General features: G+C 40.6%; 30 protein-coding genes, 4 long non-coding RNA genes and 2 pseudogenes across 74 annotated transcripts in view; 23 read left to right on the forward strand and 13 right to left on the reverse strand.

The window, feature by feature from the left end:
* Positions 1–4,445: 4,445 nt before the first annotated feature.
* LOC309696540 (protein Wnt-7a) lies at positions 4,446–14,148 on the reverse strand. Its single transcript, XM_082517815.1, has 4 exons — positions 13,352–14,148; positions 12,525–12,751; positions 9,750–10,021; positions 4,446–6,368 (listed from the first exon to the last, which is right to left on the reverse strand). The coding sequence occupies exons 1-4, from the start codon at positions 13,420–13,422 to the stop codon at positions 5,886–5,888; spliced, it is 1,053 nt and encodes a 350-aa protein (XP_082373941.1). The 5' UTR covers positions 13,423–14,148; the 3' UTR covers positions 4,446–5,885.
* Positions 14,149–14,370: 222 nt separating this feature from the next.
* fbxw12 (F-box and WD repeat domain containing 12) lies at positions 14,371–19,051 on the forward strand. The gene is made up of 10 exons (XM_082517814.1): positions 14,371–14,582; positions 14,664–14,701; positions 14,808–14,974; positions 16,100–16,224; positions 16,650–16,856; positions 16,942–17,106; positions 17,275–17,485; positions 17,972–18,153; positions 18,293–18,423; positions 18,567–19,051. The coding sequence occupies exons 1-10, from the start codon at positions 14,484–14,486 to the stop codon at positions 18,664–18,666; spliced, it is 1,425 nt and encodes a 474-aa protein (XP_082373940.1). The 5' UTR covers positions 14,371–14,483; the 3' UTR covers positions 18,667–19,051.
* Positions 19,052–19,112: 61 nt separating this feature from the next.
* Positions 19,113–23,132, reverse strand: ptpdc1b (protein tyrosine phosphatase domain containing 1b). The gene is made up of 10 exons (XM_082517813.1): positions 22,843–23,132; positions 22,391–22,486; positions 21,790–21,955; positions 21,563–21,643; positions 21,329–21,447; positions 21,115–21,252; positions 20,010–21,013; positions 19,563–19,745; positions 19,357–19,467; positions 19,113–19,247 (listed from the first exon to the last, which is right to left on the reverse strand). Exons 2-10 carry the CDS (start codon positions 22,434–22,436, stop codon positions 19,116–19,118), a joined length of 1,980 nt encoding a protein of 659 aa, XP_082373939.1. The 5' UTR covers positions 22,437–22,486; positions 22,843–23,132; the 3' UTR covers positions 19,113–19,115.
* A 3,251-nt stretch (positions 23,133–26,383) lies between these two features.
* LOC309697957 (protein bicaudal D homolog 2-like) lies at positions 26,384–67,034 on the forward strand. Of its 5 annotated transcripts, XM_082520208.1 has the most exons (12): positions 26,384–26,921; positions 42,708–42,920; positions 51,329–51,481; positions 52,321–52,535; positions 52,618–52,864; positions 54,611–54,868; positions 55,010–55,213; positions 55,342–55,890; positions 56,367–56,518; positions 61,019–61,271; positions 62,938–63,006; positions 64,718–67,034. In XM_082520208.1, exons 1-11 carry the CDS (start codon positions 26,682–26,684, stop codon positions 62,983–62,985), a joined length of 2,532 nt encoding a protein of 843 aa, XP_082376334.1. In that variant the 5' UTR covers positions 26,384–26,681; the 3' UTR covers positions 62,986–63,006; positions 64,718–67,034. The 5 variants fall into 5 exon arrangements, 4 of the variants coding, with proteins under 4 accessions (XP_082376334.1, XP_082376333.1, XP_082376335.1 ...); XR_014273966.1 differs by having other exon boundaries at positions 61,019–63,006; XM_082520207.1 differs by having other exon boundaries at positions 62,938–67,034.
* Positions 67,035–71,679: 4,645 nt separating this feature from the next.
* On the forward strand, positions 71,680–124,593 carry fgd (faciogenital dysplasia). 2 transcript variants are annotated; one of them, XM_082518469.1, is made up of 19 exons: positions 71,680–72,018; positions 104,871–105,041; positions 107,163–107,364; positions 107,632–108,244; positions 111,187–111,276; positions 113,204–113,340; positions 114,142–114,298; positions 114,500–114,638; positions 116,384–116,442; positions 116,948–117,094; positions 117,192–117,284; positions 117,392–117,471; positions 118,625–118,655; positions 119,263–119,364; positions 119,842–119,895; positions 120,636–120,737; positions 120,862–120,987; positions 121,804–121,944; positions 123,031–124,593. In XM_082518469.1, the coding sequence occupies exons 1-19, from the start codon at positions 71,997–71,999 to the stop codon at positions 123,274–123,276; spliced, it is 2,712 nt and encodes a 903-aa protein (XP_082374595.1). In that variant the 5' UTR covers positions 71,680–71,996; the 3' UTR covers positions 123,277–124,593. The 2 variants fall into 2 exon arrangements, with proteins under 2 accessions (XP_082374595.1, XP_082374596.1); XM_082518470.1 differs by having other exon boundaries at positions 120,639–120,737.
* A 14,295-nt stretch (positions 124,594–138,888) lies between these two features.
* On the forward strand, positions 138,889–144,000 carry susd3 (sushi domain containing 3). Of its 2 annotated transcripts, none has more exons than XM_082520211.1 (5): positions 138,889–139,650; positions 141,205–141,399; positions 142,271–142,415; positions 142,905–143,072; positions 143,274–143,390. In XM_082520211.1, the coding sequence occupies exons 1-5, from the start codon at positions 139,575–139,577 to the stop codon at positions 143,278–143,280; spliced, it is 591 nt and encodes a 196-aa protein (XP_082376337.1). In that variant the 5' UTR covers positions 138,889–139,574; the 3' UTR covers positions 143,281–143,390. The 2 variants fall into 2 exon arrangements, with proteins under 2 accessions (XP_082376337.1, XP_082376336.1); XM_082520210.1 differs by having other exon boundaries at positions 138,892–139,650; positions 143,161–144,000.
* A 96-nt stretch (positions 144,001–144,096) lies between these two features.
* LOC309697959 (caspase recruitment domain-containing protein 19-like) lies at positions 144,097–148,634 on the forward strand. 5 transcript variants are annotated; one of them, XM_082520212.1, is made up of 7 exons: positions 144,097–144,908; positions 144,994–145,039; positions 145,500–145,645; positions 145,737–145,893; positions 146,367–146,435; positions 147,665–147,730; positions 147,860–148,634. In XM_082520212.1, exons 2-7 carry the CDS (start codon positions 144,997–144,999, stop codon positions 147,970–147,972), a joined length of 594 nt encoding a protein of 197 aa, XP_082376338.1. In that variant the 5' UTR covers positions 144,097–144,908; positions 144,994–144,996; the 3' UTR covers positions 147,973–148,634. The 5 variants fall into 5 exon arrangements, with proteins under 5 accessions (XP_082376338.1, XP_082376339.1, XP_082376340.1 ...); XM_082520213.1 differs by having other exon boundaries at positions 144,997–145,039; XM_082520214.1 differs by having other exon boundaries at positions 144,097–144,381.
* A 1,759-nt stretch (positions 148,635–150,393) lies between these two features.
* On the reverse strand, positions 150,394–160,078 carry LOC309696837 (ninjurin-1). The gene is made up of 4 exons (XM_082518282.1): positions 159,740–160,078; positions 153,555–153,792; positions 150,770–150,835; positions 150,394–150,604 (listed from the first exon to the last, which is right to left on the reverse strand). The coding sequence occupies exons 1-4, from the start codon at positions 159,773–159,775 to the stop codon at positions 150,495–150,497; spliced, it is 450 nt and encodes a 149-aa protein (XP_082374408.1). The 5' UTR covers positions 159,776–160,078; the 3' UTR covers positions 150,394–150,494.
* Positions 160,079–160,211: 133 nt separating this feature from the next.
* Positions 160,212–201,073, forward strand: LOC309696835 (serine/threonine-protein kinase WNK2). Of its 7 annotated transcripts, none has more exons than XM_082518280.1 (29): positions 160,212–160,776; positions 161,176–161,957; positions 173,918–174,090; positions 174,172–174,392; positions 174,499–174,656; positions 176,596–176,684; positions 177,089–177,308; positions 178,216–178,495; positions 178,581–178,696; positions 178,985–179,887; positions 180,506–181,648; positions 183,138–183,323; positions 184,278–184,619; positions 184,829–184,872; positions 185,843–186,002; positions 186,094–186,210; positions 186,777–186,947; positions 187,216–187,258; positions 187,595–187,681; positions 188,126–188,910; positions 189,316–189,373; positions 189,478–189,551; positions 189,744–190,408; positions 191,182–191,411; positions 191,607–191,831; positions 193,842–193,940; positions 197,370–197,414; positions 197,954–198,255; positions 199,401–201,073. In XM_082518280.1, exons 2-29 carry the CDS (start codon positions 161,316–161,318, stop codon positions 199,428–199,430), a joined length of 7,608 nt encoding a protein of 2,535 aa, XP_082374406.1. In that variant the 5' UTR covers positions 160,212–160,776; positions 161,176–161,315; the 3' UTR covers positions 199,431–201,073. The 7 variants fall into 7 exon arrangements, with proteins under 7 accessions (XP_082374406.1, XP_082374401.1, XP_082374403.1 ...); XM_082518275.1 differs by lacking the exon at positions 199,401–201,073 and adding an exon at positions 198,365–199,223 and having other exon boundaries at positions 160,213–160,776; XM_082518277.1 differs by lacking the exon at positions 199,401–201,073 and adding an exon at positions 198,365–199,223 and having other exon boundaries at positions 160,213–160,776; positions 178,584–178,696.
* Positions 201,074–201,453: 380 nt separating this feature from the next.
* Positions 201,454–211,586, forward strand: brpf1 (bromodomain and PHD finger containing, 1). 4 transcript variants are annotated; one of them, XM_082518472.1, is made up of 17 exons: positions 201,454–201,711; positions 201,927–202,106; positions 202,890–203,677; positions 204,035–204,224; positions 204,316–204,603; positions 205,149–205,666; positions 206,074–206,263; positions 206,440–206,571; positions 206,749–206,877; positions 207,080–207,467; positions 208,043–208,348; positions 208,475–208,750; positions 208,839–208,986; positions 209,229–209,359; positions 210,098–210,213; positions 210,305–210,459; positions 211,190–211,586. In XM_082518472.1, exons 3-17 carry the CDS (start codon positions 202,935–202,937, stop codon positions 211,371–211,373), a joined length of 3,894 nt encoding a protein of 1,297 aa, XP_082374598.1. In that variant the 5' UTR covers positions 201,454–201,711; positions 201,927–202,106; positions 202,890–202,934; the 3' UTR covers positions 211,374–211,586. The 4 variants fall into 4 exon arrangements, with proteins under 4 accessions (XP_082374598.1, XP_082374599.1, XP_082374597.1 ...); XM_082518473.1 differs by having other exon boundaries at positions 201,927–202,057; XM_082518471.1 differs by lacking the exon at positions 201,927–202,106.
* Positions 211,587–218,121: 6,535 nt separating this feature from the next.
* Positions 218,122–228,117, forward strand: LOC309697659 (uncharacterized protein). Its single transcript, XM_082519750.1, has 17 exons — positions 218,122–218,620; positions 219,251–219,266; positions 219,347–219,448; positions 219,567–219,655; positions 219,766–219,855; positions 219,960–220,062; positions 220,309–220,502; positions 221,544–221,606; positions 221,690–221,756; positions 224,144–224,313; positions 224,405–224,452; positions 224,531–224,576; positions 224,687–224,838; positions 224,946–225,014; positions 225,096–225,147; positions 225,282–225,389; positions 225,605–228,117. The coding sequence occupies exons 1-17, from the start codon at positions 218,477–218,479 to the stop codon at positions 226,456–226,458; spliced, it is 2,367 nt and encodes a 788-aa protein (XP_082375876.1). The 5' UTR covers positions 218,122–218,476; the 3' UTR covers positions 226,459–228,117.
* A 572-nt stretch (positions 228,118–228,689) lies between these two features.
* Positions 228,690–230,643, forward strand: LOC309696356. Its single transcript, XR_014273439.1, has 3 exons — positions 228,690–229,029; positions 229,765–229,825; positions 230,312–230,643. It is a non-coding gene; the product is annotated as an uncharacterized lncRNA (long non-coding RNA).
* Positions 230,644–231,959: 1,316 nt separating this feature from the next.
* LOC309697660 (interleukin-17 receptor C) lies at positions 231,960–240,934 on the forward strand. Its single transcript, XM_082519751.1, has 16 exons — positions 231,960–232,297; positions 234,396–234,423; positions 234,530–234,661; positions 234,859–234,921; positions 235,035–235,135; positions 236,503–236,596; positions 236,680–236,718; positions 236,829–236,959; positions 237,045–237,107; positions 237,191–237,245; positions 237,361–237,581; positions 238,735–238,782; positions 238,874–238,925; positions 239,104–239,199; positions 239,292–239,330; positions 239,503–240,934. The coding sequence occupies exons 1-16, from the start codon at positions 232,169–232,171 to the stop codon at positions 240,294–240,296; spliced, it is 2,085 nt and encodes a 694-aa protein (XP_082375877.1). The 5' UTR covers positions 231,960–232,168; the 3' UTR covers positions 240,297–240,934.
* A 643-nt stretch (positions 240,935–241,577) lies between these two features.
* On the reverse strand, positions 241,578–243,919 carry LOC309696753. The gene is made up of 2 exons (XR_014273644.1): positions 242,340–243,919; positions 241,578–242,266 (listed from the first exon to the last, which is right to left on the reverse strand). It is a non-coding gene; the product is annotated as an uncharacterized lncRNA (long non-coding RNA).
* Positions 243,920–244,085: 166 nt separating this feature from the next.
* creld1b (cysteine-rich with EGF-like domains 1b) lies at positions 244,086–253,312 on the forward strand. 4 transcript variants are annotated; one of them, XM_082518114.1, is made up of 13 exons: positions 244,086–244,607; positions 245,903–246,027; positions 246,354–246,522; positions 246,726–246,846; positions 246,946–247,028; positions 248,753–248,863; positions 249,115–249,206; positions 249,360–249,539; positions 249,640–249,735; positions 249,826–249,909; positions 251,527–251,622; positions 251,719–251,859; positions 251,950–253,312. In XM_082518114.1, exons 4-13 carry the CDS (start codon positions 246,730–246,732, stop codon positions 252,168–252,170), a joined length of 1,221 nt encoding a protein of 406 aa, XP_082374240.1. In that variant the 5' UTR covers positions 244,086–244,607; positions 245,903–246,027; positions 246,354–246,522; positions 246,726–246,729; the 3' UTR covers positions 252,171–253,312. The 4 variants fall into 4 exon arrangements, with proteins under 4 accessions (XP_082374240.1, XP_082374241.1, XP_082374239.1 ...); XM_082518115.1 differs by lacking the exon at positions 245,903–246,027; XM_082518113.1 differs by lacking the exons at positions 245,903–246,027; positions 246,354–246,522.
* A 457-nt stretch (positions 253,313–253,769) lies between these two features.
* Positions 253,770–257,424, reverse strand: LOC309696752 (uncharacterized protein). Of its 3 annotated transcripts, XM_082518126.1 has the most exons (6): positions 257,139–257,424; positions 256,896–257,029; positions 256,670–256,797; positions 256,505–256,564; positions 256,221–256,410; positions 253,770–256,042 (listed from the first exon to the last, which is right to left on the reverse strand). In XM_082518126.1, the coding sequence occupies exons 1-6, from the start codon at positions 257,146–257,148 to the stop codon at positions 255,932–255,934; spliced, it is 633 nt and encodes a 210-aa protein (XP_082374252.1). In that variant the 5' UTR covers positions 257,149–257,424; the 3' UTR covers positions 253,770–255,931. The 3 variants fall into 3 exon arrangements, with proteins under 3 accessions (XP_082374252.1, XP_082374251.1, XP_082374250.1); XM_082518125.1 differs by having other exon boundaries at positions 255,926–256,410; positions 256,896–257,026; positions 257,139–257,358; XM_082518124.1 differs by having other exon boundaries at positions 255,926–256,410; positions 257,139–257,358.
* A 174-nt stretch (positions 257,425–257,598) lies between these two features.
* Positions 257,599–260,581, reverse strand: mbd4 (methyl-CpG binding domain protein 4). Its single transcript, XM_082518111.1, has 8 exons — positions 260,472–260,581; positions 260,037–260,231; positions 259,199–259,923; positions 258,681–258,746; positions 258,435–258,569; positions 258,207–258,356; positions 257,925–258,028; positions 257,599–257,818 (listed from the first exon to the last, which is right to left on the reverse strand). Exons 2-8 carry the CDS (start codon positions 260,165–260,167, stop codon positions 257,744–257,746), a joined length of 1,386 nt encoding a protein of 461 aa, XP_082374237.1. The 5' UTR covers positions 260,168–260,231; positions 260,472–260,581; the 3' UTR covers positions 257,599–257,743.
* A 10-nt stretch (positions 260,582–260,591) lies between these two features.
* Positions 260,592–286,837, forward strand: ift122 (intraflagellar transport 122 homolog (Chlamydomonas)). The gene is made up of 29 exons (XM_082518102.1): positions 260,592–260,740; positions 263,469–263,535; positions 263,634–263,718; positions 263,806–263,884; positions 263,994–264,070; positions 264,161–264,227; positions 264,316–264,462; positions 265,199–265,274; positions 267,057–267,248; positions 267,635–267,773; positions 268,225–268,427; positions 269,325–269,462; positions 269,653–269,817; positions 270,038–270,235; positions 270,996–271,136; positions 271,535–271,588; positions 272,257–272,418; positions 274,937–275,103; positions 277,638–277,809; positions 279,075–279,177; positions 282,140–282,280; positions 282,382–282,479; positions 283,410–283,510; positions 284,575–284,740; positions 284,824–284,941; positions 285,040–285,168; positions 285,747–285,823; positions 285,939–286,103; positions 286,241–286,837. The coding sequence occupies exons 1-29, from the start codon at positions 260,697–260,699 to the stop codon at positions 286,325–286,327; spliced, it is 3,558 nt and encodes a 1,185-aa protein (XP_082374228.1). The 5' UTR covers positions 260,592–260,696; the 3' UTR covers positions 286,328–286,837.
* A 66-nt stretch (positions 286,838–286,903) lies between these two features.
* Positions 286,904–292,452, forward strand: exorh (extra-ocular rhodopsin). Its single transcript, XM_082518118.1, has 5 exons — positions 286,904–287,904; positions 288,155–288,323; positions 288,502–288,667; positions 290,295–290,534; positions 291,627–292,452. Exons 1-5 carry the CDS (start codon positions 287,544–287,546, stop codon positions 291,744–291,746), a joined length of 1,056 nt encoding a protein of 351 aa, XP_082374244.1. The 5' UTR covers positions 286,904–287,543; the 3' UTR covers positions 291,747–292,452.
* A 197-nt stretch (positions 292,453–292,649) lies between these two features.
* On the reverse strand, positions 292,650–366,138 carry plxnd1 (plexin D1). Its single transcript, XM_082518095.1, has 36 exons — positions 364,733–366,138; positions 362,871–363,047; positions 355,873–356,004; positions 354,594–354,694; positions 346,707–346,836; positions 343,247–343,424; positions 342,820–342,928; positions 334,613–334,712; positions 333,147–333,245; positions 331,520–331,609; positions 331,108–331,216; positions 329,834–329,991; positions 326,222–326,367; positions 319,920–320,025; positions 318,397–318,536; positions 317,815–317,994; positions 317,383–317,467; positions 316,924–317,196; positions 313,927–314,076; positions 311,318–311,432; positions 310,575–310,682; positions 308,875–308,987; positions 307,254–307,358; positions 306,080–306,210; positions 304,626–304,824; positions 304,379–304,525; positions 304,118–304,274; positions 303,658–303,761; positions 300,236–300,299; positions 298,938–298,972; positions 298,199–298,303; positions 297,871–298,034; positions 297,631–297,778; positions 294,911–295,051; positions 294,713–294,787; positions 292,650–293,676 (listed from the first exon to the last, which is right to left on the reverse strand). The coding sequence occupies exons 1-36, from the start codon at positions 365,942–365,944 to the stop codon at positions 293,560–293,562; spliced, it is 5,703 nt and encodes a 1,900-aa protein (XP_082374221.1). The 5' UTR covers positions 365,945–366,138; the 3' UTR covers positions 292,650–293,559.
* A 1,819-nt stretch (positions 366,139–367,957) lies between these two features.
* Positions 367,958–414,263, reverse strand: tmcc1a (transmembrane and coiled-coil domain family 1a). 12 transcript variants are annotated; one of them, XM_082518287.1, is made up of 8 exons: positions 414,045–414,154; positions 413,136–413,217; positions 401,587–401,632; positions 400,272–401,188; positions 374,617–374,874; positions 373,681–374,372; positions 372,445–372,580; positions 367,958–370,153 (listed from the first exon to the last, which is right to left on the reverse strand). In XM_082518287.1, the coding sequence occupies exons 4-8, from the start codon at positions 400,944–400,946 to the stop codon at positions 369,839–369,841; spliced, it is 2,076 nt and encodes a 691-aa protein (XP_082374413.1). In that variant the 5' UTR covers positions 400,947–401,188; positions 401,587–401,632; positions 413,136–413,217; positions 414,045–414,154; the 3' UTR covers positions 367,958–369,838. The 12 variants fall into 12 exon arrangements, with proteins under 12 accessions (XP_082374413.1, XP_082374409.1, XP_082374416.1 ...); XM_082518283.1 differs by having other exon boundaries at positions 400,272–401,193; XM_082518290.1 differs by having other exon boundaries at positions 400,272–400,558; positions 414,045–414,152.
* Positions 414,264–445,216: 30,953 nt separating this feature from the next.
* On the reverse strand, positions 445,217–464,415 carry LOC309697549. The gene is made up of 3 exons (XR_014273851.1): positions 464,367–464,415; positions 447,808–447,918; positions 445,217–447,667 (listed from the first exon to the last, which is right to left on the reverse strand). It is a non-coding gene; the product is annotated as an uncharacterized lncRNA (long non-coding RNA).
* trh (thyrotropin-releasing hormone) lies at positions 458,706–463,434 on the forward strand. Its single transcript, XM_082519522.1, has 3 exons — positions 458,706–460,982; positions 461,317–461,524; positions 461,881–463,434. Exons 2-3 carry the CDS (start codon positions 461,335–461,337, stop codon positions 462,501–462,503), a joined length of 813 nt encoding a protein of 270 aa, XP_082375648.1. The 5' UTR covers positions 458,706–460,982; positions 461,317–461,334; the 3' UTR covers positions 462,504–463,434.
* Positions 464,416–464,445: 30 nt separating the features above from the next.
* rbsn (rabenosyn, RAB effector) lies at positions 464,446–473,200 on the forward strand. The gene is made up of 12 exons (XM_082519521.1): positions 464,446–464,763; positions 465,782–466,070; positions 467,203–467,337; positions 467,431–467,531; positions 467,624–467,669; positions 467,764–467,925; positions 468,031–468,293; positions 468,482–468,552; positions 468,661–468,747; positions 468,847–468,949; positions 469,967–470,071; positions 470,167–473,200. The coding sequence occupies exons 2-12, from the start codon at positions 465,908–465,910 to the stop codon at positions 471,280–471,282; spliced, it is 2,352 nt and encodes a 783-aa protein (XP_082375647.1). The 5' UTR covers positions 464,446–464,763; positions 465,782–465,907; the 3' UTR covers positions 471,283–473,200.
* A 95-nt stretch (positions 473,201–473,295) lies between these two features.
* Positions 473,296–478,148, reverse strand: mrps25 (mitochondrial ribosomal protein S25). The gene is made up of 4 exons (XM_082519523.1): positions 477,913–478,148; positions 475,425–475,531; positions 475,242–475,329; positions 473,296–473,705 (listed from the first exon to the last, which is right to left on the reverse strand). The coding sequence occupies exons 1-4, from the start codon at positions 478,044–478,046 to the stop codon at positions 473,516–473,518; spliced, it is 519 nt and encodes a 172-aa protein (XP_082375649.1). The 5' UTR covers positions 478,047–478,148; the 3' UTR covers positions 473,296–473,515.
* A 1,386-nt stretch (positions 478,149–479,534) lies between these two features.
* nr2c2 (nuclear receptor subfamily 2, group C, member 2) lies at positions 479,535–493,519 on the reverse strand. 3 transcript variants are annotated; one of them, XM_082517676.1, is made up of 15 exons: positions 493,172–493,365; positions 489,655–489,739; positions 489,316–489,408; positions 488,966–489,166; positions 488,771–488,876; positions 488,457–488,636; positions 487,826–487,982; positions 487,628–487,718; positions 487,307–487,452; positions 486,359–486,536; positions 485,738–485,859; positions 485,517–485,656; positions 484,920–485,057; positions 484,716–484,821; positions 479,535–482,796 (listed from the first exon to the last, which is right to left on the reverse strand). In XM_082517676.1, exons 2-15 carry the CDS (start codon positions 489,712–489,714, stop codon positions 482,622–482,624), a joined length of 1,893 nt encoding a protein of 630 aa, XP_082373802.1. In that variant the 5' UTR covers positions 489,715–489,739; positions 493,172–493,365; the 3' UTR covers positions 479,535–482,621. The 3 variants fall into 3 exon arrangements, 2 of the variants coding, with proteins under 2 accessions (XP_082373802.1, XP_082373803.1); XM_082517677.1 differs by lacking the exon at positions 493,172–493,365 and having other exon boundaries at positions 489,316–489,389; XR_014273496.1 differs by lacking the exon at positions 479,535–482,796 and having other exon boundaries at positions 484,717–484,821; positions 485,486–485,656; positions 493,172–493,519.
* A 9,292-nt stretch (positions 493,520–502,811) lies between these two features.
* On the forward strand, positions 502,812–505,673 carry b3galt4 (UDP-Gal:betaGlcNAc beta 1,3-galactosyltransferase, polypeptide 4). Its single transcript, XM_082518299.1, has one exon. The coding sequence runs from the start codon at positions 503,518–503,520 to the stop codon at positions 504,631–504,633; it is 1,116 nt and encodes a 371-aa protein (XP_082374425.1). The 5' UTR covers positions 502,812–503,517; the 3' UTR covers positions 504,634–505,673.
* Positions 505,674–506,067: 394 nt separating this feature from the next.
* Positions 506,068–520,291, reverse strand: wdr46 (WD repeat domain 46). Of its 2 annotated transcripts, none has more exons than XM_082518296.1 (14): positions 520,166–520,291; positions 519,734–519,910; positions 519,221–519,298; positions 519,019–519,131; positions 518,827–518,914; positions 518,295–518,356; positions 517,506–517,610; positions 517,267–517,417; positions 515,568–515,803; positions 512,571–512,724; positions 507,384–507,531; positions 506,959–507,149; positions 506,691–506,804; positions 506,068–506,587 (listed from the first exon to the last, which is right to left on the reverse strand). In XM_082518296.1, the coding sequence occupies exons 1-14, from the start codon at positions 520,220–520,222 to the stop codon at positions 506,468–506,470; spliced, it is 1,794 nt and encodes a 597-aa protein (XP_082374422.1). In that variant the 5' UTR covers positions 520,223–520,291; the 3' UTR covers positions 506,068–506,467. The 2 variants fall into 2 exon arrangements, with proteins under 2 accessions (XP_082374422.1, XP_082374421.1); XM_082518295.1 differs by having other exon boundaries at positions 519,221–519,301; positions 520,166–520,286.
* A 2,112-nt stretch (positions 520,292–522,403) lies between these two features.
* On the forward strand, positions 522,404–525,907 carry LOC309696845 (cytosolic sulfotransferase 1-like). The gene is made up of 8 exons (XM_082518300.1): positions 522,404–522,545; positions 523,362–523,500; positions 523,605–523,727; positions 523,903–524,003; positions 524,179–524,305; positions 524,381–524,478; positions 525,220–525,394; positions 525,472–525,907. Exons 1-8 carry the CDS (start codon positions 522,525–522,527, stop codon positions 525,582–525,584), a joined length of 897 nt encoding a protein of 298 aa, XP_082374426.1. The 5' UTR covers positions 522,404–522,524; the 3' UTR covers positions 525,585–525,907.
* A 2,120-nt stretch (positions 525,908–528,027) lies between these two features.
* On the forward strand, positions 528,028–530,568 carry LOC309696852 (cytosolic sulfotransferase 3-like; annotated as a pseudogene). Its single transcript, XR_014280797.1, has 3 exons — positions 528,028–528,427; positions 528,525–528,632; positions 528,713–530,568. The product of XR_014280797.1 is annotated as a cytosolic sulfotransferase 3-like (transcript).
* A 101-nt stretch (positions 530,569–530,669) lies between these two features.
* Positions 530,670–532,855, forward strand: LOC309696848 (cytosolic sulfotransferase 3-like). The gene is made up of 8 exons (XM_082518305.1): positions 530,670–530,818; positions 531,242–531,380; positions 531,495–531,623; positions 531,718–531,818; positions 531,985–532,111; positions 532,195–532,292; positions 532,390–532,564; positions 532,637–532,855. The coding sequence occupies exons 1-8, from the start codon at positions 530,726–530,728 to the stop codon at positions 532,747–532,749; spliced, it is 975 nt and encodes a 324-aa protein (XP_082374431.1). The 5' UTR covers positions 530,670–530,725; the 3' UTR covers positions 532,750–532,855.
* A 5,249-nt stretch (positions 532,856–538,104) lies between these two features.
* On the forward strand, positions 538,105–540,398 carry LOC309696843 (cytosolic sulfotransferase 3-like). The gene is made up of 8 exons (XM_082518298.1): positions 538,105–538,353; positions 538,777–538,915; positions 539,038–539,166; positions 539,261–539,361; positions 539,528–539,654; positions 539,738–539,835; positions 539,933–540,107; positions 540,180–540,398. Exons 1-8 carry the CDS (start codon positions 538,120–538,122, stop codon positions 540,290–540,292), a joined length of 1,116 nt encoding a protein of 371 aa, XP_082374424.1. The 5' UTR covers positions 538,105–538,119; the 3' UTR covers positions 540,293–540,398.
* Positions 540,399–541,776: 1,378 nt separating this feature from the next.
* LOC309697720 (cytosolic sulfotransferase 3-like) lies at positions 541,777–543,966 on the forward strand (annotated as a pseudogene). The gene is made up of 4 exons (XR_014280798.1): positions 541,777–541,783; positions 543,084–543,407; positions 543,578–543,704; positions 543,788–543,966. The product of XR_014280798.1 is annotated as a cytosolic sulfotransferase 3-like (transcript).
* A 4,940-nt stretch (positions 543,967–548,906) lies between these two features.
* On the forward strand, positions 548,907–560,637 carry LOC309696842 (cytosolic sulfotransferase 3-like). The gene is made up of 10 exons (XM_082518297.1): positions 548,907–549,306; positions 549,633–549,761; positions 550,056–550,364; positions 557,103–557,249; positions 557,499–557,627; positions 558,028–558,128; positions 558,214–558,340; positions 558,419–558,516; positions 559,885–560,059; positions 560,167–560,637. The coding sequence occupies exons 1-10, from the start codon at positions 549,168–549,170 to the stop codon at positions 560,289–560,291; spliced, it is 1,479 nt and encodes a 492-aa protein (XP_082374423.1). The 5' UTR covers positions 548,907–549,167; the 3' UTR covers positions 560,292–560,637.
* LOC309696853 lies at positions 552,540–554,345 on the reverse strand. Its single transcript, XR_014273680.1, has 2 exons — positions 553,864–554,345; positions 552,540–553,214 (listed from the first exon to the last, which is right to left on the reverse strand). It is a non-coding gene; the product is annotated as an uncharacterized lncRNA (long non-coding RNA).
* A 2,473-nt stretch (positions 560,638–563,110) lies between the features above and the next one.
* LOC309696849 (cytosolic sulfotransferase 3-like) overlaps positions 563,111–573,720 on the forward strand; it is a 17,444-nt gene continuing 6,834 nt past the window's right edge. The window contains exons 1-3 of the mRNA XM_082518306.1: positions 563,111–563,171; positions 564,258–564,396; positions 564,632–564,760. Coding sequence (XP_082374432.1) covers positions 563,169–563,171; positions 564,258–564,396; positions 564,632–564,760 — 271 coding nt within the window. The 5' untranslated portion in view covers positions 563,111–563,168. The remainder of the gene's footprint in view (positions 563,172–564,257; positions 564,397–564,631; positions 564,761–573,720) is intronic.

The raw sequence follows: 573,720 nt of genomic DNA on the forward strand, positions 1-573,720 counted from the left end.
ATCAGGCTTTCATTCGGGATTTAACTAGGCCAGGAGGAGACACTCGCTAATGAATGAAGCATCCAAGAAATGCCATTTGTACTGCTTGACCTCAGTACTGCAACAACAACAAGACCTAATATAACATTACAATAACCATAAATCAATGCACTGCAGGTATAAAGCCGCTTTAAAGTCATTAAAGGAGGGTGAAAGTGAGATTCGCTCCCCTTCGTTGCTCTCTTTATCCCCTGTCCCTTTTGTTCTATTCTTTATCTCATTACCATCACTGAAGCTGACCTCGGAGCATCCATCCCTGCCCTGCAGACAAACCTCTAACCCTGCGCTGAACTGTAGGATCATCCACCACTGTCACTGAGAAACCTCCACAACTCTGGGGTCATTTGGTTCACATTACCCCCGCTTTTCAATGAAAATTTTGGATTTGGACTGTAATCATGAATGTCCCGGCATTGTAATGGAAAATGTGATGAATGAACAAACTGACCTGAGACACCACCTGTCAGACATCAGGCCTTTACCTTGTTTACAGCCAACACTGGCTATTATTTACAGGGAGCCACACAGACATAAAACTCTCATACAAGTGGTTATTACAGTTCATGGCACTGTGTGCACAGTTAACCACATGCTATGGCCAGCTAGGGTCCTGTAGACACAGAGGTGGGACTCGAAAGGTTGGAGCAATGTTGAAAAATACCTTTCAAAGACTTCTCTGGAGCATGCATGTCAATCCAGCGGCGGGTAATGAAATAAAGATAACATGATTGAAAGGGTCTGTGGCACTGACTTCAAAACACTTTTGTCACCAGCATTGAGGGATACATATCAAAAGAAGTGCTTTCAGGTATCTCTTTACCTCTTTTGGGTTGAAGGTGAGGGAGTTTCCATTTCTTGGCAAAGCATGAGTGGAGAGAGGGAGAAGATTAATGATATAATAGCTCTGACCACACGGTTTAGTTATTTAAACTGGCAGCATCAGCTCAAATTGTTTCATGGCTTTCTGCAATGATACATTTAGGAGCGTGTCTGGACAGGTTGCAATATGCTAGAGGAGAGAATTCATTGCAACTCTCTCTGAACTCAGCCAAGAGAGAGGAGCTTGGAAGCTATGACACCATTGCTAAAGTACACGCAGGATGTTTACGTCCCAGCAGCTTGTTTGCACACCTTTCTTTTCTTGTGACAGAAATTTTGAATTGAAATGTCAGGATCTAATTAAATGATTGCCTCGCTCCGTTACAAATTGATTTAAAAGCCGAGGCGAGCACTTTTAAGGACAAATGTTTCCTCAGATGTGACTACAGGTGAGCTGCACTGTGAAACCAAGAAGAGAGAATTCAGTCAAAGTGAGGAGATAGCGTCTTCTCTTTGGAAGGGCAAAGAAAGGCTGTCAGGTGCTACCAGACTGGCTGACTGTCATGACGCTGGATGATGATCCGTGATATTTCCTAAGCGTCTCTGAGTCTTACGGGGTTGTAGTGAGTTTGGTGTTTTTGTTCAAAACAACCCAGGTCAGGATGCTTGAGACGTGGGAGGATTACTGTAAGCTCAGCTCAGGTGATGTCTTCTGTTGGGGGGGGCAGGCATGAGGGTCCTCTATAGCCCTGTTCCAAACCACTCCAAAACCAGGGGAAAAGTATCATATGGGGTTCTCAGATCATTTGGAGACACACCATTACACACCTTCAAAGACAGCTTTTGACATACTCCCTCAAAATTCTTATTACCCCGCGTCTCAGATGCACTTCTGTTCCATGATTAAATATTTCAAAAGCTTTGAAGGGCAGGTTAAGCGGGCTGGTATGTTCATTCATATCATTGTAAATGGGTGTCTCAAAATCCCCCAGGAGAGCTTAACCAGCCTGTATTCTTACCTTAATGCCACCGACAATACCCTGAAGCTATTTGAACACTGTGTTTACTTGTACAATCAGATAGACCATGGGAAGTCAGATAGACCCTGCGAGGGCCAGGATCTCTCTTGTGGGGAGTGGATTGTCGGCTATCTCGAGCTTCCATCTCAGAGTCTCAAACAGAGTTAAGAGAGTGCACGAGTGAGCTCGGCAACCATGCAGTATCTCTGGAATCACATAAAGACAACCTTGTGCTCTGCAATTTAGTGTGCAGCGCTCAGGTGCTTGTGCATGTCTCAACCAGAGGAAAAACAAAAGTATGACTGACATAATCATGTGTCAGAAGATTTATGGTCAGAGAGAGCAGAGGGGAGAGAAAAACTGGGAAGCGCATTTTCTTTCCCCACCTCCTCCTCCACCTTCAAATTATTGTCTTTAGTGCCGTCCACTTGTTTGAGTGAAATGTTGGAAACTGTTGAAACAGAATTGACTCTCTGAGCCGCGAGTTAATGAAAGCCTTGATTGAACCGCTCTTTATCTGTGAAATTGAATAATTTCCTTATTCATTGGTGGTATATTTTCACTAGTCATGCATCTTCTTTGTTTAGTGCGTAACCTGCTACAGACACGAAGACATACAGACAATCTAATCACTTTGTAAGCTGTGGGTTTGGGTTCATTATGCGAATTGGAGCAAAATCCTCAATTCAAGCGCCAGTTTCAACACATTTCTGTATCATCAAACAGATTTAACTTTTAGCCATAAATCTGATCACTGCTGTAGTCAAGCTTGATCTAATGATAAAACATAGAGCAGGATGGGTCTTGCTTAGATATATTTTAAAGGCTCGTTGCTGGCTTTGACGCTAATTGCTGGCTGGAGCTCAGTGCCGTGCTGCCCTGATCTATCGGGTCATGGGAGCAGATAGGGAAGCTGTGGCAGACCGCCAGCAATAACAAAGGGAGTGAGCCAGACTACTAACCATAAATCTGCAGCTACCACCAATTTCCAGCTCCCGCAGGTGATGGGTGAGCGTGTGTGTTTGTGTGTCTATGTGTGCGTGTTTATAAACAAAACTCCAAAGGGTAACACTACCCCACTTCAGAGCAACATGGATATTACACCTCTGAATATCTTGGCATGGGCCCGGTCCTGTTTATGGAGAAACACGGCTAAGAGTATAATTAGCAATTCAGTGATCCTGCAGGGTGTCTGACTTATCAAAGAAGGTGGTATTTTGTTCTTGTGACTCAACGAGTCTGAAGTGACTGTGGCCTCTGTGTGGTGGGGTTTTGCACCTGACTGGAAAACACTGCAGGTGGATTACCTGGAACAGTAGCTAAACTACACTGTTTGTTTTTAAAAAGGCGTGTTTTGATGTAAATAATAGCATCAAAGGCTTCACGGTGTAAATCTTCAAAATCCGCATTAGCAGAACCAAAGGGCACCTTGTAACTTTAGAGCGCCACATTCAAAGTATCCACACAAAGCTGGGATTTTTGCCCCTGTCATTCATGTTCGATCGCTCCAAGTGAAAGTAAATGGGGGACGCGTATAAAAAGGTCTCGGAGACGCAACTGTTTTGTTCCTGAGATAGTGGGATGTGCGTCTTGCACACAAAACCCCTAGTTTAGTTTTAACCAGAGCCTTCTGAGCAGCTGCCTTTTCTTATGCGTGAGTCTTTTGTATCAATATTATGAAAGCTGAAAGCCTTTGTCAGACAGAGACAAGCCCCTGTTATTATCCCTTCACGCCCTTTTCCCTTTATTCTAGGTAGATTATCACTGGCAATGACACATGATATGGCTAATCTACTGTAAATTAAACCTGAATTCTCATGTGTCTCCGTTTTTTTTTTTTCACAAAGGAGGTAGGGGAAAGAAAAAAAAGTTTTTTCACAGAGAACATGCCCATTTGGACAGTCTCTAATTTACAGCACCGCTGAAAATTTTGTCAGTCAGTCCTTGGAGGGTACTGGGAGCAGGTTTTCCATCAACACCTTCGGGGCCACCTCCTCACTCCACTTCCAGGCCAATAAGAGTGGAATCTGGAACGACTGTGGGCTTTTGCATCGTTAACATTTCCCTGACACGCTGGCCGGCCTCTCTTGGAGACTACCCTGCATTTTCTCTGCAGCGCTGGAGTTGTTGTAGCAACTGGTGGCCCAGAAGTGAATGAAGCAGATGTGCGAGTCATCTATCACCTGACAGCTCCCACTCCCCCGACTGAGCAAGTCATCACTGTGACAGTCCGCCCAAGCAGTCTCATCAATTACCCCTGTACCCTACCATTAGCGGACAAACACTTTTCTTCTGAGGCACATTCAGCTCCTTCCCAGTGTGCGAGATGGGCCCTCAATTGAGCCTGAATAACTTTCCCCTCTCAAAGAACATCTCTGTTTCTGCTGAGCATCGCACACATTGTGCTAATCCTTGATTTATCGCCATGGTAACTGCGTGATATTAACAAACATATTTATTTTGTGATAATTATGTCAAACTGTTATGTTTATCTGGATGAAGTAAAAGCACTACCAGTTAAGGGATTCTTTTTTTTATGAGCAATTAAAGTAATTAGAGCCATAAATGTTCAACGGCTTCACTGCATCACTTTTTATGGCAACAATATGACAGCTAGGCTTCCTTTTCTTTAATTTACAGTTACTGATAAATTCACTAAGACATGCTGACTCATTCTGAGACATATCACAACTGTTCAAGTGTGTTTTATCCACATAAAGCTATTTCAGAACATTTCTTTATGGCATAATCGATAAAAAACCGATGTGTGAACAAGAAATAAGGGAACTCGTGTCTTGTAAGTGTTATTCTTTTCCTGTATTCCATCAGTAGTAGTCATGAAATGCAGTAAACACAGACATTTGAACACTTATAAACAGTCTCTATCTCTTACAATATACAACTATGGCAGCGACAACAGGGGCCAACTTACATATATCAGCTTCTTTTTTTCACGGGGGTATTAAAACAGACGTCGGGGTCAGAATGCGACCTTGAATATGCAAAATATATAAATAAAACATTCATATAAAAATAGGCTTTTACAAAATATACTCTATTAACCAATGCTTACCAAATATGGAAAGTGTGCCTGTGGTTTTTGTTTGTTTGTTTGTTTTTGATCAATGATTCCAGTTAAGCAAAATCAGCTTGAAGTGAGGTGGAGGTGCCGCTGAAGACGGTCAGTACATCATACAAGTGCAGCCTTCTACCTCACGTTTCTAGACTAGCAGCAAACAGAGGGAAGACGAACTCATGAGAAGGTCAGAAGGTCAATTTGAGCAGCCTACAGCATTTTCATCTGGAACAACATTAGTCTACAGCAATACAGATTATTCCAGACAGATTCAATTCCAGTGTCTTAACCATGAACAAGGTTGGATTTCTTTAATAAACTCATGACATTTAGTTTTTGTTTTTTGTGTCCATATCGGACAAAATCAGTAGTTCTTTATAGAATAAATTAATATTAATTACTTTTCATTCTCTAAATACAAGTATGTTAAATATTCCAAATTGCTGCTTAATTTCATCTGTGCACAGGTGGCATTGGAACGACGGCAGTGTGTGCTGCCTGGCATAACGCCCACCATAATTTATCTGCATTGGCAAAGTCCAAGCAGTCAGCATGTCGGTACACGTCCATGTAGCTTAAAGTCTTGACATTTAATTTTAGAGACTCCCTTTGTGGTCACCCAGTCGCATATGTCGGGCTACATTTTTTTTCCCCTTTAACAGTGGTTGTCACAATGCTTTGCCACTACATCCCAACGAGCAGTCCAAGAAGAGGGGTGAAGAGCTTTTGTGCAAAAGAATCATGGTGCCTCATTTTTAGCTTACTGTATATGCAGTACAGTAGTTCCTCATGATGTGTGTAAAGACTGTAAAAGCAGCCTCTTTTTTTCTTGTAAAGGTTGTCCGTTAAAACACAAAAAACAAGACCGCTCACATGCATACATCTCACACACGCACGCACAGACTCACACACACACCATCCAATAAATATTCTCATTTGCATGTGTACACCTCTGTCCTCTCGCTGCATGTGTTGCATTTCACATAGCAGCACCACAGGAACTTGCAGTTGCACTGCCAGACCCGGGAGTACTGGTGTGTGTTGTATCCCCGACCGCAGCACATCAAGTCGCAGCCGCTGATGTGTTGCATCATTGTCTTGTTACACACCCTTCCCTGTGTCCCCAGGCTCCCCGTGACGGGGTCCGCCTCACAGTAGTTAGGAGACTTGTCTATGTACACCAGCTCTGTATCCGTGGGCTTTCGGTAAGAGTACGGCTTCTTGATCTTGAGGAATTTAGGGCGCTTGTTGCGGCTGGCTTTGACTGGTTCCACGTGTACAGCGTGGGCATATTTCTCCTTGAGAATGTAGCCGAGCTCGCGGAACTTGGGAAGTGTAGTCCAGCAGGTTTTGGTTGTGCAGGAGCCCGAGACACCATGACACTTGCATTCCAGTCGCATGTTCTTCTCCAGCACCTAGACACAGAAAAGCAGCTTAGTAAGGTAGTAAACACACTCCAGTGATGACTATTTTACAATCAGTTCCTGTACTATAATGATGACTTCACTGGTCATATTAAAATCAATCAGAATTTGTGTGTAATTAAAATTGAAACTACACAGCAAATTCAAAAGTGTTAAATGTTTTGGTGTTAATAGTCTTCTTGCAAAAGTAGAGTTAATTTTACTCTAAGCAGAGTCACATTCTTTTAATGTAACTCTGAGGTGTAAAATGATAGTAGTTAAAATCGAGTGTTAAAAATGAGTGTTTCTCTGTCAAATCTGGAGGTGTTACAATGGAAACATTAACTCTTGACCTCTTAACTCTGAACTCCTACAGGGGCTATGACACCAATAGAGTAAATTCACAGACTCCGCCCCCAGCACGGCTCCAATCGAAGCTGAAGTGAAGCCGTTTCAGAACATTTTGCTCTACATATTTGAGTTGTTTGCCATGCTTGGTAAGTCATTTTTTCAAAGATTGTTTCAATTATTATTATTAGCTTTTACTTCTGTGGCTCTTTGGAGTTGAGACAAAGCTGTGTGAAAGGCATTAGCCATGTTGCTCGCTGATAGCATAATATTCTGTTTTAGCTAGCTGAAAGGTATTGTTTGCGGGCAAATACCACAGCCTTGAAAAAAGCTTGCATGTGAATTTTCAGTCAAACCTTTGGTCAAATACACCTAAAACAATGTCTAGAATGTGAAATATTGGTATAATGGTGCTACTTGAAGCCTGAAAATGATCGCCCATTAAAAAAAAAAAGAGCGAACAGCAGTAGCAGACGTCCTGACTGGGTTCTACGTTAGCATAGATCCCTCCAGAGTTTTGTGCACACGGTTTAGGTAAAAATTAAAAAGGTTGAGGTTTTACATTTAGTTCAGTATTACCTGTTGCCTGTGTCTTTGTCTTTTGGGAAAATACTTTACACAAGTAATGACTCAAAGAGGATTCCTTTTTTTTTTTTTTTTTTTTACTGTGCTGCAATTGTTTACTGGATTATTTGTGCCATTAATTAGTGTCAACTAATTTTTATTCAATCTCCGCACAGGATATGCTTGTGAAGATGGAATATGGGGGAGAGCAGAAGTGCATTGAAGTTCCACAAAGGGATGAATGAAGGACATGCATATTGTATTGAAGAAATAAGTGATGAGAATGCTGTTATTTGCATTTACCATGTCAGACCTTTTGATAAACAACATTCTAATGAAAGTGAGACCATGTACACTGTTACATCTTTCAGAAAATGTTTTGAAATTGTGGTGCACAGTTCAGAATAAATGTTTTTCAAAAACCATTGCATCTTTTTAGTAAATGTTTATTTCCAAAAGAAATTTCTAGAAGTTCAGAACAGTAAAATTCCCGCTTTTTAGAATGAATTAGAAGATAACTCTTACGTAGTTAAACTAAAATACTCTTTGAGAGTTAATATATAAACTCTTAACACCAAGTGTTAAATTATCAACTCCAGACAGATTTGGTGTTTAACACTAAATCAGAGTTAACGTACCAACTCTCCAAAAAGTTAAATTAACACTCTCTGGTGTGGACCCATATAGACACTTTAATAGTGTTGAAATCAAATCCGACAGTGTTAATTTGGACATGCTGGATTTGCTGTGTATGCTTGCATATCCTTACATAAAACGGTTTCAATCCATACTTCAACTTCAGCGAAAAACGTGCAGCTTATTAAACAATGTGACTGACAAATACAGTACGGCTAGGGATTAAATACAGCCCCACCACATAACAGTGTGGTACCATATACACAGAAGCCAAAATAATGTATCAGATTTCAGGCTCTGTGTGTGTAGTTACCACACACACCACACAAATGTCAAGAGTGACTCAACAAGGCGCCGAGTGACTGGGATTACGACTAAAGCCTCAACTGATGACAATAAGAAGTGCCATTGACTAAACTACAGTTTTCTTTAGCAACAAGGTCAATTGCAGTTTCCGTTTTTTTCTGAAATGCTAGGTGTTTGGTATGCGATACGGTCTCCTAAAGCCATTCGTGAGAAATTTACGTGTCTGTGTTCTTGACAAGTAAACTGGAAGGAGTAAAAACCCAAATACAGACGTGTGAACGAGGACCAAAAAGAACAAGTTTTCCCTGAGCAAACCACTTCATAAAAACATTGGCTTCACTCCCTAATCCATCACTTGTCCTGTGACCAACACTTGTGACAGCCATTGTGTGGACGTCTTCGACCAGGGAGCTGTGAACGCTGCTCCTGCTCAGTGTCACTGCTTTTGATTAGCATAAGTAAAGGAAAACAGAGAGTCTATTTATTTGCAGAAAGAATAGGAAATAAGTGAGACGGCTCAAAGTTTGAATCCACGAGTAGTCCTTTTCGTTGGGAGGCAGTTTAGCTGTCCAGAAAAGCCAATCTGAATTCACCGCCCTGAAATGGGTGCAGAAAATTATCTGCTTGGTACTATTGTGTTAGGAGGCTTTTCAGCCTCTGCGTTCAATGTGTCGGTTGTGGGAATCAGGCTCTTTTGGCAGAGTCAGAGAGGGAGAGAGGATATGGGTTAACTTGGGCAAAGCCTTAGCTGTTGGACACATTATTCCACTCAGTTTCCAACTTCTAGACCTACTGGAGTCTCTTTGTCATTCTGCAGCGTTATGCAACCATCCACACAAAAACACAGGCACAGAAAAAAGATTAAAATTAACATCTAATTAAAACTAACTCTAACAAAAACTGTCTAAAATCTAGTTTTCAATATAATATTGTTGGCTTCTATTATGTTTTCATGTTGTGATCATTTATGTTTTGCTTAATTTGTTTGCTTGGGGTTGTTTTTGCATTTTATTGTGAATAAAAATATAATAAACTCTGAGAATTGACGTAAGCAGTGAATTTAACCTGTGCATTAGAAAGTACGCCTCCATAGAAGCAAATATTACCCAATGACAAGCAGCCCCAATCGCTAAACTGTAAACAGCCCCGAGCTGCATGTGCATGCACATTGCACCTGATGTGTGTTTGTGCGAACAGAGAAATTGTGGGTGGGGATTGTCATAAAGGTAACTGTATACTGTCCCAGTGGTGCAAAACATGAGGGGGACTGGGCTAATGCCTTTTTGTACTGTGTCAATCTGTTTTCAGTTCAGAGATCTGGGCTGTAATCAAACCCTGCCACTTAGACAGCTAAAAGCAATCTTTTATTCCACTCCTTGTTTAAGCTTGGTCCCACTGCTCAGTGCTTTGACTCACTCCTATCAAAGCATTACCAGCTTTAGACTACTTAAGATGAATTCACCATTATATTTAAGTATGGAAAAAAGGATGTGGAGATCGGAGCAGGACTTTTTCAAAGTCCTCTTGCTAATTACCTACCTTGCGTCCCACCTCGTTATTATGGAGGTTCATGAGTGTCCTTGCATTCTGTTTGACCTCCCGTGCGTCAATAAATACTTTGGAGAAGCCTAAGCCGTAGCTGATATCTGCTGAGCAGCCTCCCCACTTCCATCCTTGGTCTTTACTGTAGAAACCCTGCTTCTCCTTGTCACAGCTACAGTCACTCAGGTTACCCTGTGTACAGGCGGCTGTGATTGCATGGGCCACCCCTGCTGCGATGATGGCGTAGGTGAATGCAGCCTCTCTACTGCCTAGGGGAGCGGGGAAAAAAAGGTGATGAATACTATGATAATGATGTGTAATAATAAAATGTAGGCACACATTTAGATTTAATTAAGAGGGGAAGATTATAGTGTTTCTCCTTTACTATAAAAGAAATACCACAGAATGTAAGAGGTTGTTTAAATAGGAAAAAGAGGTCAATTATTAACAATATGTGTGCTTACATTACAGTCTTACTAACATATCGCTCAAGGGCTACAGTGTTTCGAAACCTGACCCGGAAACTGTCGTGCCCGTGAACCAAAATGTCTGCAGGTGTACCGTCAACAAAGCCGTATGAATAAGAGAGTTGTCGGCAAGGAAGGGCTATTGATCCACTTAGAAGCTGTCACATTCTGTGTAAACTCATAAGGCAGTCACATCAGAATCTTCATTCTGCCGTTATCTAGTTCCAGGCCCAGCTGACAAATCATTTACACACGCGAAAATATCGACAAATAACTAAAGGTTAATCTGAAACGGCTCAGACAGGAGTCAAAAGACAGAACCTGAAGCAAAGCTCCCAAGTCGAACGAGCTGAGAGACAGTCTAATATCGCTTTTAAATGTCTTATTTGAAACCTCAAGTGTAATGTAAACAAAGCAATTCAATGTTGAAATGTTCCCAATATGTATGTTAGCATTCTCAAACAAAATCAGCAAGTATGATGTTTTAGTTTCAGATCTATGATTCATTATAATGCAAACAGGAAACCCCTAAGTGTATCATCCATCATATCTATGTGTAAATAAACTCTTCTTGTTACTATTTGCTCATAACAAACATCATACCTTCTTTATGCTTCCTCCAGCCACCAAGTTCACTACGTAAAGCTGCCGTGTTTTTGATAAACAACTTGGATGTGAGCCCTTGCCATTGAAAAAAAAAAACTCATATTGAGGCATCAATTATTTGGACGTTTTTATAGACTTGATGGGCTCAGAGCCAAAAAAAAAGGTGTGTCGGGGTAGTCAGTTCTGGGTGCACCGTTGTTAATTTTTCCCCTCCACTTCTGAGTGCATGGGTTTACCACAAGAGATGGTATGAATACTTCATAACCTTGTAATGACAGAAGGAAGATCTTTAAAAGAAAGTAGAAAAAAAATCAAAAACCTGTACGTGTTGAACTAGGAGTGCCAGTTTACTCACACTTCAGCCTCTCACTATGCAGTCTCTTTGTATGTTCCTCATCTCAGACTAGTGCAACTACAAAGTTCAAGTGCAAACATAGCCGAGGTCTAAACTGTCTCAAATCTAGTGCACATTGCGTCAACATTGTGTCAGTCACCCTGCTCATTCATTTCCAATTGTTGCTTCCAGAACAATAGCAAGCTACACAGCACCACTCAGCCCAGGGATCAACAATGGTTTTCATTTACAACCATTCATCTTCTAAGCTAAATCTGATCAGTGAAACCAATCTATTTGGTACGGCTGTCCAAGCAATAGAGTTAAACTCCTCTTTTGGACACACAGACCAAAACTCTGGATTGGCTAAAAGCGCTCATTCAAAAGGGGACAGACTGTCAAGTGCATTGTTTTCATTTTAGAAGCATGAAGAGATAAACTTTTCTTTCCAAAGCAGCAGCCTCCAACAGCTGGCCCAAGCTACTAACCATTGTGCATAGGGCTATTTGTGATTTTTAAATTTTATTATCTTTAGCTGGGGATGGAACAAAAACATATTTCATGTTTTTTAATGCTAGGTAAAAAGTTTGACAAAGCCACCTCTGTTGTTCTAAGCCTTCCACTACCTGTAGCCATAAAGGCATCATAAGATAAAATGCCTTTAGCTTGAGCAAACACTTTCCTTTCCACTATCTAATAATCTTTAATCCATTTTAGCAAACAAGCCACAAAACTTCAAAGATAATTGAGCATCCCCTGGAGGGAGTTCATCCCTCTTTACAGGAAACTTTATTCCAGCTGCAGGAACTCGATTTGGATTTATTTGTTTCTCTTATTTAGTACTTTCATGTCTTGCTTTCCTCTTGGCTATTCCTCACTGTAACTTATACCCGTGGTAAGACCGACATCCTTACAGTGAGAGCCACCCATCACTAGAAGGATAAAGACCAGTGGAAATGTGCCTCTAGAGACTCTAGGGGCTGAAAAGAAAAGCTGCCAACAGTGGCAAGAGTTTTGTTACCATGCTGGACTCAGATACCTCGGAGAGCCCTACTCATTGAAACGTGGGGCGCAAGACTAACCCAGATGTGAATGACTCCTGATAGTATAAATCCAACAATGTATTAATGAAAAACAGATGATTTTTCATATTTATGATGTGCAGGTGCTTGACTGGTGACAGTGAACACACACACACATATGTGATGCATGTCAATTTTTGGAGGTAAATCATAAAAAGAGCCAAATGCAAAGGCTGTTTTACGCACAATGCGCAAAGGTGGTTAATACACTGTGTTTACTGTTGGGAGGAAAACTAAAGTTTCAGAGAGAAGGCTAAGCAAACGTTAACAGACAGCAACATACCCACTTTCAACTCTTTTCCGAAGACAGTCCTTTCTCCAAGCGCAGAGCAGTTCCAGCGCCCGTTTTTGAACTGAAACTGACACTCGTTGATGCCCATTTGGGCTCCCTCTCCGATGACGATAATGGCATCGGGGCGACTCTGGCAGATAATCCGTTGTCTTGGGGCCAAACCCGGGATCTTGTTACAGATTATACTCGCACCTAGGGCCACCACCGATGAGAAACCACTGTAAACGGAAGATGGATATGACTGAGAAAGCAGCCATCAGCTTCTTAGCTTTGTTAGCTTAATTTTATTTTACATAACAGTCTAAAAACAGATGCACCCCGAGTTCCTGTTTGGTGTTATAAATTGGTGTAATACTCCAAGCATTTAACACGTCCGTGTGGATTAAATATGCTTTTACTATGTAATTCCAAATCAAGAGGAGATGGAATCAACATAATTGTTTGTTTTTCTTTACAATAGATTCTATCATATGTGCGAGCTCAGGTGCACCGCAAGAGTATTTCTGAAACTTACCTACAGTAGCCTACAGTTTCATATCATTTGAACTATTATGAATGTATGCGTTTTATGATCATTAAGGCATAATAAAGAAAGCGTGATTCACTTATAAGAGCAACTGCCATGTAAGTCCACGCTCCTCGCTGGCTTTATTTATTCAACTGCGTGCTTCTACCTGCTTTTGAGGAAATACGGGGCTCAGGAGTGGTTTCTGAAGGACCGACAGCATTTAAAAATCCGCCAGTCCTCAGCTTTTAAAGTCTTTTGTGTTGTGACTGACTTACGGCAACTGATGAGAACTCAAATGAACGCTGCTCACCCGATTTTCAAGTAAACAATTCCCAGGCAAAGTAAAACTCTTAAAATCCAGCGTCGTGTTCTCCGACTCATTTCGGCCCAGCTCTCAGTTTCATGCAACGATTCGTGGAGCTGATTAATCACTCGGTTCCCTTACGCTCCGGTCGATCACGACTCAGGTAACTCCAGAGGAAGTCCAAAGTGACGAAAAGCATAAAAAAGAGCAGCAGATGTTTCGGTACTTTTATAAATCACCGACTAGGGTATCATCCAAAAATCCCATTACGTGGCCCCTATCGCCGGGCCCTCTTGTCATTGCGAGGGTGTCACAGGTAACTCTTGGGGTGAGCAAGTGCGATTATCTCTGTCTCACAGTTCCTCTACTACCCGCAGGTCTTGGATATTTATCTGCTTCATCTATCTGGGGCGTGTTCATAGGAGCCATGGGGCCCTGCTGAAGAATCCCGCCAGGGCTGAATCTCAACAGAAACACTCACACACACACGCTTTCAAGCCTGCACACTCCTCTCTTCTTCATTCACCTTGGCTGATTAGGGTTTACCTAAAGGGCGATATTAATAACTCAACGCGTTAACTCATTTTAAAGCCTTCTACTTTTATTTTGCCCAGGTTAACATTTTTGGATCACTGCATTTAACTATGTTTATGTCACACTTTCCAAAAAGAAGAGGAGCAAAGTAAAAAGAAGAATATTTAACGATCCTGATTAAAGCCAAGATCAGATTTTTAAACCGATTAGAGAATCTGATTGAAGAGTAGCCCACTCTCTCAACTCTTTTTGACAACCCCCGGTTAAATTACGCCTTTATTGAATTTTGTATGTGGATTTATGTTGTTTTTTTTTAAACCCAAAAGTAGAATTCGCCGGTCTCTTGTCCACGCACAATGCGTCTGGTGCGCGCAACCTGTTGTGCGTCTCCGTCCCAGACTCTGTGGATCGCCTGTCTTTGATGATGGCGACATCTGGTGGTGCAGCGAGGACACTGCGGGTTAAAGCGAACTCTCCCTCCTTGTCCCTGGATTCCTTCCGTAGCTTACCCGTTTGCTGTCGCACTTTCTCTGTAACTTACTGAGGAGAAAAAATAAAGGCAGTCTCTGCGGGAATATCTGTTTAACGCCGTATCGATGCCACCATGGACTCCTGTGAACCGCAGCTAATCGATGACTGCCTGATTCAAATTTTTACATTTCTTACCCAGGAAGATTTAATTAATGTTTCAAGTGTGTGTAAGGTAAGGAGTGTCCACCATGCGGAAGTAGCGCCAAAATAACAAAAATTGTGACTTGTGTCTGATTGCAAATCTGTATTTCAGGATTGGCATGAAGCTGCAGAGACTCCTTGGTTATGGAGGTGATTTGTTTGCCAGTTTTATAACATAAAGCGTGATATTAAAAGTCGATGGGCGTGGAAATCGTGATAACGCGCATGTAAACATTGGACTGTGTGCTCTCCTCAGGAGGATGTGTCTGCAGCGCTGGGGTTTCTGTAACCTCGCAGTCTTGGGGAGTGAACAGGCGAATCACTCCTGGAAGAGATACTTCCTGCGACGATCCCACTTGGAGAAGAACATGACGAAAGGTCGCACAGGAGGCTATACCTGCAAAAGCCTCAGGGGGCACACAGGTGTGGTCTGTATGTGTGTGCGCGTCACTGGAGTCTCCTTTACATCATTGTTAGTATAGTTAACTAGAACTAAACTAAAAGAAGGAGGGCAAAATATTTTAGCTAACAACAATTTTTTTAAAAAAAAGAAAGAAAGTGGAGTAAATGAATAAATATCAGGAATCAACTTTAAACACTGAAAAATGAAATTAAGCTGAAAAGGAAATAAATAAACGTAAAATAATCTTGTATTAATCTTGACTGCTGAGGAAAATGTCCGTGCCTTTTACATGCTCAATGCAATAAAAATAGAAACAAACTCTGAGTATAGTGACAGCCAGGATTGTCAATCACTTCAAACTTACCAATCTCAGCCTGGAAAGGATCAAACTCTTACAGTTGGAGTACAACTATAAAGATTATACAGTGCAGTATCTCATATATGAGAACCTTGGTGTAAAAGGGAGAAAGTGTCATTAATGGATGGGGTAAGAAGTAATTACAGATAATCCAGTAACCACCACAGCTGGAAAAGCTCCCTTGTAGCGCTCAGTCCTGCATCAGAGCAGCGAGCCCGCGGATGATGCTGAGGATTTTCCTCTCAGACACCTCCGCCACAGGCTCAAGTTCCACCCCCAGAAGATGACCAGCCTTCCTGGTCATCTGGATCAGTTTGCTGGCACAGCTGCTTTCACCCCGCTGCCCCGGCATACTGCTGCATTAAAAAAAAGTAAACGTAACAACATACTTGCCACCATGGAGTGACAGAATATACACAACTCTGCAGATTGTGAGAATGTTATTAAAACATACAGTTTATAATTATCTTTATTTGTCAACAAAATAGGCACAAAGAAGTCGACAGTTAATCACACATTTGTGACGTAAAACCCGTTATGAGCTTATTATTAAATCTACCCCTAAAGACAAAAATACTCAAACTTTGTTTATTTTTAAAAAAAAATTAAACTGCGAAACGCAAATTAGCAACTGATCTGTAGAAACTAACTTAACTCAAACTAAAAATAAAACCAAAATTAAAATAAGTTAAAAAAAAATAGCAAAACAAAAATGTGACAATTCAGGCTTGCATGCCGTTCTTTATGTCTATTTTCTTTGTCTGTGGTCTGTTTTCCTTTCCATCAGGCCAGGTTGTGGGGTTTGTTTACCTAAAGGCAATTTCAAGCCAGCTTCCAGATTTCTGGAGCCACAACGCCACAGTCTGCAGTGCTTCTTCTGATGGGACGGTCCGAGCATGGAACATCCAAAACGTCAGTGCTAGAAGTATCTGCACCATTGCAAAGTAGTGTCTTATTTTTATCTGCTTAACATAAATTGTGCATTCAGCTAGATAAATATCGCCTTTGCTTTAAACTTCTGACTTAAATTGAATTTCTGACAGGAAACATATCAAATCTGAACATTATGTGTCAAATCCTGGTCTTTTCTGTCCGTACTGAAGCTTGGAGGATACATTTCTAATAAGTCATGAGGTTTTTTTGTTTGTTTTTTAGATCTTCAGTGCCACAAAGTTAACGCAGAAATACTACACGTGCTGTACTGTTCTGTAACAGTATATATCTTTATTGCTGAGCCAAAATCTCTCCGACGGTTCTCCTGTATTGTTTGAAAGTCTTCTGGGAGAAATGTTTGTCACTTAGGCAGTAACACACAGTTGCACCCTTTTTTTTCTCAGGGTGAGCCCCTGTGGTGTAGTCCTGTACAGAGTCCTCTGATGAAGATTTTAAGTGATGAACAGCATGAAGTTGTGATCACAGCAGATTCTCAGGGCCTGATTAAGACCTGGCAAGGCCAAACTGGCCAGGAGTTGGCCTCCTTTTCTACTTCCTCATCACACTGTACACTGCTACAGTACAACATAGACAATGATTGGTTTCTAACCGTAAGTAACCACAGCATTTCTAAGTTTCTTATTAGAAAATGAAATACAATCATTTTAAAGTAAGATTTATTATATTGCCTTCCAGGTTGGAACTGGTCAGGGATCTGTGTGTACACTAGCAGGTCCTTCGTTGACTAAAAAGTCCAGTATTATAGTGTATGACACCTTTAGTGTCAACATACTCCTCGCTTCACCTGACAAGAAATGGATCACAGCTGGAACTACGGAGAATAACGATTTTTTTCCAAAGGTATTTGTTTATATTGTCTTCAGCGGCTCTGCTGTACGCTGATTATTTTACCACATTACCTCTGTATAAGTGACTCATGTAGAAAATATATGTTGCACAGTTGGAGTAGTCAAAAGCATTTATAGATATAGAGTTCTGCATTTTGTGTTTTGTTTTTTTTTCTGCTAGGTGTTTTACACTGAGAGTTTGACCTCTCCGTCGGAGGATGAAGAGCCCCTTTGCCAGTCTGTGCCAGTCATTGGGTGCCGGGCTGCTGTCTTCATACCCACCCAGCCTGCCAGACTGGCTGTCCTTCACCACAACGACCTCGAACACAAAAATGATATAACCATCTTTGATATCATCATGAAAAAGACTAAGTACAAATCCGAGATCATAGGTGAGGACTCAGATATGTGCACACTAACTAGTAAAAGTCAGACTTTAAAACACAAAAAGGAAAACTCTTTACAGCCACTGCAGGTACTTGAACATATGCAGTTTGATGTATTTGTCGTTTTGAGTTTTGCTTACTTCCTCGAATAATAAAAATTCCATGATTTCAACACATATATAAGATAAGTAAATTAGAATAAAGTGTTAAAGAAAACTGTGTATCTACGTTTGTTTCTGAACACAATATTGGTGAGTGATGTTTCAGGGACAAAAAAGCCCGACATGCCAAGTACAGCACTCACTGCAACTTTGAAATACCAGAAAGCAGCGCACCCACAGATCTGTTTTAAAGGCGGTTTTTCAACTGGAAAAAATGATGTACCAGTCCTATTGCTGTAATTTTAGATCCACATGTTAAGCCTAGACTTTCTTATATTTTCTTAAATATTTGCCTTGTACAAGTGTAATCTGAGTCTCCTTTACATTTTAGTCCAGCAGGTCGAGTCTTTCCCCTTGACACTGAATGCCTTGTCCTCAAACATCCTCCTAGCAGCCAAGGATAGCAACTGCATAGTGCTGGCAGCTGGTGAACAACTATGGGTTTACTCACTGAAAGGAGTCATGCTTGCTAGCTTTAAAGAACATACTCTGCCAATCTCTTCCATATGTGTGGTAGGCTGTTTCCTCATTTGGAATTCAGAGACATTCCCATTAGCTGCTGAAATTCTTGATTTACATAATACCATTTTTGTGAAAAGTTCACAATATTAGTGCCTGTAAATGATCGGTTTATGTTGTTTTCATGTTGCAGGACAGTTTTCGTGTTGTAACAGCATCCAAGGACCTTTCCTTACGAGTGCTAACCTGGAAAAATGACAGAGACTATGGGTTGACACTGGAGAGCCGATACCACTTACTGGGAGGCTCTCACACAATGTCCAGGTACTGTAAGCTGTGGTCTTTTAGTATCCCTTCTGTATCAACACTATCCATGCCATTTTATCATCAATAATTACTGAAAACAAGCATGTCTTTGACATTATGACCTGAGTATCACATAATATTTACACCATACTCTGTTCCAGAGGGTTTACTCACGTCGCCTGTGACTACTCCAGCATTGTGGCATCGGTTGAAGGGAATGATGGAAAAGATGTCCTAAAAGCTTATTCCTTCAATGCCTGAGCATCACAGCCTCACAAAAGTGCCTGCATTTAGTTTGCACCACTCACTAGAGGGATCAACATTTCTTTTTTTGTTATATGCATTTTCTTTGGTAGCACTATGCTTATAATATAAATGAAAGTAATACAGTTAAGGATCCCTGTGGTACTTATGAGAAAGGCATCAGTAGTATTGTGTTGTGAGAAGTCTGTATAAGTGTAAGATTTGTGTTTGAGCGCTACGCTTTTAGAGCTGAGGTATGTGTTGAATGTGACCAGGCTTACGGCCCAGCATACTTAAAGAATACAGTATTCTCATCAGCTGTTTTTCACTATGTTATTTGGAATCTACTGAGGCAGGTTAACATATAAATGTTTATATTACACATTAAACAACTTTGACACAAGGCACAAAAGCATCCTTGTCTTTCCACAGTGTCAGTGCACCAAACATAGATTAGTGGCTATATATTATGTTACAGGGAAGGGAGACGTGGGCGTCTCATCTGCTTCTACTGCAGATCTCATGTCCTCAAGAATACACCTTAAGACTCTGATCATGGACTCGTACACTTTGCTGCTGTCCTCTGAATTAATATCCACCTGTTAAAACACAAACGTGATTCTTGAGTTGTCAGAACAAACTAGAAGCCGTACATGAACTGAATTATTCAATTGATCACAAGTGATTCAGTGTGTTGGTTTTTGTTACCCAGGTGAAAGCCTTGATAGTACGATTCAGGAATGTATTTTCAATCTCCTCTGGTATTTTCAGCATGTGAGCCATGCAATCCAATATGCATGTTAATGTTTCTTTAGGGGCCTAAGAGAAGATGACAAAGAGGATTACACTAAACACTTTGGAGCAATTTAATGTGATACTGCTTTTGTATTAAATCTTAAACTGCACACACTGACCTGATCGAGTGTGTTTAGGATCGTTTGAGCATCCGTCTCGTCGGGGTTCAGGGCTTTGGCATCCTGAATAGAGATGACTGGCTCTTTAAGCTGCTCTAGCCACGCCCACATGAGTCCAGTGAGGATGAAGGGATCTCGCTCCATACACAGCCTTTCCCATGCACCTCCTTGATTTAGCTCTGCCTGCATACGTGAATACACGTGTTTCTGTATTAATCCATTTCAAGATTGAGTGGGTTTCTGTTATTCTATCATTATTATTACTATTTTGTCACACAGGAAAAAACTATACATGGCAAAGACAAAAATGCTTTGGGAGTGGCTTTGAACAACACTCCATGCAGGTGTGGCTGTGAACTGCATACAGACAAAGCATTGTGGAACTAAGCTACATGCATGCTTTCTTTTTCTGCTATCACCACTCTAATACTAATGTGAGTTAAATACCTGCCAAGTCAAAACTTTTCTGTTGTGTTCCTCATGCCCATCGACAAAAAGGTCCACTGCCAGAGCTTGTGCCACAAGCAATCTCCTGCAATCCAGGGACAACTCTGACTGCAGGGTGATAAATGGCACCTCTGATTGTTCCTCTTTACCTTGAGATTTCACCCCATTCATTCCTAGCTCTTCCCTCTGCTCAGCCTTCCATCTGGACAATATGCTACCCTTTTTGGTAGGTTCATTGTTTCCTACTGACTCGCTACGTTGGATTGTTTTCCTCTTCACTTTCTTCAGCAGAATGGCTCCATCTTTTTGGTTTTCCTCATTCTTAACGCACCAAAGTGAGCCTGTTGAGTTGTGGGAGGTATCGGATGTGTTGCTACTACAACCATGAGACTGGGAAGCGGGGAACTCAGATAGGCAAATGAACATTTCAATATTGCTCTGTGACAGGGAGGTCAGAGGATGCGTGAGAAGGTTCAGCTCTGACCCCAACCGTCTCAAGTCGGACTCACTGTAGCTCAGACTTTTACGATGGTAGAAGATGGGGGGCTCGTTAAAATGTCTTGGTAAAGTGGGTGAACCTGGTAAGCAGGGTTCTTTTATATCAATATCCATCTTCTCGATAATGCTGAGACACATTTCAATGTCATGGATATCAGGGGCCTCCAGAATATCTTCCTCAATCACCTGTCGATTCTCTGCAATGTCCAGCAGCAGCCTAGACACTAACTTAACAATCTTTGGCAGGTGCCTCAACTCCTTCCTCTCATAGCCATGCAGCATATGTCTCTGACGGTTCAGGTACTGGGACAGAGTAACTGGATTGGATCGAGGCTCAGCACAGGAAAACACACTCCTTAAGGGGTTAAGGAATTGAACAAATTGTCTGACACAACGCAGCTGACCTCGGGTTTGGATGGAATTAGGGCGTTTGGCACGTACATATAAAATAGCCTGGTTGGCTGTCATTCTAGTAGCATAGGCCAAAAAACATGCTATCAGAACACCTGGAGGGTCAGAAAAGACATTTTGTTACCTCTGTGTAGTGTGCAGATGAAAGATTTTACCATTTCAAACAGATTTTATAGGAAACTACACGCAAAGCTACCTGTTCTGCCGAGACCAGCGTGACAGTGGATCGCTATTTTTCCCTCTTGCAGCGCAAAGGCCATGACCTTCACCATGTCCAGCACAGTGCTGAGGCTGGCCACACCATAGTCACTCCAACCAAAATTATAGAAATAAACTGAAATTGCAAAATGTTTTTGGTTAAATTTACTGAACTCTACACTGCTGAATCAGGAATTTCATAAAGCACTTACTGTTATTTTCCATGAAGACCTCAGGGAGGTATGAAAACCCACTCTGTAGCTCCAGTGGATTGCCACAGCTAGCATGTTCACCAGGGATCTGCAAGTTGATCACTGTTTTAATACCATTCCTTCACATACACACACACACACACACACAGAGATAGAGAACACTTCATTAGTCTTATTTTATCTGAGCATTCTCAGATAGACGTTGAAAACTGCTGACCGCAAAGTTTCATATACCTTCTGAACTGATCAATAATGTTATACTTCTCAATGATTTCTGTTGAAGGTCTGGACATGGCAAGAAGGTGATCAGTAATCCTACAACAACAGTGGAGTGTATGTTACATAGCAGCCACCTTTCTCAGTTTACCTAACAGGACTTCAAAGAGACATTAAAATTGAAAACATCAAACTCAAACAGAGAATTCTGGTAAATTAACTACTGAAGCACAAAGATTGCCTACCAGGATGAGTAGAGGCCCCTAATGGCCTGTTGGTCATCACTCCAATAACTTGGATTGTCATACTTGCAGGCTTGACCTCCACAACCGATTGAGCACTGCATATGCCCAGGGACAACATAACGTATGGCTTCTCCTACCATTGTGTACTTTGATCTGGGGGCTCTGACTGCAGTTATTATAGAAAAATAAAAGGGAAAATAATAAAAAATATATAATATCACACATTCATTTCTTTTAAGCTTCCTTTGCTTAAATCTGTTCTCTAAATGTAAATCAGAGTTATTTGATTAGAGATTTGATTAGCGATAGTGTCAAAATCCTTTAAGAAGTCTCAAATACACAACTGTTGCACAGCACAGAGATTGTCAAATGTAGGCTGTACTGTAACACCTAAATAGTTAAGATCATCAGTGCTCACTTATAAGTGTTTAATCCTTGTTTGGCATTGCAAGTTATCAGCGCGTTGCAGTAAAAATAGCTACTGTTCTGGCATGACTTTGATGTGGCTTTATTGGTGAAGTAAAAATACAACTGTAGCTCATCAGTTAATAACATTTTAGTTATTAAACTGAAGGGTTTGCAGCATTTGTACTATACTTACTGTATTCCATCAGAAATCCACCTCTTGTCTTTGCATGGGATGCCATATGAACAGTCACTTAGGCTGACGGTCATAGCAGAGCCTTGATCATGGATTCTAGAAAAATGTATCTCATAAATAACTGGATGTCAAAACTCATAATCATGTATGACTGATACTGAGAGAACAAAATATTTTTAGATGTAACATGTTACAGAGAACTGTTTTCAGCAACAGTCAAAGATCAACATCATAAGTCACTTGCAGTCAAATGTAAAGCATATTAAACAGTTTCAAAGGATTTACCATCAGCCATTGTTAGCTTTTTCTCCCCCTTTTACCTCATCATATTACAGAATTTATTCTTACCCCTTAAAACCAGCATGCAGAAGAACCAAATGTCAAACAGCTTCAATCAATCGAACAATGAAAACTAAGTAAATAAAAAGAAAAATATTAAATCAGTTATTTACCTTCAGCAGTTGACTCACGAACATTCACAGCTGCTAGTGCCACCATTTCTGACATCAACCTCAACAGCTCTGACTGGCATCTTTCCATCCCCGGCTCTGCGTAAAGTCAATCCTGTGGCCTTACTTTATTTGATTCGTCGCAGATTATCTCCTGTGGGGGCAATACAAGTTCCCCTCGATCCTGTGTGCTCCTTTGTGAGAATCTATCTATCCCACCAGACCGGGAATAAATAAATATGTGATATGTTTTGAAAAGAAGCAGAGATTGTGTCCCAACTAGTTACGTGTACAAGATCCTTAGCCTGAATGTAAGGATATTCTTGACTCCTCCCAGATTAGACTACTAATCTTATCAGGAACGGGTATAAAAGAGAGCCTCTACTCCTCAACAGAACACTAGCCACATTTGCATTGCCTTCTAATGATCTAATGCAAATTTTGCTTTTTAGTACACACATAATATTCTCGTAACACCTGACCAAACTGGATTGCACTATGTAGACTATGCATTTTATTAACTATAAGAACATTTTTAGATGTGAACAGACATAAAGAGATTTCTAATATCAGTACACTTAAGCTTCCAAACTCTGCTGTGACAAATAGTAGGATCATAGTGGCATAGCAAGTTGGTAAAATCTTATTGGCTTATCTTGCTAAAGCTGGTTAGCTTCAGGTTAGAGAGGAGAGATCAGTTTATTGTGTGGAGCTTTTCAAGAGACTGCAAAGGCAACAATCTCAATTTAATGTAAAATGCTGCTGTTCATATCACAGTCAAATGTGACTAAAACATTATTGACTTGATTATATCTAAACTAAAATTGTTTATTGTGTGAAGTGGGTTTTAAAATTTTCAGCATATATTAATGCACCACTGTCATTCAAATGGCTGCATCAGTGTGCATAAACACTCTATTTTCACAAGGTTTTATATTACTTTTTACTATTTTCTTTGTGTTTATGTGAGTAAATAAACAATACGAGTAATGAGTAATATTTTAAATAACATCTAAAAATGCATTTTTAAATTTTCTGTTACTCCAATACACCAAATCCACCTGTGCGGTCTTAAGCATGTGACAGTGGAAAAAGGAGAAAGGTGTTTCAAATTCATGACATCAAATGTCAATAAGGCGAAATCCGGGTGAGTTTGATTATCAATGCATAATCCCAGTAATACAGTCAAGTGTAAAGAAAAATATTAGAAGCTGTCACATAAATGTATTGAACTTTTCACCTCCAGGAGTAAAATATTATCAGTCAGGTTGCTTTTTTGTTTTGTTTTTTAAATCTAGCAATGATACTGTTCCAACTTAATGAAATCACTGTTTCTGGTCACAAGTGACAAAACAAGTGACTGCACGACACAAGACATGTCTTGTGATCCCTTCAAACAAGCATGTGATGCTTAGATTTAATCTACACACTCTTATCTCCAACCATAAACATAACAGGTCCTTTTCAGTCAATTCTGAAAAAGTTAATTTAACAGAGTGCACTTCAGTCAGAAACCAGCTCTGCCACAAGCATTAAAGACTGGATTTACAATAAGCTTACAAATCTGGTTTATAGGTGAAGAAGAATACTGGGGATGGAAGAAACAGTCACAGTAAAAATGAAATAACTTACCATAAAATCCTCCATTACATGCAGTTTTCTTGTATTCACATAGTTTTTTGAGAAAACATAGATAATGTATTTATGTACAGTGCCTCTGTGTATTTAAGGTGATAACTAACATTAATACATTCACATAAAGAGACGTTATTATGCTTTTCCTTATTTTCCATCATATATACAATCATGTGGGGAAAAAAAAGGTTGTTGCAGAACTCTGTGCAGTCCTGTGAAAAACCAAGACTACCGCACAATTAAATAACTTGTGGGTCACCTTCAGCAGCAATAACATCAACTAAACATTTTATACATGACCTTATCACCTTATCACCATATCATCTCACATCTTTGCAAAGGAATTTTGACCTACTCTTCTTAATAACATTGCTTTGGTTCATGGAGGTGCAGGTATTCATTTATGAGCAGCTCTGTTGAGGTGCTGCCACAACATTTTAATCATGTTGAGGTCTGCACTTTGACTGGGTCATTGCAACACATTGATTTTTTAAAATGTTTTCCGCCCTTGTGTTGTAGATTTGCTTCTGTGCTCGTACATTGTCCTGTAGCACGACCCGCTTTCAGATAAGCTTTAGCTGTCAAACAAATGGCCTCACATTTGACAGCATAGTCAATGACTGCAAGGTGTCTGGGTCCCGTGGCTGAAAAACAAGACCAAATCATCACCACTCCACTACTGTGCTGACAGTTAGTATGAGGTATTTCTGCTGGTATGGTGTGTTTGGTTTTCAGCAAATGTGGGGCTGGGCATCAAGATCTCTTCTTTCTGAAAGGAGGACTTCTTTCAGAAGTCTTCTGGCTTTCTCTGAAGCATCTGTGCAAACCTAAGCAATGCTGCCATGTTAGAGAGCAAAAACCTTTTCCTGGTAACACTTCCAAAAATGCCATACATCCTGTCTTTTTCCAGTTGCATTTTCATGAACTTTAACTATACTAACTTCTGAGGGTTTTTTCTGCTCTTAAGTCTGTATCAGGTCATAGGAGTTAAACCCTCCTACTGTACAAAGCCTTTTGTTTTATGCAAATTTGCTCTAGGGATGCACTTTGCTCAGTGGCAATAGATATTTTTCACGGACAGACAAAACAAAGATCAAACTGTCAAACATCAATGGAAAAAGTTACATTTATGAAGCAAGTAGTAAAATAGCTAGTTTTGTTTTAGTGTACATGGCACGTTCTTTGTATGGAAGAGAATAAGAGCCACGTTTTTTCTTTCCAGAATTCTAAGAAAAAAAAAATTCTGGAAAAGAAAAAAAAGGGATGTGCCCACTTTTTCCTCTTCCGTAGCTTTGCCAAAAGAGTCAGCATCCTATACCGTTTATTCGAATACTCAGTTTTTCCTACAGATGGCAGCAGATATACATGTGTCCGCCGCTACAGGTCAGCAGTTAGCCCGCCTGTTCGTTGTATTTCTATGACAACAAACGGTTTGGATGAAGATTTCCGTGCTCCACATAAGCAAACTAAAAGGCATTATGGGAAACGAGTTCTTTTGTGGGATTGCCAGGCCAGTTTGCTGGCTTCACCTTCTACAAGTACTAGATTTCCCGACAGGCAGTAGGAGCGGGTGGGCGTTTTCCCAGCTGATAGCGTAGGTGCATCTCATTAAACCAAACGGACCATTCAGCTGTTTTGAACAAGCGTGACAAACTAGCGGAAGAGAAGAAATATGATCTTCAAAATAAAGCACAAAAACGCGCATATTATGTGACAGCATCAATCATTTTCTATATGTTTTATACACTCTAAAATATGTCTGTCCTTTCTTCTTTTTTTATTACGCACACAAGGCAAAACAAATCAGCTATCACACATGGTAGGGAAGTTGTTTTTCTTCGCCAGTGCTTTATTTTGAAAGTAAGAACCGGATTTGCATACACTTTCTCTCGCCTTTGCAATTGGTATTCCTGCTCCCCGCACTGTCGCTCCGACAAGCCGGGAGAACGGAGAAGAAAACACAGGAGCGCAACGATGGAGCGTCTGTAAGCAGTAACAGCGGACTCCGCTGACGAAGATAACTGAACGGAGTCATCTACATGACCAAAGAAACAAGACCGGCAACAAGAAACGCAAACGTAACAATCATGCAATTTAAATACAGAAGAATTTGAGCAACCGCTCCTTCTTCAAGGTTACACCGCTTGAAGACGCCCTGACATCATCCTGTCGCAGATCAGCTTGGTTGATCTTCACCGGTGGCGATCATGTCCGTGGAAGAGCAGGGATACCCCGACGCTGTGCTGTTGATGGAGGCCGGCCCGGAGTGGTTGCGAGCCGAGATCGGGCGTCTCTCCCGGGAGCTGAGTGAGACCACGAATGAGAAGATCCAGGCGGCAGAATACGGGCTGGCGGTACTGGAAGAGAAGCAGCAGCTCAAGCAGCAGTACGAAGACCTGGAGATTGAGTACGAGGCCGTCCGACAGGAGCTCGATCAGCTAAAAGAGGTAGGCAGTGTATTAAAACAAATGAAATAAAATCACAGAATATGTAAAGATTAGAATGTCATCCAGGATTAATAGGCCCCTAACATAAACTCTAAAACTATAAAAAATTCTATTCAAGAGTACATATTAAGAGCACATTGTCATTTTCATTGGATGTGCAAACTCGCCACTATAATATTCAATATAGGGGCTTACGGTGATTTAATGTGTCATTAGGCCAGGCATCTGCCTCTTCCTACAAGGTCAAAACTGTAAGCAGAGGAAGGGATGCTTTCTGTTCCCCACCCCCTCCATACACAGCACAGGGTATTCCCCATTTGACTGCCACTTTTATTTATTTATGCTGCAGCTCTTAGGCCCCTTCTTCAAGACATTCATGTCTGGCTCAAAGCTAGAATAAGTCCAGTGTGTTTCCACATACGTTTATCTAATCAGTGCTTATCACGAGCAGATTTCCCAAGTGTACAATTAAGATTTTTAGTTCAGCAATACTTGTTGAGTTGTGTTAAGTACCAGACATAAAAGCAGTGCATTGTTTTAGAAATAACACTGAGATCCACAGATTGCTTGTTAAAGTTTTCTGTGTAGTCAGGCGAGTCCTGCAAACAAGAATATCTTGTTAAGCAGGGAAAAGGCGGGAGTACGTTTGAATTTTGAACCTTCCCGCTTAACAGAGGGATGAACAAATTTCAGAGGAAGCCAGATGAGTTGTGACCCTTTGGGGGAATGGAAAGAATGTTGAGTGCAATGGTTCAAGCTGGTCTTGAGAGTCAGATAAAGGGTGTGACTGTTTTTCTGAACAGTGGTCCTACTTATTCCCTAACGTCATATCACAGCGTGTCCATTTTTCTTCGCTGGAGTAGCAGTTTGTCACTGCGTTGTGATTTTAGATGGAGAGAAGTATGACTTCAGAGCAGTTTGGCGCAAAAGTCCCTCCAGCTGCTGTGTACCTCTCATTCTTCTTTCTCTGCCCACTCATGGTAAAAAAAAAAAAGTTTCCGGCACTGAGGCGGGCTTATTCATAGTTGCTCACATCCTCCTTTAATATGGATTCTTCTTGTGTCCCCCTCCACTAAGCAAAACAACTAAAATGTGTGAGAGTGTCCTTCGTGATAAACCCTTTAGTGCCTTGCCAGATCTCTGCTCATTGCTTCCTTTGCATTTGGAGACACATGCAGAGATGTTTTCCAGCTCTCTGCTTCTCCCTCTTGTTTCTGCCTGTCTTCCTGTGGCCCACTCTCTTGTGGTTGTTAAAATAGAGAGGAGGAGGTCTTTGGGCTGTCTCAGCAACTGCTGCTTGGATTTTCCCATGCATTTTTTTTTTTTTTTGCCAAGAGAGGATCACTTTGTCAGAATGGACTGACAGCTAAAAGCGCTGAATAGAAGAAAATGGATTAAAAGAGTAGCCATGGCAACAAACTAGAAGTGATTTAAAAATAAGTAGAAACATTTTTCTTACTTTTTTCTGCTATGCCTGTTGGAAAGAAAGGCATCGGTTGGGCTTGTACATTATCGTTGGTCTTCTTTCTCTTTCAAAATGGAGCACAAACATTCATCTATATGGGCAGTAAATGAGATGCGATGAAAACTGCCACAGTGTCGAGTTATGCTGGTTGCAGATCGCTGATCAGATGTTAACCTTTGAAAGATGATACCCAACTCCCAACCTAGTGTCTGGATATGAAGGGCAGAAGAGATGCTATCACAGGAGAAATACAAGCCCATTCTACACTAGGTAGTGGGTAACAAGCACAAGATATGGGGTAAAATGAAAAGCTTATGTCAGTCTCCACTTTAAGGACAACGTTATAATTCAGGATATTGTCTTGTAGGAAAAATATTATATGATTCAGTTGCTTTTGTCGCTCTCGTTGATAGAACTTTCTTTTAGGTCAGACGGACCAGTGTGGTTTTCCAACAACCGGGACCAAAGCACACATCTTTGGTCAGGTATAAATGCCACGTTCTCTTTGGTGCACAGCTGCTATTTGCACTAAAGGCGGCAATGTTTGGATTGTTAGTCTCTTTTCTCCGACTCGGATTGTCTGGCATATTTAGACGGTTGCTTAACACAGGATTCTGTTCAGTTACCCCAAACCTCCTTTTGCTTGTTGGCAAGCACAACCTGAATACAAAAGAAAACAATTGAGATTTATTCTTAGCAACTGAAATGCCTTCATAACACTGCGTTGCCTTCTCAAGGACAAAAAAATGCAGTGAGAAATCATCATGAGTGTAGGCAAATTTCCCCTGTCACACAGCCAGTCCTGAACCCCTCAACAGCACACACACACACACACACACACACACACACACACACACACACACACACACACACACACACACACACATTCCTCTTGAGGCAGGAAGATGGAGGAATCCCGTGCACTGCTGTTGCTTAGTAACTGCCCAGCTCTTTGCCTTAATTTGAACAGCCGTGCCGATTCCTCAGCAGGTTCTGCTTTTTGCGTACGTTTGTGGATGACTGCTGAGAGATAAGCTTGGAGCTAGCTAGAATAGTACACAGGACAAGGACTAGAAGCCGGCATGCATTGGTTAATTTTATTAATACAATCTTCCTGATGTTTTCTGCATCATTTCTATGTTTATTGGCGAGTATATCATGTGTACACCTGGGACTCTTAGCTCATCTGCTTTCCTGTTTTCTCACTGCACTCCAGCTACAAAATGATCCTGCCTGATGCAGTGATTCATCTTCTGGTGCATTATAATGAATGTGAGTCAGTTGGCCCAATGCCCTGTGCTGCCTCTGGGAGACCTTGACTATCATATTGCTCAGACTTTATCTTTTTCATACATTTCTTTTTGGTTATGCTACTTTTCTTCTAATTTTTTTTGGGGGGGGACACAGTATGTTGTATCTAAACCAGTCAACAGCTGATTTGTATCTAACAAGCAGCCTGGCTACTAATAAAGATATGAGTGTGGACTTTGACCAAGTTATCACTTATTGCACAGGTTCAGTCACAAGGTGAAGTAGTTAATGATAGTATACCAACTGAAAGCACAAGATGACTGACTCTACTGTTGTTCATATACTTATTTTAAGCTACTCACAGATTACATCATATGTCACACCTCCAGTCTGAGTAATGTACAGCTTCCTTTGTACAGTTTGTGAATGTGTGGAGAACTAGAGAGGTTTTGTATGCCCTTCTGGCTTTTTTGCACTTTATAAATGTATATACATTTTCAGGTGTAAAACTGATCTGCTTGCAGTTTTAATGTGTTTTTCAGCCCTGAATTATTTGTAGAAATTTAGGGCTCAAAAATACTGAACCCACCCTCATATGCTCCGAGGCCCCTTGCATGGAAAAATTTTAATAGTATGAAGGTCAAATTTTTCATGGAGTCACTAAAGTTATTGTACAAAAAAAGGGGGAAAACAGCTGATTGTGAGGGTGAACAGATCAGTTTGATCTCATTTCGTCATTCAATTGCACAGACGCCCTGTTCCTATCCTCCTAGTATACCAGCAGCATTGGAATTCAACCACACAATCAGAAAACTGAATTTTGTCAAGGTCGGTCGAACCCGGGTTCTCTGTGCTCGGCTGTTTGCCCTTTTGTGTGTTTCAGCTCACTGGGGTTAACTGGTCTTGAGTTTCACAGATGAAGAGAGACGGTTAAATGGCAGCAGGACACAGCGTATGACAAAGGAGCGATAGAGAGAGGCGTCCCATTGTAGTTACATTTGAAAGGATCGGTCAGTTTTGTCCCTTTTGAAATGGCAAAACCACTAAAGAATATATACCAATGTTCCTAGACAAAGCTATGTGGTGTGACTCTAAGCCCCGTGTTGTTAAATGGGTTGGATACGGATTGGACGTCAGTAGAAAATACGAGGTGGACACAGATCCATCTGGTGCCTTGTATGAAGAGTCGTAAATAAAGTCGCTCTCATTTGTAGTGCCAATGCAGGCTATGTTTCATCACCAGCTGCTTGTCTCTCACTTTTAGAATCTTTCTTTTTTTCTCTTCACACATTTCCTCCAACCATTCCTTTTGTTTCTCACTCTCTAAGCTTGAATATTTTCAATGGGCTTTCAATCTGTGTTATTTTGGACCTAATATGTGGCCTTTCAGTACTGTTTGGGGGTTTCTGATCTGCCCTTTTAGCCATAATTTCTTTTGCCCAATGGCAAGACTGCAGTTAAGGGGTAATCTTTTCTAAATGGCACTAAATAAAGTCCCAAATCCCCTTCCCTCTGGGCATAAGAGGATGAATCCCAGCCGCTATGCGCAGGGCTTACGGCAGTCTGGGAGTCTGCCAGGACCAACAAAACTCAGCAGCTTCCACTGTCGGGCACAGGTAGGTGCTTTTTGGGTTAATGCTTCGCAGAGGCTGTCAGGTCTTCTTGGGGAGCTGCCCTGTTCTCCTTTGTGTAGTTCATCAGCTGCGTCTGGTCCATAAGCCTACTCTAATGGCTGCCAAGCTGAGCAGTCTGTGCTCTGGGTGCCGTCGAGCCTGGCAATCTGTTCCCTGAGTCTCAGTTTTTCTAAAGGAGTGCAAAGTATTGTAACCACCACCTACACAATAAATTTACAAAGGAATTTCCACTATATCTTTTATGTTTCAAGACAAGAAAGGCCCACTAATGTATACTAATGTTACTTTCTGCTTTGCAGGAAGATAGCCATATTATATCGCCAATATAATAAAAGAATAATTTCCCCTAGTTTTAGATAAAATGATCCTCTAATCACGAATGATTTTAAAAGCTTTTGGCCCTAACTCTTCTGAACAAAATACAATCAGCTGCCGTCCACAGTTCGCACACAGGCCACATTTACAGCAGCAGTGGATGGCTGTTCTCGGCCTCAGTGAGTAAACTGTTTAGAATGTTTTTGGCCTGGACGTTTAAAGAAAGGTCTGTTTGTGCTGTGTGCTTAAATGCAGCAAATTGAGGATTTCAAAAGCCCTGATCAGGCAAGGGCTGATGTAGAAAACATGCGTGTGTGTTAGCAGTTTCTTGACTGTTTACACGGCTGAAGTTCCTCACTTTGACTTTCTGTTTTTTTGGCTACAGTAAACATGTTGAAGTTATAAAGTAATCTAAAATAGAATAAATAGTTTAACCTGAGAATAGTTTAAAACAGTAAAGTTAACATTTCTCTATATTTGCCATACTTAAACCTTAATATGCAATTCATCATAATCATAATCATAGTCATGCTTATGATGAAACTAAAAGTATATATTTTCAAATGTGGATTTTTGGAGAGCTCTTCTGTGCATTCAAACAAGTCAGAAGTGCATATAGAGAAGCTGTATGGCAACCCGGCACAGTCATGATTCTGCCAGTGTAATCCAATTACTGGAGACTAGGGCCAGATCAGGCAGGAGCCCGGGCTAAATGCAGAAGATGAGGTCATTGTGACTGTATGCATCTGACAATACAACATAGTTCACTCAGGCAAAAGGTCTCCAGTTTTCCGTCTCCTGAACTACATACTGACTTTAAACAATTCCAATTGTCAACAAAGAGCACTGTGTGCATACACGTGACTAAGCTAGATGTCTGTGTGTATGTGCACAAGAAACACAATAGATGCTTATTCCTTCACTCCTACATGCCTTCTTGTCTGTGCTCTATAGCTTCATTGTGTCTCTCGGATCGCATTTACATTTTCAGCAGCTAAATAAAAGAAAACCACCCCAGTTAGCAGTTACTGCACTCGTTTGTTTGGTTTTCATAAATATGGTTTTAAGGATAACGTTTCCTGTCAGTAAAACCTTGCTGTTTAAACTGTTAAAATTCAAGACAGAGTCCTTCTGAAAGATATATTAGTTAGCTTTAGAGCTATCAATTGTTGAACATGCTTTTAAAGGTATGACTAATGTCATATTTATTTATACCGAGGTTATGCTGTTTTATATAAACAGATGAATCAGAATGTGGGTAGTGCAAAGATTTGATTTTATATTACAAACCTTGCCTGTGTCATTCCTATAAACGGGCCCATAGATTGACTCGTGGATCAGATTGCCCTCAAATCTTATCTACTCTGTTAAAGGTTCCAGTCGACACGATTGGCACCCTCATATGAAACACGTTAACACTTTCCAAAGCTTGTTTATGGCTTTGTGTTTTGATAATAAATCTTGGGTGCAGGTTTGCTGTAAATCATAAGGCACAAGCGAAGCTTTCCTTTATCCAATCTCTTCTTCCTTCTATTGAAATGAAGTCATAACTCACCCCCGTGCCCCCCCAGCTCCACATCCTGTTTACTTGCGAGGAGTCTTTTTATAGTGGATAGGAAGCATATGAAATATGGCTGTCCATCAGAGCGGATACCTCTTAGTGTATGAGAGGAAGTGGACAATTCAGGTCACTTCTGCCACACCTGTCTGACAAGAAAAAAAATTAAAATGTTAAAGAATTGTTTTATTTGCTTTTTGTCTTCTTTATCAAGAGAAATATGCCTGTACTGGTGTGTTAACATCAGCGCTCATTATGGAGCATTTCCTCTCAGCAGGATCAGGGTATTACCACAGCAACATAGAGAGGAATTGAAATTTAATAGCCTTTTGAGTTGGCGATCTTTATTTGCTTCTGTAGATCAAAAGCGGTGTTTTTTAACAGTAATTTACAATTCCACTCGTACTGGAAGCATTTAACTTTTATCGGGCCAAGGCCAAATTTTCACATTTACAGCAGCAATTATAACCTCATTCAAATACAGCAAACAAGATGAGATTTGAAATCGCTGATGTCCTTTTAAGGACTCCTTAACAAAAAAGATGTTGACATAAAGGTGGTTGTGCACACTTCTTGCTTAGTAACCTGAATGAAGAGCAGGAGCAAACTTGGAATAGCTACAAGTAGACGGGGGGGCTTTATACCCCAATCTCACTCCAAGATATTCACCTTCTTGCATACACATCTGTAGGGTATGCCCCACCCATATCCTCCCGCTTAAGAGGAGTTTGTTTACAGCTCCTTGTCTGCAGATTGTCCCAGGACACACTATTTTGAAGCAGCCGAAGACGAGATCAGGGATGAGATCTAGACAGATAGAGATCTTTGTTTGCATGAGTACTGTCACGCCTCTCTGGTTCCTCAGAAATTCTGCATTGTCTGCTCATCTCAGTTATTCCCTGACTGGCAGCGTAGTGCTTCCTATCTCACTTAAATTAAGTAAACCAGAGGGCAGATTGTGAAAAGCATCTTTGCTTTTTATTAGGCCATCTATTCAAACATTAGCAAACCCAATTTCAAAGGGTCGTCCCTTCACCCTGGGCGTCCTTTTAACTTTAGCACCAGGAAACAGCAGCATGTCTGCATTCTCCCCACACGCCATAATCACTTCCGTCAACTTCCTCCCTTCCTTCATTCCCCCAGTAGTAAATAGGCTAGTGGGTCTGGTCCTCCTGTTCCAGTGTGCCATACCCAAGTCTCCTGGTGCCCACACTTTGAAACCCTCAGGCGTAGTTGGCCAGGGGAGGGAGTGGATAGAAGAAGGGAGGGGAAATAAGAAGACGGAGCTGTGTAGTGGGGCAGGGGGCTGGCTGTACGATAATGACAACATTAGAGCTTGGGTTTGGAGAGATGAAAGAGAGGAGGGTTTTTAATTGGATATGTGCCAGTCTCTCAGCAGTCCTGCAGTCTTGAGAAATGGGGATTGAAGACATGAGAGGGAAATGCACGGGCTTCCTGAGGGAACAGTTCACTCTTTTAGTTGGAATAGGAGTTTCTCTATCAGCTAGCTTAATGAGTTAAAAGCGCTGGGACTAATTGGCTGTTATTTTTGTATAAAACATGGTTTATTGCAGTATCTTATGATAGAATTGTAGGCTCTTTTTTTCCAGCATTTGTTCAACGTTCAGGGGCTTTGTCTTATCTGGTTTTCAGTTTTATTTGAATTCTCTTTGTCAGAGAGGTTTAAGTGTTGAAGAACTAAGGTTTGCTGTGTATGGGGGGAAAATAAAAGAAGGCATTCTTGTCACTGTAAAAAAACAAGGCATTGTATGTAATCTAGTCTTCATTTGCTCACAGATATGATCTTTTATATGCTCAGTGTTAGCATACTGAGACGCACTTTATTCTTTTCAAACTGATATGACCTCAAAAAGAAGACTTTACGCTCTCACTCAAGGTTTGGCCTCACTGGTAGAGAGAATCCGTGCACTCACAATCATTTAAAGGATTTAATTACTGCAACTGGGGAAGGGAGGTCATTAGTTTCTGTCTGGCCAGGAGCAGGGCCAGAATCCCCCAAGAGACAGTCCTCTGGGTTTGGGATGGCCAGTGGAGAGATATGAGAAGGTGAGATAGGACAACACATTGAAGAGAGAAGGAGATAGTTTTATCCTTTTTCATGAATAGAGTGGTGGTGACAGAGTTGATTAGGAATGATTAATCATTGTATGCAAAGGACAATGTTAGAGGCGTCTTAGAATGAGAATATGTGGAAAAGGGCAAATCAAGTTTCTGCAGTCCTTCCCCCATTATGTCAATACTTCAACCTGATTGATTAGACATGTCTCAGCACTAATGTAGCCTAGGATGATGCAAGTAAATGCATTAGGGTTTCATATAGCATTACTTTAATAAATGGTTATTGGTAATGGTAAAGCTTTTTCGACAGCAAATGCACAAACGAGTAGATTCGACATTTTCTTCACCCTCCCCCTTGTTTCTCTAAGCCTGACCTTGGATCCTTGCAGACAGCATGCTCAGATTCGGGTGTCTGAGTTCACAAATTCATGCGTATATCTGTGTTTGTGTGCGTGGCCTCAGCTGCAGCCCCAGCTGCTCCCCTTGTCCCTGAACATTGGTATCAAGAGGCTGTTCATTTTTGGAAATCATATGTGAGGTTCCACAGGGACCAATGTCTCAGAGCCCCCAAAAGAAGACTCGGACTGATTGAGTGTTCATTGCTTACTGTTGATGAAGACTTGGAATTGAGTCATTTGTCATCTGTGACAGTACCTTACTGGAAGAGAAGGATATAAATGCGCTTCATTTATTTATGCTCACAAATGCTGCTGCCTGTAAGAAACTAGCATCCATAAAGCTTTTTTTTTTTTTTTTTTTTTTTTTTTTTTTAGTACTGTCAGAAATATCATTATCGCAAATTTAGCACACATCTGTAGGGTTGATTCGAATCAACATCAGACCAGGATGTTCTTTGCGCAGACAAAACTGGAGAGGCATGCGTGTCGACTGTTGCCAGAGAAAGAGGGAGGAGAGCAAGCTGTGCCGGGCTGAGCTCTAAAACAGCCATCTGTGTCAGTGGCACCCCTCGCGTTGCCTTTACTGACCTGCCTCTCACTCTGTCACTGTAATTGGCATAGTAACCATAACAACAGCTCTCCCCTCTGGGGTGTGGGCACGTGGACGAGGGAGATCTCATCAAGAATGAGTATCGGGGAGTAAAGGGAACCAGCAGGCACAGATAATGTTGGCTTTGCATTGCAAATGATCAGTGCTGTGAATGCTGAGAGCTGGTGCTCGTATAGGGCATTGCAGTGATATGAACAGGGATAAAAAAACAAAAATCCAGAATCCAGCTCAGGCGCTAATATGGTGGTGCAGTGTATCTATAAGAGCCTATTGAGTCTCTGCTCTCCCTTGAGGCTTTTTCTTTATCTTCCAGTCTGCAGTAGATTTAGTTGGTAGACAATAGAGCCAACATACAATGCCTTCTTGTTTTTAATTGACTGCTAAGAATAAATGGTAAAGACAAAAGCAGAGTTTAAATCTTGCACTTAACACATCGTATCACACAAGACGGAGCAGAAAATTTTTCATTGTGGAGTACAAAACAAAACTAGTGACCTACACGTTAGACATTTCAGGAAAGATCCAACTCCATTTCTCTAAATGACCGCCATGAAAATTCTCATTTCTCATCAGTTAGTACCTGTTTGTATTATGTGTACTCTTTTTTTTAGTATACTGACTGAGAGCTAAAGTAAGCTGCACTTTGATGGAGGTTCTTTAGCTTGCTGCCGAGGGCATAATGACTATTTTTACTCTCTAATAACACAGGAACCAGGCAGTAACACCTATAGTGTTGAGCCTTCAGGCTAACACAGACAGCGTAATGGCAACGCAAACCTGGTTTTGCTCTTTTTTTGCAGGTGTTTCACTTCATAAAGAAGGTATTTTATGGGAAGTCCAGTCTTCGTAGACGTTTGAGGAATATAAATTAACGTGTTTGAAGATGAAGACTGACTTCACACAGAATCTCTAATGCTTCCTTCGGATTGGTAGCCAATGTGAAGGCAGAATAAAACATGAAATGTAGTTTTCCCCAGCCGGATATGATGAAAGCTCTAACAAGCAATTAGTCATTATAACATAAAATAAGCTGGTAGAATTTCTGTAGCTACTTAGTATAACTAAGCCCCTGCTGCCCAGTTATGCTATTCTGATATTTCTTTATCAATGAGGATGACTTGATCAGTCAGCTGTGTAAAGGGCCTCATGAGTCTGATTAGTACATTTCTCTTACACAGAGGCCTGTGTGTTTGTGCTTTAATTGCATGTGTCTACCTACTCCCAGTTGCTCCATCCCCTTTGGCGTTCTCTTTTTTCCCCCTCTCTCTCCTACCCTGCAACACAATAGATCCACAATCTGGCACAGCTTTGTGGTTGCTTTTAAGAGGTGCACGCCCTTCTAGTCCCATGACGGTAGAACATGCTGCTTCTCTTCTTGAGGCGAAATCATTTCACTTTTCATGACAATTTGCATTTCATCAAGTCACATGCAGGTGTGTTTCTTTGACCTCTGCTGTCTGATGATCTCTCTGGAATTTTCCTTTCCCATTAGCATACAGTGCATTGCCTCTGTCCTTTGAAAACATGAGCCGTCTGCCGTTTCGGTAGATTTCCTATAAGGCCTGGAGCGTTCGCCTGTTCAACCTCTATCTCAGTTGGGAGAACATGCTTCAACATGGCTTGAGTATCAGGTGGTGCGTTATGGCTGGCTGCAAGGAGCACTGGCAAAATTGGAAATGAGATGCGTGCGTATGTGTGTTGAGGCTGTGAAATTGTCCAGACCTGTGTGTGAATAATAGCCCAACAGCTCTGTGCTATGCAGCAAATCAATGTGGCTCTGTGCCAGGCAACAGCAAATATCTCTGCCTCCCTCGTTTGCGTTTCTCTCACTGTTTTTTTTTTCCCCTCCTCCTGCTCCTTCTGCTTGGCACTTTTAATGCTTTGCATACATATAACTGTTCAACATGAAAATGCCAACTACATATTCAAGACCCCCTGTTACATTATTGCTTATTTGGTTGTAGAAAATTGGTTTTTTCAACGTTCAAATTTACAGAGAGAGAGCTGATTTGGGGGGGAAGAACTGTCAGGATAGCAGGAAGGAGATTAACTCTTCCCACTGCAAGAAAGTAGTGCAGAGTTAATCATAACCTCCGTGGATTTTTGTCAAAAGATGAAAGTGAATTTGTCTTTTCATTTCCCTCCGACTCCCACTGAAGAGTAAAGTCTGAAGTAAATAATTAGCTACTCTGTCATTCATTATAGCAGCTGTCACTGGTTTTGGTGTAATGTTCACTGATTAGCAAAAATGTACTCTGTAAATTTAGTGAATGCTTACAAAAAAACAAAAGCATGCACTACTGCCTGACATGATTTGCATTGCTTTCAGTACCTTACTGTACATGCGGTTGCAGAAATAACACAGAGCTATTATGTCCCACACAAATAGGTGAAATGTAGAGTAGTGTATCGGCCTGCTAGGTCACGCAAACAGTACGTGTTGCAGAGACACTTTGTTTCGCCAGTGGGTCTCTTGACTTTAACACAATGCTCCATCGCATGAACGGCTGAGAGCCGACAGCTAAATATAGAATCTCCACACACCTTGAAGCTATCTATCTTTTTCGAGTCTCTCGCTGTGCAGTGGCCTGTGAATGGAGATGGAGAGACGGACAGGAAGGTGGGGGGGGAGCATGCCTGTTTGTCGTTATAAACTGCAACTCCACGTGAGCTGTGATTCACGAGGCCAGAGAATCCATTTGGTGTATTTTTTTTTTCTTCTCCTGCCTCTCCTCTCTTCCTCTGCATTCGCTTGCAATGACAATGCTAACAGTGACTAGCCTTCAGTGTTGCTGAAACACTGCTTTGGTATCTAGGGTCAACTCCAGCACAGAATGAGTAACTAAACTGATCCAGATGACACAGTGTGATATTGTTTAATGTTTTCCACTGGCCCCCAAAGCCCCAAAATACAGCTAAAGAAACAAGAAGTCTCATTGTCTGGAGCTGCTTTGTTGTGCCTAATCGGGCACAATTTAGCAAGATTTTGAGATTGTTCATCCACGGCTAGAAAATACTATTGTTAAATGTTTTCTGAAACTTCAGTTAGAGCAAAGGTTGAGTTGGATTTCTCATTCGGTTAAATGCAATTGCACAATGGAAGGTGTTTCATTGTGGCTGGAAAATAAAATGAGCTGTTTGAGTCTTCTTAGTTTTATCCCATCTCTATTTTGTCTGCCTTTCTTCCTGCAGTGGGCTTTGCTTTCCCAGAATGCAAGACCCCAGGAGGCTAAAGTAAAACCTTAACAATGAGATGTTTTGAGCTGGACCAGAGATACAAGTGTCAAACCCAAATCCGTCCTTGGTTTTCTAATTGGGTTTTGTTACTAAGTCTTCAAAAAGACTTCCTGCCCTTGCAAATCCATCCCTGTGCTTTGGAGCCTATTGTTCTTAATCTCCTTTCCAGAGGGTCTCCAGTAACTGTATCTTTGTAGATCACGTTGTTCTTACTTGATGCCACAGAAACTGTTTTCTTCGCCAGTGGGAAGGGAACTGAAAATAGAATTTTAGATGTGTACTTCTGCTCCACAGGGCCTCTGAGACCGGCTGTATCGATCTGTTTGTTACCTGATGGAGACCCAAAGCCCATCTCCCTTGTGCTCTTGACTCACTGGATTAGAGAAGCCCATGCAGCGGGATTCTGGCTGAGAAAACCAGAATGAACTATGTAACCTATATTCTTCCTTTACCACATAAGGCGTTGAAGATTACTAAGTAGCTGTCATGTTCAGAAGCAAGTGTTTAGCGAATCCTGAGCAGAGATCAAAAAGCAGAGAGGTGTGATTTGATCTTTGAGTCTTGATTTGTCTCAGCTTCTAATCATTGTCACTAAAGGCTGCATCCTTGGTCAGATTGGAGGACAAGGCAGTGATCTCGCCATGTTCAAACATGTTTAAACAGCCTTTGTTAAACCTAAGACTTTTTTATCAGAGGACAATCTGCCATAGCAACATTTGTTTTGGAGAAAGATAAGTTTGCAGATGACTGTTTTAGTTTAACCCATAAATGCAAACATCTCAGAGAAACCAGTAATTTGATATAAGCTTTGTCTAAGACTAGAAACATGGCAGCTTGCTTCCTTCTTCAGTAGTCTGCCTTCTTCATGTGCCCACGCATCTGTCTTCATTAATCTTATGACTTGGGTTGTTAGATCCTGTTAGGGTGAGAGAAATGTAAGAGGAAGTAATCAGACAACACTGTCATCTGAGGGGGGAAAAACCAAAAATCAGATGTGACTGGACTAATTTTGTCAGTTCCTCAATCACATGAAGCTTTATCATCAACAGTGATCATGCACTATGATGTACTAAGATCTCTAAAAGCCAGCCTAGGGTATGACCAGCCCATAATGTATGCTGTCATCTGGGTTTTGTGGTGGGATAAATCTTTTGAATTATTAGCTCTTCCTTTAGCTGTAGTCATCTGTGAGGAAATCCAGTCCACACAGCTCACTAATAAAGACCTGTCTTTGATTAGCTTTTAAGAGATTAATAATCCACATTCGCATGTCCAGTGTTAATAAAACTGCAACATATGGCAAGCTAAAGATGAATTATAAACTGGGTGGGCAGCTCACTGTGAGATAATAGGCTTGGTCACGTGCAGCCCCAATTTGCCCTCCTTTAAAGTAGCCTAAACCCACGCTTGGGGAGCGGAGATTAAAGGCCTTGGGTCACTGGGTTTTTGACTAGGGGCTCTGCGTGTTTGAAGGGCAGGCCTCGTAGATTGGATTGATTGGAGTCTTATTCAATAAAACCTATGCATCAAGATTATAATGATGGGATTCTCCTGATTACTGATTGGGTTAATCCTGTCTTTTCTAATAACTTTCTAATAAAATACAGCCTCCTGCTGATTGATGATTTGATTTGGAGAAAGGTGGCAGATGGGGGAGTTATGCAGACACGTATTTAAGTGATACTTTTATCTAGAGCTGCAAATAAAAGGCGAACAACTATGAACACTGGTTATATGTGGTTCAGTCAGAGTAGTATTTTTCTTGTTCTCACAGTGCATTTTCTGTTCAGAGCACTTCTAGGCTAAATGCAAATAGTCAGTCAATGTGTGGGTTATGTTTTTTCCCTACTAACTCATCTTGCTGAAGGACCAATGAGCTTACACTATGGCGACCGTAATCTGTCCCTGCACAGTTCACAGGAATTGCGGCGACTCCTACAATATCGGTGGGATTGTAGTGAAATGTAGGGAAAATTAGGATATTTACATTTGTTAGCCAGTAACAGAGATGCTTCTAAATGAAACACTGTCAATTATTTCTTGCCAAGTTGTGCTTCAGTCATCATCTTTCCTGAAATGTAAAAGCTATGCTAGCTAAACTGCTAAAGCAATGATGTCATGCTCCACTGTAACCCATTAAACTAGTTTTTCAGTCACATATACCTCTTAAATCCTGGAAGTAGGTCAGTTTGACTAATACAAATTTCCTGATTTGCCTCTATCTAAAGGAATTACTAGGATTAATACGATACACAGTCACACAGAGAAAATCCTGCAGCAGCTAGTCACGTGCAGTATAGGCAGTCAGAGAGAGGAGAGAGTGCGCTGCAGCTGCAAACAAGGTCAGATTCAGTGCCTCAGGTGATTTCAGATTACCGCCTACACTCGAGCTGTGAGGCAAGATGAGAATCAGAATGCCCATCCGATCACCAGCGGGTACAGGATTGAAAATGAAATCTGTAATCATGAGGTGATTATTTTGAGAAGTGAAAGTGTAGCCTAACCTAGATTCAGCTGCAGTAAAGGTCGCCGTGTCACTATGTGTTTGTGGCTTCTGCCTTGGAGGTTATAGCAAATTAGGGACAATATAGCACTTATATTAATGAAGCAGTCTGTTTCATATTGCACAAACTGCTATTCACAACCTTTAAGCAGACTGCCTCTGATAGAATGTAGAGGCTTTAGCTCGTAAGTTCTCCATAGTTGTTTAATCTTCATAAGTTCATCCCTTTCATGCAGTCTGCAAAATCAAATAATATCTGTTGACCTTTCTTTACTCTGTTATGATCTCCTAAGGTATTAAGAGCATTAGAATACAGGATCTCGTGATCACCCAGACACTAGTGCATTTGCTCTACTTTTCCTGTTTGGTTTTTCCATCTGTGGAGTCACTGCAGAGTACATGCAGGCCAATATCCTGCAGCTAACAGAGGAGAGAGGGGGAGGAAATGGGGGGAAGACAGGATCACGCAGCCCAGATGGAGCCTGACTGATTATCTCTACAGAGCAACTGCAGTATTTTTGGGGAGGTTTTTGAGCCTCAGCTAAACCACAGTAGAAGAGATCATTGTCGCTCTGGAGAGGTTGAATCACAAATAAACTTATGTCAGTCACAAACCTGATAGATGAAAATGAAAATGGCAAGTGATGCTTCATACACAAATCTCTAAATATTCTTAACAACCCCATGACACTATAGTTTAAACCAGCAACTCTCTCCTCTTTCACTGTATCTCCAGGCCTTTGGACAAGCCTACTCCAACCACAGGAAGGTGGCGGCAGATGGAGAGAGCCGAGAAGAGTCTCTGATCCAGGAGTCGGCCTGTAAGGAAGCCTACTATGAGCAGAGAGTCCTGGAACTGCAGAACGAGCTCCGGCAGACACGCAACATCCTCACCAACACCCAGTCTGAGAACGAACGCCTTAATGCCATCAGTCAAGATTTGAGAGAGGTAAAGGGAGAACCAAAATCCCACCACTGTTCTGTTTCTATTTTCTAAATAATTTTGAAATTGATTTGTTGTTTGATTAGATGTCCCTAATCGTCACTTCAGTATTGCAGTAACTTGCGGAAACAGTATTGCTCTAACCTGCTTTTTAGAACAGCTATTTAGAACATTGAGGGTGTCTGTTGATCATTTATCACCTGATGCATTTTATCTTTCTGCAAAAGCTGCAGAAAACAAACAGATATTCTTATTTATCCCTATCCTGGTATTATTTTTCTCCAGAGTAATCATTGTGCTTTTCATTTTTGCATTAGTTTCAGTTGGTTGTTGAGACTTGTGATGTACACCTACAGTACCTTTATTTGATTGACATTGCTGTCCAATCCTCTGTTATGCAGGGTGTAATTGCAGAGTCTGCTTTTTGACATGCCAAGACAAGATTAAACGTTCTCTAATGACTAGAAACACCTTGCCTTTAAGCCTAATGTGTTGTCCTTTGCACCTAATGCAGTCCAGGGTGGAGTTGTTTTTTTACAGGAAAATACTGAGACCATGGGAAATATGCTGTGTTACAAAAGGATTTTGTAACACAGCATAGTTATTTGGACTGCTGCCTTAACTCATTAGAAACATCACTCGTTATAAAAACCCCACCTTAGACAAGCCCTTTTCTGATAACCAGAAGCACAAGGAAGTTGTTTCTCAAAACTGAGCACACTCTTTGGACATTCCTGTACTTTATCATACATATAATTATGGAAACCTTTGTATGTGTCCCAATTTGGACAATGTCTCCCACTTTTACTGTTTCAATTTACATATACTCACTGCTAATTTGCCCTCATTAGAAGAGACAATTGCACAGCACATAGTGTATGTAGCTCATGTTATTTGCCAATGGTCATGTATGTCCAATGTTGTGTGACTCAGTTGGTGAGGAGGTTAAAATTACAAGAGTGGACTATATATTTAAATCATGCTGCGCTTTAGGGAAGGACTTTTGACACAAAGACGGGAGACATAAAAGTAAAAAAACAGTAACAGAGGCTGGCAGGAAGGCAGGGGGAAGCTTTCACCATTCGAGCTCCTCGCTCCCTTGACGGGCAAATCAAGGCAGGAATACTAAAGAGGGAATCTTAAGTCACAAGTTGTTTGAAGAGTTTGGCTTCGTGTCAAAGAAAGAAGCGGAGTAATGCTAATGCTAATTGCATGCTGATTTGAAAGGGGAATTTATTTGCACTCACAGCTCTAGGTTGGGTGCTTCACATGTCAGAGAGCACTTTCTGCACACTCTAATTTATTCGGAGTGCATTGGTTCCAAAAATACTTTTCATTTTGAAAGTTAAAAGATCAGTGTTAGCTCTATCGCTGGTTCTATCCCACTCACCCAAATGACACCTTGGGATAGGATTCAGGAGGTGGATCGATAGATGTATGAAAGATTAGTGTTGCTATACCCGTTCCATACATATATCTCCACTCCAGCGCTGTTCAACACTCAACAATAGGCCTATATTCTGCAGTGTGATATTAAGGGTGTCTGGTTTTGTTTCTGTCTGTTCTGATAGCTAATGGCACCTAATCTTGTTGTGTTTGTGCACAGCAGATTTAGCTGAGTCTGCTGTTTTGCAGGTCAAGTTGGTAATTGGGAGGGTGAAGGACTCCCCTCCTGAGTCCCAAGACTTTGGTAGACATCTGCTTGACACAGATGTCAGCAGTGTTTCTTCCTCAGATTAGTGAAAGACTTAAAAATGGCATGTCCCGCACAACGACTTAAGTTCCAGAAAGCTCTAAATTCCACTATAATTAGGTCAGCTGCTGCTCAGCTCTGCATCTACACTGGTATAATTCGAACGTTATTGAAGACAGATGTGCCCCACTAGAAATGTTTTTGTAACAGAGGAGGAGTTCCCCTTTATAAAACCTTGCACCAGCTTCCATTCATTCATCAGTTTCCAGCTTAAACATAATTACTGATAACATGCCTCTTAAATCTTTAGTTGAATCTTTGAGAGAAAAGCAAATACAGCCTTTGCTGCATGTCGCATGTACAGCTGTAACTGGTGTTGCACTGGTGGTCTCCTTGGCCTTTCTGCAGGTGCCATTCCCTTTATAAACACTCTGTTGCATAGCAATGGGCCCCGGACAGTTCTAATTGGTTGGATAAAAGGGTCTAGAGTGTAAATCACACCATGTATGGGAGATAATGATGCCCTTCCAACTGTACGTTGGTGGGTGCTAGGAGTGTGTCTGGCAGGCAAATAGAGGCAGCCTGGGCACTGAGGCTGGCATTGTGAGTGGACTGACATGACTGAAAGAGGCCTTTGTCTCTTGGATTTCAAATTAGCCCCAAAGCTTAGGTTGGGAGAGGAGGAGGAGAGCCCTTGGAGATGATAAGAATGGTATGAGAGAAAGACAAGGGGGCCTAAAATCCGTTAGAGAACGAGAGACGCTTAATGGGACTAAATCCAAGGAAAATTGAGGACTGTCCTGCTTTTCCCAGACTGCATGGCTAATCAAATTGAGAAAGGAGTGTGACTGAATGACTCAATTTTTCTTTCTTTTTTTCATGGAATGCAGCTGACAGTTGGGTTGTAGGCCTTTGTGTTTGTTTTAAAGTGAAGTTTATGTATTTTCTTTTATTTTTTTAGTCCTGCAATTCTACAAGGTTCCTCTGAAGAGCTGTTTTATTTGGAGTGGAATTAAGATCACTTAAAGAATTACAAAATGCATGAGAATCACAATTTCAACTATAAGAAAAGCATCACAGTACATGAATGTGGAAGCATCACTCATTATAAATGGATTTTGCCTCTCTGTAGAACAGTTCATTTATAGCCATTTTAGTTGCTGGTTTTCAGCCCGTTTACATGCCACACATTTAAGCCTACCAGGCACTCTTCCGTGCCAAAGACTCAAATGTTAGCCCAAAGCACTGATAAGACACATTTCAGTGCTACACTGCAGTCTACAGGATTATATCCACACAAAGAGCCAGTACCATTGTGGGGAGGCGCACTCTAATAGGCATGACTTCATTAAATTCAATCTCGTGTCATGAGAGGAATGTGCCTCCGACGATGCCTCACAGAATGGGAACCTCCGTTGCATGCCTTTCAGGAAATTATCAAGCAAAGATGAAGAAAAAAGGGTGAAAATGTTACCAGTGTAATTCACTCTATTCGCTCTTTTGTCTTGTAGAGTGTTTCCAGCACAGCATAATTGTGCTTTCAGTGATTGCTTATAGTACACAGTTTCTTTTGCATGAGTCAGGATGTTGTGTTGACACACTTGCTTGTGCTTTCACTTCAGGTCTATTGTTGTCCTTTGATATTTCACATGCTTGAACCATCTCTCTCTCACTCATAAGTTGGGTGTTGTGCTGTTTTATCTGTTACCATAATGTGGAAGCCATTCAAACGTTAAACATGACTGGTTTTTCCACTTCATTGACACAGTAAATGACATCAAGCATCGGCCTACCTCCCACCCCTTAATTTAAGTGCTGTTTAACTATCTGGATTAAACACCTGACCGAGTAGTGGGGAATTAAGAAAAGGGAGGTGTCTGCACTGATGAGATGAGATTGAACAGTCGGTTGAAGATCTCTGCTAAAACAAATAGAAAATAAAACGCATGCTTTTCAGTGGTGCAATAGTAGAACGGAGCCTTTGATGCAGGATGTTACAGCTGTGCTGCAGTTTTACGTTGATTATTGTAAGATCAGAGTTGAGTGGTATAGCGATCCAAGAGGGGATGCTCTTTGTTCGCCATTATCATCTGACATGAGGTTAATGGAATAGGACTCAAAGAGGGCTCTGCGGTGTTGGTGTTGACTGCCCTATTTTTTCTTCTTACATTAATGCCAAGACAGATCGACTCTTGTCCTGCTGTACTGACAAGACAGGGAGGCTATATGCTAGGAAAAGGTTTAAAAAATGAGTTCTCAGAAAATAATCAGTAGTAGAAGAGCTGTGAAGACACCAAAGACAGATACAAGCCAGATTGACCTTGATCTTTTTACACAAGCCATGGTTACTACTGCTGTCACAAGTGATCTACATCCTAGTCAAACCCTCCAGATATTATGTGGGTTAATTAGAGAAACAACATTATCACTTTAGCTAGCTGCTTCTCTTCTAGACTCAGGCTTTCTGAGGGAGCATCTGATGCATCTGGGTACCTTCACATTTTGTTGGCAAGTAAGATTATGACAAAAAATGGCAGATAAATTTGCCTGAATCTTTTTGTCAAGTTATGGCATAAAGCTTTGAACATGCATTCTTCATTTAAGGTTTAATTCCAAGCACCAATCAGGGTTTTCATGGTAGATTAATGGATGTTAATAAATCAACAACAAACCCATTGGCCTACACGTTCACTTAAACTAATGGGTGTAAACACATTTGTTCACTCTTCTGCACTCTCATCCAAATGACCTCAAAAACACTAATTCACTGTACACCCTGTGGGCTTTTCCACAGTGTCGCATTGTGCTAAGTACCACCAGCCACTCATTCACCAGGTTCCATTCACATTTTAGCTTTTCACAGTCTGAGTGAAAAGTGTGACCTTGGCTGTGTTTTTGCTCCCTAGTGGAGTCTGGGTAAGATGAAGAGAATGACAATTGGTTGCAGCAGGAAGGAGGATAAAAGCAGTTTTACTTTCACCCACATTCTTGGTGTCGACAGCAGTAGGATGCCCTTAGGCTTTATTTTTCCTTTGCTGTGTTTGAAGTTATACTGGGGGGGTTGAGTTCATCTGTGATTTATTCTTCGTCTCTTCTTAAGAGATGGCTTTGGCTGCAAGTTTAGTTAGACTAAACATGAGCTGACGTGACCTTGAGTTACTTTAGAGACTGCAGGGCATTTAAAGTTTTTATTATTTTCTTTTTATAATCACTGAACTTGTCCGGTCTTGGTTTTATCTGATAGAAAGATATGATAGGGCTAAAGTTTATCACACTGCCTCTTACAGCATTCTGGGATGCAAGAGCAGAGGTGAGGGTTGGAAAATGAAAGCAGCAGTTTTAGTGCAAAATGCAGATCAGTGGTGTCAGAAAAAGAAGCTGAGAAAGGGGGTAAAAAAAATAAAATATTATTAAGCTGATGTGCACTTTGCTTCAGGTCATCTGGGAGCTTCTCTGCACTTTGTGTATGTTTGTGGGGGAAAAAATGAATATGTGCAAAGTGAGGATATAGAGTGAAATTGAGGTCAGTGGAGTGAGTGTGTTAAGAGAAGGAGCAGAAAGAGGATAAAAATATATTCATAGTAGGCCTGCTTGTGCTGTAATATAAATAATACAGCTCTGTGACATCTGGGAGTCTAGGCAACGCTTTCAGGGAAGCAAACCCCGGGTAAGAGACTAGTAAAAATGGATTTTGTTTTTCAGAAATGCAAGCTGGATTCTCTGGTGTTATTAAGAACACAGCAGGGCCTTTAACAAAGCATTAAAACATTCCTAATCTACACTTGTGTTAATCTGGAAACTTTGCGTCTGTGGCTTACTGGCTGATGGAACCATTTCTCATATAAATAGAGGTTAGAGTGGCTAAAACACATTTGGAAATTGCTCCGAGCTCTGGGAGATTTAAGTGGGCTCAGCCTTTCTATGCTGTCAAAAGCAGTTTACTGGTGACAAGAAAGCTCGAGATTTGAAATGGAGAGAGTTTAGACTGTCTAGCTGGAAGATGCTCTACGTCTCTGTGTCTCTCTCTCTCGCTCCTGACTGTATGACCTTGAATGTTCACAACTCTGCTGTGTGTAGTCTGTGCACATGCACACACTACCCCATCTCTGTTTTAAATATCTAATATATCGTGCCTTTGCTATAATGATGCAGCGTGGCTGAACAACCTGGTGTTTTTGCTGCCACCCACTTTGCATAAAGTGGCACATTTGTCTCTGTGTGTGTGTGTGTGTTTGGGGGGGCGTACGCGGCTGTTGTTTAAGGCAGCTGTCCAGACGTCACCTGTAGTGACAACAGTTACAAACCACACTTAAGCCTGTGATCGCGGCGCCTTGTCACCGCTCTCCTTTGGCGGCACCACAAATTGCCTTCACAATGTCGCACCTCACAGCCACACACACCCACATTATTGTGAATTATCAAAAACATCCCCCGGGGAGCCTCATTTCTCTCTCCCAGTTAAATGTTATTTGTTCTTTGTAGCAGGAACACATGTGGCCACCACAGCCTTTACTTACATTTTCTGTCACACAGCCAGGCTGTTGCCCTGTTCTCAGTCTTTGGGGGGCTCAGTGTAGCAGAGGATGTAGACGCAAGGTGAAAGGTTAAGACCCTGCCATGCATTTAAATCAGAATGGAGTGGGATCTTAATCAGGTTCAGCGGCAGCTTGTATTCATTTGGACCAAACAGCACTGACCCTCCAGCTGAGGCACATAACCCTGACAAGAAAGTGACCTGAAAGCCAGCTGACACAGCTCGTCTGAGCCTTAATGAAACACTCGAATCTTTTAATCTAATATTATTTTGAATTTCTCCAAAGCTCTTTTTATTTTTGCTTTAATTTAGCTCTCGTTCAGAAGTCAGAACCACTCTGCAGAAGCTTAGTGGTAGGACAGAGCTCATGCATTATTTAGCAATGCACCGACATCAGGGCTTTTGCACAGCAAACACCCACACTCATTAGACATGCCCAAAACCCTGTTGAATTTTAATGCACCTTCGAACGTCAGCTTTAGCCCAGGTCTGCAAAAAGTGATTAATTATTACAGAGACAGAGGACAGGGTGTGTGTACTCGTCATCATTGGGGATTTAGTAACTTCTTTGTTATTTTTTTTTTTAGTAAGCAAGTAAATTCTATTTCCAAAAAGAGTCACAAGAAATAGTCTCCTGAGACATAATATTGAGATAGGTTTTTTTTTTTTTTTTTTTTTTTAGAAGGATGAATTATTGTTTACTTTTAAAACAGTTTCATTATGTAATAAAGATATTGTACTCAGTTATGAGTGATGTGTGACTCCTGTAGGTCATTTCTCTCTGAAGGTTTCTGTGCATATTGGACTAAAAGGTGTTATTACCTCACTCTGCTTCCATTACAAATCTCACTGATGTGAATTCAGTTTTGACATGATGCCGATATGAGAAATTCTGCAAATAGAAAACCTCCCAGGAGTGACTCCTTTTATCCTGAAAGGATCTGAGAGCAAGGATTGTGATTTGGACACATGACAACTGCATGAGAGGAAGGGGCCACCTGGCTAGGGATTGGGAGGCTAATTGTCCCTCTGTTGTTAGGTTATCGCTGCCAAGGGAAGGACACGCATTACATATATACCAGCACGCAAACACACATGCAAATCCAAAACGTAGAGGCTGCTATTCTTGTCTTTCTGAGAAACAAATGTAAATATACGCAGATTCTTCTCCTGTTCAGGTGTGTGTGGATTGAACCTTTGCCACCCAGTACTTGCATACATGCTCACTTAGTTGAAAAGGCACAGCGCCCAACAGCTGTTAGCGAGTGTCCACTTACTTCACCTGAGAACTGTGATGTTTCTCACCTAAGTCCAGGTTACTTGTGCTTTGGAATGAATCAGCAGCAATAATAAAAAAGCATTAGACAAGCTAGTAAGGACATGGGTGGCTCAGCAGGGCTGACCGGATCCTTATGGCTTTTAGTTTGTTGGCGTGGGGGAAGGACATGCTGTTTACCTCTCTAACCCTTTATATAATTAATGGTGCCTTTTCTACACAGAAAGAGGGCTCAAACTGCATTTGGAAAACATCATGCTATCATGCAATAATTGCTAAGCAATCACACTATTGACATAATGACTCTTTGCATGTTTATTCTTTTTTCTTTTGTACCAGCATTTTGCTTTACTGGGACACAACTTAGCATATATCAGTATATCAGACAATTTTGCAATGAAATGTAGATAACCATTGCCATTTCTTGTTCTGGAAATGGTCCTTCTGTAGTTCCGTACAGGGAATCAACCCTAATGAGACTCCTCTTTAGAAAATTAGACCACTACAGAGCTTTCTATCCACTGAAAGGCTGTCACCAGGAGAGATAAGTAGGCTTCAGTCTCTTTGGTGCCATCAGAACTGGCAGGCAAGCACACTTGTGGCCCGCTGCCCAGATAGACACCTGGCACCTCCCTCTCGAAGACAAAGAGACGCGCGCGCGCGCACACACACACACACACACACACACACACACACACACACACACACACACACACACACACACACACACACTTAGTTTGACCAGATGGGCGCTCTTAAAGTGTTAAAGAGCCCACGTGACACAAAAGGTTAAACTAAAGCAACAATATCCAGTCACTTGGCATCTCTCACACTTGGCCCAAGAAGATTGAAATAGTGGTCATTGACAGCTCTTCTTCTTCTCTCTCTGCCTATCTCCTCTGGCTTTACAGAGCAGCCAGATGGTGGAGCTCCAGAGGAATCAGCTGCGCGATGACATCAAGGAGTACAAGTTCAGGGAGTCTCGTCTGCTGCAGGATTACACCGAACTGGAGGAAGAGAACATCTCACTGCAGAAGCAGGTCTCCATGCTCAAGCAAAGTCAGGTGAGAAGAGAGCAACACTGCAGCTGTTCATGTCACAAGCCTGAATCATTTAAATTGTGTTACAGGTGGAATTATATTAGCAAAATGAAAAGGGATGGGTATGAGAGCAAAAATAAACTAAATGTGCCTTCACTGCTATCATGAAGCTCACTCTTTGGCATATTTAAATGAACTAAAAATATTTTTCCATTATATTGCAGATGCTTTAAAAGATTAGCCTTAATTACACTGGTGGCTTCAGGCATACCACCTACTTTGTCAACATACATTAACTGTATGCTGGATTTTAGTAGCCCTCTTACATACAAGCTCAAAAACTTTGCGCTTTAACATTCAGATTTAAGTGTGATATTAAAATCATCCTCAGCTTCTTCTTGTTTTCCCATAATGTCTTGCTGTGGGAGCATTTGAAAGACTCAGCAGCTATATCAGAGAGTCTATCATGGTACAAAACACTTCCTGGGTTTATTCAAATGCCATGAAAGCTAAAAAAAATCCTCTTTTTACATAAAGCGCAGCTATATTTACAGCATGGATATTTCCACTTGATGATGCTGTTTATGCCTGAGCTCTTGATCCTCTTCTTAACCCCTTGGATAGTGTTATATATTCATTAGACATGGCATGAATTATACAGATATTACTGCTGTTTAGGGAATGAAAAGGATTCCCAAATCAAATTCCCTTTAAAATCTAAATTAAAAGGAGAATCAGATGGATGTGTTCTTACCTAACATTATCTTGAGCAATTTTACAGCTTAATGGCTCATTTTAATTGGAGCTGCTAATATGCATTCTGTGATTCTGAAACTCGTGATAGTGGTTTCCTGTCCTCCCAGGTGGAGTTTGAGGGTTTGAAGCATGAGATCCGTCGCCTAGAGGAGGACACTCAGTTCCTTAACAGCCAGCTAGAGGATGCCATCCGTCTAAAGGAGATTGCTGAACGTCAACTGAGTGAGGCTCTGGAGACCATCAAGACGGAGCGTGAGCTGAAGGCGTCCCTGCGGAAAGAGCTTTCCCACTACATGAACATTGGTGACACTCTGTACAACAGGTAAATGGAACAGAAACCAGGTTCTCATACACTTCACAAGAGAAGCTCTTAATAACATACAGTTTCCACATTGTTTCTTCAGTCCTCTCAGCATTTCTCTGGATGGTCTCAAGTTCAGCGACGATGCTGCAACTGAACCTAACAACGACGAGGCTCTCCACGGATATGAGAATGGCTTCATCAAACTGGCCAATGCCATCACTGACGACAACCGGATCCCCATGCCTAAGAAAGAAGAGCTTTTCCGTCCTGTTCCCAGCCTTGTTGATGACCTGCTCAGCGAACTTAACATCTCAGAGATCCAGAAGCTCAAACAGCAGCTGATGCAGGTTTGTGTTTTTGCATGAGAGCTTGTGTTTTCTGCTCACGATACAATATACGGTGGTCTGTTTTCATAGCAATGCTTTCTCAGCTTATTTCTCTTATTGGGTGTGAATCATTTTTATGCTGTTACACACTGAATTATTACCAGGAAACGCTAGAACGAAAGACATGCAATTCCTGTTTAGTGGCTCATGTAAGTGGTTTTTTAGACTTTGAACTATGACTGTTCACAGTTGCCAGTTTATTAGCATCACTTAGATCAAAGTAATCTGATAGTTCAGCAATACTGGAAGTTATAATGTTCAACTTTTGAAATTCAGTTTGATTGGGTTGTTTTGTTTTTGTTTGTTTTTTTTACAAATAATCCTATTTTGTTCACTCTATTTATGTTTGTTGGCAAAATAGCAAAAGTTGAATATGTCTGTATAAAATGCAATTAATTCCCAAACACTCATAAACATCTTTAAATGGTTTTACATTTTTACAAGTTACAAGTTAAAAATTGTCACATTTACACTAGAATTTATTGGAGGGCTGTGGGGATGGACTCCTTCAGTGTTAACTGGGTGTAGCTGACCTGAAATCTCAGTGTATATTTGGTTGAACGGAAGGTGATCTTACAGCGGAGCGTTGTATCGTGCCCCAGTCTGCTGCAGGGATCTAAATCTCCTTACAGCAAAGTTAATCCAGGGAGACGCGCACACATATCCTGCTCCGTGTGACCCCAAGGCGGCGGGTGGTGGCACCGGAGGACCTGCCATCTGCTTGATCATCACTCCATGAGTCCAAGGCCACAACTGATTGGGCACCATGGTTACCAGAAAATACTAGCAACCTGTGGATAGTGGATAGATTTGATGCCTAAGTCTTTTTTTTTTTCTCCCTTCATCAAACATAAATATGGTTGCTGGATTAATGTGGGAACTTGAAGCCACCACAGTGCTGTTTATTGTAATAGACAGACTGTCAGACTGTGACAAAATCCCATGTTTGATATGACCCAACAACATATTATTCAGCCCACTAAGACCTTCTGACACATCACTCCACAGATTCCTGGCAGCAATCAGAGCAGAGGAAACAAAAAACATTCCTTCTCATTTAGTCAAACTCTGCTGCTCCTGTGTCTTAACTCATACTATTCTTATTCCTTTAGAGATAAATCCCAAACGTCCACTCATTGGAAGTTAACTTATTAGTCCTTGGCAATTCAGCATTTACGACAGATTCTGCAGGATAAGGATGGCCACTGCTATGCTGACTGCCCATAAACACTATTTCAAGCATTGGTGTCTCATAAAAGTTTTTAATGTGACCACTGATGTAAATAAAGGAGTGCTCTTGAGCACAACAAGCCGATCTGGTAAAGCATGCAGTCACTTCTAGAAATGAATCTTCACGAGCTATTGTGAAATAATAAATTATGCATGCAGATGAGCATGATACTTTAATATTATTTACAGAGCAGATTCCGAAATAGCTCAGTGCTTGCAAAAGCACAACTTTGTGTGCGTCTTTGTGTAAGATGACACACCCAGGCTGTCCAGCAGACTGTCAAGGTCATCCTGATTCTGATGTCAGACCTAGCGAGCGATATTCCTCTCATACATACATGATAGACAATCCAGATATATAACATGATTTAAAGACATGAGTCCTTCATCAGATTAGCAAGTTAACAAAAACTGCAAAAGTGCATGTGTTACAGGGCGAGGTCCTTTTGCTAATTGTGTCTCTGCATTTCTACACAGATGGAGCGTGAGAAGGTCAACCTGATGTCCACTCTGCAGGACTCCCAGAAACAGCTAGAGCAGGCGAACGGTGCTCTGTCAGAGCATCAGGAGAAGGTCAACCGCCTCACAGAGAACCTCAATGCCATCCGCAAGCTCCAAGCCAGCAAGGAGCGCCAGTCTGCTTTGGATAATGAGAAAGAACGCGATAGCCACGAAGATGTAGACTATTATGAGGTTGACATCAACGGACCTGAGATCCTGGAGTGCAAGTACAAGGTAAATGGCACGTGGTCGTTGTAGGCAGCGCAAAATGTCAAATTAAATTTGAAACCTGCAGGAAAACGAAATAGGGTCAAGTCCGAAAAATGTCGTGCATTTGGGTTTCATTTACACTCGCATGTGATCTTGCTTCTCTAGGTTGCGGTGTCAGAGGCAGGAGAGCTGAAGGAGGAACTGAAGACCCTGAAAGCAGAATACCAGGCCTGTCAGTCACGTTACGAAGAGGAGCGCACTCGTCTGGCAACCGATGTGACAACACTTAAAGAGAACCTGACAACTCTGGAGAAGACCAGCCATGCAGAGAGAGAAGAGAAAGCCAAGCTTGAGAAAGAGCTGCGCAAGGTGAGGTGTTTCTCTAGACATGTTTATTTTTGATGTTTTTATATATGCCTTATTTTTAAAAAAGCTTTTTCATTTTTTGTAGTGAAATAATGCAGGGTTTTTTGGGGTTTTTTTTGGTGTGTTCTCAGTTGAGTGACGTGGCAGGCGAGTCTCAGGGTAGTCTGAGTGTGGCACAGGATGAGCTGGTCACCTTCAGTGAAGAACTGGCCACCCTCTACAACCATGTCTGCATGTGCAACAACGAAACCCCCAACCGCGTTATGCTCGACTTCTACAAAGAGGGTAAGGGTGGTCGTAGCAGCCCGGAAGGCCGCGGCCGCCGCTCTCCCATCCTGCTCACCAAGGGCCTCTTCCCTGAGCCCAGTAAGACCGACCTGAGCGATGGAGCACCTTCCCCGATCTCTTCCCTGCCTTCTCCTGTGTCTGACCACCGACGCGAGCCCATGAACATCTACAATCTGGTTGCCATCATCAGAGACCAGATTAAGCACCTGCAGCTGGCAGTGGACCGCACCACCGAGCTGTCACGCCAGAGGGTTGCTTCTCTGGAGCTGGGCACTGTGGCCGACAAGGACAAGGAAGCCTGCATGGAGGAGATCCTCAAACTGAAATCCCTGCTCAGCACCAAGAGGGAACAGATTGCCACCCTGCGCACTGTCCTCAAGGCCAACAAGCAGGTAGGTTGATCTGTTTGAGCGTCTGTAAACAAAGTACTCTCAATACAAACATTTGTCATTGTCCACAAAAGTTAGAAATAGAGGTAGGGGGAATTATTTTGGGTGTGTTCAGCTGCTGAAGCAAATTCTTTACAGTCTAGATCTATAACAAACACTGGTTGAGAGAGCGGCTGTATGGTGACAGCTGCCTCGAGTATTTGTGTGGTTAGATTCAGAGAACAGCTTTACAAAGCAAAAAGAACCATAACCCAGAGGCGGAGTGTGTATGCAGTTGTTTGGTAGCCATTTGAAGTATGCATGTGGCTACACAGTGTGCATTAGAACACAGATGTGAAAATAACTCATAAACCGCACAGCTAGGGTTTTTAAAATGAACATTAGCAGCTGAAATCATGCGCCATAATAAAAGAATTAGCAAGCATACCCCAACTTCTTCCAGGTGCTTTGACCCTTTTGTTCTTTCTGCCAACTCACAGACAGCTGAAGTGGCTCTGGCCAACCTGAAGAGCAAGTATGAGAATGAAAAGGCAATGGTGACCGAGACCATGATGAAACTGAGGAATGAGCTCAAAGCTTTGAAAGAGGACGCTGCCACCTTTTCCTCTCTCCGGGCTATGTTTGCCACACGGTAAGAATCGTGCCAGCACCTGCATGATGGTCAAGAAAATATGTTTTATCTACATCCTGCCATCAAAAGCACAAAAGTCTTTATCTGACATAACATTGTAACCTGGTAAATTCTTTACTTATTTGATATCTCCAGAGGAGGTTGTGACAGTAGCAAGTCGTGGCATGAATTCCATACTGTGCTGCTATGCTACAGCTGTAACACAGACACGTGTCATTCTTATTAATGCCGCACATGCAGCACACAAAGGTCATACACAATATAACCAGGTAGCATGAAGATAAGATTATGGTCATAACGTAATCCATGTTTACCATATGTTGGCTTTATTTTTAATATTGAAACATGACATATTTAAGTACACTATTGTGTTGTTCATTCATAGCCAGAAATCCCTTCTATTTGTACAGATTCAGACTATAAATAACAGAAGGTGCCTAATGTGGATAACCATTGTTTGTGACCGGTGACTTGGTGTGTGTGTCTGTCAGATGGGTCAACACGCATGTTAATCTTTTCTGATTCCAAAGAGAAGCCGGTCAAAGGTTCTGCGCATAATCCCTCCTCAGATTGGGATGAATTACACATTCACCCCTCAACACGTAGTACACTAAGGACTCATGAGCTGCTTGCTTGTTTATTTTTGGGTGTGCACATGTGCATGTGTGAACAATATTTTTGTGCTTTGATGTGCTTTTTTGATAGCTAATTTCATTTAAAACAATGATGCCCGCTCTTCCTGTAAATATTAGCTATATTCCAGAAAGCACTGCAGAGATGCTGAGGCAGTCTGTCCTTCATTTAAAGCTGTATTACATTCCACAGCAAAGTTCAAGCTGTGCAGAGGGGAAAGAGAAGGGTAGGGAGAGGCGAGTTTTTACAATGAAGAGTATAATTGCTGCAGGGAGTGTGTGTGGGCAGCTCAGCACCCCTCGTCTTACCCATGCAGAAATTCAATACAGATCGCTGAAGTGCAGTAGCTGAAGTAATTCCATATACCTGCAGTGCCCAATCAATTAGTAACAGTTCTAAAACTCATCCGGCTGCAAATATAGGCGTGTCACCACAGGCTTTTTTGTATATACTGCAGAGCTAAATTGCTGCAGGATATATTAAATAGTTGTGTCATGTGTCAGAGGAGAGCAGCTGAAGTGTAAGATCATATTTGCATGTTTTTTTTCTTTGAGTTTGTTTTGCCGGAGAGGGTTAAGATGTTTTTGAGCACATCACAGCTTCCTGTTTACTTCCTGTTTCAGTCCATGTGTTTTTATTCCTCCGTATGCCCAGAGCAGCTCCACCGACTATGTTGTTGGGCTTTCTGCTCCAGCACCACACCACTATGTATGATTTACATTCACTGTTTATGGGACTCATGTATTGGTATGTAAATTGTGTCTTATATGACACAGAGTTAGGTCAGGGGACTCTTTTGAGAGGCAGGGGGACTCGCCGGAATGAAGTTTCCCACACTCCCCCCCTCTTTGTATCCCCTGTTCCCCCTCCATCCTTCCTCACAGCCAAACACCCGGTTCTCTTGTCATGTGGAAAAGAAAGAGAGGAAGGACCAGGCCTTTAGTTACAACCCACTACAGGAGTCTAGTTTGATAGTTTTTTTTTTCTTCCACTTTTCAAGATAATCACTGCTCACACAAAGTCTGCAAAGGAGGATTTCTGAGATGTGTACTCGTGGATTCAAATGATGTATAGTCTTTGACAAAAGGGGAAGAGAGATGAAGTGGAAGTGAAAGAATATGTGGGGCTTTTTATGGTCTTATTGTTCAGGGAATTGGCACATAATATACTCATAGGACTAAAAGACACACCAGACTTATTATTAACATTTTTGTTTTTAAAACCAATTTAACAAAACAATATTTGTTTTAACAGAAATGGCAAATAGGATGGAGTAATTCTATTTAGTTTATTTCACGAAAGCAACACAGGAATGTTTATCACGCGTGTATATGGGCTTCACTGTCCCCTCCTGTATGTGTGCCTCTCTGGCTGCAGTATCTGGTGTCATGTTAACAGTAAGCTTCTGCCTCCGACATTCCTAAGACAAGCCTCGACATGCTTGTGCCTTCTGCTCTCGCTGATTAACTGTCCGAACATTTACACAAATCACGTTTTCTTGTAAAATGTACACCTTCAGTTATCTGGCTATTCTGGTGTTGGTTCTATGTTAGTTGTTTTCCCTTTTAACTTTCTTTGTTTTGTTAAAGAAGTACCTCCTCGTGTGTGTGTGTGTGTGTGTGTGTGTGTGTGTGTGTGTGTGTGTGTGTGTGATCCATACCACCATGACCAATCAAGCTCTAGACGAGACCACAGCTGACCATGTTTTGAATGTGTGTGTTTGTGTCCTATTGGGAAATTATTGGTTATGAATGTTTTAGTAGTCACAGCCTTTAAATGTCAGCAGCTACTGTAAATCATTACAGCGAGATGTAGATAATGCGCTTGTTTGTCAGAGTGTGAATATTGTGATTCCTAATGCTCAAAAGGCCAGCCGTCGCCTCCTGGCCCCCTTCGGCTATTGTGCTAGAACTCCCGATCACCAGGGCAAAAAGACTCCTATTGTATCCACCCACTGCTTAGAATAGACTCCTCTTTTTTTCCCGGGAAAAATGCCCCCCACCCCTATGCAAGAGTGACTGAACTGTCTGAAGGTGCACCAGCTCGCTTCTTGCTCCCGGGTTGTTCCCAAATCTCATACTGGGTTTAATGAGGTAGCACTGATCCCTATTGTCTGGGTGTGTGTCCCAGAGGGAATCAAGCTGCATACACAAGAGGAGGGGGCCATGGTTTATATTTGTTTGGTGGTCTGGCAAGGCCAGGGTTCACATGGCCCACCACCACGTGCAGCACCACACGCAGCAAAAACATCTGCGCTTCCTGTTTGCAGATGCTCCCTTCAAGACGTTCTTGTTTTTGTTTTTTTTTGTTGTTGTTTTTTTTAAAGAAAAAGCTGATAAATTCTTCACCTACTGAAAGATTATTTGCTTGCTTTGCATTATTTTTATGGAATTTTTTTATTTTATGTTATTTATTTATCGCTTCTGCAGCAGCAGTTCAGTTGCTAAACACTGACTAAAACAGAACAGATCGGTAATGACAGTTACGGCTCGTAGAGAAAAGAGTTTGCAGACTATAGCTTCAGGCTAGGGTGTTAACAAAAAATAAATAATAATTAATTTCAAATAAATGAAAGTGAGTTAGGTGAGGCTGCCCAACAGTTAAATTGTGTCTGAACTTTGGTGCTGTACGGTTGGGCAATTAAGTGCTGCTCACTAACGTATTCAGCCCTTCCCTCCCAATAGGTTTGTCAGTCATTACTGAAGAATGTCACTCGATTTGCTTTGTCAGCAGCACAGAAAACAGGGATGAGCAAGATGAGAGAGAAAGTGACTGATTCGGGCAGATAGAGAGAGACTGTAGCAAGGAAGTGATGAGGCTTGAAAGGCAATGATAAGACCCAGGAGAGGGGATAAAGGAAACAGGAGCACGACAGCAGCAGATGGGGAGTGGCGATATGGACCCCCCACCTTGAAATCCTGTCAGGTGTCCCACTTTTTATACTTGTCCAGCTTTAGACACTCACACACTAACACGTGTGCAAGGACAGCGGGAGACAGGTGATAATGCCGCAGTGCAGCACCCGGTGATGACGAGCGTTAGTAGACAGACTTCATATCTTGTGCTATTTCACACACAGATGGGAGATGCAAGGGAGGCATAGAAGTTATGCTGTCTCATTCAAACTGGAAAATTGGAGATCAGGTGTGAACAGCTACACCTCAGAGCAATAAACCACATTCTTCTCTTCCCCGTCTTAATTTTTCTCCTCTGTCGCTCCCCTCCTGCCTTTTTCTCAGGTGATGCAGAAATAATCTTCCCTTTGACCTGTAGGCTAATGATTTCATCCCTTATGTATGTAATCTGTCTTCAACTGCCACTGTGCATACATTCATATTATCCCAAGGCGCTGCAAGCTGCTCTCAGATGTCTCACCTGTTCATGAATGTAAATCATACCCTCTAGCAGCAGCAGCTATACAAATAAAAAGTATGGGTTTAATTTTCAGTTTATGAAATGACGGGAAGTGCGGTGAGAGTTTGTTACTATATCTGGCAAATTAGCTGCAGAATGTTTTAAGTGGAGCTGAAAATGTGTTCGTTGGGGGGACTTTGTTGAAGAGGACCAAAATGGCTGGTGAAGTCTTAGGTTAATATTTCAGAAGCTTGGGCAGTCTTGCAGGCCTTCATGTTGTGGCTCATGGGCTCCACCTGCTGGTGGCTAATTTATTACACTAGCAGGAAGTTTATGATGTGTGGGTTTGAATGTGTGTCTGAGTGTTTCTGTCAGTGAATCAAATCTGAGGTGCGGCATGAGGTTCATGTTAAGTAATATCACAAAAATGCCCTCTTGTGATATGTCACAGGAAACCCTCTTAGTCGGTGAACAAATCTGACTTTTTTTTTTCTGCCTGTGTTTCTCCTGCAGTTGTGATGAGTATGTTACCCAGCTGGATGAGATGCAGAGACAGCTGGCCGCAGCAGAGGACGAGAAGAAAACCCTTAACTCTCTGCTGCGAATGGCTATCCAGCAGAAGCTCGCCCTGACGCAGCGCCTGGAAGATCTGGAGTTTGATCACGAGCAGACCCGTCGGGGAGGCAACGCAGGCCGTGCTAAAGCACGCAGCAAGGCCGCCGGCACCGCCAGCGCCGCCGCCACCACCACCACCAACAACCCGCATGTAAGTCAGAGTCTCACCTGCTCTGTCTCGGGCCGACCAGAGCACAGCAGTTCTGTGCCCAGCGGCATCCTGGGAGGCCCCGTGGTCTTCTGCAGCGAGAAGTACAAGATCTACTGCGACTGAGGCGGCAGAAACGTCCGCATGGGACTGCTGTGTACAGAGGGGAGGGGGCTCACGGGCCGAAACCCTCCCTGCCTTCGTGTTAAAGAGCCCCACTTGCTCGCTTAGCTCCATGGCCAGCCTGCGCTCCTCTAGGGACTGATGTGTTACTAACCAGCTGCTCGTGTGTGCTACTATAAACGCTTAGGGGAATGCAGTGTATGTACAGTGTGCACTAGACGTTTGGACTGTAGTAGACATATATGGCATGTGGGTTATAAGGCCCTGGTTATATTGGGGGGTTTGTGGATATTATGGGTTGTCTATTCTTTCCGCTGTCATAGTGCTGTACGTATGATGTAAAAGCTGGCAGCTTCTGTGCTTGTTTGTTCTGGCCCCCCGGAGTGGCTTGCCTGGTCACATTAACACATTGCTGAGGTGGAGACGTGTAAAGATGATGTCACTCTGATGCTCTAACAACTAAACTTGACATCCTCTGTTCTTTGGCTTGTCTGTCGGCATTGGTGCTCCTTTCCGAATAAATAAAACGGCCCCTTCTTTCCTCTGCCTCTCCGTCCTGGTCCCCCCAGGACCGAACCGTGCCCGGCAGCCCACTTTCTAATGTTTACAACCAGAAAAAGGAACTAGAATATGCAAGCTCCCTCTGCTTTTTTGCTAGGGGAGCATAATATGATTTTACACAGAAATACAAAAAAAAAAAATCATAAGTGGGTCAATGAAGTTGTTTGGGCGGAAAAGGAGCACTTGTGACCACAGCTGTTTATTTCAGGTTAATTTTAAAGCTGTGACGCTAGCACACCAATACTATAGGGTCAATAGAATCGCATGGCTTTGCAGCTGAAAATGCTTGAGAGCTTTTTAACTGTTTTTCTGTTGTTAGGTGTGTGGTACCAGACAAAACTCTGTACTACAGGGCTCTACATTGTTTTTTTTAATTTTAATAGAAAAGAGGAGTTAATTGGTGTGATACAAGAGGGCTGTCTAATCCCTGTGACCCATTATGTTGCAAAGGATTCATTCAGAGCCATATTACGAGAAAGAAGGTTTGACAAATCGACACATCTAAATTAAGTGCACTTCAGCATAGGTGCCTCAGGTTCCTGCTTCTGTTCAAATGGATATAATGCTCACTGTGAAAAGAGATACAATATAGTTTTAATCAGAGAGGATTTAAAAAAAAAAAACTCTATAGAATAAATCCTTGAAGAGCACAAATCGAAACTGTTCACACATCCGGACAATAAATCTGCAAACAAATCCAACCGACCGCTCGACAAAAGTGCCTGTCGACCCCAAACGCTTGATATTTTTATCTATTTGTTGATGTAAAGCCCTGTCCTTGCGTCTCAGCTGAGCTAATGCTTTTCCTTCTCACTCCCCCCCCCCCCCCCCCCCATCCCCTGCCCCCCGCTGTTTGCGAGATTGCTGAGAGCTGTCAAATAATTTCTATGTGGTTATGTGGCTGGAAAAAAAAAAAAAGTCCTCTCCTAATGTCTCTAATCTGTGTCTCGTTGCTCGGTCGCTACTACGACCTTCTCTCTTGTAGATTGTCAGCAGCTTGCTCCCCCAGCATCACCACTCACCCTTTAACTAGAATGAGGAATATTTTTGTCAGGTAACGTCCTCGCATACGATGTGTTTTCCGAATTTTGCCTGTGTTTATATCTCAGTGTTGCGGTGAAGGGCCTTCATTTGTATACAAGGTTTTTAACCATTGAAATGAAGGGCCTCTCTTGTTTGTTTTCTTGGGTTGCTTGGTGTGTGAGGACAAAGCAACGTACTGTTTTAGTATTGACAATAGCTTTAACCCCTTGCAAGCTAGTATTACGCAAATAGGCAAAATTTAAGTGGGGCTTGTGTTTAATAAAATCCATGTACCGCTTGTGGATCATAGACACATTAGCTTTATGATGCTAAAAGCAGGGTTGATGTGAGGAAATCCTGCAAGATTTGTTTAAAAAAAATAGCATTTTCTACTACTAATAAGCTATATATAAAATTCTCTATATTCTTAATAGGATCATGTTCAGGTTATAATCTTGCAGGTTTCTACTACAGTATTCCTTCCTCTTAAATGCATATACAATGGGCATTTATTCCTCTCAACACAGGGAATTATGTCCGCAGTCAACCCTGCTTGAGTGCGCATCCGTAAGCCGCAGCACACAGCATGGAGACGAGGCTATTGTACACTTTCTGAAAAAAGAAAAAAAGCGCAGCCTCCTTAGAGGTCAGTCACTCCTATGTTTGAAGTTCAGTCAACTTACAAGTGCGGTATATTCTGTTTCCATCAGTTTGCGCTGAGAAAAAAGGTTTAGGGAGTAGAGGAGGGAGAACTAATCGTGTTGTAAACCAGCTCCTGAGAGAGGAGATAAGAAAGCTAAACGTGCTGGTGAAGAAAGCCAGATGTGTGGCTGGATGGGGAATCTAATCCAGGGGTGCTTTTCGTTACGCATGCTTATCTCCTTGGGAAAGTTTATAATTTAAGGAATTGGAAGATCCTACCATGATACTTAGAGACATGAGAATAGGCTGGCATAGCGAAAAACACCCCGTGATATTTTTTTTTCTTTATTCTTTTTCTGAGGGATAAACTCCCGCTGATATTTGGAGGAAAAAAAACCTTGAGATTGGTTGCTCGCTCAACCAGAGGACATTGATTCAAATTAGTTAAGCTCCCAACCGTATCCCTTGTATAGGTTATGTGGATTTACTGAGCAGTAGATGATTGCAGGATGTGATTGTGACTAGAATCCCCTCTCCTTAGATAGACTAATCCCCGCTTGGTTCGATCTAGTTTGAAATCAATGTCTGGCTTTTTTGGTGTCATTGCAATATGCCACCTAAAATAAAACGGCAAAGCTCCTCCTACCTCTGCCTGCAGGCTCCTCCCACATCACCTCTAAGTTTTACTTCTCATGATGCATCTTGTTTCTGATTTAAAAGTAAGCCTGCATGTCAAAAGCATAACCCATTTTTCATTTACTTGCATGGCTAATGAGAAAGACCCATCTCCTTTGGTGGTGAGATGTGGCTTCAGCTCTGTCCTATGAATGAAAGTTCATGGTACTCGTGAGTCACTGGCTTCCTAACCGCACCTGCGGGATGATTTGCAGTGAATGTGCTTTCACACCAGAAACGAAATGTCCATACTGGCCGGCTTAAAGTTCCTAACATCGCTTTCTGTTGCTTTGACTAACCAACAGCCGCCATCTTACTTTGTCTGCGTGGACTCCGCTGCTGTGACCTTGTAAACAGTCGCTCTCAAATGACCAAAACCAAGTGCTAATGATGCTCATTATTTGTTTGTTTCTCCACTTTTGCAGTAATTTCAGTAATTCTGCACGGACGACGAAGTACCAACACAAGGTCCATTCTCGCTGCTGATTGAGTTGGGCGAAACGAGTTAGCGCTACTCTAGGCTATTTGGACTTGAAGAAAAATAAAACGGCAAAAACCTAAGTACAAACGTTAAGCACAGGTTTTTAATTTGAATCAATTGTCCTCCCCTTTTCATTTTAAAATTCTGTTATGTTATGCACATTAGGATCACACTTGGTCCAAATTGTGGATGCCTCTGCTGGAAGCCATTTTTGCCTCGCAAGTACAGTGAACTTCTTGGCTTGTAATTGGCCAATCCCTCCGAATCCTCTATTGAGAAGCCAAGGGAGATGTGGTCGTTTCTTAATCAACAAGCTGTTTTTGTTTGGTTTTATCTCTTATTTTTAGTTTATCGTTTTGTTAATCTGTGCACTTTCATTTTATAGGATTATAACATGCTATTATTAACCTATAGGAAAGCATGGTAGTACAATGGTTTGTTGAGTTATCCAATATAGGTTGGAGGACTGTAGTATTGTAAGTCCTCCTCAAATATTTGAATTTAAACAATACGCACTACAGTAAGGCTCCACAAACCACAAATGTACTATGATGACTCTGTCCTCAAGAATTTATCCATCAAATAATCATTTTAAAATCCTTTTGTTACATCGTGTTATGCTGTTGCTTTTATTTTTCATATGTTTGTTCTACTGCCATGTTCTCTACAAAAATCCAGGGTGATCAAATTCTGGGGTTTTTTCATGTATTTATTATTCCTAGGAATAGTTCAAAAATTACGCTATGAAACTTGACAACGCTCTGACTCAAATAGGTAAGTTGTGTCTTGGGAAAAATTTGCGTGACGACGATATGTGCTTTTCCTAGCTTCTTACCGAGGGCGTTCCACTGAAACGGGATCGCTGGCTTTCAGAATTCTTTGCAACTGCGACAATTAAAATTCCAAATTGGAATTGTTTCATTCTCTCTTTGTTTATTGTGCCAAATCTTGGTACACCGTTTAGGTTGAAAATGAGAAAAAGAATCGGAAAGAAGAAGAAAAAAAACTAAGAAAGGTGCAGTTTGGGCCATGGCTCTCGCTGCCGTGCGAGAGCCGGGGTTTTGTTTTTCGGTTCGTTTTAGTTCTTCGTTTCTGACCAGTAGTGCCTTTCATTGTTTCAAGGGAGAATCTTAGACTAGTGTTTTATGTTTCTGTTTTTTATATATAGGTGAGGACTTTGGGTTCAAAATGACTGTGAGCAGCAATAAGCGCAAAGGGAATTTTTCCCCCTTTTCTGCATGAGTGAGGTGATAGTTTTGAAATTAGCTCAATAAAACTCAAGTTGTATTGAATTCTGCAGGTCAGTGATCCCCTCGAGAAATTCAGGGGTATTGAGAAAAGTTTTTTTTTATTTTATTTTATCAAACATTGGGAACCAAAAGAGATCCCTTTGGCCTCCTGTTATTGAACAAAGTGCTCCAAGCATCTTTAATGTGTTGGGGTAGATCAGTGTACTATTGGAAACATCTATGTATCTCTAGCTTTGTTTGGTGAAGGTAATGTGATATCAATAGTATTGTTAAAAATGTGCAGAGAGCGCATTTTATCTTTACTTTTGTCTAATTTGACTTTTTGTTTGTTTTGTTTTGTTTTTTTTTATTCTTGAATCTTTTTTTACATCATCTTTGAGCATGGTGTTTTCAGGAAACAGAAAACAAGATTAGCATCAACAAGCTTGAATAGTGCCATTATAGCCAATGCTTGTTTGTTGAGGCGTTAAAGTTACCAATATGGATAAGAAGCTAACAAAAAAAAGTGCAATTCAGATACTGTTTTACATTAAAAAGAGAAAGTTTTCTGTTTGCTGGAAGCGATAGCATTGTGATACTACAAAAAATAGCTGTGCAAACTTTATATTGTCATATTGTGTTTCAGTATTGATCCATAATGAGAGTTTGATATCTTTATATGAAATAACGACTTCACCTGTATTTATTTGAACTGTCATGCAGTACTGTATTCTTATCAATAATGTGCATTATGATTAGTGGCATATTGATTACAGCTAAACGTCATATGCATGTTTCTCAGTCATGGGACCTTTACACAGAGTTGAAAACAAACATGTTAAAACTTTTGTCGGGGTGTTTTTAAAAGAGAGAAAATAAAAAATTAGGGCTTGGGGCGGGGACCAGTTAAGTCTGATGTATTACTGCTGAACTAATCCTATGAAAGTGTTTTGTTTGTTTTCTAGTGGAGATGGTATGTCTGTGTAAGGGTAGTCATACTGGCTAAAATCAATAAATGTGACTTAAGTTCCAGCGTGTTTCAGTGTTGTTATTTATAGCTGCTCCACAGCTGAAGCGGATGAAAGGGTTAACCATTGAAGTATGTGGTCTGCAGCCCTGGAGTCTCCTCATAGCGTTCCCACTTGGAAGCCAGGGGAAGGGGGAACTTCCCAGCTGTCCAAGCGGCTCCAGGAACCTGATCACATTTCACACAATGCACAAAAACACCTCCACCAAAACCCCCCCTCCTCCCCATCCCTACCCTGTCTGTTCTCTTAAACCTTGCCCCTCCCTCCTCTGCCCCCTCCATTTCCCGTTTCTTTCTCCCCCTCTCCTCCACTGTCCCTCCCTCCTGGAGATATGCCCAAGCACTGATTGGTCCCAGTTTCTTTTTTGACCTTTGGTACACCCAGCATTTCCTGTCGAGGCTCTGGAGGCCGGCTCTCTGCTCAATTAAAACTGCTGTTATTTTCTTGGTGTTGATTTACAAGAGGAAAGTATGAATGTTATTTTATGCCATTTAAACACACATTAATGACAATAAAGGGGAAAAAAATGAGATTTTTATTTATGCAAATGAAACCAAATAAATAGATGGACTAACTGTTATTGATCCATTCACTTTAGAGGTCAAAATGTTGTATGAATGTTTTAAACTTCATCTATAAGCACTCTGAATGTACAGATTACTCCAAACGAAGAAGTGAAAAAGCACAAGATTGACCCTCTGAATAAGAGGGCTAAAATTCTATACTTTGAAAGCTCAGATGCTCTTAGGTACTTTAAAACCATCTTTTCTGTCCACCCAGATCAAGTTTATTGTCAATATTAAGTCAAGGCTCCCTCTCTTTATTTTGTTTTTCTTCTGGTTTGGTTAATTCTGTATTTCTTCCTTTTAGAATATTCAAATATTTATTTTTATTTATCATTTTAGAAAAACATCCGATTCTCTCTAGAGCTATTCTCACACTCCTGTCATTGTTCATTCTCCTCCTTTAGAGCTATGTGGGCATTTCTCAGATTGCTTCCAAAACATTCCTACTTTCTGATGAAAGTAGTTCATTTAAAGTCTCTGATAGACATTTAATATTTAATCCAAATAAAAGGTCTAGAAAGAGTTACGAGCTTATTTCGCCTTACGAAATTGTGGAATATCATCTTGACACGTTGGATACAGTTTACCAAAAAAAACGCTGGCAATTTAGCAGTAGCATGTTTGCCTTGTGCCCTACACCGTTTGAAAATTAAGACAGCAGAAGCAGAGATACTCTTACTCTTGTCCTTTCCACCACTGCTTTTATCAGAACTAAAGTATGCAGACCCATTTACCTTTTTGGTAAATGTATTAAAAGTAATGTGAGCATTTTTAACAGTAAATTTATAGCACTTACTTACTATATCAGTGTTTTGCTATTATTTATGGGGGGCTGCTATGCATTAATGTGTAGGTTTTGGTATGCAAATTACAATAAATGACTATGTGATATAGCAATTACTTAGTCTTCTTCTTCCTTTGAGGAGCGTGAAGCACTGAAGTTCTGCCTGTGAATAAGTGCACTGGAAATATAAAGAGGCATAAAATATAAATCCTCAAAGTAGACACACCTAGAATTTGTATTTGCATGCAATACTTAGGAAATGTAATCATTTACATTGAGTCAAAATAAAAGTAAAGCATCACTGATCAGTCCACCCTACAGCTTTGTCCCATTGTCAGTCCTATATATAATATATACTGATTTCAGGTTTATATATAATAAACCTGAAATAAGTTATTATTAATGCTTAGTTGTGTCACTAAAAGACAGTGATGTGAATCAGTACACTTAAACCAAGTGCTATCATTTACCATTCATGTCCTGCAGATTTTTCAGCATCAGAGAATTAATGATAGCCAGTCGGGAGAAGTCAGCAATGACATCACTCCAGTAACAGTGGAGCTTTTGTTGGTGCCAGTCTTCCATTATCCCCCCCCCCCCCCCCCCCCCACTGCCTGAGGAAATATGGGTCACTACATGGCATCAGTCTTGTTCTATTAATACTCAGCTGCTGCGATTATACCCAGGATGAAGAAGGATTCATGCAGCAGAGCAGCTGTTTTCACTACTCAGTTGATGCACTATCTATATTCACCACCTGGGGTCCCCATGCTACAACTGTTGACGTCTTTGTGAGCTGACCGAGTAACTGTAACTCTTCCAGTAACTGTGAGAGCTGCAGGCCTTAAGGGGGAGAGGGCGCGCTTCTTTGCACTTACAAAGAGTCTCCTTTATGAGTGTGCTCCGGGGCTGTCATGTGATGAATCCATGTGGAGCCTGAAGGAGCAGAGAGCTGTGATCAGCTGGTCTGAAAGAGCAACGGCAATCATCAACACCGCACACGCCTCGCGTGGATTCAAACACACACGTTAACACATTTCTAAACAACCCCACCGGAGGAGAAATAACACCAGCGAGAATCTTAAGCAATTTATGACCTGTGGAGTGTGAGCTCATCTTCACGATGAATTCAAAAATTCCTGAGTCCTGACACTGGATGCAGGGTGTGAGCGTCCTCCCTATTGTGACTCATAGATCTGTCTGTAGTATCTCCACGCAGCTGCTGGTGTGGTCTCAAAAAATGCAGCTTCGCCTGTGTCAAACAATGAAGTGTTGATTCAATCGATACCAGGCTTTAATTTGCACCTGAAAAAGAGTGAACAAATGACGACTGGCACCCAATTCTGGAGTGTGATTATCATGTGATTGGGACATTTATACCACGGCACTTTCAGATGAGTGTAAAAAGCTCTGTGGAGCTCGTGTCACACTTATCTATGCTGACTTTCGCACCAAGCTTTCTGCTTGGCTGCTCATCTGCCACTCTGCTTTTCTTCCTCTCTTCATCCTAATTGCCATTTTTCACATCCTCCTCTGTCTCTCACTTCCCCCAGTCTCTCATTTTCCTCTTTCCTCCCTCTCTCTGAATGCAGTTGTTTCACTCTGCTCTGTGGTTTTGAGTGGAGGAGCCCCGGGGAAGCAGAGCACAGGATGTATCCCAGAGGACTGTTTGGTGCTCTATTTTCTATGGACCAGCATGCCCTAGAAAGACAGACAGACAGGCCGAAAGACAGGCAACCCCATGCACCCAGGGGGCACTGGGCCCCCGATCTATTTAAAAACACAAATCCAGTCATCCACAAAACACTTGGCCTTTTAGACTCTGCACTGACATGTTCAGAACTTTTCTCTAAAGCAAAGAAAACGTACAAAGTTACAGTAAAAGAAGAATATTTTGCTGCTCTTGTGTCTTTAAAGTGGAAAGCCGAAAAGTGGAAAATGTGTGACTCAATAGTGTAGTCACAGAGGTCATATACATGTGGGAAGAGAGGAATGAAATATAATGTGTATTCACTGCTTATTAGAGAGGAGCACAGGTCAATGAAGCAGCCTTCTGCCTGGCAAGCAGCCAGACAAAGAGGTGTTATCATTAGAAGCCCTGCTGTTGTCTATGTGGATCTGAGGCTCGTGACAAGTGTGAAGCACCAACAGTGGCCTTAAAAGGGGTTAATGGTGCGTAGCTGAACAGACACAAGTTTCAAATACGTGGGTGGGAGGCTGCACAGAAACACAGAGCGAGGGCTGTGGAAAGTTATTCGCTACAGGATCCTGAAAATTAGGGAAAAATAAAAAAAATTAATCAAAATGATCACTGAGAAGCAACACTGATGCGCTAAAAGTGTATGTGTTAAGCACAAAATGAGTCCATACTACTATAATCCCACAATATTAATACATTACTAGCTCGTGCAGTTTCATTTTTTCAGCCTACAGGGGTTGGGCGGTATCCAGGGAGTTAAGATAAATCTCATGGATGTGATATGAGTAAATGTTACCCTTATTTTCTCGCTTCATTACTTACATATTAGACGTGTTTATCTTTTGGCTCGTCTGAAACGTTTAGACATTCAGTACAAGTACAAGAGTAAGAGGTGTTGAAGGAAAAAAGTAGTCAAGCTACATATGTGCTTCATGAGTAAATGTTCTTAGTTATATTTCACTACTGCAGACTGCAGACACCCCCGGTGACCTTTCCTCATCGACTGTATCATGTGGAGGTTTAGAGTTAGGGCATGCTTATAATATCCTTATAATATGAGAGCTTAACTTCTGCAGATCCATGATTTGTTTTCTGCTTCGGTTCCTTGTTTCCTTCAACAAGCATTCACCGAGTTAGCAGATGTTTGATGAGACAGAAAAACCAACTGAACCAATTAAAAGATGAGGAGAAAGCCTGCTCAGTGACATGGAAATGCTGTGCCAGTTAGTATTCATGTTCCAGGAACTATTTCCTAGCTAATAGGCAGATGTGGGGATTTCAGAGCAGAACCATCTACTGAAATAGGCCTCATCCTTTTCATGGCTTCATGTGACAACTCATGCCTCTGTCCCAGGGCATGTGAAATGCACAAGGATAGAGGGTCTACTTTTAAAAACGGACAAAAAAAGAAAGAAAAATGATAAAACAGTGAGCCAAAAAGAAGAAAAAGAAAAAACAAAAAGCTTGATTAGTTTGTAAAAAGATCAAATTATCTTTTTTTTTTCCTCCAGTGCTTAGCTTTCACTGCACTCAATGAATGGGGTTGTAGTGCTCGCGCCTCGCACCGGCGGGAACGCGCATTTTCTTTTCTTCCAGCGGCACAGAGGAGAGACTTCTGTCTGTCAGAGGGAGGAGAAAGGACTATGTGGAGGAATATAAACCTCTTGTTCTGCGCAAAACTGATTCGGATAACGTCTCTCGCGTCTGTTAAGAAGCCATGAAGTCACCATAGTGGGTCTGTGTGTATTTTTTTATTTTTATTTTAGTCGGCGAACAGGAAAAGTGAAGCTCTGAAGTACAGGCGCTCCTCCGAGTTTAGCCCACAGTACGCTGGATCCACGGCTGCTGCTGTTGCTGCCAGTTGCTCCGAGAAAAAGAAGATTTTAACAGAAAGAGGCGAGAAGAAGTTTGTGCAAAATGCAAGGAGTTTCAGCTACCGGTGAGTAAAACGAATAACTGCGAGCCTCCCTCTCTGTGTCTTTATTAACCCTCTGCGGTTTTCAAGAGTTGTTTCCAAATGGCTACGGCTGGTATTGCGCACAGGGTTTGAATACCAGAATGCTTTTGCCAGCTGTCAACAGGGCAGCTGCAGGCCCGCATCAGCCCCACAACAAAACTCAGAGCTTGTTTGCTCGTTTGTCGACTTTATCCGCATAACTGAAAAGAGGTATTTCTGTTGTATGGGAGACTGGAGCTGACAGGGCAGGAATAGTAGCGAACCAGTGCCAAACCTTGAGTGAGGGAGCTGTGACCTCACTGCTGCCCCTGTCTGACGCGCCCCTCTCTCATAAATATCCCACACACGTATGTTTAGTAATGAGTGACCGGAAATCAAACACCGCGTTCTAATAATGATCATAAGAAGAGGACTCATTTATTATCCTGCAGTAGTTTGTGTGTGTTTGGCCATAAGAGCTACACACTTTCTTCCAGGAATGTGATTTAAGAGGAGGGGGGAAGTGTTTGCTATCTGAAAGTGTTGCAAGTGTGTCTGTCTGTGCAGCTATGTGGCTGGATGATAGAGGGACATCTTGGCCTAAGGGGAGTGACAGTGTGTGGTTTCCTCTTTGCAGTGTGGGCAGCCATGTTTTGATGCTGAGATCCTTTGAGAATCTTTCCTGCATTTCTATTTCACCACGATCAGAAGAAGGAGGAGGAGGGGGGGGGGGGATTTGTTTTTCTTTTCTTTCTTTCTTTTGTTCATCACACACCGTGTCCAGATCATTGTTCCTGTGTCATGCATTTTGCTTTGCATGGCCTGGAGATGACAGATCTGGGGCATTAGACTTCATATTCCTATCAAACAACCCCAAAAAGTTTACTGCCAAAGTTCGTGCAAATCTCAAGATCTTTCACAGAGGCCTGGGAATGAAGCGCTAGCATGCAGACAAAGAAGAGTATGGGGGAGGGCATATGAGAGAAAGAATGATAGAGATGAAGTGCTGATGGGACGATATGGAGCTGCAGCAGAGGTGAGCTATGCAGACAGAAAAAAAAAGAGCGTGTTTGCTGTGAGACTCAGGGGAGGAATCGATCTGCTGTCCTTCTGGCTGACTTTCTTTTTCCGGCAGTCCAGCAGTGTATCGTTTCTCTCCCACACACATTCACTCCCAAGGCCTTGCTCCCTATTTATTTATTTATTTATTTTGCAGTTCCCTCTTTCTCTCCCACACTGTCCCAGATCAATCTCTGCCCCGCTCTTCCACTTTGTGGCCGCCTTAAACAGCCCCCATCAAAACACACACAGCTCTATTGCTCATCGCAGCTACCATCAGATGAAATACCTCCCCCCTCCCTACTTCCCCAAAATATATTCCTTCCACATGGGAACCCCAACCGGCCTGTGCACTCTCTAATGCTTATTTTTGTGTTTATATGATGGGAGGGTCAAACGGGTTGGAAGCTGCTTGCATCAAATCGTTGGAGAATCTATTAAAATAAACCACATCACAAATAAACTGCGGTTGGATAGATAGTGTGCCTCTCAGTTTGAGGTCTACCTCAGTCCTCAGATTGTTTCCAACTCCATAAACCTTTCTGACAGACTTCAGTCTCCGTCTTACACTCCCTTTGCACCGTGTCTGGTTGAAAAATGGGAGGACGTGTCCCTCACAGATGGAGGACAATAGTGGTTCACGTAGGGCAGCTGGATGCTCCATCTGGCTGTTTAGGTTATTTGTTATTAACAAAAGCTATTGGGCTTGTCTGGGCTAATGTAAACATTTCCCCTCCATGTTAGATAAACAAACAGCAGAGGAGTTATGGTGAACGATGGTGCGATTTATATCTGCCCAGCAAGAAAAAGGGGGAATGGCCATAAGTTATTGTGAGATTGAGCCTAAAACCTCAAAATTAAGCTAAAGCAGCATTTTTTTAGTGATCATATATTGAATGTAAACAGCAAGAGGGTTTTTTAGAACTAGCTGTTGATCTCCTAGGAAGGAGTTTCACTTTCCAGGCATGAATTAAATATCAATATTTACATTTTCCACTTGCTGTACATCTCTTCTACTTTTACAAGTGCTGTCTGAGTTGGGTTGTATGTCGCCTTACGCGCTGATGACATCTGCATCTGTAGCCTTCGTGTTTTCCTGCTGTCTGTCTTTGTGTCTCGTTCTTTTCCAGGTGCACATTGAGCCTATTCCTCCAAATTTGGCAAATTTGGCCTCAGTAATGAGACGGTTAGAGTTTGGTGGTCACTGTGACCTCCCATCTGTGCTACTGTTTCGAACATCAAGGGAATTTCATTAAATTTGACCACAAATGTTCACTTGAAATAAAACATAAACTGATAGGTGAATATGATTAAAACAAATTTCTAATAGGGAAAATGCATAAATCATAATATGTTGGCCTGATCCCAGGTCCCCCTCTTGGACCCATCTAACACAAACTAAAGTAGGGTTTCCCCTTTCTTTTGGGGGTCAGTGGTTGGTGGTCATCTGCCTCTTCAAACAGAGAGCAGAGGACAATTTGAAGGTCAGGATCACTGTGACAACATCATTTTCTGCAAAAAGAGAGACATGGCCATTAATCAGTGCCATAAGTCAGTTACAGAACGAGAGACGGATGTAAACGCCTCATACAAGTTGTCATTTGATCCAAGAATTGATTATAGCTACTTTACAAGGATGCAAACTTTAAGGTTATTTATACTTAATCTATATTGCTCACGGTATAACAGCTCACAAACACAGCAGGAACAGTGAGGAGCTAAATCCGAACATACTGTCAGTTTCTAACACATGTATCTGCGAAAGATGTGACAGGTCTTACGAATTTGGATGGAGTCAGCAGCTACTATCAGTGTACACGGGGTTGTTTATAATGAAGGCAACAACTTGCTGATTAATACTAACCAAAGACAAACTCATAGTATTCCCGTAGGAACCAATCTCAAGCACATCCTCTACATCTCTCTACTCCTCCATGTCTCTTATCTGTGTGTATGTGTGTGTGCATGTGGGGAAGGCAGCATGACTCAGTTTCAGGGCCATGCAGAAGCTTCGGGCTCTTTCCCGGCCTGCCTGAGTGTCACATTGATTTCTCTAATGGTGGTCATGTGTGGGTCCCGCTGTTGCAAAGACTTCAGCTTAAACGACACTCAAGTTTTGCATTTGTGTGTCAGTAGAAAAGAGCCTTCAGAATCCATTGACCCCCTTTTTTTTTTAAATCGGGCACTTTTTTTTGGAAAGCCTTTTTTTCCTACACTACATCACATGAAGGATTACCCATTTAAAGTTGCATCTGCACATGGTGTTTTTTTTTCCCAGTCACACATAGAGATACACTTCTGTATTAAACCATCTGTCCACTCAGAATAAGTAACAGCTTTTTGTGCACTGCTAAATGGTGTGAAAGTGTAGCTTTACACCTGATAAGATAGTTTAGCTGGTTTGCTTGTGTGACTTTGGTAAGCGTGACTAAGCAAGAGCCCATGAAACACTTTTACAAAAGTATCGTGACTTCACAACACAACCTGATTGAATCTAAACAGAACTGCGTGGGATAAGAAACTGGTTTGCTTTGGTATGGTTCATAGTTACTAGTTACAGTGAACAGACTTTCTACTTCTATTGAAGCTCCTGCTTAACAGGTTCTCCCGTCATTTCCGGGCTGGTTGCTTTGAAAGGTGTGTTTTGAATCATGGAACTGTTGTTACGTGAATAAGCATAGTTACAGATACACGAGAAATCATTAGTAAATAAAAAAAAAAAAATCCACAGCTGTCCCAGTTTTATTTATTGTTATATCTTTGCAGTTTTGAATTTGTTGTGTTTACTGGATTATCAGTTTAGTTAAAAACTGACAGTAATACCTACCTAAAAGAAAACAGCAAAAAAACAAACAAACCCCAAAAACCTGGTTATGTAAGAAAAAGCTGTAACGAGCAGTGACACAAAAGACACTCAGGGGTGCAGCTGCTGTGTAACAAATGTTCAAACTGCACCTTGTATAATGTAACTGTGCGTGACAGCTCACCTGTCTGACATGTGGAAAAAGTGTCTGTTAGATCCCGACCAAACCTGTTAGTGATTTATAAATATGTTATTATAATAATGAAGTTGGCTAATGAAAGATGCTGCTATTATGGTGGTAAGTGCATAGTTTTGCAAATTCCCTTTATATGTGGATCTCAGTGTATGATGTTGTAGGTGTTTAATGAAATTCAGTGTCTATAAATAGTAAATGGACTGGTTCTTATGGCACTTTTCTACTCTAATTGATTAAGTGATTGATTGGTGTTTAATATGATTTCTAAATGTCAATCCCAATTTCAACTCATTATTACTGAATTTTATTAATCTAACCTGTCACCGATTCTGCTTTTGCAACCTTTTGGTTTGTGATAGATGCCCAGCTATTAAGAAAAGTAAATGAGGTGAAACGTAGCTTACATGAGAATTATTCACGCCTCTTTTGCTTTGTTGACGCTAAAATGCGCTGATGTTCAGAATTGATTTTGTAGTCTGTTTTGAGAAAGCTTGTGTTTTTCATAAAGGATGGGCTTTGAGGCTTCCTTTGATTTGAAATGATTTGTTTGGGCAGCGAGAGACAAAGAGGCTAAAAGCAGGTGGAATTTGCAACTCTGCATAATGTTTTCTCCATTTTATGGCAAAAATCTGACACATACTCATTCTCAGGCTCATTCTGTCATTTTTAAAGGTAAGAATGAATTTCTCAGGAACGTTAATGTAAAGGTCTGAAAATGGCTTAAAAATCTTCCCTCTTTAACAGAGAGGTAATAGTTCTATAACTAGTACTAATAGTACTATTACTAATTACTATTACTTATGAGATAATTTTGTTTGTGTTTGCATTATTGTATCCACCTACTTTACCGGTGAAAGTAGAATAATTAACAGATGTTGCACTATGGGATCACACTGCTTCCAGAGAGTGTTTAGAGATTAGTGAGAGCGAGCTGCACTTTGATAGTGAGTATAGTCGGAGTATTGAGTCAAAATTCTGTTTGGTATTAGGATGTTTCTGATCAGAGTAGCAGTTCTTCCTGCACAAACTGTTTATACTGGAGGTCTCTTGGCTTAAAGTCTGGCTGACACACACACACAGAAGGCGGAAGTGACCTAGTTTTCCTAAATGGTACCAACTGTTGAGGCCTTCTATAAATGAGTAGAATAACTTGGTGTCACTTGATAAACAAGTGCCATGTTAGATTCTGAGAGACTAAATTAATCTCATGCTGCTAATCTTGATGTGTCAAACTGTATGCAAGCCAGATGCATGTCTGAAAAACTTCTGAGAGTGTGTATGTGTGTGTCTGTGCGGGATTTATTGAGTTTAACTCTGCGCTCGCTCTCAAAGTGGAAGAAAAAAAATTATCTGAAATCAGCAATTTTGCTTTGAGATATGATCCTAGAACAGTAGGCTGACTCACCCAAAATGTCTGTCTCAGTCACAGGAATAGAAGGAATGGAGGTCCATTCCTCCAAAGCCTTTTGTGTCTATCTGTATCTTTGTCTGTTCTCCCGTCTGCTGTCTGTCTGGATTGGACCTACCCTGATGAGGGGGATTTTCCTGGGAAAGTCATATGGAAAGAAAAAAAAAGGCTTAATAGTAAAAGCATGTTCCATTATATTTCTTTCCCTTTGTGTGTGTGGTGTGTGTGGTATGTGTGTGTGTACATTTTATGAGTGGAGCTCCTTTTTAGCACACTGAAGGCATTGTGTTTTTCCTCCTCTGATCATCAGAAGAGCAACCTCTATGAAACTGTGGCTTCCTGTACACACTGGGGCGAGGCAGGGTATCTAGAGAGGAGAGAGGCGGGGAGAAAAAGGAGCAGGGAGGGAGAGAAAGAGAGCCAGGTGGAGTTTACCTCTAGGTTAGATGGTGAGCATCAGCATTCGGATACAATTGTTCAGTCGAAGGTGTAAAATGGATATAGCCAATATTCTGTTGTCTACCAATCTAACAACTGAAAACAGCCCTCTTCAAGCAATGTTTGCTAAAATATACGATTCCGGCCTGAACATATAAATTCAGAACCTGTTTGGAGCAGTTGGCTGCTTCTGGTTCTTTCCAAAGCCCAGCCAGTATGTACTGGTCTGCTATAATTAGCCAACTAGGGATATACTTTCCACTTTATTAGGTACACCTGTGCAATTGCTTGTTTATGCAAATTTTGAGCCACGTGGTTACAACTCAGTATGGATGTAGGTATGACCACGACCTGCTGAAGTTCAGCTGAGAGCCAGGGTGGAGAAGATCTCGGTGACTTTGAATATGACGTGGTTGGCAGTGCCAGACAAGCTGGTCTGAGTACTTCAGGGGCTGCTGACCTGCTGGGGTTTTTGACGCACAGAGTACAGTCCAAACAAGAGAAAATAAACAGGGAGCAGCAATTCTCTGGGCAAAGATGCCTTGTTGATGCCACAGGTCAGAGGAAAATGGCGAGACTGATTTGATCTGATAGAAAGGCAAGACAGTAAAGATGCAGAAGAGCATCTATGAGTTTGTGAAATGCATTTCCCACCATTTGTTCTTTTCAATATTATTAAAAAAGATTCAGTCCAAACTCAAACTCATGCAAGAAATCTAAAAACAGTGGAAAAGGTCTAGAGGTGCATGGAAAGATGACCTTGAAGGGAAGGTTTGAGATCATCTAAATTGGATAATTTAAATGTTTAGGTATTTTTTCCCTCCTTAAACAAAATAACAATACAAAATATTGAATACGACCAGCTTTCGGGATTATGTTAAACCTTATTTAAAATGTCCAGTCCAGTTTAGGGATGCACTAGTGATTTTTTTCTCTCTCTCTATTGTATAAGGATTTTCCAGAAACTCACTGAATCCTGTTATTTCCTCCCAGGATTGTATTACTTTATTTGGCCCTTTTTCGTTATGAGCAGGGACTGTTATAAAAACTCTCTGTGGTAGTGCTTTCAAGGACGCTGCTGCTGAGAAGCAAAAATAAGCCAATCAATAACCAAACAAGGACATGTGAGTTTGGTTATTTCTTCTACTACAGGGTTGCTGCTTGTCCTTGAGCCATAACTCTTTGTGTTTGTGCACTGGTTAATGACCATCAGCGTGGGCTCCACGTGTATACGTTTCCCATCTCAAAGCTCCAGATGTTGAAATCTGCACCCCAGTGAAATGACACCAGTGGCTCACTTGAAGGTTGGAAATCAATCTAAAATACAGACGTGCCTTAGAGAATGGTTAGCAAAGCAAATAAGTTGTATATCTTTTGGAAACCCGGCAGTCCTTGATCTTTCAGCTAATTTAATTCCTCAACAATTCCCACCCTCCTTCTAACCCCCCCCCCCCCCCCCCACACACACACACACACACACACTCATTCACCTGACGTCGCCATAAACCATGTTGTAAATGTCTTCCTAAGTCTTGCTGATTGCAGCCAACAAAGACAGCCTGTGTTCAATTCTCCATGCTCTCTCCCCTGGGTGCCCTCCCACCCTACACCCCCCTCTGCTCTGCCCTTCTGTTGTTATTAACCATTGTCTCTCTCCCTTTCCTCTTCCTTCCTTTAAGCCTGTGTATTTTTGGTCCTTTAGAACGAGCTCAAGATTCTGCAACTAAGAGCAGACGCTTATTTGACTTGTTTAAAAATTTTTTTATTCTAACACCTTCTTTTTAACACTGCAGACACACACACAGCCTCAAGGCCTGTCAGTCAGCAGAAAAAAAGTCAACTTTTTCTGCCTCTGTTCTCTTCAACTGTCTTCCGCACTACCAGTCTTAGACTGTCACAGAGTAGCTCCTTTTTGGATGCCACGGCTGTTTGAACAGGGCTCTTATTTAGTCCAGTATAAGGCGATACCAAGTGTGAAAGTACTGTACTGTCTGGAGCCTTTCTGTATTGGATGTATGCATTTTAAGGGTCGTGACCCCAGCTGCTATGACAGTGTTTCTGTCTGTTAGGAGAAGAGATGCTGCTTTCACTCAAACAGCTTTGTGTGATGATTTGTTATGACTGCAGACGTGTCTGCCCCAGCGAAACCCGGCTGCCTTCAAAGCCCTCCTGTCACTCGAAATATCACCAAAGAAATGAAACTAAGCAGGAAAAGCTGCTTTTTCTTCGTAACTTCTTTTTTAAGATCGAATTTTAAAATGTCGCAAATTTGACGTTGTATTGTTGCCACACTGAGTGCACAACTGCTGTGGTACCACTAGGTGGCACTGTTAGGTTACTCCTGGCGACCTCCAGAGCTGATTAAGAAGAGAGCATTTCCTAACCATACTCTACAGCCTAGATTTAAACAAATAAACAACGAATTTTTTTTCATAATGTCTGAATTTTTGCTTGTTATGTGATAATTTTATTTCTTAAATGTATTTTTAAGAGAAAAAAAAATTTATTCTGTGGGGAGAAAAAAGAGCAAAAAGCAGGTCCTGTCTTTCTGGATTCATTCTGCATCATGGCTATAACCCTAAATACCTCAGCAGAGTTATGAAGACTTCCCTTCAGTGACAAGACAAACAGGAAGACCTACAGCAGATCATGTGGCTGTGACAGAGCACATATGTAATCATCACTGAGTCAGTCAGTCTTATAAGAAAAGACTGAATACCGAGACAGGCTAAGTACTGTTGTAAGATCTTCAAGGTATTTAAAACAACCTGCCTGCCAAGTCGCTATGGAAAATGATCATAAGCCAGAAGGGCTGGAATCTACTGGGCCACACCATATTGTATTTGTTCTCATTTCTAATACTTACAGTCTTAGGGAACATATGCTAAAAATAAATATATGTCTAATATTTGGAGATTCAGGTCATGAACATAAAAGCAGTGGCAGTGCTGTCTACGCTGTCTGCGGGTTCTACACAGATCTGAAGCTCTAGTGACGGAGCTGCTCTCGTTCTGGGTGACCTCGAGGTGCTTCGCACTGAAGGTCACCCTGGCAACAGCCGGCTGATTCTCGGCTGTCTCCTCTCCTTTCTTCTATCGTAGTCTGCCCTGCCCGTCGGCCATTTATCTTGCTGTAGTGCTTTGCTTCTGTAATGACTTTGTGAAACAAGATATCACTGTGATATTGGAGCAATATCCGTGCTCCGCCTTGCCGCTTTAATGGCTGCAGTTCGAAATGACTTGCATTTTTCGACAGTAGTTCTGAATTTTCACATCCTTGCGGTAGGATGCATCACCTAGGCCCTGCCTTTGTTTTGAAAACATCACCCGGGGATTTGAACTGATGAGTTTACGAGCACTTAACTGTACTGCCCTCTCCCAGCATGCCTCACCCAGCCTCAGCTCTCATCACAGGACAGTCATAACACCCTGCACCTAATGAGGAGATGAGAGCCACATCCACACAGATGGTTCCTGTTCCTGTGGCCTGCTGTGGATAATCTTTGTCAAACAGTTATTTCAGGTTTTGCCATTTCTTTTCGTTTTGTTTTGGGGACTTTTTTTTTTGGGGGGGGGGGGGGGGGGGGTGTTGCATCCCTAATTCACTAACAAGCTCTTCACTAGATTTACAGCGATCCTGAAAGGTCAAAATGCAATAAAACAACAAGCCGCCTCAGGCTGCTCAGCATCTGTGTTTTTGCGTATGCATGTCTGCATGTGTGCGCACATCTGCGAGCAAGCGTGCCTGTCAACTGATTCCCTGAAAAGCGTGTTCTCTGTAGGCTGCTTTAGGTGCCCGAAGCAAAGTTGTTGTAATTAATTTCTTCCAAAAGGACCCTTGAAATATGAGTTGTGTGTACTCTGGATTGTTAAACTGTCGTCTACCACGGTGCTGCTGTTCAACAGTGAATGATGAGTCTCATTAAGCTAGGAGCGCCACACACATGCTGGTCTTCTGCAGCGTGACCCCGCTGATATGTCTTCTTGCGTTCAGCCGGTGAAAAAAAAAGCGAAACAGCTAGACGCGCATCATCTTCGGCTAATCTGTTTGCCAGCTGGGAGACTGTGCCAGCAATACACTTATTGGGAAAGCTCTCATAACCACAACAAGCTTCAACCCTATTACAATAAGTAGCTTGTGGGCTCGGTTCTCTGAATTACACTCAGAGAAGGATTGCATCATTCTTGTCTCTAATCCAGTAGAAGAAATGTGACTGAGTGAGTGCTACTCTCAGTTTCAGTGTTTGAGATAGCTGAGGTATAAATATGTTGACTCATTCACAACCAGAATTTGCAGATGCTTTGCATTCTGCAGGTCACTCGCTCCTGTTGGTGATCGTAGTATTAAAGTTAGCAATCTCCAGATATTTGGTTCTCACGTAAATAACTGCTTCATATTTTGGGTCACAAACATGCAAAGAGGCAGTTGAACTGTAAGATTCTAAATGACAGAACTGATGAGCAGATTTGACATATTATCTTCCAGGTGAGACTGTAACGATAAACACATCAAGAGTTAAATGGTGTTGGTTCAGTGAAGCATGGATCATTTTTCACATCGCCCTTTTGGCTGTGCTTTACTTGCACGTGCACAATCCATCATGTCATACAGCTACTGGTGACAAATGCCCTTGTCTTAATGCATGCTAGAGACTTTCTCATTTGACATAAATACATACACGCACACACATAATGCAGATCTTGAAAATGGAGCTCATATTTTTGCAGTTTTATGCCTGGCAACAAGGTTGTTTGTGACGTTGCTCTGCATGTTTGTTGTGCTGGTGAAGCTAGTTGCACCACATCATCATCCTCCCTCTAGTTGTCTGACCTCACATACCTCATGTTTTCATTTCATTTTGTGCCAACTTTTTTCCTTATTTGAACTATTTATTTTGACTCTTTCTGTTTCTCTTTCTATCTCTGCTGCACTGTAATCTCTACTGAGCCGTGCATAATCACAGGCCATCTGGGCGCTGTAGGGAGAGATGAGCCTGCAGCTCGTCAGATGACCAAACCCATCATGGGTGGATAGAAACTTGCGTGTGCACTGCATCCTAATATACACACATGCACACAATCACACCTTTTAATAGTTACAAACCATCACAGGGCTGTACGCTTTCATCACACCTTTTAAGACCATAATCAAGGACATGCACCCTGAACAACGAACTGCATTGTTGCACAATGGAAGTAACTGCCGTGGTATTTGGAAACAAATCACACGTCTTTCAGCACTGTTTATTGATCTTACATGGCCAGAATGTTATGAATGTTTTTTGAAGTTGATTACCGGTAAGCTTTAAAGCATCTCTCCTTTCTTGTTTTTAAAATGTAGGGGTTTTTTTAAAGACATTTTTCAGATGTTTATTTTTAGATGCATTGACAATTGTTGGGAGGCTTTGTTTGCACTTACAGCAACATAATGATGTCTTCATCACAGGCCCAACACACAACCCTGTGTTATATACATAAATTATGTAAATATAGGCACTAATAAAGTGACAAATCCCGTTAATCCAATGTTGCCATGATACAGATTTTAAAATGTCATCAAACAGTTGGTGAATCTCTATCTTCTTGCAGTATTATCTGTATTAAAACCTGATGGATTTGTCGATAATACCAGCTGATATTATCACACAGCAGTTACCTCTGCATATTTGATTTGGCAGGTTTTTATGCAAGATGTCCTTCCTGATGCAGCTCTTGGGGTCAGGCAAATGTATAAACCACTACACAATGAAGTCCCATCAGAAATAACATTTATAATGACCAAGGAATGAAAATGAAAAAGGTAAAGCAAATAAAGGAGAAACACCCTTCAACCATGCTGAGTGTTGATGTTGCGTAGTTTGTCCACCAGAGGAGACTCAGCAATTTGGTGAGAACAGTTGGATAATTGTAAATAAGTAATTAAATAATAAAACAGAATGAATATTAGGGAAATTGGCTCATGTTTCCTGAGTATCGACTGATATACTGGAGTCACCAAATATCACCTAATATCGACATTAGTCTTAACAATCCTATATTGGTCTGCCTTAATTTTTATTAATATATTTTGTATTATTACATAACCTGTTACAACAAAACATTTTAAGTGCAACAATATTGTTTAATAAAAGCTGGTGCTAAATCATAGATTTATTTCTCTACTTTTTTGTTTTAGACTTCATTTCCAGTTTAGCATAAACATTCCCTACAGGTTTTTTTTTCTATTTTCATTCATTTTGGGAATGTAGTATCTTAACTATTCGCCTTTTTCTTTTTCTTCGTTCTTTGCTGTGCACCCACAACTGCTAACATGCCCTAAGGCCAGGCACCCTCAGACATCATGGGACCAGCGTAGAAAAATACTTTCTAGAGCTCCCCACCTCCATCTGCTGCAGTCTTAATAGAATGTAACAGCTGTTCTAGTGCATCGTCTTTCTGTCTGTGGTGGTGGGGGGTTAACATAGATACATGGATTATGCTGGGCTCCAGCCTCTTTGTAATTCAGATAAGACCTCTCCACTCCTGGAGATAAGTTTAAATATTAATAATGAAATAAAAGATTCTCCTCTGGGTGAAATATTAATGAGCTCTTCTTTAAAGAGAGCCTTTGACTCCTAAGAGAGGAGGGATGACATTGCGCTTGTTAGAGTAATTTAAAACATCTCTTTGATTTTTTTTTGTTGCTGCTTGAGGATGTTTAAGGACTTAAGGCCAAGGTGAATTTCAGGGTCAGTATTTGATCTAACAGATATTTGGAAATGCCCATTCAAGTAGCTTTTGAACAAGGCTAAGTGACGTATACCAACAAAATCTGACACATGAGCTCAACTGTCTGTACTCATAACTAGAATCTGAAAGCTCTAATTGATCCTTCTATTGAATCTTTGTGAGTGCAGTTCCCCTTTGAGAAAGCTGATCCGGAGGCTTACCGCATCAAGGTGAATGTGTATCAGTAACAGCGGAAGACTAACGCTGTGTCCTTCCTCAACCTCTATCTTCTGCTGAGATTTCTCTAGTTGTTGTGTCTTCCTGGCACTGCAGGACCTTCAGGGACGTGAGAATGTGAAAGATTTCAATTTTCTCAGCTCAAACTCTCACACCTGTGTGTGTGTTTTTTAATAGTTTGCTAGTGGTGAGGGGTAGATTTATTCATATACATATGTGCTTGTGTTGTTTTTCTATGTGAGGACTGTTTGGAAAAATCCTGGAGTCGGGTCAACATGCTGTGGAACGTGAATTGCCTCCATGACAACACTACAGTGTCCTCCCTCCTGCTACCATCTGCAGGGTGCAATCAAGTGTGCCATGATGGCAACAGCACACTGATTGATCTGAACTATTTAAAATATGCTGATTTATATATGTAGATTTGTGTACCGAGTCCTCTCTGACTCTAACTGGGCCAAGTCCTCAGTGTGCGCGTTGTCGTCAGTGCTAGAAAGAATGGGGAAAATCAGTGTGTGTTTTTTGCAGACTAAATTCAGCGCAGTCCTTTGAAAGTACGTTGACAGAACTTTGGCAGGCCGTCAAACAACTTTGATACTTTGTTTTGCTTATTGTTGACTGCATTCTTGTGGATGTCTTGTAGAAATCAGCAGGTGGGGAACTGCAGGAGTGTACACAACATACTCAAATTTCTGTATGTCCACAGACGATAGCATTGGTAGCTAGATTTGGCAGCGTTAAACTGTTATTTTACAGTTTACCTACAATTTTTCAGTCCAGTATGTTTCAGTGTTCCTTAATAGGAGATCTTTTCTTGTCTATCTTTTTAAATCATGGCAAGCTATCTTCCTTGTGACAATTCCTCTATTCCTTGAGGTGCATGGATATAGGAATACCGCCTTGTCTGACATTAAACAACTACAAAATAAATGCCTACCAGATGCGTCACTGGAAATTATTTTAATTATGTAAAATAACTGAAAAAAAAACCAATCACATCAATACTAAATTAATGAGGAAAAAATACTCTGCATTTACTGTATACAACTTAATTCCCATTTACATTTTCTTACAGCCCAGAAGAAAAACATACATGTGATTTGTAGGGCTCGTCTCCCTCGCTGGTCTTCGTGTTTTTCCTATTAAATCACAAAAAACATCCTTATGTTCCTTTGAATATACTCAGTTGAGTGATATTTTCCAGTAAGACACTGATGGAGTGGAGTGTGTGTTAGGCTATTGGTCATCCTGTTGGACAGATGTGTGTGGCAGATGCTATGTTTAGGTCAGTAGAGCGAAGAAGATTTAGACTAGCGCTAGTTGTCAATATTCCAGTGGTTTTTAATGTGTGACAGAGACTAAATAATCACACAAAGGTTCCTCTTTGTGGACAGATGGAAAAAGATTGTTGTTGTAATTAGTGAATGTAATAAAGGGTGACAGAAGGGAAGAAAAGCTGTGCCAGCTTGCTGTATCACTATCCTATGCAAGGGAATTCATCTCTATCTAAATGAGGTTATTCCAGCCTATAAAATGAAAATCAGTCGTCTCTTTGCTCCTTTTTTAAAAGCAGGTTCTGGTCTGAGCTGTGAATTCAGCCTTCGATTAATGAGAAAATCGCAGCAAGATGGCGAGAGGTTCAACATTCCTCCCTAACACACAGCTCACATTCCTGTCTTTGGTGTAAAGAGGGGGCATGAGCACCATGCCTCATTAGATAACCCACAAAGGCAAGGCTATTCTAATTTGAAATGGGTTTTTCCCCTTTTCGGATTGCCCTGCAGGGTGGCTGCAGCACTGATTCCCCGTCTGCTCTTTCCCTCCTGTGAAAAGATTTCACCTCGTCAGGTCTGCTGGGTTGAGCAGCGGATGTTAATGCCACGGAGAGCATTACCTCTTCCAGCGTCCAGCGTGATGCATAATTCACTATGCTGAGAATTTCACCCAGTTCAGCTAGAGGTGGCCTAGAATAAGCTGCTAGAGGTGAGTCGGTTTGCAAAGGAGTATGCATTTACTGCCCGTTCACCATGAATACAAGAGGATCAATCGGGACCTATTTTAACCCACTCTGAGCCACTCTCCTCCAGTTTGTAAAACCCTTCGTTTTCTGAATTTAAATCAAACTCAGACACCCATCCCCCTTTTCACATTCACCATCTCTTCCGCTCTTCTCGTCACACTCTGCTCTAAAGCCCTGTTATCGTTTTAAATCGAGGGTTTTCCAACAGTGTTTCCATGGTTATCGGTGGCATTTGTCTGTGGGTTCACAGCCGGTGTCGGGCAATGTCACCCCGTCTTTCAGGCTGATGTCAACTATTGAGTGTGTAGAGGGGGAACACGGAGAGACACGGAGGAAGGGGGTGGTTGTAATTATATGTGCATATGAAGAGGGTTCGAGCAGCTTGGGCGCGTCATCCTGGCAGCTTTTGTGATCCACATGTCTGTGGGGGGAAGTCACGCAGGGACACGGATGTACTCCCCGGAGACTTGTGGTTAAAGCAGCTCCCCGAGAGATACAAATGATCAGAAATACAGATGATGTTTGTTTTGGGGTTTGTTTTTTTTGCAATAGTGCTGAAGGTGTCAGTTCATAACAGTATTTATATAATGGATAATTTGAGGTTGTCAGATGTGAGTGAAAATCCAAAATATTTACATGGGAAAAAACATTGTAGAACAGTTCGAGCAACAGTTTGAGTAATTTAAACAAGAATAGAAATGCACAAATCTAAATATTTTCTACCTTTCTGTGTTTAATATCATTAAAATTTCAATAACTCTGCATTTGGGCTCTTTGCAGGATAAATCAAGCAATTAAAAGAACATTTTTATGAGTGTTTTGTGATCATTTTCTAATGTCATTAGCAAAAAAAATGTGTTTGTTGCCACACCCCTTCGTGTTTCCAGCAAATATCTGAAGAATATCCTCCCTTCACCTTCCCTTCACTTGAGCTCACTTATATCTTCACACACTCATTGAACTACTACAGGCACACCCACTAATACTTACACACACTTCCCCCATCTTTCATTCGGCTGCTTCTTTTCCTCTCTCCCTCCTCCACTCTACCCACTCTCACTTAACTCTCCCCTCCCTCTCCATCTCCCCGTTTTTCCCCCCCTTCCTCCAGCCCTCCTCCTCCTAACCAACCCGGGCCGTCATTAGTTTCCATGGTGACAGTTAGGGAGGTATTATTGCGTGTTGAGAAGTGCTCCTGGCTTCCTTTCAGATCGGTGGCGGCGGAGGCATTGTTTAGCCCACTGCTGTGAATGGTGTGGGGATCAGGACGGGGAGAGCGTAGGACAGGAGGAACGCATCTCTTTCCTTTTTTTTTTTTTTTTGGGTGGGTGGGAGGGGGGGGTCCACTGACACTCTCTGCGTTTGTAGTCTGTGGAGGGAGGAGGAGGAGAAATAGGAGGAGGAGCAGGGAGGGAAGTAGAGGAGGAGAGAGAGGGATGAGTAAGAGAGGCAGCGTGGTGGTTGGAGAGAGTCGATGAGGGAGCAGGAGTAGTAGCAGCAGCACGTTCACACCGTCTCCCTGAGAGCGCCGTGAAAACATCCAGACTTCTCTCTGCTGCAGATCGGACTCTGCTTTTTACTGTTCATATGTTTGTCACACAGCAGGAGCGACAGAGATTTCAGACAGAGAGCGAAAACTGAGCAAACATCGGAGGTAGATGGCAAACTGAGTTTAGCCGGTGAGTTACTGATGTCGCTTCGTCATGTGTATATCTTTGTGGGAGCAAACATTAATTCATGAGCTCACTTGTTCAGCATTTAGTTTACATTTTTGTTTTAGTTTGTATGTGTAGCAGGTGCTGCCTCTGCTGCTGCTGCTGCTGCTGCTTCACAAAATTAATGTGTTTTCCTCCCAACCAAAACTCAGTCTGGGTTATGTTTGGGTGCGTGGGCTTCTAGCTGTCTGATGAATGTGGGCTAATTCTCGCTGCCCTCTGAAATATACATGCAAGACTGCATGTTTTATTGAGTACGTACATTGGGGGCGAATTTCTGCTGCCTTGCTTCTTGGATACCCTGCAGTGCTTTTTCAGAGAGCAAGGCAGTATATGTGTGTTTTTCAGTTCGAGTTTGTTTGGTTTTCTCTTTCATCCAAACTGCAGTGGGTAATTAGGAGTGCGAGATGAGCCCCCCGGCTTCTCAAACAAGTGATATGAGGTGAATAATGTAATGAGCGACAAACACTGCCAACTTCATATTACTGTCCTTTTGAATCACTTTCTCTGAAATGACTTTTCAGCTGAAAATTTGGCAAGTTCCAGTTAATACAAGCTCGCTGAAGGAGTGGATGAAGTGACACAGTGATGACCACTACTAGCTCGGTGATGTCATTACATGGCATCATGACAATAATTTCCCAGATGATTAAAGCTTAACAGATTGCCCAGACAGCGCCTTGTGTATGATGTCTGTTATTTTCCACTGATATGTTTCTGTTTGTATTCAGTTTCTTTCTTTTTTTGCGCAACTATATAATTAAGCTTACTGGGGAGGTGTCTTGTGGAAAGGGGAGTCTGAGTGTTTCTATGACGACTGGTAGCAGCTGTGTGAGCTGAGGCTGAGTGTGTGGCAGACATTGTGGCATTGCCTAGAGACTGCCGCACTCAGTCTAATCAACGACCCCTTGACCCAGATCAATGGGATGATGCTGAGCCAAGCAGCCATGTAGTCTGCCTGGCATGTATGTATTGTAGTACAGTGTTGCACAGCTGCTTACATTTCCTGGCTCACCACAGGCTTGAGTGGTGTCAGAGTGGTCTGATCCGCTTAGATTGGTGGTGGTATTAGTCCAAAAAACAGGCTTTTCATTCATCAATGCAATCATGGTGATTAGATGTATTCAAGTGTAAGTAAGACAAGTAGAATCTCAGCTTTGGTAGGTACTGGAATCCTGAAGTGGGTAATTTTGCATATTAGGTTGGCAAAATAGCAATGAAAGCCAATTTTAACAGTACATATTTATAGAAGTATATTTAGAATTCTTTTAGTTTTACGCTTGAACTTCTAAAATGAGCAGACAAGTGAGGAAATGATCAAAGGATGAGGGTTCACTCCCTGTAATTCATGTTGCTGTCAGTAGAGAAACAAGAAACTGAAAGGCTCTGAAAGTTGTCGGAGATGGGGATGGAGACTTTGACTTGGTTGGGTTTAGACCCCAGTCACAGAGGTCTAGAGTTGGTGGAGGTTGTTGGCGATCGCTAGGTGAAATTAGGCTCAAAGAGGTATATGGTGCTGTAGTGAGGAGCGCTTTGCAATTGCTTTGGTCACTAGCAGATTACCACGGTTGCCCGCTGTTTCTACAAATATGCTGATTTGCTTGGCACACTTGGCAACCATTTAAAAACACTTGTAACCAGTTATTTTTACCTAGCAACCGGTCGTTGCCAGGTGGCTTCTGTACTGGCCTGTGTGACTGGGTTTAAACCAAACTGAGTGTTGTGTAAATAGGCCTGTAGTGTGCTATTTTCTGCTGTGTGCTACATTTCAGAAAAACTAAAAACTATCCTGACCTGATTCTCTGAAAGTTATCCAAACTTCATGTGTGAAAGCAGCTATATTTTCTTTCCAGGTTAATGTCTCTATGTCATTCTCTGCGCTTTCAAAGTAACACAGTCTCACTGCAAAAGCTGCCGATGCTTTACTAAAACCAACGCATACCTCTTTTATTTGCTTGAGGATTGGTCAAAGGTAAAAACTAGCCAAATCTGCTCCTCTGTGACATTGACGCAATAAAAACATACAGGTTGCGTACAGGAGCTGTGAGCACCATAAGCTGATATTTATGGTTAGGCTGACATGTAGAAACTGCTCAAGGCCAACGCACAAAGACACACACAGTGTGTCCTTGTGTGAAAGGCAAAATTTCAGAACCCCTGGGCAGTGGAAAAAGTCGTGAGTCATGTTTCACCCATTTTCCTGTGTCTGGTTAGGTTTACTTCTAGAAATAAGCCAAAGGAAAGGTTTTCAGCCCACAGTGTCCACAAGTATTTAATACAGGGGTGGGTCTGTAACTGTGAGGGCAGCCATTCTGTGGAAGTCATTAGATTTGATCTCTGTATCTCTGCATCTGTACACCTGTTGGAAATTCTTCCCTGTCCCGGAGTGAAGCTAATGTGAAGCAAATTTGATTATGTAATCTGTGTCATGTCGATGTAAACTGATAAAGATGAGGCCCTGCCTTATTTATCCCAGAGCTGGGAAATCCAGCATCATACTTGTGGTTTTTCCTCCATTTATTGGTCAAATCAAGAGGAAGGAAGCGCCTTATATTGGTCAGAGATGCTGGAGAACTTGTGGTGACACTGACCAGACCACACGCAAACAGAAAAACACACACACACACACACACACACACACACACACACACACACACACAAATGCCATGCTCAACAGTCAGCCTAATTAATGTACTTCATCACCCTAGTAATTATACCCACAACTTCCTCTTATTCTGGGGCACCTAGGGTCTAGATGGTGATGGTATTTCCTGTGTTGGTAATGTATAATTATATGAATCAGCCTCAAGCGATCAGATAAGGGTGGATCAGTGTACTGCTGTCAGTGTCATGAAGGCATCTAAATAAAGCTCAGTTCCTGTGTGATATTTCACTTTGAGTTTAAAAGTTTGTTTACATTCTTAAGGTTGGAAGTAAGGAGACACAAGCGTTTTACTTTCTAGTATCATGTGTGTCCTTGCTCCTTCGCGTGCATATGCCTGTGTGCGTTTGTGTTTTACTTCTCCATTTGGTCGGGGCAGTCACTCGGAAAGTGTTAGGCGCTCTCTTGTCTCTACTGAAGCGCGTGTGTTGTTTTTGTACAAGACATTGGCATCACACAGGAAGGAAGAGAAAGAAACTGCATACAAGCACACATTAACAAGCAACATTCTAACCTAGTTAAACTCAATTATGAGAAATATTTGCATCTTTTACTCTGACCTCCTTCAGGAGAAAAGGCCACTTGCCTCTAACTGTGGCCTGCTGGTATTTCAAAAAGCTCAAAAGGCTTCAGTGTTAAATTGTCTTTGTAGTTGTCTCCTACTGCTGTGGAAAGGATGAGATGGCTTCCAGAGGCCAGTAACGAGATATTTAATGATTTTCTCCTGCAAGGCATAGTGTGAGTGTATGTAAGGTACACATACACATTTGCTTGCATAGATGTTTGTTAGCAGACAGCTTTTTAAAATATTTTTATGGGATTTGGTGAATCCCTTCTTGCCATATTAACTTCGGAGGGGGTTGTTAATGTCTCCTCATAAAATGCAGAGTCAGTACCTGTGCACTCATGGTTGCAGTAAGTGTGGGAGCTACCATAAATGGTAATTTTCAAGACAGTGAGCTTTTCTTTTTGATCTTCCATTTTTGTATGTCATTTGGCTTGACTCATGTTTCTCACCAGATAAAGTGAGTGAAATGTGGAAATGATTATTTTGATCTTATATTAAAAATTTAGATCAACATTGTTTTTTATTTAAAAGGGTTGTTTTATACATCTCTGGTTAATCTTTGATGTTGGCCAGTCAATCACAGGAAGCTGCAGAAACAGCAGCCCGCTAATTGGGCCGTCTTCGATGATTCCTTGCCTCACTCCTCAGACACCCCATGACAGAAAAACTAAAGCATTTAGCAGACGTGACGGATGAAAGGTGGGCTAGAGCTACCTGCTGCACGCAGTGGTGATTCTCTGCAGCTCTTTCTATACAGATTTAACAAAGGCTCTGATTTATCCAGCCGTCATGGGATATACAATATGACAGCTATCAGGGGTAGATCATTTCAAGTGTGTGGAGCTCTTATGGATTGTAGTTTGTTGTTTCCTGTCAGCACAGAGATACTTAATGTTAAAGAGAACATATAACAAGTGGAAGCTGATGGTGGAAATGTCTACAGAGATTATATTTGAGTAATGAAGCTGAACAATAACTAAGTTGATTTTTGATGTTGTAGAGAGATTTTATAGGCTAAAGAGTTAATGGGTTAATCAGGAAATAATGAGTACATTTAAGCTTATAAAATCATTTGCTGTAGCCTTAATTGGATTTGCATTTTGTATACATAAAGGTCATGAAGCGATCCTTTGATGTCTTGTGTGCTCATGACTTGCATGTTAAGCACGACGCAGACTGTAAGGACTGCAGATTGTATTGCCAAAGGAGACAGTCTGTTATCTGTAAATCAATATAGGCTCAGAGGGTCAGTTGGATTATAGCAAAAATCTTGGTAAACGATTTACAAGAGCTTTGAAAAGTGTGCGCATGCAGCGGCAGGCCAGCATCTCTGTTTGGGTTTAAGCAGCTCAGTGTACAAGAAGCTGGTCCTAGTGGTCCTCCTGTCTCCTGTGTGGGTAAATGAATGCGGATCAGAGCACTGTAGTGCTGTGCTGTAAGTTAAAAATTCTGGAGCCATTACAGAGGAAACAGGAGCCTTTATTGGTCTGTCTAGTGTACACCTGGTTTCTATAACAGGCCTCTCCCTGTACAGTCATTTCTGTGTGAACTCGTTTGCTTGTGGCTCTTGGCGTGTCTTGGCTTCTCGCTCCCATGTCTTAGCTTTTTCTGCCCTTGACAAACTTCAGCTTGTTTTCATTTTTTTAAAATTTCCATGCAAGGTTTCTCACACAAAAAATGTTAATTTAGGCTTCTTTCTCATTGGCATTTAAAAGTATTCTCAGTTTTCACATTTGAGTGAGTAAGAAATTGCAGCCAGCTAGTGTGAGGCACTGTGTTCGAGGTTCGGGCAGACTGACAGGAGCTGCTTGCCTCGGATCCTTCTTGCTCCAGAGATCCCGTTGCTGACGCTGCCTTTCAGGAGCCAAGTGACATTTTGAAAATGATTCTTACGTCAAAGAAGATGTGTCAGGGTTGAATGTGCGGTGACCTTTCTGTCTCTGTGTGTGTATGTTGGGAAGAGTCCAGTGTGCACAGAAGAACAGCACACAGGGAGGGGATAAGGCTTACACCCAGCTCCACGCCCGCATCCTTTCTTTTTCATCAACCCAGCCCTTAGACCAACCAGGAATGAATCAGAATGGGTAACAGGTTGACCTGTACTGGGCAAGGATGTCCCGCTCTGGGACTCTTCATGTGTCAGCAGCCTGATAGACACTCCTCTCCGCATGCTGACATCCATCCTGCCTGGAACAGATGCAGGGTGGTGTTGTGGCCACCCTTCCACCTCACCCACTAGTGCAGCATCACTTTGACAACAGAGGCTGTAACAGGGGGCAAAAAAGCAGTAATATGATTGTGGCCCAGTGTGTAAAATGTAAATACATGTGTTGGAAAGATTTGAAAGGAACGATGGTTACATTTTGGCACAATGTTGCGAACCAGATGAAATAAATTTACAGAATTACCAGAATGTTTTTACACCACTTGGCATCTAATCATTAGTTATTATTAATCTCTGGCAACAGTGTGTTTTGTCTTGTCTTCTCCCCATCACCCCCATCCGACTGCTACCTGAGGTTTTTTCCTGTTAGAAGAGAGTTTTTCCTTCCCACTATCACCAAGTGCTTCTCCAAAGTGGGTTGTTTGATGGTTGTAGTTTTCTCTGTATTTTATTTTGGGTCAACCTTAAAATTTAAAGTGCCTTGAGGTGATGGCTGGCTAAATACCTTCAGACAGTGTTTGCTTAATCACATCATCCGTGGTTTGTTCAGTAGTTAAAATAGCCAATGGGGAATAACGGACGCATTTAGGTACACAAAAATAGTGGACCCCTGTTCACTCTAATTTCCTGCTTTTACTTGTTTTTTCCATCACACACGTGCATAATATGATACGTGCTGGAAAAGCTGGTTTCGGTAAACCAGCTCTGCATGCGCCACTTCCTTCTGTTGTTTTGTTGGGCCTGGCTTTTCCAAAGGTGTAATTCTGTGGAAATGTGAGGTGTGAGTGTTGCATTTTATTTGGGAAAGGCAACGTTTTGGTCGGCTGTGTTTTTGGTTGGCCCTGATGGTGTTTCTGTGGCTGCAGTGGAAAGCTTTGCAGCCTGCTGTAAAACCTTAGCAGATCAGAGTTTAATGGTAACAGTGTTGACATGAGTTAAGTGTTAGACTAATTTTGTGGTGCGTACTGCAGATGGGTTTCTATAAAGTTAAGTGACTGGGCAGAACAGCCTGCATGTTTTGACGTGTACGTTTGCACATTTGTTGGTGTGAATGCAAACGGTGGATACTTTTCCTTGCTGCAAGTGACACTGTGCTCAACATTTATTGACGTGCAGTCAATCATTTCAACGATCGTGCTGTCAGCCGTTGAAGCAGTTTGTGACTGGTCCTGTCCAACACAATGATTGGTTAATCCCACGTATCAATGTCTGGTCAAATAATCAATGATTTGATGCTTCAGAGACCTTTAATCAGAATGAGGGGCGATCGAGCTTTGATCCAGAAGATTAACATGAGCAATACTCGAGACAGTGTGGCCTTAGTAAAATAGGGAATCATTGAATTTGAAAATGCTTTCTCCGACTGTAGGTGCTGGTGACTCAAGGAGCAGACCTATGTGTAAAGACTTACCCATCCCCCACGGCACTGGAAATAGTATTTTTCTTTTCTCTTGAAATTTTCTCTACCAGTAAATATGCGTCGAATATACTTAAACTGGGAGGAAAAGATGGGCTTTCCTGTGAAACCTTGCTTGTACTGTTGTGAAGACAGTCCAGCCTGGTTTTTGTTTTTCACAGTGAAAGCCCCCATTGAGAGCTGCTACAGTAGGTTTCAGTGAGGCTCCAGTAGTTTCTGGGACAGTTAGGCAGTCATCTCCACAGGCAGGTTTGTAAACCCCCTTGTTCTCCTGTGTGTGCGTTGCCCTAATTGCCAATCTGTAGCTGTTTTCTTTGCAGCAATGCTCTGGGCTACAGTAGCACACTGCATCCAGTCAGACAGAGGCTTGTTTCTCTGCACCCTGCCTCATAAAAGTCTGTGTAGAGTGTTTGCCGTAGCATGGAGTAGCTGTGAAATGGAGAGGCCGGCGTGCAACCGTCCTGTCAAATCACATGTTTGATGAAAAATTTTAACCATCCCTTTGTCACGTCCTCACATCATTGTGCTACTTACTGTAAAGTCTGAGTGCTCTCCAGTGACTATCACGTATCGGTACAGATGACTGCTGATTGTGCTGGCCTTGAGTCACACTGTTCAAAAAAGGTCAGTGTGTCATATCTCACCCTCAGCATTTCTTCAGACTGGCTCTCAAGGACACAACAGGAAATGAAGGATGCTGTTAGACTCAGGCACATGTTTATACATAATAATATGACTACTGGAGCTCTGGCTCGTGTTTTACTTTCTTTCTGCTTGCAACTGTAGACGACAGAATACCTTCCAATTGAAAAAGAAATTAACACTTTATTAAAACTGTGCATCTACTAAAAGCACAAGTAGTTTACTGTGACCATCTTGCGATATTATTAGCCATAATAAAGGCAATTGTTGGGATAGCAGTTGCCTCTTCTTTTATTTCTCAGGGTACACGGAAGCACGATTGATTTAGTTTGGGATGCCACTTCGATATTAAGTCTTCAGTCTTTGTTTATGTTTAGCTTTTTCCACTTGGTGACAGTGTATAATTACAGGAACTGGAAACAGATGGGCCTGTTTTCTTAGTATATTTACATCTCTGAGTGCTCTGTGCATGCTGCACAGAATGTATAAATAAAGGATTTACCCTCCATATTTGAAAAGTGAAACCAAGTGCAAATAATCTGCACTCCTTCTAATGCCCAGCAGGGGGCAACTCTACTGGTGGCAAAAACAAGATCATCAGATAGCATAGAAGTCCTGAAGGAAATATATGTACTTCATAGTTGATGTGTTATAATGGTGAACACTGCACTGATTCGTTTAGGGTCTCAATTGCCAGTTTCAGGTTTTAGTTTGTTTTTTTGTTTTTTTTAAAGCATGATGAGAGGCATATCTCTCTCTCTCTCTCTCTCTCTCTATTTATATATATCTATATATATATCTATATCTATATATCTATATTAGTGCTGTCAATAGATTAAAAAAAATTAACTAACTAATCTCACAATTTTCTGTTATTAATTGCGATTAATCTCAATTACTGTATTAATAGCCTGGCTCCAATTACATTTTTTTATTCTTTATATTTTAAGTAATTATCGTTGTTCACCGAAGTCCAGTGGTCTCCGGTGAGAGCGACATTCCTTACTTGCACAAGCTTGCTGGACTGCTGAGCCCTCTGGTCCCCATACAAAGTGTGCAGTCTCGACACAATGGTTCCTCTCGAGGGCAACACTCATCTCCTGATGCAGCACGAATGACTTCTCTCAGTCCATCATCTTCTACTATGCTAACTGGTCGGCAGTTTTTAGCTATCCAAACAACCAAGGAATTGGTTACCTTTTCTCTCACATTTTTTGTTATTCGTCCACAAGCACCATACTCCTGAAGCGTAGACTGGCGAGGTCCCGTAGAGGTGGATTCAGTTGGGTGTTTTGCTCTCAGGTGATACGCCAGTGATGAACTGCTTCTGTGGTACTTGAATTCAGCGTTGCAAATTGTGCATCTTACTCTCGTTTTGTCCAACAAGCCATCAGGCAACTTCTTAAAGAGAAACTTTCCACCCAAAAGTCCGCCCTCGTCCATGCTTGCGTGTGTTAGCTAGTGTTAGCTAGATAGTAGCATGGTGTCACTTCTTCTTCTTCTTCTAATCATTTCTGTCAGGCCAAACGCCAGCATAGCACACTGTTGCCCCCTCCTCCAGAGGTGCTCATGAATTTAAAGGTCTTAGATTACAGGAAATTAATAAAAAAAATAAAATCAGCGTTAAATTTTTTTAATGCATTAAACATTTCGCGTTGATCTTAACAATTAACGCGATAATTTTGACAGCACTAATCTATATCTATATATATCTACCGGTATATAGATATATATAGATATATATTAGGGCTGCCACAAACGATTATTTTGATAGTCGACTAGTCACCGATTATTTTTGCGATTAGTCGACTAATCAGATCATCATCCATTAGATGTAAAACTACAGCTTATTGCACCAGCAGCATCTGCTCTTATATAACTATCATTAGCTTACAGCTTTAAGTGTTTAAGGTCTGTGCTAACTAAAAATAAAGACAAGATGATAGTTTATTAAATTTTAATGAAATTTGCAGATTGTTTCGGTGAAGTTTAATAAACTCCTTGCTATCTAAAATATAACAGGACACTGGAGTATATTCTGGAGCATCTCACACTTCTGATAATCAGCTGTCTGCTTGACGTTTATTCAGCTGTGTAAAAACTATAACTTTAATCTCAGACAAACTGATTTACTCAGGAACAAATAAAATACTAAAAAAAAAAAAAAGCCAAACAATAACATTTTAAGTTATCTAAGTGACTCATATATATTTAACCTGAGTAGCGAAAGACGGCGGTGGGTTTGAAAACGATTTGCGGGGAGTCCGGTGTTCTCACGGCGCTAGTGAGCCTAGCCCCCGGCTCGCTAACGAGCTAGTGGGTAACAGATGTCTCCGAAAACGTGGGAGCGCTTTTGAAAATATGTGGTGTCCTGATAAACTGAGCAGATATTTGAGGTTTACCAGCTACATTCTCGCCTGAAAATATGTTAAACGTTTATTTTGTGACCCAGAAAGAATAATAAGAGTAACATTAAAACTAACTAGCTGCCGCCATTGTTGGAAACTGCGCTGGGCCGCGCTATGAATTCTGGGACACAGCTGCTTCTTCTTCTTCTTCGGGGTTTAACGGTAGCTGACATCCTTGTACATGCAATGCTGCCATCTTCTGTTTCAGTCCGTTATTACACTCTTAAATCCTGCCACTTATTCCTGCGTCTTTTGTGATCGTACAAAGTTTCAAACGACGCGTCGACTATTAAATCAGTCGTCGACGATTTTGATAGTCGACGTAATCGTGACTAGTCGACAAATCGTGGCAGCCCTAATATATATATAGATATAGATATCTATATAGATATATATTTCCCCCTGCTTTGGTTTAAGAGACATCAAATTGTCTCTCAAGACATCAAATCAAGTCCAGTGGCTATGTTCATAGTGGAAGTGAGGCTTGCTCACCCAGGATGAGGGTGACCCAGGTCATCTACTAGCTAGGGGTTAGTGGTTCAATCCCTGGCCATTCTACTCTGCATGCCAACTTGTCCTTCGGGTAGACACTGGACCTCATTCATTGGAGTGTGAATCTTAGAAAGATAGCACTCGGGCAAAGAAGATTTATTGTATGAAAGTGCCTTGAGTGGTCAACTAGAAAAGCACAATATAGGAACCAATTCATTACTGCTTTGTGAGTTTTACTCTTAGATTATGAGGCTATGACTTTAACATCTTCTAGCAATCCGTTGCCTGCTGAACCTTTTTCTAACCTCTCAGCCTCTCTGTCTTCTCATCCCAGAAAATCACAATCTGTGGGAGCTGCTGAAATCTTCCCACTTAGTGTGGGAGACATGCCATTGTGCCTGCTATGCCCACTGACCTAATTCAGCTCAGTGCCTAATGCCATACCAGTGAAACTTGGGGTGCCGCTAATTGTTAAACAATAAATATTTTCTACAGTAGGTTAAAAAAACTGATGGGTTGACAAAGAAAATGTGATTGTTTCTCATTACAGAGCATGATGAGGAGAAGATGAATATAGATTTTTAAGCTGTAGCCAGATGCTGCTGTATATGATTGGATAGCTGTTGATCCTTGTGTACTTTTGTGTGTGTATGACTGCGTGCATGTGGAGATGTGTGTGGGTTAATAAAGCCTGTGGTGAAAATAGAATTGGGCCCTCGTTACTGTGTGATTGTCAGAGACTGAGATCTGCCCTACTGTCGATCCCAGGGCAGCTGCTGTTATACTCACACCAGTATTTTCTCTCTCTGCTTTTTTTTTAAATTTCCTGGTTTGTACATTTGGGTTTTTATCCTTTTATAGTGTTGTTTCAACCAGTTTCTTATATCTAGAAAAGTAAATACTTTTTTTATAGTTATTTATAGCTTTAATTTTCTTTTTTGAACATGTCACCTTCTTTATTTCAGTCCCTCTGTGTCCCAGCTGCAACATGTATTTAAATTCTGTCTTCATCTATACATTTCTATCTATCTTTGTTTCTTTTTTTTTTAATGATTAAGTTGATTTCTGAAAAGTAGATCAAGGTCATAGCACATATTGGTATGGCAGAGGGAGAAATGAGACAAAGCAAAATTCCTTTGTTTTCTTAGCCTTGCTATTTTTCTACAAGACAATGTGTTCCTGTCCAAGCCAAGAATTTAAGTGGCTCTGTGGCTCAAAGTTCATTATAAATCTAAGAGTCGTTTAATGAGAGCTTGCTGCTCTCTGGCTGAGTCGTTCAGGGTAACACGGTGGAAATAAAACCAGTATTATTCTGAATGAGACAGTGAAAGAAAGTTATACAGACACAGACAGAAGGAAAGGAAGAGAGTGGGTATAATGAAGGCAGAAAAGCTAAGAAATGTGATGGTGACATAGGAAATAATGAGGTACACCACCCAAACTGGATGTCTTGCCACGTCTTGGTGGGGAACTGGGCGGGTGGTTGGTTGAAGTTATCAGAGTGGCGCTGTCAGCTCTTCCTTACCCAGGGTTGCTTTGTGGACAGGAGAGCTGATTGAGTAGCTGTCTGAGTGGGGAGACTCTGCTGACTGTGAGCGATCCATCTCTGGGATGATGGGTAATAAATGACTCTGTGGGGGTCGCCTCGGGGCTGAAGGTGATTGACAGGGTAGCTACGTCTGTGCATTTTCCTTGTGCGTGTTTGTGTATATTTTGAACCTGAGTGTCTTGGGGTCTGGGGAAAATGGAGAGAGGAGAGAGTTATGAGTTATTTTCTCGGAACTTTGAATTAGCACGGTGAAAATTTGAGATGTCTATCTCGAAGGTTTGATTTATGGAGAGTAAAGAAAATGTTTTGCTCTGTTTTTTGTTTTCAGTGGTGGAAACAAGCTTCTGTACTAATCTCAGTATCCCTGGTGAAAATGAGCACATCTAGCACATTATACTACGGTTTGTGCTCACACCCAACTAGGGAGACAGAGACACAGCTTGAAAGGTACAAGTCCAACTCAAAATCATTAAATTTTGCTGCCATGCAACTTTTAAAATGCTCAAAGCATCGCATCATCAGTTGTTGATAACAAAGCAAATAGCAAAATGTAGTGTCCCTCAGCTAAACCATCTTTGCCCCACTGTTTCTCACTTTGCATACTAACTCATTCTACTGATGTGGCCTAGTCTGATTAGATATGTAATTTTATTTTATCTTTTTAAGTCTGAAAATTAGAACTTAGAGAAAGTTTGGAAGTTTAAGGCTTCAGCCGTACAGGCCTAATGACCTGTCGGCTACCCCGTGGCAACCACTGGATGTTGGATAAAAATGTTTGTCCACAGACAATTTGCTGAGTGGTTGCTGGAGTTTGCTAGCAGTTGCTAGGTAAAAAAAGGTCACAAAGAGGCTGCTACAATCCTCCTGATTGCTTTAGTTGCTAGCATATTGTCACAGTGGCTGTAGTTTACACAGAAGATCCCAGCTTATCTGCAAACACCCCCCGACTGCTTGTAAGGTGGTAGTTAAACTGAAAATTGTGACAAAAACTAGAAATGTCGCATGTACAGCGATGATTAACATCTATGTTTTTTTTATTAATTTATTTTAAATCCCAATTTTCTGTTACTTTCTTATACATTATGTTCATTTCATCATCCACCTGAGAATACAATGTTACGGTCTCCATTTGAATTTGTTTCATGTGCTACGGTCAACCTACATCTCCTGTATGTAACTTAACAGTCACCAGATTTGTATCCATGTTATTCGGTATTGAAAAGAAATATGTCTGCAGCATTGAGCATTAAAAGCAAATATTGAAAGCTTGCATTGATTCTTGACCTTGTTTACTTAACGTTGTAAACACACCTTAAGACTCATAATTTGATTAATTGTCATACAACAGAGACAATCTAACTACACAAAAGGCAAAAGCAATCAAACAAAGACTGATACACATTGCTGTGACGTGCTAATACAAGAAATACATTCCTTAGGTTTTTCTCTCATGATAGCATCACAATCCCGGACGCTTACATGCTTCCTGCTGATTAAAATCAAAGTGTCAGTATACGTACCTAAAGGTATCCGAATATTTCTGTGTATAAGGTACACGGCAACCATTAACTTTGTGTAGGTGTATACTGTGAAGCAGTATTTTGAAGTTACAACTCAAAGTCCTCACAGTCCTAAGCTGAGATTGCATTACATCACAACCATGAAAGAACAGGTAAGATTTACAGTGACTAATTGTTGGTTTTGCTGGGACAGGTTGCCATGTTAACGCACAGCCTTCAGGGTGTAGCAGTAATAATGTTCTCATATAATTTCTTTCTAATCGTGCTGTTCATTTATTCTTCAGTTACTGTGTGGGGAGCAAAGGAAATTAATGAGCTCATTATTCTCCTTTGTGTTTTTACAAAGTTCTCACTAAATTAGATAGATACATTATTAATATTGTCTCTTGAGTCCAAATCAATTAGGTGACTGCCTCAAAAAGGCGATTTTGTTGATTATCTAACTCTAACCCTTGTCTTTCGAGTTGTGCGCTGTGGGCAAAGTTTCCTGTGTTGTGGGCAAACTGTAAGATTATATGCTGAGATTCCGGGATTCCACAGTGACACATAATCATGTCATTTTGGCCCCGGGAGGAGCTGTTAGTATCAGGTTTGTCAGGTGAGCAAACAGGTGCAGGTCCTCTAACACCACTGGGAAAGGACAGGTGACTGTGCGTGTTTTGGTATAATGCAGGTTTGGGCTTTTAAAGGGCTGGTTAGGGTGTGTATGTCTGTGTTTGTTGGCCACAAAGAGTAGTCTCAGTTGCGTGCGCGCACACACACACACACGGCACTCCGGAAAACTGGGAGGGCAGGATTTATTTTGGTTTAAACACTGCTGTGTGGATGACTTTTACATTCAGTTGCTCTTTGGACTTTGGATATCTGACACGGAAAGATAGGACGCAAGGTAATGTATTTATGGCACTCTTGGCTGTTTGTGTGTTCCTTTATATTCTAAGTATTTGTTTTAGTAATGGCTTGAACACTGTTATGTGATATAATTAGACTGAATGAATTTGCTTACATATTTTCCTGTGTACTCATGTGAGGTTTGTGAGATTTTAATTAAGGAAAAAAAACGTGAGTGTCAGCTCCTTACTCGCTCTGCTGTGTTGTCAAGTTTCTTTCGGTGTTAAGCAGTTTGACATGAGGGCCAGGTTTGGCTCTCAGGTAACCATAGCTACACTGAGTTTCCATAGGCACCGGCCCTTATGCCTCTGTCTTGCACTGTTGTTTATTTTTCCCAGCAAAGACCACAGCCAGTCTTGGGTCAAAGTGTTCTTCATCAGGCAGTTATTTGGCTGAAGGACTTTTCCTCTGACTCAGCCCGCAAGTCATCTCTGATTTAGAGATGGCATTAGCTGAAACCACTGTGAAGGGCCTGCAGTTTTTCTTTTGCCAGGGACCGGATGCAAAGATAGTCTAACTAAATTCAAAATCTACCTACTGTAGGCACTGATCCGCAGTCCTCAGTGTGGAAAACGTGTTCTCCATCTATTGTACGGAGCTGAGGGAGCTGTTTGCTTTGTTCCCCCTGCCCTGCTCTTATTCCACTGGTGCAAAGATGGTGGGAACACCTGCAGTGTGCCACATGAGGCAGACAGCATAACAGGACTCATTACTGACAGAATTTTTTTCCTTCCACTGCCTGAAGCGCAGCTGAAAAACACCAAATTAGATGTGCCAAGGCTCTTGTGGGGGCTCGGTGCAATTTTAGGCTGTAATCCAGTCGAGCAAAAGTTGGTGTGACTTGATCGAATCCATGAGCCTGAAGGAACAGAGCTGTGTGGCTGTAGTATGCATAGCTATTATCATAATCTACTCTGGGGCTGCACTTTTTGTCCCCCTTCCGATAATAACGGCGCAAAAAAGGCTGTTGTGGTATGTTCAAATGAAACCTCGTAGAGTGCATATGGTACAGACAAATGCACGCTCGCAAACAATAGCAGTGCAAACACTCTGTTTCTTCTCTCTTGACTGGACTTCAAAGAGTTGGCATTCATAGCATATCTTTGTCAAAATGTAATGGAAATATGTGTGTATGTGTGATAACATTACCACCTCGTCCTTTAAAGATTTTTTGCATCGTGTATTTTGCATTTTGAAGTTTTAAAGGCAAATTGATGATCCCGATGGATTTGTGAAAGTGTAAAGGAAACATTTTGCTCTTCACATCTAACAAAAGGCCAAAAGCGACCTGACAGTTAACAGTTAACTATATGTAAATGTAAAAATACATGCCTATATAGCTAAAGCCACACAGAGCACCACAGAACTCAAACCATGTCGATGTGGCACCCAAATACATTGCTCTTGTGGCTTAAAAATGCACTGTTGCACAAAAACCTGCAGCTGAAGTAACCATAGTGCTAAACACGCACAGGGCCCAGCTATTTTAGAAATATTTGTGACTTTTTTTTTAAAATATAAAACTTTAGATGAAATCCTTCCATTTTTGATTTGATTGACTTTGTTGAGATAAACAAAAACTGATAACATTGAGGGTCTTGGAAGTCACTTAGCTGCTTTAAAAAGTGCACAATGTATGTCCAGTCAGCATCGACAGAAAATTAGATTTATCCAGTCAGTTACAGGTCTGAGAGTGTGAAGAGAAACCAATTTGCAGGCTCTGCAGCTCTCTGCTGCCTTAGGCCTTGTATTAGGATTGATGCTGCAGAGTTTCTTTTGGCCCCAATGCTATCTGTCCGAGGGCGACGCCGTGGAGCACACCAAGTGCAAGGTCATTCACCCGCAGTAGTCACCACGCACCACTGCATCGCTGTCGCAGGATTATTCCTTGTGTTTAGATGTGTGTTATTATATTGATCAATACCTAAGATTGTCTTTCTTCTTTTCCTCTATATATAGATCTCCCTGCCTCCCCTCTGCAGTACCAGTGTGGATCAGTGGACTACCTGTGTTCTACAAGGCTCATAAAGAAAGGTCCGACCCCCAGACCATGTCACGACAAGCCTCCAATCAAACCGCGGCCTCAGCCCCCCACCTCGCCCAGAACACTAACCGCTCAGAAACCTCAAGGTAAAAATCCAGTGACACACCACAGCCCCTTGAAGGCCAGTTTTGACATCGGTGCTGTCATTATAATTGAAAGGTGCTGCAAGGTTGGACCCCTGCTATCGAGCCGTGATTTATTCTGCTCTGACAAAACACTTTTCTATAACATGGGACGCGTCAGCTGCCTGACCTCACTCTGCCACTCACTGTGCTCAGTAGGTCACCTCTGCAAGAGCTGCTGCTGCTGCTGTAAAGCAGGGCAGTGTCTCCCAAGTGTTTGTGATCGGGCACCATTTGAAGAATGCTAAATATGAACATGTGTTGTGTTTAGGGAGTCGCTGGGAAACATACTAGGACACACCACAGACCTGTCCCCAATTTTAAAAATGCTCTGAACTATTCAAAGTTTTGGCAAGAGAAATTCTTGCTGATCATTTAAAATTGATCATTTGATTAGCATTTTTATCAGGAAAGATTTCTGATCAAGGAAAAAACAAGGTTTTATAAAGCGCCACAGCCGCCCTTTAGAATACCTTTGATATTTCAAGATCCTCTCATTTTTTCATGAATTGATACTGGTGGTAAAGATCATTGGCTGAAAATGGCTGAACTTGGACTGCAGTGCTGAAAACAGTCACACACAGCTCAGAGGTTCATGGGTTAACACCAGATTTGCTGGCTAGGAGTTTCAAACCTGTTTACATTTCATATTCTTGCTTTAAAGCTGCTTGAAATCAAATATCAGTTAGCTGATGAAGAGTCAAAACATATTATTCCATGTACTTGTCTGCACATAAAAGTGTAAATATAATACATGTTTTGTTTTTTTAAAAATGCAAGCGATATTAAAGAGGTTTAGCAAATAGAACTAGTCGTACTGTGCTTTGACTGTCATTCGCCTGACTTATGAGCTACTTGGGCACAATTACAGTTTCTGGTACTCTATTTGAATGCATACAGTACTTCCCACCTGACAGGATGAACTTCCTCACTGACATCTCCGAGCTAATCCAACGGGAGGGAGAATTGAATTGAAAGGGAAGTCGTAATTCTGTCAGTTTTTGAGCAGAGAAGAATCTAAAACTGGACGTAGATCTCTCTGGCCTAAAAGCTTTGGTGGTGCAGAACATGCTGAATCACTTAACTGATGAATTATATGGCAGAAGCAAGTAGCACTTTCCCTTTTTTCTTTTTTCGCCCTTTTTTATTGGATTGCTCTTTACAAACGTTGTGAGTTTTTTTGCAGCTACAGTGAACAACATTAATAATAATGGTTTAAAATAATGGATCAGTTAAACTATTAATTAAAAAATTAATTTGCAAACATTCATTAATTTACAGTTTAACTGGTTGTCCAACTGTTTGTTGGTGATGCTGTATCCTCTGTTTCCCACTCATACATAAAATGCTTACTCCTTACTTTTATTTAACATACTCAATATTGGCTGAAAAAGAAGTATATAAAGTAAAGTTGTTGCCTTTCTGATGAACTGATGAAACTGAAACATCTTTATATGTTATCATCCTCAGGAGACAGCTCACCGCACATAAACACATGCACTGTTACTACTGCATAAAGAAAAGTCTGCTCCTTTCTAATCAGCAGTGGCCCACACAGATGGAGGAAGTGCTGAAATTAACAACTGTAACATATCAGCACATTTCCTGGTTTCTGACAAAAATGCTTCCTAAAATGAAATGTATGAAAAAAAATTCAGATATGTCAGTAAAGTTGGCCTATAATGTAAGTGTTTATTAAGTGTAGCATATATTTTTAAGAGAGCACTGTCATTTTTGCACTTGCTTTTTTTTTCCTTCTTCTTTTCTCATCTTTCTTGAGCCACAATGGCTTACGCACATGCTCTCAGCATCCTGTTCAGAAATAAGGAAGTTGCAGATCGCTGACGCTCAGAGTTGATTTCGTCCTGCCCCACTGCGCTGCTACGTTTCTGTCTCTTCTGACTTTTTTTTTTGTATTTTCTGTGTTTTATCTCAAGTTTTTACTAAGTGAACCAGCGACACAGCTATGGAGGTTTTCTCCCTTGGATTTATTCCTGTTACCTGATTGCTTTTGTTCTTGTCTGGAGCCTCATGCTTCTCTTTTGCTCTGCTTTTCTTGTTTTGTCTGGACTCGCGCATCTGTAGTGCCCCCTAAACCTGCGCACCTGCTCGCCCTTGGGCAAGACAAGAAACCTAAGAGGATCCCACCGGCACCCTCCAGGCCTCTGCCAGCACCCCCTCTTCCACCTAAACCAAAGCCTACGCTAACCCCTCCTGGCCAGGGAGCACAGCCGCAGAGAGAGGCACAGAAAGTTGGGCTGCTGATTGAGAGGTTTGAAAATTCAAGGTAAGCTGAGAAATGTAGACTGTTGGCTTTAGACTGAGACCGGTTAGTTTGGCAGATTTATCGTTTGTCTTCTAAAAGAAGTTTCAGGTTAGCCTTTTTTTTTTTTTGTAGCAGTTTAAGATGTGGGCTGGTTTTTCAGTGAGACGTAGATACAAGGAAACAAGAAATTAAAGTTTTGCTGTGCAGCCCCAAGTATTGATCCTTGATGTAATACACATCTGTAAAGGTGATGTGATACTAAGTTTTTCTTTGTTTTTATTTTTCCAGGGTCCCCATCCTTGGGGTGCTTCCACGCTCACAGCTGCAGCTGTGTCTGAGAATGGACAGTGCACCAGATATCACTTCCTGCAGCCAGGACACCACGGCAAAGGTTGCAGGAGACTCCTTCCCTGTGGATAAACCTGCGCTTGGCAACTTTGAACGGACTGACGACGAGACTGATCTCTCGCGTCTGGCTTCCATGCGCATCGACGGCACCGGTGATCCTGTGATGGATAGCTGTGCAGTGAATGACATCACACAGAACGATGGCTGCCTCAATGACGTGGGGCGGGATGAAGGTTCATCCCACAAACTTCTGGACAATCCGGACTCCTCAGAGCAGAACGGGAAGATTCCCAACCGGGACAGTGGCATTGACAGCCCGTCGTGCACCGTGGAAGGGGAGGTGTTCCCTAATGAGGATGTCATTGACGAGGAGGATAATTACGACAGCGTCACTGAGACAGAGAGTGTGTCCTGCTGCGTTACACTGGACAACAAGCGAGACTCAACGCAGGATGAGGACAGTGACTTAGATGAGGGGAGCAGTGGGGAGATACACTCTCTGACAGACACACAGATCGGGTATCTCACAGATACACACTCGGAGGCGCAGAAAGTGAGTACCTCCCTCGCTCACCATCAGCAGGTCATAAACACACGTACCAAAGACCGTAACTTTAAGTCTGAATACAGACACCGGCTCGCTACAGCCTCCACCGTTCAGTTCAGGTGATGTGTGGTAATTTTGAGGAATTCTGATAGCTTGTTGAAATCGAAGCACACGTCCCACGAGTTTAAAAGCTTCATCTCAGCCTGCCGTTCGTGTAATGGAAAAAAGTAGCGTGTGTCTATAATTATCTGAGCCTCGGTGAACACTTTCAAAGAATACTTCTGCATGAAACGTTAGATGCTATTACAGCCTCAGTTTGCCAGTCACAAATGACTTGAGCTGTAGCTAAAAGGGACTCTTGTGTTACATATTTTAAAAAAGCTGAATAGCTGCCCAAGAGCAGTAACAAAAGCATGTTTTGATTGCCAGATCAAAGACTGCACAGACAGAGTGTTCCTACAGTTGATCTAAAATGTCAGCTTTCTCCTCTTCTTCACTTGTGTCCCAGTACAGTATCGATTGTAAACAACACAGGTACCTCAGATAGTTCTCATACCCTTCCTTGTGGTCTAAATGTGTGGTCAGTGCTTCCTGTTCTATCCAGCAGCTTGTGAAAGTATCATAGTACAACAGTATCACAGACATGAAATATACTAATATTGGAAAAGAAGAAGTGATCGTGAAGGTGATGACAGACGAAGCTGTCCAATGACTCCTACTCGGGCTAAGTCCAGAAATGTTAGACATTAGGAACCGATAGGAGTGTTTTAAGACAGTAGATTTATGTGGCATTGCACTCATGAATGTCAGCAGTAGTTGTTCCCCTCAGTACTGTAAAACATGAACTATCTGCCCACACCCGCAGCCTTTTGGGGAAAAGGTATCTGTGCTCTTCAGCGCTTCCTGATCCCAGCATCGCTGTGCAGAGGAAGGGTGTGTTGATCTATGTGTGTGCATGTGTGGTTGTTAGCCTTTCTGTGTCTACATGAATGTGTCTTAACAGCACAGCTGACATGCTGATGGCTCTATAATGACAACCTTTTGACAGAGGATGTGGTTTTTTTTAGTGTTGTGAGGTGCAAGAGTGACTGAAAACAAGTTCTGCTGACTTTGTGTGCCCTCTTCTTTGCACACAATGAAAACTGAGTTTCACTTTTGTTCACATAGTAATATTTGGCATTGTTAGATTTCCTTACAAAGCATAATCTCTGGTGAGTTTTCCCCTGCCATCTGTGCCAGGGTAAGAGTACAGAGGAGTGACATATTAATGGAAAAACCCAAGCTGAATTATCTTAGTGAGATCTTAGGTCATCAAAACAACTTCAGTGCACACTGGTATTGATTCTCCATGTCTCTGGAGCTCAGCTGGAAGGATGGAGCTGCTCTGATGGTGACTGTGAAGGACATACCACATGTGCAACATCATTTTTATACTAACCGATTCAGTATTCCTTCCTGCTTTATGAGTAGGAGTATTTTCATCCATCAGCGAGAACAAAGCTTTAAGATCCCTTTACTGCAGGGTCAAGGTTTCAGGTTTTTTTGCACAGTCACAATCTGGGAGGCAAAAAACGACTCCCCATAGCACAAATTCTATAATTTTTACATCAAGACTTGGTTAAGCTCAGGTTTGGGTTCGGCTTAAATGAATGTGATGCTGCTTGTTTTAATTTGAAGACAGCTATTGCAAAACCCGCATTGTCGCAATAGGCTAAGTGTTTTGTGACCTCAGTGTGTGTTGAACCAGTGATACAAGGATGAACTACTGCAGTGTTTTTATGTCATTTCATCTCATCAAGTCAAAGCGAAAGAGAGAGGAAACCGGGCTCTTCAATTTCACCGCAGCAGCTATTAGCACATCTCATAATTTACTGCTGTTGAACTAAACCAGTGACTAAAATAACACATTCTGAATGTCAGTTTACAGTAATCTGCTGCAGACGCTGCTGATAGTTGCCTCAGCCACAAGCATAAATATTTTGGGCTTTTACATAAGTCCAAGATCCCCTTCAGACACTTCTGTTTTTCCTACAAGCATTGCTGCTACTTCTCATCAAGCCAGCCATGAGCTCTATCTGTTGATGCTTCAAAGGCTGTAGGGGTGCTGCAACAGCTCCAGCAGGAACTGGGTGTGAGGTGGGTTACACCCTCACCGGTCATCACAGGGGTGACACATGGTGAGACAAACACGGGGTTTGAGTTTCCGTATCGCCTAGTAGTGTTTTGAACGTTGGGACGTAAGCGGCAGTGATGTGACAAAATAATCGTGTATGTACATGTCGCGAATTGATACTAAAGGTGAGCACAAAGGATGTTTCTCCCTTTACCACATGGATGTGAAAATGGAATCCTAGTGTCACACTCACGTGAGGTTAAACTTTAAATGAAGAAGTAACACAGATATTTGAATTTTAAGGAACTCAATAATTGGTCTCTCTCTGCCACACAGTTTGGTTATAAAGCCGATGCACGTGTTTGTGTGCTAAAAAGAGAGCAGCTATCCCATGTTAGTGGTTTCATACAAAAAGCACAGTGAATAACTGCGGGGTAAAAAAGGGTAAGAATGAATAAATAAATACAACTATATATTACGAATGTTGTTTAGTGTTTACAGAAAGTGTAACATAAAGGTTATTCAGGTAGGAAGTAGTAACAGTGGTTACTTTAACACTGAATAAAAATGCTTCTCTGGCAGTAGCTGTGCAGTGTAACCTGTTGGGTGGCTGTGGTGAATTATATCACATTATATTGCAAAGATCAATATAGATAATGATCTTTGAACGTATGTTTTTGTCACATTATTATTTATAACTTAAAGCACAAGGTGTCAGCTTTCTTTCACCTCTGACTACTGTCTGAAAACTTCTCAAATATGGTGGAGTTGGCGTGTATGTTTGTCTTCTTTTGCCTTAGATGTAATCTTTTGCTGCTTTTCTGTTTCCCCTCAGTGCTCAGAAGCTCAGAAACTCCTGAATATTGCCAAAGAGCTTCTCCAAACTGAAGAGGCCTACGTGAAACGACTCAATCTCCTCGACCAGGTAATGCTTTCCTTTCGTATGTGTCTCTTTATCTGTTACTGGCTTTGTGCGAGGTTTTTCTTGTATCCGGTTCAATTTTCTGTTGCCTAGTAGTGCTAGTGTTGCTAGCGATTGAGATTACAGCTAATCTGGATTAATGCTGGGATTGAGATCCACTATACACCAACCCTCTGCTGGCTTGATTACTTAGAGCGCTCTAAGTGCTATCTTGTAAGATGTAATGCACCTCTGTTTGTGTGCATGTGGACTATATTTATGAATGTCCAACATAAAGAGTGCTTCGTCACCGCAAGCCTGAGTGTGCATCGTGTGTGTGTTTGTTAAAGGAGGCACGTAGGTTGTCGTGTGTTGCAAACCACGCAGTGATCTATATTTCTGTCTAAATTCTGTGAACAGAGCGTGTGTTTCCTGACCCTTGGCTCTATTTATGACTAGACAGCTATTTTTTGATATAGCTGTCTACCCTTGGTCGTTTAAAAAAATCATATTTTGTATCTACCAGTGAATATAGTTTGTGTTCTTTCAGAGAAAACATTTAGAACTTCAGAAGAGACTTTTGATAAATCGCGCTGTTAAAAAAAAAAAAAAGATGTGAACTCAGTGATCTTACTTACTTACTTGACTTCTGCCCAGCTTCTAATTTTACAAGGTTATTTTCTAGATTAATCTATTGGACAATCTCCTCTATAAAATAAGCCTTTGTGCCAGTTTGCACTGGCCAATCTAAAACCCAGAGATGTTCTATATTAACGTAACTTAAAATAATGAAGTGAAAGGACCTCAGGAACACAAAATACTTGGCTGATGTTCAGTCGCAAACCAGTCATTGCGGCTCTTAATTTTTATCACCCAGTTAGACCTCACACTCTTGGCTTCTTTGTGTATCTGCAGTTTTTTCTCTACCTGCAGCGTGGTGTCGCATCTATGACGAGTGCTCACTGCCAGTGGTTAAGTCGCCTTCCTCTTTGTTGAGCTCATGTGGTAGAGTTGACGATCTCTGCCCTATCACAGAGCAGCTATGGTTTATTTGTTACTGAAGGCAGAACGCTTTTATGGTTAACTTCCTGTTTTTGTCTTACAACTTTCACATGAAACTTGTTTCCGTGGATACATCAGTGCATACCGGTTACTGCGATTGTCAAGGAAGCAAAACTGGATGCAGTGATTTGGACTTTATTACAAGCGTCATGGCGAATGATGTGCTCGATTATTAAGCTGAACCTGCACATAAAGAATCTGTCGCTGATGCTCCCCCAGTGAAATCAGTCGATCTGTAATAGTGCTTAATTGGACAGAAACATTTTTAAGCCAACAGTATTGATAGTCAATTATTGATTCGTCAGTCATTGAGTGTCACATTTCCACAAAGTTTAAAAACACACAAGAGAATAAGCGCAATATAGATATCCTGAGATTTTGCATGCAGTTGCCTGCTGGCACTCCCACATCAACTTCACTTCTCAAACCTGGAAGTTTACAGCGCGTGTCTATGTACAACCAACAGTCAACCTCCCCAACCTTTGAATACTACATTCCTCATCATGCATTCTATGACATCATTCATTAGACCTTTTGTTCCTTATTTCTTCTTCTTCCTTCCTTCCTTCTACATACTAAACATTTAAATACCCACAAACCCACCGCATTAATAGCCGTTTACCTTGGCCTACTAAATCATCTTCAGCGAGTTGGTGCTCCAGGCGTGAAAAAGCATCAGTAAAGTTTAGATTATATAGTGTAGTTTATCTGGTTTTTAGCAGATCTGCAGAAAAGTAATCTTAGCTTGATGTCATTCACACTTAGATATACATATGACAACACGGACATTTTTCTGCCTGAGCTTACATACCTGTTACTTAAACAGAGCCGAGCTGAGTCGAGTTGTGTTCTTAGCGTGAGTTTTTATATACAAATATCTTCTCTGCAGGTATTTTGCACAAAGCTCACCGAGGCTGGAATCCCTCAGGACGTCATTACTGGGATCTTCTCCAACATCTCTTCTATCTACTGCTTTCACGATAAGTTCCTGCTCCCTGAGCTCAAGACACGGATTACTGATGAATGGTGAGGACTAAACACTCGGCATTTCGGTGGCTTTCCTTAAGTATCGGTGTGAAGAGATGAGCCGTTGGGGGTCATTATTGTCAGGTTTTCAGCGGTGTCTGATTTTAGCTTGTGTGTATTTATGCGTCTCATAAAGACTTACAGGTTGAGGGTATTTTTTTTCTCCTTTTTTCCCACAATAAGCAGGAAATCTGCTTCCAGTCTGTGATATTATGCCAACATCAGCCACCCTTGGTAGATAATGACTCCTCTGGAGACCTGTCACATAATGGCTCCCCTCACATTAACTCATTAAAATTTATTGGCTGAAATAAACTTGAAAAAAACAAACAAAACAAAGGACATCAAGTCAGAAAAGTGCACCTTAGGAAGAAAATTCATAAGGAGGATTAATTTCTGTAATGCCCCAATAAAATTCTTGAGATTACTCTCATTAGTTATGAGCCTTTGTTTGTGTCTCTTTATGAGTGATGTAATTGCCCCCAGTATTATAGTATTTATGCTTGTGCAGCCTCTCTTGGTTCTAACATGGATCTGTGAAATGAATCTGCTAAAGCAACCCTTTAATTACCTCCTCCCTGCTTTAGTAGGAAACTGTGTGATCTTTTTCCCAATAGGCTTTGGGAATTTTCCCTCAAAGCTGCAACTTGATGTATTTGCATCTGTAGAGCTGTCTATACATTTGCATGAAGAAGTAACTAATCTGCATTTAATTAAAACACTGCAACAATCTTTTGATATAAACCTTGGCGTGGAAATTTGTTTTGGAATCATCCGTTTGTTTGCATGTTCTTGCTTTAGGGAAAACAAACCACGCATCGGAGACATCCTCCAGAAACTGGCTCCATTCATGAAGATGTATGGAGAGTATGTGAAGAATTTTGACCGGGCCATGGACTTGGTCAACACCTGGACGCAGCGATCGTCACAATTTAAGAGTGTCGTTCAGAATATACAGGTTTCTCTCTGCTCCTTTTTTTTCTGTTTTTACATTTTTTCAACAGCATGTATTGGAAAAGAACATCCAATCACACATATCTAAAGATTATTTGGGTTTTATATAGTTTTGTCAGGAATTTTGGGAGTTTTAGCCAAAATTTAACAAGTCTTCTTTCTGAATTAATCAGTTAAAGTTTTGTTTTTTTGTTTCAACCAACAGAAACAGGATGTGTGTGGGAATCTGACGTTGCAGCACCACATGTTAGAGCCAGTCCAAAGGATTCCTCGCTATGAGCTCTTGCTCAAAGACTACCTGAAGAAGTTGCCCGATGATGCTCTCGACAGAAAAGATGCTGAAAGTGAGTTGCCGGGGTTCAGGGGGTTGGGAAGCTCATCATGTAACCGGAAGGTTACCGGTTCGATCCCCTGCTCTGTCTGTCTTGGTCGTTGTGTCCCTGGCAGCCTCGCTTCTGTCAGTCTGCTCCAGGGCAGCTGTGGCTACAACTGTAGCTGCCTCCATCAGTGTGTGAATGTGAGAGTGAATGAATAGTGGAATTGTAAAGTGCTTTGAGGGTCTCGAAAAGCGCTGTATAAATGCAAACCATTATTATTGCTGCTGACTCGCACGTTTACGCTTCACGACTGATAAACTCCAGGTCACAGAGAAATCCACCCAGCTGTGTCTTTGCTTTCCTCAGTAATCTAAAGCTTCATGTAAAACACATTTTAAAGATGCGCTTGTTGTATGAAATACGCCACCCATTGATGAGTATTCAGCTCAAGGCAGACACAGTTTAACTTTACTCAGAAATATGGATTCAGAACAGAAGAATAAATAAATAACACAAGAAAGTACCATTCAGCTAAAGCCCATGAAATCATTAAAGGTCACTAGGGAAAAAAACGAAAAGAACATGAGCAGATTAAACAAAAAAAGTGCAGATAAAGCAAAAATATGTCCTGTCCAGTTCATACAGCAGTGAACACTTGGGAGTTATTCGACTCCATAACTGTACAAGGACAGGAGGGAAGGTGAGAGGAACTGGCCAGTATCTGTTTTCACAGCAAATGTCTTCTTTTCCCTCGACTGTCGACTGCACAAACTGCAAAACCACTCGACTGATCAAAAGGAGCCAAAATTCACTTCACCTTGTGGTAAATGTGAAAACAAGCTGTTTGAGACCACGGGCGCTCTGAAGACATCCCTCTGTGTTTTTCTAGTTTTACTCTGCGCAGCTAAAACCCACTTATGGCGCAGAATGAATATCTTAGTGTTATCACAGTTTTAGAATTACGAAGTGTTGCACTTAATTTCCGTCATATTGAACACTATTGCGTTACATATGTAGGGTTAGATTAGGATAAAACTATGGAGGGGGTTTTTTGCTATAATTTATCAACACTGTGATGATTTGTACACTTTAAGTGTTTGATGGTCTTCTGAGATGATCGGTATACGTGTATAGCAAAAAAAAGTCCTTGTACAAAATAACCAGATCTTATATGATGACAATCATTAGAATAACTAGTTAAATGAATGTGTTATGAAGCTAAAGGTAGGACATAGGCCTCCTACGTCTCTGCATAGATGTTAGTATGATACCACAATACTTCACAAAGGTCAGAGTGCTCCTCATGCTGTTTCAACTACAGCCTGGCAGAAACCGATTACATATATTACATTATCTCATGTCCTCCTACATCCCTGTATCCATTTACCTAATCCCTAACGTCACCACACGGCGTTGTTTGGAGTCTGTGGAAAGGTTTCTCTCATCCTCTCCAGCTGAACAGCAATTTATCACAGTTGTTTTGGCCTCATTTCCCCCGCCTGTGTGTCTCTTCTGTTTATGTAGGTTATGATTAAGATGGCTGACTCAGGTACTCGCAGGCATTAGTACTAGACTCTTGACTGGCTGGAAGCCAGCCTAGAACACACTGTGTGGTTAATGTTAAGAGTATGTGTTTTTTTAAGGTGGTAGTACTGGAACAGCCGCGCAATTGTGTTTGTTAGAGATTTATATCAGTTTCTCTGATAGTCTTAGCATATTAATAAGATGATTTGTTTTTATTAATTCTTGTTACTCACGTATGTGTATTACAGAAGCACTGGAGCTCATTTCTACCGCAGCTAACCACTCCAATGCAGCAATCAGGAAAATGGTAAGGCTTTGCTCGATGCTCTGAGTCATTCTTTTATTTTTATGTTTTTGCTATCTTCTCTTCTATGCATCAACTCTTTCCAGTACTCTACCACTTGGCTGATTAGGAACTAGATAATGTGTTGCCCAATAAGAGAGTAGCTGATGTGGTACAGTCAGTCAGCAGCATTGCATTGGTACAGACAGGAAGCTGCTGTTTCCTGCCTTCTTGTTCATAGCTCGCGGAAGTCTGACTGACTTTTTTAACACCCAACCTCCTCGTATTTTTCCTCTGTCTTGTCGTGATGTCTTTCATGTTCTTTAAACAGCTCAAGCAGACACATGCATCTGTGAATCAATAAAGAATTGTAATATATACTTTCCACCTTGCTGAAAAAGAATGAGTAAGAACTGTATGTGATAACAATATATTACCCTTTAAATGTTTGTGCTGAGCTCCATCTATCCTCTCGCTGTCGAGTATCTTCTCAGCTTTTCTGCTTCCTCCTGTTGCTCTGTGTTTTTAGGAAAAGATGCACAAACTGTTGGAGGTTTATGAGAGGCTTGGAGGAGAGGAGGACATAGTTAACCCAGCCAATGAGCTCATAAAAGAAGGACATATCAAGAAGATGTCAGCCAAAAACGGGACAGCGCAAGACCGATACCTCTATTTGGTGAGATCCCTGTTAAGTTTGACAAATATCAAATAAAGGAAGATTTTTATTTGATCTGTCCTCTTCATCAACTTCATTATTTCTGTCTCTGATCTAGTTCAACAATATGGTGCTATACTGTGTGCCTAAACTCCGACTTATGGGGCAGAAGTTCAGTGTCAGAGAGAGGATTGACATTGCTGGCATGGAGGTATAATGTTGCTTTTCAGCCTATTCTCTAGCTTTTGTTTTTTTCTCCCGTGACTGTTCACTTGTTGCACCAACTGCAAGTGGCATTCTTCTGCTTTTTGACCCCAGGTGCAGGAGAATGTGAAGCAGAACCTTCCTCACACGTTTGCCATCATCGGTAAGCGACGTTCGCTGGAGCTGCAAGCCAGGTAAATATATGCGAAACAGCCTCAGAGCCACATAATATTAAACAAAAATGAAGATGTTATTCTGTAAATAAAGCACTTCATATGGTTTTAGAATGCAAAACTGTGTTATTATTACTTACATGAGTAACAAGTCTCAAAAATATAATCTTTCAACCAATCAAAATCAATAGCTGCTGATGTTAAAGGAAAAATCCAGTGTTTTTAGCCTAGGCACCATTTTCTCCTCTATTGGGATTTAAATTGTTAATAAATACAAAAAAGTCTGGAACGGATCAAATGTTAAACAAGAATGTTACAACCATCAACCGCAAAATGGATCAAATGTAATCCCATCGCAGTTGTCCATTTCAGAATGGTACACTGTGATTTTGTTGTTACTCAGTCATAATTTCACTTAAGCAGAATTACTTAAACCAATAATGTCATCCACTCTGTCTGCAGCAGTTCTTGTCCGACTTCAAAGTGCACTTTTATCGATGTATGATTTCTTCTCCTATTTGATTAATAGTCAATAGGTTTTTATTATCATCCATATGTAGCAAAAAAGCCACAACATAAGCACGCCACTGTCCCCAGAGGTTTGTTTCTGAAAACCTTGCAGGAATTGTATTGCAATTGGATAACCAGAAACTAGCTTGCAGTTACCTTGCCTTTTGATAACTGATCTTTTTATAGGCTAAACTAGACTTTTGAGACATATACATGTTAAATACACATCTTTCTCTGCTGGGATCATTTGCATACTGTTTTAGTCACTTATCTAACCCTATCAGTGGGTTAGGCTTACATACCAGCATTTACCTTTAACACTTTTCTTTGATTTTGAAGAAAAACAACAGACTTAGCTGGTTAGCTTGTGGCCAGCTAACTCTGACTGCTAACTTATCATTAGCCTTAATGTGACTGTAACTAAAATTATTTGTATTTTTCTTTACAAGTATTTAAATTAGCCAGTGAACAAAACTCTTTTGGGAACTTAGCTTATTATTATTTAATGCCCTATTTACTTGTTATTTTCTCATGTTTCCACTCTTTGGGGCTCTGTGTGCACAATGAATTGCGCTTATTTGGGAATATTTATTCAGTCATTGTGATGGCCTGAATTTTCTAGTCGGGTGAAATCATCGAATCATATTTTGCTTTAACTTTACAGGACGGCTGAGGAGAAGGAAGACTGGATTCAGGTAAATTTCACCCACTTGAAGTAGAACACTTGCATGCATATGAAACTGTCTGTGCCTCTCATGTACCTGCAGCATTTTTGGTCTGTGCCTTTGGTCGTTGTGTTTTATTAAAGAAGAATTAGAAGAGATTTCCTCTACAAACTCATGCAGTGTTTGGGAATTATGTTCTCTAATAAAGCCCCTCATTATTGCTCATTTAGCCTATTACAGCAGAGTAAAGCTGATTAATACATCTTGCAGGCTGTAACAGGGAATGGGCAACTGGAGAAACTGCAGAGGGTTTTTTTTCAGTATGTGAAGATTAAGGAGGGGCTTTGGTACCACTCCAAAAGTTTACAGACAGTGGAAAGCAAAAAGAAGCAAAGGTTTTCGCACACTACTAGCCAACTAGTTATCTTGAGACTCCAGCATTAGGACCGTGATACTTTTTAAGCTCTGATGTCATTGCCGCTGTCACTTGTTTGAAGCACAGTCAGGGTAGTCAGCATACCACACATGCTTTCTTTGTTCTTCAGTTAGGCAGGAGAAAGAAAGACGGCTTTCCTCCTTCCCTCTTTCAACTCATAATTATTCCTCCTCTTTCCTGTAAATCTCTTCTGACTCTCAGGTTATCCAGGCCACGATTGAACGACACAAACAAAACAGCAAGACGTTCAAAGCCTTCAACAGCTCCTTCTCCCGGGAAGACGACCATGTGCCGGAGTCACCGGTCAGTCTCACTCCGCCTTCATCAGGCACTTCATTGATCAGTCAGTCGGTCATCCTTGGCAATGAATCATGGGAGACTAGTGGTACACCAAACAAGCTTGTCATAGTCTGGCCTTTGTCTGCCTGAATAGCTCTCCTTCTATGGATGTGGTAGTATCATACAGACAATACGCTCACTTAACCTTCCTGTCATGTTCGGGTACATACAGCTCTCGCCATTTCCGCGTGTAGAGTCTGCAAGTCTCCTCTCACAGAGATCTCTCATGACCTAATAGGGAAAGCCCAACTCAAAGTATATACAAAACTATCATAGATGTGCTTTGACCCACTTTGAGTTGGCCTTAGCTGGACCCAAGCCAAATGTAGTGACACGAGCCAGAGGACCAGATTCAGAAGGTCCAGACTGACACCTAGTGGTAGAGATGGCTGACTGCAAGGTTAAACTACTGTTGCTCACTGTGCATGTCCTCCTCCTCAGGGTTTCTGGTCGAACACATCCATCGACTCTGATGGCGAAAGACTACAAGAAAGGGTAAGATGCTCTTACAGAAAAGTAACACAGTCCTGATCCCTCTATGAGCTCCTGAGTGTGCTGCATAGCTCATTCCTGTAAGAAGCCAGAGAGAGAGAAAAGTAGTTGCCTCTTATTCAGGACATTGTCGATGGTTGTCTAGTGAATGCAAAAGGGAGTGAGACTGACTTTGGGCAGACTCCAAGAGGATGAGTCAAACAAAGTCAAACACTAGTTCCAGTGAACAATGTTTTTTTGTAGTTTTTAGAGTAAAACTACATTTCCAAAAAGGCAACAAGCGTCTCTGAGCTTTAGTAAATTCATGTTTACTAAAAGGGAAAATTAGTCGAAGAATGTCCTTAAAGAAATGCTGCTAGATATAACAATAGTCTCGTTAGCTGTGTTTGTTTTTCAAAGTGTTTTTTGTTATGCTAAAGCATACATTACAGTTAGGCTGAACAAATGTGATGATGCTAATCTCAAAAATCAAAAGTTTTTCTGTTATCTATACAAACAGGGAGAGATTTATTTTACTCCTCATCCCACATATGTAGTATCTATAACAACAATCTGTGTGGATATTTTCGTGTGTCTGAGTGGGTGTATGCCCCCTATCTTTGTTAATAGAAGGGAGAAAAGGGAGACAGAAAGCCAAACAAACACGGGATGTAGCAGGACAAGCTGTCAGACATTCCTTTTGCTTCGCCTGTGCTGAAACTGAGCAGGCTGAAGGCCTTTACACACAATCCTTTTTTTTCCAGAAGAGTTCCAAGAAAAAGGAGAAGGAGAAGCAGACATGTAAAGGCTGCAGCGAGAGCTTCAATTTCACCAAGCGCAAACATCACTGCAAGTCCTGCGGAGCGGTGAGCACAGATGGAACGAGACAAATTTGGGCGTTGTTTTTGGTGGGATGGAGAGAAAAGTGGTGGAACAAGTGGAAATTTTAGACAAATAACTGTCTGCTGTTCGCTCTCTGTCCTTCTGCAGGCCATCTGTGCAAAGTGTTCAAAGATGGACAACAAAACGAGCCGAGTGTGTCCTGAATGTTTCGAAGCCAGCCTCAGCATAGAGAACCTTGGTACTGGTGAACACAGAAGAAAAACTGCACCTGAGGTTAGAACAAAAAAATACAGACACACACATAATGAATAATAGTTTTTTTGCTGCATTTGCTCATGCCAATAGGTTATTGCTCAGTGTTGGCAGGAGCCACACTGTGCTGCTGGCAACAAAGAGTAGAAAGCGCTGCAGTGCCTTTTTACTCCTGTACTGTTGTCTTTAAGTTACTGTGCTGTATGCACACACCGCTACACACGTTGCACACGTACATGTGCAAAGACATTCACACTGAAAGATCAGCTAATCCCTTTTTGATGACTAATATGATAATGAGATCTCGGCTTAAGGCGAATCTGTCGTCTCTGCTGACTCCGCAGTCTGGCGGCTTCAGGTGTCTGTATCCCTGTCCCACTGTCCGTCTGTGGATAGATGTACAGTCGGATGGAGTATTTGCACCTTAAAGCTGACAGGACATTAACCACTTATAGCGATGACGAAACTGTGAAACAGTATTGTGATTCAGGTTCATTCCCTCTCGTGTCTCTGTTGAAGGATCCCAGTGGGGAATCATCTGTAGTGAGATTAGTCACCACATGAGGGAGCTGTAGGCTGTACAAAGGTTAGACAAGGGGCAGCAGAAGCTTTAACACCTGTCCCTGTACAAATCTCACTGTGTCCTACATTGCTGTTACATAAGGATGAACAGTAGAAGAACTGCACTGTCATTCCTCATCAGATTAAGTGTCCAAAATATAATAAATACGTCTTTTACACGTGTTTTTTAAAGCGCATCTTTTTCTGTTTAGTTCAATAATTAGCTCAGTAGTAAAATGAGGAAGTCCTTGATGATTGGTCTCGTGTGTGTTTCAGAGACAGGTTTCTCTAACGGCAGAGAACTGCCTGTTGTGTGGCCACCTCCAAGTACAGGAGAAAGGGAAGAGCTGGATGAAAATGTGGGTTGCTGTGACCAAGGCTGAGCCACTGGTGCTGTACTTACAAAGCAGCGGACAGGTAGGAGTTGGATACATTCAACATGCTTTGAATTATAAAAAAATATTTGATTAACTTTTCTTTTTCCCCTCGTTAGAAATAATTTTGCACATTTTTCATAGATAGGCATCGTATAAATAGAGGACAGTAAATTGCAAAAGTTCATCTACATAGACACATAACCTGAGTGCTTTAGTCACGTCCTATATATCTGCTAATCCTCCTGCTACGCCCATCTGGCTATATATCCTGTCTCCTTCCTCGGATTGGAGCGGGACATCTGCAGAGTGTAGCACCAGGATATATCACTGACTGTGTGCAAGTCAAATCTGTCCAATCCTGCATGTGCCAGGCTGTCCCTGTCACTGTCTGTGCTGTGTAGATTTGGGCCAGGGGATTTGGTTATCCTGAATCTGACCTCAGGTATAACTGCTGTCAGATGTGCAAGTGGGTGTTAGTTGGCGCTGAGCAGATGAAGTCTCTCAGCTCTCAGAGTTGCTGCAGTTCCTTGAAATCTTGGCTGTGGGTGGAGCAATAAATCTCCTTATAACATCCCAATGAGATGTGTAAAACAAGTGGTGTACATGACTGCTTTGAAAAAGATTACCCAAGCATTCTATCTCTGTACACATCATCCATGTCCATATATTTATATATTGTTTAAAAATAATTAACTGAGAGAATTCAGTTCAGATGTTAAATTTTTTTTTTTAAGTTTAAGGATTTGCTGTAAAATGTTATTTTTTTGTCATTCATAATGGCAGAGAAGGAGTCAGCCTGTTAAAGCCTTCCAGGGTTTCATTTCCAAGACTAATATCCCAATCTGACCGCAGAAAGCGGCCATTCCAAAGATTAGGATTAATAGGAGTTGGATGAGCATTTCCTGATTATACAGAAAGAAAAAGGGGGAAGGGAGAGAGGAGGGCTGGGTTTACTGTACATGCCTGTTGGAAAATTTTACAGCTGAAGAGACAAGCTGTCATTTTCATTATTTCTAGTATGGTTCGCTTACCTCAAAGGAAGGCTTGCCCAAGAGAAACCAACTTTGAAATACAATTTTTCTCTGACTGACATGTTTTATATTCATTTTTTACGATTTTTTTGCAGGACTCAAAGGGGTCGCGGCCAGTACCTCTCCCTGGGTTTGAGGTGAGCCCAGCACCTTCTGCAGCTGCTGAGAAAACGGAGGTCAAACACATAATCCGGCTCAGCAACACTCAGCAAACTTTGCTCTTAAGTGCCCAAGATGAAGAACTTCAGGCCAAGTGGGTGGACTTCCTCTCCAAAGCTGCCCGTGGAGAAGCTTCCGCTGAGGCATCGACGAGCCTGACTGAACACAGGAAGAGCCAGTAGTGGACACGTTGGAGACACGGGACTCCCCAACTCTCCTCCCTCCCTCTCCTGTGTATAGAGCACACATTACTTGAAATCACTTTACCTTGGCACTTTTTTATTTTTCCTTATTTTTTTTCTTTATAAAGACCACTGAGTCCTTTGCCACTTCAAACTTATCTTTCTTACCACACAGCTACTTTTTTTCCCCTCTCTCCATCCTTATGTATTTCCCAAACACGCACCCACACACAAGTAAGGACTATCCTACCAAGCAACCAATGCCACTGGTTAGTACATTTTATTTCTCAGTGTTTTTAACAGCTTTGAAGAACCTTGATTTGTAATATAGCTGAAAAAAACATGTTTTTTTTTAAAGATGAAGTTCCTTGTATATCATTCAATAGTGTTGTGAAGCATTAACATTTATACCTCTGTCTTTCCATTTGTTCGGACGTGTGTGTGTGTGTATGTATGTATGTATGCGTGTCTTTGAGCGTGAGTCCCTTCCAGTGTTTATTAAGTATTGAATGTTAGTGTAAGGACCCATGTCACCTCTCTATTGTCTCCAGCAGTGGTGGGTTATTGGGTATTGTACAATATGTATACTATAGTGTGACGTAAGGAAAAAAAAGAAAAAAATAGACATTTTAACTTAAAAGGCACAGAAATGTGTACATTTGTGGCTGGCCACCTGATGCTCCCACTGTCTTACAGACCCTTTCGTCTCTTATGCATTGGTAAAATTCCCTCTCCGTCATTATCGTGGGACTCTGTGACCTTTAATCTCAGCCTGAGTGACCACATTTCACTTCTCTTATCTTCGTGACTCGTCTAGATGAAAGAGTAGTTACAGGGCTTCAGTTCTGACACTGTGCTGCAGGTTCAGTGTCTCAATAACTCCACTTGTACACGTACTAAATAAACCCTTTATGTGTAGGTCTCTCTTTCTCAACACTGCAACCATTTGCCTGCTTCTCTCCCTTTTTGGTGATGTGATGAAAACCAAGTACTGTACTGTAAAACTGTTTCTTCTGCCTTGTCCCCCGTACCCCGCTCCTATCAGCACCAGCCTTTAAGCAAAAGTAGCAAAAAAAAAAAAGAAAAGAAAAGAAAAGCAACATCGGATCTCTTTCTGCATGTAAACTCACTCATATTTATGTACCTTGCTATGAAATCTTGCCCTTGCCCCTCTTTTTATGCTCCAGAATTTGTTCTTGTAGTACTGTAAGTAAGCAGAGTCAGCATTGAGTGTTTTAAAAACATGGTTTGTGCACAGTGGAAAAGCATCATCAATAAACAGACGTGGTTAATTCAGTACCACACTGTCCAGTAAGATATTAATGTCCTGAGTATTGTGTTATTTCTTTTTTAAAAAGGGGGGAGAAAAAAACATATATGAAAAACATATGTTTACAAATGTTACCAATAACACACGAATATCACACAAAATACTGCTAGCACATACACTTTCTGGCCACTTTATTATGTACTCTGTTTAAGTGGTTGTTAACACAAATGTCTATCAGCCAATTACATGTGAGCAACTCAATGCACTGATTTAAGTAGAAATGGTCTAGATAATCTGCTGAAGTTCAACCTGGTTTAATCTGATTTTGAACGTGGTGTGATTGCTGGTCCCAGATGGGCTGGTCAATGTAGGAACTGCTGATCTCCTGGGATCTTTGTTTTTCTACAAAACTGTCTCTAAGGTTTACAGAGAATGGTCCAAAACAAAAGAGACAATATCTAGTCAGCTGCAGTTCTCTGAGGAAAGAAGCCCTCGTGATGCTAGAAGGCAAAAGAAAATGTCCAGACAGAAGCTGAAAGGAAACCAATAGTAACTTAGATAACCACTTGTTACAATCAAGATATACAGAAGAGCATCTCTGAAGGCGCAACACCTTGAACCTTTGGCTGCTTGGGCTACAGCGGCAGAGGACCAGACTGGGTGCCACTCCTCTCAGATAAGTAATAAGAAAGAGAAACTAACGCTACAGTTTGCATGGGGTCACCAAAATTGGAAAGTAAAAGACTGTAACCACTTCTAGTATGATGAGTCGTGATTACGACTGCAACATTTGGACGGTAAGGGTCAGAATTTGGTGTAAAAAAAACATGAAAGCATGAATCTATCCCGTCTTTTTTCAAAGATGCTGCAGATTATGCTGCTAGTGATGCTGTAATGGAGTGGAAGTTCTTTTCTTGCTACACTTTGGGCCCCTTAGTACAAATTTGGCATTATTTAAACGCCACAGCCTACTTCTCCATGTCCATTCCTTTATAACCACAGCGTATTCATCTTGTTATAACTGCTTCCAACAAGATCTCAAAATAATCTCAAACTGTCAGTGAGTTCACTGTATTTAACTAGCCTCCAGAGCCACCATGTAAGTCCTGTAGGGTACCTCTGGGATGTGGTGGGACAGGAGATTTACATCATAGATGTGAATCAACTGTGTGGTGCTATCATGTCAATATGACCCAAGATCTCAGAGCAATGTTTTTAGCACCTTGATGAAAGAGTTTAGGATTTCTAGTGGCAAAGAAAGCTCCAACCCTTACAGTCTTACAGTTCTGACATTTCATCGAAATGTCAAATGCTATAGGATTTATCTGGAACACAGATTAAACATACAGATTGAATATCTCAGTAATCCATGACCAGATTACTGAGCTATTCAAACTATGATTTGATTGGATTTCTTTTTCTGCTTTAGAAGCAAAGAACAGATTCGCTTTTTGTGTGTGTGAATGCATTTTTGCTTTTGAATTAGAAACGCATCGAAGATCATGCCAGGATACCCGAAGCACTTTACTTTCCTAATGAAACATTCAAAGTTAATGTTTCAGGCTTTTCAACCTCCCCCTTTACTTTTTTCATGCTCTATTGTGATTGCTTTGAATTTCCTTGTTGGCACAGAGTTATTGTGAGCGTTTCCATTTGGATTCAGACTGTTAAACAAGACACATCTCTGTCATTTGGTGGAACAAAAGCCTCTATCCACATGAATTCAAGCCCACCACATAAAAACCCCAGTTTGCCTGCTGTGTGCAGTAATATACTCAGTTGTCAGCATGATAACAGCACTTAAATTCTCTTTACTGTAGCATCTTCTCACTTTGGAAAGCTATCCAAGTACCTTAGAGTCATCTTATTACTTTTGTTTCAAATTGATAGAAAAAAAATAAAAGATCTACAGACAAGTAGACTGCACTTTTTTGCCCACAAGTGCCGCCTGCTTGTATCAGTTGGCAAGTTTAGTAGCCAGAACTACCTTAATCTTTCAAAAGGATCTGAAAACATTCCTCAGATGTCTGCATATCGTGTTCTATTGCATCCCAAAGGATCAACGTTTGATTGAGATCTGGTGAACATCGAGGCCATTTGAGTCCAGTGAACTCATTGTCATGTTCATGAATCAGCTTTGCGACGATTTGAGCTGGTGCATTATACTGCTGCAAGATCTGAAGATGGATACACTGTGGTAATTATGGGATGAACATGGTCTGCAACAAAACCCAGGTAGGCTGTGGCATTTAAATAATCCTCATTTGGCACTAAAGGGCCCAAAGTGTGCCAAGAACATATTCCCACCCACAGCCTGAACTGATGCTATACAAAGCCAGATGGACCTATGGTTTAATGTTGTTTATACCAAATTCTGACAGCAGAAATTAAAAATCATCAGACTCATCAGAGCAGGCAATATTTTCCCAGTCTACTATTGTCTAATTTTCCTGTTCTTTTCTGCATTCAGAGATGACCTTCTGCACACCTTGGTTGTAATGAATGGTTATCTGGGTTACTGTTGCCTTCCAATCATTCTCTTCTGAACTCTAGCATCAACAAGACAATCAGAGAACTCTGTAAACTCTTCAGATGCTTGTGTGGGATTAACCCACACAGATCTGCGGTCTCTCAATACTCAGATATGCTTGTTTTGCATTCAGGTTCACTTCATTTAGAGCAGAAACAACAACATGAGTGACCTTGAAGAGACATAAGCTGCACACATTTGTGCATGTGGCACAAATGATTCAAGTTATTTCAAATAATACCATGTACCTTTTCCTTTAATTTTATGTCACGTCTGAGTTTTTAATAGCAGGTATTTTTTGTCATTTGCAGCTGTGAGATTATTGTGTCTGGTTATGTCCTTGTAACTATGCATAAGGTGTGCCCTCTCTAATAATTATAGTAATAACAAAAATATAACCTAGAAGCAAAAGATAAAACGATTTATTTCGCTGCAAGTTGGTGTAGATCAGTTAAACGTGTACAGAGTGATCATTGTTTGAGTATCAGCACACAGATTATTGTCATTTATCTGGTTTAATGGTTGACTTCGCTCTTAATAAGAAGTATGCAGGGAGTTAGAACTTTTCAGCATCTGCAAGTTATACTTTTTCTGTTTGTTTATGTCTGCCTCAAAAGTGCAAAGAGCAAAATCAAAGGGATATGGGAAAATCTAACTTTCTGAAAGAGCGGGGTGCTTCGACTGCATGTGATTTCAACTCTCAGATGTGTGTGTGTGTGTGTGTGTGTGTGTGTGTGTGTGTGTGTGTGTGTGTGTGTAAAAGAAGGCGTGGAACGAGCGTAGAAAAGCTGTTGCAGCTGCCTTTGTGCATTTTTCTACATCTTGATTTGATTCAGTTTTAACCTCCCTCCCCCCTCTTTTTTGTCTCTATTTTGAAGCCACCACACTAGTTCCAGCGTTTCTTATAAGCATAAATTTATTGATGTGCGCATTCACAAAAAACGGCGAGAGGACAGGTATTGATATGAGGGTATGAACCATAACTTCTTTATTTAGCAAGTCAACACTAGGTGTCAAAATGATTAATTTGAAGGCTGGCTTCTCTGTAGAGCCGTGAGCTGTGGTGCAAAGATAGAGAGCAAAATGCTGACTGCTCCTTCTGTCATAGTTTTACATGCTGTACATCTAGAACAGACCGGAGCAGGGTGGGTACTGAGTGTGCTGCAGGACGGAGACCATGCTGAGATAAGCTCTCATCATCCCTCCAGAGGCCTCTCTCCTGCTCTGTGTGTTGTTTTTCTTTCCAGCTAAACTTTTTGTTCTTTGAAAACCTATTTTAACTGCTCTTTTCTCAGCTATACAATGTGAGGTTATGGCTGATTACAGCCTAAGTTTGATTCAATTTGTTTGTGGATGACAAACCACCCTAATTGACAATTGACTTTTTTTTTTTTCTGTTTCCTTCTCGCACTTCTTTATCTGCGTTGGCCAGAAACAGCTGACTCTGCCAAGGTTGTAGTGGAACTTTAACATGTCGAATTGACCTCTAACAGAAGCCCCAAGGCTTCTCTTAATGGCTCTATTCATCAAGGGCACAGACCTCTTTGAATGAACACAAAAGACAAGGTTGGTTGATCGGAGCCATTGTTGCTGTATAAAAGTATAAAAACGAAATGTAATAGTTGAGAGCAAATAGAATCTGAACATTTCAAAGAGAGACTTTTTTTTTTTCAAGGTTTCAGGTTGTGACCACAGATTTTTGAGGTTTGTTCCTCTTCCATCACAGCTGAAGAGAATGAATTTAATGGGAAAGCTGTTATACGCCACTGGAGCGTAAGCCTCTTACCAGCTGTTTGTGTGAGTGTGCATGAGCATGTGTGTGAACATGCATCTGCGTGGCCCAGAAACATTTGCATGTTGTACCATCAAACCTCTGAATGCACGCTCCTTCTGAACCAGCTATTTGGGGAAAGAACAACAAGAACAAATTAACACCTGCTTTTCACATAGAAATGATGACATGTCTCAATTCTCTTTACTTCTCTTTTCTTTTTTCTCCTCTTCTCTTTTTAGCAGAGGTGGTAGCGTCGTCAAATGTGATTGATCAGCATGTGTTTCCAACACTTTAGTCCAAAATCTATGAGAATGATTCTTATTTTTCATAATTTAATTAGTTTTGTTTTGTATTTGGAGCCTGTGTGAAGAGCAGATGACCATATGTGTCACATTGGGAAACATCTTGTTAAAATGTGATTTGTTAGCAAAGCTCTAAAATTAGAGTACATATATATAAAGTATGTAAGAACGTTATCGGCGTTATCATCCACCTGATGATTGTTTGTGCAGTACTCACTCTCGTTTCACTTTGTGATTTAAATACTACATTTTGTTCATCATCCACTTTCTAACTGTGTTTGTCTGCCATCTGAGCTTGTAGGGTATAGTAGGTTTTCAGGGCTTTCAAGCCGAAGCATTTACCTGCTGCAAGCAAAAATAACACAGTGAGTTGTGAGAGTGAATGAAAAAAAAGTGAAGTTGCAGACAGTGCATCTCAATAATAAGCACAAACTTGCTAAGCCAGCAACAGATTCAGGTGTTGATGCTCAGTAGGTCCATAACTCCAACCCCTTCAACTCTACATAGAGAAATTGTTTCCATATTGTTATTTGATTTATTGCTACTGTAAATATAGCAGTTGCAGCCATAGTTTCAGCCAATGACAGACGATGCATCACTAGCTGTACTGCCGGACTTCAGTTTGGCATGCTAAACTAGCGACTGTACTGTGGTAACATCTTTGGATTTCACGAATATGTAGGCGCATCTGTTGGTGTCATATTCAAACTTTACAGTAATATGGGGGGGGGGAGCCAAATTTCTCTGTCTTTGATTTCTATTTTCCACTCAAATCATTCTGTATTCTATTTTGATTGTATCTTGATAAGGTTAGGGTAAGACTGAGCCTCGACACACCCATGTTTTGCAACATGCTGCACTGTACCATCCATCGCTCTCTGCAGTGCCACCCACGTACAATGCAAATACTGAAACTTTCTTCTATCTGAAGTAAAGGAAGTAGACAGCTCTCAGTTCCCGTAAAGGAAATGGTTGCGACTGTTGCAAGAAACTTTATGTGCACTTTTGCTTTACTCCAGTTTCGTTGCTTGTGTCCATATTTTGGTCTTTCTTTAATAAAGTCACTTGATGCATGCTGGACATTTTTTTAACAACCAGCCAGACAAATAATCTTCTGGAAGTTTGATGTTGTTAAAGTAGAATCTCATAACCATTAGTCTTGACCTGAGCACAACACACCCTGGCATCCTCTCTGAATTAAAAATCCAGGTGTCCTGAGGAAATGACCTGCTTTTAATCAACGAAACTGAAATGACGCAAGGTTCGTGATAAGGATTGAAGAGACCTTCATAATAGTAACAGTACATCACCTAACATCTTTCTTTGTGTTATTCACACCCTGAGTGGAGGTGGGTGATAAAAGGAATCTGTTCAGATTTAAAAGCACTGGAGAGGGTTAGTCATCCTACTATTATAGTTTAATTAGAAGCCATTAAATGGATTTGATGATAAAAATTTGAGTTCTATTCAAGTGAATAACCAGAATAGCCTCAGAGTAACTGCATGATCTATAGTGTTCCATTATAAGGTACCATAACTCATAGTACTGTTCAAAAGACTTGAGACACTCTTAGTTTCTTTATATTTTGCTTCCAAGGAGAAAAAGGTGTTTCGTCTAATAGTTCTCCAGGTTTTTTCAAGGTCATTCTGAGTTTTTCTTTGGACAGGGGCTACTTTTTCACTCATTTATTGTTGTTTTTTGTTTGTTTGTTTGTTTGTTTGTTTGTTAAACCATCTAACACTGACCTGAATCAGTGTTGAATCTACACACAGTAAATAATTTAGCAAAGAGCAGATCATAAATTCTATCTTTAGGCGATTTACAAAATTGCAGTTTTTGAAATTGTATTTTTACATTAAGAAAGTGATTCCCAAAGAGCTGTCAGCTGAAATCCTGGCATATCTCAGTATGCTGTGCTGTGTATCCCAAAAAACATCTGAAGACAAATGGACAAATGGAGGACAAAAGAAGAAGAGGCAGGCCTAAAAATCTATCTACAGCAAATGAACCGTATCTAAAAGTCATATCCTTAAGAAACGGGACAAAATCCAGCAAAGACTTGACACAGGACCTGAGAGACACATCTGGCCCTTAATTTTATCCATTTACTGGTCACCAAAGATTCAACAGAAACAGTCTCAGTGGAAGGGCGGCTGTCAAGAAGCCATTTTTAAGCAAAGGAAACAGGGAGAAAAGGCTAAGATGTGCCAAACTACATAAGAACTGCCCCGACAATCCATGGGAACAGATCTGATGGAGTGATGAGTCCAAGTTTGAAATTTGTACGTACATTATGAATGGAGGAGGTCAGGACAGAGGTAGAACAGTGAGTGTCACAGCCATCTGTAAAACAGCCAGTGGTGCTGTGGATTTAGTCAAAATTGATGTAATTATGAAGAAAAAAAGTGCCATCAGATTTTCATCCACCATGCAATACAATTTGGAAAGCATCTGATTGGCAGCTACTTTATCTTTTAGCATGACAATGATCTCAGACACACCCCAGAGCAGTAAAAAACACAGAATGGAAATGCTATCAGTCAGGGGTTGGCCTCTCCAGAGTCCACACCTCAATATTATTGAGCTAGTGAGGGTAGTTCTGTGTAACTAGTGTCATTTTGACAAAGCACAGAAAGAAGACGCCAGGAGAACTATTCCCGAAGATGACTGAAAGAAATTATATAATTCAGGCCGTGTTGAAGAATAAAAGTGATAAGTGCCATTGACTTTCCAAGTTGTTAGAGACACAATGACCGAGACTGTCCAAGCCGGGGCTCGAACTGGCAACCTTCCGATTACAAGGCGAACTCCCAACTCTTGAGCCACAATCGCCCCAATTTTCTTTCAGTAAGAACTTTCCTATTAGGAAGGGTGGCTCAAGACTTTTGCACAGTATTGTACCGTACACTCTTTGTATATTCATTAATAAGCAAACTTGATATCTATTTTATTCCCCCAGGTTTTGCAGTTTTAAAACAAATCTGGCTGCAACATGTAAATGTGTGTTGCCTTGAGCAAACACTATACCGCAGCCTAAATGAGCACATTTAATGAAGGGTCCAACCCATCTGACCTCCTTCCATAACAGTGTCTGCTCTTCGCTGTCAGATAAATAATGATGTAAGCCAATAGACCTGAATATCCTATTTATACATTTCCCAGAACATGTCATTGTGAAGTGACATGAAGCTTAATAGCATCTAAATATCACTAAAAGAAATAAAGAAGTATTTAAAAAAGGCAGCAATCATTCCAGGATGGATCATTTTGAGAACGGGTCAAGTGAGATGCTGCTAAACAAAATACCTACATGTCCTACAAGTACATGTCCTCAGATATAATAGTGTATTGTACTGTGTTTATTTAAAATAAATAAAAATGGTATTTCAGAACCGCTTCCAGGAAATACTTTAGCAATTATCAACCTGAAGAGGACATTCAGTATGAAGGCCTTTTTACAAAAGCTGTGTATCTACTGTGAATCCTCAATGCCCAGGTTGGCAATCTGTGTGGACATCATGTATTATTATAACAGGTTTGCTGAGGCCATGTTGCTAAAATGCCCCCAGTAATAATGTGTAGCGATCGTGATTTGCCTCGTGAATGGAAGAAGATGAACATTCACTGAACCAAATTTAAGATAAGAAGTAAATAAATTTCCCAGTGGAGCCGAGGCAGGCCATGGACTGCCTCGTATCAAATGCTTTTCTCCGTTATCAAACTGAGTGCCCTGTCTGCTTGGTTTCTGTTTTGTTCCTTCTTCATGAAACAAAAAGTGATGCATCTGCACACTTCACCTCACTTAACCATCTGCACACTTCACCTCACTTAACCTGATGTCCATTTTTCACGCTCTTTTAAAGTACTTTATCGTTTTTCTTTCTCTGATGTTTTTCTGGTCAGTACATGCATTCCTGTCACCTTCACTGCACTTTCTAATCATTGATCTGATGTCTTCAGCGCTGTTGGGCTACCCTGCTGTTTGCTCCTTGTTGATGGCTCAGTGGGAATCAGCCCAGGCTGCACCAGTCTTATTAACACTGTCTGGCACACATGGATGTTCAAGTACTTTAAGAATTTGCAGGGAAAGTGACAAAACAAATAAAATGTAGTTCATGCTTTCTTCTTCTCTACTTAGGTCTCATTTAGGTCTCCCCTTCTTTGATGAAAGGGATTTGGGAGGGTTTGGATTTTCAGGTTCAGTAACTCTAGAGCTATAGGAAGATGTGCAGTTATGGTAAAATTAAAGTTTATCCTCTTTAGTTTCTGAAGTTTTACATGTTACAGGTTAGACAAGGTGTCCAGGTCCTGTGGCTCCAAAACCAGGCCAAATCTACCACTCCACGACCACACTGGACAGTAGTTATGAGGTTTTTGTGCTGATATGCTGTACTTAGTTTTCTCCAAACTGCCATGTTCTTATAGAGAGAAGAGGCTTTTTTTCTGGCAACCCTTCCAAACAAACCATACTTGTTCAGTCTTTTCTAATTGTACTTTCATCAACTTTAACAATTAAGGTGCTACCGAGGCTTGCAGAGTCAATCAATTGTGCTACTTACCCCGTGGACTCCTCTGGAAGGAGGAAGGGTGTTTTTCCACATTGTTTCTGCATCTTTTGGCCTAATTTTTTGTGAAATCAGTAATGACATGGTGTAATACATCATGTGTTCTTGTTCATCATCATGTATTTACCTATTTTTAGGACATGTGAAGGACAGAATTATGTTTATTATGTCCCTATATGTATAAGCTTACAATTGAAAGATAAATATAATGAATGTATGAATCTAACAAGCAATGTGAGTGTAACTGTAAATGTCACGTCCTTCTTGTCTAAATATGAAACTGTTTTCAGATCACATACACAGACTGTACGACAAACTATATTAAAAAACATAACATTCAAGGCAATAAAGGCAATAAAAATCCATGTGGCCACGTTGTGGTTCTGCAAAAATAGATCTGGAGTACACATATAAATATTCAATGTCTGCTGAAATTCTTTCAGTTTGCTTGCCTCGTCTCTATTTGGGGAAAACTTACAGTAAATATTTATGCTTCTCTTGTATGACTTATATGTCTCTGATATTCTGTCTACTCATGAAAGTGGGTCCTGTTCGTATTTTTCTCCTGTGGAAATATACAACAGAAATTCAATAAATCCACTGTGTTGCATGAGAGAAGCTGGAAAGTGGACACTTTGAGTAAATCACAGTATGACTCACAGCTTATAAATCTGTAATACTTGCAGAGGTAAATTCTTACAATTTTTCCCCTTTTTTTCGTGTGGGTTGTTATTCCATGATCATAAGCATTCTGTTTCACAGTTGCTCAAATTTCACAGGAAATTACACCTTTTGATTTTATTCTTTGTTGTTTTCCTCCACTGCCTCCCAGTTGGTTTCCATCTGTGGTCGGCATCAAACTTCAAGTCATCCTTGCCGGCTCTTAAATCTCATCTGGTAGAGTCTGGGCAGCAACAGTAAGGAACTACAAGTTATTCTGTTTAAGAAATGACACCAGCTATATTGCACTGATGTGTCATAAGTGAATCACTGAGGAAAAAATGTGTTTTTGTGTGCAGAAATGTGTTTTGCACATTTCTGCACTTTGCATGTGCACTAGAAAACAAATCTGTTTGGATTGTCATTCAGTGCTGGTTTCCAAAGTCTAATATTGTGGACTTATACAATCACCATTGGATATGGCAGAGTGCGCAGTGCAAGTATAAAGGTTTTAAAGGAGTCAACACCCCTACTATAATAACAATCCCTGAATTTTGTCTCTCAAATCTAGCACAGAAATATTGTCGTTTCTTTGGTGTCTGAGAAACACAGCGTGGACGTGTATCCCTTGCAGTACGCTGTGCACGTCTGAAGAAAGAAAGAAATGCTTGATCAACTCAATTTCCTCCAAAAGTGTCATTCTTCTTACCTGCCACCCATTTCCCATCTCCTTTTCTTTCCATTTTCCCCTCTGTCTTTCATCGAGTGTATAGAGGTGCAGATTTATGGTGTTGCCCAGTCAGTGATGGCGTCGGTCCAGCCAGGAAAAGTGATTTGTTAAGAGATTACAGACACAGACGACAGCGAGAGCAGCATTAATGATGTTATGGACAGACTATTGGTGTGTGTGTGCGAGAGAGAGATGTCCTTTTAGAAGTAGTCGCTACTTAGTTTGATAAGGATAGTCAGCCATATAGCTTTAACAGCAGGGTAGAAAAAAAGTTCATCTTTAACGTGACTCTGACATTAATATTAGATGGCCTCTAAACAAGTTCTTCCTTCTCTTTAGAAGCCTTGTGTTGCAGTTCTCCAAAACAGACCTTGTTTTGCTGTTTTTGTATAATGACTCATGCTTTTAGAGGGCTTGATTTGCATATCAGACATCTCAAACAAAGCCATTCATCCTCTGTGTAGATGAAGCCTCACTTATATCTTGGGCATTCACAGGTAGCCAAGCAACTCACATTAGTGCCTCACTGGGTGCATTTTGTAGGAATTAACCAAGGACACACAGAGAGGTCACCTTTGGTCTCCTCTGCCCAGACCTCCAGCCATATGTGGCCTGGTTTGAGGAGCAGCGTTGATGGGGCCGCTGGCAGTGGGAGATGATGCCCCTCCTGTTATACTTAATTACCTCCAATGATGGAGTGGTTACCCCCTAGCAGAGTCACTGTGTCAGGGACGGGGCAGACACATCGAGCTGACCACTCCCGCCTGCCTCATCTTTATCTATCACTCTTGTGAGACCGCTTTTTTGCACCCAACTCTTTCTTTTAAATATCTTTGCTCCACTTCTTCACACAGACAGCAATGATGACACTTGGCATCATTAGCTTTATTCTTTTTAATGCAGAAAAGGAGGCATTATTGACTGTTCCAAGCTTCATTAGCAGGTCTCCTGCTGGGTTATTGGATTTTGCAGAGTACAGAAAACACAAGCCTGTGTGGAGAAAAAAGCCGAAGGCCCTGAGTGTCCAAATTGTACCAACTAAGAGCACACAGGAACAATTTACTGTTGCTGTAGCAAATGTTTCAGATCAGTTTCTCAAAATGCTCTCATTTGCTGTGTTGTTGTCACCTCCTATGTCCTCAATCACCATTGAATATAAAATATAAGTGTTTCAGCTATAGACGCTCCATGGTTTTCATTTTGCAAAGCTTCTGTTACTAGAGGTAGCTCAGATGGTAGAGCGGGTCAACTACAAGTCCGAAGGTTGGCGGATTGATCCATGTCTGTGTCTATATATCCTTGGGTAAGACACAGAGCTTCAAGTTAACCCAGCTATATCCATTGGAGTGAATCAAGAGCTAGATAAAAGTTCTTAGACATAAATAATGCATTTTTTATTGCAGTGTAGTAGAAAGTCCTTTGAGTACTCAAATTGAGTACAAAGGTTCTATATAAGTGCCAGTCTGCTTTGCCATACATTTGATTATTTTTTTGTCCAGCGGTGGATGCTTGTATTAAACAAGAACAAAGTTTTAAGTAATCTCACTCTTCAGACAACACTGAAAAATGAGTGTCAGATTGATTTTTCTGCATTTGGCTCTGTATGATGTCAGTGAGAGCAAATATCCTTGATTCAGTCATCTCAGGCACGCAGTGAGCACCAACCGCCACACCACCAGCTGTTCGGCCCTTCTGTTTGTGAGAGGCTGCCAATCAGAAGGAAGTTGAGGAAGTTAAATGGAGGGAGAGGGCTTAGATGACAGTCCAGGGTCAGTACGTGAATCATAACCTGCTCGTAGAGTCTGAATATAAAACACGAAGCTGAAAATAAGCTTAATTGGTCCCTGTTAAAGTGGAAGTACATATTCAGACGTTCTCTTTCCGTCAGCTATCGTGGCTCAAGAGTTGGGAGGTCGCCTTGTAATCGGAAGGTTGCCGGTTCGAGCCCCGGCTTGGACAGTCTCGGTCGTTGTGTCCTTGGGCAAGACACTTCACCCGTTACCTACTGGTGGTGGTCAGAGGGCCCGGTGGCGCCAGTGTCCGGCAGCCTCGCCTCTGTCAGTGCGCCCCAGGGTGGCTGTGGCTACAATGTAGCTTGCCATCACCAGTGTGTGAATGTGTGCGTGAATGGGTGGATGACTGGATATGTAAAGCGCTTTGGGGTCCTTAGGGACTAGTAAAGCGCTATATAAATGCAGGCCATTTACTTATTGAAATTCAGTACTCACAAACAAACACTGTAACCATCTGTGACATTTTGGGGCTGAACTCCACTCATGTATAAAGAATTATTTAAAACTTAAAAGAGAAAGTAGTTGTCGTTGTTTTTTTGGTGGAGGCTTCTAATATTGTGCAGATAGCAATGAAGGATGTAAAGGCACGCACAAAAAAGAAAAGCAAAAATAACCCCAGAAGAACTGCACTTTTTTTAAAAATTCTTTCTGGCAAGAAATTCTTTACCTGAAAATCGGTAGATAACGACCGATTCTTCTGAATCTTGGCCTCTCTACATGGTAAGTTTTTCAGTAATTGCAGCATTATCCATGAATGATGCGGCAATCTGCTGTCTGAAAAAAGACTTTCAATGCGTCTGAGGAGATGTGCTCAAGTAAACAAGGACGTTCCAATACAGCAAAACAGTCTGATGCATGATCAGAGTTCTGAATGATAGTACACCGAGAGAGAACAGTTCTGCTTTTTCAAATGTCAATTCAAAGTGAAACTCTGAGCCTCTATAGGGCGTTTATAGAATTAAATACAGGATGTGGGCCAGCTTTGTGTGTGTGTGTGTGTGTGTGTGTGTGTGTGTGTGTGTGTGTGTGTGTGTGTGTGTGTGTGTGTGTGTTGTTCCACCATATCCCAAAGGTGCTGTATTGGATTGAGATCTGGTCACTTTAAGCCATTTGAGTACAGTGAACTGTGAGTACAGTGAAGCAGTCAGCAGATGTTTATGCTGTTGACATAAAGGAATGTACATGGTCAGCAACAATACTCGGGTATGTTGTTGTGTTTAACTAATGCTCAATTTTAGCTCAATTTTCAACCAAGGACCCAAAATGTACCAAGAAAATAACACCCACACCTTGGCACAAGGATATGATGGATCCATGCTTTCATGTGGTTAATACCAAATTCTGACCCTAATATCCAAATGTTGCAGCAGAAATCAACAGTCATCAGCCAACATCTTTCCAGTCCTTCTATTGTCCAATTTTGGTGAGCCTGTGCAGACTAGCTTCTGTTTCCTGTTCTTAGCTCATGGGTGTGGCACCAAAGGCATCAATGAGGTGCCTATTCCTAAATGTACTGAGTTGCTGCATACGCATTTAGGTATTTACTAAACAGCAGTTAAACAGATGTGCCTAATAAAGTGGCCAAGAAGTGTATACCTGGACACGGAGGTTATTGTTTACAGTGTGAACTGTTTGAAGGAAACTGTGAGTAGAACAGAGAAGTCAAACATGTTGAATGACTCGAATGTTTGATAACCACAAACTCAACAAAAATGTGACACAGCATAAAAAAGGAAAAGAAAGCGGTGGGGAAACCTTCATTTGTAAAATCTGAAGTAGAATGACGTTAAGAAAAATCTGTGTGGTTAGTTTCAGAGAAACTGTATATTTTTTTAATTTACGTGGAATGTGATGTCATATGATGTAAACAAAGAAAAACCTAATTCATTGGCTCAGTTTAGAGGTGGGATCTCCTTCTTTACCACAATTATACTTTAAATTTCCTCCTTCTAATCGAGGTATTACAACTCTTCTTCTCCGTTTATGTAACGATCATTTAGCCTTACTTTGGAGAGATGCACTGCAAACTTAGTTATGCTTAGTTTTTACAGCATATTTAAAATGTCGTCCTGCATGTGCTGTATTTGTCCCTGAGCAGGCAACAGTCTATTACTATTGACAATTGAATTGAATCTGTTTTAGACTGGAAAGCTCTAAGGCTGACGTGCTCGTGCTGGACGTTGGTAAACGGATGTAACTTTTGATTGTCTTCTAATAGACCACGTTCACACGTTCATGTGTTTTGCACATTTTCAACCACATCCTGATTTGTACCTACTGAGGTAGACTGTTTTTTGCAGCTGTAGTTAGCTGCAGACCTGAAACCTAACTTGACCCGACATGATTTAATCCGCAAAGTCATTTTTGCTTTGGTCGACAAGGTCTCGACTGATCACTTCATCTCTCGTCGTCCTCTCAAGCGCTCATCCGCTTGCGCGACAGCCAGAGCATAGAAAGAACATTAGAATAAGTGAATGTTACGGTGCAGTGTGGGTGGTGGCAAGCTGTTCACTGGACGAGGAGCGAGTAACATCGCACAGAGAAACTCAAGCGCCGCGCCAGCAGCTAGACTCTTCGTTTCGTTTACCCTGTACGGGGTCCAGAGGAGAACAGCTGCGCCGTCTTTACGCACAACCAGAAGAGCTTTCTGAGAGACGGCTGTGTGTCACCACCATGTCCGCGGCAACAGCATCAATATCAGATGTATCCAGGACTGATACCGCAAACAAAAATGACCGAAATAAGTCAGGTAAGAGAGATGGCATAGAAAAACCAGATGCTATTTAATTTAGACGAAGCCAGCGTGCAGGATCCTCGAGAGACCGAAATGTCACTTGTGCACTGACGCCAGTTTTATTCTGTTAACTTGCGTGCTTCTTGTTCAGGTGATGTGCGCGTCCATGCATGTGTGTGTTTGCTGTAACAACAATTGCACTGCAAGGATTAGTAGCTTAGGGTCCTATGTAATATAAAGACCTGATAGATTGTGTGAACTAGACATCGCAGTAATAAAATGAAACTTAAAAAAAGGGTGGATTGGTGTCCGATTAACGGTTAGTTGATATAATTGTCAGGTGTTATGAAGAAAGACAGAAAGAGGAAACGAAAAGGGGTGGATTTGACGTCAAGCAGCCGGACATTTCACTCTATGTACTGTATGTATGATCATACATACAAGTTACATAAAATTATTCTTCTGTGCACCGAAGTGTGTCTTTGTGGTGGGATCTGAGTTACTAATGGTCTCAGTGTTACAATTTTATCTTGTTTATGGTTTACTATTATCTCTTCTTCTTTTATTTGTCTACCAGCGACTTTTGATATAGTTTGGTTCACTTTATGGTCTGCCACATGTCTTTCTTCAAAGTGCACAACTCCTCCTTGGATATTTTCCTCCAACAACCCTTGTGTTGTCCTGGGGTCAAAAATGACCCCAGGATGTATGGTAACAGGTGTATGGAAATCCCGAAAAAGTAACCTCCACTAAATCAGTCCCTGTAACCTGTCTGTTTTATTTAAGTGAAAACCAAAAGCAGATATCTCAGAGTAAAGAAAAAAAAATCAAAAATCTGGTTTTGATTTTCCCTAAACCAAATACATCATACTTCCAAGTTGTGCTGGAAACCACCGCCTTCATGTCATTGTGTTTATGTGCATTCCAACTACTTGTTTTACAGTGAAGTCATGCTCTTGTAGACTGAGACTTGTAGACATGCAGGAACTGCTGGTGTACTGAGCTGTCACAGTGAAAGACCGTCCGTCCTGTAATATGCTGAGCTCCATGCTGTTCAGTATGATAACCTTGTTTTTTTTTCTCTTAATGTTGCTCCAGATGGCCTGTGTTTTTCCACCAGTCTTGCAGGCCTTTTGTTTAATGATTTATCACATTTCCTTCTTTGATACCGTTAGAATTCATCTCAGCACGGCACTCGGCTGTTACGGGGGGCTGTGTTTTGTCATGCAGTGTTGCGCAGCCCTTTAGGGGTTCAGTGCTGATAGCTATGGAATGACTGCCCCATTCCACACTGACTCTTATCCGCAGTGCCCCCCCACCCCCTTTTTGTTTGTTCATACAGTTCACCTTGAATTATTGTTGTGCAATCTATGAATTCCAAGTTGTCTTATCGTTCCTATGAATACAAATTTTCTTTTGAAGATGCATGAATTATACATGTACCCAAATTTTGGATGAACTTTGTGTGATTAATGCATATTCACAGTATCTCAAACATCATTAGCAGCAACAACTGTAGACATTGCTGCAAATTTTCCACACCAGCTGACCTCCAGCTTTCTGCTTTAGGTAATTCCAAAGCTCAGTGCACACCCATGCCTCAGCCAACATTGGGCAACCACCAGATCATCCAGGGAAATGGCACTAATGTGGGTACCGTCATATCACTACAGTGCCCGGGGAAGCACAAACTTGTAGGCAGTGATATGATGTGTGTCATGGGCCCCAACAGCACCTACTGGACAGGAGACTCCTATTGTCAAGGTAAGTAGAAACCAAAACCTTGAGATGGCAGTTAATATACAAAAAATGGCACATATTAGTAACCCATTTGTAGCCAGGTACATGTCACTTCATGGACCTAATTGCATATTCATTATGCATTACCAAAATGTGTGTGTATGCAGATTAAATGTCTCAAATGCTTTTCCTAGAAAAACTGCAGAGGCTGCAAAACTCCCACTGAAATGTCTGTCAGCTCATTATTCCAAAGTGATGGAATATATATTAAACATTATGTGTAGGCATTCTTGTTAGGGACCAAGTTACACGCAGATGCTTATGTTGTGTTTGGCTTGCACTAATTATGACCTTAATTTGTGTGGGAACACAATGGAGGGAAAATGATGTGCAGTTTGTCGATACATCTCATTAAGCAATAATATTAATGCTACTAACTGGCAGCGAGGAATCATTTCAGGTAGGTGTACAGCCAGCGAGGAAGTGGAAAAACTGAGGGCAGAATTTTAATTCTATTTTTTAGAATCAATCACCATGGGAGAGATGAAATTTTCTGAGTGACACTGAAAGAAATAAAATAATAATAAATTTATATTTTATTGTCCTTTCAGTGATGAGCTGGCAAGAACACTTTGTTGCAAAATGACTTTTTATTTCTGCAAGTCTCTGTTGGATAATGACAATGAAACACTTGTGACATATTACAGCAGTCTGTGAGGTAGACAATATCTGCAAACCTTGTGTGAGGTGGCATTTGAGACTTCTGGTTGTTGTTATGCACAGGTTTTGAAGTATGATGAATGGAATTGTAAAAAATAAAAATAAAACACTCAGTGCATGAGGCAAAAATCAGTCAATACATCAGTCAACTGGTTCTTCTTCTGTCACTCTTCAGCTCTGTCGCCCAATGATTTTGGTTACCGCGTGGCTGTGGTGGCATCCTTTGTGAGTTCAGGCATAATCCTCTTCATGTCTGTGGCCTTCATCACCTGCTGTTTGCTTGACTGCATCAAGGAGGAAGAAAGGAAAAAGGAGGAGAAGTGAGTTAAGGATTGCTGGAAAAGTTGAAATTAAGTTTTTTAAAAGTAAAAGTAAATCTACTGAGGTATCGTTACTGGTAAAATGTAATTATAAGGAAAGCATACATCACAATACACTGCAAAATACTGGATTCTTTATACAAATAAATATGCATACATAATAAATTAGATGGGTTCTTAGCTTAAATGATTGCTAACCTAAGGGTTATAAGACATTAATGGGACAGGAACACAAAATAAGGCCTGATCTGCTACACAGATGTGTGTATGTGTCTTTATTTTGCTTCTTTGGAGTAACAAGTGGCATTTATATGAAGCACAGAGAAATTCTAACAGTCTAAAACATGACAAAGGCATGGCAACAAAAGGACTGCTTGAATACAATGTATTAATAGATGTATCTACTTATTTACAACCACAGGTGCCAAAATACAATATTAGGTCTGGTGAAATATGAAATACTGACATGTATGGGTTTTTTTATGCCAGTGACTCAGATCCGTGGCAATGGGAGGAGCCAACCCAGAACCAGGAGAACAACATGTCTCGATATAGTCATAAGGGCCGCAACAACAACAACAACAACACCCAGGAGAATCCGCTTTCTCCATGGGACACTGCTGGCCCTACCCTGTGTGACAGCATACGATCTTGCAGGTGAGATGTGCTGAATTTCATTTGAATGCTCCACAGTGACAACAAAAACAACAACAAAAAAACCCCAACTTCCTGTCTTCTTACACAGATGTCACCAGCATTACGCCTATTGTCCTGCCTGCACAAACTATGGCCCCACACCTCCCCCTGCTGCTCTTCCTGGGCACGACTATAACCAGCCTCTCTTACTCCAAATGCCAGAACCTGACCCACCTCAGTATCCCGGCCCTCCCCTGTCCTCCTGTCAAAGTACAAGCCCGGGCCTGGTCCAGATGTCAGCAGGGGGATCTGGTTTGGTGTGGCAGTATGAAGGACAACAGAGCAGTTTATCAGGAGCAAACCTATTAACCGCAGATGAGGCCCCTGGGAGGAATATAAACTCAAACAGGAATATATACCCCAAAGAACTTTCCATAAGGATTATATCAGTGTGAGGACAGCACACAAAAATCATCAATCAAGACTTTGTTTAATATCTAAATCTGTTCAACAGTGTCAGCTGTATAGACGAGGACTGCGGGATGTAATAACTATATCAGTATGTTTTGGTGTATCAGCAGTGGCGAGATGGCTCTAAAGAGACATTGATCTGACAGACTAATGTGCCTTTTTATGCAAACTGTAATGGCACACTGCCCCCTGTCTGTAAAGAGGAGCCAGTGCATTTTCAGGACGCCAGTCTTGGAGAGAGCTGTTCTTCGGATGTCAAGAGATTTGAGCTTAAAAGGAAGTTCTGCTGCTTGAGGCTAACACTTAAGGGATCTATTGCGATATAATTAACTTTGCTGTCAGCTGAGGAGAGTGTGGGAATGTGGGAAAAGTTCACTCTTGACACGAGAAGAGATGTTGTAAAAAACTGGCGTGTGTGTAAATAATAATTTTGAGAAATGTAAATAAATGACAGACGTATAATAATAACAATGAGTGATGCATTGGAGTGGGAAGAGTTTATTTAACAACACGTTTATTATTATTATTATTATTATTATTATTATTATTATTATTATTATTATTATTCAAGCCTTTAGGTTAGAATAACCTGATGTATGATTATTTGTTGCACTTCTGTGCTTCAGTGTCTGCTACATAAAGCTGTAGTCCGTCACTGTCTGCCCGGCTCATTAACATCATCATGTAGCCTTGAGGTCGGTCATGTGGTGACGCCACGGCCAAGCGTGCTGATGTAACGGGGCAGCGGAGCACCGACTCACGGGGGAGACCAGGAAGTTTTACCGGGAAGGCTGTCGGTCCGATTGTCAAGTTCACACACGGTGTAAATTTGTCAGTATGTCAGGTTTGTGAAGCGAGGGTAAGATGTTTCGCCTTGTTGTGAGTGCTTTGCGCGTATCCTTGCGCCAGAGCTAAGACTTCCAGGATATCCTACCAGGCTCTCTCTCTGGGTGCGCCACTTGTTGCTGTAAAGTCATAGTATAAAGTAGTTGTTGTTACACATAGTTATTTAGTAGTTTGTCATGGGTCAGTATCATCGTTTGTCCTGATATGCAACCGGTAACTAAATCGGCAGACTTCTGTCATCAGAGGCATCCAGACTTTTATTAAAGACACGCAGCTCCCTCTGTTGTCAGTCTAGTCCTTAGAGATATTATAGCATTAACTGTACATTGGGATAAAGTAAATCCTGTTAAAATATTAAACTAGCCATGTTCTGAAAATAAGGAACTAAGAGGTTTATTCTCTTGTTTAGAAAGGCGAATACAATAGCTGCAAATGTGTCAGTTTCACTACACTTTATAGCTTCTATAGCATAATGTTAGTACTGAAAATCAGCCAACTACAATTTAAGATGCATAAAATGGTGAGAGACAGCAGAAACAGGTAAGGTGTTAGTGTTAATAGTTTGGACTCTGAACCAGTTTTTCCCCCCAGAAATATGCATGAGCATTGTCTGTTTTCTTAAAAGAAGATGCTACACTTAAGAAGAAGACGACAAAGGGGGATCTATGGAAGTAAATATCCACACTGCCAATCATTAAGTAATATAGATATTGTATTTGTCCTGACCACTGTTGATATTCTTATGCTCAGTTGTGTACTTAAACAGGCTACAGGCTGCAGCTGATGAGCAAACATACTACTAATATTTCTGCCATCTGTTCATAAAACATAAACTATTAACTAAATTAGTAGGTAAGTGTCAGATACTGTCATAGTGTTACATTGCATGGTAGTTATTCTCAGTATCGTCATCCCAGTATGAAAGATTCTATGATTCCAAGACGAGCTTACTAAGAAATTACTAAAACTAACAATAAAATCTGCAGCCCTTCTGTTAGGGCTTTGTCGCATGAGCCATTTGTGCAGGGTCATAGCCTGTTTCTGACCTGGTCTCCACGCTTTGACCAGCGCTGGCCTTGACACCCCTTGTTAAGCAATGTCTTTTCACTGTCATCAATCTTCCTTTACTAGACACCGATGGTTACCAAGAGCAGCTGCAGAGTGACTCCCAGTTCCTGTGCTCAGATCAGAGGATGGACACTGAGCTGGTTGACAGACTTGTCCTGCAGCTCAACAGGATCTACCCGCAGATACTAAGTGACAAGGAAGCCCACAGGGTCACTGCAGCTATTTGTGTTACACAAACAAAACAGAAGCATACTGTGCAGATGCGTGCAGTGACTCAATGCAGCCTGTGTCTCCCTGCAGTTCAGGAACCTAAGTGTGCCCACCAAGGTGCGGTTAGCAGACCTCTTGAAGCACCTGCACAGAAAAGGCGAAGAGGCATGCCATGAATTCTACAGAGCCCTTCACATCCATACAGAGGACATCTACTCTAGCCTGCCCAGCAGAGTCAGAGAAAGAGGTGAAACATTGAGCTTTTCTTGGCTACAGATTCCAGATTGGAGGATAGCTGTTTCTTCTCCATAAAGTTCAATTTCATTTCACATTAATTTTATTGCAGACACAACTATTGAACCAATGTCTTTGTGGGACCTAAATGTTCTGGTTTTATCCTTAAAGCATAAGTTTTGTGTCTGCTAAGCCTTTTTTTTTTTTTTTTCAGCACTGGTTGCTTTTTCTACCATGTTAAAAAAAAGTGCATCTTGTATGTTTGGTGTGATGAGGTTAGACAAATTACAGGAGCAGCTTCCAAAGTGTCCTATAAAGGTGGCTCCCCTGCTGTGTCTAGCTTTACATCGGCTTATCCTGTTTAAGATGCAAAGAGAAGCTAATGTGCTGCCTAGACTGCTGTCCAAGTAGCCATTTAACACTTCACAGGTTGTTATTGTTAAAGTGGAATGCTGCATTTTAACCTCTTTCACTTTCTGTTTTTAGAGGTGGCAGATTCAAAATGCACTAACGACAAGACAGTTCGGCAAGAGCGATATGTGCTTAGCGACAGAGGTACATATAATCACCATCATTAACAACAGAAAAAGGGGTTGTTTCTATGTAAATCATTCAAATCTTTAAAATTTAAGAATATTGAGATTTCACAAACTAAAAAAAACATTTGTTGATTTTATACAATGATATTATACGATAAATGTTGCTGTTTCTTAGTTATTCTGTAATTATTCTGTAATTATTTAACTAATTCTGCTATAGTTTAGACAATTCATGACATGCTTTCCAGGAAATTGGACTTATTTATTTCAAAAACATGCACACTCTTACTTGCAATCCCTCTCAGGAGGAATCATGCAGATTTAGTTGCATGACGTTCACAAAATACAATCACAAACATGAACTAACAAACAAATGAACAGTGTAATCCATAGGGTGTCACTGACTTGATGGCAGAAAAGCTCACAAATGCACTGCTGTTAATGTTTGAGTTATTCTGTTGATTTATCAGCTTAAAAATATGACTAAACACTAAAAACTGACTTTCAATCCAACAATGGCACTAACTAAGGGGCAATTTGAAAACAAATCGGATACTGGTAATCACTTGTGAAATATATTTAATGATAATATGTAAGTAATGACTCATAAAAGCCCTATATGTGTCATTTTCTTCCTTATCTTGCCTGCATGGCATTTTAAAAATTATTATAGTTTTACAGTTTGTGTGAGTATGTGTCAGGGTCCCTCTGTACCCCCTCGCTGATCCCAAGATAAGCCCCTTAAGCTCAACTAAGCTGTGGACTTTAGCAAACGCAGTTGTCTGTTGAACCTTTTAACCTCTAGCATCAGAATGCCGGCCCCATCACTGCTCTTTACTTCCACCATTCATCATTCCATCACACTGAGAGCTTGAGCTTTGTGAGGGCAGTTAAGCTCATGTATAAAGCAGCTTCCTCTGGCCTGCATTCCTTTGAACAGTCAGAGCTGCATCCACTGGGTCAAAGGTATGTCAGCAGGGAAATGGGTCATCAGAGATGCCGTGAAACACTGACTCCTGATCATAAGTCATACCAAGGAGCTTGTTTAGCTTGTGAGCAAGACAACTTTATGTACACAGAGCAGATTTAGGACTCTTGACTTTGCCATTCAGAATATCGCTATTATTTCAGTTTGCTTGTGGTATTTAGTTTTTTTTGGATCATCTAATTTATTAAGCAGGTATGAGCCACTGCAGACTGATCAGATAATTGTATAGTTAATGACTTTATTCTCTCCTCTTGCAGGACCAATGTTCTTCCTGAGCTGCTTCGGTTTTGTAGTTGGAATTGCAATACTCTACTATTACGGAGGTGAGTCGTGGCACAAAAAGTGAGAGGGACACAGACTTGAGACTTACTTTACTTACTTTGATCATGTTCAACATTTCAAAACATACCTTCCATACACACAAAACTCAGTTTTTTTGCTCTTCTTTATAGACACAGAGGGTGAAACCTTGAGATGCACTGGAGTGTTTCTTCACTGCTCGGCTGTAAGACTGAGTAAAGATGCTAGAGATGTTTTCATTTCATATGGAGAAGTTGGAAAGTAAAAAAAATGAAAACATCGAGGCAATGAGAAGAAGAAGCCATGAAAAATGTCTTTTTTTCTGTGCCAAACTCATCATTTTCCTAAACCTCAAATACTAATTTATGTACGAAAGTACTAATTGGAGGAACGTAACTTGACCTGACACATTCTGTCACAAATTCTCACAGCGTACATCTGAAATGGCAGAACTATGCAACGTTCTTCCAGAGTACTTGTATGTATGATTCTTGTCTGGATTTCATGTTTGTAGATAGTTATGAATTTCTTTTTTTTTTTTAACTAAAATGCTTAAAGCGTAATAATAACCAAGTGTAACTGTGCAGCTGCACTCCCACAAAGCTGTTTTCACTTACTAAAGACTGAGTCGGTTGTTTGGGTGCAACAAACCCAAGAGTGGGCAATGAAGTGTATTTTGAGGAGAGCTTCAAGTAGGAGCATCTGTGTGGGAAGGCTCTTGGTTTGCACTTAATTTAACAACTTGATTTTTTCATTGCTCCGTTTGTTAACGCATTTCACAACAAAGATTTTCTTTTTTTTTAAATACACAACAAATACATGTATGCTCACACCTTAGCCCACTTCCAGTGCCTTTTATGAAATTTGCAAAATAAAGGGCACTCTAATAGTGTTACTTATTTTCAAATAAAGCACAGCAAATTTGGATCACCTGTGTTTGCATCTTATTTTTAGTCTTGTGTAACAAATATTTGACAAAGATCTTTGTAGAAATGGGAACATCATTAATTAAATGCTGTATATGTTGCCGTAGTGTAGCAACAAAGGGGAATTAAAGGTAATTAGGAGTGCATTGATTAGCTTTTCCGGGTTAGTTTCTGGCACTGTTCACTGCACTGTCATCATGAAATGGAGATTATGTTAAATTATTCATCTAATTGATTCAACAGCAGCAACACATACACTAGAGGGCGCTACTTCCTCACTCATACACACACACAAAAAAACAGAAAAATATTCAAGCGTGCTATAACAATGACAATGGGAAGCAGGGATCAGACCTCATTAATGAATAATGGAAATCAATTTGGTTGAATGAGTTAAGCTAACTTGATTAAATGCTCTATTAAATGCTGCTAGCTAGAATGCCTTTGAAATACCCTGATGGGTGCATTTGAATGCTCTCTGTTTCTTGTAATAAACAATGTGCAGGAAAGTAGTCACATCAGAGGTAAGGTCTACATCACAGCAGCAGAGCAAAGGTGTCTGATCTCAGGAGACTATCTGCACTCGGCAGCATTTTTCTGCTACTGTCTTCCCTGCGAAGTGAGAGCAACAGATGAGAGGGGAGTCAAAGAGAGAGGGAGGAGGAATTGGGAGGTGCTAAAGGGGGCTGGAAATGTCACCAGAGTGATTGTTCAGTTCACACTCTGGCATCCACATTCCCACGAGAGAGCTATTAATACACTCGCTTCAAAGGAACTAAAAGTCCTCGTTGATCATCAGCATCCTCTGATGCGCAGCCCCCACAGAGTCACTTTGTTAAACTTCAAGACAGAGCGGTAGGAGCCATGGATATACATTATGTATATATATCAATCTACAGATCTCCTCCAAGTGAAGCTGTGTGTATCATCAAATCTGGCTTTCAGTGTGGCTGTTTCCACGGTTACCAATGATAGTTGTAGGGGAGGAAAAGGATGAGATTGCGACGTTTTGCCATCTGAAAGGTGCTTCCTCACAACCACCTTGGAGAAATTATAGATAGCTGCATGAATGCGATTACGGTTTTTAGCTGATAATTATGTGAAACAGCCTCAAATTTTCTTTACTGGATATTTATGTCAAACCACTCAAGTGTATAAAATGAGCATTTGCTTGTGCTCTAATTGGGGTTTCAGTGGCATTGCTGCCTAATTAAGGCTTCTGTTTTAACAAGTAGTTCTGCCGGGGTCTGTGCTCTCTTGACTCTGACTCACCAGCTACTTCTGGTCCAAAGAACCACAAACAAAGTCCGGCTTTGCTCGTCACAGAGGGATTCATAGCACAACCAAACACTGTTATAACTGAATGTTAGGCATGACACCTGTGGGGTAGAGTTGATAGTAAAGTTAAAGCTGTGGAGGTGGGTAGTGGTTTTGAGGCGGATGAGGCCTGCCCTGTGCTGCATACATGTGCTCAGCACACCCGTTAAACATGATCAAACGTCATTGGTGCAATTAAAAATTAAAGAGTGTTCAGGTGTGTGTGTGAGACTGTGCATCCATGTCTGGCTAGTGCGTCGGGTCACTGTTGGACAGCATAGGAGACAGACAGCATGAGGTCACATGGTCCTGACTGCTGCTGTCTCCACTTTCCTGTTTGTCCATTCAGAACAAATGTTGTGTTGTTTACGTACCAGACCTCTTTGTCGCTACGGCTGTTTCTCTCTTGTTCGCTATTTTCTCTCGGTGCCTGCAGCCATGCGGGACAATGATTTTCTGGTAAATGAACAGCTGTGTATTTTGTTCGAGTTGTTTTCTGGTGGAAATTTCTCTGCGAGCCTGGAGAGGTCACTGTGTTTGTAGGTCATGTAGGTGATTGTGAAGGTCCGGTCAGAAGAGGAGTAGAGCAAAAACATGCTGACGACATGAAAGTTTTTAGGAGCAAACTGCAGAGTAAGGCAGGAGAGAAAATACCTGTTTGAAAAGAGAGAGGGGAGCAGTGAAAGACTGTGAAAATAATGCATACACACATACATAGATGTGCCTGTGTGTGTGTGCGTGGTCAGTTGCTGTAATTTGTTCGATGGACTCCAAAAGCTGTGATGAAGACGTTGACCACCACGATGATGAACACCAGACCTGTAGCCAAGTTTTCCATGAAGTTCAGCCTCTGGTGTTTTTGCTCATCATTCAGGTTCCATCGAACTGTGAACAAAAGCAGAACAACACACAACTCAGATAATGTCTAATTGCACAACAATCTACTCTATTCTGGGACTAAAGCCAACTCATTATGGTGCAAAGATTTACTGTCAACCACAAATCTATATTTACTTAATTCTGGGTTCAGAATGCTCATACATCTATTTGTGTCTTTTATTTTATGACGCAAGCATGTAAGGAAACAATGCAATATTCAGTTTTTCATTTTTCACTTAGAGGAAACTCAGATTAAAAAAAAAAGTTAGATCTACTGCAATCAATTTACTATGTTATTAAAAATTTTAGCTCATTTTGAATTTGATCACTCAAAAAAGTTGGGACAGGGAAATGCAAAACGCTTTAAAAGTAAATGGTACTTAAATGAAACAGCTTAAGGAACATTTTGCAACTAATTAGCTGAATTGGCAACAGGTCAGTAACATGACTGAGTACAAAAAGATCATCTTAAAGAGGCAGAGTTTGTCAAAAGTAATGGTGCAGTAGGCAGAGGCTCATCAGTCTGCAAAAAAACTGCGTCTACAAATTGTGGAACAATTTCAGAATAGTGTTCCTCTTTGTAAATCGTGAAGACTTTGAACATCTTATCAGTTACAATTCATAACATCGTCATAAGATTCCAATCATTTGGAAACATCTCCGTGCACATGGGACAATGATGAAAATCAATACTGGATGCTCGTGATCTTTGGAATCTCAGGCGACACTGCCATAAAAAAACAGACATGAAATTGTCATGGAAACCAAAAATGTGGCAAAAAAGACCCAGAATTATTTAGCAGCTACAATCCTATATTTCAGAATAAGACAAGAATGGAACAGAATTCCTCTCCGAAAAGTCCAACAACTGGTCTCCTAAGTTTCAAGACATATATGGACTGTTGTTAAAAGAAGAGACGCTGCTACACAGTTGTAAACATGGCCCTGTCTCAACTTTTGTTTAGACCTGTTGCTACTAACGGCATCCAATACATTTGTTAAAATAGTATAGTTTCTCAGTTGAAACATTTAATACGTTTTCTATTCTTCATAGTGAATAAAATATGAGTTTGTGAGATATGCAAATCATTGCATTCTGTTTTTATTTGCATTTAAAATAGCTTCCCAACTTTTTTGGAATTGGATTTGTAACAATAGCGTCCCCCAATGTAAACATGTATATGATGTGATACATTTACTATACATCGCAGGCATAAATGTCACACAGGGAAAGAAAACAAGTGTCAGGTTCAAATCACAGAGAAAGAACAATACAGGGGAAGAAAACTGATCAAGGGAAGCTTGTATTTCCTATATGCAACTGTGTCATTTCTTTTGTGTTTTAATAGCATCATGGCATGTGTTAAATGTTATGAAAACAGCTAATTAGTGTTGTGACAAAGACATTACTATGGTGTCATCAGCAGTACAGGGAGTCGCCTGTGAATAATGGTCACATGAATGCATATTCATACAAATGGGTGTGCAGTAGCCATGTATATGTGCATGGGTGTGTGTATTTGATGGAAATTACCAGAGGTTAAACAGCGTAAGAACGCTTCCTGTGATGTGTGTGTGTGTATCTGATCTGTCTTGGTGGGGGCTAGAGTCTGGTTGGGGTGGCCAGTATGTAGGCCGTTCACATCACGCACCACTGGCTTCATTAGAGAGAGCTGGATCCAACGGGGAGGGAGGGATGTGAGGACGAGAGGCCAAAGAAGTTCAGAAGAGTAAACAAAAATGAAGAAAAGAGTAATGAGAAAGAAATGTGTGTGATATTTTGGTAAAGGCAAGGGATGCTGTTTAAGTCTGGTGAAGGAGGTCAAAGGGGCAATGAATGAGTGATGACTCTCACGTGCTGGATGTGTCTTATGGACATGTGACGTTTTTAATGTGAATACCTCAATGTGCAAATGTCAGAGTTAATAATATCTGATTGTACTGTATACTCATACTGTAACAATGTTGATGATGATATAATATTTTTTTTGCAGAAATCTGAGCAACAAGGGAGGAAATATTCATTTGGGCGTGCTTTGAAATATCTGATTGGTAATTGATTATTTTAAGATTTTTTTTCAGCAGTTTCACAGAGGAGGTAGATAAGACATGTGGGGTTGTTAGTTTCACACTAACCAAACAAAACTCACTTTATTTACTCATCCATCAACAGCTGAGTCATTGTGACTGGCTTAAAGTTCATTAACCTGTTGTTCAGTGTGTCAGGAAAAAAAAACTAAATTAGTTTATTTATCCCCAACTTATATTATTTTTATTTACACGCACAAATTTTTCAACCCGAGATATCAGCAGACCTCCTAAAAAATTGTTGCTGCATCTGTCTCTTTTTGGGCTTTTCTCTTTGTTCCAACACATGGAGATACATACATACTGACACATATTGACACATTTACACACATACACAGCACCTCTCCCAACTCCCAGCAGTGCTGATATCAGCAGTAAAACCTAGTGAACCCTTTGACCTCTCAGTCCTGGTTGCTATAGAGACTGAATCCAGCTCCTAATAGGTTGTTTGTCAGGAGTCAGTAGACTTGACATTTATGGGGGAGGGGGTGCATTGTAGGGCAAAATGTGGCATATAGATCGCTGTAATCTTGCTAGAATAGGAAGGATGAAGTGGGCAAGTAAAGGATGTGAGATGCCAGACAGCAAAAACACCTCTGATACACCAGAAGGGCTCAGGCTATGTTTACTTTCTCACCTATGAAGATAAGCAGGACCCCGACTGTGATCTGTAGACACAGAGAGATGCTGATTAGGGTGATGGTGGGGGTGTAAAAGTGGAAGCTTGGCCCCTGCTCCAGGACAGCTTTTAGCTGGGAGGCATTGGCCATCAGCAGGGCCACATCCAGCATACTCTCAGCTGCACTCTTCTTATTGGCATAGTGGTTCATGTTCAGAGGAGCTGGGCTTCTGGGCCAAGCATCTGGATGGGTGGTCTGGGGGAGAGAAGAGAGTAATTGGCACAGAGATAATGTTTATGGCTTGCAGATAATGACAGAAAGAAGAACGCCGGGAAACAAGCAGAAAGGCTTGCTCTGTGCTGTGTTTTGTTCTTCCAGTAGAGCCAACAAGGCATCATTTTGATGAGACTAGCAGTAATTTTGTGTTTCCTGAGCACGGATGGTGAGGATCTGGTTATCATTCTGACCTAATTAGAACAACAACAGCCATTACAGAAGAGTGACCTTTGAAAACAGAGCCATTAGTACAGCAAGGAGATACTGGCAATCCGGTAACAGTACCATTAAAACATGACAAACACGAAGTCAGCATATGCCGTTTGTGCGAATAGTTTCAAGCGATCACTTTCAGTCTGCACATTTTCTCCTTCACTAGTGTCATATGAGCATTGAGCTCTGGGCATTTTATATTGCTTCTATGAGCCTGCGCCGCACTTGTTGCCCTCTATTCCAGTATTTGTTGACTTTATAAATCAAAACAGTCAAATGATTGATTTTCTTATCTGTAAAAAAACCTATCAGTGTAGAGTAATAGAGTGATCCTTTGTTCATATTCTGCCCATATCACATTCTCTTGAAGCTTGATGGACAGCTGCAGAAATGGGCTGAGCAAAAACAAGAAGAACCAGTGTTATATGATAGCAGTTTACCTCAGTTTGCCCATCTTTTGGCAGGTAGAGCCTTCAGCTATCAGGACCTTCTCTTGTGAAACCTACTCTCAGTTTTGGTTCTGAAGAAAGACACCCTCTCTACTCTTAAAATTAATCTTTCACTTTCCTTTTTGACAAATCTAAGAGTTTCATCAAGTTCCTTTAGTTATGCTGCTCTAAACCCAGGGTGCTAGTGGATGCACTGAGCACTTCTTCTTCGCTCCTCGCTTTTACTTCCCATACACTCATAGGCCACTGCTGCATCTTGTTAACTCTTATCTACTTTCTTCAGCAGTTTCTGTGATGTCCTGCTCGTGGCTCATCGTGCGCCTATGGTCCTCTGTCCAGACGGCAGTCCCTCTCTAAGCCTTGTTCTGCCAGAGGGTCTACCTGTTGACAGGGAGCTTTTCCTCCCCACAATTGTTGGGGGATCTTTGGAGTTCACTCTCTAATATTGCATGATTTTTACCTTACCTTGGGATGACTGTTGTTGTGAGCTGGTATTAGCTTTAAGCCTAATCTTAAAATTAGAGAGGCTATCTGTCTCCTGGATCCAAACTGGGAGCCAGAAGTCTGAGAGTAAAATGCTCTTTTAGGGTGATAGGGTGATACTATGAGGTCTTTAAGGTAAGATCCAGCTTGAATATATGAACTGAATTGAAATAAATGTTCACTTCAGAACAAAATGTGCTTTATTATTTTGTTATATTTTATACTCAATAAACCAGGGACTTAGGAAGAGAGGTGAGTAAATATGGTAATTCATTTCTATGATTAATCAGCAGTTGATCAAAAGCGTTTAAGAAAGTTACTTTTACTCTGAGTTGTGTAACCTATCGATTCTTGTGTGGGTGAGCGTGATGCAACATTAGATTAGCTCAGTTGTGAGTGTGTTTGTGTATTCACTCCATGTCAGTGGACTATGTACTGCAAAGAGAGAACCATACATAGCCACTGGACCAGAAGGTTCTGGAAAAAAAGTTATCTTATTGGTGAATACGGAGTCTGTCTCTATAAAAAATGATGGCTCATTACACCTGAGAACCACATTTTAAAATTCAGTGGCGACAAGGTCAAAGCATGAATGCCAATGCCAATGCCTCTTTTTCTTTGAGAAGGAAAAAAAAAAATCAGCAGTCTCTTCCTGAACACCAAAATCTTCCGTTTTTATCATAACACTCCCTGCAGCTGCAGAGAGCATAGTTTGTCTGAGATTAACCAAACTGCAGAAGTGGTGCGAGCTGTCTTCCCTCTGCTCGAGGGATAAAGACAAAAAGAAAGGAAAGAAAAGCTGCACCCTCTAATTTACCATGGATGAGGCTACAGCTGAATTACAATGTATTTAAGAGATTCACAGCAATCAACTGGCATGGGTTAACTTGATGTATGAGGGGAAGTACACTCTGAACAGAAGGTGTGGTCGATGGGGTTGGTAATGATCTGGTACTCTGGTTGCAGTAATTATTTAGATTTTTTTTTAAATCCTGTGATAACCACTGGACAAGCCATGTTTAATTCTCTTAATAAATCTCTGCTTTTTAGAAGATGTATTAAATGGGTTACTGGCCAAATTCATCATCTGGCATTCTACTTATCAGTTTAACTTTTATGCTTTATCATAGATTCATGTGAACACTTCAGAGACATCTCGGCAGTATCCAGCAAATGCTAAAAAAAAACAAACAAAACAAAAAACAAAATGTGTTTTTTCCTTTCAACTCAAAGATCCACTGCACTGTGTTACACCTTCACAACGAGGAATTAAAACACATTTTAGGACATGCTTTGTGAAGCCAAACATGCATTTTCGCTGGAAAGCAATGTGGTGTGGCAGGGTGTCCTGTGACTGTGATCTGCTCCAAATACCACAAATGGCATACTGTCATGACGTGTCAGGGTCAGCCTTTCTGCTCTCACACACTGACATAGGTTTTTCAAAAAATACAGCCCTTTATCCCAGAGTCAACAGACCACAGTGAGATAATACTTGTTGTGAGATCGCAGGTTGGAAATATGGAGTCACTATGTCTATTTTTTCCAAAAAAGAACTCCTTTTTGACATGTGCGTAGGCCAAATCTAAAGGTCATTTCCTCTGTCTGCCCAAGCTATTTATCACGATTAATCCTGCTGTCTACTCGCATCATACAGCTGGCAAAATAGCACAACAACTAATCACAGCAGAGGAGACATTCAGTGCAAAAATGATAGCAAATACAGGCTCTTATAATGTGTCTTACTCAACAGCTGTGAGTGGAGTGGAGGGATAACATGCAACAAATTATTTTTTTTTAAAAGAGAATGTACGTGATCCTGGTTTTCGTTTCGTTCACAATTGCATTTTTGGACAGAATTTTATATCCCAGAGAAACCCAGTGCTTGTCAGTCATCTAGGCACACCAGATTTATAGCTATCTAAACTGTAGGAAAAAAAAGAGAAAAGTTCTCATTAAATCAGTTGTGCTGTACTGGTTCTAGGTTTCAGTGCTGATTTTTGTGATGAATTATTCACAGTGCATTTCTAGTCTGAATCAGTCTCGGGGGAGATACACCGAGGGGAGAGAAGGAGCAAGGTAACGAGGGAGGGGGAGATAGTCAGAGACATAAAAGTTGTTTGGATCTTAACTCTCAGTTATGTGTCACTGTGGAATAACAGATGAAATCATGTAATAATATTTAACATTATTCAGTTTCTGCTGTAAGGTGTCACTAACACTACAATGTGGGAATGAGAAGGGAAACCAGCTAATCAGTAAGTTATTTATATAGGGCTTCTTCAAACAATGAATGTTGACCTAAGCGCTTAACTGAGCAATTGAAATCATTCCTATAAATCACATAAATAAAACTGAGAATAAAACTGGTTCTGCTGGGGGTTTCTTCCTGTTAAAAGAAGGTTTTTCTTCCCACTGTCACCAAAGCGCTTGCTCATAGGGGGTCATATGATTGTTGGGGTTTCCTCTGTTTTCTTTGTATTATTCTAGGGTCTTTACCTTACAATATAAAGCGCCTTGAGGCAACTGTTGTTGTGATTTGGCGCTATATCAATAAAATTGAAGCTGAATTGAATTGAATGAGAAAATATGACATTATTTTACCTTTCAACCCGGGTTGCAGAATGCAAAGGATTACCAAGGGTGAAAAACAAATAAAAGACCCTTCAATTCACATTCGCTACTTCTCATATTTTTTTAATGCTAAAGCTAGATGCAGAGTTGTATAATACATGCTTTTTACAACTTTGGAAAGACTGCAATTTCTTAATTCCCGTGATTTAACCCAAACCTCAGATCAAATAAATCCATTTTTCATTGTGTATTCAGAAGCAAATGAACGTTTTGGCTGATTTCCCAAAAACTAAATGAACTCATTCAACTTGCACACCTAATCCTAAACTTTTCTCCTTTTCCCATGTCGTCACACTAACTGATTACACCCGCATGTAAGTTACTTAGAGAGTATGCAGTGCCTTTAGCTTTGTATTGTTAAGCTCTGTGTCTGACATGTAGAAAGCTCTTCAAGGCAACAAAGCAAGACACCACTTAAGACAGTGAAACCGTACATTTATTATTTAGTTAATTGAGCCCGTGTTCAGCTATATGATGAAATGCTAAATTAACTCTAACTGCATGAGTGAGTATTTCACTTACTTTTTTTTTCCTCGTGCATAAGCACTTCTTTGCTCTCCATCCATCATGTCCTATCAGCAGCCTTCTTCTCTCACTCACCTCAAAATCTGGCCAGCTTCCAGATGACAATCGACCCAACTGTAAATCTAATTTCCATGAATCTCTGTAGAGCTTTTAGTTTTACAGCCTTGCACAAAGCAAAGCAAACATGACTGTTTCTGAGTGTGGTCTATGCAGCTAAGGCACTTATGGTGGGAAAAAAAACCCCAAACAAATCAAAAACACTTTCTCATTTAGTGAAAAGCTGCAGTTTAAACTACGGGTTATCAAAGAAAGTGAAATCTGACTCATCTCATCGGTCTTAGATTTCAGTGAAAGGCAGGCAAGAATATTAAAAGCCTGCAGAAAGTCTTCCTGTGAGATATTCACCCTACAAGAGCCACGGATTGAAAAAAAAAACCCACTCATATTGACTCACACTGGTGGGGGACACATTGTAAATGAGATCAATTGCTCATTTTATCGAGCGTAAGGGTATTACATTTTGCAAATGCTGGCTGAGCTCTGACTGTTGCAAGGAAGTATCTGTGGCTGCCAGGGTCTCTCTTCCTCCTGCCTTCTTCCTCAAATTCACACACACACACACACACACACACACACACACACACACACACACACACACACACACACACACACACACACACACACACACATCTGAAATTAAATGGCGCTATTAAGACAGTGACCATGCGCATAACAGAGTGAAGTCCATTTCCCTGCCCTGTAAAACTGGATGCTGCACATTAGATGCAGGACTGAACTACTCTTAAATGGCAGCTTCAATTGCCTAATAAACTAAAGTAATCAATCTGTGAGCTTTACAGTTGTGGCATGAAGCAGGATGATGTAATACAAAAGTAAAACCTTGTGTCTGTTTTTATGTGTGCATTTAAGCCAGTGCACTGGTAACAAAGGAGGGCATTCATTGTTTATAAGGTCACTCAGGTACCAACAATACTTCACCCCTAAGCCAGACCAGACTGTCATCTGACCCAGCATGCTTGCAAAAGACTTTAAGATGTCTGGTCAAATGCTTCTGCGGAGACATAAAATCCGTCTTATTCAGCACCACTTCTATTCTGCAAAGCGTATGCACCTCTGAATGTACCTCACATGCAGATGACATGTAACATGAGAAAAGGCACAGAAGTGGCATGGAAGCGCAGAAACCGCAGGAGGTGGATACTTTTACACGATCGGCTTACAATAAAAAGTAACAACCGACAACTCTGGGTACAGAAATGACCACGACAATGAATCAACACTTCTTGCAACAAAAAATTCAACCTAAACAAAAATGATTGCATGACAGCACATTTCCCAAGTGCCCATATCCAAGCGATTGCTTTGCGGTCCGTGCATTTTTGCACTGTATTAACACTCCTTCTATTCTACTGTATAAAAGCATGCAAAACAGCAAGAATACTCTTATTAATCAGGTAATCTTTCTTCGTGCATCTTTTATTTATTGCACTTGTGAGCATGTCAATTTGTATGATCAATCTACTTAGCCTATAGACATCTATAAACCAGAGGATTTACATTTTCCCTCGATGAATGTTAAAAAGGGGCTGCAAATATCTTACCTCGGTGCCACTTAACCTGTTGATGCTGCTGCTCATTTTTGCCCTGTGCGAAGAGCTGCTACACCTCAGATGCAGGCTGCAGCAAAGTGGCAAAATATCCTGTAGGGGTAGAGAAGACTGGACCCGCAAGCACGTAGCCAAGGCTACGTGACAGAGCTACTGATGCACGTGTAACTACTATATTATAGTGACACAACAGCAGTGATAATGGAAAAATGTTGTTTCAACAGCAGGCTCGGGAGTTAAGACACGTGACTGAGTCTTCAAAGGGTGTGAGAAATTATTTATTTATGTTTTCAATTGCTGTGTAATTTACTTGCACTGACTCTAATCAGCCTTTGTCTCACCCCGTGTCACTCTGTCTGTTGGACAGCACACAATATGATGAGTAGGCTTTCTGTGGCGTCCCAGAGTGCCGTATGATTGGATGGACCATTCCCCCCACCTCCACCCTCCTCCCTTCTATAGTCCTCACCAGGGGCGTGGAGCCAAGCGAACTGAATGGGAAACACATTTGGTGTACCTCACCGGTGCACTAACCAAATGGTGGAAGGCGATGACAAGCGCAAACAGCTGTTGGTTTAAGTTAACTACCGAGGGGACTACAGGAAAAATAAAAAAACCCCGAGTCTTAAAGCGACCCGTGTGTGCTATTTACTTACGCGGCAGCGAAGAAGAAGAAGAAGAAACAGTGGGGAGAGTCGCATCGGGAGCTGCAACCGAAGAGAGGGATGCGGGGACTTAAAAGGAGATAAATACAAGAAATTCGTCAGTTATTTCTTGTCAGCATGTGGTATGTGTTCAGTTAAGAAAGCCCGAATTTGTTTGCGGTCGCTGGGGCGGCTCCTGTGCTTGAAAATGGAGATAATATGCAGATAGGGCGTTTTTGAAGTCCACCTTTTGTCGTGGACAGTCGGCTAACGTTGGCGAGGATTTTTTTTGAGTGCTGCTACTGGACCTGGCAGGTTTGTCTCTGCTGTGTGTCACTAGCGTCAGTTATACTCGAGGGTGTTTTTTATGCCCCTTTTTTGAACAAGGTAAGTCGTGCCTTATTTTTTTAATGTCAGTATTTGAACGTAAGATAATATTGTGGGTATACTGGGGGAAATTTAGTGCTAGCTAGTTGCCAAACTTATGTCGCCGAAGCCAGCTTGCTAGTTTCTCGGTCACCTGGACGACGATGGCTTCTGGAAGCAATGCTTTAACTCCTGGGCTTGTCTTTTTGTCAACCCCCTCTTACTGACAGCAGCTAACTTCACCTCAGTGATTATTACCATGCTTAACGCCCATCGATAGCTTTAGCAATAATGTATAACTGGGGCATATCGTATTTCTTTTGCAGGTTCTTTTATTATTATTATTATTATTATTATTATTATTATTATTATTATTATTATTATTAGCGGATAAAATCTTGTCTATGTCATCCATCCCAGTGTTGTAAAGGGCCTCTCCCGGCAAACTGCGTCACCGAGTGGGCGCTGCAGGTATTCATCTGTCGATCTGCGTGTTGGAAAGTCTACCCGTGATGGCACGAATGACCTGGAAACCAAAGCGACTAAACTTTTAAGTCACCATGGAGTCTAAATCAGGCTCCGGGGACCATCAAGACCTGAGAAATTCGCCTGTAACCAAGTCTCAGTGTGAACCGGGCAAAAATGTGCGCGAGGCCATGGGTGATGGACCCGTCAGTCTTGTGGACTCTGTAGTGAGAGGTGGGAGTGACCCCAGCGCATATCCTTCCTCCAGTTATCAGAGGATTGTGCATCAGAGATTCATCAGGAGAAGTTTATGGTTTTCAGACACAGATGAGCAGGCCTTTGAAGCACCTGAATGTAATAACAGGAGTAAGATCCTAAACATTAACCTGCGAACAATTGTGGACAGGTCAAGGGGGACCAGCTGTGGGATACAGGAGGGATCCAGCACTGAAAGTCAAGGTGGGCTTAAAGACAGTGCAACAGAGAGCGCCAGCGCCGATGAGGACAAGGAGAAAGGTGGAGACGCGCTAAATGTTACATGCAGTGATGGTGGTAAAGCTGCTGTCAAGGCAGCCAGTGAGGAGAATGAGGAGGAGGCAGAGATGAAGGCAGTCGCCACGTCTCCAGGGGGAAGGTTCCTTAAATTTGACATAGAGCTGGGGAGAGGTTCCTTCAAGACAGTCTACAAAGGCCTGGATACTGAGACCTGGGTGGAGGTGGCCTGGTGTGAGCTGCAGGTAAGGCAGTAAAATTGTCTCATCTCATTAACAAAATTTCTGTGACACCAATTCGTTGTGTATGCAGCAGTTACAGACAAGGCACAATTATCTTTTTCATATCTGTGAAAAAAAGGCTTATTTGTCACATTTTTAATCCATGAGATGGATGCTGACCAGAGCTATCTAAAAGTGTCTTCACATTTTTCCCTCTACGATAAATATATGCGTGATTAATATTAGTGGAAGAATGCCTGACTCCCACAGGAAGCCCTCTATCTTTTCTCCTCTGTGTTCTCACTCATCATGATAGTGTAATGGAGATGTCTTCAGGGAGCTGTCAATCAGCCTCTAGTCTCATGAAGGAGTATGCTGAGTTGCAAATTGGTCACCACTAAATTTTAAATGGTTTACACTGGAAGACTGATTGACAAGCAGTAGCTGTAGACATGACATGGAGGAACATACCATCGCTGAAGTATGGCGATCGACAGTTTCGCAAATGCACAAGGGGAGTTCATTTTCTTGCGTTACATAGACACAAGGAAATCACAAGCTTAGACTGTGCAAAGGTATTAACTAATTATTTCCGTCCTTCTGAGACTGCAACAAGGATTATTCTCTCTCCCTCTCCCAGGAGGCTTAAGGGGGACTATAGTTAGCATGACTGGCCCCCTCAAAGTACAAAAACATGTCCTGTGATTTGTTATTTTTTCTCCCTATTTAGATAATTTTGTAAAGGATTTATTTTACATTGTGTGTGCTCAGACAGCCTTCATTTTCCATGGCAGTTTGGCCAGCTGATTGCATGATGACACTCAGCTCAATCATTGAAGTGGACAGTGCAGGAGATGCCGGTTCGCTCTCTACCAGCAGTGTGTCTGCATGTTATTAGTGGTGCTACTCCCTGCATCGCACCCTCTGTGTAACAGGAGGTGAGCAGACAGGAAGCAGCTGAACCTGCCCCATAGCCTGCTGGGAGCCTTGTGGCAGTCAGTGGCCTCAGTGAATACTTTGCCTAGGGTACTGAAAACATGCTGCGTCAGTACTGTGCAAGATGAAAGAATGCAAACCACTTCATCCACTGGCAGGAATTAAACCTGTTTTGTCTGACTTTAGCATTACAGCGCAGTGACACATAGCATCACATAAAAGGACTTTAAAGATAGAATGCCATTGTTGAGCATGCAAAGACACACTGAGACTCGAAGGCCTCATTTGGATGATGATATCATGCACGCTGACAGCAGGAAGCAGCCCCGAGCTTTCCTCAACTGGACAACGCAAAGCTGTAGTTCAGTCCAGTGGATGGAGAATGTGGAAGAGGGATCTATGTACTCTTATTTTATTTTTCCCTAAAGACAGATTAAAACTCCCTCTAGTGGACAGTTGACAATGGATGTTAATCATGATTCAAGTGATCATGTAGTCATCTCATATATACTGTTGTAGCTTTGAGCTGAAGGTCTTCCATTAGGTACTGTTGGATAAACAAAATAACAGGCAGAACTCTTTCACGTGTTGTTAAACTGTCATAGCAGATGCAGTTTAGGTAATTATTATCCATTTATTTTCTTTATTGGCCATTTGAATCATTAAATGTCTTACAAAGGAGTTTCCTTGCCTCCTTAGTGATATCTGAAGAATTAATCTGCAGCCGTTTATTGATTAATGAGTCAGTTGAAGCTATTTATTGTGCATAATTACACATTCCCAAATGATTTTTACTCTGGATTTTTTGCTGTTGGTCACAGAATACAAAATATAAGACAATTAATTTCCTTCTCTGATGTTTTATAGATTGAGTGACTATAAAACAGAATTGGATTAATTGACATTTCAGATATCTTGTCCTGTCTAAATTCTAAGGTGTTTCATTTATTTTTTAAAGGGCCAAGCAAACATATTAAAAGTTACATTTGAGAAGCTTGAAGTTTTTGTGGAAAAGTTACTTGAACATTGTTTAATCTGTCATTCTGGATGTTTCAGTGTGTATTTACACTGCTATATTACACAATGTCTGAATTCAATTTTAAGTTTAGAGTTGCTGCATTGTGCAGTTAGACCAACAGCACACTTCTTAATTATGGGCATTTGTAATAATCTGCAGACTGTAGTACGGGAAATGAGATTCTTTACTCCTAAAGAAAGTAGAAGAAGGAGTAGCTTCAGTAGGCTTTATCAACATCCTCAATGTTATTGTCTGTCAAGCTGTAGTCAGGATGAAATCACTGGAGAGATGAACTAAGAAGTGAGATCAATAGGATCGTAGTGTATATTGAGCCTAAAGGCAGACTTTTCAAGGTGGAGCTCTTTGAACCTGACTCGATCACCATAGTAACCTGTGAGATGTGCAGTATATATACTGCACATCTCACAGGTGGTGCATGCAAGCTGTTTTCTTCTTTGTGCACAGCAGCCAGTGCCAAAACTGATGTTATGATTGCTCTTGTGCAGGGTTCTTTGGTCTTGTTTTGGCTTACTATACAGCTTGCTTTAAAAAAAAAAAAAAAAAAAAAAAAAAAAAATATATATATATATAAATATATATATATATATATATATATATATATATATATATATATATATATATATATATATATATATATATAACCAGGATGGTCAGCACATACAGGCTGGAAGCACAATTGTACAGGCAGATCAGTCTCTTCCAGCATCTCTATGATACACCATTAAGTGGGATTGCTGGTACTTTCAGGAAGCTGAGCTATTTTGCAGAAAACCTCAACAGTTGTTTTTTAAAATGTTTTGAATTTATTCTATTCTGATTCCAGCTGTGATTTCTTTTTTTTCTCTGAACAGCAACATGTGTCTGAAGACTGCAGTGAATCGTCTATATCAGCTGTAAAAGCGCATAAAATTGTTTCTCTTCTCGGTCTGTATTTGTTACTAAGCCTGTTTTATACTGCAGGTATTACAGCTAATAGAACACAGATAAATCAAATCAAATCAAATCAAATCACTTTTTATTGTCACATCACATGTGCAGGCACACTGGCACAGCACATGCGAGTGAAATTCTTGTGTGCGAGCCCCACAAGCAACAGAGATGTGCAAACACAACAACACAAACGAGCAAAATACAAGAATGGCCAACCTGAAACTAATAAATATATGTACAATATATAATAGTGTATGCATTTCTGGATGTGTATACTAAATATTTTCCTACGTGTGTGTGTGTGTGTGTGTGTGTGTGTGTGTGTGTATACACATTTTTACAAATTAAATAGTAAAAAAATAAAATAAAATAAAATAATAACATGATAATAACATGTTTTATTCTGTTGGTATTTACAGAAAATCACAGAGTATATTCATTCTGTAAAATGAATCATTCAAAGTAGTCAAAGTAATTTCCAGGTATCTGTCACTGAAAGTGCAAATGTACTTCATGTGTTTCATATTTAAATGTATGACGTTCTAATGAGCAGCTTTTATGTTAGAAGTTAACACCAGCAATGGGCATGCTCTGGATAAGATAAATATGATAGAAAAACTATGCCATTAATAAATTCTCTGCCATCATTCTTGTCTTGCACCCTGTGATAGACAGACAACTTGCCCAGGGTATACATTATCTTTTGCCCCATGGGATAGAACCCCCTGCAACCCTGAATTACATAAGTGGGAAAAAAAATGAATGGATGGATGGATGGATGGATTCCTCTCTTACCCTTTTTGTGGCACCAATCAATTTGTTCGTTTTGTGAGTGTCTTTTATGCGAGCACGTGGAAAACGTGGTTAAAGACAGTTTATAACCACCATTATATCCATTATCTTTCTAGCCTTTCTTGGTTTTTCCAAGCCATCCAATGCAAAGAGGGCTTAGCTGTGTTGAGCTTGCTTCATACTATTACCCTGAGATAGCATGGTAAAAATCGCTGCACAGACTCAGAGCTCTCCTGCCCACAATCACACAAGATCTTTTTGGTCATATTCAACAAAATAATAAAGTGCAGGTTTCAGCAAGTCTTAAGCTTGCATCTGAAGTAGGTCAGAGTAAACAACATGGGGGTAAAATCTTACGTGTGGCATGTGTATGATGCCAGCTTTGCCGTTCCAAGCAAACTGTTGTGGAAAACAGGAGATACCCCCATGGAAGACAGAGAAACATGAGATATCACTCTTGATTTTCCACTGTATTCTCGCCTTCCCGTGGTCACATGGCTTTCCTCCCTAGAAATTTTAATCTGGTCTCGTGTTTGTTTTTGCTCTCTTCCTCCCTCGTCTCTCTCCCTTAGCCCTGCCCCTTCCTGTTCATGCCCATCTCCCCCACATCTCTGTTTCTGTGCCAGGCTGCTGGCATATCACAGATGGCCCTGGCTCATGCAAGGATGTTAATGTGAGAGAAGGATGCCTGTTTTCAGTCCTTTCATTGTTGAGAAGAAACACATCCTGTGATTCTTTTTACTTTGTCTTAATCATTATTGCTCTCTGGAATTTTTCTAAACTTTGGAAACTTTTTCTTTCCACCACTTGTGGCTCAGTGTATTGATTTTTATCTTAGTGTTGAATGCTGTGTGCACACTTGCAGACAGTTTACTTCTGACCTTTTGCAGACTTCTCAGGTATTTGGCAGTGAGCTATTTTGTAGATTAAATCTCTTTTTTCAGCTTGTGACTGCAGAGTTGGCAATGATGCCATGGCAGTGTTATCAGGCCACCTGTCTTTGCTGAAGATTGGGGATTTCTTGAACCAAACAAACCCAGCAGCTTACTCACTAGATCTGTTTCTTCACTCCAAATGCTGGATTTCACTGTAATCATAGATTTAGATTGCACTCTCATCTGACAAGATGATACCACGCTTTCTCTCTGGATTAACATGTGTAATAACACATCTTCTCCTTGTCTGCACAGATGAAAAAAAGGTAAACAAAGTTGGAGATGCCCAAATGGGTCATTGTTTACAGCCCATCTGGCATTGAGAGGCCCTGGGCAGCATGGAGAGCCATTCACTGTGGCAGTGCCTTATCCGTTCCCCCATCTTTCATCACATCTGAATTCCCACGTCACCAAGTCAACTGAAAAGCAATGGCAAAGACAGATATGCCTACTGGTGTGACGTGTGGTATAGTTGCATGCTGCAGGTGTGATAGTTGTCTCTTGTACAGTCTTTTTGTTGTTGGTGTTGTTTTCATTTAAGTCATTTCCATTCATTTGAGAGCATCTGAATGTGTTTGCTGTATGGCTGAATCAGTGTGCTGGTCACTCTATGGTTCAAGTTGCAACATAATTGGATCTAGTAACCATCACTTATCATTATGAACATAGCCTAGGCCTGAAGTGTATGTACTCTATTGATGAAACGGCTTTAGAAAGAATTGTAAATCCACAGCATGTCTTAACTGGTAAAATGATGCTTACCCAAAAACTCTCACCTTGTATGTTGGTTTATTCATGGTCTTTGTCCCACATCGTCTGAAAGGAAAAGCTGCAAAGGAATAAATAATTTTTTATCTTAATGTTTAGGAGGGATAATGGGGAGCACATACATACACAATGTTTTGAATGTTTTCAGTTAGATTAAAAAAATTGGGAAAACTTCTTTACTGTGATTTAAGCAAACATTTGGTTAAAGAGACAGTTGCAGTATTTTTAATATTTTTACTATAAAATGCTACATTATACACAGGTGGATAAAATTAAGAAAACCAGAATCATATCAGTTATAATTCCTGTGAGATGTGATATTTTGTCGATTTAAAGCCTTAGGTTTGCGGTATTGTTCAGCACATTGCAGTTCAATATTGTGGTCCATACCTCTTTTTTTTTATTGATCTTATAAAATATCCCACACTGAAACATGCACTGATGTTATAACTGTTCGAAGCAGACTCAAATTTGTTTATCAGGGAGCTGCAGAGCAATTTTCAACTGATTAATTAGTTAATTGACCAGTAATGGAAGCTACACATTAGGGTTTGCCTAAAACGGTCTATCAGTTACAGGGGTGGCTATCAGACCTCTTGTATGCAGCCTTGTTTTGACTTAAATGCCACATTGGCTAGACTTTTATTAAAGCTGACACACGTTGCTATGCTGCAGTCTTCACAGTTTTTATCTTGTGGTCTATATATATTGTATCTGACTTGCTGTGCTAGTACCTCCGCTGTAGTATTGCCTTAACATTTCGTACAGGGATTCTCTAAGCAGCTTTCAGAGCAGCACCTTACGTTAGGACATTTAGCTAAATGGCCTTTGACCGCTCTCTTTCCTCCCCCCCAACAATAGAAAGTGTCACAACAGCTCATTAGGACTAGTAATCCCTTTTGGAATTCAAGAAGGTTATTTGTATGAACAAACCTGGAGCACCTCTGTATCCTGTTAAGGCCTCCTGCTTAGGCTTTGTGGTATGAAGACATGGGTTACTTCACTCTAGTTGGCCTCTGCGTTACTAAGCTGTTTATGTAATGACTAAAAAACAAATGGGCTCACTGTAGCACTTCCATCTTAAGTTACTATTACTGTAAACTGCTATTAACATTTATGCTGGGAGCTTATTTCATTTATAAATCTTTAAATGTGCTGATAAACTGAATATGTGATTGTTGTCTTTGCTATAAGAAGTTTCTAATTCTTTGATTAAACAATGTAGGAATCCTTCTTCCTGGTATTTTACTTGTTTAGTCTGGCTCAGGGTATTATGCCGAATAAAGGCTGTCTAAGGGGCTCTGTGGCTCCAAACACTGCAGCAGATTCTAAAATTGTCAAACCAGGGAGTTTAGCCAGGCCACCCAGTTCAAATCAGGGCAGCTCTACTCGACAAATCATTGCTCTTGTCCTTATCTCAGTGCCAACCCTCATCATCAGTGGTCTGTACGATGCAGGACATGTGGAAGCCTGTCCACCCTCCGCACTCTCACTTTCTGGCTTGCACCGGTCCACACTGGCTACAGTAGGCTTTAGTCATTTACATGGACACTGAACACATTTGTGAATTTGTCTGAAGTTCAGAGCAGATGGGTAAAATTTGCCACCCGGTGTATCATAGCACTGCAGCTATTTGTAGCCACTCTGTCAGCTCCTCCATGGTTTTTACAATGGGTCTGAGTGACCGTGTTACCGTTAAGTATCAGTGTTTGGGGTCAGTGTATTGAAAGTGTCACCACCAGCTGTCGTACCTTGGGTTGGATTGGCTGGACACACAGGCTAATGCTGCTAAAAATGTTACCAGTTAAAGCAGATTAGAAATGAATGAAATAACATCTACTTGGCTTAAATCTAATAATAAATAATGTAATTATATCTATCTGTATATATACACGATTACATATGGAATATTTTATATATATATATATATATCACATCTGATTTCGTGCAACTGGAGAGGGGCACATTAACCACTTGTGAATTTTGAAAGTTCTGTATATAAAATTTTATATTAAGCCAGGTATTTAAAATTTACTGCAAACTTCTATGTCCATTGCTTTAAAAAAAATATAGACTTTTGCAACCGGATGATTCTTTTTGTTAAACCGTCTGTTTCTAGTGATCTCAACTTTGTTAAATTGTAAAATAGGCATCACTTTCAAGACTGTCGTAATGAAGAATATACCCCAATATTTATGTGTATTTGATTTCTTAGACATTGGTAATGTTGAAAATCATTCAACTATTTTCATACACAACTGTTGGTCTCTTGAGTAGATAAGTGAGTATTAGTAAAATGTTTTTCTTTGTGTCCAAAAAAACCACTTCCTTTTCAGCCTACGCGTTTTCACAGAAAAAAGCTTTATAGGAGGTTTCTATGCTTTAATCTGCTTTGGCTAACTGCTGGTCACAATCAGCTAGTCACACTCATACACATAAACATCCAAGCAACAATCACAAGTGCTCTTAATATGATCAGCACCCAATTCATTTATTTCATTTAGTATCTTATGTTCTGTTTTTCTTCTGTTCTCAGTGTGTCTGTGATGCTTTTATTTTGCATAGTTTCTGCTTGTCTCTCCCCTTCTGTTTTCTTAGCTCACACTTTTGATGCCCAAACAGCAAAGTAATCATTTGGGCATAGTCTGATTGTTGTTTTCTGCCACAGTATCGGAGTGGCTTCTCATCTTGAATGTTGTTCTGCCTCTTTGACTCCTCCCTCCCAAGGCTAGGTGAAGCATACATTTGTCTCTTTCAGAATGCTTTTCAGATATTTCACCAGCCTTTTCTTATTCAAAACATTATACTGGGCCACCCTGAATGCCGGGTATGCCATTTTACTCTGCCTGGGTTTACCATGGTTGTATGGCAGGTGTATAACAATGAATACAGGGATAATGGTAGCTGGCACAGCTGCCGGTCAAAGCCTCCTGCAGTCATGACTGATGGGACACAATTCAGCTGCGGGCAGTCTGCTGGCTCATGGCTCACCCTGCACCAGCTTTTGTTACAGCATTGGAAGCACTGCAGTAGTCATCTGTTATTAAGGATGGGTGGAAAGGGTTTCCAAGTAAATTATCATACCGCCTCAGCCTGGCAACCAGGGTTTGTTTCCCTTGAGTCCAAACATTTTTTGTTGAAATGTCTGCATGAACTGAATAAGATGTGGCAGTAAGGAGGTAGTTCTGTAGCTATGGTTAAAGGAATATGACCTGTATTGATTGTTAATGCGTCACATTATCATTGTGAGCGAGACTGAACCTGAGCTTTTCAATGCGGCATTTAAATTCTATACTAAGGCCTATTTGCTGTGGGATTTCTGCATATTGGGGTATGCATGCTAGTCAAGTTTTACTGGATTTTACAAATAACTTATATTCATGTAAAATATTTCTTTATCTTCATTTATTGACAAAAACATGTGACAGTAAATATGAGTTCTGCTGTCCTTTTTTATATTACAATTTGTTGACAAGTTGTTTGAATACAAATCCCAATAACACTGTGGCTATGGAGTCCCAGTGTTGCTAATCTGCTCCTTGTTAACGAAGGCTCAAGATGAGGCCAAGTTAATTAGGTAAAGCAGAAATAGTAATTAGGAACGCTAAGTTGTAGTGGCAAAGAAACAGCCAGACAATTTGTAATTTGGCTGGCATAATCAGGACTAATGCATAAACCTGTTTCTCTCCTAATACATTTATCCTCTAGGATGCGTATCTCACTGGTTCAGTAAGTTCAGATATTTGTATATTAGGTAAGAACTTGTAGACTTTGTCTCATTGGGGGAAACTGTGACAAACTAAAATAGACGAATTGGTGTCTATAAAAAATTACAGTCATAAGATTTCTTCAGACAGAACGGAGCTGTGTGTGAACTACATTTGTCAGCAGCCACTCATTAGCCACTCAGTCCATGTGCCACTTCACAACCTTAGCATTGTTCTATGCTTTCAGATGGATTGTGAATTGAATCTTTTATCAGAGATGGGGGATTAATTTTTCATGTAGTGAGATCTGGGATCATGTAAAATGGTACAATTGGAGTCATACCTGATGCTAGTACATACTGTAATTTTGGGTAGCATTCGTTGCATCGGTGTAATTTAAATCCAGACGAAGGGAATGTTCATGTCATGATCCACAAAAAAATGTAAGTATGTCTGATTATGTCAGTAGCCTTCAGGGAGAAGGCTAAAGCCCTTTATATACAATCAGTAAGCTCCTTTCATTAGGAAGTGTAACTCTTACAGCTTTGTTATAATTATCCTTAAATCCTCAGGTAAAGTAGCTGGACTGATGGCAATCCCTTCACAATTTGTTTTGTGTATTTTATGTTCAATATAGGTATTTGTTGTGCCTGAAAATGAATAAATAAATGAAATGAATGAATGAAATGAAACAATAGGAGTATGCTATTCCTACTTAATGTGACATTAGGTCAAGAATATGATTTTGACACTGCATTTATATACTATGATAAGCTTGCAGAGTTCCTGGATCTAATATTTTAATCCATTACTTGATTCTTCCAACACCAAAAAACCCAGTGGTTTGCTTTCTCATTCTGATATTCTGTGTCGCTGTATGAGCTAGCCGAGCTGTGGAATTAACAGAGGTGAGCATACAGATATAGTGGATGGCAGCATTGTAGAGAACAGGTTTAAAGATTCCTTCCTGATAATGTCACTATCTATTTTTCTGCCCTTGCTGCCTGCTGTAGCTTTCAGTTTGTGTGTTTGACCTCACTCAAGCAGTTACCTGCTCTGCTATGAAGCACAGGTGTGATAAGATTACATGCACATACATGCACACAAACAATAAATGGTCTGTTTGTAGTGCAGCAAATGTATCGTAATGAGTCACACTTGTTAAAGACCTCACAGTAGCTATGAGGAAATTGATTTTCAAAGTGACATTCTTCCATTCTCTCAGTGCGCAAAAGCATATAAGTGCACATAACTCTCGACGCAGTGAACCACGCCTCTCAGCCTGCATGTGGCTTCTGAATTATGCAGAAACCCCAGTGTCTGCTAAGAGGGAAAGACAAGTGAGGGTGCAAATGTAGGGGGTGATGCTGGGAGTGTGACTGGAGCTTGGGGAACACTCTGAATTGGGGCTTATTTGAAAAAAGCAGCAGGTTTCCTGAAAGATGAGATCAAGAAAGCAAGGGAGCAGTAAAGGAAGTAATCTGGGGAGAGGAGGGGGGGAATTGCCTAAAGGAAAGAAAGCTGCAGCACTCAAGCTTTAAGCAGTCTTCCTCATTTCTCTTTGTTGCTCTTTTTTAGACCTATGTTTCAGGTAAGCTTCAGACCATGTGGTGCTCCTGTGCAACAAACAGCACATGGGGATAACCCAGCCCAACTTAGCCAGCCCAAGCCTTTCATTGCTCAGCTTGCTTCAGTAGAAAGAGTTCTCTGCAGAACTGAATTATTCATGGGACTTCAGAAGAGTGCAGTGAAAATCCCCACACCCCTCACCACCACCATCACCACCATACACACTTACACAAAAAAACCTGACATGCCACATTCTTATACATGCAAGCCTTATCCATCACATCAATCCACTCCTCAACACATTGAATCACAATGTTGTTAATTTTTCTGGTTATTCATGCTCATTTTCTAATTGCAGTTTTATTTAAGAAGGAAGTTGACTTTGGGTGAATAATTGAATAGATTAAATCCCGCTAGGTTGTTTTCACTGCATTCCACCATCAGTGTCGTCGGTTTCTGTGATGGGTGGGGTCTTGCTGCTAGACACAGCTCACTGTGTGTATGTGTGTTATATAAGTCGTTGATGTAGTGGCAGTAAAAAAAAAGAAGACAAAAAAAAAAAAAAATCACAGGAAAGAAACCACAACCTTGCACTAGATACAGCATGGTGCTGCCAGACTAGGAACTGAGAAATGGTGAGAGAGTAGCTACAGAAGATGCTTTTTGTGTTTGTGGGGGATCTCGGGGATGAAAAAGGGAGTGGTCGGGGTGCAGAAAAGGAGATAGATTGCAGATGTGGGGGGAGGGGACTAAGAGGGTGAGAGAGTGAGAAAGCGAGTGAAAGATGGCAGAGATCGATGACACATAACCTTTAGCCATAGCATTTTGAGGGTGTGACGATGTTAATGCCTTGGTTCATTCTCCCAGGAGCGGCTGTGCTTTGTCACCCCTCTTTCTCTTTACACGTCCTCAGTGTTCCTGGACAAATCAAAGCTAGCAAGTAAGAGGTCACATCTGATCATATTACATCTAAAAATGTATTTACAAACAAAAGATTTCGCAGAATGTTCTTACTGATTGAAAAAGACACTCATCTGAATGTTCCCACACACGTACACTTGTGACGTGTGTGCTTTGACGCACATATGGTCTAATTAGAGATGTGTATATGTCTCAGAGACTGACACTAACCTCCACCTCAACTACTCCGTATTTCCCACTATCAAAAGCATACTAGAAGCATGAATTTAAAATGTGGAGGAATGATGGGATGCTCTTCCATCTGGTAGTTTTTGTGAAGCAAATATGTTTTACAGTTATTTTTAGGGGCTTGATAGTCATCATTTCTTCATCTGTTGTTTCCTATAGGATCGTAAGCTTTCTAAAATGGAACGTCAGCGCTTTAAAGAGGAAGCAGAAATGTTGAAAGGCCTCCAGCATCCCAACATTGTCCGTTTCTACGACTTCTGGGAGTCACCGCTTAAAGGAAAGAAGTGCATTGTTTTAGTAACAGAGCTCATGACGTCAGGAACGCTAAAAACGTGAGTATGGATGTAGGCAGTTGTTTTTAATTTGCTGCTCATTTAATTATGGTCTAATAGGTTTCCCTTTCCTTCATGCAGCTATCTAAAGCGTTTCAAGGTAATGAAGCCCAAAGTGTTAAGGAGCTGGTGTAGACAGATCCTTAAAGGCCTCCACTTTCTCCACACCAGGACGCCTCCCATCATCCACAGAGATCTTAAATGTGACAACATCTTTATTACTGGACCTACAGGTTCAGTAAAGATAGGGGATTTAGGTCTGGCAACACTCAAGGCAGCTTCTTTTGCTAAGAGTGTCATAGGTAGGAGACTTTTAACATGTGACTTGACAGATTTGTGGTTTTTACAGTAAGAAGTATTAGTCATTTGTCAACTGGGCTCTCTTGTTCTCTCCATCTGCTCCTGCAGGCACTCCAGAGTTCATGGCCCCAGAGATGTATGAGGAACACTATGACGAGGCTGTGGATGTCTATGCCTTTGGCATGTGTATGCTAGAAATGGCCACCTCTGAATATCCCTATTCTGAGTGTCAGAATGCTGCTCAAATCTACCGCAAAGTTACCAGTGTGAGTCATGCTGTGCAATTATTATTATTTTTTTAATTCTTGCATTTATTTTGGATGCCTGACTGTGAAGGAGAGGGAGAGGGGCAGAGAGGGCTTATAGCATGCAACAAAGACCTTCAGCTGGAATCAAACCAGGGATGCTACAGTTATGCAGTACACTGGAACTGGTCACACAGCATGGTGTTTTACATTTACATTAATATGTTTCCACCAAAATCACCTGTTCATGGAAAACATACTTTGGTCAAAATTTCTCAGAGCTCTAATTATGCATACAAATTGAACTTCTAAATATTTAATGTTAAATTAAGATTAAGATAATGACTTGTCAAAAATGGGCTTACACTCAGGGATTTTAACAGAAACCTAGAGATCTGTCCAGTATTTAAACATTAATGAATGAATGTTAAGTAGCCCTAATAGAAATATGATGAACCATAATGACTATATGCTTGGAATAAAAGATGATATACAGGCAAAAAGAGGCTGAACTAATTGCTCATCAACTGTCACCAGTATTAAATGCAAAACCTTTAAGGTGATAAATGCACTGTTTATTAAAATTAAGAAGTTGATAGTTTCATATACTAAGACTTTTCCATATATTCATTTACCAAGTTTTCTCTGTAAAACTTGGTTTCTAAAATGTTCAGCAAGAAAGTGACTTCTTTAATGTATTAATAATTCAGTGTCATGCTTTGTGAACATGGCATAGCAAGGTTGGGATGTTTATTTTGCCATTTCAGATAATAAGTCCAGAGAATTTCTCAGAGTACAAAATCAGCACCATTTTCAGGTAGATGATTCCTCAGTGTTGAATTTCTTGGTTGAAGAGTCTAATCAGCCATATGGTGTCACTCAGGGGGTCCAAGTTTCTTTTGTTTTCTGGATGAAGCCTAAAGGCTGTATTTCTGTACATCTTCCTTTGCTAGCAAAGCATAGTGCTTTGAATACTGATTGTTTTGTTTTTTCACTTTTAAAACTTGGCAGGGTTGGAGCTGAAAAAAACAGACTCTTTCACCTGTTAGTAGCTGTTAAAGAAATCTCTCAACCTATATTAATGGTTAGGGAGCATCAGTGCAGCTCTCTATAGTTGCTATTTTTTGCATTGTATTCATATGAATGTGCCTTCCACAGTGGGATGTTAATAGAAGGCTGATCAAAGAGAAACCCTAATAGCATTATACATTGTGTGTACTCCCTGAAGAGATACAACATCCAGCTGAATAATTGGTGGAATATTAATCCAGATATATGCATATACTTTACATCTAGTTTATTTTGATGCAGAAACTTTATTTTCTCCAGTTAATTATATCACACGTTTTATATAGTCTGGCTGCACAATTAAAAAAATAACTGGGTAGATTATACCTGTAAGAAACTAAATAGAAGTGTTATGTTAAGAAAAGACAGAATTCATCCATTTTTAGAAGAACTGCTCAAAATCTATTGGGCATCAAATATATTGTTAAACCACACCAGCTGTGACAACTCAGGACCGTCTGCACAGTCAAAACTGCCGAATTTAGACCAACTGACTGTAATAGTAGTTTACAAAACAACATCTGGCTGCTCTAACATGTGTAAATTGGAACATTCAAAGCCTTTGTATGAGAACGAGTTGGTTTTTGTGCTTTGAGCTGTACTTTTAAGAAATTTACTATGCTGCCGGAGTTTTTGTGAGGCTTCCTTTGGATGTTTTTATGCTTTGTGGGACCTGACATGAATTCAAACTGACCACTGCTGTGGTACTTTCGGCTCTCTTTTCAGAGAGCGAGTGTGTGATACTTAGAAGATAAGATTTGGGTGGAGCATCACAAAAAAGAAATTTCCATTCATGTGTTCATTTTTTTTCTCTTTTGTTATGTTTTGTCATCAACATGACATCCTTTCATGACATATCCACAATGTTTTGCTTATATTTCCCTTTGCTCAGGGAGTAAAGCCAGCCAGCTACAACAAGGTCATGGATCCTGAAATCAAGGAGATCATTGGAGAGTGCATCTGCCAAAAGAAAGAGGAACGGTGAGTGACTGTGCCCGGCGATGTCCAGCGTCCAGCCAACAGGGCCCACAAGGTGCCCTCTCGTCTTTCATGCCTTGTCTCACCTCCCCCGTTTCATTGCTGTGGCACTGACAGCTGGGCTCTCAGCAGCACTGCAGTTTCTATCCATATCTGCGGGGTGTCTTTCAATTCTGTTACATAATTAGTTCGTGTACATTGGGGCAAATAACGTTTAATTAGTTTCTTGTGGCTTTTTTTGTTTGTTTATTTATTTATTTTTTAATGAATCATGATTAGGTTCAGTGATTGGTGATCTGGGAAGCACAAGTAATATGTGACCATGAATGGCTCTGTGTCACTGTTAACTTTACTGTATCTTGAACATCTTTCCACTGGAGTCAGAGCTTTTCTTTTTCTGCTTCCAGGTACACGATCAAAGATCTGTTGAATCACGCTTTTTTTGCCGAGGACACAGGTGTGAGGGTGGAGCTAGCTGAGGAGGATGATGGAAAAAAGTCCTCAATAGCTCTCAAACTGTGGGTGGAGGACCCCAAGAAGTTAAAAGGGAAATACAAGGAGAGTGGGGCCATTGAGTTTACATTTGACCTGGAGAAGGAGGTCCCTGAGGTTGTCGCACAAGAAATGGTGAGTAAATGGTTTTAGCTATACATTACAGAATTCTTTTCATACATGGAAATGTTAAATCTGAATGTTGAGTACTAGAAATGGTTTCTATTTCTTTGTCGTTTTATTTTTTTGACACCACACTTTTATGCTTTGCATTTCTTAGAGGCTTATTGTCTTCTAGTGTTTGGTTTTATATAGTGCAGATTGCTAAGATTGATAACTTCCAGGAATATAGTACTATTCTTTTCTTTTTGTTTACATAGTTTTCTCAAGTGAACGCAATCAGATAAGGTTTCCACAGGCCCAGCAATAAAAACAAGATCCAGAAAAAAATGGACAGTTCTCATTGTGGGAGCTATGATTTTCATTACTCAAACTCTTGTTTTGTCACTTGTCTAACATTCTTTTACACCATAGAAAAAGTGCCCTAATAGGGGTATTGGAGAAAGTGTATTGGGTTATCTTCAGGTAGGGAATGTAAACATTGTCATTGTAAGCCTTTCTTCAGCCGAAGACAGACTTTGAGAGGAAAATAAGGGTAGCACACAGTAAAACTGCAGATGTCATACCTTTAGCGAGAATAACGTGGAGAAATTTTCCTGATGAAACTTCCTTCGAAACAGTGCAGTACATAGCACAACATTTTTGCATTTGTTTGTACATCACATGTAAACACTGGAGCGAAAGACGGACGTTTTGATGTAACAGACCAGACAGTTCTGTTGTGAAGAGTGAGCCAAGCAGCAGACAAAGGAAACGTTTCCCCACTGCTCTGATCCCCTTAAAATAGATTTTCTCTTCCTTCCTTTTCTTGCTCCTTCTTTTTGCCTCGTGCACTCCCCTTTTTATATGCACCCTCTCTTCCCTCACATGGCTCACTGCTAAAAATATCCTGGAAGTCATGCTCTTCCCTTTTCTCTGTCAGGTGGAGTCTGGCTTCTTCCATGAGAGTGATGCTAAGACCGTGGGAAAGTCGATCAGGGACCGTGTGGCACTGATCAAATGGAGACGAGAGCGCACAGTGTCTGCAGCGGCTGCAGAGAATCAGGGTGAAGGAGGACACAGCACCCAGATGACACCATCTCAGGGCATCTCTGCTGGGGTGCCACATGTAGGGCAGCCCCTTGTGCTGGAACCAGAAGAGCCAGAGGCAGACCAGTACAACAGGCTGCATAACCTCACAGCCAGTGCCACCTCAGTAACATGTAAGAGATTCTGTTCTCATCTACCCCGAAGCACAAGCCTAATCTTTGACTTTTTTATGAGTGGATGATTTATGTGTCTCTGCAGCAGACAGCACACTTGACAGTGGCATGGGCTCCACAGTGTACTCGGACTCCCACAGCAGCCAGCACAGTGTCCTCTACCAGTCCCTGCTCGAGCCTATTACTATGGCAACACAGCAGGTCTGTATCAGGAGCTTACACACCCTGGTGGACCATGTGCATTCAGTTTTATTTAAAAACATAGACTATTTAGAACTAGCAAACACGCACTTGACCTTGAAACTGAACACACAAACACCCACACACATGCTTTATTCACACATTTAAGAGTTGCCCATGTATTTTTCATACAGTCATTTGTCTTTGTGAACAAGTTTGTTTGTCCTCACCACATCATCATATTCTTTTTGTTATGCCCTGTTTATTTTGAGTAACATATGTTTTGCTTTTGGGTTGTTCCTCAATCAGTGCCCGAGCAGTAGCCATTTTCTGACAGATCGACCCCAGTACTGCGAACAGGGTGAAGTGTGGGAGGCAACGCTGAGCCCAGAGCTCAGGGCTCGATTGGGAGCTGAAGGCCGGAGGGGAAGTGCCCCTGTTATTGACATTCAAAGGGCAAACCACATTGCTCGACTGCATGCCCTCATTCAGTCTAAGAGATCAGTCAGTCCCAACCCAACGGTACCAGAACAGTCAGAACTCAGCTCTGCTGAGCTGCACTCAGAGTCTTATGGAGGGTTTTCCCCACAGAGTGCTATGCCAGTAATCAAAGTCTCCCCCGTCTCTTCACCTACTGACCACCGCCGACTTAGTGATATCAACATCAGATCGCCATCAGAGACATTATCACTTCCTGTGCCAACTGAACGAAGGCACTCTGACCTTAGTAGTCTTCTGAGTCTGACCTCTCATCACAACCACCATATTGCGATGCACAGGGGCTCTGCGTGCCAGGCATGTATTTCTATGCTTCATTTGAGGTCACAAGATTGGAGGCACCACTGTCATTCTGTTGTCATGCCAACGCACCAATGTCCATGTGACTTTAGACACCACCCATCACCTGGTGGAATGATGAGCACTCCTGGCTATGGACTGCTGAAGGCTTCAAGTGATTATTCCAATTTCTCACAGCTGCAGCAGTCCCTCTTTAATATAATCAGTCGCAAAGCAGCCCCTTGTCCCCCCACACCTGCCCAAGCCTCATCACTGTACTCTTCAGCTGCTCTCAGTCCAACCGGGAGTGATGGAGACTGCAGCCTAAAGAGTCAGTTCCAGATTAGCAGTCTTGTTGGGGACCACGAACCTCTCCAGGAGTGTGAAGACAGATGCTGTGCCAGAGAGCAGCAAGTTACCAGGGCTGTAGGAGTGGTAGGTCACAAGAAAAAGTTGTTTTCGCGTCCTATGATGGGGCCAAAACCTGCTTAACACATTTTCCCAGCTTGTAGATGGTTCTGCATTATTCTGCATGGAGCTGGTCTGATTAACTGCCCACTGAGTCTTGCTGCCCTCATAGGCCTCTAGAGCTAACTGTCTTCTTAGAAATCATAAGCTTGCTGCTGACGGAGAACAATGGTGCAACCTCTAACATATTACATTTCCTTCCGATCAACCTTAACCAATGCCTTTAACTACTGATCCAGATTTTAACCTTTCCTTCTCTGCTTGACTGTCCAGATGCAACAGCTGTTGAGCTTGACACTGAAAGATATCCTCTAACCAAAGGGGAAGAGGCAGCTGTCTGATTTACATCCTCTTTCTCTCCCACTTTTTCTCCCTTGTGCTCTCATTTTAGCTCACACCTGTCAAGACCTCATTGTTAAAACGTGTTTCATGAACTTATTTTTATCCCTCATCCTCTCATTATATTTTCACCCATCATGAATTAATGTAACTGGCACACGTATAAGCTTTTGTTAGATTTGATCATTGAATAGAAAATTCATTCCCAACAGATACTAACTTAAAAATATCTCATTTGATCCTTAGGCCAGTTCTGCAGGTTACCAGACTCAACAATCTGTCCAAGGTCTGTCCTCTTCCAGCTCCACAGTGCATGCACCACCACAGTACCTCCAGCCTGGACACAGCTACCCTGCTACTTTGTATGCTCCTCAGCCTTGTGCACCAACACCAGCTCCAGCCAGTCTATGTTCAGTCAACATCCAACATGCGACCAGTGCTGGTAGCTACTCACCGCCAAATGTGCAACAGGCTCAAGTTGCAGCAAGTATTGTACCATCAGCTGTGCCACAACATGTTGTACAAAGCTACCAAGCACCAGTCCAGCAACAGCAGCAAGTAACTGCAGCGAACTCTTTGACTTTTCCCTTACAAGTGCAGCAAACATCTCAGAACTCTGTGGCCCCACCTTTACAACACGCTCAGTCTGCATCAGGATCAGTTCAGCAGCCAACTGCAGCAACCACTCTGCCAGCACAGCAGCCAACTGAAAATTGTCCTAGTGCATCTGCAGCCCCATCTATGGCACCCACAGTTCAGGGTCAACCAGTACAAGCTTCCAGCACACTGCAGCAGGCCCAAACCACAGTCAAACTGCCCAATCAGCAACATAGTCAAAACTCTGCCACACCAGCACTTTACAGTCAGCAAATATCCATTCAACAAGAGCACCAACAGTCTTTATCACAAAATGCACAGCAAAATGCTGGGAAGGCCTGTGTTCAGTCTCAACTCCAGCATGGCCAAGAAACTGTGTATGCCATGCACCAGCAAATGGCACAACATCCAACCCAACAATCACAAAGTCTTCACTGTTCGACACAGCAACAAGTGCACACTCCAAATGTCCAGCAGCACAGTCAAAAAACTATCCAAACAGCAGTTCCACAACAGAGTCAGGATGTATCCCAGTCTCAGCCCCAAACCACCGCAACTCAAGTTCTGCAGGTTCCAGCCAAACATCAGAGTTACTCAGCTGCAGGTCCACATGATGCTGCCTCTCAGAGCTATGCACATTCTGCACTTCAACAAACAGCTCCGGGTCAAAGTCAGTACCTGCCTGCCCAATCAGTCTGTCCACAGACTTACATAGCAGCTAACCAGGTACTGACTTCTCAGAGCATTTCAACCTCTTCTCAGCAAGGCCAGGCTGAACATACCACCCAACAGGTGAGCATATAGTGTAGATGGTTACTGTATAATAACTATATGAAGGTAACATATAGGGGCGATCGTGGCTCAAGAGTTGGCAGTTTGTCTTGTAACCAGTTCGAGCCTCGGTCGTTGTGTCCTTGGGCAAGACACTTCACCCGTTGCCTACTGGTGGTGGTCAGAGGGCCCGGTGGCGCCAGTGCCCGGTAGCCTCACCTCTGTCAGTGCGCCCCAGGGCAGCTGTGGCTACAATGTAGCTTGCCATCACCAGTGTGTGAATGTGTGTGTGAATGACTGAATGTAGTGTAAAGCGCTTTGGGGTCCTTAGGGACTAAGTAAAACGCTATACAAATACAGGACATTTACCATTTACCAACATAGTGCCCCGGTTTTGAATTTCTGATCACCCTCACATCTTCTTGAGTTCAGCCACTGATAGGATTTCTGGATGTCAGCCACTTCCTTTGTCTGCCGTTGGTACATACCGTACAGGGGCCTGTCCTTCCATGACGGTTCTTCTCCTTGCTCCTCTTCTTTCTCAGGTTTCTGTTGAGGTATTCACTAAGCACATGGTCATCTTCTTGATGTACTCATCCTGGACAGTGGTTCTGACATTCACCAGTCCTTGGCCAGTCTCAGGGTCTTTACAGTCTTTTCTCCATTCTTTTAATGTATCTGAGAGGTTTTCCGAAATTTAATTTAACATAGAGTAAGAGTAAGTCTGTTTTTTTTCCTAATTGTATGCTACATTAATGGAGTGGCTCAAACAGTGAGCAGCTGCTGGTGGGATATTGATTACCAGGGAAAACATATGAAGTGAAACTATGTTAAATAAATTGAAACTTCATGAGGGAAATAGTCAGATTACACTTTTGGTAATAATTTAAAAAATCACATTCTAATTCATAACATTTTGCACCCAAAGGTTTGCTTGTTTCATCCTTTTGTTCTGCATCTTGTGGTCATTCAGTGCTATAACTGTGGAGCAGGAGGAGTGATTCAGCATTAAGTTGTCTCAACAGTGATGCTCTGTGTGGGAGAGACTTTAAATGATGAAAGAAGTTGACATTTTTATTTATTACAGTGTAAATTTGATACTCTTTATATTAAAATGGCAAGTTTTGATTGGGTCAATAGGATTGGAAACATCTGTGTTTCTGGACAGTAGGTGAATGAAAATGAAAATGGTAAAATGAAAAGGCCAACAAACAGGAGTTTCCTCAGACATCAGCCAACAGAGAGATAATGGAAACCATAATGAAACAATAACAGTTGTTTTCATCTCTGTATCAGTTAGCCTTCTAAGGCTTGCTCTTGCTGTTTTGTGGTACAAATGTTCACTGAGGTGGAAGATTCAGACTGAATGCATTAATAGGGAGAGAATGGAAAATGTGAGCTATTCTAATCTGGGTCAATGAAAGGAAGTGTAGATTTTCAAAGTGAGGGATACGTCTCTGCCATCATTAAAGTCCCTCTTTTTTTGTCTCTTGTCTTTTTTGTTCTTTAGAATATCTCTGCTGGTCAGAGCATTTCACAGCTTGGACAGGGTGGACAGGGCCATGGGCAGAATGTCAGCCAGCCAGCTTCCAGTGGGCCAGCACAGGCACTCTCTGCTCAGCAGTCAACTGCTCACCAACAGCAACTCCAGCCTCTGCAGATTTCTGCTTCACTGTCACCATCACACCAACCACAGGTATTGTCAGTCTGTTATCACTGCTAATCTTACCTCCATGATACTCTCTTTTTTATAGGCTTGAAGCAAGTTCTTTTGATGCATCATCCTGCATCCTGCACACAGGAGACGTTTTTTTTTCTAGATTATTTGACTTTTTAATGTTTCTTCCTTTTTTTCCTTTTTCTTTTAGTTTCCTTCACAGTATCCCACAGTCCAGGTGATGGCAGCTGTGACTGATTCTGAATCTTCCTTCCCTCACTCTTGCACTGCTCCTCCCCCTTCAGCCTCAACCTCTCTTAATCACATCTTCCTTTCTCCTGGGCATACTGTCCCTGCGACTCCTTCTGTCTCTCCCATTTCTCCTCTGCACATTGAAAACACATTAGTTTCACCCATCTCAGTATCCCTCATACCGTCCCCGTCACATGCACTGAGTAAGATAGAGCCCACATCCCCACAACCACAACACACTGCTAGATCTGAGGTTTCTCATGCATCACCTGCATTTATATCAGCCCTAACCACCCACCCCACACACACACACACTGCCCGGTGCCAGAACACACACCCTTCCACAATTGGCAGCAGTCAGCCACTAATACAGGTAATTATGACCACTGCAGTGGAGCACAGATGTTTACCAAGAAGGTGTGAACTGGAATTTGAGCATTTGTGTGTGTTTGTTAAAGGTGGTTTTTACTCAAGGGGGTGAAACCTAAGATTGTGATTGTCTTGGGTTGTTTTTACATATTATTTGTGTCAAAAATATACTTTTTTGGAGTAGGTATGGTGAACATAATAAACGTTTATGTTTTTCACATAATTTAATCAAATATTGCATATGAAACAATGCTAAAATCTAGATATGGAGTTCATACATGGATTATGTGAAAGAAACTCTGTCACCGAATATCTGAAACAAGTTATTTAAGGATGATAATTATGTGTCTTCTTGTTTGTATGTCATTGCAGGCTCCTCAGCAGTCCCAGGTTAGCCATCCCGAGCCTGTTCCCTGTGCTCAGTCAGTCCAGCCATCTCAGCTCAAACAAGCTGCAGTCTTTTCTTCACATGTGCAGAATGGGGCAGAACTGGGAACAGCCTCTGCGGCTGCCCAGCTGGACAGTGTGAGCCCATGCCAGCTCCCCCCACAGGCCCAGCCCCAGAGTCAGGTTCAAAGCCAAATTCCTGTGCTGCAGTCTGCAGACTCCCAGAGAGCATCATCTGGGTCTGCCAGTTCCTGTTGGACTCAGCAGAAGCAACTGAGTAATGTCACAGGAGCTGCAGGTCAGGGTCCATCAGAGATTAACATGGAGGTATGGACTCATTTACATTTACTTGAACACTTCAAGTTCTCACTAATTATTTCTCCCTGTTAGTTTGGTTAACAGCAATACCGGCATAGTGCCGTGAGGCATCCCTGTTCGTCTTTTCAAGACATAAAATAGAAAGTAAAGGATTTCATATTCACCGTTATCCCATTATTTTTCTCTTCTTGTTTAACGCTGACTTTTGTTGTCGTTAGGACCAAGCTGCAGAGAAACACACAGGAGGACAGAGCTATGACAGGTACTAGCTTATTTCTTCTCAGCCATATTTGCTAGTTGCAGGTTCTCAACAATGTGTATTTTGCACATGTGCAATTGTGCCCGGCCTCCTGCACCCTCAGGGTAGGTGGTACACCTCTCACTGTTGTTGTACAGAATCTCTACCAAAAAATTAAAAGCATGATGATGAAAAATGATGCCTGGCAAGAACCTGCACAGGTTGGCAACATTGCATCTGTTTTGTTTTCATTTTAATGCGGCATAAACAATTTTTCATGAGGTATAGATAACTGACCTGATAAGTATAAATAATGGAACAACTAGCAACTATTTTTTTGTCTTAAAGTTGTCATTTACTACTACTTCTTATTTTATTTGTTGTCCTGTAAACCTTGTTGACCACCCTAACTTTGTGTGTAGATGGAGTGCAACATTGTGTTTGGTCAACACTGCCAGTTGACCAGGAGACAGATAAACATATCTGAACACTCATGCCACTCTTGCTGGTCATAGTGACATGAATGAAAGCATTTTAATAGTACTTGCATAACAGATATCATGTATCAGACATTTTAAATCCTGCAGGCATTCCATAGCTGTGATAAACTTCACAAAACCTTTTCACCGAGTTTTAAAAACACAAGAGGAGGCAAAGACCAGTACAATATTCTCAATACAAGATTTCAGTTGCAAACAGAAGGCTCTGTGGTAATAGAGCTCTTGTATTTTCAGATTTAAGTAGGTTATTCGTGATTGTCTATCACACATCTTATCAACTGAATCTGTCTTTGTCAGCCCCCCTACATTTGTGTGGACATACTGGTTAGACAGGTTTGGACAGGTTTGTGCATACTTGTTGTTTTGAAGGTTGTTATGTGTTGAGTACTAGAGTAATAGAGTAAAAAGAAGTGCTGGGTATTCGGTTTTTATTGATTAATAGTGGTTTTTAGTGAATATGGATTTGTATAACTGCCTGTCTTTCCCCAAACCAGTGTCAACTCCGATGCCACGTCAGGAAAGGAGATGAGTGATGGTTATGAAGGGACACATGGAGGTAGATGCGATGGGAAAGTCCGCAAACACCACCGCAGGTCCTCACGCACTCGTTCTCGGCAAGAAAAGCTCAGCAGACCAAAGCTTAGCATGCTGAATGTGGGTAACCAAAAGAAAGACTTTTCCTTAAGTGCTTCTCAAAAAAATGCAACATAAGACAATAATTTTATTGCATTTGCTCCTGTTGCAGGTGTGTAACACTGGGGATAAAATGGTCGAGTGTCAGCTGGAGACTCATAACCATAAAATGGTCACTTTCAAATTTGACCTGGATGGAGATGCACCAGAAGAGATTGCTACATACATGGTATGTTGGAGGTGAAGGCGAAGTCAGCTGAGTTAATGCAAAGGGCTTTTGAAGTGTTTTGCAAGCTGTTCATGGACTGTTTGCTGTCCTCACCTGCAATGCAGCAAAAATCTGTTGTTTTGTCTCTTTCCCTTTTCCTAGGTCATTCATATTGGGCATATTTACAGATGGATAGATATGGGAACAGATGCATAAGCAGTACATTAACATAATGCCTACTAATTTATAATGTAAAAAAAATAGTAGAAGGTGAATATCTACTTGTGAATGCTACTGCTAGCAAAAATACTTCAAAATGTAAAAGCAAAATGAAATAGTCGTTGTAGTCATTGAATTTTCTTATATCATACAATAATAATACACTGCAGATAATATTTGATCTTGGCATAAAATGACATTAGGTTAATGTATCAGAAGGCTATAAATTATTTATTTTGTTTCTCATGTTTGCCTTCTGAATGTACTTTTACGTCTCTTGTTCCCAGCACAGTCATAAACACTTTAAGCATTGCTTGTTAAGCTAAAACCTTTAATGTTGCACTGTGTTTTTGTTTTGTTTTTTTCAGGTGGAGAACGATTTTATTCTACCTTTAGAAAAAGAGGTCTTCATTGAGCAGCTGAAGGACATCGTAGACAAGGCTGAGGACATGCTGAGTGAGGACACTGAGGGTGAGAGGAACTCAGACCAGGGAGGCAGCCCCAAACAGAGTGAAGGACCTGGCACACTGGGAACAGAGGTGAGAAACGCACTGTTGACAGTTAATAGATGAAATGGTGCAATCTGTCTACGAGTGCCTCCGCCTCAGATGCATCATCCAGGCAGCACTCTCAAGATGACTTTGCACTGCTGCCAAAAATACCAGCCTTGCTGATGCTACATTTTGATCTAACTGAATTTATTCTGAGGTTCAGCTTTTTTAGCTCTTTAGGGGAAGCCTTTTAAATGTACATTAGACTGATGCACATGCTTTAGCACTGGTTGGTAATCTTTCTTTTCCTTTAAAGGCTTCATCTCCCAGCACCCCACAGCTAGTGTACCAACAAAATGGTAAGGCTTTTTACCAGCCAGCATCTCATCTGTTAATATTATGATGTCACTTTGAACAAGGCTCATTTGATTATATACTTTGCACTTTGTTACTGTTTGTTATGAATGCCTTTTCAGTCATACTTAATTTTATCATAAATGACAAATTATACAGGGTGCTATTGTTGAAAGCATAATCGTCTGGAATGCCTTGAAGCTACCATCGTTGTGATTTGGTGCTATATAAATAAAATTGAATTGAATGCAGTTGTGCTGAAAATGATCTGTAATGGTGTGATTTTTAAATTCTGGGAATATAGATGTGGATGCTTGAGTTTTTCTGTTTGCCCTTCACAGTCCTGCACACTGGTAAGCGTTGGTTTATAATCTGCCCCGTGGCTGAGACTCCCATGCACGACAAAGAGAATACATCACACGCCCAGGGTAAGCCCACACTCCATTATTAATTTATAATGTCTTCTGATTTACTTCTTGTTAAACAAAGAATCTTTTATATGAAGAGTTGTTTTACATACTAGTTGGAGTATATTTTCTAGAAAATGAAATCTGCAGCTTTCCTTTCTTTGCTTTTCTCTGCTGCTGCTGCTGCTGTTGTTACTGAAGACGGTGCACATGCATTAGAGTCTATCTGTGTTGGTTCTTCCGTTGGGGTCAGTTATATAAGAGTGCGTCTGCAGTGGTTTTAGGCAAAAGAAGAAAAAAAATGAAGGGCAGGATTTATACTCCAACTGACAGAGCCTGATGGGGGAAGACGAACAATGATGTAACACTTTGGCACTCACAGGAGCTAGCTCCTTTCTTAGCCTTGGCTGTTTACATATCAATCTGTTCTCCTGCTAATTAACTGTCATCTCTTTATTTTTCCAGAATCTGAAAAGTCTGGCTCATCGTCAGTCGGGGCCAACGGCAACACAGCTGCAGTGCCTACTCAGGTCGTCTCTTTGTCCTCCCAAAACCCGTCCTCATCTTCCTCACTGACCACCGCAGCTCAAACCTCGGTCCAGCCTCCGGACCAAATCACTAGCAAAGCCCACATCCAGCAGACCCAGCCCGGTGTTACTAAACATGCCCTAGGTTCTAGTGCCGCCAACCATCGCAGCTCACTTTCTGTGGAAGAACCTTGCATCTCTGCTGTTTCTATGGTTACTGATATGCCATGCTGCGCTATTGTGCCCCCTGTCTCGCTGGATGTAAATGGCATTGAGAAAGGAACACCTGGTGGTTTGGTTTCATCTCAGACTAATCAACCAATCCAGAAGGCCAGCCCTACTGGAGAAGCTCCTCCTCAGCTGACTTCCCTTCAGTCTGTGGTCATGCAGCAACCTTATGCAACGCCCATGCAGCCTGGGACTGTGACCTCACAGCCTCAAAGTCCTGCACATCAGAACTCCCAGTCTTCAAGCCATCAGCAGTGTGTGGGGCCAGGCGAGTCAGACAGTGAGGGGCCACGCAGGGTGGAGTTTGTTGACCGCACTATCAAGACTTTGGATGAGAAGCTGAGAAACCTGTTATACCAAGAGCATGCTCCTTCCCAGCCCTCGAGCCTTACATCTGAAACCCAGGCATCCAGCACAGAGGGGGTCAGCTCCCCTCCAGTCTCAGATGGCCAAAGCACTGAAGGAGCACTTACAAAGAAGAAGGGGGAACCTCTGGTAAAATGCACTGTGTTTGTTAGTAAAAGGGAGAAATGTGAGCAACCAGACTTTGGTTAAAAGCTGCATGGTATATAAATAGCAGCAACAGTGGATCGATTCTTTGCTCTGTGTTATTGATTTGACTATTATCTATAAAGAGCAAGGTAAATACTGTGTTTCGAAAGAAGCGAGAGTAACTAAGTTACTCCTTTCATAACAATGATTCAGCCTGACCTCCCTTATATTTGTGTACATGCATGCCAGCAGAAACACATCAGGTTCTGACTCAGACAACACTGAGGTCAGGAAAGGATAACAGCTAGCCTTAATGCACCAACCCTGTGTATGTCATGTTTTAACACTTGTCACTATGCACATCATTGTGACCTGTCCAACACACACTCTTCTTGCTTTCTGTCTTAGCCTCAGATTCCTGAGCGCACGGATGATGTGGGTACATTAAGTGACTCTGCAGTGCCAGGTAGGTAACATTTATTTGGGTAATATCCATGTCACTTTGTTACTGCATAATGTTTTGCAGATAGTTTTGTTTTGAAAACAAAAATCTCCTTACTGGTCTTTTAGGTACTAACAGGGGTTTAAAAAGAAGTGATGTGCCTGCCAGCTCTGGTGCACATGGCTACAAAAGCCGTTTTCAAGTAAGACCCTGCTTTCAAACTTTCAGTGAGCAAATCAGCTCAATGTAAATGTCATTTGCCCTAATAAAATTGCATTACAGGTCATGGCTTATGCCAGTGTTTATCTGAGTTCCAGTGTTTGTAGCTTTAATATTGCATTAGTTGTTTATGGGCCCTAATTTTGTTATGAACATGGGTTTCCCATTATTGCAGATCATCCCAACTCCGCCGGATGTTATTTGTCGCTTGGAAAAAAGCAAGACAAGCTGCAGCTCCTGCAGTTCCCCAGCTCCTTCTAGTGGTTCTGGTGGGTCTTACAGCCAGGCTCAGAGCATGAACAAGAAAGAGAGAGGATGTGTGGCTATGAGCAGGTCATCAGTGAAACCTCGAGATGAAGATGAGAATGCAGAAACATCTAAATCTCACCGCAGTAGCCGTTACTCTGCTCCGCCAAACTTCTACCAGGCTACACCTTCTTCTAGTCCTGACAGCACCCCATGCCACATTCCCCGGGCCCAGACTATTGACGCTTCAGCACATCACCACTATCGCTTCCCCTCTCACCTCTGCTCTGACTCAGCAGATGAGGACAGCAGCAGCGTAGCTCTTCCTCCTGCACATCCAGCTCCTCCGGCTCATACCCTGTCTGAGCACAGTGGAAGTGACCTCATGAAGAGGGCAGTCGCCTTCCTGCGGCGCTCTGGGCGAAGCAAAAGTGAACAGAGCTCTGATTCACCGAGCCGACAGCCCGTGTCAATGAATGGTCACACTCCTTCGCCTTCAGCAGGACATGCACCCTCATCCTACGTCAGCAGTGACAATGACTCTGAGTTTGAGGATGCAGATATGAGAAAAGAACTACAGAAACTTAGAGAAAAGTAAGTTTTAGCTGTGGTTGACTGCATGCTTACAGTCAAACACAGCTACACTAATGTGCCTGTTTTATTAATCTTTTTTTTTTAATTAGCTGGTGTTTAAAAACTTTTTTAAGTGGAATACAGTTCCTGTGTATTCACTCTAATTGTTTCACTGCTCTAATTACATAACCGTTTCAGTTTATTGAAGCTGCTTCACACTAGTCTGATTGTCTAACTGTCATAATTAGTTATATTAAAAAAAGAGACTATTTGGGAATATGGCTGAATTATAGTCACCATTCTCTGGAGCCTATGTTCAAGTATATCCCTCTGCATGGTAATCAGAAGTAGGTATGACGTAATGCTTGCATTTAACAGAAAACCTTAATAGATATTTTACAGGATGTGTCTTGGCTGAAAATGGGTATTTTTGTATGTTTAATATGCATGTAACAGTGATAGTTAAGGCAAAGAGACTGTTAAATTACACAAAGAATGAACTTAGTGAAAATGACACCCCTGGTGACTTTATTTTGGTGGAGTCCTGTGAAAAAGTATACCCAATGATTCAGGAGATTATAAAACCACCTTTAATTGAATTATTTTAAGTTAAGAATTGCTTTTTTATGATCAATTACCAACATATAAAATCATGCTAATACTGACTTTTAACAATGCAGAGTACAGGAGATGGATAATAATGTGTGAGGGAACTTTTGAAATGATGTTTGTTTGTTTGTTTTTTTTGTTTTAAGATGGTTACTAAATATTTTCTCCTTGAATCTACCTTTAAGACACATGAAGGAGATCTCAGAGCTGCAGGCATTTCAGAGGAGTGAGATTGAACGTCTGTACAAGGAGTTGGGAAAAACTCTGCCCCCCAATGTCAGCCTGCTTCATGCTGCACCTCCAAGTGGCCGTAGGCGCAAAGCCAGCAAACACAAGCTAAAGGCTGGAAAACTGCTCAATCCAATGGTGCAGCAGCTCAAAAACAATCTTAATACAACCAGTGCTGACAGAAAAGGTATGTGGGTTGGGAACGTGGGGTGATGAGTGGCTATGTATCCGTGTGATGTGATGATTTGTGTGTATGGGAGAGTGTTTGCAGCCTGTGGAGAACACAGGAATGACACCAGGTTCAGAAAACTCGTAGGAGTGTGTGATTCATTCTGACTCACACTTTACTTATTTTATTTATTTATTTTCTCTTTGTGCCAAGGTGAGAGTGCTGCCAGCTCGTCCGGCTCCCCGGCTAAAAGTTCAGTTCTATCAGATGGCTCAGCCCACTCCAGCGGCTGCTCCAGCTCCAGCAATCAGCCGAGCACTGCCCCAGAGCATGTCCACACCCAGCAGCCCTGTTCTTTGAAGGGTTCTTTCTCCTCAGACAACATCTACGCTGGACTACATGGTGATGGAAATCCCAACCATGCTGGCCCTGGTCAAGGTACATATTATAGGTTCATGGGTTTGTGTGTGTGCAGTTTGTGTGTGGTCATGCAGATGGACATGCATTCAGCCATTATACACATTTTTAACAACTGTTAATGGTGCCCCTGGGTAGCATTTTTGCTAACTGGAGGATGGAGAACCACCTCATTTTTACCAGCTTCAAACTTCATACTGTGTGTACTATAGGATTATTGACAGCACCACATTCTGCATATTCACAAATACACGATTTTATTGTTAAATTTATGCCATTTTTTTTTTCAAGTTGAGAAACAAAAGTGGACTGTGCTATAAATAATTGTGTCCTAGCAGGAACAATACTTGTGTACTAATATTGAACTTTTGAGCTCATAAATTCCCTGATAATTGTCTGAAAGCTGGGGATGTTTGAGTTTTTATGCAGTTCATACCAAGAACAAAAACAAAAGAAATCTGGACACTGGTTCTATTAATCTGCTACATTCTGCAGAGGATGAAGATTTGAACATTTGAATTTCCATGTTATTTACTTGAAAACTCAAAACAACTAGTACTAGATAATTAGCTTTTTGCTAACAGTGTTTAGAGTGAAATGAGAAATGTGAAGGGAAATAATTTTAGTGACTGTAAAATGTTATTTGAAGCTGGGTGATTTCTGTCTTTCAAACATTGCTATTTAATTATTTTTTTTTTTTAGGTTTCATATTAAATTCAGCGTATTCCAAGGTATAGACACTATAATCCCATAAATACATAAAATAGGCATAACAATACACAAACCCTCCACTTTATATTTACCTGATGATTATATATTTTTTAGGACCCATAATAAAAGTGTATAATCTGTGCTTTAGTGTAAATGAAAGTGACAACAGGCGCACTGGAGAGACAACATGGTTTTACAGGTGTGGCCACAGACCATTGCTCTTTCCTTATCCTTCCTGTCTGATTATTTTCCTTATTTAGCTTTTTGCTAGTGCCCTTATCATTGCTGGTACGTGAAAAGGTGCACAGGTAGTCCAGCTCCTCCAGGATGGCACTATCCATATTTATTTTTCAAAACGATTGGCTGTGTCTCCCATACCACGAGAATGGGCCGTTGCTTGTGTCTTTCACATCTGCTACATGTTGTCTGTGTGAAGCTGCTCTCATTTCTAAAGAGAATGGGACGCCAGTTCTGGTGTTCTTAGGTGAATGCCAGTCAAACTGCTGAGTTCTGGTTTGTGAGCACAGGTCTCCCTGAAGGATGTTGGCCGTTCATGCCACCTTCATGGAGTCTGTTTCTGGCACTTTGGTCAGAAATATGAGCATGAGTAGAATGCTGAAGGTCATTTTGTTGAGCTCTGGCAGTGCTCCTCAAGGTCCTCCTTTCACAAATGAGCAGATACAGGTTCTGCAGCTGGGGTGAAACCCTTTTGCAGCCATGTCCAGCTCTTGTTGTGTAATGTCTCATCTCTTGGTACTTCCTTGAGACTGTCCTGGAGACACACCAAACCTTCTTGTGACAGCACATATAGATATACTGTCCTGGAGGAGCCACGTGTGCAACTCGAATAGGCTGGATTGGAATTACTCCCAGCAGTGACAAAGACACTAGCAAAAAGCAAAGCAGAGAAAAATCAGCCAGGAGAGAGCACTGGTCTGTGACCATCAGCTTGGCACCTGCCACTGCAGAGCCAAAGTTTCATTTACACCAAAACAGGTAAAATGGATTCACAATGGTTTGTTTCCTAACTGGACAGACCGATATCTCTGAAGTTTAATTGACTTTGTGTTACACTGTGATGATTGAGTGTTCCCTTAAATGTTTTGAGGAGTGCAAGATATAGGCAGCCAGTTTGAATTATCATCAGAGAGTCAAAATAGTCTCATTCATCACCAGATACTATGGTTGGATCCTGCATATCATGCTCTGTCCTTTTCTGGTGCTTTTAATGGTGGGGATTTCTCATCCCAGTCTCTGTGCACTTTTACATAGTGTCTTTCTTGTTTCTTCTCTTCTTCCCTCTTATATTCATTTTTGCAGGCTGGACGGTTTACCACCAAACGTCAGAGAGAGTCACCTATAAATCTAGTAGCAAACCACGCACTAGATTCCTCAGTGGACCTGTGTCTCTGTCCATCTGTTTGTATTTGTTCTTTTATATTTCCCCTCACTCATTTCCATATTCTCTTTATTTATCTGCCTCTCTCTCCTATCAAACTATTTTTTATTTGTGTGGAATATAGTGGATATTTTATTTCACCATCCCTGCAGGTCTTCTCACCAGACATACACCCATTGTTTATTCCTACCACCCACACTTCTCAACAACCTTAAAACTTGTTTTCTGTATATTTTCTAATTTATTTTATTTATTTTGTTGGCCGGAACAAAAAAACAGATGATATATATTGACACATTAGCATGATACTGTTGTGATAAACTTAAAATTGGATATATCTGACTAATACAGATGAAAGATTTAGGCAGCCATGAAATGTTTCTTGCCATAAAAACATACTGTACAGTGAAGCAGGTCAGTAGGGCTGTGCGATATGACCAAAATCTCATATCCCGATATAAGAATTCTGTCGTCCGATAACGATATAAATCACAAAAATGTAACATTTTCTGTAAATTCTGTGAATCTCGGGCAGCTCGACTTGCGGGAAGTGTTTCCAGCTGCGTGTCATGTAGCTGGAGTCCAGCGTTTTAACCGATTCATGAAACGATACATTTTTAGACTTACATTTTAACAGCCGCCGTTTTTTTGTGAGTATTTATTACACGGCGTGCTGCGGGGAAAAGCCTGTTCTAACATTTAAGTCTAAGGTTTATTTTTTAGCACCTGGCGGCTCTTTTTTTACTTCTCATCGTAAATAATCTGCTCTTTCACGTGATTCAGTTTATTTTGAAAAGTCTCAACAGGATCTTGAGCTTTATTGTGAAAGGTTTATGTGGTACATAAACAAGCGAACGCGCGATGGTGTTACCGTTGTTGTTGCTAACCACAACGCATAAAAACAGGCGCTTGTCCGTCCGTAGTGTGGTTATATTAAATATAAGAGAAAGAGAGAACTTTAAGAAATTAATTTAGCAACTAAAGTGACCATCAAAACGGAGAAAAAAATATTGCCGTAAACAGTTTATTTTGCGACACCACGAAACAAACGATAGCGTAAAATGAAACGATAGACGTTTTTATATCGTCATCCGATATATATCGTTATATCGATCAGCCCTACAGGTCAGTCTGTGTACTGTTTGTTTTATAGCATGTGACTTTGCTGAAAGTCTGCGAATGTGTTAGGGCTTTTACCCCTCAGCCATAAAAGACTGACATCGTCAAACCTGGTGGGTGGTATGGACATCCAAGTCTGTGAGCACGATAGCTCAAAAATGAGCTAGTTTTAAACTTATGCCATATGTGCATCTACTAGGAGGCTGAGCTGTAGCACTGGCCGGCACCCGTGCTTTTAAAGCTTGTAATTGGTACAAAAGTGTGACATTTACAGATAGATACAGTCTCTGCTGTTTTCTAGACTTGTTTGTGTTTGTAAGTCAGCATTTATGGCTTCTTCTAATAAAACCCTTATTGTCTATAATATAATTTAAAACACAATCACACCCGAGTTAGAATGTATTTACTAAGCAAAATCTACTACTAGCATTATAAAATCACTCTTCTTCTGTGATTTAGTTTACTTGAAGACAGTGATTTAATTAAAGTGACTTGATTACAGCAGCTATATATAGAAGTGGGAATTACCTAACTCTGGGGGATCTCAGAGAAAAATATAGACATTTCAATTCATTCATTCGTGCAGGGTGACCTTTCTTTCCTGGCTGTGTTGTATATTTTCAGCTTGAATTAAAGCCTTTTTTGATATTTTTCTGAAGAAGTGCAGCATGACTCAGACGTGTGGCTCTTTGTGCGGGTGTTGAGATCTGCAGGTCCAAATTGCTGAAAATAATTTCTGTGCACTGAAGTAGAGCGTAATTTCTATGCAGTCAGTTTTTCCAGTGTTTCATTTGCACAGAGGAATATTTTCCAGATAGAAAGAGAGCTGTGAAACAACATGTAATTGTTATCAACCATCTTACCAACCCAGTGCTGTACTGTGAGCTGTATTTAGTCAGTGGGAGAAAGGAAGTAGAACAAGGAGTAGCTATATTTCTATGAATTCAGTGTCCCTGAGGACCCAGATTGCATCCAGTTGACCTTAAGATTGAAAAGGAAACATTTCTAGGGTGTGCTGCCTCTTATATTCAAAATCCAGGCTGCAATAACTTTAATGTTGTAGGTACCTATGTCAGTTTACAGTCTTTCCTCTGGCAATCATCCATAATTCACAGAACTGCAGTTACATTCATAATTATTAATTTATAATTATATTACCCCCTGCTCTTCATACAGTTGCTTTGTGCAGTGCTTCTGGCTTTCAAAAATAGACCCCACAAGCACGCTGGAGCTTGTGAATGCCTAGTCCTGTCCAAACATGGGCCTAATACAAGATGGTGTGAGTGTGTTTGTTTGTGTATGTGTGTGCATCTGAGAGAGAATGGCAAACTCTTTATACCCTATTTATTTGTTGTGTGTTTCCATCCACAGTTAATTTTGATTGTGTAACACCCCCTCCCACACACACACATACAGATGAGTCGAGGCACTAAGTCTGCCATCCTGTGTATACTAACACAGAGAAAAAAAACCCAACCCTTCCCTAATAGGCAGGGCCCTATGCTTTGATTGAGGAAAGCTCTCTCTGTCCCTCATGTTTGGATGGAGAAGACGTGCATGGTGCAGGCGCCAGGCAGGGCACTGATGGAGACTTGCTCCGCCATATGAAGGGCTGTATCATCAATATTATTATGGTTTTGTTCTTTCACCTCTCCTGAGTTACCTGCATGTTTGGATTTTTGGTTTTTTTTCTTTTTAATTGCTGACTCTGATGAGTTCCAGCTTGTATCTATGTGCTTTCAGTTGGTTAAATTTTATTTGTTTTGGTTTCATGTTTTGTTTCACAGGCATTCTCACATCGACAAAGGGATCTTTTTGCTTCCCTTTAAATCCAGGCTCCAATATTCTTTCCCAGAAAACACAATGTTACACATTTTGTAGTTTCTCCCTACCAGTTAATGAAACAGTAAATCATCCGTTATTCCAATGATCAAACAAAAAGTACAAATTTATACGATAGTAGCTGCATTTTTCCAAATTTCTGTCCAATATTTTTTGATATATTCCATATTAAATATAATCATGAAAAGGTCAATAAATGTGCAGGAACAAACATGCAACATGACACGTAAAGGCAAGTTGTGGTTTCTTTTAGGCTTGTACACTTTCTAAACATCAGCTCTTCAAATGATATTAAAGACAACACCTAGATTTGCTCCTCTAGTCCTCCTCACTGATTTTTACACCCCTCTTCCTCCTTTTCCTCTTTCTCTCTCCTCAGTTGTTTTGATAGCTGAATGTGCTTTTGAAGCAGCTTGTCCACCTACTTGTGGTGTGCAGTGTGTCCTGGCCTAACTGTTTCTGTCTTGTGCTGTTTTACCTTTTTATAGGGTCCACTCTGAAACGACTATGTCTAGGCAAAGAACGCAGTAGTAGTAACTATCTCATTTACTTTCTTATTCTCTGTCTTTTCTATTCGTCCTCACTATTTTAGTCCTTTTTTTCTCTGAAATTAATTTGGCACTTGAAAATGTCTCCGTTGTTTAAACGTGGGTACTCAACAGATTGTTGCATTAATTTGTTTCATGTTTTGCATGGCAGTGTGCCTACATGTCTTGGTTGCTGGATTTTGTCACTGCTTGCATATCAAACATTTCATTTTTATTTAATTGTTCATGAAAGACATGTATGTTGTAATCCTTTGGCTGCTGGCAAAATATGTGTCACAACTTTACCTGTACACTCATTTTGCTCTAGCCTCGCCAGAATGATGAGGATTATTTAAACGTGGCTTTCATGAAAGGTCACATTACAGGGTTTTTTGGATTTTTTTGTGAAACTGTCCTTAATTCTGCCATACAGCAGCCAATTGATTTGACAGCTGTTTTTTTGTTGTTGTTGTTGTTGTTGTTTGTTTTTTTGTTTTGTTTTGTTTTTTAACTAGGCAGATTTTAAGACCTTTGTGTCTTTTCAGGGTCCTCTCTCAACACCACCACTGCTCAGACAGCCTCCAGTCAGACTCAGCCATCACTCTCTGCAGCAACATCCTCGCCCTCTCCTCAGCCATTCACACGTCTCGCTCAGGTCCAGACCAACAACAGCAACAACAAGAGAGGCACGTTTACTGATGATCTTCACAAACTGGTTGATGACTGGACAAAGGAAACTGTAGCAGCGGCCAGTCAAGCACGACCTTCCCTGAACCAGATGAAACAGCAGAGGCGTCGGCAAGACCTGGAAGGCGGTGCAGCACCGATGGGAGCAGTTACTCGTGAGGTATTTGGAACAGAGAGTGACTGAGAGTTTAGGAGCTGTACTTCATCATTCTTAATGTAAGCATGAGTCAGCCTGAGTCTGTGCACATATTTTGTCCCCTCTGTTCCAGATGAAATGTCATAATGGTCCCGGCAAGTTCCAGCTGCCTCTTTCATGCCCCCCGACTGCTGCTTTAGGCCCTCGTATACCTGCAACCCTATCGTCAAACTCATCCACAGCGCCCTCTCCTGGTTACCTCATTCCCGCAGGCTCCTATGCTGGGATGGTTCCCGGTCCTCTTTATCCCCAGAGATGGCCCAGCTTGCCCAGTCCTGTAGGGTCTGTGGTCCCCGTAGGCTTGCTTGGTGCAGCAAGAATGATGCCCTATGGCACAATGGCAAACCCACAGATTCAAGCTTACCCTCTGGTCATCCACAGTCCCGAGAATGGCCCGTGTCCAAAAACCACAAGGACTACTTGATCTGCTTACCAAAATTTATTAGTGTGTATTTGCAAGACAGTCCAGCTCCACTCTGCTCTGTTCAGAGCAACACATGTACATAATCCCATCATGTAAATACCATGAGAAAAGTGTTGATTCTTCATGCAACACTAATCTGTAGTAAATTGTGTGTGTGTGTGAGTGTAGATATGTGTGTATATTATACAATACATGTTAAGTAAGTATGTTTGAATACTTTTTTGGCTTTAGTCATGACTCAGCCATACTAGTCATTTTATGTGTGGTCACAACATCCATATTTCATTTTATTCTTCAATTCTGCAATTTTCTTGTTGCTTTTGCCTTTCTGGGTTAAGTACACTTTAAACACTACATTGGAATCCAAATATCAGTGGTTTGAGATACAATAATAGGACAGTATGATGAATCTATTGGAAAGAATGTAGTGCCTTGAACATTAATTTATATAAATTTTTTATTCTTGGAAAAAAGAAAAAAAACACAAGTCTGCATCCAAGTTATTTTATTTTAATGTAGCTTGAATGCAGTCTTGAGTTTTTAATACATTGCAATTTTTATTTTTATCTTTTTTTGGTTTACATATGAATGCCCTTCTGTTACTGCACTGTCATCACAGTATGTAGTTTTATTTAAATAACAGAATCGTGTTTTAACTCTTGTTTACTTTCCACCCCTGTGACAGATGGAATGCCATAGCGGTGAGACGTACTGATGCCTTGCAGAAACAAACGGTTAATGTACGACTGATGAGGGAAGGGAGAAAAAAAAAATGCCAGCAGCCAAAATCCACTCATTCAGGTCAAAATGGTTCAGCAGGACACGGCCTCTTTTTGATAGGATAGCTGATACATTAGACAGCACAAGAGCTGGCAGTGTTGTAGCTTTGTGCTCAAAGGAAAGGCGGTGTCCAGAGCCATACATACTGTACATAGTTCTTTCTACAGTATATGCCTCCGGAAGTGTTCTGATCAGAATGTAGCGATTAATATGTGAAGGCTTGAGGCTCAAAAGTGCAATTTAAACCCCTCAACAAAGCTTTGATCGTGGCCTTGCCACAAGCCTTATCTCTAATGTGTGCAACAGGAGCAAGCTAAAAAGTTGAACAAACGTCGCAAATCACCAAGCACCAGACAGAAGACAGAAGTTACCGGGCAAAGTATAAAGATTACAATCCACGCAGCAAACTGAATTCACTTCCAGTAAATGTTCTTTCAACTTTGCTAGTACTCAGCGTACACTGTATGTAAAATGTTCTGTGCAATCACAAGTTAGCTCTGATGTTTTCAACCTATTTGATGTTTGATGCTTTTCTTTTCTTTTTCTTTTGGTGATGCTGCTATCATCTGTTAAGGTGATCCTACTGTATAGTTAGGCTTTCTGTTCACATACAATGACACTATAATAAACAAGACTCCTCAGATTAACAAATGGGACACTCATGAAGCAGTGTTATTGCCTTGTTGAAATTTTGTTCATTTCACACGTTGCTTTTGATGTCTGCTCTGTTTTCCAGTTTCTTTCCAGTGATATATTTCAAAATGCAAACGACACTCGATGTGGGAGATTTGCACAACACATATTCTCCTTTTATTCTGCGTTAAAAGAGTTCCTACACTGTATATAAGTGGGTTTCACCCATCTGTACTTTTATATCACCGACGAGCATGGCCAACTTTTCATGTTCCACAAAGCTTAACAGTTACTGCTATTATGGTTAGAAATTTCACATCTTCACAGCACATTTGAAAGATTTCAGCACCCCCAATCTTGCCAAGCTGTGAATTTTACAGTTTTCTTGTTTTGTACATTTTGTTTTTCTGTTTTTGTGTTTTTTTTGGTTGTTGTTTTTTTGGATGAAAATGATATTGATGGTGGTGGTGGTATTGGATGAGGAGGAGGGGTTGCTTTGAAGTATATTATTCCATCAATTCGGTTTGAATTGGACTTTTATAGGATATTATGCAGAGTCTTCTGCTTTGGTGAAATACTTCCAGTAGTAAGAGATTTCTGTTCTCTGTCATTTGTATCTGGTATGTTTTGTTCCACCTCCCTCGCTGCTAACTTACTGGAGAGCAGAGAAGGGAACAACTCTATGGCATATTCATTTGGATGCACTGATGAAATGAAGAGCTGATACACACAGAGGGGAAAGCAGCTCTGACACCTTCTCCCTCTGCTCATCTCGCTCTTCTGTGGACAACATTGCCCCCTGGTGAATATGCACTGGTTGTCAAAGGCTTGTATTCAAACTGTGGGATTGCTTTTTGCCTGCTGTATGTCCCACTGCATTACCCCACCCTATCCTGCTGCACTCTTATCACAGACTGTATGTTGAGAGAGAAATAAATATTTTATGCTTGATAGCATGTCTCGTTGTTATTTGCATTTTTAGTGTCTTCCGTGTATTTCATAAATAATTTGTTTACTTTTTGTAAGTAGCATGGAGTAAGAGTTTTCATTTTTATTATTTAAATTTGTAAATTTATAAATACTCAGAATTATATTATTATATTTTTACGACGGACAGGAAGTGTTTCTGTGAGGCTCGAGTTTTCACACCGTCGACGTCTTTGAACAGACGCCACAGATTCGCAACATACAGTACAAACCCTGGCAATGAAAATAAACACTTTAACAAACCCTTTAAAGAGATTAATTATATTACAAAATCTCGCTCAATATGTTCTAACAGGCTACAGTCAGGAAAGAAAGTGGAGAAATAAGACCCCGCTTTGTGTGGCGAATCTGTCGATCCGCATCTGTCGTAGCGTTACAGTAATGGTTGCCCCTTTTGTTCAACCGAGTTCCTGAATTATTCCCAACACAATGAAATTCTTTGGCTATTATATGGTTTCATGAAAACATTTTTTCTGTACCTACGCCTCTTCTGAGCTCTGCTGGGATTATTTAATGAATTAAAAATCAATCTACAACAACCGCTGTGAGCTGCTGTGAGGTTTCCGAAGCACGCAGGTCTCGAGGAACGTGGAGTAGTAAGTGTTTATAACGTTAGATCAGAAGTATTAGCTTTAAATGGCGAAAAGGGCCATGTTTGGCTAAAAAAGATCACACTAGATGACTGTGTGTGTATTTTTACAGTAATTGGTGTTATCCATAGTAACCCACCGTACTCCGACAACATGAACAGACCTTGGTGTTAGCCCTACTGCGGAAAAAAATAATCATGTCTGGCTGTTTCTCGTCACAGAGAAAACGATTTCGCTGATATTTTGGCTTAAAGGAGGAGAAGGAACGCTTTTGATGGACCTTAGTTTGATAAAGCCTCCACACATGCTCTTCAGGAAGCCAGGCTGTCATTTTGCCTCAGAAATTCACAGGGTGAGGTCATTGTGGAGGGAAACACTGGGGTCTGAACGGCCAGGCTGTGGTGTGTATAGCCCCAAACATTCACGTGTGTTTTATTTGCTTTAATATTAACTATACTGGAATGCGCTGTAATGGTTTGATTTGCGAGGCTAGCGTTTGCCCAGGGGACACAACTACAGTTTGGCACTCTATTTAAACGTTACTGAGCTTGAATGAAATACCGAGCAAAGGTTACAATAAAAAATAAGAACAGTATCTAATAATAATGGCGACTAGCGTGGCTAGTTTGTAAGGTTACTTCATGTGCTGTAGGGTTATTCTCTTGAACTGTGCTTGTTTACGTAGTGGCCAGTGTTGTTGTTTGCTAGCTGCTGTTAGCCAGCAAGCTAACTGCAGCTTTGTTTTGGGGGGAATGCAGCAGCAAAATGCTAATGCTAACGTTAGCTGTGTTAAAATACACAAAGTTCATTTGTTAGCTTAGGAGGTAGAGGGTGGAAGGGTTCGAACGAGATAAAGGTTGAGTTCTTTCGTCAAGAACCGCAAATGAGCTCGGGTTTACAGCTGCCCAGCTGTAGCTGTTGCCGTTACTGTTTGCTGCTTGTATTACATGATTGTAGTTCTCAATGATCATAGCAAACACGCTGAGCTTAGTGCACCTGTTACTGAATAACAGATCATAATTTGTTTGCTACCATCAGTGGTCACGTGATTGCACCATAACAGGTGCATTTCGTTGGTGTCTGGGGCTCTTTAAGGCAACTCTTGGGAGACAAGTGCCCAGTATCTGTTATGTGCGTTGTTTTTAACAAATATCGTTGTTCCCTGTTGTGCTCATGTGTTTCAGATGTAAACTTGAACACCATCTGTCCCAGCAGTGGCTGTTGGCACAATGGGGCTGGACTTTGACGTGAAGACATTCTGCCACAACCTGCGGGCCACTAAGCCCCCTTATGAGTGTCCCGTGGAGACTTGCCGTAAGGTCTACAAGAGCTACAGCGGCATTGAGTATCACCTTTACCACTATGACCATGACAACCCAACTCCTGCCCAGGCTGTGCCTCAGAAGAAGAGGAAGGGACGTCCTCCTCGTGCCTCGCTGACTGGTTCAGGAGATACGGATGATGGTGGGGGTAACGGAGGAGGAGGACTGGGTCATGGAGGGAACACGCCTGTTAGCCCCAACCGATCAGAACGCTCCCATTCCCCGGGGAGAGAGACCATGACATACGCCCAGGCACAGCGCATGGTGGAGGTGGAGATTCAAGGGCGCATTCACCGCATTAGCATCTTCGAGAATATAGATGTGGTGTCAGATGAAGACAGTGATGCAGAAGACGCTCCTCCATCTGGAACTGGTAGTAGTGGTGGCGGCATGTGTAATGGTAGTGACGGTGGAGCCGGGGGCAGCGAGTTAGGAGGGAGTGGCAAGGACCGCTCAGATATCCCATCTTCTAATGGGGGAAAATCCACACCAAAGACTGGGAAACATAAGAGCAAAGCCAAGAAGAAGGATGGCTTATCTCATCATCACAGCGCTCAGTCTGGTCCTGCAGTCAAGCTACCGGAGGCTGTGTTCAGAGAACTCGACCAAGACCGACCTGATGCCCCACCTCGGCCATTATCATACTACAGGTCTGCAAATAAATGTAGTCTTTTAATTCATATATGTATTATAAGCAGGATTGTTGAGAGGACCATCCATTTTAAAGCAAAAGCAGTTGGTAGTGAGTTATTTGAGTGTATATATAAGTTATTAAATACAATAAATATTTCCTGACCTAAATGTTTGATACAGTCCAGCCAGTCCCCACTTTATTAGCAGGGAAATTACTGATTACTGTGCTTCAGATTCATACTTTTCCATCATTATTCTTGTCTTTACACTGAATTACAATTGGCATCATAATGAATTATATTTTTTTGCACGCTAAGTATTCTTTGCATGAATACGTCTTAATTTGACTCTTCTGTCTTTCTTTTTTACTCTAGGTACATTGATAAATCTGTGGAGGAGCTAGATGAGGAGGTAGAGTATGACATCGATGAGGAGGACTACATCTGGCTTGATATCATGAACGACAAGCGGCGGCGTGACGGTGTGACACCCATCCCTCAGGAGGTTTTTGAGTATCTCATGGACCGCTTAGAGAAGGAGTCATACTTTGAGAGTCACAATAAGGTACTTTAATCAGACAAAAGAGGGAGACGATGGTTCAAACTTGACATAAATGCTTTCATCTGTAATGTGTCCTTGTGCTCCTTTCTCTCAGGCGGACCCCAGTACCTTGATTGACGAAGATGCCGTCTGCTGCATCTGTAACGATGGAGAGTGTCAGAACAGCAACGTGATTTTGTTTTGCGACATGTGTAATTTGGCAGTACACCAGGAGTGCTATGGCGTTCCCTATATCCCGGAGGGCCAGTGGTTATGTCGCCGGTGCCTGCAGTCGCCGAGCAGAGCTGTGGACTGTGCTCTGTGCCCGAACAAAGGAGGTGCTTTCAAGCAGACAGACGACGCACGCTGGGCCCACGTAGTTTGCGCCCTCTGGATCCCAGAGGTAAATCCATATATGTTTGATTTGGAACGACATCACTATGCTGATATCGACAAACTGAATAAGCTCAACTCATCTGAGCCAGTTCACAGCCTTAGATCCTAGAAACTTAAATTTAAAGGTGCTCATGCTGTTTGACATCAAAGCCCCTTGGCTTTAGAACAACCTGGCAGAGGAGATAAAGATTGTTTATCTGTGTTGCCTTTCCTTTTATATTTCAGCGATATTTACTATTATTAATTTACTGTCTATTGTAATTATTTTGTGCAACATCAGTCTGAGTTGACGTCAGTCTCGCTGTCATTTTTTAAACCCCCTATTTTAAAAGGGATATGTAAAAAAAAAAAAAAAAAAAAAAGAAGAAGTTTATAATTATTATTGATATTACACAGTTAAAGACTGTGGGAATGTTAAACTTAACAGCCAGATAGATACTGTCTCAGTTGATGTACAGTGAAGCATGCTCAGTCAGTCTTGGGTTTTTATTTTTTATTTTTTTACTTTATAAACATCATCACAGTTAAATCAATTCTCCTGCCTTTCTGCAGGTCTGCTTTGCGAACACAGTCTTTCTGGAGCCGATCGATAGCATCGAGCACATCCCTCCAGCACGCTGGAAGCTCACCTGCTACATCTGCAAACAGCGTGGCTCGGGCGCCTGCATCCAGTGTCACAAAGCCAACTGTTACACAGCTTTCCATGTCACCTGTGCCCAGCAGGCAGGCCTCTATATGAAAATGGAGCCTGTAAGAGAGACTGGGGCCAACGGTACCTCTTTCAGCGTACGCAAGACGGCATACTGTGACATCCACACGCCCCCCGGTTCAGCACGTCCTTTAGGAGGAGTCGGTGGGGCCAGCATGGGGTCATCCAACAGCGAGGGCGAGCTGGAGGAAGATGACGAGCCTAGCATCGGCCATGATGATGACTCTAAGGGCTGGAGCTCTGAGCGGGTGAAGAGGGCAAAGGCCAAATCCAGGCTGAAGATGAAAAGAGCCAGAAAGATCTTAGCTGAGAGGAGAGCTGCTGCACCAGTGGTGTCAGTGCCCTGTATACCACCGCACAGGTAGGCCTGTACTTCACCTGCTCTGTCTGTGCCTCAAAGTCGTGCGCCCAGTAAGCACATATATGCCTTTTGCTGTTAATAGAAAACTGTCCATGCAGCAGTATGTTGGGCAAAACAAATAAAGAAATCATCACATACTTTTTTTCTTTCTCGTCTATTTATACTATTTAATTTTGGTATTGTAAGACAATAATTTATGTCACATTGCATTATTTTACTTATTAGAAATGATGATTGTACATTCTGTTCTGTTTTGTTTCTGATTTAGACTGTAAATAATTTTAAATACCTTATCATTGTCTTTTGTGACATTTTGGTCTTAAAGGCTTTACCTTTGTTAGTGCGTTTGCAACATGCTTTACATTTACAACATGCTTAAGAGTTAAACAGTATTTGCTTCTCTGCAGGTTGAGCAAAATCACCAGCAACCTGACAGTACCCAGGAAAAGCCAATTCATGCAACGACTTCACAGCTTCTGGACGTTGAAGAGGCAAAGTCGGAACGGTGTGCCTCTTTTGCGCCGGCTTCAGACACACTTACAGTCGCAGCGACACATTGACCCACTCCCACCACAGCCTGCGTCACAACCTTCCTCGGTAATTTCTGTTGTTGTGATTCTGTGTTTGTCTCATTCTGTTGTCTGATACCTGAAACACTTCGTTTAGCATCTGTTGTGTTGAAATGTGCTAAAAAAATAAACAGACATGACTTGATACCTTTTAATGTAATTTGTTCTAACATGTTTATGGGATTGTGCACGTTAATGTTGCAGAGAGATAGCGAGGAGAAACAGACCGCTTTAAAGGAGCAGCTAAAAGCATGGCAGAGGCTGAGACACGACCTGGAAAGAGCGAGGCTACTGGTGGAGCTCATCCGAAAGAGGGAGAAGCTCAAGAGGGAGACGGTGAGATGTGAAGAATAGCAAGAGAGAGTTTTGTTTTGTTTCTTTTTTCTTTTGTTCAAGATATAGTGAGATTACAGAACAAAGAGCAATATGCATCTCCTTTCTGTAGATCAGGCTGTATACTTCTAACTGTGCACTACTTTGTTAGTTTATTGCTAAAAATGTGTCTGTTTTCAGATTAAAGTGCAGCAGATGGCGCTGGAGATGCAGCTGACTCCCTTCCTGGTGCTGTTGAGGAGTACCTTGGAACAGTTACAGGAGAGAGACACTAACAACTTTTTCACTGAGCCTGTGCCTCTGGCAGAGGTAAATGCAACATACTCGCAAGCACAAGAAATCTGATTATGTTCAGATACTTATATTTGACTCTTTTCTACTTTATGTCTGTATACTACGTACCTGGCATAATGTATTTTAGGCTTTCCTTCTTTCTTCTTCATTCACTGTACAAATATGATTGGATTTTTTTTAAATAGCTCGGTCTGCTCACTACTCCTTTGTCACCTAGGTGCCAGACTACCTGGACCATATTGACACTCCAATGGATTTTCAGACCATGTGGAACTTGCTGGAGTCTCACCGCTACCTCACTTTTGAGGCCTTTGAGGCCGATTTTGGGCTCATTGTCAACAACTGTCTCAAGTACAACGCCAAGGACACAGTCTTTTATCGCGCTGCCTTGCGGCTCAGAGAGATGGGCGGGGCTGTCATAAGAACAGCCAGGCGACAAGCTGAACGGATCGGCTTCGATTACGAGACCGGAATGCATCTACCACGAGAGCCAAGCCCGGACAGCCAGCGTGAGCAAGAGAGAGACAGAGAGCGGGAGAGGGAGCGAGAGCGAGAGCGCGACAGGGATAGAGAAAGAGATCGACCGTTGTCTTCTAATGAAGATGGTGAGTGTCTCTGACTGGGAGGTTCTTGGGAACCAATATAATTTTTTCCTCAAGCACCAGCTAAAGGAGAAGGAGGGAGAAAAACAAACATGTGATTTAAGATTTTAGATCATTAAAATGTATTTTTTGTCTAATTAATATGCTGTATGATACAGTGTTTTACAAAATAAATTTAAAAAAAATTACATTTTAGGTTTACTGGAACATGGTTGCAGTGCTGTCCCTTGTCACAAAATAAAGGCTCAATGGTGAACAGTAACATACAATATGGTGCAGAGAAGTTCATGTTGCTACCACTAGGTGACGCTTGTAATTCATGCAGTTCCGTTTCAGTTGAGCTAAAACATCATCATACATCCTGTGTGCTTGTGTATGCTGGATTTGTGCTTTATGTTTAAAGCTTGATGTTGTCGTCTGTCTGGCTTCAAAGATGGTCTACCCCATATATAGTTAACCAGGAAACAAACCTACTTTTATATTTTCTGTTTCTGGCTATGTGTGACTACTTTATAAGATTGATTTTCTTTTCATTTCCAACATCTCTAACTGCTTCTCTTTCTGCTTGCCTTGCGCAGACCTGCTCCTGCCAGAGAACAGGCGGCGGTTACCTCTGGAAGAGCAGCTGCATTACCTGCAGTCCCGTCTCGATGAGGTCAGCTCAGGGAAGCATAGCATTGGCCAGTCTCGCAGAGCCAAGGCCCTAAGAAAGGAGATCAGTGTGATCAAAAGGAAGCTTGCACACCAGCGTGAAGGAGGCTCTGGCATGGGGAGCCGGGACTCTGTGGGCGGAGGAGACCGGAGTTCTTCTCTCCCCCATCACTCATCTGCAGGACACCATGATGAGGGGGGAGAGAGCAGCAGCCAGGAGATTGGTGGAAAGGGTGTGTCTAGGAAAATATTAGCACTAATGTCCGACATAACAACGAAAATGATATTAGCTGTTCAATAGCAGTCGAATAATAAGCATTTGCCTGTGTTTTAACATATAAACCTCTCTCCCTATCAAGATCTGAATGTGTCCTCATCCCTGACTCCAGAGGTGGGCCGTCGGACATCTGTCCTCTTCTCCAAGAAGAACCAAAAAATAGCTGGACCCCCCAAAAGGCCGGGGCGCCCACCCAAGAACAGGGATGCTGGTTATGGTGGGGCAGGAGTAAGTCAAAGTCCTGTTGGTCCCCCACAACTCCCCCTGCTGTCACCAAGCAGGCACAGGAAGCGTCCCCGCAGCCCTCACACCAGCTCCAGCTCTGACAGCGACAGTGACAATGATGACCTGCTGCCAGGTAAATTAGATGATTCGCAATAAACTTTTAACGTACAATAAATGCCAAGTCGCACCCTCACTCACTTGTTTCTATTTTCTTCCTTCAGGACTGCCAACTAATGGCTTTGATACAGGAAACCAACCAGTAACGGAAAGCTTCCGCGTGTACAGAAGTGAACCTCATCTCCCTCGTTCAAGCTCAGACTCTGAGTCCACAACCAGCAGCAGCAGCAGTGCAGCTTCAGACAGGACCAGGTGATTAATGCTTATGCCTGGTACTCTTAAAATTAGTTCTTTTACCAATTGACGTGAGCATAAGGTTTCATTTGCAGAAACAAACCCAGTGACTTAACAATCATCTCTCTTGAAATTTTATGACACCTTTAACACACAGTTTTAACTTTACAACAGAAACCCCCCCCTGCTTGAAGCATCCAGTTGTTGTAACACTTGTGATAAAGTTATACGCCTCTTGATAGCTCTGTTTTCTCTTGCAGCACGACTCCCTCTAAGCAGGGCAGAGGAAAGGCGTCGTTCTCACGCGCTTTCCAGGAAGATAGCAGTGAGGAAACATCAGGCACAGAAAATGATTCCTACTCAGTCGGTGGCTCGAGGGGTGTTTCACACCGTAAGCACATTTTTATAACCTCTAAGGCTCACGTAAAGTGCACACAGCTAGTTTCTATTTATTTAGATAGTGAGTGTTTTCTCAGAATCACCCAATATAGCTTTGCCTTTTCAGCCTGTAAATAATTTGGCATGATATTTTGTCTGATCGGAATCTGATTTTACTTGAAGCTTAAATACCCGTAAAGACATTACTGCAGATAAAAATATGCTAAACTTTTTTTTTCCTCACACAATAATAGCCACAGAGATGTGACGGATAAGTCCTTATAGGAGAGAACGTCAGAGCAGAACATCATTTCTGCAATGTGGCTCTGATAGTGCTAAAGATAGCGTAAAACAGTGGGTGTATTTTAAAAAACGAAACATAAAAATAACACAACATTTTGAATTTTCCATCAGTTTCTTTGCTGTAATCTGTCACAGCCACCACATGTCAGCATAGCAGGACCTGTACTCCCTGTCTTGATAATGGGGAAAATGAAACATGGTCAAAGGAAGTGCCCTCCCTTCACTATGTCAAGTGTTATATTTGTGTAGCACCATTTGTTCAGGATACTCCGCTCAAACTGGAGAAGCTGTATCATTCCCCACCCAGGTGCATTAGGAGTTAACGTATTTTAAATTAAAGGGAAGTGTTTTGCACCAACAGTTGCTTAGAACAGTGTTATTGTGTGATAAAGTGTGTTTTTAACTAGAAGTGAGATTGCTTAACGGATGCTGTTTTCCCAACTCTCAGTGGTGCGTGGGCGGGACAGGTCAGGGTGCTGGATGGCCTCAGATGATTATTCTTCTCTGGAAGCTTTAGACCTGGTCTGGGCCAAGTGCAGAGGCTATCCTTCATATCCTGCTCTGGTGAGACATGGGCAAACAACACAAATAGCACAGACTACAGTCAAAATATGACTGGCTCTCTAAACCTCTGCATGCTACTGTTCGCTTGTAGATAATTGACCCAAAGATGCCCAGGGAGGGGGTGTTCCACCGAGGTGTCCCAATCCCTGTCCCCCCTCTGGATGTGCTGAAACTTGGGGAGCAAATGACCCAGGAGGCCAGGGAGCACCTGTTCCTGGTCCTCTTCTTTGACAACAAGAGAACATGGTTGGTTATCAAGTGATGTTTTTTGGGGGAGGTGACTCATTCTCAGAGTTCACCTCCATTTTTTTCCCTGCTAATTCTTTGCTGATATGTTGTATTTTTATTTTAACACAATCAAGCAGCGTAAAGCAAAAATAAAACAAAACCTGCTACCAAAGGCAGCTTGTGATGTTACTGGATGTTTGCACACAAGTAGCTCTGTGGCAACAGTTCAAAGCAAACTGCAGCCTTTGTACGGAAGTGTAGCGACAGAACATTCAGCAGAAATGGGGCAAACGTGGTTTTTGATAATACGAGGGAAAGAACGTGTTATTTTAGGTCACTTTGTTCTCTGCAGTTACTTATGATCATGTTTTGCTAAGTTTGGAGAAATTTATAAAGTTGATGAGCACAGCAGTTGTTAGGAGGCATTCAGGGTGCATAAACTCTGAAGTCAATCAAGAAATTAACGGACCATAGGAACCAATTACTCTTTAACTAAACAATAACTCTGTCTGGACTGACTGTGTCTAATCAAAGGGTTGCTGGTTCGATTTCTGGTTGTTCCTGTTGCATTCGTCGGGAGTGTGAATGTTAAATAGAAAACAGTGGTGTAGAAAAAAGTGCTTGTTTAAATGGGTGATTGAGGCTTATAGTATAAAAGGTAGAGAAGCGTTATATAAGAAGCCAGTCTGTTTAGCATTTACCAATGCATGTTTTTTTTAATGTTGTGCTTGTGCTTATGTGCTTGCAGGCAGTGGCTTCCGCGCTCTAAGCTGGTGCCTCTGGGCGTCGACCAAGAGCTGGACAAAGAGAAGATGCTCGAAGGCAGGAAGTCCAACATCCGCAAATCAGTGCAGGTGGCCTATCATCGTGCCATGCAGCACCGCAGCAAGGTGCAGGGGGACCCCAGCAGTGAAACTAGTGACAGTGACTGAACACAAACACACACGAACGCTAGAGAGCCCAGCCCTACATCATAGATTACAAAGAAGAAGAGGGAAATAAAACAGTGCCAGCAACAAGGAGTGGGGGGAAGAAAAAAAATCCACTATCTTGGCCCCGTGATATTCACACTCATGCACACTAAACCATATTTAATCCGACATGTAAAATATTGTATTTAAGAGAATTGATAAAAAAAAAGAAAAGAAATGGAGAAATATGCTATGTTCAGAATCATGAATCGAAATATTCCTCGTATGTGGTCGATATATGTTTAATAACAAATGAGATGATGGTTTACAGACTCACAAAATGAACATAGTGTTATGCTATGAAGTATACACAACTGCCTTTCCCTGTTTTTGTTTTTTGTTCTTTTGGGGGGTTTTCCTCACACAGTCACACAGGTAATCTCATATGTAAACAGGGAAATGTGTGTCGTGTACGTCGAATGCACACACTGTGGATATTTCACAACGCCAGCACGTCTCTCACATTCATCATCCACCTCCGCAAAAGGAAAACGGTGACAGGCCTGGTGCTATTGTCGAAGTCATTTTTCAGAGGAGCACAAAGAGACTGTCGCAGCCCACTTTTGGGGCATACCAACGTTACTGTAATTTATTCTGCTGACTTCTCATTAACAAGGTCCACAAGCTTGTTTCGTCACGGACTACTTCTAATCACTCCACCTGCACTGAACATCACGGTGCAGTCTCTTTTGTCTGTCAGTACGTGTCCATCATGTTTCCTGTTTTTACGGTTTTGTTAAGATATGTACGTGTCACACAGGCCACTTGGTCAATGAATAATGAGGACTAAACTGAAACACACAATTGCCTCACTGTCTGTCTTAGTATCAGGCTGATGGCTTTAGAACTTTTATATAAGCAGATTGCATAACAATAGAGATTTAATAAAAAAATCAAAACAGAAAATAATTGAGTTTTTTAAAGTTTTGTGCTGTTTTTTGTGGTTCGTCTTGTTATTCCTTGTTCTCTGTTGTTCTGTGGAAATATTTCACTATGTTCAGCAGAAAATCCAGACCCTCCCATTACCTCTTTCCAGGGTAATCGTGAGTCATACATGCTTCTCATGGCCTGATGCATTCTGTCATTTTGTTAATAACTCAAGACAGACGGGGACGACTTATAAGATGAAAGATTTATGATCAACATTCATGACCAGTCAAGTGTTGTATTTGCTTTGAAACACTGCCAAGTGGGGGGGTGTTCGTGTCCGTGTTTGCTTAAGGCAGGGGTGTCAAACTCAAATACACAGTGGGCCAAAATTCAAAACTGGAACAAAGTCGCGGGCTAACATTAATATTTATTGAAAAAAAAAATCTTCCTCCAGATATAAGAATGAATCTTTTCTTATGGACTCAAACAAGTTTTGCTGAAAAACTGAATATGGAACAAGCAAAGTTTAATACTAAACAATATATATGTTAGCTGTATAATACCAGTAGGCCAGCTCTAATAGTAATTTGGTATGGCTTCACGGGCCAAATGTAATTAGGCTGCGGGCCAAATTTGGCCCGCGGGCCAGAGTTTGACACCTATGCCTTAAGGGCTCAAGTCAACTTCTCTTCTGAAAGGGTAAACACTGGACATGTCACATCTGACACTTTGAAGATATGCTTTCCTCCTGATGTGTGTCTAAACAACTTAGACTTTCACAGTGCTAGTGAAGTGTTAAACGTGCACCTCCCATCTACTTGGCCCTCACACTGGTTCTGCAGGGTTTTTGTCTTTTCCTGTAAAGTGCCTTTCTGCTATATGATGCCAGACATACTATAGAGTGGTTTTGCTTGTTAAGACAGCCTTTCCACAACATCCATATCATGTTTTATCAATGTGCTTGTCTGTTTTCTTTTCTTTAAGGGTCTTTTGTTTTTCTCAGAGGGCGTCAGGGCTTCAACGTTTTAAGTTCCTCAATGCTGGAACAAAACCATCTAACAGATAATATAATAACAACAATTTTTCAAGTTTAAAATAGTGCTTGGAGGTATTAGGGAAAAATGCAGGATGTCACAAAGACGCCCTGTTCTGTGCATTTCATCTAAAAACACCCTTAAACATGGCCGTTTCAGGGTGTTTTTAGATGAACAATTCTGAGATGTAGGCTATATTGAAGCACCAGCAGTTGCCTGATGTTGAGGTTTCCTCGTGACTTCACTTTGTGCCTTCATTTAAGCCACGTTTCTCATAAGGTGGTTGTTTTGACATTTTCAGTTGTCATGTGAGTTCACTCGACAACCAGTGTGACTTTTCTCGACCCAAGTCAGAGTTTTTAATCACTCTTTCCAGACATTGTAAAGATTCCCCACCCGACTCTGAGAACCCACTCACCACACAGTTTATATCTTGTGATTTGCATTTGAGAAGACACACCTCTCTGAAGACGTCTTGTTTCCGGCTCTGAGCAAGTGAGTGGAAAGTACTGATAAGCATCACAAGCATTTCAGCAGAGCACACTTAACAGGGGAGGTGACCTCACAGTGATGTGGAAACCTTTTTTTCTCTCTCTATGAACTCTAACCCCCCTTAGATTTCCGCTCTAACTGTAATTACAGCATTTTGTCTTTTTAAGCACATCTATAGTTTTAGTATGATTATAAATTTAGATTTTAAAAGACGAATTAACCAACAAACCACAACCGCTGATTAATCTAGAGCATTTGATCTTTGGGTGTATTTATCTGAACAGTCAACATGATAAGAGATAATCTACAGCAGTGAGGAAGGATCATTTGCATCCATACCTACTAAAGATAGTTATTTTAAGGTTTGTGGGGTTTTTTGTAAGTAGACCACAGCTTGTGAGGCTGCTTGTGAAACCATAGAGAGTGACAGCTAAACAGTAATGCTGCACGTCTAAGCTGAGCAAATAATTATGCTTACCTTTTCACCATCATACTTTAGAAACACAAAGTACAACCAATGCTGTTGTGAAATTTAAAAGCATTGCCCATATTGTGGCCCCAGATGAAAAGGTAGCAAAACACATTATTCTTTGAACCCAGTAATGAATGCTTGTGCCACATCTGCCCGATAGTTAAGGGAATTTTCATTAAGAATCCGGCTCCTCATGGCATTAGCAGCATTTTACTAAATTGGTGGACTGAAACACTCTTATTGCCACCCTCAGAGGCATAAAGAGGTTCTTCCGATATACAGTGGAGGGTGTAATTTGATCCATTACTGAATTTGTAAGGTTGCTCATTTCCCAAGAAATTATTTGCATTTGCATGTCAGTGAGTGAAATTAGTATTTGACGCCCTACAACTCAGCCACAGTTCTGGTGCACGTGCATCGGCTGTGCTCCAACGTAGCACAGTGATATCAATCAATCAGTCAATCTAAGATACTCCTGGTCTTTACTCGTGTGTATAAATCGCACCCATCCAAAGAATCAATTTCTCCCATTCCAATCTCTCCAGGCCAAAGAGCCGTCAATGGACGTCAAGGACAAGATTGTAGAGCTGCACAAGGTTAAACTGGGCCGTAAGACCATCAGCAAGAAGCTTGGTGAGAAGGTGGTGGAATCATTTGGTCTGGAGCTATATGCAAGATCTTGTGTTAATCACCTAAAGGCAGTTGGGAAGACAGCCACCAAGATCACCATTGAAGCGCCTTGAGGCGACTTTTGTTGTGATTTGGCGCTATATAAATAAAATTGAATTGAATTGAATTGAACATTGGCTGACTTGCAAATCAATTTATAACATATATTTAATGTTGGGGTTTTTTTTCTGGATTTTTGATTGATATTCTGTTTCTATTTATTAAAATGAACCAAACTTGATATGATGTGATCAAACTTGATAATTCAGCAGGGGAATAAATAATTATTTACCTCACTGTTTAGCAAACTGCCAACCTGAAATACCAAAGAAAACCCTTGAATGTGTAGTTTAGCATCTAGCTCTTGATGCCAAAGTGACCCGTTTGTAAACAAATATTGCACCTCATCCAAATCAAGATTTAGCTGATGCGTCTTTGTAAACAAACTATTGTAAGTTTATGTGGGCATGTCTCTATCAGATCAGAATCAGAATCAGAATCAGAATCAGAATCAGAATGGGTTTATTGCCAGATGTTGAGGTTTACAACATTAGGAATTTGCTGCGGTGCTTCAGTGCAAACAATAAGAATTAAAGTGCTATGTAGAAAGAAAGATATGTGCATGAGATATACATGAGATATATACATGAGAATAAGAATTAAGAGTGCTACGTAGAAAGATATATACATGAGTGCAGGTGGTGATCAGTGCCAGACATGAAATGATGCAGTGACACAGCGTAGGGTCATGTGTTAGTGGCGGGGACAGTCATGTGGTTATTGTTCATGTGTCCAACAGCAGAGGGGAAGAAACTGTTCTTGTGGCGAGAGGTTCTGGTGCGAATGGACCGGAGCCTCCTGCCTGAGGGGAGCAGGTCAAACAGACTGTGTCCAGGGTGAGAAGGGTCAGCTGAGATCCGGGCTGCACGCCGCAGTGTCCTGGAGGTGTACAGGTCCTGCAGAGATGGGAGTCTGCAGCCAATCACCTTCTCAGCAGAGCGCACAACACGCTGCAGTCTCTGTTTGTCCCTGATAGTGGCTCCAGCGTACCACACGGTGATGGAGGAGGTGAGGATGGACTCGATGATTGCAGTGTAGAATTGCATCTGTACATCAAGGTACTTTCTTACCATAACCTGAAGGAATAAGTCCATATGACTCTGCCGCTCCATAAATGTTGTTCTTTTAATCCTTTTTTGTTTTGGCTGTATACTTTGCTCACGTACACATCCATGTATCATAATGCAGAAACTATATTTATTTTGGTTTGAAGTGTTTACACTAAAGATGTGACCAAACTTCAATGTGAATAGTCTGTCTCGTTGTTCTCCCACAAAGCTGTCATTAGTGTTGGTCCAGGTCAACTGCTGTATTCACCGCTTCTCCAGTCTGACCCTCAGAGGCTTCCTTCAGAGTTGCCACAGGTCTTTGGGCGTCTGTCATAGCTGGTGTTCTTTGAATTGATTTATCAGATTTTGACACACCGTTTGCTTACTGCTGCCACATAAGCTTTTCATTAGTTTAGTAACGGATTAGACTCACATGCAATAGACTGGCAACCTGTGCAGGATGTAGCCCGCCTCTCGTCTCTCTCGCCTCTGGGACTGTTGGGATAGTGTCCAGGTTCCCGCTCCCCATTTTGATGAAATGGATAAGTGAGTGGATACTTGCTTGGATTCCAGGTGGTACTCACTTCTAAATGTTTGCACATTATTATCCTTGTGCTTTTCAGTCACATGTTCCTTTACCTTTATTGTGTAGGTTATGTCTTAATAGGCACTCTGCAGGCGTGGACCTCCATGATCAAAGGCAGGGACAGACTTTTGTAACTGTTACGGCCAGGCGGAGAACTACAATGGAAGAGAAACTGATGTCTCATTAATGTTTTCAGAATCAGAATCAGAAAGACTTTATTTATCCCCAAGGGGCAATTAAGATACAACAGAGCAGCATGACGTTGAAGATAAGGACAGGGCATAAACAGGCTATAAGTGTGAGATAATAAATGCACACAGAATATACAGTATACACACAGTTTTAAAATTAAAGTGACTGAATAGGTGAATAAATGACTTTAAGTGACTAAAAGTGAATAAAGTGTCGGCAGTATAAAAAGAGTGTAGAGTACTTGAAGTTTCTGGTGTGGGAAATGGTCTTATCGGCTGGAGAGTGGCTCCGGGGACAAAGGTGGCTCTCCTCCTCTCAGTCCTGCAGGAAATGCAGCGGAGGCGGCGCCCAGAGAGGAGCCATTGGAATGCAGGGTGAAGAATATGAGAGGGGTCGTTTTGGTTTTGCTTCCTTCTTCTGGTTTGTTTATTTTTTACCATTGTCATTTTCTACTTATATATACATACATATATAAAAGTGCCCCATGGGCTCTGATGCTGTGCACCAACACCACTTCTGCATGCCTTCCATCGCTCTATAAATATTCTCTGTGGTCCACTTCTTTCCTCTCTTGTCCACTCACCCCCCCATAACTTTGATGCTTTTTCAGTATTTTTACTTACTGCAGTTGACAGCAATAGTTGTCTCAATGTGCTTTGTATTGTAAAGTATATAAGTCCTGTGATATTAAAAGGAAGGCCCCAGCAATTCCTAAAACACTTGGTGATGGTGGAGAGGAAGATCTCTCTTTTAATAGGAATATATCTGTGATAGAACCGGGCTCAGAGAGCAGCAGGCAACTGCTGAGACCTGTTGGGAGGTGAGAGGAAAGAGAAGTGAGACAAAGAGTGCATAGAAAGACAAGCAGGAGGCATAGGAGAGAGTAGACCAAAGCTTATGACATGCAGTGCTGTATGAATATAGGGGAATGGAAAGAAAAAGAATAAGGGAGTGCTTATGCAACATGGAGAGGGATGATTTAGGCTCACTTGATCCAACCCCAACTATAAGAGTTAGAAAAAAGAAACGTTTAAGGCCTAATGTAAAGTAGTGAAGTTGTTTGAAGTCTCTGTCTCCCACTGTACTTTTAAAAAATAGTATTTTAAAGTTTTTACGTTAAATTCTAAGGTTGACTGGATTTTCTTTGATACTACAAATTGTTAGTTGCCATAAAAACTGTTTTTATTCAATTTAATATAAAGTGATAAAACAGAGGCGACTCTCCATATCAATTTCTGAAAGCAGTGGATTATCCTTAAATATATATTTTGATATAACGCCGGGATTACTACAAGCAGCTCTGTGCGTATTGTATTTCAGAGTGAGCATCATCTCAAGTGTCCCCATTCATCTGTAAGACTAAACGCTTTTTTTCTCACCCCGCGGTCTGGGACTTTAATGAGAGGCGGAGCTGCGGTGGCAGAGATTATTCATGAAAAAACACTGACATTTTTTCAAACAAACGCCTTCGGGTTTTAGTCATTTGCCAGTTAGTGGCGTTTGAGAACACAGAAAAAACAAGCCGACTCCTTTTTTTCCAGCTGATAACCCCACAGGCAGATTTCATGAAACTCTACGGCGCTCTGACGCCAGACAGCAGGAAACCTAACAGATGAGCAGAAAAAACGGACCGCTTCGTGATGACACGACGCACTGGCCCTTTATTGCGCGAATATTTCAACTTCAATATGTTTTATATTCGTAAAATACATTTTCCCGCCGCCTTTACAATTCTTTGCTTCTTAGTGTCTCCGGTGATGCTAAAAGATACCACAACGTGTCGGGTAAGTTAAACACAGAGCGCACTACAAAAGCGAAACGAGCAGGATTTATTTGCGTGAAATGACTGTAAACGCTAAATGAGAGTGTATTATTATTATTTCCAGTCAAATTAATGAGTGTACTTTAATCTTTTGCTTTTATTTTGTATGTTTGAACATCGGTTCAAGTTGCGCAACCGTGTTTACAGAGAGGAAATGTAAATTAAATCAGAACACAATGATTTAAGAATCATTTGAATGACTTATTAAATTTATAACAATGAAAACACACGCCAATCAAAAAAACCAAGACAAAGAATCCTCCCCAGAGACCAACAGTTTCTTGCTGTGACTGATCAAAAATGGGGGACTTTTTTGCTCACATCTTTGACTCTTTATATCGGAGTCACGCTTTTATGTGCGATACCTGATTAATGTGGTTTGAATTAAGCTGACTGAGACTGTCATTGGTCTGGATGGCAGCATATGTTGCCCCCAAACCTGTATATCGCTTATTATAGCACTAACAGTGCCCTCACAGATATCCAGTGGGCCATTTTTCTTTTTAAAATGACATAAATGTCTAAATGTTCTTCCTTATTTCTAAATATTTCCTAAACATAATTTTTTTTATCTTTGTTCTCCTTACTTTAGATTGGAAACCCAAAAGGTAAGTTATTTAATTTCTTTGACTTTTCTCATTGTGAAAGCGTGTGATAGCCGTCCTAACGCTCTTCTGTCCCTGCACAGATCATGTTGATGAAAGATGCCCTGTGGAAATGATAAGTTCTACTATCACTGGGAAGGCTTACTCTGAATGTGTTTCTGTTTATGTCTGGTTGAAAGCTGAGGGTACGGAGTGCAACCATGCCTTCAAAGTTCACATATCCACTTCAAACACACATGTGGATGTATGTCACCACCTATAAAACTGTTATGTGGCACAACTGACAAAGTTGTTTTCTTCCAGATTTTAACAAGAGCCCAAAGCTTAAAATTCTCAGTCCAATTAAGAAGACACTTAAGCCTACCCTGAAAATACTGCCACTGAAAATACAGGTTGGTGTTACCTTTGCAGCTGCACCGAAGAGTGAGAAATGTCAGTATGACTATGCAGTTCATGATGTTAACAGGTACAGTGGTATCATCTCTCATTCTCTCCATCTCAGCGTGAGAATAAAACACGTAAAGGTGAAAAGTTCAGCTGTTGCAACTGTAACATACCGCAATTACCAGAGAGAAATACCAGTCGTCCCATGGTAAGATGGCTTTTTTCCTTTGAACTGCTAAAATATTAAGCATAGTTTTATAGATAAATATAACCTGATTGTGGCTGTTTTTTGTTTTGTTTTTTCATTTGCAGTGGGTGCTTGAATATGACTGTGTCAAGGCGAACACTGGAAACATTGTTTCTGTGCTCTACAGCACAAAGTCACTAAGCTGCAATGTCACTTACAGAGTAGAAGGTAAAGGTGATCTGGAATCTGAAATACAATCTGTGCATTTCTCTACTGGATAAATAAACTGATTGTTTCCAGACAACATGGTGTCATTTGATATTTTAATTGTGGTTGTGAACAGAGCAGTGAACATATAGATTTAGGTTGGTGGCTTCATGTAAATCACATAATTTCCATAGTCATCAAAAACACTTAGTGACTCAACATCATCCAGTTTTTCAAATATTCTGTGGCTTGTTTTGTGTGTGACAGAAAGCCCAGACTTCGATCTGTCTGTGGATTCGTCATCTAAATCTATCACTGTTGATATGAAGAGAAAATCCATCAACGTCACCACGAAGAATGAATCTTTTACTGTTACCATGAACACTGAGGAGGTCTATGTCAGACACTGTTACAAAAATAAAAGGACATGCGCGGGCGAGACCAAGCGGCATCCCCTGAAAGTGAGTATTACGGGCAAGTTTACTTATTACCTTGTTTTTGGTAGTGTTTGCACACTCGTGTGTCATTCTGTCTGTGAACTCGAAAAGTTTTTAAATAATTCTGATGTTAACAATCCAACAAAATTTGGGTTACGTCCACAAGGTCAACCAAATGACCGATTGGTTGAAAATGGGCAAAAAAGAATATAATTTAGAAACTATTACTCTTACAAATGTGGTGTGTATTGTCAAAATATAGAAAGGACCGCATTTGACATTTTACGTCTCTTTCAAGGTCAATATATTTATCTAAAGGTCAAAGTGGTGATAATGCTCTATAAAGCTATTTCACATGACAATAATGTGTCAGGATGGGTTACTTTTTGAGTATAGTTAATCGTAAGTATAGTTATTATGGTGTTGTTACGTAGGTTACGTTTAACAGGTTATAACTGTTTAAATACATAACATACTGAATACATGTACAATGTGCTCAAATAAGTATTATTGTTTGAAAACAACATACACTGGTGATTAAAATCTTTTTTCACTTGATATTTACTACTAAACATTTTAATTAATTAAGTTAACAATCCAATGAAAACTACAGATGCGCTATATTCACATAAATTAAAACTAGTTACACTCCAAATGAGGTAAAGTATATTAAAATGGGTTTCAAGTGGGCAAATTATTGGCCTGCACGTTGCTCTTGTTTTTACTGCACTGCAAACGTCTTAAAATATGTTTAAAAAGAACAAAAAAAATTAAATGGAAACATAAAAAAAAAATACAGTTGAATTCCCGCAATACTCACTTTTTAAAAAACAGCAATAGGACTGACCAAAAAATTGTACAGTAACACCAAATATAAGAAACAAACAGGCCAGAGTTAAACAGAGTTAAACAAAACACAAGTCCCTAGAAAGTAACCTAAAATCACAGAGAACATCTCACACTGGGGCAAGGCCGAGGACTCAAAGTGGACTCAAACGTAAATATTCCATAAGAGAGTGAGCTCGGCGCGATTTGTTTTGTAATGTGTTTGTGTGTGCTTTACAGATTGATACGTCCCAGTCAGCTGTTCTCAACATCTCTTACCTGCTGCCCTGTGTGTGCATAGAGGTGAGCTGAGTGTAATCTTCAGTGGAGCAGTATTTTATGTTGTCAGTATTCTTTCTTACACCAGGTCTTGTTTGCATTGGCAGGCATATTACACCCACACCGACGCAACGCGGCGTAAAAAGTGCCCCATTGAAGAGACGGGAGTCATGGGTGAGTGTGACTGAGAACGTTTTTAGGCGTTGTGATGTTTAGAAAGGGAGACAAGAAACTTTTGAATTGAATTCTTTTTTAAAACGCAAAATGTGAAAACAGGACAACACCAAGCAGATGGTCCTCCGATTACATTAAACTATAAGTAAGTAACCAGGTTTTAGGGAAAGAAAGAAAAAACTGCACACAAGCCAGAGGGACGCACTTCTGTTTGAAGACAGCATTAAAACCGCGCACAAGCGAAACATTCTTCTGCGTGTCTGTGTTCACAGCATGATTCAGATAACTTAGGACCTGAATTTACTGGTTCCTAGTTATAGCTGATTCAGTAGTGACACAGATTCTTCAAGATAAGGCAGTTTAATAAAGTAACAAGTCAAAGAGAATAAAGCCCTCAGGGAAATGAGAACTCAAAGGCTGGCATGCAAAAATGAGTCCCGTCACAGTTTCATGGCAATTGAGAAACCAAATCCCATAACTTCAGAGCCCGAGCTTACCCAATACTTCTTATCCAAAATTGACTTTTTGAATAAGTATAAGGGTGTCGTCATTTTGCCCCTTCTCAAACTCCCTAAGACCTGGTAGTACGTCCTCCTCTGAGCTCTCTCTCTCTGATGTGTGGCCCTCCTCCACCTCACATCCTCACAGCACTCAGTGTGACTCCACTTCCACATTTCTGAGTAAAATCCTGTCTGCGTCACTCAGCCCTCTATCATACCATCCATGGTCATTGTTAATAGTGGGGAGCCATGACCTCACAAAACAGGTTTATGTGAGAGTTGGGTCTGCAGAATGGAGTTTAAAAAAAGAAGCTAGACTCTGACAAGTTATTTGTTAATATGATGTTTTAGTAATCAGACGTGTTTCTGTCATCTAACTCTTTTAATTTTCATAAAGTAAAACTTTTTTAGTAAAACTAATTGGAAACAATGCATCACATCATTCTGTGATCAAACAACAACAAAAAACCCAGAAAACAAACAAACAATTTTGAGGAAAAATTGAAAGATGTAACATTTAAATTTGAATTAATGAAATAATAAATAAATATCCAAACATTTTTTCTTCTGGCTCTCACGAGGATATGCCAGTCCTCTAAAGCTAGGACTTCTGGCTTAAGCCATTTCTTTGTATTTGCTTTCCTGTCCATTAAACTTATCAAGAATCAAAGTAGGTCGTTATTTTGTAAACTTGCAGATGGAGAATTTAGAAATTCATAATTGTACAAAACAAAAAAGAAATATGTTATTATTTGTCCTTAATAAAGCAACTAATTCTGCAAATAATAGTAATGTGTTCAGTTTTGGACACGTCCAAAATATGCGGTAAATGCCGGCTTTTTGGAAGCCACAGTTTCTCCAACAACAAGAAGCTTTGGAAAAGGAGCGCTCTACAGCTTTTAAAGTGCTTATCTGTGAAATACTTGATAAATACAAGGCTCTTCATCATTCCCCTTGTCTTACAATCTTTCACAATGCCAAAAAATGCAAACCTCACACAAGCTACAATATCACACTAAAACAAAACAAACTGACTCTTGTAATGCAGGATTCTGCAGCGTACGATGTTGCAGATTTCCGTAAGCACATCTGTGTCAGTTACTCCCATCCTCTTCCATTGTTGTGTTCAAGGAAGTTTTATTGCATTACCAGAAAGTGCTGCCAACTTTTTGTTGCAGTTGCAGTGGTTGTGTTCTCTAAAGTGGTTGTGTTTCATTCATTTAGATTGAATACATATTAAAGAGATTCATTTTTATCCGTATGACAAATACACGTAATTACCCACTTAATTAACTGATTGAACTTATGATCTGACATGAAGGTTGGAGGAGCCAGAGTTCAATACACTGACTTTCCACAGCCTGTTCCACCTACTGAGCCACAGCCGTCCCAAATGAGTTATAAAGCACTTTTAAAAACAGCAATAAAGTGCTGTACAATAACACCAAACATAAAAGGCAAACACAGGCCAGAGGGTAAAAGACTCTATAAGAGGCCCGAAAGTAAGAAACCCCCAAATTTCTAGTCTTAACCAAACTGAACAATCCTGGTCTATTTCTTCATTCTTTTAGTGTTGTTATTAAGTTGTAGGTTTATAGTTATGGAACAAGAGACTCTTGCAAATGCAAATGCAAAATTAAAAGTGTCTTCATGACGATGAACAAGAAGGTGTTCATTTTTTTTGTTATTATTTTTGTCTGTCTCGTTGTCTAAAACTGACCCTTAAAATGCATATGTTCACATACATCTGTGCGTTCATGCATGTCTGTTTGGTGGTGTTTATTGTGATCCAGTGATACAGGTGATACAGGTTGGCCAACGTTTGCATCCCGGGAATGTTATTGGCATGTTGTTCTAATGTTTTTTGCGTTAACATCGCCTCAACAGATGCCAGAGATGCGTTTTCCTCCTCTAAAATCACTTTCTTCACGGACGGTTTTACGCTGTACACACTGTGCCCCAGCCCGCTGAACATCTCTGCCTCCCTCTGCTGGATGCAGCACAAACACCTCTGCACGCCTGTGCTTAACTCCACCCTGGAGAAGAAAGACAGTCTTGTAAGCATAGCAGCATCCATGATGAATATTTGTGGAAAAAAAACATTTTTGTTTGTTTGTTTTTTAAACACCAATTTTGACTTTTTAACAGAAATATGACACTACTGCAGTGGACAAACACCCTCAGATGTGTGTGCAGGTGAGAAGCACCTAGATGCGTTGATTGGAAACTACCGCTACCTGCCGTTTATTCACAGATGTTAATTCGTTTTTACAGCTTTCTGTACAAGGAATACGCAACATCTCTTGCCCTTTTACAGCAGGTGAGTGGGTGGATGTGGGATGGAGGAATTCTACTAACAGCTCTAATAAGTCTCAGGTTGTTTGTGTGCTTTTCCCTTATGCACTCAGTCTTCCTTTTTGTCCCCCACAGATACGCCTTCTTGGGAGGTCTCTATTGGACCTGGAAGGCAGATGATAATGGTACATGTCAACTCTTTTTCTCCAGCAACGTTTTCAAGCCAACTCTGTGTCCTTACTGAGAGGGAATGCACAGCTGTAGGGAAAGCACATTCAGTTACAATGGTTGGTAAAAAAAATATGCATTTTTAATACAGATTAAAAAACAAGGAAAAAATTCATGCTAAAGGACAAAAATGTGAACATGTGTGCATATGTTCTCTATTTTATAGGAAGGAAACAGAAGTGAAAAAATAATAAATTTGCCTCTTCACTTTTATTCTAAAAATCCTTGCGTCCAGGTAAATATACATACACACATACATGTATGTATTTCTGGATTTTATGCATTTTATCATCTATATTCTCGTGCTGTTGTTCAGGTGTGGCAGTCGGATCCTGTTCGTCATGGAAGAAGAATTTTCTGCCCGGACTGTAAGTGTGCTCACAAACCTGAATCTGCCAGCATAAGTTGGTGCATCTGAATGTTCATACACACACACAACTCCTACAAAGTAAATACATTCACCATTATCTGTTTTATTTATTCTTTCCTGTTTTTCTTACAGACACCCACAATAGACGCGGCTTGTATGCGGTGGCAGTTCTGATATTTGTGTTTGTAGTTGCGTCGTTTGGAATTTCTATCCACCGTGCTACAAAGAGGGGAGCTGCAGGTTAGTTCATTTACCTCACTGCAAATCATGTTTTCATATGGAAACCATTTACAGTTTCAAGGCACAGGCTAATTTAAATTGAATGACTACTCTGCCTTGAATTTATTTCAATTCATTTCTGTTATTTTAGCTTCACTGTTGGTCTTAAAGGAGCAACTAAAACACATAAAGGACATGCTTCCCCCCCCCCCCCTTGTCTTTTCCGATAAATTTAGGTTGGCTGTATATCCAGAAGCCACTGCTGCTGGTGTGTTCATCAGGTCAGTCGGACCATATCTCTGCTGTGTGTGCATTAGGCTCAATTCTTCAGGAGGAGCTAGGTGCCACAGTACGCACACCTCTGTGGGCCCAAAACTCTCAAAGCCAGGATGAGTCGGGGCCTAGTGTGGCAGATCTGGGCCCACTTCCCTGGCTGTATGGCCAGTGGGATGCTGTCTGCAAGGAGCAAGGAAAAGTGCTTGTAATTTGGAGTCCTGAAGCCAAGAAAACCTATCAGAAGTGGACAATAGAGAGGGCAAACACAGATCAGAGTGAAAGAAAAGAGGTAGACTGCAGAAATGCACACACGAAACATGAGAAAACCAAGGCAGAGCTGGAAGAGGATGTGAAGCAGAATGGAAGAAAATTAGGAAAATTTAAAAAAGAAAAAGCTGTTGGAAAAAAAGATGGTGCTAAATTATGTGACGATAAAGACTCGTACCGACAAAAGGAGGCCTCTGCATTGATAGAGCCAATGTTCACAGCTGTGCTGGCTCGCTTAAAAAGGGTGCTGCAGGAGCACAAAAATCAAGAAGTTGTTCTTATCTATTTCCAGGGCCTTGGCCACAGCAAGGATATCCCAAAAGCCTTCAGGGAGGTCCGTCAGTACTGCTTACCCCAGGATTTCAGGGGTTTAATAGGGGAGCTGGGAGAGATGACAAGAAGTGTTGAATTTAGGTGGCACTGCTGGCCCAGAGTCCTTTCTAAAGTGCTGGCAATATGGCTGGCACAGAAACTATCTCAGAGGCTGCAGACGCTCGTGCCTCAGACACAACGAAATAAAGTGCAATCAAGAAAATATCCTCGATGAAAAAGACATTACATAAGCCTGAGAGCAGTCTGAAGTGGCCTTTAGCTGCCAGACCCTGAACTGTGCAGGTGTATGTGTTTCTACACGGGAGAAACACTACCACTACCGTGGAAAGCAGAGAAGTTTTAATCTCAAGTTTCAAAGTGACAGAAGTGGGGTTTTTTGTTTTTTGTTTTGCTGGAAACACGAGACATGGGAGCCGGTGTTCCATTGCAAACTCCTGAAACCCTCACTCTGTACGAACTATTCATTACCGAGCTCTGCTGTGTCCAGTATGCCACAAGATGTTTTGCATGTTAAGAAGAGGTAAACACTCTGTCCTTTGCACAGCATTTAGCCTCTGACAGAGGGTTCTTTATATTGCTTTCGTGACTGGAGCCCTAGTGAACACCTGTCTTATCTGCACGAATATGCTAACCACTATGAAAATCTTGTTGCAAATAATACCCCACTTTTTTCATGAACACATTTAATGTTTCAAAGTGTTGTGACAGCACAGGTGACAAACTGCGTGACTGCTGTTTACAAAAAACCGTCAAATTTGCATAAGATTTTCTAAACACAGACATTAAGCCAAAGCTTTCATGGGATTTCCACTTTTACTGCAAATGTAAAATGTGCTTCACTAATTAGAAAGTAACTGCATTCATGTGTTTATCTTTTTAGCCTTTAGTGGGTTTGATAGCTTTTTGTAGTAATAACTCCTATTTATGACTGGGGCTACTTCTACAGCTGTGTCTACAAGTGTGTTTTTTGCACACATACTACCTCCTGCATTTTAAAAGTGAAGAATAATTAACATTTTGGCCTTTTTTTGTTGTTGTTGTATTTTTTCCCCATTGTGTTTTTCGCTATGCTTGTTATTTAATGAATGGAAACGAAAAATGAACATGAATGGTAAGAGTTGGCTGGGGGACTCAATGAGACAGAAACAGATAAAGCCAGTATTATTCAAATTATCCAACGGAAAACATGTAGTGCAGTGGTTACCTCAAAATCTCAGAGCATTAGAACAAGAAAACCGTGTCTGTGGTACTTTCCCATGTCTTATATTTATTGCAGAAGTTTTATGAACTTCAACGGTGAACATTATGCAAAGTGAGTTTAAACAGAAAAGTGACATCTCATCTGGATCTACAGACAAAAGTGATTGACCTTTGAAGAAGTGTTTGTTCAGTTTTAGTTATTCCCTGAAGCTGTTTTCCCTTCTTAAGTATTTTAAGGTGGCATTAGCCTGCGGCACTGTTTGCATTATAAGAATATGTTTTGAATAAAAAACAGACTGCTTGACAAAATAATTACTTTGACAAAGTATCTCTTTAATTGCAGAAATTTCTTTTTTCTGTATTTGTCGCCTGTTTTATGAACTTCATATAATAAGTTGTTTGTTCATTTGAGTTCCGGCAGCACATCACCGAGCAGGAGCTTGAGTGACAGACTTGCTAGACAGGATTAATCGTGAAGTAAACGTCTGCTGCATGATTTAGCAACCCACAGCAAAGAAAACACGAAGGTTTCCATGTAAGTTTCTAGATTCCTACAAGACCTCTGGAGGGTAGTTTGATGTAATACTGTAGCTGCAATAAAGCCACAATTTTATAATGTTACATGAATAAATACATAAAATAAATACATAAAATAAATACGTAAATCAAACAAGTTACATGTCTAGCTAGTATCATTTTGTTTAAACTGCAAAGGAGGGCATTTACTCTGGTAATAGACAAATGTATATATGCATCTGCATGGTTTGCATATCTCTCTTAACCTCCTAGGACCTGGCATCCACATATGTGGACATCAATTTTGGGTTATTTAAACCAAAATAGTCAATTTTGTTCTACAAGGGCCTGATATCCACTTATGAGGACATTATACTGTTCGATTGAAATTTTAAACGAATATCTTCATATGAGGCTCTCATTTCTCTTAAAAACAAAATTCAGGTAAAAAAGAAAAAAAAAGGAAAAATCTGTTATTTCTTTGTTTTTACATTCATCGGGTCCCAATATGCCCAAATATCAAAGAGAAATTAAAAATGCGAGCCATGAAAGAGTTTGGGTCTTAGTTGTTTAAACAAGCAATGTTGGTCATGTTTCAGGTGCCATAAAATGAGAAGTGAAACGAAAGAGTTTATTAGTGCAGGTGTTTCAGTTTTCTTGATAAGATTACTAATCTAACACACAGTGTGGACCAAATTGGCATGTTCAGTTAGAGAGAAGTTACACTGAAAAAAGTCTAACATGCAGTCATTCATTCAATCTAATAAGTGCCATTCAAAACAGAATAAAATCATTGATTTGATTGTGAAACCCTTTCTTTTTGCATTTTAAAATACCACTTTTGATTTGGATGAAACTAAATATCTGTACAAAGGACACAACGCAAAGTTTTTGATTTCTCTCAAAACATATATTTCTTTTCATGTTGAACAGATAATATCTTTAATTTGAGTCAAAGTGATTTGCACTTGAACACGCCCACCAGAAATAGACCGGGACCCATTTTTATTCTGCATGGCTGCTGGAAACATCGTGTCACATCTTTGATTAATTTCATCTGAAAATAAACGTAAGTAAAGCCAAGTGTGTTACAAAAGCTTTTATAATTTGTATTGCCAAAATTGCAGAAAATAACCCCATTTAAGCTGGGTCGACAGCCACCCCTAATTTTTGCATGATTGTAGCTGCTAGCTATAAGCTAGCTAGCTATCCTGCGCAATGTTAGAACTGGTTACCAGAAACCGACCATCACAGTCGGGAATGCAAGTTAGGCAAAAAGCCGTTTTTTACCAGTATACTAACTAGCTAGCGTTACCACGATGCATCGGTGGTGGATACAGCTAGCTAGCATAAGTTCATAGTTCATAACATTCATAGTATAACTCCGTGCTCCGCTTCGTTTGAATTTTTCTGGTGAGCTCGCGGGTTCTAGACACAAGCTTGTGTTTGTGCGCGCACGTTTGTCTCTCTTCATATAAATATCTGTGTGTTATGTGTGTGTACACCGAGCGCAAAAGATAATTATTAATGTGCATGATTTAGAGACAGAAATAACACGCCAGCATATAAGATCAGTGACATAAGACTAATTCCTTCAATTGACTTAAAGGCGCGGCTCGGAAAAATGTGCATTTTCTGAAGAAATTGTAATTTTAACAGCAAAAAATTGACCCTATGCCAAACTTAGTCGCTAATGGCTGGTCTGTAGACTGTTTGGTATGTCATGTTACGTATTTCTTGGTTTTTCTATGTAATGTGTTTTATAGAGAAGTAACATTATTCTTTTTTTTCTGTATGCTTTCAGAACCACAGATCGCTCCATCCATTCCATGGCTGAAGCATACATTTTCATTTAATCTGAACAGGTATCATTTTGCATTTACACTGCACATCCTTTTTAAACATTTCATAATAATCTAGACTCTCCCTCATTATCCTCTCATTCACCTTGCTGATGTGTTGAGGACTTGATAAAAGAATACATGGTATGTCCATATCTGTTCTGTCTCTACATGAGATGCAGTCTCTTGATGTAAATTTGACAACTCTGCTATTAAATGCAGTGATTAATGTAGGACAGCAACGATTAATCAACTCATCAAGTTAATATCTTAGGGTTCTGTATTGTTTTCTTTTTTTTTTCTTGGGCTTTGTGGAACATTTATGAAAATGTTCCACTATTGATTTAATTTAATGATTATGCAATTCACAATCTGATTAGTCAAATAATTGTTCTAATAGTCTGTGACCAAACAACTATCAAAATAGTAGTTTATTATGGTCAAAGATTTATCAGGTGTGCCAGACTTCAGTTCTTCACTTGTACATTTTGTTCCATATTTTACCTCAAGATATCCCAGAAAGATGAAGCTGAGGAAGAGCTGCAGAGTACCACCATGGCACTCTTCGTCTTCAGGGACAACTCAAGCCTCCTACATCAGCCTCGAGACATCGGGATAATCATTGATGGTGTGGAAGTCCTGAATGAGTTGCCTTCTGTGGCAGCTGGAGTGGCAATGGTCTTTGGACTCTGTTATGCTCTTAATATGGAATATCCACGAGGATTCAGGTTCACCTTTGAGGCTCTTCAAAAGATTATGATGGAGCTTGACTTTAACAAGATGACCTCTAAGATTCGCAAACTTAATTGTGAACTTAACACTGCACAGTAGTGTGTTTGCATGCATGTGTATGTGTGCTTGGTTATTTTGCTTGGTTGGCCTGCAGTGGTATTCTACATTCAAAATTTATAAGAACACCCATTTGAAAGGGAGATTTAAGTTGATTTCATTGATACATGTGTAGATTTATTTTATTTTTTTTACATTGTACAGGCACAGTGCACATATAAACATTTTTGAGTACTTGCAAATTGGTTTAAAAAGAGTTTTTATAATGGTTTTATGCCAGTTTTAGACAGGTTGCAGGTTTTATACTGGTTTTCAAAAGATTGCAGGTTTTATAAAACAAACATTTCTCTAATCATTTCTGCCGTAGCACTAAATCTGTATATTACTAATCCTCTCTATTGATTATAGTTAAAATGGTTTGGAACAATAAATAATTTTGAAATAATTGGTTGGCCAACTGTCTTGTTTTTTATAGGAAATGCAGAGCATTTTTGAACTGAAATAAAATGAAATGTAAAAAATATAGTTTGAATATATGTAAATCAATTACCTGGCTTCAATACAAACATATTAGTTCATGTTAATTTGGTTCGAATGTGAATACATTAGGTTGGTTAAATTTCAATATATTAGCTTGGTTCAATAATTAAAATATGGTTCTATGTAAAAAAAATCAATTTGGATCAATGCAAAATTTAAAGTTTCAGTCAAGTCTAGTAATATTGTTTATATCAACATAAAAGTATCAGGTCATATCAAGTGACTCAATTTGGATTCTATAAAGCCAAATATTTTGGATGTGACAACCGGACATCATTTTTTTTTTATTTGAATAGGGTTATTCTTTTTACAGTGTAAAGGAAAACGGAAAAAACGACTAAGCAGCTTGCAAGTGAAAACAACAACAACAACAACCATAAAGGATCCATCTACATCATTATTGTCACGATGATGGCAAAGTTTAACTGAGAAACATAATGAAACTCTTCCCGCTGACTCATTACGACTGTTTTCAATCTGTTGCAAAAAAAAAAAACTCTCAAAGAACATAAAAAATAGACCATAAAAATGTTGGCAAACACGTGGTTGTTGTGACCGTTTAAGATAATGAAAACTAAACAGACTTTTGTTCTGATCAGCTTCTTGTTACTTTTTGACTTTCTCTCTTCACAACAATCAGTGTGAGTCATGTTGCCAAGCAAGTTTGTTTTTACAATTTGGTGTGCGTGTCGCTTTATGTTTATGTTGCTGAATGATTCACCAGCCCTGCAGAAACTCACGTTGCAGCTGACAGCTTTGCCCCCTCCTCCCATCAAACCTGCGCAGGTGGCGCAGCTACACGCCCAACTCCAGATTATTCAGTTATCAGGAAGGGCGGTGAAGCAAAATCCCAGGAGCCTCACGACGCGTCGCTACTGTCGAGCTAGACATGATCGCGATTTTCTCGTCCTGCCGAGCTCGGTGCTTTAAGTATAAGAAGCTCTGATTTTTATGTGTCCCGTGAGGAGGGGAGCGTAGCCGTGGAGCAGGAGACGTGCGTCGGAGTGAAAGGGCTTGTGCTAGGCGCACTCCAAAAATATGGGTCTCACACGCCGGTGGGTGCCACACGTGGTCTCCCTGCTGTTATCGCTGTGTTTCTGGCTGTTCGTGTCGGCAGGCGCGCTGGAGATTTTTGACCAAGACACACCTGAGTTCACCTGCAGCAAGGTAAGTGGGAATCCTGGGAACTGAGAAATGTTTCTTTTGGAATCAAGCGGTTAAAGAGTGACTCTTCTCTATGGGGCGAGAGTATTTATGACTGCTCAGTTTTAAGCTTGTAGCGCTTGTATTATGTCTACTATAGCGTCATTATCAGGTCAGACATAAATCTGTCTAATAAAATAAAAACAACGCAAGTTATGGGCGGTTAATGATTTAAGTGATCTAACTATAAAAGTGTGTTACCAAATTTTGTTATTGCTATCTATTTAAAAAAAAAAAGTAGGTGCAAAGGGAACAAAATTTACTGTGCAAACGTCGTCTTCTTGGAAAATTAGGATAAGAGACACCCTGTCCTGAGTCAGATGTTCATTACTTATTTACTCATCTACCTGAGTCTGGCACCTTACTCCGCCACTCCAATTCCGTGGAAGGTAGCTTGACTTCCCTGAAACTATTGTGTCAGAAATGGCAGTATTTATGCACATGATGCAGTATGTAACATTACTTACATAAATCTTAACTGTCTTTATTCCTTGACTTTAAGCGGCAGTGAACATCATTGACATCGACATGACATTTTCATAGGCGTTGCTGATTTGTCAAAGAACAGAGATAAAAGCATTCAAAGCAAAAACACGGAGCATACATAGAAGAATACAACGAAACATAAGCCTTTAAATCCAACATTGAATAAACATAAATGTGCACGCAGGAATGAAAGCAAATAAGTCATTGCAGTAGCATCAGATAAGAGTTAATATAGTGATGGCAGGATGAGTATGGATCCTCTTTAATTCTATAGGTGTGGGCAAAAATAACAGAGTGGTGCAAGACACATATCAGGAGAGAAACCGTGATGGAGAGTGACAGATAGGTTCAAGCTGGTGGTGGGATTTCATCCGTTATGGGATCTGAACCCCTTGTTGTTTGCGATGGTGATGGACATGCTTATAAATGAGATCACACAGGAGTCTCCATGGACTATGATGCTCACAGATGAGTGAGAGTAGGGAGCAAAAAGAAGGGGAAGCTGGATAGGAGAAGGTTTGCACTGGAGAGAAGAGGAATGAAAGTTAGTAGAAGCAAGAAAGAATACATGTGTGTGAATGAGAAGTAGACAGGTGTAGGTGGTTTTAATACCCGGGTTCAACCATCCAAAGCAACAGAGAAGTGAAGGAGAGTGCAGGCAGGTTGGAGTGAGTGGAGATAAGTGTCAGGGTGATTTGTGGTAGTAGCGGATAGTACAGGATGGTAGCAAGAGTGAAAGGGAAGGTTATTAATTTGGTAGTGAGACCTCCTGTCGTCTGTGGCTCTGATGCCAGATGTCAGTGTAGCTCCCAGAGTGAGCAGGTGACCATGAGGCAGGAAGCAAAATACAGCAGCCTGCATTTAGCTTCAACCCGAGGCTATCATCCCCCCCACTCTCTCTCTGCTTTTCTGTCTACTCATCACTGTAATAAAGGCAAAAAGCTCCAATATAATGTTTTAAAAAAAGACAAGAAATTGAGGTGGTGGTAGAGCTGAAGATTTCCATTGGTAGTGAACAGGATGGACAAAATTAGAAAATAATACATCAAAGGAGGAACTCAGGTACAGTACTTTGGAGAGGCAAAGTTGAGTTGGTTTGCACATGTGAAGAGCAGAGAGAGTTGATAAAGTGGGCAAAGGATGCTGAATATTCAGAAAAGAGGATGATGGCGCTGGGGATAGGGTCAGATGGAGGCAGAGGATTTGCTGCGGTGACCCCTAAAGGGAGCAGCCAAAACAAGGGGAAGCAAGATATTGTAGAAGAATTACTCTACTACTACTGCAAGAGAAAAGTAATAACAATAAAAAATAGACAGAACAAAGGAAATATAAATGCATAAAGTTTTTTTTTTAAATAACCGAAATGTTATTATAAAAATATTTGGAATCAGGCTTTCAAATATCTGAAGCTGCTCACTACAGTTGTGTGATAAATTGAAAGCGTTTAACTTAGTTTTTAAAAAATATGCAGGATATGTCTCTATTTACCAGACATTTTACTTACAATTGTTGACATCAGTGGTACCTTTTAGATGTGATTCATTCAACTCTCGTTCACATTTTATTCTTTCTTCAGGGTTTGACTGACTGCCATGTGGATCAAGGTAGCAGCATGATCAGTACTTGCACATCCACTCTCACTGTTATCATCTCAATCTTAATCCCAAATAAACCTTTTTGTCTAAAGCAGAAACGCTCTTGTTTTCACAGCTCCGTTTTCTGATGACTTCCCTGATCCATACAGTAAAGTTGACGTTACACAGTTGCAGCTCGAAAGTGTTCTCTGCTGTTCAAACAAACAGAACTGCAGTCTTTGCCTTCAAGTCACCATCACTCTACAAGGTAGCTTTGCCATAAATCATTTTGAGAGACTACTGGGACGCACATTTCATAATGATGTCAAGCATCATATTTGATGGCAACGCTCTTAATGTTAAAATGTTTTCCTGCATTCTTATCATAGCTGTCGAGCTTGTTAACCTGTCACATGTCATGAACTAATGTTGTATTTAATGTTGCTGACATGATGATGATCCAAGCTGACGAAATGGGTATCGTGACGGATGTTTCTGAGGAGTCGGGTGATGACGGCGAAAAAGAAGGTGTGTGTGTCAAACAGCAGAACAAAGTTTGAGTTTGTTAGCAGTTAGAATCACGTGCTTCGAGCACAAAAAATGTAACATATTTTTCCATGACATTTTTCTCTATATTACAGATTTTGTGAAAGTGCATTTTAGTGTCCCGGGAACGTTAGACTGTTGGAAGATACTCTATTTTAAACAAAACAACACCACTGTTGGCAAGTCGACATATAAGGTAACATTAGGAAAGAGTGAAGGTATTATTTATTGTCTGATTTGTTTTTATTCGGGATTAATTAAGTAATCTGTGGGGTTGGAGACTATATTTGTTTTGTTTCACTACATGAAAGAGACATTTAAAATGTCATAATCATTCAAACAACAAACTCTTAACTATCAAACATGGCAAAATAGTGTCAATTTTTCATGTTTCAAACGTCTGAGTTTAGGTTTTCCTTCTTCGGTTCCAGTCCAGATAGTAGCACAAGTAAGCATAGATTGGAATTGCGCCTCAAATAACAGGGAATAAGTAACACGTCACACTTTTTTTTTTTTTTTTTTAGGTTGTTGCAAAATTCTATAAGGAAGTTGCTTGTTAAATAAATAACTGGAAACAAGCATGAAGAGGATATTAATACAAAGATTAAACAGAAGGCTAGGGGTATTTATAGACATATGAGGTAATCAGTTAAACACGGAGGGTAACAAGACATGACAGCAACTAATTTAAACAGTGACAAATGAGGCACTGAAGGGTGCAGCAAACTTATGAAATACAAACAGTAACTAGAATTAAACCAACAAGTACTAAAAGCAAAGTAAATTCAAACCTGTACAATAAACTAAAGTAAGAGTAATAAAATCATAATGCAAGCAAACATAGCAGACAGAAACCAGAACTCGCACACAAATTAAAAAACACAAACCCCCAGACACGGCACAACCCCACACCTCCTGGAGCCCACAAATGGCCTGCATTTGTATAGCGCTTTTCTAGTCCATAGGACCCCAAAGCGCTTTACACTACATTCAGTCATCCACCCATTCACACACTGGCGATAGCAAGCTACATTGTAGCCACAGCTGCCCTGGGGCGCACTGACAGAGGCGAGGCTGCCGGACACAGGCGCCACCGGGCCCTCTGACCACCACCAGTAGGCAAACACGGGGTTAGTATCTTGCCCAAGGATATTTGGCATGCAGCCAGGATGCAGCCTGGGATCGAACCACCGACCTTCTGATTAGTGGCTGACCTGCTCTGCCACCTGAGCTACAGCCACCCACAAGAGGGCGGGCCCATGTTGCTCTTTTGGAGCTCAGACTATCAACCATTAATTAGAGATATTTTGTTGCTTAACAAGTGCACTATTTTTTTGGGGGGGGGATCACACCTCATTTGTACTTTGCGCTTCACTTGAGTTGAATATTCAATTAAGGATGTTGTTTTAAACTGTTCTATTTTTATGTTTCTGCCTAAGTAACAGATATGAATGCTTTCTCCATTATGGATAGACTCTCTGCATTCTCATAAACTCAATCTAAGAGCTTTACTATATACAATTAAATGTTTTAAAGTTTACTACATATTTCCTGCACTTCCAGCTGCTGTTGAGAGAAAAAGTGCAGTTCGGCAGTCCTGTTATGGTCAGTGTAGACTCAAAGAGTCAAAATATGACACTTCCCTCTTTAAAAAATGGTGAGTTTAAGTTAATGGGAGCAAAAATATGATGAATTGTAGAGCAGTGTTACCCAACATTTACTACACCCTCTGTTTTTCAGTTTGTGAGGAGGAGCCTAACGGAACTATAAAGGAATGTGGTAAGACACTTTCAAAACCCAGGAGTAAAATGCAGGCCTGGTAAAAACGATTTTACACCATTGAGTGAGTTGATCCAGCCAAGTTCTAATTTATGACTATTGAAACTAAGGTCCCAGACTCTGTGTGAAAGATCAGGGGAGGAATGTCAAACTGCAACTTGTAAAAGCTGATGTCAGACAAGGAGATGCAATCACATGGCAGATGGTTTGGGATAAAATTCCTGCAGAACAGCGTGAATGGGTGGGTCAATATTTTGTTCTGGTAATGCAAAATCAGCATCATGCATGTTTATTTGTTTGTTTAACTTTGTTTTCATCTTTGGCAGCCCAAAGAGAAGGATGAGGTGGTCATACCATCAGACTTTGTTGCACCATGCCTGTGCTTCCAGGTAAGCCAAAATATTAAGTGACAGCTAAGCTATTGGAAAATACATAAATATATATAATATAATAAATATAAAATTATTTACAGGCATGGTGGAAGGGATCATTAAGAACACAAATCTGCCCTTTCAAAAACAATGAAGGTAAATGGTGTTGCCTGACATCAACTTCAGAAGACATTTGCATGGGACATTAATTTTCAGACATGGAGAATTGCATGTTGTTGTTGTTGGGTTTTTTTGTTGTTGTTTTTTTTAGGTGCACTCGAAAATATGCAGCACAGTGTGTCTGCAACTTTGGTGGAGTCTCAGCTGAGGGATGGTGGCATGGGGCTGATCTGGAATGTAAGTGCGCCGTGTATACTGGAAGCAGAGGTGTGGCTGTGCAAGAAAGGCCAGGTGGGAGGCCAGTGTGAAGAGGTGATGGGTTCCAGACAGAGACTACAAGCTAAATGGGATGAACGAAGCAACAGATACTTGGTAAAAACAGCAAAAATCCTGAGTGTGATGTAATGTAGTTTTCATGAGCCACTGTTATAATTTTGGAAATGACTGCTATGAGTCAATATGTTCTTTTCACTGTGTCTCCAGAAAAACAATGCATTGTTAGCACCAAAAATAAACTTTAAACCTTATAGTCAGAAAAACGCAGAAACAAAGAAGCAAATAGGATTTTTTTTTCCCTTCTTCCAAATGTAACAAACCAGAGATAAAGCAGACAGCAAACAGTCAGTTAAGATTATTTTAATAACTGGAGTCTTATTTCTGACCATCTTCCTCATTTTGGGCTTAACTTCATACAGAGCTGCCTTGTTTGCCTTGAAATATCTCTGTCATGAGTCACTCTGTTCAAACCATCCTCTGCCTTTTACATAACTCAGACAAACAGATATCTACAGAAGAATGGCGAAACAGTTCCAAGCTTGATTCACCTCAAGAAAAAACAAAGAAAAGAAAGAATGTGTCCAACATTTAAATAGATATTCAGTTGTACTAGAATTTGAAGTCTCAACATGAAGTTTTAAGGCTTAATTCAGTTTGGGGGGGGTTAATTCAACTCTAAAAATACAGTTTTAAACTAGAATGTTTAAAATGACTGGATTAGCCAATAAATTACCAGAAGGTTGATTTAAACACACCAGAAATTTAGACATGCTTAAAAAGCAGAACCATGGGGAACGTGAAGCCATGACGCTTTCTTTTATCATGATCACATAAAAGAGATCACATTCATGAGCGGTGATCTTACAATATCAGAACTAGATGAAAAACAATTTGTAACAGAGGTTTTATAAATGTCTTGAGAATGCAAACTTTCTATTTTTGTTTTGTTTCTTTTAATCCTTGAAATATTTAATGTCTGCGCATCATCCAGTGCCCCAATGTGTGGGAACAAAGCTTTTACAAAAGTTTTTTCAACTGGCTGCAAGCAAACAACAGAAAAGAAAAATGCAAGTCAGGTGATGCGTGAAGAGCCTCTGTCAGTTGCATTTGTTGATTTGAATGACATGCTGCATTTTGTTCTGTTATGATGGTTCACTGAAGTCAAAAGGATCGGTGATGAATCTTCTCTTTTTTCTTTATCGCTCTTTATTGGCTGTGATTGACTATGACTTTTCTTTGAACCCTTCAGCAAACCGGAGAGTTCAATGTGCCATCTCACCCTCTGCTATGTGTTCAGGTGATCAAACATAAAATTATTCATGAAACTGTGAATGCATTTATCACTATACAGACTGTGCTAACATAAACGTCTGCCTTTATTTTTTTAGATGAAGATTAACGGGACAAAATCACTCTTAGAGCCCCAGTGTCCGTTTGCCAGTAAGACTGCATTGCTGTCTATTAGATTAATGGAATAATTTATTTTTTTCAAGCAACATCTAAAAAATCCCACTTTCTTTCATTACTATGTAACAAATAACCAACTACATAGTGACCTTTTAAAAAAATAGAACATTCCATTTCTTTATTAAAGTTTCATATTTTCACATTTTTACAGCATCTCGATTGCGATGGAGCGTGGTGCTCATCATTGGATTACTACTCGTGTGTTTAGCAATACTGGGAGCGTATTTAATACAAGGGATTCTACAAGGTCAGTTTCCTGTTCGAGTGTCACTGAAAAACAGAATAATTGAATAAGTGTTCTTAGAAAATATCTTGAAGGTATCTTTGTTTTCCATACAGGCTATGTTTGGAAGTGGCTGAAAGACGAAGACGTTAAAGGTAGGAGAAAGCCTGATGTTAATTTCACACTGGGCCACCAGTATTTCCACATTCCTTGTTTTTGTTTCCAAGCTTACTTGACTTTTATGCCATAATCTTGATTTGAGTGATAATTCTCTGTAGATTTCTTTGATCAAATACTGATTGTAGCCATTGACATCTGCTATTTCAGGGGCTGTGGGCGGTGTTCATGTTGTGTTGCTGTACCCACCTGATGATAACCCTTGCCTGCCAGAGCTGTTGTGTCATTTGGGCTCATCTCTCCAATCACTGGGCTTTAGTGTGTCTCTAGACCTGTGGAGCCATGCTGAGCTCAGCATGCTGGGACCTGTGCCGTGGCTCCACTCACAACTTGATCAGCTACAAAGGCAAGGGGGCAAAGTGGTGCTAGTCCTAACCCAGGCCTCCTGGACAAAGGCTGAAGAATGGGGAGCTCAGCGCTCAGAGAGGAAAAGACATGTGAAAGAAGAAGAGGCAGGAAGAGATTACCCTGGGTCTTCTCGCTGTGCAGATGTTTTCAGTGCTTCACTGAGCTGTGTTCTAGCAGACTACTTACAGGGCCGCGCTGGCGAACGGTTTATGCTGGTGCAATTTGAATCCCTCCCACCTGAGCCCCCAGGTAGTTTCCGACCGCTGCCAGAACTTTTCCGAGGCCTGCATGTCTACAGCCTTCCATCCCAGAGCCTGGGTTTCCTGACTGAACTGGCTGGAGCTCGTCAAGTAGCTACTGCATCAGCCAGACGGAAAAGAGCAGGGGGGCTCAGGATGGCATCACGGGCTCTAGCCCAGAGACTGTCAGCATTCACAACAGGGTCAAATGTATTACGCCTTGTGGGAGTGCATCAGAGTTGTGTTGCCGTAGGAGGGGAAGACTCTGGGGAAACTGTGCCATTGCAGCCCAGTCTTATCACACCCCCATCCAGCCCTGACACGGACCTGCAGGGCAGTGAAATGGAGTGGGCCTGACAATGCGACAGGACAGCTATGGTTCAGTTTTGGGATGAGCAAACAGTAATGACACAATCTGAACGGTTGCTCATCATTACCTTTGCTACTTCAGCTTCTTTATTTCAGGAAAAACTCTGGAATCCTAGCCTGTTGAAAAGGAGGCATTAAAAAAAATCAGCCCTGCTCTAGGAAAACAATAAAATATCACCACTTCCAAAGAAAAAGGTGACAGCAGATCCAAAGGTCTGTGATGACTATTTTTGAAAAGTAGCATGGCTCAGGAGGGCTACAAAATGAGAGTAAAGTGTGGAGAAAAACTCACTGTGTGCACACACTTCTGTTTCTATGACACAACTACACACTTGTACTACTACTGCAAGTAAAAGTTTGTGAAGTTCATGAAAAAAATCTGCAGCACCTGTCCCATTTTTGGAGATTGACATGCATGTATTTTGGCAATTTTGCAGACTGTTAAGAACAACTGGAATTTCTGCATTGATTATTCATAAAATGTGTTCATCATCATCAACTTATACATGCTATTACATGTCTTTATTGAGCACGGTGAGTAATAACTGGCAGAGCAGACGGGAAAAAAGTGAGTGAACTCTGTTTCTCTACCTTTGTTTTAACATTTCCGATAGCTGCTAATGAGGATTTACTTTTTCACTTACCTCTTTTACTCACTCATGTGTTTATACACCACTCTGCAGAGGTGGGACCAAGTCATTGTTTTGCAAGTCTCAAGTAAGTCTCAAGTCTTTATCCTCAAGTCTCAAGTCAAGTCTCAAGTAATGTCAGGCAAGTCAGAGTCGAGTCTCAAGTCACTGGTGTAAAAGTCCGAGTCAAGTCACAAGTCTGAAACTTTGAATTTCAAGTCCTTTCGAGTCTTTAAAAAAAAAAAAAAAATGTTGCAGTTATATGCTAAATGTAAATATTAGACCATGTAATTTTAAAATCTGTGTTTTTCTCAACACATGACAAAATAGTGAACTTAGAAAATATACACAAATTGTGAAATTGCACCTCTTTAAAATGCAGCTCAATTAAACCTAGCTCCAAGAATAATTTTCACCGACAGTTCTGAGATAAGCTGCATGTTATTCTTGGATGCGGTTGTAGGACCGGCTTTAAAAATCGCATGACAAAAATATCATACACATTAAAAAAAAAAAAAAAAAAAAAAACTGTATCACCAACATAGCCTGGACAACATTTGCTAGTTAGATGAAGTCAGCTATCTCATTGTGACCCGTGGTAGGTACCTATTTAAAATAGGACAGAGCCGTAGGCGCACAGTCAGTTTAAAAGAGTTTAATTTTTAATACAAAATAAAAGAAACAGTGTAACAGCAGCACCTAAAAACAATTAAAAACGTTACCTTATTAAAAAAACGATAAGACTGTACGATTGCCTGTGAGGCAGGACAAGCGCTGCGGAGAACAGTTTAAAAACAAATCGACATAGCACACAGGTTAAAAATGGACGGCAACTCACACATGACCCCAAATGGGTAAAACACTATAGAGAAAAAAAAAGGCAAATCTTCGGTGCCGTCTTCACTCGGGCCCCCCGCTGTGCATGCAAGAGCGGGGAGACAAAAAAAGGATTTGTTTTCCCTGCAGCGCCTTCACCGCCTGCGAATCAATATCTGTGGTGCCTACTGATACAGAAAAAGTAAAACAAAAAACCAAAACCATCGACAGCCGCAGCAGTCAGTCTGTCGGCTTACACCAGTTTAAAACAAATTAAAACACACTGATGTGTCGGGTCCTTTGCCCGCAGCCAGAAATCCACCTGGCAAAGCAGCAGCTCGGTACTCTGTGAATAAAAGGCAGGAGATCACTAGCTGGACAATAAAACACAGGAATATTCCTCCACTGAATTGGTTTTGTTACCCGTCCACAAGTTCGTGTCACACCCTAATAAATGTGGGTCAGTGGCGATGAAGTCCACTATACCGTTCTCACGGGAGCAATGTTTCCCACCTACAAGGGTGCAAATAACTGTAAACCTCTGCCAACAGCCAGAGCTCAAGTGGTACATTTTTGTGTAACCTACCGTTCTAACAGAAGTTTAGGGGAGGACGCGTATCAGACTTTCATAGTTAAGAAACACCAATTTGCCCAACTCGGACCAAGCACTCGCAGCTTCAGGTTTGCAAAGGAATACCCAATTGCCCACACCTGCGCTTATGAAAGGAGCGAAGACCAGCTCCGCCCACCAGGGGCGGTCCCAAGTCTCCAGGTCTCACCTGTCACATCATCTTAGCATATTTATATGCATATTTATAATCATACGGTTCTTGGAGTGAGTGCACACACTCATGAAGTTTAGTAACTTCCGGTCACTGCAACAAGCCCAGGTACAGTTTACCGACAGATGGGTGCAGGACCTTGAAACGCACCGTGTAGAACGAAAGACCATCGTACGTATCATAAGTTTACCAGTCTCACAAATCGTCGTCATAAATACACATTCCTTAACCGTTTATTAATAGGACCTTTGAGCTCAATGGTAATTAATTAGTAGTGGAAATAATTTCTGGTAGCATCACAGAAATGTAGCAGTGACAACAATATTGTATGCTGTAATCGTACTGGGCAATTAGTGATACAAAAAACCTGTTTTATCCTGTGAATAAAAGCATATGTTTTTGTCAATGTACCATAATAACAGAAGCGAAACGCAATATTGTGTCAGGACAATTCACTATTTATGCACAATAAATAAAGGAGCATAGCGCGACAATTTCTGTTCAGCGCCAGACTTGCTTGTAACCTATATCACCAATTATGTTATGAAAATGACGTATTAACTACTAAAAAACACTGACCTTCGTGTAAATGCTTGGAGCAGACTAACCTATGAGCTGGAGGGTTCTGGGACGTTATATTTGATCTTTGAATGGCTGCAATCCAGGCCACCCGTCGCATCTTTGTCACTTCGGAAACATGGCTTGAACAATTTCTCTTCAACGACGTAATCCGATAACAACCGATCTCTTTACCCGTCGGCTTCCCGTGGCTGTCATGCGACCGGCTATTGCAGTTAATAATACAACGGCTTCTTGACATTTTTGTGTTTCTTTTTATCGCTGTATAACTGATTTTAATTGAAAGCCTGCGTGCGCTAGTACCGCTTGCCACGAGTTCCCAGAATCCTTTGCGGTTCTACCCGTGAATGACGTCACATTTTCAATCTCTATATAATATGCATGTTAAATTTTATATTTGGGGTAAAATATCAAGTCTTTTCAAGTAAACCGGTTCAAGTCCAATTCAAGTCCCAAGTCATTGGTGTAAAAGTCCAAGTCAAGTCACAAGTCTTAGAACATTTTTTCAAGTCAAGTCTAAAGTCATAAAATTAATGACTCGAGTCTGACTCGAGTCCAAGTCATGTGACTCGAGTCCACACCTCTGCCACTCTGCATGAATGCATTATCTCTGGCTCTCTTCCATGGTTTGTCTTTTATCCTGTCCTGCTCCCGTTCACCCACAACCACTTCTGGCTGCCCTCCCCTGAGCCTGGCTCTGCTTGAGATTATCATCATCAACATTTATCATTTATTTATTTATATAGCACTTTGGTCTACCAGGTGTGTTTTTAAAGTGCTATATAAAGTGCTGTACAATACTAATATGCACATAGTTAGTTACTTCATGTTAAGAGGGTTGTTAAATTTTGGGGGGGTTTCTCTGTATTATAAAGCCCAATAAGAAGCGCCTCAGTGTGACTGCTGTTGTGATTTGGCGCAATATAAATTGAATTGAACCGATTACTATTTAAACACTATAATTCGATCTGTACTTGAAAATGAGTTTTAGAAATTTATTATGAGGGAATTCATGGTCGGGTCAAAATGGACCTGAACCATAGCATGACGGCACAGAATATGATCAGAATGAAACATTTAAAGAGTTAGTCTTAAATGTTTACATACTGTTTCATACTTGGACGATGCAGCACTGACTTATGTAAAGCTGGATGCTGAATGATTGGTTGATTGTTTAAATCCCAGAAGGTTTGGGTGGTTCCTCCTTATGGAAAACAGAGAAGCGACTGGAAGCTGTTCACTCATTCATTCATCTCACTGCAGCCCAGCACTACGGTACTAAAGCTCCTCTGTTGCGTTGTGAGCACTAACAGCATTAGCTAGCAAACAACTGCTAAAATGACACGACTGAAGCGTTCAACGTGAAGTGGATGTCCAAAATGTGAAGCTCTGCCTGCATTTTTATGAACCTGAATCACCGGGGAATCCGACAATCATCATCATCATCAGTGGCACAGCGACAGCAGCAACGGAGGTGGTGGCTTTTCGGCAAGGTAAGACCTGGATCATCAATAAAGCCTGAAGCTAATTTCAAATTGGCTGCCTTAATGCGGCTTAGTTAGTCCATATTTAACGCTAAATAGCCTAAGGAGGATATGGTAACCGATATCAACAATCTTCAAAGACACACCGGACAGATAAGCAGACTATGATAGACACAGCGTTAGCTTAAGTTAGCAGCTAACTACTGACCTTAGCCAGCTGCTAGTCGGCTAATTGGTGGTGCTGATGCTGAGCTAACCAGGCTAACGATGAAGCTAAGGCAGGCTAAAGCTGCTTGTTTTAAAGACTAGCTTTTAACAAGTCTAACAAAAATTCATACTGTTCACAGATCTAATTTGGACTGCATTTAATGAAACCCGATTTTTATATCAAAAACCTAGGAAGTGAAGGCTGAGATACATTCGAAAAAAAAAAAATAAAGATGGGTACTTTGGACAGTTTAAAGTCAATTAAAAAAATGGAGAGGATTAATCCCACCACGCACACGCACATACTTATTACACTCGGTAAAATCTCAAATGTACAGTTAATATTTATGCATATTAGAAAATGAGTCATAAATGATAACATAAATGAATTATAAAATAAAGGACAGGAGTATTTCCAACTTCTTTAACATCTTGTGGAAAGGCTACTCCAGCTTCTTGAATCATACCTGATGAAAGCAGCATCAACTTGTTTTATTTCTGCTTTGTGGCGCAATAATGAGAAGCAAACAACCTGAGAGGCTTTCCTGTTTCATAAACCAATATAATTTCTGAGACATTTTCCAGTGCATAACCTGTTACTGTCATGTTAACAAATAAAAATGTAAATCAAAACTAAGCTTCCAGGCACCCTTGGCTTTAGTATAAGCATGCTAGTTCTTTCCTTCTGGTTTTAGTCAGCACTTATGCAGCTATTTGTAGATCAGAAAAAGAGTCTTACAATATTTTATTTTAGCTACACTAGTGTGGTGAAGGTGCTTGGAGGTTTGCACAATATGACTGCAATGTAGCCGTGCTAGTGCTATTTAAGTAATATCATAATAATATGGCATTGAATCACTCACTACAATCTTCAAAAGTCAACCATCACAAACGTACTGTGTGGGGAGCATGGGGAAAACATGTAAAGCAGTCAGGTAGCGATGAGGTGCATAGCTGGAGTGAAAGATGGGTTCAAGGTGGCAGTGTGATTATATCAGAGATCAGCTGTAAAAAACCTTCTTGTTTGTAGTGCTGATAAACAGAGTGACAGCTTAGGTCAGACAGGAGTCTTCGTGGACTAATTTTGCATACGGCAGTGTGATTTGTAGCAGTAGTTGCAAGCAGGTGGAAGAGAATTGGAAGAGGTGAAGGTATGATCTGGAGAGAAGAGGAATGAAAGACAAATACCTGTCAACTCGTCAATACTGCTCAACCATCCAAAGTAAGTACACAGTATGCAAGAGCGACGAAGAGGACAGTGCAGGCAGGGTGGAGTCAGGGGTAACTTGTGAAATAAGGATAACCATAAAAGTGAAAGAGAAGGTTTACAAGATGGCAATGAGACTTCCTGTGACATAAGGTTTGCAGATGGTAGCCCTAATAAAAAATAAATAAAACAGAAGCCAGAGCTGGAGGTTGAAGATGTTAAGATATTCATCAAGAGTGACCAGAATGCACAAGATTTGAAATTAAATCAGAGGGTCAGCTCAGGTTGAGCTGTTTGAAGACAAAGTTAGAGAGGCAAACTGATGATTTGGTCATATGCAGGTGGATAGTGGATATATTAGGCAAAGGATGGTGAATATGGAGTTGCCAGGCAGAATGAAAAGAGGAAGAGCTCAGAGGAGGTTCATGGATATAGTGAAGAAAGAAGAAGACATGCTGATTCATAAAGGAAGCAAGAAGAAGAATTTTAGTGCGTTTTGCACAGCTATGGGTTCGTATTACAGTTTCTTTTGTATTGTCCACCACATAGTTGTGATCAGATCTCTAGAAACACAGTTTTTTCTGGAAGTGTAGGTGCATTTGATGACACTTGCTATGATGTTTAAACAAAACTTGTAAAAAAAAAAAAAAAAAGATTGTTTTTTTTTAAACATTAATTGTTTGTGCGTTTGTTTGTATGCATGCTGTCTATAGGATCATGTGGTGGGCCTGGCCGTTCCTGCCTGCTCTGGTGCTTCTCTCAGAGCTCTCCGTGGTGAGAGTCCAGACAGCACCGTGCCAAACCTGCAAAAAACTCACTGAGAGTTTCATTAAGGTAGTCCTTGTATCCAAAGAAACTGTCAATGCTTGCTTGTCTTCTTTGAGCAAACCTTAAAAAGAATGTTTTTAGGACCCTAACTTTTACTCTTTCTAGGGCTTGGAGAGAACAGCCAATAAGAACTTTGGGGGAGGAAACACTGCCTGGGAGGAGGAGAAGCTGGCTAAATATGCAACCAGGTAAGACTAATTTTTTGTTGGAGTACTTAGCAAATACCTGCTCATATATTCACAATGTCTAATACGACTAGTTCCGTCTTTTTGCTAAATTAAATTCACATAATAACTTATATTACTAGACATCCTGTCCTCTGCATATTTGTATGATAGTTTGTGTAATAGAGCAGGGCGATATGGCCAAAAATATTTATCACGATATATATTTGAAAATTTGCGATAACGATATAACCGACGATATAATTGATGCGAGACAAAATACAACTCCACAACATTACTAGCGCAAAAAGACAACCTTCCATTTATTTTCACTTAAACAAGAAGCTGGTTTTTATGTACATTAAAGCTTTATAAAAATGTAACAGTACAAATGCAAATTCCTTGCTGAAAGTTTAACCAAAAGGCATTTCCAGTAGAAATGGGCTGACATATCCTGAGCATAACCATGTATAATATCCACTGAAGTTAAAAAGAGGTGCTTTGCAACATTAAACTGCAGTGTGCAGTACGTATTTTTCGGACCATAAGGTGCACGGGATTATAAGGCACATTAAGCGAAACAAAGCAGTCAGATAAATCAAACTTTATTAAACTCATTCTTCTTGCTTCCTCCACTTCTGTACCATTGATTCATTAATGTTGAATTCTCTGGCAGCTGCTCTATTCCCATGTTGTTGCAGTATATTAATGACTAACCTCGTATTGTGGATGGATTATCTCAGTTGTTCTCCTGACTGAAGTTTGGTCCGTTTACAGCATCCTGCCATGCGATTGCATTTGTTTCTAACCATGAGGAACCTTCACGTTAACTTTTATAAGTGGAAAAGTGTTAGTGTTCGTCCTCCAGCTTCACTGTTTATGTTATGCTAACATAGCTGTGTCGCTAGCGATCACGTAGCACATCATTATATACCAGCTAGCCCAACTTCAGTAACCCTACAAACGTCACTGCTGTTTAGTTTCCTGTCTTCATTTATGTTGGAAGTGATAGCAGAGCTGTACGTTTGATTTTTTTCAGAAATCTCTCAGTCAGAACATGCTATATCATGCTTAGGTAACTAGCGAAACTAGCGAGCTAACTTCCGCTAGCTTCCTGCTAACGTCTAACTCCGTTAAATGTAATAACTTTAGTTTTCATGGATGCCTGGAAGTTAAACTTCATAGTTACACCTGGTAAAGCAGCAATGCTGATCGTTTTATTAAAGATGAAAGAATTTAGACAGTTTTTAACTCTGTGATGCTGCAGTGTTGTTTGACCTGAAGCATACGGAGTTTAGGACCCAGATTACTCCCAGATTTAAGAGCATCTTAGTCCGACAAATATGACAATAACAACGGCCGCTTGCATGTTCTGCAAAAAAATGTGCTTTGTCGTGTATCTGACGGACAAACACCAAACCAGTTCCACATCACGGAAGTTGCACCATTTTTACAAACCAATTCTGGTTCATCTGTTTCACTCAACAATCGGCCATGTGCGTATGAAAACAAAGGCACTGCGCATGCACGTTTTACTCCCATTCTATCGCGATATTTCATTTTCCTATCGTTGCCTAACATTATACCGGTATTACCGTGAACGGTATAATATGGCCCAGCCCTATTGTGTAATATATATATTTGCCAAAAGTTTTCTACTGGAAAAGGTGGGGTTAAATCATATTTAAGGGGTAGGGTGTTCTTACTTCATGACTATGTTGCTGTCTCTGTCCAAACTTGTGTTCCAGTGAAACTCGCCTACTAGAGATAGTAGAATCTGCTTGTGAGAAAACAGATTTTGAATGTAATCGACTGCTGGAGCAGATAGAGGACCAAGTGGAGACATGGTGGTTCCACAGGTAAAAAAAGCTGCTTTCATGCATGAACCTGTGTTAAATTGAGATGAATTAGATCAGCAGGAAAAGGTCTTCTGACGCACATTTTGAAATGTAATTTAAAAGAATAAGTTGTCTGTAGAGTGTGTAGGTGGCACCGTCAGTTTCTCCTGTGTAATTAGGTTATGCTGATTTTTTTAAAATTTATTTATTTATTTTTTTATATCATGCCCCTGTCTTAACTTCCTAACTGATGTGATCTGTACATCCTACAGACAGCAGGAAGCACCAGACCTGTTTGAGTGGCTGTGTATAGAGGAGCTGAGACTCTGCTGTCCACCTGGACACTTTGGACCTGACTGCAAAGGTGTGGCTTTAAACACAAGCTGCCTTATGTCAGCACTGACAACCTAGTCGGTCCAAAAAATATTAAAAACGCATGGAACTCAGTGATGATAATCAGAATCATGTTAATTGTAGGTTTAAAGTGTAGCACTGATATCCTGCTTATCCCATACAGAGTGTCCATCTGGACCCGGTGGCACATGTGGAGGTCTGGGCCGCTGTGAAGGGGAGGGTACTCGCCTGGGAGATGGAGAGTGTGTCTGTGATCCCGGGTACTCAGGCCATCTTTGCCAAAGCTGTGCTGATGGTTACTACAGAGAGAAAAGCTCCAATAACAGCATAGCAGCCTGTGCAGGTGCCACAGATTCAGATAATGGTTTCCACGCTGTTAAATCCTGCCTGGGGTCATCTAAACTTGACCCTCACCCTGTGACTGTGTCTTTCATCCTTTGTAGCCTGCTACCACTCATGCAAGAAATGCTCAGGGCCGCAGGACTACAAATGTCTGGACTGCAAACCCGGCTGGATCCTTCATGACAACAAATGTGTTGGTGAGTTTGTGGCTTTAGAGGTCACTCAATAGCAATTCAGTGATTCGGTGCCAACTTTCTGTTGTTTGACATGGCTTGTATGTCTCCTAGACATCGATGAATGCGGTACAGAGCTGGCTCGTTGCCCTTCTAACACCTACTGTCACAACACAGATGGATCATATGAATGCAGAGGTATGTTCTTTTCTCTAGTTACTATTTTCATTTTCCTGGAACTTATTAAATCATGCATATTTTGTGGTGCTGCTGTAATAAGAGGCAGGTTTTTAGTTACATCTGGAGCATATGTGATAATACAGTTTCAGTAAGTCTCATCACAAAATGTGAGTGGTGTTATTGTATGCTACTTCTCACAGTTCAAGGAATGTTTAAATCAAACTGCATAAAGACATGCACTCATTGGCCACTTGATAGTTATACTTTGCTCTTAATGAGTTGGACCCCCTTTTGCCTTCAAAACTGCCTTAATTTTTCATGTCAAAAAGTCAACAAGTTCCATTGAAATGTTCATCAGATATTTTGGTCCATATTCTCACGCTAGCATCATGCAGTTGCTGTAGATTTGTCAGATTAAAATGACTGATGGGAATCTCACATTCCACCACATTCCAAAGTTGTTCTTTTGGGTTGATGCCTGTGGAGGCTATTTGAGTACCGCTAACTCACTGATGTGTTTGTAACATCGTGCTTTATCCTATTGAAACGATGCTCGATGCACAGGCCCAAAGTGATCCATGAAAATATTCCCCTTGCCATTACACCACCAGCGGCCTGAGCCAGTGGTACAAGGCAGCATAGATCCATGTTTTCGTGCTGTTTATGCCAAATCTAGTCCTTGCATTCAAATGTCACAGCAAAAATTGAGTCTCATCAGACCAGGCAGCCTTTTTCTAATCTTATGTTGATCAACTTTGGAGAGGCTGTGTAAATTGCAGTCTGGATTTTCATTCTCAGCTGACAGCAGTGGCACCAGATGTGGTCTTTTGCTGCTGTAGCCCATCTAGTTCAAGGTCTGATGTGTTGTGAGTTCAGAGATGGTTGGAATTAGTGGGTATTTGAGTGACTTGTTAGCTTCCTTTCAGCTCAAAGTATTCCAGCCATTGTCTTCTGACTTTTGGCATCAGCAAGACATTTTCATCCAGAGAACTGTCACTCATATTTTCTCTTCTCTTGGACCATTCTTTGTAAACATGGTTGTGTAGGAAGATGCTAGTAGATCAGTAAAGTACTCATAGCCAGGCTGGCGTCAATATCCATGCCACATTCAAAGTCACTTAAATCACCTTTCATATCCATTCTGATGCTTTGGTTGAACTTGTTTGCATGCTTGAAATGAGTCGCTGCCATGTAATTGGTAGAGATTTGTGTTAATAAGCAGTTAAACGGGTGTACCTGACATCGTGGCTGGTGACTGCACCTTGCAAACGCATCTTAATTTGAATATGAAATGCAAAACAGTTTAGTCCAATTACTGGTTAGTTGTTGTTTCTCTTTAGGTGGTGTAGGACAGAGTTTTTCTTCCACAAAGGAATTTGTGGGATTCCCAAAGAGGTTACAATTGTAATATTGTAATTGTAATTTATTTGATCTAACCTCACTTGTTGACTACAAGTTATTTTAAGTAGTAAGAAAAAACTGAAAAAAGGGCGAAGATATTTATCAAGTATGGTAACAAAGCCTCATTACTTTTACAGTAAAATGACTTAATAAATGTGCAGTGGAATTCCTGGTGAAAAAATGTTTATTATAGCAATATGTAATGCTGACCACTGCATTTCTGGCGTTTTGTAGGATGTGACCAGGCATGTGTGGGCTGCATGGGTAGTGGTCCTGCCCGCTGTAAAAAATGTGCGCGTGGCTACAGATTGAAGGGAGCGAAGTGTCTTGGTATGTATACACAAACTGGCTACTGAATCTCAACATCAGTTTCCTTTTCTCTTTTCCTGATGTGTTTAAACTTGTTTTCTTTGTGTCCTCTTACAGATATAGATGAATGTAGTGAACGTGCCATAGCATGCCCGGGACTCAATGAGGCCTGTATAAATGAGGAGGGCTCCTTCCACTGTGACTGTGCTAATGGCTTTATCAGAAGAGACAGCATCTGTGTTGAAAATAAACCTCCTGGTAAGAAAAAGCCATAAGGAATATGCAAACACACACATGCAGCGTACAGCTTTTCAGACCTCTTGGTTTCTTTTCCTTTTACCTCTTCAGCTGGCCCAGAGAAGGGACTCTTTGACGATATGACAGATGATGAGGTCCTTGTACTGCAACAGATGTTCTTTGGAGTGGTAATCTGTGCCCTAGCCACCCTTGCTGCCAAGGGTGACATGGTCTTCACAGCTATTTTCATTGGAGGTGTGGCTGCTATGGCTGGATACTGGCTGACTGAGAAGGGAGACTACATGCTGGACGGATTTCTGAAGGGACGCTAGACTGCATTGGACCGTAGCTTGAATAAAAAGACGGGTCAATTTGGGTAAATAGGAATCAGTTTGAGGCAAGAAACTAGCTTTGCAATGCTAGATTTTCAGGGATTTACTTGTGACTGGGGAATTAATTTAAAGGGCGTGGGTTAATTTATGTGTATGAGTTGCATAACACGGGAAGAAGGGAGAACTTAAAGAACATGAAGCCATGAAGCTTTAAGAGGAGTAACGAAGCATCACTGCACTGATGGAAAGGAACTGAACTTACTTCCCTACCTCAGCTGTGTTGGGAACAAGGGTGACATAAAGACCACTACTGATTGTGAAAATCTTATGCATTTGGATATGATGTCTGGTCTTTGTCTCTCTTGAAAAGATTTATTTTTTTTTTTCATCTACTCTATTCATGAAGTCCATCTGCGTTTTCCCCATTTCAGCTCTCCCTCCCTCCCATAGTTTGAATGGCACATGAGTTGTGAGTGTGTCAGGTTACTAATGCACTTGAACTTACCGCTGTGGGACATTGGGTAGGATGGAGATATCACAATTTCCCAAATTCCCCCAGTGAAGCACTCATAAAACTCTGGGATATTTACATTAAGAACAGCCATTTATTTATGTTCACAGAATAACTTTTTACCTCTTTGTCCCAGAATAATTCTTTGTAATAATAATGCATGATAAATAGGATTGGAAATGAAAGATACAGCACCCTATGTATTTATTTGTCCTACTTGGCATGGAAGATAACTTTTTAATAGCTGCTGGGTCACCAACATTACTTATTTAAGTACCAGGATCCTGTTACAGGAAGCAGGTTAAGCCAACAGTGCTGAGTTTGTTAACCCCGAGAAACGTTTTTTCAGTTCTAGAAATAGAGTTAAATAATAAAAAGTTAAATAGAGGTCAGAGCCAAGCAAATTATCCTGCAGACGTCAGAATAAAATCTGTAGCTGTCAACCTGTCTGAACTCCACTGAATGTTCCTAAAACAATGGGTGTTTATTGTTTAAATCATTTTAATCTGTATAAAGCTTTAGACACATGATGCTGGTTAATGATCACATTTGTCATGTTGTAATCAAGTGAAAATGAGGCTGCAAGGACTTTAACGGGCACTAAAATGCAATTAAACATATTTTAAAGCGACTTGCTCCACATATTGTTGTTCGGTCATGAAATTTTGTCATCGTTTTGAAAGACAGTTTCTAAAGTTTGGTGTCTGAACCTGAACATATTTTCCACTGAAAATGGCCCAAACCAGTCTCGCTGCGTGTACCCAGATAGCAGTAGTGACCAGAAGTGGATCCATCAGCAATGCTGAATAGTCTAACATTTTCTGATTTAGTGTAAGAGACAGTAAATTGTGCCTTTTTACAGAGTCATCATTAAGCATAAACAAGCTAAATATAGTTGCAACTAAGTAAATACAACAAGGAACAAGTTAAGCTTATTTGTTTCAGTTTTATTTCACTGTTATTTTAGCTGTCTGGGAAGAGTTTCTCAGTTTCAGTTTGGACATATCCATAGATTGGGATACCATTTTTTTTTTTTTTTTTTTTTTTTTAAATGTAATATCTGACAGTTATGACACACACATACTGTCTCACTTTGCACCGTATTTTTATTCTGTGCAAAACTGAAAAATAAATCTAGCAAAGAAACAACAAATTATACTGCTGCTTGATTTTCTTTGTGGTACCTTCTATCATTTGATCATGTACCCAGTGATGGCGTGCCCTTCACTGGGTACATGCCAGCGCATGCCCTGCAGAACCAGTTAGGCACTTTCTCAAAAGGTAACACTTGAAAACAACGGATAAAAATGCTGTGTAGATCCACATGAATAGGAATATTGCATTATCAGAGTGTAACTGACGGTTACTTTCTTTTTCTACTCATGTGTGCGTTTAACTTGGGGTTATTGTCATCAGAGTTAAATGAACTTGCGGTAAACTTCAAAGTTGCCTATTTCAGAGATAAACAACTCGGAGTTCATTTTTAAACTCAGTTTTCTAAACCTCCTGGAACAGGACCCAGCTCTATTCTACATACAAGCGTTTTGTGTTGCCTTTATTTTGAAGTTATATTTATGTTGTCATATTTTATTAATATTTCCTTTATACTTGTGTGTGTGTGCTATCAGCATATATTTTTAAGAGTTAAATTGTAGTTCTGGGAGATACATTAGAATCATGTTGGATTGCCACTCAATAGAGCGTCACTTTTTATCCGTCCAATTATCTATTTATTTTTATTTTAAGTTATGCTTGATGATTTTCCGAGTGTGGAATGTTGTCCAGAGTCAAAATTCATTAGCGATGTTTGCATTACAATAAAAAGTCTGGCACTGTTTGTTGTTTTTGTTTATTTATTTATTTGATCTTTGTCAGAGTTCCATGTTTGCATCATATTATAAATGACAGGGAAATCGGGAGTAGTTCATCATTGAGATAAACTCTTGGCATTAGTTAATGTGTTTTTATTAGAAAGGTTCTCATTGTTATTGTGTAGTGATGTTAAAAAGAAAGTACACGCTCTTTCAATTCTAAGGTTTTACTTACAGGATGTAATGATACAAAATAATCTGCTCCATAAATCATGTAACTACAACCTCAGACAAAAAACAAAGTAAAAATGCTGAAGTCTTTTTTTGATTGAATCCTTTGTAAAACCGTCTTCAGCAGCAATAACTTCAACTAACTGCTTTTCTGTGTGATTCTATCAGTCAGAAGAATTTTGTGCCACTCATTACGTCTTTGCTGCAGATTATTGAGGTTTGCAGGCATTTATTTATGCACAGCTCTCAATGTCTGGACTTTCTGTGGGCCACTGCAACACCTTAATTCTTCTCTTTTTCAGCCATTTGGTTTATTTGCTGCTGCGCTTAGGATCATTATCCTTTCACATGGCTCACCTTAACTTTAGCTGTCAAACAGGTGGCTTCACATTTGACTTTAGAGTACTTTGACATACAGAGGAGTTCACGCTTGATTCAATGACTGCAAATTGCCTGTGGCTGCACAACATGGTGCTTGACAGGTGGTATGAAGTGTTTGTACCAGTGATGTTTGGTTTTCATGTGGCCACCCTTCCAAACAAGTCATACCTGTTCAGTCTTTTTTTTTTTTTTTTAATTATACTGTTGTGAACTTTAACATTTAACATGAGAACTGAGACAGGCAGAGCCTTTTTGTTTTTGACAGGTTCTCCTCAGTGTTATGCAGTTGGACCCTGGGGTGAATTTCTTGGAACATCCATTTCTGGAAAGCTTAGTGACGGTATTGAGTGTTTTAAACTTTTGAATACTCTTTATCACCATATACTGGTGGACTTCAAATTGTTTTTGATAAGCTTCCTGGTTATCAATAAAGTAAGAGGAAACTGATCAGCTCACCTAGTGTTGCTTACTTTCTGAATTCCTATAGAAGTAATAAGGGTGTACTAAGTTTTTAAAACACTGCTTCTGTATTTTGTCTGAATTTGTGTTTAAATAAATTATGACATTGTATGATATGTAGGTTGTATTGACCTAATTTTAAGATTTGCCAAGGACCAGATTTTGTTTTTTTAATGACCTGATACAAAAACTGTGAATTGAAAGACTGTGTACCCGTTTTTTCACACGACTGTATGTAATCCAAAATGTTTTAAAATTAGTTCCTTTAGTGATTCTGCACTGTACATTTGGGATCCCATTTTTCCACCTGACACACATGCTACAGTGAGGCCTAAGTCTGACGTTTTGACCTCCTGGGGAGGTTTGACCTATTTCAGTGTTCCACTCCAGTTGATGGGGTTGAGGCGCAGCAGCTCTCTTTCATTCAGGGCCTCCTGGGAACGTGTTAGTGCTCTGTCCCTCCAGCTCTGCTCCATTAGCTGTTCACGAGCAGAGAAAGAAACAAGAAGGAAAAAAAAAAAAACCCACCCACACTCAGACACTCGCTGTATTTTTGTAACCTGAGAGCATGATGAAACATTTCCAGGGCACTACCGGATGGGGCCATAACCACAAAAGCATTAATAGTGGATATATAATGTATGTGTGGGGCTGTACCCTCTTGTTCTCATCTCTGTACACCGCCATTGCTTTGCTGTGTTGGATCCTTTGCTCTCGTTCACTGGCCAGATCGAGGCGGTCTGCTTCTCGGAGAGTCTCCGCTTCCTTTATTTTATTGGCCAGCTGCAGCTTTATTGCTGCACATTTCTCCTCTATTTGTCTCTTCAGCTGTTCTCGCAACTCCTTCCTACGGAGATAAAAAAGAGCAGCTTTTCTTTGCCAGAAACAACTGTTGTTGTTTTTCAATATAAAAAGGTCAATGGTATCCTCCACTATTTTACCTGTACTCTTCTCTCTCACTGCTGGTTCCATAGAAGGGTTTTCGCCATACCTGATGATATCTGACACAGCAACTTTCAGTCATTGTCTTTGAAGTCAGCTCTTCAAAGGAAAGAGGGAAATGGCACAAGTGATTCAGTGATAGTGAAATGATTTAGTGCACCTACCTGTAATGCTCTTTTCTCTGCATGATCAGTGTCCTCTGGTGGTTGTGCTGGTGAACATCTGGTGTCTCCAGACTGACAGTCCGTTTATGAACAAATGGTGGGTGTAAAGGGTTCAATCTGGGAATACTCTAAGAAGCATATTTATGGATCGGTTTGGTTTTTCTTGTTGTTGTTTTAAACAATCTATTTCTATGATAAACCACACAATTGAGAAATCTCTGCTTACCTGATTGCTTTTCCAAAACTGTGCGGAGTCCGAAATTACGGGAAATTTTACGGTTGTATCCACCAGGCAGCGAGCTTGCCGGACAGGAGGTGCGCGAGGAATACAGACTGGCGTGGGAGCTATGGAGATGGCTGCTGTGAGGATAAAGAAGTGAACAGAATTAAAGAATTAAAAGATACTTTTAAATAAAACCAGTAATACTTAAAAAAAGGACAACAAATGGAAAACAAAATCTCTCCTTACGTAGTTTCATCTTATACTTCACACTTCTGTTGGCACACCAGAGGAGTCCAATGAAACTTTCAAAGCTCTACTTTTCTTCTTAAAGGCGTAGTTGCCTTAGCATTAAATCAACATGCAACAACACACAAAAAAAACAAATCCAAGTTTAAATATACCGGATTGCTATAGTGGTGCTAGTTAGAGATTATATTGCCGTACCGATGTATGTGTTTAGTGTTTTGCGGTGGCAACAGTTGCCTTGGGAATCAAGTTACACCCTATCAAAAGAAAGCTGCTGCATTAAGTGGTACGCATCAATGCACTCATAAAGAAAGATTAGACTGTGCCAATAGCTATATTTAGGGAGTGTCCCTGGATCTCATCTATGTAGAAAGCCTGAGGCGAGAAGGCTGAATAAACCACTCATGAATCATTTCAACTTTTAACCAGCTTAAAACATTTTATTCAACACATAGTAAAAGTTCTTAAAGGCTAGCCAGCGTAATACTGCATAATATTGAAGAAATTCACGATTAAAATTTCAAGTCCTCCATAATGCTAATATTGTTATATTGTTGGGTAACTGCAGTTTGTGTGATAGAAGTGATTTTCTTGTTTCTGGTCCTTCAGATTCCCAGTTTCTCATGGTTCTCCCACAGCCAAGCATGGTACTTGTTTAGCATATGATCATCAGGTTTTACCTTTGACACAAGAATCGAAAAAACAACAAATTAAACTTGAATTTAGAGCAAATAAATGAGGGAGCAATGGAAGCAACTGAAGTAAAATAGTTGGGATTATACCCACCTGTCGCCACTCATTGATACAGAAGATCCTGTACGAATCGTTGCCGTACTTTCCAATACCGTGCAACTCAATAGGGTAACGCCACTGTTTAGTTAGATACTCATCTACACAAGAGAAAAGGTGTTGTGAGGGTTTTTTTCTGTTTCATATATTCTTACTAAAACCATGCAAAGACTACCAAAAATGGACAATAAAATTACATTAATATATATAAATAAATGGACATTGCTTCTGCACAAAGGTAGTTGCTGCTGTAATCCACTAGCAGTCAAGAATATCCACCTGAGAAGCGGATGAGTGTTTTGGCTCTAAGCTCATACAGGCCAAGTGGCTTCATAAGTTCAGACATGGGCTTCCAGTCGGCCTGCCGGGTCACCTCTGCAGATGGATAACGCTCAAAGAACTGCCACAGGACTGGAATGGCCATTTTACCTGTATTAAATAAATGCCAGGCTTCAGCAAAGTTTAATGCAACATCCTGAATAATTAAATGTGTGTGTTGAATCCTACCACTGGTTTTGTTCAGAAAAACTGTGGCTACCAGCAGCTTCCAGGGATCATGGAAAAGAGTTTCCTGTACGAGGTTGAAGGGAGACCGGGGAGGTGTCCACTTCTTGAAGGCCTTCCTCCTCGGTGGGCTAAGTCCTGAATGAGGACAGTGCACGTTTCTTTAAATTACACACTTTATTTATTTCGTGAATGTTGATCTACATGTCCGATGTAAAAGCATCCACAGTTTCCTGCATTAAACATTACCATCTCTGCTGGATTTCCCACTGAAATAAGGACTTGTTTTCCGCTTGCCTTCCAAGCTTTTGGACTCTAAGCAGACAGGAAACATTTATAGATATTAGAAGAGTGAAGCTGCTTTACATCTTTTGGTCGGGTCCAAAGTTAAGTACCTCATAAAATGACACAATAAAGAAAATCATACATTCGCTGAGCACAAAGTGGTGGAGTCCTATGATGGCTTCATTAATGCAGTAAGATTACTCAATCAATTCTGTCCTCCCTTAGACTAATGATGTGATGCACTCTCTAACAATGGACCATTATTCTTCGCCCCCTCTTTATCAGATCTAAATGTATGCATTTTTTTTTCTATTTGTAACGTTTTGTGTCAATTAAGGCATTTGGTTTCTTTGATTTTTATGAATTTCTAGCTGCAAATATAGAGGATAATGGGAGACATAAATAACCACTAATGCACTGGATAAGCTCAAAAAAACATGAAAAACTTTAACAAATTGTCAGTCAGTGTGGCTCATACTTACTATTCTGGGATTCTCGAACTGGTGTACAGCTCCCATCAGTGGTATCAGGTAACAACGCATGTTCTTCAGCATCTTGACGACTGTCACCACCAGCCTCCAGGTCAGAATTAGGAGTGTTGTCACCTTTGCTTTCATCACCTTTGTTCTCGCTCTCAGCGGCAGGTTCAACATTCAAAATCGGGGCCGAAGGCTGCAAATCTGCTTTCTTGTCCTCTTGAAGAATAGATTTGTTTAGTTGATTACTTAAAGGAGCCAGTCTGAGTAACTTCTCTCTCAGCTGGCCTCCTCTTTGGGGGCTCTTTTGCAGATGTACATTGTCCACTTTTTCTGAGGTCAAAGCTTGTAAGCAACCATTTAAACTTTCAGTAGTTTTGTCTCCATTCACATTCACTTCTAATACACATGCAGCCTTCTGTAGTTCAGTGTCAGCATCAATATGATTTGTGTCGTTTGCTGTCTTCACTTTTCCACTTTTAGTATCACTTCTGAGGGAGGAAGAGGCTTGTTTGGATTTATTTGGAGGTGCCTCTAGAATTGCTGTTCCATTTTCTGTTTCCTCCTGCTGTCCCTCTGAAGGCTTTTTCTTTCCTCTCCTCTGCTTTACTTTGGAAGGGGGTGCTTGTGATGTGGTGAAATCAAAGAGGCTTATGTCTAAGTTACCACTTCCACTTTCCAGGAGGAAAGTGCGTAGGGATGCTCTGGACCGGAACCTTTGCCCTTCGGGACTTAAACAACAGGAAAATCAATTAAATGGTGATCTAAGGGCTTCTGTGGTGAACTTACAGGTAACATCAACAGAGACAAGATTGTAAAAAACACAAAAACAAAACTGAGTCACCTTGTAAAGTAGACATCTAGTTTGCCTGCTGTTTTGCCTGCTTTCCGCTGCCTCACTTCTCTGATCCAGCCAGGGGGCAATGCGGAAGAAGTGCACAAAATATCCCCTTCTTTGAGACTTTGATGATTCATATCCACACTGCTCTCCAGTTCAGTATCTCATCTAGTAGGATGCATTTTTAGTTTCTTTGGAGTCCTGTTGAAGTGAAGACAACGAATAAAAAAACGTTGGCTTTATTGTTAAACTATGAACCTGTAGTTCTTGTTTTGTTCGTGCATGTTTACTTGGACAATTACAAAAACAACACATACAAGGCGTTTGCTCATTCTACAGTTTGCTCACATAAAGCCACATTAAAAAAGGATTGCTGGACATTACTGGGCAGCAGATCAACAGCAAAGAGCTAAAACGTTAACAAAGGCGTGTGTAGCATACATGAATACTGATCAGGCTTTAGATGTGCATCTTCTTGTCTCGACGTTGCTTTCCCGAGTACTTTCTGATGTCAACACAGAAGCAGGAAGTAGCGAGCAAGTGCGAGTCTGCGCATTGCGAGCTACTCGCTACAAGAAACGGTACAGAGTGAAAAAATAACCAAGCGAACTGCAGCAACCTGTTGAAAAAAGAGCCTTTGGTGCTTTTTTCAGTTAAAGAGCGGAAATGAGAGCCGTCCTAGCATGGAAGGAAACGATCCGTGAGCAATGGTAGGAATCTGGGTGATTAGGTTTGCGCTGTCAGCCTCGTCCCGATGCTCAGATGTAACGCTAGGTGGTTAGCAACGGTGGTTGCTATGTAAACTAGTGTTAGCCTGCTAACTAGCTTTAGCATCGCGGCTATTCAATTATCACCATCTTTCAAATCGCTCTCATATTAGATGTCGTGCATTATGTATTTTCAATAAGTACAGTAGCTTATGATGGTTCTTTGGTAACCGATATAATCATAGACGTATGATTTCTAGTTCTCATTACGGGGTTTTTTGGGTGCTGTGCAGAATTGCGTGCTCCTAATAACATATTTTTATTAAACAATCTTTTTAAATAAGGTATTAACTTATTTTCTATTATTTCCCATTACATTCTTGTCAGGAATTAAGGTAGTTCTGTTTAGTCCAGCATTTAAAAGATCAGACTTCCCGAAAAAACAAATCCGAGTAGGTGTTTGGAGAGATGCTTTTGTGCTGTTTCAGAGGGAGAATGGAAATCACAGAGTAACTCACAATACTCTAATGCCCACTAAAAAGTTTATGTTATGATCAAATCAAATTACAATACTTGATATGTTGCAGGAGTCATCTTGGATAGATGGTTGTATCTGGATAGGAAAAATATGACTCCCCAAAAAGGCAAAAGCAGGACTTTATATACTTAGTATGATAACTGTGTTTGAGTGAGACAGTGTGGGATATGTTAATGATGCTGAGAAGTCACTTGAAACATTTTAACAGCTTTATTTGTTTTCTAATAAAAACATGCTGTAGTTTTAAATGAGATATTTCCAACTTCTTATATGCATAAATGGGAGTTAAGTTTTTTTGGTGGTATGATTCAATTAATTTTGAGCCACAGATCAATCACATTTTTCACTTTGACATTAGACAAAGACGTAGTCCAGTCCATCTAAAGTTTGACACCTATTGGTGTCCCTACCCCCAGTGGACCCACTAGGGATTTTTATTCATTTTATTTATAAAGGTTTTAATTTCCTGGCTTAAAACTCTATGCACGTAAGTACAATTGATCTGGATATAGTCAAGTAAAAGAGTGAACGTTTTTATCAGATGGCTTAACACAGTCTTTGAGCGTAAGAAGATGCCTGAAGAATGGAGAAGTGGTACTGATTTTTAAGAACAAGTGTGCAGTAACTACAGAGGGATAAAACTCGTAAGCCATACCATAGCTATGGGGAAAAGTGTTGTTGAAGTTAGCTTAAAGAGTGAGGTAATGATCAGTGAGCAGCTTCATGCCACAAAAGAGCACTACAGATGGGAATTTTGCTTTGAAAGTGTTGATTGGAGAAGTATGGGAATGTCAGAAGGACTTGAGCTGTGTCTTTGTGGATCTGAAGGAAGCATGTGATAAGCTGTCAGGAAGGGAACTGTGGTATTGCATGAGGAAGCCAGGAGTTGCAGAGAAGTACGTGAGGGTGGTGCAGCACATGTAATAGGACAGTGCAACAGTGGGGAGTTGTGTGGTACAGATGGGTTCGAGGTGAGGGTGGGATTACATCAGGGATTGTCTTTGAGCCCCTTTGAGCTTTGAAAGGTGGAGGTACAGACTGGAAAGAAGAGGAATGAAAGTAGAAGCAAGACAGAATACGTGTGTGAATGAGAGGGAGACAGGTGACAAGTTTTCAAGTAGCAGAAGTAGTTAAGGTGGACCAATTTAAATATCTGGGGTGAACCATCCAAAACAACAGACAGTGCACAAAAGAGGTGGAGGAGAGAGCACACGCAGGGTGGAGTGGATGGAGACGCGTGATTTTCCTTGTTGTTAGGTGCAAACATTTTTTGTATGTTTTGTGTGTGCGTGTGTGATTTTGTTGTTTGCACTTGTTTGTCCTTGCTAAAGATGTCCTCGTTTTCCTCAAACTCTGAATTTTATGTTTTTTTTGTTTATTCGGTCTATCCAAAATGAAAAAAAGAGAAAAAGTCAGTGTGCTATATTAAAGAAATTCCCTAATTCAATACTGAAAGAAGACACTGGAGGTCCCAAGCTAGTTCACTCCTAATTCCAGTCGCAAACCCCAGATCAGGGAGGGAAGGTTGCATCAAAAGGGCATCCAGCATAAAATCTGTGCCAAATCAAATATGCAGATCCATCCGCTGTGGTGACCACTTGGGAAATAAGGTTGCAGCTGAAAGAACCTATTAAAGAAACATTGGACACTTGCAAATTCTCACACTTATGAAACTGGAAGCCATTATTCTCCATGCTTCACAGTGAGTGTTTTCACACCGAAACAGATTGTGTGCATCCTTGCAATCTAGCAAAACTGCTGAATGTTTTCCCTCTTCATACAAACCAGATTTTTCAGTGCTTTTATTTATTTATCCTTTTTTTTTACACCAGAATTCTTAACATCTATATTTCTAATATTTCTTTCATATTTCTTAACAACATATCTACTAATTCACAGTGTTGCAGTGACATGTTTTGGCTTTATCTTCACTCATAAGTTTGTGAATTCCTCCAAAACCTTCAACAGAGTTGGAGGGTTGCAAAACCTTCCCTGTGTGCACTTTGGCAGACAGCAATAACGTCCTTGTAAAATCCACCTCCATGGCATTGCCAGAGTTCAAAAACTCCACAGGGAACCTCCATTATATGATTTCAGTGATGAATGGATCCTCATAGCTGTTGCTCGTGAACTAATCAATTTATTGAAAAACCATTTCAACACGGATCTGTTATTTTGTTTTTTTTTCTGCAGCGTTTATGACCTTGCCTTCAAACCAGATGGTAGCCAACTCATAATTGCTGCAGGGCTTCGTGTCCTGGTAAGGCTTTTCTGTTTTCTTTAGCCTAAAAATGCAAACATGTAGAGAATACTTTCATCGTTCAACTCAATTTCACCTTATTTTTTTTTTTGTTCCAGGTTTACGATGCAACAGATGGCAGTATTATTCAGCCTTTAAAAGGACACAAAGACATAGTGTACTGTGTGGCTTATGCCAAAGATGGTACTAAATTGATTTTCACTACATTTTTCTGTGTCGGTCATCTTATTTTTGTTCTTAATTCTTACTCAGTAGTGCATTCTTCTGCAGGTAAAAGATTTGCCTCAGGGTCAGCAGACAAAAGCATTATTATCTGGACTTCTAAACTGGAGGGTATTTTAAAATATACGTAAGCAGCGCTTTTACTTATTGCTTTAGTATTACAGAGTTGTAGTGTTACACCACGGTGCACAGTCTGTACTCCTCCATCATTTTTTCTTTTATTTGTTTATCTGTAGTCACAATGACTCTATCCAGTGTGTTGCCTACAACCCAGTCACTCACCAGCTTGCCTCCTGCTCATCTGGTGACTTTGGTGAGTGCACCTTAGTGGAGAACTTTGATAAATGTGACCTAATGTAAGTACATAGAGAAATTAAACATCTCAAACTTCTCATATTTTTAGGCCTGTGGTCTCCAGAGCAAAAATCTGTAAACAAACATAAAGTGAGCAGCAAAATAACATGTTGTGGGTAAGTGAAGTCTGGAGCAGCAACGTTTATGCAGCAGCAGTACATTTTCATTTGTGCATTTATGTTGCTGTGCATCATTTGCTTGCAGGTGGACAAACGACGGGCAATACCTTGCTCTGGGTATGATGAATGGAGTGGTGAGCATTCGGAACAAAAATGGGGAGGAGAAGGTCAAAATAGAGCGTCCAGGTGGCTCCTCTTCTCCTATCTGGTCCATTGCCTGGAATCCCTCCAAGTTAGTCCTAAGTTATTATAGAAATGGAAGGATGTCTCCACAGATTAACACATAGCCATGTATATTTTTGGTCTGTCCTTCCAAGATTTTGAGCCCAAATTGTGCAAAATTAGATTTCTTATTTAGGTGTAGTTTTTGTAGGGCCAGCAGGTGGCAGTGTTCAACCAGTGAGCGGTGGACCTTTCTCAATGATGGACTGAATTATGATGCCTGGGAACAGCTGTCTTTGCTCTATGATTCCCCCTACAGCCAAAGCAGAGAGTACAGCAATGAAAACTATGCAGGACCACAGAACAGGTCAATTAAGGGAAAAAGACGACACAAAGGTGAAAAGATGCGGGAAGTAGGATAAAGATAAAAGCCATAAAAGACAGTAGAGATTTTATTGCTGGGTTGCCTCATATGGGAAAGTTGGTAATCAAATTGTGGTCAAAACATGAGGTCAATCAGGGAACAGCGTTTGCTAGAGCCGCCAGAGATTCAGGGTTAATAGATGCAGAGGTACATGGGTTTATGCTGTATTCTGTCCTGAATTAAAACAGTTCTGGAAAATTAACATTAAAAGGCTTTGCATCCATTACTTTGCATCACTGAGAGAGTGACCGGCGTGTCCCCTAGCTGAAGGTTGGCTGCTCTGCTTTTCACTGTCATCATTACTTAAATGACAGATGCCTCATCAGTGCTGAATCTTGTGATTAATGCTTATGTCTGTAGTCATTTTGTTGTGTTTTCACAGGGATGAGCACAATGACATTCTGGCTGTGGCAGACTGGGGTCAGAAGCTCTCCTTTTATCAGCTCAGTGGAAAACAGGTGAATGTCACAACCTACCATAAACTATCATATTGTATGGCATTGTATTTAATATGTATTTGGTAACTTACTAATCATCATGTCATGGCTGAATAGCTCAGACACAGAGATACACTCCACATAAAGATGAGGTTGTGCTTGATGAAGAATCAAACACAGAACATGAGTTTTTATGTACCATGTGAATCCAAAAGTAAATGTGAAATTATTAATTTAGACACTGTGGACTTATTATTTTCAGTTTTGAAATCAACTTTTCAGTTTTACTTTCTGTAGACATTCCCCTCTATCCCAACCTTTAGGCTTGGCCAGTGGTGTTACCATTAAGTGGCCAAGTGAGGGCATTTAGTCTTTATATATTGATATGTTCTATTATGGATTGGTCATTTGACTTGGAACAGGCCCATTGGTATGTTACGGGTAATGGATAGGGGGTCATTAATGAAACATATGTATATTTTTGTAATGATATAGGCTTTGAGTTTATTGTAATTTTCCACTTGTCATCAGTACATTGTATTGTTTTGCACTGACCGATTGCCGATGGCGCTAACTTGCAACAGTTTTGCATAAAAATGATTAAAAACCACAAACTTAGAAAATTTTTGATTAACTATTATAGATAAAAGAAACAGTGTGGGTATGATAAACACAAGAAGAACTATCCACTATCCATTTTCTTAACTGCTTAAACAGTTTAGGGTCATGGGAAGGAGCTGAATCTTATCCAAGCTATCAAGTGGCTGTCATGCAGTGAAAGCTGGGCGAGTCCTAAGACAAAAAGACCAATTAAAAAACAAAAAAAGTAGTCACGTATAAAATTAAGCATCTTTTGCTCATTTTAGTTGCTCGAATAGGTTGGTCACTTTGTCACAAAATCTCAAAAAATATTGATTCCACACGGTGACACCAGATCATGCCTGCGTGGGTGTACAGACACCATGGTGATTTGTAATATCTATACAGTGTATACAGTATCTTGTTATCGAAACATGTTTGTTTCTAATCTATCTTCTCTGTTACTTTTAACTGTTGAAAAGGCTAAACACATGCATGACTAACCACATTTTCATGGGAAAACACCAGAAGACTTAGAACATTTTGAAACACTGTCAGTAATATGTGCTCTAACTTGCTAAAGCACTACGACGGCAACATCACAAAATTAGTCTGTTTGTTCAAAATATAACGTATTTAAAACTCTTTATGGAGTTTTTCCTGTTTTAATCAGACGTTCAGGGTCTATTGAAACCATAACAGTACATTGGAAGTGGTCCTGCTATGCTTTAATGCCCCCTTCGCAATTCCTCCTTCCTCCTAAATTCCCAGTGGGCGATATCGTAATTATAGACAAATATGCAGTGTTCATTACTCTGCCGTTATGCCTTAGGCTCATATTTTGTCATTGGCCTATTTATCTATTGAACATGCTGTTTTGATTACAACACCAAGAATTGTTCGCAATGAGAGAAAATAACTATGGATCGTCAGGGAAGCTTTATCCCAGAGTGAGGAAAACCAGATGTACCAAATGGGGCGACCTGATATGATGTTGTGCAAATGGACTTTGAAGACTGATACAAAGGAGGCTATTTAAACCAGAGAAACACTTTCTTTTTTGTCTGGCTTTTCATCGAACACTCAAAGGAATTGGTTGAATACTGAGGACTTTGAAGTGTGCAAGCCCAGACGGTGGGGAGTGCCGGCCTGGGCCCTTGGGCAATAACTGCAAGAAATGCTAGTTTTATTTTTAATGTCCTTTTCTCTCTTTGTCTCTCTCAGATTGGAAAAGACAGGACTCTCACCTATGACCCGTGCTGTGTCGGCTACTTCTCTAAGGGCGAGTATATAGTGATGGGTGGCTCTGATAAACAGGCGTCCCTCTACACAAAAGATGGTGTGCGGCTAGGAACTGTCGGAGAGCAGAACTCCTGGGTGTGGACTTGCCGGGTTAAGCCTGACTCCAACTTTGTGGTGGGTCCACAGCTTGTGAAGCCATATATCTAGAGAAATTGCTCTCACTGTGACATACGCCATTATTTAAGTGTTGTGATAGAAGAACAAGAATAAAATGCAACACGCTCAGAGCTCTGACGTTACATTTAGGGTGACATTTGATCCTCTAACAGAGTGCCTCCTTAACTGCACAGATGCACAAGCCGTTTCATTTTAAAGTAACACTTTCCCCGCTTTTCTTTTCACTGTGTTTAACTAAAAGTGACAGGAGAGATTTGGTTGCTAGCAGATTCTCTCAGTTCTGCCGTGTAGAGGCTTTAACAACAGGAACATTTTCCCACTCTCGCAGTCTGTTTTTAGAAGTGTTAATGGGATGTACTGCTACATTGTTGTCTCTTACCTAGGTTTTGGGCTGCCAGGATGGGACCATCGCCTGCTACCAACTTATCTTCAGTACAGTTCATGGCCTCTACAAGGATCGTTATGCTTACAGAGATAGCATGACTGATGTCATTGTCCAGCACCTCATCACTGAGCAAAAAGGTGCGCTTTTGCTCTGGTCTACAGGCTTCTGAGTTTAAGATAGGCTAGCTGTTGTGATGCCTCGTCAAAATAATTGTTTGCACATCTTGCAGCTTCACAGTGAGATGATCAAACAAAGCAATGCAGACAGCATTTGGGGAGATAAACTTCACTGTCATTTTCCTCTTGTCATATTATTCAAATTAATCTAATGTAAGGGCAGATGGCCTGCCTTTTTTAATGAGTAGATATCGAATGTTTTGGTGAACATCTTGCTATAATAGGATTTTCTATTTAAATGAGAGGTGACAGTCTTTAATTTCCTCGCACCAACGAGGGAGGAAGATTTGAAGGAAAAAAACCAAGGGCAAACTTATTCAACAGGATGCATCGGCTAAGATAATTAAACCTTCCTCACCCTCCTTTCATGACTACTCTCTCCCATTTATCTCAATTTTTTTCTTCCCCTCAGTGAGGATCAAGTGTCGTGAGCTCGTGAAGAAGATCGCCATCTATAGAAACCGCCTTGCCATCCAGCTGCCCGAGAAGATCCTCATCTACGAGCTCTATTCAGACGACTCCTCAGACATGCACTACCGCGTCAAGGAGAAAATATGCAGGAAGTTTGAATGCAACTTGCTGGTCGTCTGCTCCCAACATATCATTCTGTGTCAGGTCAGAAGAGATAGAGGTCCGCAGTTTTTTTTTGTAGTGGCAAAATATACAAAAACATTCATTTAAAGTTGCTTGCGTCTGCCAGAGCCTGTGTGTATTTGTATTTTCTTTCAGTTATACTTCCTCTGGTCTCCAGTGGGGCTGCTGTTCTTTGTGAATTACACTAATGCACACTTGATTGTGCAAGAGGCTGCAGTGACATTTGAGCGCTATTAATACGATGAAAGCACAGTAAATCAATGTTTAGACATTTACTTCAAGCCCAAACAGTCCAGAAATGGAATGGCTGTTCCCCCAGATGTTTCTGCCTAGTTTGCAAAAGACTCCAGCTGTGCATGTGCTCTGTCTCTCTCCCTTTCTCAACCATCTTCAAACTGGATAAATTAAGCCAGTTGAATCAGGGGGAAGGCACCATAGTCTGTTGAACCAGTGGATGTCTCTTGGGTTTGCTCTCTGCTTCTTGTCTCTGTGTGTCTGACAGTCTGGTAGGGAGGAGGAGCGGCCGTAATGCGGCGGTTATTTCCTTTTAAATATGTCTATGTGTGACAGAGGTGCTTCAGATCTCTCTATCAGGCGTACTCATGTTTCATGCCTAAAAGAACTTTTAGACCATATAAACGGGCTGTGTTCATGTGGTCTGTGCTGTATATGTCACTGTCAAATCAAATCACTGTTAATCTTTATGGCATTGCTTTCTTTAAACACCTTTTGATGCTTAAAAGAGCACTGTGTTTAGGATTTGCGAGACATTTACGAGTATGTTTGAATTGCTTAAAGGATGAGATTAACACACTGTGAAATGATGAAAACAGAAACGTTTGACAATGCTGCACCAGTCAGCGCTCCATTTGTCAAATATAATTGAAGCCTCAGCCTTCTTACTCTGCTCTTCTGCAGGAGAAGAGACTCCAGTGTCTGTCCTTCAACAGTGTGAGGGAAAAGGAATGGGTGATGGAATCTCTAATTCGATACATCAAAGTGATTGGTGGTCCACCAGGCAGAGAGGGTTTACTCGTAGGGTTAAAGAATGGCGCTGTGAGTACTCCAAGAAGATCCATTCTCACACAAAGTAACCACAGAAGTGGGAGTCATGCTCACATGCCAGTGCTCCTGGAATTTGAACATAAAGGAAACTGCTGTCCTAATGAAGAAAGCATTTTTTTTTGGATATATCTGTTACTGGAGCCAGTTACAACACAACTGATTCTCTATTCTCTGTTTGCAGATACTAAAGATATTTGTTGACAACCCGTTTCCCATCACGCTGCTGAAGCTAACAACATCAGTGCGCTGCCTGGACATGAGCGCCTCCCGCAATAAACTGGCTGTGGTGGATGAGCATAACACTCTCCTTGTCTATGACATCAAGAGTAAAGAGCTACTTTTTCAGGTCAGCAGGCAGTGGAAAGGGCGTGACGAAGGAACCTAGCTTCGCGGGCTTTGAATTGCATTTCAGAGATGCAGTGGAGTGAAATAAAATGGAAACAAGCGTGTGCTCAATTAGTTGCATTAAATACAGGAACAGGTTTACAATAGCCCAGACTTGTATGTGTTTCACAGTCACCTCTGACCTCATTATTCCTGTGTACTTGCATTTGCTTTCCTTACAGGAGCCTAATGCCAATAGTGTAGCCTGGAACACCCAGTGTGAGGACATGCTGTGCTTCTCTGGGAATGGCTACCTTAATATCAAGGCTTGCAACTTCCCTGTACACCAGCAGAAGATGCAAGGCTTTATGGTCGGCTACAATGGCTCCAAGATATTCTGCCTCCATGTGTATTCCATGTCTGCAGTGGAGGTGCCGCAGGTGGGTATTATCTTGTCAGGCTGCTCATGTCTAGAAGCAGTGATGGCGCTCCGTGTGGTGGCACAGGTCTGTAGCCAAAATGCTTCTGAAATAAAAATGGTCAAAATGTAGTAATTTTGTGTGAAATTGAAACTGATGGTTAAAATTGTTACATGGTTCTTGCTTTTCATCATATGTTACTAGGTCATTTCTAATACTTCCTAAAGTATTCATCTAGTCTTTATGAAACTGGGCTCGTATGAACTGGAATTGTATCAAGTATAAATTCCAAATGTCAAATTTCAAATCTCAGTATATTATCTCTGTTTGACCTTTTGACCTCTACCCTTACCCTGGTATTGGCTGTTATATTAGTGTTCATAATGCCACAGAGTTATACGCTTTTTAAAGCATATTAAATATTAAAGAAGTAATATTTTTCATTCTCTTCCACAATATGCTGTTAAAAGTACTGTGACTCATCGAAATGCGTCCCAGCGAAATGCGCTTAACCTTTAAATTTCCTCCGTTGTTGCTCTGCATTAGTTCTACATGTCTGCAGAAACACGTGCCACGATCCTGGTCATTTTTATCATAAATATGGTATTTATTTGTACTACAAAGAAAGAAATGATATATATGGATGCAATTTATATCAGTTACGGAAAAAAAAGTGTTTCGTAAAGATGTTTTGTTTCTGTTTATTGATTGGTTTGTGGCCATTCTTTTCCACAAATTTGTATTTATAATGCTTTTAACTGTGATGGTGTTGGCCTGCCAGTCTGCACCCATGTACCAGTACTTGGAGAGGAAGATGTTTAAGGAGGCCTACCAGATTGCCTGCCTGGGTGTGACAGATAGTGACTGGAGGGATTTGGCCACAGAAGCCCTGGAGGGACTTGACTTTGAGACTGCCAAGAAGGTCAGCTCTCTCTCTCTCTCTCTCTCTCTCTCTCTCTCTCTCTCTCTCTCTCTCTCTCTCTCTCTCACTCACTCACTCACTCACACACACACACACACACACACACACACACACACACACACACACACACACACTGTTTTGATTAAGTAAGGCAGATCTTACCATCCTTCACAAAATGAGCAATAGAAATATACAGTACCCTACTCTTCATCATGTTAACTGCAACCACTTAACGTCAAAACATGGACATTACCCAAGTTAGCCAAATCAACAGTGAAGCCACATCCTTAATCAGTGTCCGATGAAGAATTTTTAAGAAGCTAGTAATGCAAATAAGAACACAAAGCAACAGATTCTCAGACGCAATTATACTAAATCTTTCCTCTCCACCTTTTCAGGCCTTCATTAGAATCCGAGATCTGCGCTACCTGGAACTAATCAATAGCATTGAGGTAATGCTAAGTCCTCAGAGGCCTAATTTGGTTATAATTTTTTTTTGTTTTCTGTTTTTTTTTTTTCCTGGCTAGTGTATATCCTGACATCATTAAATAGTGAATCATAATTACTGTCATCATACAATAATGTCAGTAATTGTAAGGCTTTTTTCTGAACTAGACCTAAACCTCAAACAAAGGAGGAACCTGTATCCCGAGTGACCTTTTCCAGTTGAGTCCGCGCTGACATGCAAGCGCACAGCTAAGCATATGCACAAATCCTTAACAATGTGCTTGCTGAGCGGAGCAGAATCTGTTATGGCTTGGGTGTTTCTGCTTGTTCTTATTTGAAATGTGGAAATGTTCATCTTTGACAGTCTGTTTTTGTCAGTAAAATTATTATATATGGAAAGAAGTGTTTCTTTCGTTCAATAAAAATGGTGTTTGTTATTTCTGTGGCTGATGGCAGAAGAGGTTTGTGAAGATTCAACACCCTTCAGTCTTGTGTAACTCTATGTGTATGCAAAGCCACATGCATAACTGTGTGTGTGTGTGTGTGTGTGTGTGTGTGTGTGTGTGTGTGTGTGTGTGTGTGTGTGTGTGTGTGTGTGTGTGTGTGTGCATGCTAATATATGTGACTGTTAGTCTTAGCACCCAACTCAGTGTTTGTGTTGACTGATTTGTAGGAGAGGAAGAAGCGGGGTGAGAACGACAATGACCTGTTTCTGGCAGACGTCTACGCCTACCAGGGGAAATTCCACGAGGCAGCCAGGCTCTACAAACGTACTGGCCACGAATCCAGAGCGCTGAGCATGTACACTGACCTGCGCATGTTCGACTACGCCAAGGTGATTAAATCACTGACTAAAACACATGCTCTTACATATAAGATATTGTATCGATACAGACAAAAACACCTGCGAAGCATTGCATGTTTTCGGGATTTAGAGCATATGGTTTTCTTCAGCATGTGCAGTTATGCCAAATTGGGGCCCTGCACTGTGTTCAGACAGCCCCCCCTTTACTGTCTGTCTTTCATCTCCTCATATATCATCAGAATCTCTACATATATCATCTGATCTGCACACGCATGGCCAACGTTTACACACGTATCCCTGTACGACATATAGTTACAGTTGGAAGTGGGGCACAAAAGGAGAGAAATAAAGCCAGCGTCTGTTCCTACACGAACACTTTGATGAGGGGGTCAGTTGGAGCCGAGACAAATTTGTGCTTTATTATGTTTACATGCGGTGCCCCCACTTTTGATCATCACCGTTGCACTCGCATTGCTGGAGCAGATGACACAGCCATGACTCGTTCATGTATATTTGTGCTTGAGTTTGTATCAGATTGTATGTGTGTTTGATGTGGCTGCTGTATATTTATGTGGCTGTGTGGCCATCTGGTCCCTCCGGCTGTTTGTTTTAGGTAGGATGGACACTGGAGGGAAAGGCCTTGTAGCTGCCTGCTGTTTGTGTGACTCGCTTCCTCCTGTCTCACACTTGACCCACATGGTTCTGCCCATCTGAACTGGACTTTTCTTTCTCTCCTTTCAGACTACTGTTAGGAATCTGCTTTTGATAAACTGTTGGACATTACATTACATTGTTGGTTGTTGCCCATCTTAATGACTAATTATCAGAGGTGTGGACTCGAGTCACATGACTTGGACTCGAGTCAGACTCGAGTCATTAATTTTATGACTTTAGACTTGACTTGAAAAAATGTTCTAAGACTTGTGACTTGACTTGGACTTTTACACCAATGACTTGGGACTTGAATTGGACTTGAACCGGTTTACTTGAAAAGACTTGATATTTTACCCCAAATATAAAATTTAACATGCATATTATATGGAGATTGAAAATGTGACGTCATTCACGGGTAGAACCGCAAAGGATTCTGGGAACTCGTGGCAAGCGGTACTAGCGCACGCAGGCTTTCAATTAAAATCAGTCACACAGCGATAAAAAGAAACACAAAAATGTCAAGAAGCTGTTGTATTATTAACTGCAATAGCCGGTCGCATGACAGCCACGGGAAGCCGACGGGTAAAGAGATCGGTTGTTATCGGATTACGTCGTTGAAGAGAAATTGTTCGAGCCATGTTTCCGAAGTAACAAAGAGGCGACTGGATTGCAGCCATTCAAAGATCAAATATAACGTCCCAGAACACTCCAGCTCACAGGTTAGTCTGCTCCAAGCATTTACACAAAGGTCAGTCTGCTGTTGTAGTTAATGCGTCATTTTTCTTAACATAATTGGTGATATAGGTTACAAGCAAGTCTGTCGCTGAACAGAAATTGTCGCGCTATGCTCCTTTATTTATTGTGCATAAATAGTAAATTATCCTGACACAATATTGCGTTTCGCTTCTGTTATTATGGTACATTGACAAAAACACATACTTTTATTCACAGGATAAAACAGGTTTTTTGTATCACTAATTGTCCAGTACGATTACAGCATACAATATTATTGTCACTGCTACATTTCTGTGATGCTACCAGAAATTATTTCCACTACTAATTAATTACCGTTGAGCTCAAAGGTCCTATTAATAAACGGTTAACGAATGTGTATTTATGAAGACGATTTGTGAGACTGGTAAACTTATGATACGTACGATGGTCTTTCGTTCTACACGGTGCATTTCAAGGTCCTGCACCCATCCGTCGGTAAACTGTACCTGGGCTTGTTGCAGTGACCGGAAGTTACTAAACTTCATGAGTGTATGCACTCACTCCAAGAATCGTATAATTATAAATATGCATATAAATATGCTAAGATGAGATAGCTGACTTCATCTAACTAGCAAATGTTTTCCAGGCTACGTTGGTGATACAGTTTTTTTTAATGTGTATGATATTTTTGTCATGCGATTTTAAAGCTGGTCCTACAACCGCATCCAAGAATAACATGCAGCTTATCTCAGAACTGTCGGTGAAAATTATTCTTGGAGCTAAGTTTAATTGAGCTGCATTTTAAAGAGGTGCAATTTCACAATTTGTGTATATTTTCTAAGTTCACTATTTTGTATGTGTTGAGAAAAACACAGATTTTAAAATTACATGGTCTAATATTTACATTTAGCATAACTGCAACATTATTTTTTCGTTTGTTTTTTTTAAAGACTCGAAAGGACTTGAAATTCAAAGTTTCAGACTTGTGACTTGACTCGGACTTTTACACCAGTGACTTGAGACTCGACTCTGACTTGCCTGACATTACTTGAGACTTGACTTGAGACTTGAGGATAAAGACTTGAGACTTACTTGAGACTTGCAAAACAATGACTTGGTCCCACCTCTGCTAATTATTGAATGTGATGTAAAGTTTGAAACTTTCTCTCTCTTGCTGCAGGAGTTTGTTGGAGTGACAGACCCAAAGAGCTCTCGGATGCTGATGACCAAGCAGGCAGACTGGGCTAAGAGCAGCAGGGAGCCGCGGGCAGCAGCAGAGATGTACTTGTCAGCAGGAGAACATCTCAAAGCTATAGACATTATAGGCGAACACGGCTGGGCAGACATGTAGGTGTCAGTCTCTCTCTTAAACATTTTGAAATCCCGCTGCTCCTGTTTAACTTTCTTTAAAACGACCACATATGTGTGTGATTTCGAAATATAATATAAACTTATCCTAGATCTAGTTCTTCTGCTTCAAAGCTTTACAGAAAGAAAAATAAGTTAATATGCTTTAAATGTTCATTACATACATTCTCAGAGCTCTCCATCACCTTACTTTCTAGGTTTGGCAAAACTGTTGAGCCACCTACCCCATGTTACTTTTTCTTTTCTTGTAATTTCTTAAAGTAGTCTTCAGGAATAGTTCTCCAAGCTTTTTGAGGGACAATCAAAGCTCTTCTTTGGATGTTGGCATCCTTTTGTTCTATTCTCCGTGTAAGCTGATCCCGCACTGCTTTAGTAATCTTGAGGTCCAGGCTCTGAGGAGGCTAATCCATGGCTGATAGTCTTCCAATATGTGTTTTTCTCTTCAGGTGCTTTTACTGCATTGGCAGTGTGCTTGGAATTATGGTCATGCTGAAAAGTGAAGTTACTGCATATCATATAATTTCCAGATGGAATTGCATGGTGGATCACAATCTGACTGTACTTTTCTGTGCTCGTAATTACATCGGTTTTGACAAGATCCCCAACACCACTGGCTGAAATGCAGCCCCAAACCATGACTGAGACTCCAACATGTTTTGCAGATGGCTGTAAACACACATTGTTGCACCTCTGACGATCCCGCCATACTGACGATGACTTAAACCAAAGATTTCAAATTTGGATTCATCACTCCATAAAACCTGTTGCCACTGACTTTCAGTCCAGTTCTTGTGTAGTTTGGCATATATTGTCTTTTTCTAGATCTTGTCAGGTACATTTCTCAGGTCCAGTTTCAGGTTCTTGCGGAACTTGTTTCTTGTTTCATAAGAACATGCCTTTCAAATACTGTTCATCTACTGTAGTATTTTTTTCAGGCCTGCTGCTTCTTCTTTGTCCACTTGTCCAGTATCCTCAAATTTTTTCAAGGATAGGCACACCGTGCTAAGATATGCCAATTTCTTTGTCTAACAGCTCTTTGGAATCACCCTGACGAACGGTGCTATATTTAGTATTTCTTTCATAGATTGAAATAAATAAATGGGGAAGAAATGTAGTATTTTTGCAACAGGCTGCTAGTAACAAAGTGCCTAAAGGTACAATTTAACATGGGTTCTTTTTCAATTTGTCTGTTATGTGTAGATGTAGATCCCATGAGTTAGATAGCTTTTGTTTTTAATCTAGAATGATTCATGGGTAGATTTTAACTGGCTTAACAGCAACAACAATAAAAAAGCAAAACATTCCTCTGAAACTGGTCAGGCACAAGGTCTGACTAAAAATGAGTGTTAAAGCAGCCATTATCCAAAGAAAACGTCAGAAAACCTGGGGATCTATTACTCAAGACCAAAAAGATTACAATAAAGCCTATTCCTTTTTTATTTTTACTTGAGTGCTCTATCATTAGTGAAATGATGATGGGACAAAATACAATAACAGAGCAGCATTGTCCATTTAGATACAGAGACTCCTAATTTTACTTGTTGAAGTTTAAGTTGCAGTTTGTGTTTTAATTTAATAGCACAAGCAATAATAAACGTCCAGTAAATGTCATGAGTCTCAGTCACAGGCCATTAGAGCCAGATATGTGAAGGGTAAGCCATGAGGGCTAAACATGTTCCCAGAAACAAATACCTTTCCATTAAATGGGACTTACTGTGCTTTTCTTCATCTTCCGTTATATATACTGTTACAATGGCTGATGCTTGCAGTAAACATGGCCAAAGTTAATACTAATAATAATAATAATAGTAATGAAGTCAGCATATGTACAGGTAATCCCTATAAGCCAAAAGCTCAGACTTCAAACTGCTTTAACTGCTTATTTTAGGCAGTTTGACATCATACAGATGTAAGAGCAGTAATGAGAACCAGTATCCTTACAAGATTGTCTCAGGGAGACCACTCTGATTGTGAACAATCCACCCACTTGCTGCTTAAAGAAGGAAGAAATTTGTCTTAAACCATTCATTTCAGACAACTGATGAGCTGTGAGGCGGCACAAATGGCTATTATTAGATAGATAAGGATTATTTTGAACTGCAAAGCTGCTCTAGTAGAGACTAAGGATAAAAATATGGAGCTGGAAAGGAACATAAGAGTTCTCCTTTAAGGTTCTATCATACATCCATTACATCCATTATTGTTAATGTGTGTTGTGTGTCTGTGTTGTTGAAAACCAGGCAAATTGATATCTGGTGAGCATGTCAGAACTCCCTGCTGACTCCATCTGACCCACTCTCTGCACGCTGTAAGTGTCCTGTGGTGCTACCAGTGGGTCAGCGCAACTGACACTGCTGTTGAACATAGTCCGAGCTCTTTAGCCTGACTCAGATTCAGCTCGTGACCCTGACTGATTCACATTCTTTCTGGGGTCACGAGCATAGTTTGATACAGCAGGGTTCATCTTCTCCCGCCCTCTTTCTGTGTGCTCATTCCTGTCTTCTCTCACCCAGGCTGATCGACATCGCCCGTAAATTGGACAAGGCTGAACGCGAACCGCTAGCAAAATGTGCACTCCACTTTAAGAGGCTGAAACACCATGGCTATGCCTCAGAGACTTACTCTAAGATGGGGGACTTGAAGGCTCTGGTGCACCTGCATGTAGAAACTCTGCACTGGGAAGAGGTCTGACACACTTACGCACACCTGTTCAGCTTATTATAACTTATATATATATATATATAAAAAGTCCTGAGACAATCACATAAATATAATGTGAAGCATATAGGCCTGCACTTAACAAACTGCTGTGGCACTTGCACTATAAGCCACAAAGTACACTGCTCCATATTTGGGGTTTGTTCAATTTTGCAGGGATCCTCAGAAAAGTCCACTTTATTTGTCAGAGTAACCACAACTGAAAGCAAACAATAAGATAATATGGCTGCCTGATTTCTTTCTACACTGACAAACTGGAGCCACACACACTCCAGAGCTAATCATCCAGCTTTGGATTTCTCTGAATCCATGCCCACATGATGATTAGCTAGTGAGAAGCTCAAAACACTACTGCAGTGAAAGAGTATCAGCTTTAAATTCTGTTCTGCTTCCAATCAAATTCCTCCATCAAGGCGGATCATGGCAAGAAGAAAATATTGCATTTCTTTAATCCATCTGCAGTCTATAATCGAGTTAAAGGCGTTACAGAGATGCACATTGGCGATTTGCATGTTGAAACACTAGAGCCAAAAACAGAACATGAAATTATGATCACATGATTCTTGCTGTTATGTCTGTTGAAGTCTTCTTGGAATATTTAATCCTCAGAGAGGGAGAGACAGAGAAGAAAGAGCAGAGGAGGGAGGCAGAGGTTGAGAGAACTACTTGGCTTTATGTGCTTCAAGGGGGCGGGGTGGTGGACACCAAGACGAGCCAGACGGCACCACAGACTGAGTTACACCATAGGCCATATGGATGCTATTCACTGCTCCCACTCTTCTTTAAAACAAAGTATTTCTTTAAATGAATGGGCTCAAAGGGCTGAAACACACATTTGTTCTCCTTTACTGTATGGTATGACTGCTGTGTGATTCTTGGCTCAGATTTTGCCACAGGACGTTGAGCTAATTAGTCAGCGTGATAGGCGATATGTGTCCACGAAGCACTACAGCAGCTCTTTACAGTTTATACTGTCATTCGAACAGCACGAGACCTGCAGTTGGAGTTCTAATTGAGTGTGAAATCAATTTAGCTCATGCAATTTTCATTGTTCTCGGCTAATAAATAATGGTGAAGAAGTATTTGAACTTAAGGTAACATGTTTGGAAAATGTGCGGTAAGTGAAGTAGAGCCATAAATAGCCAGGGAGTACAGTGTTATTCTCTATATGTGGGACTAAAAACACAAGTCAGGCAGTCACAAGCATATGCTTCTTCTGTCTTCTGTCTCAGGCCTTCTCACTGGTGGAGAAACACCCGCAGTTCAAAAACGACGTCTTTGTGCCGTACGCCCAGTGGCTGGCTGAAAATGACCGTTTCGAGGAGGCTCAAAAGGGTGAGCTTTTACATCACCAGCAGGATTTCACTTTTGCTTTTAGTAAGCCAGTGGGAGAGGACTTATGTCACAGTTTCTTCTGCAATGCATCTGCTAGTGTTTACATATGGAAGTAATAAAGCAAGGCCTGCTCCAAAAACTGAAATGTCTCACTACTTCCTTGAGATTCTCTATATCCACTGTAAAACATGATCCTCTTTGCTCAAGCATAGCAGGACAGAGCTGGGCTGCCTGTTAACTGAATGACATGCTTCCATGCCTCTAATCACCAGTACTACAAGCAGCTCTGATGATGATTACCAACTGTAACCATAGTTATAATCAGCTCATAGATTTATAATTATGATCTCAGCAGGCATATTTCCTCTTCTACATAATCTTCTTCTGCCTGTCTCCACATGGAGTGCATGACTGAGCAGGTCTGGATGTACTGAAACTTGCCTGTGGTCATGCGTTTTGCTGATTGTGTGTATTTTAGTTTAGTATTGTGTTACTAATGATTGTAATGTGTCAAATTCTGGCCTGCCTCCTGTCCACTGCACTGGGACTTCTCAATAAATAACATTTTAAGAAATGATTAACTCTGCTTAACTCAGGTGACTTTGTTTGTTATATATTCTGGAGGTTTTAGCTGGAGCTCACTTGGTACCAAAATCAGGTTCTGATTAGTACTCCCAGGGGTTCAACAAGATTTTCAAGTACATCGTACCTAAAGCATTTCCTATTTCTTAAATTTGAAGTTGTCTTTTATTGCCAGACACGCTTCTCAGTATGTCCCCAAAAGATAATGTTGTTATCTTTATTTTGCTAACAGCACAATGTAAGCTGTAGTTGTCTGCATGGGAGCTCTGGCTAAAAGATTCTGACAATTGCTGCTGTGCTCTGCAACCTTGTCAGCTTGGTTTTTGTGTTTCTGTAAGGGGGAGGGGGAGGAGTGTGCGCCCATTACTAACAGTAACCATCAGTGTCTGAATGTGGTTTTTATTCAGTTAGACTGATGAATGTTTGCCATAATACAGCCTGACCCCTGCTGTGGTTGCAGGGGCAGGGTCATTACTGAGGTCGACTCCCTAAAGCTGTTTCTAATTACCCTCTGATTGGAACATGAAGGATAGTGGTGATGTTTATTACGGCTTTAAAGTCAAAATGTTTTGGCGTTTCATATTAAGAAGCTGCCGTCCTGCTTGGAAAGGACTGGTACTAGTTGTTGCCTGTTTTTTTTTGTTTTTGAAATGGGATGGCACTTCTTGTTAAATACTCAAGGTAATATGTGAGTTTACAAATGTGTATGTCCTATAATGTACTTTCACTTCTTTTTTCTTGGCTGTAATAATGTTATATAATTCTATAGAATGTAGTTTCATCAGATTAGTAGGAAAATTACAGACATTTTTATACATTTTCAGAGGTGTGAAAGTATTTTATTTTTTTTATTTTTTTATTTTTTATTTTTTGCAGCAATGTGGTTAGCACTGTTGCCTCACAGCAAGAAGGTCCTGAGTTTAATTTCACCATCAGGCCGGGTTCTTTCTGTGTGGAGTTTGCATGTTCTCCCCATGTTTGGGTAGCAGATGGGATAGGCTCTAGCCCCCCCTGCGACCCTGAAAAGGATAAGTGGAAGAGAATGGATGGATGGAAATATATAAATGCCCTAAAGTTAATTCTGTTCATGTAGATGTAGCATTTTCAGTGGGAGAAACATTTCCTCACTCATCCAAAAAATATATCAATGGTTTTCAATCCTAAACAGGTAATGAAAGATTTTTATTAAAGCTGAAAGTTTGTGCTCCAGTCACATCTTGATAGACGTTAGCAAGTGCTGTGTTTCCTCCCTTGAGATGCTCTGATAGGCTTTTACTACAGACACTCGTGCTCGTTCCTCCAGTTTTGTCTTCAGTAAAAGAAAAACATTCTCTCTTGCGAGATCAGGTGACTGTTGGGCCATTCCCGTTCTCACATGCCATTTGGAAACTCTTGGGTTGCTTTTGCAGTATGATTTGGATCATTATCCATTTGCACTCTGAAGTGCTGTCAGATTAGTTTTTCAACATTTGGCTGAATCTGAGCAGAGTTTATAGTCCTGTACACTTAAGCAGTCACATCATCAATAAACACTAGTGACCCAGTTCCACTGACAGCCATACATGCCCATGCCATAACACTGCTTCTTGTTCCTGAGTGTAACCAGTGGTTTGCAGCTTGTTGTAAACCCTCTGTATTTACAGTCACAAAGGCGTCTCTTGATTGCAGACTTTGAAAATGATACGCCCACCTCCCCGAGAGTGTTCTTGACTTAGTTAGATGTTGTGAAGTTGTTTTTCTTAACCATGTAAATAATTCTGTCAACATGCACTTTCCTTCTGTGGTCTTTCAGGCGTTTTTGGTGTTGATGAACTGGTCAGTGAAGTCATTTGTGCTAAAAATGAACCAGATTATTGATTTGGCCACTCCTAACACTGTTGCTATCGCTCTCTATGACAGGTTTATTTTTTTTTTTACAGCCTAATGATGGCTTCTCTCACTTGCATCGGCATCTTTTTGAAACTCATAAGCTACGAAATGAAAGCGTCACACTTAGACTCAATCCAGATCTTTTATCTGCTTATTTTGTCCTGGAATAACAAGGGAAATGTCTCACTTCGCTGTGAAACTGCAATTCATTTTGACCCTCTGAAAATAGTTGAATATGTATAAAAATGGTTTTAACTCTTAAACAGGTAACACTGTTTTTATTAAAGCTGAAATTTTGCAATTCAGTCACATCTTGATTGTTTGATTTAAATCTACTGCGGTGGTGTCCACAGGCTCAATTACAAAAAGTGTGTCATTGTCTAAATGGACTTAATTGCATGTGTCCCCAAACATAAAATAACAATTATGCTTTAAATTGTTTCTGTAAATTCAGCATTACCTCAAGAGCAGCCAGTCTGTATTTTACCACTTTTCTGCTTTTATTTTTCAGCATTTCACAAGGCTGGACTTCAGAATGAGGCCGTGAAAGTCTTAGAGCAGCTTACCCAGAATGCAGTAGTGGAGAACAGGTTCAACGATGCAGGGTACTATTACTGGATGCTGTCTATGCAGTGTCTAGATATTGCCAAAGGTAAGATGCACAGGTATCTTGAGAGCAACCAGCCATAACTCATTTTTACTGAAATGCTTAATGCATTTTTTTTTCTTTTCACCATTGTTTGTCTGAATCAGAAAGTGAAGAACAGAGGGGAGAAATGCTGAAGAAGTTTGAACGTTTTCAGCATCTCGCTGAGCTCTACCACGTGTATCGCTCAATCCAGCGATACACGGTAAGAATACGATACACCTTAAGTCAAGACAACTGTGAATCGGTGTTTAAGTAACAAGGACGACTTTTTTTTTTTTTTTTAGCTGTCAGATTGTGCGTACTTGGAAACAATACCTACTATGTAGTTAGGTAGTTTAGGTACAAAGTTCCTTCTGCATTTTCTCTCTTTTCTAACAGTCCACTGTGATTTCTGCGTACTTTTGAATCAACTTTTATACTCAAATTCATCCAGACAGCTGTGTATTTGACAAAATTAGGTCTGGCTCTGCAAGATTATGTCAATTCAAGAGAGTCACGGTTTAAAGAGAAATTAAAATATTCATAGAGGGTGTTGGGCAGGGGACAAAAGAGAGAATTAAAGGCATTCAGGTTGCAGTTTATTGAAGGGAAATATCAGCTTGAAGGAACCTCCATTATTAGGTTCTTGAAACCTCCCTGACCTCTATTACCATCAGTCCTCTTTTCCGAGCCTGCAGCTCTAACTTACTTTCAAACAAGCAGTTCTGGCTTATGAGCCCTGTATGGGTGACCTGGCCTGTGTCAGCGTTCTCAGTTTGTTGTTTCAGCTTTTTGCTCTGCTATGGTCACACCCCTGCAACAGAGAGGCATCGCTGTGATCCAGGCCAGAGCAGGAAGCCTCTATATCTCATTTTAACTCTCCCAGACAGGCACTATAGATTTGAACTATCAACTATAGGGATAAAGGGCTGTTAGTGATTTTGTTTTTTTTTAAGAAGATGCATCTTTTCCTTCAGGGTACTTTGAGCAGGAATGAGGCACTTTGAGTGGTTAGGCTGCTTTTAGATCAGGTTAAAAGATGACGGGAAAAAAAAGTTGGAAATGGAGCTTTTAAAACTTTCATCTGAGATTTCTAACACTTTGTGACCACTTAAACTTACATGTGTATATTTTTAACTGTCTTTATCTGTAGGATGAGCCCTTCAGTTCTCACATGCCAGACACGCTCTTCAACATCTGCAGATTCCTCCTGAACAACCTCACAAAGGACATACCACCAGGCATCTCTAAAGTGTATCCTAACATTTCAGAAAATGGACTTAACGTAGTGTTAGATCTCAGCAAATATTTAGAAAATGGAGCATTATGGGGGCCTCTTAATGTGGAAAACTCTCTGTGACAGATAGATACCATTCTAAAATCACGACTGGCAGAGGCAGTGATAGAGCGGTGGAAAATAGATAGACGTCGGGAGAAATCAGGAGAGTTGGCGCCACTCCGAATACCAAAGTGCTGCTGAGAGAAAGAAAAGGGGTGTTGATGGGGAGGAGGAGCCGATGCCAGCAAGAAACACATTTTCTGTTATCTAAACAAGTGCTTTGATTGCTGAACTTTGTGCAAAAGTATGCATACCAAAACACACTGAACAATACGTTTTAATTTGAACAAATACACACATACACGGTCGCGTACACCCACAGCCACATGGGCAAATCTATGTAGGCACACATCGGACTCTGGAATGAGGAAGGAAAGCGCAGCCTTGGAAGAGGAAATCAGGCCGAACAGCTGCAATCCTCTGTGGCCAAGCTGAAATGTTCCAAAAACTTTGAACTTGGATTTATAGTCTCAGCAAATTGCATTCAACTTGGTTCAACACTTAAAACACTGCACGCACACACACAAAATTGCACTTAAACAGCTCCACAATAGGACGTGCACTGATCAAGAGTCACAAAACTGGGTGTGTAGGAGGAGAATCGAGAGCGGCTGGGTAGAGGGGCAAGAACAGAAACGATGTTGAGTTTTAGGTGATGGAGAAGTGCCTTTGTAGTGCTGTTGCAGCTGCAACTCATTGACCTCTGGTTGCCACTCTCAGAGCTCCTCTAGTAACAATATGTTTCTGTATAAATACAAATAAGCAACTCGTCCTCAATTAAAACACAAAAAAACCCTACAAACAAACTAATTTATTACTTTCTGGGCATGCAGTCAGTGTTGCTGGCTTAGCGCAGCTGATGTTCTGCTAATGTAACACAAGTATAAATACGCCCACAATATTTGGAATAAGATATCTACAAAGCAGTAATTCTGTGCCAAATCTTCCCCAGGTTTATTTTTCCTTGACCTGATTATAGAAACACTTTATATGCGCTGGCCAAGCAGAGCCGACAGCTTGGTGCATATAAGCTTGCAAGGTACGCATACGAGAAGCTGCAGGAGCTGCACATTCCCTCACGCTTCCAAGAGTCTATAGAGCTGGGCTGCCTCACCATTCGTTCCAAACCTTTCCACGACAAAGAGGTGTGTGTGTGTATGTGATGCTTTTGAAATTTTAGAGCTGTGACCTTTATCATATTTGTTAAACACACCTGTGTTTGCTGCAGGATCTGATTGAGGGCATGATGTGCTACCGCTGCTCCACCAACAACCCCCTGTTGAACAACCAGGGGAGTGTGTGCATTAACTGCAGGCAGCCTTTCATCTACTGCGCCTCGTCATATGGTCACTGACACTCATACACACCGTGCGCAGTATATGCCACCAAGGAATCTGCTTGTTTTATTAGAGTTTTTTTAAATGTCGCATGTGATTTTGTACAGATGTGCTGCCGCTGGTCCAGTTCTACCTGGAGGAAGACATCTCTGATGAGGATGCTCTGTCTCTTATTGATCTAGAAGTTCCTCACACAGATCAGAGGGCTGCACGATGGCAGGATATAGATAATGGTGGTATCCTTTGATCATCAGTTATATGTTGATATATAGACAAACAAGGGTTATTAATGTGTTATAAAAGAACTACTGAGCCTTTACTGTGCCGCAAGTCTGTGTTCATGCTGTAACACAGTGCACATCTCCTCAAAATGAAGCACGTGGCTCTCCTCTGCCTTGTGACAGTTCTAAGAAGCTGTTTAGTCTGCGCTGGCCTTGATTCTGTACTTGTGGGTAAGCTGTCAGAACTAAGTCATCTTAGCTCTCGAGCTAATAGGGTTACTGAGGCTCTCCTGTCTCATCTTAATGACACTAACCCTCTGAGAGCCGTAGCCACAGCCCTAGTGCAGGGATTAACCTGCATTAGCCAGCAGACCCTCAAGGGCACTGAGGTATGCTGTGTTCTTCCAGAGCCGTGAAGTGACTGACAGCCACAGCTAATTTTGAACACTTTGCCTCTTAGAAAAGTCTCTCGGGGATAATTTTGTAAGGGGTTTTCCTGCTCTGCAAACATAATTACTGAAGACACATGCGACACAAAATGTGTGAAATGTGTGCATCGCCTTGGTTATATGTTCTCAAATAAACACAATAAGATCTCCAATCTTTGAGGATGGATGAGGGTTTGGACGATGAAGAGGAAGATCCATTTACAGCCAAAATGAGCTTTGAGGTAATAAGAAAAAGGACAAAATAGATGAGGTGATTAATATTCTGCCAAATGGGCAAGCCAGCTGGACAGGGTGAAAGGACGGAGTTTATAATGGTTCATTTTTGTGTATAAACAGCAGGGGGGCTCAAACTTTGTCCCAGTCAAGGTGAGTCGTCCTGTGCTGCGCGCCATGAGCAGGAGGGACGTGCTGATCAAACGCTGGCCCAGGCCGCTCAAATGGGAATACTTCCGCTCCCTGCTGCCTGAAGTCAGCATTACCATGTGTCCTACCTGCTTCAAGGTACGGCGTTTATAATGCATTCAGCTAGCAGAACCCAGTGTTAACCACCTGGTGTCCTCTTTGACGAACAAAGTTTTTGAATTATTTCTTTATTTTCCTGTCAAGTTGCTCACACTCTCGTGCTGTGTTTATTGCAGATGTTTCACAGTGAAGATTATGAGCTTCTGGTGCTTCAGCATAACTGCTGCCCATACTGTCGGAGGCCCATCGACGAACCAAACTGACGGTGAACTGAAAGTGGAGCACCTAATTTATACATTTTTGTCTTCTGATTACATTTTCTTTAAAACTGTGCGGTACGTTTGGCGGGTGTACATTATAGGAGCAGCTCTTTGTTATCCAAGGTTGAACGGCTGAAGTAATACCTAGAGTGTTTGTGTGTCGGTCATTACAGAGTGTAAGAAAAGTGCACCATCAGCCAATAAAGCCTGGATTATTAGGATCAGATTACCCCGGGCCAGTCAGTGATTACATCATTCACTCTGTAAATGTACAGTGTAAACATATAAATAGAAAACTTTTTTTTTTTTGGATATAATACAAAACGTGTTTGTTGTGTAGAGAATTTTCCTACTCACAACAATGAGATAATATTCTACCATCAAGTCTACAGCTTTATGCACTACAGCTGCACTGTATGTTTGATAACAATACAAGATCATCTGTTATTAAGTCACAAGAATTTGATTTTTATATGCTTGCAAATATCCTTTGAATAAATTGTATATTGGCAATTTGTAAAACTGCGAGTTTTCTTAATCCTTCAAAGACAATAACTGCCCCTCTTGATTTGTGTTTGTGTCTCCCAGATTCTAATTGCAGTTCACTCAAGGCTATGAGTTGAGCTCTGCATTATGCATTGGTTAGGGATTAGGCTTTTACAGATGCAAATAAGTTGGACCGCTCAAGAAATTTCATTTATAGTTGGTCTACTCTGCACGGTTCAGATCACAGACAGTTAGTTTCCTTCCCTTTCCCTCCTACTCTCTCATCTCATTCTGATGCAGCACTGATGCGCATGACAGTAATGATGGGGTTTGGATAACCATGGCTGTTACCTCTCACCTTGAAATTGCTTAACATACTGCATATCTATTTCTGGAGTTTTCTCCATTGTGTGTGTATCTGTGTGTGCGTCTGTGAGAGAGAGAGGGACTCTCACATTGTGTGTCTTAATTCCATCTTCCCTAACACTTCACTCTTTGCAAGTCCCTAATCCGACCAGCCTGTTTAAAAGGTGCCGCACCTCCTCAGGGGGCTGCAGAGAACACCTTACTTCTACAAGAGCCGTTCCATCGTCCATCCTTTCTCCCTCATTTCCACTTCAACTACACCAAAAGACTCCCTCATAGTAGTTTATTCTAAAAAGAGAGAGAGGCACAGATTGTTTCATCCACTTTTAAGGTCTTAGAAGAAGAAAAGGCATCAACACCCGCAGCCATGAATGGCACAGAAGGACCCAACTTCTATGTACCCATGTCTAACAAGACTGGGGTGGTGCGCAGCCCATTTGAGTACCCTCAGTACTACCTGGCTGAGCCCTGGAAGTACTCTCTTCTTGCAGCGTACATGCTGTTCCTCATCATTTCTTCCTTCCCCATTAACTTTCTCACCCTCTACGTCACTGTCAAGCACAAAAAGCTGAGGACCCCGCTGAACTACGTTCTGCTCAACCTGGCGGTGGCCGACCTCTTTATGGTAGTTGGGGGCTTCACGGTCACGCTCTACACGGCCCTGCATGGATATTTCGTCTTAGGTGTCAGCGGCTGCAATATTGAAGGATTCTTTGCCACATTAGGAGGTAAGAGTCAGAATTGTGTAAACTGTGTTTTCTGTGTGGATTTAGAACAAAACAAGTCACACTTTAAATTTGCTATAGTTTTTGGGTCACTCTCATAGGTTTGAATGTATTAAGTCGTTCATTTTTATAGGAAATTAGTTTGTCTAATTACTTAAACTTGAATCTAATATACTGCTTTTATTATTTCATGTTTAATGTCAGTAGAGATACTGTACTTAAACTTACATACATGCTTTCTTTCATGTTTTAGGAGAGATTGCTCTCTGGTCTCTGGTGGTTTTGGCTATTGAGCGCTATATTGTGGTCTGTAAGCCGATGACCAACTTCCGCTTTGGAGAAAAACATGCCGTGGCTGGCCTGGGTTTCACATGGGTCATGGCCCTGACCTGTGCTGCTCCCCCTCTCTTTGGATGGTCCCGGTACAGTTAGTTTCTGTGTCTACACTCTGTTTGATTAATATTCTGAGGACCATTTTCCCAGTAAAGCAGTTTTATAGTTATGTTTTTAAAACCTGCAAACTAGTGTAACTCACACATGTGGCACAAATACTGTGTAATGGTGCTGGCCGAAGTCTTTGAGTTATTGTGTGTTGTGCAGGTATATCCCAGAGGGAATGCAGTGTTCCTGTGGGATTGACTACTACACTCCCAAGCCTGAGATCAACAACACCTCGTTCGTCATCTATATGTTTGTCCTCCACTTCTGTATCCCCCTGTTCATCATCTTCTTCTGCTACACTAGCCTCCTCTGCACTGTGCGAGCGGTAGGAATGCCACTGCCAAAGCAATATTAATAGCAAAGACTTGATATATTGTTTAGCCCTGTAGAAAAATTCCACTTTATTATGTTTTTTTTGATTTTTTTTTTTTTCACCTTGCTCCCTTTCACAAGGGGTACTGCACATCACAGAGTCTCTGGAGATGTAAGGGATTTAGGGGCTCAAGGACACTTCAGGAGGGCAGATCCCTGCCAACATGGCAGCTTACACCCAGGTCCTCTGGCTAAAGGGCAGTCTGCCTGCTCACTGTGTCGTCCTGATGCCTTTATTAATAATAGAATAAGAGCATTTATAATGTATAAGTGATTATACACAATTATAATGCAGATTTTCATTTAAATTGGCTATAATCAGCATTCTTTAGTACATCTGTCAAATGGTAGTTTAAACATGTGGAAACAGATTAAAATAGGTTGCTTATAACCTACAGAGAATTTTTGTTATCTGAATCTGCAGCTCCTCCCAGCTTTGGGGAGATTTAGAGGGAGTTTCAGGGAGACTGTTTTTGGCTGCGTGACCCAGCTTTAATGATCTGGTACACTTACTGCTCTCATAGCTTCTCGTGTGTGTTTTTTGATAAGGATACACCAACTGCAAAACACTAGGCCAATGTTTAATATAATGCTTTGGCTGACATCTTATACCAAGTCTAGATTATGATAATTTATTACACTGATTGGCCTACTGCAGTCAACACAATGTCAACTTTGTGTCAATATATCAACGTTTTTAGCAAAAGACCCAAAACCCAGCATCACCTCCCACACACTACAAATACACTTTATTTGTTATTAGCTGCTAAACAAAAAGGAGAACCAAGCATCTAAAGGGGAAGATATGTATAGTTAGTGTAGTGAGAGACAGTCTCTCCTAAAATCTAATCATTCAACATTCGTGTGAAATATGAGCATCTTTACATATGTTAAATTACATTAGCCTGATGTGAGCCTGAGGTAAGTTTTCATGCCTAAAATAAGTCACTGTTTGTATTTTTGAAACTATCTTACAGCAGACAAAGTTAAAGATAAATTTAAAACCATTACGATTTCTCTATTGAAACCTACAGCTTAAGCATGTGCTGCTTGTAGCTAGTTCAGACCAAGAACAGACCTAACAGTACAAAAACAATAAATAAAATGCATTACAATGCTAATGCCTAGCTAACTCTTAACCTCCACACTAGCTATGCCAAAAAGTCTTGTTCTGAATAACGTATTCAACCTTTGCTGCCCCCATGTGGACAAAGAAATTAGTGCACGTTCACAAGTGACAGGCATGAATTCTCATCTGTTTTTGGAGAGAGTACGTGTCTCATGTCAGTGAGAGATCTGTAGAGCTAAGACAAAACTTGAAGTTATTATCTCAAAATTTGAATATTTGAAATAATGCTGCAAAATTCTGACTGGCAGGAAAAAAGAAATTACTTCAGTGGTGGAAACGAGCTTCCATAGGATAATGCGTTTGTTTTTTCCACAACATAAAAAACATAACTAAATAAACAGTGTTAGTCATCTCGGTGGTCTAATCAGTTTTGTTCAGCAGTCGTGATGGGCTCAAGCCTTTTGTTTACATTCGGATTAGAGGTTTAAGTTAACCTGAATCTGTCTGTCAGGCTGCAGCTCAGCAGCAGGAGTCTGAAACCACCCAGAGGGCAGAGAAAGAAGTGACTCGCATGGTCATTGTCATGGTGATCTCCTTTTTGGTATGCTGGGTGCCCTATGCCAGCGTGGCTTGGTACATCTTTGCCAATCAGGGAACTGAGTTTGGGCCAGTATTCATGACTGCTCCCGCCTTCTTCGCCAAGAGTGCCGCTCTGTACAACCCAGTCATCTACATCCTGCTAAACAGACAGGTATGACGTACAAGAGTATTTTCACGAACGCATTTTCACTTTGACACAGTTTTTGCAGGAAATTGTGTGGGCTTCATGTGTCTGACAGCTGTGGTTACTTTTCAGAGAAGCGCTTTACATAGTAAATTTTAGCTTATATAGTAACAAATTTCCTGTTCCCAGCAGTTGGGGTTGTGTTTTTTTTCCAGATGTGTGTGATTCTACCAGATTTGCCCATTTTCAAATGATTTGGTTTAATTGTCTAGTAGTGTTTCCATTTCTTTATCCTTCATTTCATTGCTCACTTCAGGTTAACAAATCGTTAACTTGGAAACTACAGGGGTACACTAATGTAATCTCTACTTTGACTAGTAGACTAAATCTAAATTTAAGAACATTTCTCTAATTCACACGGGCGATCGTGGCTCAAGAGTTGGCAGTTCGTCTTGTAATCGGAAGGTTGCCGGTTCGAGCCCCGGCTCGGATAGTCTCGGTCGCTGTGTCCTTGGGCAAGACACTTCGCGCCCCAGGGCAGCTGTGGCTACAATGTAGCTTGCCATCACCAGTGTGTGAATATGGGTGGATGACTGAATGTGTAAAGCGCTTTGGGGTCCTTAGGGGCTATGTAAAGCGCAATACAAATACAGGCCATTTCAATAGTTAGTTCGCTTTTTCTAATTAACTATGTCCCAAACAAAAAAAAAAAAGTCAAATAAAAAAAGATTCAAATCAGCAGATAAATGACCTGTAATTGTCTTTTCTTTCATTTTTAACCTTTATTTCATAATTTAAGCCATAAGTGCTGTGTTTATAGGTTTTTTTTTATTTAAGCAGTTCTGTCATATAAAGGCTGAGATGTATTGTCGCCGTGTTGTTGCACAAATTGCACTTTTTTTTTCTTTTGAATCCTCAATGATTAAATTTGTAGTTACACTTAAATTAAAATTATTTACACTTAAACAGTTTGCAGGTGTCTTTTTATAGGCAATAGTTTTTCTGATCTGGCTCACTAAAAATCAAATTGAGCTGTATGTGGCCTCGCGACGTAAAATGAGTTTGACAACCCGTGAAGGCGTCATAACTCTGATTGTGATTTGTTTTTGTGACCTCCAGTTCAGAAACTGCATGATCACCACGGTGTGCTGTGGAAAGAACCCATTTGGAGAAGATGAGGCCGCCGTCTCCAAAACTCAGACTTCATCCGTCTCTTCAAGCCAGGTGGCCCCCGCTTGACCTGTGCTCCCTTTCTCACCCTCTTCTGTCCCATCTGTGCCTGCCTCAGATGGGGACCCACCACCGCCAAGCAGCACTACCTTCAATCAGCCAATCCTCTTGACTTACCTCTCCTTTTGTCTTCTCTGCAGTGTCGCCACTGCACCTTCAAGTGGGACTGACACATTTAAAAACCAGCATGTGTGTTTTTAATCCATTTAATTATGGAGGGTTCAGCTGGTCTCACAGATTTTAACCTGGCATCCAAAGGGGTGACCACTTGGTGGTCATCCAACTGAGCACCATATGAGCTCTCTACTTTCCAAAAACACACAAACTGGGTAAAAATCCAACTGTAAGTAATTATCACAGCTAATTATGTATCCAAAAACGTGCTTTAAACAGTCAATTATATGAGTGGAATTACTCTGTTTAGATAATCAGATGAGTTTTTAAGCTCTACTCTTGTCTCTCTAACTCTATTCTAGTTGCCGTGTCGATCAAGCTGAGAAGGTTAGCTTCTTGGTATTGTCTGAGATGATTAGTGTAAAGAAATATGGACCTCCTGCAAGAGTCTGTACATGTGTGAGTTGGATGTTTATGTATGCGAATGTCAGAATGCTAGTGTGTGAATTAAGGTGAAACAGGAATATTACTGTAATGGCTCGGATTTGTGGCAGTTGTTCTGTGTCCTGCAATAAAAACAAAGCTAAATGTCTGCACGATCCCCCCTGCCCCTTACTCGTTTTCTTCATGAGAACATTTACAAGGATTTCTGAGAAGTTCCAGATGCTAGCTTGTGGGCTTTTAGGTGGCAGGCCAAATCATAATGGTTTTCAAATGTTAAAATTCACTGTGGCGCTGTAATGCATTTAGAAGTGAACCACTCTGAGAATTAGTATAATAAATGCCATTACTAGACACTTTAAAATCCTAAATACTGTAATTTATTTCACAAACTCTGACAAGTCATTTGGCATCACAAATACAGTCTCTCCTCTGATTATATTGAGCTCACTTTTTTTTTTCTTAAATGTAAATTTCTCTCTTTTAAATTTGATCAGAATCCAACATGATTACCATTCATTGACAAGCACACAGATCAACACTTATATACTGATGCAGCTCTTCCCAGTGAACTACATTACATTTGATTTCATAAATTTCAGTCATTTATATTCGTCGCCCCACTCCTCCGCAACCCGTCATCAACCTGCGAAGCACATTGGGACATATTGTTGAAAGCACCAATGAAATTCCAACGCCCATCTTCACCAATCACACCTGAGAACGTTGCAGGCTTTAGGAGATGAGAGGAGTTTATCATGGTCCTACTAATCCTGATGAACAGGCCACTTGAAAGCATTATAACACATCTATAAATATTGCTATTGACATTATATTACAGTACAGTGCATCATTGGCTTGTTCCCTTCAGAAAAGGGTTCAGTGCGTTAAGGTTGCCACCAGGGCGAACTGTAGGTCCCAGTAACTGTAAAGACATCCCAAAACCCCCATCTCTGAGCTCCCACACATTCCCTCTAAAGCTTAGTAGAGTCCAGTCGGAACTGCGTCTGTTTCATGGATTAATATTTGGGAAAATTTCTTGGCATCCCCACAAGAAAGGAGGGATACTTTGCAAATGTATGATGCTTAACAGGCAGGTTTGAATCCTTTGCTCTGCCGCTTTCCATCCTGGTAACAGTTTGCTTGAAGAATAATAACACTTAAGACGGATAACTCCTGTGACCGACATTCCCAAGTAACCACGTAAGTGGGAGAAAGGCAGTTGGCAGCAGGAGGAAGAGATTGTGAGCAGAAGATATTGGCAGGTTCAGGCTTCACTGCAGCACTCATAGATGTTGTCCTCCACAAGGGCAATGACCTGCTCAAACTTGTGGTGCAGCTGAGTGCGACGTGCAGTGGGGTTCGACTCCAGAGCGTTCACCACCTGACCGAGGGAGATAGAAAAGAAACACACAACAAAGGAGACTTTCAGTGGCTGTCGAGCATTCATGCATCTATCTTTCTGGAGAGATTTAGAGAACCAGCCAGACATAGAAAGTCGAACAAGTGAAAGGGAGAGGCAGCAGAGGAACAAGTGAAGTACTTCAGCCTCTTCTGCTGCCTTCATGCATGCCTCCACACCACAAAAGCATTCGCTCTTCACATATTTACAAAACCCACATCTGCTCTGTTTTTCATGCCCAATAGTTGTCACCGTGTCAGTGGGATTTATGGGCTCTTAGCGGCAGTGTGCTACCAGGCAGAGCGAACTGAGCTGGGGCGACAGAATAGGCAATCAGGGGCCATTCAAAGAGCTCCCTGAATCAGAGTCTAAGCCCATGGCCCACGTCAGTACAGTAGCTTGACAGAGGAAAGCAGCTAAACGGTATTATCATGAGGGTGCTCCATTAAAGCACAGTCACCACTGACTAAGCCTCTCTAGAGAATAGTCACAGCAGCGAGGAAACATGGGGGAGTACAGCAGGGGCTTGAACAGGGCTAGTTCAACGCGACGCATGAGATACGAAGCGGCACCTTAACAGTCATTAAGCAGATGGGGTTGTGATTAAAGAGAAGGTAAACAGCACGCTGTTTGCCTAAAGTGAAAGGTATCCGTGGGCTGGAAACAAAGGATTGGACAGACTGAATAGCGGCTGCTGCTAAGAAGATATTCCACACGGAGTATTTTCCCCGCTTAAAACATAACACCAGGAAAAAAACAACAAAATACTGCAGGTTTTCAACTAAGGCATTACGCGACAGGTTGTGAAGGTGTCTACAGTATGTGACATCTGTCAGCGTGGCTGCGATCTTCCCTACTGATGCGTCACGCTCCGATATCCATCTGTGAAACTTAATACAGCAAGTGGGCTCAACTGAGATGTTTCATCTGCCAAATAGGGGCTGTTGTTTCAACAATAAAACATCTAATCCAAATATGAGATCACAAACACAGAAAAAGCACTGTGAATATCTCTTACCTGGTTTCTGTATCTCTTGGCATATTTGTAGATTTCTGTCAAGGCCAGGTTGGTGTTGAATTCATTTCTGTATTTCTGCCGGAGCGATATCAACATGTTTGATTACATTTAAAAAAAAAATAAGAACGGGCCTGTGATTGCAGGCTTTTGTGAAACTAAATGACTCACACACAGAAACTTTTGGAATCTTTCACTTACTCGTGACTCCTCAGCCAGGTGAGCATTCATCTCCTGCTCGCTGAGGGGTGGCATGTCTTGTATCTGCTGGTAATAGCATTGCACTCTCTTCTTATACTCTGGGATCTCCTTGGCATACAGCAGCTTGTTGGTAGGCGAGTCCTGGAAACAAATGGCAGCTTTTAGCCAGAGTACTCAGACATTAAGAACACCTTGCAAATCCAGAGTTGTGAAATAAAAATGGAACAGCTTTGACCTTAAGGCTATGTGGCCATTTTAGCCTGCTTTAGATTTCCAGACTACTACATTTGTCTTTCTTAGTCTCACTACGTTTACTCAAAGTTATGGTTACTATATACTCTGAAATCTGTATCATTATACATTTCACCTTTCAACTGTGCTGCTCTCATGCTAATCTAGCAGTAATAAAGCTTTGACAAGAGCCGAACAAAGACAATGTGCTCACTCACAGTCTGCCCTTATTATTTTATGGGTAAACGCCTGCTATTTCCTGCTGATCCATTTTTTCGAGTCTGCTTTCCCCTGCTGTCAAATTCCCTACATTTAAGTTGTGATATTGCAATTCTTGGCCAATGAGGTTTCTGCTCAAGCCCGTCATTTTCTGGCTGCTCGGCTTTAAATACCATTTCAATCCAGTGTTTCTGACTTTTCGTACCTCCTGCTGTGCAACCCACCTCCCCCTCATCCATGGAGACAGAAGTGAAACTTTATATCAACCACCCGCTGGGCCCTACTGCATCACCGTCAGCATCTGAACTCTGGGATCTTGATGTGGGCCTACGCATAATTACGATGCTTCTCATTGATGAATGAGTCACAAAAAATGTAACCTCTGTTAAAACCTGATTAAATTTTTTTTTATATGCTTCAGTGTTTATTTGCAATAAAACACTCTAAGGACACTTCGTCCAGTCAGTGCTTATGGGCAGGCCAAGGATTGTCTCACATCATGCCCCTCACTCCATTCCCCTACATTTGAGTAAAAGAGCTTCCTCCTCTTGGAATAAAATGAACACTTCTCCCACTTTGCCCTAATGGCGGTTTAATTAAACTGGATGTTATTTGTTGATGAGCCTATCTACACCAGTCTAAAGTGAAACAATGGAGGGAGGGAACCGTTTCCTTTGCGCACAGAAGGAGACTCAAACAGTTATAGCCAGGGAAGAAACAAACCAGTCTAAACAACTCTCTCCACAGTCACTTTAGGCTCTCACACTGGTGTTTATTCAAGCAGGAAGAGAAGTAGTGAGGCTAAAAGGCTGTGGGCATGTTCAGGTTTCAGTTGTGGCTGTTGTTGTGAGCAAGTCTGTGTTGCGTGTGTGTTACTGTGAGAGAGAGAACGGGACAGGGAGAAAGTAGGGCAGGGAAAAAGACGGGGTTAAAAGTGACGGACAGCCACAGCTTTCAGCATCAGTGAAGGTGCTTACAACACACCTTGGCATTTCTATGTGTCATGAGCTATTTGTGTCACCTATTGCATGTTTGTGTGGTTTAATGTGCTGAGGGACTGGATGGCTCCGGCTACAGTTGCTCCTTCTGATAGTGAACCCTCTCTCTTCCTGTCCACAAGGTCACTTCCTGCTGCTCGCCCATCTGCCTGGTAACCCCCCTGTGACCCTATGGCCCTCTATGTCCTGCATCTCGCCAGATAAGAGGGTTTCTGTGGAAACAGCGAGCCATGCTTAGTCTCCTACCCCTCCCTCACCCCTGCTGGCTCCTGCTAATCCAGACCCTACACTCTCTATTCCTGAGGCACATTCACAAACAGGCGACCGTGCATAGAGGTGTGTCAGGCCACCGTCCTTAACCTACAGGAGAAAATGTGGCCATATCCTTGAACCTGGCGATTCCACAGACAGATGTGACACAATAATGAGACACCATGGAAAAATCTGTCATATCGGGAGGTTTTGTGTTCGTTTCTACATCTATAGGTACACATCTGCCCGCAAGTACATGTGAATATTGGCGCTGTGGATGCGCTCGCTTTTTGGCTCGGACCTGAAGTGTATAAATCAGACTGTTTCTCTGTGAAAGAGGAGCATTATTTGATGAGTCCTCGGCTCCCTCCAGGGAGGAAGCCAGTCAGAGAGAGACAGGAAGCAGAGCGTGCTCAGGGTCACGGTGTCTGAAGGATGAGACGGATTTGTGAGCAGTGAGGACATTGACATGCAAGCACACATATACAGACAGACAGATAGACGAATGCACACACACGCGCGCACACACATTGGCCCACAGCACAAAAAGAGATCCCTGGTGCTCATGACCTTGGATCAGCCGACTGGGCTGAAATAACATGAGGAAAGGAGGTAGATGGGGCTGACAGTCTGAAGGCTTTGGGATGAAGGTTCACAGTGGGACCTGAGGTTTGTGTGTGTTAGTTAAATACAGTAGATACATAGAGCTGATGGACAGATAAATACAGTATGATAAATCAGAGGTTTTCAAGGAAGGCAGAGGAAGCCCAGGGGGGATCTATTTCCATATATGAATTTAAACACACACAGAGAACATCACAAATAATGTCAATAAATATACTTAGATAGAAGACTTTTATCACTTTCTCTGAGAATTGTGTTTTGTAGGGATTTTTTTTTCCAGCTTTAAACTTTTCCACTGGTATTCATATGGGTTTGTATGCTGGAAACAGGAACTGCAAAAAGCAGCTTTGAAAACAAGAAAGAGACGTTGACAGAGAGAGATGGTGACAGACTCACTTTGCCTAGTTGCAGGTCAGAAATGGAGCAGGCATCGATGAAGGCCTGGGCGATGACAGATAGACATGCGTCCATGTGATCTGTCTTATCAATGTCAAACACAAACTGAGGATTCTTCAGGATGTTTACCCAGAACCGCAGCGGTAAACTGCACAGACAGAGAGCGAGATAAGCTGTTAAAAGCACTTGCACAAAGAGGCTGACCAAAGAGGATTTTAATCGGACCGTTTAGTTGCCTACCTGTTGGTCTTCCAAATGTGCAGGGTGTCTGGGTCTGTGATGCCCCGTTTGTCAGCCTGTTCCTCCAGGAAGTCAAAAAAGTATTTAACAGCCAGAGGAGGGCGGTCTGGAGGGATGCTGAGGATGGCCTGAAAGAGGTCATCCAAGAACTTCTGAAGAGTTCCCTGTGGAGGAAGAGATAAAATGCGGCTCACACATATGCAGACACATGGTTTCATGCGACGAAGGAATTTCTGTGTGGCTTCTGAAATAAATACAGGTAATAAAATATGGAACAGAGAGATGACTTGTGTTTTGTTTTGGCTTTTGGTCTCTTGACTATAGTTACCTTTGTAGACAGCAGGCGTGTCAGGTAGATTTCAGGCAGGACTTTCTTGCGATGACTCTGCCTGTGTGACCTCTTGTTCTCCATTAGCTCATCGTGAGGTAGCACCTATGAAAAAAAACCCAGTAAAAAAAAACATTAACTGCACATAGATCAAAGCAGTGAACCCCAACATGAGTAGCTGAATGAATGCACCACTGTCTTTGCTGTACAAAATGCCAGAGGGGAATTTTCTGGTTCTTGCATTAGACACATGATCCGCATAAGGGTATTTTGAAGCTCTAAATAATTTACAGAAATAGGGAAGTGATGGGATTTGGGAAATTCTCATGGTTTTCCTCCAGTTGCCATGCACAGCATCATGTCTGGGACTTGCTCATACAAGTCTACATGGGGGTAGCGGAAAGAAAGAAGCAGTCAAATTCCACCTACTTGTGTCAAAAAATGACTGCTGAACTGTCCTGCAAAACTAACTATTCACCCGGCAAATTGTATCCAAGGAACTCATTATTCTAAAGTCAAAGGGCCCATATCTTGGCTGACGTTTATAAAAGAGCTTAAGCGGCATTAGTGCTGTCATGTCCTCTCAGCAGCTTTCCTTTTCACCTCTATTCACCCCCATTCTCTCTGTCATCAGGCCTGCTCTGGGCTGAGTAACACTGGCACACAGAGGAAAAGCTCGGGTAATAAACTTAGACATAGCTCACAGAAACATTCTGATTGCCTATGAGGAGATACTCACCAAGTGTACATACTTCTCAGTATCCAGATCTTTAACTGAGGAGAGAGAAACAGAAAATAAATAACATACAGTAAGAAACAATGTGCAATCAGCAAGGTGGAGACCTGACAGAATAAAGAGGATACGGTAACACAGGGGAGTTTGACAGATAGGAGGAAGAAAAAAAAAAACCCGGGAAGATTGACAGGGCTGCAAGAGAGATAGAGTGCATGCAAAAGGAGAAAGTGATTAAGGTGGACTGTGGGCCAGTCGAGGACGGGAGCTGTCTGAGAGAATGAAAGAGAAAGATTACGAGTGAAAGGAGAGAGAAAGGAGAGAGATTAGGGGAGACAGACACACAGAGTCTGTGATTGGTTCTGGAGCCGGTGTAATGAGATGGTAATGCTCGGCCAACGCTGAGAAAAAAGCATTAAACCTTTCTGTTTATATATAGATCTAAACACGCTCGTACACAAGCATGTGTACACAGATATGAGTACAAGGACACATGTAGAAGAGTGTTCAAACACGAGTACAGGCACAAAGACAAATGCAGTAAATTACTGTACACACCCCAGCAAAGACAAAAGAGAGGCATTTGTGCGGATACACACACAAACACCCTCATAGTAAGTGTGGTCTCATTACAGACTTCATAGCTAGAGATGCTCCTGCCCAGCGGGCCTCAGTCCAGACCCTCAACACTGATCACAGGCAGGCAGGACAGTGTTTTCTATTAGCCAGGGAGCACTACACGCTCATAACACCCCATTGATGCTTTGAAGCGGGAGCCAGGTTTGGTCCACATAAGCCTATTTTTGGCCCATTATGAATGAGAACAGAGGCTTTGATGGACACAGCCTGAGCAGAACTAAGCTCTGGTCTGGTACTGATTATGTAAGGTAGACCTTAGACAATGAAAGGACAAGCCATTAAAGGATGTATGTAAACTCATCTGTCAACAGCCATAGCAGTCATTTTGTTCTGGGCTGAGATTGGACAATGGGCAAACTTGTGTCACATTTTCCCCCCAAGGTGACTCACGCTAATGGAATACATCTATAATGTGGAAAAAGCGGCTCTGAATGAAGTTGTAGAATTAGTACGTGTTATGATTTATTAGGTGCAAGTGTGTTTAGATGTGTGCTTTTGGGGACACGAAGGTGTGGGGTTTCACGCGTGTTTACATTAGTGTGTCATGTTCTCGTGATCAGCTACTGTAAGCATGTTCTCTGATGGAGTGGGTGGTTGTATTTATGCAAGTGTGGGCGAGTGTGTGACAAAGAGACAGCGAGTGGGTTTGTTTGAAGGTGGCGTACCTCTCCCCAGGGTGTTCTCTTTCTTGTCTTGCATGCTCATGGCCAGCGATGCCCCCTCTGGGATCTGTGAAGAGGGAGAAGGTGAAAAGAAGGAGGGAGGGAGGAAAGTAGAGGAGAAAGGGCACGGGGTCAGGGGTGAGCGGGGGTGCACCAGAACAGCGTCATTAAGCACGCCCTCGAGGGAGTGTCCCGCTGAGGGCTTTGCATGTGCGTGTGTGTTGGTCTCGCGTGCATCTCGAGAGGTGGCGAGTTTGCGGGAGCCTGGCAGGGCTCATTAAAGTCAGCCCACGGTGAAATGGATTGAACAGCCTCGCCGATGAACCCAGACTGTTAGTACATGCTGAAGCTCACTGCTTTCACAGCTCTGTCCCCATGGCTCAGCTAAGACTAAACAGAGCACTTAACAAGTACAGGTAACAGGTCAAAGGGCGAGAGTCACCGAACTTTTGTTTACTTATGCACAAATGGACATGGACATAAGCAAACATACACACGGCAAGACATTGTTAATGGGAGAAAAGTGCATGACATTTTACTTTTTTCTTATTTTTTATTTTTTTATAAAGGCAGTTTGAAGCTGTAAGTAGCATTGCTGACAGGATGCAAGATTCTTCCCTTTAGCACTTATTAAATTCTTATATGAAAAGCAACGATTGGCTAATTCTCTGCAAACACTGTAATTAAAAATGTTTGTGTCCTTTAATAAATGAAAATGAAATAAGTACATTTTAATAATGCTGTACAAAACAAGCTTCTATTTAATTTCCTGTCCTATAGTAAAGCAGTAAATGAGAAACTGTATACATATTAGTGTATTAGTACACAGTATACATTATCAGTTACTCACGCAATGCCTGTCATTACTTTTACTGGTTTATTTAACAAGGACATTAATAATGCACATGAATAAACACTGGTGCAAATGTGCCAGAGTGAGCAAAGAGACTTTTTTTGTGGGTCTGAGATGTTTTCGATAACAGTTTACTAACTTTTGAAAAAAAAAAATTTGCAATTTAAAAAGTGGCACACAACTTTTTCAATAACTTTCACAGCAATCATTTACATAGCACTCTGCCAGGCGTCAAATCCAGATAATAGATTCAAACTTTTGTTAGCAGTGAATTACTACAACATAAGCCATTTAAGTCCCCATTAAATCAAACATGTGCTTTATTATTGTTATTTCAGTTTGAATGGTTGACCTCCAGTTTAAAATGATTTATGCAGCAGGTCTTTTCACCTTTATCTGTGGAAGAAGAAAAGTTTCTTAAATTGCAGTTTAACACTAGGGCAGGGGTGGGCAATTAGTTCTCCGAAGGGCCCACATGAGAAACTGGGACTGTTGTGGAGGGCTGCAACAGTAAGATGAACTCATTTCTGCTCATTATTAATTTTACTTTATATAAGCTTATTGGTTTGGCCCTCAACAACAACGAGTTTCTAATGTGGATCCTTGGGAAAATGAATTGTCCACGCCTGTGTAGGAAATAGGAGTTGGAAGAAACTCCAACCGATCTATCTTCTTCCACTTATCCAGCTGAAGGTTACGACAGGCTGGAGCCTTTCCCACCCTGGACAGGTCGCCAGTCTGTCACAGGGCCTACACATAGAGACAGGCAACCATTCACGCTACACCTACAACCAATTTAGAATGATCAATCACCAATTAACCTGACCTTACTAACTGCATGTCTTTGGACTGTGGGAGGAAGCCGGAGTACCTGGAGAGAGCCAACCGGGACTCAGGAGAACACGTTAACGCCACACAGATGGTGCATTCAAACCCACCACATCACCGTGCTGCCTTCAACTCCAATCCATTTACACTAAATTATGACTCTAGAGCTGAAACCAGCAACTCTTGTTTTTCAATTTAAAGTTTTAAATGATTTAAAACTAAAACAGCTTAAAAGCTTTTACTAAGCATTTACTAGATGGATGTGTCGAGGAAAAGGTTTTTAGGTAGGCCTGCTCCATTAGAGTATTATGCCAAGTTATTGTAGTTTTGTATTTTTTGAGTTTATGTATTTAACTCAGTTTAGTTTGTAGAGTTGATTTTCTTGTTTCAGTTTTATATTTGTTTGAAAATGCTTCACTTAAGTTTTTATTAGTTTGAGTGTTAATTGTAGTCTTTTTTAATTATTATTGAATGAAGGACACACATCAGAGGCATAATTAGGAAAATCAGTACAGACATTATGATAAAAACAGAAAAAAACTCCTTTAAAGCAGTTAACTCGTCGTCTTGTAGACACCCAGAATTTCTATAAGCACATCAATCAAAGCCTCATCCGGCAAATTGTAAAAACTTTTGACAAAACTAACAAATACTAAAACTATTTCTTCTATTATTTTTTTTATTTCAATTTAGTTAAAGCTAAAGTTCACAAAACAGTTTCAGCTAGTTTGATATTTTTTTCAAATGTCTAGTTTTTATGAAAATTTTACTTCACGTTTATTTTCAGCTTTTAGTTTAGTTTTGGTTAACTTCAATAAGGTTGATCCTATGTTGAAATCGCAAAGAGGAGAGCATGGGAGGTTACTGTATTTGTTAGATCTGTGTGTGAAATCAACACGAGCCAGCGTTTAAACCCACTTAATGCAGTGACTCACGAGGACTCTATAATTCAAACAATTAGAGCGCAGCAGCATCAGGCTTCGCTGAATGACATTTAAGTTTGAACTTTCAGAGGAACCTAAAACACTTGTCTCTTCTGACGTGGTTAAATAATAAAAACACTTTTAAGCATAACCCGGCCCTCGAAATGTTGTAAAAATCACGCACTGTTAGTTAACAACTTCTAATTTGAAATAAATTATACTGTTACAGATATCGTATACTGAATTGAGCCATCAATGGTGTGCTAATGCCGCAGTAAACGATTTGTGCAGTCACAAAGAGAAACATGGTGCAGCAGCGAACTCCAGCACAAACAGAAACACCTACAAAAAACGAGAAAAAAAACCCGCCACAGAAACATCTCCCCACCCGGTGACAGCCAGTGACACCTTTTACACGGGATGCTTTTCAGTATGCTGATTTGTCTCCCAGTTAGGATGACGGAGAGAGAGATGCAAGGTAAGACGGAGCCGATCCTGCCAAATGATAAATCCTTGATTCTGCAGCATCAGTCTAACAGACATCAATTCGGGCACCAGATGTGGAGGTGTGGCAATACTTGTCATACTTCCAGAAGCCTACTCTTTCCTTGAAGTGCATTTAAGAGATATATGATGGAGGAGGAATGATTTCCGGGTCAAGGGAAGGAACGAGGACGCAAGAAAGCACAGGCAGGCATAATGAAAAGCACCGCATGCTCCAGTTCACACTCTCAGCATCCCTGCTGTTGATGTTGCAACATGCAGGATATACAAATTCACCAAGGCAACACCCACCACAATGGTCTCTCACAAGCACACACCTGGTAATGGAAGACTGTGTTGAGTTTCTTTCGGCCGTCCTCCATCACTGAGGAGTTGTCTAGATCCTGCAAAAGCTTACTGTTGCTGCCTGAGTCAAACCACTCTGGAGGAAAGAAAAAAGGAGAGACAGCAGCAGCGTTAGACAATTTCCTTCTAAATTTGGAAAAGAATATGCAAGACGGACCGCAGCCGTGCTCTAACTCTCTGTGTCACGACCTGTGGAAATATTCTCGGGCCATTAATCAAATCAGCACTGCAGGGTCCACAGCTTTTGAAAGCAATAACTCTTTGTGATTATGACTGTACACTCTCCTCAATGCATTCTGTCATTTATTACATTGCAGCCTCAGGTTAGTTGAGCTTCATGAGAGGAATTGACCTTTTGCAAAGGAGATTACTATATCTTGGAGGGCTGGGTAGGGGAGAGGATGAAAATAATCAGAGAAAATGTGCTCTTACCCAGGTCGACATCCTCGGCCCGAGGCCACTGGGAGAATGGGAGGTTTTTATAAAAGGCTTCAATGATTTTTTCCTTAACTTGGCAGATCGTGTCTGTGTTCATGACCCTGACAGATAGGGAGTCCATGCCACAGCCCTGGAAGGACACGTTGATGTTCTGCAAAAAAACAAAAACAAAAGCATGGGACGATTTGTAAAAATATGAGTTTGGATCGTCAGCATGACATTGTCAGCATGGCCTAATTAAATGAGATGTCAGACCTGTGGCTTGGCCTCAATATTCTCACGTAGCAGCCACTCCTCATTGAGGGTGTAGCGGGCTTTTCCTGTGATGGCGTCAATTGAGCCCTTGTTGATCTGCTGCTTGATTGCACACAGCAGCAGGAAAAAAGGCTCACCCACTGTTTCCTAAAGAATTTGCGAAAATCAAAGCTGCGGTAATTCCTTTTAATCAAACTTGTGTGAGTCATTAATTACTCTGCTGAGCATGCTTCTTTCCCATCCTCACCTTGAGGTAGCTATACATGCAGATGGACATCCAGTTGGTTAGCATTTTCTCCACTACGGACTCAGTCCGGCGAAGCATTAGTTTGGGGTTTTTGGAAGCCGACGCATCAATCAGGTCCACCAGCAGATCTTTCATGATACTGGTGTAGTACTCCAGCTTGCCATGGAGGGCGATGGTGAGCAAGGACGCCAGACTGCATCTGAAGGGTGAGAAAACAGATTAGCGGCTGAGACAGATGAGCAAAAACAGACTCTGGCAAACATGCCCTGTCAGTGTGCGGTCAGTGGAGATTTAAAAATAGCTACATTAAAAGAAGAACAACAATATTTGGTCCTCCCTTCAGCACCTGTGACAGCAGAGCCAAATAAAGGTTTGATCTAATGCAGGGAGTGTCTGAGTCAGTACCAGGGGTGCAGGGGATTTCCCTAACAAAGCCCCTCTAATCCATCACAAAGAGGCTACATCACTCAGTAAGTGCTGATGTTGTGCTGGGAAAAGGATGTGGTCTTGCCGCTGGAATTTCTCTCTGATTCACAATGACAGCCCAGTTTTAGGACATCAGGAAAAAACAAAACAAGTAACACTGATATATGTCCGTATATTTACAAAGCTGGAGCAAAAGGTTTTCCACAAGCTATATGCAACTGATAGAGAGAAAAACCTACAGCCTTAACCATGGTCTTGTGTCCTGTGAAAAACTCACTATACATTTGTTTTTAGACCACAGCTTCAGTTTTAATGTTAAGACTGATTTTACACTGAATGTTAAATTGGTAAGTCAGAACTTATTTAATAAGTTAAGAAAACGGATGGATGGAAAAAAGGAAGGACTGATAAACTTTGATCTATTAAATGGATTAAACTTTAATATAAGCTCATTGCAGGCACAACACCAGCGTAATGAAGCCAATACAAAGTGCCAAAAACTAGAGTTCAATGGCCACTTAAGGCTGGCTGCAGAAATGAGTCAATCTCAATACAGTACTATTTTAAAATGCCCATGTTTACACAAGAAAGACGAGCATATGTAAAGTCTGGCACAAAAAACATTTTGGTCTTAGTATGTAATTATTAGGCTGTTATAACTTAAGCATCATTAGAGACTGTTATTTTCTGGTATCTACTATCTACTATTTGTGGTGTTGTCCCTTTTAGGAGGCATAACGTGGAATACTACGTGGCTAAAAATGATGTGTCAGGATAAAAGTATTAAATTTTTATGCTACTTTCCACTTATTAAGTTGTATCTGTGTCTGTGCAGCGCACTCATACATGGAACCTGCTTATTAATCAGCCTTGTTCACCATTCTTCACTTCAGTTGTTTGCGGTGTGGTCTTTCACTTTATCTTATTCAGTATGGCTCTCTGAGAAAAAAATGTTTCCTACCCGTCTACTTGACAGCAGTTTTTCTGTGTGTAGTACAAATGAATGTAGCTGTAAGAGAAGCAGTTACCTGTCCCGCACAGCAAAGTCTTTCTGCTGCTCCAGGGCATGGACGAACGTGATCAGGAAGTGTTTGTTGTTGAGGAGAGTGGAGAACAGAGTGATGCCCTCTTCTATGTTAGGCCTTGTTGTGTTGGTGGCCTGATGACAGAGGGGAGATTAAACAGTTATGTCTCTACATGACTTCACCTTAACTGGATTACACACCTGCTGCGTCCCCCCTAATCTACTTCACCTCCTCTCATCTTGAGTGACCCATCCACCGAACACTTCATCTTTCTATCACATCTCCTCCCCGTGTACCTTCAGGCACCTCCCACTCTGGTTTCCTCCACACTATCTGCACGTCCTGCTCCAGTCTCTTACTGCGTGTGATAGTCTCTAAATGTGCCGAGTCGACTTAATGAGTATGGCCTATCTATGAGTGCGTCTAAAGCAGCCGTGTGATGAAGTCTTCCCTCTGGACTGCAGCCATATGGTGTGGTTTGCAGCCTGACAGAAGGAGAACAGGGGTGTCCATTAAGATAAATGCCCGCCTATGAGATTTATTTGCTGTGACCTGGAAAACACTTCCTGGGAAGACAATGTGGATCCAAGGCACTTCATCACTGTTAGACAGGCTCCCCCGGCTGCCGACCCAAAACTAGCACTGCAGTCTTTACTTTCTCTCGTTGTAATGTGCGCATGCATGTGCTTTCACTTTCACCACACATTCTCACAAAGGTGTGTGAAAATGCACGCCCCCCTCTTTTACTCTCTTTATAAGTCTTGCTCTCGTCCATCCTTACACACACACACACCTACACACACACACCACCCACTAGAGATCTATTTCATTATAAAGCATACTGTGAATTTGTCCAAGTGCCTGTAGGAAGTGTGTCTACAGCCTGCTATCAACTTAGCGGGAAGCGCGTTCATTAACAAGCTAACATTTGTGTCCTTTGAAACACCTGAATGACATGCATACATAATGCGGGTTCACACAGACAGTACAGTGGCATAATCCAGACACAAACTTCGCAACCACAGGAAGGAAGGGAAAGAAAAATCACAATACGCACAACAACCTTACCACGAAACCTTAATAAGCTTCAGCGTGACCCAGTTGAAAAACAAGAAAGTGAAAAAGCACTTTGGCAGGAGAAAGCCTAACCTAACAACCTAATGGCTTAACCCCTCACCTGCCAATCCTGCAGCAGCGGGTGGGTCTCTGGTAAAGCTCGAGGTCCCAGAGCATTATTCTCGTAGACAGGTTGGACCAGACTTTTCTCGTAATCTGAGCACATCTGAAACACACAATCACACACAGAAAACTGTCATAAAAAGTCTGCTGTAGTCATAAACACCGGAAGATAAACAGGGGAAACAAAAAGAACTGGCTTTTATGCGCTGGCAGTAAGTTTTGAAATCTGGAGGCAAGGGACAGAAATTCTTGAAAAGGTCCCGAATGACCATGAAAAGGAAACATGACACCATGACACAAAACGTCATGATCCTTAATGGCTTTGGAGACAAAGTGGCCGAGAGCTAAGAGGCAGCCTTTCAACACAGTCTGTCATTTCAGGACAGCCACGTCTGGCTGGCACTCTAACTGTGTCTAAGTCTGCGTCTAACACTGTTTCGTGTGTGTGCGCGTGTGTAATCTCAGACAACCAGAAGCTCTCATGGAAAAACAAGAGCACAAAGGCTCATTTGCTGTCTTAGCAGACAAATATGACAGAACCCAGACTATGATACATGGACCTAATCAAGCTAATGTCACAGACTGGTTTGCTGACCTCCACAGCGACAGCCCTGAGCTTCAGATTTTGGTTGTGGCCATCTCGTTTATTCAAAGCCGGATGTGACGCAAAGGGTTGAGTCTGACTGAGGATGCACACCCGTATGGTAGAAACTTGTATCTGCTTTTTTTTTCCTGAAATGTCACCATAATTTACGGAATTAACATTATGCTGAGTTGCCTTGAAACTAGCGACTGATTATAAATCAAGGGAGAAGTAGGTCATTAAAAAAACCTACTGCACAATCTGGCCTCTTTTTGCAACCATACATTTGCTGGTATATACAAAAAAATCCAGCTGTATGAGTCTTTGCATCGGCTTCACTTTTCAGACCTGGAGGCTATGGCCAGCTTTTTTATACAGTCTGTGGGAGAAACGATACTGCAGTAGCAACACTGGAATTTATGTTTCCCTCCATGTAGCTTTTCAACACTCTCCTCCTCTCTTTTCCTTCCCAATAAAAAAACAAAAACCAAAAAAAAAAAAAAAAACACAAAACAGCGTCCACTGTCCACTGAAACCGACATGGCTGTCATTGCGCAAGATCATTTGTACTTGCAAAACAGCGTGGGTGTGTGAGTGGAGAAAAAAAGAAAACGATGTGTCTTTTGAGAGATCGGGGAGAAAGTTTCCATGTCACAGTGCCCGCCATTGTTCTGTCTCCTTGAAAGTCCATGCCTGTGGTTGGAAGACAAAGCCTGCTGAGCTGTGCCCGTCTGCACTGGTGGAAAAACACCCACCCACAGATAGACCCACTTCGGGGTGGATCGCACATCAGAAAAATGCTTACCTATAGAGAACATATTAACTGTCCTGCAGGGTGCCAGACTGAGCTACACCTCACTGGATTTCTGCTCTATGTTTAAAAGTTCCAAGGTGAATTTTTACCCTGCATATTACAAGCAATGACAAATGGGAAATGGGACATGCAGGGCAGAAATATTAAAACCCCAGTGAGAAAAATGGTATTGTCAATGTGCCAGTCGAAATCAGATAACAGGGAATAAATAGGGTTTCTCACCTTGGGGAAGAAGGTGCGTGTGACAAACTGTTTGTACTCCAAAAAGGGGATGCCCTGGCTGCGATTCAGTTCCTTGGTCAGGTCTGTCATGTCGGTCTGGAGTTCTGCAAAGCCTGAAGGCGCAAAAAAGAAAAAAATCCCCCCAAAACAAAACAAATGAGATTGAATCATGGGTACTGTTTGTACACCGTGGTTTCTTCCTGTTTCTGGCTCCTCGAGCTTCATTTGTTGCTAGGTAAAGTAAGCAAGAAATCTGTTTTCAGACTAATCCAGTAACCATCAATTTTCCCATCCTGCTGGAAGACTGGTTGATTTCACAGGAAGCTATTTTAAATCAAACACAGAATTATATCATTTAATTTCCTCCATCTAGTATCATCTTCTGGTTAAATACCAAATCCTAATCCTCTGATCTTTTCCCCCTCTCATCCTTTCTCCCTGCCAAACTGTGCAGCCCGTCACGACACGCAGGCAAATATTTACCAAACAACAATCAGAGCAGCCAAATCCAGTCTGAGGCTTTTATCCAAAACATGTGTACAGATCGAGGTTTACATGCAGTAACAGCATCAGCGTGTCCAGATGCTGACTCGAATCTGCATGGCAATGTTGTAGCCACTTTATTGGCTAGCATGTACCAGCAGAGGATAATGTTCACATGTAATGACACGCCAGAGATCTCTTTATAGAAAAGTGCATCCTGTTGCAGGATGAGAGACGTATTTGGGTTACAATGGCTGTTTCTTCAGACTGTGTTTGTGCAGAAAGAAGAGAATACTAGACCAGAGGGATTTAAAACATATTTCATTACACCGCCAGGTTATTTATCCTCCTGCTCGCTAAAGCATCGTCTGAATCAGTTCACACTGTCAGCTCCAGATTATAAGCAGCAGGCCTGAATACCAAACCTCCCCTCTGCCTCACTCTTCAGACAAATATCATGACACTCCCATTTGTGTAACCTGGAATATGTCAATTACCCATCTTCTTTAACCCTCTCCCCCTTTCGCCTGCTTTTATCACATCTTCTCAGCAAAAGTATCCAGTGCTTTGTTCACACTCACCCTGAACTCTGCCACAAATTTATCTGTGTCCTCTGACAAAATAACCTCTCCTCTCCTCCTCTCCCTCCCACGCTTCTGCTTCTCCTCAAGCTTGCGGCCCTCACTCCCGCTCCTATCGCTTCCTCCCTCCATTTTTCTTTCTCTATCCGTCCCCCCTATCTCCACACAATAAATCTGGGTGCTCAGATGTGGAGTGGCCTTCATACTGCTTTGGTCTAATGCCCTAGACACGCACACGCACACACACAGACACAAAACCAAACACAAACTCAAAGGTCTCGTTCCTATAGGGCAGAGGGAGCAGAGGCGATGTGGTCACTCAGTGTGTCTGTCTGTGACTGATCATTTGGCAGAGACTATGTTTTATGAGTCACGCTTACTAGGCACAGATCTGTCCACTGTTGTTTCTTTCTCGCACTTCAGACTAGAAAACCTCAAAAACAAATATACTTTTCTGCTCGCACGCGCACACAAACACAGATATACACAAACAAGTAAACACAAACAAGTGTGGTCAACATTTCTGTCTTCATGCAAACTTATTTTTTTTTCAAAATCGCTATCAAAAGTGACTTTGATAACAAAGTTTGTACTGGTGCGCTCATGTGTGTGTGTGTGATGTTCTTATAAACACACCTTTACGGATCTCCTCTCTGATCTGGGACTCCATCTCCTCCATTTGGAGTAGCGTTTTCTGCCAGTAGCGTTCTGCCCTTCGGCTCTTTGTGCAGTACACTACCAGAGCTGAGAAAAAAAACAAAACAAAACACAAAAGAGTGAGAAAAATACAATGCAACTAATTTACAAAACAACTGCTGTTATCACACACTGTCAACTTCCTGGAAATAATAACAGGGTCAAAATGGGACTGAGAGATTTTCGAATGGATGAAATTATTTTCGTGTTTTTTAGCTTTTATGAGCTCGTGGAAAAGACTTTGTGCCAATGTTTTTCACAGTGAGAACACGGGACGTTAAAATGATTTACGCACTAATATTTCAACATTTATGTCACACCCACAAAGTCTGGCAAGAAAAGAAAGGAGGTTGGCTTTTTTTTTTGTTTTTTTTTTAATATCTGAGAACAGATTCATACCGGGAAACTGTGTGAAAATCCACACTAACACCAATTTTCACCCATACACCTGCCCCAGAGACACACTCAAAGATTACAGTGTATACACACACATAAGCACACAGATGGAGTAAACGGTAAGAGGAACACTGTGGTCTTTGTGCAATGGATACTGAAGAGGAATGAAGGGAGGCGCAGGAATCTATGACCCCCGAATTCCTTTTATCTATTTCCCATCTGGAGCACGCATTGCTATAACAGGCATACATCCATCACGTTCTGGTAAGTATGTGTACACAACTTACCCACAGTGCACAGCAGCAGCAGCACACAGCACACCACAATGGATACCACGATGGCCATCTCGCTGCCGCCGAGCTTCACTGTGGCAACTTTGCGTCGAAAGTTCCCCACTTGCACCTAAAAAGAAAAAGGAAATGACAAATGAAACTGGGTCAAGCTCCTTCAAAAATCGGCCTCCTCCATTGTTCTGTTTTAAGTTTTCCCTTCTCCTTCTATGGATTTTTCTAACAGCGTGACTGTCAACTATATCGCCTCAAGCCCAACATTTACTTTTGTGTTCTTAGAAGCTTATTTAACGATATAAAACATTAAATTCAAAATAAAAAACTTTCAGCTCTTAATCACTGCAAATAAAAATATACTCCCCAAAAAACAAGCTACCTATTCTATAATTATCTGACAATATGTGCATTTTAATATAACACTTAAATGATCCCATCTCCATCTCACTAGTCCAGAAATTTGATAAAAATGCCCCAGCTGTCAGATCTTTTGAGTCAGCTGCTGGTTAGATGTTGCAAAAAGCCAACTCTAAAGCTGTGCAAGCATGTTGAAATCCTAGCAGATGCACTTAGAGTAGTGGGAATATGAGCAAATGATGTGTAAAGATAATTATAGCAGCCCAAATGAGATAAAATAAAGGGATTGTTTAAAATGGTTTGCACTGATGAAGGAAGAGTGGCGAGAATTAAACCCCACTTCCTGGATAGTTGGCTAGGAAATGAATGGCTGGAGTCAAATTGTTGTCCCTTTTCCTGCACTACATTGTAACCCAGTAAGGTAATATCCAAAAAGGCAAAAAGAAAAAGTTGAAGGCAGAAGTTTGCAAAACACACAGTAATGAGCAGTAGATGCATTAAAACTTTTCTTTGTAACACAGAGTGAGTAGAGTGCAACAGAAGCAGTTCTTAATGAGAACACAAGTTGCTGCAAACATGCACAAGCACATCATTTTTTTCTCCATAGGCACAGGTGCACATATGCAGAAAAAAAAATTACACACTGTAGATTTTGAAAAATGGTCTCTCGCTGCAACGAGTCACCCAGTTCAGTCTAACCCAGATGTGACAAGAAAAGAACTTTCACTTCTGCCTTCTGATTAGTCAGCAGGGCCTCTCTGGTCCCTGCTCACATCATTCCCGCTCCTTCCCCAATCTGAACATATTTAATGAAAAGAGACGGAGATAAAAAAGCCTCCAATCCTCAGACCAAATCCTTCTTACAGTGGTCTTACTCTAACGGGGGGAAGCTGGCTCACCGGGCTCCCTCATTTTCACATTCCCTCTTGCTCTTTCTGTTCCAGACATTTATTTACTCAGACCAGCCAGAGGAGGCCTTCTTCCAGAGGTTGCAACAGCCAGGCCTGGTGTAATGGAGGGGAAAATGCCATTGTTCCATGTTCCTGTTTTGCTTGGGGTACAAAAACACTGCTTCCCCACATCCACTTCTGCAGCACTTCAGAGCCAAGCACAACACAGGCGTGCAAAAATAGATCTTCCACCAAAAGTAAGTGAAGTAACACAAATGGCCACGAGCTATGCGTCACCCCAACATGTATGCATTTATTCAAATGTGCCAGCACAAAGGAAAATGTACTTGCACTCTGTATTTATGCCCCTGTCAAATGCGCTTGCAAATCATCCTCAGTGCTCGTGTGCAGGAAGCAGACAGCCCACCCATTTGTGTTATGACATCTTATCTGACCCTTGCCCTGACTTTATGTGTTTGCTAATTGCCAGTGTTTATTCTGAGACATCCTGAGAGACAGATGGGGGTGGAGGTTTGCTTGAGCAAGCCACAGGTACACAAGGAGAGACAGACAGAGAAGGAAGGAGAGGCTTTACTTCTATTTTTGTGTCAAAGTGGGGAAACGCTTCTTACAGTTCACCTCAACCGTGGCAGAGAACGACTAACATATGTTTTCTGAGCTATTTCAGCAAACCACTCGCAGTTTGGCTCATATTTAAATATAGATGAATGCTTTCCCCCTTAATAGAGCCCTATCGAAACAGACCAGAACGGATATCTACAGATGGGGAAGAGAGATGGGTAGGAAAAAGAGGGTCTGGTTTTATCAGGACTGCTCAGGGCTTAGCCATGTCTTGATTAGGGCATTTAATGGAGAATGAAAGAACCAGGAAACAAAAAACAAAGACACAAGTGAAGAGTGAGATCATCGCTGACTCAGAAGTTTTTGGGATCAGTGTGAGCAGTCTGTGCAATATATGATAGAAGAACTGATAAAAGATTAAAGACATGAACAACAGTTGGCAAACACATAACTATTTGTTGTGGCACAGAATGACGACTAACCACCCCCAACTGACTACTATTTCATGATGGAATGAGGAGCGACTACAACCCATTTATAATGCATGTAGAGCGGCACACTCACAAATGACTTGCAGAGCACGCATTCAGATTTTTGCAGATAAAATCCGTTTCAGTGTGCATCACAGGTGGTACAGATTCTGACTAAATGCTTGGCTTGAATACCGTGTAATATTTGGTTGAAACTCTAAAATTATCGAGGTCCAGGCAGCAATATTTTCAGCACAAGTCTGAATTGTATATTTGCATGTTATAGTGTTTTACAAGGTTTAATACTTACAAAGACAGGAAGCTCCCTTTCGCTGGAGCTGGATAGTCCGTTGATAGTGCAGTGGAACAGCTGGTCATTGTGAAAAGTGATGTTGCAGGGATAGGAGCCAATCATCACTGAGTATTCCTCCGGCATCAGCTCCAGATCGCTTGGTACTTTCTGTGCCAGAAACGAATAAAAACAGCCGTCAGCCGGTCAGGAGTAAGATAGCAGAGGGGCCTACTTCGAACAAGCGCAGATAACATTCACGAAGAGATTTACCCCACACATACGTGCAGACACATAGGCATTCTAGTGTGCACGCACAGAAACCGAGCCGTGACAGGCCTGTCATGCAGCTGTCATGCAGAGAAAGGCAGCGGGAAACTCATCCAGTTTGGGCTAGAGTTCAGCTCGAAGCACAAAACATTCCCACTCCCCCTCTCACATGGCCAGAAAAGTTTCTACAAACAAACCCGATCACGGTCATCCCTGTCTGAGCCCAGAATAACATTCTCAGGGCCTTTACAGAAGCCTTTTGAAATAAGATGCATGGACAATGTTTTCCAGTCAGTCTAACTCTGCTGCTTCCATTAAAGCCCGGAATTTCACTGCTTAAATAGACGCTCGTCTGATTTTACACATGAAGTGTGATTTCACTGACTCAGGAGGTGTAGCACTTAGCTTATTTAAAAAGCAGCACAATATCTTCCGAGGATCTAGTGAAGGATTTTTAAATGCTTAAAAATTTATAGTAGGGATCAGGAGAACTCACTTTACAGATGGTGGGCACTGAGTTTGAAAGATTTTTATCAGGCATGACAGAAATGAAAGATGTCCTTCACTTCCAATATGGTAATTTCTTGATTTTGAAGCTTGTCCCGTGTTAGGACCTAAGGCTCAGATCACTTGCACAATGCTAATTACATGTTAATCTTCATTACTTCTTCTTCTTGTTGTTTTGGCTGGTGTCTTTAAAAGTCACCATAGTGGATCATCTTCCTCTTGCACAGCAATCCCCTGCATGTTGCCCTACAGTACATCCATGAACCTCCTCTGAGGTCTTTTTTCAACATTCTTTGTTCAGTTTACCCACTATTACTCCTCCATCTCAACATTCCTGCTCAATCTGACCTGTCCCTAATTATTCCCATTATTTAGTAGAGTCTCTCACATATCGTCAAAATATCTGAAACTCTTAGACTAAAGTACCCTTTTTAACATGTATAACATAAAATCTAGTTGTCTGTTCAAGGGTCACGGTGGTTAAGCGGTTAGCATTTTTACTTCAGGTTCGACCCAGGCCGGGTCTCTTCTGCAGGTTCTGCCCATGTTTTGGTTCCTCCCCTACCAAAATCATAATGGGTCCGTGCTGTCTATGTTGGCCCAGAAGACTCATGCAAAATAAATTCTTAATTTGAAATATTTTACTAATCAGTTAATTAAGGGTTAATGAGTAATGCAAGAAACGTCATTCCACCAGAGTTCAATAATAGTTTTTCTAGTCAGGAATGTAGAAACTTCAGTACACAAAGATCAGACACAGATGATTAAATCGGCTGTAAAAAGTCTAGCTGCATTACTTCAAGTACTTTATTTGAAAGTAGAAATCCAGTCAGGAACAGTCAGGAACGAACTGTAATCTTGCCACAGTGAGCTTTACTGTGAAACAACAAAGAAGAATTTTAATATTCATCTTTGGGCACTAACTCCAAGGTTTGTGTATGATTGCATGACTCCTTGTGTTTCGTGTGGTTTTACTTTTTACTGTGTCACAGCCTTCTCTGTAATTAATTTGCTATGTACAGTGTTATTATTACTAATAATAGACTAACCTACAAACAGAGAGACGTACAAACATATGAGCCTTTTTGTATGAAATGGCAATTTCCCTTCAATATAAGAATGACAAGTGAGGAAGTATGCGTGTGTTTATCCCCAGCGTGCTTCCTTGTTTTGATTACACCCTTAGGACACTGTTCTGTCCCCACTGCAGATTGCAGCCCCCTGGGTCTCTGTCAACAAATGCTTCCTTGAACAAACACAACACACACACATCATACACAGACACAAAAAGCATCAAGCTATCACACCAATATGTTTGAGCATATTCTAAGAAATAGATTTTTATAACCCCAATATGCACAAGATTTTCACACGGAAACTAATAGAAAAGGCCAAAACAACGGATTCAACAGGCCGAAAACAGAATAAAGGATAACAAAACCCACCCACATTCCAGCTCAGGTTCTTAATATAGGCTGGCTGGCTAACAAGCTCCCTATTAAACAAACACATTTCTCTTCAGCCTCTCTCTCCCATTCAGCTCCACCACGAGTGGAATCCATCTTCCTAAATCAAACAGGAAACAACAAATGAGTCGACCATGTAGATGGGCTGAACCCGGCACACACCGACACATAAAGAGGACGCTGCGTCGTGTTCAAACTTTCCTGTCTGCGCTGTTAGTATGTGCATTTTTTTACGGTGTCACAGCCAGAAACCCTCTAGGGTGATGAATTCATGCAGACAGGTGCTTAGATAAGCCAGAACGTGGAACATGGGACCTCCAACTAAACAAAGCCCCCCTTCCCCCTTAGACCTGCAACATTAGAAGTCAACACATTACAGGGGACAGAGCCTTTGAAGTGTTTTATATGCCTCTGGTTTATGTGAATATGAATAAAGAAACAGTCAGCTCTGTCGGCTCATAACAGTGGGGGCATTCAGGTTTACAGCAGTGATGCTTTTGAAACCACAAAACAAGCCAGAAAATAGCATCACTAGTTCAAGGAGTAGAGTAAGTATTTCATTTTTTTCAAAGCTCGCCACATAACAGCATAAAAGGCCTGATGTCTTCTGATGGTACCTTTAAGTCTGACCAGCATTTTGATGAAATAAAGTTAAAATGCAAATTATTTGTGTGGAAATGTCTGTAGGGACTGGCAGACTTCTGGGGATTTCTGAGGATCTTTTTGTAGACCAGCACAAAGTGAAGCATGAAAGTGATTGAACAGTGTCGCTCACATTGATGATGAGTGTCAGCTGCTCCCCTGAATGGTGTTTGATTAGCTTCTCCTTGTTGGCGGTGAAGAACTGAGGATCCTCCACATATTCCAAGGGAAAGTGACCTATGTGAGGTTCCTCCTCTTCTTCTTCGTCATCGGTATCAGACGAGAAAGGCGGCCTGTCATTCGTGTAAAGGACTCCATTCAGCAAGAACTGCACTGAGGTCGGCTGGGATTGGTTGGATGGAGGAGAGCGGCAGGCAATTGTGGAGGGGGTGAGCACTTCACACTGCTGTAGAAGGACCAGAGAGGACAACAGTTACTTACTTTGAACCAATAATTTATTTGTGTCTGCATGTTTATGACTACATCACAGGAGAAAATAATTATTTTCTAGTGAATCCCAAGATCCCACACATCTGACTATCTGACTGAAAGCGTCAAGCAAAATAAATGAGGAAATAATTAGGATACTCACTGAATGTCCAATTCCCACCACCTGCATGGTGACACTCTGTACCAGATCAAAACCCTGGCCTGTCACTGTGATGTTCCTGCCACCACTGTGACACACACACAACAGAGAGTCACATCTCAGCTGCGACAAAAAAATGTGTCAAATTCATACTGACATGCAAATACTTTGGGACCCTTCTCCAACACGAGACAGAGACAGGACAAGATAATAAAGCACACCAGTTTGAATACACTGAAAAGCCTCACATGTCCTCAAAAACATGCCACTGCCCTGTCACACTGAAGCTGTGCAATTTAGAGAACAATAGGAAGAAGACACTGAGGACAATATTACAGTAATGACTTATGCCTGTGACTGGGAATGCGAGGAGAACTCCAAAGTATTGCATGTGGAGATTTTTAATCCTTGAGATGTGTGTGGTGGTATACGTACCTGCGGAAGCTCATTTTGGGGTGGATGGAGGTGATAGTGGGGTTCCTCTCATAGGTGTATGTGGTGCTAAGCTCTGGACCCTCACAAGTTTTGTTCTCAAACTCTACACACACTGTTACTGGGTCAGTGTGTGCCTGTGAGGCAGGAGGCATGATGCATTCAATTGTTCGAGCTGTTTTCCTAATAAAAGAAAGAAAAGAAAAACAGGTAAACGGTGTAACCTCAGAACTTGCAATGTCTACAACTGTTTAATCCCCAAAATACTTCCAATTACAATTGAAGTCATATTGGCAGAGTTGCACAGAAGTCAAAAATCTGTTTTGGAAAGCATTAGGGATACAGGTAAAGGTGCTGAATTTTATGCCGGCTTCACTGTGCAGCCTGAATAAATAATTACTGTGTAGCTGCATTTGTTATCAGCTACAGAAAAGGGCGCTATTAATATGGGCAAAGCAAAGAAAGCTATTTAAATCCTTTGTGGTTTATTGGTAAGCATTCAAAGTCACAGAGAGTTTAGAACCACTTGAAATTTGGCCAGCTTAACAAAAGTTGCAGAAACTGCTTGACGAAAGTCGCACTCACTTAGTGATAATGCATTCCTGTGTTGTGTTGACCTTGACTTTAACCTCAGATCCAATGTTAAGGTGTTCCCCATTGATGGTCACTTTGGTTCCTCCAGCACGCAAGCCCCGCTCCGGCTCCATGGACAGTAGCTTTGGGATCTGCATGCAGAGGAAAGATATGGGACACTACTAACAAGAAATCACATTTATCAGTAGAAATCTGACAGCTTCTGTCACTGGAAAAGACAGGCTTAGTAAAAACTGCGTTTGTGCTCTATGATGCCTTTCTTGACAACAAATAAAACCTTTCCTTATCCTTTGAGGTTTAAATATTACGTCTTTACAGATGGGCTGAGACAGCTGCTGACTATAACAATAAATTAGTGAGGAAAACTGTGAAGACAGCCCACGCTGCAGTATGTTAAAGTGCTGCTGAAGCCAACAGGCATTTAAGGCCCAAGTAGCAGGACAGCTGTACTGTACTGCGGGTAAGAAGCAATAATGTTCATGCATACGCATGAGAAACTTCATGCACACGTAATCATACATGCACAAAAGCACCTACACACAAATAAAAAGCCTCCTTGGGCGAAGATGAATATCCCTGTCCGGCTCTGCAGCTACCAGCATCAGCATTCCTGCTCTTTTCAAACTTTTTATCCCCGCCGTGAACCTCGCCTCCAGGGAAACCTCTTATCCTCACTGACAGGATTCACTTCCTCAGTGCACAGGGATGGAGCAGACCTATTGTGTATTTTTGTTTAGGAGGGGGCGTAAGGAGGCAGATGTTTCCGTCAAGAGGTTTGAGGAAGGAGATGCGGTAGAGGCACATATCCTGTCTCCAGAACTGCTTCCCCTTTCTCTCACATCTTCTCCTGCAGTAAAACACCTCCCGACACTGACCAGTTCTGAGATGGATAAGGAAGCTCAGGAGGAGGTCCAACAACAGTCCTTACTATGTTTGTCGTTCTAGATTTTAAAAAAATCCTTATGTATCAAGAAGGGTTTCAAGATTGGGATGATTTCTCTGTGGGATGACTCACAAGGAGATCTGTTTGTAGAAGCTCCAGACATGACAGCTCGTTCCAGCACTGGATTGTAAAAAAAAATTCTTTGTCTATAAACAAAGAGAAACAAATGGCTTACATGGGTATTTCCACTGGGTGAATACTCTTAGAGACTGAGAGACTGTGTGGGTTGAGGTCAATTAACACAATGCTGGCCAGCTCGCCTCGTCCGGTGATGAATTCAGAGCAAGGGGACATTCCAACAATCACCATATTTGTTTTTTCTGGCATTCAATGCTGAATGACAATGGTGCTTAGCTTACAGCTCACATGGATGTTTGAAGATTCCCACACACTAGCATTCCTCTGAATCATAAAACGCATCTGTTAACACTTAACTGACACACATGGGGAGGCTTTCCCAGTGGGGAAGGAGCAAAAAAAAAAAGGAGCATAGATGAAGAGTGTGGAGGAAGAGGCAGATAGAACAGAAAGCAAAAACCAGCAGGAGGGTGGATATCTGGAGAATACTCACTAAATATGAGAAGGTCTCCTTTGACTTCCCCATCCCACTCTGCTCCACATCCACTTGGACAATATCGCTCCTGTTATCTGCAGCCCTCCCAGTGACACACACCAGCCTGGGGACAGAACACCACAACAGAGGATCAGTTAATAAAAGAGAACAATATGAATAACAAGCAAAAAAAAAAAAAATGATGCTCACAATTTTAAATCAATAAACTCATTTGAAAAAAAAAAAGGAGTCGCTCAACTCAAATTGCAAGTGAGGGAAACCAATATAAGAATGAAAAAGGAGATCTCGACCTGCTAAACAAAGACACATAATTAATCTTGGGGAATAGTGTTATGAACTAATTCATCAATGCCCATTGCATTTACATAAGGGAATCCAATAAAGCCCTGGGATATCAGATATTAGGGGAAGTAAAGTTCAAAGCTCCTTAGACCAGATGTGTCTAACCACAGAGGAGATTAAGAAGCTGCCGTGGCTTGTACTCTTACCTCCTGGCTGTGATTATACCCTGTGCCATCAGTGCACACTCTACAGAGACGTCTCATATTAATGACATGGTGGTGCACTGAGGCACAGAGACCTACTGTTCTGGGACCTCACTGGGATAAATGTACCAAAGGGGGAACACAACCTTTATCGCCTCAAATGATCTCCTTCCAGCTTGACACCCTGTCGGTTTATTTAGTCAGGTGCCTGCTGCTACAGTGGTTATAAATTCTCAGCTAGCGATATATGATTGACAGAGGAGACCCATGGAATTTACATAAGTGCAGGAGCTGTGCTTAGTGTGGGAGGACCTGGCAGGACACACAGTAGATGCGGCTGGGCTGGGTCGGTCTAGGCTTGGCTGAGGTCAAGCTGTCGGGGCTTTCTAAATATCAAGCCTTAAACAAAGTGACATGTATTCTAGCATATAACAACCCTAATTAAAACAAATTTTCCCCTTTTTTCATAAGCCAGAATAGGTGTTAAAAGGAAACTAAAATAACCTGCAGTACCAACCATCTGTTGATAGCAGGGTCTACATTCATGCTCATTAATTACAGAAGCATCAGGTAAAGAATGCCATTACACTCAAATTACACTCCTCTCAGTTATGTGGCATGAGGGCAGAAGTGCACCTGTTTGGGAAAAAATGCATCGCTTCACATGCTCTAAATTAGAGAGGAAAGAAAAACAAGGACAAACAAAATGAAACATGACTATTCACAGGATCAAGCCTGAGGGAAATAAGAGAAATTGGAGCCTGAATCAGTCTCAACTTGCAGGGTAGCTTCAGGCTGGGAACTAAACTGTTATCAAAACTGTACATCATATTATATGATGTTTGCTATTGAACCATAATGTTGAGGATAATTCTGCACAGCAAAGACACAAAGTCATTTTTTCCTGTGAACTACAACACAAGGGGTTTTCTCAGCAGATAGATGCTATGATGAAGTCAGCCTGTACCATTTAAACTGAAACTAGGTGTGTCTCATAGTTTCAGGAAAGAGTTTAGAATCTTTCATAATCTGAACATGTCAAAAACATTTTAACATTGCCTTCAAACCTGCTCAATCTAAGCTGTCCCTCATCATTCCCATTATTTTTTAGTGCCTCTCACATATTCTAAAACTATATTTAATCCTGAGATGAAATTACCCCTTATAATGTCTATAACATCAGGTTAAGTTGCTTTTTCAAGGGTTAGACAGCATGGTGGCCTCTCTACCTTTGTCTCTGAACCACTCAGTTTGAGCCATCCCGCTCTCATTTCTAATCCTGTATATCCTGGTCACTCCCAATGAAAATCTTAACCTTTCTTAACCGATTCAGTTCTGCCACCTTCAGCTCCTCCTGTTCTTTTGTTATTACTACCATCTTATAACCACACATCATAGCGGGTCTCACTGCCTTCTTGGAAACCTTCCCATTTACTCTGGCTGCTATCCTTCTTTTACAAATCACCCCTGACACTCGTCACCACCCACTCCACCCTGCCTGAACTCTCTTCTTCACCTGTCTTGTACACTGTCCATTGCTTTGGATCCTCTCATTGAACACACTCTGTAATATTTGACTTCACACTGATAAAACACTGTAAAAAAACACCAACAAAATCTTCACATTGGAGAACCTGGAGCCAGGAAACTGCTGCCATTTTTGTTTACAAAAATGTATTTAAACAATTAACAGAATTATCAAAACAGATGTTGAATAATTTGGAATAATTTCCTGTTGATTGACTAATCAATGCAGCTCCACTCGAAGTATATAACAATAACTTCTTATGGCATAATTAAATTTCCACCAATTAACTCAGATGAATTATTTTTAATCTTCTGCTAAATTAGACTCTTGCCAGTTACGAGACAATTAACTTCTCAGAGCTAGTGTGGCAGCAGTGACAGTACTTGCTATATATCCCACAGTGCCAAATGAAACAGTGCAGAAGAAAACTATGCAGCCTCCCGCATACACAATGCATGTTGCAACACTTCCATGTTTAATTTTTAGATATGTACCAACGTGTCCAATGTTCCATCGATGTGCAATCAGATAAAAAAGCATAGAAGTAGACTTTTGTAAGATATGCAGATAATGTGGTGTGTGCATGAGGGTGTATGCTGGACGTGATGTTGATGTGGTGTGATTCTACCCAAAGGACAGGCAGACTCCCTGCAGGAGCGCACAGGGCCTGGGCTGACCTCTGCTCTATATTCCAGCATTGCCCCACTGTGGAGATATTACAGTCGGGAGGGCAACATTTGTTCTAGCACTGAGATGTCTCTAATCATTTCCCTCGAGTGGCTGCAAAATCATCAACAATCCAGTCCGTATGTGTCTGAATACAAGTGTTTTCTGGGGCCGAGCTAAATGGACACAGCGACGGCCACTCAAGGTTCGTATGAAAATGATGAAAAGGAAGGGCAGCATGGAGGACCTGAGCCAAACATCAAGTGAAGCACTTCAATAAATGAGGTGTGCTTAGACTGACTGTGCCATTAATTAACATGTTGACACTGGGTGAGAAGAGCATAGCCTCTCCAGTGCTGCACATTTTCCTTTTGGCACACAGATGTGAACTTTCACCTTTCAGCACACGGGCAGACACCTGTCTCAACAGTCGTGGTAAATGAGGTCACATGCACAGGTGTGTGTATGCTGATGAGTAGGCTGTGTATATGAAGAGAGCAATACTGACGGCTGGCAAGGTCTTATGAATGAGGGGAATTTGAAGTAGACCTTCCTGCTTCAGGGGTGTGGTGTGAATAGCTTTACATTGTACCTCAAAATTAAGTTGTGAAGGTGATGAGACAGGATCACTAATCAATCACCGGAGTGCCCCACAAGGAAGAAGTAGAAAAATGTCTGGTTTCGCATGCCTACGCGTGTCTGTGCAAGTCAAATGTGCTGACACTGTCAGACGCACTGATGTGTTATGATTTGTCAGTGCCACTTCCAGCAATGACGACGTGCTGTCACAACAACCAGCCTTTGGAGCCAATAAGGAATGACAACATGGGATGAGCTCACCCCGGAGTGAAACGTGATTCGTTGTTTTCTACATGTGTGGTTTGGGGGGAATGTGTCAGGCAGTTGGAGTGACAGGTAAGACCCGCAGGTCACCCTAGAACTGGTCTTAATACAATGATTGGCTTCAGTGGAGCAAGACCAGATAAACAGTTCCATTCAGGGAACATTACAGATACGGAATGAAAGTTCGGATGTAATTGTCGAGTTACTGACTTTTCACTGAGTTCTGCTAGAGTCGGAGTCGGGCTCCTTCTGTCTCCATGGTGACAATGTGACGGTTCCTGAGCTTTGGAGGGGTGGTGATGGAGCCATTTAAAATGAGAAGTGTGCTGCATAATAATATTTGTGAAAATTAGCCTCATGAATGCATGAAAACTGAGCCACACGTGGACAGTGGGTATTTTAATTTCATGATTGGTGGGCCTATATAAAGCAGATCTAATCACTGTCACAGATCTCTGTGATGGTGATTAATTAACAAGAGGAAGTTTATAAACTGCCCCCTCTTGGATTGTCTTTAAATAAAAGTTGGTCAAGCACAAAATAAAAAGTATGGATTTCCTCTGCTGCCCTTGATGGTCTATTTCTGTTTCTTTTCTTTGTAGCACGCCAAATAATAGACCATTTTCCACCTGACCTCCTAGACGTTAGAACTAGGGTTATCTGGCCTGGGATCAAAAACTTTTACGTTGCTTTCATTTATACATTTGGCATGTATACAATGAATCCATCACTTTCATATGCTCTGGCTAATCTGTCGGTATCTAGAAATTTAAAACATTTTGCAGAAGAAAAGATAAAACCATTTTCAGTGCATTCTTTTTTCTGAGAATTTGAGGCTCAGGTGTAATTTATATTTCTAGTTGTCGCTAAAATGGCTTCGAGCCTTTATAAACACCTGGAGATCTGCTGGGCAAACTGTTTCTAACTCGTCACCGTGAGATTACCTACATTTCTTTCTTTTTTAAAAAACTTTTGTCCTATTGTGCAAAATTCTTAAGTCTGCCCTTATTTCTTAACATTTTGCTTCCAAGGAACCAAACTATAATGTAATGTTTTTAGCAGGCTTTGTGAAGTCTTCTCTTTACCCATTAGCTGCTGTTTATTCATTTTAACACTGACCTATGAGACATTCAAGCATAAAAAAGCAAAGAGCCTATTTTAAATTGTGTCTTCAGACACTCTGTTACAAGAACTTGGTTGTAAAAATGATTTTTTTTGTCAATTTTTTAAAATTTGAGCTTACAATAATATTGAAGGTAACACAATTTGACAGGCAAAAAAATAATACATTTTCAAGAACAAGCTGATTTCTAAAGCGACGTTAGACAGAAATTATCTGGAAGTATCTGAGAGTGATGTACAGCGTTTCCTTAAAAAATCTGAAGAAACTGAACAAGTAGAGAACAACAGAAGAAGTATCAGGCCTGCAAAATGATTTACAGCAGATGAGCAGCATCTGAAAGTCATGTTCTCAAGAAATAGAAAAAAAAAACAGGACCCAAGAGATGCATCTGGACTTTCAGTTCATTAAGCTACTGTTTGCTGAAGCCTCTCCGGAGGTATACTAGACTGAAAATCAGTGCAACAAATCTCATGAAGCCCATAAGACCGGTTCCAAATCTGAAATTTGGTTCAAATTGTCAAAAATATGTATGGAGGAAGTCAGGAGAGGGGCTCTGTCGTGGTTTAGCCTGTATTTCAGCCAGTAGTGTTACTTACAAAAGTAATCCAAAGAACAGCTTTGGATGTCTTTAAGGAACTATTGGGAACTATTCCTGAAACTATTGAAAAAAATATCAGGAAACTTGCTTAAGAGAGTTTAGGCTGTGGGGGAGCAAAAACATGCTTGTCTCTGGAGTCTTGGACAAAATCAGAATACCTGAAGAGAACCCATGCAAGCACAGAAAGAAAATGTAAACTTTACATACAAAAAGCACCAGCCCAGTCCATCGCAGGGCCAACACAGAGATAGAGACGTGCTAGAGACTTTGTTTCTAATAAGACATTTGCATTCTCATGTGTACCTATAACAGGTGATGTTTAAAAATGTTTGATGTTGCAGTCGATGTCTGAAAATGGCTTCTGTTTAGATAAATATGCTTACATGAATATTCTTTCCCACCTGGATTAGAGGGTTTTCAATATAGAAAAAAATATTTCCCAAAATCTTTTAAAGCATGGCACCCGTTTACTACTTTTTCATACTTTTCCCAGCTGAAGACATTCCAGTGTAATAGAGGTAGCTTCCACCATCCAATAAAAGTAGGCAGGTGTGACTGAATGATCTGATTTGAGGGTGTTTTAGCACACACAGTGTTCATGTCTGAGATGTCCATGTCAGGAGTCTTTCAGTAACAGTGAGAAATCTTTCCATCACTTGATCTCCGTGTGTGTCTATTTCAGCCTGCCATCCACCTGAACGCTCACCTGCCTGAAATCCTATTAGGTTACCATGACAACACCATGACGACAGGTAATTGTCAGCTATCATCTCACAAGTCCTGACACTAACAATGGTGCATATTTCATCAGGGTTAAAAAAAAAAATAAATAAATAAATAAATAAATAAATAAATAAATATATATATATATATATGTAGTTGGTGTACAGGGCAAGAAGTTTTGTTATTTCAACATAGCAGATAATGTGAAAAGTAGTTAAATATATAAAAGATATAAACGAGACAAACTGATATGATTGAGCAAATTTACAGGGAGAGGCTGACATACACTGCAAACGTATGAATCATAATTCACTTATATGTTGTAAAACTTACTCTGTGGAGACAGTGTAGAACTGAGGCAGCAGAGTACAGTTCACATCTCCTATAGAGACTCTCACTGCTTTAGCCCTCCTGCCCAGGTTCCTGCCCTGAACTGTCAGCAGGGTGCCTCCTTCCACTGGACCACTTAGAGGGGAAATCTGTCAGAGACAAAGTGAAAAAAGAAAATATGAGAGGGGAGAAAAAAAAGGCAGTGAAATTGGACAATAAATTAGAGCTCATAAGTAGATTACCGCCCTAAAAACACTCCACTAACGATGGGCGATAATGAATATGACAAAGAATTAGGAGAATAGAGGTGCCGTCTCTAATGCTGACATGGAGTGTGGCACACACACAGAGATAAGGGCCCATGTAAGTGTTCTTCTGCTGAAGACTGAGATCTAATTGAATAGACACACACTTTAGGTATACACACACACAAAGCAGACTCTTAACTGCGGTAGTCTGAGACTCTTCAGCCTCTAATCCTCTACAGCACATGCAAATAAAGAGCAGACTAAGAGCCCCCTTCACATCCCACAAGAGACAGAGAGAGCCGAGGTGTAGAGCACAGCAGAAAGGTGGATGAGTGGGGAGGCAATTTAGGGGACTGATTGTCGAGAGGAAAGTGAATGCTGATGGTGGTGGTGAGAGAGCAAAGCCTCAACAGGGGAATTAATGCACAGCACTATTCCCTTTCATCTGTTTTCCTGTGTCTGCTCTGTCAAATTCCTTAGTCCCATTTCTGCTGTTGTTCAGAGGCATACTCTCACGCATCATTTCAGCCCTCACTTTTGGTCTCTTAACTTTCCATTCTGGAGCCACAGAAAGAAAAGAAGAGGACTGTCACTTCTCCAGTCGCCATGAAAACTCAACTTTCTCAGATAACATCTCCAACGCCCAGACAGAAGCAATCTAGCATCATCTTGCCACTGTAGCATAGCTATCCCAGCAGTGCGCATGCTTTTCTGGATGTCCCTCTGGCTGAGCCGAGGTCACGGTGACCCCTCTGTGTTATTAGCCTGGCTCCGGCTCTATCTGAAACTGAGCTGAAAAATGAAAACAGGACTTCTGTTTGGTCTAGGTGAGAGGACAAGGCTCGGCCCTGCATTCAAATAATTCGAAACCCACAAGACTGACAGCACAGATAAATAAACCATATATTTCCTAGCTAAAATGGGAGGCGGTTGAGAAAAGAGTGAATGTGGTACTTTTATTATGGTGTGAAAACAAACTGTTGGAATCCAGCCCATTACTTACCGTATTTCTGTGAGATTTACACTGCAGGAAATGGTGCAAATGTTTTTGCGGTTATATTAAGGTTTCAGACATTAAGTGTGGCCACCCCGTGTCTACTTACACCAAGTATATATACTTCCTCTAACAAAAACATCACATTCTTTCACGCACATGTAATCCACAAACAGCATATAAATGCTTGTCCGCGCAGTTGTGCACACGCACACTGTAGTATGTCAGACAAACACAGAAAAGCAGCCGGCAATATGCAGTTATTTATTATCACTATGCGTCGTATAGCGCGTAGTGCGTCCCTGCGGTGCCATTGAGACCTGACAGCAACATCAGCTTGCATGCTGTTCATTTACACCTCTTACAAGTCTGTGAGTCCTGATTTACAGCGCAAACTCTGCCAGGCCTCCTGGGAGATCACAGGGTGTGAATGTGCCTCAGCAAAAAGCTCCAGAAGGAAAGCTGGAGCTTTTAAACAAAATTACTCCACATTCTCGTATTCAAATGAAACATGCTCCAAATGTACATGCATGTATATAAACCTGCACCAAACAAACCAGCTACCTAATGAAATCCACATGTTTTCCTTTTCATTTTTTGGGGGGGGATTGTTTTGAGGTCAGAGCTTTCATCTTCCTCTCCTCACTCGACTTCCTCTGCATCAGACTAATCAAGGAGGACGTGAGGACAAAAACAGGAAAAAGCTTCTCACTATACTGTACCCTTCTCCACCCTGTCTTTTGTCCAACTAGCTCTCCATCCTCTCTCCCAAACCATTTAGGTCTCACCCAAGTCCTTCTGTTCCTTTTCTTTTCATGTTGTGAGTGAACTATGTTTTGCAGTTCCTGTTTTGGTTGCCAAAGTACCTCTAATCAATGGATTTTTTTTTTTTAATTCCTTGAACTAGTCTAGGTATGACATGAAAATAAAGAGCCCCTGGAGTTAATAATAAATGTCTCCATTGTCTTACGTCAATGAATTGATCAGAGCATTTTTCTCAATTAGGTGCTAAGTGGCAAAGTTTAGGGAATAATGAAATCCTCCTCTGTATTATTGATATTTTGGTGTGAGTACCTTGTGACAGAGATTGTACGTGACAAAGCCAGAGCGATGAAAAACATGTTTCATTATCTTAGCAGCACTGTCGCAAGGACTATATAACAAAGAGCTGCTGCAGTCTGAGTGTGTTTGAATGTTTGGGGAGAGCGGAGCTTTTTTTTTTCTATAAGCTGGAGGACTTGGGCTCTAACCCCTGTGGATTCTCTGGGAAAACACGGCTGCCAAAGCATTGCATCACTCACCCCACCGAACCACAACCCCAGTATCCTCTCTGCAGCCTGCTCTCCTGAGAGAGCCAGTAGGAGTGTGTGTGTGTGTGTGTGTGTATGAGAGAGAGAGAGAGAGACATGGAGTATTGCAACAAGAGTCTACCCACACATACTGAATCTCAGCCCAGCTAACTTCAGTCATGTAAGAAGTCCACATAAGTTAGACTCTCACAGAGCATCCTGTTAGTCACAGTATGCTGACAGCTACAAAGAATGAAGGATAATCGTGAATGCTTCAATATGGCCTATTTGTGTGACAGATTGTGGGCTTACGTGTGTGTATGTGAGAGAGTGTGTGTCTGCGCGCCTGCTTTGTTCTGCTTGCCGACCAGGTTTTATCTACAGGAAGTTCAGGCCGACTGAGTCTCATGTGAGCCATGCTTCCCATGACCGCCTACCAAAGCTGTGCTGATATAATGCTTGGTAGCGGCAGAAAAGGCTCGGAAGATGACTCTAAATAGGCTCCCATTACAGTTGGAAAAACAAATGAATACGATCATGCAAATGAGCTCCGCAAACCCTGGCAGTAATCATGATGACGTGACTGCAGTCAGATCCCGTGTAAGATAAATACTCCTTAATTCCTTTTAGCAGTGCGGTTTTTCTCTTGTTGTGGTTGCAAAATCTCAAGTCCCTCATGGTTCTGATTTGTTTTCCTTTTAGCCTTTGTGGTTTCATACATAAAGGGTCCTACACACATAGCTTTCATGCCCCAGTCCACATGGTTTGCTTATGTACAGCTGTTACATGGTGCAGAAGGTGTTCCCATGGCCTCCTAAGTCATTGCAGGTCGACTCATTTGGGTCTCCTGGGGTCTGTGGCTATGTGACTGTTAGTTTTATCACTGAATGAGCTGCTTTAATAAGGTTCAAACAAAACCTTAGCAGCTGATCCTGGACTGACAGACAATCTGGGTTGCCAGACCATGTGAGTGACCTCATGATTTACCATTACATGGCCTAAATACCATAGGTGTGAGGGATGCAGGAGGATGAATGCAAGCATTTGTGGCCCAAAGTCCTGCACGTTTAACCCCTGAACTTACCTCATGGATCTCAGGATTAGGACACTGATCCCTGATTGGCTGACATTCATCCCTTGGCTTGCAGATGCTGTCACACCAGCCACAGAGGTGTCCCTGATCCTCCCGACCCCAGCACTGGGAACAGTCCGAGCTACCCACACCACAGTTGTACACTTCCACTAGATGAATATGGCAGATAAGGGAGAGACATAGAGGCAATTACTACTGTGAGAAAACATTACTGAACTCTGTTTGCCTTGACTGGTCAACTTAATGTACACTCTTCAAGGTATTTTCTTTTAGAGCTTTTATGAAGCTATGGGCTGCGTGCCCTAAATAAATAGCATAGGGAGTTAGAGGATGATATATTCACAGCTATAAAAATAAACCAGTAAAAAAGGAGAAAGAGCTAGAGGAGTGGAGGAGAACAAAGCCAGGGAAAACAGATGATTACGTTCATGTTCCAGTGTGCCTCCCAGTGAGAACTCCCATTTGTATCACCGCATGTGCATCTGTGCAGCTGACTGTGTGCATATTACAGTGCGTGCACGCCTGTATGTGTGTGATAAAGTGTGTGTCATTTTAAAATTTGATGACACTGCATGTTCAGAAAGCGACCGTCTTGCCTGTTAACAGCACGGAGTGTCTGGCAGTGGCCCAGGGCTGTTGTTCACATGGTAGACACATGGATTGCAAACAGCACATCTGGGACTGGGATAGGCAAAAACTGGCTTGTAGCTGCACTATAGACAACACTGCCAAGTTCAACAACACACGTCAGTTTTCATCATCTCACTGTTGTCATGGAGCTCAAACTATATTTGCTACAATACATGCGGACATTGCTTGAGAGAGGCATTGATAACACCTTAAAATTGCAGCTCACTATGTTCTCCAATCATTATGTGTAATTAGACGGTAGCAGGATATAACATCATGGTAAATTACTGGTTGTTGGCAAATTATGTGTTGTAATACACAAACTGCTATTACTGCAAGTGAAAGGTAGTCGCACACTGTTTGTCCCTGTACGGGAATCTTTATTTTTCTACGTATTTAATAAAACCCATCAATCTCATGAGAACACATCTGGGTATGGGTGAAATGCATTCTGGGAGCAACAGTGGAGGCTATGTCACATCTTTTTTCTTGTTGTGGCGGGGATGTAATTACACTGCAAATACATGAGAGGTGAGCAAACAAATGTAATGGAGCAGAGAGCTGTGTTTTCATCTACTCCTTTCTTTTTATTTTTTTTCTGCATGTCTACATAATTATGGGTTTTTATATCTTACCTTTCATAGGCTGGGGGCTGTCAATGAATACATCCTCTCGATGTCTGATAAAGGCTCCTCGCCTCCTCAGGTTAAGGTGGTAAATCTGACTCCTCTGATTAGTGGAAAGCTAAATAGACAGGGCGGAAGACGGCATCAGCAAAAACAGGTATGTCCTCAATGTTCTCGTGTCTTTATTGTATGTAATTTTGCTTCCACTTAGTGATGCTCTAGATAATCATAGGTTTCTAGCCAAGTCTTAAACAAGGGTTTAAAATAATTACATCAAAAACAAGTTACAAATAAGCGTTAAAGCTAACAATAATGAACCCACTGAACCAGTAAATGCACAGTAGATGCGCCGGAGCTTTAAGCATGTTTATTCAGACTTGGCAAACTCGCTCATTTCTGGTAGGTCATCGTCTGTACTTACCGTCACTCCACTACACTTGACAGTCGTGCTGTTCAGCCATGTGGCCTCATATCGCTGCTCTGTTCCAAAGTCACACTCCAGCTTCTCATTCTGTTACGCAAAAACACTTACTTTAAAAAAAAAAGTAAAGCATTTCAAAAACAGCAGAAAAAAAACCTAATAACATGCTGTTCTCACTGTCTCAATCACTGTCTGGTAACAATTGACAACTCGGAAAGAGAACCAGGAAACTGATATAACCCACAATAATTGTCCCTGCCAGGAAAAATGTGATCTATTCAAATTTCATATTCATAAACATCTGGACTCCCACATCTCAGCAAGTCATCTGGGAGTCAGAGTAATGAATATGAATTCATTCTTCACAAAATGAAAGCCCCGAGTTTTACTGAGCCAAGATGTGTGACGTTAAGATCGTAAAGAAGCTCAGATAGGTAAGAGCAGTAAAGGATAAGTGCCTAAAGTGGGAGAAGTAATTTGTCTGTGAATCCAGCCACCCTAAATTGGTCTACTTTACTCAGTCTCTCCAGGCCTCTGCTATTTCGCTGTACTTTTTGACACCGGAGAAGCTCTTTTTTTGTGTGTGGGGTGGTGGGGCACTTGCAATGAAATGCTACTGAAAGGCTTCCTGGAATTATGTTCGATCTGAACTAATATAACAGCAAACAAACTTGTAACCTCTTGCTTGTTCATTAATGCTTCAGAGAGGCTGTGTGAGACCGTGTTTAAACATCCTTTAGGTTTGTCCTTACGGAGAAGTGTGGGAACCAAACTGAAATTCTAAACAAAACCCAGAAGGATCCGAGCGATGGTGATGCTTTGGGGAGAATGAATTTGACTGGCAGAACATTTCCTGCTCTGCTGACTTGTCGACAATCTGAAGGCATTAGTCAAACAATGTCAGTTTGGATAAACTTTCATAATAAACAGCGTGAATGGCCAATCACATTCACGCTGCCCTAAGGAAGACTGTGTGTGCGTGCGTATGCGTGTGTGTGTGTGTGGGGGGGGTGTATGTGACTCAATGTCTGTCACCATAGCAACACACCAGGAGACGGCTTGAGAGGCCAGCCTGGGTTAGGCGTGTGACTGACCACGCCTGGCAACCAGTCAGCACTGGAATTTTTAGCAGATACCAGTTGTGTCCTTATCAGCGATGCAGGATCGGCATCTGGCTGGCTCCATGTGGATTAGGAATGAGAATAAGAGTTTGAACAACTGATCTGGAAGGACTAGCTGAATTTATAATGAGCCCATGCAAAATAAAGCCGCTGCCTTCTGTGTGTGCGTGCTGCCTCAGACCGACTGCACATTGTACGCTGTGCTGACAAAGACACAACTCAGCGAGTCACCAGAGGCACGGTGGGCCCAGACAGCTGAGCAGCGAGCAACTAAGCATAAAGACAACCGCTCATTCTTCATTTTTTAATCTCCGTCTTACAACAAGCAGATCACTCCAGTTTTACTCACTCGTTGACCCAAATCACAACACACAAATATCCATCTGTGTTTAACTCAGCTTGAAGCAAACACACCATATGCTTGTGTTTTATTCCAATCATTTTCACAACACGCAATTTGGACAAAGTCCAAGTCCAGCTCTATAGCTGGAGGCTGTGTGTCATACCTCCTGGATGTTGCTGAGGGATAACGTGAAGTCTTGGACCATTCCTGATGGCGATGGAGGAACCTCAGAGGAAACCAGGCTGGGGCAGGAAGCGGCATTCTGTGGTGAAGAGGGAGGAAGTGACATATAGGAGTTAAAGAAAACAATAGCTCCAATGCACACATCCGTGCCTCAAAATACCTGTCCTGTTTATCTGTATGAGAAGGAAATGAGAGGGTGAAGCCTTCCTCTAAAGGAAACAACAACAGCTTCAAATAGAGAGATGATGAGGGATTAGAAAAGCAGACCCACCGGACAGTGCGATGAGCTCAGCAGAATGGGAAAAACCCACCTCATCATGTCAGTCTGACCTACATCAAAATAACCTTTTTACAGGTTTAAAAAGAGCCTTGAATTTTAATTATAAAAACTGGCTTAAAAACTAAGAGTTTCTTGTGCTTGGCTTGTTTATTTATCAGTTTCTTGGGATCTGAAACAGCACACCCGACTGGGATTTATTGCATTTGTACAAAAAAAAAAAAAAAAAAAAAATGCTGTGATGTCTTTATTACATCAGTTGTCTGCTTCTGTTGGGGATCTTGTGAAATAAAGGCGAGTGTTAAACATTCATGATCATACAAAACTTAAACACTGCTGACCAGCAGCTGACCACAGGACTGAGTCACATCCTTTCATTTTTTAACTGGAACCAGTTGTGTGTGCCCCGAGGCCCAAAGTCTGCTGGGCCAAGCAGGCCATGGGATCTGGCTACACAATAAATTTACACAGGGGACAGAAATAATACAGTGGCTGACCTCGAAGGCCTTGATGATGTCAGGATTATGTCCAAAAGGACAGTGGCTGGGGAGCTTCAATTGGCTTCAGCAATGCTACACTTGAAGCTTTAGATAAATTTCACACTTTTACAGCCATTTCATTCTCTTGTGCCAAACATGTTACACAATTTGATGATTTGTTTGCTTTAACAAAATACTTTACACCCTACGGGAGCTGACATTGGCAAACATACAGTTTCATTTGTACTGTACAGGCAAGCTGCAAAATAAAGGGCTATAGAAACCTACGGTGGAAAATGTAGGCGTTAATTTAACTCTTCGCTGGTATCAAGCAACCAGTCAAATTACTTCCAGCCCAAATCAAAGCACAGCAACTCCATTTATCCTCTCAGACAAACATTTCAAAAACAGAAACTTAAGATGCCTGGTCTGAGTTTCTAAAACCAAACCCTTCTGAGACTTTGTAGCTGGTTTCCACATTCGTACGAAGTGTAATTGTGACACTTGTAACATCACACTGAATTACCACATCATTACTCTTGCCTAACCCGTCTGGACTCAGACCATTACAGAACACTTAGTGTTTTTGGACAGTGGAGTCTGGATTACTACCGAGGCTCTGATTACTAGAAAACTTAATATCATGAGCTCCTCGAGGCATCTGATTGGTGGATTAAACACATTACTCACCTCAAGCAGGTTTTGATTCACGTCATCTTTACTGGAGACGCATAGGTGCTTGTTTTGGTCCCAGTAACACTTCCACCTTGTGCTCAGGCAGCTCATACATCTGTGACACACATACACATAAAAGAGTTGAGAAACAAGGACAAAATATTGCCAAATCAAGCCTGTTTTCGCCTCTGTACAATTACTCCCTGTGATCAACTCCAATTCAGGGAAGAGTGTTTTTCAAAAGTTTGGTTTGTGATTCATTTGGAGAGCAGTGCAGAGAGACAGACCTGATTACAGGCATCAAAGTTTAGCTTTAATAAAAGGAAGTAATGATTAGTCACATTCAGATGCATTCATTCCACAGTTACAACACAGCCAGCAGAGAGGTCACACAGGGCCAAATCTGCTGAGATGAAACAAAGCGCTTCTCAATAAACACTCAGACTGGTAAATGATGATGCGTGTGTGAGCATGCTGTTGCTTGTATTTATATCTTTGTGAGATCAAGTCTGAGTGTTACACTGCCTACGTGAAGATATTTTGGCAACTAAAACCATCAGCAGCTTGTAGAGTCTATACAATTCATACCCGCTGATCTGAGACAAGCCCACATGCACAGGTTAAACATGCACAGCACTTGCAAACTGTTGGGTGGGCGTGACTCGTCTGACAGCTGAAGATGTCTGTCTAGGTGAAATAAGATTTGGCTGGCCAGAGCTTATAGAGAGGTTTTTATCTGCTGGACCTTGGTTGAATTTGAAATGATCAGTCTGAATTCTGGTGAAAAGAACAAAGTCAACAATAAATTTATCATACTAGCACATGCTGCCAGTGTTTGCAAAGCCTGTCTTATTTTTTAAAATTGTCAAGCAACTATTAAAACACATTGCATTACTGTGATGAAAATAGTTTATGCACATATATGCTTCCTCCGGCTGTATACTTAGAATACAGCAGCACAAGAAATGGATTCTAATTTAGAGAAGAAGAAAAAAATGAAAGGGCTTTATATTTGTGAACAGTTTTTCACTAAAATCAGCTTAGGGATAGCAAACACACACACACACACACACACACACACACACACACACACACACACACACACACACACACACACACACACACACACACACAAGGTAGAGCAGTTAGAAAGTGTAAGGAGAATAAAAACACACAGCACAATCACTCTTGTGCTTATTTGCACACTCTGAGTTTATTGTACAGTAGAAGTATCTCAAATATCTGAAATTCTTTATATATTCTATTTTTTACACATGTATTCATTCATTACTTTTTAGGACTCTAGTACCTTGCATGCATGTATTTTCTTGATCTTTTGGCCTTACGTCTACTTTTGTGGTATATTTGTGTGTATTTGCTGCTGCAACATGGCAGTTTCGTTTTAGGGATTAACAAAGTAAACTATTTACAGTCACTGTATAAATAAAATCCCCTCTTCCAATTTTAAGCTTTTTAACATATCAAAGCATAATAAAAATATTCTTTAGCAGGTTTTAAATTTGCTTGTTTACAATCTGAGATGAACCACAGCACCCGATATATTTAACTGGGTCATATATAGTTAAAACAAATGCAGAAGTAGTGTGATACAAACACTACCCTCACTGCTAAATGGACTCGATTAACTGATCACCAGCAAGTGTGAACACTTCTTATAAAAGCAGACGCTTTGGTAGAGTTTTTGCTGGTCTGGTTCATTCTGGTGTGTGTTACCATAATGCCAAGGAGGAAACATGAGCAATGATCTTAAAGAAGTGACTGTTGCTGCCCATCAATCTGGGATGTGTTATAAGGTAATATCCAAACAATTTCAAGATCATTATTGTGCAGTGAGAAAGATTATTCACAAATGGAAAACATTCAAGGCAATTGCAAGTCTTCCCAGGAATGGATGTCCCAGCAAATTGGACTGACGTGGACCAACAGATTCTACAGGCCTCAGTCAGGATGTTAAATGTTGAAGTTAATTATGGCACAATTAGAAAATGGCTGAATAAGTATGGCTTGTTTGGAAGAGTAAAAGCCTCTTCTACTCTACGAAGAACAAGGGAGCACAACATAGGTTTGTAAACTCACATCTGAGCAAACCACAAGACTCCTGGAACAATGTCCTGAGCAGAGGAGATGTTTAACCATGATGCACAGCACCACATTTAGTGAAAACATATCAGAACAAACACTTTATACAAGCTGTCAAGTATGGTGGTGAAGGGTAGATGATTTGAGCATGTAGTCCTCTTTATACCAAAGTATTCTAGAGTCAAATGTGAGACCATCTGTACACCAGATAAAGCTTAACGATAGGACAATTGTCTGAAGTACAGCAGCAAATTTACAACAGAATCGGTGGATCAGAAAAGAATCATGTTGTTGCAATGGCTCAGTCAAAGCCCAGACCTCAACTACATTGAAATCCTGAGGCAGCAACTTAAGAGAGCTGTGCATAAATGGTAAGGCCTTAATGAAGTGAAACAACATTCATTTATACTTGATAGCTACATGTTTTGATATTTGCATGTTTACATATTTGAATGTTTACACCTGCACTTTCAAAGCTGTAATAATTATGTGTTGAATTTGCCTAGTTGGTTTTCCTGCATTTACCCAAGTCTAGGATTTCCTGGCTTCTGATTGGTTAGCGAGGTCACACTGGGGCTGAATTCAGAACCACATAACAAACCCTCACATTACAAAGTTATTGGTTCTACAAGTTGTTAAATCATGGGTGTGTTTAATTCCCCCCACACTGCTTCTGCACAGGGTGCACTTTTTTGTACAATAACACAGAACAGGGGCGTAGAAGATCTGCTTTGATAATATAAGTATATCTTACATATATGCTATATTTCAAAATAGAAATTTCTCTTAGAAAATGAAAAGTTGATTTATATGCAAAAATACACATGAGCCTTTCTTGGTCCAGTGTAAGAATGAACAGTGATATTTGGATATGAGGCAGTTTTAGTTTTGAGACCATTTAACATGTAGTCGAGATGATACAGGGTGGTGTTTGTGGATATGTGGATATTAGGTCCTTGCTTTCTGTGTACAGAGTAGAAATATGTCTTTTCAGATGAAGTGCCTAAACTGGAACATCTCCACTGCACATTATGAGCATGAGTAAAGTGTGAGTCACTGCACTGCCTCTGGGAAGAGACAGATGTCCCACACTAGGAATGATAGTGCCTCCAGTGATAACAGCACTCTAAGGGAGTTTCTAGATTGGGGGGAGTGAAGTGGGTGCAAGAGGATGTAGATATGTAATTGAAACATGTGTGTTCTGATTAAAAGCAGACGGACCCCTCAAGGCTCTTATCAGCTGCACAGTTTCTGTTTTCCCTGACTCCCTTTCTGTCCTACTAAAACACCTATAAACCACCACACACACACACACACACACACACACACACACACACACACACACACACACACACACACACACACACACACTAAGACTGACACACAAGGATTGTTCACATACACACACTCTCTCTGCTTCATCTAACACTGACAGTAAATACCCTGTGAAACTGCCCTCCCCAACTCATAATGACCACACACACAAATAAAGAGTGAGGCTTGCACTCTCAGGGCCTCAGTGGACACAGCGGTTAAACACACATCCTCAATCACATCTCTGTCAAAGAGAAATACGTTTGAAAGAAAAGATCAGTTTCAGGGGGGACGACAGAGAAAGAGGGGGGAGGGGGGGAGCAAACGGCAAGAGAGACAGAGAGAGAAAAAAAGAGAAGCAGGAAAGAGACATGCTCCAAACTTGAGACACAAAAAGCAAATACAGCGGCGAGAGTGTGTGTGTTTGAGAGTGAGAGCGTGGCTGAGAGACATAATGAGAGCGAGAGGGCAGGATAGGTGTTTGTCCTACTGGGCTGTGTGGTGAGACTGGAATGCCTGGTCTGGTTGTCATTAACACTTTGCCCGGTGACCATTTTGAAAGTGTCGTAATGTTTTATGGTCACTAGTTATTCTAATATTCTAAATTTAGGTGACTAGCATGGGTCAAGCTCAAGCTCTGCTACATTACCCTGAATGCAACTTAATAATACATTTATTTAGACACTGTCACGTAAAGTGGTTTTGGCATGGTTGCAACACATGCTTTCTGCTGCAAATTTAAGGGGAAGTACTGTATAACATCACCAGGCGTGTTTTCGCCTACTTTTTAAACCACAGATGGTATTGCACAAGTGATTTTATACTTTCAGTAATACTCTTTATTGCAAGCGTTGGCTAAATATTTCTTGTCACATATATGCTATTAAGCCTGACTTTCTAGCATGTGTTTTAGATCCAGGCTTTACACACTGGAGCTCAAAACTGGCAGTCTTTCAAGGACAGCTGTCACTGCGGTACGCTCACGACCTCAAATGAGATTGTTTTACTACGATTTTATTTGCATCTTTCTGATAAGAGATTATATTAAGGAGCAAGAGTGCCGAAGAGTTGGGACAGACTAGGGAGAAAGAAATGGGAATGCAAATCATGCAAGGTACCGGGCTTAAATTACACCCACTAACTAATGGATTTCTTGTACGGCTCCTACAGTCTCAGCCTTGTACAGAGTAATAAAAATGCATCAATAGTATTCAACCACCTACTACTTATCATGAATATAAAAAGAAAGCCTAGCATTTGTTTTGTGGTTACGCTATCCAGGGTTAAATCTGTTTTTTGAGGTGTTTTTTACTATTTAATATATTTTGATTATTGACTGAAGATGATGTAAAATGTTTGGCAGATGTGCCTCTGTTTCCTTCGCCTTTAATCTGATTTTCCCCCGCTCCCAGCTAAACAGTGTTGTGTTTTGAACAAAGACAATTAAAGCTTATAATAATTCACTGAACCACTAATTCACTGAACTTGCTAAACCTGAAACAAAAACTCAATTAATTAGATTGAAATGTTCATCAAGAGAAAATTATTGGGCGGCTATTTTGGTAAATGATTAATCCCTTAAATTACTGTTCTGTCAAAATAATCTAACATCAACAGGTCGGCATTTAAATTGTGCATGTTTCCCTTTTCTTTAAGAGTTGATTGGTTTTTATTGACACTTCTGTGAAGCACCATGTGACTGTTCTTTGTCTCAAAAAGTGCAACACAAATAAAGTTTACTTACTTACGCTTCTGCGCTTCACAAACCAAATCAGTAATTGATTATTCAAGAAAACAATTAGCAGATTAGCAGATAATTAGCTCTTTGCAGCACTAAGAATCAGTTTATTTTTGATCACATCAGTCTGGCATTACCACAAAGAGCCAGAATGCCACAGGAGACATTGTCTCACTTTGTTTTGCACAGTGTATTAATAATGAATTGGAATAAAATACCCTCCACTGACACCTTGCAGAAATGTAATTTTGCTTCCACACCAGAGTAGCATGAGACAGCACAGGACAGATTTTCTAATATGAGAATAAGTTTTGCAGCAAATCACTTTTAACGGTGCTTGCGTGACACTGATGGTTTACACAGACGTTCAGATGTCAGTATCTAATAACATAAGAAAAACCCGAGTGATGGCTTTTTTCATAAAGCGTAAAACAAAGACCCTCTACTATCCGGTTTCCCTGAGAATGAGCGGCTCTTTAGGGATTATTAACAAAACAGCATGCAGTGATTAAAACCAGATAGAGTATAGCAGATCCGCACATTACAGCAGAATGCTCATCCTGTGAGAATGGCACTTTGCTCATTATCACCTTCAACAAACCACCATCTAATTTCACACTCCTGGACCTCACCGAGCACTGAGGCCGCGCGCACATATTGGGTGCAGTCTTGCACACATGTACCTGCAACTGCAGTGTTCACACCTCGAAACTGCTTTCAAAAAGCGAACAAAAGGGACAAATCAAACGCCTTCTCAATCTCCGGGAATCAGACAAACACGCACACACACAGATGCCCCTCTAAACCTGAGATCTGCCCATCAGATAGAGCCGATCCTCTGACATGGTCCAACATGCAGGAGGAAGCCAGCTGGATTGCTTCCAGATATGAGTAAACCCTCCCAGTAACCGGGCCATACAAGTCACAGTCTTTCATATAAACAAACACTGACATGATCTGCCAGACACACATATCTAATTTCCCTTGGATTAATGTTTACAGCATATTAATCCCAAATTTGATCCTGCACTGGGAAACCTGGAGCAAGCAAAACACACAATAAGCCTTTGAAGACACGTCGAGAGTATTGAGGCCTAAATAGAGAACAGGGGAAAAAACATGAGAGGGAGTGGCTGGGGATGGAGGTGGCAATCATTTGCTGCTGTGAGATCACTATAATTGTATTTCACTGGGATTTATTTAACATTAAAGGTTTGTTTTGAGGAAATTTATTGCATATTGAAGCAGCTGATCCACTATTTAAGTAAAAGCATCAATATAAAGTAATAATACTCTGTTACTCAAAGGATCTCATTTATTGCAATAATTGTGCAAATTAAAGAAATATTATGAGCAAAATTAAGTCAAAGACCTCATAATGGGGAAATGTGTCCCCGGTGAGTGGCACACTATTAAGCTGCTTCATTATTAGACCATTACTGATGCATCAGAGCCTAATAGCATTTTATTATTCTACCTTCCAGGTGAACTTAGTTTCAGCTGTTTACACGGTTCAGCAGTCTTGTCTGAGAACTCGTGAAAGCTAAGTAACACGTAATTTGGTATCAAAGAAGAAGAGAACTATTCACGTGTTTGAGTTTTTTTGTAAAACACTGAATAATTTAAATGATCAAACAGTTATCTAAAAAAAAACATCAATAACTCTTGGGTGGAACTGCTAACAACTTACAGATATCTGAGCTACTGGACACAGAACCTGTGCATCGTTCATTTTTCGAGACTGCAAGGTGCTGTGCAAAATGAGCTACCCCTCATTTTTTTCACATTTAGCTTCCAGGGAGGCAATTTAGTGACCAGGTAATTGTACCTTTAAGCACTTTGTTACTAACAGCCTGTTGCAAAACACAATTTGCTCCCATTTTTTTTTAGTTTCATCTGTGAAAAATGCCAAAGATAACACAATTTGACAGGCATAAAATAGTATTTTTGTACCGTCAGAGCTATTACCCAAAACCTTGGCATATCTACCTCAAACTCAACACAAAGCAATATGAAGCCCTGTGGGATCATCTTGACAGAGAACGAAACAAAACACAGCCAACGCTGAAAGAAGATCTTTGAATGTCCTGCGAGAAGCCTGGAGAACTACTTGAAGAAATTATAAGAAGGCTTGCCTAAGAGAGTCCAGGTGGTCATACCCACTGACTTTCAAGAATTATTAACACTCTATTTTTTCTTATAAACTGTATTTCCATGTATACTTGCACATGTTTCAATAACCCTGTTTTCCACTTTCCTTAAAAGAAATTAGGGTTAGTTTAAAACCTTTGCACAGTTCAAAAATTAATAAAAATGATTTATCATTGTCACATGATAGTTCATGGTTTCAAGATTGCAAATTACTACACAACATCCTGCAAGCCCAAATTTTATTTTGGATGGATTTTTAATTTCTCCAAGGTATAGCAGACCTAATAAGTTGAACCTGAAAAAACAAGCACAAGCTTTGATTGGAAGTAATTAAAAAAAAAGTAGTATGAAGTAGTATTAAGTATTAGATGTAGAAAAACCCAAATAAAATGTCACCATATGAGGATGAGGAGGCTCGGGAGGTTAAAGGAACTGTTTAGCTGCCTGATACTTGGACAGCAAACAGAACCAAAAGCCCGAGGCCCCAATAATCATGTCCTCCAAATGCAGATGCTCAATATTCATATCCAGATACTTATTTAAACAGATAAGGGTATGTGAAGCGGCAAAAGTGATCACAAGTAAGCAGCGCTTTTCTCATAAGGACATGGAGACACTGATTTGCTCCTTAACAATGCACTAACATAGCATATGCTTAATTTACATGAAAACCCTAATCATGCTAGTATTTTGTGTCTAAATCTGGTGAAAGTTGAAGTGCAAAGGGTTGCATAAAGAACGTAGTGGAGGAATAAATATAAAGTAGTATAAACTATACTTCCTGAAAATTGAACAGTACTTGAGAAAATGTAAATTTCACCACTGCATCAATGCAAATGTGACTGCGTGTAAACGCATCACTAACTGGTTAAATCAAGAATTTGAGATAAACCAAAGTGATATTAAAAGTGTGACTCACGGTGTCTTCGGATGTATTTTTCCAGTCCTCTCGCAGTCATAGATGATGAAGCTCCCAGATACCACAGATGTGCCATTTACTTTTATCGCCACAGAAACCGTCAGGTGATCTGAAGAAACAAAAGAATGTAGACAACAGCGTATGTGACAACCGCTGGAGATGATATCGCCCTCATAACACAAACTAGACAACAGCGTATGTGACAACCGCTGGAGATGATATCGCCCTCATAACACAAACTAGACAACAGTACATCCTGACGTTACACTGACTTTGCCGCTTTTTGAAGAGATGAAAGGGGAAATTGGATTTGTTCGTATAAAAAAATGACTCAAATACCATAACTGTCCTTGAAATGTGTGGAAAAACATGGCTGGCAGCTTAGCAAAAAAAAAAAAGCCAAATGGTTGCCTGTTTGCAGTCCCACCTTTGCCGGGGAGGATTGGTTGATAGCTTTTTCGAGGGAGGAGAGGGCAGGTTTGGATCTGAGAGGGACCGGAGTCCAGGTGCACCGTGGCGACTGTAGAAACCCCCGGCTCGTATTCACACTCCACCCGGGAACCAATCAGATCAGGAACGCTGCCGTTTATCAAGATGCCAACATCCTGCGGCAAAAACACATATAGCAATATAAATAGCTGCTCGTCTTCATCAAAATTAATTAGAAGCCTGAATCCCCCGAACGCACAAACATCGACTCCAATACTCCTTAACAGAGAGCGAATGGTGTTGGCATTACTTCAACTTTGTTCAAGAGTTTAAGCAGAAATAAAGAAACTAATGTGCAATGAAGAAACAGATGGCACAGTGCTACATTCACATCTAAATCTGGGTATGTGATGAAGTATGACAGACGTATAATGAGAAACATAACACCTCACTGACATGACTGAATTTCAGCTAAATGATTTCAATGTGAGAAAACTAAGGGTGGGATGGTGGGAGAAGGCAAGGATTGTTAAGTAGAGAGGAAGGAGCAAGATGACATATTCTGCAGCCCAGCAGGTAGGAACTGAAGCAGCCGGCGGCATGTGCTTACTTGTCTTAAAAATCTTCTCCATTGTTTAGTGGAATTGATCATTTCCTGCCTAAGGCCCTGACTTCCTGCCTGCTGCTTCCTGCTTTTGGGGAGACAACCTTGAGTGGAGTTTCCTGTTGATGAAGGATGCCTTTGGCAGCGGCAGCTGGAGGACCAGCCACACTGACCCTCATTACAAGCAAATATCCACAATTAATGAACCAATTAATGACCTGTCGTCTCCGAGTCAAGTCCAATTATGATCTGTAATTAAAGGTCAACTATATCTGAGGTGTCAAATTTCCCTGAGCTAATTATCACATTGTTATCTTTTGTTACGCGATATAATGACTGTTAAGAATTACTGAAAACAATAGTTTGGAAGCTATACCCCATAAGTAGGTGATGCAGTCACTCTTTTAACCAGGATATATTATCCTGCCAAGTCTGATTAAGGTAGTGGTCCATTAAATACCACTTATAAACACCTGCAAAGCTAAGGGTGAAGATTTTAATGGGTAAGCTCATTATTAATGCACAAAAGGTACTAATGAAGCCTGACTAGCTCTCAGGTATACTTGAAAGTTGAGTTAAATGTGTGTTTTCCATTAGTACAAAGGTAAAGGTGATTGGAAACATGCCCACATACAATGTACAAATACTATAGAGTAAGCTGACATTGGAAAGTCACCGCAAATTACTTTTTAAATAACTGATAAAACATATTTTTCTGTCTGCAAAGCAGCAAAACACTATTTACTATTAATCTGCATTTCATTTTACCAATTTTAGTTACAGCTAAATATAAAAATAAATAATAGATGTGGTGCTGGTGCATTTTGGACCATCGCTAATGAAATCTGATAAATATTATGGCTGCCTGTGCAGATCAGCAAAGAAATCAGTGCTTCAGTTTTTTGAGCGTGAAACTCTAGTTCTTTATTAGTGTGTTGCTGAGCACAAATTACCAGGTATCTGTGTCTTTGTGTTGCTCCTATACAGTCTTTTAAATAAAGCTTGTCTCCTATGCTAACAGGTGTCACTGAACTGGACCTCTTTGCCATTTTGATGATGTTGATACCTTTTTTGGAGCATTTATCATGGATTTACTAGAAAAAATACGTTGCTTCTAGGTTATGATCAATTCAAGAAGTTTTTCCCCAAATTTTGTTAAATAAAATACCATTTAGCACTAATTACCTCTGTTATAAACACATGAAAACACAAATAATTTAGAAATATGTGAAAAAAAGTTGTTAAAACTAAAAATAATATTGTTATTTATTAGCCAAAAAAAAAAAGAAAATGATATCATCTGTCATACTCAGATTTTAGCCAGTACACTGAAGTTGAATGAGAAGTCATAAATAAATTAGCGTTCAACCACTAAAGCTAATTTTTCCAATCAGTAAAGGCAGAAAATCCCCACATTTTGGCTTGTTAATCAAAAAATAATCATCTGCTTAAAAAAAAAAAAAGTAATTCATGGGTAATAACAATAATTATATTTTAGAATTAAAATTATCATTTCAATTAAAGAGCTTGCATGTACTGGTGTATTAACCACTACAGAAACATAGAAAATGATTTGGGTAATTACCCGTACTGGTAATTTAGGGTAGCTTTGGCATAAACCTTAAATTGGGTGGTGGACTAATATACACCTGCTAGCACCTATACAGTCTTTGAATGCTGCTAAAAGCCTTTAGCTGATCGGGAGGAGACACAAACCCAACCTCAGGGGGTCACAAGCTAGTGTAGTCTTCATGCGGGTCCCTAGTCCAGACAAATGGGAGGGTTACATGAGGGAGGGCATCCGGCATAAAACCTGTGCTAAATCAAATATGCGTGTCCATCTGCTGTGACGACCACTTGTGAAATAAAGGAATAGCTGAAAGTACCAGACTAGCCTTAGCCTATAACTCTGTACTCCAGCCTCTTATCCATATTAAAACCAATGGAGGATGTCATTTCAACATTGTTGAGACACCTGGCAAAGTTCTTATTTGAATTTCTTTGCTGGGTCAGTAGAAACCATTAAGGAGAAATTCGCACGGATAACTTCCTGCAACCATGAGCACGAATAAATATAGATGCACTTTAGAGTTTTGACATTTGACTTGTTGTATTTTTCAAAAACCCAGTAAAACAGTGGACTGAGGTTACAGTAACATTTCTGTATCATAGTCCATCAGATCAACTCATGTATTCAGTCCAAGACATTTTCTAGCTTATATCTTTCTAGCTTATATAGATTTCCAGAATTTAGACAGATTTTTTATTTTTCAGGCTCTGTGCTTCAAAACATTCAGTTTTGATTCAAACAGTGATCAGATATTGCCAAGTCCCAGCTTTGATTTTAGTCCGTGTTGAAAGAACTACGAGGGCTTTTCAAACACAGTAGTCATATATCAAAGGTTCAAAAGCAGTTGAACAATCGACTACCAAATATTTCTGTGTGTCAGCTGTGTGTTGTTCCGTTCAACATAAAAGAGCTTCCATATGGCTCAGAGTTGAGGGTGTAGCTATAAAGAGTGAACATTGACAGCAACATTTTTTAAAAGCTGGAAAAAAAGCAGATGAATGCTAGCGTTACATAAACGTATGCATCGCTTTAAGCAGGAAGTTGTGATGGTGGAAGAAGCTGCAGTAGCACACGCCACTGGCACTTTATTTTATTAGCCGAGTAATAATAATAGTCTGTGCTGTAATGGTGAGAGGTGTCAGATTATAAAGGTGGTCATGAGACATCAGCTTTAAATAAACTGTCCCCATTGCAGCCATAACTTTGTGAAGATCAACAGCAGTGCTTGTCTGACTTGTGAAAAGCATGTGACGGTAACAATAACATACAACGAGTTCACAGCACCTTGATGTCTGCCGAGATGCTAATCTCAGCGGGTGTCAGGGTCATGGAAGGACACTGTTGGGGGCCTTCACCCATGCTGATCCAAGAACGGGCCAGCAGCCCCTGAGCGCACTCCTTCTGGATGGTACATCTGGACAGAAAGAAACAAAATGAACATCATATCTGCTACATCATGTGTGTTACATTTTCATGTTGAATCTGTTGAGATTAGATTACAGGAAGAAGAGCTTCAACATGTTCTGTATGGCCTAAACTTCAAGGCCATGCACATGTTGCTTTGCTCGTCCAGTATCAGATTATGATAAAATAACTGCTTATCATTCCTGCAGCTGGTAATCTAGACCACAAGACAGCCATATGGGTTTGTGAATCCAGAACTTCAAGGTCGTATGTGTCAAACTCAGCGCCTACAAGTCTAATCTGGTCCTTTTTAAAAAAAAAAATAAATAAATTTCGGCCTGCACATCACTAGGTTCTCAAAAAATGTTGCCCTGAACAGTAGGTGTCATGGTACTATGCTTTTTGTTGTAGTTTCAGTTCAGTGGCTTTTCTATGTATCTTTATCTTCCTACTTCTGATGGTTGTTTCTCCTTTTGTCCTGTCTGCACCTGCATCTGGTTTCCCTTCTTTGTGACTACCCACCACACCCTCGGGAGTTTCACCTGCGTCCAGTCAGCTGTGCGTGCAAATAGTCATGTCTCTCCCTTTTTATTTGTCCCACTGTTGCTCCCCAAAGTCTTTGTGTTCAACTAGATTCATGATTTTTTTTTAGTCAGTGCCCTGCAGAAGTCAACTCATTTCTGTGAGTTGTTTTCATCTTTAGATAAAGCTTGTCTTTTGTAGGTTCAGACTGCCTCTGGTCTATATTTGGGTCCTACCTGCAGAGAAACTTCGAGGGTAAAGAGAAGCCTGGCTATGAGGCGTTTGCGTCATCATTTTGATTCAGTTCTGTGAAATTGGTTCTTGTGAATAGGTTATATGGTAGCCTTGTAGAACTGCACAAGGAACAGAATAATTTTGCTTGACTAAATGGTCTGAAGGTCAAACAACATTTAAGCTGAGGGTCCAGGCTGAGGGCTTTTCAAATTTTAGGCGTGAGGACTATATGAGACATGCATTTTTGATTAAAAACTGCATATAAATAAACCATGTATGACTGTTAAAGTGATTCCCATTACCGATTGTGAACCTTGATGAAACCATGTTTGACACCCCTGTTCAAGGTCAACTTTATATTCTTTGTGAGGTGAGTTTGTGTTTTCATTTCATTCCTGGAGTTGACGAATTCTCTCCACTGGGTTTCATGGTCTGCTTGCTGCAGATTTATGAGGTGCTCTGGTCTCCTAATGTCACATTCAGACTTTGGCTGTCAGTTTGGCTGGCTCGACACAAGAGACTACTTGACCTTAGGTCATATGCATTGCTATGGTAACCCATCCCACAGGCACAGTTACAGATAGCAGAATGACAAAACTACCAGTCTGATTCTTAGTCTGTTTGGACCAACAGTGCATCTAGGAATATGAACGCTGGACACATGGTCAGCAGTACCATACATACAGTTGTGTGTATGTGCGCAATCTGCGAGTATAATGAATGCCTGGGACATAAGAATTGTAAAAGGGCACCCAACAAGCAAGGTGGCCTCACACCCTGACTTCTGCTTCACTAATGAACTTCACCATTGGCACAGAGCTCAGTTCATCTGCAGTGCAGACTGAAAGGACAAAGTGACCTCAGAGTAAGGAGAAAAAGAAGAGGCCCCATCTAGCAATGACCTAACACGGTACATAATGAGTTTGGCACGTCCCACTTCCCTTCTATACTTTCACAGTTGTTTTAAAATAAAGTGTGTCTTTTTGTGCCTGCGCGGCTGTAAGCGTGAGTGTTTGTGTCCGAGAAAGTCAGTGTCCACATTGTCAGTCCCAGCAGCACAGAGGGACTCAGAGGGGCCTGAGGTCAGCTGCTCAACTAAAAATAGAAATAAAGGGCTTTACAAGCCAGAGGTTGTGATCTGTTTTTTAACTTCCTTTAAGGAAAATAAACACTTCTCTGTTTTTCAGTTCATGAATTTGGTCTAGTATCAAATATTCTAACAATTATGTCCTCAGATAAGGACTCTTAATAACACACATTCATAACACACATATAAAAGATAGTTTTTTAATAATTGTATTAACATCAATGACTTGCCAAATATAAGCAAGTCACTGTGGAAATGTTAGCATGATAGCATTTTACTCAATAGTCAATACTCTCTTCAGTCAAAACTCCAAAGGGACTGAGGTGTGATGCTCCCATCATGTCTTTGAAATTATTATTGCAAACCTATAGTTGCCAGTAATCATTCATATATGTTGAGATTATGAAATAAAACAACTTCCATTTGGGTCATTATCAAGTGCAAACCTCCAGGGCTGAAAAATTAATCTGAGGCTTGAGTACCTCTTGTGCATTTCCATCAGTAGCCACTTGAGGCTGGCTCTCGAAGCGAATCAATCCCCAGATTTCCATTTTAAAATGCCTGACTTCAGCAATTAAAATAAAATGCTTACAGATAGTTTCACCAATTATAGTAACTTTATGAAACCAATGTTTGTATTTTGTTTGATTGCTTGGGTTTTGTAGAATTCATTTCGACTGAGGCAGCTATTTTTAGCACTTTATTTGTCTGCTGCTTCAAACTGATTAGCAGATGTGGTCATGATAAGATGAAACTCCATCATGACCAGCAACACGTCACATATTACACCATGTCTTTATTTATTGAATAAAAATTCAGACAAAATGCAGAAATGGTGCGTGAAAAGTACACCATCACTGCTTCTACAGGAATTCAGAGGGTAGGGAGCAGTTGCTGCTAATCAAATACACTCGATTTAACTGATCATCAGCAAGTGTGAGCAACTCTATGAAAGCAAATGTTTTGGCAATTTACTGGTGTGAAGCACTCAGTTGCCAATGCCAAGGAGGAAAACAATGTCTTTAAATAAGCAACTGCTGTTGCTTATCAGTCTGGGAAGGGTTAGATCACTGTTTGGCCATATTAGCGGACGGTGCCACATATGGAGAAAACCAAACACAGGATATCAGCAAAAACACCTCATACCAGCTGTCAAGCATGGTGGTGGAGGGGTGATGATTTATTTTGCAGCTACACGACCTGGGCACCTTGCAGTCATTAAGTCAACTATGAACTCCTATGTATACCAACATATTATAGAGTCAAAAGTGAGGCCACCTGTTTGACAGCTAAAAGTTGGCCCAAATTAGGTCACGCAACAGCACAATGATCCCGAGCACAGCAGCGAATCTACAGCAGAACGGCTGACAAAGCAAAGAATCAAGGTGTTGCAATGGCTCTGTCAAAATCCAGACCTTATGAAAGCTGTGCACTGATGAACCTCAAGGGTGAACCACAGCACAGAGACGGCTCTCCTAAAGGTTTTAAATGATCTTAGATGTAACTGGGACTCCCAAAAGCTCTCAGTCCTGGTGCTACTGGATCTAAGCGCAGCCTTTGATACAGTAGACCACGCTATTCTTTTAAACAGACTGAAACACATGGTGGGCCTCTCTGGTGCTGTACACAGCTGGTTCACTTCCTATCTCTCTGACAGAACTTTTATGGTGAGTATGGATACATGCTCCTCTAAGATCCATAAAATGACATGTGGTGTGCCTCAAGGGTCGGTTCTAGGCCCTGTACTTTTTAATTTGTATATGCTCCCTCTCGGCGGTGTCATCAGGAGGCATGGAGTGAACTTCCACAGTTACGCTGATGACACGCAGCTGTACATCTCCGTGTCTCCTGATGACACCAGACAAATGGATGCCCTCTTTAACTGTATCTTGGATATAAGATCTTGGATGGCAGAAAACTTTTTACAACTTAACCAGGACAAAACTGAAGTTTTAATTGTCGGTCCTGAGGCTCAGAGAGAGAAACTCTTGTCTAAATTAGAGGCATTTTCACTATGTCCTTCGCTACAAGTGAAAAACCTGGGTGTTATTTTTGACTCTGAGCTTGGTTTTATCCCACATATTAAACATGTAACTAAAATTGGATTTTATCATCTAAAAAATATAGCCAGAGTCCGCCCTATTCTCTCTCGGGCCAACACGGAGATGCTGATGCATGCTTTTATTACCAGTCGCATTGATTACTGTAATGCCCTGCTCTCTGGTCTTCCTAAGAAGAATATTTCAACTTTACAACTCTTGCAAAACTCGGCAGCTCGTGTGCTGACGAAGACCAGAGGGCGGGCCCACATTACACCGGTTTTAGAATCGCTGCACTGGCTCCCCGTGTGTTTCAGGATCGATTTTAAAGTTCTTTTATTGGTTTTTAAATGTCTTAATGGTCTTGGGCCTTCCTATCTCTCAGATCTGCTTTTACCATACGAACCCTCGCGGACCCTGAGGTCCTCTGGTACTGGCCTTTTGATTGTCCCTAAAGTCAGGACACATACTCACGGAGAGGCAGCGTTTCAGTGGTATGGTCCTCGTCTGTGGAACAGCCTGCCGGAGGAGCTCAGGGCCGCAGGGAACGTACATGTTTTCAAGAACAGGCTCAAGACCCACCTTTTTAATTTAGCTTTTACTTAGCGTTTATTTATTTTATGCTTATTTATTCTATCCTGTTATTCTATTATTAATTTAGGATTTACCTAATATTTGTTTGATTTTATTCTTATTCATTTTTTAATCTTCTTATTCTATTTATATTTATATTGTATCCTGTTCTTATTTATTTTATCATTTTACCCTATATATATTGTATTGCGTCATATCTCCAGTGTTTCCTCGGAGGGCGCTCTCTGCACCGGGGCTGTTATTGACCGTGGCTGCTGGGTCTCTGGGGTCCTCTCAGCCTGGCTGGGGGGCTCCTTTGCCTCCCTCCTGCTGTGTGCCCAGCCTGGAGGCTGCGGTCTGTGACCGGCTCCCGGTGCAGACGGCTCCCTGTTATAGTGTTTCCTCACTTGGCTCATGCGAGCCCAGCCCAATTTTTACTCTTTAAGTGTGCGCGTGTGTGTATGTGTGTGTGGGTGGGGGGATATATGTGTATTGAGAGTGTGGGGAGTGAGTTGGAGGGTGGGGTGGGCTGCTTTTAACTATGTAAAGCACTTTGTGCTACATTTTCTCTGTATGAAAAGTGCTTTATAAATAAAGATTGATTGATTGATTGATTGAATGAACTGAAGCAACGATGTAAAGACGAGAAGGCCCAAATTGCTCCACAACAATGTGAGAGAGTGATTAAGTCACACCAAAAAGAATTACTTCCGGTATATTTAAGAGCATTTCATTTTTCACACACTGCTTCTGCATTTCTTTTAGTTTTTGTTAAATAAAAAGTGACGCTGTGTGACATATCCTGTGTTGCTCATTTGAGATTATATTTACCTGATTATGAGACCTATAAGACCGTATCTGTACCAATCTTTTATGGATTCATTTTTCTAAGCAAACTTGTACATCTTAGCTGATAACTTAGTTCTTCATCCTCTTCTCTGTCTAAGATCACATCTGGCATCTTCCTTGTTTATTTTATCCAGTAAACTCAAGATTGTATCTTTAAGTACTGAATAGCTCATAAATACCAGTTGGTATGAAATGAAGCATGCATCCAGGAAACGTACAGACTCGCAGTCTCAAGTGATCATCAGCAAAGCAGCATGTGAGCTGAAACAATTGGCTTCTAAAATACACCAAGTTGCTCAGATCGTATCTTTTTATTCTTTCTTAAAATGGATGCAAACAGTACATAACCTGCTAATTCAAACACCTACTTGATCAAGAGCAACAGTGAGAAGAAATTAATTCAAAGTACTTTTCTTTTCTCTAACAGTCTGGAAGACCAAATAAACATACAACAGGTACACACGCACGCACTCATCATCAGCCCCACTGCAGCCCGCTAACTTTAAAAGCTTTTCAAACAGCTCCTTAAAATAAACAGAGCCAACATATGCAGCTAAAATATGACCTGAGAAAACTCATCACCTCCTAAGTGTCTGAACGTCAGTGAGACTGTTAAACAGCAGGAGAACATATGAGCTTCTAAATGCACAAACAGACACAGACACATACAGGCAGACACACAAAAGTCGCTGTGAGATAAGCACATGCAGATAAGCATGATAATTTGTGAACAGCAAAGACTGCGTGTGATGCATAATTTGATTCAAATAAAGATATTTAAGTGCTTTCTTGTGACATGTGGTAGATTAGACCAGCACCAGCATGAAAAGAGTGATCAAGGACCGAGCTTTATCTCTGGTGGAGGAACTAGCTCTCTTCTTCAGACAACAATGGAGCATCCAACAAGCGAACAGATATGTTTTCATGCTCACTCTACACGCGGACGTGCAGAGAGACGTCAGCGCCATGCGTAAAATCGAGCAGGCACCCACAGAGACAGTGGTGGCTTCACAGATTGTGAGATCTTGACTCCCCCCACCATCCTCAGTGTCTGTAGTTGAATGAGACAGTGAGGTGATAGAGGAAACCATCCACCCCCACACATCAACCCCCTGATCCCCTGGGCTCTGGGGCCACAGCGCCAACCCAGCGGCCAGTACGACTGGCCAAACAGTGCATCAAAAACACGCACACACTCATGACATCAGCTCCCTGGTCTCCGTTAGCCAGACAGCGTCACACACTCTGACACTTACACACAGGCTTACACACTTTGACATTTCCTTGTCAAAAGAACCAGTGTGCGCTCTCCCTCCCACCACCATCATCACAATCAACGCTCCTTTGTAGAGAGATAGAGAAGAGGACAAGGGCACTGGGAGAGGAGAAGACAAGGACTAGAGGGAGGTTTAGAGAGGGATGGCTAAATTCTCAAAAGCTACTGGAAAATACGAGGGCAGGAAAAGGAAAAAAAAAACCCAAGCAGAAGACAGCGAGAATCACAAGGGTAAAAAAATGCAGCCAAGCGAGAAAGGGACTGGGATAAAGAGACGACAGATAGATAAATAAGGAGAGGAGACGGGGAGATGACAGTGAGACAGTCTGACCACATACACATAAACACATAACACTCATCAGTTCCACTCTTCCAGCTCTGAATGGCCCCTGGCAATGCAAGAGCCTCCAGAGCCGCGGCACAGCTCATCACAAAATTCACTATCTCGTCTGATCTGCTTTAATCACCAAGCAACTCGCACGCAGACAAACAACCGGCACACAAACACAGCTCGACACAACACATATTCTCCCTGGAAGCCAGTGAATGCACGGCCAGAGAGCCAGTCCTGACAGAACCACATTAATCACAGTGTACTCTCACTCGCTCACAGTTACACTTCAGCCAAGTCACTCCCTCCCCAAACAACTAAAGAACCAGGGGAGCGCTCCAAACAATGATGTTACTCTCGAGTCTGCGGCCTAATGAAAAGCAAATCAATTCTGCTCAATCCAACAACACTCTTCCAACCCCAAAACACACTCGGTTTCTGCCACTGCTCATTCAGCTGGGCGACATTTTGAAACTGAAAACGAAAATGATGAAAATAAGCAAACAAGCCTCAGTGGGTTTGATTCATGCAAATGCTTCAAGTAATAAAACGACCAACGATCGTTATTGCTCTGTGCCATCAGTCTATTCTGGAATCGATGCGCCTTTCATATAAACAGCTGACCTCTTTTTCAAAGCAGAGATTTTTGCTTTACGTCAAAAAGCATGTGGCATGTGTGTGCGCGAAACCGAGCGTCTGATAATTTGATTGAATTATGCTTAACTGGCACCAAAGGAGAGGCTGGGAGGGTCAGACAAACAAGTCTGAGGATGACAGTTAAAGAAACAGAAGGAGAGACTGCGTCTTTGTGCGTTTGTGTGCGTACGTGCATGTGTGTACGTGCTGTGGTTCTTACCTATTCTCCAGTGTGCACCAACCACAATGGGCGTCACCTGCTCCCAAACAGTCACTGCAGCTCTTCCACTGATCACAATCTGCCACTTTTACTCTCAGCATCTGCACATCAATGCACAGAAGCAAACATGAGCACACAATCATCTTCAAGGGCGGCCAAAAAGTGGAAAACAAGTGATTTTGTTACCAAGATGCTGACGGCTGTTAAGAGAACTTAAGAATGATCCTCCTCAAGAATTTTGATAATCTGCTACAGTGTAAGAGTATCACTGCAATTTCGAGTCTCTAGGATTTAAACTACCACCCAGACGAAATGAATATAATATAATAAGCCCACAATGAAAACCAGCTTACAGGCTCACACATAACTTTTGCATGTCATCATTCAACACTTATTGACAGCAGAAAGAAATGAATAAATGTCATGAAATTTTTCAGTAAACACATCATGACATCTAAAGTGTTTATTAATGTATAATAACTGCAGACAGTCTTTCCTGAATAACTCCTACAAAGACATTTGATCTTGTCGTTTTCCAAATGCAGATATATTTCACCGACATCCGCTTACAATGAAGCAGATAAAAAAATCTCAGATAATGTAATTACACATTTGTAAACTCCTACGTGCAGTGTACATCTCCTTAAGTTTCTTAAGGCTAACAACCACCTTTTTTTCTTCTTTTTTTGCTGCTTTGTCTATTTGCAGTGCAAACAAATACGAATACGCTGTAGGTAAACACAGATAGGCAGTTTGAACCTAGGAAGTGAATGCCGGTCTCAGAATGTAAATCCGTTTAAAGGTTACAGCTAAAATAAATGCCAGCCAATAATAGTGCCAAATTTAATTTAAATCTTAACAATGTCACGGCAAATGTTACCTAAAAAATGTCATGCAGCAGTTTTGTCAGAGTCTAAAAAGGAGCTGTAGCATATTTTCTGTGTGCACGTTAAACTTTGTTTCTGTGACAGGAAGCACAGAGATTTAATAGCAGCACAGACAGCTAACAAACTGATGCACTGTCACTGTGCAGAAACCATAAAGGCCAGAGGTGCAGCCATATCCCGCCCTAAGCCCAACTGTTATCAAACAAATTGGCTTTGAAATGCAGGTCTGAAAGCTTAATGTAGGTCTGCATGCATGTCTGCCTTAACCACAAATATGGTAGTGTTCTGTTAAGTGAACTTAAGGAGGATGTACATGACGTGACATTCATGAGGTCTCATTGTGGTTATCATGGTCGCGCTACGTGCTGATATGCCAGCGGGTATAACCTTACATGATGAGAGGTCATGACATAAAGAAAGTTGCTGTCGTTGGGATCGAAGGTCATGATGTGGTGTACTGCTTCGTTGGCTCGCAGCTTCAGCATCCACTGATTGGCTGTGGTCATGTTCGGTAGCAGAGTCAGCTGTGAAAAAGAGAGACGCACATGTTGAATTGCAGAGTTGGAACCACATGCAAAGTGGTGCAATTAAAAAAAAAAAAAAAAAAAGACGTTGAGCGCCAATTTCTTGGTTCACATTCATGCAGAAGAGTTTCTCATATGTTCACAACTGCTCAGTGCAACCACATTACTTTTCAGTTGATTGAGCAGATCGAGTCATTTGCTCAGCAATACCACAGAAGAAGCAGGTTTTTTCCCACGTCTGTGTTTGGCAAGAGATACACAAACAAAACTTTTACATCGTGATCACTCCTTGGAGACTACGCCCACCTGTAGCAAGCACCGAGATGTACAGACAACCTTGATTGTGTGATTTTTATTGCACCATATTTTTGGTGTCTTATTGTTTGTGTAATGTCAGATGATTTGGCAGTCTACAATTTTTGTCTGCCAGCGGTCCAACTGAAAATATGAAATCTAAATCAGCAGCTGGTGCAGTAAAATAAGCAGCCACAATGACTGTCTATTGTTAGATGGTAAGTTTACTGTGGTAAAAAGGGAGGACACTGGAACTCTGGACTTTTTGTGTGGTGATTCGTATCTTTAAAATGTGTTTCCAGAAGCCATACTTGTATACAATATCAAATAATATAATATGTAAATGTAAAATAATGTTTATATGGGAAACTGTGACGCTCACAGGACACAGATATTAACCGTAACTGACACCCATGTTCATTTCTGTGTGCAGATAAATTCAACACAGATGAAGAGTCAGTGAGCAGCGCTGGAGGTGAAGAGTGACATGAAGGCACTACATGCAATTAAACTAGTTTAAGTTCAGGAATCATAGCTTGCTGGTAGTTCAGCTACATTCATTGGTGTATAGTCTTTCAAAAACACTATACAGCGGTAAAACTTTGGACCGCTGCTTCTCCACAATAATCAAACCCTTTTGGCTAGTCAAATGATCCAAAGTGGTTTACAGCGTAAATAAATTCTGCCTGGATGGATGGTTGTTTTTTAAGGCAAGTATTAAGTTGACCTACAGCTTCCTGGAATACTTGGCTATGACATTTTATGTTTTGAATATAAGTTTGTAAAACTAACCTTCACTATACTATACATAATCAAAGATCCTGCCAGACTCAGTGCCCCACCTGGATTTTGGTTTCTGCTACAAAAACCTTTTTTGTCATGTTTGACCTGTGAATAAGTGGACAGTTTTTACTCTACCCTTACTTATCCTGAACTTATCCTTTTATACTTTTTGTAATAAAATGTGGTATCACATGCCCAGTGCCAGTTTCTTTCTTATAATGTAGTCTGAGCTAATTGGCCAAATTAGATTTTTTCCTAAGGTAGATTTAGTGTAGTTCAACTTCTTCATGCTTTTAAGGTAGCTCCCCCAATACGACCAGTGAGTCACGTAAGGGAATAAACCTGGGACAGTTTGTTTAAACCTACAATGAATGGATGAATGAACAAGGGTACATTGTATTTGAGTGGGATTGGAAGTTGAGACACGGCAGGGCCAAAACATAGTGACATAGTGGATGAGGAAGTGGGTGAGTGGGAGGATGAGATTCAGATTGGCTACATCTGGGTCAGGACTAAATGAGAGACCCATATAGCAGGCTATAATATTTAATCAGAACTGAATTAAGTATCGAACTGTGCCTCAAAATCTTTTCACCCATGACTAGAATGGGCATAGTGAAGCCCGCTGCAGTAATAAGAAGAAAGTACACCTTCTATTATTTCTAAGGTTTTTATATTGGGACAAAAAAAATATCCTGTCCTTGGTAGCTTAAAAAAAAATCTTACCTTACCTCAGGTGTAAAATAACAAACAGATTCTGTGGTTTTATTATTTATTTAAAAAACGAAACGAAAAGTTGCAGAGTGTGAAAATGAAGCACACCCCACGATTCTGTAGCTTGTAGACAAACGTTTAGGAGGTATAACTGAAAAAAAATTGTTTCTGTATGACTTTATCGGGCTGTCACATCATTGTGGAGGAATCTGACCCATTTTTCTTTTGCTCATATACACACAGCTTTTTTGAGGTCCCCCCACAGTGTTTCAGTCAAGCTGAGATCTGCACTTTTTCTTGCCCATTGCAACATCTTGATTCTTTTCTTTTTTACCATTCTGTTGTACATCTTATCTATTGTTCTGATTTTATCTGTTTTGATTTTATATACTGTTTTGTTTGTTTGTTAATTAGTTTGTTTGTTTGCTTGTTTTAATCAATTTTAAATCATGCTTTTTATTTGTTTTTGTTTCTAATGTCTCTGTAAAGCACTTTGAATCACCTTGTTGTTGAATTGTGCTATACAAATAAACTTGCCTTGCCTTGCCTTGCCTTACATTTGCTGTCATGTTAGGGATCACTGTCCTGTTGCATGAACCAGTTTGGGCCAAGCTCTGGCTGTTGGACAGATGGCCTCACATTTAACTCCAGAATATTTTGATATAAAAAGGACTTCATGGTTTACTCAAGATGCCCAAGTCCTGTGGTTGCAAAACACATCATCACCGCCACAACTGGTATGAGGTGTTTGTGCTGATATGCTGTTTAGGTTTCTCCAAACATGGCACTGTTCATTATGGCCAAACATGTCCATTCTGGTCCCCAAAGGGCATTGTTCAGCAAGTCTTGTTGCTGAACGCCCCTCTTCTGTGGAACCAGCTTCCAGTTTGGATTCGGGAGACAGACACTATCTCTACTTTTAAGATTAGGCTTAAAACTTTCCTTTTTTCTAAAGCATATAGTTAGGGCTGGACCAGGTGACCCTGAATCCTCCCTTTGTTATGCTGCAATAGATGTAGGCTGCCGGGGGATTCCCATGATGCATTGAGTTTTTCCTTTCCAGTCACCTTTCTCACTCACTATGTATTAACAGACCTCTCTGCATTGAATCATATCTGTTATTAACCTCTGTCTCTCTTCCACAGCATGTCTTTATCCTGTCTTCCTTCTCTCACCCCAACCGGTCGCAGCAGATGGCCGCCCCTCCCTGAGCCTGGTTCTGCCGGAGGTTTCTTCCTGTTAAAAGGGAGTTTTTCCTTCCCACTGTCGCCAAAGTGCTTGCTCATAGGGGGTCATATGATTGTTGGGTTTTTCTCTGTATCTATGAAGCGCCTTGAGGCGACTTTTGTTGTGATTTGGCGCTATATAAATAAAATTGAATTGAATTGAATTGAATTTGTTCAGATGTAATTTTTCAATACTAAACTGCCATGTTTTTTTTTTAGAGAGAGAATAGCCTTCTCTAGGCAATCCTTCCAAATAAGTCATACTTGTTCAGTGTTTTTCTAACTGTACCATCAAGAATTTTAACATATTAACGTATAGACCTGCAGATCTGAGATGTAGCATTTGAGTTCTTTTTTGCTACCTCTCTTAGCATTGAATGGGTAACATCCACTCCTGACAAGATTGGCAACTGTCTTGTGAATAATTGTTCTCACTCTAGACTGGATGGACTTGAACCAGTGGATTTCACATGAGCTTAGAACCTGTCCCAGATAGCTGGGCACATTGCTGATGTCTTTCCTCCTTGGCATTATGTTAACACATACCTGAGATCCCAGTTCTGAGATCCCTTCCCAGACGCCTTAACGCCCACTCACATCCTGGGCCATCTGACCTCAGGAATTCGCATGATAAGGTGGGGCCAGGTTTCACAATGAACTCACCCGAAACTCTGGCTGATTGGGACCCACGCCCAGTTTCCCACCTTGGCTCAGGCGATTAGAGGATCATCAGGGGGTCCTTTTGTCCCTCTGTGGGGGTTTACTCCGACTAGGTTTATATCTGGGACTCTCCACCATTTGACCTTAGAACTGAAGAAGCTTCTCGGATGAGAGGTGAAACGTCTTCAAGCAACTTAAAGAAGTCCAGACGCTTTTCTTTGCAAGCTCCTTTGACAAGCTGCTTTTTTTTTTTTGCCACGACTGTATCTCAATTACTCAGTAGGAGGTTATATGAGGGGTGATTGGACTGGTGCTTGGGTGCTTAGAATGCTGTAGCTGTTACTGTGCTGCATATGTTATCAAGAAAAAATATCCAGACAAAGATTAAATTAATTTTTGTCTGAGCTGCCTCACTCCTTCCCTTTTAAAAGGCCAACATGACAGATTAAATTCTTTTGTCTGGATACTTTCCCTCCCCCAAAGCTAACGTGGATACACAAGAGAGTAACCAAAACTCTCAGTCTTAATTAAATTCATGCATGTATGTATAAGCAATGACTGCCAGATTTAGTAAAGTGATTTTAGTTCCTGCCTTTTACTTCAAATATTTTTCATGTTTCCACCTTCACAAATACATTTCAGGTGCTCTTTGTTCAAGCAGTGTGCCTAATCTCGTTCCACTGAGCAGTGATTTATCTGCACACTGACCGTCCTGCAGGTCAAGATCATAAAGCACGTACGCACAAACATATGCACACACAGACACACACACACACAAAGCTGTGCAGAAAAACAAACTGTGCTGAGTGAGACTTCCTGTCACGCCGACAGTGAAAACTCTTATTTCTGCGATTTGTCGGGCCTCCCTTCAATGGAGAGATCCTGGCATCCTGAGGAAGTGGCAAACTGATCAGCATCTGGTGACAAGCACGGGTTGTATCACTTCTCCATCCACTGAACACAACAAAACACTGTCATGTGCACAGGAGCACACATTTATATAGGACAAAACCATTACCACCCACTTAGACGTGCTGGTTAATGTTAAACCAGCGCAGACAGGAGCTAAGTAAACCATTGGCTTAACCTGTGATGAAAGGCATTATCTCAACCTGCAAGAATCACTGTCAGGTTTTTTTTTATAACACCACCTACCCATCTGCTCGCACAAGCTCGCCTGCTTTTTAGTGATAGTAAGCAGCTGTGCTATGTCCTCACCTCACACCCCAGTGACTACAAACACATAAGCAGAGTGACACAGCGAGGAGTAAGTAAACAGCAGCCCACACACCTGGACAGGGAGCACAATAGGTGCAGAGAGGAGGAGACGTGAAGAGAGCTGTGGCACAGTGAGCCACCAGGTCAGCCAACAAAACACCTGCTGTACTGGCAGGTCGCTCTGACTCTATTCTCCGTCTATCTTCATGCAGATGAAAGACCCTATTCAACCAAGAAGTGCTCAGCTGCTGTGCACTCATTCTTTCTCTCTCTGTCTCTGTCTGTGCACGTGTGTCTCTCTGTGTGTGTTTGAATGTGTACCTGGGTGTAAAGGAGAGAGAATAAAGATTGATAGAGGTGGGGCAGGAGCGACAGAAAGAAGAAAGAGAAAGAGATAAAGTCTGTTTGTTTGGAAAATGAATCAAAGGGCCTTTTATATTTGAGATGGAGTAAAAGAGGAGCTGAGAAAGAGGGGATGGCGAAGCGATGAACTGAGAAGTGGAGGGGTGGACCCACTGAGGGAGTAAAATTGGAGCGAGAGGGAGCGAGATAAAAAAAGCGGACACTGCGAGAAGCAGAAAATGGAAGTCAGCTGTAATGGGGAGGGAGAGACTTCATTAAAAAATGCATGTAATTACAAATTACTTCACTGAGGGCTCTCTCAAAGACAGTAAAAGAGGCCTAACTTAATCTCAACCACTGTTCCCCTGTGTTTAGTCTGAGCCAAACTCACAGTCAGAATCACATTACACACACTAACAGCACCATTAACCTCTGTAACAGCTCTATCCTGAGGGCACACACACTCACAGACACTACCACACACACACACACACACACACACACACACACAGATACATAGGCAAACAGTGAAAGACATAAAGATAAAAGCACAAAGCATGTTGTTTCCCAAGGTCACCAAAATACTGCACACCCTATACAACAAGGTCGACACACACACGTAACACGTAATCACAGGGTATGCATTCATCTGAGTAAACACATGGAATCACTATACCAGTCACATTGGCTTGCAGACAAAGTCAAACACCTAAAAACACAGTCAGACCTGCAATCTAGCAAACAGACGTACACAAACACGCTCATACACACCGCTGCTTACACCATGCCAACCAACGCGGCGCATCCGCTATAAACCATCCAAAAACCAATTACTGCGTGCTCAGCTGGGGCTAAAGCAGTGCCTTCATCTGGGGAGGAAAACAAGGAGTTCTTTTAGCAGGTCTAAACAAAACACCCGACAGCAGAATGGGTTTAATGTTGTGAAAGGTACTAGGCTAATGCAAAACCATAGGGTCAGAAAGCTTTCAGAGTCAGCTTGTGTTGTTTCCACAGACAGCTGAAGTGCAGCTAGTTGCATATGCAGGCAGATCCGCTGCTTAGGAAGCTCAGTCAGGGGTGACGAGGAATGTGGCTGAGACAAAATTAAGGAATGCTGGTAATTGGGCAGGAAAGGTTTTCACAAGCTGGACCTTCTGCAGATGTTTAATAGCTCAGACTGCACACCAACACATGTCGCAAATGAGTCATAAGCCGTCAACCGCTGTTAGACAGCTTTACTGTGATCTCACAGACAATAGTTTAAGAGACATTAAAACTCATGATTAGGACTACATAAGGTTCGGGATGGTTCATGGATCAGCGGAATGAGGGGGTTGGTTGGGTGGTGACAATGCAGGGAAAATCTACAAGTTAAAAGGAGGCATTTCTGCTTGCCCTGTGGTGGCTCGAAGTGTTTCATCACACACATAGGTTTGGTTTATTGTAAGAATCGGCAGCCACATCACAGCAGCACTACATACCTTGTAATGTTAGAGTTTTTCCAAGCTTCGGGGCTCAACTACATTAAAAATAATAACTCCATTCAGCGGTTGAGGTTAAGCTTGTTTAGAAAATTCTCAATCACAAGGACTGAGAGTGTATGCACGCTCATGTGCGTGTGAGACTCACCTTACGAAGTCGTCCATTACTGGTTCCCAGAAAAACCACGGTGTGGTTTTGCACGTTGTCCACAGAGACTGAACTGAGACCCGGGTATTCAAGCAGAGGAATGGCCCTAAGGGGTCTTTGTAATGCCAGTGGGTGCTGCAGGTGGGCTGCACCGCAGTCCAGCTGCTCGGGCTGCAACTAGAATACAAACAGAGTGAGAGAGAAAGATCAATTCTCATCAGCTTTCATATGGAAGCATGACATGAAGATTAGAAGAAGGAGAGAGCTGGGCACAAAAGGAGGCGTGTGGAAAGCAAGGGCTGATAGAAGCTATCACACTGGCGTTGCTCATTCTGCTAAATCACTTTTCAGACATCTCAGTGAATACTTGAAATGGGCTTATAAGGGTCTTCAACACTCGTAAGACTTTGCTTTTGTCAAATCCTCAGTGGGCAATGATAAAACATTAGTGCTGCGCTTGGATGAGCACCAGGATCTATTGGGAATTCTCTGAATATTTTAGAGCACACAAGAAAAAAAAAAAGAAATTAAGCACACTGGATATTTGTAGAGTCTTTTCCCACGGGCCCTTCTGCTCGAGGCATCGTCTCTCTTATCATAAATTGTGTCTGGCTTTCCCTCAGTGTTGGCCTTCAAACTGTCGACTACAAAAAAGATCACATTTCAACGGCCACGGCTATGTAAATGAGGAAAGACTAACTTTAGTCTATGAGTGGTAAGTGGGTTGTACTGCAGCAGGAGAAAAAACAAAGGGCACAAATCACTTTGAACTAAGCAGTTGTCCATCTCAAAAAGGGTTTGTGGGCGACCGGAGATGGTATTCAGAAAAACTGGTCACGAGAGGAGTGGCCCCGGGGCCACGGCAAACAAGGCAGTGCCAGCAAGGAGGGCAACTTTCTGACCTGACAGCACAGTGGTGGCGAGACAGTCTCCTTTGACCTCAACTCTGTCAGTCAAAACCACCACAATGAAAATCTGGAATTTCTCTGCATTCCTATGAAACTGTGGAAAGCTTTCATTGCTTGTTATTGTTAGGCACCATGAATCAGACAGCGCTTTTGCAATGCTAAAGTTTCCTTGAGGACACACGTATGAGTAGGAAGATTGTAATAAAATACACGTGATAATATTTGATCACGTGCTTGGAACAGAGGAGCTATTTATCGGTCAAACATTGGGCTAAATTTAGAGTTGAACTTCAGTCAGAAGCACACACTAAATAAAAATGTCTGGGGTTTTACTGGAAAACATAGTAAACTACTGACCCCTTACAATCCTCACATTTGGTAAAAGGGGAGAGTTGCTGGATATGAGATTAGTCTCACCCTTCCCACAACCCTCAGTGTGGCTCTAGAGGGTCTTTCCAGCTATCACCTCTACTCCTAACATGGGAGATCCTTTCTTTGAGTCAACAGTTTGAGGGTTAAAGAGGATAATTGTTCGTAAGCATAAATGGAAACTGTCAGAGAGTAGCAGCAGACGTGAGGGAGTAAATCTTATTGCAGCCTGAACAACTGTAATGGCCAAGAGGATTCATAAATCTCAAGCAGGTTTATTGGACGAGCACGTTTTGGCACCCAGTATAACGAAGAGAAAAGAAATAAAAACATATGAAATAATGATGCAGAAAATATCTCAGTGACGCTGACTTATTTTTTTTCCTCACTTTCATGTCAAGAAATGGATAAACTGATCTGTAAAATAAGTTTCGTTTTCAGCAAAGCTTATGCTAAGTTTTAGAGTGCGTTTTATTTGACAGAATGTATATATTTCATTAACATGGCAGCTTAAAATCAGATCAAAATAATTACATAAATTAAGTATTTTTATATTGCCTAATTAAATGTGTACAAAGCCCTTACCACAAGGTTTCCCTTCTGGATGCAGGCTGAACCGGAGCCCTGTATCACACTGTCCAGCACCTGAACGTCGCTGCTGGGAGAGTTTGAGCAGTTCCTGCGGCCTTGCCGTATCCCCTCCTCGATGTCTCCAAACTTGAAAGCGCAAAGTGCAGACTTTCTGTCTCCCTTAGAAAACACTCCAAACAAGTATGGCTCGGGGCTTTTCCCATCACCTGCGTGGATCTCCGTGGGGTACACGGACAACACCCGGTTGTAAAAGTTCCCGTTAAATCCACACTGTAAAGGCATCTGGATGTAGGATTCAGTGAGCTTCCTGCTCTCTGGCCCGGTGGATTTTCGGGGGTTCTCGGTGTCCAGGCATATCCTCGCGAGGATGCTGTTGGGCTGGCTCTCCTTGTGGCCCATTTTCGCATCATTATTGAAGGCAATATATGAGTAAGTCTTCTGGATGAACGCGTGTACGAAGCTTAGTTTATTTTTGGTTTTAACCTCTTGTTTGATCTTGAATACATTATCCTCGGAAGGGTTAATGTCATAGGTGAAAAGTCTGGATAAATCCTTGATGTTCAAGGAGCGGATGGCGATCTCCGGGGTGTTTTCAAAACGCAGATCTTCTTTGCTGTGGTTTTTGGGGAAAAACTGAGTTCCAGCCCCTGTGTATGTCGCCCCAACCAGAAGCCGGGTGTTTCCCCCGTGGCTTTTGAAGATGAGCCCCACGGTGGATGCGTTCGGGTGATTGGCAGCGATGTTCAGCATGCTGGGGAAAACAGTCTTCTCACCCTGGGGTGGGAACTCCACCGCTATTTCTGAAATATTATCCATTTTTCTGAGCTCACAGAAGCCTTGATACACAGATCCGCACGCAACCACGATCCCTTGCTCCCGGTCCAGTTTCAGGAGCTTGTTGTAATTGTCAGTGAGGGATTTGGGATGCTCGCAGGGAGCCTGGGGAAGCTGTGGCGCATGGCACAACAGGTTGTCCTCCACCGGTCCAGTCCTCTTCTCCACTTCAGCTGTCAAGGTCCCATTGAGCTGGTAAATTGTGTTAACGGTAGCCAGGTAGACTTTTCTGGACACTGGATCCACCACGAAGTTATTGGTCTGATTTGGAGACGCGAAAGCCTGTTGGATGTGCAGCGCGCTGGCACTCCGGCGCGTCTCCAAAGCCAGGACGCCGAGAAGCAGGACGGCTATCTCTATCGAAGGAGGCATTTTTCCTTCTGACCGGCTTCCGCGTGTTCTGTGCCGAGGGGTGCATTGAGCAAAGACAAAAATGTGTGTTTGTTCCTACTGCGACAACCCGAGAGGAAAGACTGTTTCCTGCTCAACGCCTAAACCCACAGTGACGCGATAAGCGAGTCGTGCTTCCTTTTCAGGCTGCCTCCTCTGTCCCTCTCTGCCTATCGTGCAGCTCAGCAGTCACTCTCCTGGGGCACACTGAGCCACACCGCCTGGGTGATATTTTAATCATCTTGACAGAATAGACAACAGGGAATAAATAGTTCCAACTGATTTGGTGTTGTGCATTTTCTGGACATCGCCGCACAAAGGACAAACTTATTTTGAGTCAGGTTTCAGCGCTGGTTATTTAAAAATATATACGTATATTTATTTATAAGCAAAGCATTCTTCGATTACAAATATTAGTAAAGATGGACTTTGCTGCGAGCATGGGGCGTTAACTCATTAACCCTGAAAAATGGCACTGCCTCCCTCTTAATGGAACGTCCCATCAAAGCGCTCTGTCAGCCCAGTCAGCTGTGATTGATCTTCGTTCGTTGATTAAATCCTGATTCCTTTCAATCACTCAGGTACAATAACTATTATTTAAGACATAATGTGAAGTCGTGCCATATGAAGTCATAATGATCATCTTCCTTTCAAGGTGAGCCACTTGATGAGTCTCCACCCGTGCGTGGTTCCGCTCATCTTGGGGTTAATGGCGGGTCACAAGCCCACCTCCTGTGCTTCCCGGTCCCTCGGCTCTCAGATTAGTTCTGCAGATCCGGAGGGTTTCGTTTTGGGCACATACGGCACGGTAAAGACCGTGAAAGTGCTACCAGATGGGCACATCAGCACACCTTTCCGGTTTTTGACATTCACATCTATCCAACACTGCTTTTGCACGTTTTACCTCATAAATATTCAAGCACAACACATGTGCCCCCACTCAAAAATGCACGAATATGGTTAGCATCCCCCCCCCCTTTTTTTTTTTTGCTTTCTCGACGGAGTGTGCATATGCTCACATCTCTGAATAGAAATGAATGACTCCTAGTCGAGGAAAGACAACAAGTGTGTCAGACGCTGCATAAATCAGTTTGCAGGGGAGCCCGAGAAAAGTGTTATCTCTGAATACATGAAATAATTAAAGTTGATGCTAAATCGCGAGCAATCGCTTGTGCCTATTTACTGCGTACTCCTCTGGGGGACAAACCCACTCTCTCTCCACACCCTCCCACCCCAACCCCCAATCTCTACTTGCAGCTTTCAGTTGGGTAGATAAGTGCGCTCCGTGTTTACCTTGGCGCACAGCCATGCGCATCAAATCTGGCAGTGTAGAAAAGGAGCAAAGTGCTCCGATAAAGTGCAATATAATGACCCCCCAAGTGCAGAGCACAATGAATGAGCCAAATAGTGTCGACACAGTGCGTGTGCATGTAAGTGCAGACTTTCGTCAGGGAGTAGGGAGCCAGCGGCTACAATGAGGTCTGGCAGGGATGCAGGGACAAGGCGCAGTCTGGGGCAGAACTGTCAGCATCAAATATCCATAGTGAGGCGTGACCGCTGCGGTTTGGTGCAGCTCAATCAAGAAAACGACACTGAACCGAATTAGGCTCCATGTGTGGGTGCATTACAGTGATATAAAGTGGGGGTACACCCGATCTCTCGTTTGTAATAAAAACAATATCTGTTGCTGCACAAGCTAACTTTTGGCATTTAAGACCCCCTCCTCAGAACCTGTTTCCTTCCTGATAAGGAGTCACACCTCTTCTCCCCACCCTCAGAGCACACCATTCACACAAACTGAGCACGGCTTTCATACTGAAGGAACGTCAAGGCTTTTCCAGGTAAACGAGCTCCATCTAGCGGTCAGGAAAAGCATCTGCAAGATGACTTTAAAAGCACACTTTCCACTACAACACTGCGAAGAAGCATCAGACACACAAGAAAATAAATAAAAAAGGAAACATGTCTTTTGAAGAAATACGGAATGTGCATAAATTAGTCAGGAATGCACTTTATTTATTCCACACTTAGAAAAGGACATCAGAAGGCACTGAAGTGGTTTAGCACACAACCCAAGATCAGAGGTGCTGCTGCAAGGACAAACTAAAGTCAAAGGTCAGCTCACTCCCAACTTGTCTATTGTACCTTTGATTACACATCACTGACAGATCAATAAATCTGCCTACTGCGGTTCAACTTGAGAGGAAACAAGTTTACTCACATTTTGACAAAAATGCACTGAATTTCCTTGGTTTTTTTTTTTATTTCCTGTAGAAAAGCATGTCAGCAGTTTCAACCTGCATCAGCGCTTCACTTCTCAGAGAGTGTCAAGCTTTGTAGTCTCTATCAAAGGCTTGACCTACATGCTGTCTATCAGTGTGCTAAAGTGCAGCTGTACAGTTCAAATGATCACAATGTCTGTTAGGAAATCAGCTTCTTGGCATTAAATACAGTGCAGACTAGTTAACGTGCTAGGTCATCTTGTAGTGTCCTTGACTAGATTAGAAAGTGAGAGTAAAAGAGAGGCCGAATGCCAAGCTCTACTCATGGAAGCAAAATGTGTAGAAACACACTACTGAGCATCTGGAGGCAAGGTCATGTTCAGATTGCGAATTACTTTCCCCCTTACAAAAGTTGCATCTGGCAAGACATTCATGACATATATGGAAAGAAGCCACAGCTGCTTGGACCTTTTGGGTGCTTAGGCATCCCTGGGCAAACTTCAGTTTGGCACTGGGTGATAACACCTTGACATAGCGATACGGTGGTACATTTAAAAAAAAAAAAAAAAAAGAAAGAAAAGATAACACGCAGGGAAACTGTGTCAGTAGTATAAAGTCACATACAGGCAATGTGCATTTGACTGGCATGGCAGTGGAGATGACTTGCACTGTAGATTTGAAGCAGCAGTATTCATGATGGTTCTGAGACAGAACTGGAAAAGCACCAGTGGTCTCCCCTTCTTTCTTAACTTGATCACATCATAATGGTGGGGTGGGAGGCCAATTGTCCTGGCAACCTAATTTTACTTGGACAACAGCCCTTTATCATCGCTTTTAAAAGTAAATCTGCTTTGGAAGTAATTTTCTTCATGACAACGTGCAGCACTGTATACAAGTTACAAATATGGCAGATGCTAGACAGCAGCCAGATGTTCTCTGTAGTATTCATGTGCTGTTTTTATGGTGGGCACACCATCTCAGCTTCCCCCTCTAGTCTTTGTGCCATTCATTATCTTCCCTATTTTCAATTCTTTTTTAACTTTAAAAAAGTAAAAGCGATCTTTGCCATTAGAAATTGTACGTCTGCATGACACTCATTCCTTCAAAATGTTCTAGCTGAACAAATTTCATCACAGCAAGAAAGGTGAAACTTCCAGGAAGGTTTTTCAGCCATGGTTCAAAACTACTAATCACAGCTAAGTAAGAGTTCTCTTCCTAAAGGCAATCAACCACATTCTCACATTTGCATGTCTCTACAATTAGACTGGGCCTTTGTGGCAGCTCTCCAGCCCAGTTTCCTGACTAAACTCCCCTTTGTGTAGAGTGAGAGGAGTGTAATGCTACATGGTACTGAATAAAATAACATTGAAAATAAAATAATATTATTAGAAATAACATTATAATTGATTAAACTCTAAGGGTAAAAACAGTACAATACTGCATTCTGTGAGGGATAACAACACAAAAGTTCGTTTTAAAAATGTAAACAGTCTTGTCCTTCCTAAATGTGAATGTTCTCTTCTTCACTCTTCTTCACACTTCTTGCTCTTTATCCAGGCCGCTTCCAAATGTGCTCAGCTGAACCGACTGCAGACTGCAGCTACAGTTACATTTCTTGTTGTCACCAAAGCAACATGTGCTGAATGTAATCTGGTCATCCCGGGGGCTGCAGCGCACGGTGCGTATACCCCGAGAGAGCGTCCCAGTTTCTCCACAAGAAGGCCAGCAGGAGGATGAGGAGGAGGGTGGAGAGCGAGCGTGAGCGCGTCTTCATCAAAGGGACCACACAGTTGGCTACAGTTGAAACAAAGACCAGAAGGACAGCCATTAGGGCCAGCAGCACATTGATAAGTTTTCCCAGGAGGGTCCGGGCTGTGGCATTTTCCAACCCCTCCAACTGGACGACCTGCTGTTGCTGCTGCTGCAGCTCCATCTTAGAGATCCTGGTTTGACAGGCCTCCAAAGCCTCCTGTAGAGGACGACGAGAGGAAATCCATTTAGCTTAGTCACCAGTTTCATAAACATAAACTAATCCAAAGCACAATAGCAAGACACTGATCGTTTTACTGTGATTTAAAGTCAGATATGATTTTGCCTTTCCTTTGTTCTCATGTGTGGAAAAACACTGAACAAAAACATAAAAACTTCTCACTTGCCTGAGTGCAGCCTTTTATACTTTTGATTATTTTAAATAGACTCATGTGATCCACATTAGACCAGTGTGTAGTGTTCTTAATCATGTTTGTTTGTAACTGTAATTGATAAGTTATCCAAAAACACTTAAATATCCTGCACATTATCGATACATGTTACCCATCAGAGATTTTCAGACATTTCCTTCATTTAACTATATCTGCTTTTTCAGTAATCCTATTTTATTAGCTTAGCTTTATTGTACTTATATTGCTTATGCAATTTTACTTAATGATATTTTGTTGTTTTTTTTAGTTATTTGATCTAGATTTTAATCTAGTTTTATTGCTTTTATTACAGCATTTATTACATCCTGTTACTGAAATTTCAGTCATCTGTGAAGCACCTCAGGCTCCTGTTTCAATGAAAGGTGTTTTATAAATAAAGTAACTGCTGGTTCTGTTAGAGTTTGAAGTAGCTGTTGACAGTACATTTCATGGCTCTCTACCACCCCCTGCTGTGTAGGAAGGGAATGCTGTAATGAGCAATATGAGGCGTGAAAAAAGTTTTATGCAGGGACAAAACACACACACCTTAGCCTTTATGGACAAGAGGAAAGGATGCAAGTAATGTGAGACATTTTCAAGGGATAGTTAATGTTTTGAACCCCCCCCCCCAAAACAAAGCTGATGGACAGACCAGGGCCTTGAACTCATCTCCTTGTGTACAGAGTCAACACAGACATTTAGATAAGGCAGTTAACTGATGGAGGGTTTGTGCACGACTCAAAACTTCAGTTTAACTTAAAACTGACACAATAAGGTCTCATCTGACCAGCTTTCTTTAGCTTACTAGTGCTTAAGACAGGAAGGTTGAGTGGCCAGCCACTTCCATTATTTCAACACAGGCCCATTTTAGCGTTGGGAGGTCAAGCGTGCAAGCCATAAGTGGTCAGAATAAAATGCAGTGCTGCAACAGTAATAATAAGGCTCAATGCATTCTAAAATGTAATTACTCTGCTGCAGCTGCTGACACTCTTAAAGCCCAATTCACACAGGACTAACATAACAGTGGACCCCTATTAATATGTAATAATTGCAGCGGCCTTCTGTGATCTCAGTCTGGTATGATTTTGTCATGTTTGTCATTTCAAAGCGAAAAAAAAAAATCCACCAAAAATGATCTACTGTATTGTGCCACACACAGAGGTCCTGTAATAATATAATTTCAGTGTGAATTGCTATTTAGGGGAATTCAGCTAATTACATTTTGGACAGCATTTTAGATTCAAATTTACTTGGGCTGGTGTCAGTACACAGTGTGGTGACCCAGTCATAGAACAAACAGGTTTAAATCTATCAGAAAGGTGTGCCAGAACATTTTTTTGTTCAACATTTATTATTGGCAGCCTGATTTAGTGAAATCAGGTCTGTAGCTGCCGATTGCAGCTGTTCCAATAAAACTCAGACTTTGCCTGTCTGGGCCGAATGTATTGCACGAAAAACAGGCGTGGCGGCTGATTTTTAAAAATCACACGAGGGCCTCTGATAAAATTAATCTGGCATGTCACTTGCCGATGATGGAGGCATTAATAACAAAAATGGTTGTGAAACAAAAGCACTGCGATGAAAAAAAAACACCTATACACTACAACCTGTCTCACATTTCTCTATGAACTCATAATGTCACCAGATAAGATAACATTTTTAACTTCCAGTGACAATGACATCTGCCCTTTAATAACTGTAATAGCGACTGTCAACACAGTGACATTTTTCATGTTTACAATCTACCTTCTCCCACCTTAATTTATTTAGGTCTCTTTTTTTTTATATTTACATTGCTTTTACATTTGTTTCACATTTTTCCTCCTTGTTTTATTGTTTTTTGCAGAGAGTTTGGTTCTCTAATAGACAAATTAAAAAGCCTCTTCAGACAAATCTGTGTGACAGTGAGAGATGTTGTCACTGGTGTGCATTTATCAGTTGTTTTGCAGTGCTTTGTTATCTATCATTACTTTGGTGTAATCACTACCATTCCTCATGCATATCTGTTAATGAAAATGAAACTGCTTATCATGATAAAAATGGGTGCTGGTGCTTGCTGACATTATCTTGAACTACAAACCTGGATGTCTCTGGCTCTTTCGTAGGACTGGTAGGCGATCTTCTCCTCCATACTGGCCAGCTCCTGTTTAAGGTTGAGGATCTCATTCTGGTGAAGTTCTGTGAGATCGTTGAGCTGCTCCTCCAGACGTTCACACCTGAACGCATGCGTAAGTAAAAGAAGCACACACGAACACATGTGAGAGTCTGTGGCATAATTAGCTTAGACAAAGAAACGCACGCAGGAATTAGTAGGAATAGACCCTGAGGGCATCTGGCCACATGGCACCTGACTGAGCTGATGACCCGCCCTGACAAGATTAGGATATGCTTGCTCATCTGCTGATTCAACTAGCCTATCACAAGAGACTCGGCAGTATTAGACTGGCCAATGGAATGTGTGCCCAACAAGAGGCGATGAATCTATACTGTTGTTTATTTTGGCAGGCACATAAAGCTGGATGGACAGCAAAGGACAAGAATAGACATGAGTCAACTTGACTGTTTCTTATTTTTAAGATCTTTTAACAGGTTGGTATAAAATCCAGCAAAAAGTCTCTAAGTAGGGCGATGACACATGATTTATAAGTTTTACCTATGTTTAGAAATGATTCCTTAACAAATGTCCGCTATGAAATAACTGCAGATATGTTATGGGTGGATTCAGCTCCTGAGGAGTTTTTAGCAGCATTACTGGTTTCTGGATGGAGTACTCCCTCCCCTGGGAAGGGTGAAAATAGCTCCTTAGATGCCATTTGTCTCTGTTGGCAATTTTAATCTAAGAGGTCAAACAGATCACTCTGAACTTGGACATTTTAGGAAGAAAAATGCACATGTTTCTTTTTCTATTCAAGCTGATCATTAGATCTGTTCTCAGTCCTTGTGCCCTGTGTTTTAAAGCTCATGCACTTTTGTGCTGTTCTCGGCTTACATGCCAACTGCTGCTTTGAGAATGAGTATAAAAGAATTTGAGCTGTTCTGATGTTAATGTTGATGAACTGTAGGTAAAAGGTTTCTTATCTACTGTGAGCTAATGCTGCTAATATTGGTAAAATCTCTCTAATGCACAAGCAGGCCAAGTGTACCTTGCGATGATGAATAGCAATATGCATAACTAAGATGGTTCCAGAGAAGTGTTTCTAACTATAGCAGGTTATTCCTGATTACGCACTGTTGACATTCGCGGGGATTTCTCGTTACACACTCAGGCATGTATGGTACAAACATTCTGGCAAGTTCTAGTTCTTTTTCTCTTTACCTGAAGCGTTCTTCCTGCAGTGCTTGCATAACAACTGTGTAGTCTCTTTGATAGTGGCTCTTCAAACCTTCCAGGCTCTCCTCTAGCCTTGCCTGGCCATCTCTCAACTCCTGCACCTCCTGCACCAGCATGTCAAAGCTGGAACTCTGGCTCCTCTCCAGTGTGTTTCCCTTGGAACTGGGGGGACCCCCAGGGGCCCCTGTTGTGCTATTAGCCCCCACTGAGCCTGATGTAGCACTAGAGCAGTCATCCTCGCTACCATACTTCGGACTGGACTGGAAGTGATGCCCAGTGCTTCCCAGGGAACGTCCTCCAGTACTTGTCACACCCTCTTCTACTGAAGGGTCATCCAGAGAGTCTTTAAGTGAAGTGATGTTATCAGCGCTCCCGAATTTGTTGCGAATAAGGGAGGCGATCTCTCGTGGTTTGGAGACGACTGCACCAGCAGCAGAGTGGGTAGCCTGTGAGAAGCTGGAGAGGCCACCCTTAACACTATCCACCACGCCCTCACTGAAGCCTGTGACTTTGGCTCCGACATCCTTCAGGCCCTGCTGCATGTCCCGCAGAACATCCTTGGGCTGGCGTGGGATACCGTTGTGTTCCGCTTCTCGCAGCCTCCGGTGGTAGTGCTCCAGTTTCCTTTGCAGCTGCTGGATGGTCTGTGCTGACTTCTGGTTCTTTTTCTCAAAAACCTGACAGCCACAGGACAGGAATTTATTAGTCAGTGAAATGCAAATCAGTCCGCAATTATCCACTTAAATATATTTAGAAAGTTCCCTCCCTGCCTCTGAGGAAAAGCCAAGGTAAAACAAACTGATCAAACAGGTTTGGTGTTTATGCACTAATTGTGATCTAATCTCACCAGCCTACTAAAAGCACAAGGCAATGAGGTGCTGGCTTTAATACAAAAAATCTAACAATAATTCCTCGTTTCACCTGTTTGATGCGTGTGCTCTGCTGTTTGTCGGCGTTGTTGGCCAGTTTGAGGTACTCTGCAACATTGTCATCCCTGGCTGTCTGCTCGATCTTAATCTGCTCTGTGAGCTTGAGGATTTTCTGTTGCAGCTGGGCGATGGCCTGCTTGGTGCGGTGAGGGTCTGGGGTGATATCCTCACCCCCCTGGAACGAACTGTCTGCCCCACATGAAACAGACAGGGGTGCCTGGCCCAGGCCACTTACTTCCAGCCGGTCGATCTGAAGCGATGAAAGAGGAAAAAAAGACAGATTCAAGTACGTGAAGGGTGAGGGAAGAAATGAAAGGATTTGCGAGGAAAACAAAAAAGGGAGTGAGGCAGGGAGGAAAAAGGATGAATTGCAATATATGAGTTTTTGGTCATTTTGCTGACATGTTAAAAAAAAAAGGAAACTTCTGCATTTTTGTAGCATGCAGACTGGAACGAGGCTAATTGAGTGGGTTGAACAGGTCACTTGCGGTCAGTTTAACTAAAGAGGAAGATGCCAAGTAAGCGGTTTTTTTATTCATGGACTTGCAAAGAAATGAAAGTTAAGGAAAAATAACTTTTGTCATTTTCAGCACATCCACACAAAACTCAACTCGAAAAACCTGGACTCTGATTTCGTTGTTCTGGAAGCCAAAAAACCCCAAAACAAAACAGGACTAGCAGGATATTAGATTTGGGTTTAAAGCAATTTCACAGATTTTTCTTCTTTGTTTTTCAAAATGACCCGATTTTATCAACAGACCACGAAACATCCGCGCAAAATCCAAACACCATCTAAATTGTGTTTCCTCAATTTTTCTAAAACTACACCACCCTATCTGAGACAATGATGAATCTAACACCTTCAATCACAGGTCGCTGGTGTGATTCATTTCCTCAAACACCTCAGGGGAAGAACATTGCCAAACCTTTGGGAGAGACTGATGAAAATATTCTTCTCATCACTTAGTATTCACACAAAATAATCATCTGGACCTCACATCACACCATGGGGGCTCAGGAAGCACAGCAAACTTACACACACACACACATAAGGGATTTACACGCACTGGTTATTCATCCGAGTATTTACTACTCAAATCCCCATACTGCCACACCATAACCGGTAGAAACCAAAACACCGGAGGCTCACCTGTATTCTGAGCGGCATGACTAATGGATGACAGATGCAATTGTCAACAACGCAAAGTACAACGCATCCGGGAGAAACTAAAGCTCCCGATTAATCACTTTCCTCGTAAACATTGAACAAGAATCCAAAAGGAGCACCGAAAAAAAAAACAAACTATCTTTAATAATAAAAAAAGTAAAGCGAATAAAACATGCGCAAAAAAGCGGCGCTCACCTTTCCGTTGGTCAAACGAAGGATTTTTTCCCAGTGCATTGTCCACACAGTGAAAGCCAGCTGTGCTTTTTCATCTGTTCTGCTCAAATTTCGTTAAAGTTTAATTGTATAAAAACCCCACAACGACTCAGTGAAGTTTCGCTCTGTAAGCTCCAGCTGCTCCAGCTCTACCGGCGACTTGTTGTGAAAGTTGAAGCACACCTGAAACTCAAGTGTACTTGGCAGCGCCTGAAGCTCCGCCCCCTTCTCCACTCCCTTTTCTGAGGAAGATGACATCATCCCTCTGGCAGCTTTCAAAGAGAGCGCAGTGCATTACCTGGGACCTTTTCTTATACCGCGTGACTGAATTTGCAAAAATAAACACAGTTGGGAGCCTCACAATAGATCAAGCCACAAAAGCTTTGTCTGTGATTATTTGAAACAACTGATCTGGTTCAGTTCTTTGTTGTTGCCGATTAAGTAGTAACTTTCTAACCTATTTTTTTACTCAAGTACTGTTAAAACGAGTTTTCGAGAATTTCAGCTTCATGATACCTCAGTTGTTTTGCTTCCACTATATTCATTTTAAAACTCTTGTTAGTATTCGCTGTGCAGATTTTACATATTTTTTTTCCTACTCAGGAAGAAACTGTTATAATTTACTCTGTGTGTAAGTACAATTTAGTGTTGGTCACACTAAAGTTGTGATAAAACGTTTACATACACTCATTGTGGGCATGAGTGTCAAAGTAATTTTGGGCTTTTAATTATTTCTTTAAACTGTTCTTTTTCCAGGGTGGAATGATTGTACAGCATACATCTTTAATCGATTTAGAAAACAAGAATTATTTATAATTATTTCTGTTTTTTTCCTAATCTACACAAGGTCAAACATATACACACAGGATCAAAAGTAAATGTACATGCCCATTAATATTTGTTTATAAATCCTTTGGAAGTACATATCAACCAGACACCTTTTGTAGTCATTAATAACCTTTTAGCTGGATATTTGACCACTCTTAGCAGAAATGATTCATTTAAATTTGTTGGTTTCCTGGCCCCAAAGTCGGGGCTTTTGGGAGACCATTCAAGATGTGATGTGTACCGGTACCACTGACAGCAAAATAGCCTCAGAGCTTGATGCTACCACCACCACCATGTGTCTGTGAAGGTTCTCAGTCAACCAGGTCATCGTAGTCTAAGGAGCTTGGAAGTGTTCTTAGGTCTGAAAACCTCATCTTTACTCCTCCAAACATGCCTCTTGTCACTGTGACTAAATAGCTCAATCTTTGTCTCATCTGACTAAAAACCTTTTTCTAGAAGGAATTTGACTTTTTCATGTGGACAGCTGCAAATGACAGAAATGGGTAAAAAATATTTGCGATCAGAAATTTAACAGGCTGTGCAGGAAAAACTAAGAGTTGGGACTGTCTGTCATAGAGGAGTACTTAATGGGAAGAAAAACTAGTTAGACATCTCTTTACAACAGCACGCGCACACGCACACATCCCAGGGCACATTCCTCTGAGTACTCGTCAGAATTACCAGCAAGAAAACAATTTAAACTTGTTCACCAAGTGAATTTAAAATCAAGGTGATGTGTATTGTATTGATGACTATGTGGCAACATTAATCAGAAAAAGACACACATCTATGAGTCCATTTAACTGGCACATTGTGTACGTACAGTAAGTCTAATCACTATTAAAGCTTCCTGACAGCAAGCCAAGGTGATCGAGTGAGCTGGAGAAGTGGAATAGCCTGCTGAGCAAGCACAGAGCGAATGAACAGGTTTCAGAGGAGCACCTGGTCTGTTACAAAGCAGTATTGATAACCTTATAAGGGCGAGCATGAATGAAGCACACACGCTTGATTTGGTTTTCCCCTTTTTCTTCCAGGTGACACAATAACTGCATAATCAAATGTCTGCCCAGTTACTAAAGATAAAGAGAGCAAAGGACAAGTAAGCAGTATACTTTGTACTGGAGGACCCTGCAGTGCAGCACAGATAGATTTTAGACATTGTGATAAGAAGCCCTAGTGACCTGTACACACTGGCACCAAACCAACGTGCTGATCCAAAAAAAAACAAAAAAAAAAACCCCCCAAATTACTATCAGCGCATTTCTTCTGTTAGGTAAAGCGAAGAAACCAGTTCAAGCAGTAATGATCAGCTGTGCGCCTTCCCGGCTCTAAAGACTGGCCATTGCAAGATATGATCTAATGTTACCACACACATAGCAAAGCAATGCTTCATCCCTGGCTTTCAGTTACTAAACAAATCAGCATTGCCTGTACGATCAGTGTCATCTTCAAATGTCTGACTTTTAGTGTGACTAATCATGCAACAAATTAAAGATCATGAGCTGAAGGATCAGGCTAATTTCCCTCAATTAACATAGCCAAACATGTCGATGTGCTGAGCCACTGAAGCAAGAAGTGACACGCACTGCACCACTGGAGTCTGTGCAGCCTAATTAGGGACGTTTTGTGTGTGTGTGTTGGTAATTTGGGGAGCAGGGTGGTGTGCACCCCCCTGTGATTAGACTTTATCAGTTAAAATGACAAACAAAGGGTTTGTATGGACTTGTCCCCTGCCCTTCAGCTCCTTGCACACACACACACACATACTTCAGAGAAAACCTACTCTACCTATGTCCCAAACCGGGGCCACAGGTTGGTGTGTGTAACAGCCTCGGATCCAGTAAAGCTTGTTAGAGCCATGAAAGGCCACCACTGACTTAGCATGGATCGACCACAGGCCTGGGAAAAGCCGAGCTAAACCTAAACACCGAGACCTGCGAAGTAAACCTCACACAAATAGGCATTTAGGCAAGAATTTACCAAGCTAATGGTGTTAGATGTGCATCACATATAATTAGACACATGCAACAAGAACATCTTGTACTACCCATCTCACTCTCTCTGAACTGCAGAGGACACATGCCCCCAAAATCCATTTTGTTCAATGTAGGTCACCGAGCAGAAATTAGACTGTCATACGTCTCTTTCCTATTTTTTGTGATCAAAATGTTTCACTTCTCCTTTCTTTCTACACCAGATACCTCAGGCGCTCCGTCTGTCTCCTCTGAGTTGAGTTTAATGTGTTTGTTGTTTTGTGAGTTAACTCAGGTGAGATCGAGGACAGCTAGAGTCAGGATGTTCTCGAGGACAAACAGTGGAAATAGACACAGTCTTAGGATCTTGTCGCATGCTGATGATATCTACACCCTAACCAGATCAAGGCCAGAGGAATTTAAAACTCCACACTGACCCTGACTGTAGCTTGCTGTTTAAATATGTATGTTTGTCATAGTAAATGTTTCAGAATGAAACAAAATTATCTTCCCATTTGTTATGTTTGAGAGTCATAGCTTATACAACAGACTTACGGTATTTTATATAAACATTACAATGCAACGCAACCACGGCACAGCTCACTGTTGTACTTTTTGCAAGAAACACCTAAGTGACCATACCACGCTCTATGTTTCTTGCTGTCAAGTTCAGGTTTTCATTATTTGTGTGTGTGTGAAAGTGTGAAAAGTACAGTACCTTGTTATTCATTAAGCCCCGCATTCTAGCTGTGGGCTTCCTGTGTTGTTAGTTTGTGTTTCTTGAGAAGCAGCAGTTTCAAATGGCAAGATGCAAGAGTGATACTCCGAGGACGTTGCAACTCCATGTTTCTGAGAAATCTGCTCTGATCCACACCCCCCCCTATTATAATATTCCCTGAAGTGTGGAAAAGGTGCCTCCCTTATAATTAAAGTCATATCAGTAAGTTGAGTATGTTATCTACAGAGTCCAATATCCATGAAGGATGAGAACTATTGTAAGAGGGAGGATTTTTAGCTATCCCTTTCAGCTCTGTTCATTTTGCACTACACAGCTGTCGCCTCTCCATTTATATGACTCGTATCTCTGTGACTTTATTAAACACCCTGCATCAAAGCCGGTCATCCATGACTGTCTGAACTTCACACTGCTGATTAGTTGATCTGATCTTTAACCGTACAGCGTAGATATCAGAGAGTGAACACAGTCATCAAAGTAACAGCTTAACAGTACTGAGTGATCTTTTATTAACAGATCTGAATTTACGAGCGTTTGAGCATTTGACACTGTGTGCAAACACACGGTCAAACACTTAGTTAGTTGCGGTAGGTTATGTGTGAAATAGGCCTTTAGTGGAACGTTCACGGGCCCAAAAAGTCTGGTGCTGCATTTAATATTTATTTATTGTCATTTTAATATAAAACATTTGTGCATTGGACTACTATGTGCCACATTTAACCCCAACCCTACTTTCTGCTCCCCTGCATCACCATCTTGTGATTTCAGTTGAAATTGATGATTTGATGAAAATCCACTTGTTGTTTCCTTTAAGTGTATCCAGCGTGGCAACAATGAACTCCATTCACAGGATATGGAAAATTACTAAACTCCATGTGATGCTGAACAAGGGGCAGTTTACTCAACACATGTACTCGCGAATGGCTGAATCCACAAAGTTTCATTACTAATCACTATAATACAGCCAAAGCCTATCAGTGCACACACTAAGGAAAGGAGAGTGCAAAAAAAAAAAAAAAAAAAAGTATTTTCACTACTGCAAAAACACTTCAGGACAAAATCCTTTTTTCGAGCAAGACATCTGTGTTTTATTTATTACAGACACAGTGCACACAGCACTCCTACTTTAACTGATATGTAAGCAAGCACCATATCGCTATAAACACCTTTACAAGACTGTAAACAGTCTTTACAAACATAACAAACAACCTCACACACTATATACACATGTGGAGACTCACTGTGGTGTTGGGGGTAGGAAGTGGAGAGGTGTCAGCAGTTACCAGGTTAAGGATGACCTCCATGAGTGGGACACGCATGCGTGCAGCTTGGAGTGGAATATTTGTTTGGTCTCTCTATTTGTTTGTGTGTCTCTCGGGGAAAAAAATACAGTGAAAGGAAAGGAGAGGAGCCTGGGTCTGGCACAGCACACATCAGTCAGGACACTTCTTCCAAACAAAGTCCACTTCACTCAAAGTCCACAGTTGCAAAGACCCCACTGGACAAGGAATTACTGCTGGCTTGATTGAATATCCAGAATCCATAAAATGCACAGTCACTCCAGCAATGTACCATGACTACTGATAGCTGCAGAGTCTACATTATGTTCTGCTGCTGGTTCACAGGGCTGCTGCTCCTCAAAGCCCATGGACGAAGCTTGAGTTCAAACACACGCTTCAGACAGAGAGCCTGTGCAGAGCCAATGCACTTCGACAGGCACGACTCCCACAGAGAGCGTACATTAGTGGAAGAAGAAAGACTCCTCTGGACCAATGAGCCCATCTAACGCATGTTTGGGGGTGGGTGACAGTACAGAGAATGTTAATCATACGAAGGCTCGCTGCGCTGGATGTAGCCTGGGATAAAAGCAGGGAGAGTTTACTGCGAAGTTAAGCGTTCAAAGCATCCATCGGGCATAAAATCCGCAGACGGGGGGAAAGAGCGGCAGAGAGGCAGAGACCCAGAGAACGGATGTGAGGGGAGCAAAAGGAGCACAGAAGAAAAAAAGATCCCACCAGGAGCTGTCAGTGAGAGGGAGACGGAGTGAGAGAAGGCGCAAAAGAGAGAGGGGTTGTGAGAAAGCCTCATGAAGGGAGGGAGGGCGGCTTTTCTTCTGTTTGAGTTTCTAGGCCAGTTCAGCTCCAAAACATTAGCTAGTTCAGGCAGAAAAAAGGAGAGAGAACTTTTCCATTCCCTCCTTTTAATTATCACAGTTTGATTGTCTCAGCCAATCAGTTTACTGAGTGATCACGCTGTAACAGACTGGACTAGATGCTTCTACTGATCAAAAAAGAAAAGAAAAAAACCCACACTGAACAAAATAACTGTCCAGCAGAAAAGCACTAATGCGTGGATAATTCTAGTTTAAGTTGGAGAAATCAAACAACAAGAAAGGACTGACATTATACAGTTGTATGATCATCGCAAGGCTGCAATTCAAAAAATATAAGCCTATAATTGGGTCCCTGTGCTACAAAACAGTGGAGTATTGGTAATTTATAGAGAGGATGGCCATAATTAGAGTGCAAAACAGTGTTTGTTAGTAAACAGTCCAGAAGAACTGAGACGGCACACAGTTGTAATTTTGCGTTCAGGTTGATCATTTTCACTGCATTAAAGCACAAATTGGCATCCAAATATACTACAAACACCTTTTTATGAGCCTCAGAGTCTTTCGCGTCATGATGAAACTGTGGTGTACAATTAGGTAGAAAAAAAGAAAGAAAAAGCACTGGAAGTAGTGGGTGTAGGGGGAATGGTGTGGAGTGGTATGGCAGGACGAGGGCAACTGAAGACTTCTGTGCCCAAGCCGACAGGAGGAGCAGGGCAACAGGAGCGCGAACACAGGGTTTAATGGGAAAGCAGGAGAGGTTTGGGGACCGGAAGAGAGCGGGTAGGAATTAGGGAGAAGAGTGCTTATATAAGAACAAGTCCAACTCGCTGTGAGATGTGTATGTTTGACCCCAGTACTGAATAAAAGGGACACATGGCAGAATCTGTGGTTTCAAATTTGAGCCAAGGCTTTACATTGGAAAATGTAAATATAGAAAAAATAGGTTAAACTATATCTGCACATCTGTAGAGCCACGAATAATAATATTTTCCCTTTACTGGCAACAATTCCCATTCAGACAAACAGTATATACTTTTGACCGTCTCTTTAACTTTTACCCAAAGAAATGGGGTCTCCCACTCAAAGGCTTAGCATTAACTTACTTTAGTAGTTTACAATGATTTGCTAAAAAATCTGGATTACTAATACCAAATAATGTTTGCTGTAGTGTTGTCAGTTAATCTAGTTTTAACTAGGGTAAAATGTTAACCAGCTAACTACCAGTTACCAGTTAAGTAGTTGAGCCTGGCAGTTTTTCAAATAGTAACAAACTTTAAAAAGTAATAATTTAAAGATGGGTGAATCCTCACTTTGTAAAAACCTCTAAAAACAAGACTACAGGGAGCACAAGTACAGATACATTTTCTTAGAGGCGTCTTAACCGTAACCCTTTAGTTGTTCGGGGAATCCATGACTGGAACTTCTGACAGGTGTTTTCCCATCAGTTGTGATTAAATGGCACACATTTTTTTGCTCTACTGTCAGTGTCATTCCAGCCTGAAGTCAAATTCTCTCGCACGGCAAATATGGCCTTCAGCGACTCTTGGCTATCCAGGAATGATCAAGCTTTCACAGTGACTCAGCATAAACTTTGGTGGGATTAACAACATGCAACAAATAGCAAAGTTTCAATGACACAAATCACAGGTGGTGGTGCACTCATGCCATGACAAGTGACTGACACCGGAACAGAAATAAATAGAGACGCTAGCCTCAGAGGCAGCTATACCTCATTAGCACCACATTAGCTGGCTAAAATTAGGGGACAGAAAGAACAGCTGTGGCTCACTTTAGGTGTTATTTACATTGACAGAAATTAATTACTAGTAGCTACACATTAACTGAGACAGTAATAGAAGGATTATGTCTTTACAATACATTAAAATGGCACCAAAAGTAAATAATTAATGAATCAGGTTGTTAAAGTAAAAAGCACAACATTACTTCTTAAATTAAAATTCTTTTGGAAAAGTTCAGATTTTTCAACTAACTCTGTCCATCTCCATCCACAAGTGCCCTGGATTTAATTAAAAACAACTCCACAAACGGGCAAAAACAACCCACTGAGCTCAGGAATCAAGCAATAAATAGTGTTATAAAATAAGGCCACTCTGTTCACCAGACCAGAAAATAACCTAATCTTCCACTTTTCACAGTATATTGTCAAAATGTTCAAAAACAGAGGTCTTGACTTATAACAGAAGGAACACAAGCAGAGCAATGAAGACCAGCAGCAAACTGGACTCATGATTATGAGTTCCCCCCCCCCCAAAAAAAAAAAAAACAACAGGAAGGACTGCTTCAGAGATCACAAGATCCATTTAATTTAACAGAGGATTAGAAACAGGATCAACAAATAGTGGTTCAAAGAAAGTGCAGTATGCTGAATAAGCTATAAGAAAGACAACCAGGATTAACTCTGCACAGATAGGCAGTAGATGGTTGAATGACCCAAAATTTAAGCTACAAGGGGAAAACCAACTAAAACGTAATAAAACAAAGAGTTGACAGTCATTTCTGTGACTGTTTTAGCTGAACTGTATTTATCACAAATGTTCGATTGAATCTTAAACAAAGGATCAGCCAAATCAAGCGAAAAAACGAAAGTGACAGAGGTGGTGACAGAATATTTCACCATGGAGAAAATAAAAGCTCTAAAATGCCCCTTCCCATAGTCCTGACCTAAATCCCATAAAGCACCAATGGGATCGCTTTTTGGGGGGAAAAAACTGAAAGCAAAGCTGACTGAAACTCAGAGGAAACTCACAAAAGCTAATAGAGAGAATATTTTATTCCATTTTGTGTCAAAACACAGTTTTGTCTTCATTTTAGATTATACATCTTTTGCATATTGGTGAATATTTAGCCTTAACTTTATCCTTAACATTTTGATGTCAGATTAAACATAATTTATATATTATTTTGACTTGTTCGAATACTTTTTAGGTTACCACTAAGGAGTTAAGATTAATATGCATATATCAGGTTCACTAAGAGACATCTGGATGGTGCATTGAAGAGCAAAGTTGGAAATGAATGTGAATTAATAAGTTTTATTTAGACCCAGTACAATTACTCACGTTAAAAAAATAACAAAGAACTGCATTGCAGAGATATAGAAAAGGGGAAAGACCTGCTGAACTGGTGATGTTTAAAGTCAGTAAAGAATAAGCATGGGTTTCCAGTCAATGACACACCTTCAGTCTACTATGATACATCAGTGATTTTCCTACATAGATTGATTTGTGACATCCTCTAACTGGTTTTTAGCCAAAACCAGCAGGAAACTCACCACCACTGTAATAAAGTCATCAACATACATTCATCGGCCACTTTATTAGGTGCAGTATGCCACTGGACCCCCCTCTGCCTTCACATCCCAAAGGCGCTCTATTAAATTGAGCCTACTCAGGTAGGCTGTGTGATTTATGCTCAACTGGTACTGAAAGTGTGACTAGCAAATATCCCCCCTGCAATTACACAGCCACCCTGTACCACTGAAAGGGCAGGATGGATCCATGCTTTCATGTTGTTTACGCCAAATTCTAACCTCAACATCTAAATGTCACAGCAGAAATTGAGACCCATCAGACCAGACGCTATTTTTGCAGTCTTCTATTGTCCAATTTTGGTAAGCCTGTATGAACTTAAATTACCATTCTTCTCTATTCTGGTTCTCATTTTGTAGTTCAGCAGGTTATCTCCCTAAAATGCAATGAAGTGCTGCCAAGTGATTAGATATTTTAAGTTAAACAGCAAAATGTATAGGTTTCAAATGCGCTTTCAGAGAATATAATATATAAAAATATTATACTATCTCTAAAACAACTGTGATGGTATAAACCACACCGCCTGTTATGGTGACACTTAAAGCTCAAGTCTGATTACCTCCGCTGTTACTCTAACTTGGTAAAATGTATCTGTATTGTCCTTTTTTACATTTTTAATCAAAAAATAAAAACACGAGTTTAACAGTAAGGATTTTTCTTTCTCTTAAAAAAATACTGTTTTGAACTAACAGTGCTGTGAGCTGATGACATCACACACAAAGACACAGAAAACAACTCGTGTGGATGTGTTTACTCAGCCAGCGCACAGGGCCATAATAATGGAAAGTGTCGTTCAGAGGACAGAGCTTAGCGCTGAATTAAAGCCAGGTCTGTGCTCCACAGCCAAAAAAAAAGTTCTGGAAAAATCCAGAAGAGACAAAGAAGAGACTGGGTCTGATGTAACTGGACTGTGGTTTGGGAAAGGATAAATTCTCTAAGTTTTATAAACAGAAAGTTATGCAAAGATTAACAATACAATGCAAAACCCTTCCAAACCTTAACCTTGAGCTTTTATAACTGGAGCAACAAGTTAGATGCATTTGTCCTGAAATTTTGCATCTAACTGCAGAATTAAACAAAAGTTGTTAGTTTTTTTATGCAGGGGTAACACCACAGCTCGCTCCATGTGACAGTAAGTTGTGTAGTATGGTCTGGTGGCAGGAGATGAGCAGTTACATAAAGGCAGAAGAGTGAGAGGTTTGTCTGCACAGACTGATGGTAATTCAAGCCTAAAAGAGGAGATAACCATGACTCGGGCCTCTGGCTTTCTTCAACAATACCTTCCCCCATAACAAAAAGCCCTCTTTCCAACTCTGGCTGTCCAGTTCTCACTAGTCTAGGCTCCAGTATAATCAATGGCCCTATTAGCAGTTACATAAACCCCTGAGCACTTTATACACATGGACATTTATAGCTGGTGGCATCCAAGAGTGTGAAACATCTTCATAGCCAGCCAATTCCTGGCTTCGACAAGAGCCAAACAGGAAGGAAAAGAAAGAAATGTCCATAACAACAACCCAAACAATTATCTGTTATCATGTCCTGTGCTGAAACTGACAACTGTGAATGCAAAACATTCGACATCTGACAAGTAATCATGTGTTCAGAATGAATTTAAGTATTACCAGATTTTAGATGTGGGTTCAATCAAATCATTAGAAGGGTTTCACGCGTAGATAAATGTATACAGTCGCTTTCCTGAACTACTGATATACTTTACCTTATTTTCACTGGAGCTACTTTTTGCTAAACAAATACTATAAAAATAGTCACAGGCCAGCACACTTGTTCAGGGCCTACTGCAGAGGCCGTGGAAAACTACATATACATGGCATGCCCATTTACCTGCAGTAATGATAGCCTCATAAAGTGGGTGAGGCCGTTACACGGGCTGATATCAGCCTAGTACAGACGTAGCCAATAACTGTCTATTATTCAGCTAATATGTAACAAAAAACTGCAGTACAGAACTACACACAATGGTTTCGAAGTCATGTAGACATCATTAATGTCAACACAGCAGCCATACAGTTTCATAAAAGGCTTAAATATCTGTATTGTAACAGCCTCAAAAGGCCTGTATGTTGTAGCACCTGAACCTTTTTGTTGTTTTTTTGGTTTTCCATTAAGTTTCTAAGTCTGAATGTGGATGTGATGCTGTGATGTGAGTAATGGATGTGTCAAAGTGTACACAGGAAAGCAGTGTGCGTATACGTGCAGGAAAACATAAGAGTGGGTTCATGGGGAGACACGGTGTTGGTCTATTGGTGGTAGCTGGCATTTATTGGCCCTGCTTCTGTTTATACTCAGTCATCCTGGTTATGCAACGTGGAACAGAAAGGGCACCGACCCAAAATGCAGACTTAGTCTGGCAGGATGCTGCACAATGTTCGGTACCATGGGGCAGTATGTAAGCCCAAACACAGCCAGCCTATTCATAAGCAGGAAGATGAAGAATCCAGAACAAGCAGTCCCAGCTTTTTGGCCCTGGAGGATTATTTAGTCTGGCCTCTTCTCACTTTTTGCCTCTGTGTTAATCTCACTACTCACTTTTAAGCAGACTTATTGGATGGTCTGGCCTCTGGGTACTGTTTCAGAAGTTTTGCAAGCCTCCACTAAGAAGCAGCCGATTTCATAACAGGAAGACAGATAATGAGTAGAGGCACTTGTCTAGTAGGAAGCTCATGTCGTTACAGGGCAGCTAAATCTAATGAAAATCTTCTTCTCTTGTTTCCAGATTAAGACTATCTTGAAAAACAAAGTTTGGTGGCTCTGGGTATCTTGTGTACTGAGACTAATTTCACAACATATGCACGCAATCAAGCAATACGTTTGCGTGCATGTTATGCATGCATTATCCTGAGTCACACAAACATAATTTTTGTGACTCAGGAAATACACTGCTTGGGTTTCTTTGGTGAAAATTAAACTTTTTTTTTTTTTTTACTTACATGTGCCATTTATTAAGTTAATGATGGCCCAGTTCCATTTAAGTGATTCAATACAACCATAATTTATAACAGCTCTGTCTGCCCCTTTCCTGCCATTGCTACTCTACCTGCTCTCATTAAAGATTGATGCCCCGTATTATCTGACATATTCAACATAGGTCTACATTTTAATAAATAATACCTGGTTTAATAAATTAGTTTCTGCTGCTATTGAGATCAAGAGATCAAAACATAAAACTATAAGAGAATCTCACAAATTTACACAACCAACTACTCAATGAGTAGTATTGCTTATTATCCACAAGGGGGAGCTAAAGCACAACGATGCTACATGATGTGTGTCGACTGCTGTCCCCTGTGTTAGTGCTTTGTCTGGTATTTCATTTCCTGACAGGTTTCCTGTCAATAAACTCAAGGTTTTGTTGTATTTTTATTGCATTCTTCCGCTATCACTTGTCCTGCTGACAGACGTGCAGGCCTTTGTTGTAGCACAATTCAGCTCTGATTAGTGAGTAACATCAAAGCACACAGATGACTTGTTGGCTGATAATATGAACAGAGATGAAGGAGGGACATGTCATGGAGATGGAAAGTAGAAATAATGTAATTGCCTATATTAATTTACAAGACAGGAGATCTAGAGAGGAGATATTGCCAGAAAATTAAAGATGTGTCTATATCAATGAGGAGGAAAAGGCAACCACAATCAAATTCAATATAAACTCTCTCTTGACACAAAAAACACAACTCATTTCAATGATGTGATGTCCAGTACAGACGGGAGACCTTGTAAGAGGTGGACAGTGAGAAAATGGAGATTCCTGGGATTGCTACAAATTGACACACATGAGAATGAGAGGAATGGCTCTGGTTATTAGTAAAAAGGAAAATATGATGAGATTTCCCGAGAGATTCTGACCAGATTTGAAATGTGTGTGCAAGTGGGTCAGTGGAGCAGAGCTGAGCTCAGCGATAAATAGTTTCATCCATAATTCAACAGAGTCAGGCGAATGATATAGACTGCACAGGGAGTGGCAGGGATGCAGAGCACGACCTCTCTTAGTCTGTTTCTCTGCTCTCCATCTCTCAGAATGAGCAATTTCCCTTTGAAAACAATCCGCTGGTCTATCTGAATAAGGAGCAGAAAACTAAAGAAAACACTTCATCAGATAGATGCAGCTAGTTTATTTTGACGACCAAGCTGAAGGAAATCAAATTCAGAGCTAATACTGGCAGCTGGATAAATGAAAGCAAGCAGTGTGCAAACTAAAGATGGACTGGGACAGGGGACGGTGTCCGGGGAACAGACATGTAGGTTAAGGTTGACCCAAATATTCTCAGCGAGTGACTGACCAAGTATGTAGCAACCTTGGAACGGCTGAGAAAACAACAAAGACACACATGCGTGCCCACACTAGTGTCACATATACTCACACGAGGCCAAAGAGGAAGGACCAGCTGCAGGACCAAAATAAATACACAAACGATGACCCACGGAGACTTCTTGCTGACATGTGCACATATATGCACGCGACCTCATGCACAGACACCCAATTAAAACTTTTTTTTTTTTTTTTTTTAAATATGGTTAAAGTTAAATCATATTATTTTAAGAGGGGGTGGCGGTGTACTCAAGCAACCACATAATTAAACATAAAAATGCAATTCATCTTTGGAAAAGCTCTAATAAAGAGGTCTACCAAAAGCTACTTTCAACTGCGTCTTTCTCACAAGAGACAAAGAGGTCTAGTAACACACAAGATTATGGAAACCTTAAAAATTGCATAAATATATATTTCTGGGGGGGGGGGGGGGGGGGGGGGGGGTTATAGATAAATAACATCATTCAGACACACTTGAAAGAGAACTTGGTTAACACTGGTTCAGACAGTTGTCTATTAATAGAATAGGCAAAGAAGGCACAGCAGGCTTCTTCCTCATTCAGACCCAGATTAGAAAACTAAGAGGGAACTGAGAGAAAAAAAAAGAACCTCAGAGATTTTCTTCTTTTCTCCAAAAGTCTATCCATCTTTCTGATCAACATCGACCTTTACCCATACACCATTGCATCAGTGTTTCAAACATTCCCCTACCCCAGCTCAACACAGAGGTCTTTCCTGTTTTCTTCCTTTCACACCATAACATCTGGAGGGACGTTTCAACAAGAATTTCACACATAAAATGACTTTTTATTCATTAACTGTTAACCTTTGCTGTGAGCATGAGTGCCAGACTAGTGTTGTGAATACTAACAGCATGCAGGACCGGAAAAAAGGCGTTGGCCTATATGTACAACTACATGAATATTCAAGAGCTTAATTAAACAGGTTGAGGATATGCTTCAAAGGGAACACAAACAGAGAGGTGTAGAGTTCAAGCACACACAAAGGAAAACACAGAAACACACACACACACACACACACACACACAGTGCATATGTATGCACACATTGCATACTAAAGCCTAAGCACGAAATCTACTCTAGAGTTAGACATTTACTGTAAAGAACTCCAGCTGGGGTCTGGTAAATTGCCTAATACAAGTAATTTATTCTAACTGCCAAATTCCAACTTTACATTAAAAGAGAATGAAAACAGGAAATAGTCATAAGCAATAAGCGAACAAGCGATATGATGCCATTCCACATGACAAGAAAGTGCTTATTTACATAGTGTACAACATTAGATTGGAAGATTTGGAAAACTGCACAGGAGTCTAATTTTAGGAAGCACTTCTCTCTCCTCTAGGAAGGTGTTATTGCACTACTCAAGCAGATGAGGTGGCTGCGAGATCTGACAGCAAACCTGCAAGCATTCAGCTGAGCAAAGCTGCTGCAAACCTCTTTGAACATCACCCTGTTACTATGGAGACGGGTAACTGGCTACACTGTCTGAGCACTGGACACAGATGAGAGGAAGCCCGAGAGAGTGAGCGCTTAAGAAGGACTGCCTCTAAGACATGAAACAAGGAAAACAGTGACAAGGTAAATGGGGTGTGGAGATCAAAACAGTGAAGTCAGAAAAGCTGCTGAGGAAGTGTGACACATGAGTAACAAGCAGTGTAGCAGATTCAAATGCTTGTTCAGCAAGGAAACTTCGGGTTTAATTTTAGATGCTGGAGGAAACCGCATGAGATTTCCCACAAGTGGAGAAATCTCAGAGTCTGAAAGATAAATAGAGAACTACAGGTAGTTGCATAAAAGGAGAAATCAAATTAATGTAGAACATTTGCCCACACATCCGCAAACGGACACGTGTATTGCATGACTTTGGGCAGTCCAAGATGACAGTTTGAAATATCTCTAAATATATCTTTGGCTAAATTTGAAATGGTGACCTTACCTCATACTGTGCTGCAAAAATTGGACACAAATTCTTCTCACAATAATCATACTTCATTACTTCTACCAGTAATCTTTACAAAGCATCCACGTGGGATAGGGTATGATATGTCATAACACTTACTGGTTGGCAGGTCATTATAGACTCCAAATTTGCCAAAGTGTCAAGAAGTGGGGGAGACCTTACTGCAATCTCTGGAAACACCAAAACACCAGATGGGTAAATATCTTGCCAAAGAATTACATTTATCAGCCAAGTAAAGCACTGAAAATGTTCTGGTGTCTCGTAGTGGTGAAGAACTTGACTAAATTGGATGCTTATTTGAGCAAACACATCAAATACTTGCACAGACACACAAAAGTCACAGCAAGCAAGTAATACAAGTAATGAGAGAGCTCAAAACAAGATGTGATAAAGAACAGAGCATCCATTGTATTAAATCCACTATTGATATTAGTGTTTGCTTAGGTGATCAATGATCAGCCACAGTATAGAATTTAAATCAACCACGACAGAAACACATCACTGATGTTTTAGTTGAACTCAATGGTCTCAGAAAAAGTAGACAAGGCAATATTTACACACTTACATGAACAAAAGAGAAGACTTTGTTTTCATAGATAAGCAAAAAAAGAAGAGTGAGAGTGAGAGATGACAGGAATGAAAACTTTCCCCTACAATGCTAGGAGGGGAAAGTTAAGGAAGACAGAAGCATTTGAGAACAATTTCAGTGTCCGCCCGAAAGTCAACAACATCACAAGCTGCCAACTGATTGCTTTATGCTGCATCCTAATTTCAGTCAACAACCACATAGTCGTGATGGTGCACTGACAGCACACACACAAACACACAGATAGAGCCTGAAAACAAAATTTGCTACAGGCTGGTGGTTAGTGAACAGGCTGAGATGAGATCACCTCCAGTGTGTACTAAGAGCACATGCTTCATCATCCCCGTGGCTCTCCCCTGCCTCCACACACACACAAACACACACACGCGCTCTCTCTCTTTGCTAAAAGTCAATCGAAACTCAGTTGTTTGATTATACACGAGTCTGACTGCCTGCTTCTGTTCCTGTCTTTATGTGACTAAAGGGCAATCTGCTGTGGCAGGGGTTTGTTAAGACTTTACCATTCATTTGCATCAGCACTCTGGGTAAGCGAGACATCATGCTTGTCTTTTGCCGATTTCAAAAAAACTCAATGTCACTAAAATAATTCTAGGATGAGCTGTTCTGTCCTGATGCAAAGGTCAAAAACGCTTTCATCAACACACAGCCAATAGCCTGAGGAGGTGAGAGACGATGGGAGTGCAGTGATGGGGATGTTAAAGTAGCAGGGACAGAACAAGCCTCGGGGGACCAGGTGAAGTTCGGTTCCTTCCACCGACACTTCTCCCCTCTGCTTTTCTCTTAAACACTGCCACAGCAACACACAAAACTCAAACCCTTCTTTAACAAGTCATTGCTTTTAACAAACACTTTCTAAAAAGCAGTCCTATTAGGGGCAACTGTTAAAATTACCAATCATAAATGCATAATTGAAGTGTGAAAGCGAGTAGCTGCTATGGATTTTTCAATTAGTTTAATTTTGATGACTACTTTTGATTTAAGAAGCTAATTAACAGAAAACAAATAATTGTTAGACTTGTTTTAGCAGTAATAAAATGTTTGAAAAAAAAGACATAGGAGTTTAATTTGAATTTTTAAACACTTACAAATTTCAGGTGCACTAAATGAAAGGTTCAAAAGAAAGACAGCACAGAAAGAGTAAAAGACGTATATGACCACAAACAGAGAGATCCACATATAGACGAAAATCTGTCACTTCCTCTATTCAATCAGTGCATTTGCGACTTCCTTGAATAGGCTGAATGTGACCCGGGAGCCCAAATGAAGCTATTACATAAACATCTATTCTTTGCCAGACATCATTAACAACCTGACCACAGAAAACACACTGAAACTGGCTACAACACTCAGTGTTTTAAAAAATGGAATCTTTAGGAGATCAGGAATAAAAACACTGTTTAAAAACTTAAAAGATTTAAAAAGCCAATAATTATTCACCCTCAGATTTTAGCACATGTGGCCTATAGACTACAGAAGGACCAGATTCTCCACAAAGAAAAGAATGAACTCTTTCATTATTAAAAGAGCAGTAATGGAGACTTTTTGGATCTCCAACCCACCCTCAGGTTTGTTATTTTGTGACGCTAAGTTGCAGACAGTTCAGTTCGCACCAGTCCCCAGAGCTGCCCACCACCCTAAGATACTGCAGTTGGTGGGCAGGTATTGCAACACATCCTCCAACCAATGCATCCAAAAACTATAGAGTCATCAGACATCTAGATGGATTCATCATGTACCACGTATCTCCCATATTAGGATTCCTACACTGGCTGCTAGTCAGAGACCAATTTGTCTCTTATCATATTGAAGAAGCTATATATACTAGATACTATAGACTCAACAACAAAAGAAGCTCAGAGCAGGAGCAGCTATCTCTAAACTATATCTCAGGAGAGTAAAAAAAAAAAAAAAAGAAATAGCAAAACCTCATGCTAAAACATGCCTGCATTTCACAGTGTTTGAATGGAAAAGGTGATACTGGTAGATTTAATGAGAGACAATGATACTATCAATACATAAAGAATCACTGTTGGGGCGTTTTAGTCTGGAGCTGATTACATGACTCAATCAATGACAATTTGATTAGTAGAAAGAGCAACCTGTGCTTCAGAGATGCTACATTCCCCGGGTGCACCCATCTTTTTAGAGAAAGATTCATACAACATGATTATGAAGGCTAACATGACTCAACGCGTTGTAACAATTAAATAAAGCCAGGAAAATCAAGGACACTGGACCTTAACCCCACTGAATATTTATCTGAGCACATGGGGACAGTGCTGCAGAGATTAGCAAAGGTCTGGTGGTCTGGCTGGGTTCAAATCCACCAGCCAGCTGGGCTGTTCTGTGTGGAGTTTCCATGTACTCCCTGTTCCCGGTTCTCTCTGGGTACTCCGGATTCCTACCATAGCCTAAAGACATGTATGTTAAGTAAACTGGTGTAATTGTCTATCTGTGTGTGTTGGCCCTATGATATAGTGGTGATCTGACCAGGGTGTACCCCACCTTTCACCCCGTGACAGCTGGGATAGGCTTCAGCCCCCCAGCGACCTTCAAGTGGCTAAAATGGATGGATAGGATGAGACTGAGAAAGACAGACAAGACAACACTGTCATATCATGTTAGGAAAACATTTATCAACAAGCTCACAGTGTCCCTGCCAGCCTGAGAAAATGTTGTCACTAAGGCAAAAGAGCTGCATATATTCTGAGATTCATGTTTAGTTTTCAGTCAAATTGTTACTGATTATTACGACGGGATCAAAATTTTTGTATTAAATTCAAAACAAATGTAAAATATACTCAATTTAATATAATAAGCTAATTTAAACCATTTAATAACTAAATAACTTACCAAAAAAAAGTACATCCTATCTTACGATACAGCTATAACAAAACACACATTTGAGTGCATTTTCAGTTTGAATCAGCAAATTATAAAACTGTGCAGATTTGGGGCTTTTCTACAGAGCACAGCATGCCAAAATAAAAAGATAAACAACAGAAGACAAAGGATGAACAGGAACACAGGTGTGCATGTGGAGATGTGGCTTAAGGGAAAGAGAAGGGGTCACCTACCCGACCTCTTTCCTTTACAGTATTTCCCGACAGCCCACTTTTGGATGGGATGCGGATAGTGAGCATTCGCAGACAGGCCCTGGAGGAGATTATGATCTCCCAAGACAAAGACTGCTTCATCTCTCTCAGATACAAAACTCTTAGTGTGAGAGAAGTAGCCTTAAGGTTTGGCTGGTGTTTTTATTTCTTCTCAGTAGCTCATATCACACCAGAGTCTACTCGGCTGTCCCTCACCATCTCCTGTCCAAAATGAGTCAGCCTTCCTGAAGCTGAGCATTTCGCACCTTGTAGCCTTTCACGTTCTATATCTTTTTACTCCTACTCTATCACTTTGTCTCTCTTTGAATAGGATGTAGACCAGATTATACTCTATCACTCTGGGTTCTAGTCTTTCTAAAAGTGACACCGTGCATCTGTCTGCCTGGAGCATTTGCGCATGTACACACTGACATTTCTTAGCACATGAGCATCTGACAGCCTTATAACATGGTGTTAAGAACAAATAGTATGGGTGTAATCAGTCAATCAATTAATCAGCAGTTAATTGTAATTATAGCTCACAGGCTGAGCACCACCTGCAGAACAGCAGGCTTTTAACGGACCTGCTGCTGATTTCCAACACAAGCCTTCTACTCAGTTTAACAACACTGGCATCAGGGGAGAGATACATTAAACCCATAGTCAGTTTTAGAGCACAGCCAACAGAGTGTTATTGTAAGTGAGTCATAAATGCTCCCTAATAAGCAATAATCAAACACAACATTTACCAATAATTACGTCCCTCTGTAATGGCGCCAGTCGACTTCATGCTACCAATCTCACCACTGGAGAATGAGTTACTATTTAACAAGAGCGAAGATAAAGTGCAAACACTGATCACTGATCACACTGATGACTGAATTACTTAACAGGGAATGAAGGATCAAAAGAAAATCAGTTTACTGTAAAGACTGCTGGTATCAAAGAAGTGAGCAAACAATGCTTTATACTTAATCATGAACTGCCTCTGCACATGATAACAGAGTCAGTTTGTTCATTTTGACTGCTCTTCTGAACCAAACTCAAAGAATCCCCAGTTTCTGGCATATTATCAAATAGCAGGAAGATAAAGAAAGGAAGAGAGATGGAAAAATGGTAATGCATGACACAAGTATTACAGAGATAATACAAGGCTGGCAGCAAAAATGTAATACAAACCGGGCTTCAGCTGTAAATGGATCTGTAGCATGGAGACAGGAAGACACGTGGTTTTAGTGACAAGCCAAGTGTGTTTAAGCTTACCTTGGAGTACTGTCTACGAAGACTGAAGCGCTGCACCATCCTGACTGCCTGAGTGACGGACCCACAGCTGGATCCCCTGTTCTACTCCTCTCTGCTGATATCCTACCAAAGTACACACCGCCTCACATAGTACACTCCACACTCACGCCAAAGGCACACATGCTACCATCCTCTCCAAAGATCCATGTGCACACACATTTGTAGTCCACACCGCTCTAGTCATCTACTATGCAAACACAAGTGGGGAGGGGGGTGAAAAAAAGGGAGGGAGAGCAAAAGGAGATAATAACAGCTCAGCCGTGTTGCCCTCTACTCATATTCACAGTGATCCCCTGAGCAAATCTCTTTCTCTCACAAGATACAGTCACTCAGACAAAATACTCACACCACATGGCTGTCTATACACAAAGAATATTCAATAAATACACACACACACACACACACTCAGAGAATCTGGAACGCAGATGAAATGAGGTCTTACGTTCACACATGCACACAACCCTCCACATCCTCTTCTGAACACAGGAGTGATTCACACACAGCTCTCACTCATCTAGGACAAGGCAAGGTTGCCTCCTGCTTCCTGTCAGTAGGCTGAAGGGTGGGGTGAAGCGAAGGTGGTGGCAGAGGATGAGAGGAAGGAGGGGGAGATTGGAGAGGAGGAGGAGGAGAAGGAGGAGGGACCAGCTGACTATCTGTATTAACTCTCTCCAGGGACAGAGGAGGGGGACAGGGAGGGAAAGACAGAGGAATAATGAGGGACGAGGGGGGGGGGATGTTCAGAAAGGGAGAAAGCAAGAAAGAAAAAAGAAGTGCGACGATCAATGAAGAAAATTGATCGTTCACCGAACATCCATCATTCTTGATGCAACACTCAACCTCCACTAGCAGCAGACCTCACACACCTCCAAGGTCAACCATGCTGTTACTATGACAACCTAAGCAGGGCGTAGTCCCAAGAAAGCAAGTTTCAGGGTAACCACGGCGACCGCTCGATAACCTTAATTGCATTGCTGTGTTGTAGTGTGGAGACATGACTATGATGGTAGTTAAGAGAAGAGCCAGACAGGTTATAACCTCTGCCAAGGTCAAGCAGCAGAACTCAGAAAGGTTGATGGTCGTCCATCATAGCAGCAAGACTAATGGAGCACAGATGACTGGCTCTCAGCCTTGCTCTGTCACTCAAGGTGAGGTCATTCATGCAGGAATGAAGTATACTTGGTTTTACAGATGAAGAAAGAGGAGAGGGCTTTACTAAATTTAGCTCACACATTATAGCCTGCTGCTTAATGTGGATATCAAGGCCCACTGGCCTAGACTTACTCCCCACCACTGGCTTAAAAGCCAGATAGCCAGACGTCCTTCTGTCTATGACACATTGATGCTTTTTCTTGGCATGGCTTACTTCATTATCCAAAAGGATCAGTCTGGTCTACAACAAACATGAGCTCATAAAGCAAACACTCCCAACACATGAACCAAGCCCAGTGCTGCTCACAGCAGGAAGGCTGATCTAACAGCGCCCTCTAGTGGTAATGAGAAACAACTGGAGTCAGGAACACCAAAGGTGGTTAAAGTCAGAACTTAAGGTCAACTTTTACAAGCAAATTACGTAGGAAGATAAAAGCACTTCCATTAAGAAATGGCAGCTAAATGGATGAAAACAAGCAAATAAAGAAAAAGAAAAACGAATATCAATGGCTTACACATTGTGGGGTCTGCAGTTTTTTGTTTCTTTTTGCACCACAAAAAAGCAACAAAACAAAGCAATGAGCAATGTCAGTGTAATTAACATACAAGTTAGGGGTTGAGATTTCGTGGTCATTGAACATCGCCTTTTTTGTGGAATAGAAAAGTGAAAAAGTTTAAGAAACAGACACTGCAGAAATGTCACATCAGTCTACCCTTAATGATCCAGTTACAGAGCAATCAAAATATTGCAAATCTATTACACAAGTTTTACTTAATAGGTGAATTTTGAAGCTAGTAACTACTGAATTGCAGCAATTATTAGTCTTCCTTTCCTCATGCAATCCTCAAAAAAGCCACACCTTACAGTACTTTTGTGAATGAACTTAAAGACAGCACAGTAATAAGGTTGGAAAGTGATTTAACTTTTGTTTATTGCTTAGCAATCCAGGTGGCAACCTAATGAAGTTATTTAAGACAGAAAGTAGAAAGCTGTCTTAACCTTTTGTCATGTACATTCAGTGAAAAGGAATAACAAAGTCTAGTAGTCTTTATTCCTATAGGTTTATCTGAAGTTATTATATTGCTGTAAGACAAAGAGGCAAACAGGTCATAAAATAGTCCCATTTTAGAGGATACTTACGTAATCTGCATCACATAAAGATATTTTCAGATATACTTTTGTTCTTTGTATAAATACTTTCCAAAGGCTGGATTATGACCTTTATTACTTCAAGTGGATGCATGATAGAAAAGGATTTTTTATAATTAAATTAAAACAAGCTACACCTCTAGTTGTGTTCATATGGGCATGTGTCTATTGTTAATCCTGAGCCTATATTTCAACACTGACTACACCAGCGGTGGAGAACCTGCTTTTCTGGAGCTCATGCAGCTCTTTTGTCCACCTCTTGTGGCTCACTTTGGTTTAGATTTTTTTAACTGAGAAATATGAACATGGAAATTAATTGGATTTTTTTTTTCAACATTTGAACTTTTATTCATTATTTAAGTGACTGCAAAAATGTGCAGCCAATACAAGGATTTTAAAGAAACACTTAATATGTCTGTGGCCTGATTGTCTTATTCTTTTAACTTTGATGACCCTCAATTGTCATGGCTGCCATAGATTTATATACAATTAAATGACTTCAGCAACCTCAAGTCAGTTTACATATGAACTCCAAACAATACGTGGACAGATTAATTCGCTTTCACTGCCTCTGTGGCTGGAATTTAGTCAAAATTACAACTGGACGTGGCTTTTTTTTCTTATCAAAGATGGACTGAAGGGGAGACCCATATGGAAAAGAAATAGTAAAAACTTATATGATTTACTCATGAAAGTGGCCACTTTCTCATTACTTTCATATATTGTTTTAGTAAGTATCCAAAACAATAATTTTTCAAGGGATCTTATATCTGTTTTCACTCTTGTATGCTTTTCATACAAGTTTCACACAAGACAGATACAAACTTTATAAGATTTATATGTATCTTTTCCATATGGGGAGATATAGCAATTTTATCCAATTTTGACCCAAAATGTAATTTTATTCTAAGTTTGTGTATAGATACTCCCACTCTACATGGTCAAATGCTTCACATCCAGGGAGAGGACAAACTCAGAGGTCTCAGTGGGAGGAGAATAAACTATGGATATTAAAATACGAGTGGTAGGATTCACAGTGGCCATAATATCTTTATAGTCACTCTTCTTTAAAGGTTGACTCTTGGCTAAAAAATACATGATATTGTTCAGTTTTGTTGGTAATAAATAAGTAAACCTTTTTTGATGCTTTAGACATGCAACACAACATATGTTATTATATTCTTAAATTAAAAATGCATGCATGCAACAGCCCACTGCAGAGTGATCACATGTGGTAAAAGATTTTAATTATTTATTCCTATTACTGAGTTTGATGGGCTAATTTATATTTAATAGGCTGCCACCTTTATTATAATATGTCAAAAGTTGCTCAAAAATGTCTCTCTTGATAGTAAAGTTAGCCAGACCTTGGAGTACACCGTTCTATATACACTCTACATGTGTGTGCATGCCTTGAATAATAGCTCAATTTTACTAGAACAATAGTCAGCATTGGGAAAATCCAACAGCAGTAATGACACAGAGCAGGCCCATCTCAGAGCGTTCACTGTTGAACAGCAGGAAAATTTACATTAGCAGCAAAATGAACCTCAGCTTTTGTTTGACAGTTCACTGACAAATGAGGTCTGACACTACTGAATAGAAAAACAGAGGCACATCAATAAACTTGTGTAATGATTATGATTAATGGCTCCTGTCACCTACCCTGTCTGTCTCTTCTGTGGACTGGTAACCTGATGACAGCAATGCATCGCCGCTGGAATATCCTGGGGCAGGGCTGCTGGGTGTGGTATCGGTGGTGGAGGAGGAGCGTGGGCGGCTAATATGTTGCTGCGGATCATGGGTGTAGCGGCGTTGCGGGGCTTGAGGGCTACCTTTCAGAAGAGGATCACGATCTCCACTCCCAGATCCCGACCCAGAACCCTTACTTCGCCGGCTCTGCAGGCTGGTCCCACGCCTCATCATGCCTGCAGCGGCTGAGCCCTGGCCAGCTGCAGAAGGAACCATAGGAGCAGAGAAGATGTCAGAGTCAGGACAACAAGACTCTGAGGCATCCTCAGGGGCACAAGGGGAAGTGCCACATGCTGACACCACAGAGGAAGATGAGGAGGATGATGAGGAAGTGATGGTGGAGCGAGAGAGGGAGAGACGTTTACGCTGCTGTTGGAACAGCTGCTTCAAACCCTGGCCAAGAACCCCCATGCTCGCCCTGGCGTTTTGGCTCATCTTAATCAAGGAAGGGTGATCTGACTCAGAAAAGGCCCTCTTCAAACCTGAGCCTTGTGACCCCCTTGTCACAGAACCTGAACTGGGTCCCACCCCCTCTGGCGCCATTTGACTTTTGTCTCCCTGCTGCATATTGTCCTGCTGACTCTTCATGAATAGCAGAGAGAATCTGTCCAATCAAACAACCTGCGAATGCCTCCCTTCCTCTCTGTCAGGCATGCAGATGGTCAGACTAGATCACTGACTGAGGGGGAGAAGACTAGAAAACAGCAGAGATCAGCAGAGGACAGTGGAAGTGGTGATTGGACTGTGATGGGAGGGTTGGATCAGCTCATTGGCGGTCAGAGGGATCCAAAAGGGAGCATGCATCTTTGACTCAGGAACAAGTGGTCATTCTGGTCTAACACAGAGAAAGGAGATGGATTATGAGTGGATGAAAAGTTACCTAGATCCAGGTGCAAACCCTAACTTTCACATACACAACATTTGCATCTTAACATTTTTGTTCCAGTGTTTGATAATAATTGATATTATTTCAATGTCAATATGTCATTATCAATTATTGGGTAGGAATAAAGTAAATTAAGCTGGATCTTGGTAAACTAGCACAATTAAAATAACACAAAAGAGGCAAAAAGACGAAAAATATAGACTAAATAAGTGTGCATGTTAAGATTATAAACAGCCTGGATGGGATGCAATCAGAATAGTAAAAAAGGAGGAGATGAAAAGAGGAGTGAGAGAAGGGGAAAAAAGATGATGACTAACATCAGAAGAAGAAAAACCCACCTACCATCAGCCAAACTGTCATTCTAATGTGACTCACTCGTCTGGGTTACCTAAGAGGAAGATGGACAGATGGAAAAAGACCAAAGATTGAATCATTTTTAAGATTCAGAACTTCAATCATCAGTCGTTGACCTTATAAGAAATATCAGCACCGCTTCCTGATTCCAATCCGCTACCGTGAATATGTACGCTCCACTGAACAGAAGACACAAACACATGCAAACACTGTATGTTTGCATGTGTTTGTGTGGTTCTCAAGGAAGTAATTTCAAATCCCCAAAGGCATTCTCTCCTTGCCCTGAGGAAGTATCGAGGGATAAGGATTTCCTCAGCAGAAACAACATATAGAGTAGTGTCACAGAGTGCATGAAATCCTGTGCCGTCTGACACAATACAAGCCATCGGCAAAATAACAGAGAAGACACCTGCTAAAATAGAAGGAGTCTTTCTGAGCAACCTTATTGGTTGATCAGTGATCACCTCATAGATGGGAAGGCAGCCTGAGTCTCCCTGCAGCATGAAAAGCTGCTCCCATTAAGGACAGCAAAACAAGCAAGCAAGTCTAGATCATTCAAAACCCTGGGGAGGCACAGCTATATACCCAAACTATATCATTCCTTTAGCTGCACTGCCTGCCCATAAAGAATAACGCAAGGTTTATCAGACAGGCACACACACTCACTCACACACATCTCACAACAGACAGAAGGGGGTGGAGGATGAAGCAACATGCAAGTGTCATATCAGTTCTTGCAACAGCTACACTGTCACTGTCAAAAGAAGATGCATTCATGCACATAAAAACATTCCATTCAATTCAGCAAGGTAAAACGCATGCACACAGATGCTTTTACTTTCTCTGCCTAAATCTTATCTCTTAGCTCAACTGACAGATTCAGGCCACAGGGTTCTAATATGATTAATTTGGAGGCTATGAGTTGATATAGGATGGTGCCAATCAGTTAAGTGCAACTGTTGCCTGCCAGAGAGAGAGAGAAAGTGAGAGTGAGAGAGTGTGAGACAGGTGTTAAGCAGGTTTATTTTAGTCACCTGAGTACTCATAATATGGTTGTGCTAACTATGGTCTTTAAATTTAGTACTTACAATCTTTACGCTGGCACGCATTCCATAGTAAATAATAATATCAAATGATTGCAATATCCAATCCTGCCGGGAATAATTAACTTTACACCTCTTACTAAATTAAAAAATATAAATATTTGATCATAGAATTCAGTTCTTAACAAACAACTTTCTTCAGCTGATCTCATGTGGATACAGTCTTCCCATGATGAGACTAAATATGAGACTGAATAAAGATGCATGATGACGTGCTCGAAATATGTTGTTTTCTATGCAACCAAGCTTACCACCTGAGCTGTTTCTCACAGAAGGTGACCAGTTATGCATAAGCTGTACACCGTACTCAATAATACATGCATATTTGAAGACAGATTCGCGCATGCATCGTCCGCTGGCACAGTGAGCGACAGGGAAGTGTGAATCACTGATGATGAAGCATTAAATTTCTTTCAGAGCTTGCGAGTAAAGGCATAAAAGTTAATCCTATCCTGAAGCTGAAGCTGAAGTCTTGTTTCACCCCGGTACCCATCCATCCATCCATCCATATTAATAAATCCCCTTCTTCATCCCCAGGCTGATCCCAACTGCAGGATTGGGTGTTTTCTTGATTGCCTGCGGTTTCATAATCACACCAAATCCTCTTTGAGGAGTCTTTAGAGGACAACGCTTTATTGTCAGACTTGATGTGTATGCTTGCATCTTTATTCAGTTTTAGCAAGCCTTGTCAATCTACCTTTAAGAAGAGAGAACATACGAACACCAGATGGATCTTTAAAAGCAGCTGTGTTCTTCTGACATAAGCTACTTCATTTCATGACTGTATGCTGACCAGGATACTGCAAGAAATTGTTTGTGAAAATATGTATTTTGATTGCTCACCACATAATAATGATTATCAGTGATCAACAGCGTCAGTGACAACCAGGGGCAGCAGCCTGTGTGAGTCAGCATGTTGCTCAGAGATTCTGCGACGCTGCCAAAGGTAAATCACAAATCACCACATGAACAATGGCCTCTCTGGAACTCTGTCACCCTCACTCAGTCCCTCACATAAATACACACACACATTCTTGTTCACAGCACTGTGTCTCACACCAGTCAACTGAGCTGCCATTTGTCCTCTTCTCATTTGCCAGCTTAACTGGAGAAATGGAGGAAGAGGCTTGGCTCAACCTGACTCAGTTTATCACTTTAAGAAATGAAAGATATTGTGATAAACACATAAAAAAACTACAATCTTCTATTGAAGTTTCTCTTTCTCTCTGTTCAGTTGCTCTGCTTGGCAATATATTACATACTGTGCTGTAAATGTTCATTTAAGCTCTGGATAGAAAACAGCTGCAGAATCATTCAGACAAAATGACTTTCTAACACAGATTCACCACCAGTTTGCGAAAAATGATACCCATTATTGTTATTATTACACAAAAATATTATTTAAAAAGGGCTGGAGCTCAAGAGCGATAATACTGAGAGCTACAGAAAGTTAAATGATAAAACAGACAATCTGCAAATACGCAAAATGTGAGAAAAATGTTTTTTTCAACAGCTCCATAATTGAAATATCGACATTTAATGAGGACTTTGCCATTAAATTTTGTTCCTAAACAGGACATTGTGCATGAAGAACCCAAAGCAGAGGTCAATCTGGCTTGCATTCACTGACACTGAAGCAGCCATGTTGTTGTTCATTGCTGAACATACAGTTGGTGGACTCAAAATATGGCTATAGCTTAAACAAGAAAATGCAGTGTTTCCAGAAGAGTCTGAGAGCTGGCGTGGAATAGACCGCTCTTTGTTCGCTCTGAGCTCACACATACAGGCCCATTGCTGCTCTTTGTGCTGTGCCTCTTTCACTGACAGACACACATCAATAAGAGTGGAATTAGGCCAGAGAGTTCGCTTGGTGTTTGTGTTTGCGTGCGTGGACAAATATGTGCGTGCATGCTTGCATCAGACAGAGACAGAGAAGGAAGACAACGAAAAAAAAAAAAGATAGCAAGGATTATACTGGGTACAAGTGGATGTATCTACATGTGTGTTTGTGTGTGATGCATTTGACCGATGGAAAATGGACCAGATCTCATTCAACAGCTGTATAATGTCAGCATAGCCAGGAAACAGGAACAATCGTTATTCTATTCATGTGTGCGTGTGTGCGTGCATATGTGTGTGTGGTTGGGTGGCAGAGAATAGCACAGTTGTGTCAGCTGTGACACTGAAGGAGATGACTTCAGCAAACTGCACAAAGTGTGATAAGAGAGACAACTCTTTGTATCAACACAGAGAGAGTGTGTAAGCGAGAAAAGAGAGACAGAGGGTTACACAGGCAGTGGAACGGGCCCGACTGGATCAAAGGCATCCATGATGTGTTTCGTCTGGTCGTGTCAGGTTCAACCCAGGCGCTCAGTACAATGTGTCTAAATGAGAAGGTGTACAGCAGGTAGTTCTATTAAAAAGGCAGACACAACGCCCAATTGTGCAAGATGAAACCCTGGGGAGGCTCTGGTGCCAAAGTTGTTCTCAGCTTTCCAGGAACAGGACAAACCGGAAGATGTGCAATCATCTGTTACTGCTGTTACTATCTGTTTACTTAATGACACAAGAGGCTGTCACTGGACAATGGCACCTTGTATCTGAATTAATGGTCATAAAGCAGCTTCAGGCAACTGTTGTTGTGATGTGGCGCTGCATAAATAAAATTGAACTGAATTAACGTAATCTTTACACACTACTCACAAATATGTAATGAATGCTAAAAAAAAAAAAGCCAAATTGAGTGTACTTCATAATCTACCTTAATACCTCCAATATAGCAGATTTTATATCTTCTAAAGACAAAACCCTTTGTTACCAAGCTGACTCTTATCAAAAATAAATGAAAAAAAAATGTTAAAAGAAAACCTCCAACACATGCATTCGCACACACACACACACAACGGGAACAAGACAGACAGCAGGTGGTATTCGGGTAATAGTCGAGCATGTAACAGGTTGTGAGGCGGAAAGCTACAAATAAAAAGAACAGCAAAGAACAGGGGAGCCATTATGTTGGTCTTTTGTGACTGTACGGGGCCATAAATACCATTTATACTCTGAGGTATAGCTTACACAACCACGCTAGCCAATGAACAAATCTAGGCAGCAAAGCAGTGATGTGGAAGAAAATTGAAGATGAGCAGCAAGTCATGATCAGGTTGCTGGTTTAACATTATGCTGGATGATGTCATAGGTATACTGAGGAAGCCTTGTTTAAGGGACACCTCTGCATCTGTGTTCAACACCACAACAAGTGCCTGAATGAATTATTTACAGCACCCATGGCACTGATAGTCACACTGATATTTACTACAACACCGGTGTGTCTAACCAGTATAGGTACTGAGGAGCTCATTCTCTTGCTGTTTACTAATAAGACAGATGTTGTCATAAGACGGTTTCCAATATATGTAAAACATTTCAAGCCCTATAATATGGCCTTCACTTTCTAACCTGATAGGTGTTTAACAGTAGTAATACATTCAACTTGCCCAACATGTCTCCTATTTCCTCAGCTCTGGCAGGTCGTCATCAGCTGTCAACAGGCTGGAAACCACCTACACATGACCTGAAATCTCATACCAGAGGCTGTGTTAAAGGCGCACACCCATAAGGAATGGTAAGGGGAATGCATGTCAGGATCAATGCACACTTTGTGCAACTGAAGAGCTAAATCTACCAGGTCATCAGTGTGTAGGGCATCTCACTACAGCTGAGAGCAATTTTATGCATTCAGAAACCATTTGCATTATTACACATCTTAAGGCAAATCTCTGGCCCCGGGTAACCAGACACCCTTTAGCCCACTAGAGGTGTTATTGGGGATCAGCATATATAAGCCGTGGCTTTGAATCTTTTACTCTGACCATGACATCAGGCTCCGCACGTAGACTGTGGGTCAACAATATTAAGTTTACACTGTAGGAGGAGACTTAAGCTGAAAGATGAAAGCCCACCTAACCTTCAAAACTTAACACGAAAGCTTGTAATGATTGCCATCTAAATTCAAGAAGACGTAAACAAACTAAAATGAAGAGAAGGGGGGAAAACATCCATATTTTATTTATTAACACTTATTTAACCATGAACTGAACCTCTTGAGATTAGGTGTGTTTTTTTAAAGAGTGTCCAGACCTAGATAGGCCATATTGGACATACGGACTTGTCTTATGTTGTTCAACTTCAAACATAAGAATCAGAATGCGTAAGAAAGGTGATTTAAGTGACTTTGAACGCAGCCTGGATGTGCCCAATAGGTTGGTTTGAGCATTTCAGAAACTCCCTCATAACCATTTTTCGAGTTTATAGAGAATGATCATTAAAAAAATCCAGTGAGTGGCAGTTCTCCGAGAAAAAAAATGATCAGACTGCTTTAAACAATGGTTCACCAAAATGCCTGGTCTGATGACTCTTGATTTCTGCTGTGACATTCACACGGTAGGGTAAGAATCTGATGTAAACAACATTAAACCAGGCATCAGTCCTGGCTTTTATCAGTGGTATCATTTTTTGACATACTTTGGGCCCCTTAATGCCAATCTAGCATTGCTGAAGCACCACTACCTGAGTATTGCTAATGTCTATGTATAACCAGCGTACCAATCTTTTCATGGCTGTTTTCAGCAGGACAACTTGCCATGTCTCAAAGCTCAAATCATCTCAAACTGGTTTTGTGCACATGACAATGAGTTTGCTGTACGTGAATGGCTATCCCAGTCACAGATCTCAGTCCAGCAGAGAACCTATGGGATGTGGTGGAAGTGGAGATTTGCATCATGGATGTGCATCTGACAAATCCGCAGCAACTGGAGAGGCTATCATGTCAACATAAAGAAAAATTTCTAATGAATGTTTACAGCAATTTGTTGAATCTATGCCACAAAAAACGTTCCACCACTTGTGCTCAGGAGGAGGATACTGTTACGGGAAAGGAAACTTAAAGACACCTTTCAATATGTCCACTGAATTTGTTTAAACGTGGACAGCTAAAACCTTATACTAGCTTAAGATTAACTTTATCAAAAAGGGACTGTAACCTATCACCATGGGGTTTATTAGCTAATTTGGGACAGGGACAAGTTGATTGGTATCTAACAACTGCTTTAAGAGAAATTTAGAAAATAAATAAGTTATCCTTTAACATTAAAACAAGGCCCTCAGACACGTTTTAAAGTGCAACCTCTTGTGATTCCACGTGACCTCTGGCTCTTTTCTCCCTCTGCCTTCAAACAGGAAGGGATCAGAGGGAAACAGGCAGCTTGTTGCCACTAGAAACCACAGCCTTTATAAAGGAATTTCACCTTCACTCTGGAAGTGTGGGAGTCAGTCCCACTGGGAAGAACAAACTCAGTCCGTCCACAGATACAGCATTATTTTTGAACATGAACCCCTGGTAGCATCAGAGACTTACTGTAAAAAAACATTATCTACATTAAGCTGCATATGATACCTCTGCTGCTCTGTGGGCTTTCAAACAGCAGACGGAGGCGGAAGAGGGTGGGAGTGGGTGAGTGTGGGTCTATGAGACAGAGAGGGAAAAAAAGATAGTGTTTCTTATCTGAGACTAACTTTGTATTTAGAAAAGGCTCAACCTGTTGTTGAGAGAAGAGAGCCAAATCACTGCGCAAATGATGCTGAGAGTGTTTAGACTCCAAGGGGCTGAAAAAAGGGGATTATGTGAATCCTTTTGAATCCCTTACTAATCATTTTTGATGCATCTGTTTAGAAAAAGGGACAAAGAGACTTAAAGCTGTGCAACACAACTCTACAAAGCCAACATTAGATGAGGGGGCATCTGTTGTCATGTTAGTTATCCTTCGGCAACGACACCGACTAGGGGTATATAAACCCAATAAAATTTTTTTTAGAAGAGCATTAGTGTTTTAACACAGTCCATTATGCAAATAGATATAATGGTGATAATCTTAACCAGCAGCGCGATGAATGAGTACAGCTTTATCGATTACTTGATTAAACACTTAGTCAGTCTAAATCACTTTTTACTGCAAATAAAATATATTGTTGGTGATTTTAGACAAAAGATGACATATCAAGAAATCACTATCGTGGCATGGATCAACTGATAAATTAAAAAAAAAAGTATAATTTTAATCAGGTTTAATCAAGGAACAATAGAGTTGTTAGTTGCAGCCCTGGCATACATCCATTTCCCTCTTGCAATACACACTTCTGTCCTGCTGCCCTCACCAGCTGAATGACACAGGTTCAGCAACAAAGGCATGATTGCTCACCATTTCCCTGCTTGCTGATGGTACTATACACACTTCTAACTGAATGATCATGTTTGAAGTGTGTCACTATTTCTGCACAGCATATTCATCTGCAGCAGAGAGCAACAATTAATAATCAGACACCAATTCTTTTTCTGTGCTCAGTTAATTGTAAATGTTGCCAAATATTCTAGAACACATAAGCACCCATTCATAACTCATCTGTGTAACTTGTTGTGTGACAAATAAAATTTGAATTTGAATGTTGGCATTGCGTAACTACATAAGTGCTATATGTACAGTATATACAGTTACTTATGAGCTGCTAGATACAACCTTAGCACAGGGCTAACGCTGTACTCATACATGTAGGGTCAATTTACGGACTTATGTATTTGATTTGGGACAAAAAATGAGAACACCCAAAATAAAAGTAGCACATTCAATCAAGCACTGTAGCATTTTTTTTAAATTAAAGGTATAGCATGTAAAATTTTCACATAAAAAAAATATCTACAAACAATGATACAGATATTATGTTTTGCTGACTTGTGTCATTTATCCAAAAATTTCCACTTAAGTTGAATGTGTCCTTTCACAATGGTGGCAGCTAGTTAGTTTTAATATTACTCTTATTATTCTTTTTGGGTCACAAAATAAAGTTTAACATATTTTCAGGCGAGAATGTAGCTGTGTAAACTTCAAATATCTGCTCAGTTTATCAAGACACCACATACTTTCAAAAGCGCTCCGACGTTTTCGGAGACATCTGTTACCCACTAGCATGATAGCTAGCTGGGGGAAAGGCTCACTAGAGCCCGTGAGAACACCGGACTCCTGGCAAATCGTTTTCAAACCCACCGCCGTCTTTCGTTACTCGGGTTAAACATGATATATAAGTCACTTAGATAACTTGTTATGTTATTGTTTGGCTTTTTTTAGTATTTTATTTGCTCCTGAGTGAATCGGTTTGGCTGAGATTAAAGTTATAGTTTTTACACAGCTGAATAAACATCAAGCAGACAACTGATCATCAGAAGTGTGAGATGCTCGAGAATTTACTCCGGTGTCCTGTTATATTTTAGATAGCAAGGAGTTTATTAAACTTCACCGAAACAATCTGCAAATTTCATTAAAATTTAATAAACTATCATTTTGTCTTTATTTTTAGTTAGCACATACCTTAAACACTTAAAGCTGTAAGATAATGATAGTTATATGAGAGCAGATGGGTGCTGGTGCAATAAGCTGTACGTTTTACGTCCAATGGATTTGATTAGTCGACTAATCACAAAAATAATCGGTGACTAGTCGACTATCAAAATAATCGTTTGTGGCAGCCCTAAGTAGCACTGAGCTACAATCGTGAAGTTAGTCACACTTTTACTATTAACTATTTTTACACATTGGAAACAACCTGGAAACTGTAAAACACAGACTTAAAAATATTTATTCTACGAAGGATGTACAGTACTGTGGAAGACTTGAGCCACCACTCTTTTTTTTTTTTTAACTTTACTTCCAAAAAGGCAGACTCTCCTGTAATTTTTAAAGTGGTCTTAAGCAACAGTTCTTCAGGATTTCTGACAGCTGTTTAGAGTTTTTCTTTGGACATTGGCTGCTTTTTACTCATTTTCAGTCCAGTCTTCATACCCGAATGAGTTTGTTTTTGTTTGTTAAGCTACTTGACACTAATCTGTGAATCATTTAGACATTAAAAAAGCACCTAACTCATAAGACACACCAGCGTTGTGCCTACACATAACAGACAACTTAAAAAAGAGAGAACTTTGTTAGGAGCTTGTTGTAAAAACACCAAATGTGTTCTTGTTTTTTCAGTTGCATCTACTAACAATGCCAAGATTATTCCTAACAGCTATTAGCTTAAAACTTACACATATTTCTGCATTTTGTGTGCCATGTCCCTAAAACACTTGAGGAAACTGGATAAGTGGAGGACAAAAAGACAGATTTTTAGGCCCAAACTATCTACAACAGATAAACAGTATCTGAAAATCGCATCCTTAAGAAATAAGAAAAAAATCCAGAAAAGACTTGACAGGACCTGGGAGATACATCTGGCCCTTCAGTTGATCCATCAACTGATCACCAATGGCTTATCAGAAAGGGTCAGTGGGAGGGTGGCTGTCAAGAGGCCATTCTTAAGGAAGAGAAGCAGGGAGAAAAGGCTAGGGCATGCCAGATTACACAAGACCTGGGCTGAAAATCAGTGGCAACAGGTCTTATTGGAGAGATGAATCCAAATTTTTAATTTTCTTTTAAAATGTCATTGTTATTATAGACATTCAGGAGAGAGGGTTAGCTGTCAATCAACCATCTGTAAACATGGTGGAGTCTCTGCCATGGTTTGGGACTCCATTTCAGTCAGTGGTGCTGGAGAGTTTGTTAAAATTGATGATACTATGAATACAGAAAAGTGTTGTACGGTGCAGTGCCATATGGAAAGCATCTCATTAGCAACAGAATTATTTATCAGCATGACAATGATATCAAACACACTGCCAATGGAGTAAACACATACCTGGGTTAAAAAAAACAACAACACACACATAATGAAAACTTCAGTCATGGATTGGCCTCCCACAAGCCCAGACCTTAACATTATTGAAGCATTATGAAATAGCCGTGACAGAGATTAGAATAAAAGACAGCCAACATCCAAAGAGCTTTGAATGCCATCCAAGAAGGCTGGAGAACTAGTCCTGAAGACTACCATTAGAAAAATCGCTTCTTTACAGCACTCATTTCTTTTTTCTTTTTTTTTTTTCTTTTTTTTGCCTGTCCCGTTTGGCTCTTTTGCCATCAGAATTGTTGTCTAAAGGCAAAGAAAGATGCCCAACGGATTTACTTTACCAAATTGACCATCCCAGCCTTGCCATAATGGTCCATTTGATTCACCTTTTATTGTTTATTTTATTTTCACTTACTGAACATGGGACAGACTTGACTGGGGGAAAGAAGGGGAGAAAGAAAGAGGGAAAGAGAAACAGCTGAGAAGAGGGACGGGGGAGAAGGGCAAAAACCAAAAACCAACAGAATGAGCAGAAAAAGAAAAAAAAGAAGAAGAAAAGAAAAAAAATGCATATATCAATCACCTGGGTCACCTGCTGAGAAAGAAAAAAAGAAAACAAGCAGAAGAGAACAAGAGTAATAGAATAAACAACATCACAATGATATATGGGAATATGACAGTAAATACTAAATATTAAACATTATTGTGCAGCACATAAGATCAACAGAACACAGTGTGCTTTGAGGTAGGAGCCAAAAAGGGTGTAGTTTGTGGGTGTGATCACCCGTGCGTACACCTGTGAGCATGGACGCGCTTGTTTTTTGTTTTTTAAAAGGTTCCTTCATGTAATGATCTGCTAGAGGGTGTGGGGGGGCCACAGCCCCGTCCTCCAGGGCATGAAGCAGGTATGGAGGAGATCAAAACTCCAGACATCCAGAGGCCCCCAGAACACAAGAGACCAAGGAAGACCAACAGAGGGGCAGCCGCGCCACTACAGCACTCATTTCAACCACTGGGACAAATCTATTACATGCATAACTTTACCACAGTCCGATTCATTTTATCTTTCTGATCCAGCGTGTGCAGCTTTGCTGTAGGAAATGCAGCCTTCCTGCATGCATAGCCAATTAATAAACCCCTGTGACAGCCAGACAAGAATAAAGCAGCCTGTGTTAATCTTGTGACCTGATCTAGTATAGGCACATCTACACCACATCCTAAGCTGAGGTGTTACACTAAACTGTGCTAAGATCAGAGGAGGCATGATTTACACCTATAGAAGGCAAGGAGCTGTATTGTGTAAGCATTATGAAAATTAAACACAAACACACGCACACACACATACACAAAAAAGCAATACAAACATGTTAAACTCATAAAATAACTCTAAATTCTAAGCTCCCAACAGGGAAGGCGCAATGTGAGTGAAGCAGGAACAGGAGGAGGAGGAGGAGGGCAACGTCATCGTGGTGGTCTGACCATCCGAGTGAGACATGAATGGCTGTGTTAGCAGTGCCCTGAAGGGGCAGCCAAGCTCTCAGCCATTTAGCAGAGTAAGCTGAACAGATAGTGGGATACATCATGTCACACCAAACCCTTCCAACCCTCTACATCCCTGCAGAGACAGATTCACCTATCAGTATAAAAGAGAAATGATTGAAAACAAACCTTTCAGTCCATTATAATGACACCGGAGTGGTCTTCCTTCACTGCAGAGGAGATGAGGACCTGCTACATCAGGCCCACGGGTCTTCAACAAAGAACACAAAAAGTGAGATGGAAACTGTAATCCTCTAAACGCTTCCTTGGCACATCACTGCTTCTCCCTGCCTGAGTATACGCCTGTGCGGTGCGTGTGTATGGGTGTCTCTGTCTGTCTCCTAGACAATGATAATAATAGGCTGCAGGGGGGGGGGAATGCACCTCTGCAAAGAATACTAGGCTTCAGACTTAATGAGTCTACAGATATCCATCCTTATCAGACCATGAAACGTCTTTAGGACATCAGTCTGCATTAGAGAAAAACTGACTGAAATTTGATCAAGTGAGAGGTCCTGGCTAATATCTCAAGGCACAGAGGTGCATTAATATGACAGCTGGATAGTAAATTAAAAGTTAATTAACTGGGATTAAGATCCTACAATCAACTTCACAAGCAATAAAGCAAATGATACGATGTTACCATAATGGCAGGTGGAAATTTTTAACTCTGTTACGCTGCTTATTTCCTGCTACACAAGACAAACCTACTGTACAAAACTACAGTATCCAACATATTTAATTATATTCTTATTGACTGCCTCACTTCAAAACAAAAACAAAAACAAATAACGCTCACATACAAACACTAATGAAGAAATCACGGATATGAAATATATAGCGATTATTACGAAAGATAAGTCGAAAAAATCCGAGTTGAGCAACATTTAACGCAGAGACAAAGTTTCTTGCGTAAATAAGTAAAAATAAGCTTTTAAAATCGTTCAAATATTAGTTCAGTGCCGGTGTAGTGCTGTCAGTAAGCGACAGCAGTGTGTTAACGGACTCAGGTTGACAGTCCCGTTAGTGTGTCCTTACACAGAGCTGGTAATACGAGGCAATTTCCGCACCGACACTCTTACGGAGACCCAAAACGCATCACAGACACGCACAAACTGACCGTAAAACAACCCCAAAAAACTCGACTAAAAATATATTTCACACTTACATGGGTGGTCGCAAACTGTTGGAGCTGACGTTCAACGAGCAACACCCCTACTCCGAGTGCCCTCCACCCCTCAGCGCGCCCGCCCTCTCCCGGCTGACGTCATGGCGTAATGCGTAACCCAGCGGGAAAGAAAACAGAAAACTGTGTTAGTAAAGATGACTCACTCGCATGTTTCAAAAACTGACACATTATATTGTTACAAAAAGCTTGTGGGAACAAGTCCATTAGAGCCCCGTGTTTTGCTACAAGCAAGCGAAACGCCACTCTTGGTTGTTGTTTTCTTGTTACTCAAAAGCGTCATCTACAGCACAGTTAGGGTTACAAGGTTATTATAGCTAACGAAAGCTAGATCTGAAAAAAAGTTACCCCAAAAAGTAGGTAGGTGTAGTGAAATATGCATATCACTGTCTGACAGGAGTGAGAACTATGCCATGTCGTTGCAGTCCTGTGGTTCATTCAGTGATTAACAGAGCATCAGTATTCATGATGACTCATACTGAGTTATTATCGGTTGGAAAATATGTCTGTTAAATTGAGTACGGAAAGCTGCAAAAACAAAAACATTTCTTTCTATGAAGATAATTCAATGTAAATAGCTCAAATCATATGTATCATTACTGTTCTGCTCGTGACTTACAAGGTGCTTGTGTGGTATGGCAACAGTAGCTGTTACGAGGCTCTGCAAAGAGACATAAGAACCACAGAGAAAATACCGTACACACATCTCCCTACGTTACAAGACACCTACATCCTCCGAGGTGTAGGTGTACACTCATACCAGTCAGCGCACAAACTGTTTGAACTTTCCTCTCAAAGATACAGGTCTACAGAGATACAAACCACAAGAATAATGGTAAGTACATACCTCAAAGCTATTACCACACTGAACCCAGGATTGAACTCACCCACTTTATAGACAGGCCGTGCAATTGTGCAGGTTTATATTTAGCACTATTATTTATTTATTAGCTCTAGCCCATGCAATACACTCTTTTATGTAATTCTACAATTGTGTATGTTTGTGGTGCATCTGTGAGGCCGTTTCAGGCAATGCACTGTAACTTCACTGTAATCTGTACATCATGCAGTGACAATAAAGTAATTTTGTATTATCTTAGTTTGTCTTTCAGATAAGCGTAATAAAATGACAGCAATAAAATACTGAAAATAGTGTAATCTTTGCACAGTCATATTAAAAACAAGAACAAGTCCTCGATGAACGTGTGAGCACTTGTTAAGGTAGCAAATGAGCTTCGTATAGTGTCTAAGGGCACACTCATTCTGCACTTGTTTCTCTAGATCTCAGTGCAGCATTCTATACCGCTCACCACAATATGATACGCCAAAGATTAGAATAAACTGTAAGTATTACAGGTATTGTGCTGCAGTGGTTTGAATCATATCTGTCTAAAACATAGGTGTCAAACTCTGGCCCGCGGGCCAAATTTGGCCCGCAGCCTAATTACATTTGGCCCGCGAAGCCATACCAAAATACTATTAGAGATGGCCTTCTGGTATTATACAGCTAATATATATATTGTTTAGTATTAAGCTTTGCTTGTTCCATATTCAGTTTTCCAGCAAAACTTATTTGAGTCCATAAGAAAAGATTCATTCTTATATCTGGAGGAAGATTTTTTGTTCAATAAATATTAATGTTAGCCCGCGACTTTGTTCCAGTTTTGAATTTTGGCCCACTGTGTATTTGAGTTTGACACCCTTGGTCTAAAAGACTCCAGTTTGGGACTCTTCTTCACACACAAAGGTTTATTATGGAGTTCCACGGGGTTTTGTACTAGGACCGATTCTATTTACATTATACATGTTTTCCTTAGGCAGTATCATTCGAAAGTACAACATACTTAAACTGGCAAAATGGGTCTGGGTGACCTCCAATTAAAAATCTTAAAAACCAGATACTTACTCACTTACTCTGACATTGCCCTTGGCCTCCATACAGTATTCCTCAACACTGTGAGGAATCTTGAAACCATTTTTGACCAGGATATGACCGTCAGTGTCTTTATTAAACAAATATGACCACTTTCTTGTATTTGTGCAATATCTCTAAAATTAGAAATATCCTGTCTCAAAGTGATGCTGAAAAACTAGCTCATGCATTTATTGCTTCCAGTCTATTACTATTGCAATCCATTATTTTCAGGCTGTCATCAAAACTCCCTGAAAGCCTTCAGTTGATCAAAAATGCTCAAACGGAAGTACTGACAGCCCATCAAGTACCACAACATGGGAAACCCCCATGATAAACAGCTGGAGGCTTTCCATGATGGACCTAGTGTCTTCTTCACTGACTTATTTTCACCACTTTCCATTTAATCTTTGTTATTATTCATTTCTGGCTTACTTCCACAGTGTGTCAGAGTTTGTCCTTCTCACTGTCGCCAATATCTTGTTCATAGGGGTTATTTGACTGTTGGGGATTTTCAGTAAACCACTGACACACTAAAGCCATGGTGATTACTTTGTGAAAGCAAAAATTAGACTGTGCTATACATATATTTTCTTAGCTAAAATAACAAAGCTTTGAATATTTTGCTTTCTTCACTCATCTGCTGGATTGTTCACTGAGGAGCAATGTGTTGACCCCTAGGCACTTGAGCACTAGGGGTCTCTGTTTCCTTCAAGAACGTGCAGGTCTATGTCATGCAGCTGCTGTTTAGGTCATATGAACAATGTCTGGGCCTAGTGGGCCCTGACCTATAAACCTCCCAGCACCTGCAGACTGTCTCTGATTATCTGAGGGGAGACTCCTGCTCTTTTAGCCTTCATTACAGCATGTGTTTTACTTTTTCTGGCTTTTCATTTACACTGCAAAATGCACATCATTACTTCCAATTTTCATAGTTGAAAAGAAGAGAGTTAAAATGTAAGAAAAATCCTTGTCTCTATGAACTGTCATGTTACTGTTCATGTATGACATAAACTGTGGGTGAACTAAATGTACAGTAGTGCATTTTTTCATGTCACGCCTGCGGGCCTCACAAAAAATTTCCAAATGGCTGCCATTGGTTCACAAGATGCACTTTGAGGACCCATGGTCTAGTGAAATAGCAGCATTATAGTGGCTTTAATTAAGATTGGCTGAGGAAGTATGAATGGGGAGAAATGAATAGCTCTTTTTTACTGAGAATCCCTGTTGAGATGTCCTCGATAATGACTACTTCTCTTTATCCCTGATAGTGGCTTTCATTGAGAACACTGCTGAGTGTGACTTAACCTTTATAACTGACAGACACAAAGGCTGTTAACCTTTGCCAGTTATCTATCAAAGACCACTAACCATTCTCACGTCTCCTTTTTTAGCACTTCCGTGATCAACAGAATAACATCTTTATTCTGCGAATCTTACCATTCACATGCCAGCAGACTGAACCTATAAATCTGACAAATGAAATTTCACAAGGTCTTATTCCAGAGCAAAAGCAAATTCACATAAAACCTGTTTCAACATGACTTCAATCTTTCAGTTCTCACCAGCTTGGAGGACAGCATGACGTGCTGCTAGAAACATTTCATTTCTGGATAATAAGTGTGAGGTTTCTGTCTCACAGCCTTGGTAGCTATGGAAACTTAATACTGTATCACCAACATTATTGTTAAAAATATTCTTTTAATTTGTGGCTTTGATTTGAGACCTAATAGGTGTTGAATGTACTGTAATCATGGCATTTAGTAAATATACAGCAGCCACTTTTATGAGTTTTAAACTATTAAATGTATGATGTAAGGGTAAACTCTAAAGGCAGCTATCATATGCAAAGTATGTGCAGTATATTTCACATTTGATATCTATTCTTCTATTTATAATAAACTGTGAATGTCCCTTGATCATCATCTTTCAATACATCTTCAATCAGTGTTTCTGCATGTTTCATATATTCCGACAGATCCTTCATTCAGTTACAGAAACAATGTTCATGTTTGAAGCACAGTCATTAATTAACTGTTGGTTTATGGTCCTTTTCGATGCTGGTAGTTTTTCCACTAGATGGCAATGTTGAAGCAGATATGCTGGTGACAGCAGCTAATGTCTTAGAGCTAATCTTTCTGTGCTGTATTTTCCTTGCTGTTAAACTATTTTAGATTAAAGAAAAACTCATCTTCAGTATTGAGCTGTAAGCAGTTGCAGGTGATGATACAACCTGCATGACCAGCTCAAAAATTAATTGAAGAAAGATTCCTGGTGGCATTTTGCTTAGTCAGAGTGGAAGGAAGAGGAATAAGGAGCCAGTAGGCATGAGGGTCTTTTTCCTTCTCATTTTTGGAGTATTTTATAGTTTTAAATTAAAAAAATTACTTTGTAATTTAAAAAAAATATTGCTGTTGCACCACATCTTTTTTTGCCATAAGATATAGGTACAAGCTTCAGTCTGCTGGCATCTTTTAACTAATTCTAGAAAGAGATCTCATCGCATCTGCTTTTTAAATGCATTATTCTTTACTTACTTACCATTTCAGCCTGTTGTCGATTCACACCAACAATAAGCAAGTGAAATAAAAATAAAAAACTTAAATAGTTGTTTCATTTTGCAAATGGTGAATCACACTTTTAATTTTTAGGGGAACATTAACCATTTGAGTCTTTTGGACAATATATCATATGTATATTGTTTGTATGATTCACCTGATGGATTCAGATTCCATCTTTGAATGTCACTGAATAGTTTGTCACTCAAGTCAACATGGAGACTTATATCTGGGACTCTCCACCATTTGACCTTAGAACTGAAGAAGCTTCTCGGATGAGAGGTGAAACGTCTTCAAGTAACTTAAAGAAGTCCAGACGCTTTTCTTTGCAAGCTCCTTTGTCAACATGGAGGAATATTAAAAAGAAAAAAAATCCTTTGGTGGAGGGATAAAATTGATTTGATTTAGTGTGGCATAAATGAAAACAGACCAGAGGAAAATGAGACATAAGACAGCTGTCGTGTTTTCTCTTTTTGTATGTGGCTTTGTGTGTGCAATGTCAGATTAAAATATAAATACAACACAATGAATACATCATGTAGTAATGGTCTGTGTCAAACACCATGCGGACTGTCTCAGATAAAACAAGAATCTGTATCCATCTTTGGTGTTGGAGATGTTATTTAATCAGGCAGCAGATTAATATTAATGAGTTGCACTTCACTTCCACTTCAGATCAGACTCTGCTGGAAGTCTGAATTCATTCAATCTTCTCATTTTTGCTACTTTTCAGATGATCCAGGAGTTTGCGTTACAGGTCGTGCTGGAGAAATAGCTACAGTGCTGATATCCAGACAGGGTTTGACCTCCATCATCCTCATGTTGGCCTTTTGAAATGTAAATTAAAGTATAGCTTTATGGCTCCAGCCATCCATCCAAAATCAGTGCTTGATCTGAGACATTTCTTCTGTCTCTGTCAGCAGGTTGTTGTGTGTAGGTCAGACTAAAATATCAGTCATCCCCCATTGGACGGACTGCCATTAAATTTAGCACATTGATTTTCGTGTAAGTATGTATTTTTGGCTAATAAGGCGCCACCATTAGATTAAAACAACAACAACAACAAAACAATTTAAAGGGTAATAAGTTCAAAGTAGTGTTGATAATAAATTTGACCAAAGGCCCAAATTTATGGAGGGCCAGGAGTGACAAAATGAATGAATGAAATACTCCATTAAATAATTAATAATGAATGAATAATAATTCATTAATTAATTAAAATTGGAATTACTTAAATGAATATTTCAATAATTAAATGCCTATTCATTTCATTTAAAGCATTTAATAAATTATGCATTTCAAATTTTATTTAATTAAGGACACAATTAAGTAATTATATATTTAATTATTTAAATGGGGGCTAATGCACGTCAGTGTAACTCCAGACACCTTTCTGCACGGACAGAGATTATTCTGCAAGGCATTACTCGCATCCTATGGAGGACTGCAAGAGCTATTCTCACAGGCTATTCTCAGGGGAATCTACACCAAGTCTGTATTGTTTACCCAAGATACATAAACAGGGTGTACCTTTAAGACAAATTGTCAGTATGATCAACTCGGGTCACCTATAACATCTCAAAGTTTCTGGTTTCGATCCTCAACTTGTTAGTAGGCAGCTCTGAACACTACATCCAGAACACCTTGTATTTTGTTGAGGAGGTGAGAGATGTCATTATGGAGGCAGATGACTAATGGACTCGTACGATGTTACATCTCTCTTCAATTGGGTTCCAGTCAATGAAACACTGGAGGTAGTTCGTAAGAGATTACAGGATTATCCCAACCTCAGCAACAGGACCACTCTCAGCACCGACCAAGTGCTGCTTTTGGAACTGTGACTTAATTCCACGTATTTCACATTCAAGGGTCAGTTCTACAGGCAGAAACATGGGTGTGCCATGGATTCCCCAGTTTAACCCAATGTGGCCAATTTGTACATGGAAGAAGTGGGAAAAAAAGAGGGCTTTGTTATCCTATCCTGGAAAACCACCAAGTCATTGGTTCAGGTATGTGGAAGACACTTGGGTGAAAATCAAAAATCAGGACGTACCACAATTCATGGATCACATTAACTCGGTGGATCAAATCATCAAATTCACCAGGGAGGATATGAAAACTGGCAGGATAGCTGAGTGACTGAGATATCCATTAGTAATTTGTACCATAAACCTACGCATATGGATCAATGTTTAAGGTTTGACTAAAATGATTAAAATGACTTGAATAAAATGGCAAGTCCACTCCTCATTTGAAAATCAACTTCCTGTTAGCTCACGGATTAGCTATCATATTAGCTATTGGATTAGCAATCTCATTTCTGAAATCCCAAAGCAATGCAAATTAGCTTGTGCTCATACCTCTGTACTGCTAAGAAGTGTGTGCATTTGTACAAAGGCCATTTAGCCTCGGCACTTGCACTCTGTAAATTTTTAATTTACATGCGGCTAAAATGGTAAAGTTGCAAATGATGTCTATCAGTAGGACCTTTTTAACGTCTGCAACATGCTAACAAGCCAAGTCTGGATTCGAATTTGAAGTTGCTGGTGTGATCTTTGGTTTAAAGCAAACAACTGAGCCATTTACAGTGCAAAGTCATTTTTCCCTCACCTTCTACAACCTGAAAAGTGTTAAGCCTTTCATAAATAATGAGTTCTGCTGTGGGTCTCTCATTGCCTGTCTGTAGAAATAGGATATGATATAAAGTCATGTCTTGACATTTAAATCCTTAGTTTGTTTGATGTCATGTTTGATATAGATGAACTTTTGTTTTCTCGTAGCTGAGCTGGTGAGTCCAGTCAGTGTACGTCAAATGGTCACCACAAACTTGAGGAACAGTCCTTTGAGCTGCACCCTTTTGGACTCCATGATCAATCTAATCCTCTCCCTATACCATGACCTGGTCCAAGGAGTTTCCTCACATTGCAAGTCAGGGGATTGTTTCACTCAGTGCAGCTGATGACACCTTTTATCCAAGTGCAGTAGAGTAAGAACGAGAACACCATTCCATCTCCTACAGAATCACCAGCTGCTATGATGGTGCTACCTGCAGGCTCCCGTTTTCATTCTCAGATCCTGACTCCAATACTTCCAGAGAAGGTGGATATTTATGCACTGTTATCATTATCTTTTAAATTTTTAATAGTCCCTCTCGTACTTGGTTGAGTACTGGGATCTGCCGCACCAGTGCATGAAACATGAGGGCACTAATAGACAGGAAGGAAATAATACTTGAATTCATTCTGAATGAAGACATCATGCCAAATATTTTTTGACAGCCATTTCAGTAATGAGTACACATACTTTATGATTGCTTCTTTCCTGTCAACATATATTGGTCCCCAAATAACCATGGGTCATTGGCTAACATAGTTCCATCATCTTTTCGTCATCTACATTTTTGACCTGAAAGCAGAAACAACCATAACGTGGAGAAATTAAATTTCTGGATTTATGAATGAGGACTGTGTGGAGGAGAGCTGAGTCAGGTGACAGGTTGTTTATCTGACCTACAAGCTGGAGTCAGAACCTCTGATTTTTCCTCCTCTGACCAGGCATACCGAGTGGCACGATCAGCTGTCATAATCAGCGTCATTTTTTCCACTGTAATTGTCAAAGGGGGCTGGAGGCCGGTAAGTTAAACTGAACCCAAGCGCAGTAACCCATAGCAGAGGCAGAGAGAACATTTTAACAAGGTTTATTTAGCTAATACAAGGGTAACACTTGGCAATGGCAAAATACACAGTGGCTTGGCTAATGTGGCGTGGTAACCTGGTTGTGGGGAAACAGGGCCGTGAAGGCAACTGGAGCGTGGCTGGTATGTAATAGTCACACTGGGGAGAGAGGAGAACAGAGTTAGAATGAGAGCCAAGGGTTAGTTTGGAGTTCGTGGATTATGGAGAAGGTGAGTATGACAGTTTTTCCCAGCTTACTTGCAGGAGGAGTGATAGAGGCTGGAGGGAGAGGCGGCGTGACTCCAGGAGAATTCGAGAGTGTGAGACAGCTGACCTGAGTTCTGTTGGTTTCGAGGTGGTGAAAGGGCAGGAGGGCAGGCAGGTGAGACACAGAGGGATTTCCAGAGAGCAGGTATGAAGGTGCGTGTTAATTCTGCACCGTGGAGTATCATCAAGTAGGCAGAGAAGAGACATTTTCTCATCAGCGTAGCACTTAAATCTCCCCAGCTTGATTGCCTCAATTAGCTCCAGGTGAGTAAAGCTGTGGAAACTCACCACTCACACAGACCATGACAAAAATATAGTCTCCTTTCCCAAGAACAAACAGTTTACAACATACATAACTACACCACACCACAAACATAACTAAGTTTCTTACCAAAGCATGACCAGGAATCCCATCAGTAGTATGTTTGCAGGAAAAACAGGTCCATGTGTGAGATGAACAGAAAAAAGAAAGAAAAAAAAAGAAGCGGAGTTTCTGAGGTGAAGGAGGCTGTAACGGGGAGATTTCTTTCATGTGGACATGGTGCTGGATGTTAGGATTTCCAGTCATGTTCTGTAAGAAACAGTTTTGTTTTTGGTCTGAACTAGGGAGACCTACTTAGCTGTCACTGATTTATTTTTATGTATAAGTTCATTCATTTCATTTAAAAGTTCACGGGTCTGGATAGCCAGTATGGAGGGCCAGGAGTGGCAAAATAAATGAATTAAATAAACCATTAAATAATAATTTTTTTTTATTAATTAATTACAATTGGAATTAATTACTAAATACATATTTCAATAATTAATTAAATGCCCATTCACTATTGACCAGGAAGGAAGCTACTAAAATGGCTTCTTTTAGGCAGAAGATGAACTGTAGAGCTGCTCTGATGTCCAGCTGCATCATAGGTCCACTTTTATTTTGTCCATAACATTTTAAATAATCAGCCTTCACTGAACCACTATCATTGTGACTGTGAGCATATTAAATACAGCTCTATCCTTAAGCACAGCCCAAAATATTTTGTAGTTCGTTAGCTTGCCTGTAGAGACAACTGTGCAACTAGGATGGAGGAGGGGGCTTGACTCTATAAAGCTGATATTAAAAAACAGAGGAAGGGAACACTGTGGTAGGAACCTGCAATGGGCTTGCGACATCATCCACAGGGCTGAGACAGAGAAACCGACAGCAGCTCATTTATACCTACAAACACTAGAGAGCCACCAATTAATCTGCACATATTTGGACTGTGGGAGGAAACCAGACACAATGGCACGAAGAACAAGCAAAAGGCACACAAGAAAGATCCCAGGTGAGCTGTGAAGCAACAAGGCTACACTGCCCCCTTGTGGACATCATGTGTTCTGAAATAGGGAATTCATAAATTAAAATTTTGAATCATAATGATTATGAGACCTCTGAGTGGTAAAAATGGGAGCAGCAAATACAAAATAAGCCCTTTCTCAGTACTGAGTCCAATATGGGGACAGATATAAGAGATAAACAGGAGTTTGGGTTTTTTACCTGCCTCTCAATTATACAAGCTCTTAATCATGGGGTCAGAGTTGTTCACAAAAGAGTACGTGCAGTACTATCTTGCAAAGCAAGTTCACATGAAAAACATCCTCCAAAGCAGAAAAATAACTAACCTTTTCACACAATAGTCTCAACCAAGAGTAGGCTGTAAACAAGTGTCGTAGATGGGATCTGTTTTTTACATGATCTAATCAGACCTGTGCTCCCATTAGCCAAAGAGCTCAAACAAAGCTTACAGACACTCACACACAAACAGAAACGCACCTGAATGTAGCATCCACACGTTCGACAGGCAGGCTGTTTTCTGCTCCCACAGTAGAGCAGAGGATAATGGGAAAGATTAGTGTGAGCGGCTGATGCCTGGCGACCCTTTCTCTGAGAGGGTGGCAGACGGGGATGCTGGCTCTCAGTGGCCCTTGTCAATTAGAGCTTCCACTCTAGCAGGCCGGGTCTAATGAAGAGTCCGGAGCACGGGAGCAGAGTCAGTCAGGCAGGGATTGATCCCTAGCCTGGTGAGGGCACAGTTGGGGGGCCAACATTGGAATGCCTGGGGACTGAGGGACCACATCTTCTTCTTCTTCTTCTGCCTAAGGGGAAATATGATGCCGTTCCCTCTCTGTCTTTGTGCTCCCATTTGACTTCTCGACATCATTATGCTCCCTCTTCTGTTATAAATTATTCTACATCTTCATCTCCAAAAGTTCTGCTGCTGATGTACGTCAGCAGTTCAAAGTGTGAACTCGGTGTTGGTGTGTGATAACACTCGTGCTTCAACCAGTTTTATGGTGAAAATTAAGCTTCGGGCAAATTGAGTTTGATTCACATTGTTAGAATAACCCTGTCAGAACAGTAACTGTTCATGTGGAGCAGGAGTCACTGAAGCTTTTCCATTCTGTTTGAAATTAATTAGGTCTATTCTATGAATGACAGGTTGTCCTTAACCTACAATGTCAGTTTTAAGGAAATACGCTATGCGTGTCCAAGACTGTAGCAACTTTCACTAGTTTTAACCACACTAGTAGAACAGCATTGGGATGGTGATGCTTGTCAGCCCACCACTGTGATTGAGGCTGAGATATTATATTGCCTATTGCATAGATTGTATGGGAGCTCATAGTCCCCAGCTGACAAATCACTTATACTCCAGAGCAAAGATGGGTGTTACGTGCCAAGAGATGTGGCTTTGCTTTTGTGTTCTTTTTATCTTTCAGGTGTCAAGCCTCCACCTATTGGCCATTTCAAAGTTGATTGGCATGTGTCTATTGGCTGGTCTGGGCACAGTTGGCCAATCACTCTCCCGGGATCACTACAACTGAGCAGCTCCCTGGCCAGCTGGTGGCTGCTGGCTTCTGCTTTATGACAAACATTTGTGTGAAGGCTTCTTTGTATTGTGTGTGATGAAGGCTGGACGGGTAAGCTGGGGTACCCTATACGCTGGCTGCAGAGTTTAAACTGTTAGACACACTAGGTTATGCAGTTGATGCCGCTTTTGTATGTTTTCACTGACCTTTTGTCTAGTAGCTAGGTAGGCCTTTTGTTTTGCATTTTTCTTTTAGTTAGGCCCTGGAAGCTATCGACCTCTTTTTGTTTTATTAATTTCTTTGATTTGGCTCAACCGCCCAGTCCTCGTCCCCCACCTTTTTCTTTTGTTAAGTTTGACTATCAAGGCAAGCAACCAATAAATCCTGCCTGATTCTTAACTGTCCTGTTGTCCTCCATCTTCATTGATTGTGGTTGTCCAGTGTTGCTGTCTCCTGCCTACCTTTGCCTCCACCATGGTGAGGGGGGACGTAACACAAGTGGGGGCTCGTCCGGGATCTTTTTATGCTGTGGACAACCTAAATTAATGAAAGTGTGTTGTGATTTTAGGGTGGCTATGTTTCATGGTTGCAGTTGAATATGAGTTTTGACCTGCTTGATTTTTTTAATCAACCTAGCGTTGGAAAGATTGACTTGTGTCGCAAAGACGACTTGTTAAGTATTGCTGCCCAGTGTAAACTTTCCGTACCAAAATACGGAGTGAAGAAGGATATTAAGCGGGCTTTGTTGGAGGGGTTAATAGAGTTGGGTATCTTAATTAGCCATGCTATGACTGAGGTACCTTCTCAGGACCCTTAGCTCCCCCTGGAGCCTCTGCTAATCCAGCTTCTCCAGAGAGAACTGAAGAGCAAGCTCTATTTGCTACACCTCCGGGTGCCCAAGTTAAATCAGATGTGGCTCCCTAAACTCTGCCTCGCTTTAAGCCTTTCTCTCCAGAATCCCAGACATCTAGTAGTGACGCGAAGCTTAAGGTTCGCTTACTACGTTTACAGTTGGAGGCACAAGAGAAGGATAAGGTGCATAAAGCACTAGGGACCAAATGAGACACACCTCAACGACAGTTCCAGTTTCTGATATGGTCCCTTGCTAACCCTACTAGAAGGTCTACCAGATTTTTATTCTAGCACATAAGGTCAAAAAGCTGCAGAATTTCTAAGCACATTATTTATTTTTGTTCAACAGAAAAAAGAAAAAAACCACACACTCTATATTCTGAGCATGACCATTTATGCTCAGCCTTTGATAAGGTCAGGACCCCTCTGCCTTTTCAGTATTTCGGCATCTGTGCAGTGATCAGCATGCTTATCGTGCTAATTGCCATTTGTGCTGCTGGATTAGCATTCAGAAGGAAGGACTTGCCACTAGCTGTTATAACATCAAGTCTACAATGTGGAGAACAACGGTCTGTAATGACCAACGCCAGACCAATTTCTCTGTCCAGTGATGGAGTTTGATTATTGCCCAAATTACACCATGATACATTTATTTATTTACAGCTGGAAACCTAAGAATAAGAAACTTACTGACTTTGGTGATACCTTGTTTTTTTTTCTCCTCTTCTAGCAAAATCTCCATATAGTAGCATAAAAAGACTAATGGTAGCTCTTAACACATTTGGTTAATCGTGGCATTTTCCTTTAATGCAATGTGTTTTTGAGTAAAATGTCTCTAAATTACTGAATGACCTTTTGTGAAATTTAGCACAGACATCTCCTTCATGATGAATTGGGGAAATGATTGCTATGATAATCAGACATTGGCAAATCTTTCAGGGTGCATGTACTAGGCAAGAAATAAATGGACAGTTCTTGAGGTTGATGTGTTTGTAGGATGAAAAATTGGCATATTCAGGGATCAAATCAAAATAGTACGTCTTGTAGGGTGAAAGTGCTTCATGTGTGCTACAAGGCTCACTCTGCAACCCCACAGGAGATCTGCAGTAACTTTCTTGTGGGACTGCATTAAGGTTTACCTCAAAACTTGATGGTAGATAGAAAAGTTTCAGGACACATAATGCATTACAGCTTGCTAAGTGCACGGGGTTATATACTGCCAGACCGATGCCCATGCTGACCCTTGCACATTTCTATCAGAACTCGACCGTGGAGTTAAGGGTTTAATGGAAGAAGGTGGCTTGACCCAGTGAATCAGGTTTTCTTTCAGAACATGTAGATTTTTTTAACATGTTTTAAAGAAACACTCTTGTTATTTTCACCTAGAAGGAGCATGTAGGAGTCTGTTTTTATGCACCGCACAGCTACATGCATAATCTGTGTGTGAATCTGGTTTATTACAAATTTTCTGCTGACAAGACCATTCATTTTAATTATTATTTATGTTTATGCCTGTTTAGTGTCTAACTTTTTTTTTCCTTCTAATTGTTGATACCAAAAGAGACACCTAAGTAAATGTCTTCCCCTTTGGAGAATTCACTTTCTGGGATATCAAAAGCTTTTCTTAATGATAATTTTCAGTTCAAGGTTTCTGACAGGACTCAAATATTCTCAGGCTAGACATGAAGTCATTGATAGTCATGGAACAGAAGAGAAGAGGCCTATGAAATATTTTGAGGCATATTTTGAAGACGAGGCCTAATTACTTTTCTTTGAATCTTATTTACAGCCACGGGCTCTTATGGGTTTCCTCATCATTGGGGAATAGTGGTGGGCTGTGATACAAATAGTACATGCTACTGAGTCATGATGTGAGTTATATCTCAAGTTAGACAAGTGGGATTTCCATTAATGAGTCCCCTATAGTTCCTGATGAATATTTGACTGTAATGAGAAAAACAAGTTTAACCAAAACATTCAGTTTCAACGGTGGGACAAGAACTAATCATTTCCCTTAGCAGCACACTGGAAGCAATATTGGAATCTGTTTTCTCTGTGGATTGTAGCATGTGCTCATTTTGTTTTTAACCCCAGAGTGCCAAATAAGAATGATAATTGCAGCTCACGTTGAGCAGCACATTGTCTTATTGATTTGAGATAAAGTAATGAAAATAAACGGAATCCACGAGACCACTATAATAAACCTGTGTGTCCAAGCAGAGCGGCATCCTATTATTTACAAGGTGCAGCCATTGGCCTTTTTTTAGTTAATGTGATTAAGTTAAGAAACACATGAACAGTTAAATTGATATATAAGATCACAATGATTTGTTATCTGTCATCTCACTTAAAAAGTGCAGGTGTGAGCAAAAAAACTGGGTAACAGGAGTAAAAATCAAGACAAAGACAGCTTTTGACTGAGTAAAAACAAACAAGACTAATAGAGATTGAATATTCCCAGTGTTTTTATTTTAATAAAAGTTTTGGGCTGGCAGCAACAGCTGAAGCTAAAGTTTCTGTTTGGGTTCCTCTAATCTGATAACAAACACCAGGACAGCATGAGCTCCTGGCGACCAGAAATCAAACCACAGATCAGAGTGGGATTATACACTTAACTGGATTTACTGGAGCAGTCACTTTCTATGGGGTGTAATCTGAAAGCCCTCTTCAAGGATTAGGACTTTAAATAGCAATTTCAGGGATCTAAACTGACATACATTTGAAGGAAATAAACATTTTTTCCAGTTCTCTGTGAGTCATCACCTATTTGAAATTTGTTTAAATAAGCAGGCATTTCACCTAAAGTGAATAATCACAGAATGGCAGCAGAATAATACGTCTTTCTCTTTCTCGCTCGCTCTCTCTTTTTTTGGAAATAGTTAGGTGAGAAGATTCATGCCAAGCTTGAAAAAAACGTTGCACTACTCCTTTAAAAATTGATAAGCCTTAATTAATAGCAAAAAAATAGAAGTCATCCTCTCTTACTTCATTAAAATGTTGTTGTTTTTCATGCTGATTGCATTTCCTCCAAAAGAACAGGGGAACCTTTTGAGTAATTGAAGCCAAGCTACCGTGAACTTGTTTATAGTTTAGCTGATTTAAGTTATGTATTAATACGATTAAATGTAAATGCATCAGTCAAATGCTAAGAAAATTAGGATAATACCTTCTCTGTCTCATTTGCAGTTTTCAGTCACTGCCTATGTGACAGGATGACTTTCCTAATGCACTTTAGTCCATGTCAATGAGTGAGATTCCTATTCTATTTACACTGTGCTAACAGCACGTGCCACAGTCGGTCTTATTAAAGTTTCCTGCTGAAGTCTTGAAAGTCATTTTAGGGCACAGTTGTGAAAGCAATTAAAAAGAACATTCACTGTCTGTTACACTGTCTCTTCAGGTGTTAGCAGCTTTATTCTAATATTGACCATGATGATTACTGCAACTACAGCTCGGGTGACCAGATGTCCCTCTTTTTATACGGAACTGCACAGTATTTTTATTGCTTGTCCCGCTGTTCCACATCTTGGAAAATATCCCACATTTTGATTGGTTGTGTCTGCCCGTTTACCCATACCCAAGTCTGTGAAGGGAAGGCTTTTTTTGTATAGTAAGAAGAAGAAGGTTAGCCTGTGTAATGCCATACTCATCAGAGACACAGGTCACCAAAAGTTATACGTTTTGCTTGTTTTTGTTGAATATGCTGGAAACCACCACAAAGAAAATGAAGCAGCAGTATATTTTGAGAAATAGAATTTTTGTTATTTTTCAGGTTTGTGCGGAAGGACAATATGATATGATGCAGTATATGTGCATCATAATTAGTTGAAAATTCGTAAAATTGTCAAATAGAGCTACAAAACGTATACCAATCTACTGATGCATCCATAGATGTGTCACTCAATGCGCAACACATTCATACATGCTAAATGACAATCCTGTAACATCCATAGCTTGCTATAATTTTAGGTTAGATGTGAAAATTTCAGACTACCTCACAGCAATGTTGGCAAACAGTGTTTAGTTTGTTGACCTCATGTAAACTACAGCTACTGGTACTTACTCTAGTTTTGATGCATCTGCTTTAAGCACAGTGTGTGACTTATGTTTACTCTCAGTCTCTAAAATGGGCTTCACACACACAATACATACAAAATACATAATAAAAAATTTGTAAGGATAAACAAAAATAACCCAGTATAAATTTGCTTTAATTGATATTTTTTTTGCAAACTTCCAGCAGAAGGTGACCTGACGTGTTTCAAGAAGAAGTTAGGTTGTATCTAAGTCTATAGAAAATCAATGCCTTCCATCCTTTGATCTGTAACCTAAGTTAACATTTTCCTAATAACTTCATGGTCTAAGTCACTGGTTTCATGTCAACAATGTGATTTTCATTTTAAATCATACTTACATTAGATTCACAAATCATGATAAAGCAAGGTGTGATTTAGGGCAGGCCTCACTTGTGATTGACTAGCTCTCATATGATGCTGTATGCGGTGTCCTGTGGTTCAAATCTTGATGTCGTGTCTCTTTTCAAAACATGAGGGTAAAAAGGCTCAGGCTTCACAGTGGGACTTAATTTATACGCAGCCAATTCTTCACATATTTCTTCAAAAATATTTTAAAATAAAAGACCCAGGGTATTTCTGATATTCTTACACAAGCACAAAGAAGTACAAGTGTGCGTGCGTGCGTGCGTGCGTGCGTGTGTGTGTGTGTGTGTGTGTGTGTGTGTGTGTGTGTGTGTGTGTGTGTCAGCTCTGGCCTTCCCAATGACTTCAGTCTCACACTTGTTGCATTCAGTGCCTCATTAGATGTATTTGTCAGTTAAAGGGAAAAAGAGTGGGTGGCTCCACCAGCAAGCCATTGTGTGCCTATATGTGGGCGTGTACTTGTTGTTGTATATTTTTGTATAGCTATAGCACCTTTTTGCTATGTGCTACAGAGTACAGTTGCAGACTTAGTAGACTGACGCAGATGGTTATTGTACAAAAACAGTTTACAAAACTAAAATCTGCATTGAGCCAAAGATATTGTAAGAAAAAGACATGGCACTAAAATTGACCAGAAAACACAGACCACAAATAAAAGATGGACTTTGTGAGATAACCTGTAAGTCGAGGACATGTTCTGAAATTTCAAAGTGGGCGCTTACAGCTACTCAGTCTTACGCAGCAGGTGTTACACTTTCAGCATTCAAAAGTATTCCAGAGTTCACTTGACTCAAAAAAGTGACAAATGTCTCATAATCGAGGGACAAGGTGAGGTGTATGCAGGACAACTACGCATACATCCATGTGATGGATGTATGCGTAGTTGCATACATCCATCACATGGACTTCAAGCAGACTTAAAAAGTCCTCTTGGAGCTTAATTGACCGCTCCTCTGTTGTATTTGCAGCTGTCCATATCTGTGTCTACAATCAAGAATAATCCCCACCATAGTGCTGTGAAAGCAGACATCATGAGTGAGGGGTGCGTCTGTGAGTGAGTGAGAGAGAGTAGCAATTTGTCCCTCACCATATATATCCAACCTTAAGTATACAGAGCTTTATCCTCTTTTTTACTTTAACTGGGACCATATTTTACAGAAGAAATATCATGCTTTCATCAATAAGACTTGAACCTGGCAACCTAGATCATAGACTTAAAGCTATATAGAAATCTTTCTACATCACCAATTAAATGTTGATCCAGTGTAGATGGGTAAAGGTTTATTACTGTTTTAATGGTGTGTTAGCAGTACACCTTTGTATTATAATAGTAAAAGTAATAGTCAAGCAGGCCTATGCTCGGCTTACTGTCTGGAGACATTGGTCATTATGGATTTTGGACTAAACCATGAAACTTTAAGCATGCATAGAAGAATGACAACAGAATGACTATCCAATGAAATTCAATTCAGTTTAATTAAACTATATACATATGATAACAGTCCACAACAAAGAGTGTATCAAAGCACTTTTATATTGTAAACTAGAGTGAAAGCATCAGCAATCCAACCCAGTTTGACTAATCATTTGGCGACCTTGAGAAGGAACAGGAATAGAAAGGGGGTGAAGGGAAAGAGAAGAGAAGAAAAGGAGAGCACAGAGACTGAGGACAGCACACAAACTATGGTAGAAAGAAGACAAAAGTTAATCACTTGCAGTAGTGGCATGCTAATTCATCAAGAGTAGGGAATGCTCAGTGCATTTTAGGAAGTTGTAGAGGGATGCTTCAGAGTCACCTAATTCATCCCTTATTATAAGCTTTATCAAAAAAGAAAGTTTTAAGAATAATCTTAAAAGTAGAGAGGGCGTCTGTGTCGAATCCCCAACTGTGAGCAGGTTCCACAGGAGACGAGCCTGATAGCTAAAGGCTCTGCCTCACAAAGAAACTATGAACCACTTTCTGACTGACTGCAGGCTTTCTGCAGCCAGAAAGCCTGCAGTCAGAAAGTGAAGTGCTCGGTTGGGATAACACGGCACTATGAGGTCTTTAAGCTGTGACTAGTGGTGGGAAATAAATGTTTTTAACTTTATTTTCAAGGAAAAGTTGTCTAAGCTTTTTACAGTTTCCATTTTCACTTGTGAATAGGTGCTATTTTTATGTGCCAATAACCATGGAATTATGGCTCTGCTCTGTTTCATTTATATTACATCCCAAATACATTATCAGAAGCCTTACCAAGATGCCTGCTGAATAGTCAGACTTTCCGGTATAACTAAGGCCAAACTTAGAGATGTTGAGGTCTCAGGAGACCAGAGGAATCCATCGATCACCACAGTGCTGGCACAGTGGATTACAGGCTCCCACATCGTGTCTAACTTGGCTGCATGTCTGAAAGGGGAGAATGCAAGCTGAATTACAATCTTGTTTCTTCCAGCAGTTCCCATTGTTTATTCACACCCCTTAGAGTTGCTCCATTATTTCTCATACAAGTAAATCTAATTAACACATTACCACTGTTGCAATAAAATATCATACATGGACTTATGATTATTTTATTGAAATTATTTCATATTTTTGTTATTTTAAAAGAAAAACATTTTCTCCCAGTGCATCACTTTCAATTAACCATTTATCTAATTATTTTATTTATTTATTTTAGGTGCTTGTGTCAATTTCCATGAAGTATTATTAAACAAAACTGGATTTTTGGCCCTAGGCTGGAGCCTATCTCAGCTCCGTTACATCCTGGACAGGTTGCCAGTCTGTCACAGCATATGCATGCAATTTGTCTTTATTTTTAACCTCCTTAATGAAACAAAAAAGTCAAAGGTGGGTTTCCTCTGAACATTGCTATTGGTAAGAAAAATTTACAGATTGTAATGGGTTGTGAAGGGAAACTGAATCTTTACTGCATCTCATTCCCCTACTATCATTCACTACATATCCTGCATAATTTTGCTGTGACTGTCTGATAAAGGCAGTGAATGGCCAAATAAATAAATAAATAAAATCATTCAGTTAGGTAGTGGCATAGTGAGGTAAACCATGGGGACACATGTAAATGGCATCATTTGAAGGCATGCATGAAATCTTTGAGAGGAAACGAATTCCTCATAAAGAATAATTAATTGAGAACATATATATCCCATCTTTTCTAGAAATAATTAACTAGCTCAGCTGATCAAATATCAGGCTTAATATGAGCAGAGGACTCTCTCTCTCTCAAACACACACACACAAACACGCACACCCTTTAACGATGCTGTCCAACAAAATGAGCTATCCTGTTATAATTTGCCCGTTCTATTGATTTATTCATGAATTGGCTCCTTCAGGGGGCTAGGGGGTGACCACAGGCACAGAGATAAATTCTTAAAAACAAGTTCGCCAGCGCAGGCAGTTTCTGGTTTTATTGAGACTCAGCAATGAGAAAAAGATGTTGGATGAGAAATGAGTTGTTTAGCGTGAAGTACACAGTTTGGGAGGAATCTTTTTAAGTCAGTTTTGAGTGATGTCACAGCAGACCGAGCCATTTGTAAGAAGCTAAAGAAAGTGTTTCAGCTTTTAGAAGGCTGAGTTCGCGTCACAATAAAGCATTTCCTTACACAATTATTCAGTACCTGTTCCACTTTAATATTAAAGCATTTATCAGCTGTGTTAAGCAAATCAAAGGTGTTTGTGTTGAAGTCTGTGCGTGTATGATGAAGTTCAAAAAAATACCAATGCTGCAAATTAATATGGATTAATGTAACTGTGTAAAGCTAGAAAGAAAAGCAGTGACAAAGAAGGAGATGGACAGGAAAGAAACGAGGATTGTTTGTGTGGAGGAAAAAAGGACGTGTGACTCCCCTCTCGCTCCGCTGATTACAGATAGAGAGGACTCTGTGGAGTTCTGCTGCAAGTTCCTGCTGCCTCAGTGTTGAGTGTGCCGAATGCACTCTCTTCTCTATTACAGCCCACAGCGCTGCAGCCATCACTCACACACACACTCACACACAGAACAACAACCTCATGCTATCTTTATCCTTTTACTTCTCCCTGCAGATGTCATACTGTTGCCTCCAAACAATATGAGCTCCTGCTAGGCTCTGCTCTTCTCTTCTCTTCTCTTCTCTCTATAGTTGATGTAAAGTAACATGTGGGTGGTGATGTGGGGGACTGTTGTTAATTATTAGTTATGTGGCGTAAGTCAACCTTACACTAACACTTAGGGTGATGAACCTCAATTACTCCTGTTGTAATATAAAAGGAAATCTGCTAACACTGACAGCAGAAGCTGAGATCAAGATCACTCGTTGACTCCGGATAAATGCAGCCCAAATAAGTCTTCTTCACATTACTGTTTAAAAGTTTAGAGTCACATTAAAAATCAAACTTCCTTCATCTAGTGTAACATTACATTTGTCAGAAATTGCATATCTACATGACGTTTGTTGCATGTTCTGTATATTAGGGCAATTTATCTGAAATATTTCAACAGATTGCAGCTGTGGATGAAATTCAATTTTCTTCTAACCCCCATGGAGAGCACCTAAAAGTATATGAGAGCTGAGGCCAGCTGTGGACCTGCGCTCACGTGTATAACATGATTATGTCCGCACCCTCTGTAAGATCTGCAAACAGACCTCTCTTGGTACATTTAATCAGGCCTACCTCACAAGGATAGGTTCAGATATATATTTTTTAATCAACTTCATACAAATTGCAGTCAATGAAACAAACAAAGAAATAAAAAACAAATAACAGGTCAGTTCAAATTTTTCTGAACTAAACTTAGAAACAGCTTAACCTAAACGTTTTTTTTTTAGCAAATATAGTAAAAAACAACAACAACAAAAACAACAACAACAACAACAACACTGCATTTATGGTTTTTATAATAATATATCTTTCTATTTTCTGTAATGTGGTAACTTTTAAGTTGACAAGTGGAACACTATAGCTCAATACTACTGCCTAATTTTGCAGCTGTCTTCAGTTTTCAGCCTCTAGAATCATCATTTTATCTCCTCTCATCAGCACCACTGACTGATGCAACAGGCAGCTGTAATGTGTTCTCTGTATTACTGTAGAGCCTTTACCTTACAATATAGACATTATAGACATTGAGTTGACTGTTGCCGTGATTTGGCACTATTTAAATAAAACTGAATTATTATTTAATATGTCACTACACCAAAATGATATAATCATTTGTATAATTAATAATTAAATAGGTAGCTCAGATGTTATAGCGTCATCATGTTGCCTAGCAACCCCCTTCAACAAGCTAAAATGACCCATTTACTATCATTTATTCTCCTATAACACTTTATGAAAGCCTTATATCATTTTAATGTCAGGACAATAAAATGTCATTTAGCAAACACTGAACACTGAACACAACACATTCTCTTCAAATCATGACAGTTACAGTATAGGTAAACCATTATGCCTATCCTCTTTTACCATATGGGTTTATGTTTAATTGAACAAAATCTTACATACCAAAGATGTAAGATTTTGTTCAATTAAATACCAAAACTACCAAACTTAGTTTGGTATTATTGGTAAACAGTGTCCTGCTGATGAGGACAGTATTACAATGGTCAATGCTCAGTGGTAACTTTATTGTCCCCAGTGGGAAATTGATTTGCAGTATGTCCATACACAAAAAACAAACAAACCCACACACAAAATACTCATGTGTTCCTTTAAATCATACATTTAAAACAACAACAACAATGGGATTAAGTATATCCGTTAGCCATCAGCACAAATCCATGAAGCAGTGCTATAACGTGCATGCAGTAGTTGTTGTAATATTAATAAAGACAGTGTCACAGTGTCTTGTACTACCAGCTGTGAGTACATAAAATATCACAGGTTACTCAAATTAGTAACTTGGACATTTGGGAAGTAGAAATGAAAGTAAAGAACTGACCAGTAGATACACAGAGCAATGCATAGTGCTATGCTGTGGTTTTGAATTCCCCCCATACACACACAGATATATTTTTTGTCTATAAATATTTGGGAGTTGATTGTACATACTGTACTTTCAGAGGTTGAGGGTGTTTTTAAAGAATCCTCTTGGGGCTAGTGAGTCACCCTGACTGTCAGCCTTGTTGTTTCTTGGCTCCATCAGCACTGGTCTGTTGGCAGGATGGCAGGCCAGCCGGAGAGTGACAAGGGTGTCTGACAGAGAGCAGAGCTGAGAGGACCGCGGAGACAGAAGATGGTGCAAAAGAGAGGCCACACAAGAGCTATAAACTCCAGAATTTTCCTCTGTGTTTGCAAAGCAAACCACAGAAAATGCTGTGAGGGTATCATAAGCCAGGTCCATGACAGAGTAAGAGAGCATAATTACAAAACACTCTTTGAAAATGGTTGTGTAATTAAGGCAGGATCAAGTTAGGTACAGAGCAGAACAGGTTCAATTTCACTTTTAATGATTTCTCCATTTCTGAAACCAGTTACAGTGAAACAAACCGAGCAACTTTCTGAAAACTATCATCTCTGCACTCCAATAGCTCTCAACGAAAGTCCATCAGAGTTTTGACAGCAGACGAAGAATCGATCTCGGTGGTACTGTGGCCTGAAAGACTGGAAGTCTCTTTCTTTCAAGCTTTGGACCTCATCACAAAGCTATCATCAGTAAAAGCTAAGTCAGATGAACAGAAGAGAATTAGCTGTCAGGCCCTAGGTGTCCATATAACTACAGAATACTACAGGCCACGCTCAGCTCAGAAGATTTTTTTTTTTAAATGATGAAGACACAACATGTAGTACTAGGAATGGTAAAGAAGGTCTTTTTGACAGAATCAGAATTTATTTTTACAGTGACATTTGAACTTTTCCCTCAGGGGAATAACTACATCATGTTTAGACAACGGAAAAAGGTCAGGCACAAGTAAACAAGACGCCACAGACATAATTCATCTTGAGCATCAGTTTGAGCTAACAAATGGAATTCTGTGTTATTTAAAATCCTCCTTGTCAGAAAAAAAGTTTCTCTCTGATTCATACCATCAATCTCCTGAAATTGTGTATATGTGTGTGCATACATGCACTTCTTGCTGCACGAGTAAACTTTACAAAAACACGTATGGACAAAAAGGAAGCCACCCACACTTCATTTACCACAATTATGTTTCCTTTGGGGGCCTTTTTAGTAAAATCAGCTTAGTTTCTGGGCAACTCAATAGTCCTTCAGCAGCGACAAAAGGCTTAAGTAAAGTGATTTTGTAATTCAGTTGATGGGATCCCATCTGTCACACCTTTGTCAGTCTTCCCTCTTGTAACTTCCTGTCCTTAACGTAATCATACCCATGTCACTCAGCCATACAAAGATTCAAAATTAGAGAGTCTTTGTTATGATCAGTCATTTAATCCATTATATGTTCAGGTTCCTTCTAAAGTCCTGAATATGCCAGTGATTGATTTCCTATTGTTGCGTTAAAATTCAATGAGCAGGAAACAGCAGATAGTTACAGACAGCTGGTCACGTTCTGCATTTTCCTTATGATTCGAAGCCATGGTGTTCCAGCACCTCACAAACTTTTTATAAATGGAATTAAAAAAAAAAAAGATAGGACATTATTTCAAGGCATACTGCTACTCATATCTAACAGGCACTGTGGCATTTCATATGTCATATTATAAGATGTAGCATTTATGATTGCCTATTTTTGATACAAAAGTATTCACTCACCGATTCAAATCATTGAATTCAGTTGTTCCAAACACTTCGACAGACACAGTTGTATACAATCAAGCAACTAGGCATGCTGACTGCTTAAGCCAAGATTTTGCAAAAGAATGGGTTTCGTTCTGGAGCTCAGTGAATTCCAGCGTAGTACCTGGATCAGATGCCATCTGTGTAGTCCAGTTGTAAACCTTGCTAATAAATATTCTGCAGTGGTATTATAACAAAGTGGAAGTGATTGGGAACAACAGCCATAAAGTGGTAGGCCACATAAAATTAGAGAACAGGGTCTGCAGATGCCAAGGCGCGTAGTGCGCAGAGATCGCCAACTTTCTGAAGAGTCAGTAGCTACAGTTATCCAAATTTCATGCGGCCTTTACATTATCTCAAAAACAGCTTCATGCAATGGGTTTATATGGTGATCTGCTACTTCCAAGCCTTACGTCATCAAGCACAATACAAAGCATTGGATCCAGTGGTGTAAAGCACAACACCGATGGAGTCTTGAACAATGGAGACATGTTCTGTGGACGAGTGTAAAGTTTGGTAGAGGGGGAATTATGGTGTAGAGTTACTTTTCAGGAGCTGAACTAGGCCCCTTAGTTCCAATAAAATGAACTCTAAATGCTTCAGCATACCAAGACATTTTTGGACAAGTTCATCATTCCAACTTTCCAACAGTTTGGGGATGGCCCCTTCATGTGACATGACTGTGCATGCGTGCAAAGCAAGGTCCATAAAGACATGGATGAGAATGTTTGATGTGCAAAAAGTTGACTGGCCTTCACATAGTCCTGTGTCCAACCCAATAGAACACCTTTGGGATGAATTACAGCAGATACAATGTATGTCACGGGACTAACACACTCAAGTATCAGTCCATTCATAGCTTTTGTACTGTACTGAAATACACACATTTTTGTTTATATACCCGTAATAACAAAGAGAAAAGAATATTTTATTGTTTGCAATGCAGAGGAAGTGAAGGAGACTTAGGATCTCTAATACAATATTCCATGTAGGGTTACTTAAGACTTTCTAATTGTAGCTGTTCATTTTAGGCTTTTGAGGAGCATTCCCTTAGGCCACTATACAATTATACTTCTGGCAACATGAGAATGATAATTAAAACATACATGGGCGTCTTTTAAAGATGTACGGTTTTATGTAAAAAGACAAGCACTGAATGACACCAAACTCTAACACAGCAGAGACCAGCAACTCTTAATGCCCAAATTTTCCTAAATGCTCAGTGTTAATTCATTTTTTTATTGTCAGGTTTCAAGAAAAATGTAACAACTAGTTCACAAAAGGCAACAAAAAGCTGAGAGTAAACACACTTTTCATGCCTCTTTCAAGAGAATGGCTTCACTTGAAGCAGCTGGCACTCCTGATGAATATCCCTCTGTCTTGTCTCACTCCCAAGGCTGCACGGCTCTGTCGGCATCTTATGGAGCCGTGACAGGACTTTGGTCATAACAAAGCATTACTGTGTGCACCTACACCAACTCTTTGCAGTCTGACCTTTACAGTCCCTGTAAATCTCGCAGAGAGACAGTGTATCTTCATCCATACCTGCGGACAATTAGGCTGGTGGAACAGATGGCACTGTCAGTCCTGCTCTTTACTCTAAACAATGGCTGTTTTATAATCCCGGGAGAGAAAACTGATGTGAGAGCGAAACAGCATGGCCCAAATTCAGATGGAATGATAAAAGAAGTGGGAGATGGCAGCAACCCTCAACTGAACTAAATGTCATTAGCAAAGATAAAGCAGGAGAACAATTGTTGCGACCTTGTAGGTTGTGCTTTTTATCTGACACTAACCTAATGAAAACAATGTTATTAGTACTGATACAGGTGCATCTCTCTCAGCAGTGACAGCAAATGAAGATGTTGAGCAGCCTCGCCACATCTGAGAGAGCAGACAGCCCCTTTTTCCCTCTCATGTCTCCTGGGAATAAGTCAACAGGGTAAATGACTACCTGCTGCTGCAGTCACATATCTAAAGGGGTTTCCTCTGTGACTTGGCTGACTACCTCTGTGGTTGTTCTGAGCATGAAACATCCTGAAAACAGGAAAATTTCTTCATTAGCTGTATAAATGCAGGCCTGAATGTAAAACTGAAGGAAGAAATGGGGAGCACGTGAGTCACAGCAGTACTTTCATAGTTGTCATTTTTGGCTACATGGATTGGTTTAACCTAACAGGCACTTGATGGCAGCCACAGGGGTTAAAATACTTACTGAATACTTATGTCAAGCCTCTGCACTCTGTATCTAATGAAAAATTGACAACCCCTTTTTTTGGCCTATTCTTGTCAAGGTGATGTAGTGAAAAAGATCAGCATTCCTGATCTGACACTAGATGTTTGGCTCTATGTGTTGCTCATCAAGGATGTCGATAGAGCTGCTTCTCCCACTGATCACTGTGCCAGACATAAACAGCTGCAAGTACTCTATTCTACAAAGGCACTATCAAGTAGTTCTTAGCACGTCTCCCTGAAGACCACCTTCAGATTAAGAGCTCAAAACAGCCACAAAAACAAGGGAAAGGAGTGAAAACAGACAACAGGATGAGCCAAAAATAGCTATGTTTCTTGCTGAATACGTGTTAAGGCATAAAGTATATACATATACATATATATATATATTAGTGGTGCAACGATATTCGTATCGATATTGAACCGTTCGATACAGTGCTTTCGGTTCGGTACGCATATGTATCGAACAATACAATTTTTTTCAATTTTTTTTTTCAATTTTTTTTTTCAATTTTTTTTTGTGTCCCGTTTGGATCTATAGCCATCAGAATTGTTGTCTTGAGGCCAAGAAAGATGCCAAGAGGATTTATTTTAAGTGGATCATCATATTGGTCCATTTGATTGACCTTTATTATAATTATGAATTTATTTTATTTTCAGTTGCAAACGGGACAGACATGACTGTGGGATAGGACAGGGGGAAAGAATGAAAGAAAGAGGGGGAGAGAAAGAAAGAAAACCAAAGGGGAGAAAAAAAAAGAACAATACAAAATTTGTAATTTATTTTATCACCTTTCCTTCTGACGATGCTGTCTGTGTTGAGCGCTCAGTGAATCTGCATTTGACTACTCCGCCTAGGCTCGAGAGTGCAGCCTAGGCGGAGTAGTCGAACGCAGATTCACTGAGCACTCAACACAGACAGCATGGTCAGAAGGAAGAGCGCAGGGCAAGCTAGCGAGACAGAAGTGGACCTCCCCACCCTCATTCAGATCTGGCGTTTGGAATTATTTTGGTTTTCATGTGACGTATGACCCTGAAGGTAAGCGAGTCATGGACTAAAGTAAAACAGTATGTTGGATGTGCCATGCAATGCTCAATTACATGGGTTGGAGCTAGTGTGTTAGCGCAGTTAGCTCGTTAACGTGTTGGCCGTCTAGCCCCTCTGTATAGGGTAGCTCGTTAACGGAGATTTGCCGTGTTGTGGCGTTAAGGTTATTTCAACGAGATTAACCTGAAAGCACTAGTGGGAACACAACGAATATGACTGCACATTTACACCGACATCATCCTAGTGCAAAGACAAAAACAACAAGCATGCATGCTACAAACTTTAGCCGAGTCATTTAGACAGCTGTTAGCACAGGATTCTCCTTATGGAGACCTGATATGTTTAATATGCTGCTGAGAATATAGCCCAGAAGAAGCGGATAGTATAGCTTTTATTTTGGAAAGAGACATTTCTCTGTAATAAATTCTCTTTTCCAAAGATGAGTGATTCCTCAATCAGATACAGGGCTCGCAATATCGCTAGCCCGACGTCCCGGGGCTATCTCTGCCCTGCCTGTCGGGCTATTGTAGGAAGGAAAAATATATGTCAATGCTTTTGCTTTCTTTCAGAAATGTAGCTGGGTAATTATGTCATTGGGTGAGCCACTGTCAATATGTGACATATTGAAATCGTGTTTGAATTTGCGCTTGTTTTTTTGCTTTCACTTTGCAATCGCGCGAACTGTGTATAGAGAGCGACAGCACTGATCTGTGAGTGATGATAATTTGTGCACCAATTCCTCTGACATCGTCTTATTAATTGTTAGCTTACTATGCAAACATGACAAGTGAAATCTCCCGCAGCTTAAACATGTGAGAGGTTGATCGCGCAGAGAATCGCTGAGCTTATGTGAGTGCGGCAGGATATATATTTCACTACGATGACCTGGATGATTGAGAACCTTCACAGACAGATATATATTTTAGTTCTGCTGAGCCAAATAAGACAGGTCAGGGTGAAGAAGTGACAGCCAAAGAAAAGCTTACCACAAAACGGAGAAGTTATGACAAATCAGACTATAAGGCAAAAAGAAAGTGCAGCTTTATGGTTTCATGGACAAAAGAATTTCTGTGCCTGCAATATGACGAGCTAAAAAACAACACGCACAAGGGTTAGGGTTAAATTTAAAAACTGTACTTTTGTGTTAAAATATATATTTATAATTTTAATAAATGACAAATTAAAAAGGCATGAACATTTTTTTTTGTATCGAAAAAATATCGAACCGTGACACCAAAGTATCGAACCGAACCGAACCGTGAATTTTGTGTATCGTTGCACCCCTAATATATATATATATATGTATATATATGTAGATAGATAAACATTACCGAAGGATATAAACATTGTAATATGACAACAGAGATGAGACAAAAAGACTTAAACATTTTAGAGGAGGTTTCAGTGTCTTATACTCCAAATTTTTTTATTGTTCTTGAATGTCAAATAATCTGACATTATATATTTTAAATACTTTTTACAAAAAACTGAGAATGATCTCATCCATTGTATCCTTAATTGTATGTTTTTAAAAAACAGAAGCCAAAGATAACACAGACAGGTACAAAATTAAATTTTTGCACCAACAAGGTGATTCACAAAGAGCTGTTAGCAGAAGACTTGGGGTATCTCAGCACAGTATATAGTATAAACTGTTCAGACTACTTCCATCAGGAAGGAGGTTCTGCAGCATCCGGTCCCGTACCAGCAGACTGAGAGACAGCTTTTTCCATCAGGCCATCAGACTGCTGAACACGTCATAGACACCTCACCTCCACTACTGGAACTTCAACATTATGCACTCCATACTGTACAGTAATGCCACTGTTTTGCACATGTCTCAACTCTGTATATTTTTATATATTTTATTTATTGTTGACTCTATTTAATTTGTAAAATATGTGTATACACACACACACACACACGCGTAGAAAAACATTTAGTATACACATCCAGAAATAATTTTTTTTTTTGCATATACTATTATATATTGTACATATATTTATTAGTTTCAGATTTAGCCATTCGTATATTTTGCCTGTTTATGTTGTTGTATTTTGCACAACTCTGTTGCTTGTGAAGCTCGCACACAAGAATTTCACTCGCATGTGCCTGCACATGTGATGTGACAATAAAAGTGATTTGATTTGATTTGATTTATAGTGGACAAAAAGAAGAAGTGATTGAATAAACAACAACAAAAATAACTATCCAGATCAGATGAACTGTATCTGAAAACCATGTCCTTCAGAAATTGGGATTAATCAGCTCCTGTGCCAGAAAGGCCTGACACAGGACCTGAAAAATGCAGCTTGCCCTTAAGTTGATCAAGCTGAACTTCACCAGAAATGACCACTCTTAAGGAAGTGAAACAGGGGGAAAAGGCTGAAGTATGCCAAATTACACAGAAAGTGGACTGAAAATCAGTGGCAACCAGTATAATGAAATGATGAATCCAAATTTGTGGTTCAAAACATCTTTAGCATGGATAGAGGAGGTCAGAAGACAGGTGAATGTCTACCGCTGTCTGTAATACATAGTTTGAGCCATTGGTGAAATTTTATAAAATTAGAAGGTCAGAAAAGTCCCACTCTAAATTTGTTTGGAACTAGTAAAAACCAAACCTGTATATCCAGGAGTGCACTTTCAGACACAGACTTCCTGCCACATGTGTTGCTTTCAAGTGGAGAGATGGTGGCTGGAGGTCTCATGAATGCTTACAGGTATTTTGTCACTGCTGCCAAGGTTGATGATGGTTCAGCTTGCCACCATGACCTGCTGTGCATCCACGGCAGCTACAGAAACCACACAGACCAAAACAAAATTGGAGCTAATGTTACTGGCATTTGAGTTTCCATGAATTATTAACCTTGTTAAACTGATCAGAGTTTGGGAAACTGTCTTGCTCAGATCATTATCAGCTTCAGAGTTTAATTATCTGGTCTGACATCATTTGGTAAAATCTGCTAAATAAGTCATGTCACATTGCTTCTATTTTAAACTATGTGCTTTAAGTAGACTGCATCCTGGTCGGGGTTTTAATGTACAATGTAGGGTCACTGTTTGTCCAGTTTGTCCACTGTGACAACAGTGTTGCACAAAGACATTTTCACAAAAAAAACAAACCCTCACAGAGCTACTAAATTGGAACTACTGAGGAACTACGTAATTGCACGTAAAGATGTTCCTGTTTTATATAATTTATTTGCTGTTGTTTAGATGTTATTTTATTGAGTAGGGAAGCCATCTATTTTTATTTGAAATGCTATGAAAAAGTATTTGCCTCCTTCCTGATTTCTTTTTTCCCACATTTGTCTCATGTTTCAGATTAAACTAATTTTAATATCATACAAAGATAACCTGAGTAAATACAACATGCATTTTTAAATAATAATTTCAATTGTGAAAGGAAAAAAAGATATGCCGTATTACAAAACAAACAAGTAATTGCACTGCCTTGTTGAATTACAAATTAACTGTGACTGCCAGACCTGCTGAATCACTTAAATAGAACCTGCCTGACAAAGTGGCGCAGACTAAAAAAGATGTCAAAAAGCAACACATCATGCCACAATCTACAAAGTCAAGAACAGCTGCGAAACAAAGTCATTTACATCGTCAGTCTGGAAAAGGTTACAAAGCCATTTCTAAAGCTTTGGGACTCCAGTGAATCTTAATGAGAGCCATTATCCACAAATAGAGAAAACATGGAACAGTGGTGAACCTTCCTACCAGTGGCTGGTCTACCAAAACTATTCCCAAGAGTGCACTGAACCCTCATCATTCCATCCATCCATCAAAATAACTCGGAAAAACAGGTAAAAAACTGCAGGCGTCACTTCCCTTAAGGTTAGTGTAGCCCAGTTAGAAAAAAAAGAGCAGTGGAAAGTAATTTTTGGGTGTATGATGTAAAAAATTTGGTCATTTCTTTTTTTCTTTTGTTTAAAGGAAGATGTGGACAAATAAGATTATTTGTTGTTGTGTAACTTGGCCAATCAGCGCTGAGCTCCCAGCGACCCCTACAGTTGACCTTGATCACATGACTTTCCGTAGTTCCCATTGAAGCTTCAGATACCTGCAGGACTACAAACTTTCTTCCTTCACCTGAGTGTGGCAGGACAAACGTTAGACAAACTGAATGGGCCCCAACAATCCATCAGTTACCAGACATTATTCATTCATACATTTGACTCAGATAAAGCTGTATGCGTGCACTTTTATTTAGTTTTTGGGCCAAATATTTTGTATTTTATTTTATTGCTTTCAGTACATTTGTTTGCAGCTGCTGTATGTCAAATATGACAACTTGTGAACTGTTTACCCTGGTGTGGTCCCTCCTATCGCTGTTTATACCTTGGGCTCCTGCTGATCCTAGATTATCTGATACTGGCCTAGTGGGAGTTTGGTCATTCTTGATAATAAACTGTAAGTAGGATTACATTCATGTTCACGATTCAAGAAGGAGACAAAACAAATAGCATACATAGGCAACTTCCAAGGAGAAAACCACTGCTAAAGAACAAAAAGAACAATTGCTTGTCTCACATTTTCCAAAAAAACCAAAAATGTAACGAAAAATTATGAGAAAATACTCTATGGACTGATAATGAAAAAGTTGAACTTTTTTGAAGGTTTGCGTACTATTACATCTGGCGTAAAATAAAATGATGGTCACAATTCATGCAGCAGAACAATGATCTGAAACACACTAGCAATTCCACCTCTGAATGACTCAAAAAAGCCAAATGAAGGCATGATCTAGGTCATGCCTTCATTTAAAGAGCCTCTTTAAGCTTAAAGAGGCTCTTCATGAATGAATGAATTAAAACAATTCTGCACAAAAAAACTAAATTCCTCCACAGTGATGTGAAAGTCTCACGGCCAGCTACTGTTAATCTTTGCAGTTCTTTCTGCCAGGGCTGACACAACTAGTTATTAGGTCTAGTGAGCATTTACATTTGAGCAATTACAGCTGATTGAATTTGGATAGCTTTAAAACTTTAATCAACAAAATCATCATTTACAGATTTTACTTTGTATTTATTTGGGTCATCTTTGTCTAATATTAAAATTTGTTTGATGATCTGATCCCTTGCAAAAACATGTTCCAAAATGCTTGGCCCATGAATTTCTGGTGTTGAATTCTTTATGGAGTGAAAGATGGAAATACTGCACATAGCAGTGTTTTTGATCAAGGCCTAGCTGGAGGCTGCTGGGTCAATATAGTGATAATAGGATAGCAGTATGGTATGAAGTATTGGATAACATTACATTTAGCAGACAATGTAGTACTGCTACTACATGGCTTCATTAGACCATGTCTGCCAAGGCTTCTAGTGCACAGTACCAGGTGTTGAAATAAGACTCAGCACCTTTTAGGCTTGGGCAAAGGAAACTCAAAAATGGCAAATTCAGTCCCCAAAGGGAAGGAAAGAATATTGGGGTTTAGTTCCTAGGTGTGGCAGGTTCAGTGTAATTGTGGCAATAATGTGGAACTCCACAGAAAGCCTGTTTTTATTCTCACTTTCCACTGGTAAAAATCCTCTATAGCATTTTTCCCATGTCGACTGCTTTATATTATAAATATATAAATCACACAGTAATAATGCAATAATTACTGTTGTTGTGCACAATATGAATGTTTTGCACTTGTCACTGGGCATGGAAACAAAGTTCAGTTGTCATGAACCGACAATTAGACTTAGAATACAAAAATAAAAGTTCAACGGATTTTGTTTGCACACAGATGTTTTCACAGGCAATAAAGATTGAACTGCAACTAGAAAACTGTTTGAATGTCTTCTTTCTGGGCGGGAAGCATAGATGAATAACAAGTCTGTTTCTACACAGCTTTCCCTCGCTGAGTCTCTTCCTCTCCACAGACTTCCATTTTTCCAAACACGTTTCTCCCCACATATCCACCATGACCGGAGTCATCTGCAAAGAGCAGATTCAGGTAAGTCAAAAGGTAAAAAACTGACTTTTTTTACAAACTCAAAAAACCCCAAAACACCAGGAACAGATCTACACTACCACAATAGATGCAGCAACTGAGGGAGCTCTTAAATAGAACTCACCTTAACTAGTGAGTGACTAAAAACATTCGATTGCACACAGGTGAGTGATTACTGAACTGCTTCCAGGAGCAAAGAGAGGGCAGGAGAAAGAGCCGGGAGAAGGCGCTGCCTCTGAAACACACAAGCAGAATTACAAATGTGTGAGCACACACAGAGAGGAGACCATCACATTAATATTGTCAACAGTGCATGTCACTGCAATCAGAAACAGAATGCACATATTTTTCTTGCATGAGAGACATGCCAGGAACAGGCCTTTCCTGTCCAACAAATATCAAAGAAAAATTACAGGTTTACTAATAAACATGCAGAAAATGCTTTAATTAATATGTATAGCAACAGTAAAGAGAAAATTTCTTAGCCACATGTTTATAGTCCAAAGGCAGCTTTTCGGGGCAGGAACGTCATACCAGCTGAAAAGCACTGGATTGGACATGTTATGTTTTGGTGTTTGCTCAACGTCTTCAGGGAATGAACAGCTTGCAGGGCTTAATTCAGCAATAATTTCAGCATGATACCAAGAAGTGTTTTAAACATTATGTGAAGCCATCTGTCGAGGACTTGAAGATGATCAGGAAGTGAACCTCTTGGTGATCCTAAGCACACTGGTAAATCCAACGAGGAAAAGAAGAAATCGGGGGTTATGCTACGGCCTAATAAACATCCAGATTTTAATTGTTTTCTTTCATTTTTTGGTTGGTATTTTACAAGTGGGTAATTAAAATTAGACTTCTTGCAACTGACTGACTTTTGCACGAAGCGGGTAGCTATCTTTGTTCTCTAAAGAATGCTTATTACATTTCAAATAGTCCTGCATAAGAACAGTATGACTATCCATGTTTGCTAATGCATATTTGTTAAAAATATTTTCCCATAGGATGGAAAAATTACTGTATTTGATTAGGATACAAGTGAAAGGCACAATAACGTGCCTGGGGATACACGTGGAAATCTACACTGTTAAAAAACACATCCTAAAACAACGGTAATGTTCCGGCAGCTGGGGCGCCAAAATACGACCGTAAAATAACAGAAAATAACTGTCCCATAAAAATACAGTTATTTTCAATAATGAAAATAGAGTTTGTTGCGCTAATTTGACATGGGATTCTGCCTTTTCCAAGTGCTTTTAGACATTAAATTAGGAACATTTTTACGTGATCAAACAATGAAATTACCTATAAACAAGGTCACTGAATGTGGAAATATGAATCATAATACGTAAATGTACAGAAATATACAGTTAGCATAAATAATAATTGATTGCATGCCCTGGGACAGACTGACAGAGGCGAGGCTGCCATATCGCACCATCGGCCCCTTTGGCCATTACTAGTAGGCAGTAGGTGAAGAGTCTTGACCACGGACACAACGACGGAGAGTGTCCGAGCCAGGGCTCGAACCGGCAATCTTCTGATCACAAGGCGAACTGCCAACTCTTGAGCCACGAACGGCCTAACTAGCAATGATAATAATACTTATGTGATGTAACACAAGCTTATAGGGATCATGTTATATACTTTTCCATAGCATTACATTTGAATTCAACAGTTCAATCTTTCAAATAACGGACAGATATTTGTGAAATCATGATACATTTGTGAATGTATTTTAACAATCTAAATATGCATATGTACAGGCAGACATTTAATAATCATGACAATTATGTTGTATTACATTACAGTGATTTAACGTTAATTTACATTCAAAATGTGAAGTCAAAGTCTATTTACGTAACTTTAATGATATTCTAGAAGAACAGAACATTACTGTAAAATACACAGTAAAATACATTCATATTAGGGTTTTTTCCTACGGTCACAGCCATACCTTGTTGTTAGTTGACATTCATTGGCCGATGCTTAGCGTCATGTTATTTATATCAATTGCAATTCCTACCTCTACATTTCTTTTTCAAAACATATAATTAGCACAGCGTGTCCGTGCAATATTTTACATTGTGGCATGCAGAGAAATCTTAACAAAGAAGCTCACAGAGAGAGATTGAGCTTATTATTCAACCCCAAGCTGGCAGGGGGAGCTCTTTAATAAAACACTTGCCAGTGTTACAATGTGCCTCAAGGTTCAACAACAGCACAACAGAAGTCATTCATGGTACAGCACTCTCTCTACAAAACAACAACTGTCAGTGACGCTGCACCACGGCGTAAACACAACATTCAAGATAACAGTTAAAAGTAACGTAACCATAAACAATAAAGCAAGAACATCTAAACAGCAGCACATGTCCCAAGGCATGATGGGAGACATTTCTGAATGTATTTTTACAATCTAAATATGCATATGTACAACAAAATATATTTAACAAACAAGTAAATTGTGTTTTATTACATTTACAGTGATGTTATGTTATTTTACATTTGACGTGTCAGATCACAGTGTTACTTATGTAAATGTAATGATATTCTAGAAAAACAGTACACAACTGTAAAATACACAGTAAAATAATTTGACTTTACTATTTTTTGGAACAGTGTATCTAAACTTACCATCCATACTGATGATGTTATTAGCACGCTCACCCATAAGAAGCATTGAAAAATTAATGTTGAGTAGTGTCGTAGGCTTAGCTGTAACAGCAACTAGTGGGTAGTTACTTTAGAGGTGTGACAGCAGTAGAGCAAATTAAGAGAGCATGGTTTTATTGACTGTTTTTCCCCATCAAATAGGTTTTCTTTTGCTTTCTATTTTATTGCTCAATTTTACTTGAGCATCTAGGCCATTTTACTAAAGGGCAGAAAACAGACTGAAAGATGAAAATGTGATGCCAAGATATGCGGTTTCCAGTATTTCTAGAAACAAAATATTTTAAAGCTCCATTGAGCTTCTGATGAGCCATTTCTAAAAACCCAGTGGGAGCATTTTTCTTAGTGCGCGTGCAATAAATTTGACATAAGTGCTCCATTCTGCGTAGGGGGAAATGACAGTGAGGAAGATAACGGCATTTGCATGTTGTGGCATTTACATCTGGTGATAAATATACTTTTAATATGCTTTGTGGCTGCCTACCATTTCTCCCAATTAGATTAACTACACTGAAGGATCTTTGGGGGAGATACTGGAGATGGACTCTGCGGTGTGTCTGCAATCCCCCTCTGTTACCTACAGAAGATGAATGGTTTGCATGTTACAGCTAAACACCTCTCAGTTACAGCTCAGTACACATACAGATAATGATACAAGGGAAGCACATCGCTATTCTGTTTCATCTTCATACATTTCCACTTTGCCACGAGGACCACAGCGGGCTGAAAATACAACTAAGTGACATAAAATCTCTGAGCTGTATGTGGAAATTTAATGAGAGGATATATCTTAAGATTTGATACCAGGAGCCTTTGAATCTGAAACTATGACACTGCAGAAAAGGTACGTAGAGTCACTTTTAGAAGAAAAATCTGGTCTAACGTTGTAGTGAAATGAACAGAGTTATTTATTTCAGCTGTGACTGGTTTTATTACTTAAACTAAGTGTTTCTTCTTGGGGTTCATCAAGATGGCAACCACAACAAAATATCACCATCTTGGTATTGATACAATTAACATTTATGAATGTTAAAAATTTTTTTTAAAAGTCCAGCCAGGCTGTCCCAGCACACATGTCCATGCAGGGAAACCCACATTTTTATACCGTGTGGGTCTCAAACGGCACATTATATATATATATATATATATATATATATATATATATATATATATATATATATATATATATATATATATATATAAGGAAATATCATACAGGAAATGTAGCTATTGTAAGATGAAACTACAGAAAATGCTTTATTACACTGTGAGAAATGTGAGTCTGAGAGACAGCGAATGATTCACAAGCTCAGTAAAATGGAAGTTAAACTGGATCTTATTGATATATTCTGCAAACGAACTCAGAAGTGAAAGTTATCAGGCCATATTGCATTTTCTAAGACAGACTAACTTATTTGATAGGATTGGAGGGGAACCACTGTGAACCTGTCTCTTGTTAGAGTGGGCAGCCCACAGTCAGGCCATACTAAGGACTGCCTCATTTGGGCCCATGTGTCCTTTGTTTCACACTGGTACTGGGGACCACAGTGGGCTGTCCACACTATGCATCTGTCCACAGTGGCTTCAGATGGGCCTCAAGGGGGGTATGCTTCCTGGGATGATAGTAACTTTTTCTGTATATGTTTGGTAGCAGTCTGCATCACTGTGCTATTAAGGCCAGATGTAAAATTAAAAAATAAAATAAAGATATTAAGTTCAGTAAAGAGGAAATGCAATTTGGGTGTCAACCAGTTTCCATATTGGATTTGGGAGACAAACAGCATTTTTAATTTTAAGATTAGACTTAAAACGTTCCTTTTTGCTAAAACATATAGTTAAAGTGACCCTGAATCCTCCCTTAGTTACACTGAAATGGTCTAGGCTGCTGGGTCATTCCCATGATGCATTGAGTGTTTCTTCATCAGTCACCTTACTCACTATGTGTCTATACACCTCTCTGCATTTAATCATGACTTACTATTAATCTCTGGCTCTCTTCCACAGCATGTCTTTTGTCCCGTCTTATTCCCTTATCCCAACGGGTCATGGCAGATGCTCACCCCTCCCTGAGCCTAGTTCTGCTGAAGGTTTCTTCCTGTTAAAAGGGATTTTTTCCTTCCCACTGTTACCAAAGCGCTTGCTCATAGCTCATACGATTATTGGGGTTTTCTGTTTTCTTTGTATTATTGTAGGGTCTTCACCTTACAAAGCACCTTGAGACAACTGTTGCTGTGATTTGGCGCTGTGTAAATAAAATTGAAATGAACTGAATGGAAGTGAATTGAATATTTGGTCATTGCAAGGCCCCTTTGAAATACAAATAGTCATGTATTATAAAGGTGGACACTTTATAGTACTGCCATAATTTTTCATAGCACAGATTCAACAATGTGCTTGAAACAGTTATATTCTCAGATATTTGAACAGCTGAGCCAGGACAATCTGTGGTTAAATGTTGTTTAGGCCAAACTCTGATCCTACCATCAAAATGTAGCACTGAGACTTAAACTCATACAAGATTTAGTAAAAATAGTGAATACATACACCTGTGATATCATTTTGAAAATTCTACACTTCCTTCTCTAGTAATTGCATTCACAAACTTAAGCGTGCTCAATGGCTGCCCGGTGGGGTTACAGCAATACCCCATCAGCCTTTTACATTAGAGGAGTAAAAACAGCTCAACCAAATAAGCCATTTGTTTCTGTTTGAATCTTATCAGCTAATGTTCGTAAAGCAATCTACCTCAGCAGAAGAAATCATGATCAAATAGACCCAAGTTCTGCTATTAAGAAAATATACTCCACTCTTAGCAAGGTTTTAAAGCTATAAGCACCCTGATATTTTTTTATTCAACTGTATTTCACTTTAAGGACTGAGTTACAAAGAAAAACGATATATATCTTCTCTTTAGTGCTGTTATCATTCTATTCATTTTTTTCCCAGAAATATTTTCGCTTTCATAACTCTTGAAATACTAAATATTTAAAACGTCACATTTGCAATCGAGCCAGGCGTGAGACTGAAAGATCAGCTCAATCTAGCACGATTACAACTGGTCCCAGACACTACCTGACTGAGGCAGAGGGGAGAAAAGACGAGGGGGGATAGACACTCAGGAGAAGAGAGCGAGCACAGTGATAAGTGAGCTGGAGCATGTGGTAGTAGTGCACTAATCACAGTCTCCGGCTGAAGAAACACACAGGCGCCTCACAGGTTATTGAGAGATAATAGGATTCTCAAGGCTGCAGACACACAGCTAAAGACAGAGATGAAATTTGAAAATAAATAATGCAAAGTCATCCTGCTCTCTCCTCCTGTGTGTGTGTGTGTGTGTGTGTGTGTGTGTGTGTGTGTGTGTGTGTGTGTGTGTGTGTGTGTGTGTGTGTGTGTGTGTGTTGGAGTGTGATGTCTGTGCATATTGTGACTTCAGAGTAACTGTTCAGTGCAATGAAAAATGAGGAAATAAGGCAGCAGTCAATATAGGAACAGAAACAACCCCAGCTTTCAGAGTTTGAGTAATGATTTGAAATTCCTAGCCACAGAATGGCAAACTAAAAATTCTGTGACACACCAGCGGCTCTCGTGAGTATTACCTTTAGATTTGGCACTTGTGGGAAATGGGAAAACTTTTGTAAATATGTGCATGAAAGTTAAATAGGCTTGATGTGAAGATGTGTGCTTCACTTTTATTCCAATACCGTAACATCGCCTTAATTAAAAGATTCTTTTCTGGATCCTCACACGTGTACATTTATCACTCTGTCCACAGTGTAGATGGCACAGCTTAGCTATGCAATAAACACTGTTTCAGCTGATGCCACAGCCCCCTCTACAGCCATTTCATAGCTGCAGGGTTGTCATCACTGTGATTGATCAAGGTCTTGAACAGCTGCTGGGCGCTGCTGTAAAATCACCCACTGTGGTAGGGCTTTAAGATCCCATTTTTGTATTTACTTTGAGCACTTTCTCCATGAACACCGTCTTACTTCCTGAAAATGACTGTAAGTCAAAGATAATTCACCAATTCAACTGGCACAGCTCTGTGATGGAGCATGGCAGGCAGACCGTCAGCTCTGGCCCGTCTTTAAATGAACTCCAAAGTGAATCTGTTAAACAGTAATAGTACGAGTGATAAGTCGCCTTGAGTGAATGTGATGATATTCCCGCGTGACATTAACATGCAAGGCGAGCTGGTTACGAAAGCTGGTCTGTGTTCCTGACCTGTGACACACTCCTCTTCCACACATTCACTTTCACCAGCAGCACACCCTGTGAAGCTGTCACTCATTCCCTGCCACAGTGACCTCTGTCAGGCCACTGTCACTTTTGGGGGACAGGGTTTTCATGCCGTCCACACACGAATTGTTTATTTATTTGTTAGTGTCTCTGTTTGCTGTTGTCTGTCTTCATTGTGCTTGTCTCAAGCGCTCCTAACACGCCCTTGGTGTCAGAGTCAGACGTCTTGTATTTTTACTCGCCACCTCTGGCTGCTTTCTTCTCGACTATCCATTGGCAGTGAGGTGTTGGACTTCACCTGTCAACAGACCCACTCTCTCCTTTCTGGAACTTTCTGGAAACTTTTTCACTGGCTCTCCTTTTCTAGATTGATACACGCTTCATCCTAGGGCTGATCGATATAACGATATATATCGGATGACGATATAAAAACGTCTATCATTTCATTTTACGCTATCGTTTGTTTCGTGGTGTCGCAAAATAAACTGTTTACGGCAATATTTTTTCATCGTTTTGATGGTCACTGTAGTGGCTATATTAATTTCTTAAAGTTCTCTCTTTCTCTTATATTTAATATAACCACACTACAGACGAACAAGCGCCTGTTTTTATGCGTTGTGGTTAGCAACAACGTAACACCATCGCGTGTCTGCTTGTTTATGTTCCACATAAACCTTTCACAATAAAGCTCAAGATCCTGTTGAGACTTTTCACAATAAACTGAATCACGTGAAAGAGCAGATTATTTACGGATGAGAAGTAAAAAAGAGCCGCCAGGTGCTAAATAATAGACCTTAGACTCAAACGTTAGAATACTCACAAAGAAAACGGCGGCCGTTACAACTTGTGTCTAAAAATGTATCGTTTCATGCATCGGTTAAAACACTCGACTCCAGCTACATGACGCGCAGCTGGAAACACTTCCCGCAAGTCGAGCTGCCCGAGATTCACAGAATTTACAGAAAATGTTACATTTTTGTGATTTATATCGTTATCGGACGATAGAATTCTTATATCGGGATATGAGATTTTGGTCATATCGCACAGCCCTACTTCATCCTAAAAGAAATGGTACATATTTATACAGCTTTTCAAAGTCTCTAAGAGAAGAGCACCATTCACCGTGTGGCATATGTCTTCCTGTTGTCCTATCATTTTTTATTAACCTTTAAGATATGTTCAGAAAACGATATTAGCTCCCGAGGTAGATATTTTGATATTTTGGTTTCACATGGGTACTGTAGCTAAAATTACACAAATCAGAAGCTGTAAGCCCACTGGAGCCTCTAAAATGTTCAGTGGAGTATCTCAGCATCTTGAACTGGTCACTCAGCTGACCTTTCAAGTGAAATATGTTCAGACCTCAGTCTTCTGCTTCTTTCCTCCAACGCTGTCTGTGCCAAGTCAAGTGTCAAGCCAGTTACTCAACCAGCATTTTTAATCGCCTTATCCCTATCCCTTTTGTTAACTGAAGCTGGAGTTTTGATACCAATGCTGCTTGTTCTCCCTGTGCGTACATGGTTTCTCTTTGGTTATTCTGGCTTCTTTCTACAGTTCAGAAACATACATGTTGTGTTAATTAATGATTCTAAATCAGCTGTAGGTTTGAGTGTGACTGTGACTGTTTGTCTGTCTCTATGTGTTAACCCTGACTGGCGGCCTGTACAGGTTACAGCCCAACTTTTGCCCAGTGACAGCTAGGATAAGCTCCAGCCCCTCAGGCTATGCTGAACTGGATAAGCATTTAAGATAACAGAGTGACAGATAGGAAATAATCTGGTCATTATTTCTGAAGTTGACAGCATGTTTTCCCACAATCTGGTCATTAACTTATGAACAACAGCCTAAATCTGTACCCCTGTCTGCTTAACTCCTATGTATTGACACCATTTCCCAATGACAGCAACTGTCTTATTCTGCATTATCATCTATGAAGAAAAAATGCTTTAGTATTGGTGCATATTGGACAACATAAGGCCGATACCAGTTATATGTTATAGATCACTGTCAGCTTCTACTTCTGCTACTTCTCTGATTCCTCAAAGACAAAACATTTAAAAGCTTATTCCTCAAATGTTACAATCTTAACTCCTGATTAAATCAACCATGACCTATTCAGGGTTCTGGTGCTGACTGTTTTATGTCATTAAAGGCACCCAATAAATGTAAACACTTCATTAATAACAAAAAATTGAGATTTTTTTCTGTTACCATGACAAATAATTAGAAAACATAGGTAATGGCTTACTAAGATGTAATGATCTAAAATTCAATCTGAACAATGTATTGTTGTCCCCACATCCACTGCCAAGTCCTCCCTATGCAGATTGTCACACAATAATAACATGGGCATTATCACTTAGATGTAAAAGTGTGTGATTTGGGCTTCCTTGTTGAGATGCCTGACTAAAAAATCTCAAATAAAGAAACTAATATTTGCACTATTTTGCAAATTACTTTGAAGATGGTGTCATTCAACCAGAAAACAAAGCACCGTGAATGTTAGATTTTCAGAAAGATGACTCAAAAGGAATCTTAATGTTGCTTTTTCACAGGTTTTTAAAATAACGGTGAAATACGAGTGCTTCATTTTAAAGTCACTGCTTTGTTTAGCGTGCCTGAGGAAATCAGAGCCGACAGTTAGACATGTCTGTTTTATATATTTATGCTCATTTGTAGCAGATTCTTTTTTTACTCTTGTCTCACCGCTCAGTAGGTCCAAAAAAATACACGTGATGATCTAAATACAGATCACATCCTGCTGGATGATATCACGGTCAGCCTAACACTTGATAAATCACCCTGCTGAAAGAAATTTGCGTCAATGAAAACCCATTATTGAAAATTTGGATCTCAGGAGATAGCAGGTGAAGCAATTTAAGTGAATGTGAGCAGTATTTGTCTAGGGGCTCTGTGTGCAGTATTCATGATGGTATATTGCAGTATACATGATCTGAGTGTGTGTGTTTGTTTTCCTTTACCATAAATGTTGACTTCCAAACAGACACCAAGTCGACTCATGAAAAAGACTCTCCTGATCTGCACACTGAAGACACACAACAGGAGCTGGGTTCTGTTTTACAAAACAAAGTAAACTCAGTCTAGCTTTACTGAACTTAATCATCCTGAATAATCAGTGTTATAACTGGTTATTAATTGGCTGTGGTAAAACAAACTTTGTATAACATATAATAATCAAAAATCTCAGACTGAACAATAAGCCATAGTGTTACAGATTGTATATACTTCCTTAGTTTATACCCAGCCTTTTGTCCTTTTACTTATTGTGAAAGCATACTGGATTACTGCACTTCTTCCTTCTGCTCCACACCCTTATTTTTCTTATGCTGACTCATTGGCTGCCTTGGGGAGTTTCCCTTTAGTAACTGTCAACTTGAGAATAAAAAGTCATCTATACATGAAATATATTTTGCGTAAATGGCAGCAAAATATATAAATTTACACTTTGGTGTATGTCTTTTTCATTTAATTTAACTGGTTTTATGTTTTACTGTCCTGTGGTATGACCTTTTCAAAGCAGACTTTAATACTTTAATAATAGTAAAATAAATCTGATAGGGGTTTCTCATCTCTGCAGCCAAATACAGATAGACAATCAGGACAACACACAGCAATGCATCAAGTTTCTTAACAAGAAGAAGAAGTTCATTGTGACTATATACAACCCTAAACCGAACCAGGCTGGAGCAAACACAGTGCAGAGGGTAATGAGTCTTATTATTTTCTCCCAACGCACAGGGTGTACACTTAACCTATCACCTCCTCCTGAGGTACGTAATGCAGCCCAGAATTCTAATGCTGTGATTTCCCACCTCTAAAAGTTTTTCGTGTCAAGTGTTTGTGGAGGATGAATGAGAGTGAATGAAAAGAAAGGACGCTGTGTTTTATTCCACGTCTAAGAGGGATAAGAGGAGAATATTTTAAATGCCGCTACACCTGCAGCATTCACTCCATCTTCTTTAATTGTTTCACATCTGCACTCACGAGGACACCACATTCACTGAACACGTTCTGTGGAATCACAAGACTTTCACTGATCGAAGCACATGCCACCCTTTTAAACTGCTTAAAAACCAACTATGTACACTCTTGGGCAATTAATTGGTTCCTTCAGACTTGTAGTTGCCCTCTCAGCATTATACGAGGGAGGGAACTACATGACAGGTGTAAGGAGGTGCCTATACAGATCAGACATGTCCTAATTGTACTACTGTCACTTTATGTGTCAGTTTGAAGCAGCGCAGTAAGAACACACTATCAGACAGAGACTGGTCCTTATGGGAAATTATCCTTCCTTCTTTACACTGCTCATGGAAAGAAGCTTCAGTGGTGGGCTTGTACATTCTGTGAACACTTTTAAAACCTTTTAACCCAATCATTAACCTCATTTTGTTACTGAACTAACAATATCATTATTTCAGCGTCACAGAAATATGTAACTGAGACTGATAAAAATTAAAAAATTAAGTTAGACTTTCGGTAAAACTCATTAAAACAGTGGAAAGAATGATTTTAAAATTGATTTGCTATTTTTAACCATGTGACTTCAAACCTGCTTGAAGTATTGGACGTGACAGCACACTGAAAGCAGGCAATTACAGCATTACACACTCAATTCAATTCATGCTGACATTCATCACAGACAGAGTGAGACTGGAGAGGAGTTCATCCAGATGATGGAATGATATGACTCTACATAATGGACACAGGCAGTTTTATACAGGTAGTTTAATGAGATCTGGAATGTAGTCCAAGACAAGTCTCATAAAAAACGGCAGCACAAGCGCAAAATTTACCTGACAATAACTATTTTCTTGAAGAAATACATAGTTTCATAAACAATCCAGAGTTATTGCTGTCAGCAATTTACTTAAAAACGTCTTTGAAGTCAAGCCCTCATAACCAAGACCAGCTATTATAAAAGCACCCAACTGTATTTGCCTGTCAGCTATATGAATGATATGAATTTCAAGCACTGCAGATATTATTTTGTACAGAAAGAAACTTTGGAAGCAAATGTCTGCAGCTGTTTTCAAACACTTGCAAATGACACCTGACTGTGAGAAAAGGGCTGATGTTGCATTTGCATGAAATGACCCATTAATATGTAAAGTTCACCTGTGGGTTTTTCACCTGTGGAAATACTCTAAGTATAGCCAGCTCTGGTCCAGTTAATACAACCAGAAAAAAGTGGACTATTTTCACTTTCTGAATGTGATTTGAAATGTGAAGCAATGAGTGAAAACCACCTATAGCTTTAGTGAACCTTAGATACTGTAAGATCACACACTAAAGCAATTGATGAGCTATAGCTACATATATGATAGTGCCAGGCAGAGTGGAACAATCAGGTTTGGGTAACATTTAATTCTGTTGAAAGAGAAGGGAAAAACATATCTAGAGGTTATTAAACAATAAAACTGCTTCAGAAGACTTCACATTCTGCCTGTTCTGGTTGCTTAGTGAGTCAACATCCCACTCAGCCATGTAAAACTTGTTAGACCCACCTCTGATACATTCAGCACTGCTGCTTCGTGACCAGAAACCACATTAGGCTATACAGTATGTGCTCAGAAGAACCAGATGGGGTGATCCCACCCTCCTGAGCCCCATGACCTAAGGGTATTTAAGAAAAGCATGAATAGCCCACATCATGCTACAGCCCTCGTTGGCACACCATGGGAGATGTCCACATTTTATGATAAGATACTGACCGTTTATGTAATCATCTAAGAGAAGCAGTAAAAACAGTACATACTAAAATAAAATGAAAAAAGCACGGAATACACACAGAGACATATATATATTATAAACTAGTGCATTACACTCAAATGAATTTTGCAACTTTTAAAAATAAAGTTGTTCTTTTTTTCACATATTCATCACATAAATCTCACATAAATCCTGCCTTCTGTCAGTCTGTCATTGTTTGTTTGTTGTTGTTGTTGTTGCTTTTGTTTACATTTCACTGCACACACACACACACACACACAGACAGACAGACAGACGGATAGATAGATAGATAGATAGATAGATAGATAGATAGATAGATAGATAGATAGATAGATAGATAGATAGACATAGATATAGATATAGATATATATCGAGCAAAAGCTCCTATTGGCCGATCATTCACCACATCCAGTTGCGCACGACTTGGTGACATCAATAGGGACGAAGGATCCTGAAAAATTACTCCAGTGTTGGTGTGACGACAGTGACCGTTTCGTATAAATGCCGGGACGGAAAGTTATCTGCTCATACCTCTAGACTTGGCCTCTAAGGTCACCAACTGCTGCAAGCGACTGAAAGCAACTATTATCACTGCCGGTAGTGCCAGAAACTGGGGAAAGGACAATATTTTACCAGGTGAGGCTTTTAGACTAATCTCATTGGAAATGTAAATATGTCTGCTGGTTAAGGGTTGCTCTTTAATTGATCTGGATAGATCTCATGCATCATGTTTTATTCATATTTATTTGGTGAGACTTTAGAGTTCTCTTAGATTTCTTTGTAAAAACCAATCTTCAAAGCTTTGCTAAAACTGGATTTCTCAAGATAAAAAATAAAAATAAAAATTGTACTTAAAAAATTATATTCAAAAACGAAACGTCTGGTCCCAAAATTGACTTAAATACAGTGGCGCAGAGTAGACTAATATTGTTTCTGTTTAATATTTCCTATCTGCCGTGATCTGTTTCAGACGAAAAACTAAATTACCATGAAGTCGACATGTCTGCTTATCCTTGCATCTCTAACGGTCTGCAACTTGATGGTGTCTGGAGGACAGAGCATGTCTGCTGAGGATGAGACTGACCGAAAGACCATAGACGACATTATTTTAGAGAGAGCAGAGACTCTCCTGTTACGGTCCATTCTCAAAAAGCTGCAGGATGAAGACGGAAGAAATGGTGCGTAAAACATATGTTATTTTCTGAGTTAAGAAAATGTCATAAAATCTTATTTCATACGATACTGATACTTCGGGTATATCTTAGATGTACCTGAAAGTTGCAGCACATTCTCAGTAGTTTACAGTTTCGTGCGCACTTTTCAGGTATCATTTGGAGACATTTTGTTTAAGTAATTGCTAAACAGTTAACATCGGCAATGCAAGAGAATATGTCTCCTTTATAATTAAAAAATAAATAAATAAATAATCAAAGAAACAGGTCGACTATCTGCGCACGCGGTAGAGAGAAACCGGGTTTTTATCAGTGACTTCTGAAACATTTAAGAGCCACTTTCCTCTCTTGTTTTCTTCCAGACGGCTATTACTCTCAGCCAGAATGGGTGACAAAACGACAGCACCCTGGTAAGAGATATAGTGATGATTTGGAGAAGCGGCAGCATCCAGGAAGGAGAGAAGAGGACGAGGATGAACAGTACTTTGATGTTCAAAAAAGACAGCACCCGGGCAAGCGCGAAGATGAAACGCACTCTTTCCTAGAGCTGCAGAAAAGGCAGCACCCGGGAAAGCGCTCCACGGCGGGTCACAGTTCTGACAACCCCATCCTCCTGCTCAGTGAACTTTCAAAACGGCAACACCCAGGCAAGCGTTACCTGGTGCTGCACAGCAAACGCCAGCACCCAGGTAAGCGTCTTCTAGAGGATGAGGACGGCGACAGTGACGGGGATGCGGACGCGGATGGAGAAGAAGACCTCGCTGAGATGGAAAAGCGTCAGCACCCTGGGAAACGGTTTTGGGATAACTCGAGTCCGGATTTAGGCACAAACAGTCCGTGTGACGTTTTGGACCCTGCGAGCTGCAGCAAGACCAGCCTGCTGCTCGACTTTTTAGACAACGTTAACAAGGGCCACGGTGAGGAGAAGAGACAACACCCGGGTAAAAGGTTTGCACCGGATGAGGATTTAGTGGATGGAGAGTAGATTAGACAGGAGTGCGTATTTCGCTGTGTTGTAAACAAATAAATGTACAAATTAAATGACCACAATGAATTATAAAAAATGAAAAAAAGATCATTAAACCTTTTGTGCCACCGCTTGTTCTTTTGAAGACATTTGAGACATTACCGCAAGCCATTTGTCTGACATTTTCTTGGAGAGCTCATGCGTAATTGCCATCCAAACTTTGGAATAACTATTTAGCTGTACAGACGTTTTTGTTTTGTTTTTTCAGAAGGGTTGGGGCCATATGTTGATCTTTTAATAGCTATCGATATAAATAACATGAGATTATTTATTCTTACATTGAGGCAGATGATTAAAACATTAGTCAGATGGTTTTAGCGATGTTGCCTCTGTGAGGCAACAGGCGCTCGTCAGTTCAGCTTGTGTTAAGATCAAATTAAAGTGTCTATGTTTACACATAAAAGCTCCCTCCACTGTTCGATTAGCGTTTCATTATTTTCTACTCATGTAAAATATAATGAATATCACAGCAAATAAATTGTGTCACTGCTTATTTTTCTACATTACTGCATGGTTTACGTAATTTGAAGCTAATGTTATAAATTAAAAGCTGCCATTGCCTTAAAGTCAGCCACCAATGTTTTTGTTGGACAATAAACGCATTGGTAAAAACGTATGGTTTGCTTTAGTTCCAGCAAATGCAATGCTTCATGGTGCACCATTAAACTGTTGATTCAACACAAGCCTAATTAGTATGTAGTCCAAAGTAGTCACCCTGCCTAAGCCTCTTAGAGAATGATTTATGCAGTTCAGTAACAGACAGAGTGTGTCAGATATCCACTCCCCAGCTTAATTAGGCTCATTCCATCAGAGCCTTGGGAGCAGCTGTCCACCAGCCTGATCAATATGCAAATTATTCATCAAGCATGTGAGTTAACGATGGAGACCTAATATTGGAGATGTTTCGCCGAACACTCACAACTCTAGCAGAAGTGCCAGTGGACTGGCAAAGTGTTTATTATATAATGTTTATTATATAATGAGCTACACACACACACACACACACACACACACACACACACACACACACACACACACAGAGAGAGAGATAGATAGATAGATAGATAGATAGATAGATAGATAGATAGATAGATAGATAGATAGATAGATAGATAGATAGATAGATTCTATTAGTGTTTGCATCACTTTTTGTCTATGAGCCCTTCCAATAAAACGGCTTGTGAGCCACCAGGACAGGCTGTGCTCTTGGTGCCAACAGTGATAATAAGTAATTTAACTAAATAAATTATTATTTCTTTTTTTTTTAAAGTTATAAATGCTTAAAAAGAATATTAAAGAATGTTCTCTTGAAAAAGAAAATCAAAAATTAATATTTGCACAATATATCATTTTGTGAAGCCCATGAGACAGGTCGAAACTGAGATGGGAGTCCATACTATTCACCTATTCTCCGTGGATTGCTTCGTACCCTCTTGTCAATAAATGCCAGTCAGCTAAGTGCACACTCCAAGAATCCTTTAAACTGTGTTTTAACGAGTGAAAAAATGCTGTAGGATAAAACTAGGGACCTGTAGCTTATACAAACTGAAACTGGATCAAATAAAGGTTCTAGGGTTACACAGTACAGCTGGATTCACCTTAAGGCTCGTAGTTGCAGTTAATGAAGCTGGCCAAACCCAACCACACATCCCAACCACAAAAAACACACCCTTAGTTATCCAGCCTTGAATTTTTCCCATCACCCTCCATCGGGAATGACAAACTGTTGTTAGAGTTAAAAAATGGTTTGTTTACGGTAGCAGTGCAGGTTTGCACAAAATACAGACAACCAAAAGTTGGATATAATAAATATGTACTTACATTGCGGAGAACTTTCCTGATGGAGCGCCAACCGCAAAATCAAGTTTTGTCCCTCCTCTCCTTCCATACCGACTGGATGTCAGTCACATGACCAGGCAGGGCTGCTGGCGCTGCTGTTGTGCTTCTGTCAGTGAAAACTCGAACTGTCAACAACACAGCTACTGTCGGGCTCATTTGTAGGCTAAGTGCAGATTTTTTTTATCGCGTCCAATAGTCAGTAGGCATTTGTTTGCTTTTGTGCAGTTGGAAGTTTGTTAATGTCGCGTTTTCGAACAGCGTGAGGGGAGAAACGATTGCAAAAGAAGGCGAGAGCAGCTGCTAGCTTTCTCCTGCTAACGCCACATCCTCTGTGTGGTATAACGGCGCCCAAAGTTAGCCTAAATAATAAACAATAAAGGTAAGTCCTTTCATGGCTCGTATCCAGCTATCACTTAGTAAAACACCTCTGGTATGCAGCTAGGGAACCTAATACTTCCCGTCCAGTTAAGCGTTTTTTCCCGTTAAATGCGTGGGTCGACTTAAGCTAAGTTCAGCTATTATAATGCAGTTGTAATAGTAATTTATCTGAATGTGCATAATAGTATTCTAATCAATATTATTACCTTAAATGTAAGTATTAATTAATGTATTAATGTTTTTTAAGATGTTCAATACTCAGAGGAATGTATTTTTGTTTTTTAAGCAGCTTAAAATTGAGTTAAGTCAACACTTATGGATCATTCAAGCATACAAACATTCTCTCTTCTCAGACCAACAGTTTTGGTTTTGGTTCTGATTCAGATCATTATTTTATATGGAGGAGCCCCACGGAGAGGTATAATAGTGTCTAAAACCATGATTATGGGCTGCATTTCAGCCAGCTGTGTTGGGGATGTTGGCAAAATTGAATGAATCGTGAACTCAAAAAAGCATCACCAGATTCTGAGCCACCATGCAATAGAATCTGGAAAGCGTGTGATTGGCAGTGGGTTCATTTTTCAACATGACAGTGATCCCAAACACACACCTCTAATGCAGTAAAAGCATACCTGGATAGAAAAACACACACTGTCACACTATCAATCGTGGATTTGCCTCTGAAGAACTTGGACGTTAACAGTGTTGAAGCAGTGTGGGGGTAATTTTGACAGAGAATAGAACAAAAGACAGCCAACATACAAAGAAGAGCCTTGAATTTCTTTTAAGAGGCGTGGAGAAAAATTCCCGAAGATGACCAAAAAAATTAAAAGAGCGTTTGCCTAAGAGAGTTCATCCTGTATTGAAGAATAAATCTGGTCATAACAAATATTGACTTACAAGCTTGTTAGAATTGTACAAACTACGTTTTTGCATTGCAAATATAAAGAAATTATCGGTGGCTCAAGTCTTTTGTTCAGTATTGTATGTGGCCTCAGTGTACTTCTCTCATTCCTCAGTATCCTGGGATTTTCTCAGGCATTATGGAGCTACTGTGGGGTAGGTTGCACACCCCATGAGATGTGGACCGAAGTGAGAACGTGCCACTTTGCACCCCCTCTGCAGCAGCACTGACACTTGTTGTCATGGCCTCCAGCTACCCGCCCCCCTTTGAGGGCACAGGTGAAGTAAAGGAGGGTTTTCTTTGCCCACTGTGCCTAAAGGACCTCCAGTCATTCTACCAACTCCAAGACCACTATGAAGAGGAGCACTCTGGAGATGACCGCCATGTTCGGGGACAGCTAAAAAGTTAGTAGCAGATTCTGTGTTTTACTCTTTGGCTACAGGGCTAATTTACTCCTGTTGTGTTCTAAAGACACAAAATCGTACAGTGTACTGTCTAGTCTGGAAAAAAAGGGCTTTTGAAAGGAAACCTATTATTATTCATTTTAAGTTTAGTATTATGGGAGTTCGCCTTGTAATCGGAAGGTTGCCGGTTCGAGCCCCGGCTTGGACAGTCTCGGTCGTTGTGTCCTTGGGCAAGACACTTCACCCGTTGCCTACTGGTGGTGGTCAGAGGGTCCGGTGGCGCCAGTGTCCGGCAGCCTCGCCTCTGTCAGTGCGCCCCAGGGTGGCTGTGGCTACAATGTAGCTTGCCATCACCAGTGTGTGAATGTGTGTGTGAATGGGTGGATGACTGGATATGTAAAGCGCTTTGGGGTCCTTAGGGACTAGTAAAGCGCTATATAAATACAGGCCATTTACCATTTACCATTATTATTTGTGGACCCTGCTAGTGTGACTAGTCACAAGTTAAACGTATTCTTGTTTATCTTATACTGGGTCTTGGGTCAGCTAGAAGTTTATCCTTTGTTAGAAGTGAAGAATTTAAGCTTAGATTCCTCTAAGAGTGTGGATGAGTCTTATATGGTCACTACAGGAGCTGTGTGCTGCAGATGAACATATTAAGTACATCTCATTTACATCATACAGAGCCAATAGTAGAAAAAAATATCTAGAGTCTGATCATGTGGCTTGTAGGGGATATATATATACACACACACAATTTACATATAAAAGGAGAAGTATAAACAGTGCAATTGAATATAAGAATACTGCTGTACTGGATTATAGGAAATTGCTGTCAGGATGAATTTGCAGTCCGTGTTGGCTGCTGCAACTTTCTACATAATAGGAATATGATTGAATTATGAAAAGGCCAGAAGGATGCATGCGCAGGTTGGCTTCATTTGCATATTAATAGTACTGTAATGAACTTGAAAATAGAAAAACATGATAACAACAATCACATGTTGAAAGATGGATGAATAAACTGAAAATGTGGTCATTATAAATATTAACTCTGGATCAGCGTAAGAATCACAGTTTCAGGATACATTTACGCACTGTTTCATTGTACGTATTGTCTCACTGTTTTCAGGTTTGGTTCAGAAAGCAAAGAAAGCCAAAGATAAACTGCTGAAGAGGGATGGGGACGACAGACCGGATACTGGCAGTTATGAGTCCTTCTACTATGGTGGAGTGGACCCATACATGTGGGAGCCTCAGGAATTGGGTGAGACTGCAAAACCTGTCATCTGTAGCACTGCTAACCAACAATATTTGTTAATGCAAGACACTAAAAAAATATTTTTCTTTTGCTTTTTAGGAGTAACCAGAAGTCATCTGGACTTGTTTAAAAAGCACCGGGCAGCCAGGATAGATCATTATGTCATTGAGGTCAACAAGCTCATCATTAGACTGGAAAAGGTTTGCTTACATTACCTCATTCAGACAATTTATTTTCTTCTGTTGCTGGAAATAAATTTGCAGCTCATTTACCATAAACTATGATGTTTTAGCTGACATCATTTGACAGAGCCAACTCAGATGCTGCTAAGATCAGAGGTTAGAGTTTTCATTATAACTCTGAATATTCTTTACATATGTAACTGTGCTTCATAAAATATTTTAAATAATAAAAATGTATCCCTCTTTGTAGCCATTGAGAAGTCTGTAGTGTCATGGGTGAATGATTCAGACGTACCGTTTTGTCCCGACTGCGGAAACAAGTTCAACATACGTAACAGACGGCATCACTGTCGCCTCTGCGGGTCCATCATGTGTAGGAAGTGCATGGAGTTTGTTCCCTTACCCCTGGCCCGTAAGCATGAACAAATACTTGGGAAATACAGAAAACTGTCAGATCTCAAAAGTCTCTCTATAAGTGTCATAATGCTGCATGTCTTTTTTATTTAACCTTCAACAGAGAAGCTTATCGCTGGGACTCGAGAAGCACTGTGTGTACCCGGAAGTCCCAGTCAGTCCCAGTCTCCACCAGCGGGAGGTGGCAGCAGCGGGATGGGCTCTAGGAGAGGCAGCATCAGCAGTTTGAGCAGTGTAACCTCCATGCTGGAGGAAAAGGATGATGAGAAGATTCGCTGCTGTCACCACTGTATGGACACACTTCTGAAGAGACAGCAGAAGTTAGAAGAGAAGGACCATGTGCCAGATATAGTGAAACTTTATGAGGTTAGTTTATCACTTTAATTCCTAAAGTGAAGATCAGGTTCTTTATCTGTTCCCATTTGCATTGCGGTCGATTCTAAGAATTGTTTTGCAACCTCTCGAGTTTGCTTTGTTCTATCCTTCCTGTCATTTAATGTGTTTCTTGTGGAGCTTCCTGTTGTTTACTTGCTTTGAATTTGTCTTCCTGACAGAGGCTGAGGATGTGCATGGAGAAGGTGGATGAAAAGGCTCCAGAGTATATCCGAATGGCTGAGTCTCTCAAGTAAGCCACATTTAAAAAGTACTTCTTCATACTTTCTTATAACAGCTGCTTATTTTTCAGTTTGGAGAGATGGTTTTAGTACTTGCTGTCATCTGTACACTTTTATAGTGCTGGAGAAACCACTTACAATCTTGACACTGCTGGTGGGTTAAGACTGGAAGTCCAGAAATACTATGAACTCATCGATGCTCTGAGGTATATGGCAGTCATGACTGGCAGCTTCAAAATGAAACTTTTGTCGTGTTTGCCAACTATGCCATTATTAAAGATTAAATTGGCTTCTTTTCTTTTTAGTAAGAAGATCTTAACACTAGGACTGAAGGATGATCCACAACCACATCCGAAGGTGCTCCAGCTACAGAAAATGATCCGTTATACCGCCACGCTGTTTGTCCAGGTCAGGACAACTTCCACTCATACATAAAAACACAATTTGATTTGATTTGATTTGATATACCTTTATTAGTCCCACAAGGGGAAATTTCAAGGATGGATGAAGAAACACAATGTTTCTTCATCCATCCTTGTAATGAAATTCTGGAGGAATGACCACTTTCCTGTACTTCAGCCAGCAGCTAAACTGCAGGAAAATTAACTGCAGGCTTATAATAAAATTTGAAATAATGAGGTCAAAGAATGTAGAAGTGATCTCTATGAGCACAAAAGCTCCGTCTTCAGGCTGCTCTAAACACAGTTCCTCTTGGCTCTATATTATGCTTAGTTTGATTATCTCTCATGTGGTCAAAGTGGGCATAGAAGACCCAACCATCTTCTGCTCAAACCTTCTGTTTGAATGAGTAAACCAATCAGAAGCAAGTTGGCCTGAAGGGGGGTGGAGCTAAAATGGCTTGGCTGCACTGACATGGCCCAATATAAGATAACTAAAAGTTATTTCAAACTTTGAATCATTCAACGCTCCAAGATAGCAGTAGCTAGAAATAAGAGTAACAGGGTTCTCTGTAGTATGACTATCATATACCAGAAATGATTTAACTGTATCAGTGTTTTTACTGTAATCTTAAAGGGATAGTCCATATAAAATCAGTTCATGACCTGTAGCACATTTTGCCTATTGCCATGTTCTTATCAGTATTACTTTACAGGAGTTCACTGATAATGAGCAACCTGCCAAGTCTGTAAAATCTGTTTCTGCTTCAGTCATCATATTGTATGTTGAGCTGATGAAAGTCTGCTGTTGTAAACAAAGCTTTTCATTGAGAGAAAAATGTGTTGTACCACAAATATAATATGCTATATGTGCTGTAATGTTGTCTGGGGCTGAAATTTTTAAGAGCAGCATGTTTCCGTTTATCATTGCATTACAGTACATTTACACATTGTTTCTGCAACATATCTTCATCCTGGAATTCTTTATTTGTATGAATCTGCCCATTCTTTGTGTCTTCTGTTTCAGGAGAAGCTGTTAGGTCTGATGTCTTTACCCACTAAGGACAAATATGAAGAGCTGAAAGAAAAGAGGAAACGGGAACAAGAGAAGAGACTGCAACAAGAAAGACTGGTACGATTGTGTTCCTGTATGTTGTTACTATTATTTTTTTCCGCTGGACAGATGTGGCTAAATGTGTTAACCTTCATGTGATTCCTGCTCAACAGGCAGCACAGGAGGCTCTGAAGAGGAGGCAGGAGAGACAGGAAAGAAGCCGTCCACCTGTGAATGCCAATGGAGAGCTGCCACAGACCCCCAGAGAGCCACGAATTACCAAAGCTGGTGGTTGGCTTCCCTCCGCGGACTCCGTCCACACACGTGGCGAACTGGAAGACCCCCTTCTGCAGCAGATCGAGAACATTCAGTCATTCCTTCGTCAAGCTCGGGAGGCTCAGAGAACAGACGAAGTAGCCATGTTAGAGGAGAACTTGCGCCAGCTGCAGGATGAGTATGACCAGCAGCAGACCAGTATTGCTCTTGCGCTCTCAGAAAAGCTTGCTCAAGAGGAGAGTTTGCAGCAGGGGGAGCTGCATCGCTTGAAGACCTGGGAAAGGGAGGAGAAAGAGCAATGGAGCTCCACTGTAAACTCCTTCGAGCCATCCTATAAATGGGAGCGGTCTCTAGATATCACTCCAACTGGAGGTCACCAGGGAGAGGAGGACATACCAGCAGAGGAGCTGACTCCTAAGGCAGAAAGAAGTCCTCCGTCTTTTAGAGCATTCCCTGCTCTCACAAGCCAGGAGGAGTCTCCCCCAAGGTTGAGAAGCTTAGGAGGCCATGTAACGCCTCCTGGCGGTGAAGGCCAGAATAACACCTCCCTTAACCCCTTTGAAGAGGATGATTCCACACCCACCGAAGATGATCCATCCAATCCGTTCTTTGAGGACATCAAGAAGGACCACAAAAAGGTAACCAACGGAAAGAAAGAATACAACCCCTTTGATGAAGATGAAGATGCAGAGGAGGACAAACAGGCTGAGACTGTTTCACGCAACCCCTTTGAGGATGATGACACAGATGAAGGTAACCCATTCCTAGAGGCTTCAGGAAATTCTCCAGAAGTCTCGACTAACCCATTTGACGGGGATGACAAAGATGAGGTCTTGCCGGATGTGGACATGATAGAGGAGGAGCTGCTGCTACAGCAGATAGACAACATTAGGGCCTACATCTTTGATGCAAAGCTCAGCGGGCGTCTCGATGAGGTTGACCTTCTGACACAGAACCTAAAAGAGCTACAGAAAACCCTCCAGGAGCAGAAGAATAAGAATAAGAAGCACTGACACATTTCCCTCAAAATCCTCCTGATCACCTGCTACTTACCAAGTCCCACAAGGTTAGCTCACTTAATGCGACTTCTGAGCCCACAGAATTTAATTTGTGTGAGGTCTGCTGTATCACAAATGAAGTTCATGCCACAACAAAAATACATACAAGACTTCAGTAGTCATTTCCTGAATTTCCAAACATCTTCTTAGGCTTCCTTGCCTGTTTAGGTCAAGGGCTCAAATCTAATGCACATGTACAATTTTAGAGCACTGTGAGTAAAAGTGAATTTGTTTAGGCATGTCTGGAGCTATTTGCCCAGCTGTAAAAATGCAAACATGAACAAATGAAGATAAAACAATGTCACTTTTAACAAATGTTAAATGAGACAGTCAGATGGTTCTTCAGTAGAAGCTCTGAACAAAGTCAAAACGCTGCCATAGCTGCAAAGCTATAAAGATGAGCTCACACATCCTATCATAGCACTGCACTCCTATAGCACTGGCAGACCTGTGATGACCCCCCCCCCGATCAAAAAAAGATACTACAGAAACACAGTGCTTCTTCTACCTTATTAAAACCTGCTGCCTACATGAAGCACAGTTCAACTTGAGATTTGGGTTTGTAGTTGGTAACTGACTACAGTTTTTTCAGAAACTACTCCGCTCTCTCTGGAGAAATGGCTTTAAATGTCTTAAATTTGCAGACTTTAATGTGTAAAATCTGTTTCATTGATGTTTGAAGTCTTGTATTGGTGCTTCATTCTGTAGTAATTGTACTTCCTGCTTTTCATTTATCCCTTAGCAAAGAGCTAAAGCGCACATTATTTTACATCCAACTTTCCCACAAATAACTCAGTCCAAATGACCATGTTATTATCAAACAAGAAGTGGAATTTAACACTTACTACAAAATTTGGGGAGCCCAGTGTTTGAAGGAAAGAGATTATTTGACAAAGTTGTTATTAGTGTTTGAATTATAATTTTAGTCAATACGCCTGGACCAATTAGATTTGTAAGCGTAGTTAAAGATGCATTGCACAGAATTAAACCATGTATGTGGCCTGCCACTAAAAAAAAGTGTAGCTTAATGTTACACTGACTAGCAAACGTTTTAATTACAATTGTTGCAGTCAGCCAGTTAATTAACTCTTAAACTAAATGAAGGTGTCAAACCCGACTTTTTCATTCCCAAAATCTTCAGTTTATTGCACCTGCTATGTCATCCAATAAATATGCTGCATCTTATATAACAGGGAGCCAAAAAAAAAAAAGGCTTCCTCAACCTGATGTTTTTTTGTTTTTGTTACAGTACAGGAATTTTGGCTGCACGTGTGTGTTGTTCAGCTGGTAGCCCGGCATGTCGGACATCACAGCTAAGATCTGTATGTTCGGCTTGTTATCTGATCACTAGTTTCACCTGAAATGTCCATTCAGAGTTCATCCAACCAGTTCACCCAGCAGGTACGAAACACTATTTGCCAAGGGACACTGTAGGCATAAAACATCTAAAGTTCACTGAAGTTCCATTGTGTAAGGAAGTCATTCATATTTGTTAAGTCTAAATAAATTCTTAGGTTAATTTCTTTTTCTTGGTCAAACATATATTAACACTACATGAATGCCAGCAAGTATTATCACCTTGAGTGCTGCTCTGCCGGTCCTAACATGACTCTCTTTTTGTGCTTTCAGTCTCCTCGTAGAGTTTTTTGTGTTTGTAACATCTGCAGAAAATTTTTAGCAAAGCACGTGACCACCCTTAATGTTTTGACAGTGTGAATAACACAAGGAGATTCATTAATATTAATTGCTGATCTTTATCTTTGAAAGTAATTTAACATCTCTGCATTTAAATGAAAATATTTGAAATGGACACAGCGATTTAGAAATGTTAGGAAATTCCATCTCAGCACTAATAAAACTGTCTGCAGTAAAATGTGATTGCATTTTGGTTTTGTTTTTCCACTTTTCATGTGAGCATTGATGGTGAATACTTACATAGTGTGAACAAAATAGGCTGGTTAGTAAAGCTACATGAGAAAAATGGGTTTTATTTAAATGCTCACATCAGTCAGCCCATATACATCCATGCGAAGTCTTCAACAGGTCTCACTGTGACAGATGATTGGTTCCTCCTGCTTCACAGTTGAGTGCCAGTCCTTTCATATAGTTATATAAACACCAAATGAAGCCACATAATCCCGTAATATTGTTCTGTAAATCTACAAAAGTCCACTGTCCTTCTCAGACTCTACTCCTGTGACGCTGCCATCTGGGCCTTGTATTTGCCCGTCATCTCTTTAGGCAGCGGAGTGGTGCCAGGACATGGCACCTGGCCCTCCACTTCACAGATGCACTCCCTCAGACAGTACTTCTTTGGCCCAAAGTTGGCGGGGTTGGAGGCTTGCATCTTAGCCAGAGCTTCAGCTTGTAGCACCTCTCTGTGGAGAGAGTTGAGTAAAATAAATATATGAACAGATCGCCTGGTCTTCGCTGGAGAAGAGTTTTTACACAGAGGACATTTGACACTGCACAGTAGTAAATGGTAAAACTAAAAATTGAGGAGTCCATCTTGCTGAAATCTCCTTTCTACTCTTTAGAAGTTCCTTTGGCAGCAGTGACAGCTTTGGGGTTTCTTATGCACACCTGGATTTGGGCAGTTTACTTGATTTTTCTTGTTAAATCCTTTCAATCTTTGTCAGATTAGATGGGAAGCATCTGAACTGCCACCATCAGGACTCCGCAGATGGTCTGTGGGCTCTCTGTGGACAACTCTTTGACTCACCAGTTTTATCACAGATTTCTGCAGAATTCAGATCTCATTTTCACTCTTTTTTAATCCTAACATGCAGTGTGAACTGTGGGACCCTAAATATGCAGGTATGTGCCTTTATGAACAATGTCTAATCCATTCAAAGAAATCTACACACACCAAGGATAATTACAGACCACAAGATGTGCCTGATTCATTTTGGAGGTACAAACATAGATCCCTCGCAGTCAGAGAGGTTGTCCTCTTATAGACATTAGGAAGGAAAAATAAATACATTTTTCTTTACAGAGTATTGATTTGTTGTGAGCCAACAGGGAAAAATATCAATTGTATATAATTAAAGTTAATTCTGAAACACTATAAAATAGCTCAAAAGTAAGCAAACCTAAATATATTCTGATGTGAGCGTATGCAGACATCCAGAGGTGTGCTCGAATAGCCTATTTATCTTAAAAAGGTTACTAACTGAGGCAAATAACCTGGAATTATCTGCATGGCAGCCATAATAAGATCTGGTTGACTTTTCTAAATACAAAGGAAAAGTGCTTAAGTGCTTCCTTTATTACCTCCTTTAGGAGAGGATACACTGGATCGGAAGGAAGTGGCAGGTCACCATTAAATGCTAATGAACAGTGATTCTATTTCATGTTGTAACCTGATGATATGTTTTGAACCTTTAATGAAAGGTAATGTTAAACCCACAGGTGAATTATGAACATTATGCTGCTGTAATAAGATCTGCTTCTGATCGAGGTAAAAAGAATTTACATATAAAAGAAAGTCTACATGATCAAAGTGCATTTAAGGTGCACCCAAGTGCTATTAGCGTCACATCCATCATTCATTATGAATTCATGTTTATATCCAGGTTTATGTTTTTCTTTAAAATTCCAACTTTAGTATGTAATCATATTTTTTTACTGTTGGTTCTTGTATTAGCTGTATGAAACAACACGATAGGAACACAGGATGAAGTAAGATGCTCATTTTGTAGTCCGTCTTCTGGACTTTAGTTTTAACAGGCAGACATCACAGTGTTAATTCAGACAGATCACCTAAGCAACGTGGTTCATAACTTCTTAGAAATCCTCCTCAGTGGTTTGCCACTGAGTTAAGAAAAGTTATGGAAGGTATTTTTTCAAACTATTTGTTTCTGTTTCATAAAAGACGATTCACACTTTTAAAAAATCCTTGTATATCTTACTCTGGTTTGCCCAAAATCTTCTTAACATGTTGAGCAATCTGTTTGTGGTCCTTCCCCTCCACATCCACCATTACTTGTTCCCCGTCGTCTGGACAAAAACACAAAAGAAGATCAATCTAAGCCCAGTTTAATTTCTCCAGTATTTCGTATCAACACTACACAACAACACGTAAAGCTACACACCCAGGTAGAACTTCAGGAAGGATGACGGCGTCATGTTTTTGAACATCATAATTTGGACCCACGGGTTTTTGTACTGAATCTGAGGAATATTGAAGAACACAAACTTTCTGCAAAACACAGAGAGAAGACAATTTAGCTTCATTTAGATCATTACAGTTGTTATAGCTTTCTGCATTAAAAAAAAGGCAATCATGCTGTTTTTTTGTTTTTTTAAGTGTTTCTGGAAAACCTGTATATAGTAAACTTCTGAGAAGTAAACTTAAACACAAAGTTGAATTAATGCAAAATCAACTGAAAACTATTGTGATAAAAGATTAACCCCTGGGGCAACCTCAAAATCCCACCCTTTCGTGAACCTCGGGACCAAAAATGGTCCCGCCCCAAAAGTGCTCTAAAAATGTTATATATCAATATTTTTTTCTACTTTAAATTAGTCAATCTTTTAAAACTACTTCTGCTTAAAATATCCATGTCAAGTTTTAATTATATTTTCATTGTTTTAACCCTTTAAATCCCAGTTTTATTACATGAGCGCCCTGTTTTTTTAGCCCCAAAAAACAAAAAACTTGAATATTTTCCAAAAAAAACATTTGAGGTAATATTCAATTGTTATTATAATTAGGCCTTTAGATGGACTAAAGATTGGCACCAAGAGTCATTTCGATCGCCTTTTATTTTTTTTCCAGGAGCGCATTTCATAAAATGCACACTATCGACCACGCCCAAAAAGTGCAATAAAAATATTAAATATTAATTTTTTTTTCACTTTAAATTGGTCAGTCTTTTAAAACTACTTCTCCCTGAAATATTCATATAAAGTTTTAATTATATTTTCGTTGTTTTAACCCTTTAAATTACAAAAAAACTAAAAAAAAAACTAAAAAACTAAATATTTTCCCAAAAAAACATTTGAAGTAATATTTGATTGTTATTATAATTAGGCCTTTAGATGGACTAAAGATTGGCACAAACAGTCATTTCGATCGCCTTTTATTTTTTTTTTCAGGACCAGAAAATGGTCTCCAGGCGGCAAATGCTTCTCCTCTAGCCCGGAATCGGTGCATGCTCCCGGGTTGACTCGCGACGATGACCGGGGCATGTTGCGTCGGACCCCTTTTTCCAACACACACATCCGGTACCACGTCACAACAAATACGTCATTTCCTGTTGATTAAAAAAAAAAATCCAACCTCAAACGGTCCTGGGGCCGAAAATTGTCCCGCCCGATCAGCGGGCGAAGCCGCTGCAGCACGCCGGAAAAGAGGCGTCATTTCCCGCAGGTCTCTTTAAGCAGCCCGCTGTTTTCCAGCCCCGGGTCAAATGTGGAGCAAGGGCACCACCCGGTGGACAAATAAAAAAATTACAATTCTAAGGCCTCTTCTCCAAAACAAAAACGAAACCTAAGCCATCACCCAGATGTTAACGGTATAAATCCTGCAGTGAAAAATAGCGTTTATAAAGGGTTTCAATGGGGCACAAATCGGCCACGAGGTTCGATAGTGGATGTATGCCTTTTATTCAGCCATTTAAGCTCATTTTAAAAACTCCGACTGAATTTCAAAATAAAATGGGAAAAAAATTCATGTTAGAAAGTTTGGCTATACTCCATTAAACACAGTGGAAATGGCGTGGAAACGTAAAACGCAAAGGCCACGAAATGGTCCCAGGTTGCCCCAGGGGAAAGTAAAATTATCCAAAACTTGTGTTTTCTTTTAGGAAACTTTGAAGAATCTTGGATTTATTCTGCGACCTGGATATTTCCTTCAGTGCACATATTAAACAAATATGTAAGACTGCTGTCTTGCATTTAAACAATATCTCTAAAGTTAAAAACGTCCTCTCTCAAAGTAATGCTGAAAAAGTAGTTCATGCATTCTAAGCTCAACTATCGTAATTCGTTATTATGGAGTTGTCCTAAAGCAGGGGTGTCTAACTCCAGGCCTCAAGGGCCAGTGTACTTCAGGTTTTAGATGTGTCCTTGATCCAACACAGCTGATTTAAGTGACTTAATTACCTCCTCAACATGTCTTGAAGTTCTCCAGATAATGAAGGTAATGAACAAATCATTTGATTCAGGTGTGCTGACCCAGGGTGATATCTGAAACCTACATGACACCAGCCCTTGAGGCAACTGTTGTTTTGAATGAATTGAATTTTAAAACCTTAATGTAAAAAAGGATTTGTATCTTTCACCATTTTTCTGACATTCACAACAATTCAAAGGGATAAACATGACTTGAAAAAACACGGTACTTTTCACAGTGATGCATATGAGCATACTGTCAGAGTAGTTATAAAGGATGACCAGGTAATCCACACAGCATTTTACCCCCTCTCCCCTGATCCACGTGTTTATGGGCTCAGGTTAATAAAACATGAGACACGTGAGATCTCAACAACAGCGTGGCTCAAAAAGAGTTGACTTTTTTTTAAGTGTATAAAATAAGCTGAAATTTCTGCTCGTCTATTTCCTAGTCGATGCTCTGACCTTGCTCCGTCGCTGAGCTCGCCGTGTGTGTTATAATTCACTGTCATAATCTTCACTCTGTTTTTGAAGATGATGTCGCCCTTCTGGAGATATTCCAGGGTCCTCCTAATCGGAAACCTTCCTTTCATAGGCATCTTAACCTTTTTTATATTTACAAATTACCATTTAACAGCAAACTGCGCGTGCCTGTAGCCAAAAAAAGCACACTAACAGAGATGCGTTTTGATGACGTAGGAAGGTCGCTAGCCAAGCGACCAAAGAGTGATGGTAATTGTAGTTTTTTGCAAGAACGCCTAAGCTACATTATTATTTTCCCGAATTGCTAAAATATTAACTTTTTAAACCAATCACTCTTTTTGCCAAAACTTATATTTTGCCTTATAACCTTAAAACACAGTCTACACAACAGTTCATTTGTTGTAAGACTAACTACTGGAAGCAGAAGTTACAACAAAAGTCAACACAATAACTTTAAATTATTCACACTCATTGCTTCTGGTATGATGGTATGGAACCCGTAAGGGCCAGTTAATGTCAGCTAAGAACAGGAAACTGAGGCTACAGCTTCAAAAACTAGGCAATAGATGGTTAGAAAAAAAAACTTGTCTGGTTTTATAAATCTTAATTTCTGCTGTGATATTTGGGTGGTAGAGTTATAATATGGCATAAGCAGCATGAAACCATCCATCCTGCCTTGTATTAGCTGCTCAGGTTAATTCTAGTGTAATGGTGTGGGGGATATTTTTGTCACACTTTGAGCACATTAAAGTACCAACTCAGTGTTTATACACCACAACCTACCTGAGTGTTGTTGATGACCATGTCCATTACTTTACTGTATGTCAACAGTGTATCCATCTCCTGAGTGCTGCTTCCAGCAACACACCACGTTGCAACGCTCAGATCATCTCAAACTGGTTTCTTGAACATGAAAATTAGTTCATCTCTATTTTAACTTCATATTTTTTCATCTTTTGTAGAATGACTTTGGAAAGACTTGTCTTTAATTTTTTTTTCCTTTGAAGCAGTCAGCAATACGAGCTTAGTGGAGTAATTTCGCCTGATTGTGTGTTGATTTGACAACACTGCGTGGTTCTGTGAATGCAGCTTAAATATTTTGTGTGTAAAGTTTTGCAATAATCATTGAAGCTATGAAAAAGGTGTCTCTGTACAGTTGTTAAAAACTAAGAGTAAATACACACGGGAGAAATATATACAGTTTAAAAGATAATAAAAGATAAAAGATCATCTTCAATTCAGATAAATACTTTAAAGCTTTTCTCTTTTTTTGGAAACAGAATTTCTGTTTTTTGTGTCTTTTTGGGGTTTAGTTTGCTGTTGTTCAGTAAACTGTAGAATAAAATATTCAAGCAGACCCATTAAGCAGGTTTCTGCATTATTAATGCTTTTTTCACTCGTTATTTGATGGCTTTATTTTTATGGGGAAACATCTGTATTTAAAAGTGATCAAAGTAATAAGGAGAATGCTATGGTTCCTGCCTGTATTGTTACTAAAGCCTAACTTCTATTCAACGGAACAGAAAAAAAAACTGATATGTTCATACAGACTTCAGCTTTTCCAGTTCTATCATCCATCTTCATCACAAATAACTTCAGTCGTGTTTTATTTCATGAATAACTGTTTATTTTGTTTAAAATGCGTAGCTTCAGAGACTGGAATTCTGATGCGGGACTCAGTCATTAACACATTTCTTTTATATCTTTATCAGCGTGAGGTAGAAAGGTAGGACTGTGACCAACTCGAGCAAAACATGAATGATTTTCTGATTTTCTCAATCTCAATGTTTGAACACAGACATTTTACATAAGGAAAAAAACAGTACTTTTACACAGTATAAAATCTTAACCATAAGATACTCTGGAAAAACTCTATTATCCTGTAATGTGGGAGCTGCTCATGGTAAATATTTTAAAGCCACAACATTTAAATCCACACTTTCCATACAGCATTTAATAAAATGCGCTTAAGCAACTTTTGCATGCATTGCAATGCTCTAGAAAAATTATAACAATGCTCCTTTTTAGGGCAGACAGCGACAAGATTAAAAAAACCCTGCTTCAAAACAACATGCACTCATTTTAATGAAATTACATGTACGAAGGTCTTTTCTCACCAGTGCCTTTACGAACAGTCCATATGGGTTTTAAACCCAAATATTACATCTGACATGTACTTCACAGAGACATAATCATAGCTGACCTATTTATACACCCATTATCATTCATGGTGCTGTGGATGCCTATTCAGAACCATAATATAAGAAGGTAAGCCAATGCATATCTCCTACTTAGTCTCCAAGACATCAATGCACTCGGGATTGGATTCCTAGAAAATCTTTTTTTTTTTCTCCATTTTTTTCTTTTAAATCAGGGAAACCTGCCCAAAAGTACTTTAAGTACACTTAGTATGCAACGAGCAAATTTGTTTACAACAAGTTAAAGTTTTTGGAAAACATACAATACACAAAGTTTTAGTCAGCATGAGTGCAATGAAACACCACAAAAGCTGATTGATGTGCACGAGAATACAAATGCAAAAATAAAAAACAGTAGCATAGCTACACATAAGTCGGATTTTTAAACCCAAACATTTAAGGTAATCTAATTCCTTAAAAGAAATATTTAGCTGATGATAAATACTGTAAAAAATGAAGATAGAGAAGAATAGTTATGACACTGACAGGACAGAAGGAAACAATATGTAATTGATTGTCATAAAAGGGAAAATTGATGAGGTGATTGCACGGATTATATGAGGAACATACTCATAATAACCTAAAAATAATTGTACCACATAGAAACACAAGCACATAAAAAACCTCTGAGATGTCGTTCAGTAGGGCTGCCACAAACGATTATTTTGATAGTCGACTAGTCACCGATTATTTTTGCGATTAGTCAACTAATCAGATCATGCATTCATTGGACATAAAACATACAGCTTATTGCACCAGCATGCATCTGCTCTTAATATAACTATCATTAGCTTAAGTGTTTAAGGTATGTGCTAGCTAAAAATAAAGGCAAGATTAAAATTTATTAAATTTTAATGAAATTTGCAGATTGTTTCGGTGAAGTTTAATAAACTCAGCCGTCTGCTCCTTGCTATCTAAAATATAACAGGACACTGGAGTATATTCTCGAGCATCTCACACTTCTGATAATCAGCTGTCTGCTTGAGGTTTATTCAGCTGTGTAAAAACTGTAACTTTAATCTCAGCCAAACCGATTCATTCAGGAACAAGTAAAATACTAAAAAAAAGCCAAACAATAACATTTTTAAGTTATCTAAGTGACTCATATATCATGTTTAACCTGAGTAGCGAAAGACGGCGGTGGGTTTGAAAACGATTTGCCGGGAGTCCGGTGTTCTCACGGGCTCTAGTGAGCCTTGAACCCGTTAGCTATTGAGCTGGTGGGTAAGAGACGTCTTCGAAAACGTCGGAGCGCTTTTGAAAATATGTCTTGATAAACTGAGCAGATATTTGAGGTTTACACAGCTACATTCTCGCCTGAGAATATCTTAAACGTTTATTTTGTGACCCAGAAAGAATAATAAGAGTAATACTAAAACTAACTAGCTGCCGCCATTGTTGAAAACTGAGCTGGGCCACGCTATGAACTCTGGGACGCAGCTTCTTCTTCTTCAGGGTTTAACAGCAGCTGGCATCCTTGTACAAGCAGTGCCGCCATCTTCTGTTTCAGTCCGTTATTACACTCTTAAATCCTACAACTTATTCCTGCGTCTTTTGGGATCTTACAAAGCTTCAAACGACGCGTCGACTATTAAATCAGTCGTCGACGATTTTGATAGTCGACGTAATCGTGACTAGTCGACTAATCGTGGCAGCCCTATCGTTCAGTATAAGAAACAACATACGCTCCTCAATTTAAATGGCTAACTTGACTTATGAAACTTTTGTTATTGTAAAAGCAAAACTAAAAGAGAGGTGATGCACTGAGCTGATTATGCGCTATGAGCTTGATCAATACTATGACATGCTATGAATACTTACTAATGGAGAACATAACTGAGAGTTTGTACCTTTATATACCTGACTGAGTTTCTCTAACTATAATTCAGATTTAACTAATTGAACAACATTTTAATTTCAGTTGTGTCAAAATTAACAAGAAAAGCTCTTTTCCATACATATTGAAAACTCAATTCTTTTTAATGGCCTGTATCAGAAACATGCCAATTTTACTGCGCTGATGTTCAAAAAAACTTCCCAGCTTTAAAGTAATCAGATGTCCTCCACTCTAAAGAGGTTTTTAAAGATCTTTTTCACATGCAGGATTTCTTTTAATGTTACTTTTAGATTCTGGACTTTCTGTAAGTTATGCAAACCTAGACAAATGTAACGCAATTTGAAAGGGTTAGGTCAAGTGCTATAAAGACATTAAAGAGCATAGCTGTAGATGCTGAAGATTCTGTTATTTAGTTCAACAGGACTGACTGCATCAGCTTCAGGAAACATCCTCAGCCATCCAGGCTGTCCAGTGCCATTCCATCTCAATCTACCTGAATGGCTTTGCACTATGCATCATTGAAAGCAAGGGCTTGCTGCAGGATTTAGTACTGCAGTTCAAAAATACAATCCTTACAAGAGAAAGTGTGTACCTGAAGAGGAGACTCACTAAATACTTCAAACTCTGAGAGTTAGGGTGCTTGGAGTGATGGCGTGTCATTCTGTAGAGTCAGAGTCCTGGCTGTTATACTCAGCCGTCTCCATCTTGAGGATGTAAGGAATTATGCTGTCAATAGAAACATTTCCTATTAAGCCGGTGAAGAAGAGCTCCTCTGTGATGCTTGAGTTCATGAGGCGCAGTGCAGGCAGACGAGTCAGAATACGTGTCAGCCTGAGGAATGGAATAAAGATGTCATTTACACAACACATCACAGCATGCAAACACGGTTTTACCTGAAATGGAATGAAGGCCCTCTGCCAGACATCCACAGAAAAGAAAAGGACACAGGAGTTCAGGTTTGTGCCAATGGACGATGACGTCAGCGATCGACCTTGGTCAAAGTGAACCAATCAAGGCCAATTTTTAGATTATTTCCCCAGTGATGCATTAAATCAATGTGATCATTATTATAAGAGTCATGATACAATGAATCTGCCTTGCTATAATATAATGTTGCATTTACATATATAATTGAAAGTGCATGTCTGGACGTCTACACACTTTCAAATTAAGGTGTGTGTGTGTGTGTGTGTGTGTGTGTGTGTGTGTGTGTGTGTGTGTGTGTGGAGTGGCTCGGCCTGGTGAACCAAACCAACACCTTCCAGCAAACCTCATTTGTTGGTAAAAGACTCCACTGTGTGTGGCAAAGGCACAGTGAAGAGTAGAGAAGTACAGCTCTGAGGTAAAAACAGTAAAGACCCAGCATGTATTAACTTAATACTGTTTTAGCTGTTCTGCTCATATCCACTTGCATGTTCATTAATAATGATCATTAAAGAACAAATTAAAAAACATCTCTTCAAGCCAGAAATGACAAATACACTCCTGGGGTGTGTGCTCGTTTCTCCCTGGGTGTTACAGACTTTTTTGTCTTTGGAATCCACATTGTGCATTATGAAGGGTGGGTAGTGGTACACCGATGGTCCTCTTTTGCCCACCCCACCCCAACACAACTACTATCGCTGTTTTCACTTTGTTATCTGCAATAAGATGGTAAGAGCATTCCTCACATACCAATTCACGATATAGGCACTTGTATCCTGTACAGCTGGATGAAACCAACAACACATATTCCTCTGCTCACCATGATATGCTGCTAATCAAACCATTGGCTTGTCGCTCAAAATTCACTGCATCATACAGCCTGGGTACGACTTATTTAGATTCAAACTCTGATTATTATAGTAAACACTGTCTAAAGGTGTGGTGCTTCACACAGCTATCATAAAAATCTTGGGGAAAGAGAGGCAGAGAAGTCCACTCTCTCCCCAGCTACCTCCTCCAGCTCTTTCTGGGTAATGCCAAGAGAATATCCCTGTCCTCCTGTTAGAACATCCTCATAACACCTCATCCAAGAAGCAACTCAGCTAGCTGAGAACAACCCTTTCTTTAAGGAGAGGTCAGCCACCTTTCAAAGAAAGCTCATTTCTGCTGCTTGTATCCACAATCTCATCCTTTTGATATGGCATTTTTGTACAATGATGCTCCATCTGGTGGCTGATGGTTGTAACTAGGATACAAATTTGGGATACAAAAATTTACCAGCACTGGACATCAAATAAAACGTTAACAGTCAGATTAAATGACAACTGAACAGCAGACAACATCAGCCAAAAGCTTTTTTCAGACATGCACTGCAGACCTGCACCCTATAGACATGACCTGTTTTTACTCTGCAGAGAAAAGAATGTAAACGTCAGATGCAGTCAGCTTGGATGTTTATCAGTCTTAATACAGCTCCCTTCTGCAGAGTCTGAGATGTTTTACTGTGCCTACTCGAGAATAGTGCAGATAACAGGTTGGTGAATTCACAGCCTCAGAAAGCCACAGTGAAAATAAAAGCTTAAAGCCTGGCAGACAGTGACGTGTCCCACAGAATGAAACAGGTATATGCTGGAGAGAAGTTGTAAAAACCAAAAAAGACTCAACCAAACTCACAATTAACTTACGGCAATAAAATAAGAGTGGCATAGTATCAGTTATTTTTCCATCTTAGTGCTGGGTATTAAGTTAGGGTATCACTTTGTATAACATTTTTTGTCACTTTGCTTTGAATGTGGATGAGAGTAGGACAGGAGGTATGAATGTACCTGTAGGTGTCATCTGGATATGTTTTCTGCACATAGTCCTGTAGCTCCATCAGAGCTTTCTCCTGGAACTTCTCAATCTGCCCACTGCTGTCCACACCTGGGTGATCTGATGAGTCAAACACACAACAGTTGTTCTCCAAAATAATTTGACTGATAACAGCTAGACTGTCCATTATTATTTCTGACACAGAAAATCAGACTCACCTGGGCTGAACAACACTATAGCCTTCAGGTAGGCGTATTCATAGCTGTCGGTCTCCAGCCTTGTCATGCTGTTACAGAACTCCTGGAACTTCCAGATATGCTCCATCACCTGTTTCACCCTTTCCCCTGACAGTTTGTCTGAGACAGAAGAAAGTTTCCGTTTTGTATAAATATTCATGGTTTAAGTCTCTTATTTTCTTTAATTCTTTTCCATCTTAATGGTCCGAGAAAAGTTACTTAGAGAAACAACAAAAAGCATGTCGTCACTGAAAAACGACGCAATTCTTAGTCAGTGTTAGTGGCAAGTGTCGTCACTTGTTTGCAATGTAGTTGGCTTCATTAAGCCAAAATGCAGGGGGGATTTTTATTTATGCAATTACATTTCAAAGTTTTGTTACAATCTAAATAAAAACAGCAACAATATGAGCCTGTTCTGATTTCATCACATGTAAGTAATAAAGTTGTCTTCTATGCTTAAGGCCTATGTTTGTTAATAACAAAAAAGAAAGGAAAAAAAAAGAAAAATCACATTTCTTTACTCCTGTTTATATGCGTGTGTGTCCTACTGTGAAAGATGGCGAGGTCTGTGGTCCATACCATCCTGGATGCTGCTTTGAAGGTGGTTGATGATGGCGGCAAGGATGGTCGACAGGTTCATCACATGAGCGCACTGAGCAAGACCCAGAGTGAACAGCTCGTTCCAACAGGCTCGCACCAAACTTGTGTTTGCCTCCTGACTGAGAAGAGAGGGAAAATATTGATTAACAATCATCTGGTAGTGTTTGCAAAGACAACAGCTTGTGTGAAAACTCTCTCACCCGAGAGCTGAGAAGGCTGGGATTGAGCGTGCCCAGTGCATGGAGAGGAAGAGAAGTCTAGATGCAGATTCACAGATGTAGTGTACATTCAGATACTCGGGCATGGGGCTGGGCATGGTCAGCTAGAGGAAAGATACAAACACAACACAGCTGAAAAGGACATCAAGTACAAAAACCTTACTGCTGACAGGAGAATGGTAACACAAAGGAAACACAAAGCAAGTGTTAAATGAGTCGCTCAAGTTAATGCACATTGCACAAAATGTCCAGCAGGGGATCTGCTTGTTACATGTCATATTTTTCACTGTTCCTCGTGTTTCCTGCCAGTATCTTTGCAAGGACAAAAATCAAATAAGCACCAACTAAAAAGAAACTTAAAATAAGTGTTTCAACTGCAGGTGATAACAAACCACTTAACAGGGTTTTGCTGTTTATTATTGACCACGCATCCATACTTTGGTAATTTAAAACTGCATAGACAGATGAATGGTCTTGTATTCTGGTGAATAACCTCTGAGTACCACCCACCCTTCTGTGGATGCCAATCGGTATCCCTCAGCAGTCAATCATCTCCAAAAATTGTGCATATTGTTCTTCCCATTACATGTGAACTCTATTCACCTTAAAGCTGACATGGCTGTCTGTGAGCAGTGGTCCTTCCACCTCTATAATAGGGGTCTCCTGGTCTCGACCAATCAGCTGGATCGTTGTTCCACTGACACATTGTGACTTATCAGCCAGATTGTCTTCGACCCCAACTTCAGGTGGGTTGAAGACTTTGGCCAGGGTGTCAAAGGCACTGTGTGCAACACACAAGCACACATAAAATGACCTTTCATTAATTTCATTAACAAGAAACATATAAGTCACAAAAGTATAAATGTGTTCTTATTGCACACATACATGCGTTAACTCCTTAGCACCACTTTTATTACCTAAATGCTGTTTTTAACACTGTTTTCTTATACACACAATTATCCAGTTACTATGTCTGTGAAGGTTCTCAGTCATCCAGGTCATCGTAGTCAAAGGAGCTTGCAAAGAAAAGCGTCTGGACTTCTTTAAGTTGCTTGAAGACATTTCACCTCTCATCCGAGAAGCTTCTTCAGTTCTAAGGTTCTAAGGTCCCTCTTGGGGGGATACTCCCACTGGGTTTAAATCTGGGACTCTCCACCATTTGACCTTAGAACTGAAGAAGATTCTCGGATGAGAGGTGAAACGTCTTCAAGCAACTTAAAGAAGTCCCGACGCTTTTCTTTGCAAGCTCCTTTGATCCAGTTACTATGTTCATTCAAATAAGAACAAAAACAATGCAAAGTCATCAATGAGATATTATCTACAGTCTACAACACAGGTTTTATCAGTGTTAAAAAATAATGCAGATATTAGAACCCACAACGCATAACTCACAAAATTACCAATGCGGTATTAAACAAATGCAAATAGAGAACTGGTTTACTTCTGCAGAGACAAACAAAGTAAATTTGAAGAGAACACTAACGATAAGCCACCTGAACCCAAATCTGAACAAGCAAAGGCAAGACTCCTCTCTGGGTGTTGCTGACTGACCGTGTTATCTCGCTTGCAGACTGCTCTTCATGTTGGCTGTCTGAGGTATCACCATTGTTTAGGTTTTCTTTTAGTGAGTCACTTAGGTTGGCCAGTGATGTCACAACGTTGGCTAGCGTCCCCAAGTCTCCCTGCCCACAATCCATCTAAAGACAAGTGACTCAATGCAGATTATATCCCATCATATAGGCAACATAACCAGCACCCACTGTACATACATTACAGCCTAGCACAGATTTTATGCTCCAACCTCTTTACACGACTTACAAAAGGCAGATGTTTTGTTTACTGTTACACAGTCTCTTTAATGATTAGATGTACCTTTGAATCAGTTGCCAGCACCAAAGTTCCATCACTCTGGATCACTGGCTGCTGGATGTTAACCAGCATCCCCTGGTCCAGCAAGCTGGACCTACATGTGGTACAAAGAACCATCAAAACAACTTTACAAAATCGTTGGAAACTTAAAGATGGTGCAAATTTAACAGCTCAGACCCAATGTTTGTCTGCAGGTCTGACCTGGATCCATCTGTCTCTGTATCGGAGATAAACGTAGGTGTGGCGATGAGTGGACTGTTTAGGTCCTTACGAATGTAGATCTTTTGGGTGGAGGCCGCGCAGTTGGCATGCCTCTCTCTGGGCACAATGTCGATGGGTTTCCTCTCACTCTGGACAGCTGAATATTTACAGGAGTCAGAATGTGTTAATATTTTCCTCATGCCTACAAGTAAAAGCAAAGAACATTGTGCGTTTCTACAATCATGCACTGAGAACAATGCTAATGATATTTAGTGTCTCTCAGAATACTGCAGATATGAGGTACTTCTGGTTTAACTGATCAGAATAGTTCTCAGTTGGACTTCCTGACAAATTGATGATAAAGAAAGAGCTGAACCTATATTTTTACTAAAAATAACCCTTGTTGAGTAGCTGTAGGGACAATGTTTCCTAAACAACCTCCTGCAGCAGTATCCAGTGTCACACCAGTCTGTATTTTATACATGTCAGGTCAGGAAAAAGATAGAATACTTTTTCGGGCCATATCTCACTTATTTCTCAAGGAAACTGAAACTACCTTCTCAGGGACAATACTTGACTTGTTTCTGGGTGTATTTTTTGCACTGTGTCCTGGAATTGGATGCACACTCACACTCAGTCTTCATCCCCATCTTAAGGCATTTTCTCAACCGACAGAATTGGCAGCGATTGCGGTGGTGTTTGTTGATGACGCAGTCCTGCTTACTGCGGCAGCTGTAAGTCAGATTCTTCCTCACACTCCGCTTAAAAAAGCCCTTACATCCTTCGCAACTGACGGCACCATAGTGACGTCCTGTACACAGACAAAAAAGTTCTTATTTTGTACCCGTGGTTGAGTCTACTGACAATATGAAGCTGAACACACAGCTGGATACCAAAGTATATGGAAAAGATCCGAAGTATACTCATGTTAAGTGGCTGAAGTACCTGAAGCCTTGTCTCCGCACACCACACAGTACTCCACCGGCTGTGGTCGGCTCAAATCTCCTGACTGTCCTAACAACCGTTCCATTGACACTGGATCTGTAACAATCTAGAAAAAAAGCATTCAAATAAGAACAAGTTATTGGCAGTAGTGTTGTCACATATGCCCTATGTGACAGTATTAAGAGGGAAATGTACCTGTATTCTTCCTGGCATGAGGCTGTCTGCAGCAGTGAAGATGAGCTGTTTGGCGTTGTGACTGTCTGGTGAGGCCAGGATGACCTTTCCTGCCCCTGAGCTGTCAGCTGTAGTCAGAATGAACTGTTGCTTGGGGGCACTGGATGGGTTCATTGCTGTCACTATCTGGATCTTCTGACCGGTCTGCTGGTCGGTTACAATCTGGGGGGATAAGAGATGAAAGAGGAAGACAGAACAACAGGGAAAGTGTGGAAGATCCAAGAAAAATATTTTAACACCAACATGTTCAGCGCCCCTGCGAAAGGGGACAATGTCAACAGGTTGTAACACATTCAAGTTTAAGATGTTACCTGAATTCGCTGTGGTGTAGAGGGCTCAGTCGAGATGACCTGAAAGCGCTGCGGAGACTCACTCATCACTGAGTCTGATGGAGAGGATGACACCTAATTGGTTAAATGTATAAAAATAATCTTAATTAATAAGTCTGCAACACAAATACATTTCATTTGAATATGCAGCGTTGAAATGTTTTGCTACAAAATGTTATACACTTTTATTGTAAGTGAAAGAAGACAGCAAATGGTGAATTATATCTTAAAGGTAACCACACGACCAAAGTGAGTAAAACCATCAAAAAAGGAAAAAAAATTCATATTGGTTGGATGAAGCAACAACTTCAGACCACTCACCTCTGCGTCATGCTCAGAATCCACTTTCTGCTGGGAAAGCAGATTCAGGTTGGACGTCATGATGAAGTAAAGTCATTAGTGAGGTCTGTTTGGAAGGATGTCAAAGAAAAGAATTAAATAACTAATAAAAATACCAACTACCCCAGAAGAGCAGGCTGACATTACTGACTCGCATAATGGTCACAGAAGATGCAGCAAGACATTGGATGATTTTGTATGGTGCGATTTGGCTACTGAAGCACACCAGTGTCTCACTCATGTGTTCTTATGAATGGGTGGTATAAACATTAAAATATTACGCCACTTTGAAATACTAAATCTGTGCTGCAGCAATGCCTTTGCAACCCAACTTTTAAAATCATTAAAAATTAAACAAAAAACAAGCTTCTCTCTTTTTATACTATATAATAACAAATGCAATCAGTCTTCAAACTAAAATAAAATTGACAAAACAGTTTCTGTTTACTGCCCTGTTACCTATATATTAAGCTATAGACTGCCGTATCATCACACAGTTATTAAAAGTAATATTCTTATTTTTTAGGTAACTTCAACAAAACATTTCACTTCAATCACAAGAAGAATTTATTGCGATTTTTAACATATGGAGAATATTGCAACAATGTATATTGTGACATTTTTAAAATTGCAAATTATGTCCTCATGGTAAACTTTGTCTGTATTTGTTTTATCCAATAAGATAAAGTTATCTCACTTCAGTTATTTTTTTTGCTTCAAAATGAGATTGTCAAGCATACCAACACTGTCCCTAAAACCTGCATAAATGTTGCCATTACATGGAGCCTGCAGCCTACATAAATAACCAGAATACAATCAGCTGGCAGCCAGATGAGTCAAGTCCCTATGAGTTGTGCACAATGACAGACCCATTCAGACTGATGGCAACATGCTGGCATTCTGTTTGCATTTAAAATTAGACAGCAATTACTTGCAAACCTTCAAGAATCTTTTTCAGAGTGATTACAGTCAGCCCAAGTCCAGACTATTACTGTTTGCAGAAAGGTTATCTCTGATCAGGCAAGACATCCAAGCAACGTGCGATTAAAAGTGCTTGTAAACGTGCAATAACCCTAAACGTCTGGACAACCATTTAGTCACAAGTTGCAATCGGTTGCAGAATGTGGAAATAATTATATATGGATATACATTTTTAATTTTTTTTTTGTAGTTGCAAGGATATTCTTGTCCTATTTTTACTTGTGTGACTGAGCCTTTGGCTTGCTCTGAACTAGGAAGTACCTTTTTCAAGGTTATTTTAGTCAAATAAATGTTTGCTCAGGTAATGTTATCTTGGGATGGTGGTGCATGAGATGAGCCCTATAGCTCATAGTATTAACAGTGTATTTTAATTTATTTAATACTATGTTCATATTTAGTGTCCCTGTATTGATATAAGATTGCATTGCAAAATAACACAATACTACTCTATAAATTTTTTCCCCCATCCTTAATAAGACCTGAGCAACTGTCCAATACAATGGTTCAAAGATCGACAGCTTGGTGTGTTCCTCTACATGTGACTTTACGCTGACTTTAGAGCCATACTTTAGCACTTCTGCATATTCTCAAACAGAGAGTAAGCCACCACAGCAGGAGGATTTCACTTAATTTGGTAATATAGCTGACATGTTATTATAGACCACAACACAACTTGCTAAGACAATGCAGTATTTATGTAATATTCCAGATAAAATATTTAAGCTATCAGCTAAACTCACCTTTACCTTTGTTAAATGTCTATTTTGTTTCCTTTGAAAACCAAAATCACACTCAAAGTGAAGCTAACTGAAGAGGGTTTGGAACCATCACTGCGTTAGTGTTAGATATTATATGTTATCACAGATATGGTCAATCCTCCTATACTGCTGCACCTATATTGGTTAATGTAATAATATCTACCTATGAATCTTGAGTTGCATCAGTCCAGTGCCAGAGTAATTTCAGTGGGTGAAACACTTTTTGGAGATACTAATACCACACTGACATCGACAGAGGCACCAATCATTTCTTACTTTGTACACCTGTCCTCCAAATGGACAAATATGAAATCCTGTCAAGACTTAAAAAACATAGTAAATATGAAGGTGTCGAGACTAACTCCCACTGCTTTTAATATTTTTAAAACTTCTAATTTGCTTTACTTTATATTTTATTGTCACTGAAGAGGAAATTTGTTCTGGACTCCAAGTCCCAGTTCCCAGCATAGCTATTGTGACCACCACAAACATACAAAGCACAACAAGTCACAATTTAGCATCACATCAACATTAATTGTTAATGTTGCGCTAACCCAATGACTCCACACTACAGACTAATATTCCGAGCATTAACTGAACAGAGCACAAATTAATTTTTAAATCCTTTAAACTTCTGCCAGAAGGTAACAGTAAATACAAGATGAATTGAATCTCACAAAATGTTGAAACACACACTGTTCATAAAGTGACTGAGGGCTATGATGACATTTTTCTGGCGTTTGCTTTTTGTGGCTGTTTGCACCACTTTGAACTACCCTAGATTCGCTGTCAGTGTAACATAACTGCTAGTATGTTAAAAAAGAAAGAAAGAAAGAAAAAGTCAAGCTGCACTAGAAGATCTAGAAATTAGAATGATTTTTTTAAAGCTGTGATCACCACCTTGCAGCATCTTTATTCTTGGGGGAAGTGTCTAAATCCACCTTTCATTAGTTTAATTCTTTCTAATCTACTGGCATTTGAAAGATTTCCGTCCTTCTCTGTTTATATGGTCTTGTACTGTTTATAAGAATACAATCTGACAGCCTTTGGGGGGAAATGATTTATGTGGCTGCACTAACCATACAGGAATCTTATGTAGCTTCATATTGTTTACTGATTGGTCTAACAGTACGTCCATCATTACCTCTTTTCTCAAACGTATCACAACACATAACAAAATGGAGAATCTGGCAATCAGCCAGTAACATCGAAGACGAATCCTTATGATAAATATGTTCGAGCAATTTTGTTTTCAGACACCGAACAGATATTCTGGTGGCGAATACAAAAAAAATGGCAGCTGTGATGAATAAAATGTATGATCGTAGTACTTTCAATCCACTCCCGTCCCCGGGATGGCAAAGGTAAAAGGGTCGAGTTCATCTGCTGCAGCTACAGCTTTCCAGCGTTAGCCCCCTCAGCTAGCTCACTGCAAGTGAACGCAAGTAGGCTGCAGTGAGAGCCGACTGCAGCTGTGTGCCCCACTGTGGCTGTCATCCTAGCACGCAGGGATTGGTTCAAGTCGACAGCTGTGTCATCGTATTTAACAATTAATTTAGCTGTCACCAAAATATGTCAGCCTAAACGGACTGAGACCGATGTTTCACGGTCCATGCCCGCACTCCGAGCTGCCGGAGACGGCCAGGAAGGGAGCTCCGCATCGGCTAGCTTGCTAGCTAGTTGGGAAATTAGCTACGCTCTTTTATGGTCCTGTATGTCTCACAGCTTTCTACTGTTTTCAGTCCAGGACTCAGACTTACCTCCGGGAACTGGCGGTCACAGATTTAGTGCGCTCTGCTATTTTATAAAATATTTGTTTTGGTTTTCTTCTGTTAAAGGTCATAGTTCGTGACCCCGCTCCGCCAGCGAGTTGATGATGGTTGAGTTTTTTTTCCTCCTTCCTCTCTCGCGTACCCGCGCGACTCCAACACCCCCCCACCCTTAGCGCGAGCCAGACAGGACTGACGTCATTATGTCTGACTGTCTGGACTTTGTTGTTAAGGTACGTTTGAAACATTTACATAGTAAAAAAAATGTTTAACAACAGATGTATTTAAGAGGATAGACGCACTGTTTCTCCTATAGTGCGTTTCTGCTCTTCACATAAAGAGCTGCAATAATAAACTCAAGGCTTTAATAAGTGATTGCATAAATGATTACAAATAGTATAAATATTAAAAAATATAAAAATAAAGTGTTTTGTTTTTTTTAATCTTATATGATACTGTCAGAAGTACGTGACATATACATAATGTCATCAGATATAGAAAATGTCAGATAATGTTATCCAGTTATAATCTTGATCGAGCTCTAATTTCTTTATATTTTGCTTCCAAGAAGCGAGACTTTCTGGCAATTTTATTAAGTGATCTTGAGCAATCGTTATGCTGGCTTTCTGGTTTTGTTTGTTAAGCCACTTAACACAAACTACAAATCACTGAAGCATAAAAAGACACCTAACTCAAGGAAGACAATGTTATGTCTACACATAACAGACAACTTGGCAAAGAATCAATTTAAAATAATATCTTTAGGCACTTTGTTACTAGCAGCCTGTCACAGAGCACATAAACTGTTTCCATTTCTTTAGTTTGAATCTACAAAAATGCCAAAAACAGTCTGATAGACATAAAATTGCATTTTTGCACTAACAACGTGATTCCCAAAGAGCTATTAGTCATCTGGCATATGTCAGCATATTGTGCGGTGTGTCCATAAAATGTTTCAAGGAAACTTTCAAGTGGCACTGTCTACAGTATCTGAAAGTCATGTACTTAAGAAATGGGGAGGGGAGGGGGGGAGAATCCTGCCTTTGGAGATCCATCTGAACCTTCAGCTTTTCAATCTACTGTTCACCGAATCCTCACCAGGAATGGTCTCAGTGGTCTCAGGGTGGCTGTCAAGAGGCATTCTCAAGGAAGGGAAACAGGGAGAAAACGCTAAACTACACAAGAACTGGAATGAAAATCAGTGCCAACAGGTCTTGTGGAGTGATGAATCCAAATGTGAAATTTATAGTTCAAATTGTTGTCAATATGTACAGAGGAAGTCAGGAGAGAGGTACAACAGTGAGTGTCTATGGTACATCCTTAAAAAATAGCGTAGGCTCTGCAATGTCTCGGGGCTGTATTTTAGCCAGTGGTGTTGGGGATCTTATCAATCTTGATGGAATTATGAACATCGAAATGCACGATCATATTTTCATCAGCCGTACAATACGATCTGGAAGGCACCTGACAAGAAACAGCTTCATTTTTAAGCATGACAATAATCCCAAACACACTGCCAGTGCATTAACCTGTATGGAAAAACACACAATGGAGCACTATCAGTCAGTGACTGGCCTCCCCATAGCCAGACCTCAACACTGAAGTAGTGTGAGACAATCTTGACAGAGAACAGAACAAAAAGCAGCCACAATCCAAAGCTTTTAAATGTTCTTCAAGAGCCCTGGAGAACTATTTTTGAAGATTACTTAATTAAATTATGAGAAAGCCCAAGAGACAGACTGTGTTAAAGTATAATTGTAGAATTAAAACTGTACAAACTCTGTTTTGGGCTTATAAATGCTAATTACATGTGTTTGCACATGTTTCATACCCAAGATATTAACAGCACAAAGGCCCATATTACATAACACTTTAGATGAAAAGGCTACAAATAAAGTAAAGTGCAAATATGATAAAAGGTGAAGCCACACATCAAAAAATGTGAAACATATGACTTGCCCACTGAAATAAATGCTTTTCATTTCCTTTTCAAATCTACACCAAGCCTCTGAATTTGTATTATTATTTGAGACATTTTTTTTATCATAATCTTTCTATTTTCCTTTTTTATTCTCACTTTTGAAGCAACTTTGCTTTTCTAACAATAATGATGGTAAAAAAAAAAAACATGGTTCTCAGAAATATACCATACCCAGTTATGTAAAGTTATGGGCATCGGGCAAGATTTCTTCACATGAAAGTTTTTTAAATTTTTTCCACACCACTTTAAACACAGCCTACAGTGAATAAAGAGTATCAAACCATCATGTTTTGTTACACCGCACTTCTTTTTTTAACTGGCATTTAACAAATTTAAGAGACTTATTCATATCTTTAATGACCTCTGTTATACATGCAATATGTGGGCTATACCCTCACAAGATACTTTATTACACCTTCCTTGTACCTTGGACCCAATTTTGCCTTTAGAGGTGCCTCAATTCTTCATGGCATAGATTCAACAAGGTGCTGAAAACATTACTCAGTGATATTGGTCCATATTCAAATAAAGGCATCACACCGATTTTTAACCTACATGTCCATGATGTGAATGTGTAATTCCACCATATCCCAAAGGTGCTCTGATCTGGTGACTGTGGAGGCCTTGTAATAGGTAGTTATGTGAGTTCCTATTGGCTAAATTCATTCTCTTTAAACTCTGGAAATGGCTGTAAACTGATCAGCAGTCCATGAAGTACTCAGGCCAGCATGTCTGGAATCAGCAGCCATGCCACAGTTATCATCCATCCATTCTCTCACACTTATCCAATTCAGGGTCGCAGAAGGGCTGGAACCTCATCTCAGCTGGCATAGGGCGAGAAGCAGGGTACACCGTGTACAGACTGCCAGAAACCAGAGTACTCCATGAGAACCCACGCAGATACGGAGAGAACATATAAACTCCACACAGAAAGGCCCCAGCCAAACTCAGAACCTTCTTGGTGTGAGTCCCTTAAATCAGCTTTCTTCCACATTCTGATGCTCGGTTTGAATGTCACCAGGCCAGCCTGACTGTGCTGCCATGTCTACCTGCCTAAGTGTGTTAAGTTGGCATCACGTGATTGGCTGATTAGGTATGAACAGAGGTACCTAACTGAATGGGCATTGAGTGTATAGGCCTATATATCAGTGTTTTCTGAGAAATGACACATGTAGAAGATACACGGCAGACCCGACCACATACTCGTTTTTACACTCGGCTGCAGCTTTTCAGCTGTCAGCCACACACACCAAGAACAACCTCAGGACCCAGTTCATTCCTTTTATGCAGGTGAGGTGTGATTACTGATGGCGATTACTGTGTTGGCCTCCCCTGCCGCTGCGCCAAAAAACACGCCCACCACAACAGATTTGTATATTCTGTCCCATTAGTCTTCTGCAGTTATCTCAATCTGTCTATCTCAGATGAACTCTATACTGCATGCATGTTAGTAAGTGTTCATTGTAAATATAATTTAGTTATCTTTTTACGCATTGAGGCAAGGATGGGGCTACAATTTGTATTTAACTGCATTTTAGAATAAAGGTCAGCCTCATGCAATTAATCAAGGTGTTCAGTGTGTTAAGTGCTAATAGAAAAAAGAAGCACACTTTGCCAATATTTGTTTCCTGAACACAAATTCCGAAATAGCCCATAAGCTGTTCATTTCTTAATACTTATTTCCTTCCTGGTCACTACCAATGAACATCTTTGCATCTTTAGCTCTGCCTCCTGTGTTGCTGCTATTTGTCTGTTACAAATGACCCCTGACACTTGTCTCCACCCACTCCACCCTGTCTGCATGCTCTTCTTCACCTCTCTTGTGCACTGTGTGTAAGTTTGGATGGTTCATCCCAGGTATTGGGATCCCATCGGGGCTCAAAGCCGATACCAGATGTAATCCCATCACCTTAAACCCATCTCTCACCCCTACTACACACCCCACCACTATTTCATGAGTAGTAATATGAAGGCACTTTTTTGCCACAATAACACTGTATCGACCCCCCAATGTTCCTTTAATGCAACAATCCCTATAATTATCTAGTAGCCACACACTGCAACAGTAAGACTTGATGATTAGACAGGGAGTTACAGGTAGGGACCCAACAGTCAGCAAAACAAGTCATAAAACAATAAAAGCAGCTTCCTTATCAAGAGCTTCCCAGCACACACATCCCAACTGTAGTTCCATAGTTTCCACCTTTTTTCTTTACAAACTGCTCCTTTATCCGGCAATTACACCTCCTACTGACTAACCGAACCTCCATAGTTTTTCCACCTTTTTCTTTACAACCTGCTCTTTATATCTGCATCTCAGAGGCCAACTGAAACCAAATCCACCTATATAAAAACACCCCATCAGACACGCAGTATTTTCTTCAGCACAACTGCCGCAAGGTATATCGTTTTAACTTTTTTTTTTGGACCCCAGACACAGCGGTGTGAGGTAGTTAGCACACAATTTGGTCATGAAGAAAACATCGTTTGTTTGGAACACAACAGCTGAGAGGTAAAGAAAAACGAATCTCAAAAAAAAGAAAACTTAGAATCTCAGATGTTGAAAATCAAATGTTTTTTTTAAGTTTTTTTAAGTATGGGTAATGTATTATTTGAGATCTAAGGCATACACACACACACACACACACACACGGAGCAACAACAAAGAGAAGAAGAAGAGGGTGTAGTTTACTACACATCATAAAAAATGCAATCATTCATCTTCCAACTGTATCTTTCTGTTCTGACTTTAGAGTCCTTGTTCGTATACTGAGCCGTACTTTGGGAGTCATACTGTTGTAATACTGGGGAGAAAAGGGTAAGGTTTGATAGACTAAAACCGTTACACACAATACTTCAAAAATCTAAAGAGTGTGTGAGGCTGTTAGCTGTGTTGTCCAGCAATAAACTTATCTACAATGTGTTAGTAAACGAGTGACTTGTACTTCTGTCCCATTAAGCAACAGTTTAACAAATTTCACTGCATTCTATAAAAGGAATCTGGGTTTAAACAGAACATAGTAGTGTTGGATTAAGTGTAGGAAACACTAGTATACAGTGTCTATGGAACAAATCTCCTTCAACATTCACAATGACCCAAGTGGATGACTACAGCCATTTCTCTCAGTTGATTGTGTTTAAGGAAAAAGCAGCTAAATACACTGAGACTGCTCCACGCTGTTAGCGAGTTAACTCTGGAAGTCTGTGGGCTTTGTTAACTTGGAGTGAACAAAAGCAGAAAAACACTAAAAGATGCCGACAGTGAAAGTCTGGTTTATTTCATGAATACAATGAAACATTTTACAGTTTACAGAGCAAAGCAACATATATGATAAATAGATGCACATAGCACAAACAGTGAGAAGTAAAATTCATCGTCTTACCAGATGTTATATTCTGTAAACTTAAAATAAACTGCTGAAATTAGAGTTTAGTGTTTTTAAGTAGTCTATTAAAGTCATGTAGTCATGAGTCAACATTACAAATATTTAGATTCTTGTTTCACAATGTGCATGAACTCAAAATCTTTAGAGTTTCATATTTATAAAGTAACGCAAAGAATACATTTATGCCACTGTATGAGCTACACTTCTTGTAAAAAAAATGATTGGAGATGCGTTTGAGAAAAGCTCCTGCCGTGACCTTCCATCTGTGAGCGCACGCACACACACACACACAGACACGCACACACACGCACACACACACACACACACACACACACACACACACACACACACGGAGGGAGGGAGGGAGGGAGATCATTAATACAAAGGATTGGAGCCGGTTTTGGATGTTCACTTGTTGTTGGATTTAATATGAACATCCATCCATTCACTTCCGCTTCTCCTTTTCAGGGTCGCGGGGGGTGCTGGAGCCTATCCCAGCTGACATAGGGCGAGAGGCGGGGTACACCCTGGACAGGTCGCCAGTCTGTCGCAGGGCCAACACACAGAGACAGACAACCATTCGCACTCACATTCATTCACACATTCACACCTAGTGGCAATTTGGATTATCCAATTAACCTATCCCCATAAGCTAATATGAACAGTCACATAAAATTCATTATAATTTTTTGCCTTTGCTTCAATTAAGATGTTTCTTTAAATCTACAACACCTTCCTTCCTTTTCAAAAAGTTTACTGACATAGTAAAGAAGTAGCTAGGGAACTCAGTAAGTATGAGCAACAGTAGCTTAAGGACAGTTTTTCCAATAAATAGGATTTCATCATCTGCAGTTTGTCAAAAAGTGCCATATTAAAAACAATTCAGCAGACCCTCAGAGTGCGGATACAAACTGTTTTCAGCTATAGAGGTGGAGGTACGCTTCATGTACTTATCAACATACAGTTCAGAGGCTTGCATTAGAGTGCATTGGTGCTTGGGCATCTTTTATTTAGCGTGGTTATACCATTGTGGATTTAGCTATATAAATATGCTCAAGAGTCTATCATATGTTTGACATGCAACTAAAATTCGAAAATATATTTTTTAAATCAGTAACTTTGCAAATTTAGAGGAAATGTTTTTGGACAACACGTGTGTCACATTTTAAACAGGGTTTGAATAATCAGCGCTGACATACAGACATTTATGCGCTGGGTATAACAGACATGCTTACCATGTGAAAGGACCGCGGATGTCTTGGAGCAGAGAAACTGTTGGGGCCCTACCTGTAACCCCCTAATCATCAAGTCTTACTGTTGCAGTGTGTGGCTACTAGATAATTATAGGGATTGTTGCATTAAAGGAACATTGGGTGGGTCGATACAGTGTTATTGTGGCTAGTTAAGAATATGTGGCTTTTAGAAGTATCACAAGATAAGTTTATTTCTAAAGGGATACATGTTGTTTGTGGTACTCTAGGCCCTGTGTCTTTCGGAGCGCAAAAGAAAAGTGAAATGCTCCTAAACTAGCTAAATTAAATCATCTATGTTTAAAAAAAGTGCCTTTATATTACTACTTTCATGCATGCCGTGCACCACCCACACAAACTTCTCTGCCATTCCTGACTTATACAGTACAGTTCTCCCATCTTGCAGACTGTCATAAGCTTTCTCCAGGTCCACAAAGGCCTTCGCTGTACTTCTCCATGAACACTTTCAAAACAGACATCACATTTTAGCTTTTATTCCTACCATAAACCACACTGACGCGCAGTGATTGTGATCTCTTTCCTTAACCTAGCTTCAACCACTCTTTCCTATAGCTTCCTATAGCTGGCGGTATGACTTATCAGCTTTATCTCTTTGCAGTTACAAGGTTTATGAATCCCTTATTGCACAGAGGTAAAGCAGACATGGTCTGTATTCCCCTTAGCTCTTTGTAAGTTTTCATTTTACTCTGCATGCCTGTCTTTCGGATACTTCCTATGTTTTTATCACTTGCTGTTTTTCACTTCTGGTCTCACACCTCTCAGTCTTTGTCATTAACATCCTGTATACCATCCCCTCTGGTCTTTTGGTTTATATTTCCCTTTTGCCTTTCTGGATTTTTTCAGTTTTTGCCCTTGTGAATATTTATGGTCACCCTGCTGCCACCTGAAGTTAAGCATGCTTGCTCCCTTAAAACCCCATAACCCAACACTGCTTTCTTGTAGACATGTAGCCTGAGCAAAACATGCAGGAAGTATCTTCCTTATATGGAAGATTATGGCTCCCAGTAGACATCTGTATTGGCTATGTCCAGCTGTTCATATTGTGGTGATTTCCCTGGGATTTACCCAGTGATACATGCAGGGTATTGGACAGCCTGTTACTGTTTAAGTTGTTTTAACCATCTTATCTTTCCTTTAGCTTGTTTATAATTCTTGTATCAGTTGTGCCAGTGAGTTTATTTTTATTCATGTGATTCTCTATTCAATACACTCCAGAGTGTATTGAACAGTTTAAACTTAACATTTCATAAATGATAACTTTAAGCCAGGGCCGGCCCGTGGCATAGGCCGTATAGGCAAATGCTAAGGGCGCCGTCCATCAGGGGGCGCCACGCCAGTGCCACAAATGTTGAAAAAAAAAAAAAGTTGGTACTATTATTTCTAAATACAAAAAATAATCCCACGTTAATTAAAATGCAAAGTAAAGCTTATTTAATAGAAATATTATTTGTTACAACATTACGCCCCCCCCTTCCCGCACGGTGCGCTCCCTCCCTTCCCGTATCATGGTTCCTTTTGGACGTCACCACATCAAAAAGTCAACACAAGATGTCAAAACGGTCAAAACTGTCAGGTGCCCAGGGAAGAAAAAAGAGAAAAGAAGAGGAGGAGAAACGAGAAAAAGACAGAGGTAGGTAACGTTAGCCTACATGGAATTATTTGTCTGAATGTGATAGTAACCTAAATTTTTAGCATTAAGCTAATGTTACATGATTCGCTAATTGCTAATCAATAAATAGCTAGTTAACTGTTTTAACGTCAGTTAATATTGTGGAGGGGGCTAAATTGTTATGGAAAATAATAATGTAACGTTAGGTAATTACAGTACTCCCACCTTTCCCACCATTCCTCATTTGTGTTCATCTTTTAAGCAGGTGTTTTTTGTTTACATTGTTATTGCCTTCTGGTTAGCTAACGTTTACCCTGCAGGTAATAGTCACTTTTCCACCCCTGTATATATTATAGTTGTAAGCCTAGTTGTTAAAGTGCACATCATTAATGTTAATTAAGCAATATCACATGAGAGGGAATGCTGTTTTTTAATATGAGCACTGCTGTGATTCGGTCAAAGATAATCATAACATAACATTCTCATATGATATTATACTGTTACTTTGCATTCTGCTATTCAGCATTTCACTGTAATGATGACAATAAATTGAATCTAATCTAATTTGCATATCAGTTAACATCATACATATATCTCTTTGGTTTTTCATTTATATTATATCATTTCATTTTATTCCTGGAATCATATGTTTTTATTATTAGACTTTAATACTCAGTGGTGTCACATACTCCTCTCTTCAGATGCACTGTTGAAGTTTCTAAATCCCACCCCTGGGCCATCTACCACATCTACCGCTGCTGCCTCCACTTCAGCAGCACAACCCAGCCATGATGCAGCAGCATCAAGCGGTCTTCCTGTTGCCTCCACCTCAGCAGCACAACCCACCAGTTTTGCAGCAGCATCAAGCAGTGTTATTGTATTTCATATATTCATTTTTTTATTTTTTGTATTCATTTATTTATTCATATATTTTTTTATCTTGTTAATTATTCTGATTGTGAATTTGCTTTCTTTAAGTAAAAAAAAAAGGTCAAAGACAAAGCTATTCGGTTTCTTGTGAGTACATACACTACACTGCCGATGTAGGGGGGCGCCACCTAAAATCTTGCCTAGGGCGCCAGATTGGTTAGGGCCGGGCCTGCTTTAAGCTTATTATTCATGATAAATGATAATTATGATAGAGGTGTTTAAGACCTAGGACGTTTCTGGGTAGTTAACTGTAATGAAAAGAACTACACTTTAAATAAAATACCACTTGATTGCTTCAGTTTTTCCCCAAGCGCAGTTTTAGCGTGTGGGATAGGCAATTTGCTTACACATACACTCTCAAATAAGGACAGGAAGGAAACGTAACCAAGCATCACCACCAGGTGTCACCCTGCACCATCCCGTATGACAGGAGCGACTGCAGAAGAGAAAAGCGCAGCGCCGCTCCACACTGATTCAAAGGAAAATTCATACATATCTGAAAATAGCGCATTTTCAGATATTTTTCCACTACTTTGGATTTTCTAGTTTGTAAATCGCACGCTGGGGTTTTGCCACTTCATTGAAAAAAGACTGCAGCCAAGACTCACATCTTTGACTGATTCTAAATAATAGGATCAGAATTACAGTCTTTGGATGTCATTTCAGAGCCTGTACGGCCATCTGGCTGTAAAGGAATACGTAGCTTTGTGACCTAAAAACCGCCGACCTTCAAAGCAAAGAAGCAGAAACAGCTTTGCCCCGGAAAGTCTGACAAACAAGCATGGGTGGAGTAACGGGTCTTTATCGCGCATAGCTCGACCTTTATCTCATCTAAAACGCTTCATAAGAGCTGGGGTAGCGGGGGGGATCGACCGTTTCATATGCGCAGCTGCAAACCCTACTTTCTCAAAATCCAATCAAGCTGCTGCATCAACAAAAAAACTAAAAGCTGGCGCATCCTCCCACTGACACAGTCTACTGCTGGCCCTACTGTAACTGAGACCGAAAGAGGAACGAAGGGGGACGCCCGAAGGTTAAAAAAAGAAAAAGAAAAAGAGACGCAATGACAAGGAGATACCTCTAGCTGTGAAGTCGAGGGACAGCCAAGGATTAAGAGGGGGGATTGTGGCGGCCACAGCGGTCTTCAGCAGAGGTTGGTCATGATCGGACGCGCATTATGGGTATGTAAGACCCGGGCAGGAAAGAGGGGTAACAAGCCTGGGATTCTGCCTTTTCTATGCGCGGTGATAGCGTGCTCAGCCCTGTCGGCTCTGCTTTTCGTGGACTTCATTGAATCATGGGTCACCTCCATGGGAATGAACACTGTGGTAGAGCCGCACATCGGGATCATCCCACCGCAAAGCGTCCCTCCTACCAGACCAGAGGAATTTTTGCTCATGCCTAGCCCACTTGTGTGCCAACGTGCCAAGCCTTACCTCATCATGATGGTTACTTCGGCTCCTGCCAATCAGAGGGCTCGCCAAGCCATCAGGGACACTTGGGGAGGGGAGGTGGAGGTGAGAGGTCTGCGGGTCATGACCCTCTTCATGGTCGGTGTGGCGTCTGACCCCGGACTGGCTAAGCTGCTGATAGAAGAGGCTCGGGAGAAGGGAGACCTGGTTCAGGGGCGTTTTTTGGACACGTACTCCAACCTCACCCTTAAGACTCTGTCCATGCTGGGCTGGACCCGGAGGTTCTGCCCTCAGGCTCACTTCATGGCCAAAGTGGATGATGATGTCCTGTTCAATCCCAGCTCTCTCCTACACTTTCTGAATAAGAGCCGTAACCCCTATGAACAAGGAGACTTGTACCTTGGCAGGGTGCATCTCCATGTGGCTCCCGACCGGGACCCGGACAGCAAGCACTACCTACCCTCAGGAGCCTACCCTCCTTCTGTCTTTCCAGACTATTGCAGTGGCACAGCCTATGTATTGTCCCGGTCTGCATTGCTCAAAATTTCCCTGGCAGCCTCTGCATCACCGTTATCCACACCTCTTCCGCCCGAGGATGTGTTTGTAGGCTTGTGTGCCCGGGCAGCTGGAGTGCTCCCCTCACACTGCCCTCTCTTCTCCGGTGGACCAAGTATGCCGTACGGACGCTGCTGCTATCAGGCCATGGTGTCCATCCACCACATCCCACCCAGAGACATGCTGCACTATTGGGCTGATGTGCATTCACCACCTCCCTGCTCCTGGTTGAATGTACGTGCTTCTTTGGGGATTTGCAAAGTCCGGGCGATGCTGGGCACAGCTCTGGGATTGGAGCAAGGATTGTGAGGGTTAACGGAAAGCAAACTCGGACTTATTTGGAGGCTGTGCCTCGCTTCAATACTGTGAACAGCACAAGTGCTCTTTAGGCTGTGAAGCTACACGTGCACTACGAAAATGCTACTTTGTTTAATTTGAAAGCTTTATTTTTTTAAACACCTCAATGTACTTATGTATCTTATTTTGCTGAAAAGGGAAGATCCGCTGGTAGTAAAGGGGGCTGTCAGGATCAGCTGTAGTATAGGGGTGTCTGCTGCCTCCCACATTATTACACTGACACGAACTGTAGATGTAGAGCAAAGTTTAGCATGCTGATGCTTTAAAGTAAGGACGCACGCAGCAACTGCACATTAAAACAACATTGTTTAGATAACTAAGTAATGATTATAGGCTGCTACTTTCAACACCTGCACAGGCCTGTAGTCTAGGCCAAGTATAATAGTTTAAATGCATGTTCACAAAAAAATAGGACCGATATAAAATCACAGGCTTATTACACAGCAATAATGAAGTTTTAGAATCACCAATAATGACTAGAGTATTTTTTATTTTTTATTTTAAAAAGGAGGGATTTATGATGTTATTCAGCCACAAGGGCACAATATTCACACACAATACGAAGGGATTACCTCGATTAGATACAGGGATCTTTGGGGGGGGGGGGGGGGGGGGGGGGGGGGGGTTCATGAAGGCTTCACATTACATTAAATAGCTGAAACCGAATGCATGATAATTATTTTCTTAAACAACTGAAAATAAAACTAATATGATGCACAGCTGAATATTTATGCATCTGACAACTATTACTTATAAGATTCCTTTCTTTTGGCAAGATTACACACTGACTGGCAGCTTTGCAATGCTGTGAGTTTTATGGTCAACTGTGTCAGGCTTGGATCACATACATTTTCAATGAGGCTGCCATTTGTCAATAAAACCTCAGGCTGTTATTCTCACCAACAGTGTTTAAAGGGAAACGCTGATCCACTGTACTCAGGAAAAATATGTATTAGATTAAAGCAACCAATAAACTACTCAGTAATGAAAAATAGGTCTGTGTTTTGTTTTGAGCAGGATTGAACATTTCTATAAAACTGTTCCTCCTCTATAAATATACAGCAAAGTAGCAAACTGTTGTGACAGTCTGTCATGCTGCTATGATTTAGTTAGTTTGAAATACTTAAATTAGGATAAGCATCGATAGAAAAAAAACACGTAAAATGTGAATCCTAGAAAAACAGCCACACGCACACATACAAATTAAAACATGATAAAATATTTAAAATACCAAAACCTTTACGTTCCTCAGATGATCAAATTTCTGCTGTTCTAATTTGATAAAAGGAATTTTACTCCACCCAAAGACGTAATCATGGTAAATATATTCCAGCTTGGTTTGGATTCAGTAATAACAGTTCCGTGATTTCAAAATAATAGTCTCAATTCAAAGGCTTGGCATTATGTTGTTTATTTTTAGAATTTAGTTATACCCAATTATAACACAGTTGACATATGCTCAGCAAGTTCAGAGGAAAGAACACCATCTGACAAGGTTAAAACTTCTGGGTGAAATCAATCCCAGCTAGCACATCTGCCCATGCAAACAGGATGCAGACATCAAATATAGCTTCCGCCGCTGCTCCACTCAAAATTGATTAGTTGCCCGTCACAATGCAAGCCCTTATTCCCAGAGTTTCAGCAGTTGGTGTTTTGCTCCCTGCAGTGGAATTATGTGTGCAAAAAAAAAAAAACAACCAAAAAAACCGTGTTCTTTATGCAAAGTTCAAAGGTCACTCCCATAGAATGCCACTGGGCTTTCAGCTGCACAAAGCATGTTTCTTTTCTATTTCTTGAATCTGTCCAGAGCTGATTTCTGGGTAGATAACGCCGCCTTCTTCCGCTCTCGCTCCTTCCTTTCTTTTTCCATCTTCATTTTGTCCTCCACGCTTTTTCTGATTACATCCTGGGGAGTAAACAAGTCAAGAGAGATCAGCCATGGCCTGCAAATACAGCATAAAAGTCAGTGAGATGTGATTAAATTTCATTTCCTAACTTGGACTACTCACCCTCTGCTCCTCATGAGCCACTTGTTTCTTGCGCCTCTCAATGGCTCCTGCAGAACTACGACCTTTTTTCTTATACTTGGGGACAAACTTTTCTTTAGCAAGTGGATCAAATCCCTGAGACAAAAAAAAAAAAAAAAAAAAAAAAAAAAAAGATAAAACATGCTTTCAGATGGGTGGCAATAATATTTAGCCTACTATATCTTATATCAAAATATACAGATATACATCTTAAATAATTGTAAATGCACAGTTGCTTTAAGACACTGACCAGAACTTCAACCCTGTCTTGATGCCTTTGTTCCCAGGTGGCCTGGTCAACTTGTGCCAGCTCAGTGGGATCAAGGCTGATAAGATCTGGCTGAATCTTCTCCATCAGTGCTTTAACCTCCCATTCCTGCCTCTGCTTCGCACTTCGGTATGGATTTGCATCCAGACCATCAAAGTTAGGCTCACCAGCACCTATGATAGTAAATGATGCGTTGCATTCAGTTTTAGTCAACAGTAATATGTATGCCAGGATTTACAAAAAAATAAAAAAATAAATTTACTTCAGTGAATGTAGTAATTGTAACAACCCATTAGGATCAATCATCAAATTAGTGCACCTATATTTTTGTTAAAATTTTCACTTTGGCCTTAACCTACATAATGTAGTTAAGGTACATGCCCAGATGTAATGCAAAATTGAGTGACCTGGTACGAGCATGCTGGTGAAACCATCTCCGTGCCCAACTCCGAGGACATCCTCAAAGGGACAGAAGTGCAGCCCCCACACTGTTCCCCGAAGTCTATGAGCCATGTACGGTTTAGTCACTGGCATGCTACATACGTCCTTGTACACCTGCAGATAAAGCATTTCCACATACAACATTAATACGTCATATCTACTGTTTATTAAAGTAAAGACACCAAGATATGTTCAACTCCTAAAAGCCATATGGAACTTTTCAATAGCCTCTTATTCATACTGAAAAGTTAAAGAATGTGGTTTGCGGCTTGCTTGGTGTTTCTGCATTTTGGTAAATGGGTCACCTGACTGCAGCAGTTTAAAGAAAAGGGCTGCAATAAGTTTAACTAAAATAGAACTTGAGCCATGTGCCATATTAATGATATCTGCTCAGTGATGAAGACCTTTCTGACATTGAGCATTTAGAGCAGCCTGAGTGTTTAGATTACAGGGATATGTGAAAAAATATGATCTTATTAGATCAATGCTTTTAACTGGGTAGCACTTTATAATAACGTCAAACTATTAAGCATTAGTAAAGTATTAGTAAGGGATTAGCAAGCACTTCATCATTTATATATCATTACTGCTCCGTTAATACATATGTTTATCCATCTGTTACTCTTACACCAAGTACAGCTATCACTGCTACTAATATATTACTGCTAGTAATAATCAAAATCATAGTTCAAATGATAAATCTGTATTTAAAAATGGCATACTAAGGAGGAGTAATGCTATATAAATGATAAATTAAGTACTTGCTAACACCATACTAATGCTTAACAGTATAACATTATCATAAAGTGCTTCCAAAAACTGTTGTCAGGTTAAAATTGGAGGTACAAGTCCTCAAGGTCTGGGAGCTCGTTTGGTGTGTGTTGTACACAGTTTTGGCTTCCTCAGATGGGGTCTGGTGTTGAATTAGTGCTGTATGACTGGTCCAAACATCTAAGTGCTGCCAACCATGGCAACCATGGTAACCATGGCAACCATCGAACCTGAGGGAAATCGCTAGTATTATTATTATTATTATTATTATTATTATTATTATTATTATACACAGTTCAGAACAGCTTGCTGACCAGCTGGTCTAGCTCCATTGCACTGCCTGCGGTTGAGTCGCGTTTCTTTTGTATTGCTCCACTGCCAGTGGCCCAGGGCGGACACAATCGTTTTCGCAGTTTCTTCCAATATACCTTCCCAACCTTTTATTTATTTTTTCCTTCTCTTTATCATTATGACTCATCTCCATATAAATATCCATATTTATATGATGATGATGAAGACAACAACTATTACTGTAGGTGATATAAGTGTTATTATTATTTTTACAATAGTAACGAACACTGTTAATTGATATATGACCTGCTAGTAAATACATCAGGGGGTCACCTAGGCAACAGGCGCCTGCTCAGGTGCGATAGAGCAAGATGCGAGGAATACCCTGTACAGGTTGAGAATGTGCTGCAAGGCCAACTCAGAAAGCAAGACAACCATTAAAACTCACATTGACACCTATGGGCAGCTTAGATTCACCAATTACCCAACTCCTGTGAGGGGAAGCCCGAGTGCTCTGAGGGAACCGACGCAGACACAGGGAGAACATGCAAGCTCTACACAGAGAGGCCCCAGCCTGATGGTGGATTTGAATCCAGGACCTTGTTGCTGTGAGTTATCCTGACTGATGCACTGTTTACTAGTAAAGTGTGGTTTCACTCAGACATCAGAGATATAAATACTTGGATAAACACCCAACAAATCTCTACATGCAGAATTCTGCAGATGTATGTACTGCAGATGTTAGTAATAGCAAGATCACTCCTGTCACCAGTTGTATGCATGTAGAATGTTATCACAAGTGGGCTTCATATCTATTGCACCCTCGCAGAGGGCCTATTGTGGAGTTGAGGACAACCAGGTACCCTGCTCAAGGGAGGTAACGGCTGAGTGAAACACAGAGTCATAATTCTCTCTTTTTTTAAGGTTTTAAGGATGGGGCTGAAGTTATAGCCCCCCGTGACATGGGCCAACATGTAAGAGTTGTGGATTTTCCTTTGTTTGTGAGTTTGGTCAAGGTATAAAAGGAATCAGGGTGGTGGCCCATCTTCAGAGACTGCTTAGGTATTCAACCAGAGCGTTTCTCTGTGTGTAGAATAATGATGAAAGATGTGTCAAAAAATGTATAGAATAATCAGAGAGGGAAGGTGTTAACGCAGAGATAAAAATGATATTAAATAAATGTCTTAGTGTATCAGTTGGCAGGTGACAGCTAATGGCTTAGGCAGCGGTTGAGGTCAAGGGTCGTGCTGTTTGGGGTCCTGCTAGTCATCATGAGAAGATTCCAGAACCACAGCAATAACCACAAAAGTTAAGAAAGATCTCTGCGTTAGACGCTGAGGAAGACAACAAGGGTGTACGACGTGCTCTGCCCTTCCATCCTACAGCTGTGTTGGAACGAGAGAGCGAACAACAGCATGCCAAGCTCCAACTCGGCGAAGACATTCAGGGGCTCTGCTCAAGGAAGCCCACCGTGTGGGAAGATGCGTAGTTGGTGGATTGTAATTTATCAAATCTCTGTGGACAAGTCTGCGCAGTTCCACAAAACAGACAGGCACCCAGACTAATCACTTGATGATGAAACTTAAAATACTGGCACCCAATTGAACTCGCAGACGTGGAAAGTATAATCCCTGCTCACATCCCATCACATTGATACATGCATCAATAATTTATGTTATTTTATTCTTTTTCTATGGTTCTTTTATTTGATCATAAATTGGATTTTGATTTTAATTATGTAACAGCATGATGGAAAATAAAGAAAGTAAAATAAAGGACAATAAAGAAAAGCTAATAGGTAGGACTCTTTACCCCCTGAAAGCCTACTAGGAGTCACCCTTGATGCTCTAATGTTCTGGACAGAGCAGGTTTTGTCATATTTCAGTTTTACTTATAAAACAAAATGACTTGAGTGTGCATCAGAACTGCCTCTGCAGTTACCCTGGGAAAACCTATTCTCATAGCCATCAAACACCTCTTTTCTAGCATTTACGTGCGAGTTTATGTACTATTTTAATATCAGCCACTTCCTGTACCCTAATGCAACATTAGATTTGATTTTCTGAAACACCAACTTCAACCTTCAACCAGTGTTTACCCACAGCAAACCACTGCTAATAATAATAATAATAAATCAATAAAAATAAATCTCTTAATCTTTACCTTCTATTTTTTGAAAAAATTAGAAAATCCTTTGCCTTATGGGGTCAAAGAGTGTGGAATTTGCATCTTCTCCATTTGTCTGTGTGACTTCTTTCCAGGTACTCTGTTGATACTAAATATATCGTTGGTGAAAATGTAAGCATTGTGTTTCTCTATGTTAGCCGTTCACCCTATAAAAGCACCCCTTGTAAAAGATTACTATTTTGTTTATGCTTGAGGACTCAGCCCGCCTGGAATGTTGATCATCGATGGAAGCATAATTCCCTCTAAGCTTTTCACCAAGTTGACGGATCTAGGACTCAGCTCATCACTGTGTCAGTGGATCCTCAACTTCCTCACAGACAGACCCCAATCAGTGAGGGTGGGAAAACAAGTCTCCCCCTCCATCTCACTCAGCACTGGAGTGCCTCAGGGCTGTGTTTTAAGCCCCCTGTTGTACTCACTGTACACTTATGACTTTGTAGCCACATCAGACACCACCTCCATTGTCAAGTTTGCTGACGACACTGCTGTTGTGGGTCTGATCTCCGACAACATCGAGACGGCCTACCTGGAGGAGATTAGGAACCTGGAGACCTGGTGCCAGGAGAATAACCTCCTAAACATCAGCAAGACTAAGGAGCTGATCGTGGACTTCACTACAAAGCAGGCGAGGAATTACAAACCCCTCATCATCAGTGGCACGCCAGTGGAGAGAGTGGACAGTTTCCGATACCTGGGTGTCCACATCACTCAGGACCTGTCATGGTCCTGCCACATCAACACCCTGGTTAAGAAAGCCCGTCAGCGTCTCTTCTTCCTCAGAAGACTTAGAGACTTCCATCTGCCACTGAAGGTGCTCAAGAACTTCTACTCCTGCACCATCGAGAGCGTCCTGACGGCAAACATCTGCACCTGGTTTGGGAACAGCACCAAGCAAGACAGACGAGATCTGCAAAGAGTGGTGCGCTCAGCCGAACGCATTATTCAATCAGAGCTCCCTGACCTGCTGTCCATCTACACCAAGCGGTGTAAGTCCAAAGCTAGGAAGATTATGATGGACCTCTCCCATCCCAACAATGGACTCTTCTCACTGTTGAGGTCTGGGAAGCGCTTCCGCTCCCTTAAGGCCAAAACAGAGAGAATGAGGAGGAGCTTCTTCCCCCAGGCTATTCGGGCCCTGAACCAGGTGTAGGACTGGACTCTCCCACACACGTCACTATAAGACTGGACTCTCACACACATCACATCACCACACGCACCACCACAAATTTCCTATAATTCCTATAATTTATAATCTTTATAATCTCTTCTGCTATTTGCACATTCTTTACTTTAAATTCCTAAGTTAATTTGTAAATTTTGTAGTAACCTGTAAATATTGTAAAACTTTTTTTCTGTCATTTAATGGTCGGACATTGTACAGCTACAAGCATTTCACCCCCATGTCATACTGTGTATGGTTGTGTGTGTGTGACAAATAAAATTTGAATTTGATTTGAATTGAATTTAAAGTAATGTATAAAATATGTATAACCAGTCTGTTAAACTTGCTCATGTTGGACTGTCAGTCAGCTCTAGAGAAGAACAAAGTGATAATAAACCAAGAGCAGAAGCCAAACTGATTGTAAAAAAAAATTAACAGTCCTCTCTGCAGCCACTTTTCACACTATATTTATTTATATTAGATTTTTTTGTGAACTCCATTGGTCCCCCCTCCCCTATTCCAGCCAATGTATCAACCGATCAGCCTTCAACAGACACATGTTATCTACTTCAGTGATGTGCAGTTGGGATTTTGGAGTACTGCATGAGATAGGAGCAGGTTTCATCGGTTTGTGAAAACCCCTGTCTCTTTGCTGCTCAAACAGAAATGCATGTGTTGATGGACACATTTGCAGCATGTAATGTTTTTTTATTATAAATGTGCAAAGTGTGGCTCTGATAACCTGAACAACATCCCCCGTGGCTGCAGATAGCAGTCCCCTCTGGCTCAGTGACAAACAGGCAGCTCCAGCAGGAAGGAAGTATGACTTTAGGGGCTTGAAGGTTCTAACGTCATACACCTTCAGCTTCTTATCCATGCCAGACGTCACCATGTATCTGTCAAAAAAAAGAGGAAAAAAACTAAATGAAAAGACTACTTTCTGGTGGACCAAGAGAAAAATGCAATTAACTGCTCACCAAAAAACTGAGTGCAAAATCATTGACCGCTGCAATAATGTACCCTATAAATCAAAAAATATTTTGCATGGGTTTTCCTGTTTTTAAGTCAAGGATTTTTTGATTTAACACAAAATTTAGACATACCAGATGTGCATAAACATCTCCCATGTGATTGCTGAAGCTTTTACATCTCAAAGAGAAGGTTTTTGTTAGCATGTGACTAAATGAGGCTAGAGGAGTTGTCAGGAACATCAACAACATCATCCCACCAAACCCTTGACTTGGGATTCAAAGATCCGAACTAGGATTCATTTGTTAAGTGTACACAAAAACAACAACAACAACAACAACAACAACAAAAACTAAGTTCTTATAAGATAAAGTAAAATATATACTCAGTGGCCACCTAATGTGATTAATGTGACTTTGAATGTGGCGTGGTTGTTTCAGAAAATGCTCATCCACTGAGATGTTCCCAGCAGATCTCAGTAGATCCATCTCTAGGATTTACAGAGAATTATTCAAAAAAAAGAAGAGCCCCAGTGAGTGGCAGATCTCAGAGGAAATGCCAGAGAAAACAGACAGACTGCTTCAAGTTGACAGAAAGCCAATAACAACTGTAATAACCACTGGTTACAATGAAAGTAAGCAGAAGAGCATGCCGAACACTGAAGCAGACAGGCTTTGCTGTGTGTCACTGCTGGCCGCTAAGAACAGGAAACTGAATTTGATTTTTTCACTTCCGAAGAAAAAAAAAAAAAAAAAAAAAGAACAGGAAACTGAGGCTACAATTTACAAGTGCTCGCCAAAATCAGGCAGTGGAAGACTGGAAAACCCTGCCTGATCTAATGAGTCTTGATTTTTTCTGCAATATTCAGACACCAAGTCCAGAATTTGGCGAAAACATCATGACAGCATGGATCCATCCTACCTTAGTACCAGCTGAGCATTATTTAAATGTCAAAGTCAAAGTCAACTTTATTTGTCGATTCTGCCACATGTACAGGACATACAGAGAATAGAAATTGCGTTACTCTCAATCCCTAGATAAATAGCAAATGAACATTTAAATATAATTAAATATAAAAGTGATTAAAAATGCAAGTAAAATAATTAAAAAGTAAAAATTTAAATAAATACAATTTTACATATAACAAGAAAGCTATACAATATACAATATAATGGGTAAGTGACATTGAGTGTAAACCAGGCAGAGTAGTGCAAATAGGCAAATAGTGCAAATGGAGATTTAGTAGTGTACGGTAAGAGAAAGTGTAACAACAAAGTCTTATGAGGTAATGGCAGTCCAATGCTCCACAAAGTGACTGGTAACTGGTGCAGGCCAGTGAGTGAGTCAGAGAGTGTGTGTGTTTGTGTGTGTGTGTGTGTGTGTCTGACAGAGTTCAGTGAGACCGTGGAGGAGAGAGGGGAGAGGGGGCAGAATCGGGAGGGAGTTAAGCTTCCTGACAGCCTGATGGATGAAGTTGTCCTTCAGCCTGCTGGTCCTGGCCTGGAGACTCCGCAGTCTCCTCCCCGACGGCAGCAGCTTGAAGAAGCTTTGCATTGGGTGCGTGGGATCAGCCGCTATGCAAAGGGCTTTTTTAGTGAGACGGGTGCTGTAAATGTCCTGGAGGGAGGGGAGAGAGACACCAATGATCCTCTCTGCAGCTCTCACTATGCGTTGGAGGGTTCTATGACAGGACGCATTGCAGGCTCCAAACCACACAGTGATGCAGCTCGACAGGATGCTCTCGATGGTGCCTCTGTAGAAAGTGTACATGATGGGGGCTGGTGCTCCTGCTCTTCTTAGTTTGCGGAGAAAGAAGAGACGCTGCTGTGATTTCTTGGCCAGTGCTGTGGTGTTGTACGTCCAGGAGAGATCCTCTGTGATGTGCACACCCAAGAACTTGGTGCTGCTCACTCTCTCCACAGACGCTCCGTCAATGGTCAGAGGAGCATGTTGGGTGTGCATTCTCCTGAAGTCCACAACAATCTCCTTCGTCTTCTCCACATTCAGAGAGAGATTGTTGTCAGCACACCACGTGGCCAGGCGTCTCACCTCACTTCTGTAGTCGGTCTCATCCCTGTTGCTAATGAGACCCACCACCGTTGTGTCGTCCGCAAACTTGATGAAGAGGTTGGAGCTGTATGATGGAGTGCAGTCATGGGTCAGCAGAGTGAAGAGGAGGGGGCTCAGCACACATCCCTGCGGGGCCCCCGTGTTTAAAATGATGGTGCTGGATGTATTACTGCCAACCCGTACTGCTTGAGGTCTTCCGGTGAGGAAATCCAACAGCCAGTTGCACAGTGAGGTGTTGAGCCCCAGCTGGACCAGTTTTTGAATGAGCTGTCACATCCTACCCAGGAATTGTTGCTAACAATGAAATCCCCTCTTCTGATGGCTGCTTTCAGCAGGATTCGGCCATGTCACAAAGCATGAATCATCTCAAACTGGTTTCGTGAACATGACATTTTGTTCGCTGTATTCAAATTAAACTCGACAACCACCAGATTTCTATCTAACGTGGTATCGGAAGATTCACATCGTGTATGTGCAGCAACTGTGTAATGCTATCATGTCAATACGGACAAAAATCTCTGAGGAATGTTTCCAACATCTTGTTGCATTAATGTCATGAAAAGCTAAGGCTGTTCTGGAGGCAACAAGGGGTCCAACCTGGTATTAGCAAGTCACTTTTAGTGCCTAGGACTATTGTGAAACAACATCCAGGTATCTTTTACAGACATTACAAAACATTTCCTCTTCTCATGTGACTTACGTGCCCGTCTTATCCACAGCGACAGAGCGCACGCCCCCTTGGTGACAGAGCATCTTCACCAAGGCTTCTTTCTGGTTTGGTGACCATAGGGTGACCGTGCCATTGGCATGACCTAGGTGGATGATGGCATTATGAGGGTTCTGACACATCACGTCAAGTCGGCCAGTCTTGGTGCAGATAGCTGCCACTTCCTTTCCCACTGACACATCCAAATACTGCAGGAAACTGGTAGCACTCTAAAGAAGACAGAAAAAAAAAACGTATTACAGATAGTCAGGGCATCTAATTTTGCTTATAAATTTATTGTCAACAATAAATATTAAACAAAACAATTTTGACTCGTGTATATTTATCATGGTAACATCTAAACTGTCACAGTAACACATTCAAAACTGTTATCTTTACTCCTCTGTATTGTACAACACGTTGTCATTATTGCAACAATGTTTCAGCCCTACTCTCTTACTCAGCTTACTCTTATAAGAAAAGGTTTGGGGGCTTTTTGTACTGGCAGATTACTGGTTTCCCTTCGTAATCTGGCCAACCTGACTAGGAAATGACATTTGTTTGTATGCAGGAAAACAGTCTGTACGCATTTACCAAAGTTCAATCTGAAACTTGGCTATCGTCTTACCACGATTTGGCTTTTTAAAAGCTTTTATTTTTATCTAGAGTTACACAGACTGCCAGAAGCCAGAAAAAATTAATCAGCTGACAAAAGCAAAAAAAGTAACTTTAATAACAGCAAGACTATGACCTGAGAAAATTAAAGCTTAATAAAAAGAAAATACAGTGGTCCCTCGCCATAATGTGGTTCACCTTTCGCGGCCTCTCTGTTTCGCAGATGTTTTTGGGTGTAATTTTGCATGCTTTTTTTTTTTAACAGCGCATTGTGTTCTGCATCCTGCTTGGCTGCAGACCATCGTAAATCAATCTCGTGCTGTGTCTCCTGTACAGTACAGAATAGCTTCTCAAATTTACATGAATCTTCCATTGCTAGCAGTGTGACTCTAAAGTGCTGCACTGTATGATTGTAAGTTTTTCTCACCAACAAACACAACAATGTCGATGAAATGTTTTGCACCGTCAAAGGCACCTGGGGTAGCACCCAGAAGGCAGAGGAAGATGCTAACCATCGCACAAAAAGTTGGACTTCTAGACATGCTAAAGGAGGGTAGAACCATATTTTTCAGATTATAAAGCACACCGGATTATAAGGCGCATTAAGCGAAACAAAACAGTCAGATAAGTCAAACGTTACTCAACTCATTCTTTTTGCTTCCTCTATTTCCATACCATTGATTCATTAATGTTGAATTCTCTCGCAGCTGCTCTATTCCCATGTTCTGGTCCTGAAAACAGGGTTTGATCTTTGGTTTCCTTCTATAACACTGGACTTATTTTTCTACGAAGGTTTGAACTTTGAGAGTGTTTAAACAAGAGAGAAAAGTGTGAGAATGTTCATGCCTGTCTGAGAAAAGTGTATAAAGTGCGTAGTGAGGGGTTTTCCAGCCTTAAAACATCAATAATAATTGTAAAAGAATAAAGCTGGCTACTTTGCGGATTTCACCTATCGTGGGTTATTTTTAGAACATAACTCCCGCGATAAACGAGGGACCACTGTATTATATAATTTTTTAATTATTGTGGAAATGGAAATGCAAGAAATTGAAAGAAAAAAAGATTACTGTGAACTCACCGCTGTGGCAAGCAAAAAGTGATAGGGGAGGAACTGCATCCGAAGGACGTCATTGAATTTTCGGATGCAGTGAAGCTCTATTCCGTTAGAGTCGTAGATATAAAGCCACTTCTTCTGAGCCACTGCATACATAGCCTCGGTATGAAGCCACCTAAACAAAGGCAGAAATTTGTTTTAGTCTGGAGAAGATGATCAAAGTTTTATTTCTGCTTTATGTTTCATGAAGGCGGATGACTTACTTCACATCGTTGACAGACTCCATCACATTTATCTCACACATCAGCTGTTTCGACGCCCAGTCTATACAAGCAACATGGCCTCTCCTCCCACCAAGCAGCAGGTGACTGAAGTGAAGAGAACATAAATATTTGCAAAACCTAAACTTATGAAGTCTCTCTATTTATATCTAAATAAATCTATTTACTGTAAAAACAGGAAATGATCATTCAGTTCTGCAGGTTCACCTCAGCTGTGGTTTAATTTCTTTCCATGTCTTTGTTTTAATTTCCAACATTGTTGATTTGCACTCTCAGCCTTTAGTAACAGGTTTTTTTTTCAAGCACAGAGAATCTCAGAAAAGCTTAAAGAAAGGAAAAGTTTATTTCCTTTGCTTGTACTAACTGGTGAGTGTGCCACTTAGCAAAGAAGCTAGAAATAATGAAGGCCTAATGTCAAAATCTACTTTTGTCAGGAAGACAGAGTTGGAAATAAATATGTACGTTTCATATCTGCTTAGAAGATTACAAAGGTTATAAAGGATACTTAGCATTTCCTCTAGAAACGGTGAGTCGTCCTGCCAAGCCCATCGACAACTTAGGTGGACTTGACATAAATCAGTGTTTTACAAAAAAAACCAAACAAACCCAAAAAAACCCCACCACTACATGAAGGAGCAATTTGTTAAATGTTAAACCATCTGCTGATATATTGGCCTTTTAAATCACTAAATATCAGTCTCTCTCCACAAGAGAGAGACAAAACACTTCACACAGATAAGCATGTGCTGCATGATATTGCATGATACTGACCGTCCAGTCTTGCTGTAATCCAATCGATACGGTCCAAACTGAGACAGTTTCAGATTAAAATACTGAGGAGGAGAAGATAGCAAGAAATGAACAACACTCACTCTGCAGAATCTCTTCCCGTGACAACTCCATAGCAAATTTATGTCTACGGTTGGAACTGAACCAGCAAACCTTTGCTTGCAAAATAAATGTGTTAAATAGTAATAGTAATAATAATAATGTAGCTTGCCATCACCAGTGTGTGAATTTGTCAGCAAAACCAAACAAAAGCCCATAATCTGTGTTGCTTCAAAATTTCTGTGCAAATTTTTCTGTTTAATAAGTTATTTATACATTCACACAAAACCTTTTTAAAATCCATCTTCTCCCCCACAAAAATGGTTGATGATGAACTACATAAGTATGATGGTATGACAGGTATCAGCTTCCATTATTTTCTTAACCAACTTCAGTGCACACTTCAGGTACAATTTGTTAAAACAAACAACCTGTCAAACAAAGAAACATTTATTTGATAAAAAGGTCTCAGTACCTTTGCTCCAGATGTTATGTCCACAGCCTCCGCAATATCCTCCTGTGAGATCATACACGTGTCCTCATCTTCATCTCCTTCTAAAAACCTGAGATCAGGGACAAACATCACTCATGGGGTTTGAAATCACATGATATCTGTCACAGAGTACGATCTAACACAAAGAGGTGAGCATCATTTAAAGGACATTACCCTGCCTCCTCCGGGAGGAGAAGGTCAAACCGTGCTGCTTGTTTCTGGGCCATTTCTGAAGCGTCTTCTGAGCGAGCTATGATATCTCTCAGCTTGTGCTGCTTACGGTGAGGCTATTACAAAACGAAAGAGAAATCAGATGAAAGACAAGTGCTGAAAAAAAGAGCATACTATTTTAAAGAAGAGCCACTCAGATGCTTACCTTTTTAAGTTTATCTTTCCTCTTGAATTTTTGCAATCTGTCTTCTGGAATAGGAGCAGGGCCTGGGAATGGATCAGACTTCTGAAAGAATATGAACATTAGTTAGAACAATATATAATATACAGTCCTATATTACCTATACTAAAATGTAAAAGCAGACTGAATCATGATAAACATTAAATGCTATCTTCTTCTGGTCATAAGTGGTGCTTCAAACTTAAATATTACTGCTAAAAGATTCAGTACAACACTCATGAATCATCATGGGAGATTAGGCATGCCTGGCTACCTTTGTTTACATAATAATCTGCTTTTTGGGGGATATTTGGAAGATTTTGCAGTGTAATAGCAGTACAAAGGCGATGCATAGGCTGTTTAGTGCAAATAAGGGTACCCCAAACTGCATCTTAAACATATTCTAGTGCAACACAGGACCTCACTAAAACAGTTTAAGCAAGAGCAAGAAATGATGGCGTGATTTTTGTCTGTCAATAGTAATTCGTGTACTCTTACCTCTGGCTTGACTTTCTCTCCATCACTTGGACTTTGGTCTTGTTTTCGCTTCTTTGCCTTCTGTGTCTTGTCCTCCTCCTGCTGCAGAGCCTCTTTGCTCTGTTCTCCGTCGCTTTTAACTTTGTTTTCATCCTTCCGTTCCTCCTCCTGGAGCTCCTGCCAGTATCGAGCAGGCAGCTGTAAGATAGGAGCGAACAGTGGCAAGTTAGAAGAAGTGACTATAACGTATTTCGTTATTTAAGCCCAGAAACTTTTTACACTGGTCTTCGCCCCCGTGTGGGGCTACTCACATTAGCCGCTTGACGCTAGCAAGAAAAAACTACCTTACGTTTACTGTTTATTAGTTATAAAACTGCGTTCCTCAGCTGCAGTCACCAATAGCTTCAAACGGCTGCGACGATATGCTTCTAGAAATTATTTATCTATATTTACCTTCTTCTTTTTACCCACGTGTGTCTCATCCACCGATGCCTCGCCGGGTGACGCCATCTCTGTTGTGTACGTTTTTCTTCTTCTGCATTAACGGCTTCAATAAACTGTATCTGTACATGATGAACGCCACCGTTCGGTCTGAAAGGGTTACTGCATCGGCTTATAGGTTCAGTATGTGCATAAAAAAAGAAATCTTTATAGTTCATTTAATGATACTCTCTCTTTGTAACAGGATTAAGATAATAAAAAAAATTCTACTTTTTTCTTTCCCTGCATATTTCAAATCTTTTATTTCAGTCTTGTATTCATCTTAGCCTTTTAATGTTGTCTCATGGTACCACCTAGTGGGTTAAAAGGGAATAAAAGTTTCCCTTCATCAAGTTCCTAAGTAACAAAATACATAAATAAATGAATTAATAAAAACACTAGGGATAATCACAACAAAATATCCAGGAAATTAAAAAACAATTAATAGAAACAATCAATTAAAAAAAACATAATAAAAGATGGTGATAACAAAATAAAAGTCTTAAACTGCTTTTCAAAGGAGTCCACAGAGTGGGAGACTATCCACAGACCAGAGTTATTCAAGTTTTTGTAATGATCTAATTAGTGTTTATTTTTATTTTGCTTTGACTTTTGGCTTTTAATTCAGTCTAGTTGCAGTATACCCAAGAGAATTTGCTCGTTTCAGTTTAATCTTTACTTTTTTTGAAAATGTTTAGTTTCTATTAGTTTCAGTCTTATTTTTAGTTGCTATTCATTATTATTGGATCATGCAATGCTCACAGTCTTGTAGACATCAAAAGACTCAATAAATGTTTCCATCAAAGCCTCATCTGGCAAGTTTTGATAAAAAAAAAAAAAAAATTCCCCCCAAATAACAAACACTAATACTATATTTACTCTTTGAAAACTAATGAACATTTTTTTAAAGTTCACAGATTAATTTCAGTTTGTTTTAACTTTTTATAAGTTTAGTTTTTAAAAATATGATATATTTAGATTTTTTTATTTTACTGAATTTCTTTTTCACATCTAGTTTTAATTTTTAGTTTAGTTTTAGTGAGCTATAATAACCTTGCCACAGACTGAAATACTCTGTCCCCCCAGTCTTTAGTCTCAACAGAAACTAATACGTTTTTAGCCTGCACTTAAAGTCTTCTCATAGAAGTGTGTTTAAGAAGAAGCTCGATGCCTCAGAGTCACAGGGTGGTGGAGCCCTTCACCCCTAACATAATTTGAAAGGTGGGGTACAGCATGAACTTACTGCCAGCCTATAGCAGGGCTCTCTCTTTAACATGCTAATTAATCATTCCTACCATATTCTTCTGACTCTTTTCTTTAGAGTTGATCTTGCTTGTACTTTACCCCTCTGAATAGTGTTTGTGTGATCTTTGGTCTTAGAACGTGTTTTGCAAGCTAAAATCTGCAACTTCCTTTTTGTTCAAACAAACCCAATGTGCAGTTGTAATTTTTAACTTTTCATTTATTTTTCAGTTCCTTCTGTGAACATCAATTCTGGTTTTATGTTTACATTTCAAAGATTATATTTTGATGTTTGTGATTTTAATAATAAGTTCCATTAAACTGACCTGCAAAAAATGACTTATCGTTTGTCACTACAGTAACTACGATACTGATGTTCTAACTATTGTCCCCATATTAAAAATGTAAGCATAAAACACATGCATGCAGGAGATTTTTGCTATTTTTTTAATACTTGCGAAAGTAGTTAAGCATAACTGCTAAACTGGAACAATAATGCTGATAAAGGCCACAAGCCCAGAAATGTTTTTACTCTCCTTGATGTGTCTTTAAAGTAGATTAGCTCCAGCCAGAAAGCCTATTCTCTTTATCTACAGCTATGTTGGATTTGAAAATCAAGATTTCCTTCTGACTTTTAAAAGCTTACCTTTCAAAGGGGAACATATTTGTTCCCTCACTTAAACCTCTGTACAGTCATAAATAAAAAGCTTTGTCATTGCATGACATTGCTTTTTGTTCAGTGGTCATATGATAATATTACTGTAACGTCATCCAAACTTCTAATCAATGTATTGTATATCATGCATTTGCAATACTGTCCATTTAAAATGTCATACCAAATAAAGTGATTTGAATGCATGAGTAATGTTTTCATTGACACAATTCTAGGATTCATTTAGATCCTAGAATAGGAAAAGAAATGCTCCCAACAAAAGGATCCGGAAGTCAGGGAAGGGCTGGAATTTCAGTTCTCCCCTGGGAGGGCCCTTCTCACTGCAGCGTGTTACGTAATCAGAAGTTGCATATAAAATACTCATCTGGACAGAGAAAAATCCCAGTAAGAGAAACCAGACAAAAACCGGCAATCAGCATGTCTCTCGATCCAGAGAAGGTATGCCTGACATCTTTAAACCAAACTGTTTTTGTTGTTGTTGTTGCTTCAGCTAGAGTTTGCTCTAATTTTATGGTGTTTGTCTCTTGTTAAGCATGTAGAGCTAAGCTAATGACAATGGATTTATCAGTTAAAGTCGTGTAAATGCATGCATGAGCCATGTGGGTTCATTTTATTTTGCAAGTCAGAGGGTTACTTTATCAATCAGCACCAGTGTTTTTGTTGAGCAGCAGCCAGACTTCCTCTCTGAGCACACCAAGTATTTTTGTGCTGTTAACCATTTGTGATCTCGCTCTCTCTTTAAAGAGGACTTGTATAAAACAGCTTGAAGCATGATCTGACTTCATTACCCACAGATGGCACTGCAGTACCTGATTACATTACATTACATTGATTTCTCAGCCTTGATAAAGACAGCAAGAGCCCTGGTCCTCATAATATTTCAGGAAAACTTTAACAAGCCTGAGAGCAGCTGAGTGGTATTTCTATTATACATTTAACTGGTTAGTACACAAACAAAGTGTCCTCACTCTGTAGAAACAGTCAGCCATTGTAACCATTGTAAAATTTAATTTGTACCATCTGCATTCATACTATGAGTGAAATTTATAACTTGCAAACAATATTTTCCCTGCTTTATATTCTCTCTCTGTGTGTGTTTTATTTATTTATGTACATATTAACTGCATCATAAGTGATTTATTGTTGTTTTTAATCATCATGATGCACAACAAGTGTCCTTTTTGGGACAATAAAGTGAATTTAAGTACACATTCAGATTTTTTTAAAAATCTGGTTTTTGCTTTTTTCCCAAAGGCAGTTTTTCCTTCTCGACAACAACTGTTTGATTTCCATGGAGTCTCAATGATTCCCATTTTCACAACCAACTGGGAGAACGTTCAAAACTTTCAGGCCAGACCGGATGATATACTTATTGCAACATATCCCAAAGCAGGTCGGTCCAAGAAAGAGGTATAAACCTTTACAGCTCATCAAAGTGTGTGCATAGAGGTCAGTGTAGGGGTCATGTTAACTTCTTTTTCCCCCCTCTCACTTTAGGAACCACATGGGTCTCCCAGATTCTTGACCTGCTGTATTTTGGTCAGACAGAACGACAGAAAACCATCCCTATCTTTGAGAGAGTGCCCTTCCTGGAGATTGCCGTTCCACCTTTGTTTTCAGGTTTTTGATCAAATGTACCAATTTTACACAAACACCTACAAACCATTATGGATTGTTGGCCTCTTTTTCCTCAAACTTGACTAAAATCATATCGCTATGTTACCGTTGGTTAGTTGGTATTAACATTTTACACAGACAAACTTGTGTTTTTTTTCATCTTCATCCCTCCATGCAGGAAAAGACCTGGCAGACAAGCTGCCCACCACCCCTCGACTCATTAAGACTCATTTTCCTGTCCAGTTTGTGCCAAAGTCCTTCTGGGAACAAAACTGCAAGGTTGCATTTTCCTGTCTGTTGTTTGCATCAGCTCAGTGTATCATCAAGAAGCTGATAATAATACCGATAATAGTGCAGTTTTCCACTTGGCTTAAGTTAAACTTGAAGCCTACCAAGAGAATTTGAGATTCATTTGAGTTAGAGTTCGTTTTTCCTTTTTAAAAATCTTTTGTAGATTGTCTATGTAGCCCGCAATGCAAAGGACAACATGGTGTCTTTTTTCCATTTTGATCGCATGAATATTGCTCACCCAGAGCCTGGCGACTGGAGCAACTACATCCACAGATTCATGGAAGGAAAAAGTATGCATAAAATACTATATTAAAGTTATTTTCATTTACTGTATGACTGCTATTTTCCTGTTTCTGTGGCCCTAGTGGTGTTTGGCTCCTGGTATGACCATGTGAATGGCTGGTGGAAGAAGAAACAGACTTACTCAAACATTCACTACATGTTCTATGAAGATATGATTGAGGTAATCTGATTCCTTTGTGAGTTCCTTTCTCTTTACGCTACTTGCTTGAAGCTCTCATTTAGTAGCTTATAATGCTGTAATGATGGCTGTAATGTTGTGATGATACAGTTAGGTCCATAAGTATTTGGACAATGTCACATTTCTTTTGTAATTTTGCCTCTGTGTACCACCAGAAAGGCTGTTAAATCAAGCAGTCAGTTTGTTTTAACTTAAAAATAACTGGACACACTAATATAGTTACCGTATACCTATATGGACTTGCTTTGAGATGTACTTCGAGGCCTTTACTGCAGCCACCTTCAGGTGCTGCATGTGTGGATCTCTGTCTTCAGTAACTAAACTGCATGCTCTATTGGATTGAGAGCAGGTAACTGACTTTGCCACTGAAGACTATCCCCTTTCCTTCTCTTAAGAAATCTCTGGGTTGCTTCGAGTCGTTATTTGTTTATATTATGACGCACCGTCTCATCAGTTTTGCAGCATTTGGATAAATCTGAGCAGATAGTATAGCCCCGTCCACTTCTAAAACCATCCTGATACTTCTATCAGCAGACACATCATCAATAAACAGTGACTTTGTTCCACTGGCAGCTATACATGCCAAAACATCATCTCCACTATGTTTGACAGATAATGTGGTATGCTTAAGATCAGGGGTCTCCAGCTCCAGTCATCGAGAGCTACTGTCCTGCAGCCTTTAGATGCATCCCTACTCCAAATAACTCTTATCTATCTTTTCAGGACACTGAACGGGAAATAGACAAACTCTGCAGCTTCCTCAGTTTGTCCAATTCAGCTGAGGATAAGAAAATGATTGCAGGTGGAGTCCAGTTTGATAACATGAAAAAGAATGAGATGACCAACTATTCCACGTTCTCCATTTTAGATTTCAAGATTTCTCCCTTCATGAGAAAAGGTACATTGAACCATATTGTGATGCATGAGGTGATATTAGGAAAAATACCTGACTGGTTTTTATCTATGTCTCTGCAGGAAAGGTTGCTGACTGGAAGAACCACTTCACCGTCGCTCAGAATGAAGTTTTTGATGAAGACTACAAGAAGAAGATGAAAGATCCCACACTTCAGTTCCGCACTGAAATTTGAACAGAGCCAGGCATATAGAATGTAAAAAGGGTCACTGATTGACTTTATCTAAATCTTTAACTAAATCAATGTGCTTTATATTATTAATCACAAATTAAAAGGCATTTCATGTTTGAAAGTGAATATTTATGTCACTACAAACAAAAAAATATTGGACATTACCAGTAACACTGTACTGCAATACTGAAACTTTGGTGTGTAGATTAAAATGTCTAAAGTATAAAGTAATACGAAAGTTTACTTTAAAGTTTTTTACTAAGTGCTAACAGCCCATTTTTTATTCTCTGTGTGTGATAAAAAAAAAAAAAAGGTAATGACTGGTCCATTTGTTTTGCAGGGTTTTCTATTTGATTTTATTCAGGTTTAGTTATATTTTACAGCCAGGTAAAAAAATCTGCATTGTTCTGTCAAGAAATACCGAACTAGCAACAATGTATTGTTTGTGTAGCTGAAATCAATATGAATTCCTCTGTCTGGGGGGTTTTGAGAATGTGGTTTACCCAAGACAAAATGAATACAACTATTCTTATCATATTTTAATTAGTCAATACTATTTATAAACTAAATATAAAATACAAATGTACCTTATCACAGGGGATCGTCCTCCTGGCCCTGGGAGCAGTATTGTCTAATAGGGTCTCCCATTAGAAATTGGTCACAAGGGAGGCACCAGATTAAGAGCGATTCAAAACATGCTAATGGAAATTCCTGCACCGTATAATCTCACCATGGGAAATCAAGGCCCCTCTTGGAGCCAGATTGGGGAGGGAAGCTTGCCAGCTAGACTCTGGTGACTGGATCTGGATTAATGAGGCTTGTTCAGGCACAGCTTCAAGAAATCATATGAATCCACCATCCTGTGGGCCTACTATGCACAATGACAGGCACCAGGGCCAGGGTCAGTGTAATCTGGGTAGCAGGCAAAGGCAAGGGCTAGGCATATTGACAGCCCCAAAACATCACAGACTTTGTTTTGTGGGAAGTGAACTGTCTTGCTAGCAGGAAAGAAACCTAGATAACTAGATATAGTTAGGTTCACCACGACATAAGGGTCCTGGAACCAAACTCCTGGAGAAGGGCTGGACTCATTCTTTTTCCAGAGTGGCCCATGGTGAAAGGTGCTGGTGAAGTCTGACTCACACGGCCTTGGCCAGCCGCCTGAAAAGGTATACCAGAGATGTAGAAGGCAGGAGAATAAACCAGCTGTTCTCCACAGAACCATCCAAGGTGTATTCTCAGTGGCAGGGGAACAATATGAGAACAGCAGCACCACCAAGTCTGGAGATGGAGTAATACTGGAAGAGCATATGGGACAAGGATGCTATGTATAACAACAATGTTCAGTGGCTCGTGAATCTAAGGGCAGACCACAGCAACCTCCCTAAACAGGGTCCGGGGAGGCTGTTACCCTGAGCAGGGTCCAGTAACCATCACAGTGCTAGACATCCAAGAAAGGGTCTCAAGTATGAAGGGCTGGACAGCACCAGGCCTGGACATGGTTCACGGCTAAAGAAGCCAGCTGCACTCAATGAACTTCTAGCAGCACAAATGAACCAGCTGCTAGTCAATAAGAGACACCCAGAATGGTGTCTGATGTCAGAAAGGCCAGAAAGTCCTGATGCCCAAGGATCCCCAGAATGGATCAGTCCTATCTAACTACCAGCCAATAACCTGGCTCAGTACAACATGGAAGCTCCTGTCCAGGCATCATAGCGGCTAAGATGAATAGGCATATGGCTCAAAACATGAGCGGGCACAGAAGGGAATTGGCACGAGTATCAATATCAGTGGAGTGAAACACCAGGTACTGGTAGAGAGAGCAGCCGAGACTACAAACCCTGGCTCAACATCCTGTGCACTGCCTGGATTGACTACAAGAAGGCCCATGACTTGATGCCCCACAACTGGATCCTTTTTGGGAATGTGCTGCAGGTCTGAATGACAGGAAAGGATGTATATTTACAAATGAAATGAAGTTGACCAGGCAAAACATGACAACATTTTGTGTTCATATTGTCTGTAATGACACACAAGTCAAAGTAAATTTAGAAATCACTAATTTCTATACTTTTCCATACTGTCCCAAATTTTTCTGATTTGGTTTTGTATGAACAAGAGGGAAGTACTGGACTTTCACAACGTAACGCAAAGCTCAGATACGCTGATAGTGGTGTGTTTCGCAACCAGACGTTTGGTAGAAAACACTCAGCTGGTGAGGGAGTAATGCATTCAAAGAAGCAAGGCAGAACCCAGATCATGTTCCTTAACCCTAAAAAGGTATGTATGATATCTCTAAACAAAGCTGTTTTAGTATCTTTTTTAGCTACAATTTGATTTCCTTTCATGGAGTTTTTACTTGTTAAGCATGTAATTCTGAGCTAAAAACAAAGAAAGTAGTTTGAACGCATGCAGGAGGAATCGATAATCAATTCATTTGACAAAATGTGAAAGTTTAAGACCGTCTTTTTGTCACTTGGCACTAGTGTTTTTGTTGAGTTCAACCAAAGACTTGATCTCTAAGCACAAGGGCTTTTGTGCCGTTAATCATTTGTTGTATCACTCTCTTTATAGAGGACTTGTAGAAATAAGCTTGAAGCACTACCTGACTTCACTACCCACAACTGCCAACACTCTTTTTCTTCTCCGCAGTCAAATCCCTGCAGTTGCTGTTCACACATTTAGTTTTTTCTCTTTTCCCCAAAAAGCTATTTTGTTTTCCAGACCAGAGCTCTTTGATTTCCATGGAGTCTCAATGACTCACTATTTTACAGACAACTGGGAGAATGTTCAGAACTTTCAGGTCAGACCAGATGATATACTTATTGCAACATATCCCAAAGCAGGTAAGTCCAACAAACGTGTACAAACTTTATAGCTCATCAAAATGTGTGTATAGAGGTCAGTGTTGGGATCAAGTTATTTGCCTCTCTCTCTTTCTAGGAACTACATGGGTCTCCCAGATCCTTGACCTGCTGTATTTTGGTCAGACGTGTCCAGAGAGGCAAAAAACCATCCCCATCTATGAAAGAGTACCCTTTCTGGAGATTGGTAACCTGAATCCAAAGATGGCATGGCAATCAGTCATATTGCTATGGTTATATTATCATGTTACCTGTTTTCCATTTCAGGGTTTTCCTTATTCCATGTTCACCCCTCCATGCAGGGAAAGACCTGGCAGACAAGCTGCCCACCACCCCTCGACTCATTAAGACTCATTTTCCTGTCCAGTTTGTGCCAAAGTCCTTCTGGGAGCAAAACTGTAGGGTACAGTAACCTGTGTGCTGTTTTTCAAGAAGCTGATAATAGTACTGATAACAGTGCAATCTAAGGCAACAAACAAGACATTGTTGATTGAACCTAACAGGAAAGCACTAAAATAACCACTTGTTATAGCCAAGATAAGCAGAAGAGCATCTCTGAACACAGAGTATTTCAAAGCAGATGGGTTAAAGCAGTAGAAGACCACAGTGGGCGCCACTAATATCACCTAAGAACAGGAAACTGAGGATATAATTTGTACGTGCTCACCAAAATTGGAGAGTGGGGAAAAAAATGTGTGGGCACATTTTCTTGGTGTAATTAATTTTCTGAAGTTTCCAGACGAACAAGCTACAGTTAGTTTTGTAGTTTTGCCTCTGTACATCACTGCAGCAGATATTAAATCAAACCATAAATATGCGCTCGAAGTTCAGGCTTTTAGCTTCAATTCAAGAAATCTTGCCCAAACTAAACTGTGTAAGAATTACCTCCATTTCTATACACAACCTTCATTTTCAGAAGCTCAAAATTATTCAGACAACTGACTAACAAACAGTTTCAAGGTCAGGTGGTTTGCGTGATATTCAATGAGAAATGAAGCAGATAAATTGCAAGCTTGTAATGCTTGCAGTGAGGCTAGAACATTCGGACACCACGGCGCCAGCTGCAGGCCCAAGGCTGGAGCCCACCAAAACAACTCCCTGATAACGACTGTGTGATGACTATTCTTCCCGTCCCATGAAGGCCACCTGGGTTGGCTGGCAGACTGTTTACTTAGCCTGATAGAGCGAAGGACACTGTCTCCGCTGAACTCTGGACACGCACACACATACACTTACACTGATAAGCACACACTCATCCCCCCTCCTTTCCAAACGCCTTCGATGCTTGTTTCCTGAAGGGGCAGCACGGTGGGTCTGTGTGCCGCGCTGGAATGGTAGCGCTGTGCAGGGTGGCTGCTGTGTTCGCTTCGGATTACTCCTCAACCCCCACCCACCCCTGTGGATTGTCATGTCTTCACAATGTTGTGCTGTGGACATTTATGTGCTTCTTGTGCAGAGGAGTTTTTTTGTTTCCTGTTCTCATGCTGTCCTACCATGGAAGCATAGCATGAGTAGGGGTCTCTTTTTTTCCTCTTGTACTTTCCCCAGTGTAGTGTACATTTCAATGTTTTTTTCTGATTCTACCAATCTCTGACCTGTATCCCCATGTAATGTTTGTGCTATATGTGTAAGGTCGGGGGGGGTCCTATTTCACTGCAGGGCAACCTGCATGTGACGAATAAAGCTTTGATTGATTGATTGAGAACAAGAAGAACAGAGAAATGAGATGTAGGCTAGGGACCAATGCTAAATCCACTGAGATGCTAACCTTTAAATTTGTCTTTGCTCTTAAATTTCTAACTTTTATGCTGTCTTGCTTGTTTCTGGGCCACTACGCCCTCAAAGGCATCCTTTATTTTGACACTTTTTTTTGACAAATAAAGGACAGCTCAAATTTAAAGCTGTCATTTTAAAGTCAAACAAACCTTTTCTTAATGATTTTTCATTTTTAAATGGGGATTCTCATACATTTATTCTCTTTCCATGACCCTTGTGTTTAAAAGTCTTTGGTCAGTGGTCAAACTTCTTCCAACTCATTACAAAGAACTCACAAAAAAAGATAAATAACTAAATGCACACTTATCTCTATCCAGTCTACAGCATATGATGTGCTTTTTAAAAATATTGCCTACTTAAAATTTCACACCAAATAGAACACGGAATTCATTTGAAGCACTTCAAATCCTTAAGCGAATGTGGCCACAAAAGGGTCAGGAAATCTGAAACCAGAGGGGCGGGGCTTTCAGATTACATGTGGAAGTGAGCGCAGCTAACAATGGTATGTTATGCAACCAGAAAAGGAGGAGAATTTTTCTTACAACACCAAAAGCCAGGCAGAAACCAACAATGAACATATCACTTAGTGCTGAGAAGGTATGTATGGTATCTCTAAACAAAACAGTTTGATGTTTTTAGCTACAGGTTGCTTTCCTGTTGTGGAGTTTGTTTCTTGTTAAGCATGTGAGGCTGAGCTATTAAAAAAGAAAGCGGTTTTAAATGCACGTAGAAGCAACCTATATTTTATTTGTTTTTCCAATGTTTGAAGCTTTAAGACTTTCTCTTTGTCACTTGGAACCAGTGTTTTTGTTAAGTTCAGCCAAAGACTTGATCTCTGAGCACACTGTGTGCTTTTGTGCTGTTAATCATTTGTTGTGTCACTCAGAAGTAGAAACAAATCTGAATTCACTACCCACAACTGCCAACACTAGTTTCTCTTTTTCTTCTCCGCAGTCAAATCCCTGCAGTTGCTGTTCACACACTCTAATGTTAGTTTTTTCTTTTCTTTTTCCCCAAAAGGCAATTTTGTTTTCCAGACCAGAGCTCTTTGATTTCCATGGAGTCTCAATGACTCACTATTTTACAGACAACTGGGAGAATGTTCAGAACTTTCAGGTCAGACCAGATGATATACTTATTGCAACATATCCCAAAGCAGGTCAGTCCAACAAACGTGTACAAAAATTATGGCTCATCAAAATGTGTGTATAGAGGTCAGTGTTGGGATCAAGTTTATTTGCCTCTCTCTCTCTCTCTCTCCCTCCCTTTCTAGGAACTACATGGGTCTCCCAGATCCTTGACCTGCTGTATTTTGGTCAGACGTGTGCAGAGAGGCAAAAAACCATCCCCATCTATGAAAGAGTACCCTTTCTGGAGATTGCCATCCCATCTTTGGATTCAGGTTACCAATCAGTCATATTGCTATGGTTATATTATCATGCTACCTGTTTCCCATATCAAAGTTTTCCTTACTCCATGTTCACCCCTCCATGCAGGGAAAGACCTGGCAGACAAGCTGCCCACCACCCCTCGACTCATTAAGACTCATTTTCCTGTCCAGTTTGTGCCAAAGTCCTTCTGGGAGCAAAACTGTAGGGTACAGTAACCTGTGTGCTGTTTTTCAAGAAGCTGATAATAGTACTGATAACAGTGCAATCTAAGGCAGCACGTCAGGCGTAACTTGAACCTTTAAGCCTAATAAGGAGCTCCAAAGTGTCTACTTCTGGTAAAGGTTTAAGATTTCTTTTTTCCATCTTCTGCAGATTGTTTATGTAGCCCGCAATGCAAAGGACAACATGGTGTCTTATTTCCACTTTGATCGCATGAATGTGGTTGAGCCAGAGGCTGGAGAATGGAATAACTACTTCCAAAGATTTTTGGAAGGACAAAGTATGCATAAATAATACAGTTATCCTTCGTGTGAGGTGTAGATCTTTTCCTCTCATTGCTTAAGTGTTGTTCTTTGATCTTAGTGGTATTTGGCTCCTGGTATGACCATGTGAATGGCTGGTGGAAGAAGAAACAGACTTACTCAAATATTCATTACATGTTCTATGAAGATATGATTGAGGTAATCTGATTTCTTCATTGGCACTTTCTTCTGCATGTTCTCATGCTCTCATCCAGGCGGTTTTAATGCTGCGATTAATTCCATGATGTGTTTCCAGGACACTGAACGTGAAATAGACAAACTCTGCAGCTTCCTCGGTTTGTCTCGTTCACCTGAGGAGAAGAAAATGATCTCAGGTGGAGTCCAGTTTGATAACATGAAAAAGAATGAGATGGCCAACTATTCTACAGCCCCGGTTATGGATTTCAAGATTTCTCCCTTCATGAGAAAAGGTACAGTGAACAGTAATGTGATGCATTTGGTAACATTAGGAAAAATACCTGAATTATTATTTTTTTCTGCAGGGAAGGTTGGCGACTGGAAGAACCACTTCACCGTCGCTCAGAATGAAGTTTTTGATGAAGACTACAAGAAGAAGATGAAAGATCCCACACTTCAGTTCCGCACTGAAATTTGAACAGAGCCAGGCATACAGACTGGATATAGTCTGAAAAAAATGAAGTATGAAATAAGCCAGAAGTGCTGATCTGTTTATTGAAATAAATAAACTTACAAATCACAAACTTATGAATCATCAGTTAACAGGAATGTCATCTCTGACAGTGAATATTTAAGACATGTATGTGCCCAAAACAGCCCATACCGTCTTGACTTTTTAAAAAGATCAAACAGATACTGCTGAACAGTACTGTTTAACAAAACAAGATCTTAGTCTGACCAAAATTGAATCTTCATTTTTCTGGTTTTGATTGCAGTTGGCATACTTTGATGTTGCATCACTGTTGTCTTCAGTTTCATTATTGTTTCATTGATGTCCGTAGTCTTCTTAGTTGTACATGAATGCATGATTTATACTTATTACACACTCGCTTTACTCATTAGGGTACATCTGTTCAACTGCTCGTTAACGCACAGATCCAATCAGCCAATCGCATGGCAGCAACTCTGTGTTTAAAAAGAAAATCAGAATGGCATGGTTGCTAAGCTGGTCTAAGTAATTCAGTGGGACTACAAGGATTTTCCAGCAAATAGAGACAAAAAAGGAAAATAGCCAATGAGCAGCACTTACCTGGGTGTAAATGACATGTTGATGTGTTAGGAGCTCAGAGAAGAATGATTAGACTGATTGAACCTAACAGGAAAGCACTAAAATAACCACTTGTTATAGCCAAGGTAAGCAGAAGAGCATCTCTGAACACACAGTTGAAGACCACAGTGGGCCCCACTAATATCACCTAAGAACAGGAAACTGAGGATATAATTTGTACGTGCTCACCAAAATTGGAGGATGGGGGGGAAAAAAATGTGTGGGCACATTTTCTTGGTACACTGAACATTGTTTAAATGCCACAACCTACCTTAGTACTGCTGCTGACCATTTCCATCTTGAACATTACCTCCAGTCTGCTGTTTCTATTTTCTAGGCCCCTTGCTTCTCCCCTCCCCTTTTGATCCCCTTTCGTTGCATCACTCAGTTTGTTCCATTTGTTTAGGCCTGTCCTACTACTATGTGAATCAGTGACAAAATTTGCTTTGCATTATACATTTTGAAAAGATACATGTTTCAATGCCTGGAACCAACACATTAATTTTAATACACTATATTTATAGGAAACACAACGGTTATCTACGTTACTGATCTGCAGTATTTTGGTCAGAAAACATAGTTCTGTCAAAACAAGGCAACATACACCAAGTACCAAAGTCTGACTCAGCAGAAACAAAAGCATGGGGAACAGGGGTTATACTGGGATTTAGGATGTAGGGGAAGCCTAAGAATTTCTACATCAGGGTACACCTCAAGCTAAACAAACTAATTTGTAGTCTTTGTGGACAGGCTGCACCGTTAGATTAACAATAAAAATTTTTCCCTCAGTTTTGGACAGTACTGGTTATATGTTACAGACATAGTCTCTATCGAACATGTTAGCATACCATCCATGGCTAGTAAGTCATCTGTGGAATCATGTGAGCAGTGAAATTATTTTTCCATGCACTTTAAGGACTTCCTTCCATGACTAGACGAGTCAGTTCCTGCTGGCCATTAGGAAAAAAACAAAAACAAAAAAAACAGCTTGAGGCACTTTCTTAAATTTGAGAAAATGTCATTAATTTTCTGAAGTTTCCAGACGAACAAGCTACAGTTAGTTTTGTAGTTTTGCCTCTGTACATCACTGCAGCAGATATTAAATCAAACCATAAATATGCGCTCGAAGTTCAGGCTTTTAGCTTCAATTCAAGAAATCTTGCCCAAACTAAACTGTGTAAGAATTACCTCCATTTCTATACACAACCTTCATTTTCAGAAGCTCAAAATTATTCAGACAACTAACTAACAAGCAGTTTCATGGTCAGGTGGTTTGCGTGATAGTCAATGAGAAATGAAGCAGATAAATTGCAAGCTTGTAATGCTTGCAGTGAGGCTAGAACAAGAAGAACAGAGAAATGAGATGTAGGCTAGGGACCAATGCTAAATCCATTGAGATGCTAACCTTTAAATTTGTCTTTGCTCTTAAATTTCTAACTTCTATGCTGTCTTGCTTGTTTCTGGGCCACTACGCCCTCAAAGGCATCCTTTATTTTGACACTTTTTTTTGACAAATAAAGGACAGCTCAATTTTAAAGCTGTCATTTTAAAGTCAAACAAACCTTTTCTTAATGATTTTTCATTTTTAAATGGGGATTCTCATACATTTATTCTCTTTCCATGACCCTGGTGTGTTTAAAAGTCTTTGGTCAGTGGTCAAACTTCTTCCAACTCATTAGAAAAAACTCACAAAAAAGATAAATAACTAAATGCACACTTATCTCTATCCAGTCTAGTAGTGAAGTGTCCTGTGTGTCGAAGCGTCTCGGGGGCGTTTTGTGAAGCACGTATCGAGGCTTGCTTTGATTACGTATGCAGTGACGTTCGAGGCCTCGCGGGCAGTCCGTACCACGTGACTGATTCAGGGACCGGTTCACCGGTTCGCGCCAGATTCGAAATAAAATGGGCAGCAAAACACAGCTGATTTCCCATCACATTGTGTTGTGGAATTGGATTACGTACGTGTTACATAGTTACTTGAGCATTTCTTCTTTGATGGAACCAGCAAGGAAGACATTTTTTTTAAAATTTCATCTCTCCTAATAAAGTATGCACACAGTAATACATATCACAAATGAGTGTACAAAAACTATGGCTCATCAAAATGTGTGTATAGAGGTCAGTGTTGGGATCAAGTTATTTGCCTCTCTCTCTTTCTAGGAACTACATGGGTCTCCCAGATCCTTGACCTGCTGTATTTTGGTCAGACGTGTCCAGAGAGGCAAAAAACCATCCCCATCTATGAAAGAGTACCCTTTCTGGAGATTGGTAACCTGAATCCAAAGATGGCATGGCAATCAGTCATATTGCTATGGTTATATTATCATGTTACCCGTTTCCCATATCAAAGTTTTCCTTACTCCATGTTCACCCCTCCATGCAGGGAAAGACCTGGCAGACAAGCTGCCCACCACCCCTCGACTCATTAAGACTCATTTTCCTGTTCAGTTTGTGCCAAAGTCCTTCTGGGAGCAAAACTGTAGGGTACAGTAACCTGTGTGCTGTTTTTCAAGAAGCTGATAATAGTACTGATAACAGTGCAATCTAAGGCAACAAACAAGACATTGTTGATTGAACCTAACAGGAAAGCACTAAAATAACCACTTGTTATAGCCAAGATAAGCAGAAGAGCATCTCTGAACACAGAGTATTTCAAAGCAGATGGGTTAAAGCAGTAGAAGACCACAGTGGGCGCCACTAATATCACCTAAGAACAGGAAACTGAGGATATAATTTGTACGTGCTCACCAAAATTGGAGAGTGGGGAAAAAAATGTGTGGGCACATTTTCTTGGTGTAATTAATTTTCTGAAGTTTCCAGACGAACAAGCTACAGTTAGTTTTGTAGTTTTGCCTCTGTACATCACTGCAGCAGATATTAAATCAAACCATAAATATGCGCTCGAAGTTCAGGCTTTTAGCTTCAATTCAAGAAATCTTGCCCAAACTAAACTGTGTAAGAATTACCTCCATTTCTATACACAACCTTCATTTTCAGAAGCTCAAAATTATTCAGACAACTGACTAACAAACAGTTTCAAGGTCAGGTGGTTTGCGTGATATTCAATGAGAAATGAAGCAGATAAATTGCAAGCTTGTAATGCTTGCAGTGAGGCTAGAACATTCGGACACCACAGCGCCAGCTGCAGGCCCAAGGCTGGAGCCCACCAAAACAACTCCCTGATAACGACTGTGTGATGACTATTCTTCCCGTCCCATGAAGGCCACCTGGGTTGGCTGGCAGACTGTTTACTTAGCCTGATAGAGCGAAGGACACTGTCTCCGCTGAACTCTGGACACGCACACACATACACTTACACTGATAAGCACACACTCATCCCCCCTCCCTTCCAAACGCCTTCGATGCTTGTTTCCTGAAGGGGCAGCACGGCGGGTCTGTGTGCCGCGCTGGAATGGTAGCGCTGTGCAGGGTGGCTGCTGTGTTCGCTTCGGATTACTCCTCAACCCCCACCCACCCCTGTGGCTTGTCATGTCTTCACAATGTTGTGCTGTGGACATTTATGTGCTTCTTGTGCAGAGGAGTTTTTTTGTTTCCTGTTCTCATGCTGTCCTACCATGGAAGCATAGCATGAGTAGGGGTCTCTTTTTTTCCTCTTGTACTTTCCCCAGTGTAGTGTACATTTCAATGTTTTTTTCTGATTCTACCAATCTCTGACCTGTATCCCCATGTAATGTTTGTGCTATATGTGTAAGGTCGGGGGGGGTCCTATTTCACTGCAGGGCAACCTGCATGTGACGAATAAAGCTTTGATTGATTGATTGATTGATTGATTGATTGATTGATTGATTGATTGATTGATTGATTGAGAACAAGAAGAACAGAGAAATGAGATGTAGGCTAGGGACCAATGCTAAATCCATTGAGATGCTAACCTTTAAATTTGTCTTTGCTCTTAAATTTCTAACTTTTATGCTGTCTTGCTTGTTTCTGGGCCACTACGCCCTCAAAGGCATCCTTTATTTTGACACTTTTTTTGACAAATAAAGGACAGCTCAAATTTAAAGCTGTCATTTTAAAGTCAAACAAACCTTTTCTTAATGATTTTTCATTTTTAAATGGGGATTCTCATACATTTATTCTCTTTCCATGACCCTTGTGTTTAAAAGTCTTTGGTCAGTGGTCAAACTTCTTCCAACTCATTACAAAGAACTCACAAAAAAAGATAAATAACTAAATGCACACTTATCTCTATCCAGTCTACAGCATATGATGTGCTTTTTAAAAATATTGCCTACTTAAAATTTCACACCAACTAGAACACGGAATTCATTTGAAGCACTTCAAATCCTTAAGCGAATGTGGCCACAAAAGGGTCAGGAAATCTGAAACCAGAGGGGTGGGGCTTTCAGATTACATGTGGAAGTGAGCGCAGCTAACAATGGTATGTTATCAGAATCAGAATCAGAATACTTTATTGATCCCTGGGGGAAATTATTTTTTGTTACAGTGCTCCATTATAAACCAACATTAAGACAAGACAGACAATATGCTAACTAAGAATAGTACAATATATACATATATATACATACATACATACATAAGTCACTTATAAATAAATATTTGGAAAAGAAACATGTGTAGTTGTAGCAGCAAACAGTGTGTTAAGTGGATGCGTTGTACAGGGAGATGGCCACAGGCAGGAATGATTTCCTGTGTCGTTCAGTGGTGCTTTTCGGTAATCTCAGTCTCTCACTGAACGAGCTCCTGTGACTGACCAGCATGTCATGGAGTGGGTGGGAGGCGTTATCCAACATTGTCTTTATCTTGGACAGCATCCGCCTCTCCGACACCACCTTGAGGGAGTCCAGCTCCATCCCCACAACATTGCTGGCCTTACGGATCAGTTTATTAAGTCTGTTGGCATCTGCGACCCTGAAAAGGAGGAGAATTTTTCTTACAACACCAAAAGCCAGGCAGAAACCAACAATGAACATATCACTTAGTGCTGAGAAGGTATGTATGGTATCTCTAAACAAAACAGTTTGATGTTTTTAGCTACAGGTTGCTTTCCTGTTGTGGAGTTTGTTTCTTGTTAAGCATGTGAGGCTGAGCTATTAAAAAAGAAAGCGGTTTTAAATGCACGTAGAAGCAACCTATATTTTATTTGTTTTTCCAATGTTTGAAGCTTTAAGACTTTCTCTTTGTCACTTGGAACCAGTGTTTTTGTTAAGTTCAGCCAAAGACTTGATCTCTGAGCACACTGTGTGCTTTTGTGCTGTTAATCATTTGTTGTGTCACTCAGAAGTAGAAACAAATCTGAATTCACTACCCACAACTGCCAACACTAGTTTCTCTTTTTCTTCTCCGCAGTCAAATCCCTGCAGTTGCTGTTCACACACTCTAATGTTAGTTTTTTCTTTTCTTTTCCCCCAAAAGGCAATTTTGTCTTCCAGACCAGAGCTCTTTGATTTCCATGGAGTCTCAATGACTCACTATTTTACAGACAACTGGGAGAATGTTCAGAACTTTCAGGCCAGACCAGATGATATACTTATTGCAACATATCCCAAAGCAGGTCAGTCCAACAAACGTGTACAAAAATTATGGCTCATCAAAATGTGTGTATAGAGGTCAGTGTTGGGATCAAGTTTATTTGCCTCTCTCTCTCTCTCTCTCTCTCTCTCTCTCCCTTTCTAGGAACTACATGGGTCTCCCAGATCCTTGACCTGCTGTATTTTGGTCAGACGTGTCCAGAGAGGCAAAAAACCATCCCCATCTATGAAAGAGTACCCTTTCTGGAGATTGCCATCCCATCTTTGGATTCAGGTTACCAATCAGTCATATTGCTATGGTTATATTATCATGTTACCCGTTTCCCATATCAAAGTTTTCCTTACTCCATGTTCACCCCTCCATGCAGGGAAAGACCTGGCAGACAAGCTGCCCACCACCCCTCGACTCATTAAGACTCATTTTCCTGTCCAGTTTGTGCCAAAGTCCTTCTGGGAGCAAAACTGTAGGGTACAGTAACCTGTGTGCTGTTTTTCAAGAAGCTGATAATAGTACTGATAACAGTGCAATCTAAGGCAGCACGTCAGGCGTAACTTGAACCTTTAAGCCTAATAAGGAGCTCCAAAGTGTCTACTTCTGGTAAAGGTTTAAGATTTCTTTTTTCCATCTTCTGCAGATTGTTTATGTAGCCCGCAATGCAAAGGACAACATGGTGTCTTATTTCCACTTTGATCGCATGAATGTGGTTGAGCCAGAGGCTGGAGAATGGAATAACTACTTCCAAAGATTTTTGGAAGGACAAAGTATGCATAAATAATACAGTTATCCTTCGTGTGAGGTGTAGATCTTTTCCTCTCATTGCTTAAGTGTTGTTCTTTGATCTTAGTGGTATTTGGCTCCTGGTATGACCATGTGAATGGCTGGTGGAAGAAGAAACAGACTTACTCAAATATTCATTACATGTTCTATGAAGATATGATTGAGGTAATCTGATTTCTTCATTGGCACTTTCTTCTGCATGTTCTCATGCTCTCATCCAGGCGGTTTTAATGCTGCGATTAATTCCATGATGTGTTTCCAGGACACTGAACGTGAAATAGACAAACTCTGCAGCTTCCTCGGTTTGTCTCGTTCACCTGAGGAGAAGAAAATGATCTCAGGTGGAGTCCAGTTTGATAACATGAAAAAGAATGAGATGGCCAACTATTCTACAGCCCCGGTTATGGATTTCAAGATTTCTCCCTTCATGAGAAAAGGTACAGTGAACAGTAATGTGATGCATTTGGTAACATTAGGAAAAATACCTGAATTATTATTTTTTTCTGCAGGGAAGGTTGGCGACTGGAAGAACCACTTCACCGTCGCTCAGAATGAAGTTTTTGATGAAGGCTACAAGAAGAAGATGAAAGATCCCACACTTCAGTTCCGCACTGAAATTTGAACAGAGCCAGGCATACAGACTGGATATAGTCTGAAAAAAATGAAGTATGAAATAAGCCAGAAGTGCTGATCTGTTTATTGAAATAAATAAACTTACAAATCACAAACTTATGAATCATCAGTTAACAGGAATGTCATCTCTGACAGTGAATATTTAAGACATGTATGTGCCCAAAACAGCCCATACCGTCTTGACTTTTTAAAAAGATCAAACAGATACTGCTGAACAGTACTGTTTAACAAAACAAGATCTTAGTCTGACCAAAATTGAATCTTCATTTTTCTGGTTTTGATTGCAGTTGGCATACTTTGATGTTGCATCACTGTTTTCTTCAGTTTCATTATTGTTTCATTGATGTCCGTAGTCTTCTTAGTTGTACATGAATGCATGATTTATACTTATTACACACTCGCTTTACTCATTAGGGTACATCTGTTCAACTCCTCGTTAACGCACAGATCCAATCAGCCAATCGCATGGCAGCAACTCTGTGTTTAAAAAGAAAATCAGAATGGCATGGTTGCTAAGCTGGTCTAAGTAATTCAGTGGGACTACAAGGATTTTCCAGCAAATAGAGACAAAAAAGGAAAATAGCCAATGAGCAGCACTTACCTGGGTGTAAATGACATGTTGATGTGTTAGGAGCTCAGAGAAGAATGATTAGACTGATTGAACCTAACAGGAAAGCACTAAAATAACCACTTGTTATAGCCAAGGTAAGCAGAAGAGCATCTCTGAACACACAGTTGAAGACCACAGTGGGCCCCACTAATATCACCTAAGAACAGGAAACTGAGGATATAATTTGTACGTGCTCACCAAAATTGGAGGATGGGGGGGAAAAAAAATGTGTGGGCACATTTTCTTGGTACACTGAACATTGTTTAAATGCCACAACCTACCTTAGTACTGCTGCTGACCATTTCCATCTTGAACATTACCTCCAGTCTGCTGTTTCTATTTTCTAGGCCCCTTGCTTCTCCCCTCCCCTTTTGATCCCCTTTCGTTGCATCACTCAGTTTGTTCCATTTGTTTAGGCCTGTCCTACTACTATGTGAATCAGTGACAAAATTTGCTTTGCATTATACATTTTGAAAAGATACATGTTTCAATGCCTGGAACCAACACATTAATTTTAATACACTATATTTATAGGAAACACAACGGTTATCTACGTTACTGATCTGCAGTATTTTGGTCAGAAAACATAGTTCTGTCAAAACAAGGCAACATACACCAAGTACCAAAGTCTGACTCAGCAGAAACAAAAGCATGGGGAACAGGGGTTATACTGGGATTTAGGATGTAGGGGAAGCCTAAGAATTTCTACATCAGGGTACACCTCAAGCTAAACAAACTAATTTGTAGTCTTTGTGGACAGGCTGCACCGTTAGATTAACAATAAAAAATTTTCCCTCAGTTTTGGACAGTACTGGTTATATGTTACAGACATAGTCTCTATCGAACATGTTAGCATACCATCCATGGCTAGTAAGTCATCTGTGGAATCATGTGAGCAGTGAAATTATTTTTCCATGCACTTTAAGGACTTCCTTCCATGACTAGACGAGTCAGTTCCTGCTGGCCATTAGGAAAAAAACAAAAACAAAAAAAACAGCTTGAGGCACTTTCTTAAATTTGAGAAAATGTCATTAATTTTCTGAAGTTTCCAGACGAACAAGCTACAGTTAGTTTTGTAGTTTTGCCTCTGTACATCACTGCAGCAGATATTAAATCAAACCATAAATATGCGCTCGAAGTTCAGGCTTTTAGCTTCAATTCAAGAAATCTTGCCCAAACTAAACTGTGTAAGAATTACCTCCATTTCTATACACAACCTTCATTTTCAGAAGCTCAAAATTATTCAGACAACTGACTAACAAGCAGTTTCATGGTCAGGTGGTTTGCGTGATAGTCAATGAGAAATGAAGCAGATAAATTGCAAGCTTGTAATGCTTGCAGTGAGGCTAGAACAAGAAGAACAGAGAAATGAGATGTAGGCTAGGGACCAATGCTAAATCCATTGAGATGCTAACCTTTAAATTTGTCTTTGCTCTTAAATTTCTAACTTCTATGCTGTCTTGCTTGTTTCTGGGCCACTACGCCCTCAAAGGCATCCTTTATTTTGACACTTTTTTTTGACAAATAAAGGACAGCTCAATTTTAAAGCTGTCATTTTAAAGTCAAACAAACCTTTTCTTAATGATTTTTCATTTTTAAATGGGGATTCTCATACATTTATTCTCTTTCCATGACCCTGGTGTGTTTAAAAGTCTTTGGTCAGTGGTCAAACTTCTTCCAACTCATTAGAAAAAACTCACAAAAAAGATAAATAACTAAATGCACACTTATCTCTATCCAGTCTAGTAGTGAAGTGTCCTGTGTGTCGAAGCGTCTCGGGGGCGTTTTGTGAAGCACGTATCGAGGCTTGCTTTGATTACGTATGCAGTGACGTTCGAGGCCTCGCGGGCAGTCCGTACCACGTGACTGATTCAGGGACCGGTTCACCGGTTCGCGCCAGATTCGAAATAAAATGGGCAGCAAAACACAGCTGATTTCCCATCACATTGTGTTGTGGAATTGGATTACGTACGTGTTACATAGTTACTTGAGCATTTCTTCTTTGATGGAACCAGCAAGGAAGACATTTTTTTTAAAATTTCATCTCTCCTAATAAAGTATGCACACAGTAATACATATCACAAATGAGTGTACAAAAACTATGGCTCATCAAAATGTGTGTATAGAGGTCAGTGTTGGGATCAAGTTATTTGCCTCTCTCTCTTTCTAGGAACTACATGGGTCTCCCAGATCCTTGACCTGCTGTATTTTGGTCAGACGTGTCCAGAGAGGCAAAAAACCATCCCCATCTATGAAAGAGTACCCTTTCTGGAGATTGGTAACCTGAATCCAAAGATGGCATGGCAATCAGTCATATTGCTATGGTTATATTATCATGTTACCCGTTTCCCATATCAAAGTTTTCCTTACTCCATGTTCACCCCTCCATGCAGGGAAAGACCTGGCAGACAAGCTGCCCACCACCCCTCGACTCATTAAGACTCATTTTCCTGTCCAGTTTGTGCCAAAGTCCTTCTGGGAGCAAAACTGTAGGGTACAGTAACCTGTGTGCTGTTTTTCAAGAAGCTGATAATAGTACTGATAACAGTGCAATCTAAGGCAGCACGTCAGGCGTAACTTGAACCTTTAAGCCTAATAAGGAGCTCCAAAGTGTCTACTTCTGGTAAAGGTTTAAGTTTTTTTTTCCCCCCCCATCTTCTGCAGATTGTTTATGTAGCCCGCAATGCAAAGGACAACATGGTGTCTTATTTCCACTTTGATCGCATGAATGTGGTTGAGCCAGAGGCTGGAGAATGGAATAACTACTTCCAAAGATTTTTGGAAGGACAAAGTATGCATAAATAATACAGTTATCCTTCGTGTGAGGTGTAGATCTTTTCCTCTCATTGCTTAAGTGTTGTTCTTTGATCTTAGTGGTATTTGGCTCCTGGTATGACCATGTGAATGGCTGGTGGAAGAAGAAACAGACTTACTCAAATATTCATTACATGTTCTATGAAGATATGATTGAGGTAATCTGATTTCTTCATTGGCACTTTCTTCTGCATGTTCTCATGCTCTCATCCAGGCGGTTTTAATGCTGCGATTAATTCCATGATGTGTTTCCAGGACACTGAATGGGAAATAGACAAACTCTGCAGCTTCCTCGGTTTGTCTTGTTCTGCTGAGGAGAAGAAAATGATCTCAGGTGGAGTCCAGTTTGATAACAGAATGAGATGGCCAACTATTCTACAGCCCCGGTTATGGACAGAGATGGGCAGTAACGTGTTAGTTGTAATGCGTTACTGTAATCTGATTACTTTTTCAAGTAACGAGTAAAGTAAGGGATTACTATTGCAAAAACGGTAATTAGATTACCGTTACTTTCCCGTAGTGTTACTGCGTTACTAAAACTGTGTTGTTGTTTTTTTTGGTTTTTTTGCGAGAATGTCTCACGACAGTGACGTAAGCGAGTGCGCCGTTAGTGACAACAGCTGTGTGCAGATCAACAATGGATCACATATCGATTGTGGGAGAGAGTATGAGCGTGCAGCGTTTAAAGCGTGGAAGTACTGACCTTTGAGTTTGATTCCATAAAAAGTGACAAAAACATTAGCGTCCATCGTGCGTGGGAAGAAAACTTCTTTTTACAGCGAAAAAAACCCCTAAACTTCCAAGCAAGCACTGAGTGCGCAACGACGTAATGGGAAATTCACAGAGAAACTCGCGGATTCTTCAACTTACCGCGGCACACCTGCACCAGGGTAAACCTCCGCCTACCGTAGTCCTGCTTTACAGGTGAAAATAGAGCAACAGGACCGCTGAGTCTTTGACTTTATTTATTTTCTGCTGTGTTTTACTTGCATCTATTTGAAAGACTGAGTGTAAACACAAAAAAATATTTTATTTTATGTGCTGGAATGTGTAGAAAATAGATTTAAATGTTAAACTAATTTATTCAAGTCAGAGAATGTTGCATATAATTAAATTTTTGCTTGATGCATAAAGTTAAAAGATTAAAACTGATAAAAACAAGTTAAAAAAAGAGACTTTTCCATTTGATTATATTTTGTATGATGGATTATGTAGGAAAAAGTAGAATTGGGCTGAAAGATCTATCACTTTATCACCTCTTCAGGTTGTAAATTGTATTTTTAAAAAGTAACTAAGTAATTACTTTTGAAAATAAGTAATCAGTAAAGTAACGGGATTACTTTTGGGGGGAAGTAATTAGTTACTGATTACTTTTTTCAAGTAACTTGACCAACACTGGTTATGGATTTCAAGATTTCTCCCTTCATGAGAAAAGGTACACACCTAACAGTAATGTGATGCATTTGGTAACATTAGGGGAAAATACCTGTATTATTATTATTATTATTATTATTATTATTATTATTATTATTATTATTATTATTATATTATTTATTTATTTATTTTTTATTTATTTATTTTCTGCAGGGAAGGTTGGCGACTGGAAGAACCACTTCACCGTCGCTCAGAATGACGTTTTTGATGAAGACTACAAGAAGATGAAAGATCCCACACTTCAGTTCTGCACTGAAATTTGAACAGAGCCAGGCATACAGACTGGATATAGTATGCAGCTACTGCTGTGCAGTGTGTATTACAAAGATCTCATCTAAACAAACTGTGGCATACATGTGACAGAATTATACAGTGGAATAATAAACACTCCAAATACCTTAATTTTACGTGTACACGTTGTGCTTTTATTGTAAAACCTGATGATCAATGCATGGAAGCCAAAAGCACAGTGAGGGGCTGTATTGTCAATTTATTTCTGCACTTGAGCTCAAGATTGCAAACTTTGTTCTCGAAAAGAAAGTTATTCCAAGCCAAACATAAACAGCAAACTATGACCAAGTGTCATCGTGGCTCCAGCCTTAAGTAGACCGCCTGATTGATTGATTGATTGGTAATTTATTTCAACATGTGAACAATATACAAGTACATTTAGAAAAGAAATAAGAGAGAGAAAAAAATACTATACAAATTACATACAAAAAAACATTCTGATTAATTTACATGTTGAAAGGGAGTGGGAAGAAGTATACACTTATTTAATCCCACCCCTGTCCCATAAATTATCAGTGAATATTTAGTCAGCTTCCTTACTGATATAATTTGTAATAAAAATAGTGAACAGATTTCTGATATACTATATACTATAATATCACATCATGAATTTTTTGTTTGTTTGTTTTTAAATAGAGACATTCACTTAATTTAAATATTTTCCTTTTCTTTATAGATCGAGAAGATCATATTTTTATAACTCTTTTTGAACAGTTTTATGTTTGGACATTGCTTTAATTCCATATTCAGTTTGTTCCATAGTTTCACTCCTTGAACAGAAACACAAAAGCCTTTTCTTGTAGTACGTACCTTCATTGTTTTGAAGTTACAAAAACCCCTTAAATTATAACTTCCTTCTTTCAAAAAAAACATACTCTGAATATTACCTGGCAGTTCTTTATTTTTTGCTTTGAATAGAATTTGTGCTGTTTGGAATTTCACTATATCGTCAATTTTCAATATTTCAGACTGCAAAAATAGTGAGTTTGTATGTTCCCTATAACCTGCATTGTGGATGATTCGAATTGCTTTCTTTTGAAGAGTAAAAAGTGAATGTAATGTGGTTTTATAGTTATTGCCCCAGACCTCTGCACAATAGCTTAAGTATGGTGAAACCAGTGAACAGTAGAGAATATGAAGTGATGTTCTGTCGAATACCTGTTTTGCCTTGTTTAGTACTGCAATGCTTCGTGATACTTTGGAATGAATATATCTTACGTGAGCTCTCCAGTTAAGTTTTTCATCTATTATTACCCCCAGAAATTATCTAACGAGCCACAGGTGAATGTGATCAGTGACTCACTGACCCGCCGGCAGGAAGGTGGGTAATCAGGAAGAGCCACTACTGATGGGAAGATAAAAATAACTCCCACAAACATACAAACACTGCTAGGAAAGAGAGAAGGGGGAGGTGGGCTAGTGCAAGAAACTTGGAAACCATGACAGATTATGTTCATGCCGTCTGAACCTCAATCTCTTAAAAGTTGTACATTAAGCAACACAAACTGTTCCATAATGCTCAGGAAATGCAACAAAGTGTGCTAGAAATAAAGATCATAATAATATATTGGAAAGCATGAAAAAACAAAATGAAACCAGTACACTTTAAATACAACACTAATGCCTTTCATCTTTGTCCAAGAAAGAGATCCTGTGAATCCTGGTGCTTGGATCTTGTAGTGTAGGCATTGGAGAGTAGACAGTTGGTTGAGCAGGTCAAAGTACTATATTACAACTACAAAAAATGTATATTAAAAGTAAGGTGATAACATAATGGTAACAAAATGTGACTCTTCCTACAGAGTACAAGTAAGAGACTATATTGCACAGAGTATGATAATAAGCTGGATATTACAGTTTTTTCTGATTGCTTAAGCACATTTTTTGTAACCATTGGCTAATTTTGCAAAACTCTTCACACAAATAAGAAAACCTGTCACCCAATAATCAAAACATTGTAGTTCTCTTGCAAAAGCAAACACAGCTAGATTAACTCTTCACACCTTCGTAAAAATGGTGTTTCCGTATCAAACAGTACACACAAGCCATCATCTCCTAAGCACACAATGCGCCAACTGCACACTGATGGTATGAATACAAAACACATCTGGCTTTTGCTTTCTCTGTGCACAAGGTAGGCTATGTCAGTTTGAGCTCATACTTCTGTCATAGATCCATAAGCATAGAGGGATCCAAACTTCAAGTACTGGTGTTTATTCAAACACATCAAAACAAACACAAGTGTTTATTTCCAAGTATAGGATTATTTGCAATCGCCATAATGACTATATGGGTTACTTGGTCTGCAGTGAACATGCTTCCTCTGCCCCCAGCATCTGGTCATCTAGCAATTCTGTAAAGTAACAATTTCAGTATTTTTACATCAATGGTATTGGTGTGTTTCTCATTGGCATATGGCAGTGCTACAAATCTTTGTGCGAAGTGACTCTACTAACCGATTCTCATTTCAAGATGTCCTTATGGTACTTGCTACAGTGTAGCGGCTCGAGTTAGGCTGGACCCGTTGGCCAGCTACCCTCAGGGTCATTCCACGGTTGATTACATGGTCCACTATTGTAGCTCTGATGTCATCAGCAATTCTATTTCTTACTCTTCCTACCCTTCCTCTCCCCCCTCCTCCTCTTCCTCTCCCCCCTCCTCGTCTTCCTCTTGCTCCTCCTTGTCCTTGTCGTCCTCTTCATCCTACTTCTTCACCTCCACGTCCTCTTCCTCGGCCTCCTCTACTTCTCACTCTTTCTGCTCCCTCCATTGTACTCCGCACACAGAGCTTACCTGTATTATAGTGCTTAGGCTGATTGCAAAGTGAACTAATTATCTAAGAAAGTTTTGACATGTGAAAGTGTGCCAGACAGTTGGCAAATTAGTGTTAATGATAGCCATACATGTATATACTTTTGCTAGGAGTGTGTTGGAAATTTGGTAATTGAGTGTTGTGCAGTGAATTGTGCCTACAGTTTTGCAAAGTGTGTGTTACAAAATTGCAAACTGAGTGCAAAGCAGTTTTTGTGCTTTTAGTTTTGCAAACTCAGTGAGTGGTTTTGCTATAAGTCTGAATAGTTTTAGAGATTGTGCTACAGGAATCACAGTTAGGGTTTAAGCATTCAGAAAAAACTGTAATAAGACCTACCTTGGCACTTGTGCAGGTGGAGCCAAAGGGAAGACATGCTTCACCATATTTTCTAGTCTTTGGCTTAGAATGAACTTTGCTTGGAAACATATTCAGCGATGCTTCATCTCCTGCTTTGCGTTAGTGTGGGAGCCCCGTCAAAAACCTTTCATGCTATGCTAGCAGTGTCCAAACAATCTTTTTTTTTCCCTTTTCATACCATGCCCAGGGGGCAGGCCCCACACCTTGGGAAGCTCTACTTTGAGGTATTGGACACCGATGGTAAACTGCCATCAGACCCTAAATCAGACCCTGTTATCTGTTGTTATCAATATTTTTTTTTAATTATTACTTGGTGAGTGGACATATTGGTTACACTTTGACTAATCATTAATCAGTAACACAACCTTCAGAAGCAAAGTGCACTGAGGGTGTAATTACTGAAGGTTACTCATTTCTGATGTCAAGGAGGAGCAGAGAATAAAACAGTAAAGCAGACAAAAAAATTACATCATATGGGAGAAAGATACTCTAAAGTGTGGAATAAAAACTCAGGCAGTTATTCTAATAATAAAAAAAAGTCAAGAGATGGAGGTGCGACCTCGACCAGAACTGTTTGACTTCCATGGAGTTGGCATGATCACAGACTTTACAGAAAACTGGGACAACATACAGAACTTCAAAGCAAGACCAGATGATATTCTTATTGCTACGTACCCTAAAGCAGGTAAGGTTAATTTAACCTTAGTAGACAGAATTGTGCCAGCCTGGGTGAACATAAGAAAGTGAAGACATGTGAAAGTAAACTGATTTAAACTCAAATCAAAGCCTTGGAAATTATTTTAGACTCTCTTTATCTCTCTGTGTGTTTTATTGGCTTTAAAAAACCTTTGAGCTAAATGTTGTGCTGAAAGGCACTATATAAATAAAGCTTAAGGGCATGTACAAGGGTTGTGTGGAGCTAGTTACTATAGTATTTTTTTTTAAATAAATAATTTCATGGATTGCTATATTTCCCACTGAACAGCATGGTTTTATCTCTTTCAACCTCAGGAACCACATGGGTCTCCTACATCCTAGATCTTCTGTATTTTGCGCACATGGGTCAAGACCGTCAGACTTCCATCCCTCTTCATGACAGAGTACCCTTCCTGGAGATATGCGAACCCCCTATGCCCAAAGGTCTCAGATCAGTTCTGATTGCAGAAATTTTTTGTGTGTCACATGTTGAAACAGCAGCTGCTAAAATGCAACCTCAGTGTGTTTCACATTCACTGTTGTCTAAACAGAGTGATATAATTTTTTTTTTGCTTGATATTTGGTTATTTTTCAAATCTATTTGGTTATTAGACACTCAAAATTGTTTGCAAACTCACTCGAAAGTGCCTTAAAATGTTGGCCTTTTAGCCATGTTGACCTCTGACATCTAGAAAAGTCCAACTTATTAGGGGCAAACCAATCATTCTTACCTTACAGGTACAGACTTGGCAGACAAACTTCCCACCACTCCTCGTCTCATTAAAACTCATCTACCAGTCCAGTTTGTACCAAAGTCCTTCTGGGAGCAGCGCTGCAGGGTAAAATGCATATATACCTGTAACCATAGAGACATGGGATTTATGAAACAGATTAGAACTTGTTGTTGTCTGGTTCTGCAGGTAGTCTACGTGGCCCGCAATGCAAAAGACAATGCAGTGTCCTACTTCCATTTTGAACGCATGGACAGTGGTATGCCAGAACCGGGGAAATGGAGCACCTTCCTGCAGAACTTCATGGAGGGGAAGAGTGAGTTCAGTTTAGTTTTACTGTAGAAAGAAGAGACATTGTTTTCATTTTATTTCTCATGTAAACACTCTGTTGTGTTTTGTTGTGTGTTTGTAGTGGTTTTTGGATCGTGGTATGACCATGTGAACGGCTGGTGTGAGAAGAAGCAGACTTATTCAAATTTTCACTACATGTTCTATGAAGATTTGATTGAGGTATCATGAGCTGTGCTAAAGAATGCCATTTACAACAAAGCTCATTACATTAAAAAGTGTCTTGAGTTTGTTAATAAACACGTTGCCCTTGCTGAAAGATTAAATAGCTTTTAGGAAATACTTAGCCTTCGTCTGGTGTTCTAGTCTGTGGGACTCGCTTTCTATGTTTACCAAAAGAAACATTATGCAGTTGTTCTTTTAACTTCAAATTCTTTGCCTTTGTATCATTTTCTTTGAAGAACATATAAATGAAATATAAAATAACACTTCACACAGGACTGTGGACGAGAAATAGACCGACTGTGTTCCTTCCTTAGTTTGTCTCCATCACCTGAAGAGAAGGAAAGAGTCAAAGCCAGCGTGACTTTTGACAATATGAAACAAAATAAAATGACCAACTACTCCACCTTCGATTCAATGAACCAGACTATATCTCCTTTCATGAGAAAAGGTATAAATGTCTAAACCTAAAAGTTGTTTTGTTCCCCTCTGTGTTTCTTCTGAGAACTGTGTACTGCATTTATGAATAGGTTGATCAAATAACCTGATTATTTTCTCTGTTTCTTCAGGAAAAGTTGGTGACTGGAAGAACCACTTCACTGTGGCCCAGAATGAACAGTTTGATGAAGACTACAAGCAGAAAATGAAGAATCCTGATCTAAAGTTTCGTTATGAAATTTAGATCCCCAGCTGGGTGTGATGGAACTCTGCACTGATATGTGATTAAATAGTTAAGAAATAAGCCAAATTTGATATGAAATTTAAACAAACTAAATTTCAGGTAGGTGATAGAGAGCTGTGGCAGAGTTCACAACCCTGAGCTGTCCTGCAGAAATGATAAATTCGACAGAACAATTTCCAGAAACAGTACCAACTTATATATGATAGCTTCCATTCTTTAAAAAATGATGGTCAGGTATGATTTGTCTGACACCATGTGTTATCGTATATGGATATTATACTTTTGGCTTTTCTGCACCTTCATTCTGCTCAGTAACATGTTTTAAACTTTGTTAAATAATGGCAACTTTGTGGTATGCTGTAAAGTTAACCCATTATCCTCATATCAGCACACCTTTTTAAAACCACTTTCTGTTTAAAGGCGATTCATAGTTTTATTCTTACAAGATCCAACTAAACTCATACAGTTTCATAAAGTTTCATACAGCATTGTTTTTCACCAATGAAGGCGAAAATATTTTATTTGTTTTTACATGAGCGCTGTGTGATTTGATAAGTATCTGAGGCTGAGACCACGGGACAATAAAAACATAATTGCTGGGCCTTATTTCTGTACTGAACAGTCATTTTAAGATTAAATAAGTAAATAAGTAAATAACAATTAGCTCATGTTGTTCATGAGACTACAGTCATCTTACTTTGGTAATGTAAATATAATATGGCCAATATTATAGTTATATTAATCATTACTAGTCATTACGGCAGTGTGCTTGAACTCTGTGTCATTCAATGAGCTTCAATAAAGATTCAAGTTGCAGTTATTTATATTTCCTATCACCTTAAATCTTCACTCAAAGACAAGTATCTTTGACAGTGTATATATAGATATATCATATATAAGAGACAAATATTGTTCTTTCAGTATGTTGCCATTACTAAATTTGGCTCAATGTTTACATATAAGTATAAAAAGAAAATGTACAAGCTGTGATAACTGTTTCTGATAAAATGAAGAGTAGACTGATGTATTAAATATTCCTTTATTGGGTGAGAAAATCAGACCATGTCATAACTGCTTTAAGTCACACAGAATAGATATCAGAGCCTTAAACAGGCTGACTTCTGCTAAATGGGTAGAAAGTCTACAAACACATAACATCCTTATAGAATATAATAATAATAATAATGGATACTTTATTGATCCCCATGGGGAAATTACTTGTTTTTCTCTGCATTTGACCCATTCACTCAGTGAAGCAGTGGGCAGCCCACTAAGCAGGCACCCGGGGAGCAGTGTGTAGGGACGGTACCTTGCTCAGGGGTACCTCAGGGTAGCCGTTAAGTGGATTCGAACCGCCGACCTTCCGATCATGGGGCGACCACTTTACCTACTGAGCTATCCCTGCCCCTGATGATGATGTAATATGATGTAACACTATAGATCAACTTACCTCAGAATATATAAAGCACATAAACAATTACAGCAATATGATGCAACAAACACAGCAGTGCTACTAATCCAAAATACTCAAAGCTTCATAGAACTGAAACAAACAGGGGCATTTATTTTTAGCTCCATTCTGCTGCTGATACATACTTTAGGTTTCTGAATATTACACTTGTAACTGCCTTTCATAGTGTGTAACTTGAAGGCCCTGAGTACTTACTCCCACACTGAAAACACTGGAATTATAAAATTATTTTAACATCACCTAATAAGACTGATTCAGGACAGACAATTAGTTATTTTAAACTTTTCTAGCAGTCCTTCACAAACAGGGAACAGTCTGTCTATTCTCTCCATCTGTCAGCTGCTGCTGGCTCTTCCTCCTCCTCTTCCTCACACACTGCTGAGTTTGTCCTGGTGGATCATCAGGGGTGCAAAGCCTCACAGATGATGTGCAGCAGTGGGTCCTCACTGTCCTCACTCTGGACACTTGCAGTTGTCACACATGGAAATCAAATGTGTGATAAGCTGCAGGATTCAAACACAAGTGTAACTTATAAATACATGTTCGTACTTTTATTACACAATCAGAGAGAAAGAAACAGAGAGCGAGTGCAGGACAGACAGACAGGTGAAAGTCTCAGGTGTATACACTGCTACAAACAGGAGGATTTAGTGTTTGTGTTATTAGAGTGCTAAACAAGAGTTCCCAGATGGTACAGTGGGCACATGTGTGACTCCTGTGATTATCTTTCTTTCAGCTTAATGAGTGAACCGTCAGCTCGTTCAAACACACGTTAAAGTCCGTTTGGTTCGACATCACCGAATAGAGGCAGCAATATAACATAGCTAACATTAAGAGTGCAGTGAATCCTGCTTGTGCCGTGATATTCAGGACTGCAAACCGAGCAGCATCACTGACTTTCAGCTTGTTGTGTTTGTGGATATATGACTGACTTTAATTATCCATAAAATCATCACATTCTCTGTAAGATTAAAATCATCTATTGAACGGCGTATATTTTAAAGTAAAGGCTTTAAAACCAAGTAAACGCTGAAAGTACAAACATCGCTAATGTCACATAACTTTGCCGACATGTGGCCAACAATAATGTTTTAATGTTCTTCATTATTAAACATTTGCACATAAATAAGTGACATAATATTCAGTACTTACTTTTAGAAGTTTACTCTTCGACCGCCCCTCTTCCGCCGTTTTTTTCGGCAAAATTATCCACACCCACCGCCGCGCTATGAAGTCTGGGATATGTTGGGCGATGGAGGATACGCGGATCCATCCTTAAAATTCAGGGAAATGAAGGACGCATTTGAGGGCCAAATTTCGAGCAGCCTGTGAATTGGGACAGCCTTTGTCGCGTCGCTGTGACGTAATCGGCCTTTAAGGCTGCAGACCGTGAATTGGGATACCGCCTATATTCTTCCTCAGTCAAACAGCAGCACTCATGGGGATTGTTTTGCTCCAGGTGTTGGGCCAAAAAGTGATTGTCGGGCAGAAAGTGATTGCCGTCCGCGGGAGCGTGCCGAGCTGCCTAAAGCTGTAGCGCCCAGATTATTACAGCGACTTCCGTGCGACTGATATAAGGTGCGGTAAGCTGTAGACAGCTTCAAACTTTGTCCTCCCAAAGTTTGGGCGAGTTTTACTGAGTAAATATTTAACTCGTCCACTTTAGGTCAGTGTTATTGCTGGAATTAATGATTAAATCTGTGGGTTAAATCCCTTGTTCACAACTTCAAGTGTATGTCAGTTGGTAGGAGTGATCCTAGAAGGTAAGTAAGCTTCATAATCTTGTGTTACCAACAATCTAATGTGTTTTTACTTTACAAACATTTGTAAAGGAATTAAACATGTTCTGTTTAAAACAGAGGTGTGGACTCGAGTCACATGACTTGGACTCGAGTCAGACTCGAGTCATTAATTTTATGACTTCAGACTTGACTTGAAAAAATGTTCTAAGACTTGTGACTTGACTTGGACTTTTACACCAATGACTTGGGACTTGAATTGGACTTGAACCGGTTTACTTGAAAAGACTTGATATTTTACCCCAAATATAAAATTTAACATGCATATTATATAGAGATTGAAAATGTGACGTCATTCACGGGTAGAACCGCAAAGGATTCTGGGAACTCGTGGCAAGCGGTACTAGCGCACGCAGGCTTTCAATTGAAATCAGTCACACAGCGATAAAAAGAAACACAAAAATGTCAAGAAGCTGTTGTATTATTAACTGCAATAGCCGGTCGCATGACAGCCACGGGAAGCCGACGGGTAAAGAGATCGGTTGTTATCGGATTACGTTGTTGAAGAGAAATTGTTCGAGCCATGTTTCCGAAGTAACAAAGAGGCGACTGGATTGCAGCCATTCAAAGATCAAATATAACGTCCTAGAACACTCCAGCTCACAGGTTAGTCTGCTCCAAGCATTTACACGAAGGTCAGTGTTTTTTAGTAGTTAATATGTCATTTTCATAACATAATTGGTGATATAGGTTACAAGCAAGTCTGGCGCTGAACAGAAATGGTCGCGCTATGCTCCTTTATTTATTGTGCATAAATAGTAAATTATCCTGACACAATATTGCGTTTCGCTTCTGTTATTATGGTACACTGACAAAAACATATACTTTTATTCACAGGATAAAACAGGTTTTTTGTATCACTAATTGTCCAGTACGATTACAGCATACAATATTATTGTCACTGCTACATTTCTGTGATGAACCAGAAATTATTTCCACTACTAATTAATTACCGTTGAGCTCAAAGGTCCTATTAATAAACGGTTAACGAATGTGTATTTATGACGACAATTTGTGAGACTGGTAAACTTATGATACGTACGATGGTCTTTCGTTCTACACGGTGCATTTCAAGGTCCTGTACCCATCCGTCGGTAAACTGTACCTGGGCTTGTTGCAGTGACCTGAAGTTACTAAACTTCATGAGTGTATGCACTCACTCCAAGAACCGTATGATTATAAATATGCATATAAATATGCTAAGATGAGATAGCTGACTTCATCTAACTAGCAAATGTTTTCCAGGCTACGTTGGTGATACAGTTTTTTTTAAATGTGTATGATATTTTTGTCATGCGATTTTAAAGCTGGTCCTACAACCGCATCCAAGAATAACATGCAGCTTATCTCAGAACTGTCGGTGAAAATTATTCTTGGAGCTAGGTTTAATTGAGCTGCATTTTAAAGAGGTGCAATTTCACAATTTGTGTATATTTTCTAAGTTCACTATTTTGTATGTGTTGAGAAAAACACAGATTTTAAAATTACATGGTCTAATATTTACATTTAGCATATAACTGCAACATTATTTTTTCGTTTTGTTTTTTTTAAAGACTCGAAAGGACTTGAAATTCAAAGTTTCAGACTTGTGACTTGACTCGGACTTTTACACCAGTGACTTGAGACTCGACTCTGACTTGCCTGACATTACTTGAGACTTGACTTGAGACTTGAGGATAAAGACTTAAGACTTACTTGAGACTTGCAAAACAATGACTTGGTCCCACCTCTGGTTTAAAATACATTCAGTTAATGTTACTGTGTGTCTGAATCAGAGTGATGGAGGTGAAATGTTGTAATTTTGGTGTTTACAGATTCTACCAATGCTGCAGTGCACATGTCGTAATTAGTCGTCCTTTTCGTACTGGCAGCTGACTGTTTTTGCACTTACTTGAATGAAGCAATTCAAATGAACTTTGAACTACATTTCTAAAATTTACATCAAAGTCAGCTTGATTGTCAAAAACCATATGCACAGGTCATACACAGGAATTTGAAGTTTCAATGCTCCCACAGCCCTCGGTGTACACTAAAACAATATAAAGATTAAAATAAGTCTTATGTACGACACAATACAATACAAAACAGTGTCCAGCACAGTCAGAGTGCTTGTGGGCAAGAGTTCGTGTGCAAGTGGGGTGGGGGAGTCAGTGAGGGGCGATGGTGGAGGTTGAGAGTTTTATAAGTCTGGGAGGTGGGCAGGGTTAAGAGGGGAGAGGTGGATGCAGGTCTGTAGTTCTGTGTGTGAGAGTGGAGAGGGACAGAGCAGGGAGAGAATTCAGCATCCTGACAGTCTGACTGATTAGGTGTGCAGACCAGCAACACTGCAATACCAAACAAAAAGGACAAGATGAGCCCCAACAGATGTCATGATATGTATATCAATTCTTTAGACCTGTGAGGAAAAGAACCACCGGTCAACCTGCCTTAAACCCTGACAACAGGACAGCAGGTGTGACCAAAAGAGGGCGTCCCTATAAAATCTATCCCTACAAACTGAATCACAGCCATCAACCATCATGAAACATCCAGTTTGCAATTTCATCGTTTTTTAGGACTGGAGAAAACATGAAAGACTTTTAAAATAATCAGTCTTACAGATGGAGGTGCCACGTCGACCAGAAATGTTTGACTTCCATGGAGTCTCCATGACCAACGTCATCACTGACAACTGGGACAACGTACAGAACTTCAAAGCAAGACCAGATGATATTCTTATCTCTACGTACCCTAAAGCAGGTACTGATGTGGTGTGTGCAAGAGTGTGGAGCTTATCTAATTATAAAATAACTTTTTTTGTTAAAAAATAATTTTAATGTTGGTGTCTGAGTTCACAGGATTCCCACTAAACACTATGCATCCACGAGTTCAGTGTTGACCTGAAAAATACAAAAATGATGCTGAGTGTCTTAATTTGGGTTATGGAGCTTATATCTTCATAGTTTGGTATCCCACTGAACAATATGCATCTATCTGTTTCAACCTCAGGAACCACATGGATCTCTTACATCATAGATCTTCTGTATTTTGACAACATGGATCCAGATCGTCAGACATCCATCCCTCTTCATGAAAGAGTGCCCTTCCTGGAGATCTGCCGCCCTCCTCTACCTTCAGGTTGAATCTTGTGACCACCTTCAATTAGCCATATTTGTATTAAGTCAAAACCAAAAGTTAGTTTCACTTTGGTGTACTTGTACATTAAGGTATCATTAGAACTGTTCAGACAGAAAAATATTCCAAAAATGTTTGAAATAGGTTCAGTCTTTTTGTCTGACATCTGTTTTGCTTGCATGCCATCATTTTGTGACACGTTTTGTCAGAGTTAGTTATAATATAATGTAGTATAAGGTAGTATAGTATAATGTGTAGTAATTAATGTTGTTGATCTATGCTATAATAAAAAAGCCAATCATTGCATTTTAACAGTTACAAGTTACTCCTTCTTATCATTTAGGGAAAGACTTGGCAGACAAGCTTGATTGCAAATGATCATTCTTATCTCTACCTTACTCAGGTACCGATTTGGCAGACAAGCTTCCCACCACTCCTCGTCTCATTAAAACTCATCTGCCAGTCCAGTTTGTACCAAAGTCCTTCTGGGAGCAGCGCTGCAGGGTAAAAATCATGCAAACCTGTAGTCATAGAGACATGGGATTTATGAAACCCACAGAGCATAATTTAGTTTTGCCTCTTTCTGTAGGTGGTTTATATGGCCCGCAATGCAAAAGACAGTGTAGTGTCCTATTTCCACTTTAACCGCATGAACAGTGCCCTGCCAGAACCAGGAGACTGGAGCACCTTTCTGCAGGACTTCATGGAGGGAAAGAGTGAGTTCTGTTGTAAAGGAAAAATAATATCATCATATTTCCCATGTTAACGTTCCTTTGTGTGTTCTGTGTCTGCAGGGGTTTATGGATCGTGGTATGACCATGTGAACGGCTGGTGGGAGAAGAAGCAAACTTATTCAGATTTTCACTACATGTTCTATGAAGATTTGATTGAGGTACAGCACCGAGTTTGGCTAACGTGTGCCGACTGACAGTTATGTCATCTGCATCAACCACATTTTCACTCTTCATAGCACTTCTTGCTTCCTCCTCACTAATCCTCTGAACTTCCTGATTCACTACCTGTTTTCCATCTGTCCGCTACCTCTCATATTCTTCGTTCATCAACTCCTCGGAGAACTCCTTCCACTTTTCCACACACACTCTTTATTTGTTAGTACAGTTCCATCTCGATACCGATACTTAATCATCCTCACCTGCTACACATCCTTTCCAGCAAGATCCTTCTAGCAAGCAGGTGAGTGTTCCAGCTCCAGTAAGTCCTTTTACAGGTTACAGGTATTGATGGGACTGAAGGCAGGACAGAACATAGAATAGGAATCCAGATGAGGAATGAAGTGGCTACAGCAGAGAGAACACAATATTGATTCATAGGAAACTAAGTGCAGAATTCTAACAATGAAAGTCTGATTACCATCACTGAGGTGAAGATGACCTGGTGGTGTTCTGCTGCCCACCCAGATATCAAATACAGTGGAGGAAGAAAGGAAGGTGTAGGAAGGACTGATCAGAGAGCAAAGCTCTGTCCAAAGGTGGAGCCTACCACGCCACGTGAAACTCAAAGACATGTTAAAAACACAACAAAAACAAAGAATTATCCATCCTGCCCCAGCTTGACAAGAACTTGACCACTCTGGTATGGAAATCTCCGATATCCATATTATCTCTGTTGATGATATGGATGCTTAATTTGGACCGACCCGACATTAGGAGTTTTGCAAAGAAGAATGGGCAAGGATTTCAGTCTCTAGATGTGCAAAGCTGGTAGACACATACCCTAAAAGACTGGCAGCTGTAATTGCAGCAAAAGGTGGTTCTACAAAGTATTGACTCAGGGAGCTGAATAATTACGCACACCCCACAATGTGGAAAAGTTCAAGGGGGCCGAATACTTTTTGCAAGCCACTGTAGATGTAGTATCAGAAGTTTAAACATTAACCAGCTACAAGTGAGCATTTATTTATTGCCATCATTACTAATAATTAAGAAAAAAAGATCAAATTTGACATCTTCAAATTGAAAGTTCATAAAAAATAAAGAAACACATAAATGAAATCTGTTTTTTTGTTAATCTTGAAGGTTTGACATTTTAAGATGCATAAAAAAAATCAAAATTGTCACATATTTAAAGGGAAGTCTGTCGAATCCTAATATCTCCCAAGGAGAGCATCTCGCACCAAATTTGTCTTGATGAAAAAGTATTATAGTCATACAGTACTACAGACCAAAAGAAGAAAAATTAATAAAATTTAGGGATGAAACATCTCTTTTAAACTCATTCATATTTTCATTTATGTTAACAGGACTATGAAAAAGAAATAGACCGACTGTGTTCCTTCCTTGGTTTGTCTCCATCAGCTGAAGAGAAGGAAAGAATCAGAGCCAGTGTGACGTTTGACAGCATGAAGCAAAACAAGATGACCAACTATACCACAGCTCGCAAGCTGAACCACGAGGTTTCTCCTTTTATGAGAAAAGGTACAACTGCCTGCTGGGAAACTTTAGTTTTTTCTCAGTATAGGCACCAATATATGTTCAGTTTATTATTAGGATAATCAAATACTTTGAATGTTCTCCTTCTCCAGGGAAAGTTGGTGACTGGAAGAACCACTTCACTGTGGCCCAGAATGAGCAGTTTGATGAAGACTACAAGAAGAAGATGAAGAATCCTGATTTGAAGTTTCGCTGTGAAATTCAAAGAGCGGGCTAGAGCTGAGAAGTGATATGCAATTAAATAGTTAAGAATAAATCAAATATTAAGCCTGAACAACTGAATTCTCTTACATTGTGGTGCTGTTGGCTATCTATCAGCTTAACCTCCCAGGACCTGGCATCCACATATGTGGACATCACATTTTGGGTTGTGGAGACCAAACTACTAAATTTTGCTCTACAAAGGGCCTGATATCTACTAATGAGGACATTATACTGCCACTGTTCTATTGAAATTTAAAATGAATGTCCTCTTATGAGGATCCCATTTTTCTCAAAAACAAAAATCAGGTAAAAAAAAATAAATCAGCTAATCCTTTGTTTTTACATTCATCAGGTCCCAATCAGCCCAAATAGCAAAGAGAAATTAAAAATGCATGCCATGAAAGAGTTTGGGTCTTAGGAGGTTAAGAAAAAGGAGGATGAAGGAACATGTGTCATTTTTACTGAACATATTTAACTAACTGATTGTTAATGGTTAGCTTGTCTGACTTTATGCTACTGGGTTTGAAATTAAGAGACCCAGCTGGGCATGACGGTGGGACGAAGCTGGAGTACCAGGAGCGAATCCACACAGGAACCAGAGTAGGGCTGGGCCATATTATACCGTTCACGGTAATACCGGTATAATGTTAGGCAACGATAGGAAAATGAAATATCGCGATAGAATGGGAGTAAAACGCGCATGCGCAGTGCCTTTGTTTTCATACGCACATGGCCGATTGTTGGTTTGTAAAAATGGTGCAACTTCAGTGATGTTGAACTGGTTTGGTGTTTGTCCATCAGATACACAACAAAGCACATTTTTTTTGCAGAACATGCAAGCGGCCGTTGTTATTGTCGTATTTGTCGGACTAAGATGCTCTTAAATCTGGGAGTAATCTGGGTCCCAAACTACGTATATTTGACTTCAGGTCAAACAACACTGCAGCATCACTGAGTTGAAAACTGTCTAAATTCTTTGATCTTTAATAAAACGATCAGCATTGCTGCTTTATCAGGTGTAACTATAAAGTTTAACTTCCAGGCATCCATGAAAACAAAAGTTATTACATTTAACGGAGTTAGAAGTTAGCAGGAAGCTAGCGGAAGTTAGCTCGCTAGTTTCGCTAGTTAACTAAGCATGATATAGCATGTTCTGACTGAGAGATTTCTGAAAAAATTCAAACGTACAGCTCTGCTATCACTTCCAACATAAATGAAGACAGGAAACTAAACAGCAGTGACGTTTTTAGGGTTACTGAAGTTGGGCTAGCTGGTATATAATGATGTGCTACGTGATCGCTAGCGACACAGCTATGTTAGCATAACATAAACAGTGAAGCTGGAGGAGGAACACTAACACTTTTCCACTTATAAAAGTTAACGTGAAGGTTCCTCATGGTTAGAGACAAATGCAATCGCATGGCAGGATGCTGTAAACGGACCAAACTTCAGTCAGGAGAACAACTGAGATAATCCATCCACAATACGAGGTTAGTCATTAATATACTGCAACAACATGGGAATAGAGCAGCTGCCAGAGAATTCAACATTAATGAATCAATGGTACAGAAGTGGAGGAAGCAAGAAGAATGAGTTTAAAAAGTTTGATTTATCTGACTGCTTTGTTCCGCTTAATGTGCCTTATAATCCCGTGTACCTTATGGTCTGAAAAATGCGTACTGCACACTGCAGTTTAATGTTGCAAAGCACCTCTTTTTAACTTCAGTGGATATTATACATGGTTATGCTCAGGATATGTCAGCCCATTTCTACTGGAAATGCCTTTGGGTTAAACTTTCAGCAAGGAATTTGCATTTGCACTGTTACATTTTTATAAAGCTTTAATGTACATAAAAACCAGCTTCTTGTTTAAGTGAAAATAAATGGAAGGTTGTCTTTTTGCGCTAGTAATGTTGTGGAGTTGTATTTTGTCTCGCATCAGTTATATCGTCGGTTATATCGTTATCGCAAATTTTCAAATATATATCGTGATAAATATTTTTGGCCATATCGCCCTGCTCTAAACCAGAGTTCATTCTGTGTAATTTCCCAGCTTAAAAAACATTTATCCTCAACTTAAAAACTACACTACCTGAATAAACTAAACTTTGTTTATTTCTCAAATGAATATGTTCCAGTACTTAATAATTTGGCCACACATAAAGTGTAATGTGGGAATGTTGCCTATATAGAATCATAGGTCTGGTATAAATCAAGAAAGAGAAGCAGAAAACTTTTTACATTCACACAGTTATGGCAAGCAGCTCTCAGCTGTGTAGAGATAGTAGGCTGCTGTTGTATGTTGGATTTCATTTTTATTAAACACAGCTGTTTTAATTCTGTTAAAAGACTTGTGTTTTTATTCTTCTGTCATCGATGTGCAGGTTATTGCAGTGTTTACTCTTTTGTACAGCAAAACAATCAATCCAGCCTGCACCCTGTTCATTATTGATTTATTTATTTTGGTCGAGTTGAATGAACCTAGCTTATCTGACTTCATAGCACTGGATCAGTATAAATGCACACATTTCAGAAAATGGTGCGGTGTGTTCCAGTGAATAACAATGGTCTTTTGTTTGGAAGACAAAAAATGCTTACACGTGACTTTGAACAATATTCAACAGAATACACATGCCATGCTGTCTGATGTATATGTTTTAAATGTGCTGCATTTTTGCTTTTTCATTTGACATGTTAATGAACAGTAATAAAAATGTTATTTTTCTAACTTCTAACCTTATCCTTCTAAAGTTTGGTCCAAATATACTGAGCAAATACTGAACTCCTTCACTTTAGGTCTGAGTCATTGCTGAAATTAACGATTAAACCGTCGAGTCACGTGCCCTCTTCACAATTTCAGGATTACGTTAGTTGGTAGGAGTGATCCTAGATGGTAAGCAAGCTTTGTAATCATGTGTTACCAACATTAAATCTCTGCCTTTACTTTACAAAAATATTTTGTTTGCATTAAAATGTCCTTGTTTTAAATACTTAAACACTAAAATGTAACGAATGAAATAAATGTGTCTTATTCATTGTGGTTAGAGAACTCAGCTGGAGGGCAAATGTTGTAATTCTGGTGTTTCCTGATTCTACCAATGCTGGACTGCATCTTGTTTTTTATCATCAGAATCAGAATCAGAATCAGAATCAGAATGGGTTTATTGCCAGATGTTGAGGTTTACAACATTAGGAAGTTGCTGCGGTGCTTCAGTGCAGACAATAAGAATTAAAGTGCTATGTAGAAAGAAAGATATGTGCATGAGATATACATGAGATATATACATGAGAATAAGAATTATGAGTGCTACGTAGAAAGATCATGTACTGTCAGCTGACTGTTTTTGCACTTACTTGAATGAACCTCTTTGTGACTAACATGACCGATATTCACAGAGCAATGTTAATATTATTCAGAGTTTTATTAAGCTAGTACAACAAACAAAAAAACAAGGTGAGCAACACAAAGCTCAGGCAGAATCCAGACAGACAAGGTCCAAACTGCAATCAGAAAGTGAATACTAAAAACATAAATGCTCTCATAAAAAAGAAAACACTACAGTTGCAAAGGTTAAACTGGCAAAGGTGATGATGGTAAGTTAGAGGTATAATTTCAGTAGGACTTATTAGTGGTGCAGGAACAAATCGTCTTCACTAAACCTGGAAACAACAACCAAACAAACAGCAGAGACAGCAACTCCAGAATGTTGAATTAATAGATTAATGCAGACCTTCATCAGATCTCTTATTAAAAGAAGAAACCAAATCAAGCACCTGGATTCTTCCATGACTTTAAATCACAGATGAGCTGCAACAGTGTGTGACCGAAAGAGTCCCGATGAAACTTCTAGTTTCAGCATAGTCATCAACTCTGGTTTTAAAAACCAGAGGTTGCAAAACATAAGTTACCGTGCAAGTAACAGAAGGATGGGGAAAACATGAAAGACAACTTCATTTTAAAAACAAGTAATTCTCACAGATGGAGGGGCTACATCGGCCAGAACTGTTTGACTTCCATGGAGTCTCCATGACCAACGCTTTCACTGACAACTGGGACAACGTACAGAACTTCAAAGCAAGACCAGATGATATTGTTATCGCTACGTACCCTAAAGCAGGTTTGTTAGTTAGTTAGTTACTTACTTAGGCTATAAAATTGTTAGTGCTTTTTAAATAACATTTTCCCATTTTAATGTTAACGTGCAAGTTAATAGGTTTCCGACTTTACAGTGTGCACTGGCTGAAAGACACTATAAGGATGCTATCTGACTGTGTTCATTTGGATTATGGGGCTTATATCATCATGTGCTGATATCACACCAAACAATATGCATTTATCTGTTTCGCACCCAGGAACCACATGGGTCTCTTACATCATAGATCTTCTTTATTTTGGGCACATGGGTCCAGCTCGTCAGACATCCATCCCTCTTCATGACAGAGTGCCCTTTCTGGAGCTCTACGTACCTTTTCTACCTTCAGGTTGAATCTTGTGACCACCTTCAATTAGCCATATTTGTATTAGACCATGGCTCCAAGTCACTTGCACAATAGATTGTCCGAACATCGCGCCGAACAAAGCTTCCGACCCCCAATTAATTGACCGAGCTCCAACTCTTTAATAAGCACAGATATGCATTGTGTATAAAATAGTCATAACTGCTTAAGGCCTTCTTAAAGCTATCTGTTACATTGTTAAAGCCTCGTCTTAGCCTGCGGCTCAAAATAACTATCTGCTTTCACTTCTGCATACAACTTCCTGTCAGCCTGCAACTCAGTCTTTCTGAAAGAGACACTGTTTAACCCCTGAATGCAATATAAACTCCAGATTTTATTATTAATGCAATGGTAATGATGACAATTATTTAACAATAGCAGTAAAATAATTTCCCTGCTCCACACTCCCTCTCACGACCTCTGGAACACCAGAGGTCGCAATACATTGTGGTTCAGCAGGCCTCGAGATCTCCAGGATCCTCGCCCCTCCTGTGGTCGCCGAGATCGATCTTCTGCAAAAGAAACAAAACACCTTTTCCTGCACCTCCCTAACTTATCCTATCTGGGACTCTTTAATCAAAAGCCTGATCCTAATTATCTTCTTAACTTATTGACTTGTATTTATGTATACTCTTCAACGTTACTCATCCCTTTAAAACTCTTTAAGCCCTGCTTTCACGTCCGGTTGCTCGCTCTATTTTCCCTTATCTGATCATCAACATCCTGTGCACAAATTGTCGCTGCTGCAAGTTCCTCTACTCTAAAAGAAAACAACCACTTTAATCAATTAAGTTTAAGCATATAAGCAATTACTCCTGTATACATTTCATCATAGCTAAATGCTGCCTTGAAACAACTCCTATGTGTTAACTTCATTTTAACCTCACATTTCCTATGTTATAACCCATTTTGGTATAGCCTTTATATTTCATTTTCTCCCTTTAATGTAACAATACCTTCTAATTCTAATGTACCAGACTTAACCAAAATATATGCTTTCCTTCCTCTTTGGTCCTTCTTTAAGTTCAGTTAAAAGCTAAATGAATTTAAGGCCTTTTGCCTGGAATCAATACTGTCATGTGTGTTTCTTAACTCTGTGTCTGTAAGCGTGTGCAATCCTTCATGAACTCATATTATCCTCACAGTAGATTGGCTAATCATAGCGCTAGCCAAAGGCTCGTGACCCTCCAGAGACAAATTTGAGCCACAACTCCTTTAAAAGCACAAAATGCAATATGTATAAAAATCATTTCTACGTAGAAGCTCCCCCTTTATCCTAAAAATACCTTCCATGTAATATCTGTATGTGTAAGCCTACATTATAACCACTTCTTCTAAAGATCAAAAAATCAAACCTGTTCTACTCCTTCAACCCTCACTAATTTTCCCTCTAAGATTTATTCACAGCTTTGAAAAACCAGCATTGTATCTTCTAAACAGGATTCAGTTCTGTCATGGTCCTGGGCCATGTTGGCCCAGTATTCTTGGTTCCTTGTATTTTCGCTCCTTATTTAGGCCAGGTTTTCTCAGGTGTCCTATTGTGGTGTTCCCTAAGTGTTTTTCCCTTTGTGACTCTTACCCCCTTGTGCCCCTCTGTGTATTTATGAGCTCTCGTCTCTCTTTGTATTTATTCCATGTTTCCCCCAGCCTGTTATGTCTATGTTCTCCCCGTACTTTCTCTGGGTGTATTTAAGTTGTGTCTTCTGTTATGGTAGTTGCTGGTTCGTCTGTGTTGTTTCCCCTCGGTCTCCCTGCGTCTCGTTTCTGGTTTGTGTTATTAGCTTACCCAGTTTAGGTTTCCGGTTTCTTGTTTTTCCACCAGTGCTGTTTTGTGCCCACCGTTGTAAATAAATATTCACCTGCACCAGAGCTGCCGCCTTTTGGGTCCTTTTCTACAACTCCACACGGCTTGCCTCGCAAACCGTGACAAGTTCACCTTTAATCCTTTAACCTTAACTTAAAAATAACAGTTTCAGTTTTACCATATCCAAATGATCAAAAACCCAAAAGGTCCTAAAATGATCCTAAATTATTAAACAATTAAATTATTAAACCCTAAACCCCCCTTTATCTTGATACATTTCATGTGTCAAGATACTATACAAAACTTAAAAATGCTCAGTTTCCCCACTCATGATCCAATCTATGTCATAAAAATAAACTTAAAACAGAACAGTTATCAGTCATGTGTTTCTTCAATTAATGATAACTGAGTTACATCAAAAAATATTTCCCCTTTAGCATTTGGCATTCTCCCAACAATATACTATAATCCCATAATCTAACCCCAGTCAACAAAACAAAAATTTTCTCTGGTAAAAGCAAATTGTTTGTCCACATTTATTCACCCTCACATTCACTCACACATTCACTCACATGCAGTCACACCATATATTTGCTGATAGTGGAGCTTCCCGCACGATCAGATACTCCACCCTCAGCAAAATGAGCTCAGTCATTTTTTATTTTCCATAGGAAAATATTTCTTTATGCTTTTGGACTGGATTGACTCGCATAAAATCCTTTTTACAGGGACTTACGACCTTGATCAGTCCCCACAGGTAGCTTTCTCCTCAGCCAATTGTAATCTGGGAAGCCCACCTTATATTTGCTCTTCCCGATAATTTTCAGCGCCGTTATTCACTGTTGCAGGCCTGCTTAAAACAGAAATGAAAAAATAGAGCTGATTGTTAGCTCATAAAAACAAAACAAAATCCCCTGACAGGTTTTCTTTAAGTGCACTGTTACAAAATAATGGGCCCCTCCCAGACATGTCCATGTTTCCTAAAACTCCCTCTATTAAAAACAAAAATAACAACAACAACCTACCTGACAGAATCAACCCATCACCACAACAACCTTAAACACCCAAGTCTTGCCACCACATAATTTCACCTCCTCAATACACCAAAAGTCTCATTAAAACCACACAATTTGCACACAAAAATCACCCCCTTATGCTCTGTAACATACTTCAATTCAGCATAAAACATAACCCCCTTTGTCATATGGCTTCTTCTATTCCTCAATTACAAACACAAATGTATTTTATTAAACATTCACACCATTGTATCATTCATACAAAATAGCAAGCTGTTCTTCATTGCATATGTTTGTGTTCTTAGCCAGGTTTAATCTCTATCTCTGCATTAAACTCCATGAGCTTGTCTTGTCTTTATAAGGTTAATGCATTTTCTGTTTGTGTATGTGAATTTGCATATGGTGCTTTTGCAGTGTGTCAGACTCCTTCATAATTTTGCCTTTAAACAGTCAATTTTCTCCTCCCCAAATTTACTAACCCAAATTCTGATTTCCTACCTTAAATAGCAGCATTCCTTGTCCTCAGCCAGAAGGTAGGGCTCCACTTGCCACTTTCCACCTCCACCTTAGCCCAGCGGCTTTACCCCTTGAGGTCCCATCCTCTTCACTTCATCTCACCAGTGAGTCGGAGCTCACCGGGACTGAGTGAGGCGAATAATCGTGACTGTGCCTGCCTTAGGTTGTCCCAGGGTTTCGAGGTGGGATCTTACCCGTCATGGGCTATCCAGCCTTCCATACTCGCCTGATACGGGGCCCAAGTGGGCAGGGGAGGGAACACACTGGCTCTGGGAATTAAAGGAATGTAAGCTGCTTCCTTCATTGCATCTTATATTAAACTATCTCACTTCTGACTCCTTCTTCTGTTTGTTTGTAACGTTCTACTTTAGTTCTACTAAACCTTGATGTAAAAACAATACTCCCTTATTTCACGCACACACTCTGCATTTTGCCTACGCACACACTTCTCTCTCAGACTTCCTCTGTTCACACATCACCTTGCACTCACTCTACTATCAACTTTCATAGTGTTATTATTATTTAGTATTTTGTACACCTCACACAGAATCATTCAAATCGAGTACTCACAGTATTCACATCACAACCTTCAACTTTCACTTTCAATCCTGCAAGACGCAGAGATGGACATCTCCTTCACCTAACATAAAACTAAATTACCATATCAACATACAATTACTGAAATTCAAACTCAAATACACCGTTTGTTTTAATAAAGTCAAAGAGTAAACAGGTGTACCAAGTGTATGTACTTATGTGTTTTAAACTGAAAGAAAAAGAAACTCAAACTCTTATAACATCACTCATGCCTCTCTCAAATTAAAAACACTTTTAAACTTTAAAACATCCTACCTTACATCACCCAAGAAATACCTCTCACACCTTTATTCATCATGTCAAAGCTTTCTCCATTTTGCACAGCCTGCCACATGTTTAACAAAAAATCGCTGCCCGAGAAGGCTCCCACATATCAAGGTGGTCGTTCTCACAAATTTCCAGCAGACCCTCAAATAAACAAAAACAACGACCCAGTCAGGCTTCCAGTTCAGCCTCCTCAATTTCTATGCACACCGGAAACTCATGGGGAGATTCTTCTGTCTCCCCGTGTCCTACACAATTCACCTCCAAATGATCCCCTACAATTGAAATTTCAGTGTGGAATGACGCAGACATTAACATTCCCTTATTTATTTACTATATGTAACCTGAATTTTTCTCTCTCTTATCAAATAACAAAGGTTATCTTTAAAATTTGTTATTGAACTACTAATTAAGTTGCTTTTTATGGTATCAATGGTAAACTACCCCTAAAAAGTCCACTTCATTGCGTGTTCATTGAGATACTTCTATTAAGGCTATTTAACAAGTTCAATTTACACATATTCATTAATCTGTCACGCTTATTAGTGGCTCATGGTTACTTAAAACCTATGTCTGACTTGACCACAGAGTTAGAGTATCATTCAATCCTCTCAGGATGACCACTCCACTTACTCTGCATCCAGTCAGCTCATGAATTAACAACACTTACAGACTGTAACCCTTTTATTTTTTGTTTATGCCTTCAAATCCACCTTAAATCTTCTTACCTAAACGTTGGTTTTAAACACAAACAATTCTTATATTCTATTTTGAAACGCTGTCACCATTCATATATTTACAATGTTATTATTTACTAAGCCAGCATTTTAATCGCAGACATTTATCCACATTTGCAAACAATAGTTATAGGGCTGAATAATCACACAAAACCGAAAGCATAGTCCTCTCATGCGCTCTGCATCAGTTGCCTCATTTGCATGCACACACACTCTTCATCTAAGAATAGCAGCAGGAAGTCAGTGCATTACTGACTCGACACACAGAGATCTTTTTTATTACAGAGACGTCTTATATTTACAACCACTGTCAGATCTGCCAGCTTTAGCGCCGACACAATTTTAGACAAATTTAAAATAACCGCCCAGCGGATAAACTCCCTGAGTTTTTTGCGACCAATTAACCAGTATCAAGACTTTAACTGTTTCTGGCCTCATTTCTAAAATCCCTAACTCAATTTAAAAGTGTCCAACACCCAAGGTCCAACCTTTGCTGCCCAAAAAAGCGCAGATACCGTTCCAAACGGTAAGGAGACTCTAACTCCTAGCTTAATTCCAGGATGCCCTGTACCCCACAGTTAAGCCACACTGAACTATCCCTCTTCGCCGAGAGGTCAATGCCGCGCGTCCACGACAAGGAGGGAGCGTAACCTCCGGGCTCTGCGCTTCCTACCAGTCCAACTGGCGTTCTTGAGTAATTTATAATACTTTGGAACAACAGTAAAACACCCAACAAAGTGTAAGACTGAAGCAGGTCCAACCTTATAACCAAAAAATAACCAAATTCCCTAACATACTAAAATCATTTCCAGCAGTCCAACTGCTTCCCGCGGTCCAACCGCATTAAATCCTTTCCAGCAGTCCAACTGCTTTAAATCCTCAGTACTGTCATGACATTCTCATCAAAATCAAAACAGACATCCACCAGTAACTTCAGTGAGTAGACTTAAATTTTATCATATTCAATTTGGCACACTTTGGAAATAATTCAACAGGTAGTGCCTTACCTTTTGGATAAGCCGGCTTATGCCCACTCACTTAGACCACTGGAATTCATGTCTGCCCGTCAGACCACCTCAGAGACCACCAAATTTCTCCATCTAAACCTCCAATTCTCCCTCCTCAACCACCGGACGAAGCCCCCAAATGTTAAGATTCAAAGTTGAGGAAGGAGAGTACACACCACCCATGGTCCAGTAGGTCTTTGGTCAAACAATGATTTTAATGAACACACGTGTGGGAAGACAACTCTGTACGCAGACAGGAAGTAGTCTTCGACTTAATCAAAGCATGAACAGATATTTTATAGCATCAGGGTTTATTTACTGACGCCCCTTCATGCGTCACCGTTACATTTTATACATAGATCAGATCAACATCATCATGACTTTTCACCCAGAAAATCATCTTCTATTTTCATGGCTTGGTACTTTCCGTTCTTATCTTAAAATGAATTGTTCCTCTTTCTTGCCGAGACAACAAGGACGGTTCCTCTAAATAAATTTAACTCTATGTGTGTGTGTCACGACCTCACATGCTCTTTCTCAATTCACCTGTTGCACTTCTGACCTTTTACCAGACCAGAAGCTCACTGAGACTATGTGTATGTCTTCTACTAAATAATAACATATATTTGGGGGCTTCGTCCGGTGGTTGAGGAGGGAGAATTGGAGGTTTAGATGGAGAAATTTGGTGGTCTCTGAGGTGGTCTGACGGGCAGACATGAATTCCAGTGGTCTAAGTGAGTGGGCATAAGCCGGCTTATCCAAAAGGTAAGGCACTACCTGTTGAATTATTTCCAAAGTGTGCCAAATTGAATATGATAAAATTTAAGTCTACTCACTGAAGTTACTGGTGGATGTCTGTTTTGATTTTGATGAGAATGTCATGACAGTACTGAGGATTTAAAGCAGTTGGACTGCTGGAAAGGATTTAATGCGGTTGGACCGCGGGAAGCAGTTGGACTGCTGGAAATGATTTTAGTATGTTAGGGAATTTGGTTATTTTTGGTTATAAGGTTGGACCTGCTTCAGTCTTACACTTTGTTGGGTGTTTTACTGTTGTTCCAAAGTATTATAAATTACTCAAGAACGCCAGTTGGACTGGTAGGAAGCGCAGAGCCCGGAGGTTACGCTCCCTCCTTGTCGTGGACGCGCGGCATTGACCTCTCGGCGAAGAGGGATAGTTCAGTGTGGCTTAACTGTGGGGTACAGGGCATCCTGGAATTAAGCTAGGAGTTAGAGTCTCCTTACCGTTTGGAACGGTATCTGCGCTTTTTTGGGCAGCAAAGGTTGGACCTTGGGTGTTGGACACTTTTAAATTGAGTTAGGGATTTTAGAAATGAGGCCAGAAACAGTTAAAGTCTTGATACTGGTTAATTGGTCGCAAAAAACTCAGGGAGTTTATCCGCTGGGCGGTTATTTTAAATTTGTCTAAAATAGTGTAGGCGCTAAAGCTGGCAGATCTGACAGTGGTTGTAAATATAAGACGTCTCTGTAATAAAAAAGATCTCTGTGTGTCGAGTCAGTAATGCACTGACTTCCTGCTGCTATTCTTAGATGAAGAGTGTGTGTGCATGCAAATGAGGCAACTGATGCAGAGCGCATGAGAGGACTATGCTTTCGGTTTTGTGTGATTATTCAGCCCTATAACTATTGTTTGCAAATGTGGATAAATGTCTGCGATTAAAATGCTGGCTTAGTAAATAATAACATTGTAAATATATGAATGGTGACAGCGTTTCAAAATAGAATATAAGAATTGTTTGTGTTTAAAACCAACGTTTAGGTAAGAAGATTTAAGGTGGATTTGAAGGCATAAACAAAAAATAAAAGGGTTATAGTCTGTAAGTGTTGTTAATTCATGAGCTGACTGGATGCAGAGTAAGTGGAGTGGTCATCCTGAGAGGATTGAATGATACTCTAACTCTGTGGTCAAGTCAGACATAGGTTTTAAGTAACCATGAGCCACTAATAAGCGTGACAGATTAATGAATATGTGTAAATTGAACTTGTTAAATAGCCTTAATAGAAGTATCTCAATGAACACGCAATGAAGTGGACTTTTTAGGGGTAGTTTACCATTGATACCATAAAAAGCAACTTAATTAGTAGTTCAATAACAAATTTTAAAGATAACCTTTGTTATTTGATAAGAGAGAGAAAAATTCAGGTTACATATAGTAAATAAATAAGGGAATGTTAATGTCTGCGTCATTCCACACTGAATTTTCAATTGTAGGGGATCATTTGGAGGTGAATTGTGTAGGACACGGGGAGACAGAAGAATCTCCCCATGAGTTTCCGGTGTGCATAGAAATTGAGGAGGCTGAACTGGAAGCCTGACTGGGTCGTTGTTTTTGTTTATTTGAGGGTCTGCTGGAAATTTGTGAGAACGACCACCTTGATATGTGGGAGCCTTCTCGGGCAGCGATTTTTTGTTAAACATGTGGCAGGCTGTGCAAAATGGAGAAAGCTTTGACATGATGAATAAAGGTGTGAGAGGTATTTCTTGGGTGATGTAAGGTAGGATGTTTTAAAGTTTGAAAGTGTTTTTAATTTGAGAGAGGCATGAGTGATGTTATAAGAGTTTGAGTTTCTTTTTCTTTCAGTTTAAAACACATAAGTACATACACTTGGTACACCTGTTTACTCTTTGACTTTATTAAAACAAACGGTGTATTTGAGTTTGAATTTCAGTAATTGTATGTTGATATGGTAATTTAGTTTTATGTTAGGTGAAGGAGATGTCCATCTCTGCGTCTTGCAGGATTGAAAGTGAAAGTTGAAGGTTGTGATGTGAATGCTGTGAGTACTCGATTTGAATGATTCTGTGTGAGGTGTACAAAATACTAAATAATAATAACACTATGAAAGTTGATAGTAGAGTGAGTGCAAGGTGATGTGTGAACAGAGGAAGTCTGAGAGAGAAGTGTGTGCGTAGGCAAAATGCAGAGTGTGTGCGTGAAATAAGGGAGTATTGTTTTTACATCAAGGTTTAGCAGAACTAAAG

Source organism: Aulonocara stuartgranti (assembly GCF_965226115.1).
Source record: "Aulonocara stuartgranti genome assembly, chromosome: 20".
NCBI classification, from domain to species: domain Eukaryota; kingdom Metazoa; phylum Chordata; class Actinopteri; order Cichliformes; family Cichlidae; genus Aulonocara; species Aulonocara stuartgranti.

Bases quoted from the DNA above. Each gene is read 5' to 3' on its own strand.
- rbsn (XM_082519521.1), top strand. From the start codon at position 465,908: ATGGCCTCCAGCTACCCGCCCCCCTTTGAGGGCACAGGTGAAGTAAAG. The intron at 468,294-468,481 runs GTTAGTTTATCA...TCTTCCTGACAG, and splicing joins ATATAGTGAAACTTTATGAG to AGGCTGAGGATGTGCATGGA. The intron at 468,553-468,660 runs GTAAGCCACATT...ACACTTTTATAG, and splicing joins CGAATGGCTGAGTCTCTCAA to TGCTGGAGAAACCACTTACA.
- ptpdc1b (XM_082517813.1), bottom strand. From the start codon at position 22,436: ATGGCATCCCATGCAAAGACAAGAGGTGGATTTCTGATGGAATACA. The intron at 21,644-21,789 runs GTAGGCAATCTT...CTGTTGTTGTAG, and splicing joins AGGGGCCTCTACTCATCCTG to GATTACTGATCACCTTCTTG. The intron at 21,253-21,328 runs GTAAGTGCTTTA...TTGCAATTTCAG, and splicing joins GGTCTTCATGGAAAATAACA to TTTATTTCTATAATTTTGGT.
- ift122 (XM_082518102.1), top strand. From the start codon at position 260,697: ATGAGAGCCGTCCTAGCATGGAAGGAAACGATCCGTGAGCAATG. The intron at 263,719-263,805 runs GTACTAAATTGA...ATTCTTCTGCAG, and splicing joins TGTGGCTTATGCCAAAGATG to GTAAAAGATTTGCCTCAGGG. The intron at 284,942-285,039 runs GTCACTGACACT...GATTTTGTACAG, and splicing joins CTACTGCGCCTCGTCATATG to ATGTGCTGCCGCTGGTCCAG.
- LOC309696845 (XM_082518300.1), top strand. From the start codon at position 522,525: ATGTCTCTCGATCCAGAGAAG. The intron at 523,501-523,604 runs GTCGGTCCAAGA...CTCTCACTTTAG, and splicing joins TGCAACATATCCCAAAGCAG to GAACCACATGGGTCTCCCAG. The intron at 524,306-524,380 runs GTATGCATAAAA...CTGTGGCCCTAG, and splicing joins CAGATTCATGGAAGGAAAAA to TGGTGTTTGGCTCCTGGTAT.
- exorh (XM_082518118.1), top strand. From the start codon at position 287,544: ATGAATGGCACAGAAGGACCCAACTTCTATGTACCCATGTCTAACAAG. The intron at 287,905-288,154 runs GTAAGAGTCAGA...TTCATGTTTTAG, and splicing joins ATTCTTTGCCACATTAGGAG to GAGAGATTGCTCTCTGGTCT. The intron at 290,535-291,626 runs GTATGACGTACA...TGTGACCTCCAG, and splicing joins ACATCCTGCTAAACAGACAG to TTCAGAAACTGCATGATCAC.
- trh (XM_082519522.1), top strand. From the start codon at position 461,335: ATGAAGTCGACATGTCTGCTTATCCTTGCATCTCTAACGGTCTGCAAC. The intron at 461,525-461,880 runs GTGCGTAAAACA...GTTTTCTTCCAG, and splicing joins GGATGAAGACGGAAGAAATG to ACGGCTATTACTCTCAGCCA.
- nr2c2 (XM_082517676.1), bottom strand. From the start codon at position 489,714: ATGACGTCCAACCTGAATCTGCTTTCCCAGCAGAAAGTGGATTCTGAG. The intron at 489,167-489,315 runs GTAACATCTTAA...TTATCCCCCCAG, and splicing joins CTACACCACAGCGAATTCAG to ATTGTAACCGACCAGCAGAC. The intron at 482,797-484,715 runs GTACATTCATAC...TCCATTCCTCAG, and splicing joins TATCCAGATGACACCTACAG to GCTGACACGTATTCTGACTC.
- susd3 (XM_082520210.1), top strand. From the start codon at position 139,575: ATGTCCGCGGCAACAGCATCAATATCAGATGTATCCAGGACTGATACC. The intron at 139,651-141,204 runs GTAAGAGAGATG...TTTCTGCTTTAG, and splicing joins AAATGACCGAAATAAGTCAG to GTAATTCCAAAGCTCAGTGC. The intron at 142,416-142,904 runs GTGAGTTAAGGA...TTTTTATGCCAG, and splicing joins GAAAGGAAAAAGGAGGAGAA to TGACTCAGATCCGTGGCAAT.
- b3galt4 (XM_082518299.1), top strand. From the start codon at position 503,518: ATGATCGGACGCGCATTATGGGTATGTAAGACCCGGGCAGGAAAGAGG.
- mrps25 (XM_082519523.1), bottom strand. From the start codon at position 478,046: ATGCCTATGAAAGGAAGGTTTCCGATTAGGAGGACCCTGGAATATCTC. The intron at 475,330-475,424 runs GTGTGTAGCTTT...GTTTTTGTCCAG, and splicing joins CTTCCTGAAGTTCTACCTGG to ACGACGGGGAACAAGTAATG. The intron at 473,706-475,241 runs GTAAGATATACA...CTCTCTCCACAG, and splicing joins AAGATTTTGGGCAAACCAGA to AGAGGTGCTACAAGCTGAAG.
- wdr46 (XM_082518295.1), bottom strand. From the start codon at position 520,222: ATGGCGTCACCCGGCGAGGCATCGGTGGATGAGACACACGTGGGTAAA. The intron at 518,357-518,826 runs GTACTGAGACCT...TCTCCTCCTCAG, and splicing joins ACATAACATCTGGAGCAAAG to TATTTTAATCTGAAACTGTC. The intron at 506,805-506,958 runs GTCAGTGTCTTA...TTTTTGTCTCAG, and splicing joins AAGACAGGGTTGAAGTTCTG to GGATTTGATCCACTTGCTAA.
- brpf1 (XM_082518472.1), top strand. From the start codon at position 202,935: ATGGGGCTGGACTTTGACGTGAAGACATTCTGCCACAACCTGCGGGCC. The intron at 206,878-207,079 runs GTAAATGCAACA...TTTGTCACCTAG, and splicing joins AGCCTGTGCCTCTGGCAGAG to GTGCCAGACTACCTGGACCA. The intron at 208,987-209,228 runs GTGATTAATGCT...TTTCTCTTGCAG, and splicing joins GCAGCTTCAGACAGGACCAG to CACGACTCCCTCTAAGCAGG.
- LOC309697660 (XM_082519751.1), top strand. From the start codon at position 232,169: ATGGGTCTCACACGCCGGTGGGTGCCACACGTGGTCTCCCTGCTGTTA. The intron at 236,719-236,828 runs GTAAGACACTTT...ATTGAAACTAAG, and splicing joins CGGAACTATAAAGGAATGTG to GTCCCAGACTCTGTGTGAAA. The intron at 237,246-237,360 runs GTAAATGGTGTT...TGTTTTTTTTAG, and splicing joins CCCTTTCAAAAACAATGAAG to GTGCACTCGAAAATATGCAG.
- mbd4 (XM_082518111.1), bottom strand. From the start codon at position 260,167: ATGAATCATCAAAGTCTCAAAGAAGGGGATATTTTGTGCACTTCTTCC. The intron at 258,357-258,434 runs GTAGGATTCAAC...TATTTAATACAG, and splicing joins TTTTCTGAACAAAACCAGTG to GTAAAATGGCCATTCCAGTC. The intron at 257,819-257,924 runs GTGGGTATAATC...CTTGTGTCAAAG, and splicing joins GTATCAATGAGTGGCGACAG to GTAAAACCTGATGATCATAT.
- LOC309696752 (XM_082518124.1), bottom strand. The intron at 256,565-256,669 runs GTAGGTGCACTA...TTGCTGTGTCAG, and splicing joins CAGAGAAAAGAGCATTACAG to ATATCATCAGGTATGGCGAA. The intron at 256,411-256,504 runs GTAAAATAGTGG...TTATCTCCGTAG, and splicing joins AGTGAGAGAGAAGAGTACAG to GAAGGAGTTGCGAGAACAGC.
- LOC309696843 (XM_082518298.1), top strand. From the start codon at position 538,120: ATGTCATGGAGTGGGTGGGAGGCGTTATCCAACATTGTCTTTATCTTG. The intron at 539,362-539,527 runs GTACAGTAACCT...CATCTTCTGCAG, and splicing joins TCTGGGAGCAAAACTGTAGG to ATTGTTTATGTAGCCCGCAA. The intron at 539,655-539,737 runs GTATGCATAAAT...CTTTGATCTTAG, and splicing joins AAGATTTTTGGAAGGACAAA to TGGTATTTGGCTCCTGGTAT.
- LOC309697659 (XM_082519750.1), top strand. From the start codon at position 218,477: ATGACACGACGCACTGGCCCTTTATTGCGCGAATATTTCAACTTCAAT. The intron at 225,015-225,095 runs GTAAATATACAT...GCTGTTGTTCAG, and splicing joins CTAAAAATCCTTGCGTCCAG to GTGTGGCAGTCGGATCCTGT. The intron at 225,148-225,281 runs GTAAGTGTGCTC...TTTTTCTTACAG, and splicing joins AAGAATTTTCTGCCCGGACT to ACACCCACAATAGACGCGGC.
- fbxw12 (XM_082517814.1), top strand. From the start codon at position 14,484: ATGGACTCCTGTGAACCGCAGCTAATCGATGACTGCCTGATTCAAATT. The intron at 14,975-16,099 runs GTGTGGTCTGTA...CCTTTCCATCAG, and splicing joins AAGCCTCAGGGGGCACACAG to GCCAGGTTGTGGGGTTTGTT. The intron at 18,154-18,292 runs GTAGGCTGTTTC...TTCATGTTGCAG, and splicing joins CAATCTCTTCCATATGTGTG to GACAGTTTTCGTGTTGTAAC.
- LOC309696540 (XM_082517815.1), bottom strand. From the start codon at position 13,422: ATGAGTCGGAGAACACGACGCTGGATTTTAAGAGTTTTACTTTGCCTG. The intron at 12,752-13,351 runs GTGAGCAGCGTT...TTCCGTTTACAG, and splicing joins ATTGTTTACTTGAAAATCGG to TGGTTTCTCATCGGTGGTGG. The intron at 6,369-9,749 runs GTAGGTAATTAG...TTCTGTGTCTAG, and splicing joins ATAACGAGGTGGGACGCAAG to GTGCTGGAGAAGAACATGCG.
- LOC309696837 (XM_082518282.1), bottom strand. From the start codon at position 159,775: ATGAGCAGCAGCATCAACAGGTTAAGTGGCACCGAG. The intron at 150,836-153,554 runs GTGAGAAAGTAA...TTTTGTTCACAG, and splicing joins GGTCCTGCTTATCTTCATAG to TTCGATGGAACCTGAATGAT. The intron at 150,605-150,769 runs GTCTGGTGTTCA...CTTTTCAAACAG, and splicing joins CATGGAAAACTTGGCTACAG to GTATTTTCTCTCCTGCCTTA.
- LOC309697957 (XM_082520206.1), top strand. From the start codon at position 26,682: ATGTCCGTGGAAGAGCAGGGATACCCCGACGCTGTGCTGTTGATGGAG. The intron at 52,865-54,610 runs GTTTGTGTTTTT...ATTTCTACACAG, and splicing joins TCAAACAGCAGCTGATGCAG to ATGGAGCGTGAGAAGGTCAA. The intron at 54,869-55,009 runs GTAAATGGCACG...TTGCTTCTCTAG, and splicing joins TCCTGGAGTGCAAGTACAAG to GTTGCGGTGTCAGAGGCAGG.
- creld1b (XM_082518114.1), top strand. From the start codon at position 246,730: ATGTGGTGGGCCTGGCCGTTCCTGCCTGCTCTGGTGCTTCTCTCAGAG. The intron at 248,864-249,114 runs GTAAAAAAAGCT...TACATCCTACAG, and splicing joins GAGACATGGTGGTTCCACAG to ACAGCAGGAAGCACCAGACC. The intron at 249,910-251,526 runs GTATGTTCTTTT...GGCGTTTTGTAG, and splicing joins TGGATCATATGAATGCAGAG to GATGTGACCAGGCATGTGTG.
- fgd (XM_082518469.1), top strand. From the start codon at position 71,997: ATGCAAGGAGTTTCAGCTACCG. The intron at 117,472-118,624 runs GTAAATATATGC...TTAACTTTACAG, and splicing joins TCGCTGGAGCTGCAAGCCAG to GACGGCTGAGGAGAAGGAAG. The intron at 120,988-121,803 runs GTTAGAACAAAA...TGTGTGTTTCAG, and splicing joins GAAGAAAAACTGCACCTGAG to AGACAGGTTTCTCTAACGGC.
- plxnd1 (XM_082518095.1), bottom strand. From the start codon at position 365,944: ATGCCTCCTTCGATAGAGATAGCCGTCCTGCTTCTCGGCGTCCTGGCT. The intron at 297,779-297,870 runs GTAGGCAACTAA...CTGTCTGTGCAG, and splicing joins CACATTTGGAAGACCAACAG to TTTACCGCTGCGGTTCTGGG. The intron at 293,677-294,712 runs GTAAGAGATATT...TCCCTCGGTCAG, and splicing joins CCAAGAGATACAGAAACCAG to GTGGTGAACGCTCTGGAGTC.
- LOC309696835 (XM_082518275.1), top strand. From the start codon at position 161,316: ATGGAGTCTAAATCAGGCTCCGGGGACCATCAAGACCTGAGAAATTCG. The intron at 184,620-184,828 runs GTATGGACTCAT...TGTTGTCGTTAG, and splicing joins CATCAGAGATTAACATGGAG to GACCAAGCTGCAGAGAAACA. The intron at 186,211-186,776 runs GTATGTTGGAGG...TGTTTTTTTCAG, and splicing joins AAGAGATTGCTACATACATG to GTGGAGAACGATTTTATTCT.
- LOC309696842 (XM_082518297.1), top strand. From the start codon at position 549,168: ATGGAGGTGCGACCTCGACCAGAACTGTTTGACTTCCATGGAGTTGGC. The intron at 557,250-557,498 runs GTACTGATGTGG...TTTCAACCTCAG, and splicing joins CTCTACGTACCCTAAAGCAG to GAACCACATGGATCTCTTAC. The intron at 560,060-560,166 runs GTACAACTGCCT...CTCCTTCTCCAG, and splicing joins TTCTCCTTTTATGAGAAAAG to GGAAAGTTGGTGACTGGAAG.
- tmcc1a (XM_082518287.1), bottom strand. From the start codon at position 400,946: ATGAAGAGTCAGCAGGACAATATGCAGCAGGGAGACAAAAGTCAAATG. The intron at 374,875-400,271 runs GTAGGTGACAGG...TCATCGCTTCAG, and splicing joins CCACAGAAGAGACAGACAGG to ATCGACCGGCTGGAAGTAAG. The intron at 374,373-374,616 runs GTGAAACGAGGA...TGTGGCTGTCAG, and splicing joins AGAGCACACGCATCAAACAG to GTTTTTGAGAAAAAGAACCA.
- LOC309696848 (XM_082518305.1), top strand. From the start codon at position 530,726: ATGTTATGCAACCAGAAAAGGAGGAGAATTTTTCTTACAACACCAAAA. The intron at 531,381-531,494 runs GTCAGTCCAACA...CTCCCTTTCTAG, and splicing joins TGCAACATATCCCAAAGCAG to GAACTACATGGGTCTCCCAG. The intron at 532,293-532,389 runs GTAATCTGATTT...ATGTGTTTCCAG, and splicing joins TCTATGAAGATATGATTGAG to GACACTGAACGTGAAATAGA.
- LOC309697959 (XM_082520212.1), top strand. From the start codon at position 144,997: ATGCTACACTTAAGAAGAAGACGACAAAGGGGGATCTATGGAA. The intron at 145,040-145,499 runs GTAAATATCCAC...TTCCTTTACTAG, and splicing joins ACAAAGGGGGATCTATGGAA to ACACCGATGGTTACCAAGAG. The intron at 145,646-145,736 runs GTCACTGCAGCT...GTCTCCCTGCAG, and splicing joins GTGACAAGGAAGCCCACAGG to TTCAGGAACCTAAGTGTGCC.